Source organism: Mauremys reevesii, linkage group 5 (genome assembly GCF_016161935.1).
Source record: "Mauremys reevesii isolate NIE-2019 linkage group 5, ASM1616193v1, whole genome shotgun sequence".
Lineage (NCBI taxonomy): Eukaryota > Metazoa > Chordata > Testudines > Geoemydidae > Mauremys > Mauremys reevesii.
This window is the reverse complement of record NC_052627.1, coordinates 118136394-118713109: the sequence shown is the minus strand read 5'-3', so window position 1 is coordinate 118713109 and position 576716 is coordinate 118136394. Positions and strand designations below refer to the sequence as shown.

At 42.7% G+C, this 576716-nt stretch overlaps 5 protein-coding genes and 1 long non-coding RNA gene across 12 annotated transcripts; 4 read left to right on the top strand and 2 right to left on the bottom strand.

Annotated features, from left to right (window-relative positions):
• Positions 1–19670: 19670 nt before the first annotated feature.
• On the top strand, positions 19671–90383 carry MSANTD1 (Myb/SANT DNA binding domain containing 1). Of its 3 annotated transcripts, XM_039540917.1 has the most exons (5): positions 19671–19746; positions 20137–20229; positions 56352–56616; positions 69106–69390; positions 89565–90383. In XM_039540917.1, exons 3-5 carry the CDS (start codon positions 56363–56365, stop codon positions 89803–89805), a joined length of 780 nt encoding a protein of 259 aa, XP_039396851.1. In that variant the 5' UTR covers positions 19671–19746; positions 20137–20229; positions 56352–56362; the 3' UTR covers positions 89806–90383. The 3 variants fall into 3 exon arrangements, with proteins under 3 accessions (XP_039396851.1, XP_039396852.1, XP_039396850.1); XM_039540918.1 differs by lacking the exon at positions 19671–19746 and having other exon boundaries at positions 20057–20229; XM_039540916.1 differs by lacking the exons at positions 19671–19746; positions 20137–20229 and adding an exon at positions 56191–56234.
• A 23070-nt stretch (positions 90384–113453) lies between these two features.
• On the top strand, positions 113454–265659 carry RGS12 (regulator of G protein signaling 12). Of its 4 annotated transcripts, XM_039540911.1 has the most exons (18): positions 113454–113586; positions 134935–136899; positions 154738–154854; positions 182274–182295; positions 200782–200951; positions 206289–206381; positions 211041–211184; positions 228555–228734; positions 231261–231414; positions 232794–232870; positions 235244–235444; positions 236555–236628; positions 246164–246290; positions 247763–247859; positions 249580–249659; positions 250228–250381; positions 253166–253780; positions 264189–265655. In XM_039540911.1, exons 2-18 carry the CDS (start codon positions 135040–135042, stop codon positions 264545–264547), a joined length of 4524 nt encoding a protein of 1507 aa, XP_039396845.1. In that variant the 5' UTR covers positions 113454–113586; positions 134935–135039; the 3' UTR covers positions 264548–265655. The 4 variants fall into 4 exon arrangements, with proteins under 4 accessions (XP_039396845.1, XP_039396846.1, XP_039396847.1 ...); XM_039540912.1 differs by lacking the exons at positions 250228–250381; positions 264189–265655 and having other exon boundaries at positions 253166–253377; XM_039540913.1 differs by lacking the exons at positions 113454–113586; positions 134935–136899; positions 154738–154854 and adding an exon at positions 166826–166954 and having other exon boundaries at positions 264189–265659.
• LOC120406300 lies at positions 239815–241539 on the bottom strand. The gene is made up of 3 exons (XR_005599207.1): positions 241410–241539; positions 241201–241334; positions 239815–240009 (listed from the first exon to the last, which is right to left on the bottom strand). It is a non-coding gene; the product is annotated as an uncharacterized LOC120406300 (long non-coding RNA).
• Positions 265660–287047: 21388 nt separating the features above from the next.
• Positions 287048–355696, top strand: HGFAC (HGF activator). The gene is made up of 14 exons (XM_039539233.1): positions 287048–287205; positions 288916–288970; positions 291554–291650; positions 300526–300599; positions 307435–307557; positions 310304–310435; positions 312006–312116; positions 336473–336647; positions 339707–339792; positions 340871–341111; positions 349202–349341; positions 352104–352244; positions 353243–353391; positions 355026–355696. The coding sequence occupies exons 1-14, from the start codon at positions 287107–287109 to the stop codon at positions 355233–355235; spliced, it is 1833 nt and encodes a 610-aa protein (XP_039395167.1). The 5' UTR covers positions 287048–287106; the 3' UTR covers positions 355236–355696.
• Positions 355697–363248: 7552 nt separating this feature from the next.
• Positions 363249–454335, top strand: DOK7 (docking protein 7). Its single transcript, XM_039542670.1, has 12 exons — positions 363249–363360; positions 363547–363592; positions 371807–372037; positions 376258–376458; positions 391922–392041; positions 403154–403261; positions 405305–406179; positions 433508–433550; positions 444441–444506; positions 445574–445645; positions 447665–447817; positions 453842–454335. The coding sequence occupies exons 1-12, from the start codon at positions 363307–363309 to the stop codon at positions 453976–453978; spliced, it is 2106 nt and encodes a 701-aa protein (XP_039398604.1). The 5' UTR covers positions 363249–363306; the 3' UTR covers positions 453979–454335.
• A 22813-nt stretch (positions 454336–477148) lies between these two features.
• Positions 477149–494417, bottom strand: LRPAP1 (LDL receptor related protein associated protein 1). 2 transcript variants are annotated; one of them, XM_039542224.1, is made up of 8 exons: positions 494029–494415; positions 489005–489149; positions 486753–486877; positions 485226–485346; positions 484040–484198; positions 482627–482709; positions 479671–479847; positions 477149–478360 (listed from the first exon to the last, which is right to left on the bottom strand). In XM_039542224.1, exons 1-8 carry the CDS (start codon positions 494206–494208, stop codon positions 478295–478297), a joined length of 1056 nt encoding a protein of 351 aa, XP_039398158.1. In that variant the 5' UTR covers positions 494209–494415; the 3' UTR covers positions 477149–478294. The 2 variants fall into 2 exon arrangements, with proteins under 2 accessions (XP_039398158.1, XP_039398157.1); XM_039542223.1 differs by lacking the exon at positions 477149–478360 and adding an exon at positions 479093–479257 and having other exon boundaries at positions 494029–494417.
• Positions 494418–576716: the final 82299 nt, after the last annotated feature.

Below are 576716 nucleotides of genomic sequence, written 5' to 3'. Positions count from 1 at the left end.
ATGAGCGTAGCTGGCTTACATTTCGAGGTGGGGGAGCCTCCACAATAGCTTTAACTTTTGCAGGGGCCTTATGAAGACCTGCAGAATCGATGATGTGTCCCAAATATTCAACAGAGGGCTTGAAGAATTCACACTTGTCTTTGCGAACTCGTAGGCCATACTCTTCCAGTCTTTGTAGGGTAGCCTCTAAATTCTTTAAGTGATCCTCTTCATTTCTTCCAGTGACCAGGATATCATCCAGATAGCACTGAACTCCCGACAAGCCACACAAGATCTGGTCCATAGCCCTCTGGAACAGGGCAGGAGCCGATGTGATTCCGAAGGGTAGGCGACAGTATCGATAAAGCCCCTTATGAGTCACAATAGTCAACAGCTCTTGGGACTTTTCATCGACGTGCATCTGTAAATATGCTTGACTCAGATCAATCTTACTGAACTTTTGTCCCCCAGCCAGGCCTGCGAAGAGGTCATCGATGCGGGGAAGCGGGTATTGCTCTGCACACAACACTGGGTTGACAGTGACTTTAAAATCACCGCAAATCCGGAGAGAGCCATCTTTCTTCACTATTGGAACGATAGGAGTGGCCCATGAGCTATGGGTAACTGGTATTAGGACTCCATTGGTGACCAAGCGCTCCAGGTCTGCTTCAACTTTTGGCCTGATGGCATATGGCACAGTTCGGGCTTTCAGATATTTTGGTGGACTGCCAGGTTTAATGTTCAATGTCACAGTGATTCCCTTCATACTTCCCAAATCATCTCCAAAAACAGCAGCATGTTTCCTTAGTATAGGGGTTAGACTGGTTTCTTCTTTAGTCATCTGGTGCACTTCTGCCCAGTTCAGCTGAATCTTCCCAAGCCAAGACCTACCCATTAAGGCTGGGTAGTCACCTCTCACCACAAACAGTGGCAATTTAGCTGCCTGTCCATTGAGCTCCACCTTAACATCAATAGTGCCCAACATGGGCACAGCTTCACCTGTATACGTCTTCAGAACAGTTTTTGTTGCCTTAAGCGGAAGATGCTGTAGCTTTTCCTTATACACAGTCTCAGGAACCAGCGAGACGGCTGCACCGGTGTCTAGTTCCATGCGTATAGGTTTGCCCTCCAATAAGGGGGTTACCCAGTATTCGTGTGAGCCCGCTGCCAAAGACAAAACATGCAGTGGCACTTCCTCTTGTGAGGAGGTGTCACCTTGATCATCCTGGGTCTGCTCTAGGGTATGCAAGGTTCCTCTTTTGTCGGCCAGACCACAGGCCTCTTTTTCTTTTGTTTACAGGCATACTCAATGTGTCCCTTTTTGCCACAGTGTCGACACACCAGGTCCTTACACCAGCATTCTGATGCCTGGTGACCCAGCTTACCACAGCGGTAACATTCTTGACTCTGCACCGTTTTGTGGGTCAGTTCTTGTGACACTTTTTGCACCCTAGGGGATGCACCGATGTATTGTGCCTCCCTTGTAGCCAGTTCCATGGAGACAGCAATATCAACAGCCTTCTGTAATGTAAGCTGAGCCTCTGTCAGTAGGCGCTTCCGTATAGCTTCACTGCAGAGGCCACACACTAACCTGTCACGCAGGGCATCATTTAACATCTCTTTAAATTCACAGTGTTCTGCTAGCTTTTTTAAAATGGCTACAAATTGTACAACTGTTTCATCTTCCGTTTGGTCTCTTTTGTGGAACCTATATCTTTCAGCAATTACCAGTGGTTTTGGGGAGAAATGAGACCCCAGGATTTCCACAATGTCACTGTAAGATTTAGTGTCAGGCTTAACAGGGTGTAGTAAGCTGCGTAGCAGAGAGTAGGTTTTAGCCCCTACAACAGTTAAGAATATTGGCACCTTCTTCGCTTCTGTAATGTCATTTGCAATACCAAAAAGCTCAAAACGCTCAGTATATACAGGCCACTGCTCTGTATTCTCATCAAAAGGCTCCAGGGGCCTGGTCAGAGTAGCCATGATTTTTAGTTTCAGTTTCACAGTCAGTGCAAACAAGCATCTTTTTTTCTTTGTTTGGTCTTTACCTTGACTTCTACTTCCTTCTGTTACTGGAGCAGCACCAGGATCCCATCCTCATCGCCAGTGTTAAGTCCTTGGGGCAGCCGGTGTAGGAAACAATCACTTGAGGCCAGAGAGCAGACAGCTAACAAAACCACCATTTTATTTACAGAAACAGAGAGCTCACTCAGCCGGTTGAAACCGGCTGAGCTATCCCTTAATAGTCTAACTCAGTTGCCATAGTAACAAAAACCATGACAACCAAATACACAACACCTACTATCCAGGGTAACCACCCAGAACTACAGCCAGGTAGACCCTGTCATGAAATCTTCCTATTTCCTCAGGATAAATCATGCATTTTGGAAGCAAGCTACATGTGTTGAACAGCTAAATCCTCACTCTCATAACATAGTGGATAGGCATATATTTCACAGAAACTGCAAATACCTTTGACCACTATGAACACAAGACAAAAACATGGACTTGGAGGATGGTGAAATATGTACCCTGTTGAGACTTGATCAGCAAGACATGGAAAGAACACAGGCTGATAAGCAGGGATCCTAGAAATCCATTTGCAATGGAAAAATATTGAATTTGTGTTTTACAGAGCATCTTTAGTTTTTACATTTTGTTAAAAAAAAAAAATCAAACCATATATTAACTACTAACTAAATTTTACTGAAAGTACCAGTGTCACTTATTCAGTGTGTGCAACCTCCCCGTCTTGTGATTGTTTTTTGAATGCCCTTTAAATTTACATAGCTAAACAAACCACAATAAATGCTTCCGGTGTATAGAGGTTACTTAAAGCGTTTTAATACATCCCAAATTTCACTTCAGCCTCCAGACGTGAGTAATTATCTTTATGAAAAGATGTCGAAAACTTTAAAAATCACCCCTAAAGACCGTATTTGAATTTGGCAAGAACAAATTTCACGTTGATGGTAATGTGTTGTTCTGTACTGCATGTAGCAAGGCCGTAGATTACATTCAAAGGCAGACAACTGTAGAATACATGGAAAGCACTAAACATAACCAGAATGAAAAGAAATGAAAATAAGAGGCTGAAACAGCAAGGCCATCAACAATAGTAAAGAAACAGTCTGAAAGGCAGCGCTTTGTACTGAAAATGATCAGTCCTGTGAGCAAATTGCAGAAATCTGTAAAAACAACGAGGAGGCCCAGTGGCACCTTAGAGACTAACAAATTTATTTGGGCATAAGCTTTCGTGGGCTAGAACCCACTTCATCAGATGCATGGAGTGGAAAATACAGGAGTAGGTATAAATACATGAAAAAATGGGAGTTGCCTTACCAAGTGTGAGGTCAGCCTAATGAGAGAATTCAATTAACAGTAGGATATCTAGGGAGGAAAAATAACTTTTGTAGTGGTAATGAGAGTGGCCCATTTCAAACAGTTGACTAGAAGGTGTGGGGAAATTAGTATGGGGGAATTTAGGTTTAGGTTTTGTAATGATCCAACCACTCCCAGTCTTTATTCAGGCCTAATCTGAAGGTGTCCAGTTTGCAAATTAATTCCAGTTCTGCAGTTTCACATTGGAGTCTGTTTTTGAAGTTTTTTTGTTGAATAATTGCTACTTTTAGCTCTGTTATTGAGTGACCAGTGAGACTGAAGTGTTCTCCTACTGGTTTTTGAATGTTATAATTCCTGGGGAATGCTGTGGAAAGTTGGCGCCTATGTCTCCTGACAGTAGTCAGGAGTTGTTTCTAGTGTTAGAATTTGCACTGCAGCAAGACTAGTCTTTCCCCTTTCTGGTCTTTAGACTTGTTCCTTTTGCTTTTACTATAGTGTCACCTTCTGCACTTAGAGGAGCAGCCATGAAAAAGGTATTTAGACCTGTAATAAGGCAGGCAATCTTTTTTCCCAGATTTGGAGTCAGGAGAATTCTGTAAGGCCTTACTTTACTTGTCTCCACCACCACTTTGTCAAATAGCTCCCCGAATACCTGACCTCCTGAATATTTTGAAGCTGCTAACATGGTTTTGACCTGTGTGTCACCCTTCCAGGTTTGTAATCAGAGGTGCTATCTGGTCGCCATGTTGGAAGCCATGGCACTTGCTGAAAACTCCCTGGTCACATTGGCTGTGAATGCTGAAGCCACTGAAATTTTCTTTAACTCTGAACCTAACCATAATAATGTTTAGCCTTTTTTTGGCAGTCTTGTCAAATTGTCAGTCCAGTCCAGTACTGCTCTTGCAAAAACATGTTGCTGCAGCAGAGGCCCTCAGAGAAGAAGATGCAGTCTTAAATGTACAGCAAGGTGATATCCTTCTGTTGGGATAGCAGTGTCTTTGACAAGTGCTGAAACTGTCCCATCTACTCTGGGAAGAGAGATGAAGTCTGCTTTGATCTGGTGTACATTGTAGACTTTTTCTGGCACTTATGGACAGTCTCTTAGACTTTGCATCCCATTCAGCCTTAATTACTTTCCCAAAAACACATGAAGGAGAATGTGTGGTTCCGATTTTGAACAGGTTGGAAAATATTTTTTTTTTAAATTTCTGTACCAATCTTCTCTCCTTCCTCCTTAGACTCTCTCTTTTTTTAAATGGGCGCATGTGAAGAACTACTCAAGTACCTAATCACCTTTCTCAAAGGACTCATCTGGAAAAAGATCTGCCTGCTTCACTTCATCCTTCACTCCAGACTGAGTTTGACACCTTCCTCTTGTGGAGAAGATCCTGATGTTCATTTTTACTTCTTTTTTCTTCTATTGGACCTAGTCTAGGAAATATGTTCAATCTTCTTTTTCTTTGGTGATGCTCATGAAGGTGGTGACATAAACAAAGATGAAGAAGAAACACACACACACAATTTTATTCCTTTTATTAGGCTTTTTCTATGGGTGAAAACCTACTAAACAAAGCCTTTAGCTCTGGTGCCCTCTGGTGATGAGTCTGCTGAACTGCTATCCCCAGAAGAACAGACCAGTTTTCTCCAAATTTTCTTGGGCAATTTCTTGAACACTTTTCCTCTTTTTCTTAATTTACTCCTTAAAGAGGTGGGGATTAGGAATTTGAGTCAGATGAGGAGTCCATTTCTGCTAATAGACATCTCTTCATCTTTGCCCTTTTCAGAGTGGTGGATAGAATAAACTTCAGCTACTGTCTGGGGTTCGCAAGCAGGCCCGGCTTTAGGCCGATTCCCCTGAATTGGGCCCTGTGCCTAAGAGGGCCCCGCGCCCTAAAGAAGAGCACCTAACTTAGGCACCTTTTTAATTTTTACTCACCCGGCGGCGCTCCAGGTCTTCGGCGGCACTTCAACGGCGGGTCCTTCACTTACTCTGGGTCTTCGGCGGCATTTCGGCGGTGGGTTCTTCAGTGCTGCGGAAGACCCGGAGCGAAGACACAGAGCACCACCGGGTGAGTCATTCCTGCCGTGGCCCCGTCAGAACTATTCGAATCGGGCCCCACACTTCCTGAAGCCAGCCCTGCTCGCAAGACCACGGCCTCTGAGGTGAAGGCACTTTTCACACCAAATTCAAAAGGTCCCTGCCTACCCCAAGAAGAAATGTCTTCCTTTGAGAGGGATTCCCTTCTCCCTTCCATGCATAATTCCTGATTTCCCACAGGGATAAGGGATGGAGACTGAATTGCCTGAGGGAGGGTTGTGAAATCTCTGCTGCGGTGAGTGCGCAACCTAAACAGTCCTACCGGCTGCGCTTTTGCTCCGTCTTCAGCAGATTCAGCCAATCATGCTTATGCTTATGTGTCCTTTGATGTAACAGCCTCCAGAGCCTGATTGATCTCCATTTTTAAGATGTCCTTCAAGACATTCACTGCCTAGTTGTCACACTCTCTGCTGGTGGGGAGCACCTGGGAAACTGGCTCCTGGGCTGTGAAAGGCAGCTGAAGCAAAACCTTTCTGACCCAGTGGATAAGGAGACTGGAGTCCACAAGTCACAAACATTTCCTTTTGCACCATCTGACAAGGATACAGAACATGAGGAACACAGACTTGGTCTCCTCTTTGAACCTTTCTCAGCCATCCTCCTAGACTGTTACCTGAGCTGTGTGTGGGGTGGGGTGGGGGGAACTGGTAATCAGGGTTACGATTAGGGTTGCCAAATCTGACTGAAGCTATATTGGGGAGGGGTTTCCCCCCCTCCAACATGACGTAATGTCATTTTCTTAAAATATCCTATTAAAATCTCCTGGATTGCTTTCAACAGTCACCGGGAGATCAGTGCCAATTCCGGGAGACCCCAGGCCAATCCTGGAGGGTTGGAAACCCTAGTTACACTCCCCCTCCAAGTTTGGCCTGCAAAGCCCCTTGGCTGGGGACGTCTCCCTGTGCTGGGCCCACTGCCCAGGGTCCCGCCTCACTCTCCCCAGCTGCTCCCCGCACCAGGCTCTGGACTGCTCCAGCTCCACCACCCTGCCTCACCACTGATGTTGCTGCTCTGCCTCCAGTCCCCGGGCTGCTTTTTCTGGTCCCTCTGGCTCTGGTTGCTGCAGCTCTGCTCCCAGCACAGGTCTGCTCTCTGGGCTGCTTCTGTAACTCTGCTCCCAGCACTGACCTGCTCCCTGGGCTGCTTTTCTGGCCCCTCTGGCTGGCACGGCTCTGCTCCCCAGCTCAGCTTGGACCCCTGCTCTCTCCTTAGCTTGGCCCCACTCTGTCTGACCCAGGCAATTCCAGCTCACATGGAGGACAAGGCATCCCCAGGCCTCCTGACTCCCTCATTAGCCCGCCCGCTCTGTCAATCAGGCTGACCTGGAACATTGACTTCTCCCCACTGTTCCTGGGGACTGTCAGTCTCAGGGTCCTGATTTCCTATTGATCCTTCCCCTTTCTTTTGGTACTAGAAGCTAGCCAACCAAAACCTCCCACTCCAAGTTTTAATAAGGGGCCAACACTCCCCTTACATATGTTATAAGTCACACTTGGTTAACTTGGTATGTTTTTAAATCCAATTGAATTAAACGGGTGCAAAACCCTATGTGGATGCTCTTACATACTCTTTGACTTAAATCTGATTTACATTGATTTTACATTTAATTTGTTTACTACTGAATTAAGCTAAATCAATTGAAGTGTCTCCACACAGATGTGCATTGGCTTCAATAAACAGATTTAAAAACAGATTTTTGGTTAAAATGGTGCAAGTTTTAATACAGTAAAGACAGGGCCATAGTGACATTGAAAATTCCAGTAACTACTTTAATCTGTTCATTCTCCCCAACGGTACTTGAATATTTTCCTGTATTTAAGTTCTCTACAAACCAGCATGCAGGTTCTACAGTATCAATCTGTGTTCTTGAACGATCAGCCTACTTTAGTTTGGCCAGGCCTCACCCCTGCCCAGTGACTAGCTATTGCTCTTCCAATCAGACACAGAGGAAACATTTAAACACACACTTCTCTGCCTTCCTCCCAGTGTTCTCTTTATAGCAGGAATCAGCCATGCAACTCAGCCCAGGTAAGGCCACAATTCACATTGCTGGAATTCCATGTTACATATTTTTCCATTGAAGATTATTGATTTTTTTACTCCCTAATTATACAAAGGCAAGGGAGGGGGGAAAGAGAGAGAAATACAATCCAGTGAACAGGGATAGCAGGAGGCATAGTGGAAGCAACATGCACACAGCTGTTGTTTCACCCTGTTACATCTGACAATAGCAATCTTCCCCCTTGCTGAGATTTGGAAAATGAGAGGCTTGTGGGATGGAAGGTATGTCAAGGGCTGTTCACTGGGTCCAAGTCCTTGTCCCATTTCCAAACCACACCCATATTGGTATTTGGGATATGCAGCAATCTTTTGAACACACGCTCTTGTGCAATTTGTTATATTTATAATTTATTAACAGAGCTACATAAACTGCAGACTCTTTCAGCATATGAATTCATCACAAATGGACAAAATTACCCCAGAAAATATCTGGGCGTACATACCTCACCATTTACCTGCTGCTCTTTACCTTTCTCATGTGCTGCAAAATTACTATGGTTTCTTAGCATAATTTTTTTTTGCTTCTTCCAAGAACACACTGACCATGAGTTACCCAACATCATATACTGGATACATAGCTAGCAGGACAGTTTTTCTAGTTGTTGTTTTTAGAAAGCTCTTAAGAGTAATATGCTGTCAGTTGAGGTTTCTAATTAACTCTGAATAGCAGTCTGCTGCCACTCAAATATAATTCTCATTATCATCTCAGCTAACAAGCTTCAGTGTTTGCCCTCCTAATTAGCTTGTAGTTAGAACTCCCTCCTTTCCTAGGCTATGCTGTTGCTAATTGCCATTCCAATTGCTTTTACAGTAAACTCCTAAGAGACTGCTAGTACTTCTGTTTTTAACAGCTTGATATAGATCAATATCTAGAACATGACTGTAGGTTCTTTTTTATGCTTTACCCTAGTGTAGCTGTGTGTGTGTATGATGTATTTGTGTAAGGGGCAGAGAGGTTCAGCTCCTAAAATAAATCATAAACTGTTTTGCCTTTTAAACAGGTGGTGAGACTATGAAATGTCTCTTACCTAACACAAAGTGTAACTCTTACAGCTCACATACCATGGATTACCTTTTTTTTTAACAGATGTCTTCCCAAGTGTTAACATTATCCACCTATGGTTTCTAGCTGGTCATAACTGTGCCCTGTAATGTTAGCTACTGATGCTGAATTTAAAAAGCAAGTGTATTTTTCTGTTGCCTAGATAGAACATACATAGGGTTTGCTATTCATTCTACACTCCTGGCTTCAGAATGGTATTCCTGTGGAATGCTGTTAGCATGATTTAATGTATGCCTGAGAGTTGAATTAACCCCTTAACCCCTATGGCTTTGAGGCCTGGAGACACTTGATAAAATACTTCATTCTTAGAGAAACCAAGTGGTTGAGCCATTATTGAAGAGCAGGCTATAATTAGCTATTCTGGGCAATTCAATATAGTGGGCAGCAGATATACAACATTCCAATGGAACAGAATGAGGCATATGGAGAAAAAGGAAAATCTTACCAAAAAAGGAATATTTTAAATCACTTCACCCATGTCCTGGAAATGTAATTCTGTAACATGCAGGCTCTTAAAGCACACTCCTTTCCACAAGCAAGCAAGATTAGCTGAGTTGTCCTTGCTGTCCTGAGCATTATTACGCTTAGGCAATGCCTTGCCTATGGAACTCCCTTTCTGAAGGTGTCGAGTCGTCCTGTGATTGTTTTCTGAAATGACCCCTTTCTTTTTAGTCAGGCTGGCCATGGTCATTTAGGCCATGTCCCCTAATTCCATCTATCCCACTCTTCTGTGCGAGCTAAGCAGATGATGGCCAAGTGTATCTGGATTATTGTACATACAGTACTTTAGGATTTTAATCCTATGTCCGGGTGCCTGCATCTTGAGGGGGTGCTTCATACATTATTGTAAACTTTTTTTAAAAAAAAGCTAAAACCTAAAACTGGATTTTTTTAAAGATTTCTTTCTTTATTTTTATTCTTGCTTATACTGGCTTAACCGGAAATGTAGTTTTATTAAGTTAAAATCTAGGGCTCTGATTCTGCAGTTGGATCCATCCAGGAGTCATCTTGTATCTGCAAGTTCTGCTTAAAACAATAGGGCTCCCTGTGGATGCAAGGACCTGCCCATGCAGATCCAGTTGCAAGATTATGGCTTTGGAGACTGAAGAAAGGGAAAAAATCCTGCTAAAGAATGTTTTGTCTGACAACTAACTCTGAAAAATGGGATTAAAAGCTGAACTGTTTACACTATTAGCGATTAAAAGTTTATAAACTACTGTCTAGATCTGTTAAATGTGATTACAGTAGTGAAAGCTGAAGAAAAGACGGTTACTCACCTTTGTAACTGTTGTTCTTCGAGATGTGTTGCTCATATCCATTCCAATTAGGTGTGCGCGCACTGTGTGCACGTTCATCGGAAGATTTTTACCCTAGCAACACTCGGTGGGTCGGCTGGGTCGCCCTCTGGAGTGGCGCCACTATAGCGCCGAATATATACCCCTGCCGACCCAACAGCCCCTCAGTTCCTTCTTGCCGGCTACTCCGACAGAGGGGAAGGAGGGCGGGTTTGGAATGGATATGAGCAACACATCTCGAAGAACAACAGTTACAAAGGTGAGTAACTGTCTTTTCTTCTTCGAGTGCTTGCTCATATCGATTCCAATTAGGTGATTCAAAAGCCTTACCTAGGCGGTGGGGTTGGAGTGAGATGTTGCAGAATGCAAAACTGCTGAGCCAAAGGCTGCATCATCTCTGGACTGTTGGACCAATGCATAATGTGAGGCAAAGGTGTGGACCGAGGACCAGGTAGCTGCGCGACATATCTCCTGGATGGGTACGTGAGCCAGGAAGGCAGCAGAAGAAGCCTGAGCCCTGGTGGAATGTGCAGTGAGGTGGCTTGATGGAACATGGGCCAAGTCATAGCAGGTGCGGATGCACGACGTCACCCAAGATGAAATCCTCTGTGAGGAGACAGGTAGGCCCTTCATTTGGTCTGCCACTGTGACGAAGAGTTGGGGCGTTTTACGAAAGGTCTTTGTCCGCTCGATATAAAATGCGAGCGCCCTACGGACGTCTAGGGAGTGCAATTGTTGTTCCCTTCGCGATGAGTGTGGCTTTGGAAAGAAGACCGGAAGGAAGATATCCTGGTTGATATGAAAGGCCGACACCACCTTAGGGAGGAAGGCCGGATGTGGTCGCAACTGCACCTTGTCCTTGTGAAACACAGTATACAGTGGGTCCACCGTGAGAGCCCGAAGCTCAGAGACTCGTCTGGCCGATGTAATGGCTACGAGGAAAGCTGTCTTCCAGGACAGGTATAGCAGCGAGCAGGTTGCCAGCTGCTCGAATGGGGCAGTCATAAGTCTGGTTAGAACCAGGTTGAGGTCCCAGGTTTGGGCGGGGCGGCGAACTTGGGGGTATAAGCGCTCCAAGCCCTTGAGGAACCTAGAAACCATAGGGTGTGAGAAAATGGAGCGGCCACTCTCCCCTGGGTGGAAGGTAGAGATGGCTGTCAAGTGCACCCTCAATGATGACACCGCCAGGCCCTGCTGTTTGAGAGACCAGAAGTAGTCCAAGATGGAATGGATTGGGACCTCGGTGGGAGTAACATTGTGCGTGTCACACCAGCAGGAGAAACGCTTCCACTTGGCCAGATATGTTAACCGAGTGGAAGGTTCCCAGGAGTACCTGTTGTACCGAGGCAGAGCAACGTAGCTCGGATCGGTTTAGCCACACAGCAGCCATACTGTGAGGTGCAGGGATTGCAGGTCTGGGTGGTGAAGTCTGCTGTGATCCTGCATTATGAGGTCTAGGCGAAGAGAACACATAGTGACCCTGCTGTCCTTTTAGGCTTTGTAGCCTAGGATCAGTTTTTTAGAGAACAGGCCTTTGCCATCGAAGGGCAAGTCCTGTATAGTATGCTGCAGCTCCGGGGGAAGGCCCGACACCTGGAGCCATGAAATGCGCCTCATGGCAACACCTGAGGCCAGAGTCTTGGCAGCGGAGTCAGCTGCATCCAACGAGGCCTGGAGTGAAGTTCTCGCCACTTTCTTCCCTTCTTCCAGGAGGGCAGCAAACTCTTGACGGGAGTCCTGAGGAACCAACTCCGTAAATTTGCCCACCGCTGCCCAGGTGTTGTAATTGTAGCGGCTAAGCAGGGCTTGCTGGTTTGCTACGTGGAGTTGCAGGGCCCCTGCCGAGTACACTTTACGGCCCAGTAGGTCCATTCGCCTAGCCTCCTTCGATTTAGGGGCTGGTGCCTGCTGGCCATGGCGTTCCCTCTCATTGATGGACTGGACGACAAGGGAGCAAGGGGGAGGATGTACATATAGGTACTCGTACTCCCTGGAGGGTACCATGTACTTGCGTTCGACTCACCTGGCTGCGGGCGGGATAGAGGCTGGAGACTGCCAGATGGTATCCGCATTGGCTTGGATCGTCCGAATGAACGGTAGAGCCACTCTAGTGGGGGCGTCAGCCGACAGAATGTCTACAACCGGATCCTCTATCTCCGAGACTTCCTCCACTTGGAGGTTCATATTGAGTGCCACCCGTCTCAGGAGGTCCTGATGGGCCCTCAAGTCGATTAGAGGAGGGCCCGAGGAGGACGTTCCTTCCACCGCCTCATCTGGGGAGGAGGAAGAAGAAAGGCCGGGGACAAGCGGGTCCTGCGTGGGCTCGTGCTCCTGGACGACCTCCTGTTCCAGTGGGATCTGGGAGTCCAGTGGCTGAACTGGGGCTTCCTCCGTACCAGTTGGAGGGGGACGGCTAACTGTCGCCTCTGGCACCCGGTGCTCTGACGGAACAGAGCGGGATGGGATCACAGGTATGCCTTGGGCCTGGTGGTACGCCCAAGGTGTCCAGAATGACCACTGATGGGGGCCAGAGTCCTGGACCTGGGGCTCCTGGAAGACTCTGGTGGGCACATCCAAATCACAGTCCTGCGCGTATGAACTGCCCACGTGGGATGACACTGATGCATGTCTGGATGGCCATGGAGGAGCTGAAAAGCCCTGGGCAGAGTCTCCCTCTCTAGCTGGTGTTGCTCGACGCGGCACCGGGGATCGATACCGGGAGGCATACCGGTACCGGGAGCGAGATCGGGACCTGCAACCGGAGTGGTGCTGGGAGGTCGACCGAGATCTCGAGGCTTGACGACAGAAGGGCTACGAGAGCCACGGTGCCTGGAGCGGTGCCGGATCAGTGTCGAGTGTATCGGGCCGGTGAACGGGACGCTGACCAGTGCCGCGAGTACGACCGGTACCAAAATGGAGAACGGTGCCGGGACTGCGAGCGGCGTCGGGACCTGGATCGGCAATGGGACCGAGAGCGTCTGTGGGACACTGATCGTGAACGGTGCTGCTCTGCGGTGCCGACGGAGGGTGGTCTGATCCAGGCAGGCTTGCCGATCGACTGTATAACCCGCACCGGCGGTGCCGGGGTTGAGGCAGCGCAGACTCCGTCATTGCAATCAACTCCCTCGCTGTGGAAAATGTCTCCGGCGTGGAGGGAATAGTGAGCTCAACCACGGCTCGCACTGGGGAGCTTTCAGGCACCGGACTCGACGGCTCTTGCGTGGCCAGAATCGACGGTGCCGATGTTGTCGGTGCCACGGCAGGTATCAGTGTCGGGCAGTCCGACTTAGTAGAGCGCTCGGGCTGCGGAGCAGGTGGTGCGGACACAGCAGGAGTCTTGTGCCTCTTCGCCCTCGGGGAGAGGGATCGGTGCCGAGCGAACGTCGGTGCCGGTGACGGCCGGTGCCGAGAGGCCTTGGCGGTACTGGCATGATCCGGTGCCGAGGGAGCGCTTCTTGAAGACTGTCCAGCGCTCGGTGCCAAGGGCGGAGGAGTAAGAGCTGCCTCCATCAGGAGCTGCTTGAGACGAAAGTCCCGCTCCTTTTTTGTTCTCGGCTTAAAGGCCTTACAAATGCAGCACTTATCTGTTAGGTGAGATTCCCCGAGGCACTTAAGACAGGAGTTGTGGGGATCTCTTGTCGGCATAGGCTTGTGGCAGGCCGAGCACGGTTTGAAACCCGGTGAACCGGGCATAGGCCCCGGCACTGGGTGCAGGGAAGGGGATAATCCCCGAACGCCTCTGAACTATATACACTAACTGTACTATAAACAAATAAAGTTAACTACAACTATATAAATCTGAACTATATATACAAGAATTAACGAGAGAACTACGAGTAGCTAGGGAAGTGGAGGTCAGCTAAGCCGCGCTCCACTGTTCCAACGACCGACACGGGCGGTAAGAAGGAACTGAGGGGCCGTTGGGTCGGCAGGGGTATATATTCGGCGCTATAGCGGCGCCACTCCAGGGGGCGACCCAGCCGACCCACTGAGTGTTGCTAGGGTAAAAATCTTCCGACGAACGTGCACGCGGCGCGCACACACCTAATTGGAATCGATATGAGCAAGCACTCGAAGAAGAACTTGGATAAACCTAAATTAACTGAGCATGTTTAAAAGGGATAATGTATTTACATAATGACAAAGTTTTGTGTCCCTGGTCTACTGCTGTGCATTTTGTTCATTTAAGATTTAGTCTTTTAGCCATAAATTAATCATTTATTTTTAACCGCAAAAACAGGAAACCCATACAAGAGCACCTTTGTGAAAATTTGATTTAGTAGTTCTGAGAGTCTGTTATCCTGACAATAATCATGGTGAGCAAAGTTCAAAGTTTGGGTTCATTTCAGATATGTATCCAAGAGTCTGGGTGTTTATCTGAATTATTTAATTCGGGGGTTCTCAAACTTCATTGCACCGCGACCCCTTTCCAACAACAAAATTACTACATGACGCCGGTGGGGGGAGGAGGGAGCCTGAGCCCCGCTGCCCCGTGTGGGGGCGGAGCTCGGGCTTCAGCTTCAGCCCTGGGTCCCAGCAGATCTAATGCTGGCCCTGGTGACAATGGGGTCCCGACACACTTTGGGGTCCCGACCCACACTTTGAGAATCACTGATTTAACTTCTTGAATCCATAAAACTATATTGGGAATCTCAAGAACAGCCTTTGTCCCATAATATTTTAGCACTATAAATCCTGGATGGAAACTCAGAGTGAGACACATTATCTGAACGCTTCAGAGCCTTATAGGTATGATTTGAGTTTTGTTTTGGAAACAAGTAAGGATTCAGGTGAGGCATCCTTATTTTTATCTCCAGATTAAGAACCAAGGAGGCGGGAGACTGCTCAAAGGGAGCAAAAGGAAGACTATACAACAAAGTGCACTGTCTGGGGACACAGAAGAGAAGACAAAACAGATAGATAAAAGCTGATAGACATACACCCATAGTTCAGGCAGTCAGCTCTAATAAATAAAAGCAGCATTCATATGTCAGTATGGGAAAAGTTGGAGCTTGAGATAAAATTTCCAACATACCTAAAAAATAGTGCTAAAAATAGTGTCGCTGTGGCAGTGTGAGCAGTGGGAGGGGCTCAGACAGGTACATACTCAGGGCAGATAACCCCTGTTGCTGCTCGTGCCACCATGGCTATGCTCTGAGGTAGCATGCTAAAAATAATCAACGATGTTATAGGTATTCCTTGAGCTGGGAATCACAACCCCTGTTCAAAGTGTGGACGTACCCTATGGGTAGGGCCCTACCAAATTCACAGCCATGAACAATGTTCACATGGACTGTGAAATCTGGTGTCCCCCCATGAAATATGGGCTTTTGTATGCTTTCACCCTGTACTATACAGATTTCATAGGGGAAAACAGCATTTCTTAAATTGGGGGTCCAGACCCAAAAGGGAGTTGCAGGGGGGTTGCAAGGTTATTTTAGGGGGTTCATGGTATTGCCATCTTTATTTTTGTGCTGCCTTCAGAGCTGAGCGGCTGGAGAGCGCCCAGCTCTGAAGGTAGTGCCCTGCCAGGAGCAGCACAGAATAAGGGTGCCACCTTTACTTCTGTGCTGCTGCCTTCAGAGCTGGGTGGCCGGAGAGTAGCAGCTGCTGACCAAGGGCCCAGCTCTGCAGACACCAGCGCAGAAGGGTGGCAATACCATTCCATGCCATCCTTACTTCTGTGCTGCTGCTGGCAGTGGCTCTGCCTTCAGAACTTGGCTCCTGGTCAGAAGCCACCATTCTCTGGCCGCTCAGCTCTGAAGGCAGCACCGCCGCAAGCAGCAGCAGCGGAGAAGTAGGGATAGCGGTACTGCAAACCCCCCCCCTCGCCCACACACACAATAACTTTGTTGAAGCTCCCCCCCAACTCCTTTTTGGGTCAGGACTCCTATAATTACAAGAAGTGGAAGATTGGACAAATAACCAGGGAGGAGTATAAAAGTATTGCTCAGGCATGCAGGAGTGAAATTAGGAAGGCCAAATCATGCTTGGAGTTGCAGCTAGCCGGAGATGTTAGGAGTAACAAGAAGGGTTTCTTCAGATATGTTAGCAACAAGAAGAAAGTCAAGGAAAGTGTGGGCCCCTTGCTGAATGAGGGAGGGAACCTAGTGACAGAGGATGTGGAGAAAGCTAGTGTACTCAATGCTTTTTTTGCCTCTGTCTTCACAGACAAGGTCAGCTCCCAGACAGCTGCACTCTGCAGCACGGTATGGGGAGGAGGTGACCAGCTCTCTGTGGGGAAAGAAGTAGTTCAGGACTATTTAGAAAAGCTGGACGAGCACAAGTCCATGGGGCCGGATGCGCTGCATCCGAGGGTGCTAAAGGAGTTGGCCGATGAGATTGCAGAGCCATTGGCCATTATCTTTGAAAAATCATGGCGATCGGGGAAGGTCCCGGATGACTGGAAAAAGGCTAATGTAGTGCCCATCTTTAAAAAAGGGAAGAAGGAAGATCCAGGGAACTACAGGCCAGTCAGTCTCACCTCAGTCCCTGGAAAAATCATGAAACAGGTCCTCAAGGAATCAATTCTGAACCACTTAAAGGAGGGGAAGTGATCAGGAACAGTCAGCATGGATTCACCAAGGGCAAGTCATGCCTGACTAACCTAATTGCCTTCTATGATGAGATAACCGGCTCTGTGGATGAGGGGAAAGCAGTGGATGTGCTATTTCTGGACTTTAGCAAAGCTTTTGATACAGTCTCCCACAGTATTCTTGCCAGCAAGTTAAAGAAGTATGGGCTGGATGAATGGACGGTAAGGTGGATAGAAAACTGGCTAGATGGTCGGGCTCAACGGGTAGTGATCAATGGTTCCATGTCTAGTTGGCAGCCGGTATCGAGTGGGGTGCCCCAAGGGTCAGTGCTGGGGCCGGTTTTATTCAATATCTTCATTAACGATCTGGAGGATGGTGTGGACTGCACCCTTAGCAAGTTTGCAGATGACACTAAACTGGGAGGAGTGGTTGATACGCTGGAGGGTAGGGATAGGATACAGAGGGACCTAGACAAATTAGAGGATTGGGCCAAAAGAAATATGATGAGGTTCAACAAGGACAAATGCAGAGTCCTGCACTTAGGATGCAAGAATCCCATGCACTGCTACAGACTAGGGACCGAATGGCAGGGCAGCAGTTCTGCAGAAAAGGACCTAGGGGTTACCGTGGACGAAAAGCTGAATATGAATCAACAGTGTGCCCTTGTTGCCAAGAAGGCTAATGGCATTTTGGGTTGTATAAGTAGGGGCATTTCCAGCAGATCGAGGGATGTGATCATTCCCCTCTATTCAGCACTGGTGAGGCCTCATTTGGAGTAGTGTGTCCAGTTTTGGGCCCCACACTACAAGAAGGATGTGGATACATTGGAGAGAGTCCAGCGGAGGGCAACAAAAATGATTAGGGGGCTGGAACACATGACTTATGAGGAGAGGCTGAGGGAACTGGGATTGTTTAGCCTGCAGAAGAGAAGAATGAGGGGGGATTTGATAGCTGCTTTCAACTACCTGAAAGGGGGTTCCAAAGAGGATGGATATAGACTGTTCTCAGTGGTAGAAGATGACAGAACAAGGAGTAATGGTCTCAAGTTGCAGAGGGGGAGGTTTAGGTTGGATATTAGGAAAAACTTTTTCACTAGTAGGGTGGTGAAGAACTGGAATGGGTTACCTAGGGAGGTGGTGGAATCTCCTTCCTTAGAGGTTTTTAAGGTCAGGCTTGACAAAGCCCTGGCTGGGATGATTTAGTTGGGTTTGGTCCTGCTTTGAGCAGGGGGTTGGACTAGATGACCTTGAGGTCCCTTCCAACCCTGAGATTCTATGATTCTATGAATTACAACACTGTGAAATTTCAGATTTAAATAGCTGAAATCATGAAATTTATGATTTTTAAAATCCTATGACCGTGAAATTGACCAAAATGGACTGTGAATTTGGTAGGGCCCTACCTATGGGACAACTCAGGCCCTGACTTAGAACATAAAAATGGCCATACAGGGTCAGACCAATAGTTCATCCAGACCAGTATCCTGTCTTCTGACAGTAGCAGGTGCCAAACTTACACTACATCCCCTGCAAGACAGAGTGTGGCCCAGTATTATCCATTTATCAGTACAGTATATACTTTGGACTTCTTTCATCACTTGAAGCCAGGTCTGAGAAAAGATGTTGCTAAGATTTCAGTGTGAAGAGAGTGTCCAGGATAAAAGTCCAAAGAAACGTTGAACTTCATGACTTCTGTCTACAATGGTCTTACCCACGAGTATTAAAAACGTTTATATTTGGTCCCTCCCTAGACTAAAGCATGATTGTTCTAACATGATTTGGCCCATCTGTATTGGCCACATAAACTATGATCCCATTGGCCTACAGCCAAATTTAAGCCATATTAAGGATTTTTCTTAGCATAGCTATAAATTAAAGTGCTGTGGTCATTCTTCTTCATGTCTCACTTTAAATTGTAAACTTTTCAGGATAGGGAAATGGTTGGTAAAATGCCATACAAACTCTGACACTAGAAATAAGAATGTTAAACCAACTCAAAACCAGTTAATAGCCCTTCTACCTTCCCTCAGATTGAAGATATCCTCTACTCTGTCTGGTTCAATAAATGTTCTTGAGTTTCTTGAAGCTGAAGACTGAGGCTAACCAGGAAAGCACCCTGCCAGTTCTTTTAAAACGGAATACATGTAGTTACTCAGCCTGCTCCCTGTTAGACCAATAATCCTTATTTAGAAAAATATGTATCATTTTCCCACTTTGTCTCTCAAAAAAACTCCATGTTTAATGTATTTCAGTGACATTACAATGTGCCCCCCATTTTTCTCTCCAAGTGCTCTTATTTATAACTTCCCAATGTTGGCAGTTGTGGTTTCACTAAATGTCCTTTCTAATACAGATTTAGAGAATTATTGGGGACAACAAAGCTGAAGAAAATCACTCGCAATATTTTAAAGAATACATACATACTCAATTAAAGACTTAACAACAGATATGTAATAAAACAATAGGCAAATAGCTACTTTGAAACATTTATATGAGAAAATGCTTTAGTTTAGTTTTTGCAACTAAAATCTTCTAATCTGCAGATAGTTTTTGCCTTTTAAGAAGAAAACAAGTTACCAGATAAAATACACAATAGTTTGTAAAGGAGAAACTTTCTTAGTCTGAGAGGCAACAGATCATTTTATGATCCACTTAAAACTGTCAGGGGGGCTTGTCAGCATTTTTTAACCTTGGCGCAAACAAACACTTAAAAATTCAAGGTAGAGTCTTTGTAGCTAAGAAACACTTCAGTAGAGTTAGAACAGAGTTAAGATTCTGTCATTTTAACTTGAGCCAACATTCTGGCCTATTACTTAATGTAAACTGATGTAGCTCCATTGACTTCAATAGGGCCATATTAATCTACATCAGCTGAGAATCCAGTCCACAATCTTTACATAAGCTTTCCTAAGCCTTTGTTCCTTTAAAATATGACTTAATTTCTTGCCAGAGGACACAGAGCTGCATGGAAGGCGGTTGGTTGCTTGGGGTTTGGAAACTCATATAACTCATGATTTAGTTAGTGGACAGGGTCATGGGAGAATTTTGATTCTATTCTTGTCTCCTCCAGAAACTTGCTGTGACTTTGAGCAAGGGTAAAATGTTCAAAAGCCCCTACGTCACTCAGGGAACTAATTCCTACTGACTTTCAATGAGCCTTATGCTTCTAAGTCACTTAAGGCCTTTTCAAAATTTTACCCTTAATGTCTGAGTCTCAGTTTCTCCATCTGTAAAAGAGGGATAATGATACTTACAGAACTCACCATTGCACAATGATTTATGATTCTCTGAAGAGCAGCAAATGAAGTGTTAAGTGTTGTTGTTTGCTTTATTTATTAATGGGAGAGCCTGTTAGCTCAGAAGTGAGGATGAGGTATGTATGTGAGGAAGAGTCCAGTAGTTAGGGGAGCTGGATGAATTGGGGTATTTTTAAAGGAGGTACCTGTAACAGGAGGTGGTAGGGCAGTTGAATCAGGGCATTTGTCACTTGTTTTGGTGACAGGGAGAAGGACTGCAAGAGGTTTAGGCAGCTGAGCTTGGCATTTACAGAGTGACCTTCTTACATCATAGGGAGTGTATTTGTCCACACTATTCTAAAAGCTAAATTATTTGCACACTAAATGTAATTAAGCCCATCTCAGCCAAACCTTTAAAAGATAACTTCCGTTTGGCCTCTTTTCCCCTCCCCTCAGTTTTGAATTGTTTCCTCTTTCTCCTCTCCACATGTTGATTTGTCCTATCTAACTCTCTTGTTCTCACCCAGATGCTAAATTCTGCTCCAGCTCTGTGGTCTGCTGTGAGGATTCCTGCATTGATTTCCTGGCCCATGGGGGATCCTCTGCTTCCAGGACACCAGGTATAAAATCTTTTCTTTTACAAAAGAATCTAAACAGTTGTAGACGTGTATCCGAAAAGAGAGGTCGCTCTGTGTCCTGAATGTTTGAATACAGTGGAACAGTAGAAAATGAAGTGTGTACTGCAGTCATTCAAATGTATATAAACAGCTGCCATTTTGTTTTCAGTTCAGATGAGGGGTGTAAGTTAAGTCACTGTTTTCACTCTTTCCTACAGAGTAATCTAGATTGTTTTGCTCTGTGTATATGGAAAAACATAATACACATATGACGTGTTCAAATGAATTTGATTTGGGTTCACATAAGGTCTTAGTGCTGGATTTCTCCCAGACAACTTTCTTTCTTTCTCCCACTGTGCTGTCTCAGAGGCTGTTGAGTGACTATGATACTAGTTACTTTCAGACAAGTGAACTATAACTCCTCAAGGCTTATAGTTTTGAAAAATTGTTGATTTTAAATTTCCGTATGGTCCTGAGATTCCAGCATCTTTTCCTGTGCTCAGAGGGTTGGCCTCTCTGCAGCCCCCTTCTTTCTTTTGGGCCAAGGATATCACTTCTGCTCTCCCCTCAGGCAAAATACAACTCTTTGTCCTCTCCTCTCCCCACCAGAGTTTTCTGGAAAGGATGTTCTTTTAAAGAAAACAAACAGATTTTCTATGTGCAGTTGTAAATAGAAACTATTAACATGAGAAGTTAGTTTGTCCCATTTGACATCCAAAGATATTTTGATTTCAGCAGCATCTTAGATGATTTGTCCTAGGATTGATTGTTCTGATAAAATGTCTAGAATCTGTGGAGCAAGCCATGCACCCTGGAGCTTTTTGGGTGAGAAGAGGGCACGATATTGCTTCCCAGCTGTGTAAGGCCACATTCTTCCTCGAAATTCCTACTCATGACTCACACTGCCATGATGTCTATTAGAAATCTGCTATTTAATGATGGATAGGTAGAGGGGTAGATAAAGACAGCTGATTAATTAATACAAAATTGAAATGTATATAAAACTTGATCATGTCCCATCTCTCCACTCCACCACCCTTTATATGTTTGTTTGTCTCTTTAAATTGTGAGCTTCAAGGCACGGACAGTGGGTACAATTTTCAAAAATGCCCAAATTATATTGGTGTTAAATGAGTCCCTTTTTCAAAAGTGACATAGGCATTCAGGAGCCCACTGACTTTCAATGAGACTTAGACTTTTGAAAATAGGATTTCGGCTCTGAATTCATGTAGGCAGGCACTTTTGAAAGTTTTACCCAATGTCTTAATATGTGTTTAATATCTCTGCATGCTACTGCAATAGCATTCCTGAGTGCTACTGCAATCTAATTATTAAATAATAATAGTCATAATCTTTAAAAGTGATGCTGATCTTGTTTTTTTCTGAATACTGGCCTGTTAAATATTGAGAGGCACCTACAGTAGTGAAATAGTAGGCCCAAGTTACCTTAAAAATGACAGTAATAAAAACATTATTAATGCTGATTATTTCTGGTAATAACCACAACTTGCTAGGCACTTTACAAATAGAAAAGTAGACATGATTCTTGCCCTGAGGAACTCCCAATCTTAAGACAGACAAAAAGAGGATGGACAAAGGGAAGAATACACTTGTTAACAAAATATTTAACGTAAACAGGACTTATTAAATACTCTCCAATTACTCCTTAAAATTGTCATGGTCAGTCCTCAGGTTTCCCTGTGACATCACAGCAGAGGTGAACTTTCAAGAGGGACTTGAAAGTGTATATGTTTTTCTGTTCTGAACCACACACTTGGCTTAAATGTATCTGATTCACTCATCTTGCAAGGTCCCACCGCCCTGCCAGTCTCAATGTAGACTATGCAGTGGTGGTGTAGCTGTGTTGGTCCCAGGATATTAGAGAGACAAAGTGGATAAGGCAGTATCTTTACTGGATCAACTTCTGTTGGTAAGAGAGAGACCAACAGAAGTTGGTCCAATAAAAGATATGACCTCATCCACCTTATCTCTCAATGTAGAATAGGCAGCTTCTCCTAGACGCATTGTTTTTGATCTTCTGGTAATCTCCTTCAGACCTTATACTTGTTCATGGTACTCATCTCTAATTCAGTGACTTCTCAGCACTGCAAGATACAGAAATGCCATCTTCATACACTTTCTGATTTCTCTCGTGGCTGCCAAGGTCCCACAGTACTGCCTTTGTCTATAAAGCAATGAGTACCTGGACACTGGCCGATGGCTAGCTGGGAGTTTAGCCATCTGATCCCTTACAAGGCATAGTACACTTCATAGATCAGGAACTGGATTGCAGATTGATTGCCAAGAGAATTGGTTTCCATGGAAGCAGCTTGCAGCAGAAATCCACATGTCTGCTTGCAGGTGACTTTGTACTGGTAAGATCGCTTTCAGCAGACACTCCTAGGCAGTGGATGTTACATAGGCCACTTTTGCAAAGGGTAGTGAACTGTGCAACAGCCCTTGGAGTGCTAATTGCTTTGTTTGTTGTCAGTGACATTCCGCTTTTGCTACAACACACAATGATTGAAGCTGAGTCAATTGAGGCTTAATCAAGGTTAACTCATGGTAAAGTCTAGTCCGTCAAGCACAAGTCAGCATGATTGAAACAAAACTGAGAGAGTTTTGTGTTTAGACAGAGCACGTTACAATTATGCTATAGGAAACAACTGATGTTAATTTATTCTAATTTCCTCAGTGATGAAAAGGCCTCTGGGGAGGATTTTTAACACTACTAGGAGATCATGTATACCAGTGGTTTGTCCCTTGGTGAACTTACTTGGTGTGTAGGTGTGCAGGGACTTTACCAAGGTAAACTACCACAATATTTGCTTACTTTATCTTGCAATCATAGAAATGTAGGGATGGAAGGGACCTTCAGAGGCCATCTAGTCCATCTCCTCTGTGCTGAGCAGAATTAAGTATACCTAAACCATCCCTGGCAGGTGTTTATCTGACCTGTTCTTAAAAACCTCCAGTGAGCAGGGATTCCACAACCTCCCTAGATAACATGTTCCAGTGCTTAACAATCCTTATTGTTAGAAAGTTTTTCCTAATAGTCAAACTAAATCTCCTCAAATCTATGTTGCAAATTAGCTATGCTTAGAGATGCCAAGTTACCCATGTTAGGAAGGAAACCTGGTAACAGGGAGGGCCTTAACAATAAAAATGAGGGTGATTTACTGTGAGAGTCAGTTACTTAAATTAATGACTAGCAAGCCAGCTGCGCAGACACCAAAGAACAGCAGGCAAAAGATGCGACTCACAGGCCAGAGTGAGTCATTAAAATTGCTGGGTCTCTAAGGCTGTGTCTACACTATATTTTTAAGTTGTATTTTACAATTGTTGTCTCACAGCTCAAATTTCACAACGAAGGTTGAATAAACTAAGTTAAAATAGATGTTGAATTTGTCCGGTCCACAACAGCAGGACATCTGCTGGAGTATTGCAGAGTACTGCAGAAAGAGATCTGGGGGTCATAGTGGACCCTAAGCTAAATATGAGTCAATGGTGTAATACTGTTGCAAAAGAAAGCGAAAATCATTCTGGGATGTATTAGCAGGAGTGTTCTATGCAAGACACGAGAAGTAATTCTTCTGCTCTACTCTGTGCTGATTAGGCCTCAGCTGGAGTATTGTGTCCAGTTCTGGGTGCCACATTTCAGGAACAACGTGGACAAATTGGAGAAAGTCCAGAGAAAAGCAACAAAAATTATTAAAGATCTAGAAAACATGACCTATGAGGGAAGATTGAAAAAATTGGGTTTGTTGAGTCCGGAAAAGGGAGGACTGAGAGGGGACATATGTTTTCAAGTACATAAAAGGTTGCTACAAAGAGGAGGGAGAAAATTTTTTGTTGTTAACCTCTAAGGGAAAACAAGAAGCAATGGACTTAAATTGCAGCAAGGGAGGTTTCGGTTGGAGATTAGGCAAAACATCCTAACTGTCAGGGTGGGTAAGCACTGGAATAAATTGTCTAGGGAGGTTGTGGAATCTCCATCATTGGAGATTTTTAAGAACAGGTTAGACAAACACCTGTCAGGGATGGTCTAGATAATACTTAGTCCTGCCTTGAGTGCAGGGGACTTGACTAGATGACCTCTCGAGGTCCCTTCCAGTTCTATGATTCTGTGATTCTATTACTTAAGTTCAACAGCACATGAGGATGTAAGTCATGTTGGATGCCCAAATATGGCCGACAAAACTAGTGTTGCTACAACCTAATTACATAGAGTTGCAAGTAAGGCAATTATTGTGGCAGAAACTCCTAGACAATGAGAGGAATAAAGGTCAAGCTGGGAAGTAGAGAGCCAAACATGTGGTCAGACCAGAAAACAGGTCTTGGAAGGGCATTCAGAACATTGTAGAACTCAGAAGGGTTGTTATGAGACACTGACTGAACACAGAGGCTAATATATAATTAGTCATCTGGGTGTGTTGTTAATGGACAAAACTACTGTAAAGAGTACTCCCATTGTGTGTCCCTTTTCTGCCTATTCTGTCCTGCTGGAATTACATTGCCAGATGAGGCAACTCTGGGGGTTGGGGATGCGCGCTCCCCCTGGGCAGCATTTGGCTCCGCGGGGAGGCAGACATGCTCCCTGCTCAACTGGAGCCATGCCGCCCTGCGTGCAGCGCTCTGAGGGCCGGGACTGTGCTCTCCGGTGGGGCAGCGTGTCTGGCTCTGTGTGGAGCCTCAAGGTAAAGGGCCCAGGGCTGAGGGGGGGGGGGGCGTTGGATAAGAGGTAGGGGCAGTCAGGGGACAGGGAGCAGGGTGGGTTGGATGGGGAAGTGGGGTCCCAGGGGGGGTTAGGGGCAGGGGTCTCTGGAGGGGGCAGTCAGGGAGCGGGGGGGTTGGATGGGGCATGGGAGTCCTGGGGTTTGTGAGAGGGCAGGGGGTGGATAGGGAGCAAGGAGGGTCCATGGGGGGGCAGCTAGGGTGGGGGTGGTCAGGGGACAAGGAGCTGGGGGGGTTGTATGAGTTGGGAGTTCTGGGGGTCCTGTCAGGAGGCCAGGATGTGGAGAGGGGTTGGGGCAGGCAGGGAGTGTGTGTGGGGGGGGTTGGATGGGTCGGGAGTTCTGGGGGTCCTGTCAGCGGGCAGGGAGCGGTTGGATGGGGCATGGGAGTCCTGGTGGTCTGTTTGGGGATGGGGGTGTGGATAAGGGTCGGGGCAGTCAGGGGACAGGTAGGGGATAGGGTCCAGTCCGAGGACAAGAAACAGGGAGGCTTAGATAGCGGGTGGGGTCCTGGGGGGCAGTTGGGGGCAGGGGTCCCAGGATGGGGTAGTCAGGGGACAAGGAGCAGCGGGGTTGGGAGTTCTTATGGGGGCAGTCACCCAGCCCTCTCCCCTGAGCCCTGACCCCCACACATACACCATGCCCTCTGCCCTGAGCCCTGCACCTCCGCAGGCCCCTGCCCTGAGCCCTGTACTCCCCTCATACACACCCAGCCCTCTGCTTGACTCCTTCATCCCCCCCTCAACCCTAGCCCTGACACCGGCACCCCCACCCATACCCAGCCCCCAGCCCTGACTCCAGCCCTCTGCCCCCAGCCCTCTGGGTCCTGGCCCCGCACAGCCTGCTGCTGGTCTTGGGTTCTGGCTGACGGACCCTTGCCAGCCGGGGTCCCGGCCACAGGCCTCGCTCAGCCCGCTGCCGGCCTAGGTGAACAGAACCCCAGACCAGCAGTGGGCTGAGCGGGCCAGCAGCGTAAGATCATCATTTTAATTTCATTTTAAATGAAGCTGCTTAAACATTTTGAAAACCTTGTTTATTTTACAATACAACACTAGTTTAGTTATATAATATATAGACTTATAGAGAGAGACCTTCTAAAAAACATTAAAATGTATTACCGGCACCCGAAACCATAAATTAGAGTGAATAAATGAAGACTCGGCACACCGCTTCTGAAAGGTTGCCGACCCCTGATCTAAGCTATCAGATTTGTTGAAATAAAAATATTTTTAAAAAAGGGAAGTGCACATATAAAATACATTTATATGCTACAGGATTTGCTGAAACCATCTCTTCTCTCAAAATGTTCTCCTTCCCCATGCTATTTTCTATTTCCACATATAAAGTAACCAAACATCAAGGGAAACTGTTTCAGTGTAAGAAAAAAAAATCACAGGCGGTTGATAATAGAGAGCTTGTTGTCTATAATCTCACAACTGAAAGGTTATTGCTCCTTTGTTTCTATTAACATTTACTATACCATATGATATGATGAAACAGAAACAATGACTATCATTAACACTTGATTTCATTAAAGCTTAGAGTATAAACACTTTAAAAATGGAATTAAACTCTGCATATTAATGGAATTAAACTCTGGTGTCCCTAGCCTCTGTTTGCCAGAAGCTGGGAATGAGTGACACAGGATGGATCACTTGATGATTACTTGTTCTGTTCATTCCCTCTGGGTCACCTGGCACTGGCCACAGTCAGAATACAGGATACTGGGCTAGATGGACCTTTGGTCTGACCCAGTAGGGCCATTCTTATGTTGTTATATTAAAACACGGAGGGTAGAAAAATCATTCCAATTATTGGGGAGAAAAATAAGCATGAAGCTGTTATTGGCTTGTTGAATATATTGGCTAAATTTACATTTCTTCTGCTCAGTTAAGATTGAGTCTGAACTAAGTTCAGTGTCCTGGTCTTTGTGTTTATGATTTTACTAAGAGCTTCAAACAACCACATATTTATATAACATTAATACATACTCTGGCTGAATAAAACTATATTTTAGCTTACAAAGCTATAGCCAACATTTTAAGACTATACTGTAGGGCCTATTCAGATAATGAAATGAGCAGCTCAGAACTCTCTTGTGATCTACATTTGAGAATATTTAGTACCCAGATGTCCACACTGAAAGATTTAATTGGTCTGAACTGGGTCTTTTGTCACACAGCACCTCAGTAATCTGGTTGGCTTTGGTAGGCCTCCAGCAACTGTTTGATGGCAATCTTTATAGCTGCCATAACCTGTGAACTGGCTGGAATCAGAGGTCAGGTCTACAGTATAAAGTTTTGTCAGCACAGCTATGTTGGTCAGCGGTTGGGGCCCGCACTCTGCTAGGCCTTTCCCTTCCCAGGCTGCTCCTGCTACCTGACTGGTCCCATTTCCAAATTCTGGAGTCCTCAGTAAGTATTTTAAATAATAAACTTTAATAAAGTAAAACCATAAGCACTGGAGCTCTGTTGGTCAGGCAGAGTCACATTAGGGGGCAACCACACACGTTCACTCTCCAGACTGTCTGCCTGCTTGCCAAAGAATTAATAAAAATGTACTGTGTGTGTGTGTGTGTTTGTGTCAATATCAATTGACCAATGTATACGAGAAACAGGTTACCAAATCAGAAACTGCTGCTGGGTAAAGAAAGAAACTGGTGCTAGGCAGAGCAGGACTAGTAACCTTCACCTGAGTCACAATCACAAAAGGAGCTGGAGACCTGCTCTCCTCAGGCCAGGAGTCATTTCTGCACATGTAAAGATCCGCAAAGGTTACTCAGCAGACACCTTGATTGACAGCCCGTAGGCTGAACTCTCTCTACTGGCCCTATGCTGTTAGTGCAGCCTTCGCCTCTGATCAATGTGCCAGCAACTCCTGTGTAGATGCAGTTAAGAGTCTTTTGACAGTATAGCTTATGCCATCAAAGGAGATGATTTAACTGTATCAGCAAAATAACTCCTTTTGCTGGTATAAACTGCATCTCCACTAGGGACCTATGCCAATATATCTATACCAATATAGCTGTATCAGCAATGCCTTTGTAGTGTAGACTAGCTCTGAGATGTCAAAGGCAGACTTGGGCTAAACTCACTTTTCTAAGAAGCAAGGAAAAAATAGAAGTTATGGGATGCTCTGGGATTTACTTGAAAATCTGACTGCAGTCTCATATCTATCAAAGGAAATACTTTTATAAAAAATATTGTCTTCCAGCATAGCTATTGAAAGTGAAGTTCAAGAGTTCACTTAGTTCAGAGACTTTAATCATAGACCACAAAGTACATAAGTCCTATCAGCTGACTGTTGCCCCTGAGAAAAATGACTTTACAAGTCAAAACAAATACCAGTTATATACAAAGTTCAATGTCTGAATTAATTTCAAACCATGTCCACAATGAAGCTTTGAATCATGCTATCCACAATATGTTTAAATTAGGGCTGTCGATTAACCGCAGTTAATTCATGTGATTAACTCAAAAAATTAATCACAGTTAAAAAAATTCAGTTTTAATCGCACTGTTAAACAATAGAATACCAACTGAAATTTATTTAATATTTTGGATGCTTTTCTGTATTTTCAAATATATTGATTTCAATTACAACACAGAATACAAAATGTACAGTACTCACTTTATATTATTTTATTACAAATATTTGCACTGTAAAAATGATAAAGGAAATAATATTTTTCAACTTACCTCATACAAGTACAATAGAGCAATCTCTTTATTGTGAAAGAGCAACTTACAAATGTAGATTTTTTTGTTACACAACTGCACTAAAAAACAAAACAATGTAAAACTTTAGAGCCTACAAGTCCACTCAGTCCTACTTCTTGTTCAGCCAATTGCTAAGACAAACAAGCTTGTTTACATTTGTGGGGCGTGATGCTGCCAGCTTCTTATTTACAATGTCACCTGAAAGTGAGAACAGACGTTCGCATGGCACTTTTGTAGCTGGCATTGCAAGGTATTTATGTACCAGATCTGCTAAACATTAGCCACCATTTCAGAAGACATGCTTCCATGCTGATGACGCTCATTAAAAATAATGCATTAATAAAATTTGTGACTGAACTCATTGGGGGAGCATTGTATGTCTCCTGCTCTGTATTTTACCCACATTTTGCCATATATTTCATGTTACAGCAGTCTCGGATGATGACCCAGCATGTAGTTCATTTCAAGAACACGCTCACTGCAGATTTGACAAAACGCAAAGAAGGTACAAATGTGAAATTTCTAAAGATAGCTACAGCACTTGACCCAAGATTTAAGAATCTGAAGTACCTTCTAAAATCTGATGTGGAGCATGCTTTCAGAAGTCTTAAAAGAGCAACACTCCAATGCAGAAACAGAAACCGAACCACCAAAAAAGAAAATCAACCTTCTGCTGATGGCATCTGACTCAGATGATGAAAATGAACATGCTTTGGATCATTATCGAGCAGAACCCATCGTCAGCACGAATCCATGTCCTCTGGAATGGTGGTTGAAGCATGAAGGAACTTATGAATCTTTAATGCATATAATATAATATATGGAGATATACCTATCTCATAGAGCTGGAAGGGACCCTGAAAGGTCATTGAGTCCAGCCCCTGTCTTCACTAGCAGGACCAAGTACTGATTTTGCTCCAGATCCCTAAGTGGGCCCCTCAAGGATTGAACTCTCAACTCTGGGTTTAGCAGGCCAATGCTCAAACCACTGAGCTACCCCTTCATTTGGCATGTAAATATCTTGCAATGCCGGCTACAACAGTGCCATGCAAACACCTGTTCTTACTTTTAGGTGATGTGGTAAACAAGAAGCTGGAAGCATTATCTCCTGCAAATGTAAACAAACTTGATTGAGCAATTGGCTGAACAACAAGTAGGACTGAGTGGATTTGTAGGCTCTAAAGTTTTTCATTGTTTTATTTTGAATGCAGTTATTTTTTGTACATAATTCTACACTTGTAAGTTCAACGTTCATGATAAAGAGATTTCATTACAGTACTTGTATTAAGTGAATTGAAAAATACTATTTATTTTATTTTTACAGTACAAATATTTATAATAAAAAATAAATTGAGCACTGTACACTTTGTATTCTGTGTTGCAATTGAATTTAATATATTTGAAAATGTGGACAGCATACAAAAATATTTATATAAATAGTATTCTATTATTGTTTAACAGCATGATTAATCACAATTTTTGTAATCGCTTGTCAGCCCTAGTTTTAAATGTTTTCTAACATGCTATATCATGGTTTTCCTTTCTTCTGTGGACAAGGATTTTTCTTAAAACACTATCTTAGCCAAACCACAACAATAAGCAGTCCATGCATGAAAAAAATTACTTTATTAAGCAACTTTTGTTCTTCAAATGTATTGTCTCTGCAGATCCACACAGAGTATTAATGTGTAAAGAAAGTCAGAAAATTGAATGTGCATTCTGTGGGAAATTCCAACATTTTGATTTTATTTTCAATCCAAATCAAAACATAAACATAAAATTTCCTGTGGAACATGAATTCCCAAATATTTCAGTTCAGACCATCAAAATCTTTATAATATATTAAATAAGACATTAAAATATTCATTTTATTATATATTTGTATGTGAATTTAAACTAAACCAAAATGATAGTCAAAAGGAAATGTTCAATATTATCAAAATGAAACAGGAGTGCTGACATTTTTCATTTTGACATTTTTCCCATAAAAAGTTCTGTCAACATTGAAAAAAAATGTTTCACAGGAATGTTTTAAGTTGCATTTTCTGATGAAAAACTGTTTCGTCGAAATTTTTTCAACGACTACTAATTATGTGCCAGGGCATGTGATGACATAGCCTGAAATGGGTTCTTCAAAGCAGTTGAGTGGGTGAGTGCATGCTGTTCTGTTACAGCTTTCTAGAACCAAGGACATAAAGGCCCCCCTACATTCAACTTTCCCTCGGTTCCTCTCTAACTTAGGCAAACCCTGTACATCTCTTAAGTACAGGGGCAGTAGAAAGGGGCTAGTGCACATCTGTGGACGTAATACATTTAAACAACAGAAGTTACTTAGGTAACTTGTTCTTCTTTGAGTGATTGGTCCCTATATGTATTCCAAACATGGGTGCTTGTTCTCCATGAGCAATGAGCACCACAGTTGCTTATACTGCTTGGGAGACGTGCATTTTGCTGTGCGCTGTGACATCTGTAAGTCCTTTCCCCTTCCTCCCTACAGTGCACTTTGACCAGCCATATACACCCTTGTCATAGCTCTCTGCTCCACAGCCTTCTGCAATGGCAGATGCACCATTCTTCCTGTGTCGGAGACCACACCCAAAGGTTGCGGGACCACCCACAGTGACGGCTGCGCCGCTACCGAAGGTCTCTTTGGACTCCAAGGCCTTTTTAGCGAGGAACCATAATTCTCCCCAATGTTCAGGTGTAGCTTGGACGCCCGGGCACAACCTCTGCACCAGGCAGGGTACACTTCGGCCCTGTTGCATTGGTATGCGTATCCTTAGGACCTACAGTATTTCCAGGACCTGACCTATGGGCACACTGGCCGCTTGGGACCCATACCACTCCCCATATCCACCTTTGCAGGCCTCACCCCTTCCATATGGGCCTGTGATGTTATCTGATTAGAGTATGACCGTGCAAATCATTGTTGCTACCACTGTTATATAATTGCAATTAATCTTATACAAAGTGTGACACATGGCCAGAAAGGGTTAAGCAGCTTGCAATCTAATTGACCCAAATTCAACCCTTAGAGACATTTTGGTAGATGTTTGTGTTTTATGTTCCTGTCTATGCTGTATTCTGCTAATTCAGAGATCAAAAGGACATCTTAACATTTAAATGAACTATAATAAATATAGTAATATCACTGTGTTCATCTCTCTTTGAAATGTATAGCAAATCACCTGTGAATGGTGGAAAAACAGGCAATTGCTTTATGTTAATCTGTTTAACTAATTACCGGTGATGCTTAGGACTAGGTCTACTTCAAAGTCTCCATGATTGCCTATTGTTCGCCTAAGGACTCCAACCTGTCTGTATAAAAACCCCTTTGGTCCTAATCCTTTTTATCTCAGATCTGCTTGATGCTTCATGCAGGGGAAGCTTAAGTCCCAAGACTGAGATCTCCAGTCCTGACTGGATCACTTTGATATGGTCAGTGAACTATAACCCATGGACTAATTCTGAAAGAACTCTTTTCAACTACAAAGCTCACCATCTCTATGAATCTGATCTCAAACATACTCATATATGTATGTATATTGATCTTGTCACCAATACTCTTTTCTTTTTCAATAAATTTTAGATTAGTTAATAAAAATTGGCTGTAAGTATGTATTTGGGTAAGCTCTGAAATATTCATTAACCTGGGAAGTAATGTGTCCAATCCTTTGGGACTGATAGAACTTTCTTATATGGTGAATAAGATTTTCAGTAATCCTCATCATATTTGACTTGGGTGTCTGGGTGGAGGCCCAAGGCTGGGTTACTTTAAGGGAACTGTGTTTTGGCTTCTGGGTAACCAGTAAGGCATTATAAAAGCTGTTTTGTGCTGGTCTGGCAAATCTAAGTATTGGAATATCCACCAGCTTTGGGGATTGTCTGCCCCATTCTTTGCAGTTCACCCTAATTGAGTGACCTCAGCATGGGTCCCCCAGAACCATGCAGCTCAGATCCAGAGGCAGAGATGGAGTGAGAGCCGGTAATGCCTGTCCCTTGTGGTCCCAACAGTGGCCCCTTCTCTCCAGACAAAGCACTGATTTTCCCCAACCCTCTTGCCTCCTGATGATCACTGCCAATACCAGGAGCTGCTGCAGAGGGTGGCCCTGGGTTTTGGCATCTCCTTGGAAGAAGTCCAGGACCAACACCATTAGCTGCTGGACATCCTCCAGCCTAGCATACCATCCTGCATTGCATTGCCCATAAACAACGCCATCCTTCAACTTGCACAGGTGGTCTGGCATGTACCGGCATCCTGCAACCCCACGCCTAAGAGGGTAGAATGCAGATATTTTGTGCCATCCAAAGGGGCTGATTTCCCTTTTTCTCCACCTCTGCATCATTGGTGGTGGACATGATGACTGAACTGGCGAGACAGCATTCTCACATCTCCACTCCTCTGAATAGGGCGGCAAAGCACCTAGACCACCTGGGATGCAAAATTTACTCCTCCAAGGCCCCTCAGTTATGCATATCCAACTATCTGGCTCTGCTGGTGAAGTATGATTTTAATAACTATGCCAAGCTAGCAGAATTCTTGGAGGATCTACGCAGGACAAACAACAACATTTCCAGGCCCTGGTGGAGGAAGGTCACTTGACGGCCATGGTTAGTCTCCAAGCGGCGGTGGATGCGGTGGACACATCCTCCCGCTCCCTGGCCACTGGTGTCATCATGTGACAAGAGGCCTGGCTGCAATCCTCCAGCTTTCCCAGGGAGGTTCAGACCATCATCCAGGACTTCCCCTTTGACAAAGACAAGTTGTTCTTGGCAAAGACAGATGAGTCTCACCACTCCCTGAACGACTCGAGAGCGACTCTCCAGTCTCTCGGGATTTACACCCCGGTGCAAGCAACAGAAGCCACCCTTCCGGCTGTGTCCCTATGCACTGTACCAGTCCATGTACATGCAGTATCAGGAGCCTGCCCAATGGCACCCCAGATCACAGCCTCCATGACTGTCAGCCTCCACTATCTCCTCTGATATACCAAAGCATCAACTAAAGGCCCAGTTTTACGTGCCTCTTCACAGCTGTGAACCCCTCTGTCACCATTTCTGGCCCCCATTACCACCTCTGGGGGCTGTTTTTCCCTATTCGCCCACCACTGGGGCAAGATCACCATGGATCATTGGGTATTAGAGATTGTAAAACATGGCTACTCTATTGAGTTCCTTACCTTCCTCTCCCACTGGGCCCACCCCATGGGTGCTTCCTGGGTGTGTCTCTCATCGCAACCTCCTATAATACAAGGTAGATGCCCTCCTAATGAAGGGTGCGATTGAACCCATGCCCGCTCTCTTTGTCAGCAAGAGCTTCTATTTCCCGTACTTTCTCATCCCAAAGAAGGGAGGTCTCTGTCTTATCCTCGATCTCTGCCTACTCAACACCTTCATCAGAAAGACCAAGTTCCTTATGGTGAGACTCACATCAATCATCCCCTCCCTTCCCCAAGGGGCATGGTTCTCAGCTCTCAACATGAAGGATGCATATTTCTATATTGATATACATTTGGCCCACCACAAGTTTCTTCGCTTCCATGTGGGTGACAACCACTACCAGTTCAGAGTTCTCCCCTCTGGCATCATCATGGCCCCAAGCGTCTTCACCAAGGTCTTTGTGGTTGTCGCAGCCCAACTACGATGACTAGGGTACTCTGTGTTCCCTTACTTAGATGACTGGCTCATGGTGGCGCCAACCCTTACCAAAACATCAGCCATCCTCATTCTCTATTCACTCATTGCCTCTGAAGGTATCTGTGTAAACGAAGAGAAATCTATGCTTGTCCTGACACACAGAATCCATTTCATCAGGGCACAGCTCAAGCCTTCCTCCTAGCAGATTATTTCACCACCCTGATGGCCCTCTTAGTGACCCTACACCGCAACCCCCACACCACACTGCTTCGCTGTCTCTGCTTTGACCACATGGTGGCCTGCACCCATAATGCTGCATGCCTGCCTGCACATGTGCTGTCTACAACTGTGGCTCCTGTTAGTTTGCAAGCTCCACATCAACCACCTGGACACTGACCAGACTGTCCTGAGGCTGGTCCGCACCTCCCTCACCTGGTGGACCAATCCTGCCAAGATGCTGCGAGGCACCCTATTCGCCACTCCCATCCCCACAGTCACCTTTACCATGGACGCCTCCCTTGTTTGTTGCGGTGCCCACCTAGATGGCCATGCTTCACAAGGGGATTGGACTCATTGCAAAGCATCCATGCATATCAACATCCTAGAGCTGCGGGCAGTCCAGTTAGCCTGCCGTGCATTCTTGCCTCTTGTCCACAACCTACACATTCAGCTTCTCTCAGACAATATCACTGCAGTGGCATACATAAACAGACAGGGAGGCATCAGGTCCCAGTCACTTTGCACAGAATCCATCTGCCTCTGGAACTGGTGGCTATGCCACAATGTCATACTCCATGTGGCATACCTCCCAGGGGGGCAGAACTCCCTGGCAGACATACTTAGCCAGACCTGGTACCTCAATCACAAGTGGGAGCTCCATGACCCCCCACTCCGCTCCATCTGCCATGCTTGGGGCACCCCTCGCTGGGACCATTTTGACAATTGCGAAAACTGTAACTTCCCCCTCTACTGCTCCAGGACTGCCAGAGGCCAAGATTCCCAGGGCAATGCTCTTCTCATTCCATGGCAAGGCAGTCTCCTATACACCTTTTCCCCATTCCCTTTCTCCCCCCCGCCCCAAATTCTGTGCAAGATCCGCTGCAACTGGGCCACAATCCTCCTAGTATTCCCGTTCTGGCCCTGACAGTTCCACATCTACTCATACTCTCCGCCCACCCCCCAATCCATCTCCCTGATCTGACAGAGCTCCTCACTCAGGACCAGAGCAGAGTCTGATGATCCCAGTAGAGGCCCACTTAGACTGATGGCCTGGTTTTTGGATGGGGATCACACATAGACAATGCCTGTTTGACACCAGTGTGGCACATACTTATGCACAGCAGACAAGCTTCCTCGTGGGCATGCTACGCAGTGTACTGGAAGTGCTTCACTTCTGGGCACAATGCTGCTGTCTCCCCCTAAAGGACATCTCTGTCCCCATCATCCTGGACTACCTCTTAGAACTTAAGACCTCAGGCCTCGTCCTTAGCTCAGTCTGTGTCCACCTGGCAGCTCTTAGTGCCTTCCTCCTGCCGATGGACGGACAATTGATGTTTACTCACCTTACGAGCACCCGATTTCTGAAAAGCCGACAAAGAGCTTCCCACTGGTTCTTAAGCGTACCCTTTCTTAGGACCTAAATCTTGTGCTTTCTGCCCCCACCAGACCTCCCTTGATGCCCCTGGCCATGTGCGCTCTCTCTCTCTCTCTCACTTATCCACAAAGTTCATCTTCCTGTGATCATCACTTCCACCTGCCAGGTCAGCAAATTGGCGGCCATGATGGCTGACCCCCCCCATTCTGTAATCCATAAAGACAAAGTCTCGTTATGCCTTTGCCCTAAGTTTCTTCCAACAGTAGTCTTGGAGTTTCACCTCAACCAATCCATCCATCTCCCCATCTTCCACCCTAAACCGCATGCCATTCCCACAGACAGGACCCTGCATTCCATGGACATCTACCACACACTCACGTTCTACCTAGACATGACCTGCACTTTCCACACCTCTTCATAGCCATTGAGGAAGGGCCTGGCCCTCTCCTCCCAGCGCATATCCAAGTAGATTTCTACCTGCATCACGGAGTTCTATGCACAGTCCAATGCCACACTGCCCCTCAGAATTACGGCCCACTCCATGAAGATGAAAGCAACAACTTCTGCCTACCTGGCGGACGTCCCCTGGTATGACATCTGCTGAGTGGCGACCTGGCGCTTTGTACACTTTTTCACCACCATTGACTGAGGGGCAGCTGAAGACATGACTGTGGGCTGTGGCATTCTGGCATCCTCATATAAATCTGAGCTGATCACTGCTTGGTACTCACCTGACTTTGGACTACATATATGGATCACCTCTCGAAGAAGTTACTTACCAGTAACTGGAGGTTCTTCAAGATGTATGGTCCCTATTTCTATTCCAATACCCGTTCACCATCTTCTCTGCTGTGGACAGCCCTATTAAGTGACAAGAGGGTAACTGAGGGTGCGTCGCCCCACACAGCCTCTTATAAACTCACCTGGAGCACAAGGCAATGTACGACTTGCATGCAGGTCAACGGACACTGCTGCTGAAAACTTCTAGCTCTGGCATGTGGTGCACATGTGCATCCGTGTTTGGAATACAAATAGGGACCATACATCTTGAAGAACTCCAGTGGTGGAAGTGCTAGCATTGACAAGGTGCTAGCATTTTAAGCACAGTGTCAGGTGCAAACTTGCTCTAAGCAAGGTTATATAGCAAGGCATTTAAAATGGATCTCTATCTAAACTGGTGATCCCCCTGGTGGAGCTGCTTCATGTGTGTTGGCAAAAGTGGGACATCTTAAAGAAAAAGGGCTAATGTAGATGAACCCACAGAAGCTTGTCTACAAATACATGAATAATGAGAATAACCAAAGTTACATTACTTAGGATATTTAAAATTAGCAAAAAATCCCAATAGTTTAGAAGGGATATAAACCTTTATGCTTCAGGAACTAAGATAGCCTTCTGATGGGCTTAGTAAGAAGAGGGAGGTTATACCATAATTGCCCATTTCAGGTTTTCTTTCACTTTTCTCTGAAGCATCTGGTAGTGGTCACAGTCAGTGATAAGATACTGAAATAGATGGACCACTAGTTTGATCAACTATGACAATTCCTATTATTAAGTAGAGTCATGTTACTGAAACCAGGTATAACACTGTCCTCTGATTTGTTTATCATATTGTTCCATTGTGTAGTGTAGACTGTAACTTAATCGTGTTGATGACCTGTGCTAAAGCTCTGGACTGTTAAAAGCTTTAGTATAGCTTGTGAACATGATTAAGGTCCTGCCTGGGCTAAAAATGGAACCACATTGTAACAATGGCAATCATTGTGGGCACCATCCTATTTATGTATAAGAGAGCTTTAGTTTACTTGGTACAGCAAATATCATTTTGGCTTTAGCTTACTTGGTACAGCAATGATAATTTTTTTCATACTGAAAAAAATTAATTGTTCTTACCCTATTCAAATACATGCTCAGTGTGTGTGTGTGAGAGATTTTATACATAATCAATATATGGAGTCGTCTTGGCTGTTATATACTTTTTAAAAAATGATTAATAATTGATGATGGCTTAAACCAACTTTAATGTGACCTATATCCGTAATGTACAAATGTTCATGAGTGTAGTTTTTCAGAGGAGAATATTTCTTCTTCTTCCACCACCACAAAACAAATTTTAACTGGATTGCGTATGCCAACTCATTGCTACAGAGAGAAGAGATTGTTCAAGGACAAACCTCCAACCCAACAATTTGTGTGTGTTTCTAGCATGGACGACAGGGTTGGCTTCTATCCCTAGCGGATATTGTGTGTTTTACAGAAATGTTCCCGGTAACTTAGCAATCACTGTATAAAAGTGATTTAATAGACTGAACTGTTCTCATTACTGCACTAGGTCTTAGAAAATTGACTGAAGACTGTCTTGAGGTGTTATAGAAGTTTCAGTCCTAGACTTGGTGACTCAGTGTGCTGTGGTACCTGTGCACTAGTCAGTGATCACTTAAAACAGTTGCGTTAGCTACAGCAACGGTTTGACATATATTCAATGGCCCTGCCAGGTCAGTACTTCACTGAAGTAGCTCTTTCTGGTGTATTGACAAAAACATACCCCTCAAATGGGCTTGTTGGTGATTAGGTTAGTTTCCATTACTTCACTCCTGATGAAGATTTTTTTTTCTTTTTTTTACTTAAAAGCTATGAGTTGGGCTTGGTTTAATCCTCCCAGCCAGTTGATGTGAGTTGTTGTATGCAGAGAAGGGGAATGTTAAATAAACTGAGAAAAACAGAACTTTAGGATGCCATAGCTTAGATTGGCACATCTTGATCCACTACTGAGGCCTCAGTCTTTGGGTATGCATACACTGTAATTAAACACCTGCAGTTACCCCATGTAGCTGACTTGCAGGGCTTGGGTTGTGAGGCTATAGCTGCAGTGTAGATAACCGGCTCAGACTGGAGCCCGGGCTCTGGCATTCCACAAGCGGGGAGGGTCCCAGAGCCCGAACTCCACTCTGAGTCCGGATTTCTATACTGCACTTTTATAGCCCCTCAACCTGACCCCCATGAGCCTGAGTCAGCTGACACAGGCCAGCTGCAGGTTAACTGCAGTGTAGACATACCCTTTGTGGCATGTTACAACAGAGAATGGAGCTAAGACTGAACAGACACAATATGGTCCTAGTGTATAAACAATCATCACCAGCTGAAGCTTGGAGTATGTCAGAAGAGATGAACACTTTCTCTTATGTTGCTAATGAGATCCTGGCAGGAGACATTTACTGATTAGTTGGACAGTCTTGAAGGTTATCAGAATATGATGCAGAACTCTTCTGAGTTCCATAACAAAACAGGAACTAAAGTTAACTCAGGCTGTTTTAAACAGTTACATAGACTGCCCCTCTTGGGTAACACACTATTGCTTTCATTCTGCACAGTAAATAAAACTGGCCACTTTTATAAGTTAGAACACATCATTTTAAGTGTGGTGTGTTTTTGTTTGTAAGCTACTTGTCTTGAGTCTCTGCAGTCAGATTTAGTGTTTTCCTTTGTATTTTCTTTAAGAATATTCCTGGCTATGCTATCACTATGGGTATTTTAAATATGAAAATCTTCTGAGCAGTCTGAGATTTGTTTATGAACATGGGGCCCCTCGGGAGTTCCACGTGGTTCTGTAGAAAACAATGTTGAGTGTTTAGTAATGCGACTGACAAGTGGAATTCCTGAGCTCTATTCATGTCTGCCAGTGATTCACTTTGGACAAGTCACTTGGAGCAAAATTTTCATAGCACTCATAGCACCCACTGACTTCAGTTAGAGTTGTGGAAGCTCAGTACCTCTGAAAATCAGTAATTCGGCATCTCAGTTTGGACAATCCAAAACTAAGGTACCAGAATTAGTGGGCTCTTTTGAAAATTCTTCCCAAAGCCCGTGTCTCAATTTATCTATTTGTAAATAAATTCTATTATCTTCCAGAGGCAGAATCCTTGACTGTTCCCACCACTGAAACCATTTCCCTGATCTGATAAGGTGGTGCACATCTTCTGAATCTTACTTGATAACCAAATTGCAATGATCTGAATTATATATTTCCATCTTTTTGGCAAGGATAGTGTATGCAGTCCTTTCTCACATACACATACCTGCCATGGTGACACATGCCTTTGCAATCTCTACATAGGAATAGTGAACATTTAGATTGAATGAATAATGCCAGAAAGATAAATATTAATTTCAGAGTCCCTGCCAGAGCTCAGGCTTTCACACCTGCCCAAGCTCCAGCACGAGCTGCAACATGCACTAGCTGATGCCCCACTAAAGCAAATCAGTCTATCCAGGCTGGGAGACTCACTCCCAGCTGCTGTGTAGACATACCCTTATGCTTTTGGCAGCAACCTCTAACCTGAGATAGGGCAAGAAGAATCCCTTCTCTGCCTCTCACGTGGATAGAGAAGTGGAATAACTTTGGAAGAGTGTTTGTTGGTGGTCCCATCAGAAGCAGAGACACTGCCCATGGCTCTCCTTCCATGTGGTCTGGAAAGAAAAAGAGAGTATGAACATCCTGGTCCCTATGTGGTGACTAGAAATAAGCATTTCAAAGTAGAAGCTGCCCTGCTTCTCAGAAGATGCCAAGGGTGGTCAGTTATCTGCCAGTTTGCCAGCTGATAATGCCAATATACAAGATGGAACTGATTGGTGCTGAGGAGGGAAGTTTTTGAGAGGTTAGTGTACGCTGGTGGAGGGGCAGATAGAAGGTAGCTTTGGGGAGGATGTTAGTAACTGCTAGTAGGTGTGTCTTTGATCAACCGCAGACCTCATTTAAGCTGATAGGTGTGCTATCCACCTTTCATTCACCCTAAATGAGGGAGCAATTAAGTGCCCTTTTGTTTAGTGATAGAGCTACCGACCAAATCATGGACCAGCATGTCAAAGCTGGAATAGAAGCTGAACCATGCAGTCTGGAGACTGATTGGATTGCAGCTATGTACGTGTGTGTCTGGGTGTCAGAAGTAGAAAGCTAGAAGAAAAAGCAGCTAGAGGCGGTCAGAGACATCCAGAGAAGCACTGCTAGCATGGCCCTCAGAAGCCAAGAGAGAGAGAGCTTCTTTTGGGCAGAGTGCTGACTGGAAAGACAGATTTAGACCTGTGAGCAATGAAACTGTCTCTTGCTGTTTATTCCTACTGTGTTCAAGGAAACAGGACTTTGTGCACTTTGTACAGGATTTTGTAAATAAACAGGAATACACCAAAGAAATACCCGACTCCATATAATTAATTCCTCCTCATAATGGAAATAGTCTGTAAGGCCCTGAATGCTGGCTAACTGCTTCAGCTAATAGGGTCAACAATATCTTAAACTGTATAAACTGTTCTCCCACCTCTGGAAGGTTTGTTATCTCTCCTTTGCATTTTGTGAGATGCTAAGTTAATGTTGAGGGTTCTAGCCTTGGCTTTATCTTGAAGTTGCAACTTGGTGTCTGATTGTCTAAAAATTTTGTCAAGAACCTCTTTAAAAAAAATCAGTGAAAGACCACTTAAGCAATCCTGAGGTTAATAAGGACAGACCATGATTTAAGCAACAGGGCTTCATAGGCCATGGTATGGCATGCCATACTGTGGGATGACACAGAAAAAGCATCTGCCAGAAACTCATGCTATTTTGATCTCGGGAGAATAGCTTTTTATATCCAGTTCTCTGATAGGAATGCTAAAAGCTCCTGGATCCATTGGAGTATGGCTTTGGAAACAAATTCAGGACAAACTAACACCTGCAGTGCACATTCTGCCACTTCAGTGGTTCTTGGGAGCTATGCATATCTCCCATTATAAAAGATTTTGAGGCTTTTTGAGATGACTGGAATGGTTGTTTGGCAGCCCATTTCAGAAATGACAGAATTCACTTTGGGATTACTGCTGTCATGGCCAACAGCTTGATGGAACCATGCCAGCCAAATGTACTGCTGGGGTAAGTCATTTGAAGTCCGAATGGCACTGGTGAATTTGGCCCTTTTAATTTTTGGAGAGTCTTAGGAGTGGGCAGACTGCAATAAATATTAATTATTACTGGCTTAATTTTATACATTAGGAATATTTTCAATTATTTGGGTTCCTGATACAACTTTGTGACCAGTACCAGCCAATGATACCTGAACATTCTCTACATTTAAGTATTTTGCTCCTTAATTAACTAAAATGGAAGTATCGTGTGCCTTAAATATTCTTTATGAAATGTTTTCATCCTTATAAATTTCTCCTTCAGAGCTGGACATCTGAACAGAATTTTGCAAGAGGAAAAGGCTGGATGCCTGGGAGCCTCTAGGCAGAACAGCAAAATAGAGCTGGAGGCACTCTTGTGCTTCTCTCTTGGATTTTTTGGCAGATATCTTTAATTTCTAATTTTTTAAACTTGTGGCTGATTAAATTGTAGAATAGAAGCATCCCCCTAGCTATCCCCACTGAGATGGCATCTGAGTGAGACTTCTTCCTTACCACTTTCAGGTGATTTAGGTGACCAACTTTGCTTCAGTTTTCTCTCAAAAAATAAAATTTAATTGGACGACTAGCAAAGTTACCATGGACAATAAAGGGGAAGGGATGCAGATCGGGATAAATAAAGAACACATCAGAGATCTTCTGACCAATCTGAATTAATTCAAATCAGTGGGGCCGGATGCTATTCACCCCAAGGTACTGAAGGAATTAGCTGAAGAAATCTCGGAGCCACTGGCAATAGTATATGCAAACTCATGGATGACAGGATAGGTCCCGGAAGACTGAAGAAGGGCTAACGTAGTGCCCATCTTTCCCCCCTTTTTAAAGAAAGAGCTGGGAAACTATAGACCAGTCAGCCTGGCTTTGATACCTGGGAAGCTAGAGCAAAGTATAAAACATTCAATTTGCAAATACCTGGAGGATGAATGGGTAATCACTAACAGCCAGCATGCATTTACCAACCAAACCAGCTTGATTTCCTTTTGACAGGGTAATTGATTTGATGGATAGGGGGAATGCATGGACATAATATACCTGGAGTTCAGCAAAGCTTTTGACACAGTCCCACATGACATTCTGATAAGTAAGCTGGAGAAATGCGGGCTTGACAGAACTACCATTAAGTAGACTCATAATTGATTAAAAAACTGCAAACAAAAGTCACTATTAATGGAATGATGTCAGATTGCAGGAAGGTCTCAAGTGGGGTTCCACAGGAATTTGTTCTGGGTATGGTATTCTTTAACATCTTTAATTACCTGAATGTAGGTATACAGCGCATACTGATCAAGTTTGCAGGTGACACAAAGCTGGGGGGGGGGGGTTGCCAATACATTGGAGGACAGAGCTAAAATTCAGAGGGATCTTGATAAATTGGAGACCTGGGCTATAGACAACAAAATGAAATTTAACAAAGACAAATGTAAGGTGCTACGCTTAGGGAAGAAAAAACAAATACACAAATATAGAATGGGGGGAAACTGGGTTGGCAGCAGCACTGCTGAGAAGGATCTGGGATCACAACCACAACATGAGTCACCAATGTGATGTTGGAAAAAAGGCAAATTAGGTAGGTTGTATTAACAGAGGCGTAGCATGCAAGTCACAAGAGGTGATTGTAACACTCTATGTGGCACTGGTTAGGCCTCAGCTGGAGTACGGTGTCCAATTTTGGTACCAATTTACAGAAAGGATGTAGAGAAACTGTAAAGGATCCAGAGGTGAGTGACAAAGATGATCAAAGGGATGGAATGCAAGCCATATTAGCAAAAGCTGAAGGAACTGGATATGTTCAGTCTGGGAAAAAAAAGGAGATTAAGGAGGGATATGACAGCGGTCTTCAGATACTTGAAAGGCTGCCATAAAAAAGATGGAGAAAAGTTGTTCTCTTTTGCCACAGAGGGCAGGACATAGCAGGGCATAGCAGATTTAGATTAAATCTCAGGGAAAACTTCCTAACTGTAAGAACAGTAGGACAATAGAACAAACTGCCTTGGGAGGTTGTGGAAGCTCTTTCACTGGAGGTTTTCAAAAGGAGGCTCGGTAGCCATCTGTCTTGGATGGCTTAGACACAACAAATCCTGCATCTTGGCAGGGGGGGTAGATTAGGTGACCCTTGCGGTCCATTCTAACCCTATGGTTCCATGATTGCTGTCTTCATCTGGAGTATGCCTGTCAGCTGAAGAGGCACTGTAGTTAAAGGAGTTGTGACTTTCCTATGTTGTGCTTCTATAGTGGTTTTTGGCAGAGAGTCAGGAACTCAGCATGTGGATACAAACAGCTGCTCGGTGGATTTAGCAGGCTGCCAAGCTAGTAGCACACTCTGAAGAGTAAGACTGGTGTTCTGGCACAAAACTGCCAGTGATTCTCACTGTAGTTTCTCCAAGGCCAGTGGTTTTTGGTATTGGGCCAAAAGCACTCTCCTTCTGGAACAAAAACAAGCTAGAACCCATTTATTCAACATGGCTCTAATACTTGCCACCCAAACTGTTAAAAACTGGGTTAGCTGGAATCATGTGTAAGTTTCAAACTCTTTTCTTGGCCTAATGTTGTTTGAATTAGGTTAGGATGAGTTATGTTTGATTGGGGACTAAAAGCTTCTTTAAAGTATTTTTCTAACTATTGTTTAATTACCAATCTTTAAGGACCACAATGGCACTGTTACTCTTGCTACAGAAACAAGACTGAACAAAAGAGTGTCATGAAAGCAGTGCAAAACCTCTTTTTTTTCTCTTTCCTGTCTAGTAAGGATGTTTTTCTTACACACTCTGAAGTAGAGAAACAGTGCAGAGCACAAACATGGTATAAACTCTCAAATACAGATTTCTGAGTGATAGTGATTCTTCTTTTCAAATTTCCTAGATTCGAACACATAGATTCTTAGTCAAACATATCTCTGAAGAATTATTTGGTTAGCATTATACTGACAGGTTAAAATGCGCTTTAGATATACTAATATTTAGTGTCCTAAAATGTAGTTAAGATACAAATGTAAGCAGTATTACTTACATCAGTAAGCAATCAGGATCAAGGTCAACCCTCTTGAGCCACGATTCAGGAAACCATCAACTAGGGAAGTGGTTGCTTTTCACTGAAATTGTATTTATTGCTCACTTTTCAGGAAAAGAACATATATCTAATATATACATACCCCTAAGACTGTTCCATATTGTAAGAGCTTGCAAACAGTTGTCAGGAGTAAGCGAAACTCTGAGATACACTAGACTCTTTATCTACAAATTCAAACAGGAAAGTGTGGTAATTGTGTCTATGTAACTATGTCTTAGTTCTCTGTGTACCATATATTTAAATTTCCAGAAACTCTGCTGGTCTTTCCCCATAGTTGCTACAAGCTGTTATAGAACCTCTGTGATCTCTTATGGACACTTTATTACTTTTTTTTTCTTGTTGTTTTCTTTAATCTAAAATAAGTAATTTTATAATGAAAGTATATGGTTGGTGATATATGCCTCAATTCAGCAAAATGCTTTAAGTACATACATACGTCAATCTCTATCCAGCTCAGCACTTAAGTAAATGCTTAAATTTAAGCATTTACTTAACTTCCATTGATTTAGGTCTGGTCTACACTTAAAAAGTGTTATCAGCATAACTATTTCATTAAGGGGTGTGATTTTTTTTTCTGACATTGTTATGCTGATGAAAGTTCTTGTGTGGACACAGTTATACTGGTAGAAGGTGCATCATACCAGCATAGCTTACTTCGCTTCATTGAACCAGAATATACCATACCACAATAAGCACTTTCAAACTAGTGTAACTGTGTCTAGCTAGAGCAGGGGAGGCCAAACTATCGCCCGTGGGCCGGATCCCACTCGTGAATTGTTTTAAGCTGGCCTGCAAACTCCCACTGGGAGCTGGGTTGGGGGCCGCACCACGCAGCTCGGCCACGCTCCAGCTGGAGCGCCGAGTCGGGATGCAGAGAGATCTAAATAAATCTCCATGGAGTCCTGCACTTAGGATGGAAGAATCCCATGCACTGCTACAGACTAGGGACCGAATGGCTGGGCAGCAGTTCTGCAGAAAAGGACCTAGGGGTTACGGTGGACGAAAAGCTGAATATGAGTCAACAGTGTGCCCTTGTTGCCAAGAAGGCTAATGGCATTTTGGGTTGTATAAGTAGGGGCATTTCCAGCAGATCGAGGGATGTGATCATTCCCCTCTATTCAGCACTGGTGAGGCCTCATTTGGAGTACTGTGTCCAGTTTTGGGCCCCACACTACAAGAAGGATGTGGATACATTGGAGAGAGTCCAGCGGAGGGCAACAAAAATGATTAGGGGGCTGGAGCACATGACTTATGAGGAGAGGCTGAGGGAACTGAGATTGTTTAGCCTGAAGAAGAGAAGAATATGGGGGGATTTGATAGCTGCTTTCAACTACCTGAAAGGGGGTTCCAAAGAGGATGGATCTAGACTGTTCTCAGTGGTAGAAGATGACAGAACAAGGAGTAATGGTCTCAAGTTGCAGAGGGGGAGGTTTAGGTTGGACATTAGGAAAAACTTTTTCACTAGTAGGGTGGTGAAGAACTGGAATGGGTTACCTAGGGAGGTGGTGGAATCTCCTTCCTTAGAGGTTTTTAAGGTCAGGCTTGACAAAGCCCTGGCTGGGATGATTTAGTTGGGTTTGGTCCTGCTTTGAGCAGGGGGTTGGACTAGATGACCTCCTGAGGTTCCTTCCAACCCTGAGATTCTATGATTCTATAAACCAAGGCTTTGTCTATAGGTACTATTTAAAAACACACACAAAAAAAAAAAACCCCAAAAAACAAAAAACAGTAGTTTTATGACAACAGTGTACTTAATACATTATTTACAAAATGCAAACACTTAAAAGAAATAGTTAAGGACACTAGTCTGACATTCTTCACTTATGAAGCAAACATTATTATAGAGACTAGAGGAAAATATATTAAGTCACAAAACCCTTAATTCTAATACAGACTACTGGCTTATTTTAAGGAATATTTATTTATCTATTAGTATTAAAATAGTTTCTTTTCATTATCTAACTGAATAGAAAATACCAGTAAATATATTGATAAGTTAACAGTGGACTCTTTTGCTGAGTACTTATAGCTGTTTCTGGAAAATAATGTCATATAACTTATGGTAACTTGAAATTGAGGCTGGTCACTTTGTCCTTAATCTATCCATATAATTTTTGCAAAGAGTCCTGTGGTACCTTATAGACTAACAGACGTATTGGAACATGAGCTTTCATGGGTGAATACCCACTTCGTCGGATCCGACGAAGTGGGTATTCTCCCATGAAAGCTCATGCTCCAATACATCTGTTAGTCTATAAGGTACCACAGGACTCTTCGCTGCTTTTACAGATCCAGACTAACACAGCTACCCCTCTGATACATATAATTTTTGTTTCTCTTCCTGAAAGGTGCCGTGTTGTTGTTTTTTATATGTTGAATTACTGATGAAGAAATAGTACTTATTTGGGGTCAGAGTTAAGGTTATTGTGTTGTGGTGAAATATGCATTATTTTATACTGCATATGAAATATGCATTTTTAAAACTTGATAAGAATAATAATAAGAATGCAAGATTTTTTTAGTCTTCAACTATTCTTTGAGTGCTTTGATTTTGTAAATGTGATAGGTAAGTACATATTATCTATCTTGAGATTTTGTACTGCCTCCCATCATCATAGCATGTGAGCATCATTTTGTTACAGTGAAGTAGATTATCAATAGTGAAGTCCCTTGTGGGGATTTGAACCATGGAGTCTTCATCTCTACTCTCTTTTTGAGTTATATAAAGCTTTTGTTTTGGATAGATTTGTATGTGGTGTTTTGATTTGTTTTTCAGATGTGGGGAGGAAGAGAGGTGCAACTGATGCTTTCAATATTCTAGTTACTGTAGAAAAGACATCAAATAGGAAGATTTTGCACCATTTCTAAAAAGTGGTCACATTCTGGATTTATAGCTCTTGAATTGAGCTTTGCCACCAGCTCAAGTGCCCATAAATCCCCAGCAGCAAAAAAACTTCAGGACCAGACTTCAGAGAGAAACTGCTGAGCTTCAGTTCATCTGCAAATTTGACACCATCAGCTCAGGCTTAAACAAAGATTGTGAGTGGCTTGCTAACTACAGAACCAGTTTCTCCTCTCTTGCTTTTCACACCTCAGCTGCTAGAAGAGGGTCTCATCCTCCCTGATTGAACTAACCTTGTTATCTCTAGCCTGCTTCTTGCTTGCTTATATATACCTGCCCCTGGAAATTTCCACTACATGCATCCGACGAAGTGAGTATTCACCCACGAAAGCTCATGATTCAAAACGTCTGTTAGTCTATAAGGTGCCACAAGACTCTTTGCTGCTTTTACAGATCCAGACTAACACGGCTACCCCTCTGATCATAAATCCCCAATACATCTGTTGTTTAATTCAGTTCCACTGAAAGTTCTCGTTCTCTCTCTCTCTCTCTCTCTCATATGTCTTGTTCATTTGTTAACACAAAGCCCCTATATTCCAATACAGGTAATAAATACAGCTGCTAAATCATATTCCCAGCCTATTAATATAACCATATTGCTGGTGCTATGGATTCCTCTACTAGCTCTTTGTCTGCATAGCAACATGTTTAATTATCCTAGGAACACATGAGGCTAGTGGTCCATCTAGTCCAGAATCCTGTCTTTGACAATGGCTGACACTAGATGCTTCTGAAGCAATCAGTTCCAGAATATAACCTGCACATAGGGATGTTTCTTTCTAACTGTATTTGTTATGCCCTGAAGCATAGGAATTTGTATTCCTTCCAAATTTTTAAAAAGCTTTGCTAATGTAATTCTGAATCTAATAATTATTAATATAAACATCTACTCCTCAATGATATCTTGTGGCAATGAGTTCCATAGACTAACTTCAAGACTATGTATAATTTTGACCCTTCTTACATATCTGATCTAGTCTTTCATCGCATTGTTCTCTCTGTTCAGACAATGGTGGTAGCCTGATGCCCCATTTGTCCACTTCTCTGATATCCATCTCTGCATCTTTTTCCATTCTTCTCTCTCAGATGGAATGTCTGTGCTGAGCTGGACTGCAAGACCAGAGTTGGTTGGAAAAATTCCAATTAAATGTGGGTTTTTTTGGTTAGAATTTGACACTTGGACAAAATTGAAATGTTTCACAAAGACAGTTCAACTTCAATGAAGTTCCAGGGAAACTCTGCCTTCTCTCAGCAACCTGCCTGCTTTCCTACCAGCTCAGCAGCACATTTGGCAGACTGATGGGGAGCAAGGAGCCTGAAAGCCCTAGGAGCCCCAGGGCCCAGGCTCCAAAGCTTGTGGTTCCTTGCCAGCAGGGTGTATTGATTGAAATAAGAGATTTAAATAACTTAATTTAATCATGGTTTTAAATCAGCAAGCAGGAAACCTGGATTTGAAATCATCTGTTTTAATTGTATTTTGCATTTGCACTTTTTAAATTATTTTCCTAAAGAAAGATTCTTATTACTTGGAAACAATCAAAACATATTTGCAATTAAATATAGCCTTACACTAAACTTGGTGCTTCTTATCAGAGGACTACACTATAGCTATACACATTTATTTAAGCAATTATATGCTTTAACTTACATTTAATCAGATTCTTAATTTTACTATGTATAAATGGTGAATGATGCATTTCTTATTTACTAGATGACGATTAATTTTTCACTTGTGATGTGTGTCAAGCTCTATTTGCATGGAAATTCAAATTCAATTAAAATGCACATAAACAGCATTTCATTTTTTATTAAATAAAACAAAACAAAAAACCCAAAGTGTTTGTCAGTCTGACTTGTGGGAAAATTCCTTTCTGACACCAAATATGGTTAGATCCTGAGCATGAGAGCAATGGCCCACCCCATCTAATGTTCCATCTCCAGCCACGGCCATCTCTGATGCTTCAGATGAAGGAGACAAAAGAAAAAAACCTCACACCACCATAGAATACACCGGGGGGGGGGGACTTTCCCTTCTGACCCCCTAAAGATGACGAGCTGTGAAACCCTGAAGCATGAGATTTTAGGAACGTAAGACATGTACTGGACTGCTGAGCCAAGCCTCTCACTGCTGCAGGCTGCCCCATCATACAATCCCACTCAAAAATCTATCAAGGTCTATCTTAAAACTAACTAGTTTGTTTGCCCCACAGCAACTACTGGGAGGCTGTTCCAGAACCTCACTCCTCTGGTGGTTAGAAATCATCTTCCTATTTCCAACCTAAATTTATTCATGGCCAGTTTATACACATTTGGTTTTGTGCCAACGTTGTACTTAAACTTTAATAGCTCTTTGCCCCCTGTTTTTACTCCCCGATTTATTTATAAAGAGCAATTATATCCTCTCTCTGAGATTTTGTTTTGCTAGGCTAAACATGCCAATCTTTTTAAATATCTCCTCTTGTAAAATAGTCCCTCCATTCCACTGATCATCCTAGTAGCTCTTCTCTGAATCTGTTCCTGTCTGAATTCTTCTTTCTTGAACATGGATGTACACAGTATTCCAAATGAGGTCTACCAGTGCCTTGTACAAGGGCACCAATACTTCGCTATTTCTACTGGAAATACGTTACCTAGTAGATCCTAGGACTGCATTTGTCTTTTCTACAGCCACATTACATTGGTGGCTCATGGTCATTCTGCAATCGACCAATGCACCTATGTCTCCACTGTCACTTTCAGCTGATGAGCTCCCAGCTTGCATGACCTTGCACTTTGGTACTATTAAATTTCATCCCATTTCTATTACTATTTGTATTACTCCTGTCCTCGAGGTCATCCAGTTCTTCCTGTATAATATTACACCCTTCCTTGTATTGAGAATGCCTCCCAAGTTTGTGTTGTCAGTAGATTTCCATCATTAATAAAAATTAGGGCTGTCAAGCGATTAAAAAAATTAATCGCGATTAATCGCGCAACTAAAAAATTAATTGTGTGATTAATCGTGCTGTTAATAATAGAATACTATTTATATAAGTATTTTTGGACGTCGTCCACATTTTCAAATATATTGCTTTCATTTATAACACAATACAATATTTACGCAGTTATTTTTTGTACATAATTCTACATTTGTAAGTTGTGCTTGTGACAGGTTGGCTCACAGAAACCCCCTTGGGGCTGCCAACTGATGTGCCAAGACTACTTCTGCGCCTGCTTTCCCTGCCCTCCCAGTTTGGGACTTCAGTGCCCTGCCTGGTTTGAGCCAGACCCGCTAGCCTGATGCAAACCCAGACCCAGGTCTGAACCACGTCCCCTAACAGCTGTAGGCTTAAACTGAAAGCAGCTTAAGAAGTGTTCCTGTCTTTAACACTTAGATCCCCAACTCCCAATGGGGTCCAAACCCCAAATAAATTAGTTTTACCCTGTATAACGCTTATACAGGGTAAACTCATAAATTATTCACCCTCTATAACACTGATAGAGAGATATGCACAGCTGTTTGCTCCCCCCCAGGTATTAATGCATACTCTGGGTTAATAAGTAAAAAGTTATTTTATTAAATACAGAAAGTAGGATTTAAGTGGTTCCAAGTAGTAACAGACAGAACAAAGTGAATTACCAAGCAAAATAAAATAGAACATGCAAGTTTATGTCTAATACAGTAAGAAGACTGAATACAGATAAAAACCTCACCCTCAGAGGAATTCCAGTAAGCTTCCTTTTACAGACTAGTCTCCTTCTAGTCTGGGTCCAGCAATCACTCATACCCCCTGTAGTTACTGTTCTTTGTTCCAGTTTCTTTCAGGTATCCTTGGGGGTGGAGAGGCTATCTCCTTAGCCAGCTGAGGACCAAATGGAGGAGTCTCCCAGGAGTTTAAATACACCTTCTCTTGTGGGTGGAGACCCCCTCCTCTTTCCTATGCAAAGTCCAGCTCCAAGATGGAGTTTTGGAGTCACATGGTCAAGTCACATGTCCATGCATGACTCAGAACTTACAGGTAGCAGCCATGGTTCACATGCAGCCTTGAACGTTCTCAAGTAGACTTCTTATGTGGATTGTAGCCTTCCAAGATCCATTGTCCATTAAGTGCATCTTGACTGGGCACTTAACTTGCATATTCCTTTCTCAAGAAGCTGACCAAATGCTTTACTAAGGCTACTTAGAAATCAAACAAGTACACAGCCAATATTCATAACTTTGAACACAAAAATGTTACATGCATACAAATAGGAGGAATAGATGACTTTTCCTGCACTATCTCCACTAGCATTTTCAGGATATTTGCATTCACTGTAAGAGTTCCTGGAAGATACAGTAGTCATCTGATTGAGTTGAAGCAAATGGGGTGACTGCTTCATCGGAAGAGAATATTGCTATTGGGATGAGCTGATCCTCTGTTTCTTGCAGATATTCCTCTCAATGTCTTGCTCCTGCTGATGTAAAGTATATTGCACTAGTTGACCTTCTTGAGTAGATCTGAAGGGAGAGAGATTTGACTCTAGAGGTGGGGCAAATGGAATAAGTCTTCCTATTTGATTGCATGCCCCAAGGAGCCCAGAACGGCTATGACTCTATGCGATATGGAGCTGCAGGCCATTGAGGGAGAAAACATTAAAGTTGTTAATTTTGAGACTCTTGATGTCTTTGTTTATGCCTCTGGATTCCTTGTCAGACCAAGCTGGCTCATAGGGAGGGGAGTATGGTGAGTCGGAGGGTGACATTTCCTTACTCTGTTCAGAGATAGAGGAAGAGAGAATGTATGGGCTGGTCTACACTACAGGGGAAAATCGATCTAAGATACGCAACTTCAGCTACGTGAATAACGTAGCTGAAGTCGAAGTATCTTATACCGAATTACCTACCGTCCTCACGGCACGGGATTGATGTCCGCGGCTCCCCATGTCGATTCCGCTACCGCCGTTCGGGTTGGTGGAGTTCCGGAGTCGACAGGAGCACGTTCGGGGATCGATATATCGCGTCTAGATGAGACGCGATATATCGATCCCTGAGAAATCAATTGCTACCCGCCGATACGACGGGTAGTGAAGACGTACCCTATTTCTTCAATAGAAGGAGAGTTCTAGGGAGCTCTGGAATGTCTTCGGTGTATACTGAGGCCATGGCTGCAGGTGGTGCCAAGCAAGGAAATTTCTCTGAGGAAAGCAGTGGTTGACTCCAGTTATTAGATTACTGTTAAGTTGCTCATTACCATGAAGGTCTTTTGTATCGATAAGGCTAGTTCCAGGAAAATCTGTACCGCAATGACAGCCATCAACATAGTGGGTCCTTTGGATGTCAGCGCAGAATGTATCAGTGCTGACGAATTGGTACTGATAGAGGCACAGATAGGTTCTTCAGAACAGCCATGGTTATTTGGTAACCAGATGGTGCTGAAGTATCAGAGGGACCTGTGAAATACCTATTGGATGAGAAATCTGAGCAGAAACAGATACATGATGTGATTTCTGCTTTGATTTTCTGGGTCGCAGAGAAGTACACCTGTGTTTGCAGAGGCTCTTTTCTACCACTTTCCTCCAATGATGGGGCAGATGAAGTCTTCATTGCTCTTCATGATGCAGGAGTAGGAGAGTGCAGCATTTCTGAGGAAGAATAAATCTTGGAGCTTGGAGTAGATCTGCAGCTTACCGGACCACTAGCATAGATGATCTAGTCTTTTTCCCTCAGGCTCAAATGGAGTGTTCCAGGAGGAAAAGCCTGAGGTGAGATTCGCTCGCTTTTTGTGTCCTCTTATGAAAAGAGCAACGTATCAAGCACTTATCTGGAATGTGTGCTTCACCAAGCAGAAGAGGCACTTATAATATCCATAATTAATAGGAATGGCTTCCTTACAGAAAGAAGCCCCCCTGTAACTGAGGGATGGTTAGGCCCACTCTGCCCCTTATGCCCTCAGATACAGGGGGGCTGGGATGGAGGGGCGGGAGGGGGAGCACAAGAGCATCTGAAGCACAGGCGTGATCCCAGCATGCTGCTATTTAAAATAATTCAAACTCATGCACATGGGACACCTGCAGATGAGAAGTGGAATACATGTGGACAATCACTGAAAGAAGTTATTGCTGCTGTCCTTGTTCCCTTCCATCCCCTCTCCTTCCGCCTGTTTGTTACCCTTGCTAGTTGTGTCCTGTCTAAAACTAGACTATAAACTCTCCAAAGCAGGGACCATATCTTTCTCTTTGTTATGTAGAGTGTCTAATACATGACTGGTTGCAATAAAAATAATACAAAACATTTTCAGAGCCCTAGTGGATGAATGTCAAGGCAAAATAATTCCTGTAATTGCTTAATAAAGTCTGAAAAGCAGTTTGGGGTCCATTTGGATAGAGGTTTCTGTATAAATGCAAGATTATTTGGTCCCAGATCAGACACTCAATATCCTAGCAATAGCTTAAGGACCCTTTTTTTCTTAGACATCTTCTTACTTCCTTAAGTTTGTCCTGCTAGGCCTCTGTCATTGGCTTCAAAACTGGTCAGTTGAATTTGGTATTGTTTTTATTAATATGTGCATGCAACCCATTGTGGTGTGCTGGGTATATAAAAATAAATTTAATCAAATGAACCTGTCACCAGTTGATTCTTTTCTGACCACCATCTGTCTACTGATCATGTGATGTCTCCAGCTGGGCACCCAAGAGATAAACCATGCAAGATCCTTGTGACAGCATATGGTGCTATTTACAAATTTTAAAAGGGCAATAGTTGTTAGGCTGTCATATTAGCAGTTAAAAAGTAATGTTGTTTGGAGGCTAGGTTTTGTTAAGGAAGCCTGTTACTCGGTAGGTAACAGGCTTCCTCACATGGAGATTTTTCAGTGGGTTTGGAGTAAAAGTTGCTAAATAAAGAAATTCTGATTTTTTTCCCCCCTTCACATATTCCACAGTTCCTTTGTTGGTGCAATTTGGAGTGAACAATAAAATACATAACATGGAGACCAGGCAGTGATGAGTTAAAGGTTTTATTTCATGTGCCTTTTACGGGCACTATGGGCTCCCCTCACCCTTTCCAGGATGCAAACCAATCTGTGTAGTTTTTAAACTACTGTTAAGATCAAGAATGTGGTTATGAAAAGACTTACAATTTATAGGATACTTAAGCATTAAGGATTGAGGTACAGAACATTTCCTGGGGATTAAGGACTGGCTGGGTGAGCCTCAGGCCATTAACCCCCGCCTGTCATTAATCTCCAGGAAATACCCTGCAGTGAGGTCGTTATTGCTGTTATATGCTGAAACTGAAAACAAACAATGGTGTGTGTTTTTATACAAGATGCTGTTTAATTTGGAATGTAGCGAATTAATGCCTTGTGCATTAGCTAGTCATATTGCTAGAATTGATCGATTCCATGCATCTTACTCTTTTATGATAAACATTATGGGGTTGCATGGGTGTAAGAAAGGGCAGAATTTGACCCATAGTGTGTGTTATACAATTTAGTATGATGAATCAATGAAATCAATGGTGTTTCACTGGTGCAAATGTGAACAGAATTTAGCTCTGTACATAGAAAACTACCATAAAATGCTTACTTCATAACAAAGCAATTTATTTACAGTTCTAAGCATCTTGCAGCCTTTTTTTTTTAAACTCAATGAATAATCCTTTTAGGTTCTCCATAAAGCGAGTGAAATGCCTCTGCTACAGTCCTGAGGCAGCACACAGGCTGCATAAAATAGCATAAATAGCATCTAAATTACTTGGAATACAAAATACACATACAGTTATAGATACTTACAAAAGGCAAATTCATATTGACAGGACTACAATATGTGCTTAGCAGCAGGAAAGCATCTTAGGAAAAAAAGTGGCTTTATATATAATATATATATATATAAACGTGTGTGTAAGTAATAAACACTGAAAAGCTATTTTTGTGTTTTCCTAAAGAACAATGCAGGCACTTTTTAAAGCTGCATTTATTGTTTTGTAGATATACAGATATATTTTCATAAAGGTGTGTGAAGCTTTTTACAAAAAATCTGTGTAAAAAGTGCTGTGTGTGTGTGTGTACATGGCCTCAGTCCTTGCAACCTCCTAGAGAGTCTGTCAAGGCACAACTTAAAAGCTCATTCAGGCAACCAGGACCCCCTGCTAGCAGATTGTCTGCCTAAAAGGTAAGAGAAAGCTAAAAAGAAGTAGAAACTTAAAAGTAGCTTCTCAAAGACTGCATAGATCTTTTTTTGTTAAACCTAAAGTGTTTAAAAGCTTTAATATTGATGGCCTGTCAACTTTGTCCTGATTCTTTGGCTTTCAGTTAAAAGGTTTTTGTTGTTGTAGCTTATGCAGTTGCTCTGTTGCTATGGAAACGTGACATCAAAATGACGTTTCTCTGTTTAAAAGCTTTTAACTAAATTCCTGCCTGTCAGATGTAGGCCCCATTTTGTGCACTCAAGCTTCAAGCTGTTGCAAAAAGGTTTCATATGTTCTGTTGTCATTCAAATTCTTTATCCACATATGCATGTCTTGCACTACAAAAACCTAAACTAAAAACTCAATCTATATTAAGTGTCCTCTTTTAAAACCCTTTTAGGTCAATCAGCAATGGCTGCAGCAGAAATTCCCAGTTACATTGTTTCTTCTCAGACTGAGAAACACAGAAGGGCCAGAAACTGGACTGATGCAGAAATGAGAGGTTTAATGCTGGTTTGGGAAGAATTTTTTGATGAACTGAAACAAACTAAAAGGAATGCCAAAGTTTATGAGAAAATGGCTAACAAACTCTTTGAAATGACTGGAGAAATTCGCCACGGAGAGGAAATAAAGATAAAAATTACAAATATGACATTCCAGTACAGGTAAGCTTCAGTTAATTCTTTTTATTTTGAGAGATTTTAGCAGGGACGATGCAGAGTTATTTGCCTTTCAGAAAAAGTCTCATACAGGAAATCTATAGATAAAAGGTTAAAGATTGTTCATATCGCTTTTAAAAATCTCTCCTGCCATTACTATTATATCTTTATTATTTTCCCTCTCATTTATTTTCAAACTCTGTCACAAGTTTGTTTCTTTATAGTTAACTAATGGTGCTATGAAATATTGGAATGAAAATGTATTTGGTGTTAAAACAGATTTTCTTGTTTAGAGGACTGATAATGTTAGCTTGTCAGCAGTTCCTGGCAGTTAAACTGCTGCAGTTTGAAGTGGCCAGTTAGAATCAGTTACAAGTAAAAGTTCAAATACAAAATAATTTATTTAGGAATGAAGTTCCCAATTTTTGGCATTGCAAGTTGAAGGGTAATACTTCACAGGGCCAAAAATAATTGGATGTCTTATTACTGAGTGACACACATTGCTATAAGCAGCTCTAGCGAAACAACTATTATATCTGCAGAGAGAGAATCAATGTCCTCTGTAAATACTGCTCTAAGAGAGTGGGGGAAGGGGGAAGAGGTGTCTAGAACATGATAAAGATGAGGCAATGTCAGTCATGAGGGAAAGTTGGCTTGAAAGATTGAGACATTCACACATTTGTTGTTTAGAAAAAATTAGATCTTAGCAGAAATATTTGCATATATCTGCTTTAAAAAAAAATCTTATCGCTGAGAGATACAATCTGCCACATACTGGAAATCCTGAGTGGTCATTTAGTTATGTGTTTGTGATGCAAGAAAATCAGATCTGTGATTCTTTTTCTTCATCTCCATGCAAAGCTAGTATTAATAATAAAAGAGGTTATTACTGCAGCAGATCATGTTAAAATTGCTTGCTTGTTTTGGGGTGGGAGGCACACTTGCTGTATTTCATGCAGACATCACTCAAATAGAAAACTAGGGTGAATGCTGTAAGCCCCTTTAACTTTGAATTTTCCCTTTCTCAGTTTGTCAAACCCATTAATATTGTCTTTAAGGTATTTTCTGTAATACCAAAGCTGGTATTTTATACTCAGCACTTAACATCTTCAAAGTGCTTTACAAACATCTACTTAATCCTCACAACACCTCTCTGAGGAAGGTAAGAAAGTATTATCCCTCACCATTTTACAGATAGGGAGAGTGGAACCGAGGTAATTATTTCCCCAAGGTTACAAAGCAAGTCACCCTCAAACCCAGAATTAGAACTCAGTAGTTCTTGACTACCAGGCCTTTGCTTAGTTCACTAAATCATGAAGCCTCTCTGCTAACAAATTCATCCCATTGTACCTAGGTTTTACAGGTGTCCAGAAATACTCCATGGTATTTCGAGTACTGTAATGGCTATGTGCAGTGGTTGTTTCTGTAAGCCTTTGTTCTGAATTTTCTTTCTGTTATTATCAATCACACAGTCTCAATTTTTTTTAATTAATATTTTCTGTTAAGCAGCATTGGGAGGGGAGGGAGTAAAACATATAAACTATAGAGGAAAATTTACTTTTTCATTCCTGTATGTTTTCATTAACTTCCAGAAGCACTTTCAATGCATGCTGCCATGTTGTGAGGTGTATCAAAATGCACTGAGCTGCAATGCTCATTAAGATGCCAACTTTGGGGAGCTTGAAGACTTCCCTGTGTTGGCATGTTACTGTTTTAATATATTATGGAGTCAGAAATACACTTATAAATGTCAGATTTTTTTTGTTGTATAATGGAGACTTAATTTCCTAATATTATTTGAAGACAATGTAATGTAAAGTAAACAGACAAGCAAAAGAGATTACTCCCAATTTGTTGTGTTTTCTAATTATTTTTCATTAATATGTGGAGATGGGAAACATTACAGTGGACCTACTGGCTACCACTCTGCTGTCTGCTTTGCTTTTGGACACCTGAGTTTCAATTCATGTTATGGGTGTCTGGAGGATACTTGGAGATCACGTCATGCATCACGTTTCGGTGCACTGTGGTGTGAACTGAAATGGAGGGCACGGAAAGTGTGAAAAATGCTCTGTATTCAGATAGTATTTTGTAACAAGTATATAGAGTTGTTAAAATTGATCTACAAGTATTTAGCAAAAATAGCAGGATAACCAGGTCATTTAGCATCTTAATTATTATTATTTCACTCCACCATCCCAGTCACAAATTGCAGACTTTTATTTCATGAAATATCTGTCTATCATCTGTCTGTGGTATTACTAGGGTGCTTATCACCATAATAATAGTTTGCCAGTGATGTTATCATCAAAAGGAATCAGGTTAGAGCATGGAGCTAGAAAATGCTGCTGTTTATCCACATATTACAAATTCAGAAAGAAAAATATTACTCCCTCCCCAAAAAACCAAACCAAAACAACTCTACAATGTAAAAAGGCAGCCACTTACCTGAGCACCTCTGCTGGTTCTACGATAAAGGCATATTTAATGGTGAATGTGATGTTGCGGGTGCACTGCGTGCTGGGACATCTCATGGTGCGGGTAATGGTGACTTGCAGCTTCACGGATCTAAAATGGAAAATAGGTAAATTTGTACTTAATAATCCTCTTACATATTTATCATAATGCCTTTCAACCTGAAGGATTCCATAGCACTTTATGGCTGACCCTGCAAATGTTGCTACTGAATGTAGTACTCATGGTTCTCAATGGAAGTCTTTGTTCATTATGCAGCAGCGGTCTAAAAAGCAGACAAAATGCTAGAATGCATAAGGAGTAGGTTTTAAAAATAATACTACAATATAATAATTTTGTTATATAAATCAATGGTAAGCCCTTCCCTTGAAAAGAATTCCAGATGGGGAAATACTGAAAAGTTTGTGACTTTTTAGTTTAAAGAGGAGACAAATCAATAAAAGGCAACATGACAGAGGCATGCAAAGTAACAAATGGTATAGAGAACGTAAACCATGTGCTCCTCTTTCCTCTTTCCCTATAATAACAAAGTTATTCAATAAAATTTAAAACCAATTAAAGAAAATACTTTTTACAAAACACATAATTGGCAGGTGGAACTCATTGCAACTAGATATCATTGAGACCAAGAGCTAAGTAGTATTTTTTTTTTTTAAAGATTAGACATTTTGTAAGGATAATGAGAACACTGGTCATTTAAATTAGATATAATTTAAAAAACATATAAAGTATATAAATATTCATGCACCATGAATTGTCTGGGGCTAGGAAGAAACTTTCCCTATGAGCAGTCTATTCCACAATTGTCCAGTAAGAGGTTTCTTGCATCTTCTGGTGAAGCATTTAGTATTGGTCACTGTCAGAAATAGGAGATTGGAATAGATGGTCTGATCTGGTAGGCAGTTTATGTGGTATTATGAATAGTCCCAGTGACTTCATGGTAATAAGCACCTTGCCTAAAATAAACGTTTGCCTGTCTGCAATACATAAAGGAATCACTTCATTCACCACAGCAACCAAAGGCCTAACCTACATGAAAAATTTAGTGCAGATGCAGCTGGGCAAAATCCTACTATAAGAAAAAGTGCAATGGAAACTTAAGTATCTAGTTAGGGCAGATAGGACTCTGGTTTTTAATGTTCTGTGTGAAAGGCATCTGTGCAGTAAACTGCATGTGCTCCCATTTATCTATCTTGGTAGGTGAAGGGCTGAGGCCTGGTCTACACTAGACATTTAAACCGAATTTAGCAGCGTTAAACCAATTTAACCCTGCACCCGTCCACACAATGAGGCCCTTTATATCGATATAAAGGGCTCTTTAAACCGGTTTCTGTACTCCTCCCCGACGAGAGGAGTAGCGCTGAAATCGGTATTGTCATGTCGGATTAGGGTTAGTGTGGCTGCAAATTGACGGTATTGGCCTCCGGGAGCTATCCCACAGTGCACCATTGTGACCGCTCTGGAAAGCCATCTGAACTCGGATGCACTGGCCAGGTAGACAGGAAAAGCCCCGCAAACTTTTGAATTTCATTTCCTGTTTGCCCAGCGTGGAGCTTTGATCAGCACAGGTGGCGATGCAGTCCCAAATCCAAAAAGAGCTCCAGCATGGACCGTACGGAAGATACTGGATCTGATCGCTGTATGGGGAGACAAATCTGTTGTATCAGAGCTCCGTTACAGAAGACGAAATGACAAAGCATTTGAAAAAATCTCCAGGCTATGATAGACAGAGGCCACAGCAGGGACTCAGCACAGTGCTGTGTGAGAAGCGTAACGGAAAGCCAAAGAATCAAATGGACGCTCATGGAGGGAGGGAGGGGGGACTGAGGACTCCAGCTATCCCACAGTCCCCGCAGTCTCCAAAAAGCATTTGCATTCTTGGCTGGGCTCCAAGTGCCTGAAGGGTCAAAAACATTTTCCCGGGTGTTTCAGGGTGTATGTCGTCAATTTACACCCTTCCCCCCCGAAAGAAAAGGGAAAAAATCGTTTCTCGCCTTTTTTCAGTGTCACCCTATGTCTACTGCATGCTGCTGGTAGACGGGGTGCTGGAGCGGTAAACAGCAGCATCCTCTCCTCTCCCCTCCCCGGTGGCAGACGGTACAGTGCAGGACTGGTATCCGTCCTCGTCGTCAGCCTCATCATCAGCTCGGTGAGGTCGGCCAGGGGCACCTGGGTAAAAATAGGAATGACTCCTGGTCATTCCCAGCAGATGGTACAGAATGGATGGTAACCGTCCTCATCATAGCAACTGGGGGCTGAGCTCTATCAGCCCCCCCTCCCTGTCATGTCTAAAGAAAAGATTCTGTACTGCCTGGACTATGGTAGCAGCGGAAGGCTGGTCTCCTCTCCCCCCCTACCCTTTAATGTCCTGCTTGGACTATCACAGCAGCTGGAGGCTTCCTCCCTCTCATTTTATCTCACTAAAAAGTCTGTGTTTTTTATTCCTGCATTCTTTATTACTTCATCACACAAATGGGGGGACACTGCCACGGTAGCCCAGGAGGGTTGCGGGAGGAGGGAAGCAACGGGTGGGGTTGTTGCAGGGGCACCCCCTAGAATGGCATGCAGCTCATTTCTGCGGGATCTCTGGGGCTCTGACACGGAGCGGCTGTGCTCCCAGGGAGTCATTCCCATTTTTGCCTATGCGCCCCTGGCCGATCTCTGCGAGGCCAGCCAGAAGCACCCATGATAGCAGCAGATGGTACAGAACGACTGATAACCGTCATCTCATCGCCAATTTACAATGGCAGACGGTGCAATATGACTGGTAACCATCTATGCTATCTTGCAAAGGCAAATGAATGCTGCTGTGTAGCAGTGCAGTACCGCATCTGTCAGCAGCATCCAGTACTCATATGGTGACAGTGACAAAAGGCAAAATGGGCTCCATGATTGCCATGCTATGGCGTCTGCCAGGGCAATCCAGGAAAAAAGGGTGCCAAATGATTGTCTGCCGTTGCTTTCCCGGAGGAAGGATTGAGTGACGACATTTACCCAGAATCACCCGCGACACTGTTTTTGCATTGGGATCTCAACCCAGAATTCCAATGAGCAGGGGAGACTGCGGGAACTATGGGATAGCTACGGGATAGCTACCCACAGTGCAATGCTCTGGAAATCGACACTAGCCTTGGTACATGGACACACACCGCCGAATTAATGTGCTTAGTGTGGCCGCGTGCACTCAACTTTATACAATCTGTTTTACAAAACCGGTTTATGTAAAATCGGAATAATCCCATAGTGTAGACATACCCTGAGTCAAGCGTGCTGGGATTGAAAATTAAGGTTTCTGATAGATGAGTATCAAAAGTTCTGCTTACATTACTAAGTCATCTCCTGCAGTTTAGAATCGCTTAGAATATGTCCTGAAGTTCTTTCTACTGTGTTGGGTACTTGGGCATTCAGCACCCACAAACCTACAATTAGTCCTTCTAAAAGAAAATACATTTCTAGCACCACTAATATATTGACCTTAATGTGTGCCAATGCATAGTATTAGAGAGACAAGGGTTTGTGAGGTAATATCTTTTGTTGGACCAACTTCTGTTGGTGAAAGAGACAAGCTTTAGAGCTATTATTATTATTTTACTATTGATATAATGATTATAGCATATGCACACTAAACAATATGATAGTTCTGACTAATTCCTTTTGATGCTTTAAAAATAAAGGCTGTGTGAATGCAAATTAATAATTTTTTTGAAACCAGCTCCTCTCTCCTTCCCCCCAAAATTTGTGGAAACAAGATGCAACTGTTACATTTTAATTTGAATTGCAGTCAATTAATGTTAATCAATGGTAAAGTTGAATCAGTCTCATTATCTGAATTATAGGTTATTTTTTTAAATTTTCATGTGTACATGATAGCAATTAAATGTAGTACCTTGTGTAATTCTTCACCATATTCCATGATATTAAATGACTGGAATCTTTGACCTTTGCTGCAGCAAATGACCAAAGATAAGTTCAGCCAAATTACTGCAGAAAGTTAAATTTGAATATTTTACCAGCTTTCTCTTCAGTTTCAATAATTCATAGCAGACTCACAATTTAAGTATTGTGCTTTCCTACATGTTTCTCTCCCGTGTCATTGATTTGTGCACGAACAGTGTTATTTATTATTTATTTTGAAAGCTTTTTTCAAAAACCCCAGGAGATGAAGCTTGTTTCCATTCCTCCAGGCTAGTAGTAATATCAAACAAATACAATAATAATAATAATAATTAATAAGTTAATAATACCCCCACAACCCAGCAATAGTGTGTTGAACAGAGAGAGTAAAAAAATGAAGTTATAGATTATATGCATTTGTTCTAAGTGGTCATGGTCTTTAAAAACTCGCTCTAAAATTTAATGTTTTCATAATTTTATTTTAAAACTCATGAAATTGCTGGATTAATTGATATAGAGAATACAGTCCTAGTTATCCACAAAACAGGCAATATAAGTTCAATTTGCTCCACCAATGTGCCTCAACCCAGATGACAGAAGGTCCTGGAAAGTGGTTAATTAGATCTCAGTGCTCATTCAGTTGTTGATTCTTCTGTAATAACATGGCCAACAAGATTGCCAGTTGTGGTGGTAATGTTTTTTTGCACCTTGAATTTCTGTCCACTGGGAACTGGACTGAGATCACTAACTCATTTGAGATCATTTTCAGTGACTTCTGATCTGGGCTGGATTTAAACTAGTGTCTTAGAGATGAAAAATCTGTATCTTATTAAATAGTTTGAGCCTATTTAATTTATATAAGTGTAAGCGGGGGAATGGTCCTGCCCTTGTGGGGAACTTTCCTGGCTTCTGCACTACCTCTGTGGAATCGGATAGTGAAAGGATCTGAGGCCTCACTCCAGCTCCCTTTACCCAAATGCCTGCCTGACCTTGAAGACTCCTCTTCCACTCTTCCATGTGGCAGAGTCCTTGTAACCCTGATAAGGTGGTCCCAGGATTCCTGGGAGGCTTAAGCCCCAGTCTTGTCATAGCCACTTAGGACAGAGGCTAGGGTGTCCCCAGTCCAGAGTACTCTCTCCACAATGGCCACTACCCTGGCCCACTGAGCACTACATTAAGTTCAAACCAAATGCAATTTATTAAAGAGCAAGACAGTAATAAAAATAAGGAAAAAATTAGACAGGTTAAAGGAAACAAGTAATCCTGCCCTGTTGGCATGGGGAAACCACAAACAGCAGTCTCTGGGATATGAGGGAAGTTCATAGTCTATTCTTCACATCTCCCAGGCCTCCTTCTCAAGCACTGGCTGTGCTGCGGTGACACTGTGGGTCAGACACCTGCTCTGGCAGTTGCCACATGCCCTCAGGCTCTAGCTGGCAGGAACCCTTCTCCCCAGCATCAGCCCTCCCAACGGGGTCATGGTCCCCCTCCAAGTAGAGCCTGAAAGACCTCTTGTTTGACGATATCTCCTTGCACTGGGCCCTCTGCCTAGGGTCCCCCCTCACTCTTCCCAGCTGCTCACCGCACTTGGCTCTGGTGTTACTTGTGGCACAAAGGGCGTTCACTCCTCCGCTCTGGGCCCACAGCTCCCCACTGTAACTGTCAGCACGGCTGGTCTGCGCTGCCCCAGCTGTGGACTGCTCTGGCTCTGTGCTGCTGCATTAATTTTTGCTTATTGCCCGTGACCTGTCCGTGATTTTTACTAAAAAATATCCATGACAAAATCTGAGCCTTATTCATGGGTCCTATCACCCCTCTACTGCCTCTGGGTTAGACTAAGTAGGTACGTGATAACACACTATACTAGCATTACTCTGGTCCTGTCCATTTCTAAAGAATTTAATATTTCATTTAAAAGAATCTTGCGTTTAGTTGCAAAGAAAACCCTCCAATGACTTGATCATATGTTGACTCACTAAGTTGGGAGATAGTAGCAGTGAGCTTAATTCGTCCCTGCTGTTGATTTCAATTGAGCTACATTAGGGATAAATGTGGTCTGATAGAGGTTAGAGGCCTCAGCTGTCCCACTCTTCTACTTAGACTCCACTTCCAATCTCAGCAAAAGATTCTAAAATGAGAGGAGTTAACTCTGAAACCAGTGATGACCATTTAATACTAACATTCTTAGTTATTTTACTGTTGATCATTTTATCAGAAAGCTTTTGTGGAGCAGAGTTAGAACATAAGAACAACCATATTGAGTCAGACCAAAGGTCCATCTAGCCTAGTATCCTGTCTTCCAACAGTGGCCAATGCCAGGTGCCCCAGAGGGAATGAACAGAACAGGTAATCATCAAGTGATCCATCCCCTGTCGCCCATTCCCAGCTTCTGGCAAAATCATAATAATGGACAACTGTGATACAGGGGGAGTAATTTGAGTGCTGTTGAGGAGACAAAGAGTTGGAATAAAACGCTATTGTTGTACACAATGCGACCTTTGTTTGCCTCTATAGGCCATGTTCCCACTTCTTTTCCGTGGTTCTGGACTCCCCCTCCCTATCTTTTTCTCTCCCCTCAGTATCATCCCTTTGTCTTTCTCCACCCCAGAGTCCAGACTCCATCAGCTTCACTGCTGCCCCTTTTAAGTAAGCAGAGTGCTCCGGCCCAGTTTGCAGTGGGGATCAATATTCCCAGTCTGTTGCTGAAGTAAGCAGCAATGGCAGCAAGACATCCACACACTGCATTTAGAGTGAGAGGCGTGTTCGGACACCTATTTAGTTCTGAATAATAGCATCCTCTAGCAGCGGATGGACAAATCTGTGAATATTTCTTCAAAAGTGTGATAGTACTACATAAAGGGAGGGCCATGGTACACAGCTGAACTTAAGCATAAAGAATAAAATCCTGACATATTTACTCAAGCAAAACTCCTGCTCCCTTTAATGGGAATTTTGCTGGAGTAAGGATGTGAGATTTAGGTCAAAATCATAATAATGGATGACTCTGATACAGGAGAAGTAATTTAAGTACTGTTGTAGAGACAAAGAGCCTGATGACATCTGAAAGCAGAGCAGTAGTTGTCAAAGAATCTGAATCAGAACAGAATAGTCCTGCCCTTAAACATCTCTACTCAATCAGAAAGAGCCCAGTGTTCCTAATTTAGACTTGGAAGTTCAATACACAGCAGCTCCCACTGAAAACCCACATTTTAATTATCATTATAGTCTTTATTTAGTGTTAAGATTGTAGTTTATTGATAATACAATTTGAGATGTTCTGCATTAAAACAATAAAATCTGAGGACATTAGGTCTTGCCAATACTGTAACTTACATGGGGAAACCCTTGTGAAGTATATAGAGGTGTACAGTGTGTACCTAGCAATGTATGGCAATAAAAGAAAAATACTTTTATTGCAAAGAATTTGAACAACTAAACAAAAAAGTATTTGGTATTAAGTTGATAATTTATGGTCTATCCTATAGCTAGATATTGTGTAACAAAGAAGCCATGCTATAACATTGTGTCGATGATATGATCTGATTGTGAAATCACAGCAACAGTTTTGACTGCATAGAGAGAATAGGAATACAGACTGTACTGTGTAAGCTTTGCTATGCATTGCTATAATATGCAGCTCACCTGTAGCTGGAAAAGCTCATCAGACCTTGAAAGTTCAGAGAAGAACACTAACTACTTAAAAACCCAAACAAACTAATTTGTTGTTCTTAACTAAGTTCCCTCCCACCAGTAGTTGTCACTTCATCCTAGTCTGCTAGCCACATGGCTGGACCATTGGAAAGGAAGAACTTCAGTTTTTCCACACTCACATCTCTATTTGTCACCATTGTTATCATGTTGTTAAAGTTTTATTTTCCTCTAATGGTCCTAGTGGCAGCTGAAGCAGTGGGTGTTATATCTTTCTACCAGCAGATGGACCCAGCAAAAAGTGTGTTGTGGTATTCCCCAAGAAAAGGACTGTACCGGCTATCCAAGCCCAGTACTTTTCCTGTTTCCAGATGGTGGAAATCTCTTTCTGTTTGGCAGAACCAGCCTGGAATTCAATTAAAAATATACAAAAACAGCATTTTAAAATTGTTTTTATTAGTTAAATTAAACAACTTTAAATGTACTGGAAACATATTTTTCAGGTTGGTCTGAAGCAAACAGGATGAAATTCAATAAGGACAAATGCAAGAAGGAACAATCAATTGCACATATACAAAATGGGAAATGACTGCCTAGGGAGGAGTACTGCGGAAAGGTATTGGGGGGTCATAGTGGATCACAAGCTACATATGAGTCAACAGTGTAACACTGTTGTAAAAAAAAAAAAATAAGCAAACATCATTCTGGGATTTGTTAGCAGGAGTGTTGTAAGCAAAACAAAAGAAGTAATTCTTCCGCTCTACTCCACGCTAGTGGAGTTTCCAAAAGTGCGTAAGTAGGGTAGGTGCCTGATTCCCATTGAAATCAATGGGAATTAAAGAAATAATCAACATAGGCATTTTTGAAAAACCCTTTAGACAGCTGCATCTTTATCTGCATCTTTAGGTGCCTAAATCTGAAAATCTGGCCTCACATCCTTCATATTTTTAGAATTAGTAGATCTTTTCTTCCACCTGGCTTTTATTAATAGATTGGAAGAGGAAACAAGCTTTTGTGCTTCTTCAACTTCCAATCAGTTTCTCCTTTAAATGAAGGAAATATTCTTTCTCCGATTTCTATCTATCTTAACTGAAACTAAAAATAATTAAAGCAAAAGTTTGTTTGCACAACAGAAACTAAAAGTACATAATTTGGAAAATGTAAATACCAACATTAGGTCTATCATAAACACCTGAGAACAATATGGATACTTAGTAATGCAGCACATGACATTGAGACATATTTTAAAGCTTGATTTTGATCAAAGAAATTAAAGATGTTTCTGCCCTGATTCTGTATATAATTAAAAAATCAGCACCCTTTAATTCATTAAAATTTGAGGCAGGCTCACTGATATTTTTATTTATATAAATGATTTTAATGGATTATAGTGAGTTTAGGCCTTAAGATAGTGTCATAATTTCAAATTTAATTTTAAACAGATTTATTTAAAAAGTCATTTAATTTAGATTCTAAAAATCTGATTTAAATAATATTCAAGTATGTGTGTGTATGTGTGTAATATATATATTAAAGCATTTTTTATATCCACTTTGGGCATTATGATGATCATCATAGCCATTTAGAACTTTCCAGCATTTTCAGATCCTCCTCCTCCAGATTCCCCTGCCACTTTATCTAAGGGAGAATTTTCATTATCTGTTAGAGTAAAGCCTATGACATAGTTGGTCAGTTCTAATTCCATTTACAGAGGGATGGGGTACTCTCACTAGCCCCGTGGTCTCCAACCCTTTTATGCACAAGATCACTTTTTGAATTTAAGTGCAGCCTAGGATCTGCCCCTCTCTGCAGGCACTGCCTCGCAGCTCCCATTGGCTGCAGTTCCCTGTTCCTGGCCAATGGGAGCTGCAGGGGTGGTGCTTGTAGGCAGGAGCAGCGTGCGGAGACCCCTAGCTCTCCTTCCCCCGGGGCCTCAGGGGTGTGCTGGCCACTTCTGGGAGTGGCGTGGGGCCAGGGCAAGCAGGGAGCCTGCCTTAGCCCCACTGCACCGCCAAACTTTTAGTGTCCAGAGAGCATGATCAACTGGCAGAGGCTCCAGGTGACCATTGCATTAGCTCTTATTAAAATATGCTGTTTTAAACCCTGATCAGATTTGTCATTTTGTAAGAGGGAACAACCAGCACTGTTATAACAAGCGTATTCATTATTAATTATTTTAATGGATTCTCTTCATTAGTAGAAGCTGTTATTTTTTAGTACTGGTATTGAACTCAACTTGGGGCAATGTGCACCTTTTCACCACTGGATGAAATCATGAAAATAAACTGATGATCTCACTTGATATCAAAGGCCAAAAACTGCTATCTAATTTTATTCTTATTAAGGATTTTTAGTTTGCCTGTAAAATGATCAGAGTTATCTTTTGTGACTGAAACAGATTTTTGAGATAGAGATTTAAGATCTGTATGAAATGCTTGTTTCTGTGTTATCAGACCTTTCTCTTGTATGCCTTTTCAGGAAATTAAAATGCATGACTGATAGTGAAACCGTCGCACCTGACTGGCCTTATTACAAAACCATTGATAGAATCCTGTCTAAAGTAACAGACCACAGTGATGTGAAAATGCATGAAAGTCAGCAACCAGGCCCTTCTACATCACAGACTGAGGCCTCGCAGTCTCCATCAGCTAAGTCTACACCTCTGTATTTGCCATATAACCAGTTTACGTATGAAGGAAGGGAAGAATGTTTTGAAGATGAACATTCAGAGAGCTCATCAAGCTTACTTTCTTATAAGTTGAGGTGGAATTTTTTATTTTCCTTTCTCATATTTTATACATTAGACTAGTTCCGTTGTGTAATTGGAAAACTCTAGAATGTTTACATTAATCACTCTTGACATTGCTTTTCCTAAGTCACAAGTGAGATGAGTTTGCTGGTCTTTACCTAAACAGCTAGACTAAGGGTTTCGTTTTTGTTTGTTTGTCTACTGGGCACGTCAGCACCACAAAATGCCATGCAATATTGTCAAAATTTAGTATGGGTCCCTCTGCTTATGAGAAGCATAGCATTTCTACCAAGGTAGGAGTGGCCCAGACTAGTACTACAGTACATACGTATAACAATGTAGGAATTATTACATGTTTCTTAGCTGCATTTTGCCTTGCTCTAGCCATTGCTATTACCTTCAGTATGAGTATGAAATTTCAATAGAGTCAACTATTATTAAAGTGTGTGTGTGTGTGTGTGTGAGAGAGTGCGCGTGCTTTAAAAATGCAAATCAAGTATTTGTTCAGACTTGATGAAATTATCAGTTATGCTTCAGTTTTCCAATAAGCATCTTTTAAAGTGCATTGCAGCCACTTTTAAATATAATTAAATAATATGAGGAATGCAAACATGGTTTTCCATTGTTGATAACATTTGAATCCCCTGGACAGCATGATTTCAGCCTAAAGCAGTGTTGTAGACACGACTCACATTTCAGACTTCACTGCTCTCAGTTTTCATCCCAAAAATGTGGTGGAAATAAGAACTGATTGCAGTCTTCTGTCAGAAGAAAATATTGAGTTCATCGTAGAGATCCTTATCATGAGTCTGTGCAATACAAAGGTTTTATGGATAACAGTAAAATTACAAATCAGTCATGCAATCATGAAACTGCTGAACTAGAATAAAAACCACACAAACTAGTCTGGATTAATGGGCTTTCAAGCCCACATTTGAGTAGTTTGAGAGCTGAGGGAGTAGAGCTGAGACTACTTCTTTCAATGAGTTTAGCTGTCCCCAAGCAGCTGATGATTTTAAATGTATTTCCTGTTTGCAAGTATTTACAAAGTAATTTCTGTGAATAACTCTTGGTCTGTAGCCATATATCAATTCACAAGTAATTCTTGTACAATTAGCAGTTCATTGTAAGTATTTGATGTCTGATATTCAAACTTCTTGACTGGATCAGCATAACTCCTAGAATCATGTTTCTTTTTGCAAACTGAAAATTTGATTTCTGCAAATATTCTTTAATAACATAAAATTCACTGTGTCTGCAAACACATCTACCTCTAAACGCAATCACTAGAATATTTGCACACACACACACACACACACACAAAAATAATGTTTAAGGTATTCATCCATCTCACTTGAGGAAAATCTGCATGATGTTTCCACCTTGGACTGCCAGCAGCTAAAAGTGATATTTGTGATAGGTATTACAGCCTTTTGTATCTGGGAATAGAATGACTTTCATTTTGCACTAGAAGTATTTTTGGGTGGGTTATAAGAGCATAATGTAAAAGATGCAGCTATGTGAAAGGGAGTCATGAAAGAAATGACAGGTTTCAGAGTAGCAGCCGTGTTAGTCTGTATCCGCAAAAAAAACAGGAGTACTTGTGGCACCTTTAAAGACTAACAAATTTATTTAAGCATGAGCTTTCGTGAGCTACAGCTCACTTCTTCGGATGCATAGAATGGAACACACAGACAGGGGATATTTATACATACAGAGAACATGAAAAGGTGGCATCCGAAGAAGTGAGCTGTAGCTCACGAAAGCTCATGCTTAAATAAATTTGTTAGTCTTTAAGGTGCCACAAGTACTCCTGTTTTTTTATGAAAGAAATGGTTACTTATTGTAACTATGGTTCTTTGAGATATGATGCCAACATGTATTCCACTTAGGTATGTGCTTGCCCAGCACATTGGAGCAGGATAAATTTGCCTAGCAGTACCCACAGAGGGGCGGCACTTGCATCTTGTGGCCATAACTCCTCCTTTGGCTATGTGATGTAGTGCCGCCCTGCCCCTCCCCCAGTTCCTTCTCACCAAATGCCCAGACACAAGACTCCGATGCAGAGGGGATGGAGGGTGGGTCATGGAATACACATCTGATTCAAAGAACACGTTACAGTAAGTAACAGTTTCTTCTTCTTCAAGTAGATGCAGACGTGTATTCCACTCACAAGAAGTATTCCTCGCCAGGAAATAGCGCTTGTAGTCTACCTAAATAAGGACTGCAGGCCCACAGTTCTAAAGCTTGCATCCGCCCTGGGAGATGTGGTTATGGCGTAATGGTTTATGAATGCATGTATCAATGACCACACAGCAGCCCTGCAAATGTCCAATATGGAAATGTCACTGAGGCATGCTATGAATGTTCCTTGTGCCCTCGTAGAATGAACTCGCATCTGTTGAGGGAGCGTAGCTGAGGCTATTTCATATGAATTTTTGATTCAGGATGTTATCCATTTGGAGATCCTCTTCAAAGAGACCATATGACCCTTCATGTGATCTGAACATGACACAAACAAATGAGGTAAAGCATAAAACGGTTCAGATGTCCAGATAAAAGATGTCAGTCACTGGACATCTAAGGTATGGAGATGCTGCTCCTCCAGAGATGAGTGTGGCTTAAAAGAGAACACAGGTAAATATACCATGTGGTTCAAATGAAACTGAGAGACCACTCTATGATTCACTCACAATTTTTGTCTAGAGTCACCTTGTCTTTGGAAAATTGTGTATAAGGAGGCTCTGCTATAAGAGCCTGCAGCTCTCACACTCTCCTTGCGGAGGTTATCGCTTCCAGGAATGCAGTTTTCTGACACAAAACAGAAAGGGACTAGCCTCCAGGGGCATGAGCAGAGATCCCAATAAGGATGCTAGGACTGAGTTAAGGTTCCCACAGAGTAACCGTCTCTCAGACTGGGTGTATGTAGACAAAGGAGCCCTTTTAAGAATCTTGTTACCATGACATTGGAGAAGACTGATTTTTTTCCCCTGAATGGGAGGATGAAATGCCATTATCGCTGCCAGATGCACTTTCAATGAACTAAACACAAGCCCCAACAACTGAAGGTACAGCAGGTACTCCAAAATGTCCTGGATAGAGGCCAGTATTGGTTGGCTTCTGTTGGCTTAATGACCACACAGCAAATCATTTCCATTTAGCTGGATAGGCTGTCCTAGTGGATGCTTTTCTACTGTTAAGGAGGACCTGTTGGACAGCTGCCAACCACTGCTCTTCCTTCTCATTCAGCCATACAGCAGACACACTGTGAGATGCAGGGAGCTGAGTGCAGGATGCAAGGCATGCGTTGGTTCTGAGTGAGTAAGTTGGGATGGGGAGGAAGTGGTATGGGAGGCTGAATAGAGAGTGTGAAAAGGTCGGAGAACCAGCACTGTCTTGGCCATGCTGGGGTGATGAGAATGAGCATGGCCCGATTGGCCTTGAGCTTGAGGATGACCTGAGGTATGATCAGGATTGGTGGAAAGGCATACAGGAAAGCCAACTGCCAGATGAAGTGGAAAGCATCAGACAGGGAGCCTGTACTTGAGGCCCTCTTAAGAGCAGAACAGATGATGTTTCCTGTTGTCCCTTGTAGCAAACAGGTTGATCATTGGGATGCCCCAAGCAGTGAAGATGACCCAAAGGTCAGTTGTCTTCAGGGACCATTCGTGACTCAGGGAAAAATACCTGCTGAGATGGTCTGTGAGATCATTCTGAACCCCAGGCAATTGAATGGCTATCGGAGAAATGTTCTCCTTGATGCAGAACTGCAACAGCCTGATCGCCTCTAGGCATAGCAACCCAGAGTGTGCTCCCCTTTTGTTTGTTTGTTCACGTAGTACATCGCAGTGGTATTGTCAGTAAGTATGTGAACTACTTGAATCTGTGACATAGTACCAAAAAGCTTGACACACATTATAGATGGTCCAAAGCTACAGCACAGTTTGGATGTATCTGAGGCCTCCTGTTCCAATCACCATCCCTGTACTTTCAGTGACCCCAGGTGCACCCCACAATCTATCAGGGAGGCATTGGTAATAAGTGACTTGGTTGTCGAGAGCAGGACAAAGGGAATGCCTTGGCAAACATTCTCTGGACGCATCCAGAATGGCAGGGAGTCCAGGACCAGTGAAGGAAGACGAACCAGTTAGTTTAGAGGATGAAAAATAGGATGGTAGACTGTCCTGAGCCACATTTGAAGGGGGCAAAGATGCAACCTTGCAAATTGGATCATCTGCAGGAAAGCAGACATGTGGTCCAAGGCCTCAGATACATCCAAACTGTCTTGGAAGGCTAAGACTGCAGACTACAGCAAAGACGGTGAATTCTCTGAAAATGGTTGGTGGGCAAAAATGTTCTAGATGTCATGGACTCTAACAGGGCCCCAATAAGTTCAATTTTTGAGTGTGGGCTAAGGTTGACTTTCTGGTGTTCAGGATTGAGACCCAGATGGTCAAGAAAGCACAGCGTGGTGCCAACATGAGTAAGAACTTTGTCTCTGGATCTGTCTCTCAGTAACCAGTTGTACAGATGTGAATTCCCTTCTTCCTGAGATATGCCATAACAACAACGACCGCACATTCAGTAAAAACCTGGGGGCTGAGGAGAGGCCAAATGGGAGCACTGTGTACTCAAAGTGGTATTCTGCCACAATGAATCAAAAGAACTTTCTGTGGCTCAGCAAAATCATGACATGAAAGTAGTTGTCCTGAAGGTCCAGAGCAGCAAACCAGTCATTCTGAGGCAATGCAGGAAGAACAGTTGACAGAATGACCACTGGGAACCTCCAGGTAGATGATATATTTGTAGAGGCTGTGAAGGTCGAGGATGGGTATTACCCCTCCCTTGTGTTTGGGTATCAGGAGTAGAAGCCGTGACCCCGGTGTTCTGGTGGAACCTCCTCCACTGCTCCCAAAGCCAGCAGAAAATGGACCTGCTCAAGGAACAGTATCCAGGGGGCTTCTGAAGAGGGAGGGGAAGCGGGTGTGGAGAGGAACTGGATGGCATAACCCAATCTGATGGTGCTTAGGAACCAGCTGTCAGTGGTGATCGAGCCCCAAGCATTGTGAAAGTGCGCCAGCTTGTCCCCAGTGGGGCGAGATGAGAAGGGAGGAGCAATGACTGGAACAGTGCTCTAGGCCACGGAGTCAAAATGCATGCTTGAAGGGTGCCGGGGAGAAGTCATGTGGCCTGGCTGAACCCCAAGTCCAACTGATTTCTGATCTCTCTCTCTTTCTGGGGTAGTCTGGTGCCTCGGAGGAGGAAAAGGCTGACCAAATGGGCACTGAGGACAATATTGCTGCTGCTGTGGAAAACAATAGTGGCGCCTCTGCACTCTTTTTTTAATGTGACCGCTCAGTAATCAGGCAGTAGGATTCTGAGATGCTGGGTTGCCATGGAACTGATAGCCCTGTGATAATAAATTCAGAGTGAATTGTAGTGGTAGTGGTGGGGCTGCAAACAGGTCTGAAAAAACAAGGTTGTCTGGGCCAGTGCAGTGTGGTCAAAATCATTGTAGGTTGTTGTTGCTGCGACTGTTGTATCTTGCGTGTTATCATGGGAAAAGGAGGGGATGCAAATAGAAGAGCCTTTGGCCACATGTAGGAGAAGATGTCAATTCTCCTGGCCCAAAGATCTCTGCTCCTGCTATAGAAGTTATTTGTATTGATGTTGGAGCTGGATGCAAAGAAATCCCATATTAGTTTCCAAAAAAAAAGGAATGGACTATGTGGTTGACCTTCCTCTGGTGGAGACATCACACCCCTTGGACTGCTCTTCTGTGGTTGAGGGCAATCTTCCATGGAATTCAGTTTCCCTTTGATATGCATGGTTCGAATGTTTCTCTCGGCCTAACTGAAAAAGGTTATGGTTTCCATTTGTAACAAGCATGACTGTGTGCCCCCTTGTCCATTCATGTATGTCATGGCAGTGGTATTGTCTGTGAATACAAATATGTGTCTGGAGTTTAAAGTGGGAAGGAGTGCCTGAAGGGCTAGAGAAATCACTCGCAGTTCCAAATTATTAATGGTTTAATGAAATTCTGTCCCTGACCACTGACCTTGTACTATATGTTGGGTTCTGTGAACTCCCATCCCCTCAAACTAGTATCCATCATTATGGTGTCCCTCTTTGGATGTAACCATCTGAGGGACCATTTACTGTGGAAGGAAGTTTTACAGAGAGTAGGGGAGCTCAATATGTAGAAGTGTAAACAATTTAAATGAAAATTTGCCCATGAGGGTAGGTATTGCATGAAAACGAGTATAGTACTATGTAGTAGTAAGTCCCTCACGCAGGAGTGAGAGCTGTGAAGGATCTTGTATGTTTGCTCCATAATCCATGCCTGCCTATCTCTGGAGAGGAAAGCCCAGAGTATGGTGTTCAATAAAACCCTTAGGTGTTCTATGGTCCGTGTAGGGATGATCTGGCTTTTCTTCAGATTGATTATAAACCCATGCTGTTGAAAGGTATGTACTATCAACTGAGCATCCCTGACTGACTTCTGTAGGGAAGGGACTCTTACAGAATAACATCAATATGTAGAGATGCCACTATTACCAGCAGGACCCTTGTGAATACTGTGGGGGTGGTGGCATGCCAAAAAGAAGGGCATTGTATGGCATGTGCAGAGTGTACTATGCAAACTGGAGGTACTGTCTGTGGGTTGGAAAGATGGGGGTGAGGAGATATGTGCACATCAAGTTCATGAAGGTTAGGAAATTCCCCTGTGTGGTGGCTGCCAGGGTGGACTAAGCAGTCTCCTTTTGGACTTGTGAGAGTGGATTAACTTGTTGAGTCTTTAAATCTAGAACAGCTTCTTGATTATTGAGAGAGAAGAAATCTGGGGCAGAAGGCCCTTCTGAGTTCTATGGCATAACTCTGGAAATGATGTCTCTCCCAAATCTGTCTGTGGTGGAGGCAAACCAGATGAGAACAAAAAGAGATAGATGGCCTCACAGGGAAAGGTTGTGGAGCCATTGATTATTCTTAAGAGCATTCGTGGAGAAGGTGTGTCAGAGTTTATTGGAGCTGGCTTTCCCCCAACTATACTTAGATAATCTGTTGTGTCTCGAACCATATCTGTATGAAGCTGCATAACCTTGAATGGGCTGCCTAGAGTGAAAAGGGTTAAAAACTCTTCTGAGTTAGTTAGGGGAGCTCAATATGAGGAGAGGAGGAGGAGACACTTTTTTGGGGGTTTGTCCTGTGATTTGGAGCAGATCTTTCTATTGGTTCCCTGACACATTTTCCCTCCAAGGACATGAAAACCGAAACCTATTCTGTGGAAATATCTTCCTTCCATGTCAGTGGCCAATTCCTCCCACTGACATGGACACCCTCTTGCCACTGCATTGGACACCATTGATCAGGCGGAGAACCTGAAAGCATCTGAATATGTTAGAGATTTTCTTTGAGGAGCCCAATCCTTTGGATCTTTTCATTTTTTTGGGAATGTCTGAGAGGACTCAATATAAGCAAGTACTGCTCGGGCAAAAATAGGTGGCTGTTGCTGAGGCACTAAGTGGTACTGTGGCCACTTCATAGCCTCTGCAGACAACTGATTCCACCTTCTGTCAGTAGGAAGCCCTCTTCGGTGGGGAGGACAGTGTCCTTGATGAGAGTTGACAAGACTGCGTCCATTTTAGGTAAAACCACCAAGAACACTTTTTGACTGGTGGAAGTTATAGATTTTTGCTCTTTCTGTCAGACTCTTTGACTTAGCCGGGTTTTCCCATTCCGCTTTTACAGCCTTAAGGTGTAAGGCCAGGATGAGAATGTAAGTCTCAGTTGTAGAATTGACTGGAACTTATTTATGGGTATTTTGACTCTTTGACATCCTCCTCGTCCTCCTTTTTTTTTTATTCTCTTTGGCTGAGTATCAAGGAAGATAACCAATAAGGCAATTGCTTTTCTCAGAATCGACTTATAAAACTGTTCAGGGAAAAAGAGTTCCTGGTGATCCTCTTGGATTTCCTTCACCTCAGATTCTTTATTATCTGCTTTCTGGTCCCTTTTTTCCACCACCTGGACACCAGGGAGAAGGATGGGGAAATGGATGAAGGGTGGCCTGTATGTTTGTCTCCTCCTGTGCCCGTTTCTTCTGTGGGATGAGGGCCCTAAGATGGCTGCTACTGAGGCTCTGCCAAGAGCCTGTTCTAAAATGGCTGCCTGGCTTCAAAATGGCCACATCAACCCCACTGTAAAGGGAGGAAGGGGCAGTGGTAGAATATTGGTTTTGTTGTGACACTGTTGGTTCTTGGGACCCCTGAGGGTCAGAGGGGATGCCGCATGGCCTGTGGCAGAATAAGGGAGGTCCCTGGCTATATGTGATGCCCCTTGCCATGGTGCTTTGTCTGCTGGATGGGTGACTGGACCCCAAGGAGTTACCCTGAGCCAGTTCTGTTGGCTGGAGCTCCTGGATCCTCCATGGTCTGTCCTCCTGGAATGGGACATCTGGTGATGCATCCAGTCTGCATCAGTGGCCATGGAGTGAGCTCCTGGTGGCCAGGGCACTTTTGTCAGTGTTTTGTCTTTCTGGACCCCTTGTCTGTCCACAGCTGCCACCATGCTGTCCTGTTGGGGTGGGCTGGTGGCCTGCTTTCTAATCATGGTATCACCAAGGTTGAGGGTACAAAAGGAACACTTTCCCTTTTAATAAATTTTAATGTATTTTAAAGGTGCTGAGCACAGGGTACTGACCCGGCCCTTTCCCTTCTTTTTTGCTTTTTCATCCATTGCGGGAGCTAATTTGAGAGAAGGAGCTTGGTAAAAAGTTCCCACAAATGCCCAGAGCCCTGTAGAGTAAATTTAAATGACCTTTAAAAAGCTAGTAACCTCAAACTAAAAGAGTGGAGAGCTGAAGGAAAGAGACCCTAGAACAAAAAGGAAAAAGAAGAAAAAATGAATCAGTTATGGACAGTCTACAGAGGCCTGACTCCTAGGCTACTTTACCTTTGGAGGCAGAGAAAATTCTGGAGGGGATCTTCAGTGGGAGGAACTATCCGGAGGGTTCACCCAGCCAATCAAAACATCTGCCTCCGACAGTCTGGGGGACTGAAGAACCCATCCCCTGCAGTGAGAATACTGGTGGCTGTTTTGTATTCACTCCAGTGCCAGTGCAATAGTGGAAGGTTTGTGTAGAAAAGGCCACTCAAAGCAAGATTTCATGATACACTGGTAACTACAGTTTCTACTATTGCTACTACTAGTAGAGCTACACCAGTAGTGAATTTTGTCCATAAAATTTGCAAATGTAGATGCAGTCCTAGGTTATCTGTGGCATGTGGTATAATAGCAGGTTTATAATAGTTCTTGTTCCAACTGATTAGGAAAACGATGCGACAAGTTGCATGAAAGCACTAGCTAAGTTTCATTGTTGTGTGGTCAGGGCAAAAATGGTAAGAAAAGGTTTTGGTTTTCTGAGGTGGATGTTGTCCTGATTTATACAGGCCTCACCACAGGTTTACACTCTGCTGTGGCTGAACAGGAGTTAAACAGTTTGGTCAGCAAGTGTAGAGGTGTTAAAAGCTGTGCTCTAGCTAAGAGACTTAGGTTAAAATGTGTTTTGAACTCACTTCTAAATGATTTGGTTTCATTCTCATTAGTTGGCCAAATAGTGTTAGAATCTGGTTCAGTCAAAAAGAATTTAAGCTGTGCTTACCCAGTTGTTAAACTCCAAGGACCGTGTGCAGTCCAAATTATTCTAACTTCAAAGGGTATGTAACCAGTTAATTACATAGGTAGCTATAAATGTGCTGGATGTCCATATGGCAGTTAATCATGTTTTACTTTTGCCATCAGCCTAGGCTTATAGTCTTCCTGTAACTGTGGCTATTTGACTGTGTTGGCTTGTCTTACTTTCTCCCACCAATCTGGGTGATAGGACCTCCCGAATATATTACTTCCCATAGTACTAATGTGCATGCCCTCTGGACATTCTATCCCCTGCTGCAGTAGTATAAGAGGGCTACCCAGATTCTCCCACAATGCAATATTACAGACCTCATTTAAACAAACACGGTCAATGTGGATGTGCACAAGTTGGACACACAGTTGTGCTGTGAAAAAAAGTTGCTCTGTAGACACAACTTGATGGCTTTGAATAACAATGTCAGATGAGTGGCATGGCCTGCTTGTACATGCAGTTGTTGTCCTTCATGACCAAAGATGACACAAACCTGCAGTATAAATGGTGCCTATTTCTGGAAGGGGATAAAAAGAGGGAGTTGTTATTGTCATAAAATATTTTTTTAAAAGCTATATAGATTGACCTCTTTAGAGAAGCCTGAATCCTACCATTCTATCAATTCTCTTGATAATAATTTAAATTGAGAAGGGTGGAGATTCTTATATTTTGACTGACATGAAATGCTGCTAATGAAAACAGCAGGATTAAAGTCACTGGCAGTTGCCATGTTGAGAGAGAAGCTATTTGTTTTAGCGGTAGTATGGAAAATACTGAGCTAAGTGATTTCATCTTGAGGAATTAACATATCCTATATATCAGCAACAGTTGGGAATGAGCAGCAAGGGAAAGAAGAATTGACTATAGAATTTTGATCCATTCTGATCTTTTGTATGTCCTTTTCACTAAAGGGACAATGTCATCTTAAGCTATATAGTTTTTTAAAAATGAATTAAAAGCAGTATTAGGTCCTTGAGTGAAAAATAGCTTGCGTCTGTCCCTAAGTCATTCCATCAACTTCGGTATTTTTATCGCTGTTTCTATTTTTTTAAATGTTTATCTCTCTCCTGTTGGTTTCTGAAACACACAGAAGCAGGAAAAACTAACTATAGTGAAACTATACACCAGGGGTAGACAACCTATGGCACGCGTGCCGAAGGTGGCACGCGAGCTGTTTTTCAGTGGCACTCACACTGCCTGGGTCCTGGCCACCGGTCCTGGGGGCTCTGCATTTTATTTTAATTTTAAAAGAAGCTTCTTAAACATTTAGAAAACCTTATTTACTTTACATACAACAATAGTTTAGTTATATATTATAGACTTATAGAAAGAGACCCTCTAAAAACTTTAATATATTACTGGCACGCGAAACCTTAAATCAGAGTGAATAAATGAAGACTCGGCACACCACTTCTGAAAGGTTGCCGACCCCTGCTATACACAGAGCTGTCAAATGCACAAAGTAAACTGAAAATAATTTTCTCTTTTTTAGTTATAGTTATCTTAAGTGTTACTTGCAACAATGAATGAGTAAAAAATTTCAAACAGGTGTTTTTTAAGTTGAACTTTAAACCTTTGAAAACTTTTAAGTTCTCAAAAATAGCTTTTGTGTGGCAGCTTTGTCACCTTCCCAAATATCCTTTAATGCAGCAGAAGGCAGTTGTCTATCTTATGAAAAATTTTTAAAATACTGGATTTAATATTCAACTCTCATATTAGAAAAAGTGCCAAGATTTATATTTTGATCAGTACAAATATATATTCTCTTTTTTAAAGCAAAAAGTAGTTTAAGCTAGATGTGTGCCTTTTGTTTGAATTCTTTAGAGTCTGAGACCCTCTTGTAAAAAATCTTACATTTTGCTGCTGAGCTGTAATGTGACTAACATGAGAACAAATGAATTTTCTAGTACTTTGTAGATGAGATAAATATTTGGAATCTGTTTTCTTTTAATGGGGCACCTATTGTTGTTTGAGTCTTGCTCTTTGGAACTTACAGAACTTGCATTATATTGCAATAACCATAAAACATTTGACAGCCTTATGAAACAATGTATTCTACTGACCTCTCCCTCCCCCCCCAAAAACTAATCAAACTGCCAACTACACTATAAATAGATTTTATCTGATTGAAAACATATTTTCTCTCTGAGGAAGAATTTATATGCCTGACTGTTAATTGTTAAAATAGTGACAAAACACAATTTATAGACTTGTTTATGTCACTGAGGTGCCATCTATATTGCCATTTCTCTCGTATTGGGAGGGGGTTAGGAAAAGACGGTTACTCACTGTTGTAACTGTTGTTCTTCGACATGTGTTGCTCATATCCATTCCAGTTAGGTGTGCGCGCGCCGCGTGCACGTTCGTTGGAAGATTTTTACCCTAGCAACACTCGGTCGGTCAGCTGTGCGCCCCCCTGGAGTGGCGCCGCTATAGCGCCGAATATATACCCCTGCCGACCCATCCGCTCCTCAGTTCCTTCTTGCCGGCTACTCTGACAGTGGGAAAGGAGGGCGGGTCTGGAATGGATATGAGCAACATCTCGAAGAACAACAGTTACAACGGTGAGTAACCGTCTTTTCTTCTTCGAGTGATTGCTCATATGCATTCCAGTTAGGTGATTCCCAAACCTTACGTAGGTGGTGGGGTCGGAGTGAGATGTTGCAGAATGCAAAACTGCTGAGCCAAAGGCTGCATCATCTCTGGACCGTTGAACCAATGAGGCAAAGGTGTCGACCGAGGACCAGGTAGTGGCACGACATATCCCCTGAAAGGGTAAGTGAGCCAGGAAGGCAGCAGAAGAAGCCTGAGCCCTGGTGGAATGTGCAGTAAGGAGGCTCAATGGAACATGGGCCAAGTCAGAGGAGTTGCGGATGCACGACGTCACCCAAGATGAAATCCTCTGGGAGGAGAGAAGTACGCCCTTCGTCGGGTCTGCCAGTACGACGAAGAGTTGGGGCGTTACGAAAGGGCTTTGTCTGCTCGAGATAGAATGCGAGCGCCCTACGGACGTCTAGGGAGGGCAAATATGCTCCCCTCACGATGAGTGTAGCTTCGGAAAGAAGACCGGAAGGAAGATATCCTGGTTGATATGAAAGGTCGAGAGCACCTTGGGGAGGAAGGCCGGATGTGGTCACAACTGCACCGTGCCCTTGAGAAACACAGTATACCGTCGGTCCACCGTGAGAGCCTGAAGCTCGGAGACTCGTCTGGCCGATGCAAATGCTGCAAGGAAAAACTGTCTTTCAGGACAGGTATATCAGCGAGCATGTTGTCAGTGGCTCGAATGGGGCAGTCATAAGACTGTTTAGAACCAGGTTGAAGACCCGGTTTTGGCGGGATGGCGAACTTGGGAGTATAAACGCTCCAAGCCCTTGAGGAACCTAGAAACCACAGGGTGTGAGAATACGGTGCAGCCACTCTCCCCTGGGTGGAAGGTAGAGATGGCTACCAAGTGTACCCTTAATGATGACCGTGCCAGGCGCTGCTGTTTGAGAGACCACAGGTAGTCCAAGATGGAATGGATCGGAACCTCGGTGAGAGAAACATTGTGCGTTTCGTAGCTGCAGGAGAAACGCTTCCACTTGGCCAGATACGTTAACGGAGTGGAAGGTTTCCTATCACCCAGGAGAATCCTGTAGAACCGAGGCAGAACAACGTAACTCGGATCGGTTTAGCCACACAGCAGCCATGCTGTGAGGTGCAGGGATTGCAGGTCTGGGTGGTGAAGTTTGCCGAGATCCTGCGTTATGAGGTCTGGGCAAAGAGGCAGGGGAATTGGGTTGGCTACTGACAGGTCTAGCAACATGGTGTACCAGTGCTGCCTGGGTCACGCTGGAGCGATCATGATCAGGTGAGCTCTGTCCCTGCGGAGTTTTAGCAGGACCCTGTGAACCAGTGGGAACGGTGGAAAAGCGTACAGCAGACGGCTCATCCACGGCATCAGAAAAGCCTCCAAGATCGAGCCCGGGGAGAGGCCTTGGAATGAGCAGAACTTCTCTCTCTCTTTCTGTTCTCGCGAGAGCGAATCGGACTATGTGGGGAAAGCCCCACTTCCGGAAAATGGAATGGATAACGTCCGGAGGAATCGACCACTTGAGAGACAGGAAAGATCTGCTGTGGCGATCCGCCAGAGTGATCCAGACCCCTGGGAGAAAGGATGTTACTAGATCTATCGATTGGGCTGTGCCGAAGTCCTGGAGTTGGATAGCTCCCTGCAAAGACGGGAGGACGGTGCTCCTCCGTGCTTGTTTATGTAACACATGGCCGTTGTGTTGTCTGTGAACACCGAGACACAACGGCCTTGCAGGTGCTGCTGAAACGCCTGGTACACAAGGCAGACTGCTCCCAGACATTGATGTGCAAGGCCAGCTCTTGAGCCGACCGAAGGCCTTCAGTGCGAAACTGACCCAGGTGAGTCCCCCAGCCGAGAGATGGGGCGTCCGTCATGAGGGACACCGAGGGGTGAGGTGGATGGAACAGCATCCCTGCACACACCAGGGAGGGTGTCGACCCCCAGTCGGGGGAGCCTGGGACGCTCGGGGGGATCGAGGCGACCATGACTATGCTGTCTCTGCCTGGGTGGTACACCGAGGTGAGCCACGATTGAAGTGGACGGAGGCGAAGCCTGGCATGATTGGTTACAAACGTGCAGGCAGCCATGTGACGCAGGAAACCTAGGCAAGTGCGAGCCAAAGTTGTCGGAAAGGTCCGTAGACCTTGTATAATTGTTACCATCGCGTGAAACCGAGGCTGAGGTAAGCAGGCTCTTGCGAGACTGGAGTCCAGGATGGCCCCAATGAATTCTATTCCCTGTGTGGGAATCAGAGTGGATTTCTCTATATGGATCATCAGGCCTAGATGCAGGAATAGATCCTTGTTGACGCCCACGTGACTGGTAACTTGGGCCCCGGTGGTCCCTCGAATGAGCCAATCATCTAGATACGGAGAATGTGTATCCGATGGTGGCGGAGAGAGGCAGCAACTACAGCCATGCACTTTGAGTACACTTGGGGCTGTATAGAGGCCAACCGGGAGGACCGTAACCTGGAAATGATGATGGTTGGCCACAAACCGGAGGTACCTTCTGTGTGGAGGATAAATGGCGACGTGAAAATACGTGCCCTTCATATCGAGGGCGGCATACCAGTCTCCGGGATCCAAGGATGGGATGACGGTCCCCATGGATACCATGCAGAACTTCAAGTGTATCATGAACTTGTTGAGTTCCTGCAGGTCTAGGATAGGTCTGAGACCTCCCTTCGCCTTGGGGATTAGGAATTAGTGGGAGTAGAACCCTTTGTCCCTTGGTACCTTTGGTACCTCCTCTACAGCTCCGATGGTGAGGAGCGTCCGCCCCTCTTGCAAGAGGAATTACTTTGGGGTCCTGACTGACGCCTACGACTGCCTCAGCGACGCCTGCTGGCAAAGTCCTGTCTTTGTCTAGGCGCAGGGTAAGGGCGGTGAGGCTGGGGGCGGAAAGGTCGGCGCTGAGTCACCGGCATGTGCATGCCGAGAGGGAGCGCAGTGACTTTGCTGTCCTTTAGGCTTTGCAGCCTAGGGTCAGGGTTTTTTTTTTTTTTTTTTGGAGAACAGGCCTTTGCCATTGAAGGGCAAGTCCTGTATAGTGTGCAGCAGCTGCAAGGGAAGGCTCGATAACTGGAGCCATGAAATGCGCCTTGTGGCAACACCCGAGGCCCGAGTCGTGGCTGCGGAGTCAGCTACATCCAACAAGGCCTGGAGGGAAGCTCTCGCCACCTTCTTCCCTTTTTCCAGGAGGGCAGCAAACTCTTAACGGGAGTTCTGAGGAACCGACTCCGTAAATTTGCCCACCACCGCCCATAGTAGCGGCTAAGCAGGGCTTGCTGGTTTGCTACACGAAGTTGCAGGGCCCCTGCCGAGTACATCTTACGGCCCAGTAAGTCCATTCGCCTAGCCTCCTTGGATTTAGGGGCTGGTGCCATCGGGCCATGGTGTTCCATCTCATTGACGGACTGGACGACAAGGGAGTGGGGTGTGTGTGTGTGTGTGTGTGGACATATAGGTACCCGTAGCCCCTGGAGGATACCATGTACATGCGTTCGACTCCCGTGCCCGCGGGCCTGATAGTAGCTTGAGACTGTCAGATGGTATCCGCATTGGCCTTGATCGTCGGAATGAACAGTAGGGCCACTCTAGTGGGGGCGTCAGCCAACAGAATGTCTACGACCAGATACTGTATCTCCGAGACTTCCTCCACTTGGGGATTCATATTGAGTGCCACCCGTCTCAGGAGGTCCTGGTGGCCCCCCAAGTCGATTAGAGGAGGGCCCGAGGAGGACGCTCCTGCCACAGCCTCATCTGGGGAGGAGGAAGAAGAAAGGCCGGGGACAAGCGGGTCCTGTGTGGGCTCGCGCTCCTGGACGACCTCCTGATCCGGTGGGATGTGGGAGTCCGGTGGCTGAACCGGGGCTTCCTCCGTACCGGTCGGAGGGGGGCGGCTAACTGTCGCCTCTGGCACCCAGTGCTCTGATGCAACAGAGCGAGATGGGATCACAAGTAGGCCTTTGGCCTGATGGCACGCCCAAGATATACAGGGTGACCACTGATGGGGTCAGGGTCCTGGGCCTGGGGCACCTGGAAGACTGTGGTGTGCACATCTGAATCACAGTCCTGTGCGTATAAACTGCCTGTGCAGGACGACAGTGATGCATGTTTGGATGGCCATGGAGGAGCTAAAAAGCCCTGGGCAGAGTCTCCCTCTCTAGCTGACGTTGCTTGACTTGGCACCGGGGATCGGTACTGGGAGGCATACCGGTACCGGGAGCGAGAATGGGACCTGCGACCGGAACGGTGCGGGGAGGTCGACCGAGATCTCGAGGCTCGATGTCGGGAGTGGTGACGGGAGTCCGGTGCCTGGAGCGGTGCTGGGAGCTGGATTGGCGCCGAATGTACCGGGCTGGCGAACGGGATGCTGATCGGTGCTGCGAGTACGACCCGTACCGAAATGGAGAATGGTGCCGGGACTGCGAGCGGCGTCGGCACCTGGATTGGCGACGGGACCGAGAACATCTGCGGTACCACGATGGTGAATGGTGCCGCTCTGCAGTGCTTACACAGGGTGGTCTGATCAAGGCAGGCTTGCCGATCGACTATATAACCCACACCGGCGGTGCCGGGGGTTGAGGCAGCGCAGGTGCTGTCATTGCAATCAACTCCCTTGACGTGGAAATGTCTCCGGTGTGGAGGGAGTAGTGAGCTCAACCACGGCTCGCACCGGGAAGCGTTCAGGTACCGGACTCGACGGCTCTTGCGTGGCCGGAGTTGACGGTGCCGACATTGTCGGTGCCGCGGCAGGTATCAGAGCCGGGCGGTCCGACTTAGTATAGCACTCGGGCTGCGGAGCAGGCGGCTCTGACGCAGCAGGAGTCCTGTGCCTCTTCATCCTCCAGGAGAGGGATCCGTGCTGAGCGGACGTTGGTGCCGGCGACAGCCGGTGCTGAGAGGCCTTGGCGGTACTGGCGATCCGGTGCCGAGGGAGCGCTTCTTGAAGACTGACCAGCGCTCGGTGCCGAGAGTGGAGGAGTAAGAGCTGCCTCCCTCAGGAGCTGCTTGAGACAAAAGTCTCGCTCCCCTATTGTTCTCGGCTTAAAGGCCTTACAAATGCGGCACTTACCTGTTAGGTGAGAGTCCTCGAGCCACTTAGGAAAGGATCTCTTGTTGGCATCGGCTTATGGCCGGCCGAGCACGGTTTGAAACTCTGTGAACCGGGCATAGTACCCGGCACCGGGTGCGGGGAAGGGGATAATCCCCGAACCTCTGTGAACTATGTACACTAACTATACTACAAACGAATAAAGTTAACTACAACTATATAAATCTGAACTATATATACAAGAATTAACGAGAGAAAACTACGAGTAGCTAGGGAAGTGGAGGTCAGCTAAGCCGCGCTCCACTGTTCCAATGACCGACATGGGCAGTAAGAAGGAACTGAGGAGCGGATGGGTCGGCAGGGATATATATTCAGCGCTATAGCGGCGCCACTCCAGGGGGCGCCCAGCCGACCCACCGAGTGTTGCTAGGGTAAAAATGTTCCGACGAACGTGCACGCGGCGTGCGCACTCCTAACTGGAATGCATATGAGCAATCACTCGAAGAAGAAGGAACTATTTTAATAGATTAATAGATTTTTAACACCAGGAGGGGTCATTATATCATCTAGTCTGACCTATTGTATAACACAGACCATATAATTTCACTCAGTTATTCCAGTGCTGAGCCCAATGACTTGTTTTTCTGGACTACATGATTTAGATAAAGATATTCAGTCTTGATTTGAAGACGTCAAGAGATAGATAATCCACCATTTCCCTGGTAGTCTATTCCAATGATTAATCACAAATATTTTTATTCTGAATTTGCCTGGCTTTAACTTCCAGCCAATGGTTCTTGTTATGCCTTTCTGCACTAGACCGAAGAGCCCTTTAGTGCCCAGTATTTTCTCTCCTTACAGGTACTTATTCATCAGGATCAAGTCACCTCTTTATCTTCTTTTTGATAAACTAATCAGATGTAGCTCTTTTAGGCATTTTCTCCAGCCCACAAATAATTTTTCTAGCTCTTCTCTTTACCCTCTCCAATTTTTCAGCATCTTTTAAAAAATGTGCACACCAAAAATGAACACAATATTCTAGTACGGGTCTCACCAATGCCATACACACAAGTAAAATCACCTTCCTACTCACCATTCCCCTGTTAATACATCCAGTGCATTAGCCATTTTTTGCCGCAGCATCACCTTTGGAACTCATGTTGAGGAGTTTGTCCACTATGAAATCTAAATCTATTTCAGTCACTGTTTTCCAGAGATACAGACCCCTATTATGTATTGCATTTTTCATTCCGAGATGTCTCACCTTGCATTTGGCTGTATTAAAACACATTTTGTTTGACTGTGCCTACCTTACTAGGAGAACACAGATCACTCTAAATGACTGTCCTCATCATTATTTACTGTTCTGCCAATCATCATCTCCAAATTTTATCAGCAATTATTTTCTCTATTTCCTTCCAGACCATCATGCCAGCAGTTGCTCTTGTTCTCCAACTGTATTACCTCTACAGAGCCACATGCTAGGAGATTTGTGCTTAGCCACATGATCACAGAAACCTTTTGAGCAGTGATTGGCAATTGAGAGGCACACACAATTTTCTTGATCCCTATTCTCCATAGACTGAGGATACAAATACCCCTTTCATTCCCTCCCTTAAGTCTCCCAATTTTTCTCCACTTCTTGAAGCACCTTTTTTACAAGTAGGCTCTGAAGGAGAATGAACAAGGAGGAAGGTCAGTGTGGTTCTTTGGTGGCAGTACATTTGGGGAACAAGAGTTACTGTTTGTATGTAACCCCTCTTTCTTTTTCATTACCATTGCTGCCGCAAAGCCCCAGTGTAGAAGACCGACTAGCACTGATCATCCAGAGGTGGTGCACTGAAGGAGGACCATAGCTAATTGAGTAATAATTTGAACACTATATTCCAAAATCCAGAAACTTCTCTTGATACACCATTGAGCAAATAGTGATTCATGAAGGTGACACACACAACTCTTCCCCCCCAAAAAATAATAAAATAAAAAAAGTAACAGTCCTACAGATTTCAGATAAGGACATACAACAGGTGCATGCTATTAAAGATGCTATCTCCCTAGTTGAGGGAGCTCTGACACATCCAGGCAGAGGCACATCAGCTAGTTTATAACATGACTGGATGTGTAGTCTTATCCACTTATGTAGCCTTTGAGTTGAGTTGACTTAACTCATAGATTTTTCTCCAAAGATCAGAACTAGTCTATTTGATTTTCTGAAGAACTTTATTTTGTCTAATAGTAGTTAATTTCTCTTACCACACACCTCCCCATATGGTGGTGGACTTATGGGAAAACTACAGGCAACAATTTAAACACTGATTGAGGGACACACAGAGAGTACTGCAAGGACACGATTTGAGATTTGGCTTACACCCCACTGGGAACAGCCTCATTGGTGCAGAGCTCTGCAGGATCTGTAACAATGGGCTACTATCTTGCCCTAAAGTAGCAGTGCCTGGTGATGAGATGTTTACTGCAGCTATGGAGCTGAGTTAGAATTCCAAGTCCAGTATAAATATATTTTTAACAAGATTGGATCTTCAAAGACAGCAACCAACCTCTCACAGTAAAACTTTGGTGCTTAAAGGGTAAGAAATATCTGGATAAAAGGCTAATATTCTGCCTTGCATTATGTAAAGTAAACCCTTCTTAAAAACAAGGCAATTCCTGGGTCTTTTCCAGAAGCTCAGTAGTAACTTTTTCTAAATGATACAACTGTAAAAAATGCACTTTCTTAAAGCTATGGTAGGATAAAGTTGGTTTTTATCAGCCCTAGTAGACGTAACTTGATCAAGAAAGGGCTATAGAATTTTAGGCCAGATATAGTTTAACAGATGTATGAATTTAATGTTGAAAAAATATTTGTATTTCAGAGCTGAAGAAAGACCAGTTAAGAAAAGAAAGCTTCAAAGCTGTAGTTTCCAAAAGAAGAAACTAAAACTAATGGAAGCCATGTTGGAAGAACAAAAGAAGTTAAGCAGAGCTATGGAAGAAACCTGTAGGGAGGTCCGCAGGATTCTGGATCAACAAAACATCATTCAAGTTCAAAGCCTGCAGCTACAGGAGAGAATGATGAACCTACTGGAGAAAATGATCTCCAAGTCTAATGTGTAGTTTCCTTTGTGAATGCTGCTTAACTACACTATTTAACAATGTTATAGAAATACACTCTCACACACCTTATGTGTGTGTCTGTTGCCCTTTCCCCATGTTTTCTATGGAAATTAAAATCTTAGTATAATCCTAGTGAAACAAAGAGAACAGTTAATGCAGGGTGAGAGCTATCCAGGATCTTGTGGAGTTAAGTAATAACAGTGAGGAAATTGGTGCAATATATACCTAATTGTAACTATTTTTGTACTGAATGGTTAAGGGACGAGTAGCTCTGGGAAATGAAATTTACTGTACTATTTATGCTAAGTATTCTTTTACAAGCAGCAGTGTTGTGTACTGCTTCATACCAAGGTCTGCAACCAGACCTACTGTGGGAGAAAACAGTAGTGTATTTTCCAGACACATTCACTGCATTTCTGACTTTGTCCAAGCCAGACTCAGTTTTGAAACACATGCAGTGGTTGTGTGGTATGAATTATGATTCTTGTGAAGAGCTAGTTGAGATCATCAAACACGTGTCATTTTAAACTCCATGCAAAAATGAATAGTACTCAAAAATGAAATATTAAATAATCTACCCAAATACACTTTTGATAAAAAAAATAAAAACTATATACTGAATACTAAACTGTATTGAAAGTACTTGAAGTTGCTTTTGATATTAAATGTATAATTTTTTTCATTATTAACTGGAATCTGTTGACTTTATGATCAACAATTAGAAAACTCCATTTATTCTCTATCATAAAAGAAACACATTGTACTGCGTGTATGTGTATGTGTATGTGTGTGTGTGTATATATATAAAAATATATATATAAAAAATCTGTGGGAAAATGAAAGTGTGTATATGCGCACACACACACACACCTACCTTGCTGCAAGGAAAGACTCTGGATGGGTGGGGGAGGCAGTTGGGAAAGCCCACTGCCTCCCCTCTCCCAGCAGTAGGGAGCTGTTGAAGCTTTTCACTGATACAAGTAGCTACACACCACAGTGTGGACACAGCTTGCTTTTCTCACTGCAGCATGTAGCTACATAGATCTTACATGTCACTGCCATCAGTGTGTAATGTAGATGTAGCCTAAGGGTATGTCTACACAGCAGCTGGGGGAGGGTTCTTCCCAGCATGGGTAGTCAGCCATGCAAGTTGTGCTCAAACTAGTATGCTAAAATTAGCAGTGTGACCATGGTGACACAGGCTGGGCCTCAGGCAAGCTGAGTACAAACTCACCTTACCTCCTCGCTATGTCCTCAAGTGGCTAGCCCAAGCCACTGCTAATGCCGCTGCAATCACACTGCTGTTTTCAGAGTGATAGCTCAACCAGAGTGTTGTCTATCTTGGCTGTTGTGTAAACATACCCTAATCATAGATAGTTTGCCATAGCTAGTGGCAGGACCTGTGCCATTTTCCAATTTATTCACTAGACTACATCACCTCTCTGAATTTATCTTTGAAGTTGTTTGTAAAGTCTATATTATTTAGCATAAAGCTAGCTGTGCTACTGCTCTTTCTATATACATATATACCTATTTATATCTTTCTGATACCAACACCCTGTGAGACCAAGATTACTAATGTTTACTTCAAAGATATATTTGGTCAGCGTAATGTATTAGTTCATATTAGTTTATTTTATTTTTGAGCACTTTGGCCTTGGGTGCATAACCGCTCGGTTCCATCCCTGGTCAAACTTTAAGTGGGCTGATGCATCCAGACAATGCTCCCTGTCTCGCAAATTCAGATAATTTCACTTTGGTACCTATTGTATGTGCTATCTATTATTAAAGAAACTCTCATCTCACTCCACAACAGAAGCAATAACACTTATAATTTTATTTAAAGTAACTGTTTGAACCTTAAAATAATTAAATCCCATCACTTGGCAACAACTGGCCCAGCACATCTTTGAATTTTGTGCAGTAAACTGCATAGCCCCCCATCCTGATTTACATGCTGTTTGACTTTTACCTCCATAGTTATACTGGAAGGTTTTACTTTGTCACTAAGAAGTAGGTTTTCTCATTCAAAAAGAAGCTACTTTTTTAGTGGTTTTAGTTAACAAACAGCCTAATCTTCCTCTGAGACACATTCATACTAAGTCCAAAGTCCTTTGTGCTCAATCTGTGCCACACTGGCTGCTGTCTCCCTCAGTTTAAGAAATTATTTTAAAACTGCTGATTTAGGGTTTGTCTACACTGCAGTCATGGGTTATGAATGTAGATTGAGTGGACATACCTGAGCTAGCTTTCATCTAGCTATCTCGGGTATCAGAAGAGTGAAGCCATGGCAGCTCATGCTTCAGCCAGGGAGGTACAAGCCTGCCTGGAACCCTGGGCAATCAGCATGGACTAGCCCCATGAGCAGGGCCGGCTTTAGGAAGCGCGGGGCCCGATTTGAACAGTTTTGACAGGGCCCCGGCAGTGATGACTAAAAAAAAACACGTAAAAAAAACACATGGCACTTGTATTCACCAGGCGGCGCGCCTAGTCTTCGGCGGCGGGTCCTTCACTTGCGCCAGGTCTTCGGTGGCACTGAAGGACCTGCCGCCGAAGTGCTGCTGAAGACCCGGAGCGAGTGAAGGATCCCCCGCCGAAGACCAGAGCCCTGCCGGGTGAGGAAAAATTTAAAAGGAGCCTCTAGCCAGGGAAGGGATTCTCGGGCACTTGCCCCCCCCCCCCAAGTGGCTCTGCCACTGGGCGCGGGGCCCGATTCGGGGGAATTGGTGGAATTGGCCTAAAGCCGGCTCTGCCCATGAGTAAAGCAAGCTGTCACGGCTTCTGGTATCCAAGCTAGTTAGATTAAATCTTGGGTATGAGCTGCCATCACACTCTGACTGCAAATGTAGACATTCTCTAAGTAAACAGCAGCAAAGAATCCTGTGGCACCTTATAGACTAACAGAAAGCACAATGGGATGGTGATAAATTCTAACCTTGAGTATATGTGCATAGGGATAACACATAGCCTTGCTGTAATTTCTCTGATTTTGTTTTCAAATGTAAGAACAAATTTCACATCCTTATGTGAGTTGGCTGCAGGTAAAGATAGATAAGCTTTTGAGATATTCAGCTTTCAGAGTGGTAGCTGTGTTAGTCTGAATCAGCAAAAACAAGGACTCCCTGTGGCACCTTAGAGACTAACATTTATTTGGGCATAAGCTTTCGTGGGCTAAATTATAACTTGAACACCGTGTTCTAACATTAAAATGCCTGGTAATCTTTGCAAGATTGAGATATTGCTTCTGTGCACATATGTGATTTAGGGGAAAGAAAACTGTGTGCATGGTGGTGGAAGAGAAGTTAAAGAAGGTTAAGGGGAGATATGAGAAAGTGAGAGACTTGGAGACAGGTAAGCAATTAAGGAGAAAGGAATGAAGGAAGGAGAGACTGAAAGAGAACACACAAGGAGGGAGCAAACAAAAACTAGTAAGGAGAGAAAGGGAGGGAGGGAAAACTAGACTTAGAAACAACAAAATGGAGAAAAAGACACCCACATACAATGTTGAAGGAGAGAAAAATATGAGTAACAAGGAATAAAAGAACAAATGCAAGACAAATTCAATATGTTAACATTTATTTTATGCAGCCCTGTTCTGAAATGTTAGTCAAATAATTAATGGTGTACACAAAGTGGTATTACTATTTTTATTAGAGAAGACTCTGAGCATGGCAGCACAAGAATTTTTTACCCCAAAAAGATGCTAGGTAATTTTTTTCCAAGCCCCGCTTATAACAAGATTCCATTGTAAGTAGAAAGGATTTTCCTATGTTTATAATAGCAATTAGAGAGATAAGGTAGGTGAGGCAATATCTTTTATTGAACCAATTTATGTTGATGAGATTAGAGTGTCAAGCTTTTGAGCGTACCCAGAACACTTGGTCTCTTGTTTTTGCTCATGTGCACAGAGCCTAGAACTTTAAAAAAGGAAAAAACAAAACATTTCCTTGTAGTGTCTCCCAATCAACTTAATTTTAATATGAGCAAATGGAAGCCTTATCTTCTCTTCCAAGCCCTCTGCTCCCTCCTTTCTCCATAACTACTGATAGCACCATCATCCTCAAACATTCATCTTTGATTCTGTTGTCTAGCCCCACAAATCCAGGTTATTTACAAGTCTTGCCATTTCTTCCTCCACAATATTTCTGAGTTCTAGCATTCTTTTTCTGTTTACATAGCTAAAACTCTTATTCAGGTTCTCATCTAGATGTCTCTTCTCTGGCCTACCTTTTACTCACCTTGTTGTGGTTCTCTGGATGCATAGGAAACACTTACTGACCAGAACAGAGTTTCAAAGGCGTAAGCTGACATACCGATCCTGTGAGTACTTTTGCACTGGTCAATGAGACTATTCAGAGAGTACATTACTAAGCTATGTATATGTTTCCAGGATCAGATCCTATGATGGTAATGCAATTGACAGGAAAATCTGAAAAATAAGTTTGTGAGCATTTGGTGTTATTGTGTCAGCAAGCAAATACCAACCATCTGTCCTCAAAATTACTAAATCAATTCCCCAAGTTTTATGGGTAGCATATTTCCTGTGTGTATATGCCTGAGGATACATCTTTAAATTAGTGTTCATTATTTTTTATAATGTTTTGACAAAGTTTCAAACATGTTGCTTTTTTGTTTTTCAATTTGATTTTATTCATAATTTTTTCAGGTTAACACACTTTCATTTTCCCACAGATTTTTTTCTGCAGAAGTCAGACCAAGTGCTTTATCAGAACAAACATTCATAATGAGAATGAGTAATTCTAAATATGTTCATTAACAAAAGTGAAAATGTATCCAAATTAGCTACAGATGGCTAATTTCTAAAGACAGAGTCTCAGCTTCCTTTAGGCCAGATTTTGAACCATCTTAAAATTGTTGTTTTAATGGAGAATGTGGTCTGAATTCTAAATCCATTTCTCTAAATCAGTCACTCTGTGCTGCAAATTTTTTAAATAGATAATAAGACTCCTGTGTGAGATGGTCCTGTAGTATTTGTTGACAGGTGATAGTCAAAATGGTATAGAATTATGTTAAAACTAAGTTATAGACATCTACAAGCTCAATTTTTAAATGCATGAAGAGAGATATAGAATGGAGGTCAGCTGGTAGACCAGGATCTGTTTGCAGGGCCAGGAAGTTAAACCTTTGAAAAGAGGTTAAATAGCATCCCTAAAACACCACCACAGGGTGGTTGGCCTCAGTACATGAAGTAGGTCCAGTGCCCCTGTGCCAGAGCAGGTGCTCCAATTTGGCCAATTAAGAGGGTGAGGCAGTTCCTGGACACTATAAAAGGATCAGTGAGAAACCCAGTGAGTCAGAGTAGATTGGTCCAGTCAGGAAGAGCAGGTAAGAGTTGCCATAGGCCAGCTCCAGTGACTGGAGGAGTCCTGGAAGGAAGCAGAAGGTGGTTGCTGGCGGAAGGCAGGAGATCAGCAAGATGGGTTTACTGGCTGGTGTCCCTAAGTCAGGGCCAAAGGACTAGAGAGGGATAAAGGCAGGAGCAGCAGCCAAAGGAGTGCCTGCTGGCTGTCACCTGCAGAGCTGGTGCCAAGGGCTGAGGAGAGCTGGCAGAAGCTGACATCTCCAGGGCTGGAGACAGTGAGAGGACCCGAAAGAATGAGGGATTCTCCCCTGGCAAGGATGCTTCCAGCAACCTGTGGAGGTTCCTACTGGGAAAACGGGTTGCACTCCAGTTGGAACAGCTGGAGTGGCTGTCTTGGTAGAAGGACAGAAGAGGACTGACAGTGTCCAGATGTGGGCAAAGGTGCCAGTGTGTGGTATATGGGGCAATGGGGCATGAGATGTCTTGCACTGATATGAGAAATGGATGATGTGTTTGGGACTTTTGTTACAGATTACTTGGACTATGTTGTTGTAAGAAACCAGCCCCAAGGATAAGTATTATTGAGACAAGAAACTCTGAAATGAAGTTATTGAAAACTGCCTGAGGAATGCAAACTGTTGGCTACATCTAGACTAGGAAAATAGGTTGGGTTTAAAATTTTGTTCAGGTATTTTTTATTCTACTAGATCAATCCTCAGGTTAGTAAGTATCAGGTACATTTTTTGAGACTTGACTGTTAAATCTGAAACCTCTAGGGACCAATTAACTATATGTATAATAGAAAACTTAACATCTTACTATACTATTTTGAATATCATTATGTCTTATGGTGATGTCTTTTACAAAAGAGCTGCATTCAGTTTTCTGAAAAATAATCCTTTCTATACTTTAATGCAAAACTATGAGATTCATTAAAAGACCTACTTCAAGATTTGATTATTTACCATGCCTACAGTCCATCAAATGTATAAAGTCTCATAGTAACATCAATTTTTTTTAAATAAAGCTTAAACCAAGATTTAGAACATGTCCCTGACACAGCAAACATTGTAAGCAGAGTCTGAATGAGCTCTCCCCTGACATCTAGTGGTGAGCTGTGGAAAAAGACTTCAGAAGCTGATTTCATTTGCATGGACACACCCACCCTGTCTAGGTGCTCAGCATGATGGGATTGCTTGCCAAAATGATCACTTGTGGCTGGTGTTGGATCCTCAGTCCCCTTGTTATTGGGGCAGGAGTAAAAAAGTGTTATCCTTGTTGTGTGAACCGAGGGCAGCAGAACTGTACATGGTATACCCCAGTGGAGGGACTCACCTTCAACTGAATGCTACTCACTTGGCAGGGGAAATAGGTTCCAAAGTCCAATGAGTTGAGAGACAGTGGGGGACAGGTACTTGTAGGTGTAGACTCTGTTTAAGGGTTCTAGACACCACCTGACCCTTCTTTACTCCAGGGTATAATAAAAGAGCTCATTTAGACTCAGTGTTGCTCAGTCAGTTTCAGTGGCCAACTGAAACTGCACTGCACATGAGGGATGGGGAGCTGGGCCTCTGTCTAATGTGTTTGAAGCTCCAATGTTGATGTAGAACTAACCCAAAATCCCATGGCAATACACCCTTCTTTTACAGTGATAAGTTTCCATACAAGTCTATGGACCTTGCTATGTCACATGGGAACTGTCAATCACGAGGTATTCAAGGTTGCTCTTAATCAGCATTATTTTGAGTTGTTAGTGGGAGGATCTGCAGCTGTTTCTTATCTGTCCCTTTGGCTCAACTCCTTATCTTGTCTTGGGGGTGTATGCCTTTGCTTTAGGGTCATCAATCTGCCATCCAGGGGACTGATGATAAAGTTGGTGCCTTTTGACTCCTCCCCTCCCTTCTTGACCATCCGGCCCAGTTGTCCTTTCTCAGTTAATTACCATACATTCTTCACTCACACCAAACAGCAAATAAGGCAATTACAGCCATAAAACTTCTATCCTTCTAAGAATAAATGTTAACACAATCAGCAAAAAATAAACTCAGAACCATTTCTTCTCACTAATTCAAAACTACGAAAACGGAGAAATTTTTACTTGAGACTATTTCTTCCCATTAGACTTTTGGCTTACAAAATCACTGATACCTAGGTCTAAGTATTAGACCTACTTTGGGACAGGTCTCTATTGCAAGAACCTGCCCCGTGTGCACCAGCAGTGAGGCTCCCCCACTAACAGCCAAAATCACTGAGAGCCGAAATTACTGAGAGCTGTGTTAAGTGTGTGTGGGGGGCCCCTGCGGACATCTTGGCGAGTGACCAGCTGGTGGAGAGGCGTGGCAAGCAGCCAGCAGAGAAGCTGGTGGAGAGGGCCAGAGCAGAGACCCCGCAGAGGCTGGCAATTGGACTTTGGGGCAATGAGCGAGTGCCCAAGCAGTGCACCGTGTAAAGTGCCTCCTTACCCACCCCCGCCTTCTACACTGGGTGGGAGGTGAACTCTGGGGCTGCACTGGCCCAGGACAGCAACTGTGAGTGAGGTACAGAGAAGGTACGGGCATGTTAAAGGGACTTTTAGGTTGCTAGACTTAAGACCCTGAGGGGAAAAGGACACTACCCAAATTACTTGGGGGTGGGTCTTTCGCTTATGGTTTGTGTTTGAGTCCTAGTTGTGTGTTTTCCCAAATTAATGCTGAGTTAATTCCCTCCTTTTATTAAAAGTTTTTGCTGAACTCTGACTCTGCGCTTGTGAGAGGGGAAGTATTGCCTCCTAGAGGCACTCGGGGTGGTGTGTAATTGTCCCAGGTCACTGGGTAGTGGCTTGAGCTGGTTTTGTGTTGTATTTTTGAAAAGGAACCCCTAGATACTGAACCTGGACCTTGTTGCTGCTGGCTCCATCTGGCAGAAGGGTTACAACACAATGCATTTCAACTTACATTAATAACAAAGCACTCATTAATTTGAAAATGGCAATCAAAAACTATATATAGTTGGATCCTCAGTCCCCTTGTTATTGGGGCAGGAGTAAAAAAGTGTTATCCTTGTTGTGTGAACCGAGGGCAGCAGAACTGTACATGGTATACCCCAGTGGAGGGACTCACCTTCAATTGAATGCTACTCACTTGGCAGGGGAAATAGGTTCCAAACTATATATAGTTTTTGGATTGCCATTTTCAAATTAATGAGTGCTTTTTGTTATTAGATCTCTCTCTCTCTCTCTCTCCAGTGTGTTCATTACTAAACAATGTGAATAGACTCACCCAATTCACCTGCACTCCATTCCCAGGCTCTCACGCTGCTCTAAGCAGGTTTGGGGTGGTGGTGTGGAAGGTTGTCATCCTATGGTGGAACTCTTGTTGCAAGTCTAATGATGTGTGTGTGTGTGAATGCCTCTATATAAATGCAAGAAGCTTAAAATCAAAAATAGGTGAACTAGAATGCCTGGTAATGGAAGAGTATCACGGGGTAGCCGTGTTAGTCTGTATCTACAAAAACAAGGAGTCCGGTGGCACCTTAAAGACTAACAGATTTATTTGTGCATAAGCTTTTGTGGGCAAAAAACCCACTTCTTCAGATGCATGGACATGCATCTGAAGAAGGGGGGGTTTTACCCATGAAAGCTTATGCCCAAATAAATGTTAGTCTTTAAGGTGCCACCAGACTCCTTGTTGTTTTTTTGGTAATGGAAGGAGGATCTTAATATTATAATTAGTACTGAAACATGGTGGAATGTTAATCAGTAGGTATTGTAATTCCTGAAACTATACAAAAGCAGATTAGGCCAAAGAGGTGGGGGAGTACTGATCTATACAAAAGACTCCGTAGCATTTAGCAAGATAAAAATTCTAAGTGGTTGACAGTTGACTCTGTATGGATAGAAAACCCAACATGAAAGAACACAAACATGATACTAAGGCACTACTAACCTCCTGATCAAGAAAAGGATATTGAGTGCACAATGCTGAGTGAAATAAAAAAGGAAACAAAGTCAAACAATATAATAATAATGGGGGACTTCAACTAGCTGCATTTAAATTGGTCAAATATGACAAAGGACAAAATATAGAGAAGCAATTTCTTGATGTGTTAAATGACTGCTTCCTGGAAAAGCTAGTTTGAGAGCACCGAGAAACAGCAATTAAACTTGATTTAGTCATAAGTAACATACAGGAGTTGATTCAAGAAGTAACAGTGGCTGAGCCACTAAGTAATGGTAACCATAATGTAAATAAAATTCAACATCTTAGGGGATGTAAAGGTACCAAAAACTAACACAATAACACTAAGCTGTAGTTAAGGAAGATTTTAATAAAATGAAGCTAGTTAAAAAGGCCCTATGGACAAAAGTAAAGGAAGTAAAATCCTTAGATTTGGCAAGGATGCTGCTTAAGGAAACAAAAGTCTCAGAAGGCATCCATGCCTCTGAACAAAAAAGAGGCAAGAAAAAAACCAATATGATTAGATGATAAGATTCAAGGGGTTAATTGACTCAAAGAGATCCTTCGGACTCTGTAAAGCTAACCCTAGTGAAGCCAATAAAAGGGAGTATAAACTGAAAGGGATCAATTAAGGAAGATAAGGACTTTGCTGAGAAACTAAATTATTTTTTGCATCAATGTTCACTACAGAGAAAGAGGTGCAAAAGGAATTACATTACATTTAAAAAACAGTAAGACCAAAAAGTTCTGAAGGACCTTAAGAACGAAAGCTGAGCTGCTACCCAAAGTATGGACTTTCTTATTAAAAACAGTTACTATGCCAGACGCTGAAGCAAATGTTATACCTGGATTTTAAAAAGGTATAACATTTTGTTGTAAGCCTTACATCTGCACTTGGTAAATTTGTCAAAAGTTAATTAAAAATGGATTAATAAAATTAACACTGTTTCTGTAAGGAAAAATCAGGCCTCACTAATCTATTTAAAATTATTTGAAAATGTCACTGAAATAATAGATACAGGAGAAACAGCTACTAATGAACCTAGTCATGGAGCAAATAATTAAACAATCAATTTGCAGAATCTAGAAAATAATAAGGTAAGTAACAGTCAGCATGGAGTTGTCAAGAACAAATCATGTCAAACCAACCTAATAGCTTTCTTTGACAGGGTAACAAACCATGTTGATGGGGGTGCAGCTGTGGGGTAAGGCTTTTGATAGTGTCTTGCATGACCTTCTCATACACAAACTAGGGAAATACACCCTAGATGGAGCTACTGTAAGGTGGGTGCTAACTGGTTGGAAAACCATTCTCAGAAAGTAATCATTAGTTCACAGTCAAACTGGAAGGGCATATCAAGTGAGGTCCCTCAGGGATCAGTCCTGGGTCTAGTTCTGTTCAATATTTTCATCGATTTAGATACTGGCATAGAGAGTACACTTATAAAGTTTGCAGATGATACCAAGCAGGGACAGATTGCAAGTGCTGTGGAGGATAAGATTAAATTAAAAATGATGTGGACAAACTGGAGAAATGATCTGAAGTAAATAGGATGAAATTCAATAAAGACAAATGCAAGAAGGAACAATCAATTACACACATGCAAAATGGGAAATGACTGCTTAGGGAAGAGTACTGCGGAAAGGGATCTGGGGGTCATAGTGGATCACAAGCTACATGTGAGTCAAGAGTGTAACACTGTTGCGAAAAAAAAGCAACCATCATTCTGGGATGTATTAGCAGGAGTGTTGTGAGCAAGATACAAGTACTCTGTGCTAATTAGGCCTCAACTGGGGAATTATGTCCAGTTCTGGACACCACATTTCAGGAAAGATGTGGACAAATTGGAGAAAGTCCAGAGAAGAGCTACAAAAATGATTAAAGGTCTAGAAAACATGACCTATGAGGGAAGATTGAAAAAATTGGGCTTGTTTAGTCTGGAGAAGAGATAATAATAATAGCTTTCAAGTACATACAAGATTGTTACCAGGAGAAGGGAGAAAAATTGTTCTCTTTAACCTCTCCGGCTAGGACAAGAAGCAAGGGACTTAAATTGCAGCAAGGGCAGTTTAGGTTGGAGATTAGGAAAATCTTCCTGTCAGGGTAGTTAAGCACTGGAATAAATTGCCTAGGGAGGTTGTGGAATCTTCATCATTGGATATTTTTAAGGTTAACACCTGTCAGGGATGGTCTAGATAATACTTAGTCCTCTTGAGTGCAGGGGACTGGACTCAAAACTGATAAAAAGAAATATTTTCACACAATGCATAATTCATCTGTGAAACTCATTGCCACTAGATGTTGTTGAAGCCAATAACTCAGCAAGATTCAAAGGAGTATTGGGAATTTATATAGAATTACATACAAAAACTACACTGAAAGAATGTTAAGGTTAGGAAATGCCAGAATTAAGGTTGCCCATGCATTTAGATAGTCTTTAATTACATGATCACACACTATTTATTCCACAGGCCCCCTTGCCTTATTTCAATGGTTCTGAAGGGAGTGTACTTTGGTGGTGAGAACCTTCTGCCCATTCTCAATAGCTCCTTATCCCAGTCCCTTTCCCTCCCATTACCATACCTCAGATCCTCATCCCAGGCCCCTGTTCCATTTTCCTTCTTGCCTCCATGGGGCAGAGTATCTCACATCTGGCTTCTGCGGAGTTTCTTACACCTTCCTTTGCAGCATTTGGTGCTGGCCACTGTTGGAGACAGGATATTGGGCTAAACTGAACACAGATATGATCCCAATAGGGTAGTTTTTGTTTGTTTGAACATTTTCCACTGGGTCCAATCTTCCCATTTAAGTCGATTGCAAAACTCCCATTGATGTCGGTGATTAGAAGGCTTGAAACCATTGTTTGTAACTTTTTGGATCTTGGGGGAAAATCACCTTTCTTTTCCTACACTCTTCTTCCCATTTGGGAGACTTTTTACTGTGAAAGCTTATTCATGTGGGCACACCTTTACATCTATGTGGAGGCCAGGGCCGGCTCCAGACCCCAGTGCGCCAAGCGCGCGCTTGGGGCGGCATTTTGCTGGCAGGGCGGCAGGCGGCTCCGGCGGACCTTCCGCAGTCATGCCTGCGGGAGGTCCACCGAAGCCGCGGGACCAGCGGACCTCCCGCAGGCATGACTGCGGCGGGGGCGCGGGTCCTGCGGCTCCAGTGGACCTCCCGCAGGCATGACTGCGGAGGGTTCGGTGGTCCCGCGGCTTGGGTGGACCTCCCGCAGACATGCCTGCGGATGCTCCACTGGAGCCGCGGGACCAGCGCACCCTCCGCAGGCACGTCTGCAAAAGGTCCCCCGGAGCCGCGGGACCGGCGACCGGCAGCGCACCCCCTGCGGCGTGCCGCCCTACTTGGGGCGGCCAAATTCCTAGAGCCGCTCCTGATGGAGGCCCACCAAAGACAACAGGGTTCACATAGGAAATCAGATTGCAGGACTAGGGCTGTACTTCCCTCCTCCACACCCTCAACAAATTGGTGTGATTATTCCCAGAGCCCAATAATACCCCTCCTAAAAAGAGAGAGAGCCCAAGAGAGCAAGCCAAGACATTATCTCCTTCTAGGGAGAGAGAATTGTTGATTCTGCTTTGTTGTCAGCCTCTACTAACTGAGGAACAAAGTACTGAATTAAACCCTGCGTATGTAACTGCATCCATGCAGGCAGACCCCTGAACCTGCATGGCCTCCCTGTGAAAAGCACATCTCTTTTCCACTAAATCTTTTGCAAAGTAAGATGCCAGCCTAGTAAGAGAGCAGTAGATTAATGCATTCAGGATGAGAGTTTGAGACTGAGGCCCCAATGCACCTTTTGGGCAAACACTTTCACCTGGCTATTAATCTACTGCTATGTTCCCAAGCTGGCAGTTACCTGTGTATTTCATGAAACAGAGTTCTGGTTATAGAATTAACTATTTTTCTGTTCCTTTGCAAAACAACACAATATCCTTGCATAAATGAGCATATTCTCTAATTGATCAGCAACGAGACAACATTAACCGGGACGATGTTAAGTGAGGAATTACTGTATCTGTTCTCTGAACAGAATAAGCTATGCCAGCAAAAGCACTTTTTTGCTGGTATAACTGTGTCTACACTAGAGATTTTGCAGGTAGAGACGTAAAAAAAAAAAATCACACTCCTAAATGATATTACTATATGAGCAAAAGTTTCTAGTATAGACTTGGTCCCAGACTTAATCTGGGCCAATTAATTGTGTAACATTATACTGAGTTGTATATTAGTTTACCTACTGTAAGTATTGGAGGTTTAACCTGAGATACAGATGTTATCATCATGTCAAATCCTGAATAAGGGAAGAAGGAGGGAATTGAATGATTAATAGATGTTGTGTTTTATTTCAAATACAATAACGCTTTTTTTCTTGCTTAGCAATACAATCTAGGTTCTTGAATTCAGACTTGGTAAGGAAACCTCTTTAAGATAAATATTTTCAACAGCAGTATATAAAGTGCTGGCTTGTCCCCAGACCACAAAGGACTCCTGCCACGTCTCTTTCCAGGTACAGTTTTGTTTTCCTAACATAGGCAAAAAATCCACAATACCAGTTCCTCAGCCCATCCTACACTGAGATAATATCCACAGCCAGGATAATTCAAATCTACTTTCCTTATTTACAGACTGTGTTAAATATACTTTTGAAGAAAAAGCACAGTTTTTCCTATTACAGCACACACACGATAGATTCCACATAACAGCAAACCCAAATAATTGCATGTCAATATCCATCTCTGTTCTGGATGATCTATTTGTTTCTCCAGGATGTTCTGGATCTGTGGATCTTATTACTTGAAGAATGGACATTTTTAGGTAAGCACAGATAAATGTTCCTATTCTTCATGCTAAGATCCACAGACTCATTGCAACGGAATGTTAATACTAGTGTTTCAGAGTTGTATGCAGGATCGTCCTTTAAATGTGGACATCCAAAACATTCAGGTAAATTATATATAAAAATATTTCTTACACCTTCTCCTAGAGACTAAGGCATGGAGAAGAGTTCTGCAAAAAGAAAGGGAATGGCATTGGGTAAGACAGGATGACCAATATACAGAATTTATGAATTGATGGCCATGTGGCCTTCTAGCTTATCTCAGTACAGAATACAGGACTACTCTGCCCTGAGATTGTTAGTGGTCCTAAGGACTGGACTCTGATGATTAATTGAAGGAAGAATATTTCTTGAAGTACCCATTGTAACAGAGCTGCACAAAGAAGAAAGCCCCTATGTGTCCTGTAACCTACTGCTGCAAAGGCTTTCTATCTCTCTCTATCCATGACAATAAGCTTATTATTAGGTATTAAAGATCACCTGCCATGATTAAGTAAGGCTCTGTATGACACCCAAAAACATTTACTTGCCACAGCTTCACAGAAGTGAGGGAGGAACTTCATTTCAGAAATTCCACAGGACCTGATCAGGATCAGAGGTTTGGAAAGATGACCTTTTTAATCCCATCGTTTCTTTGGGAGTAGCTGTTCATTTTCTAGTTGTCCCCACCAATCTCTTCAAGTGAGCTGTCTGTGCATTCCTGCCTGGATTGATGGGAATCCTACTTAGTAGGGAAACTTGGGAATGGGGTATACTGATTGAGAAGATATCTCTTTGAAGCCCCAAAGGATCCGTGCACCCAGACATAATAGAATTCCACGGAGAAGATTTTTTTCTTAAAATTGAGTTCTTCTCTGAAAAGTGACTCAGGGTATGTCTATACTGCCCAAAAACCCCCCAACAACGTGGCAGTGAGTCTCACAGCCCAGGTCAACTGCCTCAGGCTCATGGTACGGGGTGGAAAATGGCAGTGTTAGCCATTCCCATTCAAGCTGGAACCCACGCTCCAAGATCCACCCTCTCGCTGACCCCTGAGTCAGTTGACCCAGGCTCTGAGACTTGCGACTGTGGGTTGTTGTTTTTTTTTTTTTTTTGCAATACAGATGTGTCCTCAGTGAAAATGGTATCTTGGCGTACCATGTTTATTGTCTGTCACTGATGACAAATCAAAAATAAGTAAACATATTTACTCTAACTGCCAGCTCTGAAAATTCAACATGGAATCTAAAAGTCAAATATTCATCACAAATTAGGACCTTATTTGTATGTCCACAACCCCAGTACCACTGTGACTGCTACCTAGGTGTAACTAATAGACCGTGTAAATAGAATTTAGGACATGTCTACACAAACAATAGTTTGCAGCAAATGGGGATATGAGCATGCGTCGGTTAATCCGGAACTAACCTCAGCCTCTTTTCATAACATGGACAAGCCTTCATACTGATAATCAACGGGACATCGTAATACCGGGTACAAAATATATCATTCCACTATATAACGCCACTATATAAATCCATGGTCCACCCACAACTTGAATAGTGTGTGCAGTTCTGGTTGCCCCATCCCCAAAAAGATACATTAGAAATGGAAAAAGTACAGAGAAGGGCAACAAAAATGATCAGGAGTATGGAACAGCGTCCATAAAAAGACTGGGACTGTTCAGCTGCGGAAAGAGATGACGAGGTCTTTAAAATCCTGAATGGTGTGGAGGAGTGAATAAAGAAGTATTATTCACATAACACAAGAGCCAGGGGAAATTAACAGGCAGAAGGTTTAAAACAAACAAAAGGAAGTACTACTTCACACAGTGTACAGTCAACCTGTGGACCTCATTGTCTGGAGATGTTGTGAAGGGCAGAAGTATAATTGGATCACAAAAAAATTAGATAAGTTCATGGAAGATGGGTTCATCAATGGCTATTAGCCAACATGGTCAGGGATGCAATCCCATGCTCTGGGTGTCCCTAAGCTTCTGGCTGCCAGATATTGGGACTGGATGACAAGGGATGGATCACACAATAATTGCCCTGTTCTGTTGAATTTCCTCTGAAGCATCTGGCATTGCCACTGTCTGAAGACAGGATACTGGGCTAGATGGACCATTGGTCTGACCCAATATGGCCATTCTTATATTCACTGAACAAACTAAAATTATTTCCTGGTAACGATGACATTTTTATTAATGCAATTCATAAAGCAAGCAATTTCAAGTACTTTATCCAAATCACCTTAAAGGCCCACAGTACAGGGTACATACCAATGGGGTTTTTAAATGTAAACCCTATACAAAGTGAATGATAATAGGATACAGAAAGTCTGGTCCACGTTCTGCCTAGGTCAAGATGAACTGAAGTGGATCCTCATGAACAAAGGATGTAATTTTCCTGAAAAAGAGAGCCAAACAAAGGAGACAAGTTTGTGTATGTGCCTTGTGGCATGTAGTAAGACCCTGATTTACAGACCATGTGTGAGGATCTATTGTGAATAAACTCAGTCTGTAGACAATACCCTGTAAAACACCAGCCCTTTCCTGCCAGTTTCCATCCAAGAAACCAGAAGGATTTGAGACCCTTGCACAGAAACAGTGTTCTTAGACAGATGGAGCAAACATCCCTGGCCTAAGTAAACATTTATGGTCTGAACCTTGGTCTGATGATATTCATGATTTCGAGGAACATGGAATATTCTGCTGAGCTCAGTCAGGACTGTGGAAGCTTGGTCCCTTCTGGCTATGTCTTCATTGAAAAAACAAGAAGTGAGTTCTTAACTTGGATTACAGTAGCAGTGGAGACCAGTGATGGAGCTGCCAAAAATTTAGGAACCGGTTTCCTACCGGTTCTTCGGCAGCACGTTGGCGGTGGGTCCTTCAGTGCTGCTGAAGATCTGGAATGAGTGAAGGGCCTGCTGCCAAAGACCCAGTAGGGAACCGCCCGGTGAGTACAAGCCCCACGTGCCTCCCAAAACAGCCTATCCCCCCCACCCACATCCGACTGCCCCCCCTCAGAACCCGCAACCCATCAACCCCCTCGCTCCTTGTCCTCTGACCACCCCCTCCCGAGACCCCCCACACTAACTGCCCTCCAGGACCTCACCCCCTATCCAACTCGCCCCGCTCCCTGTCCCCCGACTGCCACAACCCCATCCACCACCACCCCAACAGACCCCCGGGACTCCCACACCTAACGCCTCGTTCCCTGTCCCCTAACTGCCCCCGAACCGCCACCCCCTCCAACCGCTCCCTGCCCCTTATCCAACCTCCCTCAGCCCCGGCCTGGCCCCTTACCATGCTGCTCAGGGCAGCGTATATGGATGCCGCATGGCCTGCTGGAGCTCACAGCCCCACCCCCTTACCATGCCGCTCAAAGCGGCAGGAGCTGCAGAGCTGCCCAGAAGTGGTCCAGAGCGCTGGCAGCGCTGCACGCTGAGGCTCTGCAAGAGTGGGGAAGGCGGGGGAGGGGCCAGGGGAACCTCCCCAGAAGGGAACTCAGGCGGGCCGGACAGGACGGTCCTGCAGGCCGGAGTTTGCCTACTCCTTTAACAACCGGTTCTAAACCGGCTTCTAAATTTAACAACTGGTGTGCGCGAACCAGTGCGAACCAGCTTTAGCTCACTACTGGAGACACAGCAACTTATCTTTTTACTTGGGGTAACAGCTCTAGTTCAACCCCAGGCTCCCCTCTAGGCTTTAACTCAAGCTGCTAACCTGAATTAAAAGCAGAGATGCTGTCTTCATTGCTATTTTAACGTGGGTTGGCTCAGAGTTAAGAACACACCTTGTTTTTCAGTGAAGACATATTCTTAGCAGCATGAGCAGAAGACCAGGAGTTTGTTGTTCAGGGGAGTGGTAGAAATCTTACTCTCATTTTCTGATTTAAAGACCACTTGTGAGAATCCATGATGGAGCAACTCATTCTATCTGCAGTCATATTCTCCATCCCTGCCTGGTACATGGTGACGAGGATTTTTTTGTGAGCCAAAGCCTACTTGCACAGCAGTAGGTCTTCCTGCCACATACAGCACAGCCTGGTGCCTCCCTGCTTGTTTACACAGAACATACTGATCAGATTGTCCATCTGAATTAGGATTACCTTTTGGGATACCAGAAGTTGGATAAATCAGATCATATCCCCTTAAATCAGCACTAGTCTGCACCTATAGCCAGCTAATCCTTGTATTTATAATTTCAATTAATTACAAAAAAATGACATAATGCACAATACCAAAATAAGTAACTAAATAAAAGTAAGACTCAATATCTATACCACCAGGACAGTGGTACCCAAAATTTTCTTCTCATGCTCCCCCCCAGTAATGGAAAGTGTTCCCCTCCCCTTCCCCAGCCAGAAGCGGAGTTGTGGCTGGGCCATGGGCAGTGGCCAGTGGCCAAGAGCGGGGCTGGGGACAGGGCCAGAGTGCATCTAGGGTCAGAGTGGGGCTGGGTGGTGCTCTCTTCCTGCCCCCCTGTGGGGGCTGGGCCGGGCCCTGCTGCACTCCCTCAGATGTTCCTCTGCCACCCCCCTGGTGTGCCCCACAGGTTGGGGACCACTGCACTAGGAGGTCTATTTAACCAAGAACATATGTAAATATGGCTAGTGGTGGGGTTTTTTTGTTTTGTTTTTAATTTACAAAAAGATATCACAAATTTCATATTAAAATTTTAAATATCAGTGATGTAAATATTCTTTTTCCAATGAAGAGTGACCTTACCAACTGCAATAATTGGAGACTAATCCCATTACTTTCAGGGCCTGGGAAAATCATGTGAAACATCATCCTGCAACATATCAATAAACAGACACCTTCAGCATAGAGAGGGACAAGCAGGAATTAGACAACTGAGATTACATATAGACCATACTGTTGTTCTGAGACATATTATAGAACATATTAACGTTTTTAGAAAGTCTTTTTCTATAAGTCTATAATATATAACGAAACTATTGTTGTATGCAAAGTAAATAAGGTTTTAAAAAATGTTTAAGAAGCTTAATTTAAAATTAAATTAAAATGCAGAGCCCCCCGGACCGGTGGCCAGGACCTGGGCAGTGTGAGTGCCACTGAAAATCAGCTCGTGTGCTGCCTTCGGCACGCATGCCATAGGTTGCCTACCCCTGTTATAGAACAAAGTGTGGAGAAGCAAGCACCTCTTGTGATAGATTGTATAGATTTCCAGAAGGCTTTGGAAAGCATGCACAGAGACAGTCTTTGGAGAATTATGGCATATTATTGAACACCAGCAAAAATAATTAGAAAAATCAAAGATCTATATATGAGGTGGGCAAAATTACGGCCCAGGGGCTGCATCCAGCCCTTCAAACATTTTAATCCGGCCCTTGAGCTCTCACTGGGGAGCAGGGGCCAGGGCTTGCTCCGCTTCAGCCGTGTAGCAGGGTCGGGGGCTTTCCCTGCTCTGCACATGCTGTGGCTCCCCGCGGCTCCTGGAAGCAGTGGCATGTCCCCCCTTCGGCTCCTACACATAGGGGCAGCCAGGGGACTCCACATTCTGCCCCTGCCCCAAGTGCCGCCTCCACAGCTCCCACTGGCTGGGAAATGCAGTCAATGGAAGGTGCAGAGGCGGTGCCTGTGGACCGGGCAGTGTGCAGAGCCGCCTGGCTTCCCCTCTGTGTAGGAGCCAGAGGGGGGACATGCTGCTGCATCCAGGAGCTGCCTGAAGTAAGCGCTACCCGGAGCCTGCAACCCTGACCCCCTCCTGTGCCCCAACCCCCCTCCCCCAGCCCTGATCCCCCTCCTGCCCTCTGAACCCCTCGGTCCCAGCCTGGAGCACTCTCCTGCACCCCTAACCCCTCATCCTCAGCCCCACTCCAGAGCCCGCACCCCTAGCCGGAGCTGCGCCCCCCTGCATCCCCTTCCACACCCTGAATACCTCATTTCTGGCCCCAACCCCAGAACCCACCCCCCTAGCCAGAGCCCTCAACCCCCTCACACATACCAACCCCCATGTTCATGAGCATTCATGGCCCGCCATACAATTTCCATACCCAGATGTGGCCCGAGGGCCAAAAAGTTTGCCCACCCTTGATCTATATGATAATGCTGAATATGCAGCCAGAGACGGTGACAACATCCGCAAATAGTTTTCAATGACAACCAGAGTAAGGCAAGGGTATAATATGTCTCCACTATTGTTTGCACTAATCATTGACTATGAGGAAAGTAACCACAAAAGGCCACAGAGGAATTTTATGGACAAATGATAAAGTGCAATTGGATGACACTGTCCTGCTTAGTTCAACACATCCCTTAATGGCGGAAATGACGCAGCTTTTGCCAGATAGAGCAAAACAACAATGGGAAGCCAAAATATATGGATATCCATGTCCCACAGGTAACCATTAGAGTGGATGAAGAAACACCTGAAAAGGTAAGTCATTTTACCTGTCTATGCAGTGAGATGTGCAATGATAGTAACACCATGCTAGATATCAATCAAGGAATATCAAAAGGAGCAAACAATGTTCATAAACTTGAAAAGATTTGGAAAAGTAGCATGATTGGCACTGACACAGAAATACAATTTTTTAATACCAGCATCATGTCTGTCCTCAATTATGGAGCAGAGTCATGGAAATCTACAACAGAAACGGATAAAAAGATCAACTCATTCCAAAATAAATGCCTGTGGAAGTTCTTCCGAATCCACTGGAAAGAGTTTCTTGCAATATCAGAACAACAGATATATTTAGGACACACTGTAAGGATGCCATCAACATGACTTCCACAGCAAGTGATATGACCACCTGGAAAAAGGAACAGAGGGCAACTTTGAAAAACAATACACAGTTCAGAGAAAGAAGTGAAATCCATCAATATGACACTCAGAAGCCTGAATAGACCAGCACAAGACCAAAATAAATGGTGGCAGAAACTGGTGGATGCCTTATACACCTGGGGGTGTGTGGGAGGATAACGAAAAGAAAGAAGAAATATTCTCTTATTATTACTTGTAAATATAATTATCTACTTGTACACTTACATATATGGAAACTTGGATCAGACACAGGTCCGAGATTTTATTACAGGGCAATTACATATCAGGAAAATTGGTAGAGAAATTTCAAAAAGATATGTCATTTTTAATATGAATTTCATCTTCTGCTAAAGCTTTATTATTTTTAACCAGCTCAGTAGCTAGTCAGAAAACTTTTGAGAAAACATTTTATGCAAATTCTTCCTCCTCTCATTGTTTTGACCAACTCTAACAATAATGCATAGTACTTGTAAAAGCAGTCTTCCAAACATTTCACAACCTTTACCTCATTCTCACATTACCCTTGAATATACTTACCACTATCCCCATTTTGTAGACTAAGAGACTAAGGCATAGAAATTAAAGCCTCTAGCCTGCAAGTTGTGCCACATGGATAGACCTCAGTGCCAATTTGTTTTGGCTCTGTGTAGTTATACCTACATGGAACATTTTGAAGAATCTGAGCCTCAGATCATGGAGAGTGTGTGAAATGGGAATAGAATTCCACAGTTTCTGGCTCCCAGTTCTGTGCTGAGACCCTACTTCTTCACGTTCATGTTAACTATTCTTTTCTTCCAACATAATCCCTTCCATAATTCCCTTCATTGGAATAGACATTATCGATCTATCTATTAAAGGCTATGGTTAGGTTGCACTTTGTTGGGCAGTAGTTTGTCTGCTGTTGCCTCATCTTGCACTCCTATGACAATGACCTGCATCATATAAATCAGTGGCTCTCAACCTTTCCAGACTACAGTATCTCTTTCAAGAGTCTGATACCCCCAAATTTCATCTCACCTAAAAACTATTTGCATACAAAATCAGACATAAAAATACAAAAGTGTCACAGTACACTATTACTGGCAAATTGCTTATTTTCTCATTTTTACTGTATAAATTATAAAATAAATCAATTGGAATATAAATCTTCTACTTACATTTCAGTGTATATTATATAGAGCAGTATAAACAAGTCATTGTCCATATGAAATCTTATTTTGCATTAATATATTTGTTATTTTCCTAAAGCAGAGTTAATTCTCCTTGGTTGGGATAATTTGGTATTTGTTTTTACCAACTAGAATGATGCATTATATTTATACATATTTATTTAAACAATTATATAGCTTACCATACATTTATCCTGATTTTTAATTTTATATTTTTGTTAGAAAATGCTGAATGACATTTCTTATTTATGAGATGATTTGTTTGTAGGGGAGGGATAGCTCAGTGGTTTGAGCATTGGCCTGCTTAAAGCCAGGGTTGAGAGTTCAATCCTTGAGGGGGCCACTTAGGGATCTGGGGCAAAAAAAATCAGTACTTGGTCCTGCTAGTGAAGGCAGGGGGCTGGACTTGATGACCTTTCAAGGTCCTTTCCAGTTCTAGGAGATAGGATCTCTCCAATTTTATATATATATTTTGTCAAGTTGCATAGGGATGGAAATAGGAATTCAATTAAAATTAATAAAAACTGTATTTTACAATTTCTTTATTACTTAAAACTGAATTCAATTGTGCTAAATACATAAGACAAATATCAAAACATGTTTTGCATTTATAACTAACATGTATTAAACCAGTGGTTCTCAAACTTTTATACTGGTGACCCCTTTCACACAGCAAGGCACATTTTTTTATATTTAACACTATTATAAATGCTGGAGGCAAAGCAGGGTTTGGGGAGGAGGCTGACAGCTCGCTACCCCCCATATAATAACCTCATGACCCTGAGAAGTCATGACCACCAGTTTGAGAACCCTTGTATTAAACAGTGGAAGTATTATCTGTTGTTAGTGAATTGAACTGACTTTAGAACTAGTAAATCTCACCCTCTCACACCCACGTTTTATTCATAGATTGAAAGAGGAAAACAAGCTTTCCTGCTTTTTCAGCTCCTAATTGGTTTCTGAACTTTCACTGAGCTAGTCATGGAAGTGAGCTAGTTGAAAAAAATAAAATGAAGAAAATAGTCCCTCAGCACCTGTAGAAGAGGCTCTTGCTTTTCATGGATTACACAGGAAGCTGAGCCCTGAACGCAGGTTGCAACAGTTTCACATTTAATTTTAAAGAGAGTTTATTTTTTAAAATAAATGTATTTGGTTTAAATAAAATCTGCTTTAAAGTGAAAAATTGCCCACCTCCTCCTGCCTACCTCATACGCGCCGGACTTTGCGAACTTCCAGCCTCTGTTATCCTGAGCGCGCCCCCTGCCGGCCTCGAACCTCGAGCTCCAACGGCTGCCCCAGCCTCGCGCACCTCCGGTGCGGGGGAGGGCCCGCGAAAGTCTGCGCATGCGTATTCTAACTCCGCGGGTGGGGGATGGGCACGCTCCCGTCCCCACGCCGAGGATTTGTGCGCTGCCCACCGCCCCCTTGTGAGGCATTGAAACAAGAAGGAAACTACAACGTCCGGCATGCAACGCGCAGCGGCCCTAGGCGATAGGCGGTGGCGGACTGGCCGCGGTGCATGCTGGGAGTTGTAGTTCCCGGTTCTGTATTGTCTCTCCTCTCGCTGGTCGGGAACCCGACCGCCACCCCTGCCGGGTGAGTGACTGACAGCTCCCTGCAGCCAGTGGCCGAGGTGCTGGGTGGTGGAGACAGGCGCCCGTCGCCCCGGTGACCGGTGGCGAGTTGGTGACTCGGTGAGGAGCTGGAGTCCTGAGGGACGGAGGTGAGTGGGTCTGGGAGCCGTGCTCCCCCCAGACCAAACCGACTGTGCGCTACCGGCCCGGGACCCTACCCGGGACGTGGGGTGGAAGGAGTAAAGTGGGGGAAGGGAGAGACCTGAGGGGAATCGGGGGATGGGGGGTAGCGTATAGAAGTTAGACACCCCCCGCGCTGAGCGGCGTTGGGTGTGTGTGACGGAGGAGCGGTCGCGTTACAAGCTGGGCTTTGCAGGGGGGATGGGGATTGGTTTGTTGGACTCCGCTTTTACTGCTTGCTTTTCAAACGGTCCCAACTGACCCGGGTGCTGCTTTTCCCTCCCAATCCCAGCGGCTTCACCCTCCAGGGAGGCTGAGGCTGCTTCGATAAGGTGCTTAACGTGTAGCACTGTTTCGAAAGTAGCGTGCAACTGTTGCTTGGCTGGGGGAGGGGGTACAGTAAACTGCTCCTGGCCCTCGAGGAGCACGTCCCCAACTATCCAGCAGCTACCTGACCCCACTCGCTGTTGTATCTGCCTGCCCTGTTAATGAATTTACTTGTGAGGTCGGGAAGCGCTATTATCTCCACTTTGCAGAGGCACAGAGAGGTCACTGCTGTGATTGATGCTCCTTTCTTTAGGAAAGAGATTTATAAACCAAAGTCTCTGCACATTACTGATAATAATACTTGGCAATTGTGTAGCACTATTTGTGTTCAAAGTATTTTACATCTACTAATCCTCCCTATACCTCTGGGAAGTGAGTATGTATGATTCCATTTTTACAGATAGGGAAAATGAGGGAGAAAGGTTAGGTGACTTACCCAAGGGCACACAAGGAGTTGGTAGCAGTGGCAGGATACCAGTCCATCTAAAGATATAACTGGCTCTTTTCTTTCTCTTGCAAGTATGCCTGCACTCTTTTCTGATGGGAGTGCTGGAAGTGAGTTACTCTGTGATCTTTTACCTAGGGTGGCAGTTTTCAAACTGTGGGTTGGACCCCAAAGTGGGTTGTGACCCCATTTAATGGGGTCACCAGGGCTGGCATTAGACTTAGTGGGGTAGACTTAGTGGGGCCAGGGGCCAAAGCCACACTTCCTTGGGTTGCGGGACTTAGAACTCAATTTCAGCTCTTAGTGATGGGGCTCAGAATAGATTACAAGCTCCCGCCTGGGGCTGAAACCTTGAGCTTTGACTTTGCCCCCCCCCCCAACCCTGCCTGGGGTGGCAGGACTCAGACTTTGGTCCCCCCTCCTGGATAATGTAGTAATCTTTGTTGTCAGTAGGGGGTTTCAGTGCAATGAAGTTTGAGAACCCCTGACCTAGGGTCTTAGGTAATTGAGCTCTTTTAAAACTCATCCTTCTCATCACTGCTTCATTCATAATTTTGGTTTTCCAGATAATTTTTAACTTTCATCTATAACACCAAAGCTTGAATGCTTTGAGTCTTCTCTCAGTGTCCTTCTTAAGTGTCCAGCTCTCAAATCCAAACAGGAGAATTGACTGTAGGTAGCACTTTAGTAATTTAGTGAGCATATATGGAGTTTTTATTTTGATAACACAGAAGTCTTTGGAAGTCGTTGAATACTTTTGCAAACTGCATCCTTCTTTTGATTTCTTCATTACATTTTCCATTTGGTGGTGTTAGACTCCCTACACTTATTTCACCTATCAACCATCAAGTAATAGGTGTTGCCTGTCTTGTGCGTCTCTGTCATAGGTGGGTGCTCAGCACCCACTGACAGCCCCGCCGATCAGCTTCCCCCCCCCCCCCCGCGCCTCCTGTCTGCCAAGGATCAGCTGTTCAGTGGTGGGCTGGAGGGGAAGGGGAGGAGAGGGAGCAGGAAGAGGTGGAGCAGGGGCAGGGTGTGCTTTGGGGAGGGGTGGGAAGAGGGGTGTGGGGGTAGGGTGGAGGTGTAAAGAAGTGGGGCAGGAAGGGGTCGTGGGGGTGGGGCCTGGGGCGGAGCGGGGGTTGAGCACTCCTGGGGAAATTAGAAAGTTGGCGCCTCTGGTCTCTGTGTTTATTTATCATTATATTTTTTGTCTTCCTAATGTCAATCCTCATTCCATATTTCTTGCTGACATAGTTTGCAGCAATAAGCATGTTCTGAAGTTCTTCCTTAGTCTCAGCCAGTTATACTCAGATCTCATTGGTTCAGGAGCCAAATTAACAATCAAAATTACCCAATGAACCCCAGCAGTATGAATTCATTGTTTCATTTACTCTCTCTATATCAGGAGTGGTCAAAATACGGCCTGCTGGCTGGATCCGGCCCGTCTAACATTTCTGTCCGGCCTGCCATGACTAACATTTCTGTCCAGCCTCCTCTGCCCCCTTGTGATCTCCGAGTCTGGGCCGCTAAAAGTCCCGCGGCATAGCAGGGCGCTCAGGCAGGCTGTCTTCCAGCCGTGGTCCTATGCCACTCCCAGAAGCAGCTGGTTGCTGCTGGCACATCTGTGTGCACCCCTGCTGCGGGGGGAAGTGGCTCTGTGTGCTGCCCCCACACCAGCACTGTCCTCACAGCCAGAAACCAGCCAATGGGAGCTGCGGGGTGGTGCTTGCAGGCACAGGCAGCCCATGGAGACACGCTGCACCTCTCCCCACTCAAGGGGCATGCAGAGACATGCCAGCAGCAGCCGGCCACTTCTGGGGGCAGCATGGGACTATGGGAGGCAGGCAGCCTGCTTGAGCCCTGCTGTGCTGCCGGCCGGGAGCCACCTGTGGTAAGCGCCTCCTGGTCCAATCCTGCATCTCACACCCCCTCCTACACCCTAATCCCCTGCCCCAGCCCAGAGCTCCCTCCTGCACCAAACTCCCTTTCACACTTCTCACCCTCTCTTGCACCCGAACACTCTGCACCAGCCTGGAGCTCCCTCCTGCACCCAAACTCTCTCCCAGACCCTGCACCCCCTCCATTAATATAGTAGAAAGGTGTGGCCTGTGATGACTTACCAAAATTCATAGAGTGGCCCCCCTGTGAAAATTATTGCCCACCCCTGCTCTATATAATATTTTCACAGCAAAAAGACTAACCAAGTATTATTATTTTATCAACTATAATTGGTTAATAACATAGTAAAAGCATCCTGACTGGTTAATAACTTAGATTAATTAATAATTAAATCACACAGGGGTTTAATATGTGCTGCAAAGATCTGCAGGAGACACATTAAAGAGCCACTTGCAGCTTCTGAGCCTCAGTCTGAGTATCACTGGTCTAAGCAATGCAAACTAGGTCATTGATGTATTTTATGTTATTGATGTATATGTCATTGACCTGTATGTCCTGGTTGGTTGTCTTCTAAACTTTCCCTCATTATAACATCTACATATGTTAAATAACTGCGGAGATAGAATGCAACCTTGGTATACACCTTTCTCAATGCTGCCATATTCTGATAGTGCATAGTTCATTCAGGTTGCTGCTTTCTATCTTCAATATAGGCTTTTTATTAATTGTGTATCTTGAAAGGCAGTATTCTTCAAGAATATGTATCATCAACCTTTTGTATTGGATTTTATCAAATGGCTTCTCAGAATCTACAAAGCACATATAAATTTCCTTTTGCACTTTGATTGCACACTCAGATAAGGTCCTCAGGGAAAGATTGCCTTCCTCATGCCTGCTCTTGAGGAGAAACCAAACTAACTTCTACTAATTCTTGAGGTATACCTCCACCACTTAACTATATTTTGGCAAAGCAATTCCTTCTGATACAGATATAAGCAGTATGTTTTGCTAATCATGAGATATTAGTGCACATTCTTACTTAAAAATACTATCTCAATCCAGTGCCCAATGAAGCACTGTTCACAAAACAAAAATGCCTCTCTTAGTGGCACCATTGTTGTCATTCTCAGAAAAGAGGCCAAAGATTTGATAAGTGTGGAAACTAAAGGAATTCTCACTCCTGCAAATTGTCCCTACAGAATAGAATTGGTATATTGGCAGTGCAGTGTGGAGAAGCTGCTGTCTTTGCTGTACCAGTACCTTTCACAAGAACCAAGTTAATGCATGAAAATTTAGAGCAAGAATACACACACACACACACACACACACACGCGCCAAGCACTCTGTTGGTGCCCACTCAAATAATTTTGGCTGAGGGTCTGCTGGTGTTTTTGCTATCGCCGTTTCTTTCAGTTGTGTCATTTGGCTGTAAATATGCCACACTTCAGCACTGACCAAAAAAGTTTTGATTTTTGAGAGTTTTGTGGAGGCATACTTTGGGAAAGGAGTGCCGCCTGTTTCTCAACAGAGTCAGTTCTGCACTGATGTACTTTAGAGTCCTGTCCAGTTCTTGGATAGAAAAAAATTGTCTATAACCTGGAGTAGGGGAGGAAAATACCAACCTTGGAACACTTTACCTCAGCAGTTTCCCCTCTCCTTTTCTCTTCTCTTCTCTTCCTCCTACAGACAGACAGACAATCAATCGTAAGGTTGCATGGGTAACAGACTTTCAAGATGAGCTTAATACTCAGCACTATAGACCTAATTTTCACATACTCCCTCCTGGCCCACTGGAGCTATTTCTTAAATTAATTTCTGAATATATCTCCTGTTTCTATTTGCTCTTTTTTATTGTTGTGAGTTAACAGGAGCAGATGCATGAAATAAGTCAAGTACACCTCTACCTCGATATAATGCCAAATAATCTTACCGTGTTATAGGTGAAATCGTGTTATATTGAACTTGCTTTGATCCACCAGAGTGCGCAGCCCCCTCTCCTCCCCCCCCCCCGAAGCACTGCTTTACCGCGTTATATCCAAATTTTTGTTATATCGGGTGGCGTTATATCGAGGTAGCGGTGTACATGTGTGATTTCCCCCTCTCCCCTCCCCCCCCATTAGAGTGTTTGAGAAATGGCAGGAAAGCTACAGTAGAAATGCAGACAACTGGAAAACTACAGTGAAAATGCAAAAATAGCTGTGTGAGGAAATGTATTGTTTGTAGAAGACAGGTACATCCCAAGGACAATTGAAATCCAGATTCTGTCTCTTTTTGTGCTCTGTTGTGCCTTGAATCTCATAGCAGGTTGATCACAAATGTAAACAAGAATGTATGCTGTTTTACTTGCAAGTTTTACTTCTGATTCAAAGATTCTACCACTTTTTGTATTCCATTTTGTAGTTCAGCAACAAGGACAATGTGGTTTGAGACAAATTCTTGCTTGGTTACACTGGTATAAATTAACTTCAGTGGATTTACACTGCTACAGCGATTCTCAAACTGTGGGTCGGGACCCCAAAGTGGGTCGCAATTCCATTTTAATGGGGTTGCCAGGACTGGCTTAGACTTGCTAGGGCCCAGGGCCGAAGCCCGAGCCCCACCACCCGAGGCTGAAGCCTGATGATTTCAGCCCTGCATGTTGGGACTCAGGTTACAGGCCCTCCGACTGGGGTTGAAGCCCTTGTGTGTCAGCTTTGCCGCCCCCCCCGCGGGGCTCGGGTGAGCTCAGGCTTCGGTCCCCCCCTCCTGAGGTTGTGTAGTAATTTTTATTGTCAGAAGAGGGTCGCGGTGCAATGAAGTTTGAGAACCCCTGCACTACTGTAACAGCTGCATTTAGCCCATATGTATACAAGGAAATGTTTCTTTCTGTAAGGTGATACAAAGTTTTCAAGGTAATAAAACACCATATGCAGTCTCATTTACTGAGCTGAAAAAAATATTCCAATGTCAATATAATTTGTGAAACCTTTTATCACATTACGGTAATAACTTTTTATTGTTATTAACCCTGAACAGGGATATGGAAATGTCATAAAATTATACTTTTTTGCATGGGATCGTATTACCATTTATGTTTTCCAAAGGGTCTTTAATTAATGGGCCTGTTTTGCTCTTAACATGCATGCATAACACCCACTAGCATTTTTGAAAATGTGAGGGAATCTCCTCTGCAGGTATCTTCGTGTTCATTGAGTGGTTATTTTGATAGAAACCATGTCATTCTACTTAATTATGTCATCAGAACCCTACAACAAAAATTAATTTAAAAAATAGTTTAAACTGTAATTTAATTTAAAAAATGCAGTAACATGCTGCAGCCGTTTTTGAACATACTCTAAATGGATTAAACACTGTTTTAGTTCCAAATAAATAAAACATAGTGCACTAACTTAGAAGATATTACAGTACAGTAATATAATGGAGATAATTGGATGTACATTAATATTTTAGGAAACTCAAGAGTGTGGCCTAATGGAAGTAGGATATTCCTCTTCTTAAGGCATAGAACTGGGTGTAAGGTAGCCTGGGTTCTGTTTTCTACCACCGATTCCTAACAAAGGTGGTGTGAGATTAATTAATGTTTGTAGAGCACTTCTTACCCCTTGGATGGAAGGCATTATGTAAGTGCAAAGTATTAGGCTTTGGGTATGGCTACACTTAGAACTTCAAAGCGCTGCCGTGGGAGTGCTCCCGTGGCAGCGCTTTGAAGTGTGAGTGTGGTCGCGGCACCAGCGCTGGGAGAGAGCTCTCCCAGCGCTGCAGGTACTCCACCTCCCCGTGGGAATTAGTTTACAGCGCTGGGAGCATGGCTGTGAGCATGGCTCCCAGCGCTGGGGCACTGTGTTTACTCTGGCGCTTTACAGCGCTGTAACTTGCTGCGCTCAGGAGGGTGTTTTTTCACACCCCTGAGCGAGAAAGTTGCAGTGCTGTAATGCGCCAGTGTAGCCAAGGCCTTTGTCTACACTGCCAATTGAACGACTAAACTTTTGTAATTCGCAAGTGCTTAACCCCCGCCCCCCGAAAGACAAAAGTTTTTCCCGGGCAAGTAGCAGTGTAAACGACTCGTTGGCAGGAGTGCTTACAGTAGGGGATGGAAGTATTTTGTCGGCAAAAGTGCTGACAAACAGTGTTTACACTGCCCGACTTTTAGAAGCACATCTGTCACTAAAGCTGTGTAGTGTAGATAAAGCCTTAGGGTTTGGCTACACTTGCAGCTGTACAGCGCTGAGAGTTAAAGCTGTCTTCGTACAGCTGTGTAGGGAAAGCGCTGTAGTGTGGCCACATTTGCAGCAGTGTTGGGAGTGGTGCATTATGGGCAGCTATCCCAGCGTTCAAGTGGCTGCAACGTGCTTTTCAAAAGAGGGGGTTGGGGTGGAGTGTGACGGGGAGCGTGGGGGAGAGAGAGAGAGTGGATTTTTGGAGCTGACACTGTGTGTCAGCTCCCTGCCTTGCAAGTTCCAACCCCTTCCCCCGCCCCCCATTCACTAAATGCAAATAGCCTTTTGTTTTTTTCCTCACAGACCAGATAAGCAGCTGCTCCGAAATGGACACCCCCCCCCACGCAAGCCGTGCTGCTTCTCTCCTCAAGCAAACACTAGCTGTGGACATTCATCCCCCTGCCTGGCTCTGCTTGAGCAAACAGTAACTGTGTTTGTTTTTTAGATAAGCAGCTCCGGGAGCCCTGATTTCAAAACAAAACAAAGAGTGTTATCTTTACCTAAAAGCATTATGGGAAAATTCCGGAGGTCAGTTACAGCGTAGTAAGATTAATCACTGTTTACACTGGAACTCCAGCGCTGCAGCACCAGCGCTCTTCTCTTTATTCCCCTTGTTGAGGTGGAGTACAACCAACGCTGTAGCCAGGGAGATACAGTGTGGACGGGGAGTAAGTTACAGCGCTGTAAAGCCACCACCAGCGCTGTAACTCTCCAGTGTAGCCAAGCCCTTAGTGTTTGTTTGTTAAAGCTAAATTATTTTCTTGATTCCTAGAGAGGCTATCATGGCAGCTAGATAATTACTGTATTAACACATTACTTACAGAAACCACTCTGCACTGACAAATTACAACTGGTATCTACAGAGATGATAAAAAACAATGTTGACCCTTTGGCCTGGTCTACACGAGGTTGGGGGAATCGATCTAAGTTATGCAACTTCAGCTATGTGAATAACATAGCTGAAGTCCACGTACTTAGATCTACTTACCACAGTGTCTTCACTACGATGAGTCGACTGCTGCCGCTCCCCCGTCGACTCTGCCTCTGCCTCTCACTGAGCTAGAGTACAGGAGTTGACGGGAGAGCGCTCGGGATTGATTTATCGCATCTAGACTAGATGCGATAAATCAATCCCCGCTGGATCGATCACTGCCCACTGATCCGGCTGGTAGTGAAGACATACCCTTAGTCAAAAGAAAACAATTTAAAAAACAAAAATAAAGCTAAATTGATATTTTACATGGTGGTTTGAAGCTGGTCATATTTCGGATCTGGAAGTCCTCTAAAGGGAGCACATCCTAGAGTTGAGTCTTAACTGAGAGTCTTTTTCCAATTCAGGATAATTCATTTTCAAGTACCAGTCGCAAGAGGGTGAAAAGAAATCTCTGACTATTTAAATACTTCTTTCATTATTAGAGTAGTGAAATAACTAATATACTTTAAAAGCTAGGCCTGATATGCCAATGAATGGTTTTTTTTTTTAGTAAAGCATTTAAAGTTTCAGATGTTGCAAGCACAAATGTCACTCTTGGCAAAAGAATGTGAACATGTATTTATATATTGCTGTCCATGTTCAAAGTGCTTTACCAATGTTAGTCTAAGTACATGCCAGGAGGTCAAATTATGACTAGAGTGTGAATTGTAACTTTGAAATTCTTGATTCTTTGTTTTTTAATGATCAAGCATAAAAAATATTTACAAAGATCCTCTATGGCCATTCCAATGTGGCTGCACCTGATCTTGGAAGCTAGTCAGCGTTGGGTACTTACCAGCACTTAAAGTAAAAAATATCCGTTAATTTTGTGTGCTCGATTTGAGACATCTAGCACCTGATTTTTTTAGGGTACTTAGAGTTATATAGCACTTTATATGTTCAAAGCACAGCTCCCTTTAACTTCAGTTGCAGTTGTGTGTGTTCTGCATGCCTGCAAATCACACACAAGGGCAGGGCTGATAAATTTGATTTAAAAAAATCAGAATATTCTAATTAATAAAGTATTTTTTTAAAAAGCCTATTTGAAATTATGACAACTTCTATTAAGACCTAAGTTTGCTAAAATCTATGAGAATCATTTAAACAAAAAAAAATCAAGCAATATGTGTTTGCTGCTAAAATTTTAAAGAAAATCAAACCACTGAAGTGGAGCACTCTCTAGCTAAGTACCTGGAACCATAGTTTGTTGAAGTGCTAAACCAGCGTTTGACAGCAGTAGCTTTTTCTGCAGGTAAAGAGAGAATATATATATATGTGATGCTGCTCCTGAAGTATGAAAGGAAGCCTTGCTCAAAAATATAACACAAGGTGAAATAACCAAATATGAATACATAAAAATGTTTATCATCCCCATCGCCTACTGTTTTTGTCTTTTTGGCCACCCCAGTCTATGGTTATCATTGTGGTCTTTCTGCGTCGTGCTTCATTACTAGACTGAGAGGACATAAGGAGGCCTGCATTTTATAGGCTGTCAACGACTTGCCTGCAGTCCAGGTATACCGAAGGGGCAGAACTTTTTGCCTCCATTCATGCACGTCTAATGCATGTTTACATTATGTCGTGGTCTGCCCTTTTCTTCCTACTTCTTGTACATCTTCAAAGGAATACCCCACACTTCCTTTTAATTTGGTGTATATCTGGATGGACAAATTACTGGCTTCCTTCCACCCCATGAACACTTGCTTGCTTCTTTCTTTGAGTGAATGCTGCTCAAGGCTTGGACAAAGTTTTTGTCTATGTAAGTTTTTATATCATAGCAACACCATAATATCTGAATATGTTAAAGGTGGGGAAAAAGAAGGGTTTTTTTTTTTTTTTGAATTGTTGCAGACATGCATTCCACCCAGGAGTGCCTCTGCCCAGAATGCCGAAGCTGGAGAAATTTGCCAACCAGTACCCACAGGGGTGGCACTCGCCCCCTGTGGCTCTAGCCCCTCACCTGGCTATTTAAGGGCACCAGTGCTCTGGATCCCACCCCCAGTTCCTTCTCACCGCCCGTGGCTAGAGTTGGAGCATTCTGAGTGGTGATTTACCTCACACTTCCACATTCTCAGTCTTATTAGATTTCATTATATATATTTTAGTTTAGTAGTACCCCTTGTTTAGTTTTCGGCATTTAGTTAGGTTAGATGCCCTCACCAGGGTTTAACCATTGTGTGCCATGTGGGGTGGCTATCTCCAATAGTGACCCCCCCACCCCCATATGGTGGTGGTTGTGCTGGGAGAAGGGCACGTTAAAGAAAAATGTTCCATCAGTAAAAGATTCAGAAAGAGAGCACTGGTGGCAAGGGACATGTATTTAAAGCCACATCTTTTGGAACAGGCCATGAGGCCTGCTTTGGCACTGGGGACCTCCGCTGATCAACTAGTTCCATAGTTGTCTTCAAGCTGACATGAGATGTTGTTCCAGTTTGAAGTCTGATGATTTCCCTACGAGGAAAGGGGATCATTCTCCTTCCTCTGATCCTCCAAGTAAAAGGACCTCTGTGATGAACCAAGATCACTCCAGAGATCAGAGAGGTTCTTCGTCATTGTCTAACAGGAGTGCTGATCAACACCTTGATTCCTCTGGTACATGGGATGGAGCTGGGCCATCTAATCACTGCCTTGTATCATGTTGGCTATAACACCTGCAAGGAGAGGATGCCAGCTACAGGTCTTAATGGCAGAACCTGCATACACACCGTTTTTCAAGGACAAAGTGGACCTATGGCCACATCCAAAGTTTTTATTGAATGTGGTTTCATGGTTTCATCTTAACTAAATGATTGATTTACCAGTGTTCTTTCCTAAATCAGTGCATATGAACAACGACTTCATGTGTTGATTGTGAGGTGATGCTTGATGTTTTACCTGGAAAGAATTAGGCTCTTTTGGGTCAGGTGGTCTCTGCACGAATGATTTCCAGGCGGATAACTTCATTACATCAGCATATGAAATAGCTCAGACCATGCCCCCACAGAGATTATGAGCTCATTCAGTGAGAGCCCAAGTGACAGTGATAACATTCCTCAGTGATGTTTTAGTATTGGGCATTTTCAGGGCTGCCACCTGGTCTTCTGTACATACTTTTTACCAGGCACTATTCAATTACCATTATGTCTAGGTTAGATGCAAACTTTTTAGGAAGGGATTCCTGCAGTCATTGTTTAAATAGACTTTGAGTCCCACCTCTTACGGTACTGCTTGTGGGTGTCCTAAGTGGAATACCAGTCTGTGACCACTTAAAGAAGAAAAGACAGTAACTTACCTGTTCTGTAATTGTTTTTCAAAATGTGAATACACACGTGTATTCCATGACCCACTCTCCATCTCCTCTACATCAGTCTCTATTCTTGATGTATGAAGGAACTAAGGGGAATCGGGGCAGTGCTGCCCTTAAATAGCCTGGGGAGGGGCTAGAACCACAGAGCGTGAGCACTGCTTCTACAGGTACTGCTAGGTAAAGTTCTCTAGCTTCAGTGTGATGGGCGTGTGCATGCCTGAGTGGAATACATGTACATATTTCAAAGAACAGCACTTACAATACAGGCAAGTAACAGTTTTCAGGGTTCCTGTCCACTTTTTTCTCTCATGTTTCATACCTGTCTAATTTCATGTCCCTTCTTTCCCTTACTGGATCATGCACTCTATCCCTCTTTCTTTTTTTTTTTTTCATTCTCACAACTTTTAATTTTTTGCTTTCCAGACTATGTAGTAGGTCACTTTAAATTAAGGGATGAACATAACACAGAACAATATTGCTGTCCTACATGATCGGACAGAAGTGTTTTAGAGTAGATGTGATACATTGTGTGGTCAGGTGGGTAGTCTGATCCATGAATGTGGAAACCCTTATTTTTATTAACAAAAACTATGTAGCCCCTTCTTACTTACATCAAGTAGAATGTGTGCCAGGGTACCTACCTGCAGATATATATATTTTAAAAACTGTTGTCAATTAATATTAGTCCAAATAACTAGTATATTCCTAAGTATTACTTAATAGATTTCACGTCTGAAGACTGCTCTGTGACTTAAATTGATGTGTATTATTCTGCAGAATGTAGCAGGTCAGTAAGGATGCAGTGAGTTGACAGTCTGCTGCACAAGTATTCAGTAGGTGAAATGATGATATCTACTTGTCCTGTATTAAAATAGAATTAGCCATTTTAAATAACATCAAAACTGTGACAGTGACTCTTACAGTGATAGTAGATAGTCTGGCTGTGCTATCACATTTATTGTGAAGAGAGGCAGCATGTTCAGTATAAGAACACCAGGCTAAGAGCCAGGAGACCTAGATTTGCCACTGAGCTGTTGTTATACACCTCTACCCCTATATAGCACGATCCGATATAACACGAATTCGGATATAATGCGGTAAAGCAGTGCTCCGGGGGGGCAAGTTCGATATAACACGGTTTCACCTATAACACGGTAAGTTTTTTTGGCTCCCGAGGACAGCGTTCTATCGAGGTAGAGGTGTATTGGGCAAGTCAGTTTGTCTGCCTCTGCTTCTCCATCTGTAAAGTGAGGATAATTATACTTGCCCTCATTACTAATCACTTTCAGATCTATAAATGAGAAGTATTATAAGTATTGACTATTAATAATTTTTCAGTGATACCTTTTGTGAGGTGGAAAGTGGATAAACTTAAATTGCTGGATGCCAAGTAATTTTATTTTAAAAATTCTAAAAATATTTAATTTAGAAAAACATGAAATGGTAGGCCAGCTCTTACTAATTTTTTCTCTTACCCCCAATCCAGGGGTGACTGCTTCTACTTTAGGCTATGTCTACATTACGAGATAGGGGTATGGTTCCCGTGCTCACATACATCTTCTTGTGCTAGCTCTCATTGAGTGTGGTTTCAGGCAGATTTGTACTTGGCACAGTTAGCCATGCCTCTGCTGTCTTTACCAGTGCTACCATGGCTATGCTGCTATTTATATTAGTATGAGTTCGATGAGAGCTAGTATTAGTATTTGTACACAAGCAGGGGGAATTACATGGTCAGATTTATCTGGCTCACGAGCATGAGTACCAGCCTCAGAGCAGACTGTTACAACCAGTTTGGGTTTGTGCCCTGGTTTGTGAGTTCTATACAGTAGAACCTCAGAATTACGAACTCCAGAGTTATGAACTGACCGGTCAACCACACACCTCTTTGGAACTGTAAGTATGCAATCAGGCAGCAGAGACCCTTACCCTCGCCCCCCCCCAAAGGGCAAATACTGTACAGTACTGTGTTAATCGTAAACCACTACAAAAATAAAGGGGAAGTTTAAAAGAAAAAAAAAGATTTGGCAAGGTAAGGAAACTGTTTCTCTGCTTGTTTCATGTAAATTAAGATGGTTAAAACCAGCATTTTTTTCTGCATTAAAGTTTCAAAGCTGTGTTAAGTCAATGTTCAGCTGTAAAGTTTTGAAAGAACAACCATAATGTTTTGTTCAGAGTCATGAACAACCTCCATTCCTGAGGTGTTTGTAACTCTGAGGTTCTACGGTACTTAGGTTTCTTGAATCTAGTGTGAACTCCGAAGGCTGTTGTAATGCCTGAACATAGATTCACAGACCAGGGTACCCCAGGGGACTGTCTATCTTGCCACCCAGGCAAGCCTAACTTTGTGATAGGTGATCTCTTAAACCAAAATTCACAATAACATTCAGGTTGTTCCCAGTCCCAAAGAACCAGGCAATTACTCCAGGTCAGTTGTTCCTCAGATTGCAAACCAAAGACAATGTTTGTATCCAATCCTATAATAAACTAACTAAAGATTTATTAACTAAGAAGAGAAGTAAGAGCGTTATTTACAAGGTTAAAGCAGGTAAACAAACACACACAAATGAGTTACTTAGGTTCCAGAGAGAAATAAAAGCTGCTGTAATGTGCCAGTTCTTTTATGTTCTTTAGGGCTAACTCAAGCTAAGCAGCTTGGGGATCACTTGCTTATGCTTAGAAATATTGCCCTCTCCAAATTCTAAGCAGCACAGTGATACAGTTACTTCTGATCAGGGATGTGATGGATTGGATCACAGAAACCCCCTTAGGGCTGCCAACGGATGTGCCAAGACTACTACTTCCCCTGGTTTCCCTGCCAGCTTGGGACTCCAGTCAGGGTTGCAGACCCAAGTTCTGAACCACATGCCCCAAAGCTGCAGACTTAACTGAAAGTAGCTTAAGAAGCATTCCTGTCTTTAACACTCAGATGCCCAACTCCCAATGGGGTCCAAACCCCAAATAAATCCATTTTACCCTGTATAAAACTTATACAGGGTAAACTCATAAATTGTTCACCCTCTATAACACTGATAGAGAGATATGCACAGCTGTTTGCCCCCTCCCCTCCCAGGTATTAATACATACTCTGGGTTAATTAATAAGTAAAAAGTGATTTTATTAAATACAGAAAGTAGGATTTAAGTAGTTCCAAGTAATAGCAGACTGAACAAAGTGAATTACCAAGTAAAATAAAATGAAACACGCCAGTCTAAGCCTAATACAGTAAAAAAACTGAATACAGATAAAATTTCACCCTCAGATGTTTCAGTAATTTTCTTTCACAGACTGGATGCTTTCCTGGTCTGGACACAATCCTTTCCCCTGGTACAGCCCTTGTTTCAGCTCAGGTGGTAGCTAGGGTATTTCTCATGATGGCTGCCTCCTTTGTTCTGTTCCACCCACTTGTATATCTTTTGCATAAGGTGGGAATCCTTTGTCCCCTCCTTCTCAATGGAAAAATACCAGGTTAAAGATGGATTCCAGTTCAGGTGACATGATCACATGTCACTGTAAGACCCCAAGCCTTCATTCCTCCCAGCCTGACTCACAGGAAGGCCTGCCTGCAAACAGAGCCATCCACAGTCAATTGTCCCGGTTGATGGGAGCCATCAAGACTCCAAACCACCATTAATGGCCCACACTTTGCATAATTACAATAGGCCCTCAGAGTTATATTTCATATTTCTAGTTTCAGGTACAAGAATGATACATTTATACAAATAGGATGATCACACTCGATAGATTATAAGCTCTGTAATGATACCTTACAAGAGACCTTTTGCATGAAGCATATTTTAGTTACATTATATTCACAGTCATCAGCATACTTTCATAAAATCATATAGAGTGCAACGTCACAGGGATTTTTATTTCCTTCCCCCAGCATTCAAACTGACGGAACAGGTGTTTGATCCCCATCTCCTCTTAACGGGTGTGCATGTAGGACAATCCGTCTTAGTCCTTTTGTGACAGATTTTCGTTACCAATCTGCCTGGGCCACAGTTGATCAGGCTGGGCCACAGGATCTTTTTTGGGGAGGAGATGACGAGGCACACCAAGTGTCTCTAAATTTTAAACCTTTATTGATAAAATAATAAAATAACAGCAGAGTGTGCTGGAAACGCTCCCACATCCTTGAGGGGAAGAAAGAAAGCGTTAATGCCCCAAGCCCTAGTCCACTTTCATACTCACACATGTATGACCCAGACTAGCCAATTCTGGGTGTAATGTCAGAAGAAGGGTGAGGGGAAGGTGGATGGGAATGCTGTCCTGGGCCCAGGCCATCCAAGAATCTGCTGTGCTCTCTGAGTTGCTTTAGCTCTCAGGAGGGTTTTAAAGTCCTGGGCTCCTTGTGGGTGGAGGGTGGGGTTCGTTCAGGATCCTCTGTTCCTGGTGTTCTTTGTACCAGTCCAAACAGGCTTGCTGTGCCCTCCCTGGTTTCCCAAAACATTCCGACTCCGGAGACTGTTTTCCCTTCTGTTGGCCTTTGCTGTTGCCGTTTCATTCGCTCTCACTGTTCTCGCTGTTATCTCTGCAGCTCTGCTCAACTTATTTCTTCTCTTCTCCTGGCTGAGTGGGGGGGTTGGACTTCCCCCCCTTATGTCTTGGCAGGGAGCAGCTGGCCTTGGGCTGGAGTCAGCATCTTATCTTCGGACTGAGCTTACTAGCTGCAGCGTTGAGTTAACTCGTTCTCTGCTTTCTTCTCCCCCCCCCCGCCCCTTGGCCTCTCGTAAACCTGCAATGGAATCTTCCATTCTCCATTCACACACCTTTAACCCTCCCCAAAACGCGTTGCGATGCTTGCTACAGTGTTAGCAATATACAGAGCTGATCTGCCTTCCCAGGGGACTCCCTAGGGGAAGGGGGCCATTGGGTTGTGACACTTTGATGTTTCACAATGGCTCATTTTGGTTTCTTTGGGCCTTCTTGTGTGCAGGACGAGCACTTTATGTTAATTAATGCTTCTTTCCTGGTTGGTGATTTACAGTTACAGAGGCTTACGCTGCAAACACTCAGTATAATTTTATACCATGGGATACAAATATTATAAGTGAGATCAAGACAAGCTGGAAAGCTTGTTTTTCTCACTAACAGAAGTTGGTCCAATAAAAGATATTATCTCACCCACCGTGTCTCACCAATACATGCAGCATCCTACAAGTATTTCATCAAATCTAAATACATTCTTATAAACTTAACATCTATTTTAATAATGCTAACACATAGGTGAGCCAGATTGGTTTCCAGCTATGGATTTTTCGGTGTTCAGTGAGACTTGGGGGCCTTGGCATAGGCTGGCACATTGTCTGCCAGCGTCACACACATCTGTACCTTGTAGTGTAGGTGAAAACTTAGTCACAGGGATTCATTTGTATACCTTAGGGGACACCATGATTGAGATCAAGCAGAATAACCTCAATTATTAACCATGTCTATTTTATTAGAAAGGAAAAGAAAACATAAAACAACACAAGTAACAGTACACCAATGATAGACTGATTACTTGCATTACAGTCTCTTCTGTATGTGTGTCTATGGAGAGCTTTTAACAGAGAGTATAACTAGGACCATACCAAATTCAGAGTCCATTCTGGTCAATTTCATGACCAGAAGGATTTTTAAAATTGCAAATTTCACAATTTCAGCTATTTAAATCTGAAATAGACTCATAGACTTTAAGGTCAGAAGGGACCATTATGATCATCTAGTCTGACCTCCTGCACAACGCAGGCCACAGAATCTCACCCATCCACTTCTATAACAACCCCCTAACCTATGTCTGAGTTACTGAAGTCCTCAAATTGTGGTTTGAAGACCTCAAGCTGCAGAGAATCCTCCAACAATGGAAAACCAGTGCCCTATGCTGCAGAGGAAAGCGAAAAACCTCCAGGCCCTCTGCCAATCTGCCCCGGAGGAAAATTCCTTCCCGACCCCAAATATGGCGATCAGTTAAACCCTGAGCATGTGGGCAAGACTCACCAGCCAGCACCCAGGAAAGAATTCTCTATAGTAACTCAGATCCCAACCCATCTAACATCCCATCACAGACCACGGGGCATACTTACCTGCTGATAATCAAAGATCAATCGCTAAATTAATTGCCAAAATTTGGCTATCCCATCATACCATCCCTTCCATAAACTTATCAAGCTTAGTCTTAAAGCCAGATATGTCTTTTGCCCCCACTACTCCCCTTGAAAGGTTGTTCCAGAACTTCACTCCTCTAATGGTTAGAAACCTTCGTCTAATTTCAAGTCTAAACTTCCTAGTGTCCAGTTTATATCCATTTGTTCTTGTGTCCACATTGGTACTAAGCTTAAATAATTCCTCTCCCTCCCTGATATTAATCCCTTTGATATATTTATAAAGAGCAATCCTATCCCCCCTCAACCTTCTTTTGGTTAGGCTAAACAAGCCAAGCTCTTTGAGTCTCCTTTCATAAGACAGGTTTTCCATTGCTCAGATCATCCTAGTAGCCTGTCTCTGAACCTGTTCCAGTTTGAATTCATCCTTCTTAAACATGGGAGACCAGAACTGCACACAGTATTCCAGATGAGGTCTCACCAGTGCCTTATATAATGGTACTAACACCTCCTTATCTTTACTGGAAATACCTCGCCTGATGCATCCTAAAACTGCATTAGCTTTTTTAACGGCCATATCACATTGGCAGCTCATAGTCATCCTGTGATCAACCAATACTCCAAGGTCCTTCTCCTCCTCTGTTACTTCCAACTGATGTGTCCCCAATTTATAACTAAAATTCTTATTAATCCCTAAATGCATGACATTGCACTTTTCACTATTAAATTTCATCCTATTACTATTACTCCAGTTTACAAGGTCATCCAGATCTTCCTGTATGATATCCCGGTCCTTCTCTGTGTTAGCAATACCTCCCAGCTTTGTGTCATCCGCAAACTTTATTAGCACATTCCCGCTTTTTGTGCCAAGGTCAGTAATAAAAAGGTTAAATAAAATTGGTCCCAAAACCAATCCCTGAGGAACTCCACTAGTAACCAGAGCTGGGCAGCTGGAGAGCAGTGGCTGCTGGTTGGGAGCCCAGCTCTGAAAGCAGAGCTGCCGCCAGCAGCAGTAGTGCACAAGTAAGGATGGGGTGGTATAGTATTGTCACCCTCGCTTCCGGGTTGCTGCCTGCATAGCTGAGCCTTCAGTCAGCAACCACCACTCTCTGGCTGCCCAGCCCTGAAGGTAGCAGCACAGAAGTAAGTGTGGCATGGTATGGTATAATATTGCCACCCTTACTTCTGCACTGCTGCTGGCAGGGCGCTGCTTCAGAGTGGGTGCCCGGCCAACATCTGCTGCTCTCCAGCTGCCCAGCTCTGAAGGCATGTAGAAGCAAGGGTGGCATTACTGTGACTCCCTGCAGCTCCCTTTTTGGTCAGGGCTCCCAATTTGAGAAACTTTGGTCTCCCCTGTGAAATCTGTATGATATAGGGTAAAAGCACACAAAAGACCAGATTTCACAAGGGGAGACCAGATTTCAAGGTCCGTGATATGTTTTTCATGGCCATCAATTTGGTAGAGCCCTAATTATAACCTTGACAGTGGACTGCCTTTGGTGGGTGGGGCATACTTTGGTAAATTAAGACCAATGAATATTGTTTCCCTAAATTATTGTGAATTCAGTCTTGATATCTTACTAAATACTTAAAAACTGTTTGGGCAAAATAGTGTATGGGCAAAATAATTTGCTTACGGGCAGGTGGGACCCTGTCTAGTTATTATTAATAACAACAAAACAACAACAACAACCAGTCAGTTTATAGATGGGCAATGTAAGCCATCTTAACTAAATCCTATGAAATTGAAAAAAATATTTAAATCTGTCGCTTAAAAGAAGCCATTTAAGGAGCTGTCTTGAGATGTGCGAATTGTGAATATCAAGAACCTTATATCTTACTATTTTTGTTTACTAATATTTAGTCCCATCTCCTCCCCGGGAATCCATGGACTAATAATCATTTGGTGATTAACAGAAGAAACTGTTGGTATTTTAAATTACAACAGCATTTTTATATCCCAGTAAAATCATAGGATTTTAATCTAATCCCTTGGCCATGTCTTAGTTAATTTCTTCTCATCAATCCATGTTGAAATGTTGGGAGGTTTCCTTGGTTTTGGTTTCTTCTTAGTCTTCTCCGTTTTTCTTAGCTCTTATGGCAGCTTGCTTGTAGAGATGGAGAGGATATATTGATAAGTGCTTGCTGTTTAAGCAGGATAGTAGAGCTTGTGTGTGTCTGAGAAGTGCTCACTTCAGAGATTTTATACCCTTCTATAATTTCATGGAAATAGAAAGGAAAACACACCTCTTTCAGGCTTCTTTAGATTCAAAGCTTGTTGCTGTCACTCATTGGCTCCATTCCTTGCGGGTTGGTTTAGGTGACACCTTCAGCTCTTGAATATGCAGTCTGTTTAATAAATGCACAGTGTTTCTAACTGATTTTTGTTTATGTGGCAGGAAAGCATCAGGCAACTTTTAAAGTTAATTTTAACTTTTTATTCAGTCAATTTTCTGAGATATTTCTTCAATTTTAACAGTTTAACAGGAAATGAAATTCTGTTTCTGAAAAGTCCAAACACTGCTGTTCTTTATATAAAGTTTTCGGTTTTTAAAACAGTCTTTCACTATTAAATAATTCTTAGAGAGTCATTAGTTTAAATAGTTATTTAAAAAAAGTTAGTTATTCTACATGACAGTTTTTGGAAAGATTATTCTTCTTGTCTTCCTGAGTTGGGTGAGAGTTGCTTGAGCACTGTGAGTAATTAATTTTCCTACTGATATAAATATTCTGTATTTAAATATTCTTACATTAGTAATTAGTTTAGTAAGGTTATTATTACATTCTGTGCTGGTACATAAAGCATTTTACTATTACATAGCAATTATATTAGGAGCTTTTTGTTTAGCTAACATTTGCAAGTATACATTTCACTAAGGTGTTTGTCATTTCAGTGTATAAAAAATAAATATATAAGATTCTAAACACTTCCTACTACATGTTTTTCCTAGAGACTTCTCTGAATCAAGTTTTTAGAATAATTATAAAATTATTTTCATCAAAGATATTTCTAGAATTCTTTATGTAGTTTTACCCAGTTTTATTAATGCATCCTAAGTTCCTTTTCACAGTCAGGTCTCTTCCTAAAACATGAATGTTGTACATGGTTTGTCTTCTTGAAATAAGGATTATGTTTGTATCAAGCTGGTATTTTACAGAAAGGGAGGTGTCCTGGTCTAGATAAGACACTTTTAGGGGTTTGTCCCTTGACTAAGTTCCATAGAGTTACAATCTGTTTGTTATAGCAATTAAACTTTTATTAACTATTTTGTACAAAGCACAAATTTAAATAACCAATCCATCTTTTAAATACAGCACAAAAGAAAACAGTATAAAGATAAAGCAAGGTAAAGTTTAAAATGCAGCTACTCGTGGGTAAAAAAACCCATGGTTTTCCGGCTAGGGAGGGCTATCTTTTCTGACATGTTCTTGTCTGTGGGTGATAGCAGAAATCCTGGAATGTCTTTGGTTAACGTTAGCATTTTGCAACATAACTAGCTAAACATAATATGTATTGTCCTATTTTCAAGTATTATGGCTGTAACATACTTGTGGCTCAGTGGTTCCCAAACTGTGGGTCATGCTCTCAAATGGGGTCAAGCAGATGGGGTCCTGGTGATCTCTAATGTGCAAAGCATGCCATTTTGCTCCGCTCAACATGACCTCTCGAATACGGTGCATGCAAGGTCACGCTGAGAGAGGACACCATTTTGCTTTTCAAAACAGTGTTGTCCTTGCTTTCTGGGGTCCCATCAGGAAACGTAATTAAAATGGGGTTGTTCTGTCAAAAAATTGGGGGGCCCCTGTTGTAGCTATATCTTAATAGTCAGTAAACAAGTTGTAACAACTTAATATTTTAAAAGTTATAATTGTATTAATTTTTGCATCAACATTAAGGTGTGTCCACTACAATTGTTCAGCTTTGCTTTGGCATTAATAAAGTAGCAAGAGATCATGATCCTATGCCAATATTTAATTATTTTGATATCTTTTATAGTAATTTTGATAAATGTATTCCCAAACACTAAGAAGAACAAAAAAGGAAAATATCAAGTATTAAATCAATTTTTATTTATTTATTCTTTAGGACTTCTGCAGATGAAGGAACTGGGATGCCAGGAAAGCACCTAAGTGAAACATGAATAAGAATTGCACTAATTAAGGGCTCCTCCTGTTCCAGAGATTAATCAAAATGTATAGACCAGGGGAAACAGTGAAATGTCGACTCAATATGCATGCTCCTCCTCGGATAAGAAGTGTGGAAGTTGCAAGAGGAAGAGCTGGCTATGGGTTCACCCTTTCTGGACAAGCTCCCTGTGTTCTTAGCTGCGTTATGAAAGGAAGTCCTGCAGATTATGTGGGACTTAAAGCAGGAGATCAAATATTTGCAATTAATGAAATTAATGTAAAACAAGCTTCTCATGAAGATGTGGTGAAACTAATAGGAAAATGTTCTGGAGTCCTGCACATGGTCATTGCTGAAGGCAACAGTCATATTGACTCATGTTCTAGTGATGAAGAAGTTGGTTTTTATGATGGGAAAGGGTGGCTGAAGCCAAAGCCTGACTCTAAAGCCTTGGGCATAAATAGAGCGGAGAAGGTTGTTGAAGAAATGCAGTCTGGTGGAATTTTCAACATGATATTTGAAAATCCTAGTTTTTGTGCTGGTAATGCAGAGAATTCAGTACCAAAACAAAGATCCCTTTCTGAGTCTGCTGCTACTAAATTTGAAACTGGACATGAAAGTATAAATAACAATCCTAATCTACTTTCAAAGGAAGAAATATCCAAAGTGTTGCATGATGATGCAGTTTTTCAAATTGGACTGGAAAATCCAGAAAACTTTGGGTTAGATGCAAGTATTTTAAATGTTGCTATGGTGGTAGGTTACCTAGGCTCGATTGAACTTCCTTCAACAAGCTCAAATCTGGAAAATGACAGTTTGCAGGCTATTCGGGGATGTATGAGACGCCTTCGGGCAGAACAGAAAATCCATTCATTAGTGATGATGAAGATTATGCATGACTGTATTCAGCTCTGCAGTGACAAGTCTGGTGTAGTGGCAGAATATCCTGCAGAGAAACTGGCATTTAGTGCTGTGTGCCCTGATGATAGAAGATTTTTTGGGCTAGTTACCATGCAGACAAATGATGATGCAAGCTTGGCTCAGGAAGATGAAGGGGTTCTGAGGACATCTTGTCACGTGTTCATGGTGGATCCAGAATTATTTCATCATAAAATTCACCAAGGTATAGCAAGACGTTTTGGACTGGAGTGTACGGCAGATCCAGACACAAATGGCTGTTTAGAATTTCCAACGTCATCTTTACCTGTCCTTCAATTTATCTCTGTCCTCTATAGGGATATGGGTGAGCTGATTGAGGGAATGCGCGCAAGAGCTTTTCTTGATGGCGATGCAGATGCTCATCAGAATAACAGTACAAGCAGCAACAGTGATAGTGGTATTGGAAATTTTAACCAAGAAGAAAAAAGCAATAGAGTTTTGGTGGTTGATTTAGGAGGCAATCCAAGTAAGCATATTCCTAATAGTATATGGGAAAATCCAGTTGGAAGGGGACAGAATCAACATGCTTCCCATTGGAATGGCTTCTGTCAAGAACAAGAAGGAAACACTCATTTAGAAATAATTCAGAATGACAAATCACAAAATTTAAGTAAGCACTTAAGTCCTTCAGCTCGTATTGAAGTTCCACTAGTTTCTTCTCGAAGTTCAGTGCCGCCATCCAAGAAAAGTATTGTAGGCATAGGCAATCAGAGATGGTTGCCTGTTCATGTCTTACAAGAATGGCAACATGGAAATGCCAGTGACCAGGAGTCTTATACGGATTCTACAGATGGCTGGTCAAGTATTAACTGTGGTACTCTTCCCCCTCCAATGAATAAGATTCCAGCTGACAGATATAGAGTTGATGGCAGCTTTGGTCAGCCCCAATTAACATCCTATAAAAATGAATGGTCTAAGAATGTATTTTGCACGCACAAGAAGTTTGGCCCTCAACACAATATTAGAAAGGCTAAAGAAGCTAAAAAGGTAAGAATGTTCCTATATAGGATACTGCAAAACACTCTGAAGTTACACTGTTACATATGTGTAATAAAACTTTTAATTTGTGTAACATTTGTAATTATAAAATTGTACATAGAGGTGTTAATATGTGGACCTTCTGAGCTATTCTTCCCACCCTCCTCCTGTGTCAAATGGGGAAGGCTTAATAATAACCTTTTGCATAAAAATCTGTTAATTAATATGCTAATTAATTCCCAGACACAAAAGAAGTTAAGATGAAGTTAAAATTGAGAGAATATTTCAGTAACTTAAGGATAAAACACTGTACAAAGAACATTGTTGGGGAAAACCAACCTTTTTAAAAAGGAAATTCAGAGTAGAGGTAAAATTTAAATACAAACACTTGAAAAAGTAAAAAGTCAAAGGTAAACTTACTTTACTACTTCAAACTTCCAGACTTTTAATAGCTTTATTTTGCTAATGACAATGTTCGTGTAAGGATTTTCACAGATGTGTGTCTATCATAATTTAATCTCTACAGAGTTTTTGTTTGGGAGTTACTTTAGTTTTTAAAATAGTCATAACATCAGACAGGAAGAGAAGGCATGGGATGTGGAACCAACACTTGCCACTGTTTCTGCAGACTTCCTGAGATCTGCAGGAAGGGAGCCCTAATCCTGTGCACCTCTTGAGAGCTTTTGCAGGGGAGCCTCTCTCATGTGAATCTAAGGAGTTTCACAGGAGTAGAGTTCTGTCAGGGTATCTTAGGAGGATTTTTGGGAGCTCCCCCATGCTCTGCAAGCCTTTAGGCACCCCAGGAGCTTTAGGTTACCCATGCTTATTTAACTTAATAAACTCCTAGGAGTGACTGTGAAACTCTTAATAAGCCTAGTGAGGATTGCATGCAGGTGGGAAGCCTCTAAACTAATTTAAGGCTTGTAGAAGGTAGGGGTGTGAGGCTCTGATGAGTCCATATGGAATCTGCTTAAGGGCTGCAGTGGAAGTGAAATGGCCCCTGCTCTGCTGTTGCCCCCAGGCCTCCTTCCCCACTCTGTGCTGCCCGCATGCCACTTCCATGCTGCCCTGCCATATCTCCTCTCTCTGCTGTTCCACCAAACTTGAGGCTCTTACGTGCCCCAGTCCGTTTATGGAATTGCTAAGGAATTGTAGGAAAAGAACAACCCAGGAGCTCTGAAAAAGTATGGGGATGCTGGGACTGACAGTTTCCATTTTCATTTTTGAAGCTAGGGTCTGGCAAAAAAGCAGGCTTGTATAATTGTGATGATCACCACTATTCTAACTTCAATTTTGGTGGGAAAATACTCCTCCTTTTTTTGATGCTTGCACATATCCATTTCAGTGTAAGTATTTGTGCACCCACACAGTTGCCAGAAATTTTCCTATGGGAGTATCCGTTGGGTTGGCTTTAGCGCCTTCTGGCATCGCATCCTGGTATAAGGCCCTGCTGACCCTGCCATTCTTCAGTTCCTTCTTACCGCCCATGACAGTTGCTGGAGCTTCTCATTGCTTAGGCAATCTCATCCCTTAATGGTTTTTCTCAAATTTTAGTGTAAATAGTAGTTTGTTAGTTTTAGATAGTTTGGACAGCCCCACTTTCAAATAGCAGCATTGTCCTTCGTCCTGGTGCCGAGGCATGCCTTGCTTGATGGGGTTTCAACCTTGTGCTGCATGCAACAAGTCTATGCCTTTGAGCGATCTGCACTCAAGCTGTCTCATGTGCTTAGGGGAAGCTCATAGGAAAGACCATTGTCTAATTTGTAAGGTGTTTAAGCCTTGGACCCAGAAAGACCACGCCGTTTACTTGAAGGATCTACTCATTGAGGCAGCCTTAAGACTGACCTTGTAGCCGCGGTTGGACTTGGCACTGAGCACTTCAGCCTTGGTGCAGAGCGCTCCTACATCTCTGAGAGGTGCAGTCCACGATGGAAGATCTTCCTTTTTGAGTGCACAAAGCTCTTTACTGAAAATACTGATGCCTTCCTTCATACCTTAAAGGATTCCAGGGCTACCCTCTGGTGACTGGCAATCTATAGACTGGGGTAAAAGACATTTTAGTCCCCAGTCTCAGCACAGACCTTATGCATCTCAATATCAACCATTATGAACTGCAGATTGAGAAAGGGAAGTTCCCAAAGTGCAAGCCTCATCCCAATCTGCTGCTGTAAATGCCACTTTTGACAGGCAGGTTGGGGCGCTGTGAGACCAGTCTCCACAACTGATGCAATCAACCATGGTTGTATACTCATTTGGCCACCGATTAGCAGCGTTCTGATGTGCTTGGGAACGCATAATGTTGGACCAATGGGTTATAGAGATCGTCTGATCCAGGTACCCCATCCATTTGACCACTATATCCCCTCTGATATACCTTTCCTCATCCTTCAGGGACCCTTCTCACAAAAGTTCATCTTCTCCAGTTAGGAGCCATAGAACCACTATCTCAACATCTACAAGGTAAGGGGTTCTACTGTCGTTACCTCCTAATACCTAAAATAAAGGGAGGTTGGAGACCCATATTGGACCTCATAGCTCTCAACAATTTGTCAAGGCTCAGAAGTTCAAGATGGTCACCTCATTGGTGACCATTCCAACTCTGGAACAGGGAGACTGGTTTTTGGCTCTCAACCTCCAGGATGCCTACTTTCACATCTCGATTTTACTCGCTCGCAGGCAATTTCTCAGGTTCACTCTGGGAAACTACTATTACCAGTAAAGAGTCCTCCCCTTCAGACTATCATTGGTCCCAAGAGTATTTTCCAAAGTTCTCTCAGAGGTAGCTGCTCACTTACGTTCACAAGGAATAAGGATTTACCTATATCTGGACAACTGTCTCCTCAGAGCCTGATTTCTCCAAGAAGCCCACAGAGCCATCAATACTATAATATACTTGTTATAGAACTGGGTTTACAGATCAACACCCAGAAGTCAACCCTCACTGCAGTGCAGTGCCTGGCATTCCTAGGGGCTGATCTAGATGCCATACAGGCCAAAGCCCTCCTACTTCAACACAGGTTTCTATCCTTGCTTTCGCTCATCGATACCATTCAATACAGTCCACAGATACCAGCCAGACTTTGCCTTGAATTCTTGGGGCATGTGTCAATAGGCCTGGCAGTGATACCACACGCTAGACTCCACATGCAATGCCTCCAACTATGGTTCAGTTTGGTTTAGAGACCAGAGACAGGCTGGACAAACCCCAGTTACTATCCACCGGGATGAAAAACTCCTTAAACTGGTGGAAGGTCCCAGCCAATGTGTGCAAAGGGATCCCCTTCTCGCACACATCACCATCATTGCTCCTTACCACCAATGCTTCACTCATTGGGTGGGGTGTGCATTTAAATGGTCTCCTGACCCAAGGCAAATGGTTGCCTACAGAGATGTCTCTCCACATTGGCCTCCTTGAACTAAGAGCAGTCAGGAACGCCTGCATCCATTTCCTCCTGCTGATCACAGAATCACATACAAAGATCCTAACGGACAACATAGTCTGCATATACTACATCAGAGGCAATGAGATTATGGAACTGGTGCATCTCCCACAACGTAACTCTGTCCACAGCTTACCTCCCAGGAAAATAGACCTTGAAGGTGGACCATCTCAGTCTCAAATTCTCACATGATCATGAGTGGGAAATATACCCATCAATACGCCATGACTTATTCACATCATAGGGAACACTGTCCACAGACCTGTTTGCCACTTACCAGAACAAGAAATGTCCACCCTACTGCTCCAGGGTGGGGACGAGGCAGCACTCTCTGGGCAATGCCCTTCTACTCCCCTGGGACAAAGACTTTCTTTACACATTTCTTGCATTTCCTCTACTACTGAAGGTCCTGCTAAAGATAAAAAGGGATGGCGCTAACATCATCCTGATTGCTCCAAGTTGGCTGAGACAGACCTGGTACTCTTACCTAGCACAGCTTGCGATGTGCTTGCCGATCTCTCTCCTGACCTTTCTGCACCTCCTCTCACAGGACAGAGGGCATATCCTGCATCTGAATTTAGGGATTCTCTGCCTCAAAGCATGGTTCCTGCTTGGTTCCAACACCGAGAGAACTCCTGCTCAAGGGAGATACCAGAGTTTCTGTTGTACAATAGAAAGTCCTCCACATGACAAACTTACCTGCAGAAATGGTCCAGGTTTCAGATTTGGAACACGTCCCAACAAATCTCCCCAACATCCATGACTTTTCCACACATCCTAGATTATGCTCTGATAAAGTCAGGATTATCCTTAAACTCTCTGAGGGTCCATCTAGCAGCTATTACAGCCTTTCACCAACTTCTAGAAGGATACTCAGTGCTGTCACACCCAAACACTAAAAGTTTCCTTAAGGGTATAATAAACCTTTTCCCTCAACCTTGACTTTCTTCCCCCATGTGGGACCTAAACCTCATACTGAAAGGGCTGATTAGGCCCTCCTTCAAACCCATAGCCATCTGTTCACTTACAAACCTCTCACTGAAAACAGCATTCCTGATAGTAATTACCTTGGCTAGAAGAATAGGAGAGAAAGCAGCTCTGATGGCACATCCCCTGTGCACAGTATTTTTTCCAGACAAGGTTACACTCAGATTGTATCCAAAATTCAGCCCTAAGGTAACCTCCCTGTTTCACATGAATCAAATCGATTCACCTTGCAATCTTCTACTTCAAGCCTCACCAAGACAATAGGGAGGCTATACTACATATCCTAGATGTTAGGAGAGCCCTGGCCTTCTACCTTGATAGGACAAATGCCTTTGGGAAGTCCCCTGCACGTTTTCCCCTCTCTATGGCGGAAAGATCCAAAGACTCTCTAAGTGGGTCTCAAATTGTATCAGACAAATTTCTAACATGACCCCTCCAGAGTCGATCCGTGTACACTCCACAAGATTAATCTCCTCATCTCTCGTCACCTTCAAGAATGTCCCTATCTCAGATATCTGTAGAGCGGTGACGTGGGCGTCAGACCACACTTTCTCAGAACACTATTTAATCACTGGGGACTTTGCCTCTGATCCTATCTTTGGCACCACAGTACTGTCATCTGTAACTGATCTGATTCTGAAGTCCCAGCCCTTCAGAAGGGGTACTCCTTGGAGGGCGGTGTCACGTACAGTGGAGGGACACAAACTGAAGAAGTTACCATGTGCAGTAACGATGGTTCTTTGAGATGTGTGTCCCTATGGGTGCTCTGCAACCCTTCCTCCTCCCTTGCAATTCAGAGTTCTTGTCTATGACTCTGTGGTAGAGAAGGAACTGAGGAGGGTTAGTCCATGTGCACTGACTAGCCTCATGGCACAGCACAAGGAGAGACTGTAGGTGTGGGGGCCCAACAGACACTGCTACCAAAGTTCTCCGATCACTAGCGCAGAGATGAAGACACACCTACGGTGGAGCACCCATAGGGACACACATCTCGAAGAACCATAGTTACTGCACACGGTGAGTAACTTCTTCTTTCAGGCATCTCAATAGACCATAGAATGATTACAGAATGGCATACTTACAGGCATGGCAATGTAAGGTTATTATTTTTAAGAAACAGGAATGGCCCTAGCAAAAAAGATCTGTGGTTTTTCTGTAAACTATACAGTTAAAAGATATTCTTTATTGTTTACATATCCTGCTTGCCTTTTTGAGCTGCATGTGGTGGTGTTGAGGGTAACCATGCTGCTGGTCTACACTCCGCCATTAACAAAGACACATTGCTAACTGGGGCTTCTCATAACTTTTGCATTGGTTCCTGGAGCAGAAATTCCTCTTATTACTGTGTTAATAAACATTAAAATGGAGCTCAAAACTTATTGGGCTTAAGATCTGTGTCTGCTGCAGGCTCTGCAGTGGACTGTCCTTTGGGGTGCATCAGCTTTTCTGAGTATGGACCCAGAATGTGCTGCTCCTGCTCCGGAACCAGTTTCAGCAACAGAGTGACTTCAGTGTCCCCATTCAGTTCCTGCTGCTTTCTCCCATCAGTCCCCATGCTGGATTCTGGAGCCAGCAGGGCACCATCCAGCTGACTAGGCCATCGTGCATCAGGGTTGGCTCCATGGTGGGTGCAGTGCCCAGCACCCAAACTCCTCATAATACGGGCATGATGTTGGCAAGTTGCCTGGCCGCGGTTTGCTGCTCCAGGCCAGTGGGAGCCGCGATTGGCTGGACCTGCGGATGGGGCAGGTAAACAAACCAGCCCAGCCCGCCACGGGCTTTCCCTACACAAGCGGCAACCCTGGTTTGAGAAACACTGAGCTATTTAATCTGCTCCTTGCACTGGTCACCAGTTTGGTAAATTTGCATAGCTGCCAGCTTTTTCACTATTAGTGAGTATGTGTAGTCATTCCTAGTCCACAGTGTTCCTGGCTTTGCACCACAGATTTATCAATACCAGGCTGTGCTCCTGTGACCTTGAAGCAGTATGATTGGCAAAAGAAATGTTCTGTTCAGTCTGCATTACAAACACAGAATGCTCTCTGGTGTATTTGCAATTCAGTGGTCAGAAAGGTTAACACTGACTCACTGAGCTGCTGTAGTACACGAAGGGTGGTGGCTTCCATTTTCAAGAGAAGAGATTCAAGAACTCAATAATAGTGGGGGATTTCAATTATCCCCATATTGACTGGGAACATTTCACTTCAGGACGAAATGCAGAGATAAAATTTCTTGATACTTTAAATGACTGCTTCATGGAGCAGTTGGTACGGGAACCCACAAGGGGAGAGGCAACTCTAGATTTAGTCCTGAGTGGAGCACAGGAGCTGGTCCAAGAGGTAACTACAGTGACTAAAGTGAAATCCCTGCAAGCTGCATGGGCGCTTTTTAAAGAAACCATAATAGAGGCCCAACTTCAATGTATACCCCCAAATTAAGAAACACAGTAAAAGAACTAAAAAAGAGCCACCGTAGCTTAACAACCATGTAAAAGAAGCAGTGAGAGATAAAAATACTTCCTTTAAAAAGTGGAAGTCAAATCCTAGTGAGGAAAATAGAAAGGAGCATAAACACTGCCAAATTAAGTGCAAGAATGTAATAAGAAAAGCCAAAGAGGAGTTTGAAGAACATCTAGCCAAAAACTCCAAAGGTAATAACATGTTTTTTAAGAACATCAGAAGCAGGAAGCCTGCTAAACAACCAGTGGGGCCCCTTGATGATCGAGATACAAAAGGAGCGCTTAAAGATGATAAAGTCATTGCGGAGAAACTAAATGCATTGTTTGTTTGCTTCAGTCTTCACGGCTGAGGATGTTAGGGAGATTCCCAAACCTGAGCCGGCTTTTGTAGGTGACAAATCTGAGGAACTGTCACAGATTGAAGTGTCACTAGGGGAGGTTTTGGAATTAATTGATAAACTTAACATTAACAAGTCACCGGGACCAGATGACATTCACCCAAGAGTTCTGAAATAACTCAAATGTGAAGTTGCGGAACAATTAACTAAGGTTTGTAACCTGTCCTTTAAATCGGCTTCTGTACCCAATGATTGGAAGTTAGCTAATGTAACACCATTATTTAAAAAGGGCTCTAGAGGTGATCCTGGCAATTACAGACCGGCAAGTCTAATATCGGTACTGGGCAAATTAGTCGAAACAATAGTTAAGAATAAAATTGTCAGACACATAGAAAAACATAAACTGTTGAGTAATAGTCAACATGGTTTTTGTAAAGGGAAATCGTGTCTTACTAATCTATTAGAGTTCTTTGAAGGGGTCAGCAAACGTGGACAAAGGGGATCCAGTGCACATAGTGTATTTAGATTTCCAGAAAGCCTTTGACAAGGTCCCTCACCAAAGGCTGTTACGTAAATTAAGCTGTCACGGGATGAAAGGGAAGGTCCTTTCATGGATTGAGAACTGGATAAAGACAGGGAACAAAGAGTAGGAATTAATGGTAAATTCTCAGAATGGAGAGGAGTAACTAGTGGTGTTTCCCAAGGGTCAGTCCTCGGACCAATCCTATTCAATTTATTCATAAATGATCTGGAGAAAGGGGTAAACAGTGAGGTGGCAAAATTTGCAGATGATACTAAACTGCTCAGGATAGTTAAGACCCAAACAGACTATGACGAACTTCAAAAAGATCTCACAAAACTAAGTGATTGGGCAACAAAATGGCAAATGAAATTTAATGTGGATAAATGTAAAGTAATGCACATTGGGAAAAAATAACCCCAACTATACATACAATATGATGGGGGCTAATTTAGCTACAACAAGTCAGGAAAAAGATCTTGGAGTCATCGTGGATAGTTCTCTGAAGATGTCCACGCAGTGTGCAGAGGCGGTCAAAAAAGTAAACAGGATGTTAGGAATCATTAAAAAGGGGATAGAGAATAAGTTTGAGAATTTATTATTGCCTTTATATAAATCGATGGTACGCCCACATCTCGAATACTGCGTACAGATGTGGTCTCATCTCAAAAGAGAGATACTGACACTAGAAAAGGTTCAGAAAAGGGCAACTAAAATGATTAGGGATTTGGAACGGGTCCTGTATGAGGAGAGATTAAAGAGGCTAGGACTCTTCAGCTTGGAAAAGAGGAGACTAAGGGGGGATATGATAGAGGTATATACAATCATGGGTGGTGTGGAGAAAGTGGATAAGGAAAAGTTATTCACTTATTCCCATAATACAAGAACTAGGGGTCACCAAATGAAATTAATAGGCAGCAGGTTTAAAACAAATACAAGGAAGTTCTTCATGCAGCGCACAGTCAACTTGTGGAACTCCTTACCTGAGGAGGTTGTGAAGGCTAGGACTACAACAGCATTTAAAAGAGAACTGGATAAATTCATGGTGGTTAAGTCCATTAATGGCTATTAGCCAGGATGGGTAAGGAATGGTGTCCCTAGCCTCTGTTTGTCAGAGGATGGAAATGGATGGCAGGAGAGAGATCACTTGATCATTGCCTGTTAGGTCCACTCCCTCTGGGGCACCTGGCATTGGCCACTGTTGGTAGACAGGATACTGGGCTTGATTGGACCTTTGGTCTGACCCGGTACGGACATTATTATGTTCTTAAGATCTTTGGAATAGAGAGGACAAAGGATGTTGGCCTGTGGGAATGTGGAATACTTTTTGGAGGAGTCCCAGGACCTGAGTCAAGCAGGGCTATGTCTACACTACAAAACAATAGAGCTCAAATCCTGGTTCAAGGCCTGATCTGGTCTCAGATCCTGCAACCTCACAGGGTCCTAGGACCCTGGGTCAAAGCCCTGAGTTAGCATGATTTGTGTGTGGATAGAAGTGGCGGATAGGCTTGAGCTTGGGTTTACACTGGAGTGTAGATGTACCCGGTGTCTTTCTTATCTGTTACCAGTGAGATACCACAGTTTGCACTCCCCCACCTAATTTTAAAAACCCTGTCTTTTTATATGGTCTGAGACAAAAATTTGTTTTTGGAGGGAAAAATACCTTTTCATGATTAATTTTACTGTGTGTCTTGTTTTGATGTTTTCATTTTACTTAATTTCTTATGGATTTTTTTTGTGGTATCTTTAGGTTACATGAGTGATAAGCCAAGGGGAGCTCTAATCCGGTCATTATTATTATATCATTATTATATCATTTCTTCCAGAATTCATCTGTACTAGCAATTTTTTTATTGACTACCCAGTTCTTTATAGAAAAATCTGCTATAACAATATCACCCAGTTTTGTTTATACTTTTGTATACACTTTTAGTAGTTTGAGGGTTTTTTCTGCTGGACACCTGGATTCTTAAAGATATGAAAATGCTGAGGAAAACTAGATACAGCTCAACACTCAGTCATATGAAACTCCTAAATATAGGTCACTTACAGGTTAAAAACTAATTAGAATTCAAACACACTCTTTGGTAATGCTATAAAGATTTTGGAAGAATAGTTCATATGTAAATTAATATGCAAGAAAAAAAATAAACTAAAAGGGTTAATATTTACTAACAGGTGTAAGACTTCCTAAGTTGTCAGATGGATTTTCTAGTTTCTTTACCATTCTAGGGTTAGGCTTCAGGAATTTTGACTTTCCTTTTCAGCCTCTGCTCAAACATCTATCTACTCTTCTGATTCTGGTTTATTGATCCAGAGATTATGTTTCAGATAGAAAACATATCTTATACCACTATTTAACTAATAAATTGTAATAGAATTGGCACTCTGTACCAAAAAAAAAAGTTAATCTAGCATATATGCACAATTCAAAGTATTTTTTAGCCAGATGGCAGCATGCTTCTTTGAAAAAGTCAGCTTCATCCTTACTAATTTTTCTACAGTAGTTCATAGTACAGTAAAAGCTGTTTTATCTGACATGTTGGGAGAATGGGGGGGGGGGTAAAAATGCTGGTTAAGTAAGGGGAGAGAGTTTGGGTGCAGGAGGGGCTCAGGGCAGCGGCTTGGGGTGCTGGATCCGGGGGCCGCTCACCTCAGGCGGCTCCCTGCAAGTGGTGACCTCTCTTGGCTGCTCCTAAGCAGAGGTGTGGCAGGCAGCTCTGCGTGCTCCCATTGGCTAAGGGGAACTGTGTTGCTAGCACTCGGGGCCCCGTGCCAGCTAGATTATAAACCGGAATTTCAATGAAGATCAGAAATGCTGGTTTATAGATTTTTCCCATTGGTGAAGTGCCAGATAAAATAGCTTTTACTGTAAATAACAAGGTGTGGCAAATTGCCGGCACTATTATGATGGGTCCCACGCTTTCTCGTATGGGGGGTTCAGGGCACCATTTCTCACCCCTGAACTGGGGTATCAGCTGTCCCATTAGTGTCCCAGAAAAGGAGAGTGGAGAGGGAGGGACCCGGGCCCGCCTTCTACTCTGGGTCCCAGCCCAAGGGCCCTAGGGATGGCGGTGAACCACCTGAGCTAGCAATTCCTTCCTCTGGGCTACTTCCCTCTCTGGCCCTCCAACTTGTGGGGCTTCCTGCCCTCTCTCCGCTTGGGCCAAGTTTCTCCCAACCCCTTGTGTCTGTAGAGTCCCTCTGCTCTGCATAAGTTTCTCCCAACCCCTTGTGTCTGTAGAGTCCCTCTGCTCTGCATAAGCCAGGTTTCCCTTTACCTAGGGTCTGTCTTCTGGCCCGCCACAGCACTTCTCCAAACTGCTCTCTGCTCCAACACTAAACCACTCTGCTTCAACTCCAACTGTCTGATTGAAGCAGGGGGGTTTTATCAGGTGACTGGTTTCAAGTGCTCTAATTGGCTTCAGGTGCTCTAATTAATCTGTAGCAACCTCTCTTCCCTGTACGGGGAATAAGGCTCTCATAATCCTGGGGCTTACATATCTCCCATCTATCACTCTCCTGCTGCCCTCTGGCCATGCTATATCACAAAGGGTAATCAGTACTGTTATAGCCTCCCTAATAGTTCCTCTAACTACTGACTGACTACATGCATGTTAAAACTTTTCAGTTACTAGTAGAAAACATCAGAGACACAGCCTCTGAAATCTTCCTTTACATCAGTGGTGCCCAAACTTTTCCTGTCACACACCTGTTTACCAGTAATGGAATCTGTCCAACCCCTCTCCCCCATTACTGCACAGTTGGCTCAGCGGAGGAGGTTGGGCTGAAGGCAGAGTTGGGGGCTGAACTGGGGATGGAAGTGGAGCTGAGGCTAGAGGCAGAGCTGGCCTGGGGGTGCAGAGGGAATGAGGGCAGAGCTGACCTGGGGACAGAGTGGAGCTGCAGCTGGATCCAGAGCTGGCCTGGGGGTGTAGGGGAGCTGGGGCCAGAGCCGTGGCTGGGGGACGAGTGGAGCTGCAGCTGGGGGTGGAGTGGGACTTGGTGGTGTTCCCTCCCCAACCCCCGTGGGGGCTAGCCTGGGCCCTGATGTGTGCCCCTGTACAGTTTGGGGACCACTGTTTTATGCAAATAAATGCTGTGACTTCCTACAGTCTAGCTGATTTGCAGATTCTAATTGTAATAGCTATTTTCTGTTCAAGCCATAGGTCCTTTTTCCTCAGTAGATTCTCACTAAAAGTCTTTGGCTGTAGTTAACTGGAGATACCTGTTCCTGTAAGATTTTTATTTTTATTTTTATTTTGTGTGCATGTGATAAATAGACTTCCAACTTATTTCCTCTTCCAGAGACCAGGCCCATTTGTACAGACTAAATCTCTGGAAAGAGAAGGCAGGGGAAGAGAGACTTCAGCAATCACTTACTGGGAAATTTAAATATTTTGCAGGGAGATTCAAGAAGTAGTCTTTCTTTAGCAGTGTCTAGTTCTCTTAGTCTCCTATAGATATGTCTAACTCAGCTCTTCAATGCAAGAAAGAGACCATTGGTTTAGGAAACACTTCTTTTTATTTATTTTTTTTAAGTGCTGTTTCAAAACACTTATGCCTTGTCCAAATTGGCCAGGCAAATGATTAACTTGAACTGGTTTCCACCTTTTTATAAGCAGTTCTCTAGCATTACTTTATTCTTGGTATAGATGGGGCTGTATTTCTCACTTTCTTTATTGGGGTCATATTTCTCATTTTCTTTCTTATGCTATGACTGGATTCTAACCAAGTGCTAGATATTTATTTTTGTACAAGTGTCAGAAAACCTTACATCAAATTTTGACTGGGTGCTAATTTCCTGTTCTGTTTTGTACTCCTACGTGATTCTTCTAAGTGTGGTTTTTTTCATCCTCCTTTTCATTCTGTGTGTCTGTATTTACAGACCCTATATAACCCAAGAGGCTTTTAGTTTTAAACTCAGACATCAACATTTGCTGAATAACCAAATCTAGTGATTCTGGAGATTGAGAGAAAATGAAACTAATCGGCAGAATGAAATTGGAGTTATCTTAAAGCAGGCCTCCCCACCCCCTAAATCAGGGATCAGCAACCTTTGGCACACGGCTCGCCAGGGTAAGCCCCCTGGCGGGCCAGGCTGGTTTGTTTACCTGCCACGTCTGCAGGTTCAGCCGATCTTGGCTCCCACTGGCCGCGGTTCGCCGCTCCAGGCCAATGGGCGCCACAGCCAATGGGAGCTGCGATCAGCCGAACCTGCGGATCCAGCAGGTAAACAAACTGGCCCGGCCTGCCAGGGTGCTTACCCTGGTGAGCCGCATTCCAAAGGTAGCCGATCCCTGCCCTCAATTTAGATGTAACTAGTTTCTAAAATCTTTTGCATTATATTTTATCTGTACATGATAACCACTCGAGTAGCACACAGGGATTGCCACCATTTAAACCTAGGTTGGGCAGTTATTTCTGTGTTCTCTTTGGGCTGCACTGGGAAACAAAGTGAAAATGTCATGTTCTCCGTTGTCTCAGATGTGTTTACCCAGTTTTGATATTTTGTTTTCTTTCTCATCACCCTTCTATTATGAAAGATGGATACCTGCTGGGAAAGCTTTTGGTTTTGGTGATACTACAGAGGAGCACTGAGGAGCATGCATTAAAGTGTACTTTAATACTTTCTCAGTTGGCTTCAGTATGCAATTTGCCCTCCAAAGTACTGATGTTACCATTGCTGCTAGCCTTTGGAGTTCCTCCTGCCTTGCATTCCTCATTTGTGTTTTTTTTCTCACTAAATGAAAGATTTAATAAATGTAAAGGTGGTACTTCCATAGTTAAAATGTGCTGAAACTTTCTGACACTTACATGCAAGTAATTTACATCCTTGCATACAAGGAACATCAAGTGTCACTGGTATTAATTCTCAAGGTGCCACGCTATTGTTTTGACTATCTATAATTAATATTGATGCATTCTGCTGATTTCGCCATGGAGTCTACCCTTTGCTGCAGAGTATTGCTTCAGATTTAAACTTTCATTTTGCAGGGGGAAAAGTTATTTTAGATCTTAGGATTGCAAAGAGCCTTAAAATATAAACCATGTGTGAACCAATGCAAAAGTACCTGCCTGGATCTGCAGATCACTTTCAAATTATCTCAGAGATATGAAATGCCCTGTTTAGCTCAATAGGTGTTAACATTGAAATCTAAGAATGGCAACTTTGAATGTCAACATACTAAACTGATGATGATTTGATAGCTGAAATATCTAGCTAATGTGCTTGTTCCAGTTTGAAATTGTTTATGGGTGTCAAAAACCTCAAGAGGCTACTTTTCAGCTTCTCCCTGACAGGTTCTACAGTGTAGTTATTCATTGTCCGTACACTGAAAATTGAAAATATGGGGCATAACAAAGATATTTCAATATAAAAAACACAGTGAATACTACATCATTTGTTTTCATAGTGAGTTAAGAACCTCCTTATTTAAAGCTTTCCTGAAATGCCCCAGAAACAAGGGCTTTCTCCAGAATTTGGGTCCAGCTTCCTGCAAAGTACACTGGGCCATGGCAATCTGTCTTACAATAAAGAAGACTTCCAAATGGAGTCTCTAGTAAATATACACCAATGAGAATTGCAAAGCCACCAATGAGAGTCATATTGTTAAAGAATAGCATTGAATACCTGTGGGTAAATAAACAGATAGTCATTTTCTTCCAAGAAGATGCCAAAAATATATCATTTTATAGAACAGTGATATAACTTCATAGTGTTCTGTTTTTTTCCCCTACTTTGTACAATCAGCTGTGAACATCTAATTATAAGAATCTGGAATTATTTTTGCTTAATGTAAATTTCAAATGCAGAAAAACAAAACACTTAGGGGAAAAAAAAGAAATATTTTAGAGTTGGGAACAGTGATTTTCCTAAAGGCAGAAAATAAAAAAATGTGAAGGAAAAGTAATAGGAAAAAACATTTAAATACCATGCAGTCGCTAATAAATATTCTTGAGACACAAGATAGGTAAGGTAATATCTTTTATTGGAGCAACTTCTCTTGAGAGAGACCAAGTTTCGAGACAGAGCTCTTCTTCAGGTCTGGGAAATGTCACACAGAAAAATTATAAACGGCAAAAAGACCCTATCATCTCTGGGTGAACATGTTTCACAAAGCAATTACAGTACTCTATATCTGACTTCTCAGTCATCATCCTCAAAGGAAAACTGCATAGCGCCTTCAAAAGACAAGCCTAAGAGCTTAAGTTCATAACTTTGCTAGACCCTAAAAATCATAGATGGAATAGAGACACTGGAGTTATGGCTTTTTACAATGGTCTATAACCCATTAAACCCACCTCTCTCTGCTTCTTTTCTTGTGTGCTTTCCCTCTCCCCCCCCCCCCACTGGAGAGGTATTATCTGGCTACTTTACCTTAAATGGTCCCTCTAAATATGTTTACTTATGCTAAATAATCTTTTCACTTTGTATTTAGTTGTGACACTGAGTACATTTCCCAGACCTGAAGAAGAACTCTGTGTAAGCTTGAAAGCTTATCTCTCTCTACAAGAGAAATTGGGCCAATAAAATGGTCTCCCCAGGTTTCTGTAATATCCTGGTCCCAGGATATGACAACATAGCATACAGTACATATTCTTGTAAACTTGCATCCTTCCTCACCACAGCAGATAAAATAAGGGATAGCTAAGTATGATATAATTAAAAGGAACATTTTAAGACAACATAAATTGAGAGTGGTTAATGTGCCTCTTCTATGTTGCCTGGAAGTCGGGTGCAGTACCTGGCAAACTGGGGTAGTGGTTCTGATCTTTAAGGAAGGATACCAGAGGGTGTGTTCCAACTATAGGGGGATCACACTCCTCAGCCTCCTCGGCAAAACCTATGCCAGGGTGCTTGAGGGGAGGTTACGCCCATTAGTTGTACCTTGGATTTAGGAGGAACAATGTGGATTCTGTCCTGGCCTTGGAACAACTGACCTGCTCTTTACTCTCTTCAGATACTCAAGGGATCGTGGGAGTTTGCTAATCCAGTCTACCTTTGTTTTGTAGACCTGGAGAAGTCATATGACTGCATTCCCTTAAATGTCTTGTTGGAAGTGCTGCCGGGAGTATAAGGTGCCGGTGCCGCTTTTGCATGCTATCTGGTCCCTCTGCCCTCAGAGTGAGAGTTGCGTTTGTATTCTTGGCATTAAGTTGAGTTTGTTCAAGGTGAGTGATGGACTCCACCTTGTCCCCACTCCTGTTCGTAATTTTCATGGACAGGATATCAAGGCGCAGCAGAGCTGTGGAGTGCATCCGGTACAGGGATTCGGAGGTAGCATCTGTGCTCTTTGCAGAGGAGGATGTCCTTCTTGCTTCTTCAGACTGTGATCTCTGATGCACATGTGAATGTTTTGCTGCTGAGTGTGAAGCGGCTGGGATGAGAATCAGCACCTCCAAATAAGAGGTCATGGTCCTCTCCTAGAAGAAAGTGGACTGCTCTCTCTAGGTGCAGAGGGAGCTGCTACATTTAGTGGAAGAGTTCAAATATCTAGGGGTCTTGTTCACGAGTGATGGCAAGTTGGGAGCATGAGATCAACTGGTGGATTGGTGCAGTGGTGGCAGTGATGCAGGTGCTGTACTGATCCATGGTGGTGAAGTGGGAGCTGAGTTCTTGGACAAAGCTCTCAGTTTACAGGTCGCTGAAAGAACGAGATCGCGGGTACAAGCACAGAAATGAAGTTTCTCTGCAGGGTGACTGGGTTTACTCTCTGAGACAGGGTGAGGAGCTCGGCTATTTGAGAGGGCCTCGGAGTAGAGCCACTCCTCCTCCGGATCAAGAGGAGCTGGTTGAGGTGGTTTGGGGAACTGTTAAGGATGCCCCCTGGGAGGCTTCCACTGGAACTTTGCCAGAAATGTCGCATTGGGTGGAGGACTTGAGGCCGACCCAGGACATGCTGGAGGGATTATATCTCTTGGCTGGCCTGGGAATGGTGGGGAATCCCCCAGGAGGAACTGGAACATGTTGTAGAGGAAAAATAGGTCTTCCCTATTCTCCATGCTGCTGCCATCGACCCTCGCTGGGAAAAACGGCGTAAAGGAAGAATAAGAAGATGATAAATTGGGGGAAGTTTTAGATACATGGAGCAACAAAAATAGTGACTCTCCAGCTATGGATGGTGTGGGGAGGGAGAAGGAAACAACAGAGAAGAGGCCCTCACTAGAGAGGAACTGAGCTTGGTAAAACATCTCCATAGAGACGTTTGAAATCCAGAAGACCATTTTGATTTAACTTTGGATGTGGATTACGATGCCATTTATGGTTGAGAATAGAGGTGCTATAACTCTATTCTCCAAAACTAAAGAGTAGTCAGTGACTTCATTTTAGACCTCATGCGAGAAAGTGGGAATTTATTGATGTTAGGCCATAAAAAGGGAATGTCAGTAATCAAATTGGGGACACAAGAAAATTTTACTCTCAACTTGATGTCAGTTCTGTGTAATAAGATAACTCTAATGCTGCATCCGATCAGTTCCAAAATTTCAGGGAATGTTCCAGCTGTGTTTAAAGCATACAGAAAGAGTGCATCAAAGATTGGGTAAGATGGATTCTAGTATTGTTGTAGCATCATATGGAGGAAATGTGAGTAAGCATTTTATAGTCATTATAACATAGGGTAGGTCTCTTATGTTCAAATATGGGCACCCATGTTGCTAATAATTACACATACAATTTACTTTAAGCAGATGAGCAGTTCCACTGATTACTCATGTTCATAAAGTCATTTGTGTCTAAATGTTTGCAGGACTAGGGCCTTTGGCTGGAAAATTCACCTCATGAACTTGGGTAGAGAATTTCACCTCATGAACTTGGGTAGAGAAATTCACCTCATGAACTTGGGTAGAGAATTTCAGAAACAGAAAGGGGAGACAGTTGCCTAACACCCATTCAAAATGGGAACCTAACTCTCTTTTATTACTTTTACTGAAGATCCTCCTCCTTGCTGTTCAATGTGCCTGTCAACACAATTGTAAAACTGGATAAAAGATGGACATCTCTAGAAATCAGATGTTGTCTCTGAGGAGTTGTTCTATGTAAATAAAGTACTAAAATAAAATACAAGTATAAGTAACCCTATATTTTCTATTGTGTTTTAGGGTGCCAAATTTGGACATCCAGTTGGATTAGCCCTGGCTCCCCAACGTTCGTCTGTTCGGAGATCATTTGGAAGATCTAAGCGATTTAGCATTACTCGTTCACTGGATGATCTTGAGGTAATTAAGCTTTACATAAAACACTACATACTTTTAAATGATTCCTGGAGACTAATATTTTAGTAATTTTGTCAATGATACAGGATCTGTGGAAGCAACAAATACAGTGCTGAGACTGCCTAACTACTACAGAACAGAGTTCAATCAGCAAGGGGAGCTAGAGGGAGAGGAGGTTGAAGAAGGCTTCATTCCTTCCTCTCTTCTAGTGCTGTCTCCCCAAAGGCTGCTTTATGGTGAGGGGCGAGTGGGACGAGAGAAGAGAAAGATGGGACACCAACTAATCTATCTGTCTCTTCCAATTTGGAAGTAAGAAAGGTACTTCAGAGGTGGGAGCAAAAAGACTGAGACAGAGCCCTTGGCATGGGGGGAGGAAGGAATGGGAAGGAACACAAAGCCCCTGGCATGAAGGGAAGACTGGGGGATCCTGGTTTGGGGGCAAGGAGATTGGGGGAGCACATGGTTCTCCAGCATGGGTGGGGGAAGGAGGAGGAATTGGGGCACATGAAGCCCCAGGCATAGGTGGGCAGTTGTGGGCAGGCAAATGGAGCATGGAGTGAGAAAAAGGGGGAATCAGAAAATGGAGGGATGCAATGGTGTGTTGATTCAATGAGTGCTCAGTCTACAGAAGTAATGAACTGTGCGACCCTATAGTCCAATTATTCATTACTTTATTTCTCTCTTCCCAAATATGTGTTATTCTCAAATATTTTGAAGCAAGAAAAAAGCAAATATTCCTTATTGAGAACAATGTCTATATTCCTGTCTGAAGTTTTAAAATAATGTGATTTTTTTTTAAACTATATACTCAGAAGTTTAAAATGGTGAGCTGTCCTTTAAACATCAAAGCAAAATAATCTGTGTGGAGACCTAGTGTGAGAAATATTAGCCTGGGCAGTAATTTGAAAAACATCGTAAGTGAACGAATGGAAGTGTCTAGTTCTAAATGTAATAGCATTACTGCAGCACTATAATTCAGTATTATAATCACCAAACAGCCATCTGTTCTACTTTAGTAGAAAAGAATACAGTCTTCAGTACTGATGAGCAGGATAAATTGTATTCCATGTAGTTTCTTGTACATGGGTATTTTGAATGTAGCTCAGTCAATTTAATCAACTGAGTTTTTGTTAGCCCATTTTGTAAGAGTATGAGTTTGTTCCAATGTGTTTGGGTAATATTTCCTCTCTCAGGCCATTATGCACTGGTGCTATGTACCAATTGTCTGCCTGGTTTCCTTCCCCAAATGTGGTCCTGTGATTCCTTTTTGATTCTCTGTTGTTAAAGGAGCTATTTAAATGTAAAATATTGTATGTATATACTGTTATAACTAATTTGAAAATATTCTGCCTCTTGCTTTCAAAAAAAAAGTCATTCAGAGATTTAAACATGAATAAACAATATTCTTATGAGGTCAGAACTATGTAATATCACAGGTGCCTGCTTACTTGCAGAAACCAGTTTATGCATTGACAGAAGTGGTAAATTTTTATATTCTCACTTTGACTTGTAGAATTTATTCCTTAGATGATATTTTTACTGGCAGATATTTTGAACAAGTTTACTATAACTTGCAGAGAGGGGAAAAAGAGAAAGGGAGGGAACCAAGTAAATGCATAATAATTCCAAGACTATGTAGTGTTACAGCAAATGATGTCTAGAGTACCAAACATATGGCTGTAGTCCAAACGTTTTTGATAATTCTGGATCTTGGGAGTTGCAGTCATTCACAAAAGGCAGAATATAGTCCATTATCTCCTTAAAAATCAGAGACAAATTCTGTCCAAGCATTATGTATAGTAATTGCTAGCAATATCTTAGCAGACAGGTCTTCACAAAAAGACACCTAGAAATTTGATTTTCATGGGATAACAAGAGAGGGGGCTGGTTGTGTCTGCCTGTACAAGAGGGGGTCCTCAAAATAGCCAAGGCCTCGTGGCAGACCTCCTCCTCTATCCGTCCCACTTTGAAACGGGCTGAGAAAAAAGTACTTTGTGCTGACCAAAGATTTTGAATACCCTTATACCCACCTGCCCCCGGGCTTGTTGGTTGTGTCTGTGGCCAACAAGAAAGACAAGCGGGTCCCCACTTCCCAAAAACAGAGTCCAAAAAACTCTATTTATTTGGGAGAAAAATTTGTTCAACCACCAGCCTGCAATTTCGGGTGGCAAACCATCAAGCGGTACAATTTTAATCTCTTGGATGGCCTTAAAAAATTCCAGGAATCCCTCCCTCAAGGTCTGGCCCAAGAGTTTGGCACCCTGGTGGAGGAGGGTACTGTGGTGGCCAGATGTTCCCTGCAGATGGCATGGGACTCGGCGGACTCGGCGGCAAGAGTGGTCGCATCTGCGGTGGTCATGCAGCTCCTGGGTCCAAACAGCAGGCCTCTTCCAGGAGATGCAGGCCTCGATCCAGGACCTCCCCTTTGATGGAGTCGGTCTGTTCTCGGATCAAACAATTGTCAGGCTGCACGGGTTGAAGGACACTAGGGCTACCCTTTTGCTCGTTGGGCATACACACGCCGCAATCAGCCAGGACTTTTTTCCAGTCACCGCCAAGACCCTGTCAACCCTTTCAGGGGTCTACAATGAGAAGAGATGCTAGTTTTAATTGTCGTCGCCCTTCTTCCTCCCACTCACCAGCCCACCCTGAGGCCGGCAAACACCCAGGGGGCCAGAAGCAATCGTTTGAGGGAGCGCCCGAGAGTGACGCCCCAGTCAGTCAACCAGATCCTACCCGCCTTTTCCTCAACTGCCTCTCCCAAGTTTAGTGAAAGTAACCTTAAAATTAGTGTTCTTTACACTTTAAATATCTTAAACTCAAATGGTCACCCCTTGCAAGGTGATGTGCACCCTCAACTGGCAAACCTCATCTTGCAGGAATGGGCTCACAGTTTGTAAGATTGAGCCATTTTCCACAGGAAACAAATGACCAAAGCTGAGATCCTGAAGAAAAGGACATTTCTCTTTGATTGATATCACAACTAAAAATTGTCTTTCCAAATAGAAGATATAACAAACTATATGTTCACCATCAAGAAGAAAAATTTTAAAATACAGAAAAGATTCAAAACGTCAGTTGCTTTGGAACAAAAGCTGAACACATGGCGAAGAGACTAGTGTAAGCAGCGCAATAATATACATTTGAGAAGCCAACTAATGCACTCATCAGATACACAAATTAAGGAAATTAATAAAAAAGTAGGGCTGTTGATTAATCGCAGTTAACTCACACGATTAACTCAAAAAATGAATCATGATTAAAAAAATAATCTCAGTTTTAATCGTACTGTTAAGCAAATAGAGTACCAATTGAAATTTATTAAATATTTTTGGATGTTTTTCTACATTTTAAAATATATTGATTTCAATTTACAACAGAATACAAAATGTATAGTGCTCACTTTATCATTTTTACACTGCAAATAGTTGTAATAAAAATATAAACAAAAGAAATAATTTTCAATTCATCTCATACAAGTACTGCAGTGAAATCTCTTTATTGTGAAAGTGCAACTTACAAATGTAGATTTATTTTTTTTTGGTTCCATAACTGCACTCAAAAACAAAACAACGTAAAACTTGAGAGCCTACAAGTCCACTTAGTCCTACCTCTTGTTCAGCCAAATCGCTAAGACAAACAAGTTTGTTTACATTTACTGGAGATAATGTTGCCGACTTCTTATTTACAGTGTCACAGGAAAGTGAGAACACTTATTTGCATGGCACTTTTGTAGCTGGTATTGCCAGGTATTCACATGCCAGATATGCAAAAGATTTGTATGCCCCTTCACGCTTCGGCCACCATTCCAGAGAACATGCTTCCATACTGATGATGAGCGTTAAAAAAAAAATGTTAATTACATTTTTTACTGAACTCCTTGGGGGAGAATAGTTTGTCCCCTGCTCTGTTTTACTCACATTCTGCCATTTATTTCATGTTATAGCAGTCTCTGATGATGACCCAGCACATGTTGTTTGTTTTAAGAATACTTTCACTGCAAATTTGACAAAACGCAAAGGTACCAATGTGAGATTTCTAAAGATAGCTATAGCACTTGACCCAAGGTTTAAGAATCTGAAGTGCCTTCTAAAATCTGATGGATGAGGTGTGGAGCATGCTTTCAGAAGTCTTAAAAGAGCAACACTCCGATGTGGAAACTACAGAACCCCAAAAAACCACCAGCCTTTTGCTGGTGGCATCTGACTCAGATGATGAAAGTGAACATGCATCAGACTGCACTGCTTTGGATTGTTATCAAGCAGACTCCATCATCAGTATAGATGCATGTCCTCTGGAATGGTGATTGAAGCATGAAGGGACATACAAATCTTTAGCGCATCTAGCATGTAAATATGTTACGATGCCGGCTACAACAATGCCATGCAAATGCCTATTCTTACTTTCAGGTGACATTGTAAACAAGAAGTGGGCAGCATTATCTCCTGCAAATGTAAACAAACTTGTTTGTGTTAGCGATTGGCTGAACAAGAAGTAGGACAGAGTGGACCTGTAGGCTCTAAAGTTTTACATTGTTTGTTTTATTTTTGAATGCAGTTTATTGTACATAATTCTACATTTGTAAGTTAAACTTTCATGGCAAGAAATTGCATTAAAGTACTTGTATGAGGTGAACTGAAAAATACTATTTTTTTACAGTGCAAATATTCGTAATAATAAATATAAAGTGAGCACTGTACACTTTGTATTCTGTGTTGTAATTGAAGTCAATATATTTGAAAATGTAGAAAACATCCAGAATATTTAAATAAATGGTATTCTATGATCAGGGTGACCAGATGAAAGGAAGAAAATATTGGGACACATGGCGGGGGACACTGGAAAAAAAAGCGTCAAGTGCTGCTGGCAGAGTAAAAAAAAAAAAAAAAAGGAAACCGCGAAATATCGGGACGTCTGGTCACCATATCTATTATTGTTTAACAGTGTGATTAATCACGATTAATTTTTAACTGCTTGACAGCCCTATAAAAAGTTTCCTCTAAATATGCTTTCTTCAAACTAGTTGCCATATCTAGCTTGTTAAGACAAAAGACAAAACACTAACACAGAGCGAGCAGTATAATCTAAAGAAAAATTTAGGCACATTAAAAAGTACTACTAAGAATTTCTTCAGCATATAATAGATTTCTTTTGTAATAGTACATTAGTCATCTATGTATGCCCCTTTTACTGTAATCTGCTTTCCTGCATCACGTTCCCCTTTCTACTTGTATTAGACTTGTACATGCAGAGTGAAATCCTGTCCCTATCAAAGTCAGTAGCAAAACTCCCATTGACTTGGAAGCTAGGTTTTCACCCTAAGACTTTATAGAGTTAATCTGATAAATGTTTTGGCGCTTTTTATGAAAAATACTGTATAAAAATATTTTATGGTTGTGTAACTTAAAATAAGTTTCTGCTTTTAATTATGGATTGAGTTACTAAATTGGACTTTAGCACTGGTAAAGAATATACAGTTTTATAGGCATGAGTATAAGCTCATAGCCCTCCTTATGAATGATGAAGCCCTCAGTACATTATGTAAATTAACCTAAGATATTGTCAATAAAAAAATTATACCATGCCTTTACACATTAAAATGACTGATGTAAATAGTTTTTTTTTCTTCTTGAAAAGTGACAGTGAAAAAAGTGGCACGAGGGTCTCTATTTATTGTTTTTTCAATGACTTCTGGAACAACTCTACCCAATTTACAAAAATATAAAAATATTTTTCTTCTAATAGGTTTGAAAACTCAGCATGGAATTTGAGAGTTGAGCTGTGTTCTTCTTTGGCAATGCATATTTGACAGTAAAGATTTTGAAATATACTTAATTTTGTTGAAGCCAAAATAGAATCCATCTCACTCTGACATCACTTGGTTGGCCTAGCGGTTTTATAAGGCGTGAAAAATAGTCAGTGGGAGTACTCATGTGGGTTGTCGGGATTTGGTTTTTTAAGCAGCTAGATAAAATTAGTGGCTCATCAAATGGCAACTTGCAGCTGGCAGTCTAGAGATGGATTGCTAGTTTAGAATAGTGTAGAGGGAGTGAAATGTGACCAGTAGTTTACTGGAGAGAAGCATGTGCAGTGGCTGAAGGGAGCTTGGCATAGGATGAAGACGAGACTCTAGCTAGTGAACTAAGGCAGCTGTCATCTCTGACATCAAAAATTACATCTGTGACAGACTACAGCCTGAATCTCAGATCCTGTAAGGCAGACACAGTATAGATGCAGGGCAAAATTTTAAACTGACTGATTGTGGTTAATGTGAACTCAGTGGGTGGTGCTTCTGTAACACCAACATACCCCGATCATCGGTGGGCGGGATCAAACCTGGGACTTCTGGAGTTTAGTGCATGAGCCTCTACTGCATGAGCTAAAAGTCATGCTTATAAAAAGCCATCCTTGTAAAACTGCTGTTAGCTCATGCAGTAGCGGCTCATGCACTAAGCTCTAGAGCTCCCAAATTCAATCCCACCCACTGACGACCGGGGTCTGTTGGTGTTACTCTTCAATTGGTGCTACACAATCAACTTAAGTAAAATTAGTTAAAGACTAATCTTGTAGGTCAAGATCCATGTCTACGTTATTTGCTTTGTTTTTTCTCTCCTTCCCTCCTGCCTCCATTACAAATTGTCACAAAAAATTGCTTCCCTCTTTAGTTTAGGATTGATCGCTATAAGGCTGTTTTGGAGGCCTCTCAATGCATTGTCTCCAATCCACATTCTTGAACCAAGCCTAAATGTGTTCCTTTTAGTATCCCTTCTTGGGAAGTCATCGTATAATGAAACATGTAAAGGCTTCCTGGAGTGAGGATAAAAATGTACATAAAAGGATATGTTTCATAGAAATGTAGGGCTGGAAGGGAACTTGAGAGGTCATCTACTCCAGCCCCCCACACTGAGGCCTGGTCTCACCATTCTGCACTTGCTCAGCCGGGTAGTTGAAGAGTTTCTTTTCAGGTGTCGCCTGTATAGGGCTTTCTTCATGAGCCAGGGCATTGGCGGGGGCGGTCGGGTCCCGAGGATCACTGGCATCTGCACATCCCCCCAACCGTTATTTGTGGTCCCGGAAGAAAGTGCCTGCCTGGAGGCGCCTAAACAGACCAGAGTTCACTGAACACGCAGCGGCCCAACCCGCCCCCCCCGCCCGATGTTGGGTTGGTAAAAACCTATCCTCCATCCCTTGCAAGCACCAAAGAAAAGTAGCCCTTTAAAGTCGTACCTACTCGCTGGCCTGGTGGGCTGGATACTGAGGAAGGATCAAGTGTACCTAGACTATCCCTGACAGATATTGTTGTCTAACTTGTTTTTAAAAGCCTCCAATTATGGGAATTCCACAGCCTCCCTTGGAAGCTTATTCCAGTGCTTAACTATCCGTGCAGTTAGACAGTAGAAAAAACTTTCTAACTTAAGTCTCCATTACTGCAGATGAAGCCGATTACTTCTTGTCCTACCTTCATTGGATACAGAGAACAATTGATCACCGTCCTCTTGATAATGTATTTGAAGACTGTCATGATTTGGTGGTCTATAGTGGACTCCTAACATCATGTCACCTCCTTCCCAGAACAGCATCCCAGGGTCAAGGAGGCCAAAGCCCTCCCATCAACACCATCTGCACAGCCATGTTTTCCTCTCCAGGATGCATGTGTTTAGAAGCAAACTGTCCCTTTGAGGAAGTAATTCCTTGCAAAATTTCATGTTAGAACGTTAAGCAGCTTATAGTCTACAAAATGTTTCAAAAATCCAATATGCTAAATAATGAGTGTATTTTTCCAATTTCTAAATAAAAATGATTGAACTGATCATAAATAATTTCTAAAACCAAAATTTAAAAAAGACTGTCTCCTGATAATTTCATTTAATAACAACTGATAAATCTTCAGGAACTAGGTTTATGTCAGAAATGTCATGCGTCTGACGAAGTGGGTATTCACCCACAAAAGCTAATGCTCCAATACATCTGTTAGTCTATAAGGTGCCACAGGACTCTTGTTGCTTCTGACAGAACTGTAACTCCTGGTTTTTCCTGTAAGCCCAGTCTGGAAAGCATCTCTATTCATGAAAACACCCAAGCATAGGTTTAAAGCCTATTTAAGTCCATTGGATTTTAGTACATGCTTAAGTGCTTTACTGTACAGGAATGACTTAAGGACATGCTTAAGTGATTTCCTGAGTTAGAGCTGTTATCGCTAACCAGTATTCTCTAATATTCACTAAATAAGTTTGTTTTGATACATCAAATATTTTGTAATTTTCAATCATAGATTAAAGAGACACAGAGTTGATGGGCATCAAATTTTACCTACCTTAAAAATACCATTCTGCATTTGATGCAAACATTTATTATTTATATAATCTCAAAAAGTGTGCAAGCTGCTTCATACACTTAAGACTGTTACATTCAAAAAGGCCCAGTCTTGAAAATGCATATTTCCACAAGTAGTCTCAGTGGCTACTCACAGTAGTAAGTTCAATGCCCTGTAGTGAGCATTTGCAAGATTGGGCCCAAAATAAACAACATTAAAGATATAAAAGTAGTGGAAGATAGAAGCAAGATTTTTTTTGTACTTTACTTTTGCTCTTCCATTTTTATATTACTCCTTGCCTGTTTGCCATGTTAATTATTTTTATTTCATGATTTCTCATTTTTTTCTATTTAAATCTTAACTCTTGTCTGATTTTAATTTACTTATTGCTCTTTTTTTTGTTTTGAACTACTGCTCGTCTTATGTTTTTTCCTTTTTAATCATCACCTCTTTTCTCATTATTTCCTTCTAACCTCACTCAATTTTTAATTGACCTTTATCTGTTACTCTCCAGTCCCTTTGCCTTTACTTATCACTATTATATTGAGACTATCAACCTTTTCCACAGAGTCATCTCTAAACCAATTTACGCCCCTCCGCCCCCTCAAACTAGTTGTTAATTGAGATTTGTTCTGCAGTGCAGTTGGGTAAAAGCAAGCTCCTGGCCCCCATGGTGTTAATACTGTCAAGAGTCACTACCTACTGAGGAGCTGGGCATCACTGCAAACCTACATGATAATTGAAACTGCCTAAATGACCACTAATGCACACCAACAACATTTCTCTGTCAGTTTAAAAACACCAATGGCACCCATCTAGGACATTAATTGATTAATTAGCGCAGAGTTAAAGTTGTCTGGTGATATCCTGTCCCTTCCAGAATGTTGAATTCAGCAAAACTCAAACTTCTGAAAACCAGGAAATACAGAGTTAAGGTACATGCCCACACACACTTAACTCAGCCCTCTTTGAGTGATGCTCCAATATGCCCATAACACACATACTTGTACTTTGCCTTTGCATTGTACTGAATAAGAGCTCCTTACATCTGCTGCAATTTAGCTTACCTCACTAAAAGAACATATCTTCTAAATCTTCCAACCCTTTCACCTTTATGCACATGATGCTATCGAAAACTATACTTTCCCTTTCCCATCATAAAATCGACAGTCCACACTCATTTCCCAGCTAACTGTTGACAATCCCCATAGCATGAAGACACCTGTGCCCTGCTACTAACACAACCTACTGAAGGCAGTGCTGAAATGAGGCATACTGGGTCTCTCAAGTGTCCGGGAAACGGATGCACCACCGCCCCCATTAGAAGGGCATGACCCCCCCCTCCTCCCGATTGCCTCTTATCCTTTGCACATCTCTGCTAACCTACTCTAGATAATCCTTCTACCATTTAATACTGCTCAGCCTAACACAGTGAATGTACCTGGGGTGCAGGCAGATAATTCCCAGTCGCTATTGCCAGCTCCAGTGGGTCAGAGTTAAGGTTGCATTGCATATGCATGAATCTTAATTCTGTATTTCCTGGTTTTCAAAAGTTTGAGTATTTCTGAAATCAGCATTTTGGAAGAGGACAGGATATCACCAGGCAACCTTAACGCTGTGTCAATGAAGTGTTTTTGGTCAGTGAATCATCAATGCAGTTCAGGTCAGGCCTGGCTCCAGGCACCAGCTGAGCAAGCTCGTGCTTGGGGTGGCAGATTCTACTGGGCGGCATTCCGCCCAAACGTAGGGCGGCACGGCCAGTTTTTTTTGTGTTTTTTTTGTTCACTGCTCCAGCTGTCCTGTAGGGGGCAGCAGCGCAGAGGAGGGGAGCACCCTGCAGCAACCTCGGCAGGGCAGCACGCATCCTTCCCTCCTCGCCGACCGGAGCGGAGCCCTCCCGGCAGGTGGCGCGGCAGTTGGGGCCGCCTGGCGAGCGCCCCATTGAAGCGCTGGCCGTCCCCCTTCTCTCTCGCCCCCCCCTTCTCTTCCTCCCCCCATTAGACCAGGCGCGCACTCTGCAGCACAGGGAGTCCCCTTTTTGTTTTGTTTTTCCCCTGCTTTGCCGGCCGCACTGTTGTTTCTCCTCCCGTCCCCCGTCCCCCCCCGCTTTGCCACTCCAGCCGCTCCGTGTTCCCCGCCCTTTGCTGCTCTAGCCGTGCCGTGTTCGCCTCCCCCCCGCTTTGCCGCTTCCAGCCACGCCGTGTTCCCCCCCTTCGTGCTTTGCCGCTCCAGCTGCTTCTAGCCGCTTTGCTGCTCCGGTGGCCCCCCCCCCTTTTTTTTTTTGCTTGGGGCAGCAAAAAAGCCAGAGCCGGCCCTGGTTCAGGTCCAGGGATGGGGGAAGAAGTCACTTGCTAGCCTAGTGTTCCTGTTCCCCTTCCCTTCCCATTCTACTGTTTCTGCTTCTGGCTGATGTGTCTTTTTCTCATGGCTTTTGATTGGCCACCCTGTAGGTGGGTGATTGAGCTTCTGCCCCACATGATGTTGCTGAGGCAGACTGGTAGAGGTTTGGTGCATGTTTTAGTGAATTAAGAGCTTATTAAATGTGGTGGATTGCCATCTCTAGAGATGCAATTCTTCTGTTTATTCAGAGAATAGGTACAGCACTGGCAACAGCAGTGCAAGCTTCCCTCACACTGCTCTGATACTCTGCTTCACATTTCACTAGATGGGGATTCTGCTAAAAGCTGGTGCTATTCAGTCTCTACAATCCATTTGCTAGCTAGTTAGTCAAGTGGGATTACCAGAAAGATACCACCTCAGGTTTCTACCATATGGACACCTGTTAGTTAGAAGTTAATCTGAGATCACCAAATACATTTCATCTGTTCTCTTGATAAAGAAAAAAACACCACCCCATTCTCTAGTGTGTGTCTCCAAACCAAAGGCTGAAAAAGAGATGAAATCCTAGTTTCTTAGCTGTGCAAACCATGTTTGGGTTCCTTTATGATATTACACATGTATCTCTGCCCTGCTTGTCTTCTACATTCTGATGAGCAGGTGTGGTATTGAAATTTACAAGAATACTATTTCACCTGGAACAGGATTCTTGTAAATTTCAATACCTTCCTTACTCAGAAGGACAGAGAGCAGAAAAGCAAGATGAAGTAAATGGCATAATATGCACACATGATTGCGATCATGAAGAAACATGCAGCTGCATGCCCAGAAACAGAAAGAAAGTTGCTCTAAGTTTAGTTATATCAATTTTAAGTGTCCTTTTAAATTTAATGTTAATTTGTATCTGAAACAAAATATTTAAAATACAAGTTGGATGACCTGTTTCATTCATATAATGTTCATTTAAGAGGAATTTATTAAAAAACAAAATGTTTAATTTGGAAGTGAAAATATTTGACTCAATACCTAAACAAGTTTGGACATACACATTAAAACTGAGTCTCTTAGGCCTTCATTAAATGCATTTTGCAGTAGAAACTTCTCCAGTGGCATCTTATCTTGACAGAAACTTTATTATTATGTATAACTTGCCTAAACAACATTTTAAAAGCTTGAGCACAGGCAGTTTGTTCTTTAGACAGGCATATACAGAACCAGTACTGAGTCAGGGCGGGGAATGCACTGAGGAGGAGGAGAATGAGAGAGGCGGTATTAAGGACAATAGGTTGAAGAGCTTCATTTATTTTACTGGCCTCTCAAGAAGTAAATATGTGTTCAACTTCAGAAAGAGCTTAACAGTAAAGTTAAGGGGACTGTTTCCTAACAATGAGAGAAACATTACTCAGGCACTATTTATACATGGAGAAAGCTTTTACTGTTAGTCAAGTGTCTGTAAGTATAAAGTTTTGTTTATCTAAAATGAGCAGAAAGCAGGAATATGCATTAAAGGATAGTTTTCAAAGCTAAGGAATTTTGTTAATGCAATACAAAGTATTTCTAAGAAGTTAGACTTTTAACAAGACAAAGTTTGTAAGTACTTATGAGTTGACTTTCTGTATGAGCTCTAATGACAATTTAATCAATACACAGTTTATATAGATGTATTTTCAAATATAGGTTGAGTAACATTAAGTTTTACATGTGTGGGAACTGTACACGAGATGTAAAGATGTTTCTCTAGTGGGTTTTGTTTTTATTCCTTTTTTGTCTTATTGGCAGTTACTTAATTTTCTTCAAACTGTAATGCTCTTGTATCCATGATGTAAGGGTTCCTTTTTAAACTTAGAAAGGTATCTGTTAATTTTCACAGTTGTTTCCAAGGTGTATAGTTTAGATGATTTTCTGTGGTTTGGATATTCAGCCAGCAATTCAGATTACAGATGGCTTATTATTAATTACCAGATAAAAACTTAATACTATATACAGTATTTATAGAATATATAACTTCAGAGACTTTTTGGAGCTTCATTTTGTTTTCTCTTTTCTTAATCTCTTGCTAGTCAGAACACACAAATTTTGAAGATAATGGCAATATATATTACTAGGCTTTGTTTTTTTAAAGTCTCAAACTAGTTTCTTTTTGCTGATTCATTTTAGGATTAAAGAAAAGTCTCTGTTTTTTTAAATGAAAAGGGAAATGTGTATTTTAGAAGTGTTAGATTTAAAAAGAGAAGTGAGTACACTAGTTACATTACTAATAAGCAGTCATTTAATGCAGGGGCTGCAATAATCTGAATCTCTGAAACTCAGTTTGGGGGTAGGAGGAAGCTCTAAGAGGCTTAATATGTGTGGGTGGTCTGTCACTTAATCATATCCTCCTTATGTGTAATTTAATTTTACTATTCGACTGTAATTCACGTATGAAATTGTTTTTCATTCTGGACATGCAATTAACATTCACTCCTGGGTTTTTTTGTTTTTGTTTTTAAAACAATCTTATCTGTTGAGGAAATTCAGATGGCTTAAACTTTATACGTTGATGAGCACTTTGCAAAAAACTGTTGTATTTACAGAGCAACAATATGTTTTTGAATTATGAAAAAGGCTAATTTCAGTTGTCAATTTATAATTAAAGGGGTCAAAAGATTTGTTTTAAGCATTTAAAATATGGCTTTGAGGACAAAATATGTTTTCAAACTAGCTCTCTGTTTAGCAAATGTCTGTTTAGATCTAAACTTTGAAAACGTGCACAAAAAAGTCTTGGTAAAACTTGCATTTTTTGTTGACAGAAGAGGGCACTCAACAACAATTTGAATTAGGCTTCTTCATTTTGCTAAATGAGTTACATTTAAAAACTTAGTGTTTAACAAGTTTTGCAGTTGTCTAGTCTTTGAATTGTTTATGTAAAGTGTAAATTCAAAAGGAGTATTACGCTAGTATATATTCTAGGAATAAATAGGAATTTTGCCTTCTGCTGATGTAGTTAAACTAAAATGCATTGGATGGGAGTCTCCTTTTCCCTTTTCTACTAGTGGAATGTATGTTCTCTTTTTACTGCTTAGGAGCAGGCAAACACTTGCCAAAAAGTACTAGTTGACAGCTAATAAAAATGATTTTCAAAAGTTTTCCAAGTAACTTTATTTTTATATTATTGTATGTGTTTCTTCCATCTATCTTATTTTTTTATTTCAATAACCAAGGACATTTGGGATGTTCCTAACAAAATTCTCTTGCTCCTTTTTTCATGCAAATGGTTATTTTCTTTGTCCTGTAGTGAAGAATGAGAAAAGAGTGATATAAGGTGAATGAGCATTAAGATCTTTTAGTCAAACAGTGTTTTCTACCTGCTCCTAAGTTACAAGAGCTTTCCCTTTTCCTAGTTGCTTAGCAGCTTTTTTGCTTTCTTCCTTCTTTTTGCTCACTGATGTTCATTTTTTGTTCAGCCAAAACTAATCTTGATTCCCTGTCACTTCTGCCTTTCTCTCAGGCTTCTCTTCCTGCAACCATTTAGACAAAAGAAAAAAATATCTTCTTCCAGGATGGGGAGAGAAAAAGAGACTAATTCTGGGTTTTATGCTCCTCAGCCCCTTTTTAGTTTCAAAGCAGGTGAAAGTGGACTTACAAATGCCTCCATTGATACATCTGAATTGGTCATTTTAGAGCGCCTATGTCAAGATTTTAACATTTTTCATAGCTTCTGTAAATTAATATGCTGGAGTATTATAGAGACTAGCCCCTTCCAAATTTGGGCTATCTGATTTTTGATCTGGCTGGTTTATAAATACAAACATAGTTTCAAAATAATCTAACATTTTGAATACAGCAGCTGTTGAGATACTCTGGAAAAAATTAGAGGGAAATTAATTTTTAAAAGGGCTTATTCGCAGCCACCATCATTAACAGGCTTTCTTTGTGAGCTAATGGAACTGCTAGTTGGAAAAAAATGTGCACATGGAATGCAAGTTCATTTCAGTGAAATAAAAATCAGTGACTCTGTCTGTCTACACTATAGAATTTAGGTTTCCTGCACCAAGTACAAGTGCCTGGAATCCTTATAAAACACTGCCCACACACAGTGTTCCTAATGCTAGTGTTTTATTGTGAGTACACCAGCTACAAGCAAGTCTTGCAAATGCTCCAGCTGTGTGTGTTTATTTCAAATTATTCTGGTGCTTATGTGGATAGGAAGCATGTGTATTACAGCTGCACTAGTTCAATTGGTCTTTCCAGAGCAGGATACTTTCTGGGGTACTCCTGACTCACCATTCAGTGAACATTGTGGACAAGAATCCTCTTAATTTGTGCTCCCTCTGAAGGGCTTCCACAGGAACGTTCTCCAGGAAGTCTCTGACTTGGTTATGATGCCCTATCCTCATCTCAGGTAGCAATATCATGCACCTTGTCCCGAGCATCCATGTAAGTATGGTGTACAAGCTACTCACTATTTTGTGATTTGAAGTCATGCCTTCCTGCAGTCCAGCTGTTCTAGTGTCATGGTATCAGCTTGCCCAGTATAGAGATCAGGGCTCTTCTAAAGACCTGGTGTAATGAAGTCCAAACTGAACACCATGACCTAGTTTGTTGAACAGTGTCTCAGTGTTGGCGGAGCTTAGCATAAATCGGAAAATTAAGCAGTGTTGGGTGCAAAATTAAGAGCAATACGATAAGGCTATCAAAAATCACTACAGAACAAGAGCTGGATCTCATCCAGTGCCATCATGGTCTTTAGATCTTTTTCTCTGCCACGCCTCATGCTCTATTCAAACTCACTTCACCATCTCAGTACAGTATCTGATGGAAAAAGTCCAAACTGAGCAGTCATCTCACTTTCTCTGGGAAGCACTCAATTTGGATAAGTGGAGAAAAAGGTGCTGATTCTCAGGGATACAATTCCCAGAACAAACTTGGCCCTGGAATACTTTGTAGGTTCTCCAACAAACCCTCACTCCCAAGGTGGTGTTCTTGGAACCAATGGAAAGGTGTTTTGACAGATTTATAATGCACTGAACAGAAATATTCGTATGTTTAGTCATGTATGTGGGCCTTGGAAAAGTTAGTAATCTTGAAAATTGTGCAGTCACAAACAATGAGAAAAGGGGGGAAAACTGAAAACTCATGAAATGATAAACGGGGTATAAAAATTCATTCCAAGGTACTGCTTTTAAAAACTATTTGACATAGGAAAAGCAGATTGCAATCATACCGAATCATAGGTAATTTAAGTGTTTCAAGTTTATAGTCTTGAAGGAAAGACCCAGACTCAGTTACTTTCATGGAAACGTATTTTTTAATAAACTACATGAACTAAACATAAAGAATAATTCTACATAAGGTGAGCACTCTCACAGAAGTCAGGAAGAACAACCAGAGTAGTGAACCAGGAACATAAATTGTGAAAATAACAGATCACAGAGATAATTATGAAATTTTTACAGCAGAAAGACTTGAAGTTTAGAGGACAGAAAAAATTCCTTTTCCCAGTGTGGGCCTCTGCACTCAGAAGGAGAGGAGAGAGAGCTAACACCAAGATCAGGTTTCCCAGACCTAGATTGGTTACCATTTTGTACCCAGCAAAGGGAATGTTTTGTATTCTGGGACAAAGTCTGCACAAAAAATGTGTGGGAGGGTTGCAGTAGGTGATGGTAGTGGTGGGATGGTAAAATAAAATAGATACTGCAGAAGAGAACCAAAATTATTTGGAGTGAATCATGTTGTGTCAAATGTAAGGGAACCTCTTTTGTTTTACTATGCACTGGGTGGTTCAGGCCACACAAGATATTGTGCTGAAATCCTTACATGCCATGGAGCAGTAGTCTGAGATGGTCTTTCTGAAGCGGTGTGGTAATATGTGCATTGGCCTGGCCGGTGCACTTGCAACTACAGAATTGACTACAGTTGCTGCACAGGCAGCATTACAGATGCTGCGGACATTAAGGGTTTCTGCCCCCATAGAGATCCCCTTGCAAAAACCTGTTCAGGCTTTGCACAGAAAACTAGAATTTGACACTTAATGCTAAATCTAAAAAATATTAGTGATTTTATAAACTGTTGTTAATTCTTTGAGAATAATTTAATGTGGTTCAGAAAAAGCAATATGTAATGTTTAAACATAAAACCTTTCCTGGTGATACTTACTTTAGTTTTTAATGCTTAATTATTGTCACATGTGGTAATATTAATATTGTTCTGACAAGACCATTTAGTTGATTGACACGCTAAACCCCTAAATAATGGAGGATGTAATATGTGTAACTAAGTTTCTTTCTTCGAATTTACTTCAAAGGCACTAGACACTTGCACTGATAAAATTTAAAGGATGAAAAATCCAAACCAGTCTCAATTCACAGAATGTATATTGTTCAGTTACTTACCTTATGTCTGTGTTTTAGGAATGCTTGCATAATAAGACTTGTTACCTCTACTGTCATCTTGTGTTTGGAGTAAACTTTGTTCTCTCATCTCACTCTAAATGAAATCAGTAAGGGACATAAATGTTAGCTAACTGCTGTATTAAACAGAGTGCCAAGCGGTTACTACTCCTCCCCCCATGTTCTAGACCTAGGTCATCTTATGCCTCGGATGCTAACTTGCTAAGTGATCTTGGATAAAGGCACTAAACTTCTTTGTGCCTCAGTTTCTCCCTCTGTAAAAGGAGGTCTATACTTGCGAACCTGACAGGGGTATTGTAAGGCTGAATTCGTGTTTGTGAAGTGCTTTAAGGTCCACAGAGGGAATGCATTAGAAATGATGCAGTAGGCAATTCTAGAGGTGCTTAAAACAATATATTTGTATTATGAATGTTGCAGAAATAAAAGCAATTAAGTTTTTTTTGGTTTTTTTTTGTAAATGGCAGCAGACTTCATGAAATTTGCTACTGTGGACAGATTTCATCGCTTGAATAAAAACACTGATAAAAGACAAATTACTAGGCTTTCTCTGCTCTTAGATTCACATGATGGATTTCTTCTTCTGCTCTTCCTACAGTACATGCATATATCTGTCTTTGACATCAGTGAAGCATGGGTAGTGTGTACAGTAAGTAGGGAGTGCAGAATATCAGTCAAGAGCTCTCCTACGATGATCTGAGAGCAGAATTTTGCTCTGAAATTGTTTGCTCACGAGTTGAACCCTGTATGCAAAGTTTCCTTGTCATGTAGATCTTTACATGTGAGTTGTAGTGCTAACCACTTAAAAGTTTAATGTAACAGGCCAGTCTGAGGTGGTTTACTTTCTACTGGTCTGTCGGTGTAAACCTCTGAAAAATAGTGATTTATTATGGAAATGTTTCTACAACTATAATGGTGGGTAACAGTAATGCTTTATTAAAAGCCAAGTTATTAGAAGCTGGTTTGTTGTATAAATGATTATCGTGCAACCACACTTCATTTTATTTTCCTGATTTGTTATAGGATATACGTTAAATGAAATCACAGCATGATTTATATGAACTGATCTTGCATTTTTGAGAGAGATAATTGAGATCTAATCTGAATCCCTGACGAACCACAGCTTCCTGCAGTGGTCTGTTGCTATGGGTAACATAAAGGGAGTAAAATAGAACTTCATACGAAATGCCTTTAAACTTTACTGGCATGTACAGGCACAGAATAGGGCTGAATCGTATATTTTAATCTTTGAGAAGCTTATGGGTCAAGGAATTTTTTTTTCACTCTTAAGGGAAGATGAATTTAGGAAGAGTATTGTTAGCAAAAATAACTGCTGTTTCTTTTGAAGAACGGGTAAGTGATATGAATTATATTTAGCCAACACAAGGCAGTGTTGCAGTGAAAATTAGAGGAGAGTATTATAATCAGCTTCAGAGTTATTGCATTTTTTTGGCTTAGTTTTTGTCTCTTCTACATTAAAACAATGTTAGATCAGAAACTTTTGGAATAATATGTGATTTTCTTTAAAGCAAACTATGATTGGAATATATTTTATTTTTCCATCATAGCTACCTATGTTAAGGAAATTGTGTATAGAGGTTATATGGTCAGGCTCTAACATTCAGATTTACCCTGAAATTTAACTGAAAAACTTAATTGTGGCTAATATTTACAAATTCAGCTGTTCATAATATATACCTACTTAATGTATGTGCAGTATGTATTACAGATATCTTTTCTTCAGTATAAATAGTACAATATTTTATTTGTGAAAGCAGGTATATAGTTTTTAATCACAATCATTTTAAGAATGGATTTTGTTTTTAGCCATTTGATTTAAATGTTATTTAATTATTTTTGTTTATGCAAAAAAGTTGTTTTAATAGGAACACCTAGCTCTTAGAGGAATTCTGAATGTGGCAATAAAAGATTTATTCTTCTTTGCCAGATTTGCTATGCATATTTTGTTTTTATGTAGCTTAGATAAAGTATGTGACAGGAAAACAATTTTAAAGGACATTCCGTAGGAAAAATATTCAGTTAAATCTCCATTGAGTAACAATGTGCAGTAGTTTAAATTGATTTTTTCCCTGTGAATTCTTACTTTTACAGTGTCTTTCCCATTAGCTATTATAAATTCCCCCTTTCATAAGAGAGAACTGAAAGCAATAAGCTATCTAACATGCCTTATTTAACTGGCTTGGTGGTGAGGATCTTGTTCACAAAATCTTACATCAGAAAATCAGTAACAACCATTTTTTTAAAAAAAAAGGTAGAAATAATATTGATTACTGGTGTTTAGGTCAAAAACATATTTGAGACGATTAATTACAATGAAAATGCAAGAGTAATGCTCTAAAATATATTTAACAAATATATAAATTATTATAAATATAGTATAATAAAAGATATTTTAAATTTTGATTGTCAAATATATTTTAGAATAGGGTTTCCCAAATTATGGGTAAAATCCCCAGATGGGTCATGGGAGTACATAAAAACTGTAAACTTTTGAAAACACTCAATTTAATAAATTTAAAATGATAAAAAAAATATACATAATGTAATCCTTCTGATGGTGTGATGGAGGATGTGGGCAACTGGCCATAATTCATATATCTTGGCAAAAAGAAAAACTGCTTGGGATAGTTTATCAAGAGGTTGATCAAAACTAAATACAACCAGACAACCTCATGTGTGAAATGCATTCTCTGGGCTAGGTAGTTAAATGTTTGAAAGGTGGCTATTAATTGCAAGAGTCTTTGTATCCTCAGTGGTCCATCTCCTAGAGAATGAAGCTAGTCCCCGACCGTATTGTGTATGTATAGGTATCTTGAGAAAAGTAGTTTGGAAAGTGGAGATAGCTGTCTTGGATCAGAGGAAACATATTTACTTGCACACTGATCCCAATGAATGGGCTTAATAAGCAAGTCCCGACATCAGTGAGGGAGATCTCTGGACACAGCAAAGATTTGATGGTGCGAGGACAGCCAGAGAGGCTGCCTATCTGGACATAGAAGATGAATAGCTTATGTAGTTTAGCTTGAGAGATATGTAAACCTGGGTCTGTTTTAACAAACCATTTTTTTTTTAATTTCAATTTCTTTTACTAATCTTGTTTTTATTAAGATTGCTATTGTATTGGTAACTTCACACTGAAGTCCTCAAAAAGAATTGAACTACATAGCTTCTAGAAAGAAGTTCTGAAGGCTAAATAGTTTCTGGAATTTACACCCTCCACTTAGTCTCAGTTATGGGACATGGACAGAGGAGTCTGCTCTCATTGAGTTGTGTTAACACCAGGCTGAAATGGATGAACTCAAGGGGCAAAGCCAAAAGACAAATGAGAAGATGAGAGTTGGAGGCGGGTGCATGTGTCTGATATTTTCCCCATATTGTTGCAATCTGGAACCCCAAATATTGGTTCAGTTTAGAGGGCTAGATGTAGGAGGAAAGAAATGGTGTATCCCGTTAAGACTACTGTACTGTTGTCATCTTGGAACCCCATCATGTTTTATTGTAGCCTAGTGCATGATATTAGTGTTTACAAAACATTCTAGACTCCTTTCTGAGATTTTTCAAAGGTGTCTAAGAAAGCTAGGCACTCAACTCCTGTTGAATTTCAGGCTCTTTTGAAAATCCCAACCTCTGCTAAAAACATTATTATGGGCAAAACAATTGGATAGCTGATATGGGATTCAATAAAGAACTGAAGGAGGGTAATATAATTAGTATAATTAATACCAGTCACCATGGGTTTATGGAAAATAGGTCTTGTCAATCTAACTTTATCTTTTTTTTAATGTGAGTACATATTTGATTGATAAAGGTAACAGTGTTGCTGTAATACACGTAGACGTCTGTAAAGCTTGGTACCGCATGACATTTTCATTAAGAAACTAGAATGATACAAAATTAACATGGTACACATTACATGGATAAAAAACCTGACTGACTGATGGTTATCAAAATGCAATTGTAATCATAATCTATTGGGTGTGTTGATAGTGAGGCCCCTCAGTGATCAGTTTTTGGCCCTATGCTGTTGAAATGGTGAAAATGAGGAGGACAGGTCACTGATTCAGGGTGGTCTGGATTGTTTGTAAGATGGGCGTGCGCACACACACAGAGCCGGTGCAACCACTAGGCGGCCGCCTAGGGTGTCTAGTGGTTGAGGGCGCCTAAAAGACTGCATAGGTGAGGAGGTGGAGTGGAGGTGAGCTGGGGTGGGGAGGGGGGGCGCTGGGAGGGACAACCTGCAGTAATGGGGGGGGCGTACAGGGGAACCGCTCCCCATCTCAGATCACCTCCACTCTGCCTCCTCCGCTGAGCACACAGCCCCCACTCTAATTCTTCTCCAATCAGCACCGCAAGCCTGGGAGGGGAAGAGAATTAGAGTGCGCTCAGTGGAGCGTGTCAGCGGAGCGGAGGAGAACTGGGGTGGGCCTCCCGGGAGGGGGCTCCCCGGGCAGACTTAGCTGCCGTGGAGGGAGGGCTCCCCTGGCGGGGTTAGCTGTGTGTGTGGGGGAAGTGGCAGGCTGGGCTAGCTGCCACAGCAGGCGAGGTTAGCTGCCGTGGGGGGAGGGGGGCTCTTCTGGTGGGAGGGGCAGGTGGACATGGTTAGCTGCTGTGGGGAGGGGGGGTGGCGGGCAGGGTTAACTAGGTGGGGCAGTGGTACAAGGTGGAAGTTTCGCCTAGGGCGCGAAACTTCCTTGCACCGGCTGTGTGTGTGTGTGTGTGCGCGCGCGCGCGCAAAGCTAGGAGCAAAGAATTACAGGCCATACTTACAGAATGGTGGGAAGCAGTGATAGATAATCAGATGAACATGAGTTCCCAGTGTGATGCTGTGTCCAAAAGGTCTATTGCAATTCTTGGTGTATAAATAGGGGACTCTCATGTAGGAGTAAAGAGGTTATATTACCTCTGTGTTTGGCACAAGTGAGATTGTTACTGGAATATTATATCCAGTTTTGGAGTCCACAATTCAAGAAGTGTGTTGAAAAATTGGAGAAGATTCAGAGAAGAGTCCATGTCGTATGCTGATAGATTGACAAGCTAAATAGATTAAGCTCTTCTAAAGAGAAGGTTAAGGGATGACAAATATATGACATGTAGTTTTATGTCCTTTGATTCAAAACTATGGTATGTTCTGAAATGCTGGCTGCCAAAGGTATGTAAACTTCTAAATGTCGCAACAATTTTGAAATCCAACTTCTGTCCCTGAAAGATGAACTTGAGGATTTTTTTAGACTTCCTTGTGCAGTTGACATCTCAAGTTGTACACCCTGAAGCAGCTACCAAATTGAAACCAATACCTTTATTAAATAACATTGTTCTGTGCTGTATCAATCATTGCTGAGGATGTCAAAAGGCAACTGCTTTCAACCCCCCTCTACACCAGAATCATAGACATACCAAGTGGATAAGCAGGAAAGATTCCTGCTGAGGAAGATGCTGCAAGATGTTTTTGTTTTTGCAGGCCTTTAATTCTCTCTTTTTTTTTTAAATTCAGTTATTGATTACCACCACGCTCCTGGCATATAAGCATGTCTTTATTTGGAACCCAGAATCTCTTGAGTTCTAATCTGGATGTGAACATATTTTGAATGACTAATACAATTCAGATTTCTACTCTGCTATTCTCAAAATTTTTTAGCTAACTTAAATACTTTTGTAAAAAAACAAAATTGCATATCTGATATGAAATAGCAAAATAAAAGTCTAAGGGTTTCTCAGAGTTTCACTAAATGTAACAGATTTTCTTTTAATAAAATATTTCAATATGTTTAGAAATATCTTTAAAATTAGGTTCCAGGTACTCTTGAGCAATAAATGAGTTGCCTTGTGATTTTATGGTGCTTATCATTTTACCGGATGCAGGAATTGTGAAGTTGTGTAGGAATCAGAGAGGTGTCTAAATGTTGAATAAAATCAGTGATCTGTGCATGTATACTGTAGAATCTAAATAGCTTACCAGTTTTTACTGGCTGTGTTAATTATTTCCATCCAATCATTTTTATACGCATACTGTATCAAATCTGTCCCATAAGTGCTCTGAGTAGTATTCTACATAGACAACTGAGAGTAGAACGTGACCCATAAAGTATTGAAAGTTTTAAAGTGAGATCACCATACTACTTACAAAATCAGGTCTTGCAACTTCCTCTCATGGACAAATCTAGACAAGTTTTTACTGAACGTTTAAAGAGAGAAACTGCTACCTTTGAATGCTGACTGCATACTGTTTCTGACAAAGGTAAATTGAGTTGTTTTTTTTAAGCACTCACAAACATGTTTAAAACCCATTACTGTAAATTCAAATGCAATCATTAACAACTTCAACTAGTACTAAATACAACTATCAAAGGCAGATTAGTTTAAATTATGGATTCGGCTATTTTAAAATGTGCTTCTGTGTCATGAAGAGTAGTTCTGTGGTATTTGAAAGCTTGTCTCTTCCACCAAGCTTATCTCTTTCAGTGGGTCACCTCTGAGCCATAGGCACTGACTCCCCCCCCCCCCCGGGGGGCACCCCGCTCTCACTCCACCTCTTCCCCTGAGGCCCCTCTCCCCCCACCGCTCGCTCCTCTCCGCCTCCCCCAGGACGTTAAACAGCTGATCGATGGCCAGCCCTGTGGCCAGAACCACTCTGGCTGATTGGTGCTGAGCACCCCCTTCCCCCCCCCCCCCCCCGTGGGTGCTTGAGCCCCGGAGCGCTTGCGGAATCGGTGCCTATGCCCTGAGCAACATAGTTATGTCCACCTCTCTTAAGTGTAGACCAGATCTCAGAAAATTTAAGATGAATTAACTGATGGTGTGAAGTTAATGTTCATAAATTAAATGCACATTAAACTCATGCATTGACATTCTCATTCAGAAGTAAAAGTGGCCTTAATTTGCTGTAGTTTGAAGGAGATTTGAACTATGGCAAGCTCAGGCTACTGCTGAATAGTGTGTCTATGCATTAATTGATGCACAATGAACTTCACACCATGAGTTAATTCATTTTAATGTACCCCAGTGTCTCTGTATAGACAAGCCATAATATGTTTTAAAAGTCTACTATAGGCAGATCAGGTGGATGAGATAATATCTTTTATTGGACCAACTTCTGTTGGTGAGAGAGACAAGCTTTCGAGCCACACACAGCTCCTATTCGGGCTGGGAAAGGTACTCTGAGAATCACAGCTAAATGCAAGGTGTAACATTGTTTAGAATATGTAATTAGCACATACTGTAAGGGACTATTCTAGGTAGAGTATCTGTTAACAGTTCTGCAGTCATAGGACAAAAAAAGGGAGATAAGTGCTAGTGTAGACATGGCCTATGTTGGCAAAACTTTTGTCTATACGGGACACTTGGGTACATTAAACTAAATGAACTCATGGTATGAAGTTCATTGTGCATCAATTAATGTGAAAAAACCCCACCTCACTGAGCGACATAAGTTTTGCCAGCATAAGCACTCGTGCATAGCACTGTGTTGGTGGGAGATGCTCTCCCACCGACATAGCTAACGATGCTCATTGAGCTGGTTTTATTATGTTGATAGGAGAGCTCTCTCCCATCAGCATAACGCGGCTGCATGAGCAATCTTCCAGTGGCAGAGCTGTATAGGTACAGCTGTGCCACTGTAAGCTTGTAAAAGTAGACATGGCCTTAGTGCGTTACAGATTGTTGTAATAAGATATAAATCCAGTGACTCTGTTCAGTGATTTTCAGTGTCTAGCAGAGATTGAATTTAAGCTCCTAGGCTCATCTTTTGAAAGTGTTGTGCAGGTTTCCTTTGAGGATGAGGATTGATAGGTCAGATATAGACTGATGGCTTTGTGAAAAGTGTACACCCACAGGTGATAGTGTTTTTTGCCTTTTATCATTTTCATGTGAGAGTTCATTTGAGAGCATAGTGATAGTTTGGTTTCACCCACATAGTAATCGGGGCATTTAGTGTACTGGATGAGGTATACCACATGTTGTAATAGGCATGTCTAGGATCCATGAATCTTGACAGGTGTGTTGTGTAGTGTCTTGATCATTGTAGCAATGGAGATATGTCTGCAGGTTTTGCATCTGTTATTCTATCAAAGTCTGCTGTTGCTTTTGAGTTGAGTTGCATAGACCTAACTTTGTAGTGTAGACCAGGGCTAAGAAATGTTACTTTACAGTTGTTAACTGCCTAATTACTGAAAGGGAAGTAAATGACATACTCTTAAAGGTGTTTGTGAAGATTCTGTTCATTTCCATCAATGCCTTTCAAATATAGCAAAAAAGGAACACCATTAATGTTTGAATTAAGATGCAAACAGATATGCTAAGGTAACAGACTAGACCTAAAAATGTATTCTGAGAAGTAATCTGATTACTTTTTGCCTGAAAAGTACACCTATATTCATTTGTTATTTTTATTACCTTTTTGGCAGTCGTTGTTGTTTATGTTCTGAGTAATGGTGTTGAAGTCATTAGTATTCAGTATAACCAAAGTTTCACCATGCAATATGTATGAGTAAAACAAAAGGAATCTAAAAACAGTCACTGATCTGTTACTTCCATAAGAGTTTAATAAGTACTTTGTAGTGGATTATATTTAGTACACAGTATTCAATCATGTAGATTCCATTTTAAAAGTAACTTTACAATTATTATTATAAAATGCCAGATTTGAATGTGAAATAGTTGCTAAACATTTTTTGCACCCTCATGAACACATCCCAAATGCTTGAGTCCCTGGGTAGTGCTGTTGAATGAGTTTGAGGGAGATTCACAGGTGCTACTTGGATTATATTATTACGCTTTACAAATTCAAAGGGGGAGATTTATTTTTATATAACTTTACAATAAATGTTTTTTCAGTGATGCATGAAAAGAAAAGCAATGATTAAAAAAATCTATTTTGATTAAGATTAGCATAATAAAATGACAGGCTTTGAAAATTCCAAATTATTACTAACTGATTTTTTTTTAAATGGGACCAAATCCTCAGCTGGTGAAGCTAATGGAGGTATACTAATTTATACCACTCAATATTATTGATCTAGTACATAAATATTATACAAAGAACTTCATTTAAAAATGCAATTAAAGTTTTAAAGGTGACTGAAAGTTTTTGCAGGTTTGTTTTTTATTTTTGCTTTTTAATTTGACCTTTGCCATATTTTTTGTTTCTTTATGATGTACACATCCTGAAAGGAGATATGTAGGCTTTCCCCCCCTACACTGATTGTCCCTTATTTGAGACATGTCATAAATGAATAGTCTGAACTTTTCTGGTTTTGTTGGAAGACCACAAGAGGGTAAAAATGTGATCATTTAATAAGTTAATTAAAGGGACAAGGGTTTTTGAATAATCAAAGAGGACTTCCCCTATTTAAAATGTTAGTCATTTGAATGGATGCTAACAAAAAAGAATGAACAGAAAAAGTTCGGTCTGACTAAAAATTGCTTCCACCTCTTAGCTTCTGCTCAGCTCAAGGTGGAGAGCAAATATTTGTATACTGTAACAGATGTTCGGGGAATGTCCACACACTAGCTTTTACAAAAGTTTTAACTACCTTAAATTAATTGGCAATCCAAGGTAAGAAGTGTTGTGTAGACAAACCCACATTGTCCTAATCTAACTAGTTCTCCGCTCATCCTAGGGCCCTGGGCTATGTCAACGCTGAAAAATTTGATGTGAAATCCTTCTGGAAACAATTGCACAGGTAATGGCTCTCTCAACGTAGCTAGTTGAGATCAGTACTTTAACTTCCACATAGTGTGTTGGGAGGTATAAGTTGGACCTTCACTAGCTACATTGAGGTAAAAACTACCTGTACCTTGTCTCCACTAGGATTTTACATCAAGATAGCTAACTCAATGTAAAAACATGTGTTTTTTTCCCCCAGCAGACATATAAAGTCCAGACTGAATTTCTATTGTAAAAGCAAGTGTGGGGAAAAAAAGAGAACCTTTCAGATCTTCTTTATACATCATGGAAGGACAAAATAGGATGACTTTTTTTTTTAAACTTTGAAGGTTACCTTTAAGAACATAAGGATCTGATCTTGCAAACATGTACACACAAGTAACTTTCTAAGCAGTCCTGTTTAACTCAGTGTGAGTATACACACTGGGAAGCAAGTTGCCCAATAAATATTTGTGGGATCAGGCAACAATATGTTAGTTCAATAGCTTGGGAGAAGTTTGGTAGGAGGCGGCAGCAGCTGTTGGAAAATAACTGCTGACTCATTTATACTGTTTCTCCCCTATGTCACCTGGGGCTGATTGATTTTCTGGGCCAAAATGCAAAGACTGATCAGCACTTTGAGTATTGTATGTTACTCAGAAAAGTTTCTCTGTATTGTCATGAAATGTATGTAACTCATCTCTTTCTCTCTCTTTTATTGTAGTCTGCAACTGTGTCTGATGGAGGTAAGCTAAAATTTGTTGTCACTTTTATTAATATTCAGAAAATCAAAGTTCCCACATTAGTGTGGTAAAGTGTGATAAATAAAATGTCATATGAGAAGTGTTTGCTTGATAATCATGATGGGCCCATCCTGCAGTCCTTAATGATGCACTGACGTCAGTAGGAATTGTGCCTATGAAAATCCTGAAGGATCAAGCCTAATGTTTACATGTCATATTCTTTTGTTTACTTACATTTTTTTTGGCATATGCATTTAAATAAATGCATGTTATTACAACTAGAATTCTTCATTTGTGATTTTTTAAAAAGTTGATCTAGTAGGATATTATTAAATTGGGAACTGATAAAAGCTCATTTTTCAAATATCCTTTATGTACTGTATATTTTTACCATTGTACTTTTCATCAACAGTATTTCATTTTACAAGTTAAAACACGTTTTTTACTGTTTTGTCTTGCAGAGACTGCTCCTAGCGCATAGGTTAGGTGTGATCTCAGAGCTCTTATCGAGTCTAAAAGGAGTTTCTTTTTATAATGAAGTAATGCATTCATTTTAGATAATGAAGACAGCATCCTTAAAAACTGAATAAATGTAACCCAACCTGAAGTTCTTGCTGTTCTGGGATAACTATTGGGTTTTTTTACCCACAAAAGTTATGCCCAAATAATGTGTTAGTCTTTAAGGTGCTACCAGACTCCTCGTTGTTTTTGTGAATACAGACTAACATGGTTACCCCTCTGATATTGGGTAGAGTCACTATCTGTGCTACATTTTGTGATGAGCCATCAGGACTTGAGAAGAGGCTATCTAACTCTTTCATTTGATAACTCTGAACCAAAATCCACTATTAAGATTAGCATTGCTACTCGGGCCTCCTACTATGCTGGGCTTCAAACAGAGAGAAAGAATTGTGTTTAAGTTCAGTTGAATGGCAGTTCCAGCTAATAAAGGTTCTAATATGGTTAGGCTGGCAAAAGTTTGGTAGAACCTTAGCTAAAAATATTTTGTTTTTAAATAAGTTGTAACTAGTGAATGAAGAAATTCAACACATACTGGACATTTAAAAAAAAAAACAAAAAAAAATGTGTTCTATGTAGGCGAGAACATACTCTTTTAGCATGGCCCTTGCACCATTTGGGCCCATCCATATTAACCAACCAAGTTGTGTTAGAAACCAGTTTAGCTGGAACAGTTTAAATATGATTCCTTAACAGTATACAAGGCCTTTCGTATAGCTTAGTTAACACTACAGGTGGTTTGCTTCTAGAGTTGCTTCACTTGGTCCTGCAAAGGATCAGTCTTGCATGTATTTTACCCATTTTGGCTTTTTTCAAGTACTGTATAATATATACTGTTTTATTAGGCAAAAGGACGCAAACTGTTTAAGAAACAAGCGAACTAAAACGAAAGATTCTGAAGCTGGAGGAGGGTTGGGTTTGTTGCCTGTTTTTTTGATCTAAGTGGAAGAGTAGCAAAATATATTCACAGCAGCTCTTATTATTCATTCCTCCCCTATCTTTCTTTGTCATCTTATTAAAAAAAAAAAAAGGCCCGTTTGGGCTTAAGCCAGAAATAAAACCCTAGACAGAGTTCACTGTGTCATTTTGCTAGCAGCTAACTTATCCCATCAGGTATTTTCTCTTCTTCAGTTGTCACCACTGTCACAGCACTTGGATGGGAGGTAGAACATAGTCTGTTTGAAGCCCACCCACTAATTGGCCATGCGATAATAGGGGAAAAGGCAGTGTGCACCTATTCCATCTCTTATTTCTTAAACAGAGGTTATATTTTCACTGTAAAAGGGTGTGTTTTTACAGTAAGTAGTCTATCTTGATGGAATATTCTAGCAGAGACAAGGCACAATTTTTTTTTTTAACCTCAAATGTAGCTAGTCAAGATAAAAACCTTAAGTGAAAGGTGTAGGGTTGACCCTGACTGACTACATCGAGGTAAAAACTATAATGCCTTGTCTCCACTATGATTTTACATCCAGTTTGCTCTCTTGAGTTTCCCATCTCAGTGTAAGAACACATCTTTTTATCTGCAGTCAAGACATAGCCTAATAGTGTTTCTAGGTTTACTAATCTGAATATTGTACAGACTGCTAATTCCACAAGAAATGATTTGTGTCCCGAAAGTTTATGTATTATAAATTTGTTGGTCTGAAAAAAAGATTATGCATTATCTGCTTGTCTACAATTAAAAGTATTTCTCCTTCATGGCAAGTCTAATCTCCATTGGCTGAGGAAATGGGAACCCTGAAGTAACACTCCCTTGATAGTAACATCAAGCACAGTGTACTTCCATTTGTCAGTTTTATTAGAGATCTCTGGCTTGTCATGTTCCGCTCCTCCAGTATTGTTACTGAAGTTATTTTCAAGTCTAGGGATAATTGTATTTTCACAATTAGTACTGTAGAATTTGATGGAGTCGTGAAGTCTGAGGGCTGTGTAGGTTGCAGAGGTAAAAGAACAGATTGTAACTTGCACTCAGTATTCTGTTCTATATCCTAGTATTTTATCTGTCTTATCAGTTAGTGCTGAAGATTTAACACCATACACTCTCTCAATTTTTAAGGTACCAGTGGGTCCTAAGTTCTGTACAAAGCTATAAAATGTAGATTATGTGAAGAATAATATTTAATAAATGCTTAACTACAGTATATAGAAGATAAACTGGAAAAAATAAGATCTAAGAGAAGAGAGTGAAACCAGAGAAATTGAATAGAAACAAATCTTAACTAATTTCAGCTATAGCTGCACTAGGTATAATGTTCTGATTAATGTCTATGTGACAATTAAGACTTATTGCTCTGACATTTTCAAAGAAAGTGATTTTTTCTTTTTTCTTTTTTATTTCAGCACTTCATTAGAAGGCCCACAGAATAATGTATTTTCAGGCTTGTCTAGGTTAGAGGAATTTGCTCCAGTGTAACAGCATTAACATAGTTACACAGTGCAAATTTCCCTTACCTATACAAGCCATTTATGTTAGTATGTCCACTTGTAAAAATTATATGTATTTAAATCTATCTTTGCAACTAGAAAAGGGGGCACACCAACTTTTTTTCTCTCAAATCACTAGTGCCTCATGTTATGTAAAAGCTTTACATTAGAGTTCGGCTTTGGATGCTCATTGCTCAAAGCCATTTTCAGTCAGACTGTGTACTAACTCCAAATATGCACGTTTGGGTTGTCACCACCAAAATAAAAAGGTATATATTCCCACTGGCCAAAAATTTTCAGATTTGGGCACCTTCAGTTATATACCCGAATCCAGATTGAGACAAATTAAATAAATGGCTTGATTTTCAGAAGTGCTGTGCAGCCACTGCACTCATTTAAATCATCAGGATTTGATAGGGTTTGAGCACCTCCTAAAATCAAGCCACTTATTTAGGTGCCTAACTTAAGACACCCAAGTTTAAAAATGTCATTTTCTTCAGTGGGTGGGAGGAAAAAGATTAATATGGGGAAATTATAGTAAATACATTTCCCTTGAAGTTTTAATAGATATTTGAAAATAAAAGTCTTACAGGCTGTTGCTGAAGGAAGGCTAAGCCTATAACCTCTCTTCCTCCTGTGTTTCCCCTCCTTCATCCCTCTGCCCTATTTCCCCTCCTTCATCCCTCTGCCCTCAACTGACCAGCTGCCCTTTGTACGAGGTGAAGAGTTCTTCTAAATATAACTTACTTGAAGCTGAATTTTGAGCTCTAAACAAACTCACAGTTCACACACCAAATTCCGTCCTCAGAAATAAAAATACCAACTTTGAGGGTTCAAAAAACTGGCTCAGTTTTTCTTGTGTGCATGTCATTGGGGAAATATTAAGGGCAGTAGCCCTCAGAACAGAGGAATTTGCATAACCAGTGTGAAGTTATTCAAGAATAACTGTACATATACTACTCTCTTCAGATGGACTAATGGTGATCAGCTAAAGAACAGGGATTTGCTTACTGAATAATAACTAAGAAAAACAATAAAATCTGATTTACATAATGACTCAGTATGACCAGATGTCCCGATTTTATAGGGACAGTTCTGATTTTGGGGGCTTTTTCTTATATAGGCACCTATTACCATCCACCCCCGTCACTATTTTTCACACTGGCTGTGAGAAGGGTGACCAGATAGCAAGTCAAAATGCAGAAAAAAATAAAATTGAGAAATGAGGTTATTGGTACAGATCAGTAGCTATACTGCACCTTTGCCCTGGGATCTGCATTTTATTTCACTATCATTTCTTAATTCTTGTTCTCTGAGGCTGTGTCTACAACAGCCTTTTCTCCCCACACTTCCAACTATTGGTACCATTGGTACAGCAACAGTGGGAGCACTAGCATCAATAGAGTGCTGGTTTGTTGGTATTTTAAACATTGTGCCATTTCGGCCAACTCAGAGAGACAGTTAAAATGCCGGATGTCTTCACTCCACTCTTACCATCGCTATCACTGATGGAATTTCACAAGGGGGAAATTTTAAGCATAATATAGTGTTGACAAGGGTATACATTTACAGTATTTCAGCACTCATCCATCTGGTCTTCCTTCTCAGGGATGTGGGCATTTATTGGTCACTGAAATACCCAGACAGTAGGTGAGGTAATTTAACACGTCAGAATTTTGAAGTATGTAATTTCTGACCTGTCACCCCCTCCATTGGTTCCACAAAGTGAGTGTCTATTATTACTTTTTACTTTCAAAGAATTGTAATTGCATGTATGTGAATGTTTAAGCTCTAAATTTTGAGCTCTTCTAAAGCATTTCACTAATTGCTGCTGCTTGTGGATGCTGCTTTGTTGTTCTCATCACCAGAACAAGTTTATTTTTTCATAAGTAATCTGTTTGGAAAGCTTAGAATGTTTACAACTTTAAAATATAGAACTACATTTTTAAAACACAACCACAGAAGATGCAATAAAAATGTGACAATTCTAAAACAAATAGATAAGAATAGTGTTTCAAAGTTGCAAATAGCTGATGAATTGTCTCCTCTAACAGACCTATGACTTATCTTTTAGTTCTTATACCACTAGTCCACAGTTACAGTAGATGGATTCCACTGTACCATAAATAATTAAAGCTCCTTTAGCAACAGTGGTGAAAGGTCTTTTCTTTAAATTATTTATGTAGCATTTTATAGTGCTCTGTGTTAAGTATACTGTTGGTTTCCTCAGCTTGAAGCCATGAGGGAAAAGAATCAGTTTTCTCAAAAGTGTGTAAAAAGCTAATAGGAATTGTTGGAGGAAAAGACATTAGATTGTCTTATCCAGGAAGAAGTTACAAAGTAAGAATGTCCCAAGCTGAGGAAAGAATCTTCACCCAATGTGCTTTGGGGAATTACAGCTGAATTTGGTATGGATTCAGAAGGATGGTTTTCAGTGAATGGTTTGAAGTATTTGGTTAAGTGGCACCATAGTGGCTCTTATCAGCTTTATCCAGGTAAGGTCTTTAGTGATTATATAGAATATCTTCATCCTGTGACTTTAGGCATTTAGTAATTACCAGGAATGTGCTGAGCTGCTCATTATAAAAAAGTTTGTTGTCTGAAATAAAATCTACAATAATATTAAAGGATGCATACAAATAAATCATCACTGAAATATATTCTAACCTTATTCTTTTGCAAGGTTAGAATCAGAGCTTTCAAAGCCAGATTATCTTTTTAACACTTTTCAATATTTAATTGATAAGAACAATGCATGTTCTATGGAATAGCAATCTGTTTTGTAAATAAAACAAAACAAAAATAATTCAAAAGGTATATCATGCTTCTTATGAAGGATTTAGGTTTGTGTAGAGTAAGTTAGCCAGTCTGTCACATATGTACATAATCAAGAAAATAAAATGAAACAGACTCCCTGTCCATGGAGTGGCAGATTTCTTCCTCTTAATTTTTATTTTATTGAAAAATTGGGAAAATTCCCATAGGTATATCATGGTGTGTGCTAACTTTTAAGCCATAGAGAGAATTTATTTTCCAGATGTTTTATAGATTGATTTCTGTTTCTCCCCTTAGACAATGGCATGTTTTAGTGTCAGCATTGTGATGAAGCTGCTTACAGGTTGTACATTTACTAAGGTTGATAGGTTTCTGTGTTTTGTATCATCTATTCAGATTTCAATATAGAAAACCAAAGTGGCAAATTGAACAAGACTTTAAAAAAATATTTTTGTCTATAGTATGGATTCAAGTACTGTTGTCATCTGGGTGGGAGTTAAAGAAAAAATTGTTATTGTTTGTTGGAAGAAAGTGAGGAACAAAACTACAATTGCTCCTTTGAGAAATGATAGCAGTGGTCCTAGAATAGGATGAAATAAAATGCAGTGTAATAATTTCCTGGAGTATACTAACTCATGGACAAAGAAGGCCGAGAGAAGTAGTGGGTGAGGTATGTAAAGAAACTAGGCGGGTTCTGGGTGTGGCCAACGTGAACAGTCATTTCAAAGCATATTTGAATGTCATAAGTATGTATAGATGTCTGTGAGGGGCTGAAGGAAAATAATCATTAAGAAATTTTTGGACAAAGGCAAAGAGTAACTTTGATCACTCAGGCCTACTATTTTTTTTCCCCAAGATTCCTAGATTCAAACTGTTAATCTTTGGTTTCAACCAGAAGATCCAAAGTGATCAGATGCTAGCCATTATGGAGATAAAAGCATGGTGTGGGTGTCACCATTCTGGGGGCACTCAGGACTGAGAATCATCTTGTTACCCCCTGTCTCCAGCCTGAGAGAGTACTGCCCGTGCCTGGCTTGGTGTCAGCTCCCTTTGGAACTGACACCAGTCTTTCAGGAAATCAAGCAACATCCGGGCGAAGGGACCACTCATGGCCGTAGGTAATAATTGGAGATATACCAATCTCCTAGAACTGGAAAGGACCTCGAAAAGTCATTGAGTCCAGCCCCCTGCCTTCACTAGCAGGACCAATTTTTGCCCCAGATCCCTAAGTGGCCCCCTCAAGGATTGAACTCACAACCCTGGGTTTAGCAGGCCAATGCTCAAAGCACTAAGCTATCCCTCCCTCAGAGTGCAGTCACCAACTCTCACTGGTGGCCGCACTGACACTTTTTCCTGAAATACTTAGTTAACTTTAGGAAAAACAGTTAAATATGCACAGATGCACATAAAAATCATTGTAATGTATATTTGTAGGGTGTTTTGGCAGACTCAGTAATAATAATGCTGCCTCCCCCTTGGGGAGTGATATTTGTATATTTGTTAATATCATAGCACACTTAGCTTCCTGGGAGGCTATGAAAAGTGATAAATTATATTAAACATACAAATATAATTTTTTACAGTGAGCTAGTACGTCTGCTGTGACAAGTGGATACTTGCATGTTTGTTAATATCAATTTTTTCAGCAAGCCCCAGGACCCATTAAGCCCTGGATTGGGGGCAAAGGGGAAGGGGAGGTAACAGGGGGCCAGAGGTGATAGTGGGATGGATGTGGGGCAGGGGAAGGCTTGGGATGATGGGAGGGGAGGGGATGGATGCTGGGCGTTGGGAGGCATCCGGGGGCCAGTGACAATGGGAGAAGAGGCCCACTGTTGCGTCGCCAGAGCCAGGGCCTGGTGTCTGCTGCCATGTGGCCAGGGCTGTGACTCAGTGCCTGTGGCCAGAGCCCAGAGCTGGGGACAGGAACTGCGTGGCTGGAGCCAGGGATTGGAGCTCGTTGCCGCGCAGCCGGAGCTGTGGGTCAGCGCCCGGGGCCAGTGCCTGCTGCCGCATGGCCAGAGCACAGAGCTGGGTGCTGAAGTCTGAGGCTGCATGGCTGGAGCCAAGAGTCATCACCCACCGCTGCAACACTGGAGCCAGTGCTCGCTGCTGTGTGGCCAGGAGTCGGCACCCGGGGCCAGCTCCTGCCACCACGTGGCTGGAGCCCAGGAACAGAGCTGTGGGTTGGCGCCTGCTGCCGTTCAGCTAGGGCAGGGGATCAGCCCTGGGGCTGCAGCTCCATGGCTAGAACCTGGGGCTAGCGTCTGCCAACACATGACTGGAACTGGGGACCAGAAGCCGACTGAAGCTGTGGAGCTGGGTGTCACCAGCTGCCCCATGGCCAGAGCCAGGGATTGGCACCCAAAGCCCCGTGATTGGAGCCCACTGCTGTGCAGCTGGAGCTGGGGGTTGTCAGTGCCTGGTGCCAGCACCTTTCACTGTGCAGCTAGAGCTTGGGACTGGAGCCAGGGGCCAGTGCTTGCTGCCACACAGCTGGAACCAGGGGTCGGAGGCTGAAGTCCTGCAGCTGGAGGCCAGGGCCACCTGGCTGGAGTGGGGGGAGGTTAGTACCCACTCCCCTGCGGTTGGAGCCTGTGGCTCTATGGCCAGTCTCCTGAAGTCCTGCTGCCCAAATCCTCTCCCCCCAAGGTGGGTCAAGAACTCACCTTACTCCTGCAGCGTTGTGCCCCACTTCTCCCCAGAGGCAGTGCAGGGCAGCACATCCAGGAGCAACAAGGAGGGAGTGAGTGAGTGGGAGGGGCCAGTGCTTCCCCCACCCCTCCCTTCCTGCCATTACCACACAGGAGACTGTCATGGCTGCACAAAAATCCCCTGGTGGCCGCATTTGAGAACCTTGGCTTAGGGACATAGAGCATGGGGTTGCATTCCTGACCATCTTGGCTAATAGCCATAGATGTATCTATCCTCCATGAACTTATCTAATTCTTTTTTTAATCCAGTTATATTTTGGCTTTTGCAACATTCCATAGTAATGAGTTCGAGGTCATCTGTATGTTGTGTGAAGTACTTCCTTGTGTTTGTTTTAAACCTCCTGCTTGTTAACGTAATTGGATGACCCGTGGTTTGTGTGCTACGTGAAGGAGTAAATAATGTTTCCTTATTCACTTTCTTCACATTCATGATTTTATAGGCCTCTGTCATATCCCCCCCTTTGTTGTCTCTTTTCTAAGCTGAACAGTCCCAGTCTTTTTAATCTCTCCTCCTGTGGAAGCTGTTCCATACCACTAATCATTTTTGTTGCCCTTCTCTGTACTACTTCCAATTGTAATATATCTTTTTTGAGATGGGGCAACCAGAACTGCACACAGTATTCAAGGTGTGGGAGTACCATGGATTAATATAGAGACATGATATTTTCTGTCTTATTATCTATCCCTTTTCTAATGGTTCCGAATATTCTGTTACCGTTTTTGACTGCTGCTGCACATTGAGCAGTTGTTTTCAGAGATGTAGCCACAATGACTCCACGATCTCTTGCTTGAGTGATAACAGTTAATTTAGATCCCATCATTTATTATGTATAGTTGGGATTATGTTTTTCAATGTGCATTACTTTGCTTTTATCAACATTGAATTTCATCTGCCATTTTCTTGCCCAGTTGCACAGTTTTGTGAGATCCCTTTGTAACTCTTCTCAGTCTGCTTTGGACTTAACTATCTTGAGTAATATAGTATTGTCCTCAAACTTTGCCACCCCACAGTTTATCCCTTTTTTCAGGTAATTTATGAGTATGTTGAACAGTGTTGGTTTTAGTCAGATACTGGGGGATCCTGACATTTATTGCTCTCTATTGTGAAAACTGACCATTTATTCCTACTCTTTGTTTCCTATATTTTAATCAGTTACTGAAGTTGGGCTTACCAGCCTGTAATTGCCAAGGTGGCCTCTGGAGCCTTTTTTTAAAAATTGGCATTACAATAGCTATCTGCCAGTCATCTGGTACAGCAATTGATTTAAGTAATAGGTTATATAACACAGCAATTTCATATACGAGTTCCTTCAGAACTCTTGGGTGAATACCATCTGGTCCTGGTGACTTATTACTGTTTAATTTATCAATTTGTTCCCAAACCTCCTGTACTGACACCTCAATTTAGGATAGTTCCTCAGATTTGTCTCCTAAAAAGAATGGCTCATGTATGTGACTCTTCCCTCACATCCACTGCAGTGAAGATGAATGCAAAGAATTCATTTAGCTACTCCATGACAGCCAAAGTTCAGTCTGTTACAGAGCTGTTCACAGAACCAGGAACCAATTTTTCACAAAAACGTGATGTTCTCCTCAAGATATCTCCTGAATGAAAGGATTCAGAGGATTTCCCCCTCCTCTGTTATATTGAAACAGTCTTTGGTTTCTATTCATAGACAGGGCAAAACTCCTGCCTTGTTATAATGTTCCTTTCTTACATTTAAGAGGTTTGATTGTTTACAATTGTCTGATGGTTTTCCATTGATAATCTTGGGATTGAGCAAGGCTATTGTATTTCAGGGTAGGGTGATATCACTGAGGCACATTATCCCCATGTATAAATACCCTAATCCTTAAATTTACCTGTACATACATCTCACAATGATTATGACTTTTAACAAGTTATAAGCTTTCTGTTGATACCTTACATGTTACTCCTTATGGATAAATAACTGGTAAGACATTTGTTTGGTATAGTGAGTGTGTCATGTCCAAGGTGAGAATTGTTTGCAAAGATTAGGGGATCCTTTGCCAAGGAACCTTTGTGTCACAGTGGAGTATTAGGGGAGGGAATTTGAAAGATGAATCTGACTCAGTACTAGAGTGTGTAATTAGATGTGACTAGCCAAGAGGATGTGTGTATACAAAGTGGAAATGGAGTCCTTGGAGGCAGTAGCTAGGTATAACAAAGATCCAGTACTCATTGGTGGAGTGTTATATGGGCCTGTGGTGGCCATGCTCCACCAATATTTAGGAATGTGGGCCTGGCTCCACCAATGTTTGGGCTTACTGCGCTTTGGGGAGCCCCACGCTTCAGAGGGACGCAGGGTCCAGGGCGGCCTGGAGGCTTGACTTAGGGGGCCTGATGCCAGCAGCAGTGAGTGACCCAGCCCCAGCCCAGCCCGCTTTGCTTCACACCGCCTTGCCTGCTCCTGGCTTCACTCAGGAGATGGGGTGGAAGCCAAAAAGAGGCAGGGCAGGGTTTGGGGGAAGGGGTGGAATGGGGAGGGGGTTGAGGTGGCCGGGTTGCTTGCTGCTGCTGGCCCCAGGCCCCCTGCTAAGCCCCAGGCTGCCCTGGACCCCGCATCCCCCTGAAGTGCAGGGCCCGGGGCATTTACCCCAGTCCATCCTATGGATGGGGCAGCTCTGCCTGGACCCCATGTCCCCCTGAAGCATGGGGGCCCCCAAAATGTGGGGCTCAGGGCTGTTGCCCCATTCCGTCCTATGGAAAGGATGGCTTTGCTTGGACCCGTTCTGGGCACCATCAAAAATTATACAAACCTGGTGCCCATGCCAGCACTTGCAAACTTGAAAGCAGGGACTGGAATAAAATGAGGAATTCTGAAGGCCCTCCCAAAACTGTTTTGAGAGGAACTGTGGGTATTGCTTTCAGAAACCATTTTGGGGAGGGGTAAGGAGCCAGGGATTCAGATTGAGAAGCCACAAGAGAACTAGTGGAGACAGTGTACTACAGAATATTTATTCTGTGCACTGAGCAGACAAATCTCAGACTCTTCTTTCTAGCTGACCCTCAGTTGCCATCTGCACAGCTCCAGAGATCTGTGCAAAGCAAAGTATTTTAATTTGTAAATTCACACCTACTCTACTCTGAGATGACCTTAATTCCAGTTATTGAAACAGATTGCAGCACAGTAAAGTAAAATAAATAGAGGCACTTATTTATACTTCTGGAAAAAAATTGTCCCATGTTTTCAGATTAACAAAAACCATTGCAGAAATCTGTGCAGATTTTGGAAGGACACTGACTGAGCATGTATTTGGGATTAGAAAGGAACTTTCAGGTTAGTTGTTTTGGAATAAGTATTCACATTAATAGTTAAAAATTTCCTTTTCTGAAATAATCTGAAATGTTTTAATAAAATCTATAAGTATTTACAATTCTGGGACTATTTTGTGGCCTAACTCCCAGCTCCTATTGGCTGGGAACCGTGGCCAATGGAGCTCCTGGGGCAGTGCCTGCAGGTGGAGGCAGCACATGGAGCTAGGAGCTGAGGGAGGGAAGTTCCTGTCGCCTTTCCAGGGAGCCTCCCCAGGTAAGTACCGCCCCGCATCCTAGCCCTGGGCCCTTGTCCCCCACCCCCCAACTCTCGCTGCTAGGAGGCAGCGGGGGCCCCAAGACTGCCCCAGCAGCAGCCAGCTTGACTGGCCCAGGGGCTGCCCGAGTTGCTCAGGCGGATCCTGAGCCAGCTGCACTGGGCTGCTGCAGAAGACACCGAGGTCACAGAAAGTCATGGAATCCATGACCTCCATGACAAACATGGAGCCTTAATAGTAAGACAGAAGATATATCGCCTCTATATAAATCCATGGTACGCCTACTTCTTGAATACTATGTGCAGATGTGGTCACCCCATCTCAAAAAAGATATTCTGGAATTAGAAAACATTCAGAAAAGGGCAACAAAAATGATTAGGGGTATGGAACTGCTTCCGTATGAGGAGAGATTAATAAGACTGGGACTTTTCAGCTTGGAAAAGAGATGACTAGGGGGGATATGATTGAGGTCTATAAAACCCATGACTGGTGTGGAGAAAGTAAATAAGGAAGTGTTTATTTACTCCTCATAACACAAGAGCTAGGGGTCACCAAATGAAAATAATAAGCAACAGGTTTAAAACAAAAGGCAATATTTCTTCACACAACACACAGTCAGCTCTTTGCCAGAGGATGTTGTGAAGGCCAAGACTATAACATGGTTCAAAAAAAGAACTAGATACAGTCATGGAGGATAGTCCATCAGTGGCTATTAGCCAAGATGAGCAGGGATGGTGTCCCTAGCTTCTGTTTGCCAGAAGCTGGGAAAGAGCAACAGGGAATGGACCACTCAAGGATTACCTGTTCTGTTCATTCCCTCTAGGGCACCTGGCATTGGCCACTGTCAGAAAACAGGATACTAGGCTAGATGGACCATTGGTCAAACCCAGGATGGCCATTCTTATGTTGTGGTTCAAACTTCAGTCAACCACCACTCAAGGCCTCCCTAGAACAAAGCACTCCTAGTTCACACTTTTCAAACAAACACACATGCGCAGTCAAGCAGTCCCTGCAACTAGCACCAGTCAAACACTAGTCAAACTGATGGTCACAGCAGAGATACTCAGATATCCACCCCATCAACTCAAAACACAGCCCCCAGTGCAGCCTTGTTAGGGTGCAGACTCACCCCTGTGGCGCCTCCTGCTGGTCTGTTCTAGGAATTAGCTCTCCAGCCTCTGGAGCACCCTCTGCAGGCCAGTGATCTGCTGCCTCTTGGCCCTCATGTCCCTCCCAGGACCCGGTGCCCCTTTATCTGGGGTGCTGCCCCCTGGCAGTTACCCCTTTCTCTTGGGGTCTCCCCTCCCTGGGAAACCCCCACCCTCTATCCCCACCTTGCCTCAGTATAAGGCTACTGCCAGTTATCATCTAGCCCCCATGCCCTGGTGCAGACTACAGTATCAGCCTACTCATCACTGGCAAGGTTGGGTTTGAACCTGCTGCCTTTGCCTACCCCTGGGCTGCCCTCTGCAACCCCCAGTACCTGTTGGCCTTATGCTAGGCCGCAGCCTGGGGCTTTCCAGGCTGGAGCTCCCCAGCTTCTCTGCCTTTCCCCAGCCCTGTTCCATTCAGGTACCCTGTCTCTAGCTCCCTGCAGCCAGGCCTTCTCCCTCTACAGGCAGAGGGAGACTGACTGGGCTCCTAGCTTACTGCCTCTTATAGGGGCCAGCTGGGCCTGATTGGGGCTTGGCCACAGCTGAACCTACCTTCCCTAATCAGCCCAGGCTTCTTGCCCCAGCCACAGCCCTCTCCTGAGCTGTTTTCCACCACGAAGGGCAGGAGCGGGTAACCACCCCGCTACAAGCACCTACCTCAAGAGCACTCACCATAGCTCTTCTCGGATAGCTTCAAGGCAAACTTCCTCTGTTTGCTTCCCCTCTGTTCATTCCTCTTTCTTGAGTGGTAACTGCTAATTTAGACCGCATCATTTTGTATGTAGTGTTGGGATTATGTTTCCCAGTGTGGATTACTTTGCATTTATCAACATTGAATTTCATCTGTCATTTTGTTGCTCAGTTACCCAGTTTTGTGAGATCCCTTAGTAACTCTTTGTAATCTGCTTTGGATCTAACTATCTTGAGTAATTTAGTATCATTGGCAAACTTTGCCATCTCACACTTCACTGCCTTTTCCAGATGATTTATGAATATGTTGAACACCACAGATTCCAGTACAGACCGTTGGGGGACCCGCTATTTACCTCTCTCCATTCTGAAAACGGACCCTTTATTCCTACTCTTTGTTTCCTGTCTTTTAACCAGTCATTGATCCATGAGAGAACCTTCCCTCTTATCCCATGACTGTCTACTTTGCTTAACAGCTTTGGTGATCTTGTCAAAGTCTTTCTGAAAGTCCATGTACACTATATCCACTGGGCCACCCTTGTCCACATGATTGTTGGCCCTTTCAAAGAATTCTAATAGATTGGTGAGACATTATTTCCCTTTGCAAATGGTGTGTTGACTCTTCCCAAACATATTGTGTTCATCTGTATGTCTGATAATTCTGTTCTTTAGTATAGTTTCATCCAGTGTGTCTGGTCCTGAAGTTAGGCTGACTGACCTGTAATTGCTAGGATTGCCTCTGGAGCTTTTTTAAAAAATTGGCATTACATTAGCTACCCTCCAGTCATCTGTTAGAGATTGTTTTAAGTGATAGGTTAGTTGTTCTGCAATTTCATGTTTGAGTTTCTTCAGAACTCTTGGATGAATACTGTGACGAGATCCCCGGGGCGCAGCCTGGGACCATGGGACCACTGTGCCCCCTTAACTCTCCAACCTGGCCTGTCTCTCACAGTGCTTTGCTAGTGACAAGCAGGAAGCTGTTATCACTCAGCACAACTGCATGTGGAGTCCCACAACGAGCTAGATTGCATGAATGCTCCCAGAGCCCCTCATGAATCATGCAGAGAAAGGCACCAGCCAAATCCCCCCAGCTCCCAGCCTTGTACCTCAGGAATATACCGTCTTGCATTGCTCTAGATGAGCTGTGAAAATTTATTAATTGGTTCAGCACTTCATCAATGGAAAGTGGATTCTCTAAGCAGGTTTACAAATATTTTGGGCAAACTCACTGGTAAAGATAAACAGTTAAACAAGTTTATTGATTACAAAAGATAGATTTTAAGTGATTACAAGTGATAGGCAAAAAGTCAGAGTTAGTTACCAAAATAAAATAAAATGTAAGCACACAGTCTAAACTCTCAACCCTATTAGACTGGGTAACATCTAGATTAAGAATTTTTTCTCTTCCCACTGGATATTGCGGTCCTTAATATATAGGTTTTTTTCCTTGAACCTGGGCTTTTTTTTTTTGGTGCTTCTAGTGGGTTTTTTTATTTGGAGTCTACATTTATTGTGAACCTCTGTTACGGTGTTTTTAAATAGTCCCCTTGCAGTTTGCAGCCATTTGACCTTTCAGCTGTTCCTTTTAATTTCCATTTAACTACCTTCTTCATTTTGTTTAGTTCTCTTTTTGAAGTTTAAATGCTACTGTGTTTGGTTTCTTTGGAATTTTTCCCCCTTCAATGATGTTAAATTTAATTACATTATGGTTGCTATTCCTAAGCGGTTCAGCTGTATTCATCTCTTGGACTAGATCCTGTTCTCCACTTAGGACTAAATCAAGAATTGCCTCTCCTTTGTGGGTTCCAGGACAAGATGTTCCAAGAAGCAGTCATTTATGGTGTCTAGAAATTTTATCTCTACATCCTGAGGTGACATTACCCAGTCAATATGACGATAGTTGAAATTCCCTTTTATTATTGCATTTTCTGTTAGTCTTTCTAATCTCCTTGAGCATTTCACAGTCACTGTCGCCATCTTGGCCAGGTGGTTGGTAGTATGTTCCTACTGCTGTTCTCTTATTGTTCAAGCATTCTATGGTACAGTTTGATTTAAGATTTTTATTGTATTTGACTCTATGCTTTCTTTCACATACACCAGCATGACCTACTCTGTCATTCCTATATGTTTTGAACCCTGGTATTACTGTATCCCATTGATTATCCTCATTTCACTAAGTTCCTGTGATGCCTATTACTTCATTATCCTCATTTACTACTAGGCACTCCAATTTGCCCATCTTAGCATTTATATATAAGCACTTGTACATTTTGTCAATCTTCAGTTGCTTGCTTTCAAGTGTTATATTTAAATGGGACTCTCTTGTTTGATTTTTTTCCTCACTATCTACTATTTGTACTTTACCAACTTCTTTCCTTTACATAGAGTTCCTTTTTAATAAATTTATCCATAAGGGAAATCTCTGCCTGTACCATATGTTCCTCTGTGCCTGTCGGCTTTCCCCTAGCCCTTAGTTTAAAAAATCCACTGTAATTTAATATTTAACCTTTTAAATTTTACATGCCAGCAGTCTGGTTCCATTTTGGTTTAGGTGGAGCCCATCCTTCCTGCATAGGCTCCTCCTTTCCCAAAAGGTTCCCAGTTTCTAATAAACCTAAAACCCTCCTCCCTACACAATTGTCTCATACACACATTGAGACCTTAGAGTTCTGCCTGTCTTTCTGGCCCTATGCATGGAACTGGAAGCATTCACAGAATGTTACCAGGGAGGTCGTGGACTTTAATTTCTTACCTGCCAACCAAAAGTTGACCTCCAGGACATCTTCTCTTCTTTTCCCTATATCACTGGTACCTACATGTTACCACAACCACCAGGTCCTCCGCAGCATTGCACATAAATCTGTCTAGATGTCTTGTGAGATCTGCAAACTTCACACCCAACAGGCAATTTACCATGCGGTTCTCCCAGTTATCAAAATGCCAACTGTTCATATATCTAATATTCAAATCCCCCATTAGTATTACCTTGTTCTTCCTAACTGGAGTTCCTCTCCAGAAGAAATATCTTCAGTGTGAGAGGATACCATGACATCATCTGGAAGGAGGGTCCCAACAATGGGATTGTTTCCCTCCTCTCCAGCCTGATATGTTCCTTCCCCAAGTCTTTCATCCTCCTTAACAGCACAGAGGCTGTCTGGGGATGGGACCGCTTCATTGTGTCTCTGAAATTCTCCTCTGATTACCTCTCTGTCTCCCTGAGCTTTCTAGTTCAGCTACTCTGGCCTCAAGATGCTGTACTGTGTTTCTGGGGGACATGAGCAACTTGCACCACATGCACACCTACAGCTCCTGCACATGAGGCAGATAATCATATGTGCTACATGTGGTGCAATAAACTGGACAGCCCCCACTCTGCTGCTAGACTTCTGCCTGCAATATTTTTACTCTTGCAGGGGTTGTGGTGGTGTTTTGTTTTTGTTTGGAGGTTGGTATAATTGGCCTAAGTTTGTTTGTTAGGGATGTTTGTTAGGTGTACTGGGGTTATTGTTATTTTTCACCTACAAGTTCATCCTTGCAATGAAAAACACCTATCATCTTCTCTTAGCCTCTATAGTTGCAGCTAACCTTTTTGGTGTTCTTAAATCACAGCAACATCATATTAAAGCTTTTATCATAGTTTGTATATATCTGTGGGGTAATGAGAATATTTTGTCAACATTGTTTTGTGGTATGTAGTTGGACTAGTGGTTTCTTATTTTAAATATTCATTTTTTCCTAAGTTCAGATAGAAAATATTTTTAGCTGTACTTCTTACCTTTGTTTTTCCAAAGAGAGTGAAACATTCTATTTAGAAACACTTGACTATTGTAGTAAACTTGGTTACTGTTCCATATTAGCCTTCCAGAGAATTTTTTAGGGGCAGTATCATGTTAAGAAGAATGCAGCATCCCCTAAGAAGGGGAGGCTTTATAGTAGCAGCCTCTAAGAAGACCCTTACTATGGGTTATTTGTCCCACACAAATTTGGAGGTCACTGGAGCCCCAGGGTTTCTTGCAGTTCTTTTGCTGCTGTATGTAGGGCAGGGGTGAGTCCCTGCCAGTGTCAGAAAGTTCACTGACCAAGTTTGGAGCGTATACTGCAATGCTCCGTCTGTCCAAGGATGAGAAGGTACCTCTGGGGCCGATTTATTATCTACCCCCCTCCTCAGTTGCATCCTTTCCCTCATTTTCCATATTCAGTAGGCAGTATCAATCAACTCATAGAACTTGGAACTGCACATAAGGCTTTGCTGCCTGGCGTTACTGACACTTCCTGATGAATTATGAATTCCTCTTAAAGGAGAGGAACTGTGGAGAACTGCAGCTCCCCTGATTATCGTGAAAGTGTGGGGTACTTCTGGGGCATATGTGCCCGAAGTTCTGGTTCAGAGTGCTCCTGGCCCCTTGGTGCTCTAGGCAGTAGTTGCTTCAAAGAAGTGCATTATTGCCCTTACAATAGTTAATTATCTTTGTAATCGGATAGGAAAGAATTTTGAGAGAAGGTTATTTTTCAGTGCAGTTGGTCCTAAAAGAGTGAAGAGTGTTTTGTGAAGTCTGCGCTATTGTGAACTCATGAAAAGCCTACTAAAAAGTTACTAAGGAGTGGAGAATAGAAAAAAAATAATTCTGTTGGCAGATGTCTTTGTGCTTTTTCAACAGAGCTAAACAGCAGTGATTTAAAAGACTGTATCAGTGATAATAGCCTCAGTAGCAATGCTAGTCTTCCCAGTGTACAGAGCTGTCGACGACTCCGAGAAAGAAGAGTTGCAAGCTGGGCCGTTTCATTTGAACGTCTTCTTCAGGATCCTGTTGGCGTTAGATTTTTCTCTGTAAGTAGTGAGGGGCAAGAAGGGGGCTTCCAAAACATCTACTATCTCTGCAAAGATTTTTTCCTGTAATTGTTTTCTGTTTTTCTTGGCACTGTCCTTAGATTTTAGAGTTAAGAGATCATTGTAACACAAAAGGATTGACACTTCAAGCGTATTTATTAGCAAAAACTAAACTGTCTTTTCAGCTGGACCAAGTTTAAAGAAAATCTGCGGGTTCCTACATGCTGCAGTACAATAGATGTCCAATACTCTTTTAGCTGATGGCAATGAAAATTTTACCCTTATCCTTTGTGTCTGAATATTTAGTAAGGCTTCCATATCTCCTATGTCAGTGGCATTCAACTGGATTTGCAACTGTAGGCAAGATAATATTTTTACAGTTGTAAATGTCTATCTAAATAATTTTTAAAGAATTGATAGACTATACAGCTATTTGCATGATCAAAACTTTGTTTTATCCACATGGAAGTTTTTCAATTGATGTGCAAGTCTGTCTAGTTATACTGGATAAGTGCATTTCCCAAGTGTGAATTAAACCTCACAGCACCCTTGTGAGGGAATATGTAACGTTATCCCCATTTTAAAAATAAGAAAATTGTGAGGCACTTATTTGACTTGGTCACAGTCACACACTGTCTGATGCAGAACACAGATCTGAATCAAGAAAAATGAGTTAATGTCAAAACTATTTTCACAAGCAAACTAGATAGAAATTTAAGGAGGGGGGTGTTAAATTTTGCAGAAAGTCAGGGAAAGACCCTTCCCACCCAAAACAGTCCTTTCTGTTCCTTAGGCTTTTAATTATCCTAGCAACAAGTAGGATCTCTGGAAAAGATTTGTGGAAATGATGGACATTTTTACCAGTGTTAATGGAAATTTCTTTAATACATTTTTGCAACATTTGTATAAAAATATGAGTGATCCTCTCTAATTTGCTTAACCTAAATGAAGTAATTGTACTACGAAAGTGTTTGCAAAATGACATCAGAAGATAGCCAGACAAAAAAAGCAGAATCTACAGGGTCTCTGTATAGCTGCATCAGGAAATAAAGGAGAGATCTGGATCTATGTATGGACTTAATGATTAATTCTCATGAGTAAGAGAAGTCATTGCAGAGATCTGCTGAGCCTTTAATGGCAAAATGTACACCTTCTGTCTCCCTAGCATCCCATTACAAAGTAATATGTCCTGTTGTTTTAAAATAAGAAAGTACACTGTTCTAATCCTCCAGGGCCTGAGTTTGAAGAGCATAATTTTTCACACACCTTACTTGCAGAGTCCTTGATGCATGTAGACAAGCTGCAGTTCTTCTCCAAGGAGTGTCCCTCTGGGTGCTCCACTTCCTGTTGATGCATCTCTGCATCTTTGATTGGAGAATTTCAGCAGCAGTGTTCGTCTGGGTCGTGCATGTGCTGTCCCTGTCTTGCGCCGTTGTCAGTGCCTATCTTGCGCCGCGACCTGATCTTCCCTCAGTTCCTTCTCAACCATCCTTGGCCTGAGACAGAGCTCCCAGCAGTGTGATAGCTGATATCTTTATTTACTGTGTAGAATAGTTAGAGTAGTTGTTTGTTTACTAGTTAGATTTACCTACCCTTTTTCTTCCTCCTTTATTTTTCTCAATTTTTTAAAAAATTATTTCCTACCCTTACCATAGTTTGGTTCACCAGGTTTCAAGTGCTTCCTTTCCTGCCAGGAAGGTACCACGGTATTGGATGGTTACTCGTAAAGTGTTCAATGCTTAGGTGAGACACACATCCCACAAAAGTGTTCTCACTGCAGCAACTTAATGGCTCGTGCCAAGAAGGACAGAAATCTGCATCTAAAACTTATCCTTATGGAAAAGTCTCTGCGCCTGGCATCTCATTCCGGCCAGCAGACACCCTCCTAAAAAGTAACAAGGAAAAGAACAGCATCTTCTCCCTCAAAAGAGCCACCGAAAAAGAAGTGGTTCTCCGGCTTATTCAGTATCCTTGGTACCGACCACACTGCAGCTGAGTATGTATGAGGCACCATGATCCTCCAGCACCTCCCACACCATACCTTCTGCCAAACCCAAGTGGGTAGTCTCTGAGTCAAGAGGCAAACAAAAGCTCATCTCCTCTGTTGTGGTACTGATGTAACCGCCGAAAGACGCGGACCGAGACTCTCCTTGTGGTGTATGGTGCCACCACCTGACAACACAGAGCACTTAGGCATTGGCACTGACATTCACAGCTGCAATGACGCCATTGGTATCGATCACTTCGGCGCCGAAACCATTAGCATCACACCATTTCCTGCAACATAAGGACTTATTGGTATCATCGATACCTGAATACCTGCTCTTCAGCACTGATGTATTCCCCGGTATACACGGTACCAGGCCAATCTGATTCACCGGTGGCCCTTCCATTTTCCAGTGAGGAAGAGGATAATGAGGAGGAGGATGTTTTTCTCATTGCACCACTCCTCTCCTGTCCAACCTACTCCCGCACTAGGGCCACCTGTATGGCTGAGACCTCATCCTGGTCCCAACACCCACAGTTGGCATGCCATGCCTCCACCTATTCCCCACACAGTGGCCTTATTGGGACATCAGGGCGGCATACTTGAGGCAATATCCCAAGCCCCTAAGTCTGTACAGGGAAAGGCTTAGGTCTCTCCCACCATCCTCTGTGGCTGCACTATCAGAGCCCATTGTGGAGAGCTTTGAGGAACAAGAGGAAGCCCTGGAACAGGACGCAACACCACCTGCCAATATTTCCTCTTCTTCCCCAGGAAAAGCCATAATGCCTTAGCCATGGATGATTTCAAACACTTTCAAGAACTCTTCAGGAGAGTTGCAGACTGCCTGGAGATCCCACTAGAGGAGGTCCCAGAGTCCCACATTCTGCAAACTTAATTGGCTTCAAAAATAGTGCTTCCAATAAATGATGCACTCATGGAATCAGCCAAAACCATATGACAGACTCCGGCAACAATAACATCCACCTGCAAGAGAGCTGATACAAAGTATTATGTCCCCTCAAAAGGGATAGACTTTTTATTTTCCCACACATCACTGAACTCTCTGGTTGTCAACCAGTACGATAGACAACATCAATATAGATCCATGCCAAGGAGTGGAAATGGCTAGAACTTTTTGGCCAGAAGGCCTTCTCTTCAGCAACCTTGCAATTTCGAATTGTCAGTTACTCAGCATTGATGGCAAAGAACAACCACGTAAACTACTCCAAACTTGCAGAATTTATTGATGATATTCCAGAAGAGAAAAGGGACGAATTCAAATCCATCTTAACTGAGGGTCAGCTTCTGGCCAGAACTGCCCTACAAGCATCCCTAGATGTGGCAGCCCTGGCAGCATGATCACAGCCACTGTCATTGTTATGCGCCAATTGTCGTGGCTTCAACTGTCCGGTTTCCCCAGGGAAGTATAGTCTGCACTGATGGCTGAAACTGCCTCAAAGACAGACAAAGGCCTCCACACCCTGAAGGATTCTTGGGCTTCTCTCCGCACCTTGGGGATATACATACCTGCAATCAAAAGAGAACAGGGTACATATTCTCTCTACCAGCACACAGGATCGCCCCATACGCTCAACAGAGACACTAAGAGACACAGCGACAGGCAGAGACCTTTGAGGCATTGACCACCTCTGCCTCAATCATCTATATCTCAGCCATCCTCTGCTAAACAACAATTCTGAGGATTTGGTTGAGGGTCTGAGCAACCTCCCCCATCCACCATGCCATCGTCCATCCCCCGTTTTGGCTACTATTTGACTCCTTTCTATTCAGCGTTGATTTCCATCACCACAGACAAATGGGTCCTTGAAATAATCCATACAGGCTATGCAATACCATTCATCTCCATCCCCCCTATGCACTCTCTCTCCCCATCCTTCTTCATGGACCTTCTCACAAACAACTTCTATTGCAGGAAGTAAACCATATGTTACTTCTGGGTGCAGTATAACCAGTGCCAGTTCAACACAGAGGGCTTTTATTCCCATTACTTCTTAACCTAGAAAATGAATGGAGGATGGAGGCCTATTCTAGACCTCAGAAATATCAACAGATTCATAAGGATCCAACGGTTCCTTATGGTCACACTAGCAACAACAATACCAGCACTGGAACAGGGGCCACACTTTTCAAAGAACCTCAGTTACTGCACAGGGTGAGTAACCTTCTCTTCATACACAAACTCTGTGTTATATGTTTGATATTTGGAAATAAAAAGAAAAAATAAGCACAAACTAAACTTCTTTCCATCCTAAATAGAGTAATGTTTTAATGAACACACTGACAAAGAACCCATCCAGAGGGAGAGGAGTTAAAGTAAAAAATTTTTTTAAATATATAAAAAAGTGCTTTGTCTTGAGTTGGATGTTCGTTTCTTGCCATTGCTTCTATTTTGCTCAGCCTAGCAGCCTAAAGTTCTCAGCATTAGTGAATAAAGAGTGACTTTCTTTTTAGTTTTAAATGACTCTTAAGTATTTCTGAGTTCAGTATTAGTCTTACTGAAAAATTATGCAGGATGGGAACCATTGAGTAGATTGTAAACCAGTTGCTGATGTGCTTTAATATTGGTTTAAAAGTCAAAAAGAAATGTTTATATTTAAGAATTAAATTCTTTAAATATTAATTCTTTTATGATAAAGAATTATTATTAAATCAGGTTGGAAATTGGTTTCACAGGTCTTCTACTGGGCATTCACACTGCTAATGTCATAAATTACCTCTCTTTTCAGCAAAGTGGCAGCTTCAAGTGCTATATTCAGAAAGGTTTTATTCTAATTAAAAATTTAAAAAAAATATAATAAGGCTGATACCAATTTAAGCAACTAGCAAAGGATGTAAGTGAGGACCACTTACATGATTAAAATTTGCGCTCTAGGGAAACATTTTCACTGTCTCCATTGTACCCTGTTAGAATGTCAGTTAAAGATAAGCAACTTCCCTATAGTGTAACTATTTTAGTATAACTAAAAATTATTTAAATCCTTATTAAAATCTTGTTCATTAGTCTGTGAACCAGTCTTACAATGCAAAGTTCTAAAGAGTCTTTGTACATTGAAATATGTTGATTGTAACTTGATTCAGTATTGCAAATTGAACAAGTTCTAAATAAATGGAAAGGGTCAGTGTTTGGCAAATCTGATCCTAAATTTAGGAATTATGTTTTTAAAAAGCCTGATTCTGAGACCAATAATAACATTTTAATTACTTAAAAAAAATCCCAACATTATGCAAACTCCGACCTCTCCTCCCCTCTTCTCCCCCCGTAAATATGTTGTTTTAAGCAACTTGTCTTTATTTTGTGACATTTTTATATGCTTATTTTTTTCTCCTAGGAATTTCTACGGAAAGAATTTAGTGAAGAAAACATTTTATTCTGGCAGGCCTGTGAATATTTTAACCATGTACCTGCACATGACAAAAAAGAGGTAAAATAATGCTATATATTCTGGTATAAAGTTGCTAGCTGAAAGCTGATCTCCAAGGCAATTGAGATAATTTGGATTGTTCTTGGTCTTCGTCTTGTGGTTCTATCTGACCTGGGTTGGGGACACAGTCATTTTGTTTCAGGGGTCTCTCCTGGGGATCTCAGTTCCATAAGAGTATCTCCCAGAATCCAATTGTAGTTCTATTTAGGGTCTGTGAAAGACCTTTCTATGCCATTTAGTCCTTATTTGAGTCCTTATTTAATCCTTATTTTGTGGGACACCCTACTTTTGTAGAATCATAGAAATGTAGGACTGGAAGGAACCTCAAGAGGTTATTTAGTCCAGTCTCCTGTGCTGAGGCAGGACTAAGTAAACCTAGATAATCCTTGACAGATATTTGTCTAACCCAGGGGTGGGCAAACTTTTTGGGCCAAGGGCCACATCGGGGTTGCGAAACGGAATGGAGGGCCAGGTAAGTACAGCTGTGCCTCCCCAAACAGCCTGGCCCCCACCCCCTGACTGCCCCCCTCAGAGCCCCCAACCCATCCAACCCCCACGGCTCCTTGTCCCCTGACCGCCCCCTCCTGGGACTGCCCCTCCCCGGGACCTCCCCCGCTCCCTGTCCCCTGACTGCCCTGATTCCTATCCACACCCCTGCCAGGCCTCACGGGACTCCCACGCCTATCCAACCCCCTGCTTCCTGTCCCCTGACTGCCCAACCCCTATCCATACCCCCGCCCCCTGATAGGACCCCTGGGACTCCCACGCCTATCCAGCCCCCCTGTTCCTCATCCCCTGATCCCCCCCCTCCAGAATCTTCCCCTTCTCCCTGTCCCCTGACTGCCCCCCAGAACCCTCTTCCACTTATCCAAGCAGGAGCGGTGGGCCAGAGTGCATGGCAGCATGGCTGTGGGGGAGAGGAGACAGCAAGGGAGGGGCTGGGGGTTAGCCTCCCCGGCTGGGAGCTCAGGGGCCGGGCAGGATGGTCCTGCAGGCTGGATGTGGCCTGCGGGCCATGGTTTGCCCATCTCTGGTTTAACCTGTTCTTAAAAGCCTCCAATGAAGAGGATTCCATAATCTGCCTTGAAAGCCTATTTTAGTGCATAAGTATACTTACAGCTAGAAAGTTTTTGTAACATCTAACCTAAATCTCCCTTTCCATTGATGAAGCTGATTACTTCTTGTCCTACCTTCAGTAGACATGGGCAACAGTTGAGTTTATAACTGCCCTTTAACATATTTGAAGACTGTTATCATTTCTCCCCTCGGTCTTCCTTTATAAAAACCAAACATACCAAGTTTTTTTTAACCTTTCCTCATGGGTAAGATTTATTAAGCCTTTTTTCATTTTGGTTGCTCTCCTCTGGACTCTCTCCAGTTTGTCAACATCTTTCTTAAACTGTGTCACCCAAAACTGGACACAGTAATGTGGCTGAGGCCTCACCAGTGCAGAGTAGAGCAGACTGTTACCTCCCATGTTTTACATGTGATACTTCCATTAAAATTCCCTAGAATATTAGCTTTTTTTCACAACTGCATTACATTGTTGACTCATATTCAATTTGTGACTACTCACTCTAACCCCTAGATACTTTTTGGCAGTACTACCACCTAGCCAGTTATTCACCATTTTGTAGTTGTGCATTTGATTTTTTTCCATCTTAAGTGCAGTACTTTGAACTTGTCTTTATTGAATTTCATCTTGTTGATTTCAGACTGATCCCTCAATTTATCAAGATCATTTTGAATTCTAAGCCTATCCTCCCAAGGGTTTTCAATCCCTCCCAGCTTGGTATCATCAGCAAATTGTAAAGCATACTCACCATGTCATTAATGAAAATATTTAATAGTACCAGACGTAGGACAGTCCCCTCCATGACCCTACTAGTTCCCCCCAGCAAACCACTGATAACTATGCTGTATCTTTAAATCAGTGTTACACTCACCTTATAGTAATTTAATCTATACCACATTTCTTTTGTTGGTTTATGAGAGTATCATGTGGGATTGTGTCAAAAGCCTTTCACTAGAACTTCCTTTTTTTTCCTGAAACCACCTCAGGGCACTGAACCCGATTTGGTTTAATTTCCTTTCATTGTATTCAGAATTTAGTTGTTTATAAAATAAGCAACTAAAAAATAGAAAGATCAAGATTTTTTTTACTGCAGATATTCAAGTATATGGTTAAATTTTACTGCCTTCTCTAATTTAAGTCTTAGTGCTTTTTTTAAAAAATCATTAAGTCACAAGCTTTTATTGTACTTTTGAAGCAACATTTGACAGGCTTGACATTTATTATTATTGCACTTTGAATATTTTAAATTTTATTGTAAATTCTCTTGATCAGAACATTTAATTACTTAGCAACTGCCCTGACACAAAAATATTTGTAATGTTAAAGGGAATAAAAATTTTGGCAACCTAAAAATTTACAAAAAGAGATGTTTACTAAAATTGCAATAAACAGTAGCTTCTAGATTTTTAAATCTCAACAAAGGAAAACAAAAGGAGTAATGTAGATGGGCAAAAGACATCAATGTTTTTGAAAAATTGAAAAACTAAGCTGCTTCCTTTTCTCTAGAGACCAAATTAAGGTTCCCCATATACTGAGATATATAATTGCTTCTGTTTTTCATTTGGGAATAAGAGTGTACAGAAATAGCATGTTTAACATATACTTGGATTGTTACAAACACATCAGAAGCAGGAACCATACTAGTGAGTGGGACCACTAACTGATGGAGTTGCTAAAGGAGCACTCAAGGAAGACAGTGCCATTGTGGAGAAGCTAAATGAATTCTTTGCATTGGTCTGCACTGCAGATAATGTAAGGGAGATTCCCACACTTGAGCCATTCTTTTTAGGTGACAGATCTGAGGAACTGTCACAGATTGAGGTGTCACTGGAGGAGGTTTTGGGACAAATGGATAAATTAAACCGTAATAAGTCAGCAGGACCAGATGGTTAATACCCAATAGTTCTGAAGCAACTCAACTATGAAATTGCAAAACTACTAACAGTGGTATGTAACCTATCACTTAAATCAGCCTCTGTACTAGATAACTGGCGGATAGCTAATGTGACACCAATTTTTAGAAAAGGCTCCAGAGGCCATCCTGGCAATTACAGGCAGATAAGCCTAACTTCAGTACCAGACACAGTGGCTGAAACTATAGTAAAGAACAGAATTATCAGACACCTAGATGGACACAATATATTGGAGAAGAGTCAACACAGCTTTAGTAAATGGAAATCATGCCTCACCAATCCAGTGGATCTTTTGAGGTGATCAGCAAATGTGGTCAAGGGTGATCCAGTGGATATAGTGTACTTGGACTTTCAGAAAGCCTTTGACAAGGTCCCTCACCAAAGGCTCTTAAGCAAAGTAGACAGTCGTGGGATAAGAGGGAAGGTCCTCTCATGGATCAATAACTGGTTAAAAGGTAGGAATAAATGGTCAGTTTTCAGAATAGAGGTAAATAGCGGGGTCCCCCAAGGATCTGTACTGGAATCTGTGGTCTTCAACACATTCATAAATCATCTGGAAAAGGCGATGAACAGTGAGATGGCAAAGTTTGGAAATGATACCTAATTACTCAAGATGGTTAGATCCAAAGCTAAGTGTAAAGAGTTACAAAGGGCTTTCACAAAACTGGGTGACTGGGCAACAAAATGGCAGATGAAATTCAATGTTGATATATGCAAGATAATGTACATTGTAAAATATCCCAACTCTATATACAAAATGATGCGGTCTAAATTATCACTCAAAAAAGAGATCTTGGAGGCATCATGGCTAGTTCTCTGAAAATATCTGCTTAATGTGCAGTGGCAGTCCTAAAAGCTAACAGACTGTTAGGAACCAATAGAAAAAGAATTGATAATAAAACAGAAAAGATCATAATGCCTCTATAAAAGTCCATGGTACACCCAAACCTTGAATATTGCATCCAGTTATAGTTGCCCCATCTCAAAATAGATATATTAGAATTGGAAAAGGTAGAGAAAATGGTAACAAAAACGATTAAGGGTATGGAACTGTTTCCATATGAGGAGAAATTAAAGACTGGGACTATTCTGCTTAGAAAAGAGACGACTAAGGAAGAATATGATAGAAGACTATAAAATCATGAATAGTGTGGAGAAAGTAAATAGAGGAACATTATTTACCCCTTCACATAACACAAGCAGTAGGGATTACACAATAAATTTAATAGGCAGCAGTTTAAAGCAAAGAAGGACGTAGTTCTTCACAGAACACACAGAACACACAGTCATTTATGTTCCACACTGTGGAACTTATGACTAGGGAATGTAGTGAAGGCCAAAAGTATAAGTGGGTTCAAAAAAGAATTAGATAAGTTCATGGAGGATAAGTGCAGCAATGGCTACTAGCCAAGATGGGCAGGGATGGAACCCCATGCTCTGGATGTCCCTAAACATCTGACCGCAAGAAGCTGGGACTGGGTTACAGGGCGTGAATCACTTGAATAAGTGTCCTGTTCTGTTTGATCCCTCTGAATCATCTGGCATCTGCTGCTGTCAGAAGACAGGTACTGAGCTAGATGGACCATTGGTCTGACCAACATGGTCATTATTATGTTCTTATGTCTTGTTTTGTAAAAATACATTAATGCTGATAAAAATTCTGTTTTGTAGCTTTCTTACAGAGCTCGGGAGATCTTCAGCAAGTTTTTGTGTAGCAAAGCTACAACCCCAGTTAATATTGATAGCCAGGCACAGTTGGCAGATGATATTCTCAGTGCTCCACATCCAGATATGTTCAAAGAACAGCAGCTTCAGGTAGCTACTAAATATTTAACTGCTTTTTATTAACATATGGAATTTACTTTTTCCTTTAATGTGTTATATATTTGTTTATGTATTTTTAAATATATAAACATTTTCACTTGCTGCACTTTTTGTCACATATAGGAAGAAAATAGATGATAGCTTGTTTTTATATTTGCTATATAATCTAGTAATTGTACCTTGGAATTCCGACACAGGAGTTTGCATGGTGGAATTTGCATAAGGGTGTGTGTGTGTGTGTGCACGTGCGTGCACATTTGTTGTATGAGACTACTAACTGTTAACACATCAAACAATCTGAAATTTTTAATTCAATTGAAATGTTACTTTAGCAATAAGGGATCATTTAAATAACGCTACTTGGATACATTTCTGCCATTTTCAACACAAATGGTTCATGAAAGTGACTTTTGGGGACTTTTGCTCTTTCTTTGATGAAATGGTCAAATAAGGGGCCTGTTAAGCTCTTTGTCTCTGAAAAATCTCTAAAGGTTGATGCAATTTAAGTATTATAACCTTTTAGAATTCAGAACAAAACAGTTATTGAACAATTGGGAATATTTTCTACAGAGTTTGCTTGTCTAATTTTCTTACTCTTCTGATGTGTTGCATTTGTGCTGCTACATGCCTATTATAACAATGGGTAGGCCCTAGAAACAATTTTAAAACAGGAATTCTCAGGAACCTAGGCTATGACTTCACCAGCTAAAATTAAGCTAAAGGTGTTTCCCTGCATCTTAGTCCTAGCTCAGACAAAGCCTTACTTTGTATTCTTTCAGGGAATGTGGATTGTCAGGTACTGTATCTTCCTCTAACTGGGAAGTGCCTAGCACATGTTGGGCACAACCACATTATAAATTACTAGCAACCTGTCAAATATGGAATTGAGACCTTTTAAAATTCGATTTTTGCTGTAACTTGTTGTATATTCACAAAGGAATATACACCTTTGGCATAGTAATAGATTATCCTGTCTTAAATGGAAACTATTTTCTGCAAAGGCTTTTTATTCCATACTTAAACTGGCCCATCCAAGTTTGAAATAGTAAACATTTGTTATTGTGGTTTATTTTTTTTTTTTTTCATGAACCAAATACTGGAGTTGAACACAAATGGAGGAGATCTTCTAGTGCATTGTTTCCTCAACCTTTTTGTGCTGGCGACCCCGTTTGGAATAAATAAATAAATGAAATAAAGTGTGACCTCCCTACTAGAAAATCTTGTGACCCCCTACCTTAGGCTGCGGGCTTTGGGCTTCAGCTGCCCCGTGGGGCTTCAGCCATCCTGTGCAGCTCAGGGCTGAAACATGTATATTAGCTTCCCGGGGTCCTCTGTGATGCAGGGCCCCAGGCAATTTCCCTGCTTCTGACCCCCTAATGCTGGCCCTGGTTGCGACCCACACCCGACCCCAAACCTATTCCGTGACCCTCAGGTTCAGAAACACTACTTTACTGGGTCATACTGTAATCCATTCCCTTGTAATGTATATTCTTCACATTGCAGAGGATTGATTATATGACAAACTCCTTTCTAATCCAAATGATCCTATGATTCCTGCTGCTCCAGAACAGAATCCAGGACAGGAGAAGATGTTTGATGAAGCAACCTTTCCTAACTGAGATAAAGATAGTCTTAAAATAGCTAGTTAGGTCTCTGCTTTTGTGTTTTAGTAGCCTAAGAACAGATATTTCAGGGTCCAAAGACAACATGGTCCATTTGAAGATATACTGTAATACACAGATTTCTAGCATAAAAATGACCTGAATTAAAAGGATATTGGTAGCCTATAGCCACTTCTAAGAATATAAATAATTACTCTGTATTCTGCTTCCTCTGGGGTTACAGAGTTTGTCATCTTAGCATTTTGCATATTTTTTTCCAAAAGGGTTTTGTTTCTGACTGCCAGAATCTCCCTTCCTCGATTACTGATTGTCACTGTGCCTCCGTGGGTCACAACTGAGAATACCAAATTCAGGACAAGCTGCTGGGAAAAAGGGCAGGCATACCTCAAAACCGGTGGTTATTCTTCCATGAGCTATACCAGTCCAGCAACAAAAGTAAACTTCTGTCTCACCACACTGGCTAACAAGAAGTCAGAAATGCAGCCTCCTTTGGTATTCCAGTCCTGGATTCGACACTAGACTTAATGATGAGTGGTTATTTAAAACCAATTTAATCAAACAAAATGGTTCTTCCGATCCCAAAGGACCAGTCACATACCCAGGTCAATATATAACTCAGATCTTACCAATAATCACGGTGTTGCCAGTCCTTTAGTATCTAATATCTAAAGATGTATTTATAAAAAAGAAAGAAAGATGAGAGTTAAAATTGGCTAAAATAATCAAATATATACAATAATTGCAAAGTTCTTGGATCAGGCTTGTAGCAGTGATGGAATAAACTTTTGGCTTGTTAAGTCTCTGGTTGGTTCCAAATCAATGGAAAGTCCTCAGTCCTTTGGTTAGAATGCTCCTATTAGTATAAGTCCCTTGTCCAGAGGTTTGAGCAGGAAAGAGGCAAAATGGAGCTATTTCCAGGGCCTTTTATAGCTTCTGCCAAGTGAAGGGAAACCCATTGTTCTAGCTTGTGGAAAATTACAGGTAACAAGATGAGGTCTGGAGCCACATGGGCAAGTCAAATGTCCATGCATGCTTTGCTTAATCATAGCAGAGGCCATTACCCATACTCTAATTAGAATGTCCTCAGGAAAGTCCATTAAACGTAGATAGGTGTCTTCCATGGTCCATTGTGAGTTAAGAGTTCTTTGATGGGCCATTCAACTTGAATAGTTCCTTCACAAGGTGCTGGCTAAATGTCTTGTTGGTGTTACCACAGGAGCAAACATTTGCAATACAGGTACATAGTTAATATTCATAACTTCAGATACATACATGATACATGCATACAAAATGATACATGCATACAAATAGCATAATCACATTCAGCAAATCAAAACGTTTCTATTAACAGCTTAATTGACACATTTTGTATAAGATTTGTTGCAATTATATAACAGTGGTAGCAACAATGATCTACCTGGCCATGTTTTAATCATATAACGTCACACTGTTAAACCTCTCGGCCAGTGCACATAGCAAGAGCTTCTCTGCAGGAAAAGCAGTCCTACAAGGAGCAGAGAGGTCTACTTAAGTTGTTAAAAAAAAAAACACCTACATTTCTCTTATTCCTCTTTACATAAAAGTGATAACATCAACTTTGCTTTGCACATATGAACAAAATAGGCTACAATTCAACCAAAGATGTTACATTTCCTTTTTCTGAAATATACCTCTGGAAGATACTTAAAGGCCTTGAAAATGCTATATCTGGACATGCAAGTAATTTCTTAGGTGTTACTACATTCCTGACACATGGGGAACAAAATCTGCTCTACTGTTTTACTCCTCATCCTCAGGATTAAAACTCATTAATGACTGCAGCTTTTTGAGTGCCATTTTCTCTAGGCGCTGTACAACAGAGACTCTGAATTCTTGTATTGATGGGGCTAATAATGAGAATTCACTTTGCTCTGAGTAGTCTAGTTATATCTGAGTAGTCTAGTTATAGGCTTTCTGGAGGAATGGCTTCTAAAGCATACTGTTGGAGTATAATGAGAGTAATGTTAAATTCAGACAAGCTGGGGATGGAGCACATGTTAGGGAAATAATAATGCAGGGCAAATGGTAATCAACTGAAGATAAAGTAGCTTAAACTCAAAGCACTGCATTAAGACTACAGTGACTGTGCAGTAAAGTGAAGGGGTTGGCATGTTTTGAGCACGCTCTCTCTCTCTGTGTTATCACTGTGGCAAGGCTGCTTGTATGCCTGCTGAGAGATTAAAGGAAAGTTGTTACAGAATATAATGCAGGATTTAGCAGGGCATGGATAACAATTTCCCCTTCTTCTTCGAGTCGTTGTTCATGTCAATTCCAATCAGGTGTGCACGCGCGTGCATGGCAGCCAGAAAACTTTCCCCCTAGCAGCATCCGTTCGGTCAGCCTGGGCGCCCCCTGGAGTTGTGCCTTCATGGTGCTCAATATAGAGCCCTGCCGACCCGCCACCCCTCATTTCCTTCTTACTGCCGGTGATGGCTAGCTGGAACAACCAGTTGCTCTTGCTTTGCAAGCGCGTTTGGGCAGTGTCCACTCTTAGTGTTTATAGTTAGTTCTCAGTAGTTTACTAGTGTTAATTTAGGGTATTAGTAGTTAGGACATACATTTCCTTTTGGGGGTCTACCGCCATACCAACACTTCCCTGGCACCGGAGCATGCCCCGGTTCCCAGGGTTCAAACTCTCTGAAGACTCTGGAAAATGTATGCATAAGAGCAACCCACACTCTTCCTGTCTGTGGTGTCTCTGGGAGAGCCACCTGAAGGAGAGGTGCAGAATTTGCAAAGGATTTTGCCTTAAGACCTAAAAAGACCAGAAGCAAAGGCTCAAGATCCTTCTTGTGGAGGCTGCATTCCAGACACAGTCTGACCCGGGGTCAGCAGAACCCATGCCCAGCACTTCCTCATTGCAGTGCGCCAGCACTGATGATGCATGAGCCTTTTCCAAGAAAGGACCCCAAGGAATCGTGGCACCGCCACAGCTCTGCCTATAGACAAACTTCTGTGAGGCACCGGTCTTGGTCCCTGGTGCCTCAGAAAAAGAAAAGGCCAGAAAGGGGTTGTTTTCCCCCTTCCAAGCCCAAGGAGCGTGCAGCAGGGAGACTCGAACAGGGCCACGTCACCTTGGCCCCTTTGCCTCTCAGTGTCTTGTTGACTCCTGCCACCTCAGGGGTCCAGTTGAGTCAGAACCCTCACCGCTCTCCGGATTGACGTGGCGGAGAACTCCAGCTTCCCTCTACGTTGGAGGCATTCAGGACCTCGGGACCTTATGCCTCACGGACCTCATGGCACTGTCCTCCCCATAGAGGAGGGACAAATCACTGGTGACAGCCTGGCCTCTGATCCCATCAAGGGGCAAGCCAGCGATGATGGCACGCCAATCTCCATCTCCAGCATACCTTTCCCTGGCATGGTCCATCCACGTGGGGGAACCGCACTGGTCCCCCCCATTCCCAGCACCCCTTGCTGGCACCATGGAGCACCGCTCCTCTGTGGTCCTCCTTCTCGGAGACCTCAGAGTCGGAGGCAGAATCCTACCGCTCTGATAGGACCAGGAACAGATGGTCCTGGCATGACTGCCAGCCCTATCCGGCACCGTGGCCACCCCAGTGGAACCCCCCAACTTGGTGGCCCTTCTTGATGACCTGGGCATATCATCAAGGCCAGGGACAGAACCAGGGGTTGAGGTCCAGATCTGCATCAGTAACGTCGGCTTCCTTCGTTCCTCTGCAGGCATCGGTGGCACCAACACCCCTCTCTTCGCCTGCGGCGCTGACGCCGCTGGCATCAGTGACCTCAACACCACTGGCATTGGTGACCTTGGCACTGTCATTGCCCCTGTTGTCAATCTCAGTTCCGGCAACCCTGGCACTGCATGCTGCTGACATGATGGCGCAGCAATACCAGGTGCCACGTGACCCCCCAGGCACTGAGGGGAATGAGCAGGGCCCGTTTCCTCCTCATGCTCCCCAGATGAGACCATGGCAGGGACATTGACAGCCCCAGCATTGGAAGACAACAGGGCCCTAAAGCAGCTGCTGCAATGGGTGGCCCAGAACCTGGAGATCCAGGCAGAGAAGGAGAGGACACTGACCCCATGGTAGACATCCTCGCCCTCTCCGGGTCCACCTGCATTGCCCTGCCATTATTTAAGACCATCGCTGACACCACAAAGACCTTGTGGCAGACTCCAGCCTCTTTTCCCCCTACGGCCAAGAGAAATGAAAGGCAGTACTTTGTTTCCTCAAAAAGATATGAACAGTTATATACCCACCCACTCCCTGATTCCCTGGTGGTTGATGCAGCTAATCAGCATGAGCGCCAGGACTACCAGGGGCCCTCCTCTAAAAATAGGGATGCTAAAAAATTAGACCTATTTGGGAGGAAGGTCTACTCCACTGGGGGGGTTGCAGCTCTGCATATCGAACCAGCAGGCCATTGTGAGCAGATACTCGTATAACACCTGCACCGCGATGGTCAAATTTGCAGAGCTGCTGCCGCAGGACTCCCATGCACTGGTGGAGGAAGGGAAACTAATTGCACGAGCTTCCCTACAGGCGGTGTTGGATGGGGCAAATGATGCCTCCTGCGCAATGGCCACAGGGGTGGCAATGAGGAGTTGTTCCTGGTTGCAGGTCTTGGGTCTTCCCTACAAGGTCCAACAGACCATTGAGGACCTCCCCTTTGAGGGTTCAGCCCTCTTTTCCAAGAAAACAGATAATAGACTCCACAGTTTAAAGGACTTTTGAGGGTGTGGTTGAGGATGGTGCCCCAGGACAAAAACTGGATCTACCCCACCATACCTTTTCGTCCCGACTATCCCCTTTCTGCCATGCATGGTCCCGTATCAGTTCAGACCGCTGGGTGCTCCACATGATAGAGAGGGGATATTCCATCCAATTATGTGCCCTCCCACCCTTACACCACCTTTCCCCGTCCCTCTTCAGGAACCCTTCTCATGAGCACCTCCTTATACAGGAGCTGCACTCGCTCCTTTTGCTAGGTGCAGTGGAAGAGGTTCCTCAGGAGCAGAAGGGCAAGGGTTTCTATTCCTGATACTTCCTAATATCAAATGCCAAAGGTGGGCTTGGGCTCATCCTAGACCTCTGAGAACTCAACAAGTTCATGAAGAAGCTCAACTTCTGCATGGTCTCTTGGGCCTCAATCATCCATCCCTTCATTGGATCCAGGAGACTGGTATGCCGCCCTCGACTTGAAGGACACGTACTTTCACAAAGCAATAATTCTGTCCCACAGAAAATACCTTAGGTTTGTGGTAAACACCACCCATTTGACCTATCAGCAGCACCTCGAGTGTTCACTAAGTGCGTGGCAGTGATGGCTGCGTTCCTGCACAGGTGGCAGGTACCGGTGTTCTCATACCTCAATGACTGGCTCATCAAGGGCCACTCCAGATCTCAAGTGGAGGCACAAGTCAACTTCATAAGAATGATGTTCGACAAACTGGGCCTCCCTCTGAATGAGGGGAAATCAGTGCTGTCCCCGGTTCAGAGGATAGAGTTTATAGGGGCAGTATTGGATTCAACACAGGCCAAGGCATGCCTCCCAGAAGCAAGGTTTTGGTCCCTGGGCGACATCATGCAAAGTCTCAGGCAGTTCCCCACCACCACAGCAAGGAATTGTCTGAAACTCCTGGGATACATGGTGGCTTGTACCTATGAAGTACAGCATGCGAGACTCAGACTTCGACCTCCTCAGTCATGGCTAGCATTAGTGTACCAGCCAGTCTGGGACAGCTTGGATAAGATCATAACCCTGCCTCGCCCGGTACTCTACTCCCTCCTGTGGTGGCTTGACCCACAGGTAGTATGTGCAGGGATCCCCTTCATCAGCCCTCAGCCATCTCTCTCGCTAGTGACGGATCTGTCAGCCTTGGGCTGGGGAGCACATTTGGGAGACCTCAGGATACAAGGCCTCTGGTCTCAGGTGGAACTTGCTCTCCATATCAATGTCAGAATGCTGAGACTGCTGTGCCTGGCATGCCAGACTTTGAGCCCGCTTGACAGGGAGATGTGTATTAGTTATGACAGACAACATCACAGCAATGTTTTATATCAACAAACGGGGGTGGGGTGCATGTTCCTCTCCCCTCATGCTGTGGGACTTCTGTGTAGAGCACTCGATACATATGCAAGCATCGTACCTCTCTGGAGTACAGAACATTCCACGGGGGAGGGATAGCTCAGTGGTTTGAGCATTGGCCTGCTAAACCCAGGGTTGTGAGTTCAATCCTTGAGGGGGTCACTTAGGGATCTGGGGCAAAAATCAGTCCTGCTAGTGAAGGCAGGGGGCTGGACTCAATGACCTTTCAAGGTCCCTTCCAGTTCTAGGGATTGGTATATCTCCAATTTTTATTATTTATTATGTAAATCACCAATTCGATTCATGATTTAAATCAGTAAAAAGGAAGCCTTGATTTAAATAATTGATTTTAAGAATGTTGTGCATTTGTACTTTTTAGTTATTTTCCTAAAGAAACAGCAAAGAATCCTGTGGCACCTTATAGACTAACAGACGTTTTGCAGCATGAGCTTTCGTGGGTGAATACCCACTTCTTCGGATGCAAGCCGAAAGGTTCACAACATTATCATAGAATCATAGAACTTAAGATCAGAAGGGACCATTATGATCATCTAGTCTGACCTCCCGCAAGATGCAGGCCACAAAAGCTGACCCACCCACTCCTGAAATAATTCTCTCCCTTGACTCAGCTGTTGAAGTCCCCAAATCCTGATTTAAAGACTTCAAGTAGCAGATAATCCTCCAGCAAGCGACCCCTGCCCCATGCTTCAGAGGAAGGCGAAAAACCTCCAGGGCCACTGCCAATCTACCCTGGAGGAAAATTCCTTCCCGACCCCAAATATGGCGATCAGCTGAACCCCGAGCATGGGGGCAAGACTCTCCAGCCAGACACTCAGGAAAAAGACTTTCAATATCCCAACATTGACCCTCAGTACTAATTACCAGTGGTCGCACGTTATTGACCTATTGACTAAATCACATTATCCTATCAAACCATTCCCTCCATAAACTTATCAAGCTTAATCTTAAAGCCAGAGAGGTCCTTCGCCCCCACTGTTTCCCTCGGTAGGCTGTTCCAGAATTTCACTCCCCTGATGGTTATAAACCTTCGTCTAATTTCAAGCCTAAACTTCCAGACTGCAAATATATATCCATTTGTTCTCGTGTCCACATAAGAACTGAGCTGAAATAATAACTCTCACTCCCTGGTATTTATCCCTCTGATATATTTAAAGAGAGCAATCATATCTCCTCTCAACCTTCTTTTGGTTAAGGAAAACAAACCGAGCTCCTCAAGTCTCCTTTCATACGACAGGCTTTCCATTCCTCGGATCATTCTAGTGGCCCTTCTTTGTACCCGTTCCAGTTTGAATTCATCCTTCTTAAACATGGGAGACCAAAACTGCACACAGTACTCCAAATGAGGTCTCACCAACGCCTTGTATAACGGGACTAGCACCTCCTTATCTCGACTAGAAATACCTCGCCTAATGCATCCCAAGACCGCATTAGCTTTTTTAACGGCCACATCACATTGCTGACTCATAGTCATCCTGCGATCAACCAGGACTCCGAGGTCCTTCTCCTCTTCCGTTACTTCCAACTGGTGCGTCCCCAGCTTATAACTAAAATTCCTGTTAGTCATCCCTAAATGCATAACCTTACACTTCTCACTATTGAATTTCATCCTATTACTAATACTCCAGTTTACAAGGTCATCCAGATCTCCCTGGAGGATATCCCGATCCTTCTCCGAATTGGCAATACCTCCCAACTTCGTGTCATCCACAAACTTTATCAGCCCACTCCTACTTTTGGTTCCAAGGTCAGTGATAAATAGATTGAATAAGATCGGACCCAAAACCGAACCTTAAGGAACTCCACTGGTAACCTCCCTCCAACCCGACAGATCACCTTTCAATACGACCTGCTGCAGTCTCCCCTTTAACCAGTTCCTTATCCACCTCTGGATTTTCATTTCGATCCCCATCTTTTCCAATTTAACCAGTAATTCTTCATGCGGTACCGTTCAAACGCCTTACTGAAATCAAGATATATTAGATCCACCGCATTTCCCTTGTCTAAAAAATCTGTTACTTTCTCAAAGAAGGAGATCGGGTTGGTTTGGCACGATCTACCTTTCGTAAAACCATGTTGTAATTTGTCCCAATTGCCATTGACCTCAAGGTCCGTAACTACTCTCTCCTTTAATATTTTTTCCATGACTTTACATACTACAGATGTTAAACTAACAGGCCTGTAGTTACCCGGGTCACTTTTTTTCCCCTTCTTGAAAATAGGAACTATATTAGCTAATCTCCAGTCAAACAGTACAACCCCCAAGTTTAGAGATTCGTTAAAAATTATCGCTAACGGGCTTGCAATTTCACTCGCCAATTCCTTTAATATTCTAGGATGAAGATTATCCGGGCCGCCTGATTTACTACCGTTAAGCTGTTCAAGTTTGGCTTCTACCTCGGATACTGTAATTTCCAACCCCGCACGTTCATTCCCATCAGTCACTCTGCCACTATTCCTAAGCCCTTCATTAGCCTCATTAAAGACCGAGGCAAAATATTCATTTAGATATTGTGCCATGCCTAGTTTATCCTTAATCTCCACTCCGTTTACAGTTTTAAGTGGTCCCACTTCTTCTTTCTTGGTTTTCTTCCTATTTATATGGCTAAAAAACCTTTTACTATTGGTTTTAATTCCCTTCGCAAGGTCCATCTCTACCCGGCTTTTGGCCTTTCTCACTGCATCCCTACACCCTCTGACCTCAATAAGGTAGGTTTCTTTGCTGATCCCTCCCATCTTCCACTCCTTGTACGCTTTCTGTTTTTTCTTAATCACCCCTCTGAGACGCTTGCTCATCCAGCTCGGTCTAAAACTGCTACCTAAGGACCGTTTTCCCTTTCTCGGGATACAGGCCTCTGACAGCTCCTGCAACTTCAACCTGAAATAATCCCAGGCATCTTCCGCCTTTAGATCCCTAAATATGTTAGTCCAATCCACTTCCCTAACTAGTCGCCTTAATTTAGTAAAGTTAGCCCTTTTGAAATCGTAAACCTTAGTCTCAGATGCAGTTTTGTTTATCCTTCCATTCATTTTGAACCGAATTAGCTCATGATCACTCGAGCCAAGGTTGTCCCCTACAACCATTTCCTCAACAAGGTCCTCAATACTCACCAAAACCAAATCTAAAATGGCATCCCCCCTTGTCGGTTCAGCTACTACTTGATGAAAGAATTCATCAGCTATCACGTCTAGGAAAAGCTGAGCCCTATTATTATTACTAGCATTTGTTCCCCAATCTATATCCGGGAAGTTAAAGTCTCCCATGATCATACAGTTCCTATTAGTATTTACCTCCATAAAAACATTAAAGAGTTCTCTATCCATATCCAGGCTAGATCCCGGTGGTCTGTAGCACACCCCAATCACTATCTCAGGGGAGGCTCTAGTAGTTTTCTTCCCTAATGTGACTATTGCCCAAACAGACTCCGTATTATCCATTCCATTACTAGTTATTTCATTACAGTTTACCTCATTATTGACATACAATGCTACTCCCCCACCTTTACCTTTGTTTCGGTCTTTCCTAAACAGCACATACCCTTCCATACCTGTACTCTAGTCATGACTACCGTTCCACCATGTTTCAGTTATTCCTACGATATCTGGTTTCAATTCTCGGACCAGGAGCTCCAATTCCTCCATTTTGTTACCTAGGCTTCTCGCATTGGTGAACAAACATCCTAATTTTTGCTGTTTGGCTTCTCTCACCTTTGTTACCCAATTTGGTAGGGACACAGTACCACCAGTATGACCTATTGGTCTAGTATCCATCCCCCCCCTCTTCCTTACGTCCAAACCCCTCCCTCTGGCTATATCCATTCTTATCCTGTTGTCCTCCCTCTCAATGTTTAAATTTGGCGTGGAGAGTGCCTGGACATCTCCCAATCATCTCCCCCCAATACCTAGTTTAAAGCTCTTTTGATCATTAGTTGGTAACCAATAAAACGTGTTCAGTTGCAACTAAATAGTCTTTACATTAAATTTGGTGCTGCTTTTTACAAACTTGGAAGGTACACTATATCTATACACATTTGTTAAATCAGTTATATAGCTTAACTTACATTTATTCACATTCTTAATTTTTACATTTCACTATGTTAGAAAATGATGAATAGTGCATTTTTTATTTACTGGATGATTAATTTTTTACTTGTTTTGTGTCAAGCTCCAGTTAGATGGGAATGTGAATGCAATTAAAATGCAAACAAACAAACAAAAAAACATTGTAAAGTTATTTTAATTAGTTAAATAAAATTACCTTTAATTTTGCTAGATAAATAAGAAAAAAGTTTATCAAAACATGTTTTCCATTTAAAACTGATTTATTCAACAAAGGAAGTATTATCTGCAGTTAGTGAATTGAACTGATTTTTTTTCCTGTCAACACATACTTCAGTATTTTGGAACTAGTAGATCTCATCCTCACACCTATTTTTTTATTCAGAAATTAGAAGAGAAAAACAAACTTTCCTGCTTTTTCAAATTCCTATTGGGTTTTAACTTTGAATGAACTAATCATTGAACAGAACTAGTTAAATAAACTGACATGAGAAAATATTCTCTGCACCCGCAGAAAAGATTACTGCTCTCAAAAGCTGGTTTATTGCTTCAACAAACTGTGGTTCTAGGTGCTTCGCCAGTGGTTTCCACCAATTCAGTAGTTCAACTTTCTTTAGAACTTTGGCAGTAAATATATACTGCTTAATTTTTTTTTAAATGATGTAAATGATTTTCATATATTAGAGTAAGTTTAGGCTTTATAGGTTGTCATATTTTCAAATTTAATTTTAAAATAGAATTTTAAAACTAAACGTTTTTAATTTACTTTAAAAATCAGATTTAATTAAATTAATTTTTATATGTTAAAAAACATTGATTCTTCTTTGAGTGCTTGTTCATGTTGATTCCATTCTAGGTGTGTGCACGCCCATGTGCGTGGCCATCGGAGATTTTTCCCCTAGCGGTATCTCTAGGGTCAACTATAGCACCCTCTTGAATGCCACGCTCATGCCGGCCCTACGCCCTCTCAGTTCCTTCTTACCACCTGCGGTGGTTAGTCGGAGTGCCTTTTCCTTGCCTAGCAAGGGCTAGTGGTTTTTGTCTCTTCTGACTTCGAGCCTCAGGGCCTTGTAAATAGTTTGTTTATAGTAGTTAGTGTAATGTAGTTGTTAAGTGTAGTTAAAATTAGAGACCCAGTGGGGACTTTGCCCCAGGTGGGGCATGCCCCGGTCTCTGGGGTTTAAGCTCTGCATGGACTGCAACAGGCCTATGCCTATTAGTGACCTCCACAGCAGCTGTCTGAAGTGCCTGGGGGAGTCGCAGGTGAAGGACAAGTGTTGCATTTGCAAAAACTTTCGACCCAGGACCCAGAAAGAGCGTGACATCTGTCTGATGGCCCTCCTCATGAAGGCTGCTCTCCACCTGCCTTCTGAGCCTTCCTGGCCGAACTCTACCATAGTATCTTGGCCTTGGTGCGTAGCACACCCCCTGGCACTGAGCTCCGCCCAGCACCACTCTCCGTCACTGGTGCCCAAAAAGAAGGCCAAGAAGCATGGCTCCCTGGCAAGAAGGGCCACAGGGTATCGGGCAAAGGACCTAGTTCAGGCCGCCCACACACACCAGAGTCACATGGACATGCCTTTCCAACCAGATCCCCTAACCCCCCAAGAGATCCACCCCCGGCCCCTGGGAGTGGTAGGAGACCCAGACTTGTGGCGGGACTGATGCCTTCCCAGGCTCTCTCGGTGCCTAGAGAGCGGAGGCCTCTACCAGCGCTGCCGTCACCGCGTGTGCCGCAGGAAGTGGCAAAGGCTCCTTGTGAGGGCAAGCCAGCTGTCAGGACCCCCCAGAGGGCAGTTGAGCACCACCAATCCTCAGAGCTGACGCAGCACTCTCCAACTCCATGCCACAGATCTCTGGCTTCACAGCCCAGGTCCTCTTCGGCTCACCCAAAATCACCAGCACTGTGATTGCAGTCTCCACTGTCTCAGTGTGGGTCACCTAGGGGGAGGTGCCGGTCACCCTATTGCTGGAACTGTTCATATTCCTGCCTGTCGTCTTCTCAGTGCAGATCTCCATCCCCCGCACTGTGGGACCGATCTGCCTTGCGGTACTGGTCACCCGAGTCCTCCTATTTGAAGTGCTGGTCTCCAGTGGCGACGGTTAGCTGACAGATTCATGCACTACCTTGTCCAGGATGAGGATGACTGTACCACCCGGGGGAGGCCCTGGGACATCATCCCCCACGGAGGAAGGGGGTTTGGGGGTGAGCACTTGCTCCTCTACTCTTCGCTGAGGCATCACCAGCACGATTGGGCATCTGAGGCTTTGTCAACCTCTGCGATGCTGCCTTGGCAACACGACCAGTGGCTCTATTGGAATGTGTGGAGCATGCCTTTGATGGAGATGCCCCTTCATACCATTTGTCAGCCGCCGTGTCGGAGCAACAGTTGGCAGCACTCAGAGGTCGCGGTAGAGGAGCGAGTGTCAGACCACTGGCCTGTCCCAAGAAATGCAGGCCTCAATTCAAGATTTCCCATTTGATGGGAATGATCTCTTCGCGGAGCAGACTGATGCACGGCTACATGGCCTAAAGGACACTCGGCCCACCCTTCGTTCCCTGAGTCTGCATATGCCACAATCAGTGAGGAAGCAATTCCGTCTGCTGCCGTCAAGGCCTTGGCAGCCTTGACAGGAGTCTTTGAGGAGAATGGATAGAGACATGAGCTTTAGTCACTGCCCTTCCTCCTCCTACTCACCCATGCAGCCCAGCCTGGCAAAGCATCCCGGGGGCTAGAAGCGCTCATTTTGAAGGTGCGCTTGAGTGTAACACCCCAGTCAACGCCCCGGACCCACCTTGTTCTTTCCTCTACCATCTTCTTCCCTACCATTCTGCCTGGTCTCAGGTCACCTCAGCTCAGTAGGTGCTAGAGATAGTATCTCGGGGTTAACCTCCTGCATCCGGGGGCAGTAGAGGAGATCCCTCGGGACATGAAAGGAAAAGGGTTCTACTCCCACTACTTCCTAATCCCGAAAGCAAAAGGGAGCCTCAGACCCATTCTGGACCTGTGACGCCTCAACAAGTCTCTCAAGAAGTAGAAGTTTCACATGGTCTCCATCATCCCCTCCCTGGATCCGGGAGACTGGTATGCTGCCCTCGACTTGAAGGAGGCATATTTCCATATTCCACGATCAGACGTTTCCTCTATTTCATAGTGGGTGGATGACATTTCCAATTCACAGCACTGCCCTTTGGCCTCTCATCAGCCCAAAGGCTGTTCACAAAATGTATGGCACCAGTGGCTGCTTACCTGAGTCGTCGAGGGGTCCAGGTCTTCCTATATCTTGATGATTGGCTCATCAAAAGCAGATCTCAGGAAAAAGTGTAGAAGAGCCTCAATCTGGTGCGTTCCACCTGCCACAACCTGAGCCTGTTGATAAACAAGAAAAATCCATCTTATGGCCAGTCCAATGAATAGATTTCATTGGGACGATTCTTGACTCCACACGAGCCAGAGCCTTCCTTCCGGAGGTGCATTTTCAGGCTGTGTCGGACCTGATCTCCCATGTGAAGAACCACCCACTCACCACTGCTCACATCTGCCTGTGATTGTTGGGCCACATGGCTGCATGTACATATGTGGTCAGTCATGCCTGGCTCCATCTCCGGCCTCTGCAAGGTGGCTGGCATTGGTCCACATGCCCAACAGGCATGACCTACGCTGGGTAGTCAGGGTGCTGGATCACATCTGGTTGTCCCTGGATTGGTGGTTGGACCCCGGGTTGATGTTGGAAGGAGTTCCCTTCGTGGCCCCATCACCTTCGCTGACACTGGTCTCTGATGCTTTGGACTTGGGCTGGAGATCCCACCTGGGCGATCTCAACACGCAAGGCTGCTGGCTACGGAACGATCTGGCCCTCCTTATCAATATCAGAGAGCTCAAAGCGGTTTGCCTGGCTTGCCAAGCTTTCTTGCCCCACTTCAGGAGCAAGGTGGTGCAGGTCCTGATGGACAATACAGCCGCGATGTATTACATCAACAGGCAGGGCAGAGCCAGATGGTCAGCCCTTTGCCAAGAAACTCTCTGCCTTTGGGACTTCTGTGTGCAGCATGCCATTCATCTGGTAGCCGCACATCTGCCCGGGACCAGAAATGTGTTAGCAGATCACCTCAGTTGGATCTTCTCATCTCACCACGAGTGGTTGCTCCATCCGGAGGTGGTCAGTATGATCTTCTGGAGGTGGGGGACTCCCCAGGTGGACTTGTTCGCGTCCCATCAGAACAGGAAATGCCATGTGTTCTGTTAGATCCGGGGGGACGGACAGGTGCTACCTGTCCAGACGCTTTTCTGCTCCCATGGTGAGGGGCCCTGATGTACGCCTTCCCGCCAGTGCTGTTGATCCAGAGAGTCCTTGTGAAGATCAAAGAGGACAGGGCGAAGGTTATCCTGATAGCCCCCGCGTGGCCTTGACAGCACTTGTCCAGCACGCTGCTGGATCTTTTGGTAGCTGTCCCACTGCAGCTACCCCTCTGGCCAGACCTGCTGTCCCAGACCCATGGCAGTCTTCTGCACCCAAACCTGGTGGTGTTGCATTTGACAGCATGGCTATGGCATTGCTGAATGAGGAGGAATGCGCAGTCCATGTCCAACAGATCTTGTTGAATAGCAGAAAGCCCTCCACCAGAGCCACCTGCCTGGCCAAGTGGAAGAGGTTCATGTGCGGTACCTCGGACCTGGGTATCTGGGCTGAGCAGGCTTCGCTGCAGGCGATCCTGGACTATCTTCTGCACCTCAAGCTCCATTCGACTAGGGCTCAGGCTTCGTCGACAGCCTTCCTGGCCCAGGCGCCAGTTCGGGATATCTGCTGGGCTGCTACCTGGTCATCTATCCACACATTTACATCTCATTATGCGCTTACCCAGCAAGCCCGAGACAATGCTGGCTTTGGTATAGCAGTGTTGCAAGCCACGCAACCATGAACTCAGAGCCCACCTCCAAGGATACTGCTTGCGAGTCACCTAGAATGTAATTGACATGAGCAAGCACTCGAAGAAGAAAAAACAGTTACCTACCTTTCCTAACTGTTGTTGTTCAAGATGTGTTGCTCATGTCCATTCCATTACCCATCCCCTTGCCCCTAAGTCAGAGTTTCTGGCAAGAAGGAAGTGAGAGGGTGTAGGGCTGGTGGTGCCAAATATACTGACACATGAGTGCGGCACTCCAGAGGACACCACAGCCGACCGTATAGATACCGCTAAGGCAAAAATCTCCAGTGGCCACGCAAGTAGGTGCATGCACACCTAGAATGGAATGGACATGAGCAATACATCTTGAAGAACAATTATGAAAGGTAGGAAACCGTTTTTTCTTATCTACACTGGTTTTCATTTTTGACCATTCTTGGACCTTTTGTAAAAGTAAAGCCTTATGCTAAGAGACTAGGACTCAGTTCTATTTCATTTGAAATTGGTGCACAACTCCCACTGACTTCAACAAAAGCAAGCCTGATGTGTGTCTTCACATTAATGCACTGAGTTTTAAGAACATAATACTTGAAAAATAGGCCTGCATTCTTCATATGAGATTTAATCTTGTATAACCCTTATCCCACTGCATTTACATTTCAGATTTTTAATCTGATGAAGTTTGATAGCTATACTCGCTTTCTGAAATCCCCGCTTTACCAAGAATGCATTCTGGCTGAAGTAGAAGGTCGCCCTCTTCCTGATCCACAGCGTGTTCCCAGCAGCCCCACATCTAAACATAGTATCAACTCAGAGCGGTCTCATATCTCAACACCAAAAAAGGTGACTTTTGATTAAATTATTACTTTTCTGAAAACTAAGTTCCTATCCATAGCTGAACTTCTCCAACCCCCCAGATTTGTTGGAAGATTAACAAGAGCGTGTATAAACTAATGAGTGTTCATATTTACTAGTGCTGACAAAGTATCTAATTGCCAAGTCTTAATGTACAAATTGTTTTAATTGTCAATAGTTTTTTATCCATTCTAACAGAAGTTACTAACTCCCTTTTTAATATAATTTTATTTATGTATTGCCTAAGTAAACACATTTTGTTCTACAGCTAATGAAATGAGGTAATTATTCTTTATGCACCAATTCAGAAGTTGATTTTGATTGAAGTCCATAATTGTTAGGAAACTAAGTTCTGGTATTTTCAACTGCAGGTAGCCAGTTAAAATTCATCCAGGGTTAGTAGTGAATGCTAGTTCAATTTGAGGGGTGCTTTCAATGACCTAGGTGGAGTGAGTTGGTAATTTCAGTCAATGGACAATTGGACAATTGCCTACATCACAAAACCCACCACTGCTACTGTCTCAAAATATCATCCTTGCTATCCATCCAGCAGAGCGGTCAAAGGTTAAATAAGGTTGGAAAATGAACTTCCCTCTTATCCTTAGAATTTATCCCTTTACTACGATAGTATCCAGCTTCTGATCCTTAACGATGACTGTGTTAAGAAAACTTGTATCTGATGATATATATATATAAATTGAAAACTACCTATGAGCCACGTTCTGAGATTTTTAAACTGAAATGATTGAATCGGTCCTGTAGCTACAGGGCCGAAGTAGGGGACGGTGAGCAGCAATTCTCTACAGTTGATAATCAGAACATCACCAGGTTGGCCACCTGGTGCATTGAAGGCTAGAGAGGAGGGAGCTTTGGCTGCTCCATTGTCTGTTCCTCTGACAGGTTGTGGGAGCCCTAAGGAGTGCATTATAAGCACTTGATTGTCTCTACCTGAGCATCAGAGAGCAGGTAGCAAAAGATATGCTCCTCCACCACACAACCCTAGAGAGGTGAAGGGGAGGAGAAGGTGATAACCAAAATCCAATTACAGCTTCCTCATTCTCTGCTCCGACACACGTTGGAGAATATTCTAGAAGTTGCTCTAACTTGCACCAACTGACAATGGTCTCCAAAGGCAGCATGCTAGCAAGATAGCCAGCATGCTCCACCCACTCTTCCCTATGCCCGTCACATCCTTCTGTACCAGGAGTTTTGGGATGATACATATAAGAGTTGACTACACCAGGTCTCTTGCCTGTTTGGGATTCCCTTATACCTATGGAATCCCCAGCTGGAGACTTGTAGTTGGTTTGTGCTGCCTGAGCAGAGAAGCAGAGAATTTGTCCTTAAACCTTGACTGTTGCCCTGGGATTTTTGAAATAATATATTTGACCTTCAAAGTGAAAAGGTTATTGCTGTAGAATATGATTTATGCATGTTGGTTAGGGCAATGTGGTGCAATTATACCATGGAAAAAGAGAGGACTTGAATTAATCTGGTACCTTTCAGAAGAAATAATTCACACCTTCATCCCACATGAAATAATAATAATAATTAATAATAAAAAGTCCTACCTGGAAAGCCAGAATTCCTGGCAGTGATTGATTATCTGGGCTGGCAACTGATGAATTTATTCTTTGAATTTCCTGGCCTCTTTTCAACCAAATCCTTCATGTTGTTTAAACATTTTTTATTATAAAATTTGTCTAGGTAAATAAAAATAATAAAAAAAACCCATAGTCTTTGGAAGCTTTAAAAATTTGTAATACTTTAATAGGAATCAGAACTTTGCTCATTCTTATTTCCACAATCATTGTAATTTAAAAAAAAAATTAAAATTTGAGAGTTTTATCTTTGCAACTAGATAACTTTACCACAGTATTAATTATTTGGTTGTAAAGGTAATTTTAACTCTTTTTTTTTTTTATGTCAGCCACTGTAATTTTGGGGCATCCACTATTTTCTGGATAGAGGTTGTTTTTTCTTTTAAATTCAGCATTTTAAAGAATATTTTAATGTGAAAAAAATAAATGCTCATTAAAAGAAAATGTAGGCATAATATTATTAAAAATATATCTACATTAATACTTTTCATCAACTATTATTTGTTATACATAAGTAGATGTTAGTTAAGAAAGACATTATCAGATACCTGTATTTAATTTTAGTTTATATTTCAAGCCTAGGTAGGTTGCTGTACAGTAAATGAAATTCTATATTTTTTTAAAAACCAAGTAAATGGAAATCCAATAACCCTTTTAAATCATTAGTTCTCTAGCTGTAGTCCGTAGACTGCCAGTAGTCTGTGGAGAGCTGTTTTTGTTGTTGCGCTGGCATGTTATTTGATTACCAGTTGCAGAGGAACTGGCATACATAATAATGAGAAGGCAAAAAGACAATCAACCAGACTCTCTCTCTTAAGATATAGTCCACTTTAGGAGAGTTTGAGAATCCATGCTTTAGACAATATGTTTGCAAGAGTGCTGCAGCTAATATTTATCTGTGTTTTGATGGTAGTTAATTGGAAAATCAAAGTCAGGAAGGTCCTTAAATGAAGAATCTGGAGAGGAAGATGCTGAGAAGAAAAAAAGGGGGACATTTTTCTCCTGGTCAAGAAGTAAGAGTGTGGGGAGATCGCAGAAAAAAAAGGAAAATGATGACTACCAAAATGGTGAGTTTCCAAGTCCTGCTTTGTTGCAAGATTGCTTCAGCAATAGACAGAATTGCTCCCACTGTTAACACTCAGGAAGGAATCTACACCTCATTACTACACATGACCTGGAGCAGATTTTTAATGATCTGCTGAGCTCTGACAGAGGGAAATGGTCTTGTCCTGCACCACAATAGCCAGGAACAGTCATGGAAATAGGTGGAGGTCTGTAGACAAAAGTCTGGGGAATGAGAAATTGGTAGCATTCTGGACCAATGGGATTTCCCACAGCTGTTTAAACATGTCTTCATGAGGGAGTCAAACAGCTATATATGGAAATAAAGCCATAGGTGTGGCTATGCCCAAGTTCATTGAATCAGAGTGCTTTGTTGTAGAAACCTAGTTTACAGATAGGGAAATTACTTCTCCCTACAAAAAAACAAAACAAAAAAATCCCTGAAGGAGGCATAGAGGAACAATTTAGGGAGGGAGAATGAATTCCACAGGCACAGAATGTTACTAAAACACAATCTAATTGGCAGAGACTGGGTTGTGTAGCCTGTTCATTCAACTGCTAGTCAGTCAGTAGCTTTTCTTGAAAAAATGGTAGATTTTATAGGAGGCAACACTAAACTATTTTTAGATAAATGAGGTCTGGGCTAATTGCACTGTGTTTGAAGTAATTTCTATTAGTGAGAATATTTGCATCTGTGTAGTTCACTGAAATGAAAGAGCACTACATTTTGGCAGCCGCAGAGGCTTGCACAAAGCAATTAACAGGCAAACAGTTTTTAAAAATTGCAAAAACAAAACTACAAATTCTGAAATCCACTGCAGCAGTCAGCTACTCTAAGCATTGTGTTTACTGCTGTCTCTTCTTCCCCACCATCTGCTTACCATGGTTCTTGAAAAAGCCTTGTGAGCTGTACAGTTGATGTCAGGGGGGCCATGTATGTGAATGAGGGCTGCAGAATCAGATACTAAGGTTATAGACCTAAACTTTAAGAAGTGACAAGGGATTGAGTTCTCAATTTTTGGGTGTCCAGCTTGAGACACCTTAAAAGAGCCTGATTTTCAGGGATCTGGTACTCACCTGGAAGGTATTGTAAATTGGTAGTCACTTTTTAAAATGTAAGCAATCACCTCCAGGAACAGGAATGTTATCTTTTCATCTGCTTGCAAAAAGCCATGAACACCTGTAGTGTTATATAAGCAATAAATAATTACATTTAAAAGATGTTTAAATGTTCAGCATGTGAAGATAGTACAAGGATTTGGAATTTTTCTTTCCCAAATCAGAAAATGAATATTCTAGTCAGATTACATGAGGTTTTGTAGCACCTTTAATGAATAGTAAAACCAAACATTTTTACTTATCACTCTACTTTTCCCACTCTCAGATTTTATGCATACCAATGGACTATTTTGCAGACGTGAATCACAAGGCTCCATGTCATCAGCTGCAAGTCTTGAACTGGTAAGCTCCTTAGAATCAAATTGTATGAGAGGAATGGAAAAGAAATGGGAGTGATTGTTACCTAGGAAATCAATAATAGCCAAATTTTTCTGCAATAGTATAAATAAACAAAATGTCTATATGTCTTTGTATGTAAATTTCATGTTATTTTTAGACTGAACTTTAAAAAAAAATTATAGCTATACTCATTTTGTGAAATAATAAGGGTCTGGTTGTTTAAACAGATTGTCAGATGAATAGTTAAATATTTTTAAAAGAACACTATTATAGTGCTGTTTATGATCCTAAACTATCATGCTTATAATGTAAAGATAAATATCTCTTTTATGCATTTCATATACCTGTTTTTTTAAAATTGTCCTGCCCTCTCCAAGCTATCCTGTCTATCCTTTCTCCTAGCTACCCCAACTCTCCTGTTCCTTTGGACATTATAATAAAAGTTTGCACTTTTATAGGGTCTTTCAATCCAAGGACACTAAAGCTCTTTACAAACTGCCCCATCTTGCCTCCCAGCTACTGCAGCTCTTAAGCTCTGCTATGAGCAATTGCCTGTTGAATAGCTCTTTGGGTCCTCTTCCTCTTGACTATATGTGAGTTTGAACTCATTTCCTTGATGCCCTGGCTCTTTCCCTCCTCTCTCTTCTCTTAATCACTATAGCTTGACTCTGTTCCCAATGTTTGAGGGATAAAAGAGTGAAGCATTCCCCAGCAGCATTTGCAACTAAAACATTGCAACACATGCTCATATGTGGAGAAACAAGAAGTGAAGACACAGTAGTTATAAACAATGTAGTTCCACCTTCACAGTCCAAGTTGAATGAAATGCACAAAGTAAACAATATAAATGATTAAAAGTAAACTTAAAATTTAATATCACCCTAGATTTAAAGTGAATTTTAACAAAGCGTATAAAAGAATATAATTTTAAAATACCCTTTTTTATCCTGACAGTATCCCTTTGACTTACAAATTTGATTCTAAGAATCATACAGATTCTTGTTGATATATGTGATGCTAGTGGGTAAACAGAGAAGTAAACAGTGCAGAGCCGTATTGGTAGCATCCATTTAAATTGAGTGTTTATTAAATACTTCAAAATATTACCTTGTAAAAACAACGTAATGGAGTTGTCCCTTTTGATACTTTGTGTGTACTAAGATGATTTTTCTGTGGCTATAATTAGGGCCTTACCAAATTCACAGCTGTGAAAAATGCATCATGAACTGTGAAACCTGGTTTTCCTTGTGAAATCTGGCTACTGTAGGAGGGTTGCGGTATTCAGAGCTGGGTGGCCGGAGAGCTGTGGCTTCTGGCCAGGCACCCAGCTCTGAAGGCAACACCACCAGCAGCAGCGCAGAAGCGAGAGTCGCATGGTATGGGAGAGGGTCATCACTTTTGGGGGGAGCAGTGCCAGGCTTATAGCTGGGCAACTGCCCATGGCACCATGGTCACGGTGAGCACTGGACCTGGGGCTAGGCTGGGGCACCCCAGCTGGGAGCTCCTACCGTGCACTGGGCTCTAGCTGCTAGTCCCAGACAGGCTAGGAAGGAACAGGACTTTCTCTTCCCTTGCACAGGCCACTCCCAGGGCCAGGTTGGACCCACCTCTGGGGTCTTCCCCCGGCTGCAGGAAGCTCCATGGCTGCTGCCTGGGAGCCAGCTCTGAAGGCAGCCCTGCTGTGCCAGCAGCAGTGCAGAAGTAAAGATGGCAATATTGTGACCCCCTACAATAGCCTTGTGACTGCCCCCACGACCTCTGTTTGGGTCAGGACCCCCACAGTTACAACACTGTGAAATTTCAGAGTTAAATATCTAGAGCCATGAAATGTAAGATTTTTAAAGTCCTATGACCGTGCAATTTACCAAATTGAACAGTGAATTTGGTAGGGCAGTTCCCAGCAGTTCCTCCCCCAGGGGCTGCAGGGACATGCTGGCTGCTTCCAGGAGCGGGGTGTAGCCAGGGCAGGTAGGGAGCCTGCCTTAGCCTCACTGCGCCTCTGGAGAGTTGATCCGCAGGGCCCTGAGAGGATGCTTGGGGATGCCCAGAGGTCCGCCGACCCCAGTTTGAGAAATGCTGCTCTAGTGGAAAGTTCAGGGAAGGGAGTGTGGTACTGCCTCCTGCTTTCCCCCTGGTCTGAATTCTCCCTTCAGGGGTGGCTGCACTTAAAGTATGTTTAGATTTGTGAAGTTTGGTCTGTGGTAGTGTCTTTGTCTTAAATTGAAATAGTTCTAAAAAAATTACCTGGTAATAGAAAGATTTTGAAGGAAGGGTAAACCTCAAACATGGTTAAAAGTGTGTTCCCTTGCTTAATTTGATTTGTTGGACTGTAATACTGTGTGTTTGTTCTTAACTTTCATTTTTGTTTCTGACAAGTCTGATGCCTCTCGGTTATCTGCATCTGTACCTGATAAAGAGAAATCCTCAAAATACTGCTGTATAAACCTTCCAGATGGCTCATCCTGTAAAATGGTTGTTAAATCAGGATTCTCAGTCAAAGAGATGTTATCTGGGCTCTGTGAGAAACATGGCATTAACATAGCTGCAGTAGACCTTTTTTTAGTTGGAGGAGACAAGGTACTGTATGTATACTTTTTTTAAAAAATTCAGACTTATTATTCAATTTACTAATATGGGATTATTGATTATTTAGGGGAATACTCTACCTCTTTGTATTCAGACTTCACATGGACAATAATGGGATTTGTGTATGTTGCTCAATGGAAGAATATTAGTGAGCTCATTACTGGAATACTGTGTCCATTTCTGCTACTACATTTTAAAAAGGATATTGAAAAATTGGAAAGAGTTCAGGAGAGAGCTACAAGAAGATTTGAGGTCTGGAAAACATGCCTTAGAGGGAGGAGATTAAGAACTTCAGTCTGTTTAGTGTGTCTGAGAGAAGTTTAAGCAGTGACTTGATAACAGCCTACAATATCTACATGGAGAAGAAATTTTTGATAGACAGCACTTTAATCTGACAGAAAAAGGCATAACAAGATCCAGTGATTGAAAGCTGAAGCTAGACAAATTCAGATCAGAAATAAGGTGTATTTTTTTAATCGTGAGGGTATTTAACCATTGGAACAATTTATGAAGCGAGGTGTTAGATTCTCAATCATTTGAAGTCTTTAAATCAGAACTGGATATCTTTGTAAAAGAGATGCTATGGTTCAAAAATGTTATGGGCTTGATGCAGATTTTGTCTTGTGTTATGCAAGAGATCAGACTAATGATCCTAATTTACTTGTCTTCCTTGTAAAATAATCTGTTTTTTTAAATCTTTCTGCCAACATTATTTTGTCGTATTTTCTGATGTATCATTCTGTTTGTTCAGCCTCTTATGTTTAAGTGCCCAGGCCTTGTATGAGATGCTGAGAGCTCTCAATACCCATTGACTTTAATGGGAATAGAGAATTGCTAAGCACCTCACAGAATTGGCCCCTACATCTTTTGGAACTATCCAGAGAAAAAGAGAAACTAATCATGTTGCTTGCTGTAAATTAATACAATAATAGCCATACACACAAAGCTTAATAATTGTTCTGTCTCTCTTCCTGGGCTAATTTTAAAATTGCTTTTTTTGTTTTGCACAGCTGTTGCATATTGTTAAATGATATATAACAAGTGACATGTTCCCAATTTAACATAGTTTCTCTTCTTTTGTTCAAACCATATGCTCCATAGCCACTTGTATTGCATCAAGACAGTAGCATCTTGGATTCTCGGGATCTACGTTTAGAAAAACGTACTTTATTTCGGTAAGAGAAAAAATTTATCTTTTTGTGACATTTTCCACTCCAGCTAATTTAAATGGGCCAGAATGCATTCTGAGTTATGTCTGTGCAATAAAATAAAAGTGAGTATAACACAGAATAACATTTGATATGCTGTGTCTGTTTCCCTGTCTGTAAAATGGGAATGTCATGCTTCCTGGAGTGGCCCATGAACATGCGTGCCAACCTCAGGGCAGACTATTACAAACCACAGTACAAACCCCAAACTGGTTGTGATTTCTATACTTAGATTTCACCAACCACATATTAAGTGTGAACTCCTCAAGCACTATAACAGCTTTAACATGGAGTCACAGACAGTCCCTTATGATACTTCAGTCTATCTTGCCACCCAGCCAGATTTGCCTTTGTGATAGATAGTCTCTTACATCAAAAACCACAATAATATTCAGATTACTCCCAGTCCCAAAGGGCTAGTCACTTACCTCAGGTCAATTGTACCTCACACCAAAGACAACCTTTGAAGTCAATCCTGTAATAAACTGTCTAAAGATTTATGAGTTACAGTCTAAGGCTATGTCTACACGGCGCAGCTTACAGCTGTGCCACTAGAGCCTTGCCGCTGTAAGGCACACAGTGTATCCACTCTTTGTCGGCAGGAGAGAGCCGTCCTGCCAACATAATAAAACCACCCCAAACAAGGGGCAGTAGCTTTGTTGGCGGGAGATGCTCTCCCACTGACAAAGCGCTGTCCACACCGGTGCTTTTTGTCTTTAAAACTTTTGCTGGTCAGGGGTGGGGTTTTTTCAAACCCCTGACTGACAAAAGTTTTAATGACAAAAGTGCAGTGTAGACATAGCCTTAGATTCCAAAACATAATAGAAGTTTCTGTAATGTGCAAGCTCTATATGTCCTTTAGGGCTAACCCAAGCTAAACAGCTGGGGATCTCTTGCTTATGCTTAGAAGTATTGCCCTCTCCCTGAAATCCAAGTAGCACAGGGATAACAATTTCTTCTTGACAGGGATCTTTATTCCCTTTCCCCAGAGTTCAAGTGGATGGGATGAGCATTTCTGCATATCTCCTCCGCATAGGTGTTGGGGGAGCAATCCACAAACACTTTTGTCCCCTGGTGTTCCACAATGGCTTGTCTATTGTGTTGGGGCAAGGCCAGATGGCTACAGTAAAGTAGCGAGGAACAGGTATGTTAGCCTCAGGCTAAACAAATCCCTGGTACCATGGTAACCAAATGGCAGTTGCTCCAGGTTAATCAAGACACCTGGGGCCAATTAAGATCCTTCTTGAAGGCAGTGGAGATAGCTAGATAGATTGGGACACCTGAAGCCAATCAAGGGCTGGCTGGAACTAGTTAAAAGCCTCCCAGTTAGTCAGTGAGGTGCAGGTGTCAGGAGCTATAGGAGGGAGCCGTGCTGTTGGAGGAACGAAGCAGTACAAATCCATATCAGGTGTAAGGAAGGAGGCCCTGAGGTAATGGTGAAGGAGATATTGAGTGGGGGGCTGCTGTGGGGAAGTGGCCCAGGGAATTGCACATGTCCTGTTTCCAAAAAGTCAGCTTCTCCTTACCTCCGTTGTTGGCTTATGATGAAAATGGCTCAGTAAGCTCTGACTCTTGCCTCTAGAGAGAGAAGGGCTACCTGGAGTGTCACAGTGAGCCTCTAAGGCTAGCAAAAATCCGCCAGGAAACGCAGGACCCACAGAGTCAAGGACAGAACTTTGTCACACTATGGACCAAAGGGTTGGAGAGGAGATGATACCTCTTGTGGTAAACTAGTATTTCACACTTGGTAATGCTTCTTTCCTGACTCTGGGGGTTTACCGTTTTAGAGCAAACACTTTTATAGGTACAGAGCTTACACTTAAATATTACCTTATAACATAGGATGCAGGTATTATAAATGAGATTAATGCAAGCAGCAATTTACAAGCATTTCATAAAGTCCAAAAACTAAATACATCTCTATAAATCTGATACCTATTTTAACGGTACTAACACACAGGTAAGCCAGACTGGTTTCCAGTTGTGCATCTGTCAGCGTTCAGTGAGGCCTAGAAGCCTTGACATGAGCTAGCATCTGGTCTGCCATCACAGGGGATAATGATGCTTACCTTCTTTGTAAGGAGCTTTGAGATCTACTGATGGAAAGTGCTATTTACTTGTGTTACTGTACTTGTGAAATTACTTATCTAAAGTCTGGGTATTTATATATCCATGTATACAAATTATATTTTAAAATTTGGGATCCCCTAGTTGAATTTATCCTTATCTTTAAAAAAATACATCTTTGTCTGTATGTTCCTATAGGAAGGTCATTGGTTCTTTAAGACACTGAGATCATAAATTATATCTTAGACCCTCTTAAATCTGGGAAAAGTTTGCTCTTTGAATAATGCACAATATCCAACTTGTAATAATCTAAGAGGAATTCAAGGCAGACTGTTGCTATTTTCAGAAAACCCAAAATAGATATAGTACATGATTCCATGCTGTGTGATGGTCTAATGTAAACCAATGAGGGCAAACAAACTCAGATATCCATATGTAGGCAGCTAAACAAATGGCCTGATTTTTCTTTGAGTAGTGTCCCTATGGGTGCTCCACTGGAGGTCATGCCTCCCCCACCATCTCTGGTAGGCAACTTCCATCTTTTCCTGGAGCTGGCAAAGAGGGCGGCGGACACTTACTACATACTACTAGAGGAGGTCAAAGATGCCCATCATCAGCTCCTTGATTTTATCTATTTTTTGTCCTTCTCAAAGATTGACCTCCCAATTAATGAAGCCATTTTAGACCCAGCAAAGACTCTGTGGTGTTAACTTGCAAATGAGCAGACAAAAAATATTTCCCTGCCAAGGAATCGGAATTCCTATTTTCCCACCCACCACCCAATTACATCGTGGTGGATGCTGTCAATTCCCATGGCCAATAACACCAGTCCAGAGCTATGCCCTATGATAGGGATAGGAAATGCCTTGATCTTTTCAGTAAAAAGGTGTATTCCTCGGCCACCTTATAGTTCCATATTGCAAGCTATCAGGCACTCGCGTCCAAATACGATTACATAAATTACCATAAATGTAATGATTTTATTGAAAAGCTGCCAGAGGTACATCGGGAATCCTTCAAAGCCATCATCCAGGAAGGGCAATTAGTAGCAAAAACATCACTGCAATCGGCCCTCGACACCACCGACATGGCAGCTAGGGCCATCTCCACAGCAGTGGTGATACGACGGGCATCATGGCTCCACTTGTTGCGATTCCCGAAAGAGGTGCAGTCTACGGTGGAAGATCTTCCCTTTGAGGACATGAAGGTCTTTGCCAAAAAGACCAACACCTTCCTTTATGCCCTAAAGGATTCTAGGGCTACCTTTGGGTCGCTGGGTATCTATACACCAGGGGAAAAGATACTATTTAGTCCCCAGTCCCAGCACAGGCTGTATGTGGCCCCACCCCCTGACTGACTCAACTGATCATCATTGTGTACACCAATTTGGCCACTGATTGGCAGCGTTCTGCAGTGCCTGGTAACGCATAATGTCAGACCCGATGGGTCTTAGAATCATCTGGTCTGGGTACTCCATCCATTTCACCTCCTTACCACCTCCACAACACCCTTCCCCATCCCTCTTCAGGCACCTTTCTCATGAGAGTTTACTACAACCCTTCTCCAGTTAGGAGCCATAGAACCAGTGCCTCAACATTTATGAGGCAAGGGGTTCTACTCTTGTTATTTCCTAATAACCAAAGGAAGGGAGGTTGGAGACCCATACTAGACCTCAGAGCAAGTTTGTCAAGGCTCAGAAGTTCAAGATGGTCACCCAATTGATCATTCCAGCATTGGAACAGGGAGACTGTTTTTTGGCCCGGAGCCTCTGTGAGCCCACTTGCACATCTCAACCCTACCAGCTCGCAGGTTCATGACCATTACCAATTCAGAGTCCTCCCCTACAGGCTCTCATCGGACCCGAGAGTATTTTCCAAACTTCTCTCAGTGGTAGCTGCTTATTTACACATGCTAGGAATAATGATTTACCCATACCTGAACGATTGTCTACTCATAGCCCAATCTCTCCAGAAGGCTCACCAAGTCATCGACACTATGATACACTTGTTCATAGAGCTGGGTCTACAGATAAACACCCAGAAGTCAACTCTCACTCCAGTGCAACATCTGGAATTCAAGGGGGCTGACCTCAACGCTTTGCAGACCAAAGCCCTTCTACCTCAACACATCAATCTTCTTGAGTTGAGAGCAGTCATGAACATCTGTGCCCATTTCCTTCCACTGATTGCAGGATCACACACAAAGATCCTAGCAGACAATGTAGCCTGCATGTACTACATCAATTGGTATGGTGAGGGCCAGGTTGCCCTACCGATGCACGGAGGAAGTGAGATTATGGAACTGTTGCATTTCTAACAACATTACTCTGTCCACGGCTTACCTTCCAGGCACACAGAACTCAATAGCAGACAATCTCAGTCGCAAATTCCCACACAATCACAAGTGGGAGATGCACTCCACGAACTATTCACATAATGGGGAACACTGTCTACATACCTGTTTGCCACTTACCAGAATAAGAAATGTCCACGCTACTGCTCTAGGGTGGGGATAAACCGTGCTCGCTAGGCAATGCTCTTTTCCTCCCTTGGGACAAGGACCTTCTTTACACCTTTCCTCCATTTCCTCTACTGCTGAAGGTCCTGCTAAAAATAAAAAGAGTCAGAGCTCATGGAATTCTGATCGTTCCTACTTGGCCAAGACGGACCTGACACCCTTACCTAGCACAGCTCGTGATGTGCCAACCGATCTCCCTCCCAATCATTCCGCACCTCCTATCACAGGACAAAGGGTGTACCCTGCATCCCAACTTGGGGATTCTCCACCTCAAAGCATGGCTCCTGCTTGGTTCCAACACCTAGAGAGTTCCTGCTGAAGTGAAGTACAAGAGGTTCAATTACACAGTATAAAGTCCTCCACACGACAAACTTACCTGCAGAAATGGTCCAGGTTTCAGATTTGGTGCATGTCCCAACAAATCTCCCCAACATCCGTGACTCTTTCACACATCCTAGATTATGCTCTGATCCTTATAAAGGCAGGATTATCCCTAAACTCTCTTAGGGTCCATCTAGCAGCTAAAACAAACTTTCACCAACCTGTAGAGGGGTACTCAGTGCTGTCACACCCAACCACAAAAAGGTTCCTCAAAGGTATAATAGACCTCTTCCTTCAGCCTTGACTTCCTACCCCCCTGTGGGACCTAAAACTGGTACTGAAAGGGCTGACTAGGCCTCCCTTTGAACCCAAGGCCACCTGTTTGCTGATGTACCCATCAATGACAGCCTTCTTGATAGCGATTACCTCGGCCAGGAGAAGAGGAGAGATACCAGTCCTGATGGCACGTCCCCCCTACACAGTATTCTTTTTGGACAAGGTTACGCTCAGGCCACATCCAAAATTCATCCCTAAGGTAACCTCTCCATTTCACATGAATCAATTGATTCACCTTGCAATCTTCTACCCCAAGCCTCACCAAGACAACAAGGAGGCTATACTTCATACCCTAGATGTCAGGAGAGCCCTGGCCTTCTACCTTGACAAGACAGGGGTCTTTGGGAATTCCCCTCAGCTTTTCTTCTCCATTGCAGAAAGATCCAAGGGCTCAGCAATATCAACCCAAAAGCTCTCTAAGGCCTGGTCTACACTAGAGGGGTGGGTCGAACTAAGGTACGCAACTTCAGCTACGCGAATAGCGTAGCTGAAGTCGAACTACCTTAGTTCGAACTACTTACCCGTCCTCACGGCGCGGGATCGAAATCCGCGGCTCCCCTGTCGACTCCACCACCGCCGTTCGCGGTGGTGGAGTTCCGGAGTCGACGGGAGCGCGTTCGGAGTTTGATTTATTGCGTCTAGATGAGACGCGATATATCGAACTCCGAGAAGTCGATTGCTAACCGCCGACCCGGCGGGTAGTATGGACGTACCCTAAGTGGGTCTCGAATTATATCTGACGGTGTTACCAAATTCACAGTATGACCCCTTGAGGCTCGATTCGTACAAACTCCACAAGATCGATCTCGTCATGTGTCACCTTTTTCAAGAATGTCCCTATCTCAGAGATCTGTAGAGCGATGACATGGGCCTCAGTCCACACTTTTGTAGAACACTATGTGATCACTGGGGACGCCACCTCTGATGCCATCTTTTGGCTCCACAGAACTGTCATCAGTAACTGACCCAACTCCAAAGTCCCAGCCCTCCAGAAGCGGGCTTGGGAGTCACCTACAGTGGAGCACCCATAGGGACACAGCTTGAAGAAAAAAAAATTACTCACCTTGTGCAGTAATAATGGTTCTTCGAGATATGTGCCCCTATGGGTGTTCCACAACCCACCCTCCTCCCTCTACTTCAGAGTTCTTGTCAATGATTCTGTAGTAGAGAGGGAACTGAGGGTGATTAGCCCACAGGCACTGACTAGCCTCGTGGTGTAGCACAAGGAGAAACAGCACGTGTGCTGGCCCAACAGACTCTGCTACTGAAGGTCTCCGATCAGCAGCCCAGGAACACAAGCACACCAATGGTGGAGCACCCATAGGGACACACATCTCAGAGAACCATTGTTATTGCACAAGTTAAGTAACTTCTCCTTTTTCAGGCATGCTCAGCAGCCACAATTCCTACTGAAGTTCCTCCTTCCTCAGGCTTTCACTCTGTTTCTCACATCTTTGTTTCTTTCTCTAACCCATACTCCTTAACGTGCTCTTCCTTCCATTACTGCTTTAGAAGAAACTATTCCATTAATCTTTCCCACTTCTCATCCCTACTCATCACCCTCCCCTCCCCACCCCCAAATGACACCAGTCACACACACACTCACAGTAGTGACCGACAGGTTCTTCTCGCTGGTTAGAATGCTAAGAAAAGGACGTTGGGGTTGGAGTGCTCCCTGCAGCAGTGTAACACAGGAAACAATTCTAGCAGGCCACTAGAGGATTTGCTGAACAAGACTGTAAGATCCATTTCCCTCTCTTTTGCTAAATACCCACATTGCAGGGAGGGGAGAGGATGGAGGGCCTCAGTGTCCATGCTGGAAAATGACTGGCTGATGGGCAACTCCTTCTGAGCCTGAAAATGGGTGAAACTATTTTTCCTGAATCAAATACATTACCACTAACACCTTTGGTCAATATGTGTAAACTATATGGGCACAATACTGCAAATTCTTGCTCAGGCAAGTAGTCCTTATTCACCTGAGCAGTTTCATTTTAACAGTCCAGTTCAAATTCCTAGTCTAACCTATAAGGGCTTGAATGGGCTGAGGCTTGTCTTTCTTAGGCTCTGACCCAGGAAAACACTTAAGTGTGTGCTTAAAGTTAAGCATTTACATAAGCACCTTTTCTGATCAGGAATGCTTTCCTGAATTACCATACTTCTTTGCACAGGCCTTTTCATAGTAAGAGTCATGGAATTCATTAAAAGATCCATTGCATACAAAATTTAAATCCTCATAAGTAGTGGTGGCTAAATATAGCACTAAATAGTATAATTCTTTTTGATCAAGATAGATACAAGCCTTAATTTTATATGACCACCTAGATACCATTGTGATTCTGTGCTTGACTGAATTCAGTAAGGATGGTCTAGAGGTTAGAGTGCTAGACTGCAATTTACAAGACCTGGATTTAATTCCCTGCTCTACCATTGTCTCCTTGTGTGACCTTGGAATGTCACTTAGTCTCTCTGTAACTCAGTTCCCCATCTGAAATATGGAGATTGCAATATGATTCACTTCTATCAGTGTAACTTTTAAGAGGTTGATATATACTATGTCTTTAAAAAACATCAGGTTTGGCCAACATTTTAAAACTTAGTCTCTCAAACAAGAATATGTCACTTAATGTTGTACTTCATTTTCTTATCTGAGGAAATATCTCTTTTGACAGTGCTGAATTCAAATAAAAATTAATGTTATGAAAAATGCCATCAGCATTTACCTGTATTTTTTAAAAATAATGATTTTAGAACATATTCATCTGCTTTTTAGATTTATCTCCCAAAATGAAATAATACTTCATGCAAGCTACATATAAAAATTTTGAGCTAGTAGATAGCTTTAAACTATCTGAAACTACTTAAGAACATAAGAACAACCATAGTGGGTCAGACCAGTAGTCCATCTTGCCCAGTATCCTGTCTTCTGATAGTGGCCAATGCCAGGTGCTTCAGAGGAAATGATCAGAACAGGCAATCATCAAGTGATTCATCCCCTGTTGCCCATTCCCAGATTCTGGCAAACAGAGGCTAGGGACACCATCCCTGCCCATCCTGGCTAATAGCCATTGATGGACCTATCCTCCATGAATTTATCTAATTCTTTTTTGAACCCTGTTATAGTCTTGGGTTTCACAACATCCTCTGGCAAAGAGTTCCACAGGTTGACTGTGTGCTGTGTGGAAAAATGCTTCCTTTTGTTTGTTTTAAACCTGCTGTCTATTAATTTCATTTGGTGACCACTAGTTCTTGTGTTATGAGAAGGAGTAAATAACACTTCCTTATTTAGTTTCTCCACGCCAGCCATGATTTTATAGACCTCTATCATATCCTCCCTTAGTCATCTCTTTTCCAAGCTGAAAAGTCCCAGTCTTATTAATCGCTCTTCATATGGAAGCCGTTCCATACCCCTAATCATTTTTGTTGCCCTTTTCTGAATCTTTTCTAATTCCACTATATCTTTTTTGAGATGGGGTGACCACATTTGCATGCAGTGTTCAAGATGTGGGCATACCATGGATTTATATAGAGGCAATATGATCTTATCTTATCTTATCTTATCTTAATGATTCCCAACGTTCTGTTCACTTTTTTGACTGCCGCTGCACATTGAGTGGATGTTTTCAGAGAATGATCCACAATGACTCCAAGATCTCTTTCTTGAGTGGTAACAGCTAATTTAGACCCCATCATTTTTTACCTCTCTTCATTCTGAAAACTGACCATTTATTCCTACCTTTTGTTTCCTATCTTTTAACCAGTTACTGATCCATAAGAGGACCTTCCCTCTTATTCAGGGGTGGGCAAACTACGGCCCGAGGGCTGCGTCCGGCCCTGCAGATGTTTTAATCCGGCCCTCGAGCTCCCGCCAGGAGCGGGGTCCGTGGCTTGCCCTGCTCTGGCGCTCTAGCTGGGGAGTGGGGTTGGGAGATTTCCCCGCTCTGCGCGGCTCCCAGAAGCAGTGGCATGTCCAATGTTTAACATGGAGAAAAGACTGGAGGCTCTGTGTAGCTACACTAGGAGTCACCACAGATATATGTGGGCTCCTGGCTTTTCCTCACTTTCTGTCTGCTGAAACAGCAATGATTCTACTGCGTTGAAGGTGCTCTGCACTTGCAGAAGAGTGGGGAGGATTTTTGTTTATTAATGGAATTACACTATATCCAAACTCACTTTATTTGGTTCCTAGATTAGATTAGAAACTTTTTCACTTTTGGTTTATTTGAATAGTTAACATATTGCAACATTTGATATGTTTCAGGCTGGATCTTGTTCCAATCAATAGATCAGTTGGTTTGAAGGCTAAACCCACTAAGCCAGTAACAGAAGTTCTACGGCCTGTGGTTGCAAAATATGGCTTAAATCTTAATGAACTTGTGGCAAAACTAGTAAGTATCTTTTGGTGTAAAACAGGGGTGGGCAAACTATGGCCCGAGGGCCACATCCGGTCCTCCAGACATTTTAATCCAGCCCTCGAGCTCCTGCGTGGCTCCCAGAAGCAGCAGCATGTCCCCCACCCGGCTCCTACGTGTAGGGGCAGTCAGGGGGCTCTACACATTGTCCACACCCCAAGCGTGGCTCCCGCAGCTCCTATTGCCCAGGAACCGCAGCCAATGGGAGCTACAGGGGAGAGGCGCCTGCAGACGGGGCAGCGCGCGCCTGCCTGGCCCCCCCCCATGCCTTAGGAGCTGAGAGGGGGGGGGGTCACTGCTGCTGGCTGCTTGGCTTGAGAAGTGCCACAGCACCCCCACCCCCACCCCCCCCCACCCCCCACCCCCCCCCCCCCCCCCCCCCACTCCCCCTCCTCCCCTCCCTCCCCTCAGTCCCAGCCCAGAGCACCCTCCTGTACTCCCAATCCCAGAGCCCTCACCACCTCCTGCATCCCAACCCCCAATTTTGTGAGCATTCATGGTCTGCGATTCAATTTCCGTATCCAGATGTAGCCAGATGGCCAAAAAAAACCAAAAAGTAAATGTAAATCTGTATTTGTTGTCTGAAAAAAAAAATATATAGTATAAAAAAAAAATATTAAATAGGCTCATCTTTATAAAATGAAATGATAACTATTCTATTGTTGTTGTGATGAGATGATGGTGCAGTAGTCATCATTCTTCATCTTCTTCAGATAGTTTGACTATGGCTTTGTCTGGGCCTGCTTTGTCTTGGCCCTTCTCTGCCCCCTTCCTGCTTTTCATTCAGAGGCATTTCAATCCAGGCTGAAACAAAACAACAAAGGGCACTAAGGGATGGGGTGGACGGATGGGGATAGGAAGATCGATCTTAGATAATAGCATCAGCAGCATCGAGAATAGTCGACGATCTCCGATCTCTCTTACCTCTCACTCACAGCGATCTCCACAAATCCACGTTCCGTCCCCCCCGTTGACTCCCACTTCTGCCTTGGTGGAGGAGTTTTTCAGAGTTTCGAAGAGATTCATTAGGATCAATCATGATCAGATGAGGATAAATCGATCCCCGATAATCCAGATCAATCACTCCGATTCGATCGCATCCGAGACGCTCCATGTGCCTTCCATCCATTCCTCCCAGAGCCTCTACTAGCCTGGAAAGCACAGAAATCAGCTCCAGACTGTTGACAGCATATAGGTCTACCATTGGTTTGTCAGACTGGCCAATCCATAATATGCTGCAGACAAATGACTCGTGTCCATTATGATCAAAGCAATTATGGACATTATTGGTCTGAAAATTATAGGGAAGATAGCAGAGGATTCTTGGGGTTACACTGAATTATAACTGTACTAGCTAGTGTTCTGTTTTAAATACCAAGTTGTAAATTCAAGTTGTTTTGAAAACCATTGTTTTTCTCTATTATACACAAACTGTGATCTAACTTCAGAATGGTGAGCAGGAGCCATTAGATCTTGGTGTCCCAATATCTAATCTGGATGGTCAACGAGTTGTATTATATGAAAAAGAGCCAACAAAGGGAAGAGGTAAGAGATTCTGAAAGTTTTTATGAAGTGCTTAACGAGCCTCATCAAGCCTGACTTTACATTCATAGAAAAAATAAATTTACGTGAGGTAAATGGTGTTAGGATGAAGGATTTGACTTATAGGATAGAATGGGAAAACTATTTATAGGAATTAAAGTTAAAGGTGTGACTTTTCATCTATTAAATTGGCCGGTATTTGACTATCACGATGTGCTCTTGTAGCAAAGTTTGTAACTCTTAAAAAATATTTTTTCTCCCTAGTATCCTACAAGCTCTTAGTTCATTAGAGAATGAAGTTCTATATTTTACCACAGGACAGGTACAGCTTAGGGTATCAGCTACAACTGCTGGAGAGATGGATTGTGTGAGGTGAGAAGATACTGCAGTCTCCATCTCTGTGCAATCCTTGGGCTCCGCAGAGACTGGCAAAAAGAGTGCCAGTTGTGATTTTTGAGGTGGTGGATCTCTGTGAAATAGAAGCTGAACTAAGACTTACTTCACTTCAAATTGGCCAGAGAACAGCAGTTAGATAATTATTTTTTGTCACTACTGACCTTCGCTGGATTCAGACCAGGGGCCTGGAGATTAAAGGTTCCATGTGCCATTAGTATCCCCCTTTATAGGTAAAAAACATGATTTAGATTAGATTAAAATTAGATTAAATTAAATGTTTAGAATGGTGGATCTTGTAGGGGAAATTAGTAAAATAAAGAGAGCTGTATTTGGCAGGGCGGGTGGAAGGGGAGTCAGATTTTATCACTTTGTTGGGGACCAGAGTCACAGACCACAACATTTAATTTACCTTAAAACTTTTATAATCCTATTGGTAGTGTTATATAGGAACTAGGCACAAATGAGCCACTTCTTTCTACACGGCCAGGTTATTTTGGGCATTAAACATGTGTAAATCATCAGAGAATCACCCCAGTAGAAAGATGATCCTAGAGCAGCATAGAATCAACATAGGCATTCTTATGCCACATATGCTTCCTGATACACTGGGGAAAAGATGCATGATTAGAGAGAGAATGCTCTGTTAGGATGAACTTACACCAAGCAGATTCTGAGCTGTTTTTTGCCCTTTGTGTCTGTTGCAGGCAGATACAAATTAAAGCAGCCCTGAGCTTACTTTAACAGTGTATGGAGAGAAAATGGAGATGCCCAAAGGGCAGTTGATGCACAAAGCAGATCTGAAAGGTTTTGGGGTTTCTTAATAGATTTTTCTGCATCTGGTGTTTTTTTAAAAAGACTGCGTTTTCATCTAAACTGAACCCTGTGACTGCAGATCTAGTGAAATTATGCCATCACAAAAGTCAAGAAAATTTAAAGCTTAGCAACGGAGAGGGAGAGAGATTTTTGCTCACTCATTGCTTTTCATTTATTTTGTTACCAGCTATTGTACTCAATGACTTATAAATATTGTGGAGAAAGGATGTCTTCCCTTTAGCTTTTTGACCCCTGCTGCATCTTTTCAGTAAAGGTGTAAAAACTCATAACACACAAGCTTTGAAAGCACCAGAAAATCCAGGGAAGCCTAGGTTGTTTTCTGGTTGATTTAACTTAAAAATATTGGGGATGTGAAGTTTGATCTTCCCTGGTTTTGCTAGAGCTTCTTCCAGGGGGCCTCATGGCAGGGTATTTTATGTGTCATTGTGTTTTAAATGTTAATATTATGCTGAAGTGATATGTTTATAATTATAGAAGACATTTTTATGTTTAGTGTTCACAGACAGACAAAAAGGCGCCCCAGTAAAACAAAGTACAGTTGTAACTTCCACTTCCAGAAATCAAGCATCTACAGTAAGTTTTTTTTTTTTAAATGATTTCTGCCACTCAGAATACCTTCTATTTTCTTCTCTCATCATAAAGTAGAAGCTTCAGGTATCTATGCTAAAAACAGTGTCCAGCTTACCTAACTGAATTGGCTGCAGCTATAAATCATCCTATTCTTTCTGTCAGACTTCATCTGTGAGGGTTTAATCCTGCTTTTTCACCAGTGTGTGACCATGAATTGAGTAGCAGTGAGTGTTTTCCCGCTTTTATATTCTTGGGTTTCTATATCAGCTGAGTGGATCATCTTTATCAAAATCCATTAACTTTCTTTGAAAGCCAAGGCAAGTACTTGAGCCTACTACTTTAATGTAAATTTTGCTGTGCAAGCAATGTGCTTATTGTAAATAGGATTTTTTCTTTTTTGGTGTGTAGTGTTAAATCTTTTTTGTCATGATTAAGCTATAACATTTGTTGTATTTTTTTAATCAGAGAGATCTGTTTATAAAATATCCTTTTTATTCACTTAGAATCTATTACGCACAGATTGTGGTATATCCTAATTGTAAGAAGTACTTTAACTTTCCTTCTAATGCAGGGAGAGGGAAGAACTCTAGGAAAGTCTAATTCTATTAAAATAAAAGGCGAAAATGGAAAAAATGCTAGGGATGCTCGGCTATCAAAGAGAGAAGAATCTCTTGCAAAGATTGGGGAAAAAAAATATCAGAAAATTAATTTGGACGAAGCAGAGGGTATGTCAACTTTTTAAGTATATGTAATAACATTAGTGTTCAAGGGAAAATGATAATTCCAATTTATGACTGTGGAAATCATAAGGACTGTGCATTTATCACTGTATGAAGAAAATAACAGACAAGTTCCTTATATGCTTGTTGCTGTTAACTTTGAACTGCTAATTTATTGAAGTCTAGGGTAAAATTTTCAAACATGCCTGCAGGTACTTAAAGGTATTTAGGCATCTTAAGATGAGATAGGTGCCTACTGGGATTTTCAAAAGGGCTGAGGTTACTAACTCCCAGAGAGATCAATGGGTGTTAGATGCCTAAGAGCTTTTGAAAAGCACACTACATGTCTACCTGCATCTTTAGGTGCCTAAACAACTTTTATAATCTGGACTTAGATCCCCTTTTCAAACGTCTCTTAGGATCTTAAGGGCCTAAGTCACTTTTGAAAAGGAGATGTAGGCTCCTAAATCACGTAGGCACTTTTGACAATTTTACCCATAGTCTATGATAGCCAGATTACCACTACTTGAAAAGGGGTGGTGTTGGTTGTGTGGAGTGGTGGGCAAGAACAGAAAGAGATTACTTTTCATTCAGTAAATGTTCTGAAGAGGTGGCTAGAAATGGTACAAGAAACAAGGCTGTGCCATAACTGGTCATTTTGCATTTTCTGAGCCAAAATCTTCCCTAAATTACATCTTTGAGACACAATAACTTCATGAGGATTTCACTGATGACAGCAGAATTTGCCTTTCCATGTATGTTTTCTGATATGAAAAAATGAGAGATAATAAAAGTCACAGGGAGGTGAAGGAATAAGATCATTTTAAGGGTTGATATCTTTAGATATTACTCCCCCATCCCCAACCTCAAGGATTATTTGAAACAATTGCCTATCCCACTAGCTCCAAAATAAAATGTGAAAATCAGAACACACATGCTAGCTAGGGCAAAAATTTTAAATGCATCATTATTACCACCTGATGTAGGGTGACCAGATAGAAATTGTGGAAAAAATGGGACAAGGGTGGGAGGTAATAGGCGCCTATATAAGAAAAAGTTCCCAAAAATGGTACTGTCCCTTTAAAAATGGGACATCTGGTCACCCTAACCTGATGTTCAAACAAAGGGCCTGATCCTGAAAAGAGCTGCACATGAATGACTTTATATAAGTGAATAATTGTTTGTAGGTTTGGACACAAGGAAGTACCGTAGCTGAAACCCTTGTTTTGAATGGCTGTTTGTTAGTTTCTGAATGTTGCTGCAAAACATGTTAATGTAGTTTTGAATTACTTATTTCTGTGTGCTACTTGAGTAGCTTGTTTTACCCAGTCTTATAAATTGAGGCCAAGTGAAATATTAACATAATTTGAAGACCTCAGAATTTGAGGCCTTCATATTTTATTTTGATTTTGTGAAATTGATCCAAGTTTGGGAAAGACCTATTGAATGTTGTAGAGTATTTTTTAATGAAAAATCTTTATGAAATTTGAAATTTCAGGAACAATCAGGTTTTCCCTAAAACACACACATTTCAGAAATGTTTTCTGTTTTGATGTGCATACTGCCATTTTGCAAAACTTTGGTAAAAGTTATATTTTGGGGCTACAAAATGCTCCAGATTCAAACTCCATATATTTTCTAACATTTTGCAAATCTGTTGAAAATTATTTTCACGCAACACTCCTAGTGATTATTCCAAACCACCCAAAAGTAGTGTTAGAAAGTTGTAAGTAAAGTAAGTTCTAGGAGTGTAACATATGACTTTATATTGTGTCAAAAAAACATTGTTGCTAAAACTAAATGTTTTGGTTTTGCAATGAAATTTGTTGATTTTTTTTTATTTAGATAATCAGTGTAAACTGGGTTGAAACCACAAAACTGATTTCACTTGGTTCCTAAAATGAATTTGAACTTTAATCTCCAGAAATTTAAAGGTAGCAGTAGCTCCTGGAGCTTGATCCAGGGTGTAATTCTGCCCTTCTTCCTGGGTAAGGGGGACATAAGAAGGTCCCATGTTAGCAATTTTGAAATTTGGATGATTGGTACCAAAGAGTTAAGTTATTTCTTTTTTGGGAGCGGTATCCTTCTTGGCTCAAGGTCTAAAATTTCTGGTTGCTAAGTTTTGAGGCTTTCCAGAACAAAATAATGGATCAGTTACACATATATAATTATATTAAATCACAAAACAACATTATGATAAAACTAAGATTTTGTCTTAAATCTACTCCATCAAAGAGATTCAAAGTTTTGGCTAAAAGTTCCAGATTAACATATTATTATTAAACTGAAAAAAAAGTCTTGTAAGAGGATTGTCTACATTCTGGACCAATAAGCTTTCAGAGAGCTGACTATTTTTAAATTGAGGTGTGCAAAGAAGCATCTAGAGTATACAAATGTGCATCCTAATCCTACAATCTGTTAAATTTCAGTAGGACAAGAGCTTTGTTATGTAATAGGAATTAAAAACATGTGAAGGTTCATTTTAATGCATAAAATAGAAAATATGTTTAGAACGCAGACTTGGTATGCAGAATTTTAGCCCAGAGTGAAATGCAGCTGTTCTAAATTGCAAAACTGCTTACAATAACAATCTTGATTATCTTAATTATAATGCTGCTAGTGAACATTGCTGCAATTGAAAAAGTTCCTAATTAACATAAAATCTAATTTCAAGGCAGCATTGAAAATAACTGAAGGTCTTCATTGAGAATAAATATGCTAATGGTTGACGTTTTAATGGCTTTCATTTTCTAACAAAAATTTGTCAATTTTGGGTTTTCTTCTAAATAGAGTTTTTTGAACTCATATCCAAAGCTCAAAGTAACAGAGCAGATGACCAACGTGGGCTGCTAAGGAAAGAAGACCTTGTTCTACCTGATTTTCTTCGTTTACCTCCCAGTGGACCAGAACCACCCTCATCTACACCAGTGAGCTCTAAAGGCCTCAGCAAGAGAATTGCAAAAAATGATGGCAAGGATAAATGTACACAGCCAAGTGGAAAACTGGAGACTACGCAAAACTGTAATGAAAATTCAATTAAGAAAACAGGTCATTCAGAAAATAAACATAAGTCTGCTTTGACAACGCTCAACAGTCAGAAGACTTACAATGTTCCTTTTAGTGCCCCATTGTCTCCAATTCCACATGTACAGGAAAACAATACGACAATATGGAAAAGGCAATCAGGAGAATTACAGGATGAAGGCATACAGACTATAGATGATGAAAATGTAGCAGACTTGACTCTTGTGGCTGAAGGAGATATTAGTAGCCCTAACAGCACCTTACTGCCGCCACCACCAACACCACTATCAGACATCAGTAAACTCACAGAAGCCAACTATCCACCACCAACTCCACTGGCAGGTAATCAGGAAAATTCTGGATATCAAAGATCCAATTCAGGTATTTCTAGTTTTTAATAGTCTTTCCTTTTACGTAAAATTATCTTCCCTTTATATTGTTTATCACTAAAACAAACAAACAAAACTATCTCTGCACCTTACACTTTAATTTTAAATAAGTTTTATTGCTTTATTCACTGTTAAGTTACATTTCTGGTTGCCTCCAAAACATATTTTTGTTTGGACTGAGTACATTTGTGCTAAATAAAATGCAAGCCTGCAAATGACCATTTAGTGTGAGACTTCAATGCACGCATTAAAAAACAAACACAATATTTGCTATAATTAAAACAACGAGGAGTCCGGTGGCACCTTAAAGACTAACAGATTTATTTGGGCATAAGCTTTCGTGGGTAAAAAACACTTCTTCAGATGCATGGTGGTGTTTTTTATCCATCTTCAGATGCAAGAAGTGTTTTTTTTTTATCCACAAAAGCTTATGCCCAAATAAATCTGTTAGTCTTTAAGGTGCCATCAGACTCCTTGTTGTTTTTGTGGATACAGACTAACACGGCTACCCCTCTGATGCTATAATTAAGTAATTTACTGTTTACTCTCATACATCACACAATAGTTAAATATCAATATCTGACCTGCTTACCAGTGACCCAGTCCATATTTTCTGAACCATTAGTAACAATGAGATTAAATTATTAGGGTTTTTAGTATTACAAGTTTAATGATCTCCCCCACTCCCACACACACACACACCACTTTTTTTTTTTTTTTAAACATTTGGAAGTTCTGGTGCTGTAGGAAGAACTCTAAATATATATTAAAAACTGCAGCACTGTTTACAGTAAAACAGAAACAGGATAAATCTTGAATATTTTAAATCTTTATCTAACAAATTATATTTGTATCTAAAAATATAACCCTTAAACCATCTCTTTTTTCTCCTTTGGTACCCAAAGCAATAGATTGCATCTAAAACATAATTCCCAAAGTTTTCATATTTGAAACAGCTTTTTCTAGGAGACCATTTTTAAGAAAATGGAGGACATTAGAATGTAAGTTTCAGCAATATCACAGATCATTATTATTCCTCATAAACATGAACTCATAATAATTGCTATTACCAGAAACAAGAAGTGGTAGATTGAGTATTGTGGCATTTACATTTTACAGTCATTGTACTGTACTCTTTAATGAAAAATATAAGAAAAGGTATCTGTGCTAAAGTTATTTTTGATGTTTCAGTGCCATGATTTGTTTCACATTTCTTTGTGATGTGAAAATATACATTTGAATTATTTATCTTTTTACAGAGAGTATTTGATCCTATTTCTTATCTGTACTGCCAATGATTTGTAAATATTTATTTGATTGTTACATGCTTACAAATGGCAATGTGAACTATTGCATCCTGCTGCTCTTAACAAAACAAAACAAACTCTATCTTAATAGTATTTGCAAAATGTTCTATAAATGCTACCACTTTAATTCTTTAAATTAGATTTTAAACAGACTTGTAATCCAGATGCCTCCGTAAGAGAACACACAAAGTGTATTTAGGACATGTTTATGTACATATTTATATATCTGTGTCAGTGTCCTTTTGATGAGTGTACAAGATGGAATTCAATTTGCATCCTTTTCAATGGGAGCTGATATAAGAACATTTGCACTTAAAAACAGTATGAACTTACAGTATTTTAATGCATGCCATACATTTCTGTGTAACTGCTGTACTTTCACTTTTCTTACTTTCTACTTTCACTTTGTAGAGATCTTTATGTAGTTTTCACATGTATTTTGTATCTTTGTTCTTTCAAAAGTAATAAATTCTATACCTACTTATACAAGACTGGTTTTAAGCTTTGATTTTCTTCATTATTTTAAAAATATTCTGTCTTTGTAGAAACTTAAAGACCTAATTTAACAGATTGAATGCAATTGAAATGTAAATATTACATTAACCTTAATGTATTTAAAATGTCCTAATATTGGTTCATCTATTTAACATAGTGGTATCGGTTCAGATCTTGTAACATACATATTAATAGGTATGGACTAACAAAATTACAACAAGACAAACTTGACAGTAAAGAAATTATGAGGAGAAAATTTAATATCCTAAATACAGGCCCTTTAAATAGGGCCAGATGTTGCATTTAGATTCTGGCAGCTCCCATTGAAATCAGTGGCAGCTGTAGGCACACCCCTACAGACAGATAAGAGAGCAGATTGGCCTGTAGTACTTGTACAGCGTGGCTAGTATGTCTATTGCAATTCATGTAAACCATGTTATAATTTGAAAAAACAAAGTATTTAAATCTTAGAAATCTTTACTTCTCAAATTCCTTGTTTCCTTTTGTCACATACAAAGTGTATTTTGATTCTTTGAGTAAGAACAACGACGACTTGGAATAATAGTAACAACACTGAATTCTCTGAAAAGAGATTATTTTCTGTCTTTGGGTTCATGGGCTAAACCTTGTACTCAACCATTTCTTTTTCTTACTCTGTAAGAGTTACCAATATTTCATTGGTCTCTGAAGTGAATTGGTGTTCTCAGTTCAGTTCTAAGTGGAGCCACCAACATAATGGACCCTTCATTTGGCAGTCTCAGCTATTGAGACTGAACTACCCTTTTCACTTCTAGAGATGGGCTCTCCACAGCAGGATTGCAAAGCCTGTTGGAGCACCTTATTTTTTAACCTTTTTTGTGGACTGAGGCCTCCTTTTTTCCCCAATTTGTCAATATATTCACTTACAGTTGTTGGTCTCTATGAAAGAAAACAAAGCCCTTTTTAACCCATTGTTGCAATTCTCTGTTTGAAGCAGAGACAGACTTTTTAACAGCAGATAACTAATAATCTCCCTGTGGAATTACACCAGAATGTAAAGATTTTCATTTTTATTCTGAGGACAAATGATCATGTACTTTACCTTTGTGTCACAGGCACCATTGAGAGCTTTTGCCATAATTAAATATGATAGCTTTACACAATTAAATGGAAGCCCTATAAAAATAATCTTAAATTTAAAAAGTACTTTTCATCTCAAAGGTCCCAAATCACTTAATAAAATAATGTGCACACTATAGACCAGTATCCCCACTGAAAGGCAGCCATCTCTGGGATGTCTAACAGCTTACAGTCCTATTCCCCAACAGCGTAGGACTGTTTCCAGATGAAACTATAGAAGTAATTTGAGGCATACAGAATGCAATTAGCTAGGGCATCAAGGTAAACCCCACTAAGAAAAGTGCCATGGTATATTTAATGATCACAGTGGAAGACCCTCTGATTTAAGTCACATCTGAAATATGGTCCCTCCAGCAGCATATTGGTTCATTATGGACTCAGAGACTAGAAGACCATCTACAAAATCACCAGTATTAAAGGCCACACCTTGAAGCTACTGTTTTTCTGACCAGAAAGAATAGGATTCTGGTGCCAGTCAAAGCCACTAAGTAATTATGGTAGTTATAGGAATTGTGCCACACAATTTATGTGCTCCTTCTGCTCACAAAACTTGTAGTTAAACAATGTAAAACATTTTGGAGCAGATCATTGGCTGGTGTAAATAAGCACAGCAGATTGAAGTAAATGGCACTTCTCCTATTTACACTAGCTGAGGATGCTCCCTCCCTAACCTCAGAGATGGAATGCACTAGTTCCCAGTCCTGGCTAGTTTGAGAGTCAGCAAGGTACTTTATATTTTTCTCTGTTTTATCATATAGCATTGCAGGAGGCCATGACTATGCCAACAAACCCTAAAATATTTTAATTAGGGTTATGCTTCCTCAGAGTATTATATCCTGAGCATTATACCATGTGTTTGGTGGGTAGATCCTTTTCTAAAATGTCCAAAATATGTTCAGTTACCTTGTGTATGTCTGCACTTGGTCAAATATTTACTCCTGGGGGAATTCTGTGCCAAAAAATTAAAAATTCTGCACACAATATTTTAAAATTCTCCAAAATTCTGCATATTTTATTTGTTAAAATGACATAATAAAATCACTTCAGTTTAAATTATTTTGATATTTTATTTCAAAATACCTGTTAACAAGTATGTCAATAATACAAACAACAGAAAAAAAAAGATCCCCCCCAGGAGTAGAGAATTAAAGAAATCCTTACAACAGCCCAGTTCCAGCTAGAGGGAGCTGTGTGGGGCTCCCAGAACCAGACAGCTGAACTCCCATCCCTCCAGAGCGCAGCTGCAGGGCACCCCATGGCCCAGACACCTACACCCCTTTTCCCCCCAGATCCCAGCCATGGGGCACCCCCAGCCCAGACACCCACACACCCCTCCCGCCAGAGCCCAGCCATGGGGAACTCCCCAGACACGAGCACCCACCTCCCCACAGAACCCAAGTGCGGGGCAGCCCCCATACACCAGGTCCCCCCTACAGAGCCCAGACACCAGCATCCCCAGAGCCTTTACTCCCCCCCCAGCTTCTTTACTGTCCCATGTGGGACATGGTGTGCTGTGGCCCTGCCCTTCCTCACCCTTTGCCGGAGCTGGCTGATTGTCCCAGGCCCTTTCCTGTTCTGATCAAAGAGCTTGCAGCCTCAAGCCTAGCCAGACTGGGCACTCCACTGACTGCAAGCTGGGCACTGCAGAGTCCAGTGGCCCTAGTGGTGGCCAGAAATTCTGCAGGGAAAACATGGAATTCTACAAAATTCTGCATTCCGCAGTGGTGCAGAATTCTCCTGGGAGTAAATATTTCATGAGTCTTAAAGAAACTACCTGAGAAAATCCAAGTACCTTGCTTAGGTTTGCTTCTCAGTTCATGGTAGGGTTCATACAAAAGAGTAAGAAATCCACTGAAATACTGTGCACTCTGCATAAATGCATACACCTTTTCGTGGTAGGATTTTTTACAAGTAGCATGAGTGAGTAGTAACAATATATAAACTCTAAAAGAAAGGGATGGCATGATGAAAGAAAGCAGAAGATGAGGTTATGTAAGGAACTGCCTGTGCATTAACTCTGGAAACTGCAGACATGAGCACATGTCCTCTTAAGCATTCAGACTTCCAGACTTTTGTTTTTTGTTTATTTATAATCCTATGTAAGAGCCCAGCTGTGCAGTCCATACTCACCTTGACGAGCCTTTTAGTCACAGCTGAGCTCCAGTGTAGTTGTAGATGCTTTAATTATCCATATAAGTATAACAATAATACTTAGTTCTTACATAGAGCTTTTCATTGGTAGATCTTAAAGTACTTCCAGTTCTTTTTTAATCCTTCTAAACGCTCATAGACAGCTCTTCAACTTGTGGAAATTGTTGAATTTGAAATCAATGGAGCTAGGACAATTTACACCAGCTGGCCCTTGGCTATAATGCTATCATATGGCAATTACACAGGCTAGCTGTGCTGCATAACAAAGTATTGACTTGTATCAGTTTTCAATTAGCTGGCTTTCAATTTCATTGATTATCTCATTCCTATAATATGAGAGAGTAAATAGGACCACACAGTTTAGCCTCTCCATGTCATTCATTATTTTTATACCTTAATCGTGTTGCTTTTTATCTCCTCTATTTTTATCCTTGCCAAAAATGAAGTTTATGGTGTTTTGTATGATATATGATTGCTTAGATAGTATGGTAAAGGGCACTAAAGAAAAATTTAAAATGTCTTTAATGAGAACAACACAGTACTTCCTCACAGTGATATGATGCTTCATTAATTTATTAATAATATTTTATTAACAATGTAGCATTTTTATATTCCTGGACGGAAGGTGGTGTATAAGTGCAAACTATTTGTTGTTCTTGCTTGTTGTTGTTAGTATAATCTGGCATTTTTAAAAGGACATGTAAGTAGAGCCAGAGATCTGTTCTCAGGGATAGAATAAAGAGAAGTAGGAGAAATATTTCATTGCCTCATATAGAACAAACATTCTGGAGTAGGAGTACAGTATTTATGCACCCATGCCACACCAACAGTAGTTCAGATCAAGCTGATGCTTTGTTTGACATATTACCATATAAACACAATAATATATCTGATATGGCTCCATTAAAGGGTAACTGTAATTTAGCAGGCTGACATACCAGAAGAGGCTTCCTGCCTTTCCTCAGCTATTACTCAGTTGGTTTATCTAGAATTTCATCTAGTTCCCCGGGAATATAGTTTAATTTTATAGAAACCTCTCTCTGTAGGGAAGTTCTCTCAGGGATTTTCTGCAACAGTATGAAATTTGCTTTTGTTTGCATCCTGGGCAATTTTGCACATCTTCATATCAAAGTAATCTTAATTAGTATATTTATTAATAATTATGAATCTTATAGTACCCAGAAGTGTACTAGGTGTGTTACAGAATAAATATAGGTTTCAGAGTATAAATAAAAATATAGCTATATAGAGACACAAATTGAGATTTTTCAAAGTCAGCTATGGAATTTAGCCACACAACTCCCATGGGTTATATTATATCTCCATGGGAGTTGTGTGGTTAAATCCCCTACTTGGCTGTGGGAAAATATATCATCCTATAGAAAACATGTTAACTGACGTGTTTTAACTAACATGATGTTAAACATGACAACCTCTGGATCTTAAAGGAGAGTGTCAGGGAACGCTGCTCCCCTTTCTCTACTAAAAGTATAGGGAGTGTTCTCCCTCCTCATGTTTCCAACTGCTTTAACCCCTGCTTAGCAGTTTGTGTAGAAAGGAAAAAGTAATGTTGAAAAATGTGTTTTCTGCTTGAGGTTAAACTTAGAGTTCCACTCTAGGGTTAATGATAACCAGCTATCTTATTCTTAAACACGATTGCTCTTCAGAATCATACTAATGTAGGGCTGCAGTAAACCTTGAGAGATCATGTAGTTTATCCCCCTGCAAAGAGGCAGGACTAAGTATGCATAGAGCACCCCTGATAGGTGTTTGTCTAACCTGTTCTTAAAAATCTCCAATGACAGGGATTCTACAACTTCCCTCCGTAAGCTATTCCAGCACTTAATTGTCCTGATAGTTAGAAAGGTTTTCCTAATATCTAACCTAAATCTTCCTTGCTGCAGAGTAAGCCAATTACTTCTTGCCCTAGGTTCAGTGGACTTTGAGAACAGCGACAGACCAGCCCTCTTTATTAGAGCCCTTAATATATTTGAAGACTGGTATCAGGTCCTCCCTCAGTCTTCTTTTCTCAAGACTAATAAACGTACTCATTTTTTTAACCTTTCCTTATAGGTCAGTTTTCTAAGCCATTTATCATTTTGATTGCTCTCCTCTGGATTCTTTCCAGTTTGTCCACATCTTTCTTGAAATGTGGCACCCAAAACTGGAGATTGTACTCCAGCTGAAGCCTAACCAGTGATAAGTAAAGCAGAACAATTACCTCCCATTCTTACATCTAATACTCCTGTTCATACTCCTTAGAATATTAGACTTTTTTATAACTGCATCACATTGTTGACTCATATTCAAATTGTGACCTAGATTTGTTTCAGTAGTACTACTACCTAGCCCAGTGGTCCCCAAACTTTTCAGGGTTGCATCCGCCTTATTCTGTCCTTCTTCTCCCCCCACCACTGTGGGGCCCAGAGTGGGGCTGCAGCTCCAGAGAGGGGAAGAACTTGGACAGGAATAAGGGGACCGAGGCTGGGGGTGGGGTAGGGCCAGGGGTCTGGGCGTAGGACTGGCAGCTGGGGCCAGGAGCAGAGCTGGGTGGTGCTCTCTGCCTGCTCCCTATAGGGGTTGGCCTGAGTCCCAGCTGTGCCCCACCCCCACGAATATTCCTCCATGCCCCCCAAAGGGTGCATGCCTGTCAGTTTGGGGACCCCTGACCTAGCAGTAATTTCCCATTTTGTAGTTGTGCATTTTATTTTTCCCCTAAGTGTAGTACTTTGCACTTATCTTTATTGAATTTCATCTTGTTGATTTCAGACCAATTCTCCAGTTTATCTAGGTCATTTTGAATTCTAATCCTATCCTCCAAAGTGTTTACAATCCCTCCCATCTTGGTGTCATCTGAAAATGTTACAAGGCTACTCTCCACTCCACTATCCAAGTTATTAATGAAAATATTGACTAGCACTGGACCCAAGACAGATACCTGCAGGACCCCACTAGATACATCCTCCCAGTTTGAAAGCAACTAATCTTTGAGTGTGGTTTTCAGCCAGTTGTGCATCTACCTTATAGTTATTCCTTCTAAACCACATTTTTCTACTTTCCTACTATGTCAAAAGTTTTACTAAAATCAAGATATATCACAGGTATTGCTTCCCCCACCATTCACTAGGCCATTATCCCTGTCAAAGAAGGAAATTAGATTGGTTTGGCATGATTTGTACTTGACAAATCCATGTTGGCTATTACTTATCATCCTATTATCCTCTATGGGGTTACAAATTGATTGTTAAATAATTTGTTCCTGTATCTTTACAGGTATCAAAGTTATTCAGACTGATCTATGATTCCTTTTTGTTCCCCTTTTTAAAGATATGTAAGTGTTTATACTTCTCCAGCCCTCTGAGACCTCACCCATCCTTTGAGAGTTCTCAAAGATAATTGCTAATGGCTTGGAGATTGCTTCAGCTAGCTCCTTAAGTACCCTTCCCTGAATTTTGTCAGGCCCTGCTGATTTGAATACATCTAACTTATCTAAATAGTCTTTAACCTGTTCCTTCCTTGTTCTGGCATGTTTCCTCCCTCTTGTTATTAATATTAATTGTGTTATGCATATAGACACAATTAACCTTTCTAGTGAAGACTGAAACAAAATAGGTATTAAACTCCTCAATCTTCTTGATGTCATTCATAGGTCTCCTTCCCTGCTAAATAGTAGACATGCACTTTCCTTTGTCTTTCTCTTGCTCCTAGTGTATTTGTAGACCCTCTTCTTTTTTGCCTTTTGTATCCCTTGCTAGGTATAACTCATTTTGTGCCTTATTCTTTCTGATGGTGTCTCTGCATGCTTGTGCTATTCTTTTATACCCATCCGTAGCAATTTGTCCATGTTTCCACATTTTGTAGGATTCATTTTTGATTTTCAGGTCATTAAAGAGCTCTTGATGCAGCCATATTGGTGCCTTTCTTACGTTTCTTTCCTGTCTTTCCTTCACATCAGGATAGTTGATTGTTTTGCTTTTAATATTGTCTCTCTGAGAAACTGCCAGCTCTCCTGAACAACTTTTTCCCTTAGATGTTTTTCCTATTGGACCTTGCATTCCAGTTATCCAAGTTTGTTAAAGTTTGCTTTTTTGAAGTCCATTCCCCTTACGCTGATTCTGTCGCTCCTTTCTTTCTTTAGAATAATGAAATCTATCATTTCATGGCCACTTTCACCCAAGTTGCCTATCACCTTTCGATTCACATGTAAAACAATGGCCTCCCTTCCTCCACCTTCTGAAATGAAATATTGTTCCCAACACATTCTAAGAACATACTGAAGATTTTGTGTTTTCCATATTATTTTTCCAACAGATATCTGGGTAGTTAAAGTTCTCACTTTGGGCAAAATCATGTTTTATATAGTTAAAACATATTTGCTAACATGACACACTTTCCAAGTGTATACGTACCTTTGAAAATCTCAGCCCAAAGCACTGATTTTGGGCAGTGTACAAAATATGTGAGAGACCTAACAGCATGGATGGAGAAGACTTGGGATTGGGGAGCACCAGGGGTAGAATCATAGGACTGGAAGGGAACTGATAAGATTGCATGAATAATGCCAGAGAATGGACCCAAGCTGTAACAATTCCTCTCAGTTGTGGATACTGTTCTCAGTAGCACCTTACACTTTTATTTTAAGAAATCAGACACAATCAAGAATTGTCAAAAACAATGAGGAGTCCGGTGACAAGAATTGTCAAGCATTATTCAAACAATTAAGGTGTGTTTCCCCCCCATAACAAGCTAGGTTATTTCTCATCCTACTATATGCTACATTGGGTCTTACACTGAAATCTAACAGTCCATAATTGGCAGCCTTCAGCTTAATAGAATGAATTGCAACTTCTGGGAACAGATGAATCTCTAGCTGAATAAAAATAATATCTCAGTAAGGTGATAAAATGAGGAAATGTCCTCTCATTTTGTTCCATTATTTTTTCCTCCTCTGGCTGATGCTGGAAATGTTGCATCCTTCCTCTTTGGGTTTGCCCCTGCTGGTGTGAAAATTTTGGGGGAGTCAGTAGAGATTCATCCTGGACAATCATTTTTGTATACACTGGATAATGTTAATTACAATTTCTAAACTAAGAAAGATACAGACTAAATTATGGCAAAATTCACCTGAGGAGGTACCAACCTGGCATTTTTTCCCCATGCTTATTGGTACATACATAAATCTCCCAGTGGAATAGCAGAATACCCTGGTTGACTACTTGCCATGAGGACCTGAGAGGAGAGTTTGCCCAATGTAATTTAAAAGACTGTAACTGTTTACAGTAAATCAGAAGATACATAATTTGTTTTATTATTATTATTCTTTGTTAGGTATGAACCACAGAAAGAAAAAAGATTCACCAGGGGCTGCAGGAAACTTCTGTGAGCAAAGCTCTCACAAAACAAAGACCAACAGAAGTCTTAATCCTCCAGGTAGTAGGGATAATCTTCCCACTTCTGTAAACAGAATAATTGATGTGGATGGAGTTAAACTGGAAGACAGTGGCACACGATCCTGTGATGATTCAGAAGGGAACCTCAGCTTCGAAGGCTGTATCTCTGAACTAAGATCTTGCCAGGGGAGGATGCGGACAGGAGTTTATAGAACATCAGACCTTCCCTCTCTGATTACTGTCAAGAGTGAGAAAAACAAGGGTGCTAAGAATCAATACAAAGCTACTTTTGTTTAAATCCCTATTTTTAATTAACAGCTTCAGCATTTTTGCCTGGCATCGTTAGCACTAGAGCTATGCATTATGGGCATGTTCTGGCAAGTCACTCAGTGCTTTCAATTTCTATTGGCTTCAATGAGCGTTTAAAATAGTCAGCACCTCCCAAGGTCAGACCTTGTATGAATTGGAACCTGTATAATGAAAAGTAGTATTTAATCAAAATAGTTGAGATATTTAATTTTGTTCTGTCACCTAATGGACTTTCTAATGTTGTTTTCCATATCATGGTTCCTGTTGGGTACTTTGACCAAATTGGTGAGATTAAAATTCTCATGGCATATAGCCATCCTTTAATGTCTTTGAGAAAGACAAAGTCATTTTAAGTCCCACCCAGGTTTTTACAAAATGTAGTTTTGGTTTTTCATCTTAATCTTCTAATGTTTTTTCCTAGTCCACAGTATTCCTCGGTGCTGCTAGACTTGTACATTGGATGTGAAGTGTACTATTCATTACTATTTGGACAGCATTGAGACTCTTTGTCTGGCAAATCTTCCTGTCTATTGATAGCATCTGAGAAATCCAGGGGGAGTTCAGTCTTGTTATAAAGATTACCTGAGTGGATAGATGCATTCTGGCATGCTTTTTACATGGGCAGGAATCCAGATTCAAGAAAGTCATAAAGCTCATTCAGACAGAGCAATAGCAGCTTCTGTAGCTTGCCTTGGTAACTTATCCATAGCAGTGATTTATAAAGCAGCTGCATGGAGATTATCCAGATCTTTACATGGCAATGTTCTCTCTATGTCTGAGAGTTTATTTTAATCTATAATTAAATATTCTTCTTCCTCCTTCTAGGTTAGATTAGAAGATTAGCTAAAAATACCAAACTAGTGAGTAATTCTGAAGGAAGAAGAAAGGATTCTTGTCTGTTCTCTGAATTTATTGTCTCTGCAGATCTACACTTGTTCTTCTTTCTTTCCCGTTTCTTTTGAGTTAATAATGACTCTTGGCAGCTGAAAGGGGTATTGAAGAAATGTGAAGCATGGGCCTCTATCAATCTCTGTTTGAAACAGTGTTGAATGTATACATTAAGATCCATATCAGTTCACTGCTTTGAATTGATTCTGGGACTCATGAGACATATTGCATGGCTCCTAGATTGTGGATCTGCAGAGGCAGTAAATCTGGAGAACTACAGTTATTGCTAAGTAATCTCTTTTTCATTGCTCCTCCTTTGTGGAGCTTATCATGAATTGTGAACTTTTTCATAACAGGGAAATGCTGTAGCAAATTAATCAGTTTTTAAAGCTCAGATGCATTTGCAATGTCAAAAGGGTTAGCAGATTCTTAAGATTATTCAACAGTAATATAAGACCTTCCCAATGTAAGGAATTATGCGCACAGCTCTATTAAGTTCAGTGGAGTTTCACCTATTTACAGCAGTAGAGACTTTTGCCCTAGGTTTGAGAAACTCATTTGCTAACATTAAACCCAGCTCAGTCAATTGTATGCTTTAGATTGTTTACTTTTTTTAATATAGTTGTTGGTGGATGAGTAATATATACCTGTCATGAAAAACAGCTGTTCCTTAACAAATTTCCAAAATTAAAATTGGACTGAGAATCACACTAAAGTTGTGCTGATACTGCAGTATTGTCTACAGTAGGGGAATTGAAAAGCTCAGGGTATACATAAGGAGATACAGAGACTTTCAGCTCTAGATTAGTGATTCAAATCTGACTTGTGCCAGTGGTAGCGGAAAGCTATCATCGGACTGTAAATGAAGTGAGTTGGTTATGGGAGTCCAGTTCCCTGTGGCTAGATGGCTACATCACAGAAACCCACCATATGTGGCAGTAAGTGCAGTCATCCTGGCAGGGACTGAATAGGCACTGAGCCTGAAGGAACTTCTTATCCCTATTGTAGCCTATAGGTATAGATATTTGCTAGATGAGGAATAGGTATAAGTTAAGGCAATAATGCAATGAGCCTAGAAGCTGTTATAAACTAGCATCTGGTGGTTACTTGTCAACACTATAGAGTAGGTAGTTACTGTGATTAAACGACATTGGTGATGCAGTATGGGGGAGCGTTCCCTGCTGGTATTCTGCTGCTACTTGTTCTGTGCTAAATGAAGGACATAAGTCTTCAAAGTTTTCATGTTGGCTGTAGATTGTAGTCCATAGAGTACATTATTCTATATCTTCTTATACTGCATCTATAGGATTAGTATAATTATCTTGAGAGAGAATTTAAAACATCTCTGTATTCTTTAAGATCCTTTCTCCATATTGCATCTGTCTTGTGTCATTGTATTGACAGCATTATGATACAAATTCACAGCTGGCAGGACAGGTTTTCACCCTTATAAATGTCCATGTTTTCGGCTGAGAGCTTTGCTCTGATCAAAGCAAAGTATCTTCACACATCAGTAATCTCCAGCAAATGGGCTCCTTGCCATCTGCACCTGAACATGTTGCACCTTGTGGTGTGTCTTTGAAAATCAACACCTGCCCCAGTACTGTAGTGAATATTTAAAACTGAAATGCAGTAGTTGGTGTCTATGGTGATTTCTGATCAAAATTTTCGGTGGGACACTATAACTTGCCTTAGCTCCATGTATGCTCATCAAAGACCTGGTCCTGTAAGTGATCCTCTGTATGCAGAATTCCCATTGAAACCAAAGGGAATTCTGTGACCAAGATCTTAATGACACCTTTGAATGTGCCTCCCCGGCCTCTGCTGTCATTACTAGACTTCAGTAGACCCTCAGAGTTATGAACTGACTGGTCAACCACACACCTCATTTGGAACCAGAAGTATGTAATCAGGCAGCAGAGAGAAAAAAATAAAAAAGAAACAAATACTGTACACTACAGTACTGTGTTAAACGTAAACTACTGAAAAATATAGGGACAATTTTTAAAAAAGGTTTGACAAAGTAAGGAAACTGTTTCAGTGCTTGTTTCATTTAATTAAGATTTAAATTAAGATTTTAAAAAGCAGCATTTTTACTTCTGCATAGTAAAGTTTCAAAGCTGTATTAAGTCGATGTTTGCAAGAACAAGCATAATGTTTTGTTCAGAGTTACAAACATTTCAGAATTATGAACAACCTCCATTCCCAAGGTGTTCATAACTCTGAGGTTCTGCGGTATTCACAGAAGTCCTACTATTTTTGCTGTGGAGTCCCCTACTGGAATGTTCACATATGCTCTGTGCCAGGGCATTGGAGGAATTACCCAGTGTGGATACCTGATTTGAAAGAGCTATTTGGTTAAATTAGAAGTGGGAATGGAGTTATAATATTGGGATGAAGGTGCATTTGTTTCACCCCAGTGGCAAAGCCATCTTTCTTCATCATAAACCTTTCACCTCTTTTCAAACATAATAATAATTTTAGAAATTAAATAGTTTGCCATTAAACCTTTCTGTGGCTGCTTAGCTGCTAAGGTGTAAGAAAGATCTGTTGTATTAGATTCTGAGTGCAGCAAACTGGATTTGACAGAATTGGATATTTAACCCAAGTTCAGAGAAATGAATGATGTAAAAGAAAGCTGCCTTAAAATGGGTTTTCTTAAACAGGGAGGGGGTGGAGAAGACATGACAGGACTTGGCAGCATGCCTAGAAAGCACAGACCTGTGAACCAAGGAACCTGGAATACAGGAAAATAATTCTTCTCTATTCAGCAATATCATATTCAAAACTGCCCCTGAATATGAGCCACATGTAAACTCCAGCTGTTTAAAAATATGACCCCATACCTTAGGGCTCAAGGCAATATGTTGCTTAAGCTTAGAAATAATTAATAATATTAATTAGCTTTATTAGCTTAATTTGCAAGATCTGGGAGAATGTAGAAACTAAACCAACACGGTATTACTGCTGAATCAGTCGCAAGGGATAATGGAGTTAATAAAACAAAATGGATACAGCCAATCCCAGGAACACTTCAAGGGTGCAGACTCCCTCTCTGGGACCCCTTCTTTGAATGTGGGACCCTGTGGTCCAATTGCCTTTTGCCTTGTGCTGAACCCCCGAAAAGTGTACCACTAGCTTATGCATGCTCTCCTAGAGTCCACCACCATCAGCACTCCAGAGCATAGTTTAACTCTTTGAGGACCATGTGACAATTAAAGTAAGGAACGCACAAGCTTTGCAAAAGATCTTCTTACACACTTGTTTCTCAAACAGCACAAGAGAGTTACAGATCTATACAAAACAACAAACACCAGAACACATTTCCCTCTCTCAGAGACCTCACAATTTCTGAGTCTTTTGGATTCTACTCAGTATCTTTCTGCGGAGTAAGGTGCCTCTTGCCCCATTCCTCCTTGATGAGTCTTTTGGTTCTGAGAATGGTTTCACCCCTTTCCAGAGAGCATGTCATTTTAAAAACCAAGTTCTGAGACCTCTTTCTGTTTTCCTTCTTATACTGACAGTTTCTATCCTCTGACCCCACTGGGTAGGTTTGCTGGCTGAGGGTTGTTAAAAGTTAATGGGTTGGCCGGTAGGCCCCATTGTTCCACTAGGGTATGGCTGTTCAAAGTTTATGGCCCTTTTTCAGTTTCTCAGATATAGTCTGTTTTCTGCCACAAAATGGTGATTCTAATGCACACTGACTGTTACAAGTACAGTGTTCATAATATCAAATGGGATTCATAATTGAACACAGGCACATTCTCCAAACTGCCACAGGTAATACCCAGAGAAAGCAATGCTACCCAATATTAGTTATGCTGGCCATATTGGACAGCTTCTGAATAGCATTGACAGTGATTACTGTCATTTAGAGTTGTTTCTCCTGACATTTGATATAATATATTAGGATGATACCAGATGCACATTTCTCATAGAGACCAGGTTGCTGTGCAAGTAGCATGAGATACCACAGGATGTACCAATAGGATAGAATAGTGTCAGTGACACTGCACAACCACCCTGGGCCAGGTTTTCAAAATTACTGAGTTCCCCATTAGGCAGATCAGTGAAATGGCCAAATATTGGAAAGTGATCTACATGGGGATGACTGCTGATTGCTGAACACTTTTTAATATCTGGACACTTCATTTTATTGGTTACAAAGCTTGAGACAAAGTCTTGGACTCAGGTCTGGCTCAGACAATATAGTTTAACAATTTCTTCCGAGTGTACATGGGAATCTAAGAGCATTGCAGCTGCACAAGTTCATCCAGACCACCTAACTCCCCTGCACAGCGCAGTACCTTATGTTTAGAAATTACTCTAAGCCCCTGCTACATGCTATTGGGATAGGTGCTTCTGAAGTCCCAAAATGCACTTGGACAATGGCTGTAGGACACTTTGTGTGGATGTGCCAAACCCCTTCTGTGAAAAACAGTGTTAGTATGTGGATGGGCTGAACTGCAGCAACGACAAGTAACAACCCCACCTTTCTCAATCTGCCTGTGTCCTTACAGCAGTTTCCATACTCTAGTGCCTACCCTGCAGGATGTAGAGTGCTGGGCACCCAGGTTAGGTCCATCAGGCCTGATCCAAAGTCCATTTAAATCAACAGAAAGACTTCTATTGACTTTAAAGGTTCTTGGATCAGGCCGTTAGTGTAGATCCACCATTATGTTTAGACTGACTACTTGTAATCGTTTCAGATAATAATTATCACTTGTGAGAAATGTTGGTGGATCAGCTGTTCATAAATTCTGAATGATTTCTAAGTCTCTTCAAAATCCTAGGAAGCCTAATATTACATACAAACCTCCATAGTCTTTAAACTGGAAGACAAGGAAAGAAAGGTGTTTTCATTGTTTGCCCTGAGCTTCAATCTGTTGGACTGTGTAAAAATGTTGCCTTCTGGAATTTAACTTGTATTCTTGTTTTACTGGTGATTTTGGTTTTAAAAACCTATATTGTGACTTTGTAATTTGAAAACAGTTATTGGGTTAATTTCTCCATCCACACAAAATTGTTGTGAAATTTTATACAACACAAGAAATCACTGTTTATAGACACATAAATATGTCAAATTAATTTTAAATACTAATTGTGTAATAAGTAAATAATTTGTACTGTTGGAGCTGATATTTAATTTATGTTGGCAATTTATGATTTAATTTAGTTTGACAAAGGGAAATAAGGAAAACCTGAAAATAATCATGTAATGTGCCTCTAACTACACATTTTTAAAAAAAAAAATAAGTATGTTGGTTGTTTTTAACAAACTTGTGATAATCAGAAAGTGAAAAAAGACTGAAAGTTGTTCAAATATTATATTTCATAAAGATGTGTTCCTATACCTGACCTTTGCAAATAAAATCAACTGATATTTTAGCATTTGATAACATATATATATATTCCTTTAAAAGGAACTTAAGTGTTTTTGATCAAAATTGGCATTCCTTGAAAATGGGCTTTGCCTTCTGGAATCCAACAGTAGCAGGCCAGATACTTGTCCTTTAATGCATCCCCTTTGTACCATTCTGTCAGTGTAAACGGAACATAAAGCTACTTTAAGGCAGCAGAAGAACATTCTCCTTGTGTAGTGGAATTCTCATCTGGATCCTCTTGCATATATTTCAGGTGGGCTAGCGAACAAAATGGCTCCTTGGGAGTCAGTTCCTGTCAAGACTGCTCTAACTTGTGCCATGGGTTTGTTCAGCCTTGTCAGATGCCAGGATCAGGGCAATGGAAAGGCAACAGAAAGCCACCTGTGTCCTCCTCACACTGGTGCATCAAACACTGTTATGGCCTCCTAACACGTTCCCCCCTCGCATCCCTCCCCATTTAAAACATGGCATGTAACTGCTATCCTCATTTTGGGCTTGAACCTGCACCACATAGGTGTAAAGTGTAGCAAGGTTAAAAGTAATAAGCGGGAGTATTACCTGCCTTATAGAATGAATAGTGCTCTTCATTGCTTGCTAGGGTTCACACTTAGTCTCTCACATAACAGCATCTGTGAGTAATGCTTTCTACATTCTCTGGTTGGCTAGGAATTCCATCCCATTCTGACAAATAATGGCCTGGCCTCAGTTATTCACACCTTCATCATCTCTCTGCTGGACTTCAGCAATGCAATATACCGGGGCATGAAGCCTTCAGCATGTAGGAAACTCCAACTAGTATTAGAACAGAACACTGCAGCATATCTTCTCAGCAACACAGGCTACTGGGAACATATCAAACCTGTCCTGCACTCCCTACATTGTCTTCCCAAAGAATATTAAATCAAGGTCAAGGTCTTGGCACTTATCTTCAAGGCACTCAATAGCTTGGGCCCAGGGTATCTAAAAGATTGTCTGAAGATCCAGGAAGAAGATCAGGGTGGACAGCTCCACTCCTCTGGCACAATGCAGCTCTCTACAATAAGAATGAAGTTTCTCTGTTCAGGAGAGACAGGTTTCTTGGGGCGGTCTGAGACTGTAATGGACTCCCACAGGAACTGAGGACCATCACAAACCTCATCAACTTTCATTCCAAGTGCAACATGCATTTTTTTTACCTACCTTCTCTAATATAAACATATAGCTCAGTGTGTGTGTACATGTAATATAAATTTTAAAAATTCTAAAACAAAATACTCCAGTGCATGCATTTCTCCCCTGGGAAGAGGATGAGAGACCAAACATGCAACTGATGTTACTTGCATTGCTTAATGCACTACTGGAAGGTGCTCAGGTACTGTGGTTATAATAACTTATATATGATAGAATCCTATGTTTCCCAGAGCATGCCGTTGGTCCAATCACATCCCAACTCTTACTATCTTCTGCTTTTATGAGTAGGGAGACAGGTTCACAAGGGGTTTGAGATTTGCTACCACTCAGTGCAGAGAACCACACCTAACACTTAACCCTGCTTGTATTTATGCGAAGCTTCTGGTCATACTTGTGCTGGAATGCAATAACCTGGTGCTCCCCACTGTGCACTACAGAGGCTGGAAGGATTGAGGCCTATGTACGGAAAGGTGCTGCTCCTTATATATTCCGGAAAATATTACACAGAGTGGAAAGTTGTCCACAAGGAGGACTTACTCCTCCAAATAGGAAAATATTGTAAATATGGGCAGCCCAGTGTAGCCTAGATTCAGTGCAGGCCCTAGTATGAAAGATCCTTGACTATCTGCTGCAGTTTGAACACTCTTACCTGGTGGTATCCAAATTCTTTAAGGGGCTTCTGCACTTAACTACCAGTTAGAAAACATACTCCAGTGTGGGACTTCAACATCATCTTTTAAAACACATGGAGCCCGCCTGCAAGTCCCTCTCAGAGTGTTCTACCTACCATCTTACTCTCAAAACGGTCTTTTTGGTGGCTATCATCTTGGCCAGATGAGTGAGTGAGATTTAGACACTCAGGACAGAATTCCCATTCATTCATAAAGGCAAAGTTGTTCTGAGACCTCATGCAAAATTCATCCCATGGTGGTTCATGAGTTCCACTTAAACCAATCAACTTACTTGTATTCTTTCCAAAGCCATATTCCACACAAGCAGAGAAGAAACTCCACATCCTGGTTGTATCTAGAGCTCTTTGAAAGATTTGGTCCTACCAATGTAATATCAGACTATCCCCACGTCTATTTGTAGCTATAGCTGGCCTCTCCGTTTCATCACGAAGACTTTAAAAATGAACAACACATTGTATTTCACTGTGTAACCAGCTGGCTGATATATTTCTCCTACTGACTATTAAAGCTCACTCCTCCAGAGCCCAAGCAGCATCCTTGGCATGTTTCCACAATGTACTGATATCTGAAATCTGCAAGGCTGTTGCATGGAGCAACCTGTTCACCTTTGCCAAGCATTATACGCTAGATTTAGCTGTTAGATCAGATGCCAAATTTGGGAGAATGGCTCCAATCTGTATTCAACTGATGCAGTTGATACTCCTCAGCCCCACTCCTGAAGAGGATACTGCTTGCCAGTCACCTACAGTGGGGTCCACACTGACAAATACTCTCAAAAGAATGATTACTTACCGTACAGTAACTGTGGTTCTTAGAGATGATATAGTCAGTGTGGATCCCACTGTAGATGACTTCATCCCTGTGGTCAGAGTCCTTCAGCTACCATGGGAACTGTGAGGGAACTCAGGCATGTTAAGGCTGCTCCATCCTTCATGCCCTTGCATGGGAACAAGAGGCGGCACAGAGTGCATGCAACAGCCCCAGCGGCCACTGTTGTTCAATCAGTTTTGAGCTTGCGTGGGCGAGGGACATGTACACCTACACTGGGATCCACGCTGACTATGACATCTTGAAGAACCACACTTACTGTATGGTAAGTAACCATTCTTTTTGCATTTAAAGTTGGGTTTCAGTCTCTTTGTCGCACATGGAAAATATAGTGTATCTGCTCCAAAGTTACTGTTACTCATTGGACACAGAATGATTTACTGGGAATTTTACAAGTAAATCTGTTTAGGAATTAAAATTAACTAAAATAGGTCCTTTAAGAAATTTAGCACCCTGTGTCAGACATTTTATGGCCCTCATAATCTCAGTAACAGTGTAACACAGACTCTTCAAACTTCCTATATAGTTAAAACTCATTGAAACCTTATGGATCAGTTCTACATAGTCTTGGCCACAAACACGAAAATATCTTACTACATGTGTAAGGCTACGATTTAATCACAGGTGTTTTTAGTAAAAGTCATGGACAGGTCATGGGCAATAAACAAAAATTCACAGCCCATGACCTGTCCATGACTTATACTACAAATGCCCCAGACTAAATCTTGAGTGGGTGGGGGGTTGCTGCTGGGGGGGTGCCCCGAGGGCCGCTGTGAGGAGTGGGAGGGGCTGAGGCCAGTGGCACCAGCTGCCCAGGGCCGCTGGGCAGCAGCTGCCTTGGCTCCCTGGGACTGCTGCTGGGGGGCTGCTGGGCAGTGGCTGTCCCGGCTGCCCCAGAACCACTGCCGGTGTAGCTGGCCCCGAGGCGCTCCAGCAGCAGCTGGTGCGACTGGCTGTGGGGCACTCCAGCAACAGCCAACATGGCTGTCCCTGGGCCACCTGAGCAGCTGGCCCCGGAGCCAGCTGCTTGGGTGGCCCTGGGGTCAGCCACACTGGCTGCTGCAGAAGTCACGGAAGTCACAGAATGTCACAGAATCCGTGACATTCTGCGACCTCCATGACAGACATGAAGCCCTTTTCATGTGTCTCTAGAGGGCAAGGTTAAGGTTCCTGCTGAAGAAGAAACTTAGTTATGGAGAATAATGGGATAAGGCAATTATATTTAATTTTTAAAGGATCTACTTTAATTAATTTTCATTTCTAAACAGATTTACTGGTAAAATTCTCCTCCTGTTTCCATGCAAAGGTATGAAAGGTTCAGTTAAAAGATGCTGTGCACTAGCAATATGATTATGATTAAGATATTTTTAGTATTTGTGAGCCAAGACTAGATTGAACTGATTTTTAAAGACCAAAAGTTCTTTTCATTGCGTCTCCTCCTCCCACTTTTGTGTCACTACAGGGCAGTTTTAAAGATGTTTGGGTGACTAACTATGCATTTCCATACCTTAACATGTTTGGATGTCTTTTAAATGTAACCTTAACTGATTTTGCTAGGTTTATAATATTTGGTTTGAGGATAATTACAATATCTCTGTAATGAAATTTACCATAAATTACAGATATTTCCTCTCAACTCCATTTTAATGTAGATTTTTTTCTGGGTATCTGTCTATCTAATCTATGTATTTATAATCACCCAATCATGGTGTTGTTAACTCTTCCAATTTTATCATGAGTCTTGCCATATTTTTTCTTAAAGCCCCTACTGCTGGAATCAACTTTAACTTGAAAAGATTATCCGAGTGCATTGTAAAGACTCAGAAACCAGAAAGAAAATAAAGAGAATCCAACATATGTTATTTAAAAAAAAACACATAATTTTTAAAGCCAATAATCTGATTTTGGGAGGACCTGACTCATGATATTAGAACAGTTGAGATTAGCAATGCTGCCATCACCTTTCCTGTCTGTAATGAAACTGTTGGTTCCTTACTGAACACCGTGTTAACCCCCAATGCAATATGTGGTTGGTAGGGGGCTCCATAATCACTCCAGAACACAAAAGGGAAGCACTGCCTGGGGGAACCTGGCTTTGAAGGCATGTGAGCAGCAGCAGGCTGGAGGCTGCAGGCTGAGAGCTGGCTGTGGAAAGAAGGCTGGGCAGCTTGGGAGCTGGGTCTGAGAGTCAGGCTGGGAAATAGCCTACTGGAAGGGGGCCAGTGCTAGCCCTAGTGGATAGTTAGGAGTGGCCTTCAAACAGAGGGACTGTGTGGAGGGTCTGAACAAGACTACACCTGCTGGGCAAAAGGACTGGACCAATGCATAATGCTTTAGGAAAAGGGGTGGCTTGAAGTGTGAATCCCTGGCTGTAGGCCTGAGAAGCCTCGCCTTCATACCCGAGGACGGGATGCCCTGAGGGGCTGAGTTAGGAGCTGATGGTTCACCTTTTGTTTGCATCTCCAAGCCCTTGTGCTCAGCCCTGGTGAGGCATCCCTTTGTTATTCATCAGACAGTGAGTGTTTATGGGAACCCACTGAGGGTTAGAGCCTACAGTGCCTGGAGCTTTGCCTCTGAGCATGTGGTACACCCTGTACCTACCAAAAATCCAAGGGATTGGTGCACCCCAGCAGCATAGCCACTCCCTGCAGTGGGGTCATCTGCACTATGTATCTACACTGGAAGTGAAGATGTGATTGTAGCATGAGTCAGCATACCTGTGCTAGCTTTAATCTAGCTAGCATAGATAACAATAGTAGCATAGATGTGGTAGCACGGGCTTCAGCACTCTACAGGCGAGAACCAGAGTACCTACCGTGGGTCCCAGGTGGCCATGTATGCTGGTTGCTAGCCTGTGCTGAAGCCTGTTCAGCCAAGTCTTCTCTACTGTCGTTGCCTGCACTGCAAGTGAAGGTGAGATTGTAGCACTTCACTTGTAGTGTAGCCAGACCTCACCTCACTATCTATTGTGTTGTCAGCTTTAGCGAATTTATCCTCAGTAGTGTGATTTTGGCCTCTGCTAGAGCCAGTTCCCCTTTCCTTCTCCTCCTCCCCATCACCCTGCTTCTCCCCTTCATCCCCTCTTTCTGCTCACTCTCTTCCTCCTCCCCCTTTGCCCTTCTCCAGCCTGTCTCTTTCTACACTTCTCACCCTTCTCCCTCTTCTCTGTGCCTCCTCATCCTTCCCTTTCACCCTTTCTCTTCCCCCTCTGCCCCTTGCTCCACCTCCCCTCCCCCATCTTCCCCTTATCCATTTCTACCTTTCCTCCTTAACCCTTCCCCTTAACCTTTTCTCCCTTCTCCTCCTTCTCCTCTTCCTTGTCCTTCCCTCTCATCTCCCTTTCTTTCCCCTTCTCCTTCCTCAATCTCTCTCCTCTCACCCTTTCCCTGATCCCTTTCCCCCTTCTTCACCTCCCCTCTCTAGCCTCTCTCTCCTCCTCGCGTCCTCTTCCCACAGAGTCTCACGCCTTCCCCAGCTCCTCCTTTTCCTTCCCCTGTTTCTCTCCCATCTCCTCCGCCTCTCCTCCCACCCCATCCTTGTTAACCCGTCACCTTACTTCACCCCTTCCGGGGTAGGGAGATAGGAGAGGGGAAAGGAATAGAGGGAGAGTTGAGTGTATGGAAAGAGGGAGGGGAGGGGAAAAGATGGGGAGAAGTGAGAGGGAAAGGAAAAAGGGGGAAGCTGTGGGAAGGAAGAAGATGGGGTAGACGGGAAAGGGTGGGGGAGGGGAAAGAGGAGAAAGGGAGATGGGGCCAAGCAGGGGAGAGTGGAAAGGGGGTCACAGCTGCCCCTTGCCCACCCAGCTCAGCCCCACCCTATCTCACCTCTGATTGGAGGGGATGTAAAGTGTGTGGTGGAAATGTGGCTCCAGGCATGTCTATGTTGTGGGCTGTGTCTCAGGGAGAAGAGCTGCAGGGAGCTTGGCTGGTTTGCAGGGAGGGCTGTGTGGGGAGAAAGGGGGCTCTGCCCTGGGCTGTCACAGACCCAGAGACAGGAAGGGAGATGGAAGAAAGGGGAGAGCAGGAAGTGGGGAGGAGGAAAAGATAGGGAGAAATGGAAAGGGAAAGAAATGGGAGGAGGAGTGGTAGTGTGGGGGAAGTGAAAAGCGAGAGGGAAGAGATGGGAGGTGAAAATGGGAAGGAAAAGGAGGGAGAATGGGAAAGGATCAGAGAAGGAGAGGGAGAAGTTAGAGGGGATGGGGAAAGGAGAGAAGGGAAGTTTTATCTGTAAGCTCTGGCTGCTCTGTAGTGCTCCAGAGTGGGGTGAAGCAACCAGAGCGTACTGGTAAATCTGTTTGTAAGAGTTAAAGTATAAAAGTTAACTACTCCAAAAAATTATGTAAGTCATACTTCATCTCTTCAGATCATGAGAAATATCCCACAGGAACATTCTCTGCGGTTTTTGTATGAATTTTTTAAATTAAAAAACCCGTGGAAATTGCCAGATAAAAATTAGGTTAATCTGGATTCAGGTTGCGAGTACATGTCAGTAATTGAAGGTAAGCTTCATTACAGTGATGATGTACTTGTTCTAAACCATGCGTCCAAAACAGCCCTCTTGCACTGGGAGCAGGGCCGGCTCCAGACCCCAGCGCGACAAGCACGCGCGTGGGGCGGCACTTGCCAGCAGGGGCGGCAGATTGGGCTGGCAGACCTGCCGCAGTCACGGCTGCGGGAGGTCCACCGGAGTCCCGGGACGACCGGATCCGCCGCAGGCGTGACTGCGGACGGTTCGCTGGTCGCGTGGGTCGGCTGGACCTCCCGCAGGCGTGACTGCGGCAGCTCAACCGCAGCCGCCGGACCAGCGAATCGCCCGCAGCTGCGGGAGGTCCAGCCGAGCCGCGCGACTAGCGGACCCTCACCAGTCAAGCCCGCGGGAGGTCCGCTGCTTCCGGGGCGCCTCCCGCGCCTGACTGCTTGGGGCGGCGGAATATGTAGAGCCGCCCCTGACTGGGAGCTAGATTTTCAGTGATGCACACCCATCGAACACATGCCAGAAGAGCACGCTGAAAGTTGCCCAGAAACACACACTGTTTATACACACATTTCTGCAGGAGGCACGTAATGGTGAGATTTTCCTATGGTGACTAAATCCAACAGCCACAGCAGGGGTGGGTCAGGGGGTGTATTCTGGCACTTACACATGTGTTATACGTCCATTATCTGTAAACTGTGAGTAGGTGTTTAATGAGACACCTGGGGAAATTGGGAGGTTTCCATGCTGCATGTTATCAGGGTTGCAATTAGAATAATTCCTTTTAAGCTCTGAACACTGCCATATCACAGCAACTAACAACCCGAGGTCAGCTGCGCTTATGGGGCTGAAAAGGGGAAAATGTTTTTCTTACAAAGAACATTTTCCAAAGTTGCAAGAGAAAGATTTAGCCTCCTTAAGGTTATAGAGGCAAAGCTACCTCCTTCACACACACACCTGATTTATAGACCATCTAAAAGCATGCAATGGGGGCGTCTAATATGCTAATGAAGGGAGTGGGTGGAACAGCAAGGATTTGAGCACATCTAAAAATGAAAATGCCTAACAGTTGCAAATTGGCTTGTGCTGAAGTCATCTAACTGGGTTGGCGGCAGTTATGGGTGGGGACATTTACCACTAGACATCTCTATGCATCTCTTTCAGCCAGTTTTCATTACACACATGCCTCTTGTGCTAGAGTAAAAAGTCATACATCTCTGGCGGTGGCTAGAGTTTCAGGCCAGGGTTGTAGTTAGATGTGCATAACAGAGTCTCCGAAGATGAGACTTCCTAAATTTCCCTCTCTCTTTAAATAGCAGGAGAAAACATCCAGTTTCTGAGCTGTGAAACATGAAGGATATGTCTACACTGCAATTAAACACCTGCGGATGGCTGGCATCCGCTGATTTGGGCTTACAGGGGTTAGGTTGTAGAGCTATAATATTGCAATATAGATGTTAGAATCATAGAATATTAGGGTTGGAAGAGACCTCAGGAGGTCATCTAGTCCAACCCCCTGCTCAAAGTAGGACCAACCCCAACTAAATCATCCCAGCCAGGGCTTTGTCAAGCTGGGCCTTAAAAACCTCTAAAGATGGAGATTCCACTTCTTCCCTAGGTAACCCACTCCAGTGCTTCACCACTCTCCTAGTGAAATAGTTTTTCCAAATATCCAACCTAAATTTCCCGCACTGCAACTTAAGACCATTGCTTCTTGTTCTGTCATCTGCCACCACTGAGAACAGCCGAGCTCCATTCTTATTGGAACCCCCCTTCAGGTAACTGAAGGCTGCTATCCAATTCCCCCTCACTCTTCTCTTCTGCAGACTAAATAACCCCAGTTCCCTCAGCCTCTCCTCATAAGTCATGTGTCCCAGCCCCCTAATCATTTTTGTTGCCCTCTGCTGGACTGTCTCCAATTTGTCCACATCCCTTCTTTAGTAGGGGGGACCAAAACTGGAAGCAATACTCCAGGTGTGGCCTCACCAGTGCCAAACAGAGGGGAATAATCACTTTCCTAGATCTGCTGGCAATGCTCCTACTAATACAGCCCAATATGCCATTGGCCTTCTTGGCAACAAGGGCACACTGCTGACTCGTATCCAGCTTCTTGTCCACTGTAATCCACAGGTCCTTTTCTGCAGAACTGCTGCTTAGCCAGTCGGTCCCCACCCTGTAGCAGTACATGGGATTCTTCCTTCTTAAGTGCAGACCTCTGCACTTTTCCTTGTTGAACCTCATCAGATTTCTTCTGGCCCAATCCTCCAATTTGTCTAGGTCATTCTGGACCCTATCCCTACCCTCCATTGTATTTACCTCTCCCCACATCTTAGTGTCATCTGCAAACTTGCTGATGGTGCAATTAATCCCATCATCCAGATAATTAATAAAGATGTTGAACAAAACCGGCCCCAGGACCAATCCCTGGGGCACTCCGCTTGATACCAGCTGCCAAATAGACATCAAGTCATTGATCACTACCCATTGAACCCGACGATCTAGCCAGCTTTCTATCCACCTTATAGTCCATTCATCCAATCCATATTTTTTTAACTTGCTGGCAAGAATACTGTGGGAGACCGTATCAAAAGCTTTGCTAAAGTCAAGATACATCACATCCACCGCTTTCCCCAGAGCCAGGCGCTGGCATCCTCCTCCCTCGTGGGGTCCCAGAGCTCAGGCTCCAGCCCGAGCCTGAATATCTACACTGCAGTTTTACAGCCCTATAGTCCAATCCCTGTGAGCTTGAGTCAGCTGACATGGGCCAGCTGCTGCTGTTTAATTGCATATTAGACATACCTGAAGAAGCACCTTTGCCCTTAGTTGGCTATGGCCATGTTATTTACACATTTCACTGTATCTCCATACATGCGGTACTTGGTGTTGCCACTATTGTGTTGATATGGGATGCAACGAAGATCCTGGATCTAAATATCTCTAAACTTCTGGTTTGTGCAGTGGCCCCTCTCTTTATAGTGGCTTAAAGAAAAACCCTGGATCAAGAACAGCCCTGAATGTTGCGTGTTTGAAATCCAGATCTGATTTTTTCAGCTTGAGCCCTATCTCTTTTATTGTCCTTTTTGCGTGTCTTGATAGTTCAGTCTTGAGCTAATGCTCTTTTGGTACATGAAACGATACTGAAAGTGGCTGTATGGCCATACATTTTCATACAGTGCCTAGGGTGTAGGCAGGGCTCTTGTAATAAATTGAAGAGAGGTGCAGTGGTTAAAGACCCCGTGGCAATTAGGCATTGGAAAAACTGGTTTGCATGAGTTAATCTGTAGAGGGGACAAATGAGACAGGGTGTGCTGAAAGGAGGAGAATCGCAGATAGAGGATAAAACCTTACACAATATCCTGCAACCCGAGAAGTAGCATATCCGAAAGGGGGGTGAGAGGGAAGGAATGCAATTAATGCTGTGACAGGTGGAGTTATATTGTGACTGGCATGTTATGCACCTCTTTGTGATACTATAGTGCATGAAAGACTGATACAGGAAGGGGATAGGCATGAGTTCTCAATCTCAGGTCTGCGGACCCCTAGGGAGTCATGAACAAATGTATGGTTGAGGATGACCAACCTCTCAATTTTTTTTATGGCTAGATAGGAGCGGTTTCTGGAAACTATGTAGGGGCGGAGGTGAATCCCAAAACTTGTTTTCTGTTGTAATATGCGGTCGGTGTTTGGAAAAGTTGTGAACCACTCAGGGGGTTAGGGAAAGAGATGTGAGGATTAAAACAAATAAAAATAATGTGAGCCATACTGTATTGTGACAGAATTGTGGCTTCTGATATTTTTAAGCAGAAACTAGGAAGGGCAACAAGGGAACAGGAAGATGGTAGGACCAGGAGTCCCTGTTGGACAGCAAGGTGAGAAGTGGGTTATGAAGAGGGCTTTGACGGATGACAGTCAGAACATAGCATGCAAGAAGAGGGATATTGTCTGAGGTCTAGGGAGCAATGTATGAAAGGCACAAAGACCAGTGTGAGAGGAGGAGGCCAAGGGAGCAATGAGGAGAAAAAGGGGGCAGAACCCAGAGATCAAGGTGGTGAGTGATGGTAGATGAATAGGCAGGGCAGAGATCTGCAGAGCAGGACAAATGGTTCTTTGTGGAAAGAGGGAGAATCAGTGGAAGGACTTGAGGAGGGAGAGAAAAGTCATTTTGTCTGCTGAATGCTAGAGAGAGAGAGAGAGAGAGCCCGGGAGACTAGTAAGCAGGTTACAAGCCACGTTACAAGAACCTTGGTGTTAGTGTTTACTGGGATTTCAGTAGTGGACTTGGTGAAGGAGGAGCAGATTTTAAGTGTTACAGAGGGGAGGGAGAAGTGGTGAGATTTGGGAAGAGCTTCAGTGTAAGGAGAGTAAAAAGGAGTCATAGATAACCCCAGATTTATGTGCTTGAGTGACAGGGAAGCTAGCAGAGTTGTCAGGAGTGCTGGAGAAATGTGGGTGGTGAGAGGATTGGGGAGGAGAAGTTAGCATTTAAGTGCATGCATGTATTTCAGTTCCAGGATTAGCTGCTGATATGCAACAGCTCTGAGTTTGTGCATGCTGAATCCCTGCTGTCCAGTTACAAATATCCTGCAGCTATTCCCATTTGCTGCAGTTGTGCACTGACCAACCATGCTGCCTATTGTTGGGATTTTTCAAAAGCACCCAAGTGACTTAGGCTCCTATGTCCCATTAATTTAGGGATTAATTGTGTCCATCAAGAGCAGGTATGTGGAATAAAAAGTAACTTTTCTCACCATAGCCACACTTTAAATTATTCCCCATTTAGAAATAGTTATAAGACTGATATGGTCTATCATGTAAAAATGACACATACATTAGTGATATCCTTATACAGCATGAAATCAGAACAAACCAACTGAAAGAGAGTCCTAACATCTCAGACTCCCCCATTGTGTTAATCATTCCACATCCTAGAATTGTCTTGTTATCAGGGAACTTGGATTTGGTACCTTGTTACAATATTATCAACTTAATTGTCGTAATAAAATCACTTCTGGAGCCAGCAACAGATCCCACCATTAGGCTGCCCCATATTAACTATACAGGTAAAAAGAAGAAATTGGCTTTAAAAGAAGAAAGCCTCATTTACCTTGATAAACATTAAAGTAATTTACAAAAATAAACTGGAGATCATATATTCATTGCAAAGTATTGTATTATTCTTTACCCTCAACTTGTCAGTAACTGAGTGATAAGATTTCCATTTACACATTTAATGTACACCTGGAAATAATGTAGAACACTGCTGACCTCTCAGGTGTCCATGAGAAGGGCGTTGTGGCTCCTGCTCTCTGGGTTGTCCAGTGAGGTGCAGACCTCTTTGCAGGACCTCCCGTTTGATGGCAAGGCTCTGTTTGTGGAACAGACAGATATAAAACTGTATGGCCTGAAAGACTCCCGCACTATGCTTTAGACTCTTGGCCTCTATATTCTGGTTCCGGCTAGACCTAAGTTTAAGCCACAGCAGGCTCCCACCCAGGCCACCCACTCTAAATACGAGCCCACTTATAAAGCACTATCTCCAGTGCCTTCCTCGTGTCCTGGTCAGGCCAGTTTCTCTATGCCTTCCCCCCGTTCCCGCTGATAGGCAAGGTCCTGGAAAAGATAAAGACGGACAGGACCTGCGTCCTCCTGATTGCCCCGGCGTGGCCCAGGCAGCATTGGTACGGGACTCTCACGAGCCTGGCGGTCGCCCCGCCATGGCCGTTGATGTCCTGCCCAGACCTGCTCTCCCAGGACCAGGGCTGCCTCCTCCACCCCAACCTAGCAGCACTCCACCTCATGGCATGGATGCTTAATGGTTAGGCTGGGAGGAAAGGACATGCTCGGAAGGGGTTCAGCATGTCCTCTTGGAAAGCAGGCTACCCTCCACGCACCACGCCTACTTGGCAAAGTGGTCTTGCTTTTCCTGATGGGCGGATGACCAGGGTGTTTCCCCCGTGGCTGCCCCGATCCAGCTCATTTTGGACTACCTCCCTCACCTTAAAGCCCAGGGCCTGGTGTCCTTTTCCATCAAGGTGCATTTGCCGGCCATATCGGCCTTCCACCAGCCGGTCCAGGAGCACACGGTGTTCTCCCATGCTATGAATGGCCAATTCCTTAAGGGATTGGATCATCTCTTCCCATAACTTAGTCCCACAGTGGGACCTGACCTTGGTGCTGGCCCAGCTGACGGGCCCCCCGTTTGAGCCGCTAGCTACATGCTCCTGGTTGCACCTCTCATGGAAGGTGGCCTTCCTGGTGGTGATCACGTCGGCTAGGCCCTGACCTCCAAGCCCCTGTTCATGGTATTCCATAAGGATAGGGTCCAACTCTGCCCACATCCTTCATTCCTCCCGAAGGTGGTCTCCACTTACCACATGGATCAGGACATTTTCCTGCCGTCCTCTGCCCCAAGCCCCATGTGTCCAGTGACGAGCGCCGCCTCCACACGCTGGATGTGAAACATGCTCTGGCCTTTTACCTGGAGCATACGAAGCTGGTCAGGAAGTCCTCACAGCTGTTCTTCGCCTCGGCCAAACGCATGAGGGGTCGGCCAATCTCCACTCAGCGGCTCTCCAACTGGATCACCTCATGCATCCGTACCTGTTATGACCTGGTGGGGATCGCCCCACCCTCAATTGTGAGGGCACACTCAACAAGGGCGCAGGCCTGGTCGGCCACCTTTTTAGCCCATGTCCCCGTTCAGGACATTTGTAGGGTTGCCACATGGTCTTTGGTTCACATGTTCACCTTGCATTATGCAATCATCTCCCAAACCAGGGAAGATGCCAGGTTTGTCAGGGCTGTTTTCCATCCCGAGACTTTGTGAACTCCTACCCACCTCCATCAGGTATAGCTTGGAATCACCTGTTGTGGAATACACATGAGCAATCACTTGAAGAAGAAAAGACAGTTTCCTTTTCCATAACTGGTGTTCTTCAAGATGTGTTGCTCATGTCTATTCCACATCTCACCCTCCTGCCCCTCTGTTGGAGTTGTCTGGCATGAAGGAACTGAGGGTGGGAGGAGCACGCAGCACCCCTTATACTGCACCAGGCAGGTGCCACTCCAGGGGTTGCGGGGGGCGCTCCCCCCCCTACAGGTACTGCTAGGGGAAAAACTTCTGGCACACACCTATTGTGAAATAGACATGAGCAACACATCTCGAAGAATGCCAGTTATGGAAAAGGTAACTGTCTTTTCTCTATGCTGTCAGCAGCTCTGGCTCCCAGATGTGACAATTCCCGGTGGTGACAGCAGTCGCGGCTTCTTCTTTTTCCTTGTATTATAAAGCATTGCGTTTTAGCAGAAAGTTTAAAGTTGCCACTCAACCAGCAGGAAACTTACAGTGTCCCTCTGCTTGTCAGTTCCCACTCTTAGGGAAAGGAGCCAGTAGCAGAGACTGGGTCAGAGAACACAGACAGACTAGATTATGGCATCATCATTAGTACTTTGTGTCATTTCCTGTTTTAGGTAAATAAATAAGTTATCCTAGATCCTGCCTCGGGCTTCACTGAAATACTGCAGTCCTGGCCCTAATGGTGGCTGGTCCTGGGTCTGGCAAGGGGTGGAGGAGGCTGCTTTCTTTACTGAACGATGACCCCTAGTAGTGACTTCCCTCCCAGCTTTCAGGTATACTTGCTGGAACAGCAAACCAAGTGACTGAATTAGCAATATCAGTTAGCTGCCTGGCTCTTTCTTGACCACGTGGAAAGGCCAATTGGGATCACTGGTAGTCCACAAACCATAGTATGGGACCTGCCATTCTGGAGCCCAGTTAACTAGAGAATGGATGGTGTTAGAGGTAAGGCATGAGACTGATAGCTGGGAGATGTGTGTTCTATCCCTGCTCTGCCACAGAATTCCTTTGTGACCTTGGTGAATCATTTAACTTCTCTGTATCTCATACTTCCCACCTGTAAAATGGGGGATAATTATACATACCTACATCCCACAGGTTCTGTGGGGATTAATTAATTTCAGATCCCCTTAGATAACAGATGCTATGTAAGTGCCAAGTATAATTATTATTTATTGCTGAATCTGGAGTGAATTCAAAATTCACCCAGCCTTTGTTGTTCACTTTTAAGGCGTTGCCTACACTAGGAAGGTTTTGCCTGTATAATTATACCAGTATAACTATACTGGGAAAATCCACTAGTGTGAACACCGTTATAGCAGTATGAAAGGACTTTCACTGGTATAGTTTATGCCAAGTCCCCCACTTATAAGCATAGTTATACTGATATAAGTGTGTTCACACTAGGGCTCTGTCTACACTGACACTTTCATTGTTAGAACTTTTGTCACTCAGGAGTGTGAAAAAACAGCCTCCTGAATGACAAAAGTTTTAACGATGAAAAGCACTGGTGTGGACAGCGCTTCATTGGCGGGAGGTATGTTGGTAAAAATGAAACCCTTAACTGACTTAGCTATGCCGATAAAACTTTAAGTGTGGACCATACCTTCCTGTAGAATGGGTTTATTATTTCTGTTTCATCAGAGTACTGTGCATTTTCTTTCTCTTTTATTTTTTCCTAGCTCACTGCTCCAGCATTCTTATAAGTAACTGCTGGCCAGGTAACCATCTGTTAATGAATAATTCTTGTGTTTGTCTGATATTGGCATTGATCTGTTCCATGTTTTGCCACATAGCATCGTTTCCTGAGTGGCTTGTTTGGAGCTCTTCATAATTACCGTATCGTGTTTATAATTACATATCAAAGGAAAAGAGAGAAGAAGTGCTCCCGTTGCAAATAGCTTTCTGAGTACAAGTAACATCAAGCTGGATCCTGTGGATGTGCTGAGTACATTTCATACCCACTGAGTTCAGGGCAAGTGGAGGGCACTTATCTCCACACAGTGCCCTTTGAAAGCTATTCAGTCCCTGTGGTTTTAATAAAATAGCTCCAAAAACTGCATTCACATCAGCCCACAAAGAAGTTAATGATTAACACTGATAAGAGCTCTGATTACTTAACAAGTTAAAATACTCTAAAGTCAAGTGAACCACTGGGAGATTTTGGTATATCCAAATCTCTTGCGAAAGCCTGTAGCTGATTTATCCGCCAGCTTCAGACCCCTGAGCAGCAGAACAGCCCAGCCCTACGGCTGTATGCAGGGCTTTTTGGAACGGAAAATGAAGATGAAAGCCTGCAGTCCTTTCATTGTTGTCATCCTGGCTTTGACTTTTAGCAGTGACTGTACAGGGACGGTAAGTGTGATTTTCTTGTGATTTGGAATGGCTGGTCAGTGCACCAAAGGCTGGACATGAAACGACAGGCGCCAGATACTTATACTTGGGTTGATTGGGTAGAGCTGGACGGCAGGCTGAATTACACAAAGCAAGTTAGCTGACAAAATCTTTCTTCATGGATAATTTATCTGATAACTTTGTGGAAAATCAGGTATCATGTCATGCTAATAATACTACAATGGCTATGCATATAAGAGTCCTTTCACCTACCAGTAGGGTGGACAACAGCAACCCCAGCATGTAATACACTGCCCAATTATCAAGGGAGGAGCACACAAATGCCAGGGATCTGTAATGCTCTTGCCGAGCAGACAGGAGCACAAGTTATAAGGTTTCATCTATAAGACCCACCCCGTGCATCAAACTTCATGGATCTTTACCTCTAGATTGCCCTGCTGGGATCTGAACATGTGCATCTACTGGAATGTAGGTATTTCACACTTGGTGCTCAGGCTACTAAGCTTTCTCCTGGCGCAGGTCCTGATACAGCAAAGCACTTATGCATGTGCTGAACTTTCAGTGCTTCTATGCTTAAAATTAAGCAGCCCATACATAAGTGCTCTGGATCCGGGCTCAAACCAGTAGTGGTTAGAAGTGGGGCCATTAGGGATTAATGATAATGCTAATATTTGTGTCTATATATTTTTAAAGAATTGGCTCAGCCATCTAACTGCACATAGCTAGCCTAGGTAACCACCTGTTCTCACCTCTGTTGCTGGTGTCCTCCCCCACACCTTTCAACAGTGTATTACATGTTCTAGTTGCATCTTCTCTTGGACTGTAAGCATTCCAGGCCAGGGAATGTCTCTTTCTATGTGTTTCTACAGTGCCTAGCACAAAGGGCCTCAATCCTGATTGAGCCACTGGGTGTTGAATCAGGCCTTAGGTTGGGAGGTGATGGAGCTGTTGTAGGCTCCAGAGTGTGGAACTTGTTTCTTCCTTGCATCCATCTAAGCTTTTCCCTGTAGTAATAAACATCTCAAGCTGCTTTTTTAGAAGAATCGTGCTTGGTTTCTTCTTTATTAACTTCCTTCTATTTCTCCCCCTTCCTTATGTGCCAGTTCCCTTGACTGATATTGAATTTATATTATATGGATACTGTATTTTAATCACGGCTTTATTGTTGTTTGTTGTCCTGAGTGCCTTTGGTGGTGGTGGCACTTTATATGTCCTACTATAATTTCTTATTTCTTGTGGCTGATTAGAATTAACATATTTAGTTTTATCGGTGTTCATTTCCTGGTCAGTGAGCCCAAATAGAGATTGCTTATAACTCAGCACATGCTAACACTGCTAAATGATGTGAAAGGTCAAAAGGTTGGGGCATTATTCATAGTTGTGAACTAGCTTTGAAAGACGTGCTCCCCACCAAAAGAAATAGGAACATATGTCCCTAGATAACAGAGAGATATAATGAAGCTTGTCTTCTGCATTCTTGTACCATGTTTGGCTTTTCCTGGATAAGCCACGACCTTCCATCAGCTAATGTTTATTTATTCTCTTTCACAAGACTGTGTCCTAGCCAAAACCACATACAAATCATAGGATTCTTGTAGCAGTGCTACATAACAAATGTTTTGGGACTCCTCTGAATGTATGTTTCGTCCTTACAGAATGTTTCATGTAATGGATTTATGTATTTTCAATCTGCATTATTTTTATTTGTAGAACCGTGGGTCTACGCAAAGAAGAGGCCCAGTACATGAAATCTTTCACCACAGAGGTACCAAATCAATTCTAATAGGCATCAGTAATAATAACAAACTGTTTACCTGTATCTATGCTATGCAACCCTATAAGAAGCCTGTTTTTTGTTTCAGCGTGAACTCTTAAAGACAGTGGCGGAGGAACAGAAAGATGAGCCCCAATCCATATTTAATTATGTATACACAGTGGAGCAGCTCTAACAGGAAATACTGAGACACCTGCCTCAGAATATCCTATGGTGCAGTGGCTAGGGCACCCTCCTGGGTGGGGAAAAGCCAAGTTCAAATCCCTTCTTCACATCAGGCAGAGCAGAGAATTGACCTGGGTCTCCCACATCATGACTGAGTGCTCTAGCCACTGGCTAAAAGATATAAAGGTGCTGGGGAGACAGCGCTACCTCTTCCTCTGGGGTGTTATGTGCCGGACCCAATCTGGTAGGCAGCTTCTGAGAACACCTATCAGATCCGGCCCCACAGGTAAGATAGGCAGAACACCTGGTCTGAGGATCACGCTGGGGCTTACGTGTGAGCTACATGCAGGCATTTAGACTGAAGTGGCTGTGCACCTGCCCAGTGGCAGATTTGTAAGCGCCTAAGGGACTTTACCTGTGAAAATCCAGGTCCCTAGGACTTTAGGCACCTACAGTGTTAGGTGGCAATTGAGGGGGAGGGTTTGCATATGTAAATTTTGAATTTTAGCACCTCAAGTGACAGCGAGGTGTCCAAATCCCTTTGTGGATCTTGCCCAGGAGTTGGTGGAAGCTCTCTGAACCATGGCCCCACCCTCACACCATCCCCTCCTCCAAGGCTTTGCCCCCATGCTGCCCCTTCTTCCTGAGCCCTCGCACCACCACTTCCCCTCAAGGCCCTGGCCCCGTGCCACCTCTTTCCCCCAAGACCCCTCCCCCGCTCACTCCTCTCCGCCCCTCTCCCCCATCACTTGCCCTTATGGCCGGTAAAAAGTAGGAGGGCCTTATCTAGCCTTACCTGCCTTATAGGGATCCCATGATCCTTCTTAGGCAACTGTACTACTGAGGCGGTGGGTGTAGACTCATTGCTTCTAGATATCTATCTCAGTCCATTTTTCTTCACTTGTCCCCATATTAAGTATCTTCTTCCACCCTTTACAACCCTCCTATCCCTTTGGCCATTTTTGTCTATTTGATTGTTTTACAGGCTGACACTTTACTTTAAATGGATGTTATTATGCGGTATAGAGGCCCAGTGAATACTACAGTAACTCCTTGCTTAATGATGTAGTTATGTTGCTGAAAAATGCGACTTTAAGCAAAATGATGTTAAGCGAATCCAATTTCCCCATAAGAATTAATGTAAATGGGGGGGTTAGGTTCCAAGGAAATTTTTTTCACCAGACAAAAAACTATATATTATATAGATATACACACAGTATATGTTTTAAATGAACAATTTAATACTATTCACAGCTATGATGATTGTGACGCTTGGTTGAGGTGGTGAAGTTAGAGGGTGGAAGAGGGAGGGATATTTCCCAGGGAATGCCTTGCTGCTAAGTGATGAACTAGCACTTGGCTGAGCCCTTAAGGGTTAACACATTGTTGTTAATGTAGCCTCTCACACGGGGCAGCACGAACATGAGGGAGGGGAGACAGCATAGCAGACAGAGACAAACACACACCTTGTGTGTGGGAGAGAGAGAGAGATGCACACTGCCCCTTTAAGTAAGCTGACCCACTCTTAAGTGCATTGTCTTTTTAAGTGGATCAGGAAGTTGAGACAGCAGCTGCTGCCCCAAGCTCTCTATGTCTCTCTCCATCTGTTTCCCCTCCCTGCTCTATATGGAGAAGGGGTAAGCGGGGTGCAGTAGCAGGGGGGAGGGGGACACCCTGACATTAGCTCCCCCTTTCCCCCCTGCACAGCAAGCAGGAGTCTCTGGGAGCAGCTCCAAGGCAGAGGGCAGGGGCAGCACATGGCAGTGGGGGGAAGGACAGCTGAACTGCCTGGCAATTGATAGCCTGCTGGGCGGCTGCAGCACAGGGAACTTAGGGGAGCGGGGAGCTGATAGGGGGCTGCTGGTCCACCCTGGTTACAGCCCCCACTAGCTAGCTGCACCGGGCTGCTCTTCCTGCAAGCAGTGGACAAAGCAGGCAGAGCTGCCAAATGACGTTAGAAGGGAGCATTGCACAACTTTAAATGAGCATGTTCCCTAATTGATCAGCAACGTAACAACGAGACAGAGTTAACCGGGACGACTTCAAGTGAGGAGTTACTGTATTTCAGATATCACATTAATAATATGAATGTATTATTATTATTAATTATTATTATGTCTGGCTGTACCGGAAATTGCCATATATTCATGAGCTGAAATTATCTGAAATTGTTATTCTGTCACTGACTAATTAAATAATGTTGCTTTAGCTGTAGTGCCTGCAGATCCAGTGTACTCTAAGTGAGATTTCCTTTTCCTTTTACTATACCAGAGTTCACAAGAAACAGGATGCACCATCCTATTAAGATACCTGAAGATTCCTTTCCTTTAAATTAGCATTACTTTTGTGTAAGGAACGAGCTGCATGTCAGTGTGTGACTGCATGGAACGTTTTATTCTTGTATTTCAGTGTTTACAGAGGATGAACAGCTATGTACATTTCCCTTTCGGTATGGTGGAAGGATGTACCACACATGTATATCAAATCTATTTTCTCAAAAGAAATGGTAAGTCAGCTTTGCAAAGAAATATTCAGTGCTTTATTTTAAATTAAAATGAGTAGGTATCTGATCATTAGTCTTGTTTTTACCATAAATCTTTATGGGCCCAATCCAACACCCACTGAAGTCAAAAGAAAGACTCCCACAGATGTCAGTGAGCATTGGCTCAGGCCCTGTATACAGAAAGAGATGGGGCAATGCCAGTGTCTTAAGGCACAAAGAATGCACAAAAGTAGTGCAGAAGAATTATGCGTCATCGCACAAAAAGAATGCAGAAGAATTATTCACCATGGGTCATACATATTCTTTCCTTGATTCATATATGGGAATTCCAGTTCAGATCATTGGCAATTCCTTGTGCGGTATAAGTGGAGAATATGACCTGTAGACGAACGGACTCATCCCTGCAGTGCCTCCTGCTGGTGACTTCTGGGAATTAGCTCATTCCAGCTCTGGAATGCCCTCTGCAGGCCTCTCGGTGATCCGCTTGCCCTCTGGCCCCGTGTCCCTCCCAGGACTCCAGTTACCTGTTAGCTGGGGCGCTGCCCCCAAGCAGTAACCCCTTTCTCTCAGGGTCTTCCCTCCCGGGGAAACCCCCACTCACTGGTCCCACCTCATCTCAGTATAAGGCTACTGCCAGTCATTATCTAGCCCCACGCCCTGGGGCAGACTACAGTATCAGCCTACTCATCACTGGCAAACAGACAAAAGTTTCACCGGCAAAAGCACCGGTATGGACAGCGCTATGTCGGTGGGAAAGTGCCTCTGGGTGTCATAGCTACCGCCACTCGTTGGGGGTGGGTTAATTATGCCAGCAGGAGAGCTCTCCCCTGATGGTGTAGAGCGGCTACACAGGAGAACTTGCAGTTGCACAGCTGTGCTGTTGTAAGGGCTGTAGTCTAGACATGGCCTTAGTTTACTACCAGACACAAGAAGTGGGTATAAGAAGACAAAATAGGGAGTGGACTAGGAAGTACAGGGGTATGACCATCTTTTTGCCTATAGATGATTCGTAAGTGGCAGATTTAAGGGTGTAGGTAAATGTGATAATGTTACAGAATGTGTTTGTAAATAGATACACAGTAGAAGGCAGGTTCTAGCCCTTAGATTTTATTTTGGACAAGTGCCTTTTTTCATGATTGACATAAGTGTTTCTTTGACTGCATATCTATTGTGGGTGTAAAGTGCTAGTGTAGTGTAGGCACCATAGGACAGTCTCATGTGGATTCATTTAAACTAGTGTTGTTGTAACTGTGTCGGTCCCAGGATATTAGACAAAGTGGGTGAGGTAATATATTTAATTGGACTAACTTCCGTTGGTGAGAGAGACAAGCTATCCATTGTTGAAGCTGATTGTGATGTTCAGGAAGTTGAGGCTAGTGTGGGAGTGTTCCAGAGAGAAATGCACCATGAAACCAATGATATACCTGAGATACATTGATGATATTTTCAGCCTCTGGACAAACAACTTAAACTCCCTCACAGATTTCCACCACAATTTTAACACCCACTCCCTGTCCATTAAACTCTGTCTGGAATGTTCCCGCACCAGCATCAACTTCTTGGATACCACAATCAGCTTAAATAATGGAACCTTACGAATGACTGTACAAGAAACCCATGAATCACCACACCTACCTTCATAGATCCAGTAACCATCCCAAAGATACCAATGAATCTGTTATCTACAGCCAGGGGCTCTGATACCACAGAATAAGCGCCCAAGAGAAAGTTTGGGATATACACCTTAACACACTTAAAACCACCTTCACCAAACAAGAACACTCCACCAGAAAAGTAGATTGCATCATGGAATGGGCCACCAAAATACCTTGAGAGAACTTGCTTCAATACATAAATAAAACTCCCTCTGGCCGCACACCCCTTGTTGTCATCTACCACCTCACTCTGGAACCCATACTGGGAATCATCACACAACTACAACCCATATTCGATGGGGACCCCATCTTGCAAGAAATCATTCCTGAAACAACCCCCCCGCCCAACCTTTCTAAACTCATCATCGAAGCGAGCTCTCTACAGACCAGGACACACCAACTCAAAGCGGCACCAGATCCTGTCAGAACAACAGATGCAAAACCTGCCGAAATACCTCCTCTGCACCAATGATCAACACCTGCCACAACACACCTTTCAAGATCCATGGGTGCTACAAATGCTTATCACAACATGTGGTGTACCTCACTCAGTGACTAAATGTCCCAATAACAACTACGTGGGTGAAACCAGACAATCACTACGCTCTTGAATGAACTTACACAGGAAAATGATAAAAGTCAAGAACACCCTATCACCTGTGGGTGAACACTTTTCACAAAGTGATCACTCTATATCTGACCTATCCGTCCTCATCCTCAAAGGAAACCTGCATAACACTTTCAAAAGATGACCCTGGGAGCTTAAATTCATAACTCTTAAGACCATGATTTTTAGTGTCTAGCAAAAAGACACTGGATTTATGGCTTATTACAACAGTTTGTAACGCACTAGCCCCCCTTTTTGTCATATAACTGCAGAGATGTTAATGGGCCACTTCAACTTGAATTGTCCCTTAGAATATGTGCTAGCTCCTTGTACCACACTATCTGTTCGGTCTTATATCTAGCTGTGACGCTCTGATTACTTTTTCCAGACCCGAGGAAGAGCTCTGTGTAGCTCAAAAAAGCTTGTCTCTCTCATCAACAAAAGTTGGCCCAATAAAAGATATTACCTCTCCCATCTTGTCTCTCATTTAAACTAGGTAATTCAAGCTAGGAGGTCACTTCTGATTATCCTGATTATCCACAGGTAAATAGCTGATGAGAAAGGCACCAATGAAACAATATTTCAAGAGTATCTTAATTCAATATAATGTGAGCAATTTGCTTTCTTGAAACCTGCAATCTAAATGAGCCAACACACTACAGATTGATCTTTAGGCCCATTTCAGTTTATTTCATGTTCAGGAGGATTCTTAACTATCCCTGAAATCCTCCATATATATCTTTAACTAACTATGCCGTAGAAATTGAAAAAGAGCCAGTGTGTGGGATCCAGGGTTGGAGCACACTTGAGAGCTGACCTTGGGTGGCTTTCATTTGTGCTTCCTGTTTTCAAATACAGTTTACAAGTTGGCAGATAAGAGAGGAGGTAGTTGTAGCTGCCTGATTTTGACAAGTCATGTCTGTTTCATCTTTATCTCTGACCTTTCTAGCGAACATATGCTCTTCGCTCATAAGCTAAAAGCAACCTGACATGTCTTCAGAGATCTTGATGCCAGAAAACTAGCACTGCATAACAAAGAGAGAGCTGCCTTGTGCATTGTTTTTGTTAGCTTATGTGCGTATGAGTCTGCGCTGCACAGGAGTCATCTATGATAATGGACTTAAGATGACTCTGCTGACTGGTGAGCAGATAAGACTTCACTTTCTGCCTGCTCTTTTTGAGGTGGCTTATATTGGAAGGGACATTATCAGGGACTGTCATTGTGGCTGGCCCCTGCTCAGCAGTTTGGCACAACCTGGCCCTTTATATAGCACTTGACAGACTAAAACAGATTGGCTAGCAGCACATTGTTCTGCTGATTTAAAGCTTTCTAGATACATTGCTTACCCTGAGGGCTTTCCTATTTAATACCTCTTTGAAGTGTTGTTGTGGCCGTTTTGGTCCCAGGACATTGCTAGACACTAAAAATCATGAACTCAGTAAAGACACTGAATTTATGGCTCATTATAACAGTCTGTAACCCACTATCCCTCCGTTGTCCTGTGACTGTAGAGGTGTTAATGTCCACTTCACCTTGAATGGTCTCTTGTAACATGTGTTAACTTATTGGTTTAACAATCTGTTCCACCTTGTGACTCTCTGGGATGTCTACACTGCAATGTAAGTCCAGGGTCAGTTGAAGTCGAGTTAGCAGACCCTGGGTTTGTTTACCTAGTGCTTGAGAGTTTACACTCATTTGTAATCCCAGGTTAGGAATTGTTGGACCTTGGGTCCCAGCCTGGGGCACCAGCATCTATACTGCATTATGAGGGCATAAGTCAAACCATCCATATCCCAGACTTCCTAGCACACTCACAAAACGTGGCTGCTCTAGCCCTTTTGTTCCTGGAGCAATGTGGGAAAACTTGACTGTCCACCAAACACGACTGTCTAGATGACAAAGAAAGTCAGCTGGTGGGGTTGTGGAATACTTTTGGCAGACTCCCATAGCATGAGTCCAATGGGGCTGTAACTACACTGCAAAGCAATAAGGCTTTAACCTTGGGTCCTGGCTTGACTCACACTCGGATCCTCCACCCCTGTGGTCTCCTAGAACACTGGGTCTGAGTCCTAGGTTAGCGTGATTTGTGTGTAGACAGAAGGGGGATTATGTTTGAGCCTGAGTTCGAACCCAGGGTTTTACATTGCAGTGTAGAAATATCCTTTGAATACCTTTCCCAGATCTGAAGAAGAGCTCTGAGTAGCTTGAAAGCTTGTTTCTTTCACCAACAGAAGTTGGTCCAATAAAAGATATTGTCAGGGAGCAGACCAAGCCCCCACTGTAGTTCACTAGTTGCTCAACATGCACCATACCTGCAGCTATGCTTGCCCTTGTTCCAGCCCTGCTCCTGCTTGCTCCAGCCCTTGTTCTAGCCCTGCTCCAGACTGCTTCCAGTCCCTCTGCTCTGCTCCAGCTCCTGTTTCCCTCTACCTCAGACTTCTGGTTTTGACCCACCCTGTGGCTTATGACTCCAGTTGACCCTCCAGTTCTGGATTCAGCTTCTATGTCTCCAGCACTGATCTCTGGCTTACAACTCTGGTTTCCCCTCCCCCCACTCTGACATTTGGCTTTCTGCCCCTCTGGTACTGATCCTTGACTCATTTCCTGGACTCCATCCACGCTTGACCCAGGTCTAATCTGTAGGTTGAACTCTTCTCTTCACCATTAGGCTTGACCACCTATGACTTGGTTGGCAATAAATATTACCTCACCCACCTTATCTCGCTATTTAAAAGCTGATATATTAGTGCCTGATCCAAAACCCATTCAAGTCGGTAGAGGAGTCTGTGACGGGTTCCGTTACAGAGACCTCCTTGGGACTGTCAACTGATGTGCTGGAATTACCTCTGAGCCCATTTTCCACTGCCAGCTTGGGACTCCAGAACCCTGTCTTGTTGAGCCAGACACGCTAGCCTACTGCAACACAGACCCAGGTCTGGTTCATGCCCCCAAAGCTGCAGGCTTTAACCAAAAACGGTTCAGCAAGTCACCTATCTCCAGCATCCAAACACCCAGTTCCCAATGGGATCCAAACCCCAAATAAATTTGCTTTACCCTGTATAAGCGTTATACAGGGTAAACTCATAAAATGTCCCCCCTCTATAACAATGATAGAGAGATATGCACAGCTGTTTGCTCCCCCAGGTATTAGTCACTTACTCTGGGTTTAAACAAAAGTGATTTTATTAAGTATAAAAAGTAGGATTTAAGTGATTGCAAGTAATAACAGACAGAACAAAGTAAGTTACCAAGAAAAATAAAGCAAAACATGCTAGTCTAAGCCTAATACCGTAAGAAACTGAATACAGGTAAACCTCATCCTCAGAGATGTTCCAAAAAGCTTCTTTCACAGATTACACTCCTTCCTAGTCTGGGCCCAATCTAGAAACCATGACCTATGAGTGAAGATTGGAAAAAATTGGGTTTGTTTAGTCTGGAAAAGAGAAGACTGAGAGGGGACACAATAACTGTTTTCAAGTACATAAAAGGTTGTTGCAAGGAGGAGGGAAAAGAATTGTTCTTCTTAACCTGAGAGGATAGGACAAGAAGCAATGGTCTTAAATTGCAGCAAGGGAGGTTTAGGTTGGACATTAGGAAAAACTTCCTAACTGTCACAATAGTTAAGCACTGGAATAAATTGCCTAGGAAGGTTGTGGAATCTCCATAATTGGAGCTATTTAAGATCAGGTTAGTCAAATACCTGCCAGGAATGGTCTAGATAAGCGGTTCTCAAACTTTAGCAAACCGAGGACCCCCATTTTAATTTTAAAATTTTGGGGGACCCCAAACCAACACCCCCACTCAGTCCTTGCTCTGCCCACTTCCTCGAGGCCACACCACGGCTCACTCCATCCCCCCTCCCTCTGTCACTCACTTTCTCCCACCCTCACTCACTTTGACCAGGCTGGTGCAGGGGGTTGGGGTGCAGGAGCAGGTGTGGGCTCTGGGAGGGAGTTTGGGTGCTGGAGGGGATGCAGGGTGTGGGCTCTGGGCTGGGAGTTTGGGTGCGGGAGAGAGTGGGGTGTGGGCTCTGGGCTGGGAGTTTGGGTGCGGGATGGAATGGGAGGAATTTGGGTTCTGAAGCAGGCTTAGGGCTGGGGCAGGAGTGAGGGGTGTGGAGGGGATGACAGAGGGAGTTTGGGTGCGGGAAGGGGTGTGGGATCTGGGAGGGAGCTTGGGTGCAGGCTCTGGGCTGGGGCAGGGGGTTGTGGTGTGGGAAGGGGTAAGGGGGGTGACACTTACCTCAGGCAGCTCCCAAACGTGACTGGCACATCCCTCTGGCAGCGGTTCCTAGGCATGAGGCCAGGGGGTCTCTGCATGCTGCCCCTGCCCACAGATGCTGCCCCCTCAGCTCCCATTGGCCATATCTCCAGCCAATGGGAGCTGCAGAGTCGGCGCTTGGGCTGGGGGCAGCGCACGGAGATTCCCTGCACCCCCCAGGCCGCAGGGACGTGCTGGCCACTTCCAGAAGCAGTGCGGACCCAGGGTCCCCACTCCTTGCCCTCTCTCCCAGCGCCTGCTTCAGTTGTTCCCCGACGTGAAGCAGGCGCTGGGAGGGAGGACAAGATGTTGAGGGAGGGAAAGGGTGGGGAGGAGTTGATCAGCAGGGCCCACAGATCCTCTGAAGTACCTCGGGACCCTCAGGGGTTTGCGGACTCCAGTTTGAGAAATGCTGGTCTAGATAATACTTAGTCCTGCCATGAGTGCAGGGCATTGAACTAGATGACCTCTTGAGGTCCTTTCCAGTCCTTTGATTGTATGAAAAGCACCTTTCTTTATAACACTCCACTGTCATGCTGTTATTCTGTAGTGATACTCCCTCTACAGATAATATTTATTATGATACATCAGAATAGGGTAGAAAGGATGGCCAAGGGCACAAGGGCCAGTGCTTTGTCTGGTTTGGGCTGTGGATAACCTGAGTTCAGTTCTCAGCTCAGCTGCAAACTTCCTGCGTGACCTTGGATAAATGACTTAATCTATGCTGTGCCTTCATGCCCTGCCTGTAAAATATGGATAATACTTCCCTGCCTCACAGAGGCTGAAATCCATTAGAAAGTGAAAAGCACTCAAGTAAAGGAGGCAGCATTTGACCCTTTCTGTTGCAAAGAGTTGAGATTCTGTCGGTGAATCTGGAAATCACCTTTAGTTCCTCATTTGTAATTATTCCTGTCTGGGTGGCTAAAAAGTGGAAATACTTTAAGGAACAGAAAATAAAGCACATTTGCCATAGAAAGCAGAGAAAAGTCCCTTTGTGGACAACTTCAAAAAGGTTACTTTCAAGACGCAAAAATGGGTTAGGCCCTATTTTAATTATGATGAATAAAGCCAGCCTTAATGTGTTTTTTTAGATATTTATTTTTGTCTTTTTTTTAAACCTTAGTAATATCAGGAATGCCAAGTCAGGATTTCCCTGGTTTTGCTGGAGGACTTGTTGGGGAGGTCTCAGCTGTCAGTTCCACATCTGTTCATATCCTATCTTTAAGTGAAGGGAGGTGAGGGGATGGTATCTGTCACAAAGATCTTTTTTATCCCCAGTGTTTTTTCCCCAGGAGCTTGAATTAAATTGATGCTAATTAATTTTAAAAAGGATAATCTCACAAGGTAGAGTAGGATGATAAATGTGTAATGGGAATTTATAGAGCAACAACAAGAAGGAAGTTAATATAGGTGCCTTTGGGTATGATAAAGTAAATTAACTATGGTAGCCTGCAGTGGCCCTAAGTCTGTACTGTGCTCATGAGCAGCTTCGTCAGCTAATTCATTCTTCAGACCTATGATGGGGTTTACAAACCCCTCACTAGAGGCAAGGCTGAAGCAGTACTGGGCTAGGAAAGCTTTGTCCCTCGGGCTCAGCTGAGCAATGCTCCTGGGGAAAGGAACATAGCCCAACAATGGGAAGCTACCAAAAAGAAGGCTGACCCTGCTGAACCTGTTTAGGGGGTCTCTGACACATTGAACTGAAAAGAGACTACGGCAGCAGACCCTAGCCACTAGGCCTGCTGACCAGACAGAGCACCCTTCTATGAGACCCTATTAAAAAAAACTTGTCATTCATCATTTTCTGGGGTCAGATCCTGCCCTTTCTTTGAGCCATGCATAGAGGGTCTTTGTGAGGATCACCACTTCCATGTGATAGATGGGAGGTAAGTGGTTTTTGTGGCACGGTCCCACCCCCGAACATGGCAGGCCAGGCAGAAGAGATGCTAATTGTCCCCACTCTGGCATCATGTAACCTTCAACTAAGGTGAGAGAGGTCAGAATGCTCAACTTGAAGACCCTCAGTGATTCCTCCAGCAAAACCAGGGCTGACAAGACTTGGCATTCTCAATGTTTCCACAGTAAAAAGCAAGCAGAAAATAAAACAACTTTAAGGGGGGAAAAATTAAAACACCCACAACAATTTTTTTCAGGTCTTCTTTATTAATCACATCTGTTTAATTGCCTTTTGCAGATCACCCCTAAGTATTACTGTCCTTACTACTGCTGTAATTAACATAAATAAAATATCAGCTCTTAATAGTTTATACTAAGTGGTTTTGAAGGATGTTCTTGTCTCGGATGGTGCAGGGTTGTTTACAAAGCTGCATTAAACTACACTATTAATTCTTTCAGGTGTTCAACCACACATAACTATGATCGCGACAGGAAGTGGGGTTATTGTGCTTCTGCGTCCAAAGACCATGTAGGTAAGGCAAGTAATTAATGACACCAGCAACAAGCATCTGAAAAGCACAATTGCCCTGCAATATCCAGTATTTTGTTGTTATTATTATTAGATGGTGATTTATTATCTATCCATCCAGTGTGCATGATGCTTTATAGACAAGTAAAAGGTAAATCCCCTGTTCTGGGGATCTCACAATCAAGGTTGGACAAGACACAGGGAAGTGGAAGTAGGGGAAGGATGAGATTTCCACAGAATAAGGAACTTATTAAGTTATTTCTTGTGCAGTGTGCACACTAGAGGCCAGATCTTCAGCTGGTGTAGCTACACTGATGTCTGTATAGCTACACTGATTTACAGCAACTGAGGATCTGGGTCTTTCTCTATTTTAAAAATACTAAAATATGAACTATTCATAGAATAGTGTTGGATTTAAACTTTTTTTCTGGAGTCTGGATCAGTGCTGGAAAGTGAAACCTGTTATTTGTCCATCACCCTAGCGCACTCTGTTCCCATGTATGTTTTCAGTACCCCATGCCGTGAAATTAAAGCCTGAGCCCCATTCTTTGGTTAAATGTCAGTGCTATTCCTGTGCATAGGGAAAATCCTACTCACTATAGGTGAGGCCCAACTTCATCTCATATTGCCAGGCATGCAAAACAGTATCTTTCTGGGGAAGGGATATGGCTGAATCCTGGACTCACTCCCATATAACATATTCTGCATCAGTCACCAGCTCTAGGTCTGGAGGGAGCAGCAGCATGTTTAGGAATATCCAGGTATGGAAGTGACGTAACTGCTAGACTGCCAAAAGGCTGTATAGCAGAATACAGTGTATTTCCCTTTGGGCTTTCACATGCTCCATGCTCAACATCTCCCCTGCCTCCCTTTCTTAGCTACCCAAGATTTAGCAGATAGGAGGAAAGCAAGTCCTGCATGCGGTATTTGGGCATACAAAGAAGGCACATGAGTAGTCCTGGCAAATTAAGGCCCTAAGTGTAGTCGTGCTACGGGAGCACTGAATTTGTGAGGTTGTTAGCACTGCACACTGAGCTTATGTAATGGAACTGTTTCATTTGGTGAGTTATGGAATTAAAACAATCTTTCTAATAATAGCAGTGGCCAAAGTAAACTGCATCAAGCAACCTTTTCATTGTAATCTATCTGTGTTATTCCATTGGCATCTGGCACAGTAGGAGCCATTTCTGAAGGAAGGAATAGTGCCTTGTGCTCTGTTTTTACAGGAATCTCCTTATTTTAATTTATGTGCCCAGGACTAGCCTTCTGTACAAACAAGTGACCATTTGGGGGGTATCTTTTTATTTATGGTATTTGTATGGCCCCTGTTATAGTAGTATCACATCCTTAGTGTATTTATGGGGAACCGAGGTTCAGTGACTTATACAAGGTCTCAGAGGAGATTGTGGTGGAGCAGAGACTGGAAGTCACGTCTCCCTTGCCCTAGTGCTATAGCCACTAGACCATCCTTCCTCCTTGTTGAGTTGCACTTGTAGGTTGTTCCTGTTTCCCTACACCACATCTCTCAGATGATAAAACAGTTCTGGCTGTGTCTCTATTTTTTTTTGTTTGTTTGTAATTTCTTTTAAACAGTTGCATTTTTTAACAAATAAGGAAATATTTTCTTCCTCGTGCTAAACACACAGATACTCTGTCAGCTACTCCTTCCTCAATAATGTACAGAAAGAGAACAGAGCTTCAAAAATAGATTGTCTTATGAAGAATTCATTTGAAAAAAACAAGATGTTACTTTAGTGACTGCTTCAAAGCGGACGAGTAAATAGCAGCATTCATTGCAGAAGTAGCTTAAGAACAATGAAGAGGGTAGTCAGCGCAACATGGGCAGGATTTTCCCACAGATTTCATATAGCAAAGAGCAATAGTACTGCATGCACATAATTTTGATTGTCGGCATAAAATAGGAAGTAAAGGTCTGTGGTAAACTCTTTTAGGTGTAAGTTATTTTGGGCCCAGTTGGTTGCTTACTAATGTGGGGCTAGGTCTTGTGAAACTCTCTGCACCATTAATTCCCGGTGACTTAAAGACTGAGTTCTGGTCCAACTGAAATTCCAACCATTATATAAACTAGAAAAACAGTAAAAAAAAATTTTTTTTGCAAAAACACTTGATTTCATTGGAATTAGGTACCTAGGTACTTTTGAGAATCCTATTAGCAGGGGTGGCTCCAGGCCCCAGCACGCCAAGCACGTGCTTGGGGCGGCAAGCCGCGGGAGGCGCTCTGCTGGCGCCACGGGGGCGGCAGACAGGCTGCCTCTGGTGGTTTGCCTGTGGAGGGTCTGCTGGTCCCGCAGCTTCGGCGGACCTCCCGCAGGCAAGCCTGCAGCAGGTCCGCCGAAGCCGCGGGACCAGAGGACCCTTCGCAGGCAAACCGCCAGAGGCAGCCTACCTGCAGTGCTTGGGGCGGCAAAATCCCTAGAGCCACCCCTGCCTATTAGACACAAGTTTGCATCTTCAGGCACCTCAATACCTTTACAAATGTGGCCCTAAGTAAATTGCTGAGTGGTGGCTCTAGTATTGTGCTGGAAAGGGGCCAGTGTGCTGAGGGTGACCAGATAGCAAGTGTGAAAAATTGGGACACATTTGGAGGGTAATAGATGCCTATATAAGAAAAAGACCCAAATAGCGGGACTGCTCCTATAAAATCGGGACATCTGGTCACCCTAAGTGTGCCCTGTACCTTGTAGGGTTAAACCCAAAGGCAATACCAGATTTACAATGGCGCCGGGCCCACGGTCGAAAGGGGCCCCAGCCCGCTCTTCTCCATCCCCCGCTCTCCCCTGTGGGGTTAGAGAAGCTTGATGCTGCCGGCTGCTGCGGCTCCGTGGCAGTATCTGCCGGCAGCAACCTGGCTCCTCCCCCACCTTTTTCCCCCAGCGTGCTACGTTCCCTCCTCCCCTCCTTCCTGCCACCGATCAGCTGGATCCGCTGCTTGCTGGCAGGAGGAGGGGGAGGAGGAGGGAGCCTCAGCATGCTCGCAGCTCAGGGGAGGAGAAGAGGTGGGGGTGAGGCCTTGGGGAAGGGCTGGAATTGGGGCATACCCCCTCCAGCTCCCTGCGTAAGCACCCCCATGACCCTAGCTCACACCCCCAGCCCCCTGCCCACCCTGACCGCTGCATCCCCTCACACACACCCAGCCTCCTGCACCCCCCTCACATACCCCAAGCCCCCTGCCCTGACTCCTGCAGCCCCCCCCACACCCAGCCCCCTGCACCGCCTCACACACATCCAGCCCCCTGTCCTGACCCCTGCACTCCCCTCACACCTCCCCAGCCCTGACCCCTTCACCCCCCACACCGCCCCAACCCTGACTCCTGCATCCCCCCTCACGCCCCCCCAGCCCCTGCCCTGAATCCTGCACCCCCTTCACACACACACTGGGTCCCGGATGGCAGCTGAGTGAATGGAACCCCAGGCTGGCAGCAGGCTCAGCGGTGGCTGGGATCCACAGCCTGCCATTAAAAAAAAAAAAAATCAGCTCACGTGCCACCTTTGGCACGCGTGTCAAAGGTTGAGGACCTCTGTTCTAGTGTATACAGTGTAGTTTATGGTAATTTTCACTATACGCGATTTTCCTCTTACACGCTGATCTTAGACCCTAACCCCCGTGTAAGATGTGACTCCACTGTATTCATTTTTGAAAATTTATAATAAGCGATTCTCCGGGGGGTGGGGGTGGGGCACAAGGTGGAAGTTTCGCCTAGGGTGCAAAATATCCTTGCACCGGCCCTGGATACTGTGTCAGCTGATCCCCACAGTCTCCAACCTACCTGGGCAGTACAGCAGACATGGCCCTGCCCACTAGCTCCTCTCCACTCCCTAGCCCACCCATCACTTCCCCCGCCCCCTTAAGGCTTAGCCCTCTTACTTTTAAAAATTATTGCTTGCCCCTCTCCCCCCCTCAGGCTTTTCTGGCAGCCCGGTTGCCAGGTATCCAGTTTTAGCCTGGAAACTCCAGTAGAAAATGGGACCTGAGTGTCCGGTTAGCAGTGCTGACTGAAAACTAAATGCCCGGTTATAGGAGTAACCACATTAGCCTCCGCTCCTCCCACTCCCAACACCCACTCCAGAGGGCTGGAAGAGAACCTGTCCTGCTGCTGTGGGAGGAGGGGCAGCTCAGTGCAGAGAGAGACAAAGAGAATGGGTTAGAACCAGGTAGGTACCTGCTTTATGTGGGCAGGGGCAGGGGGAGATCCTGTTTACCCCCTCCCCAGCCCTGCTGCGCTTGCAGTTTACCCCTGACCCCTCCCTTGCTCCAGAGACCAACCCTAGCTCCTGCCCCACTGTGCTTTTACCCTGGCCCCTTTTACAATCATTCCACAGGGGGCCCACAAATATGTTTGATACCGGGCCCACAAAAAGTTAATCCGGCCCTGCCCAAAGGTCTAACCCAAAGCTCACCAAAGTCAATGGAGTTTTATCATTGATTTCAATAGATCTTGGATCAAGTTTCAAGAAAGGAGAGTACTAGATACCAACTTTGTTCAGGGGCACATAAAAACAGAACGATATGGAAAGATGTACCAAGATCTTGTAAGTTGACTATAAAGAGAGGGGAGTTCTCAGATCAGAAACATGTACTAGCTAGTTAAATTCCTGGAGAAGAGCCATCTCAGTATGGTGAAAAGTGTCCAAACCAAATTGAAAGTAGTCCAGGAAGTTGGGTGATGTGGTCAGACAGCTGAGAGCAGGTGACTCACTACTTCAGCAGGGCTCTGGAGAAGTTGAACTCAAGATGGTTGTTAGCAATTGTGAAAGGATTCAAGTGAGGGTTTTCTCACAAAGGAGGGATGATATCCTGGGATGGCTTTAGGCACAGATTGGATGGGCAGCTGCTTTGGGCACCATGTTTACCAGGAACCCATAACTCTGGGAAGAGTTCCAGGCAGGAAGAAACAATCTGGCCAGAATACTCCTGTGCTGTAGGAGCACATCCCTGATGTGGAAGTTGCAGGAGGACCTGGGCTGGCCAAAAGATAAATAGTGAAGCAGAGGGGAGAAGAGATGAGGATGCCGAGGGAAGACAGATGGGAAGTGACCCAGAATGGTGGAAGGGAATATGATGAGGGGTTCCAATGAAAGAAAGAAGGACAGAGCTAGGGTTTCTGCTTTGCTGACTTAGGGATGGTACCAAAAATGATTTGCCATGTGCTCCACTATACTGAGGGATGGCCCAGGGAGAGAGTAGAAGTTTGAAAATTACAGGAATATGTAGTGATGAAACACTATATAATATAGATATTTCATAACTATAAAATGGAAGAAGCAGCAGCATAGTCATTATGTTTACATGCTTTCTTTTGATGTTCTCCTTGGGTGTGACTACCAGTATATGTACACAGGCCTAGATACTGATCTTAGTTACACCATTGTAAATCTGGAGCAAATGCCTTGACTTCAGTGGAATTACTCCAGATTTACACCAATACAGTGAATTTTAGAATCTGGCCTCAAGTGCTTTGTTTCTGACTCTTTATGTGTGGGAATATTTTTACATGTTGGATTGTCTACTTGGCAGAATCAGCATGTTGGCAGCCCAGCACCCTGCTCAAAAAACAGTTCAATGGTGTAATTCTGCATTGTCCTCATGGCAGAATTTGGCTAGGAAGCATTAGATAGAGAATTCAAATGTAGGCAAAATATTGGGCCAGCCTCTCAGCTGGATCAATTGGCCTCAGTGGAGAGACGCTGGTTTATACCAATTGATGAGTTAACTCAATGTTTTTTAACTAGTGTAATCCCATTAAACAGTATAACTTTATATGGTGCTTTGTCATGTAAAAGGCAGCCTCCATCAATCGACTTCATGGGGACTGAGAGCAGTGGTGCCAGTTCAAATATTTCAGGGGCGAAGGGAATTCCAGTTCCTCTCCCAGGTCTCCTTTAGCTGGGGAGTCTGCCCTCCCTCTTACCACCATAGTTCATGAGCGGGTGCCCCCAGGAGTTGAGTTCTCAGCCTGACTCCCGTGCCTGGCACTGCGGAGGGACAGACTCTCCATGCGCTGCGTCACAACACCATTTGAGTTGGTGGTGTTACCTTGTGCGCCAGATTGCAACGCCACTTGCTGAAATCTGGCTTGGCTGCCCCTCCCACTTGACAACACCCCTCCCACTTGACACCACTGACTGGGAGGTAGTGCTGACAGGATTTTTTCATGTTTTTTAAAAATACTTTCAGAGAATAGGAAACTTGATAGTTGACTAGTTTGATGCAGTTTGTTCTGACTTAATTTGATCTGCTCCTTCTCTTCCTGTTAGGAAATTCTGCATCATCCCATTTATCTTAGTCTTAGAATGCACCAGAGTCTACTATCAGGAATGTATAATTTATATAATCTAAAGTAGAGACATAATCCCACTTCGTTATGTTGCTACGTAAAATACACAGGGCATTAATTTGGGCAAATGAGAGCGTCAGACTTTTTTTTTTTTATCACTAGTGTAAAGGAATAGCTCCATCTTGTGGACATTTGTCCCATATCCTCACATGATACCTGCTGGCTTGACTTGACTTTTCAATATTGTGAATAATGATCATGTGTCAAATTTTGCTTCAGTTATATCATTATGAACCCATTTATTTCAGTGGAGGAGAAGAATTCAGCTCACTGAGTTGTATAGTTTTATAGATGAAGATAACTCTAGTTATTGTGCAATTAAAAAAGGAACAGTTGAGTAAACATTGTTTTAGTGAGATCAAATGGTGATATTAAGCCACAAGGCATCTGAATGCAAAGTGTTACTATACTGCATAACTAGTCAATGTCTGACAAAACAAAGATTGAGCTGTCTGGCAGTTATTAACAATAACTTATTAATAGATTTCTCAGATTATTGTGCAAAGCACCCATGCAAAAATGGAGGGACCTGTTCCGTTGCCTATGATCATAGCTCTTATCACTGCGCATGTCCTGAGGCATTCACAGGAAAAGACTGCAAAATTGGTAAGTGCCTTATTTAATGAGCAATGGATATTAGAGGTAGAGGACTTGTCCAGCTTTGTTAGTGAAAAGGTAATGTTGTTGTGATGTCAGAGAACACTAAGACGTGAATGTTTGTGTAGGCTGGTTTCCAAGTGATTATGATAGACAATCTGGTACTGACAGGACAGCTGAAAATAGCTTAATTATATGGTTATAAATTCAAACCTGATCTGAACCACCATTAAAGTATTAGGCTAAGAGACATACAATAAGACTCTTCCCCCCGACTCCCGCACTCAGATTTTGAGATTAGCATACATGCCTAGAAAAGAATAATTATATTATATAGCACTTAGGGTAGAGAGACATGACAAGCAAAAGAATTTTAGGTAAGGCACTATATCCCAGTGTATGTGCACATGTGCCCATTAGGGATCTTACCATGCTCTCAGTGATTTTACATCAGTGTAATTCCATTGACTTCCCTTGAGTTACTCCAGGTTTACACCAGGGAAAGTGGGAGTTATTAGACGATAAGGCTCTTGTCATACTATTGCACCAGTTTTACAACAGCATACAGTGCTGGTGCAGACGAAGCAATTGCTTAGGGCCCCAAGAGACTCAAGGGGCCTGGCCCCGTATTCACTTTTTTAGTATGTGTTGTGGAGGTGGGGCAAAAATATTCGTGCTTAGGGCCCAAATGGGTAGCGCTGCCTTTGGCACAATAACTCCACTGAGGTCAATGGTGTTGCTCCTGATTCTCGCAGGATAAGAACAGAATAAGGTTCCATAAAAGCTCTCGTTTCTCTTTGCTGTTCAATGAAATTCTTTTCCTGCTGCTCTGGAGCCACCTAATGGGATGTGTACAATGTGTACGGTACCGGCTGGGGCACCAGAGTAGCTGCCTCCATTACAGCCTTCATCTGTAAGAACCATTCTGCTAAACTAACAGCTATGAACAATACATAAAAGTGGGATCAAGGTCGTATTTTACTCTGGTTTTTCTTCTTTACTTTTTGTGAATTAACCATTGGGGGCTTGCGGAATGGTGCCACTGTCTTGTTCACAGGAGCATATGACATTTTAAAAGCAGGAGAAGCCATCCGACCTCTTTATTTATTTCTAATTTATTCTACTATTAGTCATAGCACCTATCACCATGGTGGCTAGATGCTTCCATTACAAAGGTTAAAGCGCAAATTGTTTGATTAGCACATGAGCCTGGTTCCACAAAGGGACTTGGGCATTGCAGCACTGAGTGTTGGGATGTGTAACTTTTAGACATCTAGAAAAATCACTGGAACAACAATGCGATTCACAAAGCCTGAGTAAGGTGCCTAGGCTCCTTATACAATGAATGGGGAGAGATGGGTGCCTAAGTATGAGATCCACAAAAGCAAGTATTTTAGCCAAGGACCTGCCAGAGCTAGCCAATGGGAGTTGCCAGCAAGAAGGGTGTGTCCTAAGTCTCATCACTCACAGAATTAGACACCTAACTGCAAGCTGCAGGGAGGTGCATGTCTCTGTTGCAATCCACACCTGGGCCCCCCTCTCCTGGAGTCAGGCAGATAAAGTGCTAATCTGCTGCTTGCAAGCAGAGGCCATGCGTCACATTTCCACCCCATGAGTTGTTGCTTGGCTTGTACTGAGCATGCACACATGGACAGAGCATGCTCAGTAATATTTGCTGAAGCTGCTGCCCTCACTCTGCCCCCCCCCCCCATCAGCAGGCATGGGTCATTTCTGCTTGCAAGGATGCATTAGGTGCCTGCCTTGCTGTGCACAAAATAATTGGAGGAGGAGGGTAGAGCACTCACTTAGGATGTGGGAGACCCAGGTTCAGTTCTGATGGGCAGAGTGGATTTGAACCGCTCCAGAGTGTGTACCCTGTCCGCTGAACTACGGGATATTTTGATATTCCCTCAATCTTCCCTGTTGAAGCTGTTCCACTGTGGGTAACTAATTGAAGAGTCATTGGGCCAAAGAGAGCATGTGAGAATGTCTCCATAGCCTGGTGGTTGGGGCACCCACCTGGGAAATGGGAGATCCAGCCCCCCTGGTCCAATCACTCTTTAATTATTTCTCCAAAATGAAACAGCTACAACAGAAGAGATTGAGAGAGACCCCTATTAGAATGCCCATAGCTCAGTGGTTAGCGCACTCTCCTTGAAAGCGTGGAAGACCCCTGTTCAAATCCTCTCCCCTCATCAGGCAGAGGCGGGGATTGAACAGAGGGTCTCCCACATCCCAGGTGAGTGGCCTAACCACTGGGCTAAAAGCTAAATGGTGGGCACCGATGGTGGGTCCTCCTCTCACCAGATTTTGCATGGGCCCCAGTCTGGTAGGTGTGATCAGAGCATGCCTACTGGGTCGGACTCCACAGGCAAGAGAGGCAAGCAAACACCTGTCTTCTTCTCATTTGTGGATCACATTCGAGGACAAGGTGGGAGATAGGTGTCCAGGCACTTAGAATGAGGCAGCAGTGTGCATGAACTGAGGCAGAAACTTAGTTGTCCAGAGGACTTTTAAAGCAAAAATGTAGGTGGGTGAGTGAGTGTACGTGCCTACAGGGTTAGCTGGCAGCCAAGCAGGGATTTTGTGGATCGCAGTGGTACCTAAAACTGGGATTTAAATTTCTTTGTGGATCTAGGCCATACTTTCAAATAACATGGCTAGTTAACAAGAAAAGGGATCATTAGGGCATAACAAATCATTTGGTATCATTCTTTGTAACAAACCTTAGAAATCTTTTTTTATTTTATTTTAGGGAAGTGTTTTGATGAAAGTCGCTATGAGTACTTTGACACTGGCGAAAGTTGGGCAAGAATCCACAAAGGAGTAGTGGAAGAATGCACGTGTGTTAACAGCCGAATTGAATGCCAAAACACACGATACACAAGTATTACTCTGTGCTGTCCATAGCATAAGCATTATTTTGTTCTGTGTGTGTATATCTGCATGTAGTGGGCTAAATAAAAATAGTGATGCTGAAACTTGTGCTACAGTATTCTACATAGTGACCTGGCTCTTTCAACACACACACCCCGAAAGAAAAAAATATTTTTCCTTCTACTTATGGATAATGGACCTGATTCAGCCTGTGAGCATGTGCTTAAGTGCTTTATTGAATAAGGATGGACTTAAGCATGTGTTTTATTTTAAGCACATACTTAAGTGCTTTCAGGAACAGGGATGTGATCCTGAACTGGGGCCCATAAGAATAAACAATAGATTAAAGAATAATAATAACAAAATTACACCTCTATCCCAGAATCTCAAAGCAATTTACAAATATTAATTAAGCTTCACAGCACCCCAGCGAATTAGTTAAATATTGTCATCCCCATTTTACAGGTGTGGAAACTGAGACACAGAAGTTAAATGACTTTCCAAGCTCACATAGTAAGTCCATGGTAGAGCTGTGAATGTGTCCAGGAGCCAAAATCACCACTGGCATAACTTTTACCATAGGAATCCGGATTGCCAGTCACATGCTCTAACTACTTCACTAAGCTCCCTCTCTGTTGGTTTATTATAAAATATTACACAGCTCTCTAAAAACTTTTGCAATAGTGGGGAGCATATTACGAGCAGTAGTAATAATAATTACTGTTATTTGTTAAGCAACGATATTTGCAACAGAGGGGAAGCTATATTGATATTGACAGTAAAAGTAAACAGTGACCCAGATCTTCAGCTGATGTAAATCAGCATAGCTCTGTTGTCTATAATAGAACTATCTCTATTTGTACCAGCTGACGGTCTGGACCAGTGTGGAAATAGTAAAAAAAAACGGAAAAACCAATTCCAAAAGTATATATGGCAGAGAAGGAGATGCCTTAAGATGTTGTCACCATGATAAATATGATGGTCTCTACGTTCTTCTTGCTTTCATCCTCTCATGATGATTCCAACAAGATATGATGTGAAATTTGTTTAAGTGGGTTGCATTTTCTTGTACTTCAGAGATTCCAAGGCCAGAAAGGTCATTGTGATTAACTGACCTCCTCTATAACACTGGCAATAACACTTCCCTGAAAAAAAGTCTTAGAGGATATCTTTTAGAAAATCTTGATTTTAAAAATTGCTAGTGATGGAGAATCCATGACCCTGGGTAAATTATTCCAATGGTTAATTGTCCTCACTGTTAAAAATATATGCCTTATTTCCAGTCTCAGTTGTTTAGCTTCAACTTCCAGCCATTGGATTGTGTTGTACCTTTCTCTGCTTGACTGAAGAGCCCATTATCAAATATTAGTTCCCTATGTAGATACTTACAGACTGTAATCAAGTTACCCCTTAAACTTCTCTAAATAGATTGAGCTCTTTGAGTCTATCACTATACGGCATGTTTCTAATCCTTTAATCATTCTTGTGACCCTTTTCTGGACCCCCTTCAATTTATCAACAATTTATCCTTCTTGCATTATGGACACTAATTGAGTTTGATCTTCTATTTATGTTTGTAGGTTGCACCAGTAATCCATGTCTCCATGACAGTGCCTGTAGAATGATTGTCTTCACTGGGAAAACTATATGTGGTTGCAAAGAAAACTTTGTAGGAAAATATTGCAATATTGGTAAGTATAACAATGTGCCAGGGAGAACAAATGTTATTGATTGATCATCTGACTGATAATAGGTGTTCGTTACTTGCATATTCTACTCAACATGTAGCAGAGTCTTCTCTCTGGCTAAGGCATTTACCATATTCCTACAGTATAAAACCTATTGCATTATTCCTCACCAAGGCCCCAATCCGGTAAACATCCTTAACTTTATGCAGATGAATAGTCTAATTAAATTATTTATGCACATAAAGTTAAGCATATATTTGCAAGCATGTTTGGGATCCAATGCATGTACTGTAGCATAAATTCTTCCACACAAAAGCATGCATCTTATTTGTTCCCACATGAAGTAAAGAAATGTCTGTTTTAGCAAGATCGCTGGTAGCTTCCCGTATTTGTCAGTCATATATAGTTAATAGGAATAGACTCTAATAAAAGTGTATGCATTTCCTTTTAGTCACTGGGGCCTGATTCTTTTCTCACTTACACCAGTTTTACACACGTATAACTCTACTGATACTCCTGATTTACAGTAATAAAACTGAGAGGAGAATCTGGCTCTTGGCATCTAGACACACAATTGCTTTATTGCTTCTTGTTTGAGCTTCAGAGGTGCATATTTTTTGATGCAGCTTTCTTACGAAGTTTTGAAGTTTGTCGCTGCATGGATTATATATATTTTTAAACGTTATCAGTGCACTAAATCTTCTCTTCAAGTAAACTCAATGACTATCTTTCAAATACAGCAATTTTTGCATGCAAATTACAGTAGGTCATCAGCCATACCACACTAATCTTGTCATCTCATTGGCTAAGAGGGCTTGTATGCTGATCCAAGGTCCATTGTAATCAATGGCAAGAGTCTGTAAGAGGGTAGCAGCCTCTGAGCACGCCCCCTTGCTGTGTGGCATGCCATTGCAGTCCTCAGCCTCAGTTTCTCTCTTTTTTGGGAATAATTTATCCACTCCTAGAGTCTTTAAAAAAGCATTTCCTCTCTCCTGGGTCTAATTTATTAAACATTGTCTGATTCTTAAAAAGATCCTGCCTATGGCCCTGCCTTAGGTTTGGGGCTCCAAGCTTCTCTATTTCAGGAATGTGGGGCTATAAATGCTCCCCTTCAGTTCAGAGTTTTCACAGCCCTCCTCCTTCAGCTGTGTAGATCGAGTCCTGGCCTCCATGGCCTGCAAACTCTGTTCTTAATTTCAGGGTTTTCGCAGCCCTGCTTCTGGGGACTGTGGCCTTACTGAGTTCTTTCTCTCAGCAAGCTCTAGGGTGACCAGATGTCCCGATAAAATCGGGACCGTCCTGATATTTAGGTGTTTGTCCCGCGTCCCAACCGATCTTTGGTCGGGACACAATTTGTCCCGATATTTCATTCCACTGGCCTTATTTATTTATTTATTTATTTATTTATTTGCTCTGCCGGCAGCACTCGGATTTTTTTTTCCTCTCTTGCTGCTCTGCCAGTGGATCCCCTCTCTGCCCCAATGTGTCCCAATATTTTCTCCCTCTCATCTGGGTCACCCTAGCAAGCTCTCCTTCACTGGACTGGAGCCTCCTTTTTGGTTCACCCAATTAATCATCTGACCAGTCCTTTGACCCTTCCCAGGTGGAACTAATAACCCCAAACACCTGACCTCTGAACAATGCTCCTGGCCCCAGGCCTTTAAAGGAACAATAGCCTGGATTTTCCTACTCTTTCTCTCTCCCAGGGACTACTCCTTGGGACCATCTTCCTCTCAGCCAATGTCTTTTTTTGATTATTCCTTCACCTTTCATTTTTCTTACCCCTTTCCAGGTATCTGGGGAACTGGCCTCTCAGACTGTCTGCTCCAGACTTAAAGGTCCAGTACCCTGTAACAGACTCCATTGATTGCGATGGGCACTGGATCAGACCTAGCTGAGTGCTAAGATGGGAAACCTCTAAGGAACACTTACCGTATATACTCGATCATAAGCCAGTTCATTTATAAGCCGACTCCCCCAAGATGGATAAGTAAAAATGGAAAATTGTTATAACCCGTTCATAAGCCGACCCTATAATTCAGGGGTCGGCAAACTTTGGCTCCTGGGCCATCAGGATAAGCCTCTGATGGGCCGAGATGGTTTGTTTACCTTGAGCGTCTGCAGGCACGGAGGTAAACCTAAGTAAACAAAGTGTCCTGGCACACCAGTGGCTTACCCTGATGGGCCAGGACAGCAACTGGTGGGGACATTTTTTGGGGGGGAGAAGCTGGGAGTCAGGGGAGTAACCCCTGTGACCACCCCCCACATGACCCCACCCCTAGCCCGGGACTCCCAGACTCTCGCCATCCCATCCCTTCCCACCTTATCTGGGGAGAGCCAGGGGAGGATGTCTCTGACCTGGCTGGAGCTGCTCTGGCAGGCTGGGTGGTGTGGCCACAGCCTGCTCTGGGGGCGGGGCCGAGTGGCACGGCTGCAGCCTGCCAGCCCCAGAGCTGCAGCTGCTTTGGAGGCTGCGGGGGAGAGCAGTGTGGCCAGAAGCGGAGAGACTCTGGCCCCGCCTCTTCCTTTCTATCTCTGCTGGCTGTGCTGCCTCTCCTTGCTCCCTCTGTTGGGGGGCGGGGCTGTGTCCCACCTTTCCCCCTCTATACCTGTTCATAAGCCGACCCCCTTCTCTGGTGCTTCCCTTTTTTACTAAAAACATTCAGCTTATTAACGAGTATATACGGTATTTGTTTTTTGTTGTTCACTATTCTTTTTTGTTCTCCTAAGTTGTGTGCGTTTTTTTTTTTAAACAAAAACAATTTAGTAATCCAACCTGGGAGCAGACCCAAATCCGTGTGATTTAGGTGACCAATCACACACCATATGAATAACAAACTGCGAATAGTGAAATTGCAGTTTTGTGACCAGCCCAAAAATCGGAAAGACATTCATCCAGACTACTTGGCGAATAGAGACGAATGACAGTTCTCTGAAATAAAGATCTGCTGGTGGACAATTTGAAGTAGGACAATTTGACGTCCAATCTGCTGGTGAACAAATAGGAAAAAAAGGCTTAGTCTACAACCGATATTATTTACAATAACCAGTTCATGAGAATCATCCCGTCCTTGTTTAAAAAAACATTATTATTATTCGAGTGCTTTCTCATGTCAGTTCCAGTTAGGTGTGTGTGTGCCGTATGCACAGTTGTCTGAAAGTTTTTCCCATAGCAGCTCCTGTTGGGTCAGCTGTGGAGCTCCCTGGAGTGGCGCCTCCATGGTGGAGAATATATGACCCTGCCGACCTGGCGCCTCCTCAGTTCCTTCTTACCGCCAGTGACAGTCATTGAAACTGTGGTGGCTTGCTCTTGCAAGTGCTCCCCTAGTTCTCCTAGTAGCTTTGTGTATATAGTTTAATAGTTTAACAGTTGTATAGTTTTAATAGTTAGTTGGTGGATAGTCCTGGGTGAATTCTGCATTACTGTGCATGTGCACAATTTATGTCCCCCACAGATTTCTTTGCTTCCCTGCAGAAAAAATGACTTTCTGATGGGGAACCAAAGGGAAGCCACAAGACTGGTTGAGACCCTCCCCAACAGTATGTTTTGGGTGCCCAGGGCAGACAGCAGAGAGGTAAATCACTGTGGGGCAGGGGGCGGGACTGGGGAAGACTCAGCTGGTGGCTCTTACCCTGTACCGGGCTCAGCTGCTAGTCCTGGCTGGGTTGGGGAGGACGGGACTTCCTCATCCCTGCATCCAGATCCATGTCAGACCCGCCCCCAGATTTCTCCCATGGCTGTAGGAAGCTCTGCAAATTCTCTACCTCCTCTCGCCCCCTCTCCCCAGCGCACTTCCTGCCCCCATCACTCCTCTGCAGGGGGAAAGATCATTGTGCAGGGAGCTGCTCCCCCCTCCACCCAACCCCAACCAGATGCATCTGGACCCCCCTGCTGGGTCCCCCACCCCAAGACCCCCTGCTGAGCTCTATCCCCCCCTCCAGATCCACCCACTGAGTGCCAACAACCTTCACCTGGACTCCCCTGCAGAGTCCCATTACCATTGCACCTAGAACCCCACCACGAGGCCCTGTGCATCCAGATCCCCCACTGAGCTGCCTGCACCCAGATTGCCCCACCCAGAACCCTTTCAACCCACACCTGGATCCCCCCACACTAAGCCTCTCCACACTTGGATCCTGCTTTGCTGAGCCTGATTGCCCACACCCAGTCTGTTCCTTGCACTGTGTCAGGGTTAGGTGCAGCCTCATTGCTGAGTCCGTGACCCGGGGGAAGCTGCACAGTGTGCTCCCCACTGCCATGCTGAAGCCTTCATATTTATTTGATGAATAAAATTTGGAGAATTTAGAGAATTTTAAAATATTGTGCACAGAATTTTTAATTTTTTGGTGCAGAATTTTTATTTTTTTGGCAGAGAATGCCCTCAGGAGTAAGTGGTGTAGAGTGGAGGTTTTTCTCCCCACCCCAGCTTTTCTGTTCCCCCTTGGGGTTGCCTCGATCCCAAGGCTTTAAAACTTGCAGAACTTGCCACAAGCCCATGCTAATAGGCGACCCCCATGTGGAGTGCTCCAGCTTCCAGGCGCAAAGCGGGGCTGAGGAAGGACTCTGAGCATAGAGACCCTCGGCACCTGTGCTCCCTGGCACAGAAGCTGGCAGAGGCGATGCGACACCGCTTTCACTCCCCAGTGCCACAGAAGCAGCATAGGAAGACTGACGGGGTGCTCGCCTGCACTGAGAGCTGCCATGTTGGACAGCACCACTGCAGTGCATCCTAGAGAGGAGCACCCAGTGCCGGCAGCCCAGGAGGCGGCACTGTTGACTTTGGGCCCACAAGGGGTGGGGGCATTGAGTCTGGGTGCCAGTGAACTCTCCTGGTCAAGAGTGTCAGGTGGAGGACATCAAGTTGCCATCCACCCTGGACACCTTCGAGTCTGCACAGGACTTAATTGCCATGACAGAGCCACAGTCCCTGGCCACTCGGGACAAGCCTTCAGTGTTGCAGCATGCAGCACCATCTAGAAGCAAGCCCCTGATGCTAATGCAGAGATCGCCTCAACGGTCCCTGATTCTATCTCTGAGGCACCGATCCCCAACGCTGACCAGACGGCACTGCTCTCCATCATGGCACAGTGCCCCATCATGGCATTGATCCTGGTTTTGGCACTGCCCTACATAATGTTACCGCTCCACTTTGTGGCACCGCTTCCGGTCACAGCACCACTCCCAGCCTCACAGCACCGATCCCTGGTGACGCTCCAATTGGCACCGCCCTGGCCTTCGTGGTCCAGGTCTTTGTCATCAGACTTGAAGGTGTAGTCCCATTAATCTCAGCGCAGATGACACAGGTTTGACCGCTGCAGGCTGGAAGTGGGTGTGGGGCCATGGCAGGCGCAGTGGGAAGGGCGCGCGCAATGGCCCTTCTGGACCCCATGGGCCTACCACCAAGCCCAGGGCACTCACTCTAGGGACTGTCACTCAGTGGTGTCAGAACCACAAGTGCCCCCAGAATTGGTGAGTCGTCCCACCCCTCAGGGCTCTGAGATGACACCGGTGCGAGTTGCGCAGCTGCCCCTGGATCCTGTCCCCACCACCGGCACTGACCCTGCGGTGGTCAGCGTGGAGCCTGAGGCGTGCAGGACGCTCCCAGGGACCCAGAGGGACAAGAGGACCCTGTGCCCCCGCTGGTGACATCGGCATCTTCCCCAGATGAGGCGGTTGCAGGGACCTCCTCCTCCAGACTGCCCCTAATAGACAGTTCTGCGCAGCAGGACCTGCTGTGCAGGGTGGTGTGCAACATAAGGTAGCAGGCCGAGGAGGTGGTCGATCCAGAGGACCCAATGGTGGACATCCTGGCTCTGGAAGGGCCATCAAGGGTGGCATTGCCCCTCATTAAAACTATTCAGGCCACCACCAAGACCCTGTGGCAGACCCCCGCCTCCATTACTCTGACTGCGAAGGGAGTCGAGAGGAAGTACTTCATCCCCTCTAAGGGGTACGAGTACCTTTACACGCACCCGCAGTCCTGTTCGTTGGTGGTGGCTGCAGTGAATGAGCGTGAGAGGCAGGAGCAGCAGGATCTGACTCCCAAGTCTAAGGACTGTAAAAGTGTGGACCTTTTTGGCTGGAAGGAACACTTGACTAGGGGATTCCAGCTCAGGATTGCTAACCAACAGGCAATCCTGAGTAGATAGAACTTTAATTTCTGGAGCTCTATGTTAAAGTGCAAGGAGCTAGTGCCCACGAGGTCCAGGGAAGAGTTTGGGGCAATTGTCGACGAGGGCAAGGCAGTGGTATGGACCTCTTTACAGGCCTCACTGGACGCTGCAAACTCGGCTGAGCGCACCTTGTCCTAGGGAATTGCCATGAGGTGAAGCTCATGGTTCCAGGCCTCTGGGCTTCCCCCAGAGGTGCAAAAGACCTTACAGGATCTGCCGTTTGATGGCACAGGCCTATCTGCGGAGCAAACTGACTCCAGGCTTCATAGCCTTAAGGATTCATGGGCCATGCTCAAGTTGCTGGGGGTTCACACCCCGGCCACTCAGCGCAAACATTTTAAGCCACAGCCGGTGCAGCTTTTTTACCCTCTCTGACCTGGGCAGGACTTCTCTAGGAAGTGTGACAGGAGCAGCAGGCGCAAGCCTTCCCAGCTTCTGCCTAGCCAAGGCCAGGGCCAGGCGCGCCCTTCATCAGGCTCTAAGCAGGCCTTTTGAAGGTGCGCCCGGGGAAGACTCACCAGCCTACAGACTGGATCCTTATCCCTGTATCCTGAACCATCTGTCCCACTTCTACTGTGCTTGGTCACAAATAACATCGGACCGCTGAGTCCTTTCCACAGTAGAAGTGGGATATTCTCTCCCATTCTGCTCCTCCCCTTCCCCGTCCCTCTTCAGGGGCCCTTCTCATGAGCATGTCTTCATGCAGGAGATCCACACGCTCCTCACCACAGAGGCAGTGGAGGGGGTTCCTCAGGAGCTAAGGGGCAGGGGATTCTACTCCCATTATTTCCTAATCTTCAAAGCCAAAGGGGGCCCCAGACCCATCCTTGACCTGTGAGGCCTCATTCGCTTAATGAAAAAGCTGAAATTTTGCATGGTCTCCCTGAACACAATTATCCCTTTTCTGGATCTGGGAGAACGGTCTGCCACGCTGGACCTCAAGGATGCATACTTCCATATTTTGATATGGCCTGCCCACAGACGCTTCCTCAGGTTTGTGGTCTGTCACAAGCATTACCAATTTATGGTCCTTCACTTCAGTCTGTACACGCCTCTTTGAGTGTTCACTCAAGTGCACATCGGTTGTGGCCCTTCCTACATTGGAGGCAGGTGCAGGTATACCCTTAGCTTGATGACTGGCTGCTCAGGGGACAGTCCAGGGACCAAGTGGAACCACAGGTCCACTTTGTGAGATCCACCTTCAACAGGTTGGGTCTCCTCCTCAACGAGAATAAGTTGACCCTGTCACCAACTCAAAAGATAGAGTTTATTGTGGTGGTGTTAGACTTTGGCCAGGTCAGAGCATTCCTGCCAGAGGCTCCTTTCTAAGCAATGATGGACATCATACAAGGCCTCGGATGGTACCCTACCACCACAGCAAGGGGTTGTCTGAGGCTACTCGGCCAAATGGCAGCATGCGTGTATGTGGTACAGCATGCAGGCTGCATCTCAGATTTTTCCAAGCTTGGCTAGTGTCAGCCTACCGTCTGGGGTGTGACAGCCTGGACTCAGTGGTCACCCTTCCGGTGCAGGTCCTCAAGTCCCTCTGCTGGTGGCTCAACCTTCAGGAGATGTGCAAGGAAGTCCCCTTGCACAGATTCCAGCCCTCTCCATCTCTGGTAATGGATATGTCAGCACTGGGATGGGGTGCACACCCGGGAGGCCTTCAGACATAGGGCCTCTGGTCTCAAGATGAGCTCTCACTCCACATCAACATCAAGGAGTTGAGGGCAGTCTGATGAGCATGCCAAACCTTGCAAGCTCATCTGCAAAGGAAGTGTGTGAGAGTCATTACGGACAACACAACTGTGATGTTTTACATAGACAAGCAGGGTGGAGCCCGTTCCTCTCCCCTATGTCAGGACGCCCTCAAGCTGTGGGAGTTCTGCACAGCCCACTCCATTCACCTGGAAGTGTCCTGCCGCCCAGGTTCCCAGAAGGAGCTGGTGGATTACCTCAGCAGATGCTTCCACGTCCATCTGCCTGGATGTGATACACAGTGTTTTCCAGAGGTGGGGAGTTCCCCAGATCAACCTCTTTGCCACACGAGGCAACAGAAAGTGCCCACAATTCTGCTCCTTCTGGAATCACAGTCCGGGCTCTCTCATGGATGCATTTCTCCACCCCTGGATGGAACATCTGCTGTATGTGTTCCCACCATTCCCACTTGTGTACAAGATCTTGCTCAAGATTCACAGAGACAAGACGGGGGTCATACTGGTGGCACCAGTGTGGCCTCGCCAACACTGGTTCACCACATTACACATTGCCTTTGGTCCCAGACCTGATTACCCAGGATGACAGTTACCTTCACCACCCCAACATCCAGTCCCTTCACCTCACGGCTTGGAAGCTTCATGGTTAAACCCTATGGAACGCGTGTGTTCTGAACGCATGTGCTTGGTAGCAGGAAGCCCTCCACCAGAGCCACCTACCTGGCCAAGTGGAAAAAGTTCACAATGTGGTGCGCTCAGAGCCGCTCAGCACCAATGCAGGCAGCCATACTGCTTACCCCGGAATACCTACTGCACTTAAAACAGCAGGGTCTGAAGCATCATCCATCAAGGTGCATTTGGCAGCTATCTCTGCCTTCCACCTGGGTCTTCACCACCCCCATGATTGGCCGTTTCCTTAAGGGTCTGGAAAGGCTCTACCCAAAGGTTAGACAGCTGATCCCGGTGTGAGACCTCAACCTGGTCCTTTCCAGACTAACGGGGCTCCCGTTTGAACCACTAGCAACTTGCTCACTCATCTACTTGTCATGGAAGGTGGCCTTCTGAGTTGCCATTACTTCAGCGAGGAGGGTTTTGGAGCTAAAAGCCCTCACCTCCGACCCTCCCTACAAGGTTTTCTTTAGGGACAAGGTCCAACTTAGACCTCACCCTGCCTTCCTTTCAAAGGTTGTGTCCCAATTCCACTCTAACCAGGACATTTTTCTACCTGTCTTTTACCCTTAGCTGAGAACAGAGGCTTCACTCACCGGACATTCACCGAGCACCAGTCTTTTACATTGAACACACGAAGCCATTCTGTATGTCAAACCAGCTATTCATGGTGGTAGCAGACTGGGTGAAAGGACTCCTGGTCTTGTCACAGAGGATTCGTCATGGATCACGTCCTGTATCCGGATGTGCTACGAGCTAGCCAAGTTTCGGCTCTGGCACTAATGGCGCATTCCACAAGGGTGCAGGCCTCCTCAGTGGCCTTCCTGGCCCAGGTCCCAATACAAGAAATCTGCAGGGTGGCGATGTGGTCCTCGGTTCACACTTGTACCTCTCATTACACCATTACCCAGCATGCTAGAGATGATGCAGCATTCGGCAGAGTGGTGCTCCAGTCAGCGATTCCATAACTCTGACCCCACCTCTGGGGTTGGGCTTGGGAGTCACCTAACTGGAATCAACATGAACAGACACTCGAAGAAGAAAAAACAGTTACTCACTTTCTTGTAACTGTTCTTCAAGTTGTGCTGCTCATGTCCATTCCAGACCCACCCGCCTTCCGCTCTGTCGGAGTAACCGACAAGAAGGAACTGAGGAGCCGCCGGGTCAGCAGAGTCATATATTCACCCATGGAGGCGCCACTCCAGGGGGCTTGAGAGCTGAACCAACAGGTGCTACTAGGGGAAAAACTTGCCAACAACTGTGCACGCAGCACGCACACACCTAACTGGAATGGACATGAGCAAGCACTCGAAGAACAACAGTTACGAGAAAGTGAGTAACCGTTTTTTCCTGGCAGCATCCTGAAAGAAAGTAAGACTGATATTTTATGGCTATTGAGTGTGAGAAGTACAACAAGCAGGGGAGGACTAAAGCAGGATCTTCAGGATTTAGTCAATGGTTTTGAGGGGTCCTGCAGTGAGAGAAGTGTGTAGTGCTTGTAGGAATGGCCTTGGTAGGCTGTCCCACTTAGAAGGAAGATGAAGAACTCAGGAGTGAGAGATGGGTGGAAGTTCAACTAGGGAAGATAGGAGGCAAGTGCCTGAGTACTGTGATTGGTAACCAGCTCTCTATCTGACCCTCCAATATTAACTTTGCTGGAGGGGAAGGCTTATCAAGGGTTATGTAGTATCGGTGGCTAGTCCTGTTAAACTATATGACTGTGAGCAATTTGCATTATCAAGGAATGCAATAAAAAGGTTTAGAAAAACATACAAAAACTTGCAAAAGGGGAAAGTCCTCCAGGGTTCTTAACTGACCTTATAGGTCTACCCCAAAGGGTCATCTCCCAGCCCTTCCTCCACTCAGCTCAGTTGGCGGTGGCTGGCCAAGGAAATGGGAACATGTAACATGGTTCTGACTAGGGCAGTATGCTCCACTTGCATTTATTGGTGTCCTGGGAGTGACTACACAATCCCTCACAGAGTTCCTCCAGAGGCAGTGTGACTCCATAACTCTCTGATTGCAAACTGGAGTCCTAACAGGAACAGTCCTAAGGTTCCTTTTTAGTTGTCAGCTTCCAACACTCAAAGCTGAAATGTGACTTCATAAATGTGCATGCAGTGTGTCCTTTATTATAAATCCCAAGATTGCTATAGTATAGCTGTACTATTGGTGTGTGGTCTGACTTGTTTAGAGCAAGAAATAAGCAGGTGTTGATTGCTTACTTGAAAATAATAAAACAAACACTTGGCCTGCTAAACAAATGACTTTAGCTGTCTATGAGCCATCTGCATGTGGATGCATAAAACCCACACACAAAATATGAAAGGAGAGATCCAGCTTATCTGTCAGGGCTGTGAAAATATGTTTAAAAATGAAAAGCTCTTTGCCAGGATTTATACAGACTAAACTAATGCTAATGAACCTACCAGCTCTACAGGAATATACCATACAATAACAACACAATCATGATTAAGGCGTTTTGGTGTTTTGTAATCCCAGATGACATGGAATTCAGTTTTTTTAAAAGAGTTTAGATATTTTTTCTCTCTTTTTCCCATTCACTTGTCATGTACCACTATAGGGCACAGTTCGAGGTTGTTTGAATGCCCAGAGCAGTTCAAATCAGCCAGTGTCAAGTCCAGGTTCCCTTGACCTTCTCTCTTCCAAATTCCCTGAACCTGGTGCTCCTTACTACACCTCTCTGCCCCCCCAAATTTCCCATCTCTGCTGTACTTCACGTTCCCCTGCATATACCTGCCAGTTTCTCCCTCTCTTTGCTCTCCCTGACTACACACATCCATACTGTAGTTTTCCCCCTGCCTTTTGCATCCTATGTTTCCCTACAAACACCCTTTTCTGTTGAGTAGATCTGGTGCAACATCTAGCCTTTGAAAATAAATATTTAAGATTCATGATAATTTTTGCCATTAATCTTCCTAACTGAAAGTTTGTCTGTCAGTAGAAGCTTGTGGATAAAAATCTTCAGAGAAACTCCTGAAAAATTACCAGTTTTCAAAATGGCTTCCATTTCCCATTGCTTTCAGTAGACTTGAGGCCATAGCTGCCCTTGGGTAAGGCGTCCTCTTTCAAATGGCCACTGCCTCCAACTGTTTTCAGTGAGAGTGAACCCAACAGCCACCTTTGTTAAGAACAGACCTACTGAGAACTGTTGGTGATAGGTTGCTATTTTGAGAAGGGCTTCTAACTGCTGGCAAGTTACAACCTCAGTCCCACTGAGATAAATGAGAGATGGTAGCCACTTTGAAAGAGAGCAGTTCTATGTGGAATTCTTTGCTGTAGAACATAATTTGGCAGCCCTTGCTGAAGCAGACACTTTCAGTTATGAGGAATTAAGAAAAAATGTCCATCATAAAAAAACAAAAACCCTTCATATGTAGCATAAGATTTCCGTGAGTTTAACTATAAAAGAAATCTGTGCTGATCCATTATTAAGATAATTCAAGAAAAAGAAATAGTATGAGACTGGGTGCTGAAATTCTTAAAGGACCCTTTTGAAATTAATTTTAACTAATAAAATAATTACCCAATTTACTTGTAAATTCTCAGAAAAATCATTCTTATTCAAAGAGTGAGTCCTGTAATTTTGAAGAGGATACACTGTTTTCTTCATACATGACAAACCTGTGAATCCCTGCTTTTGGTGCAAAACTCATCCTTAGCTATGGAATCAGGGAATCACGAGCAGGGATTCCTCATATAATTTGTATTAGAGATGTACAGAAAGGGCCCAGACTTAGCTACTATGTCTTTCAGCTCCTCTGACCCCCTCCCCTCCATTTTCATCTGTTCCTCCTTTACACTGTAAGCTCTTTGAGGCAGGGACTGTGCCTTCCTGTATGTATGTATATCAACTAGCATGTTATGGGTGATACTGTTATATAGATAACAAATTATGATGATGATAAGCAGGAAGAAAACCATCCCTGCTGTGTCTGGATACTGTAGTTCAGTAGGTATTTAAACAAAAAGCAAAAAAAGCTGTTCTGTATTCTCTGAACACAACTGACCTTGCTGAAAACTGCAGCTTCTCATAAACCCAAACCTCTCTGGATTTCATATGGCTGGATGTGCCCTTCCAAGCAAGACACAATCTAAGTTCTTACAGAATGTATGGCTGTACGTGGCAGCTCCTAGGCTGGTCACATGCTGAACCAAGTTAAGAAGCTGAACTTTACTTTAAAAAAATATTCGTATACTTTTATGGTTGTGAAGAAAATCATCTAAACAGGAGCTGAGTGCAAACCAATAGGGGAACTGATTGGGCAAGGGAGTGCTGAACTAATACCTGTGAGTGAATTGAGTGAGCAGGCTAGGAGGAGTTATTTAATATACAGGAAGGTGTGTGTGTGAATTGATTTAATGTAGAGGAGGATGCAGATGAACTGATTTAGTAGGCGGTGTGAATAGACTGACTAGGTGGGAGGAGAAAAGTCAATAGATTTAGTATGTGGGTGTGTGTGATTTAATAGGCAAGAGAATAGGTGCAAATTGATTTAGAGCCAGATTTTTAAAAGTATTTAGGTGCTGAAAGATGCAGATAGGAACTTAGTGGGATTTTCAAAAGTGCCTAAGAGTAGCTTTTCAAATCCCACTAGATGCCTAACTGCTTCTTTAGGCACCTCAACATGACTGAAAATCTGACCCTTAGTGAGAGGCTAGTGATGAATTGACTGGGTAAACTGGATCCTAGAATTTGCAAATGTCCTTGCATAGGCATCCTTTTGTTAACAAAACATAGCACTAGCCTGTTCATTCCTGCCCAAAACTTTTGTATCTCTTTATCCTTTCTAATAACAAACTATTTGTTCAGGATGTTGTTATGAAATCTAACTCCATGTAGGTATTTATATCAGACATGGCCATCAGTGTGAATTATTATTGCTGTGCTGAAATTGTAGTCTAAAATGTCACTAGAAAAATCAAATGAAAGGTAAACTAGTTCCTGCTGTTAACTATGGAATGTATTCAGTTTATTTCATCAGGCCAAAATGAACTCCTGGTGGAATTTATAGAACTCTGAATTTAAACTTGTATAAAAGGATTCTATTTACACAATAGGTGTATTTATAAATTTTTTTTTTAGTAAACACTAATCTGAATTCTAGCTCAGTTGAGCTTTTAAATATTTGCAAGTCAAAAGTGATAAGGTATTTTTGATTACAGTAGAAACATATTAAACAGTAAATCTTTCAGTGACTGCAGCATGCATTCTTTAAGTAAATGTTCAACAAAGAGTTCCTTTGTGTTATAAATTACTTTATTTCATAATCAGATCCATTCCTGTTTTACATGTCAACCTTCTATTAGATTTAATTCATTTCAAGGGGCTGCCAATTTTGTGCATAGCTTTTGGCGCACAACACATTGTTTTTGTGTTTTTCATAATCAGACTATGCTTTCAATGGGAATTTGTTTCAGTGATAAGCTAAGACTGTTGTGCTGTTGGAAGTCGTATTGCCATTTACCAATGGAAAGCAGCACATTATATGAACCATTTTTTCTTCATAAATGGGCTAATCCAATTGTTTCTGTTTGTATAGAATCTTGTGGCCAAGCAGAGAGATAGATGGTAAATAAATTACAGAAATTAGAAAAGTTATAGAAAACAATTCTTTCCACTTCTATAGTGGCTTTCATGCAAAAATTTAAAAGCATTTTACAAACATTGATTTGTGAACCACCACAATTCCCCAGTAAGTGTTATCCATCCCTATTTTACAGAGGGGGAAATGAACACACAGAAATGTTAAGTAACTTGCCCAAGGTCAGACAGGAAACCAGTAGCAGCACCAGGAACAGAGTTTAGTACTCCTGACTCCCAGGCCTGTGCTGTACCACTAGACCACACTTCCTCCTCTTTAAAGAGTGAAAAGACCCACTATTATTAATAGGCCCTCACAAGGGTTCTCACACACACACACACACACACACACACACACACACACACACACACACACACACACACACACACACGTTGGGGAAAGGAAATCCATCCACGATGGGGAAGGCAGGCAAGGTGCAAGAATTCCAGGTGGGTAAGGCAATGCCTATAGGAGAAGACATTATTGAAACAAAGAAAGCTGGTAAATCCTACATCTCACAGCCTTTCAGGACTGCAATGCACTGGAAGAAAAACTTTAAGAGGAAAAATACACCCTTTACCAGCAGAATTATGCATAATATGCACATTTGAAACAAGCAGAAAGTACAGAAAGTTATGAGACTGGAGGACACTACTACAAAGTACAATAAAGACACATAAGCTGCTGCAGATTCCAAATAAAGTGTCTGAAAAAGATTCAAGAAGGCACAAGAACAAGTTGATGGATTTCCAAAAATGAGGTTTAAAAATCTGTTTAAACATTCAGCTCCTGAGAGTGCTAGTGAAGATGTGGTGGAAATAGAGATACAAAATGAAACTGTTTGAGGGACCCCAATGTTCATTGACATTAGAATAGAGAAGAGACAGAACCTTCCATTCCCGGTTCTTCAGAAACTCAACAGAGAAAAATAAAAAGTACTTTAAGGAGGAAAAGTTGCACAAAACCACAAAGAATCTGGGAAAAACAACTCCAAATTGGAGCAATCCTTTAGGAACTGTGGAAAAGCAGACTGCCTTAGCACCATTAAAGTGGGGACAAAGGAACCTTTTCAACCTGACCATAGTTAGGAGGGTGGTGAAGCACTGGAATCAGGGGCGGCTCTAGGCATTTTGCCACCCCAAGCACGGCAGGCAGGCTGCCTGCGGCGTGCCTGCGGGAGGTCCGCCGAAGCTGTGGGACCAGCGGACCCTCCGCAGGAAAGCCGCCGAAGGCAGCCTGCCTGCCGCCCTCGCGGCGCCGGCAGAGCGCCCCCCGCGGCTTGCCACCCCAAGCACGCGCTTGGCGTGCTGGGGCCTGGAGCCGCCCCTGACTGGAATGGGTTGCCTAGGGAGGTCGTAGAATCTCCATTCTTAGAGGTTTTTAAGGCCTGGCTTGACAAAGCACTGGCTTGGATGATTTAGTTGTTGTTGGTCCTGCTTTGAGCAGGGAGTTGGACTAGATGACCTCCTGAGGTCTCTTCCAACCCTAATATTCTATGATTCTATCACAACCAGTGAAGAAGACCTGGAAGCAAGAGAGCTGTAAGCTCAGAATTGAAGGAGCTAATGTTTGTTAGGCCTTGGTGTGTTTTTAAAACATTGGGGAGGAATGTAATGATGTGTCTTTTTAAGGGCTTCCGTATTGTGATCTGCAAACCACAGCACTGCTTGTCTAGTGAGTGAGTTGTTGGAGTGTGGAGCAGATGTTGGATGTCTGATAATAAAATAGCTTAACTGTATTTGTGTGGATTTACCTCCATAGGACATTACAGACTAAATTACCTAGGTCTCTTTCCACAATAAGCATTTCAAAAAATACTCTCAGAGATATTGCTATTCAGCTTACCCAATGAGTTTTGATGGTGTCAAAGACCTTGTATGGAGATTGGATTGTGGACAAAAGGAGTCCACAATAGGCAGACTGATGGATAGAGATGACTGAATATGGTGTGTTCTTGTATTTTTAAGAGTAGAACACAAGCCAAAATTTAGAAAACTATTTAAACAGCCAAAGATATCCAGTTGTATTTTTTCCGCAGCTGTAGCATTGAGTTGCAGATATGCAGCAATGTATGTACATTAGGTTTCAATCCTGTGAGGTGCTGAAAACCTCCTATAAATGACTTGAGTGAGAATTGAGGGCCCTCGGTGTTTAGAACCTTGCAGAATCTGGCCCTGATACTGTGTTAATAGATGGGCCCCTCTCCTCTTTCATTCTTAAAAAGGTTCACATCTCTAAATCATTTCTGAATGTAATAAATACAGTATCAATAAAACTTGCACCTGGCACTTCCCTGGCCAAATGTAACAGGAGATTAACATAAAGCACAGTGGGTTTTTTTTCATGAACCTGACTGTTTCAGTCAAACAAAGATGATATTTCATTATCCTGTAGTGTTGATCAGCAAATTACTTTAAAAAGAGCATACACTTCTTATTGCTATTATTTAAAACATAGATCGTTTGTTTCAAATAAATTTTATTAACAATTATTGGGATGAGAAAAATTTGAGTAGAAATGGGCCTGATCCAAAAGGCCATATCAGAACATTGCAGAGGTGTTTGGAATTCAAATGCAGCTACAGATCCAGTTTTGCAAATGGCCCAGCAGGTCTTGAACCCAGGCCTGCCAGACAGCAGACAGCTCCATGCTGCCCCCAGCAGCAGCTACAATGAGTTTGTGCTCCATTACTCACAACCCACTGTGGACATAGACCACGGGAAGTCCTGCCTCAAGGGGTCTGACAGGCAGCAGACTCCTGGCTCCTGATTGGCTCCCTGACCTATATAAATCCAAGTGGCATTCCAGAAAATATCAAGGCAATGGTGCAGATCTCCTGTAGCTGCCATGATCATTCTTGCTCCCTGTTCTTGAACTTCTGGCTTTGACTTTGCCTTCATTTGGACATTGCCTCCTGACACGGACCCTGAAACCTGACTTGGACTCTGATCTTTGGTATTGACTGTGACCTGGAATTTGACTATGAACGCCTCTGATACTCTCAGCCTCAGGTTTAATCCTGCTCTGGCCCTTGGTCCTGACTGCCCTTGTCAGGATCTGACAGTTTTTTCTGGATCACCCTAGCCTGTATTGATGACCTACCATGGAAGCAGCAGCCCACTCCTTGCCTGGCATGTCCCAGAGACTATGGGAGATGTCTGAATGGGTTGACCGCTCCCAGGAGGAGATCCCCACACTTCAAACCCAAGTATCGCAGCTCACAACAGAGAACCAAGCTTTGCACAGGCAATCCACCCAGCTCCATAATGACAATGTGGCACTGCAGGCCCAGCTGACACAGCATGCCTCAGATAACCATCTGCTACAATAGCAGGCAGCCCAGCTGCAGGACAAGAATGCTGCACTACGAGCACATACTGTGGCTGCGTACCCAGACCCACTCTCCCTCCCAGAACATTTTATTGGGGACCACCAAAAATTTAAGGAGATTATTAACCAAAGCTGCCTGCTGTTTCTGCTCCACCCCCAATCCTGCCCCACCGACCAAGCAAAAGCAGGACTCATTATTAAGGTTAAGATTCTGTCACAGGTATTTTTAGTAAAAGTCACGGACAGGTCGCGGGCAATAAACAAAAATTCTTGGAAGACTGCAACCTGTCCCTGACTTTACTAAAAATACCCTGGAGGTGTGGGGACTAACAGTTGAAGCGCTGCGGGGGGCTGACCTCTGGCCACTGCTCCAGCCCTGCTGCTGCTCCAGCCCCATAGGGCTGACCCAACCTCAGCCACTGGGCTGGCTGGTGGCCAGCTGCTCTGGTGGTCTGGGGTCCACTTCTCTGGCAGTCCTAGGGCCGACTGCCGGCTGCTGCTCTGGTGGTCCATGGACCACTGCTCCGGTGGCCCCAGGGTTGACAACTGCTCCAGCCTGGCCACTGCAGAAGAAGTCACAGAGGTCCTGGAAAGTCATGGAATCCATGATCTCCGTGACAGAATTGTAGCCTTCCTCATTATTAGCTTCCTGACTGGGGCTTGTCCCTGCTCAAATGAGCAGGCCCAACACTATCTGACTGGGATGCCTTTCTCCAGGCATTCTTTTGCTATATTTAGCTATTCCTATCCTGCCTGCTTGATGGATGTGACCCTACGCAAACTCCAGCAGGGGCAGGGACTGGCCTTCTCCTACACCGCCCGCTTTTGGCAACTAGTCTCCAACCTTTAGTGGAATGAAGTGGCATATCTCTACTAGTTCTGGTGGGAACTATGTGAGAAGATTATGGATGAGCTAGCTTGCTCGGAGGCCCTGACAAATCTAGATGTCTTTGTCGATGTATATGATGAGGTCAATGATCGGCTCCACAAGCGGCGTGAGGAAAGGAAGGGGTCTGGGTCACCACCCAACCAATGGCCCCTGGTATCCATCTCCAACCTGAACCTATGTAGCTAGATACCACCAGCCATCATGTGACCCCCTAAAGAAAAAGAGCTCTGTTGCTGTTGAGGCTGTGTTTCTACTATGGAGGATCTGGTCACGCTCTTGCCAATTGCCCATCCTGAACTCTTGCATGACCCAGTTTGGGAAATGACTCACGCCTAGACCCAGGGGATGGGTTGGGCGAGCTCTGAGGGAATGAACAGAACAGGTAATCATCAACTGATACAATCCCTGTCTCCCATTCCCTGCTTCTGGCAAACAGAGGTTAGGGACACTATCCCTGCCCACCCTGGCTAATAGCCATAGATGGATCTATCCTCCATGAATTTATCTAGTTCTTTTTTGAACCCTGTTATAGTTTTGGCCTTCACAACATCCTCTGGCAAAGAGTTCCACAGGTTGACTGTGCATTGTGTGAAGAAATGCTTCCTTTTGTATGTTTTAAACCTGCTGCCTATTCATTTCATTTGGTGACCCTTAGTTCTTGTGTTATGAGAAGGAGTAAATAACACTTTCTTATTTACTTTCTCCACACCAGTCATGATTTTATAGACCTCTATCTTCCGCCCTTAGTCATCTCTTTTCCAAGCTGAAAAGACCCAGTCTCTCCTCATATGGCAGCCATTCTATATCCCTAATCATTTTTGTTGCCCTTTTCTGAACCTTTTCCAATTCCAGTATATCTTTTTTGAGATGGGGCAACCACATCTGCACGCAGTATTCAAGATGTGGGTGTACCATGGTGTGAAGGAGCGAAGAGACTGCAGCCGGGCACAGCAGGGGTTAAAGAACACCTGTGGGTTCAGCTATCCCCACCTTGTTATACCTGCAGCCAATGCCAGGCCTGGAGGGAAGAGAAAAGAAGGGAGCCTGGCTCAGTCAGGGGCTGACTGTCAAGAGGCAGGAGCTCTCTGTATTCCTGCCTGAAGGCACAGACCAGCAACCCACCTGCCAATGCAGCCACTGGAGGCAAGTAAAGTCTTCCTCAGCCAAGGGGAACCTACAGACAAGCCCCAACTGTGGGGGCCCTGCCCTAAACTAAAAGGACTTGCATAGGGAGCAGGCCAGGAAAACACGTCCTGAACCGCCCCTCATGGCTGGGAGAAAGATCCATGCCCCTGTTTAGGGGTTGAGCAACACAGGACCCTGGGTCCAGACCTGAGGGAGAAGGAGGGGTCAGGACCCCCTACAGCCCCCACAGCCAATGATCTAGCCACTAGACTGCCCAGCCACTGAGGGCCCTATCACAAATGGTGGAGAACACGGGTATCACCCTAGTCCCTGCTGAAGGGAATTAAATTTTTTTTAAAAAGCATACTAAGGAGAGAGAGGGAGAGAAAGTCCTGAGGACAAATCCTTGAATGTAGATGGAACAGCTGCTGAAATGGATGGCTGACAAAACACCCACCATCAACAGCAACAACAACTCCTGCAGCAGATGGCCACGCAGCAGCAGCAGCTAATTTACGAACTGGCAGCCCAATAGCAGCAGCAGCAGCTGGTCCAACAGGTGACATCCATTTTGTGACCCACAGCTCCAGCAGAGCTGCCTAACCCCGCCCCATCCGACCTGCCAAAACGGGGCCTGAAAATGATCCTGAGGCTTCTTAGAGACCTTCGAGTGGGTGGCCACGGTAGCCCGGTGGCCCCGAGACCAGTGGTGGCACTGTGCTTAACTGGGGTAGCACAGATCACATACTGTACTTTACACCCCACTGCCACCCAGGACTATGCCCAAATTAAGGCAGCAATCCTCGACACCGTAAATATCTTGGAGGAAACATTCCGGCAATGCTTCCACAAGGAGTGGTACCCACCGGGAGCCTGACCCCACCTGGTCACCCAGAAGCTGCGTGACTCGTGCTAGAGATGGCTCAGAAGCAAAGATGGAGGGGCACAGGTCACTGAGCAGGTTCTGCTAGAACAGTTTGTCCAGATCCTGCTCCCTGGGGGAAGAGAGTGGGTGTTGTGACATCACCCTAACACCATGACGGATGCCATCCAACTCATGGAGAACTACCTAGCTGGTAAGTCCCCCATGACGAGGTCCCCTTTGGGGTCAGTTGGAACCAAGATCCCCATGCCCCTAAAGGAGGGAACCACACACGGACCCCAGGATCATGAGGAACATTGGCCTTCTCCCTCCCTATCAGAGCTTCAGAGGGCTCGAGGATCCAGGGGTGCCAGGGCTCCCCAACCCAGAGGTCCAGAACCATTTACCTGCACTCCAGCTTGGGAGACCACAGGTCCATCAGAGGCCCAGCCCAGGCATGTACTTGATACCCCAACAGGAAACTCCACGTGCCACCCAAGATCAGGACCAGTGTTTCACATGTGGCCATTCTGGACACTGGTCCAGAGACTGTCCGTACATGGAATGTAGCTTTGGGAAGATCTGGACTCCATGAGCACAAGAACGCCCTGGGGACCCAGCAAAACTGACCATCCTGCGGCTGGTAAATGGGAGAGAAGTGATGGGACTAGTTGATTCAGGGTGTGCCCAGACCCTGGTACAAACAACAGTTGTGCCTAATCCTGTCCTAACCCAGGACACCATCATGTTACAGTACATGCATGGGGACGTGAGGGCCTACCCCTGCATGGAAGTGACTTAACAGTGGGGAGATGCAAGGAGTCCCTGATGGTCAGTCTGGCCCTGACCCTGGCCTACCCAGTTATTTTAGGCAGAGACTAGAACTATTTGGGGGAATTGTTAGCAGAACTGGTGGAACACCCATCTGGTGGCCACGGGCCCCTACCTCCGGCCCCCGGCTGGCCTGAAGGTGCGACCCTTACATGGGTCGGGGAGCTTGCTGACCATGGTGAAGGGACTTCCCACTCCTCAGAGTCAACCCAGGCCCCCTCCCAGCCAGGAGGGGTCCTCCCCCCCCATTACTCAAATCAGATCCTTACTTGTCTCTCTGATTTTGCAGAGGAGCAACTGTCTCTTTCTTCAGCAGTAACACCTAATTTGGACCCCATCATTTTATACATATAGTTGGGATTATGTTTTCCAATGTGCATTACTTTGCATTTATCAACACTGAATTTCATCTGCCATTTTTCAGAGGGGTAGCCGTGTTAGTCTGTATCCACAAAAACAATGTGGAGTCTGGTGGCACCTTAAAGACTAACAGATTTATTTGGGCATAAGCTTTCATGGGTAAAACTCCCACTTCTTCAGATGCATGTAGTGAAAATTACAGACACAGGCATAAATATACTGACACTTGAAGAGAAGGGAGTTACCTTACAAGTGGAGAACCAGTGTTAACAAGGCCAATTCAGGCAGGGTGGATGTGGTCCACTCCCAATAATTGATGAGGAGGTGTCAATACCAAGAGAAGGAAAATTGGTTGTGCAGTGAGCCAGCCACTCCCAGTCCCTATTCAAGCCCAATTTAACGGTATTAAATTTGCAAATAATTATAGTTCAGCAGTTTCTCTTTGAAGTCTGTTTTTGAAGAGTTTTTGTTGAAGGATGGCTACTTTTAAATCTGATATTGAATGTCCAGGGAGACTGACGTGTTCTCCTACTGGCTTTTGTATGTTACCATTCCTGAAGTCTGATTTGTGTCCATTTATTCTTTTACGTAGAGACTGTCCAGTTTGGCCAATGTACATGGCAGAGGGGCATTGCTGGTACATGATGGCATATATCACATTAGTAGATGTGCAGGTGAATGAGCCCTTGATGGTGTGGCTGGTGTGGCTGGGTCCTCTGATGGTGTCACTAGAGTAGATATGGGGACAGAGTAGGCAACAGGGTTTGTTGCCCAGTCACCTAGTTTTGAGATATCCTTTTGCATCATAGAAGATTAGGCTTGGAAAAGACCTTAGGAGGTCATCTAGTCCAACTTCCTGCTCAAAGCAGGACCAACCCCAGCTAAATCATCCCAGCCAGAACTTTGTCAAGCCGGGCCTTAAAAACCTCTAATGATGGATATTCCACTACTTCCCTAGGTAACCCATTCCAGTGCTTCACCACCCTCTCAGTGAAATAGTTTTTCCTAATATCCAATCTAGACCTCCCCCACTGCAATTTGAGACCATTGCTTCTTGTTCTATCATCTGCCATCACTGAGAGAGCCTAGCTCCATCCTCTTTGAAACCCCACTTCAGGTAGTTGAAGGCTGCTATCAAATCCCCCCTCACTCTTCTCAGCCACAGTTCCCTCAGCCTCTCCTCGTAAGCCATGTGCCCCAGCCCCCTAATCATTTTCGTTGCCCTCCGCTGGCCTCTCTCCAATTTGTCCACATCCTTTCTGTAGTGGGGGGCCCAAAACTGAACGCAATACTCTAGATGTGGCCTCACCAGGGCCAAATAGAGGGGAATAATCACTTCCCTCGATCTGCTGGCAGTGCTCCTACTAATACAGCCCAATATGCCGTTAGCCTTCTTGGCAACAAGGGCACACTGTTGACTCATATCCAGCTTCTCGTCCACTGTAATCTCCAGGTCCTTTTATGTAGAACTACTGCTTACCCAATCGGTCCCCAGCCTGTAGCAGTGCATGGGATTCTTCCATCCTAAGTGCAGGATTCTGAATTATCCTTGTTGAACCTTGTCAGATTTCTTTTGGCCCAATCCTCCAATTTGTCTAGGTCACTCTGGAACCTATCCCTACCCTCCAGCGTATCTACCTCTCCCCCCAGCTTAGTGTCACCTGCAAACTTGCTGAGGAGAAGAGGCAGCAGGGGTAGGCCCTTGACAAAAAGTGGCCAGGCCAGGCCCATCCACTTTCAAAAGTGGGAGGGCCATGGCCCCTGGGCCCCCCCTCGTTCTGGCGACCCTGGGGTCTATTCGTGTTTGTGTGTACAAACTTCCCTGCAAAAGCTTGTTGAGCACTAATACTTGGATGTGCATTGACGGATTCTAACAGCTGCGCATACAGGTGGTCGAAGATACATGTGCCAAGCCCATCTAGACAAATGACCAGTGTGAAGGTGATAGAAAATGAGGTTTTGTATGTGTAAATTTGAGCGACTGTTAGTGCTTGGAAAGCATATGTGTATTTGGGTGTGCTGAGCTGCACATGTACTGACTGGAAGCCAGGGTTTCAATCATGTGCTTGAAATGTTTGATAATGCATTCTCTGCTGCACCTTGCTGATTAAATGCTTTCATTTATGGTGACCACATTAGGCCTGATTCTCCACTGCTTTGCACCTTGTGTATCACAGGCGCCAACTTTTCAAAGTGCTGGGGGGTGCTCGACCCCTGGCTGCACCCCAGGCCCCGCCCCCACTCCATCCCTTCCCTCAAGGCCCCACCCATGCCCTGCCTCTTCCTGCCGCTGCTCCACTCCTGCCCCACCTCCTCCCCCGAGCGCACTGCATCCTTGCTCCTCTCCCCTCCCCCCTAGCCTCCTACACACCATGAAACAGCTGTTCACGGTGGGCAGGAGGCACTGGGAGGGAGGGGGAGGCACTGATCCATGAGGCCTGCCAGAGGGCTGGAGGCACTGGGGTGTGTGTGGGGAGCTGGTAGGAGGGCTGCTCAGCCCCCACCATTTTCCCCCTGTGGGTGCTCCAGCCCCAGAGTACCCACAGAGTCAGCACCTATGTTGTGTATTCATTTACACATGTATAAAATGAATGCCACCTGCTGTTAATTTGATTTGGTGGTTTTGTACACCCTCCTTGCACAGCAAAAGTAAATACACAAGGTGCAAGGCACTGGAGAATCAGGCCCACTGACTTTTAATTCACAGAGATAGCACTTAGGATACTGGTGATGAAATAAGCATTTCTTTAGCACTGAATTTGCCCTTATTTCTGATGAGCATATTGTGTTTTGTCCAGTCCCTAGCCAACAATGTTATCGTGGCAATGGTACAGAGTACAGAGGGGTTGTGAAGATGACTGTTTCTGGACACAGCTGCGTGCCCTGGAATTCAGATTTGCTCTACCAAGAACTTCACGTTGACAGTGTTGAAAAAGCTGTGCAGCTGGGCTTGGGACCCTACTCTTACTGCAGGTGAGAACTTCTTGCACACCCAGTGTTTGTAAATCAAAGTATACATTGAACATAACAGTGGTTTTGGAAGAGTGGATTACTGGTGTTATCCGTTCAGTTGTTATCTTTTGTTGCCGTAACACTGGTTAGCTTCAGAGAGTCTATTCAGAACATGAAATTCATAGACTCACTTTAAACAGCCTAGGAGAATTAGGTCCTCAAGAGGGATCTACATTTGGAAAGTGTAGGATCTTGCAGCTGAAATAAATAGCTAGCTAGGGCTGCCAAAAGAATGTCTAGACTTGAGGGAATGTTAGAAATTTCCGGGCCTTTTAGCTTCCTCATCTCTGGGACCTTTTCCACATGAGTCCCAAAAGACAAAACAATACCTCATAGAGTCACCCCAGGGACCTGTAGTTAACTTCATTCTCTCCTCCAGAGAGCGACCGTGATGCTGAATGTTCTGGCAGTTCTCCTCCTCTCCATGCTGGTGTTGCACCCTGCCTCTATCTGTAGTGGAGTATCATCAGCACTCTCAGCAGTTACTGCAGCTATGGAGACGAGAGGGTCCATCCAGGAATAGGGTATATGTAAAAATGAAAATCAGAGCTGTGTGGAGAATGGAAGTTCTGTTTCTCAAAGGATTTAAACATTTTGAAATTTGGTTTCATTCTGAATTGTAAAGAAAACAGAAAATTGTGAAATTCTTCATGAAGGAAAATTCTGGGGGAGACAAACTGTTTCAGGTCAAAAAGATTTTGTTTTGACAAAATCAAAACATTTCAGTGTTGACTTTTTAGAATGTTTGTACTATAATACAAAACAACAACATGGAAATTGTTATTTCAAAACAAAAAAACCCTATGTTTCATTCTAAAAAATTCAAAATAGGATATTTTGATGCTGTCCATACTTTTCCCGTTTTCTTCTGAAATGAAATTCCAATTAAATCAATACAGTTTGATGAAGTGTATCAATTTTAATGGAACTGCATATTCTGGAGGAATATGGTTCCATACCTTTCTCTGACCAGCTCTAGTCAGAACATCTCTTGCGACTGGGCCTTAGGAGTTATCCCTTCCTGTGCCCTCTCTCAGCAGCTGGCCTTTCTCCATGCCTCAGATAAACAGACGAGAGACAAACAATTTATATCCATTTTATGGCAAACAGTGGGGATGGGCAAATATCAGACATTTTAGAGATTGGTTCAGATGCTTATCCTGCTGTTATCTGATTTTTTTGTTTTGTTTTGTTTGGAAATCAGGATACTAATCTGCAGAGATCGGAATTTCTCATGAAATTTCCTATAGACCCTGGTTTATTTGGGAATATTATGAAAACATCATTTCTCACTGTAGCTCTTCTTTTGCAGGAAGCCAGTAAGTGCAGAGACCCTTAAATAAATTAACAAATAAAATCTGCTTTTCCTGAATCTCCAAAAAATGTTTCTTGTTTTATCCAGATTGGTTTGATCTCCACAGCTGAGTCCAGATTCAACAAAGCACTTAAGCACCTACTTGAAAACTTCCCTGTTCAGTACATGCCTAAGTGCTTTGCTGAATTGGAGCCAGCTCAGGAGATCAAACCAATTTGACTTCAAAGGGATTTAAACGTGCTGAACATTAAGCATGTGCTAGGCACTCTGCTGAATCTAGGCCTTGTCAGTTTGGTCCGTTTGAGCACAGCATTTGCGTAAAGATTTAAAACACAAGAAAAAAAAAATCATATACCTGTGTAGGAGCTTGTGTGATCATGTCCTGTACAATGCAGAGAAGAAACAGTAAAGCCCCCTTTTCCACTTTTTTTGCTAGCAGATTTTAATTTTTAGGTGGATATCTCCAATTCACTGTGTAATCCCACAGATATCTTCTTGTTCAGATATTCTAATTTAGAAACATAGTTGGTGGTAGATGACTCAACCCATGCTGCTGCTTCTGTTCTGAGAATTTAAAGTGTTTTAGTCTTTGAAGAGTAGCAGGCAGATTCAGAAAGCTACTGAAGAATCTTAAAAAGAATGTGTGTGGTTTAGGATAAGTCATATTCAAATTAGGCTCCCTGTTTACCTGAAGCCCTGTATTATCTTGTCATTGTAACTAGTTATAGGGAAGATATTTTTGAGGCTTTGAAAGCTACCATTATATTATGGAATGAGTAAATCAGATACATTTCTGGTTACTTCTGCAGCACTGACAAAGATAATTCTGTTCTCAGAGAAGCATATTGGAACCAATCAATTGCAGTCAGTTCCTTTAAGAAAACAACATTCATTATTCTCTAGTGAAATCTTGAATATTTCTTTTAATTTACTTTTTAAGAGTTTTTGGTTTGCCTTCAAAGACATTTGCAGAGTTTTTCTTATGTTTGCATTTACTCACAGAGAGAGAGACAGCTGAAGGACCAAATTCTGCTTTCATTTACACTGCTGTAAATCTAGAGTAACTCCAATGTGTCCAAATAGCTACTCCAAATTAATGCTGATGAAACTTGGAACTGAGTTCATCCTGATAATCGCATCTTTTTCTTGCTTTAAAGAATGTAATCTTAACCTAGCCTCACACTATCTCAATATATTGGCAGAGTTGTCTAATGGGCTGAAAACAGGCTAGGTGTTTTAGATTCTTAAATGCTAGCTATTTTTGCTACTGACTTGCTATATGTCCTTAAGCAAGTCACTTAACCCATCTATGTCTTTTATAAAATGGGGCTAAATAATGCATACATCACATGAGGACTGGATCCTGTAAAGTGCTGAGCATTCAGGACCTAGTGCAGCAAAGCACTTAAAATCAATGAGAGTTAGGAGCCTAGGAACTTTAGAAAATTACATTAGGCAACTATCTGCATCTTTAAAATCTTCAAGCAATGAGTAGCCCTATTGAAGTGAATGCAACAAATCACAAGCTTTAAAGTTAAGTAGATGCTTAAATGCTTTGCTAGATCAAGTCTAGACTGCTAGCACATTGCAATATTGATCCTATGAATGGTGCAAGAGTAAGTATGTAAATGTTTGTTTGTAAAGTGCTACTGCTAAGTATTGTTATTGACACTGCTTTTAATGTACTCTCCTCAAACTTTATTAGAAATCCAGATAATGATGAGAAGCCCTGGTGTTACATCATGAAGGACAATGCTTTGTCTTGGGAATATTGTAACATTACATCTTGTGGTAGGTAAATATTAGGTCATGTGAACTGATAATAGATTTCATTTTTCATTTCAGTGTGATCCAGTGAAAACTTTTTCTAGTATCAATGAACTTTTTCATTTGTTAACCCAAATTTTAGGTTTCATTTGCATTTCTTAAGTCCTGGTGGTCTCGAATGAGTAAGTTTATTCCCTCTGCTAATGTAACGCCAATATGTTTTCTTGGAAGAAAAAATAGTTTTTGTGTACAGTATTATACAGTTATGTATCCTTAGTTTATTGCACAGTGATCACAATGTTACAGCTGTCCTTGCCAGGCCATCATCTGGGTAAGTCTTCAGAAATTAATGGAGCCACTGGTGCACCATCCTTCAGCACTTATCCTTACTCATGCAAGCAACGTCATATAGATGAATGTGGCTGTTTGAGTAAAGATTGCTTGTGTCAGTAAAGGTAGCAGAATCAGGCTCTCAATCAGCAAATCTCTGTCCTTACTGATACTTGTTTCAGCAGTTTAAACTACAAATGTATGGCAAATACTAAATGGATTTTAAAAAACTAAGAAGTCTATTCTTCCCCTAAATTCATATTTAATTGCCATTAGTGTTAATAGGAGTTATTAAAATGGAGTTTCAGGGTGGTAGCTGTGTTAGTCTGTATCAGCAAAAACAATGAGGACTCCTTGTGGCATCTTTAGAAACTAACAAATTTAAATTTGTTAGTCTCTAAGGTGCCACAAGGACTCCTAGTTTTTGCTAAAATGGTGGTGTAATCTGAACCTATAAAGTGACCATTTATTATCCATCAGTGATTTAAATATATTCTACTCATGATACCATTTTTTTTCTAACACTCTGAACTACAAAGCTAAAGATGGTGTCCAGAAAATTAAGGTGGATTGTTTCTGCTTCATGCATCATCAGCAATCTCCCCATAATAATAAGTCTAGAATCAGAGTGTATGCCCCAATTCTGCTATTTAACTGGGTGACATTCAATGAGATTTGGACACCGAACTTCCTTAGGCTCCTATGAAAATCCAAGTTTTGGAAATTGTAAGTATATGTAGTCTGATACTCACCACACCAATTTCTGTCTCAGACTCCAGGAAAAGGACACCAGTAGTTCCAGATATTGTGGATACCTTTGCAGTTGTCAAAAGAGCATGTGGAAGAAGACACAAAAAACGAAGTTTCATCAGACCTAGGATTATTGGCGGCTCTTCGTCTTTACCAGGCTCTCACCCCTGGCTAGCAGCCATATATATTGGAAATAGCTTCTGTGGTGGCAGCCTTGTTCACCCTTGTTGGGTAGTGTCAGCAGCCCACTGCTTTGCTAACAGGTAAACTCAATGCTTTAACAATATCTTACAGTTAGAAAGCCCCTTATATCTCAGTTATCCCAAATGCTTGTGAAATATAGAAGACTTACATATTATAAAAAAGAGAGAACTTTATACAGCCTTGGAATGCTCCCACTTCAGAGGTGGTATGCAGGAGCTCTTTAAGTGTACACAGCAACAGTACACAGGAAATGAAAAGGAAGTTTAATCTAATCAAGATGGAGGTGATGATAGTGGATAGAAGAGATAATCTTGAAAGTATGGTCATGTACACCTTGTACATGGTAAGTTGCAGGTCAGGCTCTGTACTAAATATGAACTGGGTCCAGAGCTTCCTTTTCAGATCCATACATAAGATCCTTGGTGTACTCTCAGGTAGAGCTGTCAAATGCTAAGATAAGGTATATTACACACAGCACCACCTTGTGGCTGAACAGTATAATACAGTTTAGCATTCCAGTACATCATCTCCTTTAATTCCTACCATTTACAAAATTGTACAAAATGTACACTATCATGCTATCTTTAAAGTTAAGCATGCAAAAGCCTGTTAAATGCCTTTGAATAATGCAAGTTTTCTAATTACACAACCCAAATGCATGACATTTTGGTCATCTGGCTGTCCATTAGTTGCAATAACTGTCACAGGTCAATTTCAAATCTTCTTGTTTTGCATCTGCCAGCTGTAGAGTTTTCTCTGTTGATTGTTATTTCTGAGGAACAAACTGTACATGTTGAACTTTTCTCTGTCGGTTTTGATCACCTATGATCTGGGTGATTATTTTTCTTTATGCCAGCTGGAGTTGTCCATCCTTTTTCTCCATCCAGTTTGACATGAGTATAGTCTATTGTCAAAGTGTTCATAAGCTTTCTTTCCCTTTTTTATCTGATTTGGTTGCTCTCTTCATGTCTAGCCACTCTGGAGATGTATTCTTTTCCAAAGTTGAAACAGTACTTCTGAGTTGTCTTTCCATCAGGAACTGTGCTGGACTATATCCAGTAGCTTCTTCTGGTGTTGATCTGTAGTTCAGGAGAGCAAGAAATGGATCCTCCCACTGTAGGATTTTCTTGGCTGTCTGTACAGCTCCCTCAGCCTCTCCATTTGCTTGTGGGTAATGTGGGCTGCTAGTAATATGATCAAAATAATATTTTGTTCAGAATTACTTAAATTCTGCTGTAATGAATTATAGTCTGTTGTCCATCACTAGTTGTTCTGGAATACTGAAATGAGCAAAAGTGCACTAAAGTTTCTCAATAGCACTGCAACATATGATGTCTTTTTCAATTACATAATTATAACAGTCCACTATGATCAAATAATTATGTCATCTGAAGTTGCATAAATCTGCAGCTAATATCCTCCGAGCTCTTTCTGGTAGAGGGTGTTATTCTGTATGGTTTAGCATTATACTGTAAGGTTATTTGTACTAGATCTCTCTTCAACAGTCCGCATTGAATTTCTCCACCTTTTTCACTATGCCCATCATGGCTGCCATGCTGCTGGTCTTTGATCACATGCACTCTGAATACAAAGCTTTTGTCTTTGTAAATTGTTTCTGTGGTGAATTGGCCCATACAGAATACCTCCAGGGCTAGTCAGAGCTGTGTCAGGTGACTTCAGCTCTGGGAGAGATTGAAGTTGATTGTAAGTTCCTTTTGGGATGACTGTGATGTCTGCTCTTGAGTCAATTTTAAAGTCAACAGTTTTTCCATGAATACTGAGTTTCAGTCCCCAGGCCAGCTCTGGTCATCACATGTGATAGATAATAGAAACAATGGCTCTTGACTGTCTATAATGTTAGACATCTCCCTGATTGTGTCTTGTTATGGCAAACGACTGCAAAATGTCCATACTTTGTACATTTGTTACATCTTGCACTTTTGGCTGGACATGCATCATCTCTTGGGCTATGAATTTCTTCATATCTTGTGCATTTAGGGTTTGGTGTTTTCCTGGAATTGGTCCGTCTTAGCCTCAGTGGTCTTAGGATAATGACTTTTAGCAGTCATGCTGAGTCTTTTTACTGCTTCTGAGCTAGTTTCAGGTTTTTCTTTCCAAATGACTGAAGGATAACTAACGTGATGCCAATTTTTAAAAAGGGCTCCAGAGGTGTCCCTGGCAATTACAGGCCGGTAAGCCTGACTTCAGTACCGGGCAAACTGGTTGAAACTATAATAAAGAACAAAATTGTCAGACACATAGATGAACATAATTTGTTGGGGAATAGTCAACATGGTTTTTGTAAAGACAAATCATGCCTCACCAATCTGCTAGAATTCTTTGAGGGGTCAACAAGCATGTGTACAAAGGGGATCCAGTGGATATAATGTATTTAGATTTTCAGAAAGCCTTTGACAAGGTCCCTCACTAAAGGCTCTTAAGCAAAAGAAGCAGTCCTGGGATAAGAGGGAAGGTTCTCTCATGGATTGGTAACTGGTTAAAAGATAGGAAACAAAGAGTAGGAATATATGGTCAGTTTTCAGAATGGAGAGAGGTAAATAGTGGTGTCCCCCAGGGGTCTGTACTGGGCCCAGTCGTATTCAACATATTCCTAAATGATCTGGAAAAAGGGGTAAGCAGTGAGGTGGCAAAATTTGCAGATGATACAAAACTACTCAAGATAGTTAAGTCTTAGGCAGACTGCGAAGAGCTACAAAAGATCTCTCAGAACTGGGTGACTGGGCAACAAAATGGCTGATGAAATTCAATGTTCATAAATGCAAAGTAATGCACATTGGAAAAAAATCCCAACTATACATATAAAATGATGGGTCTAAATTAGCTGTTACCACTCAAGAAAGAGATCTTGGAGCCATGGTGGATAGTTCTCTGAACACATCCACTCAATGTGTAGCGGCAGTCGAAAAAGCAAACAGAATGTTGGGAATCATTAACAAAGAGATAGATAATAAAACAGAAAATATCATATTGTCTCTATATAAATCCATGGTATGCCCACATCTTGAATACTGCATGCAGATATAATCGCTCCATCTCAAAAAAGATATATTGGACTTGGAAAAGGTTCAGAAAAGGGCAACAAAAATGGTTAGGGGATGGAACAACTGCAGTATGAGGAGAGATTAATAAGACTGGGACTTTTCAGCTTGGAAAAGAGATGGCTAAGGGGGGATATGCTAGAGGTCTATAAAATCATGACTGGTGTGGAGAAAGTAAATAAGGAAGTGTTATTTATTCCTTCTCATAACACAAGAACTAGGGGTCACCAAATGAAATTAATAGGCAGCAGGTTTAAAACGTACAAAAGGAAGTATTTTTTTCACACAATGCCCAGTCAACCTGTGGAACTCCTTGCCAGAGGATGTTGTGAAGGTGAAGACTATAACAGGGTTCCAAAAATAACTAGATAAATTCATGGAGGATAGGTCCATCCGTGGCTATTAGCCAGGATGGGCAGGGGTGGTGTCCCTAGCCTCCGTTTGCCAGAAGCTGGGAATGGGTGACAGGGGATGGAACACTTGATGATTACCTGTTCTGTTCATTCTCTCTGGGGCACCTGGCATTGGGCACTGTCAGAAGACAGGATACTGGGCTAGATGGACCTTTGGTCTGACCCAGAATGGAAGTTATGATGTTTGTTCTGCTGTTTTACTAGTTCTGTCTTTTTTGCTATCTGGTCAGCCATACTTAGGGTCATGTCTGTATTTAATTGTAGCTGCTCTGAAAGATTTTTATCTGCTAACCCAATAACTAGCCTGTCTCTGATATTTTCATGTTTGCAATTCCAAAATCACAGTTTTCAGCCAATGCAGAGAACTGTTATAAAACATTCAACATTTTCCCTGGTCTTTGAATGCTCTGGTGAAAACATGCTGTTTCATAAATCACATTTCTCTGAGGTATATTGTACACATCAAACGTAGCAAAAACTCTTTCATAGTCATATCTGTGACTGTCTTCAGTAAAGTCAAAGGATTTAAAGATATGCTCTGCCTGCTTCCTTGTATCATAAATTAAAGATTATACCTGAATGTCTCCAGTTTCCTCGTGGAGTTGGCTGCAATGCAAAATCCTGATTTCAGTCTGTCCATTCTGAACATTTGTCAAAATTGAAATTCTCTGGGACATTGAAGAGAGTCATGTGGAGGAGATCCTACAACCTTTGTTTCTTCTGTTTGCAACCTTTGTTGCTGTTTCCTTCTGCTTTTGTTCTCCACTGACACTAGTTTACTTCTGACACCATGTCATGCACACATTGTACACAGTAGGTTGCAGGTCAGACTATGAATCAGATATGGACTGGCTACAGAGACTTGTTGTCAGAAAGATACAGCACAGATGTATTTACTATAAAAGTCTTTAATGTACTCCCAGGCTTATCTGTTCTATGCTCAGGTAAGGTATGTTACACATGGTGCCACCTTTTGCCTGAACAATATAATACAATTTAGTATTTCATTACAGTTATAGCAAGGATGATTATTATTTAACTTTTATATTATGGTCATGCCTAGAGATTAGCCAGGTTCGGCACCATTTCTGCTACCTATTGTACAATAAAAGACAATCCCTGAACCACAGAGGGAGTATATCCACCATTTGTTCAAGAGGCTGAAAAAAGTGGAGGTGTTTTTAGATCTTTATCTGATAGCAGAATTTTAAATTTTATAGGATGGAGATGGCAAAGTTCCATGATATTCTATGATTCTAAGTTACTATCAAGCCATTCTATAGGTAAAAGGTGTAGGGCCTGTTTTTTGTTCTGACACTGCTATGTAACTATGTTCAGGCAGGCACATGATTATTCTCTGACATCAGTAAGATGATGATGATGATGATGAAATAAACCGGATAGAAGGAAAAACAGAACAAAGCAGAAAGTAAACTTGGGGGAAAATTATATAAAGGAACAATTTATTTGACTAAATCTCCAGATAAAATTGCACTTGATTGGAATTTTAGAATTCCAATATATAATTGAACAATATATAATAACTGGATGTCCACAATAACAGTTTAGAATATTCAGAATGTATTGTTAGGAGCTGCTGTAGGGAGGCAGCATTGGTCTAGTGGATAAAGCACAACACTGGGAGTCAGAAGGCCTGAGCTGTATTCCTAGCTCAGTTAGATACTACCTTTATGACCATTGTTTAGTCATTCATTTTCTCTGTACCTTACTCCTCCTGTCCATAAAAAAGAGATGATAATATGCCCTAACATTTGTAAGATGCTCTGAGATAACATACTATATAAATACAGAAGGATATTATTTATTTATTTATATAGTATTCCTGAAGGACAGAAAAGGCTACATTTTCAGGAGTAGATTCTTGCAATGCATGCGCATGAGCTAAAAAATAATTTGTGTCCCTATTCTTCCACTCTTACCCCTTACTTACTTCTTAAATAGCCTTACTGAAATTAGTGGGTCCACTTGAAGTGTAAGAATATGCAAAACGAGCACTTGCATGCATGAGTATTTACTTGGACAAATAACTAGTTTTGCATGGGCACATCATTCCCCGCCCCCATTCAGTGATTTGGCTGGATGTTAATACACACTTTGTAGATGAAATTAGGTGCCTACTGTAGTGTTTAATGTTTAGTTCAAAATGCTCAAAACAGCTGAGTAATGATTTATTATATACAATAAATTAAATTTCAATGCCAATAAATGGAATAGAGAGGAGTCTGGAAAAGAGCCTAAGGGAATTAAATGGCCAACTGCTATTGAATTTTACTGGGACTTGGGCAGCTAATTTCCTTAGTCTTTTTTTGAAATTTCTAGATGTAATAGGTAAGGAAAACGTTAAATATCAGATGCACCTATTTCATACTGAATAATCCATTTGCCATACAAGCAGGATACTCTTTGTTTTCAAAGGTGAAACTGATCACATCAGTTGAGAAAAGTGTTACATCATTTCGTACCCGTTCCTTTGCTTAGTGAGGAAGCCAAGAGTAACAGAAATAAATATGCAGATAGCCTCTAGAGCTAATAATATCATCCTGAATGTTGTGGTGAAGCATGTGGATCTTCAGCCACAATGCATTTGTTTTCCAAATGTTGTGAAATAGCTACTAATTTTGGCAGCTATTCAAGACATTTCCGCCCACTTCCAGCTGGTGGCTTGGTACATGCAGATTTTCAATAGTTGCTCCATCATATTCTGCACCCTTATGTATGGTTAGCACATATGAGATTGCTGATCAGCTCAGCTGTTCTCCTCTAGGGGACAAGAGATACCTGTACCGCTCACTTTTTGTATGACAACCCTCTTTTTTGTTTCGTCTGACCTTGGATGTATAAAATAGCAGGATATGTATAAGCCATAGCATGTCAGTTCAGCATCAATAAGATATATTTTAGATATTTGCCCTAGAAGTGGTGAGCCTCCAATTTGCTTTGAGGGCCACGACATCTTTTCCAGCGGGGCATATTGACAAGGTTGCTGTTTGGAAAGAATCACAAGAAAATCATGTTCCCTGCCTTTCCTGTTCTTTGGAATATCTTCTGTTACTTTGTTGTCTCTTTCTTACTTTTTAAAAAAGAGCTTCCTGCTCTTCCTTCTTATACCACACATACAGTAATTGTTAAGCTAAAGCTGTTTTCAATGTATACTAGAGTTCACCAATCACACCCTGGCCCCTCTCCCAGTTAAGTATTCAGCACTGGAGAAGGCATCATGCATCTATTTCTGGGAGGAAATGGCTACAAACATGAGGATAAAGGAAATTTGGTACTACTGGCTAACTACTTGTGCACATTGCATTACAGCAGGCATATTGTATGCTTGGGTTATATAATGAAGTGGTTTTTGAGGAACACAGATTCTCTGATGTTGAAAACAGTAATGGCTGAATTTACTGCTGACTTTTGCATAGAATCATAGAAGATTAGAGTTGGAAGAAACCTCAGGAGGTCATCTAGTCCAATCCCCTGCTCAAAGCAGGACCAATCTCCAACTAAACCATCCCAGCCAGGGCTTTGTCAAGCCGGGCCTTCAAACCCTCTAAGGATGGATGCATGTGCAACTCCAACTGAGTTTACAGCAATAGTGAATTTTAATCTCATTGCTTTCAACATCAGAGTATTTAGTATGCTTCCAAACACTTCCTGATAACTAGGGCCCCTATCAAATTCACAGCCGTGAAATATGCGTCACGGACCGTGAAATCTGATCTCCCCCATGATATCTAGTTATTGTATGGGAGAGGCAGAGCTGGGGGCAACCTAGCCGGAGCGCCGACTGTGCACCAGGGTCCAACTGCTAGTCCCAGGCTGGGAGGGATTGGACTTCCTTTTCCCTGCAGGGGCCACTGCCAGAGCTGGGTCAGATCCACCTTCAGGAACCTTCCCCTAGCTGCAGGAAGCTTCACGGCTGCTGGCTGGGAGCCCAGCTCTGAAGACAGTGCAGAAGTGAGGGTGGCTGTCAGCACCTGACCCAGGCAGGAGGCTGTGGCCTCGGCTGTCAGCTCCCAATCCGGGCGGGAGGCTGCTGGGAAACCTGGACATATGGTAACCCACGACCCTCACTTCTGTGCTGCTGCTGGCAGTGGCACTGGCTTTAGAGCTGAGCACTCAGCCAGCAGCTGCTGTGCTCCAGCTGCCCAGCTGTGAAGGCAGTGCCCCTGCCAGCAGCAGTGCCCGTGCCAGCAGTAGAAGTAAGGCTGGCAATCCCCCCCGCCACACACACACAATAGCCTGGCAACACCACCCCCTCCACCCACAACTCCCTTTTGGGCTAAGACCCCCACGGTTACAACTCTGTGAAATTTCAGATGTAAACATCTGCAACCATGAAACTGACTTTTTTAATCCTATGACTGTGAAATTGGCCAGAATGGATGGTGAATTTAGTATGGCCCTACTGATCACTCTTGAATGGCTGTCCCATGCTCTTGATTGTTTGTATGTAGAATAAGAGCCTGATCCAACTCCTATTGGAGTTTTTCCATTGGCTTTAGTGAGGGCTGAAGTGGTCCCTTAAATCCAAGGCTCTCGTGTTACTGTTTTTTGCATTTACTGTGCAGTGTAGAAGCACACTTTAAGCATGTCCTTTTTTTTTTTTTCTTCAAAAGGACAGCGTCTGGCCCTGACTAATTGTGTTTTCTTTTTATTTAGTCCACTGAAGTCCAGTATTAGAATTGTTCTGGGTCAGCATTTCTTTAATAAAACAACAGATGTAACGCAAACATTTGAAATAGAGAAATACATTTTGCACCCAGATTACTCAGTATTCAACCCAACTGAACATGATATCGGTGAGTATTTTATTTTTTTACCATTTTATTTCATGCAGGTAGAGTTCAGTCAGTTTGGCAAAAATATATTGCATCACAATGCCTTACAGTGAGAAAATTAAGAAGTTCAGTTTATCTAAGAGAAGGTCAAGATGTGACTTGATTGTGGTCTGTAAGTACCTGCCTTGGGAGAAGATTTCTGATAGTTAGAAGGCTCTTAATTCCAGCAGAGAAAGGCATAACAAGATCCAGTGGCTGGAAGCTGAAGTTGGAGAATTTCAGGCTAGAAATAAGGTGCACATTTTTAACTGGGAGGGTAGTTAACCGGGGCCACCCAAAGGATTCAGGGGGCCTGCGGGGGAGCTGCGGCACTTGTACTCACCCGGCTGTGGTCCGGGTTTCCAGCAGCACTGAAGGGCCCCCCGCCGCCGAAATGCTGCCAAAGACCTGGACCGCCGCTGGGCCAGGGATTGTGGGGCCCCTGCGGGGCCCAGGGCCTGGGGCAAATTGCCCCACTTGCCCCCCCGCCCCGGGCGGCCCTGTAGTTAACCACTGGAACAATTAACCTAGGTGAGTGGTAGATTCTGAGTCACTTGAACTCTTTAAATCAAGATTCAACATCTTTCTAAAACATATGCTGTACTCCACCAGCAGTTATGGGCTTGAGGCATACATTAGTTGGTGCACTTCTCTGGCCTGTGTTATTCAGGAGGTCAGACTAGAGATTATAATGGTCTCTTAAAATCTATGAATCTGTGCATCTTTTTTACACTAAAGAGATAATTGCATAATAGATTATTTCCAAGCCTATCAATTCAGTTAAAAGTTAAACTGCAGGTCATTCAAATGTGTGTTTAAGTCAGATTGACAATAGAACAGGCATGTCCTATTTTCATATTTAGGATGATGGAACCTGGAAGTTCTCCATTAACAATCCAAACATGAGAGCCCTTTGTCTTTGAGGCTATTTAATAGGCTGGCACACAAAAAACATTAGCACAAGAGTGGAATAGGTTCTTCTCGCAGCTGATGAACGTTTTGTAGTAGATATAGTATTAACAGCAGGTGCTCAAGTACCATGTTGACTGATGTGGTATAAGAATCTGGAGAGATTAATCTGGATCTGAGGTCTCATTCTGCTCACCCTGGTGTAAATCAGAAGTGACATCAGTGTAGGCAAGATTGGAAGTAGGCTCATGTCCTGATTTCAGAAGTGCTGAGTATCTCCCATTGACTTCAGCTGAAGTTGTGGGCATCTCAGCATCTCTGGAAACCTGACCCTTGCTTTGTAAAAAGAAATGGTGCATACTTTATCTTTCATAACCCTGCATCCCCCCATTGGTGCTGAAACTAGAAGCGCTGGGGGTGTCGTCAGACCCCCTGGCTTGAAGTAGTACAAATACATGTGTAGCAGGGTGGACCCTGCTCCTGCCCAGAGGGGCTTGAAATGCTGCCTGACAGGGCTTGAGAGGGGTGGCTCTGGAAGCTGGGCTGATTAAAGAAGTGGCTGCAGCTGGGGCCACGCCCCAAACTGAAGCCCTGGGGCCAGGGGCGGCTCTACCCTTTTGGCCGCCCCAAGCAGTCATGCGCGGGAGGCGCCCCGGAGTCGCGGGAGCAGCGGACCTCCCGCGGGCATGACTGCAGAGGGTCCGCTGGTCGCGTGTCTCGGCTGGACCTCCCGCAGCTGCGGACGGTTCGCAGGTCCGGCGGCTCCGCTTGAGCTGCCGCAGGCATGCCTGCGGGAGGTGCAGCCGAGCCGCGGGACCAGCGAACCGTCCGCAGTCACGCCTGCGGCAGGTCTGGTCGTCCCGGGGCTACGGTGGACCTCCCGCAGGCATGACTGCGGCAGGTCCGCTGGCCCAGCCTGCCGCCCCCCCGGGAAAGGGCCGCCCCACGCGCGTGCTTGCCGCGCTGGGGTCTGGAGCCGGCCCTGCCTGGGGCTTATAAGAGGCAGGGAAGCCAGAGCACAGACAGTCTCTCTCTGGCGATAGAGAGAGATGGGCCTGGCTGCTTAGGGCTTGAGACTAGATACCTGAGTGAAGCAGGGCTGGGGGACAGGCTGAGGAGCTAGGGAAGCTCCAGCCTGGAAAGCCCCAGGCTGCGGCCTAGTAAAGGGCAAGAGGTACTGGGGGTTGCAAGGGACAACCCAGGAGTAGGTAAAGCAGCAGGTCCAAACCCCCTTTGCCTGTGATGAGTGGGCTGATACTGCAGTCTGCCCCAGGGTGTGGGGCTAGACCATGACTGTCAGTGGCCACTACTGAGGCAAAGTGGGGATAGTAGGGTGGGGGTTCCCCGGGAGGGGGAGACCCAATTATAGTTAAAGGGGCACTGGGTCCTGGGAGGGACACGGGGCCGAGAGCAAAACAGGTGCATCACCAGCCTGCAGAGGGCGCTCCGGACTGGAAAAAGAGCTAATTCCCTGGAAAAACCAGCAGGAGGCGCCGCGGCGGTGAGTAGCCCGTTTACAACATGGTTTCCATCATCAGCACCCCCCACTATAAAAATTGTTCCCACACCTTTCTGTCTCCCCCGTCCCCATAAGGAGGTGCAGGAAAATCTACTCTGTAACATAAAAGTAAACTCTCTGGAATAAGAATAGTCGAATGTGTGTCAGCCTTCAGTTGGTCGTGAAATCAGCAGCTGTTGGAATAAGTCTGCCTTTGAAATATCTTAATTAAGAGAGGCTAGGGATTAATTAGAATTGTACCTGAGATCTACTGCTACCAATCCAATTAAGAAGAAACAAATCTAATTTTACTACTGCTGTATTTTCTTTCCTGCAGTTTTAATTAAGCTCAAAAAGAATAATCAGCGTTGTGCTGTCAAGACCCAGTTTGTTCAGCCAGTCTGCTTGCCAGAAAGTGGCATGTCCTTCCCTGATCAACACAAATGTCAGATTGCTGGATGGGGACACGGGCATGAGAGTGAGTTGAATGACAAATTTGATGTGAGGAAAAGAAATTGAGCATAACTCAAGCCTGACATTTCAGTGGTTCTCAAACGCTGACTTATGGATGATGGGGGGTGTGCTGAATTTAAGTAACTGGTTACTGGAGGTGATTGTGAAACATGTCAGTCTTCAAGATTGTAATGCTTCTTGCTAGTACAATCCTTAGTTTTCCCAAAGTATTTTTGATTAATTAAGCAGAAAACACCTCCAAGCCCATCTCTGCACTCTGTGCAGCAGCTTCATGGCTTTCTTTAATGGATATTTTGTGGTGAAAACTCAGCTATGTTCATATTTGTGGAGGACACGAAATGTGAAGGGTTAGCAAATACACAGGAGAAGTTTCTCAAATCTTTTGATACCAGGGACTGTCTTGCTGCCTTCCTAAACTGTGTCAGGGAGATCTCAGGGACCGGCACCAGTCCACGGACCGGTTGTTGGGTAACACTGTACAGGAGGATAGAACTAAACTGTAAATGGACCAGGAGTGATTGGGGACTGCAGGAGATGAAGGGAGAGTTGTTGCTAATAAATGTAAAGTCAGGTACATCCAATGTTGGGTAGTACATCAACACAGATACAAAACTATGCAGCTACAGCCATTGTACCAAAATGATTGAGTGTATTTCTCTAAAACTGTCCTAGTTTTTCAAAAGACACCTTGTTTCTCAAGCTGTGTACCTAAAAATGGAGGCACCCAAAACCAAAGGCTGCTTTTGAAAAATGTAGCTATTACTTTGTAACATAGCTAAGTACTCTGATTGCTAAAGGGAAGATATGGAATCCTGTTTGAGAGGTTACACCATAGTAATCACTGTCTTCAGAAAAGGTTCACAATATAAACAAGTTTGAGAACCATTGAGTGTTTGGTCAAAACACTCAATAGCTCTTAAACTTGTATGGTGCAGCATGCTTCCCTGATAAGCTACTCCACAGCTAAAAGGAATTAATTTTTTGACTTTTTTTTTTTTAAAGATGCATCCAACTATTCTAATGTTTTGCAAGAAGCATTGGTTCCCATTGTTCCTGACCACAAGTGCAGAAGCCCTGAAGTTTATGGAGATGAAGTTAGTGAATACATGTTCTGTGCTGGTTACTTTGATAGCAAATCAGATGCCTGCCAGGTAATGCTGTGGAATTGATTGGGGATGACAGTGTGTGTGTGTGTGTGTGTGTGTGTGTGTGTGTGTGTGTGTGTGTGTGTGTGTGTGTGTGTGTGTGTGTGTGTGTGTGTGTGTGTGTGTGTGTGTGTGTGTGTGTGTGATATTACAGTATTAAAAAAGCTTTAAACCATCATATTTATGATTTTTTCTTCTATTTTGTTTCTTATTTTTGGTTTTCTCACATTTTGGCTCTGGGTGAGGGCACAGATTTGTTATTGCAACAGATTAACATGTTTTTAAAATTAAAGGGATTATTTCTACACAGACCATCAGATTTTGTTTTAATTGGTTCATTTTGATGGAGCAGGTTGTCAGTGCTTTGGGACACTATTTTGGAGAGCAGTTGGCAACTTGCTTACCAGAGGCTGGGAACATTTAGAGCTACAGATTGAATGACATTTATTATTTGTAAAAAGTAATGAACAAAGTGCTGAGAAGTAAATTAATCTTTGGAGAGCTCAAACTTCATTTGATGACATTGCTGTTCACAGAAACATTTTGATGTAAATTCATCAAAACTTTTTCTTTCTCCTTTGATCTCAGAGAGAAATTTTTTGATGGAAAAAATATATTCTCAATTTTTTTACATTAGGTTTCAGGTACTTAAGGAATAGTGGTTCCTTTCACCTGTGCTGATAACAAGATTTTATTTTCAGACTTAAAAATATAAATGTGTGTAGTTTTCTTTTCCTTAAAAAAAAAAAAAAAAAAAAGAATGCCCTTGCTAGATGATTGCAAAGCTTGCATACATCATGATATACCAAATTCACACTGGTGTAGTGTCAAAGCAGGCATGAATTTGGCCTTGTGTATTTGACAGGTTGAATGTTTTTAGGTCCAAAGATACTTGTGGTTACAATTGTAATGAAAATGTTGATATTCAGGGCCAAATTTTTAAATAGATGCAATTATAGTGCATGCAAAATTTCCAGGCATTGCCATGTAGAATTTCAGAATCACACATATGGGTGTGCTAATTGTATACACGCCTAACTACATGATTTGCATGACAAGCACCTCAGTTGTGTCCATGAATGTGGTTGTAATGGAGGCCATATGAAAAATGTTAACCTGAGCCTGCTCTTATTGAAACTCGTGGCATAACTTCCATTGTCTTCAATGGGAAGAGCATCAGTCACTTGAACCTTAATGGTGGGATTTCAAAAGCATTCATTGCTATGTATTTGGCCATACTCTTCCAGTCATTACGGGAAAAGATCCATATCACAATTCACAATTTTTACAACTAGGGTTTATATTTTAATGGTGTCTTAATCTGTCTTTCATAAAAGCAGATATTTACTAAATCTGTATTATACAGTTTCTTATTACTTTTTTAAATCAACATTTATTTAGCACTCACTGCCATACCATCTGAGTGCTCAATGCACAGTTTAGTAAGATGAAAACATTTTCCTTGTAAAAATATTTTCTTATTGTATAGGGTAAGAGAAACCTAATCTTTCATTCTCTCAAATGAGTCACTTTTTAAATTAAAAAGTTAAATTAAACTGATTAAATTAACTAGTTAAATTAAAGATTGTTTTGTAACAAGATTAGCAAATTAAGATTATCTTTCCTTAATTTTAACACAGGGTGATTCTGGTGGATCTCTGGCCTGTGAAAAAAATCAAATATCTTACCTCTATGGGATTATCAGCTGGGGAGATGGATGTGGCAGGGTCAACAAACCTGGAGTTTATACCCGAGTGACCAAATATGTGGACTGGATAAATAAACTAATCTCCCCCCAAAAACAAATAGCAGAACGTCCATATGTTACTGTTGCCACGCATGTTGTCTGAACATTATATCCTAGAGTAACATATGTATGGCCAATAATTCTTAGCAATTCTAAGATGTACCATTAAAATTGATCTGATGTCAGTAAACTGTATTTTTTTATTTTGAATTTGAGGGCACTGAATGGCTCCAATAATGAGATGCAGAGCCTTCCACGTTTACATCATTAGTTTGAATATATATCCCAAGCTGGTATGTACCAAAACTCATGGCTATCTGGTGCCTGCTTCATGATCTGTGTGAAGTGCATAGGTGCTGACTCCATGGGCACTCTGGGGCTGGAGAACCCACGGGGAAAAAAATAGTGAGTGCTCAGCACCCACTGGCAGTCCCACTGATCAGTTCCTCTCCCTCTCTTCTAGTGCCTCCCGCCTGCTGTGATCAGCTGTTCTGCGGCAAGCAGGAGGCACTGCGGGGGAGGAGGAGGATTGAGGGTGGGGCGCGCTCCAGGGAGGGGTGGAGTGGGAGTGGGAAGAAGTGGGGTGGAGGTTTGGGGAAGGGGACGGAGTGGGAGCAGGGCCTAGGTTGGAGCAGGAGTCCTGCACCCTCGGGGAAATCCCAAAGTCGGCGCCCCTGGTGAAATGAGTTAGTTGGTGGTCTCCAGCCAGTCCCTGGTGGAGGGATGGCCACATCACAAAACTCATCCTCAAAACTGGCATCCTTTTTGCTAATCCCAGCACAGAGCTCAAGAAGTGAATGAGCATGGAGACTGAAATACTCTCACGCCCTTACAGGTGTTCCCTGAAGGTCAATATTGAAACACAATGGCAGAGCATTTCAGGAAAATGTGCACCGCAGCTGCCTGTGCCAAACCAGTTCTATGGAAAAATAGAGGACTTGGGTCATGAATCAGCAAAGTACTTAAAGTTAAGTACATTCTTTGCTGAATAGGGGTGGATTTAAGGATGTGCCTAAAATTAAGAACGCACGTACTTCAGTGCTTTGCTGAATCAGGACCTTAATTTTCCAGTGTGCTCAGTCCAACATTTCCCAAAGCTGCTACATTTACTATTTAAAAAAACGTTTCAGAATGATTGACTCGGACCTTTCTGAGACCACATCAGTTGCTGCTCATGCTGAGAGTTGTAGTGTAAACACATCACTTCAACAACCATTGAAGAGTGATTAACAGCCTTCTGGCTTTTTCTTGTTTTAATGATGTCTCACATTGTTGTACTAATAAATATTGTAATTGTGTTGGAACTTAAAATATATGGGTCCCATATATGATAAAAAAGAACAGATAGATAGTAGTGAGTCACAAATAATTTTTCTTGGAGATTTAGTGATACATGTCATGTTATATAGGTTACTTTCCAATGGAACCATTGATAACACAGATGGTGGCAATGATGGCATACTCTGTCATCATAACAAAAAGTCCAACTGCATCGATTCGACATCAGAAAGCCATAATCCTCTGACTTGTCATCAGAATGGTAGATTATGGCTTTTTAAAAATAGAGCTTCTAGACATGTCAGTTACATGAAGCCCCGGAATTTTAGTTCAGATGACCTTATTCAAATAATGAACTGAAGAGTTTTTAAGAGGCTTTTATCTATACTATTAAATATTTTCAAAAATTGTTTAAAAATATCTGAAACTTTAAAATGCTGATTGGATACATGTATATTTTATACCATTAAAATAATTGATTCCATTTGATGGTTCTGGCAGTATCATAAACCACAGGTATTTTTTAGATGCAGCAAATGATTTCAAATTACAAAGATAGTATAAAAAAAGAAGTACGTTTCTAAAAGTATAAAGAAAATGAAAATGTTAATAAACAAGTGATGTGAATTATTGAATAAAAATATAACAACATTAAAAGTCTGTTTTTGTTGGTACTCTATTATTTTAAACATATAAATTAAAATCAAGGGGAGGTTGATGGTTCAGGGGACTGGTAAAAGATGCAGGATGAAATCATCCCTGTGCAGAAAGCTAGTACAAACCCCATGCTTAAGTTTCAGCAATGCATAATGGTGTGCTTGACTTCTGCACAAGGGTGAATTTCACTCAGTGGCTTTTTTACTTTTATATACATTTTTCAAATCCGCACAAGTTTCTAGCAATCAAAATGTTTTACTTCAGATGAGTCCAAGCCACCAAATTTAGATGTGGGTCTCAATTCTGATCTCTGCAAAGTCATGCATGTTCAGATCCAAGTTTGGCCTGCCTGACCCGCTAATGGGGTTTGAAAATTCAGATCTTGATATGGATTCGGATTCCAAACCTGCCTGAAGTAGAGAATTGTTTGGGGGTCTGATCAGTTCCAGTATGATGATGGCTTGGTAGCCTGTGTGAAAAGAATGTGTCCATGTAATGATACCCACTATTACCATGTGGTGGACCACAAGGACTGAATTAGCATGAAGGCAAACTATATACTCATCTCCAGAGATAGTGCCTCTGGAATAGGGTTTGTTGAAGTCCATTAGTGGGACACAGTGCTGGAGATTTTAACACTCCCTGAACTGTACTGCATCTGTTCTATTGTTGGTGTCACTAGGCCTAAGTAAACCAAAGTTGTGACTGCAGGCCTGAGTGAACCAGAGGTCTTCCATGCTGTGAACTTTAACCAGCCTAAGATGCTAACAGACAGCAAGCAAAATGTGTCACTGTCAGCTGTCTCAGCTTGCAGATGCAGGAGTTTGAAACAGCAAAAGTGGCGGGGAGGAGGGGGAGAGGGGGGAGAAAAGTCTACATGTGCCTGGGCCGACAAGGCCAAAGATAAGCATGTGAATGGGAACTTTTCTAACACGCTGAGATGTAATGTTTAAAGTAACTGCTGTTGGGAAGGGAGGGGTGAGGGGGAAAACCTAACAAAAGGCTTACACAAACAAGGGGGGTATAAATGCTGGGACCCCGCCTGCGCGCGGGTGTGCAGGATTTGAGAATGCTTTTTCTCCCTGGCACCTTATTTGGGCTCAAATAAACATGGTTTTGCTTCTCCACCCTGGTGTGTTAATTAGTGCAACGCACACCGGGCAACGAACCCTGCTGTTGCTCCGCCTCAGGCCCTTTGAGCCGGCAACACTATGGACTTAATTTCACTTTAAAATTAATATCCATCTAAGCTGTACATACTTTTATTTGGATGTCTGGTGACATGTACGGAGCCATTCAATCTTCACTCAGTTTTGGGGAGGGTGAAGGAACAGCTGGCTGTGGGTTTTGGAGTTTGGTGCTGATGACAGCTTTTTTTTTTTTTAGTTACTGATCTTATAATTTCCTTTTAAAAATGCTCACTGAGGCATCTGGACCTATTTATATCAGTGTATGATAACAGTAACAGCATGACAAAAAGTCAATTCTAAAGGAAATGAAACTTAATCCACTCAACCTACCTCTTTCAAACAAAGGCCCGAGGAGCAGCTCCTCTCAGCTGGTGAAAATTGCCATAGTGCCATTCACTTTACTGGAACTCTGACAATTTAATCAAGCTGTGGATCTGCCCCCAAGGTGAATAGATAATCCCTGCACTGTGACCTGAAGGTCAACAAACTAGAATGTTGTAATATTAGCAGGAGAAGCAAAATCCAGAGACAAAAGACTCCACTGAGAATGGTCTGCCTCCAGACTCTCATTCTGATGAGAATGTTGTTCACAGTGCATCCCAAAGATACCGATAGTACCTTGTAGATTTTTGTTGGGTTTATACCCTTGATCAAAGAATTAGGTACCAACATACCTTTGCGGATCTAAGCCTAACTTAGAAATTTGTTTAGATGGAAATTTTAATTATACCTCATATTGTTATTTCACCATTCCCGTATATTTACAGATGAGGGATTATTTGACCAGAGAGAGAAATCTCATCCTATATTTATGCTCAAATTATAGATGATTTTAGCTAGAAATTGAGGTAAAGGCAAAAGCCCGTTGATAGAAACAAGTCCCTAATAAAATATAAAGCACACTTGATGCACAATTTAATAAAATCTCCTTTATTATGTATCAGGAGACATCTCATCCAAAGTGACTAATTCAAAGGAAATAAATACATTTAAGCATCTAATGATACCAGCTAAAACCAGAATATTCTATTATGCCATTGTAAGAAAAGTCTACTGTGATGTGGCTACAGAAGCTCAAAGAAATTCAAAAGATGGAATTAGTTACCATCAAATTAAAACTCTGGTAGGAAATATTTTTAGAATGATAGACTCTACTTTGTTCATTGTTTAATTATGTAAATATAAGGCAGTCAAATACATAACCAATTTTATTTATTCTATCAGCTAGAGGTTAAAATTAAGTGAGGTTTCATTATCTTGTGGTGGTCCCTTTTGAAAAGAAAAAAAGGAATATTTATTCATCTCAAGTAATCAGCATCTTGTTTTATATCATCTCTAAGGCGGTCTTGAGTGGAGTTTCCAGATATTATTTTGTGATAGAGCCTTTACATTATGTTAAATACATTTTTAAAAAGAGAAATTTTGCATTATCTTATGGAGGGATGTTTATTGTTGCAGTTTTCCACTAATCTGGTGGCAGCTAATTCCTCTTGTAAGGAGTCAAACTATAGCACACTGGGCTATATATTCCTCCAAGGGAGAGGAGAACTTCTGTTTGTTTGGTATAATTTACCTATTCTGAATTTACCTTTTGTTCATACAGCCCTCGATCCTGCAATGGGATCTGTATGAGCTGTGGATCCTTGCACCTGTGCAGTGCCCCATTGATTATAATGGATCTGTGCACTGGATTGCAAGAGAGAGACTTGGCATTGTAAACTCTTCCAGGCGCAGACCTGTTTTAGTCGTTGAATGTAAAGCACCTAGCACACTTTTGGGCACTGTGAGGGAGTGCAGAGACACAAAAGACAATTAACTGCTTAACTCCCCTTCATTTTAAATGAGAGCTGGTGCCTAGCCCAACTGCACTTTGTGCCTTGGGAAATCTCCTCTAGTATAAATAATGAACATGTACAGCAATAGTGTACTGCCATGTACCTCGATGGCACTGCGTACATGGTTTGCTCAGACTTTTGGGGAAAATTCATCTCTGGGTTGAGATGAAGCACAAAACATTTTGGTTTGTAATGGAACGAATGTGCCCAAGTTCCAATCTAAGGGGATGGGGCTAGAGTGGCAGTAGGGAGCGTCGCTCACGCTTGGTAGGATAACGAAGTAAGTATTTATGTCTTAATCCCGACTCTTGTCTGTTAGGCTGATCTTCCTGCCTAAGAAAAGTAGAGATGAGAGAGTGGGAGAGGCTGGAGTAGAGTGGCCAGGCCCAGGAAACGGGATGGCGACGGCGATGGGGCTTTGGTTCCTGTCTCTCCCCTGATGGGATCTCCGCGCCCCCCGCCTGAGCTTGCTGCCCGCCCGACATGGCTATTGGCCGACTACAGAAGGACCTGCTGGAGGTCCCCTTGCCCCCCTGGCAGGAATGCCCCAGTGAGCCCCTGCAGGCCAAGAGGGGGGAGGGATAGCTCAGTGGTTAAATAAATAAATAAAAATTAATTGGAGATATACCAATCTCCTAGAACTGGAAGGGACCTTGAAAAGTCATTGAGTCCAGCCCCCTGCCTTCACTAGCAGGACCAATTTTTGCCCCAGATCCCTAAGTGGCCCCCTCAAGGAAGGAACTCACAACTCTGGGTTTAGCAGGCCAATGCTCAAACCACTGAGCTATCCCTCCCCCCAGTTTGAGTAGTGGTCTGCTAAACCCAGGGTTGTGAGCTCAATCCTTGAGGGGTCCACTTAGGGATCTGGGGAAAAAATCAGTACTTGGTCCTGCTAGTGAAGGCAGGGGGCTGGACTTGATGACCTTTCAAGGTCCCTTCCAGTTCTAGGAGATAGGTATATCTCCAATTAAAGTAAATGTTAAAGTAAAGAGAGCCCGGCTCCTGTACGAGAGCAGGAAGCGAGGCATGCTGGAGAACTGCCTGCTGCTCAGCGTCTTTGCAAAGGAGAATCTGAACAGCATGACCGAGCGGCAGCTGAACCTCTCTAACTGTCTGATCAATGAGCCCAGCGACTACTGAGCAAGAAAAGCAAAGCCCACCCCGGAGGTGTTCGAGAATGATGTCATGGTGATGATGAGAGAGTTCACCAAGGAGCAGAGGCTGCGGCAGCCGTACCTGGAGTACCTCTTCGAGCCCTCATGATGAGGCACCCTGTCTGCTCCAGGATCCTCTTCTCATCCCTAGCAGCAGAGGCTGAGGTGCCTAGACCTATTTGTCAGCCTGCAGTGCTGTGGTCCTGGCTCCTGGAATCCTCCACCTGCTGATTGCTTCTACCCAGGTTTCCAGACCCCACCGAATAAGGTTTCAAGCACTATCCCTGACCATGGGAGTTTCTACGTGGATTTGTCCCACCGTTGAATGGGTGCAACAGTTCACCTCAGAAGTGGCTGCATTTCAGTGGCACTGTATGTATATAGCTTATAGAGCATCTTGGTGCGAGAGAAATAGAAGGTGATAGCATTAGAAAAAAAAAAAGAGTAGAGAAATGGCAGAATTCAGCACCATGGTTTTGGCCCAGCACATTACGCACGTGCCCAATTCTGAACACACGAATCCTCTCGCTGGCCTTTCACAGGAATATGCGAGTGTTTGAAGCGATGCCTGGAGAACATAAGAAAGGCCGAACCGGGTCAGACCAAAGGTCCATCTAGCCCAGTATCTGTCTACCGACAGTGGCCAATGCCAGGTGCCCCAGAGGGAGTGAACCTAAAAGGCAATGATCAAGTGATCTCTCTCCTGCCATCCATCTCCATCCTCTGACGAACAGAGGCTAGGGACACCATTCTTACCCATCCTGGCTAATAGCCATTTACGGACTTAGCCACCAAGAATTTATCCAGTCCCCTTTTAAACGCTGTTATAGTCCTAGCCTTCACAACCTCCTCAGGTAAGGATTCCACAAGTTGACTGTACGCTGCATGAAGAGCTCAGCCCTTGGTTAGATCGGGGTCCAAACCCAGTTCCTGGGGTTCCTCCGGGGTGTTGGGACCGGGGTGCCGCTTCATCCCATGGATCAGCGGCAAAATTGCCTTAAGGTGGGTGGGGATCCAGCGTTTCACCATGGCCTAGGGTGACTAGACGTCCCGCTAACACTTTGTTTGGGACACAATTAGTCCTGATATTTCTCGGTACTCCTTTTTTTTTTTTTGCCCCACAGGCAGGGGCGGCTCTAGGCACCAGCGGGCCAAGCGCCCGCTTGGGGCGGCATCCTGGGGAGGGCGTCATTTGGCTCCGGTGGAGCTCCCGCCGGCATGCCTGCAGCAGGTCCACCGGAGCCCGGGACGAGCGGACCTGCCGCAGGCATGACTGCGGCGGGTCCCGTCTTCCCGCGGCTCCGGTTGAGCTCCCGCAGGCATGACTGCGGCAGGTCCGCTCGTCCCGGGCTCCGGTGGACCTGCCGCCCTCCCCAGGATGCCGGAGCCGCGGGAAGAGGGGACCCGCCGCGGGACTGGGGAAGGGCGGCGCAGCGCTCCGCGCTGCTTGGGGCAGCCTACTTTGTAGAGCCGCCCCTGCCCACAGGCAGACCCCCCCCCCCCCATGTGTCCTGAGATTTTCTTCCTCTCATCTGGTCTCCCTACCCTGGCCCATTATACTAGGGGGACCAGATGGCCCATTTTTATAGCGACAGTCCTGTGTTTGGGGGCTTTTTCTTATATAGGCGCCTATTACCCCCACCCCCTCCCGTTTTTTTCACAGTTGCTGTCTGGTCCCCTGCATCGTACAGCCAAGCGCCTCTCCCAAAGCTCAGGGCCCTGGCGCGCGGAGTATTTGCCGCCCGCTCACACGCGCGAGGGAACAGGGGGAATCTTTCAACCCACCCGTGTCTCACCACTTGTCCCAGCCCGGCCGCAGCACAGCGGAGCCCCCCCGCCCCGCGCGCGGCATGGGAGGGGGGGGGGGGCGGTGCATTGGCTCGGCCGTGCCGCCACAGGGAGCGCGTGGCTCCGGCTGGCGCCCCCCCCCCGGGCTGTCCGCGTGCAGCGGCGAGCTAATAAAGCTATTTTGAAAGTGACCCCGCGGCCCCGGCCCCGGGAGCGAGCGAGCGCCGCGCCGCGCCGGGAGCAGCTGTCTGGCTCCGGAATCATGACTGAAGATGACGGATTCCGTGGTGGTGGAGGGTCATGTCAAATTGAGAGATGGAAAAAAGGTCGCCGCTTTGCCCCTTCCCGCGGCTTTGGGCTTGCAGGGGAGGGGGACCCCCCCGGGGACTGCCCCCTCTCTCCCCACCCCCGGAGGGCGCTTAGCCCCGGGTGCGGCTTGGCGGGCGGGGAGGGGAGAGCCGGCCCCGGCCCCGGCCCCGGGCTAACGCTGCTGTCTGCTTGTTTCTCTGCAGTGGAAGAATAGGTGGCTGGTGCTGCGCAAACCCTCCCCGGTAGCAGGTAAGTGCAGCCGCGGGCTGTGCGCCCCGCACCGGCGGGGGAGTAGGCAGCTCCTCCGGGGAGACAGCCCCCCTTCCCCTGGCTCCTGGCAGAGGAGACCGACCTGGGAGCTCGTCCCCCTGGGCCGCGGGCGTGGGGTGGAGATTAAACTCTCCCCGCACCCCCGCTCAGCACCACCTCCCCAGACAGGGGGCCGCTGGGCTGGTTTCTCCTTCTTCCTTCCCTTTCTAGCAGCTCGTCTCTTGGCAGCGGGTTAAGCAGCCAGAAATAGCAAGAGGCTGTGGAGGGGAGGGCGCCCCAAAGTGTCACTGAAAGAGAGACTGGGAAAGGCACCGGGCTAGCGCGGAGACCTGGAGAGCTCCGTGATTCCTCCCTCGAGGTCTGGCTGGCTCGCTTCACCCTCGTGTGGTTCACTGCTGGGTCCAAGCTGGTGCAGCAGCGCAGGGCTCGATTTCTTTTCTAGTTCACACATCTCATCGGTTCGGGGCTGCTTGCTACCCCTTTCCTCAAACTCTGGTGGAGTCTTGCTGTTCCCTGGTCAACAGATGCTGGGTTGTTTGCTCCAGCTAATCTGGGGCTCCTCTCTTGTACTATCTGACCACTTCGGAGGTGGCCTTTTTCGCTGGTGGAAGGGGTGGTTCCTGAATTGTTAGTAAACTTATTAGGACAGTTTGAAAATCATGTAGGTGAAAGGCTAGGTCAGTACTGTGCTGTTATATCTTCAACCCTGGAAATATTTTTCAGTGTCACATGGAATGCACATATGTCCACATATGCAGGCTCATGTGTGTGAGCCTGCATCACCTGAAAGCTGATTTTGGAATCACCATGAACTATTTGTTGGTTTTGGACTTAAGTTTATACTTTATCTTCTTAAAGGTCCATTTTTCACATATACGTGCCTAAAGTTAGGTACCTGTATCATTGTTTTAGTCATCTAAATTCTTGTTTTTATTAATATTTACATACTGATTAAATCGCCTACATCTCTATTTAGCATCCAAAGTCTGTTGTTCATAAAGCTAATGTTCAGGCTTCCAAATATGAACTTAGGTTCCTGACTTTAGGTACTCAAAGTAGGAAACTAGATTCTTCAGAAAGTGGCAGAACAACAAAACATGAATGCTTATTCTACACTTTAAAATGTATTATTTTTATTATTTAAAATAGACCGTGATTGTTGAGTGTCCATAAACCAGGGTCCTCTTTCTTTGATGTGTTTTTAGTTTTCATTTCTTTAGACAGTTATACGGTAAAGCTCTTAAATTTTGCATTTGCAGCTGTTTCTGCTAACAGGTGCAAGAATGCAATCCAAAATGTCTGTGAGGCTTTCTGTTAGTTAATGTACAATGCAGTTTTTTCAGCTGTTTTTCACCTCTTTGGAGGGATGCCCATTCTTTGCCCAACTGAGCCCTCTAATGGCAAGTTGCCAGGCGTCAGAGTGCCACACCTAACATTCATAAAAAAACGAGCACATGCAGCTCCTGTTGGTTCGCTTAGAAGTGAGTGAGCTATGGAAGTTAAATTTAAAGATCCCTGCTTGAGATTATCCATTTATTTCACTTAAGAGACAGCACAGCATGCTGGGAAGGGAATCTGCACCCTGTGGGTGGGGCTGGGGTGCATTTCTGTATCAAGGACAAAGGAGGTGGTAAGCTGCACTAATCTTCCTTGTGGATCCCGATATGTTTCTGAAATGCACTCCTCCAGTGAGACCTTGAGATTGTGATGTTTCATTTTGTTGTATAGATGTTGTCTATTAAAACATCTTTAGGAAGAGGTTAAAACAAAAGGTGACAAAACCAAATATTGAAAACCAAAGGTGCAACACAGAATGATTATGCAACAGTAACTACTGTGAAGCATTCAGCTAGGAAACCTGATCTGAGATGAACAATTTGGCAGTGTAGACCACATTATTTTGTATTTGACTGAGCTGTCAACTACTGTAAGAATTTCATTTATGGTTTGATATGTTCTAATGAGCATAAGAACAGCCATATGAGTTCAGACCAATGTAAATCTAGTCCTGTATCCTGTCTTCCGACAGTGACCAGTGCCAGTTTTTTGAACCCAGTTACACTTTTGGCCTTCACAACATCCGCTGGCAATGAGTTCCACAGGTTGACTGTGCGTTGTGTGAAGAAGTACTTCCTTATGTTTATTTTAAACCTCCTGCCTACTAATTTAATTGGGGACCCCGGTTTGTGTGTTATGTGAAGGGGTAAATAGCACTTCCTTATTCACTTTCTCCACACCATTCATGATTTTATAGACCTCTATCATACCTCCCCTCAGTTGTCCCTTTTCCAAGCTGAACGGGTCCAGTCTTTTTAATCTCTGCTCATATAGAAGCTGTTCCATATCCCATATCATTTTTGTTGCCTTCTCTATACTACTTCCAATTCTAATATCTTTTTTGAGATGGAATGATCAGACCTGCACATGGTATTCCAGGTGTGGGTTTACAGTGGATTTATATGGTGGCACTATGATATTTTCTGTCTTATTCTCAATCCCTTTCCAAATGGTACCTAACATTCTGTTAGCTTTTTTTGATTGCCAGTGCACACTGAGCAGATGAGCAGACTATCTGTGATGACTCCAAGATCCCTTTCTTTAATGGTAACAGCTAATTTAGACCCTGTCATTTTATATGTATAATTGGCATTATATTTTCCAGTGTGCATTACTTTGCACTTTTCAATATTAAATTTCACCTGCCATTTTGTTGCCCACTCGCCCAGTTTTGTGAGATCCCTTTGTAGCTCTTCACAGTCTGCTTTGACGTTAACTATATTGAGTAACTTAGTATTGTCTGCAAACCTTGCCACCTCACTGTTTATCCTTTTTTCCAGATCATTTATGACTATGTTGAACAGCACAGGTCCCAGTACAGATCCTTGGGTGACCCCCGCTATTCACCTCTCTCCACTGTGAAAACTGATCCTTTATTCCTATCCAATTTCTGATCTTTTAATCAGTTACGGATCCATGAGAGAACCTTCCTTCCTTGTCCCATGATTGCTTACTTTTAAGAGCTTTGGTGAGGAATCTTGCCAAAGGCTTTCTGAAAGTTCAAGTACACTCCATCAAACAGATCACCCTTGTCCACATACTTATGACCCCCCTCAAAGAATTCTAGTAGATTGGTGAGGAATGATTTCCTTTGCTAGAGCAGTGTTGACTCTTCCCCAACATACTGTGTTCATCTATGTCTCTGATCATACTGTTCTTTACTATCATTTCAACTAATTTGCCTGGTATTGAAGTTCACGCTTACTGGTCTGTAATTGCCAGTATAGCCTCTGGAGGCTTTTTTAAAAATCAGCATTACATTAGCTATCCTCTAGTCATCTGGTACAGAGGCTGATTTAGGTGATAGGTTACGTATCATAGTTAGTGGTTCTGAAGGAATTCAAATATGAAACTGCAGAACTCTTGGGTGAATACCATCTGGGTCCTGGTCTTTTATTGCTGTTCACTTTATCAGTTTGTTCCCAAATGTCCTTTATAGATACCTCAACCTGGGACAGGTCCTCAATTTGTCACCTAAAAAGAATGGCTGAGGGAGGTGTGGGAATAGCTTCTTTGCAACAACCTTGTCTTCCTTGAGTGCTGCTTTAGCACCTCGGTCGTTTAGTAGTCCCACTAATTGCTTGGCAGACGTCCTGCTTCTCATGTACTTAGCATTTTTTTGGTGTTAGATTTTGACTCTTTTGCTAATTGTTCTTCAAATTTGGGCTGCTTAATTATACTTCTACGTTTGACTTGCCAGAATTTATGCTCCTTTCTGTTTTCTCCAGTAGCATTGGACTTCCAATTTGAAAAGATGTCTTTTTGTCTCTCACTGTCTCTTTTACTCTGTTTAGTCTTGATGGCATTTTCAGCTCTGGAGGCCCTGACCAGCTTCAGAGTCTGAGCTCCTGTCCAGGCTGCAACATCTGCAACAAATAATGAAAGTTGACAACATGGCAACTATAATATTTCTTAATAACAGTGGCCCCCATCTTGCAATCTGATAGCGCAGACAAACCCTGGACACTTTTAACCCTGGAACTAATGTCACATGGGGGTCAACAGGACTGCATGCAGGCTCAGGAGTCTGCTCATGAGAATCAGGTTGTAGGATTGGGGCATTTCTACACCAGAGACTATTGGGACAAACTGTTGCCAATTTTACATTTTGTAAACCTGAAGAACTTACAAAATTTAAAACCAAAAGAAATGTTTCTATGATTTTAAAGAAGATCCACTAGATTTTTTTTTTAAACAAAGAAATATCCCCCTGAAGTGTCTATAATTCAAACATTGCAGTGTTCTGCTAGAACTCAAAAAGAGTGACGTTGATCATGAACATGCAATAAATCAGTATCAATAGGGATATCAAACAAGAGGTTTGGGCTACCGCTGCCCTGCTGGCTCATCTGTTTTCACTGTCCAAGCTGAATGAAATGCAAATAATAAATGAATAATATGGTCCTAACTTTGCAGCCCTCACTCAGGCAACATTTCTAATGAAGTCAATGGAAATTTAGTCTGAGAAACCGGGGAGTGGCAATTTGAATCTCATAAGTAGTGAAAAGTAAAACATTTTTTTAAAAAAAGAATCCTTTTCATTTTAATAAACTATGGTGTTACAGTCTTGCTCACTTTTTGGTTTTTATTGTGAGATTTATCATATTGGGTATTTTTCTTGAACCCTTAGCTCCTGGAATCATATGTTTACAGCTCACTCTTCCTTTTTTCTTAATAATTTTCTTTTTCTTTTTTAAAGTATATTTCACGGTTGTGGAGAAAAAGCTTGGAAGTGTTACTCAAGTATAGCCTAAAATTTCAGAAACCAGAAAGCAAACAAAAAGAACCCCAGATCTATTATATTTAAAATCTCATGATTTGGGGCCTAATTCATGAATTTTGACTGCATGGAGTTGGCAATAATGGTGTTATTTGTAACATAGATAAGGAATGTTGTAGGGGTTTTTTACACTATCAAGTTAAAAAGTTTTTCATTAAATGTAGAGCATCACAAAGATGTACTACTTTTACTACTGATGTCAACACTAGCTCTTTTAATATTTAATACCTTAATTTTAGGAAATTAAGGAAATTGCTGGTTATGACATGAAGCACATGGAAAACCGTATGCATGTCTATAAAGCATACAAAATGTGTACATTAATGTGTGTTAATCCTAGGGTCATGAATTTCAGTTGACTTTGGCCCTAGACCTGCGCTTTGCAATGCATAGATGGGCTGATGTGCCTACAAAAAGCCCCCTTGATGTCCGTGGGGCTGCAAGCAGGTGTAACTGCCCACTTGCACATTACAGCATTGATTTGAAGAGGTTAGCCCTCCAAGGTGTTGATGCCTTTGTGTGATGAGTCATCCGTGAGCCTGAGTCTGATGAGTCATCTGAGGTAATTACCTGGGAGTCCTATGGGTGCAGCAAATCCACAAGCAGGGGTCTAATCAGGTGACCCCAAGCTAGGTAGATAGGCTCCTAATGAACACAGCCGCTCAATGTCATAGAATATCAGGGTTGGAAGGGACCTCAGGAGGTCCTCTAGTCCAACCCCCTGCTCAAAGCAGGATCAATCCCCAGACAGATTTTTGCCCCAGATCCCTAAATGGCCCCCTCAAGGATTGAACTCACAACCCTGGGTTTAGCAGGCCAGTGCTCAAACCACTGAGCTATTCCTCCCTCACTAAGGCCTGGTCTATACTGTGGGAGAGATAGCGATCTAAGATACGCAACTTCAGCTAGGAGAATAGCGTAGCTGAAGTCGACGTATCTTAGATCGACTTAGATTGACTTACTTCGTGTCCTCGCGGTGTGGAATCGACGGTCGCTGCTCCCCTGTCGACTCCACTTCCGCCTCTCGCCTGGTGGAGTTCCGGAGTCGACGGGGAGAGCGTTTGGGGATCGATGTATCGTGTCTAGATGAGACACGTTACATCGATCCCCGATAGATCGATCACTACCCGCCGATCCAACGGGTAGTGTAGACGTACCCTAAGTTGTCAGGGATACTCCCTGCTGCCTGGTAGCGCTGATGTAGTGCTCCTGATCATGCTTGTGCCTGTTCCAGCTCCAATCACAACTGGCCATCCCACTGTCCTGACGCTATGCCATTGCCATAACCAGGTTACAATCTAAACTGGTGAGTAGCTGTGTCACCCATGCTCTCTAAACTGTGGTGTCTTTTACACTGCTTTCTGTTGTTGCCACCACTCCTGGACTGCTCACAAATAGCTGGGAGTAGTGTGACCAGATGTCCCGATTTTATAAGGACAGTCCCGATTTTTGGGTCTTTTTCTTATATAGGCTCCTATTACCCGCCACTCCCTGTCCCGATTTTTCACACTTGCTGTCTGGTTGCCCTAGCTGGGAGTGACTTACATGCTAGAGGCTATGTGCACATGAGGCCTGCCAGACGCACCCTGCCTTTTACCAGCCTGAACTATACTGCAGCACACTCCCAGTCCCAGATATTTCCCCAGAAATGTATATCTTGTATTGCCCAGCCCTCTCCTGGACAGTACAAGCTCATATAGAGACTTTAATTTTATTAATACAAATGATATGACAAATCCTGTTATCCCAAGTGGAGTTTCCCAAACTTTTCAGTTCAAACACTGTGGTTTAGATAAAACAACAAAGAGCTGAATTTTAAGTGACTACAATTAATGAGGCATACAAATCAGAAACGGTTACAAGAAAAATAAAGATAAAACATAACTAATGCCTAACTTAACAAACAATGTTAAATTCAAAGTAAACGTTTTTCCCACCACATGCTCTCAACAGTCTTAGGCCAGGACCCCTTCTTCTGTTTAACAGCTGCTTCCTTTGTTCCTTCTGGTGCAGTGACTCAATGGACAAAGGGAGGGGTGCTCTTTGGATGTCTCCCCTTTCTTTTTATAGTCCTCTTCCTCCTTTGAGAAGCACCTCCAGCTGAGATTCAGGAGACAAAAAGTTTGTGTGGACGGGAATACTATGCTGTTTCTTTGCTAAAATGTAGATTTTTCTCCCAGGTCCCCTTTCCTGCCAAAGAATGGCCATTTAGTAAGTAATGGCCCATTGATCTTGTTTACACCTGGCCTGAGGCATCAGCTCACCTTTTGTCTCTGAAGAACTGGTCTGACCACTCCCCAGATTTGGAATATGTTTTAGTGACACCATACAGTGGAATTTTGTAACTTTACATACAGTGTTGCTAGACATATTTTACCAGGACCGTAATGACCAGCCAATTAAGTTTTCAAATGATACCTCACAAGGCATACTTTATACAAAGATTATTACAGTAGTGCGCAAGGGGTGAATACAGGGATGTACAGTCTGTCGCACCACTGCATAGCCTGAGATGAGGAAGACTGTCATAATGATGGAATTTACAGTGAGACTAGATTTTAAAACATAATGTAAAAAAGTGTAAAAATTACTGTTATCAAAAGAGCACCAACAGTATAATAGCATCAAAATAAAAACACAAACGTCAAATCTTAAGCAAATAATACAAGTCCTGGACACATCCTACAGGGGCTCACACAGACACCAGGAATAAAAAGAAATTGAACATAAACCATCAAATGTTGATTTATACAATTTAAGCCCAAACTCTGCAACTTCTTGTGCAAGAGGGGACTGATGTGCCTACATGGTGCCTCCTGAAGTCAGTGGGACTCTGCCCAGGCTCAGCAGTTCATTCGCACACAGGGAATTGCAGGATTTGGGCCCTACATCAAGTACTACACTTCAGAACACAGGGAATTCTAAGAAAGGAAATATGAGTGTGAATGCTAGCTAAAAATGAGAGGGCATAGATTTAAGTGATTCTCTACCTGATCCATTATTGGCATTATCCAGGAGAGATCCTTAACCTTGCTCTTGTTCATCGTTATAAAAATAAGATTATCATTTTAAAAATCATGATTTAAGCATAGTTTTGACAGGAAATAAAGCTGAAAGGCAGAATTCCAGAGCGACACATTCATCTGTAAAAAGTATTCTTCCCTGTCTATCTTAAGTCACCTTAAAAACAGCCCGGAAAATATTCACTTCTTACCAGTTTTTTCAGTAGTCTCCACAGAGTGAAAACTGAATTGAGTCAGCCTATGGCACAGTTGCCAAAAGTGTTTTCTCAAGTTGAGTACTGAGAATTGTGTTCCGTTATGCGTCAGGTTCTCTGACAGCTCTGCTTCTTTCAGATTGTTTAGTCATGTTGGTGTACAAGGATAAATCTGAGCGAGCCAAAGGACATAAGGAGAGGAGCAGCATGACCTTAGAAGACATCTGTGGCCTGGATCCCGGGCTCTCCTATGAGGGCTTAAATCACACACTTGCTATCATCTGTCTATCTCAGGTCGTGATGCTGGGATTTGACAACAAGGAAACTATGTATGCGTGGGATGTACGGATTCGCTACAGTTTGGGGGAAGGTAACCTTTGTCTTGTCACATTCTTCTCTTTTGGAAAGAACGCAAACAAAACCTTAGTTGAAAGGGCCCAGATTGTCGCTGGCCTTGGAGCAAAGAGCCTTCATTCCTTGTGAGCTCCAGATCAGCTGTCACGTGTAGTGTGTAACGTGTGTGTACTGCCCACTAAACGTGTGCCACAGAGAGAGTAAGGTAATAACTGTCAACGTGTTTCTGCTATCTTCTTTGGCTCAGGTATTAAAGGCTTGTGTTTTTTGGAGCTGAGAGGCCAGGGCCGTAATCTTAGCTCTCCAGGTCAGGGGTTTGTCAGTTTTAGCTTTTAATTGTGTCTATAGCACATGGATTCACGACAAATTCTTGTGCTCAGGGAGGATAAACACTATGAGCGGCAGAGCCATGATTAGAACCCAGGAATGGCCGACTCCCACTCCCCAGTTCTGTCCAATAAACTAGATAATGTGCAGTGCTGCTGAACACCCCCTTTCAAATACATGTAATGGGAAAATCTCACAGTAAAGATGCCATTCTCACCTGTATGTTTAACTTTATTCTAGTATGTCCTTCATTTTCAGTTCTGTAGCTCTGAAATGCATTGTAGTGGCTGAGAATTTTATTATATGGGGATAATCCAGGGTAACTGGCTTTTAGTGTTTGGTAAAGCATGAGGACATACATTTATTATTACTGACGATCATTATTATTTATGTATAGTTTATCACCTGTTAAGTGTTGGCAATGAGCTTGTCACTATACAAAGACAACCCTTGCCTGAGAAGCTTATGGTCTAAAAGACAAATACAGATAAGAATAGATGCACTGAGAAAGGTGGAGGAGGGTGCACGGTTTGTTTGGTTCTCCTGATCTCACTTAATGCAGTGTTGGGGTGGGGAAAACATGTAATACAAGTTTGTGTGCCTGGGGTGTGTGTGTGGTATAATTGAGCCTTTAAGAAGGATTTGAATGAGGTGTAAGGGGTACCTGCTATATCAGGATAGAGAAGTTGTTTCAGGCATAGGGGGCAGTGTGGAAGGCATGGAGATGGGAGTGGGGGAAAGAACTGGAGAGCTGTGAAGATTGGCACAGTTGGCAGAGTGAAGGACAGGGCTTATTGAAAAGACAGAATTAAGTATGTAAAATTTGATCAGGAAAAGCTCCTTGGAGACCTTGGGGAGAACAGTTTCAATGGAGCACAGAATGCAGAAGCAAGACAGGAGGCAATTCAGGAGGGATTTAGAGGAGAGGGAGTTAAGGCAGTGGATGTACACCATCCATTCAGTTTAGATGTGAAGGAAACCAGGGAAATGAGACAGTAGTTGTTTGGGGTTTGGTTATTTGAGGATGGGGATAATAAAATGTGCTTGTATGCCATGGGGCAAAACTGGGAGAGGGGTGGGGGAGTTGGAAACGGACAGTGAGCAAGAGACCTTAGTCTGACTGAGGTAAAGGAGAAAAGGATATTAGGAGGGGATGGAGGAACCTCACATGAGAACCTGACAATTTTCTCCTTGAAGTCAACGAGCTCCTGGGCTGAGGGGGAGGTAATATGGCCTGTGTTATGCAGGAGGTCAGACTACATGATCAGCGGGGTTCCTTCTGGCCTTTGAATCTGTGAATTTAAGGATGATAGTTAAGGACTTGAGGGGGCAGTAAAAGGTGGCAAATGAGCATTGGGAGTTATAGGTATGGAATGCCATTAGGGAAGAGAAGTGGAGCTATTTTTCAGGGAAGATGGCAGAACAGCAGAGGGAATAAATACAGAGGGGGTTAGTGAGATGGATGGTGAGGGAGAGAGACAAGAGAGTCAGGGTTAGAGGATCCAGTGGAATTAAGGGAGCCAACTATAAAACTGAGGGAAATGAGGGAGTAAGCCTACGGGTGCAGAGATGTCAGGGATGTTGATGGACGGGAGGTCACAGAAGGACTGGGGGCAGGGGAAAGGATAATGATGTTAAAGGAAATAAGAAATGCAGACACATCTCAACAGAGGAGCCTAAGTATAACTGAGCAGGTTCTGTATTCCTGTGCAGAGTGGGAGTGGAGATTTGGGGACTACACTGAAAAGTTTACATTTCAGGTAGGAAAAACTGCTGCTTTCTACAGCTACATCAGAGTCGGGCTTATACCACAAAATTTCTATCCAGATCTAAACTTTCCTCAAATTTGGGGGTGTTTAAATCTCGGTGTTGACTTGGCACATTTTAGGGGTGATTCTGGAACTCTAGCTGCAGATCTTTGATTTATGCAGCCATTGGAGTTTGCAACCATTTGTTACCCTGTTCATCATTTAGATGCGGTGGAACAGAACCAATAAGATCACAGTCTGGTAGCCTCTAACCTAGGGTTACTTACAAAGCTCCATCTTGTACAAACAGAAGTAACCTTCGAGGGATGTCTAAGTTGATGTAAGACTGAACAAGGAATATTCTATAATCAGTGATGATTTGGTTTCACTTTGATAGTGTATTGGATTTTTCTAAATAAGTGGTGTTACAGAATCACACAGTAGACAATCAATGTCACCTAAACATAGATTTGTTCCCCAGCAGTGTTTTGGGGCCAGACCATAGGTAGAGGTATGGTGAGTTCTCTCTCTGGCTTTCTTTTACATTTCTCTTGAATTACTTTGTGGCTAATTCTGTTAGGACCTTAGGGAAGTTATCAAATGCAGGTCACAGATGAGGAGTTGACTCACAGTTAGATGGTAATTTATTGAAGAATACAACAGATTACTTATATGAGAAGCAATGATAAGATGCCGTTACATCTCCTGACATTTTAAAGGTGAGAAAATCTAGTCAAGGGAAGGGAAGAATAGTTCTAAGAATTGGTTCTTTAGTGCTTTCCCTGTGGATTTTAGTGATGAATAGGCAGCTTTTGGCTTTACTGAGCACCTCTGGTGCAGAGGAATTAAATATGCATTTAAAATATGTAGTAATACTTTAGATCAAGGTAATCCTTAGGAAATTGGTCAGTTTCCAGGTGTCTGTCACCTGAGAATCAGCTAACTTCCTGGGATACAGCAATAACAACAGTAATCATCACCTTTCATCCATAGATCCTGAAGTGCTTCACAAAAATGGGTAAGTGTCATTATCCCCATTTTACAGGTAGGGAAACCAAGGCACTGAGATTGGGGATGACTTGTCAAAAGTGGCAGAGTGAGTCAGTGGCATAGCTGGGAATAGAACCTAGCCTGCTGCCCTGTTTACTGAACCACATGGATAGTACATGTGGTGCGGAGAGTCTGTGACTGTTGTGAGAATAGGGTGGGTAGGAGCCCCTACATAAAGTGAATGCCATATCTAGTTCTTGGGGTATTCTCCTACTCAGTCAGCTCCTAGTCCCACCTTCAGCCTAGGAAACATCAGAGCAACTCAGAACAGCCAGAGAAGGGTCAATGCTCAGTGGCTCCTTTCTAAAGAGCAGGCTGGAGGGTGAGAGCAGGAAGTGTCAAAGTGGGACCCTCCATTCACACCTTCTGATTTCAGCAGCCTATGGAGGCCTGACATGGTGGAGGAAGGTTCATTTTGAAGATGGAGGGTAAAGGAGATGGGGGGATGTGCAGCAAAGAGTTGAGCAATCAATGGAGTTGAGGTGGTATGTGGCCAAGATGTCTGGATGATTCTACTCCCTATTGGCGTTCAGTTATCTGGGGATGAATATATTTGTTCTCGGGTCCTGATGGTTAAACATGAGGCGAATCATTCGGGGAAGGCAATAGGGGTAGGAAACAAAACCATTGAGGAACGCATCACCCTTTAAGGATGTTTGGGAAAAGCTGTCTCTAATCAGTCATGTTGCTGAACTATGGCTCACAGTCTGAATGCATTATTCCAAAAGCTAAATTGGCCTAATATCTGTGCAACTGAACGGTTTCCAGTTTTGGTTGGATTTATTCCTGGAGATTTAATCACATGACATAATCTTTAATTAATCTTTAATTCCCGGAGACTCCAGGCCAATCCTGGAGGGCTGGCTACCCTACTGCTGTTGTCAAGCTATCTGTTGTCAAGCTGTTGTCAAGCTACCCAGAACTATTAGAGGGGGGGAAAATGCTCTGAGTTTCTTATCTGATATGGTAGATCCAAACGGCACAGTAGCTAGGACTCAGTGTACACAGTACTATTAAATTAACTGGTTTCTGTTACAAACATGCTTGCCTTTTTTCTGTTTGCTACCATAATTAATTGGTTTATTTGTATTTTTTTTTTGCCCCCTAATAGTTCATAGGTTTCATGTTGCTGTAGCACCTGGCACTAAGCTGGAGAGTGGACCGGCTACTCTTCACTTCTGCAATGACATTCTAGTCCTTGTAAAAGACCTTCCACCCACCGTCATGGGGCAATGGAAGCTCTCAGATTTGCGCAGATATGGAGCGGTCCCTAATGGATTCATCTTTGAAGGGGGCACCAGGTGTGGCTTCTGTAAGTATGAATGGAAATTGTCTTCACTTAAAAACTAGAACTTTTAAAAATATATTTGCAGATAAATAAATACCAGTCTGGCTAATGTACAATTTAGGGACCTAATCCTGAATCTCTTCTTGTATGAGTAGTCACATTGACTTCAGTGGGACTATTCATGTGTGCAAGAAGCTGCAGGACTGAGCACTGTTATGTAGACAAAAATAGTATTGGTGTGATGGATGCTGCGTGAATATTGCTGGATGCCTTTCTGGAGGGTGTATGTCAATCAAAGACAACTTTTTGCTCTCAGTACAAGAATAACTGAATGAAATTGTATGGCCTGTGCTATGGGTCAGACCAGATGGTTCCTTCTGGTCTTGAATCTATTAAACTAAGATTATATTATCATTTGTATTGTAGTAGAGGATAGTTGTTTGCTCTAAGCCTCAATACAATCGGAATCAAGGTTCCGTTTTTGCAGACAAGTAGGAGACAGTCCTTGCCTTGAAGAGTTTTATAGTCTAATTTGAGATGAGGAAAAAAACAAAGGCATTTAAGAAACAAAAGAAGGAAATGGGGAGGGAGGACAAGGATGATGAAAATAAAATCCTGTGGTTATATAGGTTAGTTATTACACAATTTAGTGATTCTGGGTATTTCAGAGAAATTTCTTCGGAACCAAGCAAAGGCAGATTAAGATTTATTGGGGTCCTGGGCACAAAGAACGTTGGGTCCCCCAACACCCTGGGGGCCTAGGGGCACCAGAACCGGGGGGGGGGAGTGAGGGGGGCTATGCCCACCCACTTTTTAACATGGGTGTAGTAACCTTGGGCAAGCATGGAGCAGCGGTGGCAGGGGCTGTGCTTCATGGTGGGGGGAGATAAGGTGATCAGCTCCCCCACTGTGAAGTGCACCCCTACTAGCAGCGCCACCTCTTCCCAGTGAGGGGCCTGAGGTGGCCCTTAGGCCCCCCTCACCATGGGGCCCTGCCCCTGCTCCTCCTCCCTGAGGCCCTGCCCCCTGGCCAGGGTGGAGACCGGCAGACTTGGGCTGTGGTAAGAGCCACCCAGGGAGCCTGAGCCACTGTGGGGAGCCCTGGATCCTCCAGCTGCCTGGGTGGTGGAGACATGGGCCAGGGGCTCCTCACTGCAACCCATGCTCTCTGGGTGGTTCTTACCATGGCCCGGCTCTGGCCTCTGGCCTGGACAGGGGGCAGGTCCTCAAGGGGAAGAGGAGGAGCAGGGCCACAGTTCCATTGCTGGTGGCCCCCCCCTTCTACCCAGATTCCGGTGCTCCTGCTGGAGCCCCCAAATTTGCTGGGGCGCTGTGACAGGGGCCTGTGCATTAATCCACCACTGGAACCAAGTCTCAGTTTATCATTTATTTTACTAAACTAAACTGTCATATCATTCTATCCATTCAAATCTAGCAGTTGATCAAAATTACATCAATCACTCTAATATAATTTTTCAGGATGCCAAATCTAAGTAGTCCTTTAGCATCACATTTTCAAAAGCAAACTTTGGAACTGTGCTTGTCAGTTATGTGCATATCCGTTTTCACTTTCAGATCATGAAGTCAGAGGTGCAGCTACTTGATTTGCATGTGAAAAAAACTGTTCATATGCAACTGACGGTTGTGTGTTGATGTGTATGCTGCACTGCAGGAGTAATTTCAGAGCCCCCGTTAGAAAATGTGGCCCTTAGTTACTAGCTGAAAATGCTAAATGTATTTAGGTTTTGAATGGAGCAGTTTACTGTGTAGGGTTTCTGCACAAGCATCTAAAACTGAGTGAAAAGTCCTTTAGAAGCTGTTGCTGATTCCTGACAATTTGTACAGAGTACCAAGTTTTGAACTGATGAAATCTGAAACAGCTGCAATATTTAGCTCCTCATCCCCACACTGTAGGGAATTATCATGGAAATGCCAAGCAACCTTTAAATAAATTTAGTAACAGATTGGCAGATTAAATCAGGTATTAATCTTTATTAACATAAGCACCTCAAAGGAGAGAGAGTATATCATTTCACTGTTTAACTAAGTACTGTATTAACTTAGAACTGAGGCTGTCTTGGAGATAAGAAGTGCTGTGATTTGTACTAGATAAATGGTACAAAAGTGTTGTGATGCTTCGGCTTCAATTTTTCCCTGACTCTTCAAACAGATGCCTCAGGAGAAGACATTCTCCTTCCCTCTCTGAGCAATGGGGGCTTTAAATGTTGTCTTGATGAGCAGTTCTGTGGTTTGTGGGATGTTGCAATTGGAACATGTTGGCTTCAGAGTGTTTTGTTTTTTGCAAATTTCACTGGAAAAAAACTAATGTTTTCCTGAAATTTCTCAGGCGTGAAAATGGCAGTTTTTGTACCTTACTGGCAAATAGAAAACTAATATGAAGTCCAGGCCTCGCGTGCCCATAACAAACAAAACCTCAGCACTTCTCTCTGGTGCCTTCCCCTCCCTTTCCAAGGGAGAGTTTCAGTATCTGAAAATGTATCTGAAATCTGCATTGTTTAAAAGGTCCATTTGTTTGGTGCTTTGCTTAGCTAAGAAGAGGAGAATGTTATTATCATGGGTGTAAAGCAGAGAGATTTACTGCTACTTAGTGTACATGAGAAGAGAATGACTAGATGCAATTCCATTTTTAATTTTCTTTCTGAACAGTAGAAATTTCTGGGGTAATTGAAGACCAAAATGAAACATGCTGACTTAGCTGCCATCCTGCTCTGGAAGAATGTTTCTTCATTGGCTTCCCTGACTGAGCCAAGACATTTGGGAAATGCATGGTTCATTGCAGGAGCTGGGTACTTTGAGGAAGGCAGTTGTGCTGGTTGTCTCACAGCTGGCCAGTAAATTTATGCCATGGTGCTGTGTATTACTGCAGTCAAACCACCTCATTGTGTAACATGGCTACAAGAGGACATACAAGGACATGAAGTGTTCCTAGAGTGCAACTCTGTAAGGAATAGTGAATGTCCCTTCAGGTAGGGCAAGGGTTCTCAACCTTTTTCTCTCTGAGGCCTCCCCAACATATTGTAAAAACTCCATGGCCCAGCAGTGCCACAACAACTTTTTTTTCTGCATATAAAAGCCAGGACCAGTGTTAGGAGGTAGCAAGCAGGATAACTGCCTACGGCCCCATACCACAGGGGGCCCATGAAGCTGAGTTGCTCAGGCTTCAGTTTCAGCCCCTGGCGGCAGGGCATAGGGTTCCAGGCTTCAGCCTCATGTACTGGGGCTTCAGCTTTCTGCTCTGGGCCACAGCAAGTTTAATGACAGCCCTGCTTGGTGGACCCCCTGAAACCTGCTTGTGGCCCTCCAGGGGGCCCTGGACCACTGGTTGAAAACCACTAAGTTAGGAGACAACCTGGTCATAGATGTTCTGCATGAGGAGTTGACTGATCACTGATGAGCTCCCCAGGGAGAGTGGGGAGAAATTTACTCCCAAAGGCCATAGAGTGGCAGCACCGATATGCTATAGAGGCGTTTCCACCCGGATAACACTCTTAGGCCCCATCGTGGGGTGAAGGGAAAGGACTGTAAGGTAGCTATAGATCCTCTGGCTCAGTCCCATGCTTGGCTCAACTGTATCTGTCTCTGAATGCTCCCTGCACACTTCTTCACAAAGAGGCCCCATGGAGCTAAGATCTATGCCATGTAGAGGGTTTGCACCTCTTGAGTGGCTTCCCCAGATTGTCACCCTCCCACCTCTGGCAGTGGAACTGCTTGGGTTCTGCTGTCTGGGGAATCTTGGCACCTACACACCTCAGGGTGGGATTTGGCCCATACACATGCTCTCATAAAGTGAACTGAAACTGACTATTCACAAACTGTTATAAAAGAGTAAAGGGTGAAAATGTGTTTTAGCAGAGTCCAGCTACACCGCCCTTGCTACCCCTAAATTACACTTTCTTCACAAAAATTATATACCTGTAAGAAATACTCACCTAAACATTAGAAAGACTAGAAATGAATAGATAATTGAACCAGCCAGTTCCCAGTTCCATATAATCCACTCCAATACCTGATCTGTAGTACCCAGCCAGCCATAACCTTCCCCCTTGTTACGTTCTGTAATGGAAATGGATATGTACTGTTTATTATCTATAGTGTATTAATAATCTGTAGTTACAGTTTGGAAAGGAATATAGTCCCAGGGTACATTACTTCAGAGTTCTAAGCATTTTCCTAATGTGATGTGCTGATAGAAAAGGATAGAGTTAGAGTGATTGATCTGTGTGATGTTATTTAATATGCTGATGTTGAAACATGACTGTGTAAGTGTATGTAGACCTTACAAGTTTTGTATTTTTCAGTTTATTAAATATATTGTGTAGGAACTAGCAAATATAGAGTTTTTTCTTGTAGTGAATAATGAAGTGTATATTAATGTCATTGTATATTACTAAATATATATAGGAGGTGCTCAGAAATTTCTTTTTAATGAGATGTTATTAATCAAGAACCTTGCTATATATATTTCATGCACTGTTGCTTTTATCAATAAAATTAATGAATGGTGAAAATTAGTGAACAAAATAAAAAAAAATGATAAAACTCAAGGATATAAAGCATCTCAAAATGTAATATGTTCTATTTTGTCAATTGAAATTTAGTTTTATGTGTCTACTTCATACAGTACAAGTAAACGTGCTGTAGTTTATTTTGCAAGAATGACATTTTAGCAATATTGCTACATCATCTCTTCAGTCTTTCAAAAGAAAGGGATAGGGATAGACCACCAATTTTTTGCATAGTTAGCAAAGTGCTGATTACTGAGGGTCTATCGCATAGTAAATAAACTTTTAGTTTAATGATTGGTAGTTATACATTTAGCCACTTAAGTATCCTAGGATACACAAAGGGCTTGATATTCCTCTCACTTACACAGGTAAATCGGGAGTATTGCTGCTGAAGTTAGCGTAAAAGTGTTACCAGTGAGAAAAGAAATAGGCCCGCTGTCTCTTATTGAAAGGGGCATTTTCACAGACCCAGGAAGACATGCTGTATGTCTTGATATGATGTTGATTAAAATGGTCTTTAAACACATGGTTAAGTCTGTGCAGGTGAAGTTTCTGACTTCTGGATGATCGTCAACTATTTATCAATGTTGGTGTTGCTATGGCTCCATGTTAAAAAAAAAACCCACAAAGTATATATTAGCCATAATGTAGTATGAGTTTTATAAGTGTAACTGAATGTGCAGTATGTCATCTGATGCAGAGAGTGCTATGAGCAGTATCCATGTTTACTGAGTATGTTGGAAAATAATCAGTGGGAATACTCTGAGACCAGGCTAAGAAGAACCCTGTTGACTTTTTTTCGTTTTTATTTTTAAAAGCAACATTTGCATATATTTCTATTTTGGTGTTTTTGCTGCTGGAGGTGTCGGGGGGGCACTGATGTATGATCAAGAGTCAAGTATCAGAGGGGTAGCCGTGTTAGTCTGGATCTGTAAAAGCAGCAAAGAGTCCTGTGGTACCTTGTAGGCTAACAGACGTATTGGAGCATGAGCTTTCGTGGCTGAATACCCACTTTGTCGGATGCATCGTGGGTATTCACCCACGAAAGCTCATGCTCCAATACGTCTGTTAGTCTATAAGGTGCCACAGGATTCTTTGCTGCTTTTACATGATCAAGAGTGTGCAGCTGATATATTCAGGTCCCGAATGCCCACAATTCCCATTGAAAGATGTGCCATGGTCTGCAAGTCGTACATGTGCTACAAGAGCAAGAACGTGTGCATTTATTTGTTATAAGTTGCATCAAAAAATCTGCCTTTGTAAAATATTTCATATTTCTATAATAGGCAATTAGCAACATTCAAAACATTATCAACGGTATGTCTATACTGCAATTAAAAACTCAGGCTTGTGAGGCTTGGACCAAGGGGCTGTTTAATTGCAATGTAGACCTTTGGGCTTGGGCTAGAGCCCACGCTCTGGGACTCTGTGAGGGGGGAGGGTCCCAGAGCTCAGGCTGCAGCCTGAATCCAAACCTTTATGCTGCAATTAAACAGTCCTTAACCTGAGCCCTGTGAGCCAAGTCAGCTAGCACTGGCCATCCATGGGTGTCGATTGCAGAGTGAGACCCTGGTTCAGGACAGCACTTAAGTACATCCCTATTCACAACAGCATTTAAGCATATACTTAATTTTAAGTCTGAGTTAAGAATTTGCTTAAGTGCTGTCCCAACCAGGGATACTTTTCTGAATCAGTACCTAAGTAGAATGTTACTCTAATCGATTGTTGTAGAAAAAATTGTGGCACAGAAGAGCGCATCCTCATGCATATATTTAACTCTCCCTTCTCCTCATCCCTTATTCTTCTTTACTGTCCTGTCTTTACTGTACTATCAAAACTGGGCTAGTTAATGAAGACAACTAGTTAAAGGGACGTATTAATTTTATAGAACAAGAAATCTGATTACAAAAAGAGCTTAAAGCATGTTGTGACAAAGTTCCTTGATGGGTCCTGTGCTTATTGGCAGATTTTCTCACCTCAGTGATCTTCCTCACAGTCTGGATCAACTCCTCTTGTGTCTGATCAGGAGTTGGGAGGTTTGGGGGGAACCCGGGCCCGCCCTCTACTCCAGGTTCCAGCCCAGGGCCCTGTGGATTGCAGCTGTCTATAGTGTCTCTTGTAACAGCTGCATGACAGCTACAACTCCCTGGGCTACTTCCCCATGGCCGCCTCTGAACACCTTCTTTGTCCTCCCCATTGGACCTTCCTGCTGGTGTCTGATAACGCTTGTACTCCTTAGTCCTCCAGCAGCACACCCTCTCCCTCTCAGCTCCTTGTGCCTCTTGCTCCCAGCTCCTCACACACCCTTCCTCTCCTCTGGCTCCTCCTTCCCTGACTGGAGTGAGCTCCTTTTTAAACCCAGGTGCCCTGATTAGCCTGCCTTGACTGGCTGCAGGTGTTCTAATCAGCTTGTCTGCCTGAATTGGGTCTAGCAGGTTCCTGATTACTCTAGTGCAGCCCCTGCTCTGGTCACTCAGGGAACAGAAAACTACTCAGCCAGTGACCAGTATATTTGCCCTCTACCAGATTCCTGTACCCCACTGGCCTGGGTCTGTCACAGTATATTTACACAAGTTGGCTGCCTAGGTTCTCCAAAACCTCCATAAACTCCAAAACCTTATGTAGAGTATTGGGAAGTGTGCTTTTGTTTGAGTTACTGGGATAAGTCCTACATTCTAATGCTAGTTGTTAGGTCATCATAACAATGGTGCTCTGTGTTATGTAGAGTCTTCTAATGTAGTCTTGCTTTATGTTAATCCATCATTGTTCCCTGAGACTATCATTCTGACTGGGGAGTAAGAGTGAGTTTAAGGTTTTATTAATAGATTCCACAATAACATATTAATTATTAGGAGGAGGAGATGGTCTTGTGGTTAAAGCACTGAACTGGTTTTCAGGAGAACAGAGTTCATTTCTGGATGTTACCATGAGACCTGAGACACAGAAGGTCTGACTATTACTGCAGACTCTGTGTGCCTCGCTTCCTCCTAATACTTTCCCCTTGTGAAGATAAATTGATCAATATAGGTAAGGCACTAATAACCTGTGCTGGCAGGTGCTACAGAAGAACCTAAAACAAATGTACTTGGATGATAATTATTGATTCAGGTAGGAGTTTGAACACAGCCCACTTTAGCACAACTAAATTGCCAGCATGAAGAAGATTTAAAAGCCCAGTTCAGATAGGTGGGACAATATTCAAGAATATACTGCCAATATATTTTAAATCAAACAGCATTTCCATGGGAGTAACTGATTATTCAGTTGCAAACAAAACATCCACCCAACCCCACTTTTCCTTAATTTCTGATTCTTTTACCCTTAACAGCACTATTTTTGTACTACAATTCCAGAGATTGGAAAGTACTTTCTTGTTCTGTTTCCAGTAGCTGCAAACAAGTGTACATTCAGGCCAGGGGTATTGTATGCACAATATCCATCCATAGCTGAAGCTCAAATGCACAACATTTTTTTGTAATGTGTTTTGGTTAAAAAGAAATTGAAAGAATTATCTAGGGAAGGAATTGCTCACATGATTGGTAATGACTAGTTCAAATATAGTGTAGATTTGTAGTGATCACAAATTGTTACCCCTTACTTAGACATTTTTTGATTTAGAGGTGCTGTGAAAAATTCATGTAGGATGCTCAAAAAGCCACTAAGATTCAGCATGGGTTCGGGTTCTATTACATTTGTGTACTTCAACCCAAGACTGAGAAAATGTTCGTTCCTAAGCCTGGTCTGAAGCTGCCCTATCTTCCCTATAAGTGCATCTCCTAGGAGGGGAACCCTTAAGAGGATGCCAGCTACTGTGCTAGGGTGTACGCAGCTGGCTGGCAATGGGAGCAGGAGTGTTTTCCATGATCTCACTGACATTTTAGGGACAGGGAAGTGGGTGCTTCCTATCTTCTCCACTACAGTGGGTGCCCCTTGAAAAGTCTGCTGGCACCCCCATGAAGCCCAAGGGAGGGCAGAAGGGGCCATTTAATCAGAGGAGCCCCGAATGGGGAGATCACTGGGCCTTTTCTTGAAGACAAATGATAAGGAGGGGATCATTGAGGCATAGATTGTGTGTAAAGGCTGAAGACTTTTCTGGGCAGTTCTCGTTTGTGTAAAGTCTACATGACAACTTGCAGGCATTTTACCAAAGCTAGCCCTTTGCAAACTGGGCCCTGGAGGTTTCACGCAAGTCTAGGATATGTAAGCTGACTGAGCTGTCTCATCTCTACAGGGGGTCCTTCAAGGTCAGGATTAAGGCACATTGATGGGAAAGTGTGAAGAAACTTGCATTGCTGCTGTGTGGTACTTTTTCTGTGGACTTCGGTCTCCAGGATTGGCTACATGGCACCTTTCATGTGTAGTAAATTTACTGAAAACTTGTAAACTTTCCTCCTACACAGACAGACACACAGAGTCTTACGTGTTCTGGGGTTCCATGTAAATAGTTTGCCGGTGCATACCATTCCACAGTATGATTACAGAACAACTTCTGTAGGGTTTTATATGTAGAATTAAAAAAACACTAAGCAAAGTTCAGCAAGATATTATTTAGTTTCACCAATGGTTTCCCTATCGTAATTTCTCTTCAACGTTTGGGGACTGATTGTACAGTATCATACTGCCAACTGTCACTAACGAATGGCTTAGTGTTTCAGTCTTGCATGATTGGTTGCAGGCTGCTTTCCACTAAGTCCCTTACCCACGAAGAGAGAGCTCTTCAATCTAGTAAACAGCTGCACGGTATTACAGTGATGCATACCACATATTCTTGAGCTTCCAAATGCTTGTGCAGTGAACTCTGTTCCAACGCACGACTGAGCTGTATAATTTCTAGTAGCAGAGAACTTCTCAATTAGAAATTTAACACACCAGAAATAAATAAGTAGTAGTCACTTGCATATACATATTTAACATTTAGAAACACACCGGAAGTCCATCCGTCCATCATGTAGCATCTTACCAGGACTCATAAACTACTATTTTCCCTATTGTCAATCTAGCTTTAATTGGTAAAGCAAGAGACAGAGATCACTATTATCACTTCTTTTTAAGGGTGTGGATCAAACAGTATTGTGAAAAGGCACATAAGAGCACCTAGATAGATCAATATTTATTTTGCTGCAGAAGCCAACATGATTGTCTTTCTGTTTTTCTCTCACTGGGTCTGTGAATTCATTGCTTTCACTGCCAGTAATGTCATAAGGCTGTTTAGTAGCTGTTGTATCGGAGCTCTTAGGAGTTCAGGTAGGAATTGATCTATTTTTAAATTAAGTTTTAGGTTGTTGAGTCCAATTTTATGCAATTTGGTGGAAGTTCTTCCCCTTTCAGAAGGCCCTCCATGTCATGGTAGCCCTGTTGTACTCCTGCATGGCAGTGGAAGGAGTGTTTGGTGGGACAGAAGGAATCTACACCACAGCTTCAGATAATTGTGGAGGGGAGGGCATGGGAAGAAGGAGAGCGTTGTGTGCACACTTACAAGGATCCATGCATAGAAGCCTGTCCGGGTGAGTGTGGAGTGACAGTGGACACTGTTCCACCCCATTAACTCAAATTGTGTCTTCAGATTGTGGGATTAGTTTAGTCTCTAACCTCTAGTACATTACCCACCTGTAGCCTTTTTACTGGGGTTTTGTAAGCAGAGTGGTGAATTTCACTCTCTGTAGTTCTTGTTGTTGTTTGCTCCTTTGACCAAGTGGAAAGCCAATATTCTGGATTGTTGTGGGTGATTGCATTAGGATGCGAAACCAGTGGCTGAGTTAGGGTAATCCGTGGTCTCTTCTGTTTAGTTACAGAAATATACATGTTAGAGATCTGTTTCCCTGAACTGCGGTAGGAACTTACATCACCTGGGCTTCTGTAGAAATCTCAAGACAGACACTCCAGCCCTGTGCCCAAGAAATCATAAAATCATAGAAGTGTAGGACTGGAAGGGATTTCATGTTTCCCTGCATGGCTGTCCCTCCAGCTGTGCTTTATTTTAGGGTCGTACTGATTCTGCTCACTCTCACAGCTTGGAACCAACACCTAGCCCCTGCTTTCGGAATCTAATTAGTGCCCCTATTATCACCACTCTCTCCCTCAGGCAAGCTTGTTCTCTGGCTTCCTGCATCAACCCCCTACTTTGTGTCCAGCTTTTTTTAGTACAAAAGAGTCTCAGTTGTGTCTACTCTTAGGCATGCCCCTTTATTTTAGTCAGTGATTTACCTAGCATCCAACACTCTTCAGGGCAGGTATTAGCACCTTTCAGCAGACATGACAACAGTGTGTTTCAGTCTCTTCTGACTGATTTTGATGTCTGATTCTGTATCTATATACGTGCAGTCAGAAACATGTAATGGGCATACTAAACAACTAATAAAAGTTGTGAGGTTCATCAATGTGGCAAAGCCCCAAAGGATGTGGCCTCTTTTCAAATCGAGTGCCACCTGAATCAATCTCTGGCAAGGTACTTAAGATAAACTGAATATACAATCAGACTATGTCCATCACTGGCAATCTTGTTATGCCACTGAGTAGCAGCTTTGACTTTCGCCTGCCTTCACATCTTTATTCTGCATATCAACCTTCATGTTATTTAAACAGATGATACTAAACTGCTCAAGATAGTTAAGACCAAAGCAGATTGTGAAGAACTTCAAAAAGATCTCAGAAAACTAAGTGATTGGGCAACAAAATGGCAAATGAAATTTAATGTGGATAAATGTAAAGTAATGCACATTGGGAAAAAATAACCCCAACTATACATACAATATGATGGGGGCTAATTTAGCTACAACGAGTCAGGAAAAAGATCTTGGAGTCATCGTAGATAGTTCTCTGAAGATGTCCACGCAGTGTGCAGAGGCAGTCAAAAAAGCAAACAGGATGTTAGGAATCATTAAAAAGGGGATAGATAATAACTCTGAGAATATATTATTGCCCTTATATAAATCCATGGTACGCCCACATCTTGAATACTGCGTACAGATGTGGTCTCCTCACCTCAAAAAAGATATTCTAGCACTAGAAAAGGTTCAGAAAAGGGCAGCTAAAACGATTAGGGGTTTGGAGAGGGTCTCATGTGAGGAAAGATTAAAGAGGCTAGGACTCTTCAGCTTGGAAAGAGGAGACTAAGGGGGGATATGATAGAAGTATATAAAATCATTAGTGATGTTGAGAAAGTGGATAAGGAAAAGTTATTTACTTATTCCCATAATACAAGAACTAGGGGTCACCAAATGAAATTAATAGGCAGCAGGTTTAAAACAAATAAAAGGAAGTTCTTCTTCATGCAGCGCACAGTCAACTTGTGGAACTCCTTACCTGAGGAGGTTGTGAAGGCTAGGACTATAACAGTGTTTAAAAGAGAACTGGATAAATTCATGGTGGCTAAGTCCATAAATGGCTATTAGCCAGGATGGGTAAAGAACGGTGTCCCTAGCCTCTGTTTGTCAGAGGATGGAGATGGATGGCAGGAGAGAGATCACTTGATCATTGCCTGTTGGGTTCACTCCCTCTGGGGCATCTGGCATTGGCCACTGTCGGTAGACAGATACTGGGCTAGATGGACCTTTGGTCTGACCCGGTACGGCCGTTCTTATGTTCTTATGACTTATTCTCATCTGCACCTTTTGCTCAGAAATTGATTAGACTGGACTGTATGGAGATGCTAATTTAAGGTTAGACATGTGCTCGGCCCTTATATGGGTTCAGGATGTGTGTGTGGGCGGGGAGGGGAAGCAAGGAGTATTCTCACCTGAATCCCACCCAAAGCTTTCACAGAGCAGGACTGGCATGCAGGGGGGAGAATGCAACCCTGAAGGTGAGCTTCCCCTGCTCCCTGAAGCACAACACTTCCTAGCTTCTGCCTGGTATGGTTCTGCACAACCCCCATAGAGGCCAGTGCCTTAAAGACACAATGAAATCTTTATTTAAGATCTTTATGTTATGAATAAAATAACAGATAGTTTTGAATGTGTAATTAGTGGAGGTGAAAAGTGCTGGATCAACAGCCCCGTAAATGAAATTATTGTTGTTTGTAGTACAATCGTGCTAAGTGGTCATAATCTAAGATTGGGCCCCCATTTTGCTGGTTGTTGTACAAACAAGTCCCCACCCCAGAGAGTTCACAACATAGGATTATGACAAGTAATCCACTGACCAGCTGGGTGAAACAGACATGAGTGAAGTGGAGGGATAGGAGGATGAAAACAGTAAAACACGTACGTTGCACAGAAGTTGGAAGACTCATCTTGCCAGCTGCCCAGATGTGGTCAGGCAGCAATGACTTGTAGGCATCATGGCAAAGGGACTTGAAGGAGGACAAGGTAACAACTTGACAGATCTGGACAGAAATTGTTTCCCGTATGTAAGGCACAGCATGGGTGAAAACACAAAAGTGATTAAGCAAGATGTGCACTGACAGCTAATAAAGGCTGCTGTTGAACAAAGATGGAGGATGATGTTGCTATAAAGTATGGGGGAGGGATAGCTCAGTGGTTTGAGCATTAGCTTGCTAAACCCAGGGTTATGAGTTCAATCCTTGAGGGGGCTACTTAGGGATCTGGGGCAAAATTCAGTACTTGGTCCTGTTAGAGAAGGCAGGGTGCTGGACTTGATGACCTTTCAAGGTCCTGTCCAGTTCTAGGAGATTGGTATATCTCCAATTATTAATACTAGCTCTCATAGGCAATATGGCACTATAAGGTGAAGGGCCTTGAAGATGAATACAGAGGTGTTTTGTTTATTGTGATGGGGAAGTGGGAGACCATGGAGGGGCACTAACAGGGATAGCATCCTGGAGCAACAAGTCAGGAAGATGATTCTAGCAGCAGTGTTTTGAACAGACTTGAGTGGGGCAAGGAAGGAGGAGGCATGGCCAGAAAGAAGGAAATGACAGTAGCTGTGGTATGAGATGATGAGGGCTTGGACAAGAGCATGTTCTGTGGCAAGAGGTGATAGGATTTACATACAGGCTGGAAGGGTCTAAAGAGGGCCGAGTCAAAGATTATGGGCCTGTGTCACAGGGAGGCTAATGGCTGAAATCTTCTGTTTATCCACACTGCAGGGCACAAGCTTCTACACGTTGCCCTTCTAGTGTGTCTCAAATCCAACTTGCAGGAACACTTTATGGTGGTGCATATGATAGTTCAGTCTTGGTGCCTGTTCAGTCATTGTTGTCTCTGTTGAGGCTGTCAGTCATGGCAAAGCCCTTTCTGATGTGGACACTTGTCCACTGGGAACTGGACTGAGAGCAGCAAAAAACCAGCAACAGAAGATAATTTTTTGGTCATGTCTGACCTGAGTTGGATTTATACTGGCAACCTAGAAGTAAAGGATTCTGTATGGCACCAGCAATCCCTGAGCTATCCAGCTTGCCACACAAGACACAGCTCAAAGCTTGCTTATTTATTTACTTATTTATGATTCTTATTCTAAGTTTGCTGAGTGCTATTCTTAATGAATGGAAAGCAAAGTACTAGAACAGAATGAAGGGTAAAGATCTGATGACAACACATGGGATCACCTTACATTCTGTTAATAATAGGCACACAGAACTGATACGAGTTGTTTGGGTACGCAGGAAAATGGGTAAAATATTTCTTAGCTTATAATACTCTGCAGAAAAATAACTCTTTGAGGACCAAGTCCTGACCTGTTTGAAAATAATAGGTCAGGTTCTGCTCTTAGTTATGCTGGGCTGAATGTGGAGTGTCTTAGTTAATTTCAGTGGAGTTACTTTGGCTATACAGGGGGGTCACTGAAAACAGAATTTGGCCCAATGGGAGTTTGTCATTGACTTCACTGGCGGGCAGGATTCAGCCATAATTGATAAAGAAATGTCCTGTACCTTTTTAATGTTTTCCAAACTTTTTAAAATAAAAACATTGTTTCATTAAAGCCACAAGTCTTCTGTGTATTTATAGATCTCAGACAGTGGAATTCTAAACAGCAGCAAGTGCAGAGGCAGGCTGCAGCTCAAACATTTGAGCAGACCACACTGCAGCCTGCTCCTTCGTGATTGACTCAACACATACTGAGTCTCTTCCAATTTCTGCTCTTGAACCACCAGCAGCTACAGGCATTTTAGTTGCACTTTGATTGTGGACAGATCTGTTTGTCTATCAGTATTCATAGCTCACCAATCATCACAATATCTAGGTGTTGTGTATAGTAACTTCAAAAGCACCCCATAAACTATTGGAAAATTCATACCTGAGCTTCAAGAATCAGGCCTGTCTCAGTTCAAGGCCTTAATCAAACTCTAATGCTAGCAAAAATTTAAAAATGAGATTTAACCTCGATGCTTCAGTACTTAAGCCATCTCTAACTATTGGAGGTCAGGTTGAGACCTAATATGGGGGAGCAGATTATCCCACATTTGCCTACTGTGGGGTCCTTTCACTTTCCTCTGAAGTATCTGGTACTGGTCACTATCGGAGATATGATACTGGACTAGATGGATCTTGGTTCTGATCCAGCATGGCAATTTCTGTGTTCCAAATCTGAACACTCCTAAACTTGGGAGAAGTTCAGGTCTGAAATTCACTGCTCAGCCCCATCTCTAACTACGACTTAGATTTCTACAGTAAATATTTGATATGTAAACAAATCTCCTAAATTCTAAAGCAGAAGATTGACACAGGTCTGACCCGAGAAAGTTGATGTATAAATATGAATATAAGAAACGGGCAGCTGTAGTTTCCCATTTTGACTTGGCTTAATTTGTTTTTGGTTGCATGACTCTCAGAAAGCTAACTGAGAAAGTATAAATGATTGTCTTCTGCTTACAGTTTCTCAGATCAAAATGTGTTGCCATTACATTTATTCCTTTTATTTTTTTTTCTCAGAATATATCTCACTGATTTCTTTCATGACCAGCACACAACATTCTATTGATCACCATGTATAAATGTTTAATCTTTATGTTTCTGTTATGCGTGCTGATGAAAAGTCTGTATTAATGTTGTGCTTCCTTTCAGGGGCTGGTGTTTTTTTCCTTTCTTGTGCCGAAGGAGAGCAGATCAGCTTTCTGTTCGACTGTATCGTTCGTGGTATCTCCCCGACGAAAGGCCCTTTTGGGTTGCGTCCAGTCCTACCAGGTTAATATAGGAAGTATAGAGTAACCGTGCAAAGTAGGAACTTGCCCTGTCTAGCACTTATTGCTCAGATTGGAATTACAGCTTGCAGACACTTGCTAGGCATGGAAAGTGCAAAGTGATTTTCATTCTGAAATGTCACAGTACAGATTTATCAGTTGAATGTCCCAGTTTCCCTTGCTGCTCTAGCTCATTCATATTTCTGCTGCTGCTGGCCTTTGCCTAGTGTTATCTAACTGTACCAAAATATAATATTCTGAATAGAGACGGGCCCAAAGCAAATCTGGGGTTTGAATAGTTCCAGTTTGAACCTAGATCCATATCTGAATCTGGCTGCTGGTTGTAATATTGAAAATTTGCTGACCCAAACCCGTAGAATACTAATTTTGGGGCTAGATGACATCTCAAGCCCATTCCAAAGCCCCCTGAAATCATTGGAAAAACTCCCAACGAACATCTAGTGATTTAGACCAGGCCCCTACGTCCTGATCTCAATCTTGCAGTTCAGGCTCTTCTCTGGTGAGTAAGGATTAAATTCCTTTTTCTGTTTTGTGGTACATGCTGCAGGCACTGTAGTGTTCAGAGAAGAAATTAGATGTGATCTTGCGGGAGTTCTATGGCCTTTTGGTTTTAGTAGGTGAGGAAATGTAATACGCAGTGAGAAGGAGTATGTCAATCAGGGCAGGAAGGCGGAAGATGAGCTTGTAGAACAATAGCTGTGAAGTTTCTCTGGTGAAGGAGGAAGGTTTTAAAATGGTGGAGGAAGGGGGATTTCACATTTGTAGCATATGTTTGAACTTCCATAGTTAGGGGTATTTAATGGCTTTCATGATAAGAATAGTTTTACAGGATTTTTATCATTGCTGTAAACATGCAAGCAAACCAGTCTCTTGTGTTGAAATGTGATATAAAAGATTTATAGTAGAACCTCAGAGTTGCAAACATGAGTTACCACACACCTCATTTGCAAATAGAAGTACGCAATCAGGCAGCAGCAGAGAGAGAGAGAGACACACACACACAGCATTTTTCTTTCGCATAGTAACGTTTCAAAGCTGTATTAAGTCAATGTTGTAAATTTTTGAAAGAACAGTCATAATGTTTTGTTCAGGGTTACGAACATTTCAGAGTTACAAACAAACTCCATTCCTAAGGTGTTTGTAACTCTGAGGTTCTCCTGTAGTTTGGATGTGAAATTTGTGGAAAGATAGAAAAAAACGCTCAGTCCTGCCATTTTAAAATTAGATGCATATTGTATACAGCACTTGATTCATCGTTCACTTCCTTGAAATAAATGCTTTTATAACACTGTAAATAAAAGTGGTGAGAAAAAGGTGGGAGGGATCGCTCAGTGGTTTGAGCATTGGCCTACTAAACCCAGGGTTGTGAGCTCAATCCTTGAGGGGGCCACTTAGGGATTTGGGGCAAAATCAGTACTTGGTCCTGCTAGTGAAGGCAGGGGGCTGGACTTGATGACCTTGCAGTTCAATGAGATAGGTGTATCTCCATAAATATTTTTTTAAAGGCAAGTCAGGCCCATAACAGCTCACTAATTTTATATGCTGTTTTTTGCATTTGTAATGTGAACATTAATTAATTCGTTTAAAAATTGCCAAACAATTAATTCATAATTTTTGACATGTACAAAAGTGGTTGGGATGTTCAAATTTATAATTTTGTCAATTAGGGTATACTCAGAAAATTGTAATTTGCATAAAGACTTTTATTATGGACAGGCAAAAACAAATTATTTAATTACATACAAACTTATATGATCTCCAAAAGAGGTTCAGTTCAGGTAAAGAATTATGACAATGTGCTACTAAAGAAGGCAACCTTAATTCTAACTTTTGAGTGCTTGACTTTTGCAAATTTAATATTCTTTTAACATATATTTTTATATAATTTCCTATTTTTTTTAAATTAAAAGTTATAAACAAAAATTCCATCATGTAGAACTGCACTGACCCCCACAGAGCCAGAGCACAATCCTCTATCGCTTGAGTAAGTAGGTAACTGTTTGCAGTAGAAGCCAGTTATCTTCTATGTGGGCCTGCCGAAAGAGTAGGATGAGACCTGCTTTGCCAGTGGGTTTCAGAGCTATTTACTAGACAGGAATAATAGGTTCAATTCCAGGTTTTAGAGGAGAGTGTTCTCTAGTGATTACAGACCATTCTGACCCTATTCCCCCACAGCTTCTCCCTCTCCTCATCTCCATCCTTGTCCCTCACCCTGCCCCACCTTTCCCTTCCTCCTGGCCCTATCCCCTCCCTCTGCTGCTCCAGTCTCAGTCCCTGCTGAGTTAAAGGTAATAATTGGAGATGTACCAATCTCCTAGAACTGGAAGGGACTTTGAAAGGTCATTGAGTCCAGCCCCCTGCCTTCACTAGCAGGACCAATTTTTGCCCCAGATCCCTAAGTGGCCTCCTCAAGGATTGAACTCACAATGCTGGGTTTAGCAGGCCAATGCTCAGACCACTGAGCTATCCCTCCCCCCTGCCTATTCCTATTTTCCCCACCTGTCCCATTCTCAGCCTTTGCTTCTCCCCTCCACCCTGTTCATCTTCTTCCCAGTTCCTTCCCCTTCCTCCCTATTTTCCGGCTGCCTCTCCTGGTTCCAGTTCCTAACCCTTCTACCCCTTGAGCTCCAGCCCGTGTTCCCTAACCCAGCACCTCTTCCTATGCCCCATGTTGCTTCTCATCCCCTCTGTATTCCAGTCAGGCTATTTCCTCCTTCTCCACCATGTTGCCTTGGTGAGCACTGAGAGTACAAGAAAGATGATTTCCCTGTTCTCAGTTCCTGTGCTTGGTGTCAGAGCAGTCCCCGGGTGCCTGGAACAGCAACTGCAGGAAGGCCCAGGTCAACTATGCTCAGTGCAGATGGAGTCTTCAGAGAATTCAGCTGTCAAACTCTAACAAGTCTCTACTGAGCACGTGTGAACTGCAATATTTTCAGAGGCTGATAACTGATAAGACAGCTATAGCTTCTCAACAAAGTGGTTGTAATAATTTTTTTTAACATGGGTGAAGCAACCTATTTCCCCTTAATCTCATTCTTGGAAACAGATGAACCATTTTATCTGAAACTTTAAAAATAATCCAAACAAATTATTGATAATAAATAAATTCCAAATTGAGGCAAACATCTTGGATAGAAAGTTCCAACCTGAATTGTTTAAGTTTGGCAGTTATCAGCAACTGAAAACTGGTTCTTATAATGGAAAGTGTCACCTACCTGTGCCACCTATAATAAATTTTGAGACAAATTATTCCCTCTGTTAGTCCTGATTAATCATAACCTACTCCACTGGAGTTACACTAACTTCAGTGGAGTTATTTAGATTTATATTAGTGTAACAGGGAGCAGAATTTGGCCCTATGTTGGCTTCGTACAGTATATTAAGATTTTACATTGCTAGTAGCCAATTCTGCATTAGTTGCATGTCGAAATTTCCCTTTGGCTTTAATGGGAGTTTTAGGTGTGCAAGGGATACATATGAGACCCATATTGGAACAGATTTGAAAGAGCTAATCCAATAGGTTGAGTAAATAATAGTTTCCCCTACCCGTTTTTTATTTCTAGAAAATCCAGAACAGCAGCTACAGTTGTCTGTTACCTAAAATATAGTTCATAATCTTCCTTGAGAGAATAAAATGTGCAGCTACAAGATATGAACTAGAAGCAAAACGAGAAATCAGGAATAATCAGGCTCTCTAATGACAGACAATAGCTTATGAGAACTGGGAGAAGTATTTTACCCATGTCATAGCATTGCAGAATTAATTTGGGTGCGTTTATAGCTTATTTGGTTGTTTTGTCTTCCACTGAAGCATTAAAATTGGCTACTCCTTATGCAGGCAGCCAGAACTGAGGATTGCAAAGCATATGTATCTGAATGATGGGGTACTATTTTCATTAAGCTAATACAAATCAAAGAATTGTAATATAAAAACCACCAGTGAAAGGATCAAAACTGATAAGAGACGTGTGATGTGTTGTCTGTTGTTCTTGCTGTTAAACTCCCCCCTCTCTTCCCCCCCCCCCCAGCACTAAGGAATGTGTGTTGGCTCCTCCTGCAAGCTCTGCAGCAGTGGTTCACTAATAAACATTATTCTTAGAGCTGGTCACATGCCTGCTGATAAAGATGTTGGGCAGACAGAGGGAAACAAAAGTACACAAATCTCTTGAGGTGCTTGAAACGTGTCAGAATGGAGGGGTGGGGCAGAAATGCTCTCAATTTTTTCTTTCGTTTCTTTTTTTTTATTACAAAGAAGATTGAATGTGATTATAGAAAATTGTCACTTTGTTGACTAATCGATTCAGACACTGTCACTGCAGCTCATCCTGCTGCCAAACTCCCCCTTTAATTAAAAGGGCCAGACCCTCAGATGGTGTAAATAGCATAGAATCATAGAATATCAGGGTTGGAAGGGACATCAGGAGGTCATCTAGTCCAAACCCCTGCTCAAAGCAGGACCAATCCCCAACTAAAGCATCTCAGCCAGGGCTTTGTCAAGCCTGACCTAAAAAACCTCTAAGGAAGAAAATTCCACCACCTCCCTAGGTAACCCATTCCAGTGCTTCACCACCCTCCTAGTGAAAACGTTTTTCCTAATATCCAACCTAAATCTCCCCCACTGCAACTTGAGACCGTTACTCCTTGTTCTGTCATCTGGTACCACTGAGAACAGTCTAGATCCATCCTCTTTGGAACCCCCCCCTTCAGGTAGTTGAAAGCAGCTATCAGATCCCCCCTTATTCTTCTCTTCTGCAGACTAAACAATCCCAGTTCCCTCAGCCTCTCCTCATAAGTCATGTGCTCCAGCCCCCTAACCATTTAGTCCCATTGAAGTCAATAGAGCTACACTGGATTGCGCTAGGTAGGGATCCATAAAGGGGATCAACTTTTTTCTGCAGGGCACTGTTTTGATATTTTTAGTGGCCTGCTACCTCCCCAAACTTGAGTGTAATTGTACTTTGGTATAAAAAAACCCTCTGTGGATATAGATACGTATGTGTACTTCCCTCTGTTCTCTAACTATCGGTTGTATCAGGATTTATACTGTATCAATCATCCTGGATGCCTAAGCATCTGTAGGCCATTTTTCCTGTCTTTTTCCTTGCTTTCCACTGTCGTTATTCCTGTACAGAAATCAAATTGTGATCTACCATTCTTATATCTTCACCTCCCACATCAACACTTCAGCTAATATATCCATCTAATGTTCCAAGAAATCCATTTATAGATTTTTTTCTAAGGCCTCATCCTCAGCTACAGTCAATATATGGTTTTAAAGTTTATTCTCCCACCTAAGAATTTTGAATGCTTCACAGATACATGTAATATTGTCATAGTTGATTGGAAAATTTACATGGCTGTAATCAGTAGTGAATGGCAGAACAATATACAGAAGACTGTATGTGGACATATGGAAAGCAAATTAAAAAAAGGTGACCTGCCTAGCTTGTATTACTATAAGAGGCGTATCTTTGCATGCAACTGCATTTCAGACTTGTGTTTATCAGGTGTCATTCAGAAGTTTAAGACATGTATGGTAAAATGACACAACCTATCCTAACTTGTGTATAGTGCTGGAGATTCATGTGCAGACTAGTTTTCCTTATCAAGTATTCTGTTACACAGAATGTACTGTATTACTTGAAAAGGTCAGGTTGCCAGCAGCTGCATACTGTATCTGGCAAGTATGTTGAAAGGAATATGTTAAATAGATAAATCATCCCTGCACTTTAGCTAACTAGATCTAAACTTCCTTGTAGTGGGTTATACTATTCAGGTTATAAATCCTCAAGTTATTACTATTATTTACATTTACATTATTTAATGCAAAGTCATGTTGGATATTAATACATTCTTCCTAGGGGCTTTATTTATGAAACCTTCTGAATTACATAATTTGGGTGGTCTAGAAGTTTAAGTATGAACCAGATTTCTCACCACAATTTACTGATGGATTTTGGATTTTTGCCCTTGACCACCCCTCTGCTTGGAACTTAGAGACATGCCTCCTTGACAGCTTAAGAAGGAAAAGGGTCTGTTAACGTTTGCTTAATGGAACAAAAGGCATTTTTGCGAAAAAAGAGAATTTAGTGCAGTGAAAAGAGTCAGAGATTGAATTTTTCACTATTCACAGAATAGGTATAGAATGGGGAAGCAACAAGTCAGCTTCCCCAAGCTTCCTTCCAGTATGACTGTGGATAGACATGGTGATGTCCACCTATGGTAGCCTTTTATGAGCAGAAAGTTCACAGAGCATGTTTGCTAAATGGTTCTGTCATTATTAAATATTAACCTGAAAAAACTGTAGGGGCACAGGGGAAAATACTAATTGGAAAACTAGCATATCATCTTTTTTTCACAGTAGTAATAATTTGTCTAATTTTAAAAAATCCAATTTCCAAAGGTGGTGGCATTAATTGCATACATAACTGGGCAAATAGTTACGCAAACATGGCCATTATATGTTTTGGTGCATCCTTGTTTGCTCAAATGCAGGATTTGCATGTGCAGTTTAGGTGTTCAGTTTTGAAAAGTATAGTTCAGTTGTGTAGAAAACTTAATGAACTTTTGATACAAAAGTATTTTCCTGATCCATACTTTCTTTTTTGGTATATATGAAACTTGTTCTACATTTGAATAACCACTGCAATGCTTTGGAATGGATCATCCAAACAAACATAAATATATCTATAATAATTAACCCATTATCCATAAATCCAAAATAAAGTTTCGAAGGAGAAGATGTGATAGTTCACATTTATTATTAATTATTATTACATACCGTATTTGTTGATGGGGCAACATGCACGCATTAAAGACACAACCCCCAGCTATGAAGATGTTACAGTTAAAGAGCCTGATTCTGCAGCATTTTAAATTGCAGCAGCATCCCCAGGCTGCCCTATAACTGGAATGTCTGCAGTGTTATGGCCCCATTTCAGCATGCCCTTGGTACACTTACTGTGTCAGGGTTCATGAGTGATGATGTTAGCTTTATGACTGTCTTCCACAGTGCCTGTGCTGAGGGAATCCTCCTTCAATCAGACATGGAGCTTTTTAGGGTCCATTTACACTGCTCTCTCCCTTTTTACATGGTGTAAAGGGGCTGGAGCAGGTGTAAGGATCACCCTGGACTTGTAACAGCAAGGATCTGACTTACACATGCAAAGGAAGGAAGTGCAGAGATTAAGGCTGCTGCTCCATCCTGGACTGATTTTTGTAAAACAATGTAACATAACACAGTAATACATTTTTATGGCACCTGTAATGCAAGGGCATCTCAAAAAGTTACCGATTCACGTTTTATGGATCAAAATAAATGACTAATTTTAAAATAACTGATTTTTCTAAGGCTTTTGACACAGTGCCTCATGACAGTCTCCTAAGCAAACTAGGGAAATGTGGTCTAAATAAAATTACTATAAAGTGGGTGCACATCTGGTTGAAAGGTCATACTCAAAGAGTAGTTATCAATGGTTCTCATATCTGGTGGCGTCCAGCAGGAGTCAGTCCTGGGTCCAGTACTCCTCAATATTTTCATTAACAACTTGGATAATGGAGTGGAGAGTATGGGAGTTTGTGAAATCCCCATCATTGGAGGTTTTTAAGACCAGGTTGGACAAACACCTCTCAAGGATGGTCTAGGTTTATTTGGTCCCGCCTCAGTGCAGGGAGCTGGATTAGATGACCTCTCGAGGTCCCTGGCAATCCTACATTTCTATGGTTCTACATAGTGCTCATCCCATGCTCTTGGGAATAAAATGTCACAGTATGAAAGTATTCAAAATATCCCACAGTGGACTGCTCAGCTGGTTCTAATGAATACCCACCAACGCTCATGGTAAAAATAAAATCCCTCCATCATAGGTATCTCGGTCAATTCAACCTTCACATAACCCCCTGCTAATTGACCAGGAAAGTAGGGCCATGGAAAGATTTCAGCAGCTGATGCGCGGCTTTCTTCACACAAGGGGATCCATTTCTGTCTGGAAATGATGAAGTCTATTTTTTAATTTGAACGTTTGCATGAATCTAAGTGCTTTGATACTATGGACTCAGGTGTATGAAAAACCTGGGGGTGGGTTGGGGGAGTGGGGGAGAGCAAGGGAGAGCGCTAGTGTTCATGAAATAATTCTTTGGCTAGAGCTCTGGCTGGAACATCCAATAAGATGTTGTGTGGGAAGATGTTGTAAAAACTTCCTCAGACAGCTATGTCCATACCGGTCATGCTATCGCTGTCCTGGATTCTCTGGAGCAGAGACTGCCCGTCATGGCAAGTTATTACACATTGTTTAGTGGTTTTGTATTGTGCACAAATGGGATGTAGGATGACACCACCAACCCGTTTTTACTTGTGACCTAAACCCGTATTTTAAAAAGAAAAACAATTCTCCGGAGATCAGAAGCTAATACACTTTAACCCACGTTTCCTCCTAGCCCATCTTAATCAACTCTTTCATATAGATTCAGTCTGGTTTTGTTCACTCACTCACTATACCAGCCTTGCACTTGAAGTGCTTTGTAAAACTTATCTCTGCTGAACTAGATCCCCTTTTGGATGTGAGAGCACTTGAATAGAGACTGCAGAAGAAACTACAGCTAAAATGGAGGGGGCGTTACAGCTAACAGCTCTGCACCCTCAGGTCATGGACAGATACAAGCAGCAATTTGCAACCTGGTATACAAGGCGCCAACTCCTTGTTTAGGTGTGTCTGAGTTGAGCCATGAGGACTAATGGCAAAATCTTGCAATTTACACTGGAAAGATTCCCACTGTACACAACTGGAGTTTTGCTTAATTAAGGATTTGCAGGATTTGGTCCTAATCAATGCTTAAAATGGGTTGGGTTGCAGGGGTATGAGGGTGGGGTCACAGACCCAGCCTCCAAAAAAAAAAAGTCTTTGGTGATGCATCTGAGACATGTTACTAGCAAAGAGGATTATAAAGTCAATGTGCCTCAGGATGGCCTGGGGTTGTGAAGTGGGAGTGACACTGACTTTGTTCCAGTCATGGTCATTGACAGACCCAACATTTCTTTGAGAACACTTTAAGCCCTGCCCCTTGCAGAACAGCTTTAATGTTCAATATAAGTATCTATATTTAATACACAGTATACCTGATTCATTCTGTCAGTGGAAACCAGGCTACAGATCTGCAGCAATGAAAAGCCCACCTAGATGGGGAGGAAAGCTAAAGAGTGCACCATGCCTGTAACCTCATCTCCACTAAAGGGCTTAGAGCCAGCTGATGCAGCCCAGAAAGTCAGTGGTGAGGGTCAGGGCAAGGGATCTGTGAGATATTTTGATTGAGCTCATTCAAGTACATAAAAGGTTGTTACAAGGAGCGGGGATAAAAATTGTTCTTCTTAACCTCTGAGGATAGGCCAAGAAGCAATGGACTTAAATTGCAACAAGGGTGGTTTAGGTTAGACATTAGGAAAAAATTGCTGTCATGGTGGTTAAGCACTGGAATAAATTTTCCAGGGATGTTGTGGTATCTCCATCACTGGAGATTTTTAAGAACAGGTTAAACAAACACCTGTCAGGGATGGTCTAGAAGATAATACTTGATCCTGCCATGAATGCAGGGGACTGGTCTAGACGATCTCCCGAGATCCCTTCCAGTCCTATGACTCTATGATCTCCTGGATGTCCTTGGCTGGGTGGGTCCTATACAACCTTGGCTGAATCGCTAAGCCTACTGTCTCCGAGGGTGGCCAGCAATAGCTGGCCTGTGGTGGTGAATGTCTCCATTGATGCATCTGCACCGTAGGAGTGAACCAAGCCCAAGTCTCTGAGAATGGAGAAACACAATGTAAGAACATGGAAATCTTGGTTTCCACAGTTAGAAGTTGTTCTTCATCTCAACCAGCCCATCAACAGCAATTTATTTCTCTCTTTATCTTTCCTCTCTTGTTAAATGATTCCATATATGTTTGTTACAGATGCTGTGACTATCAGTGTGAGCAGGAATGTGGTAACTGCAGCTGTGCCAAAACGAATCTCTATTGTAGCTCACATTTGCTTCCTTTCCTCTGTAATTATGAGGCCAACTGAAACTTCAATGAGAATGAGTTAGCAGACCATATACACTGCAGCTGTTAAACATGCCATACATTTTTAAGATGTTTACAGTAATCTTGTCAAATTAGTCTCAAGAATATAATAATGATTGCTGCCAACATCTGCGTGGCTGGAAAATGAAGTGATACAGAGAAGAATGGCATGTTTTCTGAGGAAGTGTACGCTCAAGTTTGTGAAGTGTTCGATGCCTTCTCCTCGTTCCCCCTCCCCCTGGAGATAGTGGGATCCTCTTTCATTGTGATTTTTCATTGAGCTAGACTGGCTAAACCAGTAGAAAATGTCCTATAAGCAATAGTCCTGTACAGGTAAGGTCTAATTGACCTTTTCTATGTCTAATTTTTACAAGGTTTTTTAAAAAAAAACAACCACCCACTTACGCTGGGTATCCTTTTAAATAGCTGGCCGGGATGACCTCTTGAAGTCCCTTCCAGCCTCTTATTTCTATGATTCTAACTTGTATGGTAGCAAAAATATTACCATCTTTGAATTAGTTTATAAATCCACACCAGAAACTCTCAGAGTGAAAACCCAGCCCCCACTGAAGTTAATGGCAAAACTCCCATTGACTTCAGTGAGGCCAGGATTTCACCCTTAATTTTAAAGGTCACATACTCTTGTCTTAATCCCCCAGATCTAGGGTCTCATCTGGACACTCAGCTGCCCTTGATTCCAGTGCAGTACCTTTCAGGATCAGTCCCATAGTTACTACTTTAGCTGACTTTAGGTTTGATCCTGAAAGGTGCTGGGCACACAGAACCCCCGCTGATTGCTCAGCACCTCTCCAGGTCAGGCCTAAAGGTCGCTTGTCCCCTATCCTATCACCTTTTGGAGAGGGGAAATAACAAGATAAAAAGTTTGCCAATGAGATGTTACTTAGGAAGGCAGACTATGCAAACACATGACAAGGCTTGCTAACGCCCTATAGTAGAAGATGCAGTATAACATTTGTTGTTTTTCTCTCAGTACTTTCACTGCCTTTTTCAGAAACTTACCCATTTGTTCCTTTCTTAAAGACCCAAGTGCAAACCCAGCCTACATGGAGGAGAGAGTGGCCCATGAAGCTTTGCAGTTAGAAAAGCGCCTGAGCCTACTATCCCATTCAAGTCGCCAGGGCAGTGGAGGTAAGAAATGCCTATGATCAAGCTATGATACAAGTCTGGATTTTATTTCAGGGGTCTTTTTCTTGAGGCTTCCGAAATAAGAAAACCTCAGCATTTTAAAATATTGAGCCTTCCAAATGTATTGGACAAAGTCACTCTCTTAGGTCCCACTGCTGTAAGGGCATGATCCAAAGTCCACTGAAGTCAGTGGGACTATTCTGTTGTCTTCAGTGGGTTTTGGATCAGGCTCCAGAGCCCCAGGTACTTACGCATGTGCATAGCTTTAAGCATGTGAGTAGTCCCATTGAAGTGAGCAGTCCCATTGAAGTCACATACGTGATTAAATACCTTGCTGAATTAAGGCCTGTGGCATGAAGTGACTTGCATAAGTCACACAGCAAGTCTGTGGCAAGGTGAGGAACAGAATCCTTTGACATTAAACCCTTCCTTTCTCTGTCTTTGGCAGCGTGTATGCATGTCGATCTAAAAGACATTTTCCATGTGGAGGCATAATTTGGTGCTTAGTGCATAATTTGGTGCTTCTAAATATACATTTACTTTCAAATATTTTTAAAAGCCAATAACCATTATAACTTTATTTATGCTCAGTAAAAATCTCCTTTGTAAATAGATTCACTCATTCCGGGTGTATTTCTTGTACGATACTCTGGATTTATTGTTCTGATTTTTACTTATTATATATCTTCTGATAATAAAGCTAGATCTTCCCATCTGGAGCCAAGGCACATGAAAAACAACGGTCAAGAGTGAATGAACGTAGCGGGGGGAAAAAGGTTAGATTTAGGGGGCTATATTTTGATTTCCTTTGCATCCGTGCAAATCCAGAGTGACACCACAGAGTCCAATGAAGTTACCATTGTAACTGAGAATAGAATTTGACTCATGCCCAGATCATTGAGTGATGCAAATACACACAGCACCATTGACTTCAGCAGAGGTATACCTATTTACACCAGCCGAAAATGTGTTCCACTAAGTCTAAAATTAATACTAACAAAATGACGCATTGTCTACCCATTAAGTTCCATTCTTACGTAAGAAGGCAGAAAATCACTTTCCATACCAATACCTTTAATTGGGATGAAAATGCCTGGCTGTCCTTACCATGACAATTCATAGCCCTTTCTTAGTTTTCCACTTCTAGTGAGTGCTTCAGGTATATATGACCCTCTGTGCAAATACTCTTGCTACAGCTACTAGTGGGGAAAAATCGTTTTTCAATCCATGCATAAATGTACCATGGGATATGTGTATATATAATGGATACAAAACTATCATCATAGCCATATCAGTTACATTTTCATCCGCTCATGTGATGTACAGTTATGTTTGTCTTTGGAACGTTGTAGAATTTAGTTTCGGGTCTATCAGCTAAAAGATAATCTTGAGCTGAACAATTGATTTTTATGTCTGATGCCTTTTTAAAAGTTGACTTTGCAATTGTTCAATTAAAATTTATTGGTAAGAGATTAAAAAGCATCAAGCCAGCCTTTTCAGGGATTTCTATGAAACAGAAACTCATTCAACAGCTTCAAATCAAATACAAATGTTGAAATCTAATATACAGCTTGTGGCAATTTAGAATTAAAAGTTTATATTTTGGAACATCCTCAGATATTTTGAGGTAATTTGGCCTGCTTCTCCTCTCTGGTGTAGATTAGGAATAGCTGAACTGAAGCCAATGAAATAACACTGGGGTAGAATATATGCTGACATATATTTTACCCCAGTGTTATGTCATTGGCTTCAGTTCAGCTATTCCTGATCTACAGCAGAGAGGAGATTCAGGCACATAATCTTCAATTTTAGCATAGAATGTGATATATTTTCAGAGATACAGTAAATTTACACTAAGGGTACCAAGTTGTTTTTTAATATTTTTTCCAGGGGTACAGATTGTAATGTGCATTCTGTTAATATAGCAGAAACAGCCCTCCCCTAAGACAAATATAATTCCACGGTCCTTTCTGCTTATTTGTCCTTTCTTTGCTTTTAGTTTAATTATATTTTGAACATAGGTTGATCTAGTTTCTTTTATTCCAGGAGATGATAGAAGCCTGTCAAGTTCATCTTCAGATACCAGCCATTCGGACGCTAGTGTTGGGAGTAGGTTAACAATTTGGCCTGAACAGTCTTCGGCCAGCACTTCTCAAGAGAGTCATGGACTGGCAGCTGCAAAGGGCATTCATTTTGGGGAAGAAAAAGCACTTGCAGAAGGGGCACATGGCACCACCAAACCACCTCCTAAGCCTCTTCGGTCTAGACAGCTACAGGAAATAGGTCGTCAGAGTTCTTCTGACAGTGGGATAGCTACTGGTAGTCACTCTTCTTACTCTGGAAGTTTCTCTTCCTATGCTGGGAGTCTGGATATTTGCCACGGTGATGAGTTTGGGTCATTGCTTAGCCTGCCATTGAACCTTCCTTCAGATCAGAATTTATGTACTTGCCTGCATAGTGAACCCCAGAGGAGCTTGGGGTCAGAATATCAGGTTCCTAGCCCTGTCAGACATATTTATGACACACCCAGGAGTTTATTACAGGCAGCTGCTATAGATGTACAACACAAGAGTGCGGATTCCACCCAACCAAAGGACCAGGACCCAGCACCTCAAGGCTTTAGTGACCCTAAGGTGCTGGTACCACACTCGGAAACACGGATGGCACCTGAGCAGAGCCAAGACAGGGGGAGGCATGCATCGTTACTCCCAGAAGGCACCAAAGACTCAAGTGATGAGACATATGTGGATTTTGTTTCAAGGTGGTCAGATGTAAAACCACAAGGACAGGTGTTAGACTCCAAAAGTAGTGAGTTGGCACCACCTAGTGGAGTCCCAGCTGACCCCTGTGAAATATATAGCCCCCACCCTGGGATGACAAGAGCTCTCTTTTCAGCTTGTCCAATCTGTGGTGGACTAAAGGTAAATACCTAATACTGAGCAGATGCTAACAAAGACTTAAGTACCTTATTTAACACCATTAATTTAAATGACTTAAGGATGTAAGAATAATTGTGAATTGCAGCCTATTTCTTTTTAGGATAATGAAATTTGTGCTGTTTTATGGGTATGTTGAAAGGTTTAATAGATGGCAACCTCTCCCCTCCTTAAAAACCATGTCTGGAACAGGAAAACATTGAAACATGTAGCCTATCAAGCATTATCTTTCAATGGACCAGACTCGCATTGACTTCAGTAGAAATGTCACAGGCACATCGGAGGGTTGAATTTGTCCCGTGATAATTAATTTAGTACAAATGAGGATGTCTTGCTGTTGGTATTTCTTGAGTAGAGTGAAGGGAGGCTGAAAAGGTTGGATGATACTCTAGGATAGCCATTTTTTAAAGATGCATATTTATTTTGACAGATAGTCAGATAGTTAGATAGATAGTTTGACTGTAGTATGTGAGCACCTCATGTGCATGGGGAAGCCAGAATGGTGGAGCTTCTGACTGAACTTCAGAAAATGGTGAAGCTTCTGGTGAAGGAGAACATAAGAGCTACTATACTGGAACAGACTAGTGGTCCATCGAGTCCTGTATCATGTCACTGAGAGTGGCCAGTGTCAGATGCTTCAGAGAAGGTGCAAGAAACCCTGCAGCAGCTGGTTATGGGAGAGCCAACCCTCAGGGAAAGTTCTTCCTAGCCATCAGGAGTTAGACGCTGACTTAAGAACTGAAGCATGAGGGTTTGCATACTTTCCTACACTTTTGTTTATTTTAAAATATTTACTATTATGATTCTGGATATTCTTGTTATCCATATAAATGTTTAATCCCTTTTTGAATCCTATTAAATTCTTGGCCTCAATAATATCTTGTGGCAATGAGTTCCACACACTATTAATGCATTTGTGAAGAAAATATTTCTTTTTACTGGATTTTGAGAAGACTTTTTGTGGTGTTTTTATTGCGGTTGCTAAACTGGAACAAGATAAAGCTGTGTTCGTGTTGGTGAGGCATAGAAAACCTGGGAAAGAGAGAGAGAGAGAATGTAAAAAATTAGGAAATGATGTATAAACTGGGAATTCAGGCAAAATTATCTCACTTAGAGAAACAGTTGTTAAATAAGGTAATTTAAGTGTATAATTTTAAATGAGTATGTGGGAGTTACATAACTCACTGGAGAGAATAGATTTTCAAATTCAGAAGACATTAATGAGCTTGTTGGGGCTATTGGCCTTTTCTTGTCCTGCAGTGCTTCATGTGCTTGTAGTGCAGTCTGTTTTTAAGTCTCTGGGTACTAGAGGATGGTATTGGCACTGTATATCTTCAAAACTGTAGAGGACTGAAGTCACTCCTTCCCCCTTTTCCAGTCCGCTCCCTGATTGGACTATTGATTTTAAATGCATTAGACCAGACACCATATAGGAGGAAAACTGTGGTGCCACTGTACTTTCAGCCATTATAACTGTAGGGAAATGTTGAAAAAGGTCTTATGCAGAATGGACAGTAATCTAGAAAATAAACAGTGACATGAGAGAGGCTGCTCCCACTTGAACTCATTTTAGTACAGGATAAATACTTTTGCTTGTCTTCCCTGCCCATTTTAAAGAACTCTGAAAATATGCCTTATTGAATTATACAAATAACAATTGTGTTTTTGTTAAAAGTAATCAAACCATTATAGCAAGATCAATTATTTTAGAAATGACTAATGGTCCCTGTCCATGTCTTCTTTACACGTAATATGATAAAGGCACCAATCCCTATTCTGTAATAAAATAATTCCTATTCTACATGCTGTGAATAGGATACATTTGGGATACCACTAGGAGCAAGCTGAATTGAATCATGGATTACTTGACATCAGTTCTCCACATCTATTTGAAGATGTTCAGAAAATCTTTATTGGGCCAATGTTTTGCGTGCTTTTGCAATTTCAGATAAACTGTTAATTAAATTATGTTGATGCTTTTAAATTCCTGATATGTAGTCTAAGTAAATGAGATGGAGAGAACAGTACAGTCCATAACAATATTGAAGTACAGCAGCAGTTTTTCATGTTCATCCTTGTTAGTGAACTTTGCAAATCGTATAGTCCTTACTCAGGCAAAAGTTTATTTCAGTGGTAATTTCACCAAGAAAGAAGGGAGTAAAAATGTCAAGACTGAAGCAAGCACAGATGTGCGATGTCCTCTGGCAACAGAACCAGTGAGGGAGGCAGGATTTGGGGTTGTGGTGCAGAGGTGTAGACACCTGTGGAGGAGAGGTGTGTATCAAGGGACTGAAATGGGTCTGGGGTAGAGGATGGAGAATGCTGGATGTGGAACGTAATATTTGCCTTTTCTGATCAAGAGTGACTCCAGTAGCTAGTTAAGGAGCAGCATTGAAAAAGGTCATCCACTCCACTAGTGATCGGAAGGATGATGACCAGAATGCAGGACATCAAGATTTGGCATGTAAACTGGGGATCTTCCAGACTCAGACAGAAAATATGGCAGTAACGCTTTCCTGTTTCACTCAAGGTGAAGAATATAACCACTGAGAAAATCTATTGTACATAAAGGAACTAGAAATATGTTAGCAGCTGAGGTTTAAGATTGGGAAGTAAATGTGCTTTTGTATTCTGTGGTACGTTGGCCCACTGTGCACAAGATTCCCTTCGTTATAAACTGAATTGAGTGTGCCTTTACCATTGTATTTTCATATAGGTATTTTCAGTTATGCAGATAAATATTTTAGCTGAGATCCTTGTATAGTATATACATAGGGCATATTTATGCTCAGAATCTTGGATTGTTTTTATTAAGGTTTGTAGATTTATTACTGGACCGTGTTCATTCCATTTCCGACTACCTAGTCACTATTAGAATGGGGAATAGCACTTCACTGTACATATTTTTTTTTCTGTAACTTCATTTGATGCCATAGTTTAGGAGATAATATCAAGATTTTTATAGGGTGGTGGTGTTGGTTTTTTAAACTCCTCCATTGTTTGTAAAATTTCATAGAAGCCTGGAAATAAACTGTCTTTTCCAACTGATTTTGTCCTTTTCCATCTGGCAGATACTGTTTTCCCTGCCCCAACTGTCATCCTCTTGCATTTTGAATGGATATGAAATGCATATGGCTGTTTTTATTGACTTCCTTGTGGTGTACCAACATCAGTGAGGGTAGCAAGAAATGTGTCTACCTGTGGAAATGCTGGCCCTGATCCTATATTCCTGGCGTACCCCAAACTCTCATTGATTTCAATGGGAGTTTTTTTTGCATGTGAAGAGTATAGGATTAGACTAAGGTTTTGCTAGTTAACTTGGTGTGACGCAGTCAGCATAAAAATAATTGTTTTTCTGTGGGTCTGTTATGAAACACCAGCATATATTCAGCCAGTTTGATTGCTTGATCATCTGGAAATATCACTACCTCTGTGGAGATGAGGGCCCCAATTCACTTACAATGGTACAAATCAGGAATGACTCTACTGAATTCATCCATCTAAGGTACTTGTATAGCTCCCATTACCATAGTATCTGAATGCCTCACAACCTTCTCCACAACACCCCTGTGAGGCGGGGAAATCAGTGTTATCCTGTTTTACAGGTGGGAAGCTGCGGCACAAAGGGCTAGATTCACAAATGGCACGTCGATGTTGCAATATCCAAGTCCCAGGCTTTGGGGTATTCTGGGGTGGGGCGCACTCAATCTCTCCTGTTCGAAATTTGTAAATAGTTAAATATTCATTGGGCCAGAGTGCAAAAGGGAGAGTCTGACTTTCTAGCCCGGTGGTTGGGGTACTCACCTGGGATATAGGAGACCCAGTTTTAAGTCACTGGTTCAAATCAGGCAGAGCAGGAATTTGAAAGCACATCTTCTACCCCTAGGTGCGTGCCCCTATCTGGTGGGCTATTGGTTATAACAGTGGGTGGGTATCTCTGGTTTTTTGTGAGAAAGAACTGGCCTGACTTAGACCCTTAACTCCAGGGGTGGGTTCACAGGCTGTGACTGAGCAGAGTGAGACACCTCCTTCAGGCCTGGACTTAAGTGCCTACCCACTCCTCTCCTTGGCATTTCCTACTGGCTAGCTTAGGTTGCTACCTTGCTCAGCTTGCTGGCTGTTGTGAATCTCATTCTGAGGAATCTGACTCTGTCCATGGACTGTAAAGGGAACCTGGGTGCCTAGTTGAGGATTTCACTGAGCATCAGGCACCTAACGTTTGATATTGCAATGCCCAAGTCCCTTGGTGGATCTAGCCCTAAATAACTTGCCCAGTGTCACACAGGAAGCTTGTGATAGAGGAGAGGCTTGAACCTAGGCCTCCTGAATACTATGTCATTGGGGATAAACTCATATAAAATGGGTCTGAAAGAAGAACATCTGTAGGATGTAACCTTGTGCAATGGGATGGCCACAGACAATTTCATTGTCACGTCTGTAAAGGGAAGTTTTTCAGTTTTTTTGTTTTAACACTGAAGTTTTCATTAATAATAATAATAATAAAGATGCTAAAGAAATCATAGAGGTGCGTTATAATTGGGCTGGCAAAACTAGATTTTTTAAAAATAATTTAGATTTTAAAATAATATTGAATATTTTAAAGCATTTTTATTTTTATAGTTGCGTAAAATTTTAAGCGTTTTTTCAATATTTATGTAAATTTTCAGAGTTGTGGGAAATAATGGGGGGGATCAGATAATTATTTAATGACAGTAGACTGAGAAAGTTAAACCTTTATAACCTTCAAAACACAAATTGTCAACATCACATGTCAAAATATATACAGTAAATATCCTTAAATTAAACTCGAATAAGTTCTCAAGCAACATTTTTCTTACTTTGCCTATCTGTAAATTTTGATTATTATCAATGGAAATATTTTTAATCATTTTGTGTGTTTACGGTGAAATCGGTGTTTGCTGATCAATCTAATCCTTCCAAGCCTGTTTATAATGTACAGTATTAGTATACACATCCATTTGTGTATTAGTGTCATCACACTCCCATCTCACATAAGACAAAACTACTCATTTTTGCCTTATAATGTCTCTGCTCATTTCTGATTTCCAGATATAAAGGACAACATAGGACGACATATCATTGGCAAAGACACTTATCAATATTTAAATCCTGTTGGTTCAGAGGTTTGTGTAACTCAGCTCACATAACAAATATGATACTTTTAAGTCTTATCAGCACATATACATATTTTCTTCTAAATGACAATATGTAAATTTTGTTCTAAAAAGATTGTTTTGCTTTTCAATCAGCCTCTACTAGAAAATCTCTATTAAAAAAAAGTCTTGCTGTCCCTTGCATGTAAGTTAGCGTGTTCTGAGGCTTAAAAATTCGGAGAGTTAGTTCTATATGATAATCACCTGATGATTAATACTGCTATGGATGTTTTGCATTTCTATACTTTTTTTTTTCATTTGACGATTTTAAGTGCTTTAGAAAATTAATTAACCCATTTTAAAGATACTGAAACAGACACAGAGAGGACATGACTAGATCAGATCAGCGAGACAGCAGCAAAGCTGCTTTGTCTCCCAGTTCCCGGGTCTAACCGTTAGACAACACTTTTTATAATCCTTTTTTCCATCTTTGAACATATCCATTGAACCTCAACAAAAATATTATACTTTTTTTACCTTTAAAACTCCAGGGCAGTTCTAAATTGCCAGGAAAGGCTGTTCAATTTTTAAAGCTCTGCACCTTCCTCTTCTCACTAACAGTTCTTCTTCCTTGATCAGAGCTGTAGGCAGTTCCTGAGTATTCTCACTTATCTGCGCTCATTTTTCATTGATAAATAGGTGCTGATGCTGCACCACTGAAATCAATGACAGATTTGTCATTGACTTCAATGGGAGCGAACAAGGCCCATAATAAACTGGGTTTTGTCTTATGTAGTTTCTTTTTCTATTAGGAACACTTTAATGCATTGGCCAAACTTGACTAGATATCATTTCTTTCACAGAGGTGCAGTGAAGAAGCCTTCAAGCCCAAATGCTTTAAAATACCTGATAATACAGACAAAGCCAAAAGTTCTAAATAAAAAAATCAACCCACTGATTATTGTCCAACATGTTGTAACACTGTTATAAAAGGAGACACTGTCACAGTCAGATACAAATAAATAACAGCCTAACAATAAATAATATTTAATTGCGCAAAGAAGAGGTATGTCTGGGGATCCATTACATTTGACTGACTCTCACTATGAAAATGGTCTTTGATGCCATTGGCATTTGTCGTAAATCAGAACAGTTTTCAGGCTTTCTATTTCTATCAATTTCTATTAATAGTATTCTCTTCAATTACATCTCATTTGGTTCTCTTAGTTAGGGCCAGACTGTGATACCTTTACTTACACTTAGTAGTACTTTGCATCCCATTGCCTTAAATGTGGCTACTCATGGTGGAAGATGAGCAAGGGTATCACAACATGGCATTTCACCTGCATCAGTTTATTTTTATGGCTACATGACAGAGCTTGCAGCTGCACCACTGTAGTGCTCCTAGTGCAGATGCTCTAAGCTGATGGGAGAGAGCTCTTCTGTCAACTTACCTATTCCAGGCCCTGCAAGCAGCAGTAGCTATGTCAGCAGGAGAAGCTCTCCCACCGACATAACGCAGTCCACACTGGCACTTAGGTCGGTGTAACTTACATTGCTCAGGGGTGTAGCTGATTCATATCCCTGAGCGACATAACTTATACTGACATAAGTGGTAGTGTGTTCGTAGCCTTAGGCGACAAAGCTTCTACAGAGACAGTGAAAATAGCAATTATCCTTTGCATGAACTCAAGGCACCTTAAATAATTACCTCATGACATCCCCCTGAAACAGAGGATCTGAGGATCACTTCACTCACCGCTCAAATACAGCCACTTCTGAAGCAGTTTACATCAACTGAAAACAGCACACAACAGCAGAATACCTGTCTAAGCCAGGAAGGGAAGAATACTTTCCCAAATGAAGCTGTTAGGGAGATGTTCTATAAAATAGGTGGGCAGAATGCAATAATCAGAGCTGGAATTTGGCCCTGACCCCAGGGTTCACATCCTTTCTCTTATAAAAAGTGCCACAGGATACTTACTAGCAAATGATGATGACCTTTTTATATCTCATCCCACAGACAGTACCTCCAGGGATACAGGGTTCCCTAGCTCAATTGGTTTATTTCTGACTCAAAGAGAAAGAGAGCCTTCTACTTGTATCATTAGCATAATTTCCTACAGCACCTTATTATTGCTGCTTGGAGGTCTTCCCAGCGAATACTATAATGCGTGACTCCCAATTCCCCAACAAGCAAGATGAGGCCCAGCTTCCACATGAGTTGCTAGTTGTTTTGGTGAGGTTCCCTGTAGTCTTTGAGAGATGTGGAGCACCTGCAGTTTTAATTGTTCACCAAAGGTTTCTCTAGAAAAGCACAGGGAGACTGAGACACTGTTTTGGAGCCCTACTAAAAGGGTCCCAGCTCGGATGGGAGACATTCAAAGAACGCACAGATGCTGTAGGAAATTATGTTGGTGACATAAATGGATGGCACTTCCCTGAGTCAGTACTACAACCATGCTACTGGAGGTGCTATTTTAACCCACATTGTGTGTGTGGGGGGGAAGGGGGTAGGATTTTTGTTTCACTCTAATGGCTGGTGTATATAAGAAGTTTTTTGTGTCTGCTGCTACTTTCAGCTAGTGGGCTTACTTCTTCAATTTGAGAGTAGAGGCTCATGCATTAAGTGCTGAAGGTTCCAGATTTGATCACCACCAGCGGCACAACTAGAGCCTGTTTATTGTACCTTTCAGATGAGATGTAAATTAGATAAATTGACCATCTGTCATGAAAGACCCCATCCCACTTTTCATCAGAGTAGGGATCTTAATCCAAACTGGTTATTATAAATAAGAACTATAGGTACTCTGCACCTCATAGGATCAGGCCCTAAAAAAAATATAGAGTGCTGGGTGGGCAGCTCAGCATTATTTATCTCCATGGCCTAAGCAGACACTTTTGACAAATCGTTTGTCTGTCGGTGAGCTGATCAAGATACTGATAGTTTGGATCCAGTATACCCAGTCAGAATGAGTAAATGAGAAAAACTACTTGTACTCGCGAAAGAAAAAGAAGCTGAACAATATACGATATATAAGAGCAAAAATTACAAGAGCTGACTTCTCTCCTCTTTCTCATCTGGGAGTAAGAGCTTCTCTGGAGAGAGAAAATTAGCTGTTTTAGAGGAGACAGAGGAGGAATCTGACAATGAGAATCAGGAAAAATGGTTGTCTTCTGAATTGATGGTAAAGAATGCAATCAGAATACTGGGAATATGGCTAAGACAGGAAGAAGGAAAAGAAAGCATTTTTCTTCTGAATCAAACACATTCCTCACTAGAAGAATTATCAGTTGGAACACTACAAAGTAGTGATGGAATCCGCCAAAAAGAACAGCATCCTATACCTTCCTTCTTTTAAGATGCAGAAAGAAGAATCACCACTCCAGCACCACATGGCAGAAGAAAGTATTCCTTTTACCCGTTCAATCAAAGAAAAGATAATAGAAGAGACTTCTCTTATGAGAAGGATATACTGTGGAATATGGGCTGTTCTGGGGATGACAAATTCTGGCAGAACCCAGGGGCATGCATTGTGTCCTAGTTATTAAAGCAGAGGGCTGGGATTAGGATTCCTTAGTTCCTTATCCAGATGTACCTTTGACTTGCTCTGTGGCCATAAACAAGTAATTTAAAAACCGATCTTTTCCTTGGTTTGCCCATCTGCAAAATGGGTATAATGTTCATCTACCTCACAAGGCTCTTGTGAAGCTCATTTAAGCCATATTTGCAAAGTGTTTTAAGATCTTGTGATTAAAAGAAGACATGTAAGAATTACTATTTATTAGCCAACATTGCCAAAGTAACTGCATGAGTCAGAAAAGGACTCTGTAAATGACAACACGATAGGATATGCATGAAATGTGTGGAGGCTTGGCAATAATCCACTATGGATAGATGGGCCTTGGAGGTGTTAGAAAATGAATACTGAATGGAGCTAGAGTCTTTTACCAAAAACCTTTTCCATATAATCAATTGCAGTTGACAATATGGACAAGTTTGCAATGATGACTTCAACTATGCTGATCTAGGAAGTCTAATAACCCAGGAGCACACCTATACCCTTACATGGACTATATGCTTTTCAGAGCTAGCTCTCAAGAAATTGACAGACATAGCTACAGAGTGGGCAGTAGATACATTATAGAAGTGCGGTTTTGTCATCAACTTTACAAAGAGCAAGTTGATATCAACTCAGAAAATACATCTAGGAGTTATATGTTCAGAATAGGACGAGGGCAGGTTCAGAAAACCATCAGTAAGTCATTCTAGTGTGGATGGAAATTCAATAGGCATCTTCCATGCAGGCTCTAAAATTGACATGATTAAAGTTTTTTTCTGCAAAAAATGGTTCTTGGACCATTCTACACATTGCTACAAATGTTCCCATTGGAATACTGGAACTGTATGGAAGGCATCTTGGGAAAAGCTTCAAGTGATTCTTCAGACGCTACACAGCAGAGCGAGTAAGGACTCAATCCACTGCTACTTCTACCTTCTCCCATCAAGAGTAATAGCAACAAATTTCAACAGCTTGGCCGTTCGCTCCTTGCAGAGGTCAGTGCAGAGCATAGTGTGATTAGGAGAGATACAAGGACATGAACTTTCTTCAATACAATGCCATAAAACTAGCCATCCTCACTTTTCAGGCACATCTTGCGCAGCAAATTATGATGGTAAACTTGGACAACATGGAGGCTGTTCCCTCCGTATTCTAGAAAGAAAACACAGGAAGTGTGAGAGAGAAATGACCTAGTGGTTTGAGGATGGGACTAGACTTAGGAAATCCTGAGTTCTAAGCCTGGCTCTACCACGCTCTTCTTCTGTGGCCTTAGGGAAGTCAACAGTGCCTCAGTTTGCCCATCTGGTAATACAGGCATGATAATATTTACCTCCTTCCTGGAACTACTGGCAGGATTAAATAGATGATGTTTGTATAGCACGTTGACTGTGTAAAGTACTATACAAATGCTAGCCCTTCACTCATTCCTCTCTCAGGCAAACTCTGAAGACAACAGCAGTTTTGCCAGAGAAAGAGCTGAGTCAAGATTCCAGGGTTTGGCCCATGGTGAGATTCTTAAGAGCAGTTAAACTTGTGGAGCTTCTATAGCTATTCAAAAATCTGCTGAGGAGCCTTAGCAGGGTATTTCCACTGGTTAGCCAGTCCCCTTACAAACCAATAATCTATTCATTGCTGGATTTTCTTTATTGTGAGATAATTTGCATATGAGCTACTTCAAAGGCCAGGAGCTAGGCCTTCTGGGTCTGGCCCATGGCAGCACAAAAGTACCTGAAAGCTGCTTTAAATGAGGAGTTGAGGATTCCCCTATCCTGAGGGAATTCTTTCCTGTTGTAAAGTCAGCATAGCTGATTTCTGTTCCAGTCCCACCTGCCGCACCCCACTCCCTCATGGTATGCGAGCATGTTGTAGATAGAAAGGGATATGACAGGAACTCACTGTGCTCTGGCCAGTCTCATGGCTCATTGGTCACCATCATAAGCTGGTGCAAGTTGAAGGAGTCTTTCAGCTGCTCTAACTCACTCTGGGGATCAATTTGGCCTCCAACTAGGCCTGGTATTGTGGTGAATTCAACTATACGCGTGCAATGAGTGTATGCCCTGGAGTGAGCGTGAGATGGGAGATGTGAATCTGCTGATCCCTCAGTTGGTCTCAGTTCCTGTGTGCCTCTCATAGTGTGAGCATCTTGCCGTGCTGAGTGTGATTCTAGTGTTTTAAAGATACGTATTTTTTGTACAACATGGCTCCTAAATGCAAGCCAACTACTTCATCTGGTGCTCAACCGAAGAAACAGTAATTTTTTCCAACGCTGGAGGAAAAACTGGCTATGTTGGACTTATTGAGAGACGGTATGTCCGTCTCCAATGTGGCGCGTAAATATGGCTGCAACAAATCTAGCATCTGTGCTATCAAGATTCGAGAGAGAGAAATTCATCAAGTCGTGGCATAAAGTGCTCAATAACTGCTAAGATGATGAGCCAGGTGCATGATAAGACTTTAGTGAAGACTCAAAAGCATTAAACTTATGGTTAGAAGACATGAACTGTAAACGTGTGCCTATCGATGGCAACACATTGCGAGAAAAGGCTCTTAGCCTCTACGTGCTGTTCAAACCTCCCGCCGAAGAGGGACAGCCTTCTGATGAGAAGGAATTCAAAGCCAGCCAAGGTTGGCTTAACAGTTTTAGGAACCGCTTCAACCTCAAAAATGTGCAGACTACTGGTGAAGATGCATCTGCTGATGAAGAGGCAGCAAAAGCCTACCCCGAACAATTAAAGATAATCATAGAAGAAAAGGGCTGTCTTCTGCAACAAGTTTTTAATGCTGACGAGACTGGGCTCTTCTGGAAAAAAATGCCCAACCTCACTTACATTTCAAAATCAGAAAGACAAGCCCCTGGCTTCAAAGCAGCTAAAGACAGTGTGACTGTGTTGTTTTGTGGCAATGCGGCTGGGTATTTAATAAAGCTGGGCTTGCTCTACAGGGCTGCAAATCTCCGTGCCCTAAAAGGCAAGAACAAAAATCTCCTGCCTGTGTTCTGGCAATCAAATAAAAAGGCTTGGGTGACGATAGTATTATTTCTGGATTGGTTCCACAAGTGTTTCATTCCGGAGGTCAAGCGGTACCTCAAAGAGAAAGTACTTGACTTTAAAGTGTTGCTGATCATAGACAATGCTCCTGGCCACCCTGAGGCACTCCAGTTTGTGCATAACGACGTTGAAGTCGTCTTTCTCCCCCCAAATACCACCTCCATCCTCCAAACTCTCGACCAAGGCGTGATTCGCTGTTTCAAGCCACATACATGAGGCTTACATTCTCACGGATATGTAGCGCTATAGATGCTGATCCCAGTCTTAATGTGATGGAGTGTTGGAAGTCCTTCAATATTGCCGATTGCATCACTTATATTAAACAGGCAATGGATGCAATCAAGCCTGAAACAGTCAATGCATGTTGGCGAAACTTATGGAAAGAATGTGTGAATGATTTTAAGAGTTTCCCGACCATTGACAATGAAGTGAAACGCATTGTTCAGGTGGCCAGGCAAGTGGGTGGTGATGGCTTTGTCGACATCCTTGAGGAAGAAATTGAAGAACTAATTGAGAGCCTTAGAGAAACATTGACTAATGAAGAGTTAGAGGAACTGATAAAATTGTCTACAGAAGACAAAGATGATGATGACAAACAGGAAGAGCTAGCAAGTTGGAATCTTCATAAATTTGCTGAAGTGTTCCAAGAAGTGAAACACTTGAATGATTTAATTTCTGAATATGATCCCTCTATTGAATGAAGTCTCAAAATCACATGTAGTATTATGGATGATTTGAGACCATATTAAGAAATGTTTGAGCAGCTCAAGAGACAACAGCGACAGTTGCCGATCACTATGTTTTTCAAGAAAAAACAACGAGCAGCAGATGAGCCTGGCCCATCATCTCCTGGATCGACATCAAGCCTTGATGACCCCCCAATAATGTCATCATTGTCGTAGACTAGCAAGAATATCCAGGGTGAGTGGTTAGGTTTACTGTTTTCCTTTTTTATTCTTTCATTCTTCCATCTGTCTTTCTCTCTTTTATGTAATTAAAAATACAGTACTGTAAAATTATATTTTGCATATGTACTCTTTATTATATACTGTACATTACTGTATACATTATACATTTATACATATAGTATTACTGTACAGGGTTGTATACTGTACACAAAACCATGTATACTGTACTTTATGGGCGATTTAAGGGTAATTTTGACTATATGTGATTTTCGCCTTACGCGCTGACTTTAGAACCTAACCCCTGCGTAAGATGCGACTCCACTGTATATGTTGTAGGTGCCACTTTAATCCATATAATAGTAATAATTCCACCCAATTGAACTGTTGTTTAGGACAGGATGTTTTCTGAGCTTACAAATGCATATGGTGCAGGAAATAGTCTCTTCTTTGGCTCCAGATCGGAAACGTTCAAAGGAGAAGCAGTAGCACAAACTAGGGGCAGGAAGAGCACTGAAAAAGGAGGCGTCAAGTCTCTGGTATGGTTGAAGTGTGCACACACAAGTCCAGAGAGCAGATAGAAAAGCGGCTTTAGAGCCTTTTATACTCCCTTGATCCTGGGGCATTTGGGTCCTGGTCCTTAATGTAAATTACAGGAGCCAGCTGCCAGTGAATTCAAGGTACTGTTCCAGCAGCATGGAATCAGCTGGACATAAAAGAGTCCTGCCAGGTTCTCTCTTTCCCAGTTATCCCCTCTGCACTGGATACTCTAGCAGCTCTGTGCCACCCCAAAATTCCCCTACATGAGGGGAATCCTCCACTGTCAGGACACACACAGATTTAAGCAGCCCCAAGGTACTAGAGAACTGAGGCCAGAAAATGTTAAGCAAACAGGAATATAGTCAATTTTGGACTGTTCATTACATTCCATCTGACACACCAGGGCAGAAAAGCATCCTCACCAGATGGCTTAGCAACAGCATATCTGAATTTTGTGCAGCACTTTGCAAAATTCCTCCAGTTGAAGTGAAAGTAAGGGTTGTAGCACAGCGTGTGGGTATTCGGGTGATGATTGCTATAGAAAACCTGATAATAATAGTAATTAATAATTTGCAACACTACTCTTCATCAGCAGAAAAAACATGCAAGGCAGACCCTGTATCCAGGTAAGTATCAAAGTACTGCAAAGTGCTCCAGGTTTTGTGATTGTTTTATTGCTGGTGCCAAATTCTAACTTTAGTGATGGGCTGCGAATGAGCAGAAAATAATTTTTGTCTTCACTATATTAATTTTGCTGTTCATGTCTTCTCCCCCATTCTTTCTTACTTCTGGCCATTTCCCGTTCGTGATGGATCTGTGAATGAGAAATGGACAGAAGTAAAAGTAAGAATGAGAGAAAAGTCATGAACAGCAAAATTAATATAGTGAAGACAAACATTATTTTAGTTAATTATTTTAACATATTCAGTGATGACAGGAGGAAAATTCCTTACCTGTTGTTTTTTTCTGGGAGAAGTTGACTAACCTCAACAAGGGGCAACATCCAGCAGTTAGAAAGTAGAGAAAATGGATACAAAGGTGTTTTTCATGAAAGGCTTCCATTTTTATTCTGATTTGGCTTGCTCATGTGTTTTGTTATGGCCCATTGTGTTCCTTTGTTTGTGTGGTGAAAGATACTCAGGTTATAACAAGATTTTTCCTTTCTCTCCTTACGTGAAATGGGCTTGAAGGAAGGAGTCAGATCCTCATCTGATATGAATTGGCACAGCTCCATTGTCTGAGGACCTGGCCCAAGTATATTTTTAGTGCTGGTTCATGAAAGCAGAAGTTTATCTGTCACTTTGTAAGAACAGTGTAAATGGGAAAAGAACAAGGAGCAGATCCTCACTAATATAGTCCTTAGCTGCAAATTTCAAAGTTGTAATCACAGCATATTGTAAACCCCAGAAACCATTGTTAGTTTTCTTGCTGTGTTCACGCTTCAGACACAGAGGTTCTTTTAACTGTAGCATGGTGCCAGACCTGTGTCCCTACCAGCTTTTGTAGCAATTCCACATTTGATCCCCTCTGGCTTTACTGTGTATGTTTGTTATTGTAGAAGTGCCCAGTAGCAGTGCTGCTATAATTAAACGGCTGTGTTTGTTATCTTCAGGGGTTTCCCAGCTTTGCAGGGTCCTATCACTCATCAGTAAAGTTTTATTGGAGGCAGTAACTTAGCATGCAGTGGAAAATATGTTGTTTTAGTTTTTTTATAATTGCTTGAATTGCTTTTTAGGTTACTGATGTTTTAGAACGAGTAGAAATAATTGTGATAAGTTAATAGCCTATAGCTACGCATGCACAAAAACTATTTTATGGTGAAATTCCCTCAGAATTTCTACTATAACCATTGGCTGAAATTCATTCTTTTTCACTGGGAAAGGACAAATGCCCACTGAAGCCCTAGGTGAAGGATTTAAGTGAGTCACTGGTCCTTGTGCATGATGTCTAACCTGCTGTGAATTTTACTCAATCACTGTGCTCACATAAAAGCCTTGTTAAAAATCTATTGGGTCAAAAAATCAGTTTGTTTTTGTTTTTAAATGTCATTCCTGTTCATTACAGTCCAAGAGTATAATGAATAATTCCAGGGATAATTACTGAATTTTCAAAGTTACTGATCGCCAACTTTTTATAACTATAGCACTATATTTATGTTGGCTTTCTTTAAGCCTTGAAACTGTCATGGTTTTCTACATAGAAAATGATTTGTTATTTAAATTGAGGTTTAGTTACTCCACCATTACACACATTGAATAGTACCTCACTCTGCACAGTCTGATTGCTTCACTAGCTACTTGAATACTAAGGTCCTACTCACCGTGAATCTGGGTGGCACCATTAGGCACGTGCTTATGAATCTGAACAAACAACGGAGTTGATCTTCTGACATGCTAAATGATGCCTATGAAGTACTGTGGAACATGTTACATGCAGTGCCCTAACCACTGGGCTAGGGGGTATTCTAGAATGGGTCTCTCTCAATCTTTCCTATTGAAGCTGGTCCACTTTGTATAAAAAAGGATGGTCATTAGGACAGGGACTTGAATACAGGTCTTCCACATTCTGGTTAAGTGCTCTAACCATTAGCCTATTGGGTAAAAGGGGAAACCACTCCAGGTCCACCTCCTCGTTTTCTTGCAAGGAGGGCTAAGGTACTTAAGTCTGTGAGTGGGTTCATGGCTGTGAATCCTGAGCAGAAGGAGATACCCCCTTTATCTCAGAGTTAGGCACCAAACTCCCTTTGAGGATTGGGGCTTAGGCCATACCTGTCTCCTTGGCATTTCCTATTGGCTAGTTTTGGTGGCTTCCTGCTCAGTGCACTGGCTTTTGTGTACCCATTTATCATCTCCTAGCTTACTCTCTGCATTGTGTAGGGAGTGTGGGTGCCTAACACAGATTCCGTCAGGTGGCAAGGTGCTTGAACAATTTTTTTTAGCTGTAATTGGTGGTATAATGGAACCTTTATGATTGACTGGGGCTGGAAGCATTCAGATTCATTGATTGTGTGAGGCCAGCCTGACAGGTTGGAGCCAAGTGCAGGTGCACCTGTCTGGTTGTCTAAGAATGGATGCATGTGAGCCTGATTACTTGGCTGGGGACAGGTGTATGCAAACCTGATCGACTGACTGAGTTTTTAGGCCAGGTGTATTGTGGCCTAAAGCGTCACTATAGATAAGACTGCACAGCAGTTTCCATTGTTAGCACATCTGTATATGTTATGTATAATTACATAAAAGTCAGCGTTAAAAGACTGTTATTTAGGTTGCTACATCAAGCACTTGAAGGTTAGGAAATTCCAGATTTATGGTTGCTCAGGCAATTGTGGTGGGAGGGCTCAGCCCCCCTCCCCTTTGTTCCTGTAATAGGCCTCTCCAGTGGCACAAACCAGCTGTGAAGCTGTCAGATCTGGCCCTTTAAGAGGGAATCCACAGGTGACATGCTGTAGTGAATCCAGCAGAAAGGGGGAATGACTAGAGTGTCCCTGTGCTCTGTGATCCCTTGCTGCTGGATGAGGCTATGGAAAGATGGACATAAGCTAGAGCAGCCTATAGGCTGCTCCAATTTATGTCTGAGACTGTTTCAACCCCTGCCAGCCCTAGCATTGCAGGAATGCGAAGGAGGTTAAAGGTTACGATTACACCCCACCTCCCCTAGTCTTGCAGTGAGCACAGTTCAGACAGGATGAGGGATATGGTCCACTATCCGTACAAACAAATATTGTGCTGTCAGTGCCAAATATAAGTGGCATTTAATTTTAATCCATCCTGTTGATGTAACCAATAGAGAAAGAGGGACTGAGTGTTGATGATACCATACATACTGTAAATAGAAGAGCTACATGTTAACACAGAAACCATGACACAGCATGCCTTCACCTCCACCTGAAAATTGCTTGCTTGTACAGAGCCATAAAAGTGCCGTAACAATATAAAATTGGGGCTAAGTGTCCATAAAAAGACACGGTTTATCCAATCCTTCTCCTCAGGAATACAGTGCTCATAATCATCATGGTTGAAAGAGAGCACCATGTGTACTGTTGCTGCGGTGATTTGCTAGGCGTCAAATCCTACCTACTGCAGGTGTGTGGAGCCCTCCATGCCTGCAATGGAACTGCTATCTTGTGTCACTAGAGCAACCTATTATATGTAATGTATACAGATTGGGTGGAGGAGGGAAGGGAGACATGATTTCAGGTGTGCCAATTCTCCAGCACCAGTGTGACTCCCTGGATAGTTGCACACTGAGGCCAGTGGATCTGCTGCCATACAGATGCACTAGCTACTCATTGAATAGATAAATCGGGGCCGGGGAGTGTAGTAGCCTCCCCAGAAATTTAGAGATTGCATAAATAAATAAAGGAAATATTGAGTTTGGAACAGAAGCTTGTTTATCTCACTTTATTAAAAGTGGACAAATTTAGCCATGGTACAAAAGTACTCATTTTTTTGAACATGAATAAAAATAATGATTTATATATTCAAAAAAATGTTCCAAATGATCTTTACCCTGGGTTTCCTGAAATGAAGTCCTCTGCAACATCTGCAAGCTGTAGCTTTTTTCCTTGCTACATATAAAATTTTATCTGTGCGTATATGTAAAATCATATATGGAGGTGTGATTGTCCAATTGTGGATCAAAGCCATGTTTTAGCATAGCAGAGAGCACTGAAACTACACTCACTTACAGTGTTGGTTGCTGGTATCACCAAAATCATTTTCATCCACATCATCACTTCAGAAAACAGCTGACATTTGGTTTGGCTGAGTGAACTGAGATATTTATGAACTGACTTCAGTGATCTTTCTGTAAGCTGACAGTTGGCTTGCAACAGATGAAGCTGAGTAATCAGAAAATCATAGATGAAATTGGAGCCATTCACCTGAAGCAGGCCTTGAAATTGCATTTGTTATGTTTGGAGTTATGAGAGTTTCAAGATTTTGAATATTTTGGTAGCCTTTCTGTTCAAATATTGATTGACTAATGGACATTGTAAAATCAATTACTTTGAAGTAGATATACATACAACATTCCTTTGCTGCACTGGGTTCACTGTGCCTGTTAGCAGTTTCTTGGGAACTTTTATCTCCAACTTGAAACTTTTCTGGGGGATTTGCTCCCAAAATAAGTTCTAGCTTTCATCTGATTGGATGGACTAAGGTAAATTAAGTGTCATTTTCATAAAACATTGGCCTTCTGTTGCTGAAATGTCTGACACTTGCAGAGTTTTGGACATACCATCTAGCACATTTAGAACTTTTCAAGCTAGTTCAATGCCAAAAAGGAAGTTCAGCTTTCCATTTGAGTTGTTACACCATCAGTTTGAATGCTCATTTCAGGATCTTTTGTTGCATCCTTTGCAACCTTCGGAGATGCTCAAACTGCAAGGTAGTTCTCAGAAATTGAAGCCAGTTCTTCTTCAGAGAGAGTCCATTTTTTTGGACAGAGGATATTGATGCTTGGCAATAAAGAGTCCTGTGGCACCTTATAGACTAACAGATGTATTGGAGCATGAGCTTTCGTGGGTGAATACCCACTTCGTCATATGCATGAGACGCACCACTCTCATAATGTCCATGATAGTTGCTGAGCCTCTGATTTAGACACAATAGTATATCTTTAATTACTGACACATATATCTCTGCAGATGTACAGGTTATATTCTACAATCCAGTGAACTCTTCTTCAGCGTTCATGTCATCATCCACATATCACATCCATAAAATCACTTGCTCTTTGATGGAGAATTCCGTTGTTTATATTACCATAATTGTAGACCACTTTCCAGTAAATTTCTCAGAAATCTCCCTCCTGGATTTAAGACTCATGGTTTCCACTATCTCATTTTGAATAACTGCATTTGTGAATTTATCCTGACTCTTTTTTCAACCATGTTGAAATATCAGGATTATATTCTGCCTGCACACAAAACAGTTGAACGTAGTTGCAGTCAAGCTGTCCATGGAAGGGTGTATTTTCAGCTTGTTCAGTATAATGGCCCTGAAGTGCAAGTCCAAGATAATGTATGCTACTTAGTATTTTTATTAGGGTTGTCTAGTTTCTTTTGAGAGTTCTGAAAACTTAGCATATCGCCAACATCCTTTGTGACATTTTGAAGACTATCAACTGCTTGGTGGTGACATGAAAAAGCTTGGTGCCTCAGAAATTTGTCTCAAGCCTTGTTCCAGTTAGGGAATCCAGACTGTGGGAAAGCTTCATCTGTCGTCTTAGTCAAAAGTAGTTTATACCTAAAAGCTGTACAATAGTAGAAACAAAGTACACTGTCACTAGTCTCAGAAAAACAGAGCCATTGAAAATCATCAAACCAGGATGGACAGAAAGAATGGCTTGCTTATCCAAAGTTGTGCACAGGTAATTACTTATGTCGTCATTGGCTGAGGTGTCTCAGAAATGCTAAAAGTATCAGGGAGCTGACATTTGGTTCCTATGCAGGCGATGTTGGAGACATTTGAGTACTATGAACAGCAGAAGCTGATTCACTTGTTGGAAGGATAGTTTTCCCTTTTTAATTAGACATTATTTCATTTTAGCACCTTGACAATAAACTTTTGGTTTTTCTACTCCATTTAATGACTACCATTTTTTTTAGGGGCTAGGGTTAAAAAATATGTTCTCCTGCAGGCCTGATATTGGACTATAACCACTGGGCTATTGGATATTTTGAGGTTGGCTCTTCCTGGTTTTTTTTTGTTTTTGTTTTTAAATATACAAGGGTTTCAACTTTGTCCCAATATGCAACCTAATGCCAAAACCCTCGAAATTTTTCACAAAATGGAATTCTTGTTTTCCAGCCAGCCCTAGCTCTGACTGGGTGCCATCCTACTGAGCAATCACAACGTCTAGCTGGCAGCTTTCAAGATCAGTTTTTCATGTCAGTTGCTACAAATGTCTTCATTTTGCACATGATATGAGAGCCTATCTGGAATATAAATCCTCATGCATCAAGGCTTATGCCAACCTAGAGCTAGTGTGGGGGAGGGGCTATAATGAAACTTTCCTTGTACGCAGGTTATTCTTGCATCTTCACTGAAGCATGTGGGGCTAGCCACTGTCAGAGTTAGGATACCACATTATATGAACATTAGTGTGACCCAGTGTGTCAGTTCCGTGTTCCTGTGCGTATGGCCCTGAATTAGGAACTTTGGTTCCAATTCATCCAGCCATAGCTTGGACAAGTAGTGGAGTGTGGTGGCTGCAAAGAGATTGTTGTGGCTCCCTTATCCCTGGCTCCTTGGCCCAGGCGGAAGTTAAAGCAACAGGGAATCTAGTCTAACTTTTACCACTGGGGATCATGCATAGTGGAACCTGGCTTCACCACATTCCTGGCACACCCACCTAGCCCCAAACAGGTTCCCTTCTCCCCTTATTATACTGAGGAGGTGGGGGACAGCTGGCCTAGGAAGTGGCTGTGCCACCTACATCAGTCTAAAGCTGTCAGAAATTTCCCTATGCAGGGAAATTCATTCTCCAGCACAAATATCGAGTTGGCACACAGCAAGCTTAAACCACGTTATATGGTGGAGTAGAGAACCTGGGCTGTTGAGCCTTATCCTGCATCTACTGAAGTGAAAGACAAAGCTCCCATTAACTTTAGCAGTGCAGGATCGGGGCTGTATGAAGTGATGCATATGATGAGATCAATTGTTGTATATTAATATTTCAGTAGTTTGTAAATGAGATTGTAGGCCTGTTAAGAAAGGAAAAGCTGCTCAGTCTACATGTGATGGTATTTCTGACTGGCTTATAGTATAAAATGAAATCTGGTCAAGTAAATCAGCAGTTTAATAGGATTTAAAATGGACAAAAGCCACCTTAATATAAACGGGATGAACACATTGCTATGGAATAGGCACATTTCAAAACATACTTTTTTGACCATAAAAACTCATGTGCCATGGTCCCTATTTGCAAACATGGAAATGCATGCCAAAGTTAGATTATGTGTAGTTAGTCAGAGTAACAGAGCTAATCTGTGAATAACGATCCAGTATATCAACCTATCAGTAGGTCCATCTGACATCTATCATTGAACCCTACCCAAGATATTTGAAAGTAGAACATCAAAAATGAATGTCATCTGACAGCAACCAGATCCCTACCAGAGTTAAAATAGCCTTGGACATGGAGTTCATGATGTGCAATACGCAAACGGTACATATCCGTTTACTGTGGGTGTTGTAATGGTGAGGTTGTTTGAACTAAGTCCATGCATTACATTATTTCAATACCCAGCTCCTGGGTCATAGATAAAAAAGCCTACATTAGAAAGCTACTTCACCTAAATTATTTCATGAGTCATAGCAGAATGGTTGGATTTATGCATAAACTTTGATACTCCATTGTCCAAGCTTCATACTATACATAACAAAGATACACATAATTTAAGTTAGATAAATTATCTTCTTGCTGCTTTGACCCAACTATAGTTTACAGATCTATACTATGCACCTCTTTATATTTTTCATTTTTGTATTTGAGAATGTTGTGTTACATTTGTAAATTTATGCAATAATGGGAAAATGGTGCAGACAGACAAGAACACTTTTTTTTGTTTCACTTGAACACCCCAACCCCAACTTTTGTATAGTGCTTAAGGGTCTGACAATGCTGTCATTACTGTGGCAAAAGTCATAGGGATTGAGTGGAATTTTTCCCTAAATAAGGATTGTAGGATATGGCCAAAAGGTGTGGAAACAGCAACATATGGCGTATTGCATAAAAGGATGGACAATGCAATTCTATTTGAGTATGGCAATTTTCTGCAAAGTTACTCAGTAAAAATGTCATTATGGGGTTCAATGTTTGTTGTTTTTCAGTGACTATCTATCTAGTTATTCATTCTACCAATTTTATCATTTTTTGGTCTATCTAGTTGTATCTAATCATATCTTATTCTACCTAGTATCTAATCTTATTTATCTTAATCTGGTCCAGATATTCAAATCTAGCTAATCTAATTGAACTATGTATCTAAAATCTAATTTTACCTAATCTTTTCTAATTAACCATGTCTATCTTTATATCTACCTATTGTAATCTAACTATTCTACTTTCATTTGTATCTAAAAATCATATTTATTTGACTTTTCTCTGTATATTTTTTCCTGTCTATCATATCTATTTGTCCATTTGCAGCACACTCCTCATGGTAGCTGAGTGTTCCCATTATTATTATTATTATTATTATTTTATTATTTTATTTTATTTAGTATTTGTATTGTAATAGCACCTAGCAGACCCATTGTGCTAGACGCTGTACAAAAAGGTAAAAAAGGATAATCTCTGAGGCTATTAATTATTTCCATATCAAATTAGCTCAGTTTACAAGTAAAAAGGTAGATTTCTGAACTGCTAGTAATGCAAGCTCATCCTGACATCTGAAAGTCCAGCTGAATTCTTTCTAGCTCTCATATCAGCAACCCTAACAATTCTGCAAATGAAATTTAATTAACAATTCTGTGGATGGTGCATGAGCCAACAAAGAATCCTACTCATGCTCCTGTAGGTGTTAAGCTTCTGCAGTGCTGACAGGACTAAAAAGGAGTAAAATCGTATTTTTGTCAGTGATGTGATAGTTATGACTTTAAATACATACAGGGAGCAGAGCTGTTGAGTTAGAAGGTGCCAAAGCCACTTTTCAGGTGAAAACTTCAAGTGAAAAATCTAATCCATTAATAGTACATTATTCAGAATATTAGAATACTTTCAGTTTACTACCACCATACCTGCTTCCTACCTCTCACTTTCTCAGGACTTGTAATATCTTGCTGTGTATTTATATGACTGTTCTTTGACAAAAAAGTTAAAAGAATGCTCTACAGGTTGCCATTTAATTCTGGCCCTTTAGACATCCATCCTGTATGCTGAATGAGGAAGGGGCTGTCTCATTTTAATTCAGGGCAGGAAGGATCCTTGACTTAACCTGTTCTTAGACACCTCCAGGGATGTTGGATTCCACAGTCTTCCTTGGAAGACTATTCCAGCCCTAACTATCCTTAGAGTTAGAAAGTTTTTTCTAATATCTAACCTAAATCTCCCTTGCTGCAGATAAGCTGATTACATTTTATCCTACCTTCAGTGGACATGGTGAACAATTGATCACCATCCTCTTTAAAATATCCCTTAACATATTTTAAGACTATTAGGTGTCCGTCCCCCCCTCCCCGTCTTCTTTTCTCAAGGCTAAACATGCCCAGTTTTTTAACCTTTCCTCAGATGTCAGTTTTTCTAAAGCTTTTCTCATTTTTGTTGCTTTACTCTGGCTTCTCTCCAATTTGTCTACATCTTTCTTGGGTGTGGCACCCAAAACTGGATACAGTGCTCCAGCTGAGGCCTCATCAATGCTGAGTAGAGTGGGACAGTTACCTCCCATATCTTATAAATGATACTTCTGTTAATACAGCCAAGAATATTTGCCTCAACACTGCATCACATTGTTGACTCATATTCAATTTGTGATCCACTAAGAACCCCAGATCCTTTTCAGAGCACTACTGCCTCGCCAGTTATTCTCCATCTTGTATTTGTAAATTTTATTTTTCTGTCCTAAATGTAGTACTTTACACTTGTCTTTATTGAAATTCATCTTGTTCATTTCAGACCAATTCTCCAATTTGTCCTGGTTGCTTTGACTTCTAATCCTGTCCTCCAAAGTCCTTGCAACCACCCCCATTTTGGCATTATCCACAAATTTTATAAGCTTAATCTCTTGCTAATAAAAATATTGAATACTACTGGGCTCAGGACATAGTCTTGCAGGACCCCACTTGATACACCGTCCCAGAGAACCATTGATAACTACTCTTTGAGTATAGTCTTTCAATCAATTATGAATCCACCTTATAGTAATTTATCCTAGACCACATTTCCGCAGTTTGCTTATGAGAATGTTGTAGGACTGTGACACAAGCCTCATTAAAATCAAGACATATAATGTCTTCAGCTTTCACCTTATCCACTAGGCCAGTATCCCTGTCAAAGAAGGAAATCAGGTTGGTTTGGCATGATTTAGTTCTTGACAAATCCATGCTGACTATTACATATTACCCCATTATCCTCTAGGTGCTTACCAATTAATTGTTTAATAATTTGCTCCAGTATCTTTCCAGGTATTTAAGTTAGGTTGACTGGTCTATAATTCCCTAGGTCCTCTTTGTTCCCCTTTTTAAAGATACATGCTATGTTTGCCCTTCTCCAGTCCTTTGGGACCTCCCCCATCCTCCATGAGTTATCAAACATAATCACTAATAGTTTGGAGATTTCTTCAGCTAGTTCCTTAAATACCCTAGGGTGAATTTCATCAGGCCCTGCCAACTTGAATACATCTAAGTTATCTAAATAGTCTTTATCTTGTTCTTTCCCTTTTCTGGCTTGTGTTCCATTCTCCGTATTGTTAATATTAACTGTGTTAAGTATCTGATCATTATTAAACTTTTTAGTGAAAGCTGAAGAGAAATAGGCATTAAAAACCTCAGCCTTTTTGATGTCATCATAATTCATATGCACAATGGGGGAATATTAAAGTTGCTCTGGCAACCAGAAATCTAGCTTTTTCTCACTGGTGAGTGCTTGACTTCGCAAGCTAAATAAAATGTTCTTTGAACACAGGTTTTGTGTATGTAATTATGTAATTTGTTTTTTTTTAAAGGAAAAAGGTAAAAACAAATTCTGATATATACAACCCCTCATCATTAGCAGGGTGTGAACCCTAAATCTACAGCACTGTAATCTATCACTTGAGGTACTGGATTAACTAAATTAACTGGCAGCTGCTGTTTTTGTGGTAACATGGGCCTGGCTTTAGAATATTCATGTCCAGTCTTCCAAAATTTTTCTGAGGAACACAAGTGAGAACTGTGGTGATTGTGACCATATTATAACCTAGCAAACCTGAGTTGTCATGGGACAAAAATAAAAGCACTTCTCTAGCCTCAGGGAGTAGGGTGACCAGACAGCGAGTGTGAAAAATCGGGACAGGGTGTGTGGGGGGTAATAGGAGCCTGTATAAGAAAAAGACCCAAACATCAGATGTCCCTGTAAAATCGGGACATCTGATCACCCTATAAGGAAGTCACCCTTGCAGAATTAAAATGGAGATATTATAGCTTCTCAAAAACGGTTGCAAAAATCTATTATAATGAAAAAGTTAGGCAACTGAAATATATCCACTCCCCTTATAATAGCAACCACAGATTGAATCTATTTCCCCATGTTAAGTATCCTCACACCTCTTGTCAACTGTCTGGAATGGGCCATCTTGATGATCACTACAAAAGTTTTTTTTTTCTCCTGCTGATAATAGCTCATCTTAATTAATTAGCCTACTTCCACCTTTTCATGTTCTGTATGTATATATATCTCCTAACTATATGTTCCATTCTGTGCATCTGAAGAAGTGGGCTGTAGCCCACGAAAGCTTATGCTCAAATAAATTTGTTAGTCTCTAAGGTGCCACAAGTACTCCTGTTCTTTTTCCTCTCAAAGGAACTCAAACACTTTTCAGACTTTACATATATAAAAAAACATTTTACTCACCACTGAAATGCATCCACTTGTAGATTGGCATTCAGTAACTATAGAAATGAACAGCAACACTTGAGTTTAATTTGAGCAAATGCTCTTTTCTTTTTCTGAAATGCTGCTGGATTTATCTTTCAGAAATGAAATCTTGACTCTGCTTCTTTTTATAGAGTGTTTTCTTTCCTTCCAGTGTAAACGATTGCTCATAATCAATCTCCCAAATGTTAAAAAATATAGCAAGCATGATTACACAAGTAAATATTGAAGCTTTAGATTTCATGACTGTAGTGGAGTCAGTTAAGGCTTGAAACTGCCTCCTGTGGGCTCTTCCCACAGTTAGAGATGGTTTTGCATTGCAAATCTAAATACTTTTCTCTTGTTGTTTAACATTGAGCAGAGTTCTTTCTAATGAATAGTTCTTCTTGGAGAGTGGCCTTGTGGGTGCTCCGCTATAGCTGTCTTGATGCCCTAAAGTGGAGCACCCACAGGGACAACCATCTCAAAGAACCTCAGTTACCGCACAAGGTAATTAACCTTCTCTTCATTACTGAACCAATATTTATTCTTCTTATCTTTAGGGCCCAATCCAACTCCCATCCAAGTAAATGGGAGTCTTTCCATTTACTTTAATGGGAGTTGGATCAGGCCCCTAATGCTGTATTTATTTATTTTGTACTGAATTTATGTATATAACTTCTGAACAGAGGTAGGCACCTGAGAATAAGAACTTGAAGGAAGTAAATAAACTGAAAGATTTTTATTGCATGAGTTTTTCCCTGAATTAATGTGTTATCAACCAAAAAAGCATAAGCAAAGTCTGACATTATATAGGCATTGGAAAAGATATAGGGATGCTAGAATAAAAATTATAACAGCCTTTTGAAGATCACCTAACAGATTAATTACTAGTAAAAACTTGAGCTGTACATCTGCCACAGTGCTTAGATTTTTCTCACAAATAATGAATCATCCCACAGTTTCCCCCAGTCATCAGTGTTTGGTGCCACACTACAGTGTCACCCAGTGGCATATCGCATCATGTTTTTTAGATTTTAAAATAACATGTTTTCTTTGTGCATGTTTCCTGCAGGAATTCCATGTGACTTGAATTTTAATGTAGCTAATAATTAATGTGGACAGTTTTATTTTGTTTTCTACTGATTGAGAAAAATAATTTCAGATTTTTTGGGAAGTCTAAAGCTGCGTGTGGCGAGTTGAATGTGATCTATTATATTGCATATGGAGAGACTCAAGCACACATACATTAAACCTGTTGTTCTAATTTTGATTTTATCTAATCTTGAATTACAGAGTTAAGATGCTTTTTTCCGCTTAATTCATAATCAGTGCTGAGTGTCAGAACAGCTGTTTATGTATGTTTCATGGCAGTCAAAGTAATGTTAGTGACCCTTAAAAGTATATTGTAGACATTTCATATAGGTATTTTTTTATACATTTTTTCCAGGGTACATTTGTTGCTGTTCCGGATTTTAAAAAGGCTTTTTGCATAACTAAAGATTCCTTCACAATGTTGATTGTACTTTTGTGTAACCTTTTTTACATGTAAAGAGAAATTTCATGCTAACCCTTTCTGTTTTGTTTAGGGAACAGCAGTTTTACAGTCTGGAGTCTTACCAGCTCTCCCAGGTAGGAGCCCATTTAGTTGATTGGTTTGCTAAGTACTATTTGCAATCCCAATTTGCCAAAAAGGTGGTGGTGGGGGAGGAGAGAGGCAAATTGAAGGCCAAATCCTGCAGTCTGTAGGATTGTGGACCATGTAAAGACTGTACATTCGGGACTGAGTTTCTTTGCGGGAAAGGATTCCCCCTGCAGTTGGTTATTCTAGTGCAGTCTGTATGATTTACATTTTTATAAAATATATTAAAAACCTGTAGTGTCTTTTAACTGCTGTTCAACACAAGGCATAGGTTCACAAACTTGAAAAAAGTATTTAATTTAGAGGTAAGGTTGCTCAAGTGCATTTCCTACCAATACAATCAATAAGGTCATGGTTAAGGCTCCAGTAGCATCCAGAGTAAACTCAATTCACATGCCTTCCACCCAAACTCATTCATATCCTCAGGCACCCAAAGACTCTTCACCTCCATAACGAGCTTTCTTTCACTGCGCACATAGAACCATTCATAATGTACACATCGAAGTCCTCTAAATAACATTCAGATGCACAGGGCCAGATCCTCAACTAGTGTAAATCAGTACAGCTCCATTGTGGAACTACACTGATTCACAAAAGCTGGAAAAGAAGCTACAAATCTGGCTCACAAGATTAACTATGACCTCAAGTTATTTAGGTAACGACAACGTGTTATGTACTTTGCATGGAAACTATGTCTGTCAGTAAAATATCTTACCCTCCCTAAGGTCTCTGTCTAATTTACCATATTGTTCCAGCACCTTCTCTTTCAGAGAAAGGTATAACACGATCTAATGGCTGGAAGATGAAGCTATACAAATTCAGACTGGAAATAAGGCGTAATTTTTTAAAGGTGAGATAATTAACCATTGGAACAATTTACCAAGGGTGGTGGTGGATTCTCCATCACTAAGTATTTTCAAATCAAGATTGGATGTTTTTCTAAAATATATGTTTTAGGGATTATTTTTGGGGACATTCTATGGCTTGTGTTATACAGAAGGTCAGAGTAGATGATCATAATATTCCCTTTGGGCTTGGAATCTATGAATCATCTCGATCTCTGATAAGATTTCATCTTTATTATCTGAAAAGAGTACAGTCAGTCTGGGGTATATAGCACCCCCATGTTGTCTTCGGTGAAGACAGTTGCAAAGAAGTTGTTTAGCAACTCTGCAACATCCTTATCTTCCTTAACTGCTCCCTTTACTTCCTGGTAGTCCAATGGACCCACTGATTTTGTCCCAGGTTTCCTGCTTCTGATATACATAAAAAAACAAAACAAACAAAAAATTGTGTTTACATATTTGTTTCTCACTTTACACCATCTATCCTTCTTCTAAAGCTTATGAGTAGATTGATTCCAGAATGAACGACTCAAACAGTTTTCTTAGCACCGGAAAGTCTTTCTAATGAAGATCACTTGTTAGTGGAACGATTTGCATTATGTAAGATGTAGGAAATCCATTTAGACCCATATGGCAAGTCTTGTCCTCTGTTACTGCAGTAAAGTCAGTGGAGTTACTCCAGGTTTATACAGGTATAACAGAAAACAGAATTTGGATTACTGCTTCTAATTTTGTCCTCTTTCCTTCTACTACCCAGTCTTCTAATATTTAGTAATGTTACTCTAAAGAAATTAGAGGTCTGCTTTATGATGGAAATGTTTATAAAATAGAAAAAATGAAATTTAAACTAATTAAGGACTAAAATTTAGCAAGGCCTCTCATTTGTAGTTGCAATTTTTAGCTGCAATATTTGGGATGCCATTATTTCAACCTGCAAATGAACTATAGGTTCAAATAATAGCACAAAGACTACTTACTCCTTGATTTTGTGTGCAGAGGAAGTAGTTGTCTAAGTACCAGTATTTGTACCTTCAGTATTTTTGCAGGAGCACAAGATACAGGTGTAAATTGCATCTTCAAAAAGGATCACTTGATTGTGGGAACTTGCACTTTTTATCTGTGGTATATTTTCATCTGGCGAGTATTTGTATCTCTAATTGCCTGATTTGTGCCTGCTGTCAAGTAGGTAGAGGTACGCACACACACAGATTTGTGCTTACAATTAATGTGCAGATTTCCTGGGGGCATGCTGGGCCAGCAAAAGGGAGACCACCCTTCTTGAAAAAATACTTCATACTTTTTGGCTTTTTTATATAGTAAGCACTAGAACATTTTATTTAAGCAAATAGGCATTTTCTTACATTGATGATACTCAGAAGTTATGGAATAATTCCAGTGCATGGCAGGAGGATATAATACCAAGGGCTGGATTGTTACTCTTGTTAGTAGTACCTTACTCCTTGAGTAGTCACATTGAAATGAATGGGGATACTAAGGGCAGGCTACACTATGGGGCTAAGTCAACCTAAGTTATGCAACTCCAGCTATGTGAATAACGTAGCTGGAGTCAATGTACCTTAGGTCAACTTATTGTGGTGTCTACATCGTGCTAGGTTGACGGAAAACTAACCCATCGACTTACCTTACACTTCTCGTTCCATTGGAGTACTGGAGTTGATGGGAGAGCGATCAGCAGTCGATTTAGCGGGTCTTCACTATACCCGCTAAATTGATCCCCGGTGGACTGATCGCCGTGCGTCGATCCCCTGGTAAGTGGAGACAAGCCCTAAGAGTACTACTTAATGTGAGTAATGGTATAACAATCTAGCCCCAAGTAATTTAAAAGTCAAATGACAACTTCAACAGAACAAAAACAATAGTGGAATTATTAATGGGACCATAATATAAATGCATGTAATGAAGCTGGCAAAAGGAAGAGTATGCTGTGGTTTTGCCTCTGAGTATATTTCAACATGTTATCTTTTAGCAAAGAAAATGTAATCATAATGAGAGTATAATGGCTGTATCTACAGGAAATGTTTGCTCATCTAAGCAAAGCAAATCTAATAGTACATTACATAAACCCACTGATGTAGTTCAGAAGTTCAAGATGTTCATGACATGAAGAATTCTGCCATAATTTTAAAAAAGTATACATAAAGAAAAACCTTGTTGGAATTATAATAATTTTTGCAGCAGAGAAAGAGTGTCACCCAACATTATTATAAATGTGCCTCTAAGAGAAATTTCTTTGAAAATTTACAATTTTCTCCCTGTTATCCATCTGAACACAAGGAAAATGGGAAACAGATGCAAAGCTCTCTCGAAATTTACAATTAAATATTCACCTAGTGAGAAAATAGATCTTTCCTTTAAAGGGTGAGAAGATTTGAAAGTCATTGACACAAGCAAAGATGCATGGCAAGAATATTAATTGAAAATGGATCAATATAATTCATCGTCTGACAGAAAGAAGGAGAAATCAGCAAGATAAAGAAAAGTGGTGATTTGAATGTAATTAGTGGGCAAGATAAATAAAGGTCCGAAAATTAAAGAATGGCAAAGGAAGGGAAGGACAGTTTTATAGAAGTCTAAACAATCTTTTTTTTTTAAATTATTCCTTCATCTACCTTTTATTTTCTTAGCCTCCTTTGTGATATCTTCATCTCTACTTTTTTATAACTGCAGCTTTGGAATTTTTTCTTAAATTCTATATAAGAAACCCACACAACTTCTTTCTCGGTGTCTCATCTTTATTAATCTCAGATGTTTCCTTTTAAAGTATTGTCTTTGTATTTGCAGACTCATCAAATGTAACTGAACCTGATGTGTTGCAATGCTTTGGAAAGTAATACTATCCGGATATCTTGCTTCCTTCATCTTTAATCCAGGTCACGTGCTGAAGGTCCCTTGTTATCCAACTGTATTTCAAAGAATTGTACCAGGCTTAGGGAGCCTCATTAGCGCTTCCCCACATTTCTTTATTACATATATTTTTATCTCCGTTTTCATCCCCTGCCTTTCTTTTGCTGGTGCCAAACTAATGACCGTCTCTGACCAGGAGGTTTGAGAAAATCACTTAATTTGAGGTTACTGATCTAATGAATTGGCCAAATAGGCCATGCACACAAAAAGCCATGGTGCAAGATGTACACATTCATGTGTATAATTTGTGTATGTAACTGCATGCACAATTCTGTTACCTGAACATGCAGCAACCCAATTAGTCACATGCCTGTTTCTTTGTGCATCTTAATCCTCAATTTACATAAACAATTGCACTAACTATGCACATAAATACCTTGCACAAATGCAAAGACATCTTTGCAGTGCTATGAAGTTCTCTTTGCTCTATAAAACATTTCTTTTGCTAACCACTTCAGTTTTGAATAAACAACTGGAGTTACATGTTCAGCTACCAGTGGCACGAACACAATAGGTTAAACATTTCTCAGTTAATTGCTAGTGGTTACATATGGTGAACAGTAGATCCATTAGCTTAAAAGAAATGTATTTAATTCTAATAGCAACTCAAACATGCTGTGGAAGAAGTGTTCACAAATATGTCAATGAATAACACTTTTGTTCAAACGTCTTTCAAGAACTGCTACTAAGTGCAAAATAACCTGGTGAGGTGAATAATTTAATTCTGTTTTAAAATCATGTGTTCTATCTGTTGTAAAAACTTTAGCAAGGCTGAGCAGAATGAGGTGGAAGTAGACTCCCTGGAAAACTTGGTTCTGCTGGATTTGCAGGACTAAGATATCCTGAACTCCCTTATGGCATTGTGATAGTATCCATGGGAGGGGGCAGAATGGAGCTGTTCCCTGTAGGTACATGTGTGCTCAAGTAAGCAAGATGCCTCCAGGAGCCAGTAGTGCGGCCATAGAACCAACTTGGAAGAAGGAGCAGCATAAAGTCCCTTCTGATTAGGGCAAGCTCTGCTGGCAAGTGCTGAAAAGGACAGGCCAATATTCCCTCCACCTCCCCATCTTTTGCAACAACTAGTACAAGTGGTGACTCTAGCCTTGCATAGGATCTATGTATTGGGACAAAGTTGTGGTGGCCTCACAATTGCTGCCACCACTTTTTACACTCATAGGAGTTGGACAGAATTTTGCCTTCAAATCAGGAACTTAATTAGAACTGTAGCAGATAATCCCCCCTAAAGCAGTGAATCTGAATATAATTAGGCTTCATCATCATTAAAACTTTTCCATTTCTTCTGTGTGCAGTTCCCTTTTTTCATCTTTCCAATGATCAGTGTAATCTGCCTCACTACAGAGCTTTCTCCACATGACAACTCCTTTGCTTGTTATATAAAAGCTGCATAAAGCTTAACTTGGAAATGTTCTGGAGGATGAATAAGGGAATAAAGGCAAAACAGTGCCATGGAATGGAATGCACTGAAATGTCAGGATGCTAATTATGAACATGGTATCTTGGTTAAATTGTTCTTATGTAGATAAAGAATGGAAGAGAGAAACCCAAGACAGCTTAAAATGACGTATATAACAGAGAGGGAATGAGTGCTGAAATTAAACCAAACTAGCTGGTAATTTAGCTCTTATGAAGAAGAAGAAAAAGAAAGAAGAGGCTTTTTAGGAGCACATCTCTTTTACTGCAGAACTGTTCAGCCTCGTTCCCCTCTCTTGAAGCTAGTTACTGGTGTACCTTCATTGATTTCAGAGGGGTTTTTCCTGACTTAGATCACTGCAAGAGAAGAATCTGCCCCATGGTGACTTGGTGGCCACTGACAAAGCTGAAGGTAATTTATAATTCACAAAAGCATGGCAGGAAATTTATCCCCCATCCTACAGTAGATACAGTAGATTGTAATATTTTATTGGACCATGTAGCGGGGTGGTCACCCGCTCCTGCCCTGAAGGGCTTGAAAGCAGCCCTGGAGAGGGCTGCAGCTCTGAAACCTGGGCTGATTGGGGAAGTAGCCACAGCTGGGCCACGCCCCAATCAGGCCACAGCTGGCCTTTATAAGAGGGCAGTGGACCAGGAGCCCAGACTCCTCTCTCTGCTTTCAGAGAGAGAAGGGCCTGGCTGCTGGGAAGCTCAGGGTACCTAGAGTAAGGCAGGGCTGGGGAAAGGCCAGAGGGGCTGGGGAGCTCCAGGCTGCAGGGCCTTGTCCAAGGCCCCATAGAGGTACTGGGTTGCAGAGAAAGGCAGCAGGTCCAAACCTCGCCTTGCCAGTGATGAGTGGCTAACACTGCAATGTGCCCCGGGGAACAGGGGCTAGTTGGTGAGTGGCAGTAGCCTTACACTGAGGGAAAGTGGGAATAGGGGGTTGGGGTTCCCCCAGGGTGGGAAGACCCTGAGTTTGAGGGGTTACTGCCAGAGGGGCAGCATCCCAGATAAAGGGGAACTGGGGTCCCGTGAGGGACACGGGAGCTACCAGAAAGGCGGATCACCGGCTTGTAGAGGGCACTCCGGAAGCAGGACGAGCTAATTCCCGACAGAGACCACCAGGAGGTGCCACAGGGGTGAGTCCACACGCTTACAGACCAAAAAAGGATTATATTTTGAACATTGTCCACAGTTAATATGTTATCCTTGGCAGTGATAGAGATTTTAATGTAGCAGAGTTTTTATGATGAGAAATTGATTAATAATAAATAATCTTCTGTCATATGACTTTCTCTTGCTTGACTGTACCGAATCTTATGCGAACACAATTAAAATTCCTTTAGAAAAAAGAAATGAGCTCAGAAAAAGTGTAGATAAACTGATACAGAATTTTAATCAGTTTATATATTTTATTTAAGGGCTAAATCTTGGCCTGAGTGCACATCTGAATAATGGGATCTGTGTTGGGGCGAGAAGGGAACACTTCTAACACCATGGACACTTGCTGAATCACTCAGTGGCTGCTATTTCATCTTCAGAGTGGAAGTAGAGCCCATAGTTCCTAATCCCTGCTCCATGGGAGTCAAAGGGCGGTGGAGCTGTGACTACACAGATAAGCTGCTCTAGTAGTCTCCTACCTCTATTCCCCGCCTGCCCCAGCTCCCCTAGTGCTGAGATGCAGGGAGCCTGCAGATCTCAACTCTGTGGTGCAGACTCTTGTGTGCCAGCATGGTGTGGGCGCCAGGGTTTTGCCTTTAAGGAAATCCATTCTCATGACCTACATCCTCAGCCTACACAGATCCTGGACTTGGGGTGCATCAACATTTTTACAGCAGACGCATCTAATGCACTTTTAAAAATACATATGTCAAATAGTGCACCTAAAGAGAGGCACCTGAGATAGGAAACAATGAAAATGCCAGCCTTAACGCCTTCCAAGGACTGAAGGATTGGACCCGAGAGGGTTAATCAGCATGGGGAATTTTCTATTCTTTATATATGATAGAGACCCCTGCCTGGCTTTTCCTGGCACCACAAAGCACCATAAACTGTTTAGATCAGTGGTTCTCAAACTGAGGTTGCCGCTTGTTCAGGGAAAGCCCCTGGCAGGCTGGGCCAGTTTGTTTACCTGCCGTGTCCGCAGGTTCAGCTGATCGCAGCTCCCACTGGCCGCGGTTTGCCGCTCCAGGACAATGGGGGCCGCAGGAAGGGCGGCCAGCATGTCCCTCGGCCTGCGCCACTTCCCGCAGCCCCCATTGGCCTGGGATCACGAACTGCGGCCAGTGGGAGCCGTGATCAGCCGAACCTGTGGACGCGGCAGGTAAACAAATCGGCCCATCCCGCCAGGGGCTTTCCCTGAACAAGCAGCGGCCCTAGTTTGAGAACCACTGGTTTAGACAATATCATGATTATGGGGTGCCCTTGAAAATGTGTACGGTTTTGAAAGATTCTATCCTATCCGGAGAAATTCCCCATTGTAAAGATGGGGAATATTTCAGAGTATGGCAAGATCACTTTAGAAACAGTATAAATGTTTGCAGATGTCCACGGATTTGTGTGCCATAGATACACACCCAAAGTTTCCCCCTATCCTCAGACAGTCACAATGGCACAGTGCTTTGGATGCTCTATTATGTAGGGTAACATATCTCTTCAAAGAAAGAGATGAGAGAGTTTTCATCTAATTCAGTGATGTGCTGAGCAGATTTAGGTGCCTCATCTAGTTTTAATGCAGCAAGAAACACAACTTTATCTTGGAACTTAAACTATTTTCCTTTTCTGTAGGTTATGACTTTTCCAGACAATCAGGCAGTCTAGACATTCAGACCTTGTTGCCTACATTCTGAATGCAAACAAGGAGCTTGTGCACATAAACGCTTGTTTAGCATGTGCACATTCCTATTCAGTGGCCATCACACAGGTGGCAAAGTTGGAAAATTTAACTTGTAAGGCTCAGTTTATAATATTTGTATTTAAACCTCCATAATCTCTCATTTGTTTTTTGAGATTTTTATGCATTATCTACTTAAGTGCATACACAGCAAAACGTTCTGCCTATTAACGAGTCGCATAAAGGACTGACTACTGACATGAAGCTACAAAGCAGGCCAGCCAGCCATTTCAAATGTTGATTCTTTTTGTCATAGCTGTAGGAGCTATATGAGTGCAATTCTATGGATAGAATGTATGTGGACTTGATTTTCACAAGAAAAATGCCTTGGAAGGGTACCCGTTCTTTGTTCCATATTGAAAATTTTTTTTCCTCTTAGCATGAAAAGCAAAATGTAAACAGTTTTCTAAATGAGCTAATGCATTTGAACACAAGGCATGGCAGAGTCAGCCACACTGAAAATGGACAGCACCAAGAACTGTAAAAAAAACAAAACAAACACCTCATATGAAGTCGCTTGACAGAAGAGCTTGGTGGTGGAAAGGGAATGACTGTCATGGAGATGGCTGCTCCAAATTCTTGAAAATTTACCTTGTCAACCAGCTCCTCTGATTTGCTGCATTATGTATCCTTGTGTCCATAGAACAGGACATACCATATGTGCGGTTCTAAAGAAGCAGGAAGACATCACATCCTGTCTCAATAGACAATGTATTTATTTTAATGTTCTCCATTAGCACAAGTAGATGTAATATGGAGTTCAAAGCCTCATGAAAAGAGTCCATATGAAATTCCACAACATATGTACATCGGTCACCAGATTAAACCCAGTGGGTAACATCAGCCTGACCATAAATGGATTCAAATATTTCATTTTAATTGTTTATTTTCTCTTTTTGGTTCTTTTGTACAAATGTCAGGACAAAGTCTCTTCTTCCACAACTCATAGAATGTTGCTTAAAAGTCCACCTGCTCTGCTGGATGATTCCTATTGAATTGCACTGAGTTCCTGATTAAACTCACTCAGCTCAGTTTTGTGATGAAGAGGAAAATGAAACTAATTAATTACACTGCAGTTAAGAAACATCTGTGTCTGTCTCTCCTAAAAAGTTGAAACTGTTATTTGCATAAAATTTATTACAATGTCTTAAAAGATGCACAGCGAATCACATTATAGCCTCTGGGAAGCTAGGGGAGGAAAAAGAAAACCAATCGCCATGAAAACATAGCTGGTCATTCCCAGGAGGCCAGATTGTGAAACCCTTTTTCACTCTAAGGAATATTTAGTCACGTGAGTATTTCCATTGAAACCAATGTGACTGAGTGAATAAGTGCTCAACAGGGTGTATAAGAGCTCTATAATCTGGCCCCATGTGAGGTGTTCTTTGTTTTTTTTTTAAATCCAGTTCCTCAGTATTAGATACTTTTTAAAATGTGTGTTGTGTCCTCTGGTTATAGAGTACATACATTTCGTGTGCACAGGTACCCAGCTCGACAAAAATCTCAGCATTACAATACTTGTAAAGTATTTGTTTACTACCCTTTGATCTGTATTCATATTTGACTTGCATCATCTTTGTGTTGCTTCGATTTAGCATGATTCCGTGGTTATTCAGCTTTGTTTGACAGTTGAATATTGAGAGCCTTGTTTGTTTTATATAATTTCTTCACGGTGAGGGTAAGATACGTTTGGCTATTTTTAAACTGTGTCTCAGAAACTCAGAGGCTCACCTCTTCAAGGAATCTTCATAATTTTAGAAGGTGATGATAATTCTACACCAGGTACCAAATGCAGGCTCCTTCTGCCAAACTGCACATAGTGCAGCTGTTCTGTCACCAGTAGTGTGGTCTTAAAAAAAATACAATAAAGGGCATAGTCCTCCGCCCTTACTTAAACTGAGCAGTGCTTACACACACAACTAGCCCCACTGGGATTATTTGTGTCAGTGCAACTCGTCATGAGTAATGGTGTCCACAATGAAAACTGTAAAGAAAACAGGCTCTGTTCCAAATTGCCTAAATAGATGTCATAATAACAGACTTAACAGGTTATATAACTTGGAAAGTGGTATAAATCTGATGTATATTTGTACATTAGCACCATAATTAGCAATTCTGGATTGATGGAGAGATGGTCTGGATAATCTACTTTTCTTATTATCTCAGACTTCTGTGATTAAATAAGACAGTAAAACTCTGAACAATATTTCATCGGAGCAAGCGAGGGCTGGATCTAAACCCACAGAAGTCAAAACCTGTCCCTTCCCTCCTCTGTTTGTTGCTTATTCATCGCATCATGCCTACAATTGGATTGTTTTGGATCAGGTCTGATGAGTCATTAATTACAGCACCAAGTTTTGTGGCTAAACTATTCCAAAGACACCGTTAGGGTTGCAGCAGCAGCAATTCACAACTCTGGGTGTGATTCTGTCCCTCTGACCCATTCTGAGTAGTACCTTACTCTATAAGTAGGCCCATTGATTGCGTGAGTAAGGATGGCAATTTCTGGCCCGTGGAAACTTTTTGGAGGGGTTCTTTGTTCCAAAGAAACGACACAGAAGAACTAATTTATATAACAATTACAAGATGAGGATTTCAATGAACTGAAAAAGGAAGCTATTAGAACAAAGACCTCCCATGACAAAAGCAATCTTGTGTTTCTTACCAATTATTTTTTTTCCAGAGTAATTTATTTGGAAACATTGACTGTGAATGCATGGGCACAGCAGACAGTTAATACTAACGAAGATATTTATCATTAATGTGCAGATTTCTCTTAAAAACAGGTGCTTCTTCTGTCATGGCAGCTTCTGGATCTCTGAAAGTACATAAAGGGCACACTCTGCAAGCTGGTAAGTATAATGAGTTAAGTTCTCTGTGTGTGTGTGTACATAAAAGTGTGTAACTTTTCCCTTAAAACAAATGATTTTTAAAAGTGATATTTAACAGTGATATTTTCTGATATGATCCGTATTATGGCTTATTTTTCCATTCAATTTGCAGATGAATTAATATTTTGTTAGAAACAGCATTGACAGGTGGGATAAGTTTAGAAAAGGCAGTGACAGGTGGGATGTGTGCCAAAGCGCAGGCACTAATCCTATTCATGTCAGTGAAATGCTGCCAATATTTTAACAAGGGGCTCCCACAAACATTTTCCACCTTAGCCTGTGATAGATCCTATATGCTGGCAGTGAGGGCCATTTAAAATATACGTTCCTGTAAAAATGAAGGAGGGAGGAGACAAAACAAGGGCAAACAAGCACATTAAGCTGGAATATTTGTAGATGAAAACCTAATGCAAGTATATTGATAGTATAGTATAGCCTTCCTATTGCATAGTTTTGAATGGGAGAGTGTGTGAAGATTCTGTAGAGGGAGCTGGGGGTATTCTCCCTGGGGTATGTTTTGAAAACACTTGTGATGTGGTGCAACGTGGTCCATTCCAAAGATGACAAATTTCCTGTTCGCAAGCAGAATCATCTTCTTCAAATTTCCTGTTAAGCAATTTCCAGGGAAGAGGCGAACTCCATCCCAGGGAGGGAAATCATCCTGCCATTCTGGTGGTGGAACTTTAACGAGGGCCTTCCAGGAGCTCCCAAGATCAACCTCCCACCCCTCACTGAATCATACACTCAAGGCTCGATATTGCAGTTTATGGCAAAACTCACATTTACGTTAACAGCTGTCACTTGAGAACTTTTAAAACTGTTAATGCTTATTTCCTTGCAGTTGTTGTCATTAGAAAATATGAATTTTTGGCCTGTATTTAGCCTGTATTTAGCTCTTCAGTTGTTTTTTAGCATCGTTATTTAGATTGTGCCTAGAAACTGAAAGAAAGCAATTGTGTACTTTTATCACCATCCAATTTACTAGCTACAATGGGACCAAATATGTTGGAAATTTTTCAATGTTTTAGGTCCTACAGGTGGTTTTGGGTTCATGGCACCACCTGCAGAACTTGGAACTTCTACTGGCCCTGAAGAACCAGGTGAGTAAACAGAACTTCAACCAATTACATCAAAAGATAGTAAATTCACTTAAATATATCTACACTTTAAAGAAGAATTCTTCTGTCTACCTAGCTATCACCTTTGAGGAGGGTGGTTTTACTACAGTGACAGAAAAACCCTTTCCATCACTTTAGTAAGTGTCTACACTAGAGCAGCGTAGCTGTGGCTGATCCACTGTAACGTTTGTAGTATAGACACAAACTGAGGGTGGTGTCTGTTATATTTCATGGCATACAAACAAAAGTTAGATAAAAATGTAAAATACTCTTGCTGGAATGTTGGAACATATACTTTCTTATAATTCAGAATGATAACATACAAGAACCCCAAAACACAGAGCAACAAAGCAGACTGCTCCCTAAAACAGAGAAGCGCAGTTCATCCTTCCTTACTGTAGGCCAGGGATTGGCAACCTTTGGCACACGGCCTGCCAGAGTAATTGATAGATCACAATTTTCATTACACCACAGTGTCTGTAAAGGGATCAGAAACATGCTAACAGCAAGAGAAAAGTTTATGCCAAAATACTGCCCAGAAGTCTCAGTAAAGCATATCATTCCCACCCATGCCCCCAAAACCATCCCATCTTCCTCCTTTCCATGTGATTGTTGACTACACCATCCTTCCTGTCCCCATAGCTTGCAATCTCAGGCCTGGTCTACACTAAGAATGGGGGTCGAACTAGGGTACGCAAATTCAGCTACGTGAATAGGCGCGCTAGAATTCTACCCCCACTAGTTGAACTACGCACGCCCAGACGCCGCGCGGAACGAACTCCCTCCAGCCCAAGGTCGACTCTGCTGCTGCTGCGGTGGAGTGTGAGGTTCGAACTTCGAAGCTTCTTCTTGTCGTTGAACTATCGCTCGCGCCTATCAGAGGCGATAGTTCGGAACGAAATTCACGTCCGCCGCGGTAGCGCTAAGTAGTGTAGACTTGTTGCAGAATCTCTTTCTCTTTCTCTCACATCAAGGCAATTGCCAAATCTTGCCAGTTTTTCTCCCACAATATCTCCAGAATTCAAATGTTCCTTATGGTCTATTCATGTCCAACATATAGCTCCCACCTTGACTACTTGAAACTCCTATTACTTAGCCCCCTCATCTTCTACCTCCAGTTAATCCAGAAAGCTGCTACCAAAATAATCTTCCTTTCCTGTTGTCTGATCATGCACCCCACTTTCTAAAATCTCTCTGCTGTTTTCTTCTCTTCATATATATTATCACTTTTTGACCCAAGTGTTTAACCAATTTTCAAGATCAGATTTGGTTTTGTTAGGAGGAGAAAATGGTGATGAAAGCAGGTATTTCTTTGATGCAATCCTGTTTATTTACGAATAATGTACTAAGTCAAGTTTACTGAACACAGTAGAAATCCAATAATAGGAGACAGTTTCTTTGCTCACAGTTATAAGCCTCTTTCAGCCAGTCGTTTACCCTCAAGCTCTCTCTTTAGCGTTTTTCTCAGGGTTACAATACCAGTGTTTCTCTGGCTGTGTCTGGGGCTTCAATCATCTTTCTCTGTGCTTTTCTGCTGCTTCTCGTGCACACAGCTCCACCAATTAATGTCCCAGACCCTGCATTGGTGGTATCACTTTCTGTAGAACCCCTTGGGCCACCTAGTTCAGCTTCTACTCCAGGTGGGTCATGTACCTGTGCTTTGGATGTGGCTTCTACTGTTTTAGCTATTTGGTTCCATGAAGGAGCTTGATTGTTACATTTATTCTAAATGAAGTTCAGTGGTTAGTTACACCAACCAGCTTCAATGAGGTTTTCTCCAACCTTCCAACATAACATATTTATGAACAGTTCAAGATTCTCCTCAGCCCCAACCTGATCAGGTCCACAGTTACATACATTAATTCTTTAGGGTGAAGACCTGTTGTGTCTTTTTTCTGCTGAGCATTTCTGTATAGAATATTTGAAGGAAATGTTTGCTCTTATTAAATGGATTATTAGTAGTTATGAACTTCAGTCATAATTGTATGTTAATTTTTTTAGGAGGGGCAGTAGGTTATTCAACAGATCTACCTGTATCTGATCGACCCCACAGTGAGACAACAACTTATGTTAATATTCCTGTCAGTCCTACATCGAAGAAACAGCTCCACTACATGGAACTGGAGCTTCAAGAACCTAGCACAGGCATAAGAGGTAAGGGCCTTTAAGTGGGACATTACTACTACTAAACGCTAACAAATGTAAACTGTGTGTGCATCCAGAGGGAGGTCCTGTATTCATGGCCGCCAGCTGCTGGTGCTGGGGTCTGCCTGCAATTGTCAACATTTAGAAACATTTTATTAGGGACACCTGTCCTGCTAAGCTGGGACTCTGGAGGCTGCTATGTCTCCAGCCCTTGAAGGGTTGTGCTTGCCTTTTATTTAATTTTTAGGTTTTATATAGCACACAATTGTCAAAAGCCCTCTGGGGGTTAGGTCAGTGGTGTCCTCTCCATTATACAGATGTGGAAAGTGAGTCACATAGGCCCAGATCCACAAAGGTATTAACCACCATTGATTTAAATGGAAATTAGCAGCTAAATACCTTTGTGGATCTGGGCCAGAGAGCCTAAGCCACGTTTTTCAAATGTAGGTGTATAAAGTTAACCAACTAAGCCCATATTTAGGCACCTACATAAAAGTAACCTTATTTTCAGATGCACTGAGGACCTATGGCTCCCTAGGGCTACAGAGGCTCATCACCCCTGGATTTAGATGTCTCTGGCAGGCAAAAAAGCCACACCCATAACATTCATAAAACAGAAAAAAGCGAACCCTATCAGGAATACCTCCTCAATGCGCCAAACCAGGCCGCACAGAGCCTCCACAGTCCTTTGTCTAGAAACTAGTGTTGATGCTTCTCAGAGATGCAAGCCCCAAAAAGGCCCTACTAAGCTTTTGTGCCTACTTGATTCTAGGCTGCTCTGGTATCTAGCACTGTCCTGGCCTAATTTAGGTAGCTCAGGGTCCACTGCACTCCTCTCCTGCCACACACAGATTCCTCTGCTGCAGTGATGTTGGTAGGGCCTCCCAGAGTAGTGGGTATTGGCATTAGGGTGCCATTAAGATGAATGGGACTTCAGCCCTTTCAGAGCAAATGTTTCAGGCTGTCTGCAGACTCAGGCAGATATCATTTCATTGCTTGTACTTGATTCATAGTTTCAAGGTTTTCTTCACGTCTGAGGTTTAGAGACTTATAACAAAAGCTAAGAACCTGATGTAATTTCATGACTCCAGGAACTGGGGCCCTAGGCATGGACCCTATAGGACTTGGTTCTGCAAGATTCTGAATACTCTGGTATGATCCATAAGAATATCCATACTAGGTCAGACAAATGGTCCATCTAGCCCAGTATCCTGTCTTCTGACAGTGACCTGTGCCAGATGTTTCAGAGGGAATGAACAGAACAGGGCAATTTATTGAGTGATCCATCCCCTGTCACCCAGTCTCAGCTTCTGGCAATCAGATGTTTAGGGACACCCAGAGCATGGGGCTGCATCCCTGACCAGCTTGGCTAATAGCTGTTGATGGACCTATCCTCCATGAATTTACCTCATTATTTTTTGAACCCAGTTATACCTTTTGCCTTCATAGCATCCCCTGACAGTGAGTTACACAGGTTGATTGTGCGTTGTGTGAAGAAGTACTTCCTTATGTTTTAAACCTGCTGCCTATTTATTTCATTATGTGATCCCTGGTTATTGCATTAGGTGAAAGGGTAAATAACACTTCTCTATTTATTTTCTCCACACCATTCATGATTTTATAACCTCAGTTGTCTCTTTTCTAAGCTAAACAGACCCAGTCATTTTAATCGCTTCTCATGTGGAAGTTCTTCCATACCCCTAATCATTTTTGTTGCCTTTCTCTGTACTTTTACCAATTCTAATCTCCAGCAAAGCACTTGAGTATGTGCTTAATTTTAAATTCATGTCTAGTCCCATTGACCAGTGGGATTACTCACATGCTTAAAAGTAAGCACGTGCTTAAATGCTTTGCTAGCTCAGAGGACCATATACCTTAATCTGGCTCTGGCTACTCAGACCCTTGCAGGATTAACCCTTTGGCACCTGAGAATAAATCACAAACACCATACATGGAGATTTGGAAGAGTAATTCCCCATTCAGATAAATTCCAGTGAGAATTTTGCATGTAATTCCTTGTACTCAGGACTGACAGTTTTCCCTATAAGATCTTCAAGTATTGAATTTTTAAGCAATTTTGGGTATGCGTGTTTTAAATCTAATTTCGATTAAACAAGTTTATAACTTTTAAGTGTTTCCACTGTTTCTCTATGCCTATCTAAGGTACTAATCTGGCCCCTATCACTGTGTAGTATCTGAGCACCTCACAATCATGAATGTAGTCGTCTTCACAACTCCACTGTGAGGTGCTATTACTGCCATTTGGGGATGGGGAAATGAGGCCCAGAGGTCTAGATCTACAAAAGGACTTAGGCCCAAATCCTCAAAGGTATTTAACTCCCATTGAAATCAGGATCTGGCTTTCCATCCTTTAACTACCCTGCCACACAGTGGATAACTCAGCCCTGAGTGATGTGCCCAGGCTCCATTTACAATGAATGGGGAGAGTTCAGTGCCTAAGAATGGGATTCACAGAAGCCAGCACTCTGAGTAAGGAGCTGGCTAAAGTAGCCAGTAAGAAATGCTGAGGAGAGAGGCATTGCCTAAAGCTCCACCCCAAAAAGCTAGTTAAAAACCTAACTCTGGGAGGTGTCTGTCTCCACTTGAGACTCTCAGCTATGAGCGCTTTCCTGAAGTTAGGTGCCTAAAGTCAGATCAACCCTTTCTTGGAAATAAACAAAGGGGAGGTGACTCTCACTTGTGCCCAATGCTAGAGCACTCACCTGGGATATGGGAGACCCAGGTCCAAATCCCCACCCTGTCTGATTTAGAGCAGTGGCTTAAAGATGGGTCTCCTACCTCCCATGTAAGTTCCCTAACCACCAGGCTGTTGGGTATTCAGAAGTGGCTCATTCTCAATCTCTCCTGTTGATGCTGTTCAGCTTTGTATAAATAAAATATGAATTGAAGCAGGGACTGGAACCTGGGGTCATTCCTCCCAGATGAGTGCCCTAACCACCAGACTATAGAGCTGTTCTTGCTCTCTGCTTACTTAGCCATCTAAGCCCCTGTGAGTCAGGGAGCTGCTCCATGCCAGCTGGCGGAGGACACACCATTCCATAACAACAGGCCTGACACACTCATTGCTCCAACAATGTTGTCATAATCTGTATCTAAAAGGTGTCAGGTAAGGTATCGTATGCAAACCGGTAACACTCTGGTCATTAAGATTATTGTGTGATGTATGTATGGGTGGTGCATAAACAATTAAAAGATGTGGTTTGCCTGGTTTGTTTATGCAACAAACTCTCCCTTCCATATGATTGAGAATCCACTCTTCATTAATATGGTTCAGTCATTAAGTCCAGGATACAGTCCACCCAACAGAGCAGGTGTCTTAGGCAAATTGCTAGATAAAGTATATGAAAGAGAAATTGAGCAGTGTGCAAAAGGTCTACTGGGTGAAAGTGTTAACCTGAGTCTTGATGGGTGGAGCAATGTCAACAATGATCCTGTTGTATGTGCTTTTATGACAACAGAAGAAGGGAATGTCTTACAGAAACAATTGATACATCAGGAAATGCACACACAGCAGAATACTTACAAGAAGTAGCAGTGAAAGCTATAATAAACTGGGGAAAAAAATTCAAATGTCTAGTATGCAGCTTGGTCACAGACAATGCTGCAAATATATCCAAGATGAGAAGAAATTATTTAGAAGAGAATGAAGAGTGTCCCAAACTAATAACATACAGTTGCAGTGTTCATTTGATGCACCTCCTAGCCAAAGACTTCAGTGTTCCAGAAATAAAGGCTAATGTTGTTGAAATTGCAAAATATTTCCGTAACAGCCACTTTGCAGCAGCTGCTTTGAAAAAAGTGGGAGGAACCAAGCTTAACTCTCCTACAAGACGTGTGATGGAACTCAGCAGTGGACTGTTTTGAGCACTATATCAAGAACTGGCCTAATCTGATGACAGTTTGTGAACAAAATCGTGAAAAAATAGATGGCACTGTCACAGCCAAAGTGCTCAACGTTGGGCTTAAGAGAAATGTTGAACACATGCTGAGTACCCTGAAGCTTATTTCTGTAGCCTTGAACAAAGTGCAGGGAAATAGCTGTTTTATTGCTGATGCTGTTGAAATTTAGAAGGAACTGAGTGAGATCTTAAAAAGAGAAATATACAATGACAGAGTTAAATTACAGGCATTAAAAAAACAAATGGGACAAGCACTATCTCCAGCTCATTTTCTTACAAATATTTTCAATACTTGGTACCAGGGTCAAACCTTAACAACTGAAGAAGAGGAGTTGACTATGACATGGACATCCAGCAATCATCCCTCCATAATAAACTTCAGATCTAAGGGTGAACCATTCAAGAAATATGTTTGTTGATCATTTAAAGAAAGTCACACCAGTGAACAGGTGGAAGTCACTTAAGCTTGGAAGTCACTTGGATTCAGAGACTGTTGAAGTGGTGATCTCACTTTTAACAGCAGTAGCTTCTTCTGCTGGTGTAGAAAGAATATTTTCTTCCTTTGGACTAATTAATTCCAAATTGAGAAATTGTTTAGGACTTGAAAAAGCAGGAAAGCTTGTTTTTCTTTTCCAGATTATGAACAAACAGGAAAATGAAGGTGAAGTCGATGGAATTAGCTGCAGAAGCCAATATTTAAAGTTTCTCATGTTGACCTGGCTGACATAGTCGATTTAATTTGTTTTTGTTTTAAAAAATATTTCATGTAACTATTTTAGTTAAAAACAGTTTTAACTAAAATGAACCTGATTTTATATTTAATGTTTAACTAAATTCAAAAATTCATATGCTTGTTTTGTTAAAATATTATATGTTTGCTGTTGAAGAAAAAAATCCAGAATACATAACGTTGTTTTTAGTTATATAAAACAATTTAAATGTCTGTCTGGTGATATTCACCTCTTAATACAGCATAGCAAGAAAATCCTCCAAATATTAATGATTAACCTGTTGAACTGGAGATAGTTCACCTCCCAATGACTTCATAAATCTCTGCTTCATTTGCCTTTGGTAAATGAAATAACCAAACAATCATTCATTTTCTGATATAGCTGTAAAACTAATCTGAAAAGTTTGCAAAATAAATCACTTTAAAAATGTATAGTGTACCTTCTAAAAATGAAACCTACATCTATCTCTGAGTTGTGAAGAATGCACTTTTATATAGAAATCCATGGTTAAATCTAGTCTTCCTGACTAGTGATTTTAAATCATTTATTTAAATAAATTTGATTTAAATCAACTCCACCCTGGTTGAAATCAAGTTTTAGCCACCAGAAAGCACGTTTTGTTTTATTTATAACCATGTTTGTCTTCAATTCTTACATATTATCACTTAAATATCTGTTAGTTTATAATAAAACCAGAATAAGTTTATTATTAAACCATCTCAGTGCTGTGTGTTAAACTGAAGGGTGAAGTCCTCAGCTAAACTAACAGGCTGGTGTGGGCTCTGTCTCTTTGGAGACAGTAAACCTAATAACTTCTGAGAGTATCTAGTAAGAGGGGTTGGACACTTGGGGGGAGACGGTTTTGGGGAGATGTGGGACTGGAAGGGCTGCTGGTGTCAGGGAACTGAGCCAAAACTGCACAGCACATGGTTACAGGGCAGGCAGTGACACAACCCCTTACTGGTCTGGGTGAAGTCCCAAAGCCCCTCTCCTCTCCCTGCCATTTCACTTTTGGCTAGCTGAGGCGGCTCCCCACTCAGCTTGTTGGCTCTGAAATATCCCTTCCTTAGGGGCTTAGCTGTCTCCATGCACAGGGGACAGCTACAGGGAGTTTAGATTACGTGGAGTCACCCAACTCAGGATTGAAAATTCCACGCGGTGGCCGGCTGTCTGTGGTGAGGCATTGCTCCCCTCAGTCAAGCGACATCTAAATCCTTTAGAAAATCTGTTTCTAAGTGACTTCCCAACATCACAGAGGAAGTCTGTGGTGGACAGGAATTGAACCCAGACCTTCCACAGTGGTGTATTAACCTCTGGACCAGCCGTTCCCAGGAATACATGATATTATAGTCAACAGTACAGCTGTATGTTTTTTTTTCCAGGGGGTGGATCAACCAAATATGCACAGATTGACATTGCAGCCACGGAGACAGCCCACAAAGTGGGAACTCAGCACGCTCAATGCCGCGAGGAACGCCTGCAGGAACTTGAACACAAGAAGAAAGGGTCCCAGGAGTGATCTGTTTGGGAAAGAACATTTTGCTTACTGTAACTTGGTACTAATTTAAATTTCAAATGATTCACATATTTATTATTTAAAATATACTCTTATAAAAGCTGCCCTTGTTTATCATATTTATACCAGACTCATTCCAATATTCTAATTCCTAATTGGAAAACTGGTAGCATGGTGTGTGTGTTAAGCTTTGAGTGTAATGTCCAGAACTTCTCTTCTTTTTCCATATACAGTATATGTAAGTTACTGTTTTCTTTTTCTATAACTCAATAATCCTGGAAGAACGTGGTGCTGTATCTCAATGATTACTGATCTGAGGCATGTATTTAAAGAATTTGAATGTGTAAATAAGGATGTATGTTTGTGGGTGGGTGTGTTTGCATACAGTATTGATCTGTGCAAATAGACATATGTATACATACATGTGAGTACATAAAAACATATTCAGATATTAAGTATCTTTCTTAAATACCAAAGAGAAAATTCAGAGTTTCAAACCTGTTTCTACTGGCATATTTTTGTCCAAATACAGGCTCACTTATGCACATGCTTAACTTTACACAGGTGCATAGTCCTATTGAAGTCAATGAGTCTACTCCTGTGCATCAAGTTATGCATATGTGTAAGTGTTTGCAGTGTCACGCCATATTTATGACTGTTTAGTTGTACCTGCAAATCAGAGATTTGAGGCCAACATTTCCAAAATCCACTCTTTTTAGGTGCTTTGGTTTTTGGGTGCCCAACTTAAGTAAGAAGCCTTGAGCTTTATTTTCAGAGGCGTTGAGTACCTGAACCTCCCACTGACTTTGACTAGAGGTGTGGGTGGTCAATACCTTGAAAATCAGGCTTCTGGTTTCTCAAGTTGAGCTGTCCAAAATCAAGGTACCCCAAATTAATAGTCACATTTGAAAATCTGGGCCTGCATTTGTAGCTCCAAAACCATGCCTCAAAAATGGAAGCCAGGATCAAAATCAGTCCTTCAGAGTTAAAACTAAAACTGCCATTTATTCATTCCATGCTATGCCTAAATATTGCAGAACCAATGCTATGTAAGATCACCCTGTCTTTTGAGACCCTACAATGCATAGGCACAATGGGATGTAATATAGAAATATAGTTTTAGCTATAATTCTGAGATGTCTTGCTTTAGCATAGTTAGTGACATTGTATGCTTCAAAAACTTGACCTATTCTTTCTTGCATCAATTTGTAAGTCTGCATAATATTTTGTGGTTTGTGTTTTTGTCCTGTGACAAAATGCTATTTATATTTTTTAGTCTATGCCAGAGAACCTACAGTAACAAACCAGAGTGAAGACAAAAACAAAATGTTGGCAATGAGTAACATGCCACTTTTCAGCTTTCAAGGATTATCAGAAGCAAGTTAATTAAACAAATACTCTAAGTACTGAAAAATACTTTGACAATATCATTTTAAGTCAGAATCTTAGGAACCAATTCTGCTTGTAGATCCATGCAGTAAGTAACATCAATGAGTGAAATTTTTGTACTGAAATGAATTTTACTCACTGACTTCAATCCCTTGTGTCTATCTGAAGGCAAAATTTCTTTTCTTTTTTTTTTTAACATTTAACAATTAGCATTAAAAATGCCCAAACCTCTTAAGCAAATAAATAAGCATATGAGAGCTGACAATAGCTACTGTCATCTTTCATATAGAATTCTAGAATCGTAGGACTGGAAGTATAAGTATATATAATGTGCTATCTCTTTAGGGATAATCATGGTCTATCTTATAAATATGTGTTCACCCAATTTTAAAAAATGTTGGTTTGGTTTTTTTGCTGAATGGACAGTTATAATTTATTTTGTTAATTTGTATTGAAAAGAACTATGATATCCTGGACTCTTACTGCTTCTTGGGACCTGTTTCAGTTAGCGCCAATCCTATAAGCCTCTCCTTCCTTCCCTTGCATGGGACTGCCAGTGGAGCTGATCAGAGATTTCCTTAGGGAGGGCTTGCAGGATCAAGCCCTTAGTTATGTAAATATTTGTATTTAATATTTAAAATGCATATTATTTACCGAAAAGTTTTCTTATGTTTTACTGCATCACTCTGTGGTTAGTCACTGTTTTTGGAAAAGGTGGCTTTTTGACACAGGGCTGGTGTTAAAATACTTGCAAAAAATACTAGTGACACGGAAGGCCAATGTTTGGACTTAAGCTCCACCTTGGCAGGACTGCTGCTATATACATGACAGGGAAGATCAGGCTGCTCATGTCATGATATGCTAAGCTGGTTTTTATACATTGCAACATTACCTTAAGTGGCAATACTGTGTCACAACAGCACAGGGCAGAGCTATCATATTCTGATTCAAAGTCATACCCCTCCAAGGCCCTGATTCTGTACTGGGATCTGCTAGTGTAGATCTCTGCACCCACACAGACTTTGCATTAGTGAATCCTGATGCAGGATTGGGATTGTAATCATTGCAATATCATGACACAGCATGAGGCTACCCACAGCAGACAATTTGAAGGGAAGGGTGGTGGTATTTCCCTGCTTTGGATAGAGTTCATCACTCTCATTTTGGCTACACTGACCCAGCCAGGGATAAATGACTCTTATCATCAGTTCATTCAGATATTTCTGATGAGGCAATACATGTGTGGTCTTTCAAATGTACCACAGTCCATCATGGTGAATATATTGTGAATACACTTTACCAGGGAAAGATACACTCTTATAAAGGCCGCATTTCCCTACATGCTCCTGCTCCCCGCAAATTACTCTCTTTGAACACTGGCCATTGCAACATGGTTATTTGGGGGCAGAGGGGACACAACCTTGGAGCCCACAAATTCTTCATCTGGTGCTTTTAAACGATAAGTTACAATGTTAGAGACACAGGTTAAAATGTATGTCTCTCTGTGTGTTTGTTTATATATATATATATATAAAAACAACACATTACTAAAGAAAGTCATCCATCCAGAGAGAGATGCCTCCTTACTGAGTATTCTAATAGCACCCTATAAGGTTGCATGAAAAATTAAAATTTTAAATCTCTTATTTACTTTTCAATATTCATGCTCTTTGTTTTCTTTTTGCCTTTCAGATAGCTTGGACAATGAAAAGCAGACTACCATTTTTCACTTTTGTATGCGATCAGTCTGTTTTTATATCTGATTTCAGTGTCAGGATCTCATGCAGAAGTGTGATAGGGGTACAATTTGGAATGCAGATGCAACATGGCAGTGTAAACTTACTGAAAAGAGAAATTTGTTTCAATTGGAAATACATATAAATCACAAACATTTCCATTTGCCTTTCAGTTGATAAAAGCTTGTTTTTAACAAAACGTGTTCTAGGCTGAATTTGACCTGGCTGGTATCCCTTTTAATATGTTTATATGGACTTTCCGATATTGAGAAATTTTGTATGGGGGTGAGCAGTAGCTGTTCAAATCTCAATATCTTGGCTATGTTAAAGAAATGGGTTGTGGTTAGTTTTGTTTTTAAACTATCACACAGGCCTCATTTACGTTCTGGACCTACACAAGCTTACTTTAAGAAGGTTTCCTGAGCTACAGCACAGGAGCACACAAAAATGGGAAGTGTCTATCTTTTAGACTTCCATGAAGGCCAAACAGCTCTTTCCCTCAACAGGTTGCATTACCACAAAAAAAAGTTAGTTTCCAGACTACTACCTTGGTCCCAGGGCCAGACCAAGACAAATGTTAAAGGACACGCTATAAATCCATGAACAGACCTTTGTTAAATATAGCAGTGCTTCTATCACACACATTTATAGGGGTACACACACACATACCCTTAACAGAAAGGGGGTGGGGTGGGGGAGAAGAGAGAGATCTAGACTGCAGTTTGCCATTCAATTCAGAGCTGTGGCCAAAATACCAAAAACCAATCAATCCCTTTTTCAGATAAATCTGGCATTCTGATTTGTCCTGGGAGAAGTGAAAAGTTTTGGCCTGGATCCTACATTCTTCACACACCTACTGACTTCTGTAGGGCTTGCGGGATCTCATCATGCAGGTGACCTACTCTCCAAAGAGCAAAACAGCACCGTGTCTGCTGATCCCTGAAAGATGATGTTACTCTTGGAAGTGCCATCACCACAGTAACAACACATGCCAAAAGTGGTCATTTATGGAGCAGTGCTTCTAGGGATGAAGTCAGAGAAAACTGGCTTTAGCTACTTGTCATCAGGTGAAGTATTGTGGGCATAATGGTAGTCAGGCAGATCAGGTAGTCTAGCCAATATTTGGTCCATCTCTAGTATAGGTATGTTTCACACACATTTATGTGTACTCTGTGTAATACCTCTTTGATTTTGCTAGTCTTACACAGGTAGGATACTTTCAAACATATCTACTTCAGTGGATTTTATGGCATTTTTTTAAAGCAAAGATGTGGCATTCATTGTCCTGTGTGACCCTTCAGGGGAGAGAAGGAATTTCTCTAAACTAAATTGTAGTGCTGTGGCACTGGAGCTAAGATTTGTAGGAGTATTTAGCTGCCTTAAAATGCAAATAGACATCTAGTGGGCTTTTATAAAGCATGTAGGCACTTAACTTGCTTAGGTGGGTTTGACATCCCCAGATGTCTATCTGCATCTTTAGGCACCTAAATACCTTTGACACTCTGACCCTAGGAATCCTCCTCAGCAAATAGCTTGGGCAAATGCTTATGCTTTTCTCTGTAAGACTTATTAATAGTACAGCCCATCAAAGTATATTGACTTATCCTTGATTTACATTGTTTTGTCAGGTCATGAAATGCATGAAGTACAGTTAAATAAGCAGTTCATTGGTCCATGGAAGCCCTCTTTGCCCTTTGCTGAAATGGCCATAGCAGGAAGTGAATTGCCAGATAATACCATAGTCTTGCGTTTATACAGCATCTTTCATCCAGAAGGATCACTAGTTGCTACACAACCTGTTCCATAAACAGGTCATTTCACACACAACTGAAATGTAGTCAGAGTGGATTGCAACACAGCATCACTTTAACCTTACCCAGCAATACTATGCAACAGATTAGGGCAGTGGTTCTCAAACTATTGTACTAGTGATCCCTTTCACATAGCAAGCCTCTGAGTGCAACCCCCTTTATATATTTAACACCATTATAAATGCTGGAGGCAAAGCGAGGTTTGGGGTAGAGGCTGACAGCTCGCAACCCCCCATATAATAACCTCATGACCCCCTGAGGGGTCCCGACCCCCAGTTTGAGAACCCCTGGATTAGGGTAAGGAACAAGGAAGAAATATGTACTGAGCTGAAGTTGTAGTTAAGTAGGCAGAATATGACATCCTGGCCAAATGTCAGCTCAAGTAGCTGGGGTTAACAAAAAGTGCCATGTGATCTTTAATGATCACATGTGTTGATGACCTCACTAATGCATTTCTTCTGAAAGATAGAGCTTTGGCAGCACTGTGTTGTTTTAAGTTTTGGGTTGTTGATGGTCAGTATTTCATAGATAACTAAAACATCCTTATCTGGACTTTCTTTGAATGGCTAGAACAGGGAAACATAACTAAGGGACATTGTGAATTGTAGTACAATACATTTTTTATTAAAGCTGTGTGAAATCTTAGACGAGCCTAACTGCTAAGCAAGCTTACATTTTAATAAAAGTTTAAGGGAGATCTAATTAGTTTCTTACTGTAACTTCAAAAAATACTTGTTTCTACTCTGGTGCTGCATAAAGAGAGTCCAGGAAGAATTTTAGTCTGTTGTTATACTGCATATGTGTATGTATTCAATATAAGCATTTTATTAAAATAGTAAGTGACAAATTCTTTGAGGGATAAGCAACAGGGAACGGGAGATCAGAAGGCAGATTTAGTAAGTGTGTGAGTAATTTCCTTCTTGGTCCGTACCATATTATATTGTGAAAGCCTCAGAAAAGACCAGCATCTGTTATTGTATCCATTCAGCTTTACCCATCTGTGAGCTTTATTGGTAATCTGCAGGGAGCACAAATTGTACAAAACGTAGTAGATTGCGGTTGTTCTCATCTTTAGTAGGGAGTTTGCAATGAACCATGTAGTACACAGGCCCGTGTTTCCCTGTTACAGGAGACTAGAATCCTGTGGGCTGCATTTGGCTTTCATGTCACACATTTACTATGAAGAGGCTGGATCTAGAAGCTGTAGGCACAAATTAGAAATACATTAAGAATTAGTACTGGGAGTCTTACAAGCAGGCAGGTGGACTGGTAGTGAGGGTCTGAAAAGCCCTATTGTTCAAGAGCAGCACTTAATCTTGTCAAGAAGGAGACCAGGAATAAGAGCAATGCCGTAGAAATTAGGTACCTCTTAAAAAACCAATACTATAGTATTGTTGTAGAGGAATTTCCAGAGTCACCCAAGCATGCCCGTGACATGTAGTGTTTGGGGCCATACGGAATAATACCATATTTCTTTGTAGACAAAGCCAGGCGGCAGTGACCTGAGGTGACTGCACCTTCTGCCCTCCTAGTCAAATGGAAAGTGTACTAGAATGTTGATAGAGAGCAAGGGACAGAGGCACTGGGAATGAAGCGGAATCTCTAGAACAGGATAGACAATTCCCATGCCAGTTCTTAGGTGCCTTAAGAACCCCATATTAGTCAAAAAGGTATAAAAATATAAATGAAGCTCAGGCTAACTGCAGCAGCTACAGTCCATTCCACAAGTCATAGCCCAGGCCAGGTCTTATAAAGAGCCTGGACCTGATTCTCCTATTATTTACACCAGTGCAGATCGGGGGGATCTTCCTGGAAATCACCAGCTTTATTGCAGTGTCGTGGGAGAATCTGCTTCCTGTTAGATGACACTAGTCAGCACTGGACATGTTACTAATTCTGGGAGTTGGCGAGAACCAATTTATTCTCACTGTGTCCAGCTGGCTAACTAAAGCTATCTCTGGATTTGTTAGTGTCTCCTCCTGAGTCTTCTCTACCCTGCGGTATACAAGGCTGCAGTACTCTGCATCTTGGTGAAAAGTTAGCAAGTTACTCAGCCTCTAGATGTTTGATACTCTCATGCAGCTGTAAGTTTTTAAACCCATTCACATATACTTGAGCATCCTTGGTGCAGATCATGTTCTTTACCCTTAAAGTATTGTCCGTTATAAAGACACGAATATCCTTGTAAATCACTCTGGTTTGCACTGAAATTCAATGGGATTTGGCCACCTGACTCCCTCGTGTTCTTTCCTAAATCTCTGACTTCAGCTCTAAATGTAGGGCAGTTAAGAAAAGGAGGAAAAGTAGCTATAAGAATGCCTCTTGTGAGACAGAAAAAAAAAATCACTGCCCGTCCCGAATTGTACGGTGATCACTTGGGAGAACTATCTTTTGCAGCCTACAAACTGCATTTCTTTGTAGGGGAAAAATAATGTAGGTATTTTTGTTATGCGTATTGCGAGCTGGTGGCCAATGTGAGAATAGCTATTTACTGTTAGAAGCTCTAAGGCTGTACTGAGCATACTCCAGAGGTTTGTGGAGGTGAGTGAGTAAGTTTTTCAAAGATGGATGCTGCTTTGCTGTCTATGTGAACCTGTATCAGAATAAAAGACCTCTTTTTTCAGTTCTAATTGGCTTTGGGTCTCCAAACACTGTTGGCAATGAGGATAATTTGAAAAAAACAACCAGCAAGTTCTACACGCTATGTGAATAAGTGAAAACCTTGTTTTTAATTGCAAAGAAAAATGGCTGCATATGGAAAAATGAAGGAGTATGAAGAAAATCAGGAGGAATGGATTCAGTACCAGAAAAGCCCAGTGCCCTTTGGTGAGCTTGTTAAAGTTGTCATGCACCATCGTAACTCCATGCCATCACAGATTTTGCAGCATTTTATATTTAACAGTTTCTCCCAACAACCTGGAATGTCCTTAGCAGTTTTGGTAGCAGAACTGCATCATTTATCAGAGCACTGTGATTTTGGAGCTATATTAAATGCCATGCTGCAGGATAGACCAATCTGTGGTACCAATGATGAAAGAATTCAGAGACATTTGTTGGCAGAGTGCACCTTAGATTTGAAAAACCCCTCTGGAAATAGCACAAGGCATGGAAGTAGATGCGCAGCAGGCTTTGCATTTACAGGGAAGGACTAACCAGCATGTAGATAGCCTGAGTCATGGGCACCCATGCACAGATTGCCCAGCATTCTACACCAAGCAAATGACTCTTTAAGCACACAGAGGTATCTCCTTAAGAACACACACTATTGCTTTAGATGTCGGGAAAAACAGAATGCCAGGTTTGCCGGAAACAGGGCATCTTGCAAAAGTGTGCTGTAAAAAATGGACAAGTGGAAGGGAAAATGTAGGTCACAAGAAAGAGCCAGAAGCTGAGGACTTAATATATTCCATGTTTAATGTTACCAGCAAAACCTAAAGGGAAAAGCCACCGCGAATGGATGTTACAATTAATGGACAAAGACCAACCATGGAGATGGATACAGGAGCTTCTCTCTCTGTAATCAATGAGGATTCTTATCACTAGTTGTGGCCAAGGGACAATACACAACTGTTGGGACTGGCAAAGGGGTAAAACTTAACTGGGCAGACATCAACCATGTTCACACGTTAAGCATACAAGCACTTCTTGAAACACACTCGGAGCTGTTCAGTGAGGGGCTTGGTACTCGGAAAGGAGTTACTGGTAGAATTTACATGGGTCCAGATGCTAAACCATGTTTCTTTAAGCCAAGGCCAGTTTCCTATGCCATGTGATCTAAGGTAGACCAAGAAGTGGATTGATTATAAGCAGCTGGTGGTATTGAGGCTGTCCAGTTCTCAGACTGGGCTGCTTCTTTTGTTCCAGGAGTGAAATCAGATACTGGACTGAAGTCTACAAGGTCAACTGTGTGGCCAAGTTAGCTACGTATCTGCTCCCCAGGATAGAAGACATGTATGCCACCTTATCTGGGGGGGAAAACTTTCACAAAAATCGATTTAAGTAATGTGTACCTCTGGGTCCCTCCGGACAACAGATCTAAACCCTGTGTAATGATCAAGCTGGCCAGGCTTCTGTTCGAGTATCACGTGACACCACGAGCCACAGCAGGAAAATCACCTGCAGAACTCTTAATGGGAAAGAAACTAAGAACTCATCTGGACTCTCTACACCTTGATGAAGCTGTTACAGTGAAGGAAAGGCAGGCAGCACAGAAGTTATCTTGGTCGTCTTGGTAGTCCATCAATCCGATGATGACAAATCTATGCAGATCATCTATTGTTGGTCTCATGGTGTGCCCTCTGATGACTGTACAAGCCAATTCTAGAGGTGCACATTTTGCTGCAAATGGTGCATGGGAAGTTTGCGGTCAGTGGATTGTGCGCTGCTGATGCTCTGTGACGACATTCTCGTGCCTCTTGTAGACGCCGGCAGCGGTCTTCCTCAAAGGCGATGCAGGTATTTCTAACTGTTGCACGCCATTGTTCTGTCGCTGGCAGCGTCCTCAAGGTCCCTAGGTTTGATACTGCTGTACTGCAGATTGGCTTTGATGGTGTCCTTGTAACGTTTCCGTGGACGACCTATATGCTGGATGCCCTGAGAGAGCTCACCATACAAAAGCTGGCAGGGGATTCTGTTGGCATCCATGTGGCTGACATGACGTAGCTGTGACTTCATGATCATCATTTCGATGCTTGTCATCTGGGCTCTCTTGAGGACCTCGAGATTGGGCACTTTGTCTTGCCAGCGGATCTTCATGATGTTGCGGAGGCAGTGCATGTGGAATGCTTCAAGCTGCTTGATGTGACACCTATATAGTGTCCATGTTTCGCACCCGTACAAAAGAGATGAGAGAACAACAGCTCTGTACACAAGCAATTTTGTTGACATCCGGATGTTGTGGTTGTTTAAAACTTTGACACGCAGACAGCCAAGTGCCTGGCTTGCTTTGGATATTCGTGCGTTGATCTCATTATCCAGTGATCCATCACTACCCAGGTATTTAAAGTTCTCCACTACTTTAAGCTGAGTGCCATCAATGGAGATACTCGAGGCAGAAGCATTTGATCCAGGTGCAGGTTGATGAAGAACTTCTGTCTTTCCGAGGCTGATAGTCCGAAGAGTTGCGAGGCCTCAGCAAACTTGTTGACAATGTGCTGAAGATCATTTTCAGTGTTAGCCATGAGGGCACAGTCATCGGCAAAGAGTGCCTCAAGAAGGAGTTTCTGCACTGTCTTAGTCTTTGCATTCGGGCATGCTTTTTTTTTTTTTACATGATATAACTTCTGATGATAATACAGAAGTTATATTATCATGTAAAAGCATCACCAAGAACATGCGGTGTAGGTAGTGAACCTAATGCTCTTAATTTTTGCAATGGCCCTTGCTGGTTAGCAGATTGCATCATAGCACATATGGGAACACTTTCTTGTTGGGTGACTCAGTTACCAAATGTGAGGCATATTCATAGATATCACAAACAGATTCATCTGCAGTACCATGAGGAGTTACCTATAGAGGCTTCTTATTCAGATGTTGAGGTACCAGGTATTATGGAGTCATTAAACTATCCAACTGCTACATCCAGAAATAGTGAGATTGGTGAGGACCCCATGCCAATGACTACAGCAGACTTGGAAGTTAAGCCTGCAGAGATGATTGTATTATCAGAAAACCTTTCTGCACCTGCTATGGATCAAGGACCATGGGTCTTTCCATGGCACCATTCCAGAAGATCTCCCAAACCTAGAGACAGACTGGACTGGTAATAGTAAGACAATTCTACTACAGGGCAGAATAATCCCTTGTCATTGCTTGAGGATTAGGCTAGTCTACCTCAGCCTCTTACTTGGGATGTTTTGTTTTGTTTTGTTTTGTTGTAAATTTATTACTAATAATTTAAAGGGGAAGGAGTGTAATGTTGTAGGTATTTTTCTTATGCTTATTGCCACCTGGTGCCCAGTGTGAGAATAGCTATTAACTGTTAGAAGCGCTAACGCTGTACTGAGCATGCTCCATTGGGGTGGGGGGATGTGTGAGGAAAAGTGTCAAGTTGGGGGCTACTTAGTTGTCTATGTGAACCTGTACCAGAATAAAAGATGTCTTTTTAGGTCTAACCTGTTTTGGGTCTCCACCCACTCCACACATGGAAAATGGTCAATCTCTGGCAAGATCTGAAATAATTAACCAGGATTAAGGTTGTCAGAATAGCACCAAACTGAGACTAAGATAAGCATCAGCTATGACACATGCTTTTTGTATAGATTATAGATTTTACTTGTCTGGCTTAGAGCAGGGTAACTTGAGTGTTTCAGTGCATATTTAGTTGAGCTGAAGTTATTCGAACTGCTGGAATATGGCTTTCAGTCAGACTGGATTTGAGTTTGGTACACAGATTGATCTTGAAAATGGCCAGCTCCTTCATAGTTATGCCAAGTTATGCCATGGATGCTGGCTCAGAAGCTATTCAGTGGTGGTTGTCAGTCTGGAGAAATGAAGGGCAGGACCGATTTCACCTGTTTTCCTCCCTGTCAATGATCTGCTGCTGGATTGGGAGGATCTCCACCTTTGATCTTTAGACTCTTGCTATGAAAGTGGCCTCTTGTAACAAATAGTGGTCCCCTTTCCTGCTCTCTCTATCCGGCCTTTGAAATGGAGCAAATGTGAGTTCAAGAAGCAATTTCATGGGCCAACATCTGCAAAGGCTATTTTCATCTTGATTGGGTCTGAAGCATTTTAGATCTTGCATGCCTTAAAAGCTAGAGATGGGCCTGACCTATAGAATTTGGTTAAGGGTTTGGATTAGAAGCTGCACTCCACTCACATTTGGAGGCATTTGGATTTGGTGTTCTGGTTCAATAACATTACAGGGTTGAGGTCCAAGATGTGAAATTTGGATCTGGATCTGTTCGAGTGCTGACCCATCTCTGTTTAAAATCAATCATTTAAATATCCCCTTTAAACTTGATTAGCATGGAAACATAACTGCAGAACATTACTTGGTACATTTTTTTTTTAATTCAAAGATTTATTTCAAAGTGAGTGCTTGTAGTTCTCTGCGGGGAGTCAGCAGATTTAGAGTCATTTTAGGCCACCCCTGATCATCCCTTTGAGTTTAGACTGATAGAATTGTATTTAAACTAACCTCTGCAGGTTTCTGGTAAGCAAACTGATGAAGGAACAATGTGTCTATGTTCTACTTTAATATATCTGTCATACAATGATATGTTTAAATGTTAAGCATTAGTCTGTGGTAATTTTTTCCTATTGGGATAGGTGGTTGTGCATTTGTGATGGGTCAGAATGCCCTGTAAATAATAATATATACACAGATTTGCATATATGAGACTGATCTATTATAGATATGGATATTAATGGGGGCGTGCATTTGGTTTACAAGAACTACTGTACTGAATATGGCTCACACTTGAAATATTTACTAGGAATAGCACATTTTGATGCGGCTATTTATAGGTATGTTCTTGTGCGACAAGGACAGATTTTAATGAATGTTTTATTTCCTACCTATTGGTATTAAGCAAATAAACAAATATACATATTTTTCTACAGATAAATAAGCTATTCCCCAATGATCGCTGCATGAGTGTCTTGAAATAGATGTTAACTATATAATTTATAATGGGGAATGTTGATTCTGAGTCTTGATGTTGTTTGTTACAATGAGGTACTGTATACTATAAAATGCAGTCTACGTCTCTTGTAGCTAAACTGCAACTTTCCTGTTTTCTAATGTACAAATTATTCTATTTGTATTCAGAAGTGAGGTATAACATATTGAGTTTTATTTTATGCCCTTTTTATTTATTTCTTCTATCTTAAGTAAACAGCATGGGGGACATTTATATTTTTAAAACAGCTTTAGAACTGACACTGTAATACTTGTAGATATTTTCATGTAAAGTAGCTCAATTGTTTTAAGGCTTAGTTATGCTGGGGTGGACCATACCAGAGAATGAGCGATTTTCTTTTTTTTAATTTGAAGAGAAACCCCACAATGATTTGTGCCTTTCGGGAGGCATCATGTGTGATGACATTGTCCAGCGTACCGAGGCCTTAGTCCAGCAAAGCATTAAGCGTGTGCTTAAATGCAAGCATGCAAGCAGGCCCATTGACTTACCTGGTTTATTTTAAGTATCCTGATTTATTTTGTTTTTTTTTCTGGTATTTAAAGGATTGTGTGCTATTTCCTCCCCTCTGCCCCAACATGTGCCCAATAAATAAAATCTGCCCTATGTGAAACCAGTGACAAATTTATTTCATGTAAGCGTCCAAACTTTGATCAGACTATGCAGAAAGCTGAAGAGGATTCAGATCACTTTCTTATACCAAACACAACACACTCTACTCTCTCCAGTGGCATTTTAAGTTGTTTCCCTCCAATGAAACAAGGACAAGTGCAGAGTCCTGCACTTAGGACGGAAGAATCCCATGCACTGCTACAGACTAGGGACCAAATGGCTAGGTAGCAGTTCTGCAGAAATGGACCTAGGGGTTACAGTGGACGAGAAGCTGGATATGAGTCAACAGTGTGCCCTTGTTGCCAAGAAAGCTAACGGCATTTTGGGCTGTATAAGTAGGGGCATTGCCAGCAGATCGAGAGATGTGATCATTCCCCTCTATTCGGCATTGGTGAGGCCTCATCTGGAGTACTGTGTCCAGTTTTGGGCCCCACACTACAAGAAGGATGTGGAAAAATTGGAGAGAGTCCAGCGGAGGGCAACAAAAATGGTTAGGGGGCTGGAGCACATGACTTATGAGGAGAGGCTGAGGGAACTGGGATTGTTTAGTCTGCAGAAGAGAAGAATGAAGGGGGATTTGATAGCTGCTTTCAACTACCTGAAAGGGGGTTCCAAAGAGGATGGATCTAGATTGTTCTCAGTGGTACCTGATGACAGAACAAGGAGTAATGGTCTCAAGTTGCAGTGCGGGAGGTTTAGGTTGGATATTAGGAAAAACTTTTTCACTCAGAGAGTGGTGAAGCACTGGAATGGGTTACCTAGGGAGGTGGTGGAATCTCCTTCCTTAGAGGTTTTTAAGGTCAGCTTGACAAAGCCCTGGCTGGGATGATTTAGTTGGGAATTGGTCCTGCATTGAGCAGGGGATTGGACTAGATGACCTCCTGAAGTCCCTTCCAACCCTGATATTCTATGATTCTATGAATGCACTGCAACTGGCACTCCTGGGGGAATTCTGCACCAAAAACCTAAAAATTCTATGCACAGTATTTTAAAATTATGCATATTTTATTTGTCAAAATAACACAATATAATCATACCAGTTCTAATTATTTTGGTATCTCAAAATACCCTGTCAACAAGTCTATCTGTAACAATACAGACAGCAAAAAAGACTCAGGAAATATTTTTTGACAAATATATTCCTTACTAGGCATATTAATACAGAACTTTGAGTAGTAATTCATTTAAACTACAGCACAGAAACATATTTCCCACACCCCTCAGAAGCAGTGCAAAGGCTTCAAGGGAGTAAGGGGTAATGGAGGAGCTGCGGGACAGGGAAATAATTGCTGGGAAGGAGCCTGGGAGTGAACCTGGAGGGTTGTTGGATATGGGTGGGAGAAGTATGGAACAGGTTTGGTTTTTCTGGTGGGGGGGGGAGAATTCTTAGGGAGTTGGGGAACCTCCCACATGCAGATCGCAGGTGACCCTAGCCTCTCCCAACCAGTCAGGAATATCTGCCCTGTCCCCATATGTCCCTGCACCCCCACTCAGCCACCCCTCCTCCCCCCATCCCCATGTGTCCCTGAACCTCTTCCCCCTGCACTTCCTGCCCCCATGCAGCCCATGCACCCCCTTCCCCTCTGTCCTCATGTGTTCCTGCACCCCCACTCAGCCACCCCAGCCCTGTCCCCATGTGGCCCTTTTACCCCCCCCAGTGTCCCTGCACCTCCACTCCCATTCAGAACTTGCCCCTGTATTTCCCTGCCAGTGGCCCTTCTGAACCCCAGTCTGTGACCTCCCGCCCCCATATCCCATGTGTCTGCTCCCGCCCTCATATCCCATGCCTCCTCGCCTGGCCCCCACAGGCAGGATGCTGTGAGGAACATAGTCTCTCCTCCCTATCGGCTGCTACAGTGGAACTGGCTGCCCTCTTTTCTGGTGCCACAGCAGCTTCTGGTGGGCAAAAGGTGTAACTGCAGTGCTGTTCTAGCAGAATGTATTTTCTGCAGAGAAAAAAAATCTGCGGGGGACATGAATTCTGTGCCTGAGCAGTGACACAGAATTCCCCCAGGAGTAAACGCTCGACAATCTGAATAATGACACAAAAATCAGATAAGTGTATGGATTAACAAAGGACAAGAGAGGGTGAAAAATAACAACTTTGTCACCCAGGGGCTCCTATTCAAACATACTTTTTCATATGAATTCTCCTTTGAGCTTCAATTATGCACCAGTCACTAGTCCAGTGTTTCCCAAATTGTCTTGGTGCAGTGACCACCTGCTTAGAAAAAAATGCAGATTGAAGTGTCACATGCAAATTTTCTGTACATTTATTATAGGCCTTAGTCAATAGACTTATTTCCAGATTGTAGTAAAACAACTGCCTAAAATGTTCAATTAGGCCAGTCTTTGTAGGGAATCTCAGTAAATCACTGGAGATACACAGTGAAGCAGCCATTATTAGAATCATAGAATATCAGGTTGGATGGACCCTAAGGAGGTCATCTAGTCCAACCCCCTGCTCAAAGCCTTTTGTGTTACTCAAACTACATGAAACAAATATGTCATAAGTGACTTTGTGATATAGTGTGTAACTGAACTATGTTCATGGGCTTGCCTTTTTAACTTGCCTAATTAGCTTGAAGTTTCTGCTAATTCGGCTCTGGGTTATGATTGAACAAAACTCATTCTGCTTTCCTTTGACAAAATTTAAATTGAGAAAAATACAGAATATTGTGAGCAGCTCTCGGAGAAAACAAGCCAATCTTCCCACCCCAGTGCATTAATGAGAATGGTAGACGAGTGCAGTATGTTGGGAATAATTAGGAAAGGGCTAGATAATAAGACAGAAAATATAATGTCACGCTCACTATATAAATCCAGGGTACACCCACATCTTGACTACTGCGTGCAGATCTGCTAGCCCCATCTAAAAAAAGTGCTATTGAAATTGGAAAAGTTACAGAAAAGGGCAACACAACAGCTTCTATATAAGGAGTGATTAATAAGACTGGGATATTTCAGATTGGGAAAGAGACTAAGGGGGGATATGACTGAGGGCTATAAAATCATGACTAGTGTGGAGAAAGTAAATAAGGATGTGTTATTTACCTCTTCACATAACACAAGTCCTCAGGGTCACCACATGAAATTAATAGGCAGCAGGTTTAAAACAAACAAAAAAGTATGTCTTCACACAATGCACAGTCAGCCTGTGGAACGCTTTCCCAGAGGATGTTGTGAAGGCCAAGACTATAAAAGAACAAGATAAGTTCATGGCGGATAGGTCCATTAATGGCTATTAGCCAGGATGGGCAGGGATGGAGTCTCTAGCCTTTGTTTGCTAGACGCTGGGAATGGATCACTTGAGGATTATTTGTTCATTCCCTCTGAAGCACCTGGCATTGGTCACTGGCAGAAAACAGGATACTGGGCTAGCTGGACCACTGGCATAGGCACCAACTTCTCCTGGCACTGGTGAGTGCTTGCCCCCCGGCCCTGCCTCACTCCACCTCTGCCCCACCCCCTCCCACCCATGCCCCACTCCCATTCCAACCTCTTCCCCAAAGTCCCCACCCCAGCGCCACCCTCCCCATCCCAACTCCACCCCCCACCCCTATTGGACTCCTTACCCAAATCCCCACTTCAGCCCCGCCTCCTCCCCTGAGCAAGCCGTGTTCCCACTCCTCCCCGAGCTTGTTATGCCATGAAATAGCTGTTTCATGGCAGCAAGCGCTGGGTGGAGAAGCGGGGATGCAGTGCACTCAGGGGCGGCGGTGAGGTGAGCTGCGGTGGGACGCTTGGCTGCCGGTGGGTGCAGAGCACTCACCAATTTTTCCCCATGGGTGCTCCAGCCCTGGAGCACCCACGGAATTGGCGCCTATGATCACTGGTCTTGGGTTGCCAGGCCTCTGGTATTTGATGGGAATGGGCCATTAAATGTCTGGTCAGCAGCGCAGTGGGGCTAAGGCAGGCTCTCTGCATGCCCTGGCTCCATGCAGTACCTAGAAGTGGCTGGCTTTTCCCTCTGACTCCTAGGCAGAGGCACGGCCATTGGGGCTCTGTGCACTGGCCCTGTCCCGCGCACCAGCTCCGCAGCTCTCATTGGCTGGGAATTACAGCCAATGAGAGCTATGGGGGTGGCACCTGCAGATGGGGGCAGCACACAGAGATGCCTGGTTGTGCCTCCACTTAGGAGATGGCGTGAAATGCCAGCTACTTCCAGGAGCCCCCTGAGATAAGCACCACCCGGATCCCACGCCCCGAACTCCCTCCTGCACCCCCATCCCTGGTCCCCGCCCTGAGCCCCCTCCCACACTCAAACTCCCTCCCAGAGCCCATACCCCCTCCTGCACTTCGAACCCCACACCCATAGCCAAAGCCGTCACCCCCCCCACCCCAACCCCCTGCCCCAGCCTGGAGCCTCCCCATATCCTGAACCACTCATTTCTGGTCCCACCCTGGAGCCCTCACTCCTTCCTGTACCCCAACCCCTGCCCAGCCTGGTGAACATCAGGAAGGGTGGGGGAGCGTGAGTGATGGAGGGAGGGGGAATGGAGTGAGCAGAGCCTCAGAGAAGGGGTGGGGCATGGGCGGGGAAGGGAGGGGGTTCAGTTTTCTGCAATTGGAAAGTTGGCAACCCTACACTGGTCTGACTCAGTATTGCCATTCTTATGTTCTTAGACGTGTGCAAAAGGGGCGGGGGGGGGTCTGGTAGATGTGTGTAACGGCAGGGCTGGCCTTAGGGTGTGGGCCATCCTTGCAACCACATGGGGTGTCATAGTCTGGGGAGATGGTGCCATGTGGCAGCGCAGACATGCACGCTGCCAGTGTAGTCACCTGGCATTGGCTGCTGTTGGAAGACAGGATACTGGGCTAGATGGACCTTTGGTGTGACCCAGGGGTTCTCAAACTTCATTGCACTGTGACCCTCTTCTAACAACAAACATTACTACATGACCCCAAAGTCTGTGCCGGCCTGAGACCCCCCCCCACCCCGCCCTGGGGTGGGGTGGGGGGTGGGGCAAAGGCAAAGCCTGAGCCCCACTGCCCGGGATATGTGTGTGGGGCAAAGATGAAGCTCAAGGGCTTCAGCCCCAGGTGTGTGTGTGTGGGGGCGGTAACCTGCGCCTTGTCACCCAGGGATGAAGCCCTTGGGCTTTGGGCCCGGGCAGCGGGACTTGGGCTTCGGCCTCAGGCACCAGCAAGTCTACCAGCCCTGAAGCCCCCATATCTCACTTTGAGGTCTCGTGCCACAGTTTGCGAACCAAAATGGCCGTCCTTATGTATAGACAGCGACTGCTTGGTGCTGGCAGGGGAGAGTCATGTGTGACGGGGGGTGTGCCCAGACTTCTCTGAGCTGCCGCCTGGTGGAAACGGGGTGAGTGGTGACGCACAGCTATTGCGTGCCCCTCTCAACATTCTTCTGTGCCCCCAGGGACAGGGCCATCCTTAAGCCTATGCGGCTGCACCTGAAAATTTGTGGCACCCCTGGATCTTAGTGTCCAGCCTTCTGCCCCTTCCTATACCTGGTCTAATCTGACCCTTCCTGCAGGCGCCCACCACAGCTAGTTGCTGCAACCTGGTGAGTCTTCCTCTGGAGGGGATCTAGTACTTAAAAGTAAAAAAAGCCTGTCAGACCTATTAGCACAACATTGAACCATTAAAGAGACACTCAAGTGGTAATGAAGCCATTTGCCCATCCCCAGGTAGCTACTGTCAGTTTCTGAATTTACTGATAAAAACAGTTGGGCATTACTGTGATATTTACTCAGACCATGTTAGGCTACAGGACCTTACAGACGCCCCCTGACTTGGCTTTCCGGAATGGAACAATTGCATTTGTGTAAGTCAAATTTTGCGAAAGTTGGAAACATATACCCGTACGCAAAAATTCCCCCAACTTGAAAATCCTATTTCTGGCTTATGGAACTTTTTAAATAAGTGTGACTTTGCATAAATCAGGTCGTGCATAATCCGGGGAGCAGCTGTAGTTTAAAATTCGCTTTAAAAATAGTTCATTAGTGTGTTGCTGACGATTATAAAAAATCATCTCTCTAAAAAAAAATCCTTGCATAGATTTTTAGATGCACAATCTGACTAGTAATCTTTTGTCTTAAATGCTTGGACCTTCAGCCATATAGTTTTTTAAATGAAACCTTCAAAAGCCCACCCTTTTCTAAAATAGACATGCGAGCCCGGGCTGCTGTTGGTCATGGGGCACCAGTTCAATACTACTGCATAGGGCCCCATAAATCCTATGGATGGCCCTGCCCAGGGAGCTGAGGGGGCGGGAGGGGGGGGGGAGCGAGGAGCAGCACCCAGTGCTCTGGGCACCCAGGTCACGTTCCCCACCTGGGCTGTGCTGTGAGGAGAGCATTAGGAGCTGCTGCTCTCTCCTTATGCAGCCCAGGTGGGGAACGTGACCTGGGTGCAGGCAGCCCTGACAGGGCTCCTCATCCCCCACCCCACAGCCCTGCAGGAGGAGCAGCTTTTGGGGGAGGTGGGGCGCGCAGCAATGCCAGCTGCTCTGTGCATCTAGGTTATTTCCCCCCACATGGGCGCAGGAGGGGAGGGGAGAGGTTAGGGGCAAGGATTCGGGGTAGGAAGGGAGTGCAGGGGTTGAGGCGCAGGGGTTAAGGCAAAAGGGAGTTGGGGGTGCAGGATGGGGGGATGCAGGGATTGGGGCAAAGGGGGCACAGTGCAGTGGCGTGTGTGTGTGGGGGAGGGGGGATGAAGGACCGGCGCCTGGCGAGCCCACAGTGGCCTGGGGCAATTGGGCGGCACCCATGGGGGCCAGGAGCAGTAGGGGCCGAGGCTGAGCCCAGGGGAGCTGGGTACCAAAATCCAAGTTTTCCCTAAGGCTAGCCCTGTGTAAAGGCAGAGGGTCTCAGCAGGGCGAGGTGGAGGTGAGACCTTTAGCTGGGTGGCTGGCAGCTTCAGCGCCAAAAGTCATCTTGTGCCTCAGCAGCTCCACCCCTCTCCCAGGCAGGGCCCACAGTCACTCACAACGCTGGATAAACTGCACAAGGTCACCCTTTGCTGGGGAGCGACTCAAATTGCAGCCAGCTGCTGCTCAAAAGCCAGGTGGCCGGCTCTCCTGCAGCCTGTGGCCAGACTTTTAGCCACTGACCTCTACTGCCAGACCTTTCAACTGAGCTAGGCACCTGCTGCGCCTGGCAGCAACTTCTGAAGGACAGGAAGTACATAGGGAAAGCCTGGGCTGCAGCAGGTGTGGAGGTTGTTGTTTGGTCCCTCGGTTCCTTGTGACTAGAGGCTTTGCAACAGCTCGGCACTGGCCATTGTATGCATGGGCTAAGCTTCCCCAGTCAGCTGGGCATGGCCCCACCCCATGCTCCTTCCCACTCCTGTTCTTCCCACATGACCCCAGGCTAGGCTGCTCCTCTTCCCTGGGGTTAAGGCGGGCTGGCCAGTGACCTGGGCCAGCCGGGGTCTGGGGTGGGGTGGGTTAGGGCGGGGGCTCCTCCGGCTGCGGTGGGGAGCTCAGCGCTCCGGCAGGGAAGGAGGGTGGAGTGGGGGGGCCGCAGGCAGAAGGCGCGGGTCTGGGGGGGCTAGCCTTCCCCAACAGGTGGTTCATGCCCCATCCATGGTCTTATGCATGTGTCTTTTTTGGGTGAGAGTTGCTCCTCTGGCATGATCTGGAACTTCACCTCAGTAGTTTGAACAGTGCAAGCTAACGGCTAGAAGAGGGCCAGGCACCTGTGTGCCACCGCTGAGAGTACAGCAACCATCTGCATAGCCACAGCCCAGGGCTACATACTACTACCATGCTGACTTGGTTGGTGTGTGTTATTTACCATAAGGGCTCAAAGCAGCCAGGACAGGAAGCATTTTGGTTCCTGGCTTGCTGAAGAGCATGTGACAACTGTTTGCTAGAAACTGACACCCCCTTGAGAGATTTTTTGACATGCCGCATCCAACCAGTTGTACCACAGCATGGGAACCCCATCACTACATGCAGTATTGCTGTCAGTTTGGGCAGGTACATAAATGAACATTCAATTTCAGGAATATGCCAGGGAATTATGTTCTAATTATTGTCAGCATGCACATGTTGCAGCCTCTACACTGAGCTACCACTATTATTTCTGCCTTTTTGTGCGATAAGGTACCACCTATCTTTCTCTCCCTGGAAAAGCTTTTAATCACTAGAACCTGCTACTGCCCATTCTCACCAAAATACTACAAATTGGCTAAAGTAGACATCAACGTACAGTCATCGCATTCTGCGTAATCCAACTGAGGCTTGATAATCTGATTCAGAGAAAAGCAGCTCTTGGCTCTGAACACTGGGATTTCCTAAATCTTTTGGTGCATATTTTTTATTCCACACCTTTGCTGCTTTTTGTTCTGCACATTGGATGAAATTCTTTTCTCAGTGGACAATAAAGTGGGCTATGCAGAATGCAAGCTATAAAACAAGTCTGCAAGTGTAACCCACACACCTGCAAGTGGATGTGATGTTCTGTCCCATCTAATGGCCCCGAAACCACTTAGTGAGAGAGAGAAAATATGTCTGCTTCACAGCCTTAGCTAAGAGCCCGTTGGCTTTTAGTTCCTGCAGTAAAGGCTCATGCACTAAGCTCCAGCGGTCCCCGGTTTGATCCCACCCACTGACAACCAGGGGTCTGTTGGTGTTACAATGCCAAATGGGTGCATGGTACAAAAGTTTACCACTTACTCCACCAACAGAGTAGCAAAGGCCACAGGAGATAGTATATAGTGTTTCAGTTGTATATTGTAATGGCTTGTATTTCTACATCCTGGCTGCACAATCACATACACTATTATGGTAACGCAGTCACCTCTGGGATGGAGAATAGTGATGAGCCATTAACAGCGTTCTGGAAAACAGTGTAGCTGGCAACCATAGAAATCAGGACAAACTGATTCTCTTTCCAAGAAGTGCTATTTAGCAGAGCTGACTAAACCTCATTTTTAAGTTATCATCTGAAAGAGCCATAGATAGTGAACTGCATGGTGCTCAGTTCATCTGTCTCAGCAGATGAAAGCACTTAGCTGACTTGGTTGGAAATCAAAATATAGGTTCTACAGAACTGAGCTGTAGCACATATAAAACAAATGGACCAGCCATCCCTTCAGTAAAAATATATCTATTTTAATATTCCTGGACAATGGCGCACCAGACGGGCCAAGGTCTACACTGCAAGGTTGATTCTGATCTCACCTTCCCTGCTGTTACTGCACTAATTTATGCCCATGTGAGAGGTGAATCAGGCCCCACATGATGGAAGTGGACTGCTATGTGAAGTGTACGTGTGTAGACTACAGGCCATTCTGCCACAATGCTAAGCCAATCTGGCTCTATGCCACCACTGAAAGTCCTTAAGGAGCCTGATGAGTCCACAGTCCACTGGAAAACAACGTGATCTATCAAGTGGACAATTTATTGCCATTTCCAAGATCATTGCCCTTTTTGACCAACAGACCTTGATCATCTGTGTTAGCTCTGGCTGACCTGATTTCTTCTCCCTTGCCCACCCCTCCTCGCAACTGGATGCTACAGAGGGAATGTTTTTTTAAAAAGATGATCCTTAAGAGTCATCATCATCTCCCCTCTTTGTCTGTTGATTTTTCAGGATAGGGTGAAAGACCTCTCTCTTTTCTCAGGCTTCTCCCTGTAGTAGCTTATGCTAGGTATTTGATGGGAGAGTCTGTGTTTATATTGGTCAATTGTATTTCTTTAGAATTTTTTTTTAGTCTCACTTCGACTATGTTAAAAGAACATTAAGTCAAACACGCAAAATGCTAAAATGGAGGATGCCCAGGCACTTTAATTCAGGCCCCTTGTGTGTATGCATCATCATATGCTGTCCTTTCCATTGGACTCATTCTGTGCACAGGGATAGATGGTGCTCACTGAATGGGTACCTAGCGAATAATTTCTTTTTGTCCTCATCATTCAATGTGTGTCCCTATTCTTTACTTTCGGCACATCATTCAAAAAAAATTATTTATTTCCTCACAAGTAAAATCCCCGATCTGAAGCATGTAAGTGCTAGAGCTTCTCAGCAAAATGGCTGTACGACCTTATTAGCATCCATATTTTCCTTTGCCCTTGTTCTTAGAACAGTTTTAGCTGAAACTTAAAAAAAAAATTTCAAGCAGAGGCAGACACCCAGCATGACAATTTAAACCCCAATGGTTGAAGTTTGGTTAAGTTATAAAAATGGAAAACAGGGTCTTATATTGGAATGTTAGGGTAACCTTAACTATAGGCATCGCTTATGATATCCAGTCAGTGACTTTGATATAGAGCACCTTCCAAACATTCAAAATACAAAATAAACACATTCTTCTGCTGCAAAAAATACCCACTGCCACAAGGATTATGATGTGCATGCTCAAAATAGCATCTAGCAAAAAAAAGTGTTGGAATTATCTTTAACCAAAGGAGAGAGGAAAAGACAATTCACTGATGTCTCATTTTGTTTTTTAATTATTTAAGTGTCACAAACACTCTCTGAACAAATGTGAAAAACAGTTATACAAATCCAGGAGCTTCTGAAATATTCATTAATCTATGACTATCTGGGAAGAATTGGCCCCAACCCTTCTTCCCTCCTTACTCATCCACTATAAGATTATCTGCAGTGAAGATCTGATGCAATGTCTATTGAATTCAGTGAAAGTCTTTCATTTTACTTCAGTGGGCACTAGCTTAGGCTGTATATTTAGATTATTCTAACTTTCTATTAAGCCTTTGCAGCAGCAGTGCCTTAAACACATACTTTGGGTTAGACCGGTCAGTAGTCCCACTGACTTCAATTTTAGTTTCATGGATCAGGATGGATTTATTGGTAACAAAATGTAGTTTCCCCAATAGTAAAAACAGCGGAGCTCTCACATATAATACCTACTGTTTTTTTGGAATGGATTATTTGAAAGGCTGATGTGATGCAGCTGCAAAGTTTAAATGATAAAAGATGTGCAAATTAAATGTTTATTTATAACTGATTCACTTAATTTGACTATCACAGTATCAGTTCAGTGACTAAAATGTAAAAGGACTGAAAACATATTCCTTACAAAGGACAATCCTGTTGGGTGCTTAATATTTAATTATCTGCTTCTCTAGGTATTTGATAAGTCCCAGGAAAAGTGATCTATTGGGTATATTGATCTCACAACATGAAAAATATGTTCAGAGTTCGTTGTGTTGAAGACCTCTTGAGAGTCTACTGGATAAGTCTTGTAGGTGCTTCTTTACCTAAAAGGGCAAAAACAGTCACTAAGTGATCAGGAAATGCTGTTACATATTGACATTGTACCATTGGTGTATATGGCACTTGACAGACCTGTAGACGGACAAGGTCATTCCGCGATGACTGAGAATTTTAAGGCCCAACTGAGAGAGACTATTCCCGAAAGCCAAACCTATTACCCAGTCATAGCAATTGTGAACTTCTTTGATATTTGAAATCAGGATTTCCTGATATGACAAGAAGGATGGTGTTGTGGTTAAGGCGTTGGACTGGGACTCAGGCTTTCATGCCCAGCTCTCTTACAGGTTTCTTGTGCGTACCCCTGGACAAAGATGCCTCAGTTAAAATGGGAACAATACTAATTCCCTCTTATCACCTTTTGTTTTGTCTATTCAGATTGTAAATTCTGCAGGACAGAGACTGTCCCTTACTATGTGTTTGAACAGTGCCCAGCACAATGGTACCCCAATATCAAAGGGGATCTGTCACAGGATGTACCTGCCCTATAGCACCCCCTTTTGGCCAAGTGTGGCACTATAAATGCCATCTGCCTGGATTTCCCCTAATATCATCAATAAGTTCACTAACACTACATAAGGAACAATGCCCATTCTGAGGGGTCTTGTTTATTAACCAAAGACCCAATGAAAATACAGGCAAGTCTTCACCCCAGCATCTTAGCTGAGAGACAGTCAGTCTTAGTTTATCCATTCCCACTCAGCTCCAGCAGGGTTCTCTTGGCTTGCATCCCCCTACGCTGGAGTCATGCCTATTACCATTAGCTGGGAAGAATTCTTCTCCGGAGCCAGAGGCCTGTAGAGATCGGTCAGCTGCAGCTCCTCTGGGGCAGCATATAGTTCCTGACAGACCAGGCAGGGTTCCTGCCACAGTTTGAGAGTTCCCTGTAACAGGAACACACCTTCCAGGCTTCTTGTTCCAAGCCTCTCCTGCGAGCTCCTCTTCCCAAGAGCTTCCTGTTCTGGGAACCACTCCAGGTGAGCTCTGGTAATCCATTATCAGGCTCATTAGCTAATTAGCTGCCAACCAGCCACCATGGGATTTAATTACTTCCACCTGGGCCTGAGTTGGCTCCTTCTCAAGAACCTGTCTCGGGGGGGGCTGGTCCCTGACTCCCCTTAAAGGGCCAGCTCCCATGACAGGGCCTCAAATCACTATTGTAATACAAATTATGACTAATAATGAATAAGTCAATAGCATGGATAATAAGTACAGGAAAATCCAAATTCCCTCTATCAGAGTTAAACCTACACTGGGGGCATATAGACACTTCACAACACATCGTATTTGTACAGACCTTGTATCCCAATTCTTTAGTCTTTTCTTCTAGCATGACGTATTTCTCTTTGTTTCTGCTCAGATGATCTTTATCTCCCGTTCCCTCCACATGCTTCAGTTTCTGATGGGAAATCTCCAACTGTTTCTGGTAATGATGATGTTTTTCAATTTTTGCTTCAAAGTGTTTCAGCTCCTCCTAGAACAATGAATACACATTTCAGGGCTAAATGTGGTCTTCTTTCCGAGGTTTCCTCCCTCTCTTTCCCTGCAGCTCACTCCTAATGCTATTTTAATGAGTGTCACACACTGAAAGCCCTTCCAGCTCTCTGGGGTAATGGAGCATCATAACTATCCAGAAATTCAGCTTTGGAGGAAAGCGTCCAAACATCAATCTACTGCACAAGCTTCATAGAGGCCATTAATGTCTGAGAGGCGCAATGACACTATGGTGACAAGCACCATGGAAAAGCCTGTAAGTTTTTACAATGCGTTTTCTGCGGACACAATTCTTACAGAGGTCACTTTTCAATATCAGGCCCTTAATGCTCAGAATTAGCTCTTTTCTGATTGGCAGCCCAGCCATCCCCTGGAATAGAACAAAGTGACAACCTCTTCGACTAGTGCTGAAAGGGGCCAGGTTGACATCAGTGACATCTTGGATTTATCCACAGAGAAGATCTCCTGTATACTGCAGCAGAGGCAGCAAAAATGCAAACTTCCCTAAACACCCAGTTAGGCTCTTCTTAGACCACTGTTCGAGAGTAACTTTAGTCTCCATGCATTTTTGGGGCTGGCCCTCGCTACCAGCAATACCAACTGTTGTGCCAATTATGGTGATGGTTCCCTCTGCGATGTAACACTTGCGCACGAAGAACTGAAATCCACCTCAATTATTTCACGTAGGGTATGTCTACACTGCAGCTAGGAGTGAGCCTGCCAGTCTGGCTAGACAGACCTGTGCTAGCACGCTAAAAATAACTGTGGATGTTGCGGCATCGCCGGAAGCCCAGGCTAGCCACTCAAGCTGGGACCAATCTAACCCCCAAGTGCAGGTGGCAAGCCCAAGCCTCGGCTGCTGCTGCAGCGTCCACGCTGCTATTTTTAGCATGCTGGTATGAGCCATGCTAACACAAGTTTGTCTACCGGGGCTGTGACGCTTGCTCCCAGCTGTACTGTAGACAAACCCTTAAACAACATTTGGCACTAGTTTGACTCGGGTCTAGCGTGGCAGAGTTTTCACTCTGAGCTGGTGGGAAAAAAACAAAACAAAAAACTTTGCCATTCTAATGGGTTTCCCTCCAGCTTTAGAAGCAAAGGTCTCGCTTTCCTCTCAACAGTTTGACTGCAGAGGGGAATGATTAGCCTGTTATAACATTCTATTCTGTTTTACACACTACGTGCCACTATATTTTAGCACTGGGTTTGCCTGCAGTTTCTAATCTGTTCAAGCTACTTTCCTTGGATGATGTGCCAACGCAGCACCTTTCCTTATAAAACCTTGTGCGGTTTGCTTTAAAGGAGATCAACCAAAATAACAAACATGAAGGCCTGACCTTAGCATTAGCTCGAGTACTCAAACAAGAATTTCAACAAATTTCTACCTTTAACTCTCTTCTTCCCACATTATAAGTCAGTGAAGTACACCCTATAATCCTTACCTTCCTCTTTCTAGGACGATACCCCAGCATGTGCTGTGCTGCTGACAGCAGCAGATCTCAGCACTGGTGCATGGCATTTCCCTAAAGGAAGATTTCTGCCCAAACAGTCAATCTGTTTCTAAACTGTTTCATATTCTTATTTTAGATCCTACTGGTGGAAAAGGAAGTTTTCCTTATTCCAAGGACAGATGCAATGGGCCTGATCTACCTCTCCCACTGTTGTGTATGCCTGATCCACAGCTCACGGAGGTCAATGTAATTAAAACACGTTTAACTGAGTGTGGAAATCAGACTTCATGTTTCTAAGAAAGAATGGTCTTGTGGGCTGGACGGTGACTCTGGAGATCTAGGTTCAATTACAGGCTCTGCCAGATTTTGCACATGACTTTAGGCAGGTAGTTTAATCTCTCTGTGCCTCACTTACTCATCTGTAAAGTGGGCACAGTAATACTTCCTGGGGGAGTAATGATGGGGACCTTATAAATACACAGATAAAAATTCAGAAGCAGACTTGAGGGCACAGCTCCTCCAGCCACGAATGGAAGATAATGCTATCCCCAAGCAGTCAGGGAAACAGGACAAGCAGGCATGGTATAAACTAAATAGAGAGATTTTTAATTTCATCATTAAAAAAGCCAAAAAAATGCAAGCACGAACACCACAGTAATTCATTTATCAAAAAAGGCATTCACACTAAACAGGATCGCTGTGCCTCTCTGGGTTAGCTGTGCACTGCTCCTTCCCATGAAATGACCAACAAGTAACCCTCCCACAAGGGGCAAAATAACAACCTGGTGGGGAAGTTAGCTAGCTGGTGTTTCTTCATTTTAGTTTCTATCCTTTCCATTATTTCCCAAAGTATTAATTACAATTGGGGATTAGAAGATGATGAGTGGAGAGGTGATCTGGTTGCACAAAATAAGGGCCCACTCTTACCAACAATTAGGGGCATGCGTAACTTTACTCCTATGAGGTTCCACGACAGACCATGGAGCTACTCACATTAGTAAAGTTACACATATGCTTCAGTGTTTGCAAGACTGGGTCCCAAGTTTGTCTCTTGATCATGGTGAGTGAAGAACAACAGAAGGGAAAAGGGTGCATTACCACATCCTGAACGTAGTGTACATAGATCAGAGGGGTAGCCGTGTTAGTCTAGATCTGTAAAAAGCAACAAAGAGTCCTGTGGCATCTTATAGACTAAAAGACGTATTGGAGCATAAGCTTTCGTGGGTGAATACCCATGCGTCTGATGAAGTAGCGTACATAGCATTTCTTAATGTTGAAGAGAAAACCCTTATCTAAATTCTATCTTACCCGAAATGATTCGAGTTCTTTCTCAGTAAAGTTGGCTGATTTGGCCATGTCCCATAAGTCAATCACTCTGGGTTCTTCAAATTCTAAACCAACAGACATGAAACATAATTATTTTAAAGTTTAAGTTGTTAATATTTGATGCCATGTTAACATGGCTAATTAACAGCAACACTCACATAGCTTTACATGAAAAACGTGCACACACCAGCACTGCATTACTGAGCAGGTCTACCTAGATGGAGGACAAATTCTAATATTTTACTTAGATGTTTAGTATGGTAGATATGGGACCTTTAAAAAACAAAACCAAAGGGACACACACACCCTGTGTATGGTCTCCATTACCCTCTCTGCCTTCATGGTAAAGGAAATAAAATCCCAGCTGATTTCTGTTGGATGGGCTTGGAGCACAGGAGTGTCCCCTCTATAAAAGTATTCATCCTATTCCCTGCATTTAACCCTCCTCGGGTATCCAGAAATGGTGATGGTTTCCCCTAATGTAATAACGCCTAGAGGGTTCAATCAGAATCAGTGCTCCATTGTGAAAAAAACATCCATCCCCACAAGGGGACGTTCCAGCGGCAGCAGCCACTGGGGCAACTCTGGCAACATGGCATCTACAGGAGCCATGCTGCAGAAAGGCTCTGAGTAGCCAAAGAGAATGAGGACCCACAGGGTCTCCGCAGAGTTGGCCTGAGCCTCCATAGATCTCCGAGAAACACGCAGATTTGGAGAGAATCAGAGGCAAACCTCCTGGTCATTTTCAGGGACAATGGTTTGTTCCGCTTTCCCACTCAACCAAAAGGCACAAGGAATGGAAGCACCATGAGAACCTGTTTCCTGTCCTATATGAAGGGCCTCTGTAGACCAGGTGTTCTCAACCTTTTTCTTTATAGCATGTTGGAGGGGGCTCAGAAAAACTCCACGGCCCACCTGTGCCACAACAACTGGTTTTCTGCATATAAAAGCCAGGGCGGCATTAGCGGGTAGCAAGCAGGGAAATTGCCTGGGGCCCCATGCCAGAGAAGCTAAGTTGCTCATGCTTGGCTTCAGCCCCGGGTGGCAGGGCTCAGAGCCCCAGGCTTCAGCCCCATACAGAGGGGCTTTGGCTTTCTGCCATGGGCCCCAGTGAGTCTAACACTGGCCATGCTTGGTGGACCCCCTGGAACCTGCTTGTGAGCCCCCGCAGGGGGCCCCGGACCCCTGGTTGAGAACCACTGCTGTAGATGACAAACAGGGTACTTGGACTGTAAAATCAGCACTTAAACAGAGTAGGCTAATGCGTCCCTTTAAATGCCCCATGTCTGTTTGTTAGCACTTTGTACAAGGCTCCTTTGGATTATAACTGGTTATTTGCCTACTGACTTCTCATAAAACTGATTATAAATGGATGTGGAACAGAGTGAATCATACCACTGGCTGTGTCATAGCCCTGGTGGCTGATTTTACGTAAACGATCAAACCCTTGATTGATGCTTCGCATTTTGTCTTTGAGTTCTGTGTGTTTGCCATGCAAGATTTCCTCTTTGAACTGGTCCTCTTCAGATGGGTTGATCATATTTTTGTGGATTTCTGTTATCAAAATACAAACATTAATTCATAATAGGCCAAATTCCGAGAGGACAGAAGTACCTGCAAATTCCACCAAGTTGGATGGGAGCAGTTGATGCTCAGATCTTATCAGCACTTGACCCACTAGTAAATTAGCATAAATAGTGCACTTTAATAACACTGATTTTTAAGAGTGTTTGCTTCTCAATATACATGCTTTGGACAGGAGTGGTGCAGACATATTTTATCATACATAAATCAGGTCAACAATGTCAATAAGAAGATCCAGAATTCTATTGCCCTATTTCCTGAAAAATCCCTACGGCAGTACGACAGCATTGCCCTAGGGAACAGGAATATGGACGGAACACTTGTGTCCTTGCTAAAAAGGCTGCTGGAATGCCCCAGATGGGCTGTTAGCAGCCAGGCATAAGTCAGAGCAGCCTCAGGTGGTGTCCTAACCTGTGCCAGGTGTGGCATGCCAGGCAGCAAACTGACCTCTGGTAGTCTTAGCTGGAGGTACCACAAGGTGGCATAAAGCCCCCTTTGCTCCCCTCCTCTTGGGTCCAGCATAGACCTTAGCTGCAAAGAATCTGGCTTCTCACTGCTCTAGCCATAACTCCATCCTTCCTCTTCAGCTAAAACCCAGATCTGATCCCCACCCCCACCTGCACATTGGGTGCCTCCACAGACCTATTTTCCACTGGATCAGGGCCCAACTGCTAGAACAGGGACTCAGCACTTGCTGATGTTTTCCCAAAAGCCACAATGAATTTATTTTGCTAAGCTGACAATCTCCTTGCTCACTGAAACACATGCAGGTGTTATAAAACAAAGAACAGCAACGGTTCCATTAGCTATAGAGATTCTTGGCAGAGGATACAGACTTGTGCCCTGCAAGTATCTGTGAATGGCAGCATCTGCAAAGCAATCCTAATATAAATCTAACAATTCGTCTTTAGGATTTTAAAGATACTTTAAAACAACTGAGCGATTGGCAGAAAGAGGGCTGCACTGCAGTGGAATCATCAGACAAACATTCAGACACCTTCTGTTCTGCTCACAGTCTCTAGCAGGATATTATATTCATGAATCTTTTCCTTGTGATGCTTAAATTCCCGCCACAGCTTATCCAGCTCCTGATCGGAAAACTTCCCAGAGGTCTTGGCCTGAAAGAAATATGAACGAGACAGAAGCTATAATCCTTTTTCATTTCCCAGGCCAAGTGATGCTACATACACTCACTTGCCAAATAAAATTCCCTTCACATTTAAAAAAAAAAAAAAAGATTAGGTCAAGCCTCCCTTCAAAATCTCTTCGTTTTATGTCTTATTGTGTCTCAACATTAGGGCAGAACGTAGACATGGGCTCAAATCTTGGCCTCACTGAATTCAACGGGAGCTTTACTGTTAACTGTAATGGGGCCAGGATCTCACCTACCAAATATCCAGAGACATGATGAAAATTGTTATTTATTATTATTTGTATTATTGTAGAGCCTAATATCCCTGTCACACACATTCCATAGGAAGCAATCAGTCGGTTATTGATGCAAGAGACATGAACTGCACACCTGAATGTATAGGGTTTGTTTCCACTAGGGATTTAGACTGACACATACGGAGAACATCTATTCAAGAGCTCTCATTCTATTGGCAAGTAAATATCGTACTGTGTCATGTCCCTGCTCTGCACCAAGCTGTTTCCCATTGTACTAGCTATTCACAGTTAGAGAGGCACTCCATGTGCTTCCACGGTAGAGGGACGGATGTTGCTCTGTTTTTCTTCCCACGGGTTAAAAGTGAAATCTTTTTATATTTGTACAGAGCCAGAGGCTCAAATTTTGTTTGGGGAATACTTCCAAGTGATTTTGTTGTTGTTGCCAGTTCTCAAAGAAGGGCACTGTCAGGTTCAATTTTTTTTTTTAATAAAATCAAACAAAAAAAAAAACCCCTTCCTTTGCTCTTTACTTATACCAACATAGATTGATAAAGCAAAGAATTTAAAAAACAAATCTACTTTTTACTAATTATTTCCCTTTTGCAGGTTCTTCTAATCTGTTGTTACTGCCCAAACTGGAACAGTTCTTGTTTTCAGGCACTAGCGCGAACCCTGAAGGTTTCACTCAAACACTACAAGGTGGGATTTTCAAGTTAAAAAAAAAAATCCCTTAAAATCGTTTTTTTTTAAATAATTCTAATTAAGTTTAGCCATTTAAACAAAACAAAACCCAGGATACATGGCTGCATCTCTGAATGTTCATACAGAGTGAAATCCTGGTCCCTGTAAAGTCATTAGCAAAACTCCCATTGACTTCACTGTAATCAAGATTTCACCCACATATAGTGGGTGTAACAGGTACAATGGACCAGATCCTCTGAGAAGAGAAGTACCCTCAACACCCAATGATTTTGGTGGAAGGTGAGAGCACTCAACATGCCATAGCACCTGGCCCAGTGTTTGGAAACAGAGTTCTAAAGCTTCTCAGTGCAAGTCAGGGGTTTCTAGAAAACTTAAACACACATTTGAATGAACATTTACTTCTTACACTGAAATATCCAGAAATTAAACACACCTTGCTCCATAATTTCTCCAGTCTTGGATCATCTAGCACATCACTTTCTGTGCCATCTTTGATGTAATTGGTATCTACTAGTTGGGCATCTTTCTTTCCATTCATTCCATATTTAGTCATAATTACTGTCAGTGAAAAACAAGAAACATTAGAACCAATAGTAGATGGTTCCCCTTACCCCCCAGAACCGCTTTCCTGAGAGTCTGTGGAATCCTTGCCCACTTGGTGAGGTGTTCTATCTTCCTCTATTGGTAGCAGGGCCCATGTAGAAGTGGATGAGACAGCTATAGCTTTGGCTAACAGAGCTGGGTCTTTTAGGTCAGGCTGCAGAGGCTCATGCTTGAAGATCCAGAGGTCCCAGGTTTGATCCCCTTACTGATGACCCACCCAAGAACATGGCGTTACATCTCTGCCCTCTCCTTTGAGTCTCTCCTTAAGACTCGCATCTACCATGAGGCCCATCGACCCTGGATCCTCCCTGAAGAAAGCTAACAAAAATAAAATACCATACAAACCAGATCAAAGAAAAAGCACGGAACAAGATACTTGCTAAACAGCTCCACTTTCACCTTTTATTTTCCATGAGTCTATACATTAAAAAAAAAGCGCTATCTTCAAGGCAAGGTGTTTGTCGTCTGCAAAGCACCTACCCCGTTTTGTCCACAGAAATGTCAGTTTCACACAGTGCTTTGAAGTTGCAAAGTTACTTTCATTCAGCACATACTGAAATGGGATACAGAAATTCACTCCCCCGTGTGTCCCAGTTAAAAAGACGACATAGCACTTACAGTAGTTACTACCAAAAGGGCAGCATCTGCCACAGATCTCCCATAGCAATCGTTAGAACAGGAAATAGCTATTAACCATATAGCAGCTAGTGGCAAGTATTGACTTTAATAGCAACCACTGTAAGACACTATTAATATTTTTCCTTCATTGTAAATGAATTTCTGTAGGTTTGTTCAGTATGCAACTGATGACCAACTAAGCCATATGATTTCAAAGAGAGCTAAGGAAAACATAACATTCTTATAAACATCCTGATCAATGTCCTTCTTTGCTGATCAGTTTGTCAGGAATTTGCAGTGGCACTGAACTACTGAAATGGTGACAAAGGGACACCGCTAAAGCATTCAGATTTCTAAGGTTAAAGATTGTTCAGGCTACTAAGGGGCAGACTCCTTTGCTCTGAAGAGCTCATTCCAATTATCCTTAACAGCGATAGCAATTATACTGTGTGTGTCCAGACAGAATAGCTAAAATAGTTTATTTGACCTCAAAGCACACTGACTACAAATCTTAAAATTACTGTAAAATAAAAGCTTCATGGAATGGAGGATGATTTTGGGGTAGGACGTAACACGTGAATACCACCAATACCATCAGCACTTCTATGACATCTACAGAGACCCTCCAAGAGTTCTGCAACATTAATCAATGCTCAACACACTGTTAATTAGGAATAATTGTGGCACAACTCCCTATTTGCAAAATAGGGATAGAGTCCATCCTCGCACAGCTAGTCAGTTGCAAGGTCAGGCCTCCCGAGTCCTGGCCCTGTGTCTTCACATGATACACACTGTACTCCTCTGCAAATTCAAATTCTCCGAGTCACCATTACAACCCCTTTAGCAGAAGGGCACTGAGCAGCACCCTCTCTGGAAGCCATCACTGTCCCCAGAACAGCCTGAGGGATAGCTCCAGAGTGAGCATATTGGGGAGGAAGGATGGCCTCACGGTTTAGTGTCAGAACAGGGAATTAGGAGACTTTGGGTCTAACGAAGGCGCTGCAACTGACTCTCAGGCAAGTCACAGTGCCATATTTTCAGATGCTGGCCTCAATTTCTGCAGGTACAAATTCGAGATGAAGATTTTATACACAATATAATAGCTCAATTTCAGAAGTCAAGAGAACTTCTATTTTTAAAAAGTGTCTAAAAATAAATGGAACAAATACAATCATCACCAGGATGAAAAGCAAGTTATCAATTAAGGTGCAATGCTGTTTGATTTTGTTCCGTGCTTTCTCTGAGACAAAGTTTTCAAACCCTAGGCGCCTAAAGCTAGGAATCTCATTCCACTGTAGGAACTGTGCCCAGCCCTAGCAGCTCCCACTGTCTTCAATATGAATTTTGTGTGTTTATTGCCTCTGAAAGTCAGGCCATTTATTTAATAACCTAAAAATAAATGTTGACACCTAACTTTAGGTACTGAGTGACAATTCTGGCCTCTTCAGCAAAGTTATTCCTTACCATGTAAATTGCGTCTAAGTTTGGCTTCTTTTTCTCCATCTTCATCAAGCCCTTCAGCCTTCAGCTTTTTCCAGCTCAGCTCATCCTTTTCTTGTATTTTGAGGTCACTATGTAGCTCTGCCAGTTTTACAGCCGATAGATGAAGCTAATGAGAATGGAGAAATGCTTTGGTTAGTTGCCTTGTAATAACATGCATGCGCATACACAGCTGCAAAGTTACCTCTGAAGCTGACTGGCTTAGAAAACAATATTTCACATTCCACTGAAATGGGACAGTGGAACTCAGAGCACAGGGACCTCAGCGTGCAAGACACTGTATAAATAAACTCCTTGTATGATGCTTCCATTGGTCCTTAACATCCATATGCTAAAGCTGCCTCTGTTCCTCAGGCCCCCAATCATTTCTGTAACAGCCATGCGTGGGTTAAAAAAAAAAAAAATCTCCTGCTGACATTAAGCTTTAAATAAGCTGGAATGAGAAATTAACTCTTCAGCTTTGGTTGGGGAGGGAAGGAAAGCAGGTGAACTTTTAATGGGACATCACAATATTAAAAAAAAAAAATCTTTATCTGTTACTGATACTGCAGCACACTCCACTAATATTTAACCTTACACTGGGATCGGTTAAGCTTTCTTTCATGCAGAACTAACAGAACACAGAAATACACTAGAAATAATTCACACAGCAAACTGATTTAATTCTCAAGGATTCTCAAAATTGTTGCAATAAAACCTTTAAACATCTACCTTGTCGTTAGGCACACATTTTCTAGTTAATAAAGGATCAACTGCATTGTCCACAGTTAAATGCCTGATTTATCGCCACTTCCTATGGCACGTGGCTGGTAAACATGTTACAAACTTTAAACTTAAGGAGAGAGAAAAGTAGAATTTTCAAATGAAGAAGTTTCACAGAAATCAGATATTATTTCAAACACTGAATTTTTCCTGCAAACTTTTTTTTAAAGACTTCCTTTTTAAGGTTTTTTTTTTTTTTTTTTTTTAAATGGAAACTTTACATACAATATTTAAACCTGTTTTTCCAGCAAACAAGAAACAAACAAGTTTGTGGTGTCCATTTTTCATGTCTTGTATCGGTGCTGAGTAACTTTTGATTATCATCAAACCCAACAACAGTGGATTTTTTTCTAAAGTTGTAATGTTTTGTTTCTGAAATATTCCCATTTCAGATCAGAAATCCAATTTAGAACATAATCCAATGGGAAATTCAGAAAAGGATACCTGGAACATTACAAAACATAAGAGGAGGGTAAAGCCTTTCAACTTTGCCAAAACTTCTGTAGAATTCTTTTGCCTTGTCTGTTCTAATATCAGTGCTGGATACTGAAAAGAGAGCAGATAAAACTACTACTCAAAGCACTGCTCCTATTTGAAGTTCATCTCACACAGGCCTCAGGGTGATATCACCTAAAACATTATAAGGGGTAAGGTGCACGTACGTGGAACCTTACTGACTGTAACACTGGCAAATGGTACCAAGAGTTGTGTGTAGCTAGTAATGAAAGTTGATCAGAAGAGGTTTATAATTAAGCTGTCAAGTGCCAAATTATTTGCTCCTTGCCTAACGTTTAATATTGTTAATTGACAACATTGGGAACTATCACCAGAGACTCTGTGAAACATTACAATGTCATAGCAAAGACTGCTAGGCTCAGTTGTAATCATTACCCACAGCAGCAAAAGCAGGGCGGTTCTGATTAAAGAATGGAACTCAATGGACTTCACAACACAATATTGTGCTAGACTTTGGAACCTATTGTTTCTTAGGATTTAAAGCTCATGATGGGACCGTCCAGTAGCAGATGATATTAGACCTATTTGAGCTGCAAAAACAAAAGCACAAAGGGTTCTTTAAAAATTAATTACAGTCAATGGAAAATGTGTCATTAACTTCAGTTGGTATAGAATAGGGATGGGCAATAATTTTCATGGGGGGGGCACTTCACAAATTTTGTTAAGTTGTCACAGGCTGCACATTTCTACTATATTAAAGGAGGGGGTGCGAGGTCTGGGAGGGAGTTTGGGTGCAGGAGGGCACTCTGGGGTGGTGCAGGGGATTGGGGTGCAGGAGGCGGTGCAGGGTCTGGGAGGGAGTTTGGGTGCAGGAGGGGGCTTTGGGCTGGGGCAGGGATTAGGGTGCTGGAGGGCGTGTGAGGTGCAGGCTCTGGCTGGGAGGTGCTTACCACAGGTGACTCCCGGCCAGCGGGGCAGCAGGGCTCAGGCAGGCTGCCTGCCTGCCGTGGCCCCACACCGCTCCCGGAAGTGGGTGCGGCCAGCAGCTGCTGGCACGTCTCTGCGCACCCCTTGAGGGGAGGGGGGCAGCGGGTCTCAGTGCGCTGCTCACCCCCACAAGCACTACCCCGGCAGCTCCCACTGGCGGGTTTCCTGCCTGGGGCGCACAGAGACGTACCAGCAGCAGCCTGCTGCTTCTGGGAGCAGCGTGGGGCCATGGCAGGCTGGCAGCCTGCCTGAGCCATGCTGCACTGCGGGACTTTTAGCAGCCTGGACTCGGAGATCGTGAGGGGGCAGAGGAGGCTGGACACAAATGTTAATCATGGTGGGCAGGACAGAACTGTTAGATGGGCCGGATGCAGCCCACAAGCCGTATTTTGCCCACCCCGGGGTAGAATGAGGCCTTTGATAAAAGGAGCCCTTGTACTGAGATCTCTCTGATAGGTATTACAGGTCAAGTATATATCAGTTCTAGGGAGAACTGGAGTTAGTCATGGACAGAGAGAGAGATCAACCTTATTTCTAGGAAATTGGGAGGAACTGGGTTACCACTGAATAATGCAGCACTGCTCAGCTGAATTACAACACATGGCTGTGATGCAGTACTGAATTGCAACACCCACCCCGATGCAAAACCACAGAGCTCTTTATTTTCAGCTATTTCTAATAAATGGTCAGAAGACGATGGTCACCAAAGCTCACAATACAGAGCTCAATGTTGGAAGAAGGCTCATACAAACCTTTCACAAGAAACCCAGCAGTGAAGCTGGTTTGGGATTTCATTACCAGCGTAAAAATCTTAGTGAAGATTTGCTGAAAGGATCATGTAGGCTTACGCGAAACCCCCCCCAAAAAACAGGTGAATGGAGATTTTTGGTTAATTTGAACCTGAAAGTAAAATTCAGGAAGTGAGAACCGCTGCTTATTAAAGGCACATTTAGTCTAAACAATGTATTGCCTCTCTAAAGAGGACACCCTCTAGCATGTACTATAGCTCAATTCTTTACCTCAGCTCACATTTCAGTGTAATATCTGTATAATAATGTGCTACCGAGTTCCTCTAATCAGAAATTCACAAGATATTCCAGTTTTGCAAAATTGATTTAAGTGACAATCTCAGCATTGTCATGAGTGCTTTCACATCTATATTCTGGCATTCTGTTTTCCCCACCTGTTGGCTTTTCCTAGCATGGCACTTCCTCCCCATATGTACAGGTGAGGGGAGAGAGATTTAAGACACCCACTCTCGCTGTGTGTGCAGAATTTTGGAGGCGAGGCAATTTTATTTGCCACGCAGGGAGGGCAGAATACTTGGAGTTACGGGGAGGGTAGCAGACTCCTGTGGGCATGAGAAGAGGGCATAGTATCTGAGCCCAGGGCCTGAGGAAGTTCTCTGCCAGAACATAGGAAATCCCATAGCCCCAGGTACATAATGAGGGTACAATATTGGAATTGAGAGCGAGTGTGTAGGTGTTTACTGAAACATGGAGGTTAAAGCACTAGGCTAGGACTTAGGAGACCTGAGTTCAAGTCTCTGCCCCACCAGAGACTGCCTGTCTGACTTTGAGAACTGAGGTTAAAGTGATTTATCTAATCTGTTAAAAAAAAAAAAAGGGGGGGGGGGAATGGGCAGGGATAATAGCACTTCCCTACCCCATAGGGGTGTTATGAGGGCAAAAACATTTGAACAGTGTGAGGCGCTCAGATACTATAGTACTGGGGGCCATATAAGTGCCTAAGATAGAGATAATCTAACAGAAAGGCCAAGGGATAGGGATCACCACAGACACACAGGAGTGAGAAGAATGGTATAGCCCGTGGGGGAGGGAATCACGGTGTGTGCCTAAGGGAAGGCCCAACCTGGGAGCTGGACGGGCAGTGACCGGGACTGCAATAGGCACATAAGGGCCAGTGAAGCTTCAGTCAAGATCCACCACACATATCTGATAGTCACCTTTTGCGCTGAATTGAGGAATGGTAGGGCCAGTGCAGGAAGGGGTCACAGACCCAGCAGTCAGTCAATCAAACTTGGGCTGGGTCGCCAAGGTGCGCTGTCAGCACTGTTGCACCAAAGCTCCTGCTCCCAGATCATAAAAGACCTCCACTTTTTTTCCAGATGATGTTACACACTAGATGCGGTTGCTTGTTACTAGAAGCACATGTGGTCATTGCCAGATCTCTCCTACAAACTCACTTACAGAATCACCTGCAGAGGCTGGTGTGTCCCAGATGAAAATTGTACATGACTCTCACATAATAAATGAAAGTTCCCGAGGGAAGGGGGGATGCACAAGGGAGACAGCTTGGGCCTTTATCTAGTACCTAATATCCCACATCACATAGTAAGTCAATGTCAGGTGCAGTTTGCTCCACATTTCAGCAATCCCAGAGAAAGACTCAGAGACAGTGGTACATGTTCATACCACCACCAAATATACTGGGGGCCACCATACCTTACCATTAAGCTTCTTCCTGCATTTGGGCCAATATTTTTTAGGCTGGGTGCCTAAAGGTAGGCCCCCACAATCCATATTTAGGCATCTAAATCTCCCGATTGGCAGAAGCGCACCCGCAAATCCCACTCAATGGGAGCTACCGGGGTTCAGCCCCTCCGAAGATCAGGCCACTTGTGTTCAGCTTCCTAAAGTCGGGGGCAGGGGCCCAGCTCCAGACAGGGAGGTTTGAAAATGCTGCGCTCTGCAGCCAGGCACGGGCACCCTGACCCCAGCGCGCAGGGGAAGCAGTTGCGAGGAAGCGAATGAGCGACTCACCCGCTGCGCTTTCTCCCAGATCTGGTTCAGCTTCACAACCCTGAACTCCCCGGCCTCCTGGCGCTGCGGGCTGCCGGCTGCAGCAGCCTCGTTCGCCTCCTTGGAGTATTTGCCTCCCTGCGCCAAGACAACCAGCAGCAGAGAGGAGCTCAGAGCCAGCAGCTCCCAAGCGGCAGACATCGTCCCCCCGTCTCCTCTTGCTGCGGCAGCCGCTGCGGAGTCACCCAAGCGAGCAGCCGGCCTGGAGAAGAGGAAAACTACAACCCCCACGCTGCAGTGCTCCACAATGCACCGTGGTCGTTGTAGTTCGCCGTGAAGACAAATGATCCAGCCCCAGGGAATCCTTACAAACCTCTACTACAAGACCCAGACTGCATTGCACACCGGAAAACCAAGGGGGCTGATGGGAGGCTTAAAGGAACCTAGGAAGGGGCAAATTATTCAATCAGTGCTCTTGTGAGTGAGCTAACAATGCAGCTGTCTGCAGGCACAGCCTTCATTGTGCAATGGTGTTTGCTATTTCAGTATCAGGCAGCTGCTTAAATATAGAACATACAAGCCAAAAAATAAAAATAAAAATTTTTGCTTTTCACTTTTGAGCAAATTTTGTAGGGGGAGCCCGAATTATAGCAGGTAAATGCAGGCTGCAGTTCTCCTACTGAGAGCACCTTTTTAGGTATCTTAAGTAATCAGCTTGGAGTTGTTGATTGGAGGGTATGAATAGGGTCCAGAGTGACCTAGACAAATTAGAGGATTGGGCCAAAAGAAATCTGATGAGGTTGAACAAGGACAAGAGCAGAGTCCTGCACTTAGGAAGGAAGAATCCCATGCACTGCTACAGGCTGGGGACCGATTGGCTAAGCAGCAATTCTGCAGAAAAGGACCTGGGGATTACAGTGGATGAGAAGCTGGTTATGAGTCAGCAGTGTGCCCTCATTGCCAAGAAGTCCAACAGCATATTGGGCTGTATTAGTAGGAGCATTGCCCATAGATCAAAGGAAGTGATTATTCCCCTCTATTCAGCACTGGTGAGGCCACATCTGGAGTATTGCATCCAGTTTTGGTCCCCCACACTACAGAAGGGATGTGGACAAATTGGAGAGAGTCCAGCAGTGGGCAATGGAAATTATTAAGGGGCTGGGGCACATGACTTACGAGGAGAGGCTGAGGGAACTGGGGTTATTTAGTCTGCAGAAGAGAAGAGTGAGGAGGGATTTGATAGCAGAAGAGAAGAGTGAGGAGGGGGTTCCAAAGAGGATGGAACTAGGCTGGTCTCAGTGGTGGCAGATGACAGAATAAGGAACAATGGTCTCAAGTTGCAGTGGGGGAGGTCTAGGTTGGATATTAGGAAACACTATTTCACTAAGAAGGTGGTGAAGCACTGGAATAGGTTACCTAGGGAGGTGGTGGAATCTCCATTCTTAGAGGTTTTTAAGGCCCGGCTGGATAAAGCCCTGGCTGGGATGATTTAGTTGGGGTTGGTCCTGCTTTGAGCAGGGGATTGGACTAGCTGACCTCCTGAGGTCTCTTCCAACCCTAATATTATATGATTCTAAAAGCATCATACACAAAGTGTAAGGCAAGATCCAATTCTTGACTGGGAGGGTTGGGTTGAGCAATATCCACCTCCTGATCTGTGTGTCAGCATTTAGATTTGGGTTTTTAAACATGTGGTCAAAACTTTCATGTAGAACCTGGGTTATTATATCAATAAATGAAAACAAAATACATATTACGTATTGCACAACCTAATGGGAAAGGAGCTCTAGCCTGTTACACAGGTCAGACTAGGTGATCAAAATGGTCCAATCTGCCTTTAAAATCCATAAATAATGACTCTCTAGCCTGTGCTGTCTTCTCTTGATTCCAGCACCCCAACAGAAATGGCAGAAATCTGGTGGAAATATCTGTTCGTATGGCAGTGCTGTTATTGCTGCTTCAGTTCTGCACCCTCCAATACTCTTTGGGTACAACAAGCTCCCTCCTTCCCAAAGCCCCCACTTACCATTTGCTGCCTCACGGGAGGGGAGTCTAAGGGCCTTCAAACCCCTCCTTGAGTATTCAGAGAGGCATTAGCCGTATCATTTCCTGTGCAGGGAAGGAGGGGAGATATCAGATCTGACCACTGCCCCTTCTTATCCAACAAGGTTTTCTGGGTTCCTTAGCCACCCTGGCAGCCACACATGGGTAAATGGGGATCTCAGGGTGGGTACAAATTGAGGCGACAAAGGGCTTGTGGAAAGCAGCTAGAAAGGGTGGGGAAGAGAGGTTGGAGGCCTTCCATCCTAACCCTGAAAATTCCAGAGGTGGGGCAGCAGGGTTGCTATCGCCTCCTGAAAATACCAGTGGGGGCTAGGGCCTTCACCCAGACACCCTGTGGAAGGAGTCTGGGTTGGCTGCAGGGGTGGGCATCACCATGTTGCATGATGGACACTTGACAAAATTACTGTACTTAGTGATGGACATGGGGGGGGGGAGGGGAGGATGTCATTCATTCAATTTTTTTGCAAAATTACCAGACCTTCAAAATTTTTACCACAGACACTTGCGTCCATGTACAGACATGTTGATGACCTCTGGTTGGCTGGGAGAAGGATGACTACAAGTAACGTAGGTATATGCTGCTATAAGGGGCAAAACTACATGACAGCAAGAATGGATTGAAAACTGCATCAGTTTGCAGGCCTGGACAACTGATTATTCAAATAGTTAGCATGTACAGCTCATCAGGATGCACTTAAAACCACAGGTGCCTGAGAGTTAAGCAGGCCTTTAAAAATGTTGGCAACTATGTCTCATCTGTAAAGTGGAGGTTGATAAGGCCTATCAGCCTTCTGTAGATCCCACTGGACTCTCCAGTTAAAATGAGAACAGGACAATGTTAGGGTTAGCGGAAGGTGTCGTTCTGTGCCTTTAAATGCATAGGCAACTCTGTGGCTGCTGTTGGGGCAGTTATCTTTTTGTGTTTCAGTTTACACACAGAAAGTTACATATCAGATAAATCTGTAAGGAAAATAGGATTGCAAAACAGCAAAGAGGTCAGAAAAAGTGAATAAATTTCCTGGTTAAAAGAAAGGAAGAAGAAAGTCTACCGGTACTTAAGATCAATGGAAGGGTTCCAGTTTAATGAAAAAGATGAAGACTTTGAAGCTTATGTACAGAGACTTGAATAATATTTTCAAGCAGATCTTTTTCAGGATAGTGTCAATGGAGCTTTTCTTTTAGCAATAATAACAGTATTCATTTTAGGTTCAGTACAAGGGATGGATGGGTACGGACTGGTTTCTATTTTACCAAGTCTGGTTCTCCCTTGAATCTTCCTCCTCTTCAAGTAGTCCTTGCATGTCTCAAATTTTTCACAGGAGCTAATAAATTGTCCTTCATTCCAACTTTTCTTTTGTAAAGCCCTGCAAAAGGCTTGTGGCATTTTCAGCACCCATACTTTGCAGTTACAATATAGTCTGCAAGACCTGTGTTGATTTTTAAAGTCACTAGCCAGTCTATAACTAGTAAATATTTATACACAGAATTTTCATCAGTTCCTTAATAGATCTGGCAAAACATTATTAAATGCTCTAGCTGTTTTTCTGAACAGACAGTGAAACTGTGATGTATGAAATTAAAAATTCCAAATGTGAAACTCACAGTACAAAACTGCTTAGAAAGACTGCAGCACATGCCCACACCTGATCCTCTTCATAAACACACACATCAATGGCATTTACACACCCAAGAGAAATGTGCCATTTGTGAACATGTCAAAAGAGCAGCAAAGCCAAATGTTGTCAAATACCTTAGGAGAATTTCTTCAGCATATGTCGTGTGTATGGGTGAGGCTGGAGACACAAAGGTAATATGATCGCTGTTTATTAGCAGCGTTATCTATCATCTGTCTAGATGGATTATAGAGATAGAGATATACATGATATAGCCACTGTCTACTTTCTCTTGGGCTATTGTACTGGCACGTCTCTGTATAGTGTCTGAACACTTTGCAGATTAATAAAGGTCCCTAGTGAATTTAATGGGATCTGTAGCTCTTTTCTCCATTTTCTAATTACAGAAATCTTAATTTGGGGTAGGGTTTTTTTTTGTTGGTTTGTTTTTATGTGGGCAGGGGGTGTTGGGGAGCAGCAGGGATGTGTTGCTTGTTGAAAACATCCATCTGGTTCTGATGGAAAACCTGTATAAAAAAGGAAGCTGTTTCAGTGTGACCGATAGATAACCAGAATCTGGATTAGTCTAATCTCCTCTGGAAAGTTCATTTCCATAGCCTGTTACTTTTGGCCAAGAATCTTTTATCTCTGACTCTCTTGCACTTTGTCCTGTGTGTATTGATCTTCATTAGAACAGAGGACAGCTATTGTCTTGGCAGTTTATAGATGATGAAGTCTTTATTGTAGCTGATATCTGGCCTGTTAATGGCTTTGAAATTAGGACTAAGGCCTTAAACACCGAGGATGCCTATCTTTACACTGTGCTCATCACGGTGGCATCTGAGATCCTTTTTGCGTTCAGCAGTGTGGGCGATATTGCATATGCATGTATGCTCTGTGTGATATTTGATGAGTTTCAGTATGTGGTGTCCACATATCAAGGTTCAGAATATTTGGGTTGGGGAGAATCTCTCTTGTCTTCATGGTGCTTATATTTAAACATATACAGTTAAGTGTTTTGAATTTTGTTTCCTTTCCATAGTTTCAGATGCATCCATAGAAGATTTAAAAAAAACCTGTTTCTAATGCTTGAAATTACTGTGGCTTTTTGTTTACGCCAGAGATCCATCAGCAGTTCTATAGATTCCCAGGGGATGATTCCTGTCACCTACACATTAGCTTTACACTTATCAACTTCAGAAGAGCTACTTTTGATTTTCACAGGTAAAAGTTACAGAAAAAAAAACCTTGAGTGCAACAAAATCTCTTCTCAGTCAGTTATGGACTGATCCTGCAAGTTACTGAGCACTTCTTGAAATAGAATGCCCTCAGCTCCCATTGACACGAGTGAGGGTTGAGAGTGCTTAGAAACTCTGCACCAGTGCTCAGGAACTCACTGGGGCCCAGATCCTGATCTCATTTACAAATTGGTGCAAACTGGGAATAACACCATTGATGCTGAAACCTTTTCTAGATCATTTCTCTTGAATGGTTCCTGTGTTCTAGATTGTATGAATTTTGTTGCCATGGGATTTTGAAGTTGTTGTAGCAACAGGAATTAGAGAGAGAGGTTCACAGGGAAGAAAACAAGAAGATCTTATATTTATTCTCCTTCCTCTCAACCCCTCCCACTGACAGCAGCAGCTATCCATAATCACTTTGCATTTGTTCTCTGTTGCTGTCTCTGTTTAACAGCTCACTTCATGATACCATTAGAACAAAGCCAAGTTTTCCTTAATTGTTCAGTTGAGAGTGAGGAGAAGTTAAGAGGGTAGATGTAAAGGCGGACTATAGCCTATGGAGAAACAGGATAAAAAAGGAGGAAGCAGCAGTTTCTCTAAGGTTGTGGAAGGACAGGAAGATGTAAGAGGAAAGGAAGAGATTGAGGACGACTTTAGTGCCTTATACCCTCACTCACTTGAAGGGAAGAGATGGAGCAGCAAGCCTCAGCAGCTGATAAAAAAGGTATGCAGGACAGGCTGGAGCCTGACTAACCCCTCACTCAGTGAAAAATGTGCCTCCTACCCATTACAAGTGCCTTCGCATTTCAGCAGTATAATCTACAATGATATCTGTCTCCTTCTGATCCCACAAAGTCTCATCTTGACGAGCAAAAAGGGTGTATTTCTCAATCATGTTAGCTCAGTTGAGCTTGCTTAACATGATTGGAAAGTCCTGCCAAGGTGCTGGCCAACACGTTTGAAACCATTAGCCAGGTGTGTTTAAGGGGCTGTGTTTCAGGCAATGTTGCCCCTAAGCCGAAACATGGCCAGCTAACATGGGTTCAGACTGATCAACCTATGTCTTGACAAGGCTTTTTATTTGTGTTAGGCAAACTCGACTTGGATGACACTAAAATGTTTCACCCTGTCAGACAGGGTCAGGGTGTCCAAACTGTGATAGCAGTAATAAAATAATACTTTACACATTGCTATAGCACCATTGCTCCAATGTGCTTTACAAACCTTAGTGGAAATACGAAGAATGACAAACTTTGTGAATTCCAACGCTCTTTACAAACACTAGAGAATTGGTTCCTGGCCAATGTGAGTTGCGGAGCCGCTGCTCGGGGCAGGCGCAGTGCATGGAACTACGGTTGCCAGGTGTCTGGCGGCTCCAGTCAGCACTGCTGACTGGGCCGTTAAAAGTCCAGTTGGTGGCACAGCTTGAGGTAAGCTCTGCCTGGAGCCTGCATCCCTGCCCCCCTCCCACACCCCAAACCCCTGCCCCAGCCCTGATCCCCCTCCCGCCCTCCAAATCCCTTTGTCTCAGCCTGGAGCCCCCTCCTGCACCCTGAACCCCTCATTTCTGGCCCCACCTGGAACCCTCACCCCCAGCGAGAGCCATCACCTCCTCTTGCATCCCAACCCTCTGCCTCAGCCTGGAGCCCCCTCCCATACTCCAAACCCCTTGGCTCCACCCCTGAGCCTGGAGCCCCCTCCTGCACCCCAAACCCTTCATCCCTGGCCCCACCCCAGAGCCCACACCCCCAGCTGGAGCCCTCACCCCTTCCCACACCCCAATTCTCTGAGCCAGCCCAGTGAAAATGAGTGAGTGAGGGTGGGGAGAGCAAGTGATGGGGGGGTGGGGATAGGGTGAGTGGGGAGGGGGGCTCGGAGAAGGGGCAGGGCAAGGGCGGGGCAAGGGTGTTCGGTTTTCTGCAAGTGGAAAGTTGGCAATCCTATATGGAGCTCCGGTGGCTGCCCGTGCGTCTAGGAGTCAGACATGCCAATCGCTTCTGGGAGCCGCATGGAGCCAGGGCAGGCAGGGAGCCTGCCTTAGCCCTGCTGCGCTGCCAACTGGACTTTTAGTGGCCCTGTCAGCAGTGCTGACTGGGGCCGCCAGTGTCCCTTTTCAACCAGGCGTATGGCAACCCTACCAAACACTGCTGTGAAAGGTAGTTACACATTCTTGCATTAATACCTGGAATCCATAGCACAGACATCCTTTAAGCCCATGATGGCTTTCAGTCCTACTTGGTTGTAATTGTTCAGCCAGGTGACACAAAGCTTTTTAAGCCTTTCCTTTGTGATGATGGCTGTATCGGTAAGCTTTGTAAACATGAAAGAATGATCATAGAATGCATAAATATATTCTTTTAATGGAATAAAAATCATCATATTGGACCTTATCTTCTTAAAAGAGATTTACAATTCTTTAGATTCTTATGTAACCCAAATTAATTACCAGTTCTTCAGGTTTCATTCAGACTTTCCAGAGCATAGCATTAAGGATAACAAAGTACTTGGCTAGGCTCTCGAGGCAGACTACTGAAGCAGCAAGGCAAAGTAGCCAACTTCAATTTTAGTTTAAAAAAATGCATCCTCATAGGGGGGAGTGTGGGAGAAGATCTTCCGATGATCTATGTATTTTTTTCCTTAGTGAAAGAAAAATCAAATATTAGGGCAATACTCTTGCAAAGCCTGTCATCACTCCCTCTAATACACACAGAGGATAACAGACTTGTATTACTATTAGCTTACTGGAATTATTCCTTTAGTTCCAGGGCTAGAGGTCTGTGCTTAAGTGCTGAAGGTCCTAGGTTTAAAACCCTCTGATAAGTGGTGTGGGCCCTTACATAAAGGTGATCAAAATGGCTGATGTAATTAAACTGGGCCTTGTTTTATATATAAAAAAGGCATAAATTAAAAAAACCAAAAACACTCTACCTAGTTATTTGCTGTGTTTTGCTGCCAGCAGTTCCAGATCTAGCTGCTGCATCCCTTAGTGCATCCAACACCCATTTCTATGTAATCCTCTCCCTCATCCCCATTTGGCAAGTGTTTTATAAGGTCTCTTTCTCTCTTCATAATTGCAGATGGGATGATAAAGATTCCTGGGGTGAAATACTGGGCTTATTGAAATCAGTGGGAGTTTAGCCATTGATGTCAATGGGGCCAAGATTTCACCTCAGTCATTTAAGTGAGAGCAGAGGTATGCAAGTGATAATCCTCCTGAAGGTAGAACAGTCTTACATTTATATAGTGCTTAGGTCCTGGCCTGCAAACACTTGTGGATGTGAGGAAAGGTTAAAAAAACTGGGCATGTTTACTCTTGAGTAAAGAAGACATTGTAGGGTAGGCAGATCTGATAATAGTCTTCAAATATTTTAAGGGCTCTTATAAAGTTGGTAGTGACAACTGATCTTCATGTGCACTGAAGGTAGGACAAAAAGTAATGGCTTAATCTGCAGAAGGGAGATTATACATAACGTTATATATTAGGAAAATCTTTCTAACTAGATGTACAATTAACTACTGGAATAGCTTTTAAGGAGGTTGTGGAATCCCCATCACTGAAAGTTTTTAAGAACAGGTGAAACCAACATCTGTCAGGGATGATCCTGCCTCAGCATAGGAGGCTGGACTAGATGACCTCTCAAGGTCCCTTCCAGCCCTACATTTCTATGATTCTATGGGCTAAATGTAAAGCATGAGTAGTCTTATTGGTTTCAAGATGTACAGAACATCATTGGGAATACTCATGTTTAACATTAAGTATGCTGATAAGTATTTTCAGGATTGTGGCCTTGAACTGATATACAAACTGCACACAGGTGTCTTATCTATCACTGAAATGCCACCAGATCTGGGATTGGACATGACAATGGTTAAAAGTGCACAGTAACACTAAGTAACAATTTAAGGCCTGGTCTACACTAGGACTTTAATTCGAATTTATCAGCGTTAATTCGAACTAACCGCTCAACCGTCCACACCAGGGAAGTTTTTTTTTCGAAAACTAGCTCTTTGGTTCTCATTTTGTACTCCACCTCCACCCGGGAGTGGGCTAAGCGCGCTAAGGCTCGAGCTGGGCTCGCTTGGTGTGGGGATGCTGCGAATCGAGCTCAGCAGCAGCATCCCACGTGCACCACTCTCTGGTGACTTCTGACAGCAGCCCGATGATTCTCTGGCTGCCCACAATGATGAAACACCCGCGAAATTTTGAATTCATTTTCCTGTCTGGGTTTCTGAATCTGGCGTTCTGGTTGCACATCGGGGCGCTCCAGCAGCACCTGCAGCGATGCAGAGCAGCAGAGAGAGAAGGCAATCCCAGACTAGAGAGAGAGAGTGGAGCAGCATGGAACCGGGAAGTCCAGGATCTGATGTCGCTGTGGAGGTGCGAGTCTGTGCTCTCGGGCTGCGCTCCAACAAAGCCGAACGCGACCGAAGCCAAAGCGGTCTAAAGCCATGAAAAGAAAAGATATAGAGGGGGATGAGCGTGCGCAGGAGTGAAAGCGAAGGAGGAAAAAGACAAGCCGGCAAAAAAGCCAGAGCGCACGCGGACGCTCACGGAGCCCCGCCCAGACTGCCCTTCTCCGCAGGCACTGCGCCATGCCCCTGCCAGGCCAGCCCCAGTGGTAGGGCCAGTGACCCCCTCCGGGGACAGTTCCCTGTCCGGGGGAGCCCCCCCCCCTGTTCGTTCGGGGAAGATGAGGAAGAGGACGAGAGCTGAGCCCACTCCGCTTCAGAACACACTCAGGATCCTCCCCCTCAGCCAGGATCTCATCCTCACCCTCACCATCCCAACATCACCCCAGCCCGGAGTAGTAACCAGAAACAGGAATCAGGGGGAAGGATCAGGTGATAAGTTAAACAAACATTTATGCTTTTTTTTAAGAAACATTTATTATAATAAAAATACTTTATATAAATAAAAAAATAAATAAATATAACAAACAACAAACAATACAAACAGCAATGCAGCAATAGTCTATCTGGGGGATAAAAATAAATCAGAAGAGCAGCTGGAAAAGGCTCTCAGAGAGAGCAGCAGGAGGCTCATTGGGAGGTGGCTCTTTTTGGCCTGCTCACTGCCCAGCAGCATGAGGGGCATCACTCTCTAGGAGCATGGCAGCGTCAGGTCCTGGTCTGTGCAGGGTCTTCCCTACACATCCGCGTCTCTTCCTAGTCTGTGCAGGGCTTCTCGCCTGAGCGCCTGGAGGTGATGTGCTTTAGTGCGTGCTTGATCTTAGTTACTGTGATTAGTGTACTTAGCATTTATTTTTTTGCTTTACTTTAGTTTTACTTTAATTTGAGTTTTACTTTGCATAAGAATTAAGAAAGAGAATGACTCTTTACAACAGAGTTTTTTCTTGCATTAGATAGTTTTTTCTTTTTTTTTTTTATACACCTCTTACATACTTAACAGTTTTACTTAAGATGACCATCGCTAACAGCACAGAGACTTGTGTTTGAGAAAGTCAGCAGGAAGGGCCTTTCAAGCCATTCCCAGAGGAATGATATGCTGCGCCTTCCTGCTCACTTGCGGGAGATGCTCAGCAGACGCCAGCAGCTAACAGCACTCTCCAGTGTGCACTGTACTGTAAGGCTTACTGTTGTTTCAGCTGTACTGATGCAATACTCTCCTTCTCAGGCGCTTCTCGCTCTCAAACAATGGTCCACATCTCATGAGACTCGCTCTCCGAAATCGGTCCCTGAACTGAGGGTATTCTTCTTCTGGTCTTCTTTGGTGTTGTAGACTGTGTTTACTGTTTCATCTGGTTCATGTGTTCAACTGTATTCAGTACTTTCACATGTATGTCACATCACAACTTCCCGCAGCACCTTCCCCCTTCCACGCCATCCCTCAGCCGACAATGCTCAGTTAGGCATGAAAGAAACAAGAAGAAAACAACATGGACAAGAAGCTGCAGCGACAGGGACGGCTTGCAGAGCAGAGACATGGAGAGCTCCAGAGCAGGAGGCAGCAAGCAGGAGCAGCAAAGAGGAGCTGAAGAGAGAGGCAGAGGAGCTGCAGGGAGCTGAGGACGCTGCTTGGTCTAACAAGCCAGCGAGGCGACCAAACGCCATTGCGTGTCTAGATGAGCAACAAGTCAGGAGCCAAGGCCCCCCATGAGCTGCCCCCATCGCCCCCCGCGAGACCGCCCTCCCCCGCCAATCCTCACCCAAAGTGACAAGAAAGAGGCAAGGCGGAGGGCCCAGCCTAACGTGAGAACTCACCCTGCACGACAGATAGTTGTCCACAGGGCTGTAAACATTGTTCTTTCTCTTTGCACTGTTTACAGCATAGTTTCAACCAATCTTTAACTACTCATTCATTACTGCATAAGTTCAAACCCCATGTGTGTTTCTCTTTATGTCTGGTGTTTCATTGTGTTCATGTTTTTTGCTTGGTTTCTGTGGGGTCACTGTTCTTCTGTGGTGTGCATACTTGTGTGCAGTCTGGGGGCATGCCCACACTGCATGCTACAGACTTGGCTGCACAGTCAGACTGCAGGTGGCACAGTCTGACTGCATGTCAGTGCCAGCTGCTGTGTGGGGTGGTGGGGCCTGCCCTCCCGGTGCCTGCGTGTGTATGCCTGTGCAGGGTCCTGGTGCCTTTTGTCCCTGACCACGATGCTCCCGGTGCTTCAACCCTCCCGAAGCACCGCTCATCAGCTCCCCCCCAACCCCCACCCCCAACCAACACCCCCCCCCTCACAGAACTCATCCCACACCCCCACCAACCCCGGCCACAACCCCCCAACCACAGCCCACCCCACCACTTAACCCACCCCTTAGTCAAGACCACCCCAGCCTTCAACCAAAAATTGCCCACAAATCAGTCAATCTAATAAGCAGAAAATAAAATTAAGATAACCTAATAAATAAAAATAAACAGAAAGAAAAAAGTGGGAAAACACGCTTAAACTTATCAGTATGTAGTGGCTCTCTGAAGGCTCATTCTGAACCCTTATACTTGGTTTATGATCAGGCTCTCTGAAAAGTCACAGGCTCCTATGCATCTACGCCTGTCTGGCGAGGAACCTCCAAGCAATGCCTCCGTCAGCATGCCTCCTCCCGAGCAGCGGGGTCTTTCTCCTCGTCTGTCTCCTCCATCGGTCGCCGCAGCTTGAGCATTTGGCCAAAGCCTCCAAGCTGTCTGCTCTCGCTCTTGTCTCTCACAGTCGGTGTCTCCATGAGTCCAGCAGCCCCGCCATCAGGAGATGTCCCGCTCTTGTCCACCACAGCCATCCACGGGGTGAGTCTCCCCTTTTATGAGAGTTCCTTTCACGCCTGCAGGCGAGCACACTGGCATTGCAGTCTGTGGGTTCCGGCCCGGGAGGCCGGGTCCCCGCAGTCACCTCCCCTGCCGTTATTTTGTGGTCGGGGAGGCCTGGTCCGGGAACCTGGCGTCCACAGAAGGCCACCACACAACCTGAACACACAGCGTGTCATGCGCTGCGCGGCCCCACCCGTGATTGATGTTGGTAAGACCGTAGTATGGTACACACTTGTGATGCACCCCGCCCGCCCCCCCCATGTGTTTGGCCCACGCTGGTGGTATGGTTGGGTGCCCCGATAGGGACCATTGTCCAAGCCATGGCCCGGGAATCCATCGGGAATCCCATGCTGGTGCCCAGGATAGGGATGTGGGCCCGATATGATGATGCTCACAGCTTTGGGCTCAGCCCCAGCGATTGGCCAATCTATGATGGACAGACAGGGCTACTCGCACGGTAGCAATCCCCACGCCAAAGTAGTTTACGCCAGGGCTGTTAGCTGCCGCAAGAGTAGCAGTCCAGAGGGCTATGGCCACAGTCCCTAGAGTTCTCACGCATGTTGGCATCCGTTTCCTCTGGGGCTGGGGCAGGGGCCAGCACAGTTCAAGGAAAGTGTCGCAGCACTGTCTGACATCCCAGCAGCGCGCAGCCACTCCCCCAGACCCCAGTGATCTGGTCTCCACGAATCCCAATCCCAGATCTGCCACCATCCAGAATCGCCCCTGCCCACCATGCCCTTCCGCACCACCCACCTGACTCCTGCCGGGCTGCGTAGCGCCATGACCCAGTCCCTGCCACTCCTCCCCTGCCGGCGTCTCCATCTCCACCACCCGGTTTCGTGACTCGAGAGAGTGCTGGAGGTGGAGTGCGAGGAGGGCGTGGAGTGGACGGGCGCAGCGAGCTGCCCAGCGATGCGATGCGTGGTGACCACTCTTCGGAGTGCGGAGTGCGATGGGCTGTGCGATGCGAACAGCGTGTTCTGCGGGGCGATTTCCCAGAAGCGCTTTCAAGGAAGGGTAATCCAGCATTCAAAGGGGGAGAAGATTTTTTGCCCAGGGCATCCCAAGTGAAATCAGGGTTGTGCCAATGGCGTGAAAGTGCGGGAACTGTGGGGCGGGGGTGAAATCCGCCCTTCTCTGATATTGTTACACTGCGGGAACTGTGGGCCACTTAAAAGTCGGAAGTGCGAATGTGGATTCGGACTGTGGACTTTAGTATGGATGTTTTATGTGTGTGTAAACAAATTAGTCAATATGACTCGAATCAATCTAAGACAAGAAGTCCTAATTAAAAATGCAGTGTCAGTTTAGGTAAGTAGTATGTAATTACCCACGTTGGAATTTGGCCATGATACCAAGATTAATAAAGTAACAAGAGAAGAGGTTCTGAAAACTGACAAGTGACACACACATGTACCTCAGCTGGTAGGACTCTGTCTGATAAGCTGCATTTTCTCTCATACAGCTGTTAAAGATCACTGCTTGAAACCGTTCATCCTGAAACTCCTTGGGGGTGGAACCTCAGCCATAAAATGGAGAAGCCAGTTTGACAGACTTGTTCCATTCTTGGTTTCCTGGGCATCACATCTCACAATAATTGTGCTCCATTTTGTCAGGATTTTAGTTGAGGACTCCTTAAATGTGTTGCTTTAATTGGAGCTCTTGCTCATACAAAACATGTGGTAACACCCTAGTGATTTCTGGACTGAAGGTTCTCGCTATTAGACATGACAATAAGAATCTTCAAGGATTTTACAACTGTGGCTATATGTACAAGTTTAGCTATGCTGCCTCCTTGCATCACATCTCTCTCTTGTCTACAAAATATGCTCTTGACCACATCACCCTCTCTTTGAGTCCTTTCACTGGTTTCCCTTACCGTTCACATCAACTTCAAGTTCTCATCCACAACACATGCCTATCTCTTTATTTTCCCCCGTCCCACCATTCTGCCTATGCTCCTTTCCAACCCCCATCCTGAATATCCCATCTGTAACCTTCAGCACCTTCTTCCATGCCTCTGCTTGCACGGAGAACTCTTTCTCTTACTCTAATTGAGACTTAACACTCACTTCTTTTGTGAGGCAAATAAACATTAACTCAGTGGGATTAGCCATGATGGTACGAGTTACATATTTAGCTCCCTGTTGGAAAGTCCTTTGAACATGGACAGCATCTTCCTCTATCTCTGTACAATTGACGGTGCTGAATGTACACTGAAATCCGTTTTATTTGCTGAAGTAGTTGTAATCAGAATCTCACAACAGAGGAACAAGAATATTTTACAAGTTACTAGTGTATGGGGAATGGTTCAAAATGGTTTAAGAGATGGCCTCTCTAAATGTAGGGTTCTACAAATTGCAGGTTGAACACTCTGGAGTGAAAGGAAGACTGGTTTATTTCTAAATGACTGTATCTAAAGCTGAGGGGGTTGGATACAATGGCATGGAGAGCTATAGAAAACCCAAGGCGGATAAACAAGTGGGATCGTCAATCCTAACTGAACTAATTGCCTTTCCTGTGGAAGAGTCAGACCTAGATTTATCCATCTTGGGAGTCCTTTGTTACCATCTGGGTTGTCATTTCTGACATACTTGCACTGAAAAATTCAGAACAAGGGAAAGGCCTCATTCTACTAGTTTATGTCGTATTCTCCTCTCTGCAGCGATACAACATGTATTTTGTTATTAATATCCGTTATAGGAAAGGGGAGATTCAGGTGAAGAAGATTTAAGCTGGGCATGTTCTCAAAACCATTGATTGCAAAGTACAACTATGGTTAGTTTTATAATTTTACAGCAATCAGTGTACCACGTGCCGCACAGTAAAAATAAGAAGACATGGTCCCTGCCGTGAACAACTTGCAGCCTGATTACAGACATGATGTGAAGGGGTGCAGATGGGGTAATGGAACAGTAGAAAGGAGTTGAGAAGAAGTACTGGAATTACAGAGATGGGGAAGTGTTAGAACCCTTATACAAGACACTGGTGAGACCTCATCTGGAATTCTGTGTGCAGTTCTGGTCTCCCGTGTTTAAGAAAGATTAATTCAAACTGGAATAGGTACAGAGAAAGGCTACGAGGATGATCCAAGGAATGGAAAGTCTACCTTAGAAGACAAGACTCAAAGAGCTTGGCTTGTTTAGCCTAACCAAAAGAAGGCTGAGGGGAGAGGTGATTGCTCTCTATAAACACATCAGAGGGATAAATACCAGGGAGGGAGAGGAGTTACTTAAGTTAAGTGCCGATGCGGACACAAGAACAAATGGCTATAAACTGGCCATCAGCAAATTTAGGCTCGAAATTAGGCGATGGTTTCTAACCATCAGAGGAGTGAAGTTCTGGAACAGCCTTCCAAGGGGAGCAATGGGGCAAAAAACCTAACTGGCTTCAAGCCTGAGCTTGATAAGTTTATGGAGAGGATGGTATGATGGGACTGCCTACAATAGCATGTGGCCCACTGGTGACTGCCAGTAGCAAAAATCCCCAACAGCCAGAGAGACAGGACACTAGATGGGGAGGGCTCTGAGTTACTACAGAGAATGTTTTCCTGGGTCTTGCCTACATGCTCAGGGTCGAATTGATCACCATTTTTGGGGTGGGGAAGGAATTTTTCCCCAGGTCAGATTGGTCGAGACCCTGGGTTTTTTTCCACTTTCCTTGGCAGTGTGGGGCACGGGTCACTTGCTGGTTTAAACTAGTGTAAATGGTGGATTTCCTGTAACTTGATGTTTTCAAACCATGATTTGAGGACTTCAATAACTCAGATAACCAGAGGTTAGGGGTGTATTTCAAGAGTGGGTGAGGTTCTGTGGCCTGCAATGTGCAGGTGGTCTGACTAGATGATCACGCTGGTCCTTTCTAACCTTAAAGTCTATGACGATAACAAGCTAGTGACCAAGTCTTGCTCTGTTTCTTCTCTCCAATGTAGTTGGTGGAGGGAGGAGGCCCCTGGAGCCACATACCTGTGGAGAAGCATGTCTCAGGAGCAGTGGAGCGCAGTCAGGGCCGGCTCCAGGGTTTTTGCCACCCCAAGCAGCAAAAAAAAATAATAAAAAAAATAAAAAAGCCACGATCGCGATCTGCAGCTCCACCGATGCCTCTTCAGTCTTTGGTGGCAATTCGGCGGCAGGTCCTTCGCTCCAAGAGGGAGTGAGGGACCCGCTGCCAAATTGCCGCGGAAGAGCCGGACATGCCACCCCTCTCCGTTGGCCGCGCCAAACACCTGCTTGCTGGCCTGCTGCCTGGTGCCAGCCCTGACCTCAGTGCTATAATCTGGGTCTCGCTAGGGATAGGAGACTCTTCCGGATCTCTCCCTTTACCACTACTATTCCAGGTTGTTGCTAGGAAAGTCCCTGTTTCTGCTTGAGGTTGGCTACCAGTAAACAAGAAAGCAGCATGATTTTCAAGTTGTTTACTGGGGGAAAGAACAGGGTTGGAATGCAAAGAATAATTCTGTGTAGTATTAAATGTGGTATAATTAATATTCAACAATGTAAATGACAAACCTACTAGCAAAAAAAAATATGGAGAGTTAAAATGCACGCTCCTTATTCATGTCCTTATGTGTGTCTTTCCTAGGCAATATCCAGAAAGAAAACAAATCAGAAAAGGAAGAGAAGTAAAGTAGATAATCCAAAGAATACACTGCAGGGGAACAAACAGCAAGATGCAAACATAGCTGTTCATTGCCACAGGGATGGGAGGAAGATACTCAAAAGCAAATGGACAGTTTCTGCAAGGTTCCAAAAATGGGGTCCAAATGCCTGTGTGTTTTTACCTGTGCCAGAGGACATGTTTCTAGAGGACATGGTGGCTGAAAATCCTTGCTATAAAAGCAATTCCCAGCAGAAACCTGAGCAGTACTGGAAAAATGCTGCTGCTTTAATACCTCCATGCACAGGACACTAGTGACCTGCCAAATTAAGCCAGATATTAACTATCTTGACTTTTCTAGTGTCATCTTAGGTGACCTACACCTATAAACGTTTATTAAACTGAATTAATAAATGGCTAGTGAAATATTTGTGTTGTGTCCTTCAAGAGTTTGCCATGATTACTGACCCGTTATCTTTGTGTATATGGGTGTTCAACAGTAGCAGCTGTAATAGTTAAGGAGAGAAGCTTTTTCCACTTTAACCCTTTTTATAACTTTCCTAAATCATCACCATCATGGCTGCAGTTCTGTATGCTTGGTCTCTGACGGAAGATAAACTTTTTTTTTTTGGGGCAGGAGGAATGGAAACTATGAGGAAAATCCTTTAAGCCATTTATGAACTGAAGGATATTTTTCCCCAGTGTAAAACAGAAAAAGTTCTCTCTGTTTCAGGGAGACTTCACTCAAACATTAAATGTAACGTTTTACCTATATTTAGTCTAATGCTTTAGGAAGTATGCAAAACCATGCAGGGTGTAGAAGACAAACATTGTACAAAATCAAATACTTCCCACTGCAGCTGGAATGAGAAGTTGTGTTAACCTTTAAGGGGTAACCGTAAAGATGGATGACCATGTGCATTTGTGTAGATCTGCTTTATCTCATAATAGAAATTCTCAGTCAACTGAGCTGAATGAACCAAAAAGGTGCGGGCGGGGGGGAGGGGGGGCAGGGAAGAGGGGGAGAAAGGCTCCATATTGGAATTGTGGAGGGCATGTTGTGTGGACTAAGGCTTCAAAACCTCAAAGCTCATAAGCTGGTACTAAATGTTAAGCTGTGACTCGTTACTCTAAAGTCATTCGTACTGTTCACGTGCTTTAAAAGCACTCAACTACTCTGTTGGTTGGGGCCTATGAATGCTAACTAGACAAGGGATCTGTAACAGCTCAGTTGTACCATCTAAGTTTGAAACATATCGGTCCTAGTAAATATCAGACTTATGTTGGAACTGTCCTCATACTTGTGGTATATGAAAAACTGTTAAAATGACAAGCTAGTGCTTTAAATTGGTAAGGGGTTTCCTGGTGCTGCTTGCAGGGTGCTGTGTAGGGAAGCATGCGATCAGAGTCAGTCTGCAAAGAGCCAGCCTAGAGCAAGGTGGATTGAATTGTGCCTCTCTGCTTTAGGGAGGCACCTGCTGTGTCTGTTTTGGGGTTCTTGTGTCTTAAGGTTCTGAATTTTAAGAAATAAAGTAGTATTATGTTGTAACCTTCCAGACAGAATATTTTATGTTTTCCATTTCACTTGCATGTGTAGGCATTGTTATGTTCATAGCAGTGTCACACATTTTGACCCCTAGCCCTCTTCAGGGCCTGCAAAGTGACACTGGACCGTCCCTCATATACACTGCCCCACTCTCTCTCTCTCTCTCTCTCTCTCTGAGTGGGCTGTCTCCAGGGTGACAGCCATAGGTGGAGGATCATTATTCCTTCTATAAAAGGAGAGAGTTACTAAGCTTGCTTGACAAGCTGAGGACACTGATCCAGATGAAGCCCCCTCTGCCAGGTCTAGCCTCAGGCCAGACAAAGCCAGCTGAGTCCTATTTAGCTGCTGAGAGGAGGCAGTTGTAGGTAGGGAGAAGGGGCCAGGAAGACTGTGAAACAGTTGGAAAAGAGGGGGTCTCTGGAGGCCACTTGGAGCCAGTGGAGGCATAGGCACTCAGATCCCACAGTACTATATGGTGGCCCTATAAGTATGTAGACAAAGAAAGGAATAGTCTGCCTCTCAGGCCATTCCTGTCTCAGAATGGGGAACAATCGCTCTGGCTATATAGCCTAGGAGGTCCAGTGAGCTTTCTTCAGCCATGGAGCCTCCCTGTCCAGCAGAAAGCACCACTACTTAATCATTCTGTTTGACTTCAGAATTTGTGTGTCCAATGTAGTAAGAATAGCAATCAGACATACAGCCCTCTCTCTACTATCAGGCTCTTCCAATTAACATTAGGCAGATAATGCTCACCTCAAGAGAACCATTAAGATTTAATGATCTGAAATAAATATTGAGCAGCAGGGCAAAGTTTCACTTCATACATTTTATCTTCATTAGAACAAATTTACAACATGCAGTAAGCACTGGATGTACATTCCAGTGTACACATCAATTACAACAAAAACTGAGTGAATAAGTCATAGCAAATAATTCATGTAGCAAATCTCTTCCTCATTGGTTTGTAAATGGTCTACAAACAACTTTAAATTAAAGTAAATTGTTTCACATTTATTCATTAACTAATTTCTACAAATAGTTCTGGTTTTAGAGATTATCTGTGAGTGGGTTTTCAAATTTGCACTGGGTAGCTTTTAATTGAATGGATAGGTACTTTGGGGCCTTAGTATATACATAACTTTAAACCTGTGAGATGTGATTAAAGCCACACATGTAATTATGGGAGTGATGCTGCACCAGTTGGAGCTTTAATCCTTGATCAAACAATAAGGGTGAAATCCTGGCTCCTTTGATGTCAAGGGGACAGGATTTCACCCTAAATGGTTTGCTAGAGTGAGGACATAGATCACATGGCCCCCAAGGGTACTCAGTCAAGTACAAATACTCATTTTTGTAAGTTAAAAATCCACTTTCCACAAATATTTTGAATATTCACTTAAAATTTGCTACTTCTGTGAATATTTCCTGTCAGTATGAGACCGTCCCTTAGGTCTAGAAAAAGACCATCTGTGACCAGTAAAAGACAACACCCCATTATGTCTGTGCATTTAACCCCTTTGCAGGAAAGGACTTCTCATTGCAAGGTTAGGGATGTTTGTTCAGCTGTTGACACTGGAAAGCAAACAAAATTGAATCACATCAACTGAACGTCAACAATCAAAACTGATCAGGTTTAGAAAATTGCACGCAGACTGTTCAATGTAATCAACATGCACAGAAGCTATGATTTTATTTTCAACTGCAGTTATGTCTTTGGAAATGTTGACTATGACTGTAAAGAACTGAGACCACTTTAACCTTATGTAATACTGCCATTTGTATACAAACATGGTTATTGCATCAATTGCCCCTTCAATGTGAATTGTGATATTCTGATCCAATATGTATGGCCAATTTTGAACAGTTCAATACTTCTCTCCCAGTACATTATACCCTTGTTCTTTACTTTGTGAAATGCTAGTATGGTGATGAGGTTGGGGAGTGCACTGCAATGCTTTTTATCCCCATGTTTCAGTGATCGTAACTTCAGCGGACCCGTGCGTGACCACATCTGGGTTGCATCTGGTTGTAAGTCACTAAGGGCTAGCTTCACCAAGGTAGTTAGGTGCTGTAATGCTGTGTATAAGAAAGATGACCATTTGTATCATTGCTACCACTGTTATATAATTGCAAAAAATCTTGAACAAAGTATATCATGTAAAGTGTCAATGGAAAAGTTATGATTTGCTAAGCAAGATGATACAAAGATTATCCTGTTTATATGCATGTATCTGAAGTTATGAATGTTGGCTATGGACTTGTCACCCAGGAATACAACACAAGTGTAAGATACATCCCCTAGATAGCTGTCTAGCCCTAAAATAAATTCTATGGGTTGATGGCCCATCAAAGACACTTAACTCTCATTGAAGAAACTCATCCTGTCCAGATAGTGCTTCCTGAAGATGCCTCAGATAGCAAGGGGGGCAAAAGCCACCCCCTCTGAGTCAACAAACCATGTAAGGATGTGATATGGTCATACATCTCTGGACTCCATCTTGGACCAGTAACTTTCCACAAAGAGGAACTTCCATGCACATGGTAGAGGATATAAAAAGGCACTAGAGACATCTCCATTTTGTCTTCATTTTCTGTTTCATTTCTCTGGACTGGATTTCTAACAGGAAGCTCTAAACAAGGACCAATGACCCCCATTCTGTTTGGGTGATTCCAGAGAGACTTTTGCAAGATAGCAGTTTATTCCATTATTGCTGTGATCCTGATCTATGAACACTGAAAATCACTTGTATGTATATGATTTTTTAACCATTCAATAACGCTTTTCTTTTTTCTATGTTAAAACTTTAGTTTTTAGTTACTAAAAAACTGGCATCAGCATGATTATTGGGCAAGATCTGAGTAATATTTACCTGGCTAAGTGGCTGATCCCTTGGGGTTAGAAGGACCCTATATCTGATTAAATTGGTTTTCGGTAACCACTCATCATAAAGTCCAGTGGCTGGGTGGTGAGCCAAGGACTGGGATGCCTAAGGAGACTGCATTTTTGACTTCTTGTTAACCTGTGTGGTGAGCCAGAAGTTCGCTTTTGTAACTGGGTTGGTATAATTTAGTGATAGAATAACCACCAGTTTGGAGTGAATCTACCCTATTTCTCAGCAGTCTATCTTAAAATTTGGCATTCTCAGCTGTGACCTACTGAGCACGTGACAGGTGCCTCTGTAAGTTCCACATTTAGGCTCCACTGACATTTTCAAAACCACTACTCAACTGCCAGCTAAAGTCCCCTAGGCAGCTAAGTTTCTGCCACTAGGCATGCACAAAGCTGCCCACGTCCTGGTGCTGCCCCACAGCTAACAAGCTGCTTGGAGCCTTTACTTATGTCCAAGCTGTGGTAAGATTCTCAAAATAGGTGTCCCCCCAAACTGTTTCCTCTGTGGGGCCCAATCCAGTAGCACACCTAACCTGTACAAAAGTCAGCCGGGAGTGACCAGGTCAGGAATTTTTTGTTCTGGGACATGTATGTGAAGGTATCCTACCATACCTTCACATACCTGAGTGCCCCACTTGTTGGGGGCACTCAGCATGGACACAGGAGATCTGAGTTCAAATCCCCACTCAGGAGGGATAGCTCAGTGGTTTGAGCATTAGCCTGCTATACCCAGGGTTTGTGAGCTCAATCCCTGAGAGGGCCATCTGAGGCAAAATCAGTACTTGGTCCTGCTAGTGAAGGTAGAGGGCTGGACTTGATGACCTTTGAGGGTCCCTTCCAGTTCTAGGAGATAGATATATCTCCTACCCCAGCTGAGTACCCTACCAGTGGGTTATGAGGTAGTCTGGGGTGAAGGTCTCCTGTTGGAGCTGTTCCTGTGTGTATAAATAATGAAATATTTATTGGAGCAGGACCTTGAACCTGACTTTACTACTTACCAAGGGAATACCCTAACCATTGGGCAACAGAGTCAATCACTTTCTGTTTCTCTCTCTCTCTCTCTCTTTGGCACAGTATTTATACAGAGTGGAACAGCTCCAATGAGAAATATTGACAGCACAGCACCCCTAGATATTCAGTAGCCTGATTGTTGATGTACTTAGCTGGGAGGTAGAAGACCTGGGTGCAAGTCCCTGTTCCAAATCAGGCAGAGCAGGTTTTGAAAACACTTCTCCCACATCCTGGGCTATTGGGGTGGGGGTGTCCTTCTCTCTCTCTGGTTTTTCACAAGAAAGGGCTGGCCTATCTTAGGCATCTAACTCCAGGAGAGGACTCAAGGATGAGCATCCTGAATAGAGATAAGCACCTCCCTCAGGTCTGTACGTCAGATGCTTAAGGCCCTTTGTGAATCTGGGCCCCAAGTTAAACCCCTTTCCTATGCATTTCACCCCTCACTAGCTTACGCAGCTCCCAACTCAGATCACTAGCTTTTGAGAATCCCTGTTTTATGTGTCTAACTCTCCCCATACAATTCATGGAGGTCTGGGGGCCTAACTTAGGGCTGTGAATTCCACTGGGTAGCAGAGCACCCCAGGAGTTAGGCATTGCAAAGTCTAGAGTCCCTTTGTGAATCTAGCCTGATTCACAACCAGCTGAAGTCATTAGAAAGACTCCCACTGACTTCAATGGGCTTTTGATAGGGCCTGAAAGGCCCTACGCTACTCCCAGTGATTTAATGGCAAAACTCTCATTACTTTAAATGGGAGCAGGATCTGACTCCAAGTTTGAATTCATAAACAGAGAGCCTGGCAAGCCAGAGAGATAGTAGTTAATTGATGGTCTGAAAAGAATATTTATAGAACAATAGCTTTTTAAAATAAAAGTTGAAGATGAACCCAGATCAAACCCTGGTGCCTCTAACATCTGGTTGGGAGAGGGAACCCTAAGGGAGATGAAGAGGTTCAAAGATGCTATTGTATCCAGATCTGAATTTTCTCTCTGGCTCCTCTGGTTAGAATGAACCAAACCAAAACCTGCATTTGAACTTGAGTAATTGTGCTTCAAAATCATGCAATAGAAATAAATAATGAATAGCAAACCACTATGTCACTCAAATTTTGGAACACAAAAAAGTCTTTGGCCACAGGAGGGCAATACTGTTCTATAATAAAGTCAACATGCTTTAGTCACTAAAAGCTGGTTTATAAACATGTACATTGGAAGGGATATATTTTGAACTGATCGCATTGTGTACATTTTGGTGCTCATTACCAAAAGTGCAGGTGCATCACAGAGCTGCCTGGTGAATACAATCGATTATGATTAACAATCATAATTATATTGGGCACAAAATGGATTTCAACAGACATTAACTAACTAATCATCATGACATCTTGGTGAGGCACATGAATATTATTCCTTTTTAACAAGGAGGAAACTGAGACACAGAGGTTAAGTGATCTGGCAAAGGACAGAGGAGCAATCAGGTTTAGAGTGGGGATTCCATTCAGGCACTGCTGCTAGCTTCCATTCTTGTACTCTGACTGCTGCTGGATCAGGCTTTCCTTCCACTTTTTCCTTAACATTAGTGGGATTCGGATAGTCAAATTCCCAACGTAGCTTTGAAAGCTCTGCCTTAAAGTTTTAGAGGCACCAGATTACCATTCCTTTTCCTCATCATTGATAGTATCATGGTACCTAACCCTTGATGCTGAAATCATTCTGGTTCTATTTCTTCCTGAATTTTTTTTCTAGCTTTACTCAGAGAGAAAACTTACTCCTAGGTAGACCTGCAAATACTGGGCATGGAATTGCTCATCAAGAGTAATAAGTAGCATGCCCTTAAGAACATAAGAACAGCCATACTGGGTAAGACCAAAGGTCCATCAAGCCCAGTATCCTGTCCTCTGGCAGTGGCCAATGGCAGCTGCCACAAAGGGAATGAAAAGACAGGTTGTCAACCAGTGATCCATGCCTGTCACCCAATCCCAGCTTCTGGCAAACAGAGGCTAAGGACACCATTCCTGCCCATCCTGGCTAATAGCCATTGATGGACCTATCTTCCATGAATCTATCTAGCTCCCTTTTGAGCCCTGTTATGGTATTGGCCTTCGCCATACCCTCTAGCAAGGAGTTCCAGAGGTTGACAGTGCATTGCATGAAAAAATACTCTGTGTTTGTTTTAAACCTGCTACCTATTAATTTAATTTGGTGGCCCCTTGTTCTTGTATTATGAGGAGTAAATAACACTTCCTTAATTTACTTTCTCTATATCACTCATGATTTTATAGACCTCTATCATATACCCCCTTAGTTGCCTCTTTTCAAGCTGAAAAGTCCTAGTCTTATTAATCTCTCCTCATACAGATGCTGTTTTATACCCCTAATAATTTTTATTGCCCTTTTCTGAACCTTTTCCAATTTCAATATATCTTTGAGATGAGGCGACCACATCTGCACGCAGTATTCAAGGTGTGGGCGTACCATGGATTTATATAGAGGCAATAGGATATTTTCTGCCTTACTATCTATCCCTTTCTTGATGAGTCCCAACATTCTGTTTGCTTTTTTGACTGCCACTGCACATTGAGTGGATGATTTCAGAGAACTATCCACAATGACTTCAAGATATCTTTCTTGAGTGGTAAGAGCTAATTTAGACCCCATCATTGTATATGTATAATTAGGAGTATGTTTTCCCATGACTGCTTATTTTGCTTAAGAGCCTTTGGTGAGCGACCTTGTCAAATCTAAATTTCTGAAAATCTAAATACACTATATCCACTGGATCTCCTTTGTCTGCATGCTTGTTGATCCCCTCAGAGAATTCTAGTAGATTGGTGAGGCATGATTTCCCTTTACAAAAAACATGTTGACTATTTCCCAACAAATTATGTTCATCTGTGTGTCTGACAATTTTGTTCTTTACGATAGTTTCAACCAATTTGCTCAGTACTGAAGTGAGGCTTACTGGCCTGTAGTTGCCAGGGTCACCTCTGGAGCCCTTTTTAAAAATTGGCGTCACATTAGCTATCCTTCAGTCATTTGGTACAGAGGATTATTTAAATGATAGGTTACAGATGACAGCTAGTAGTCCTGCAATTTCACATTTGAGTTCCTTCAGAACTCTTGGGTGAATACCATCAGGTCCTAGAGACTTATTACTGTTTAGTTTATGAATTTGTTCCAAACCCTCCTCTAATGCAGTTGGGACAGTTCCTCAGATCTGAAAGTTGAATATATTAAACATATTGCAGTATAAGCAGTGATTTAGAAGGCAGAGAAATGATTATTTTCTACAGATATTTGAACCATGAAACACTAGAGAGAGAGAGAGAGAGAGAGAGAGGAGTTACTTAATATGATACAAGGGGGAATAATAGGTTAAAATTAAGAACAGGAAAATGTAGGTTGAATATCAGGGAAGATGCCCTTACAGTGAGAGCTATTTGACTGTGGCATAGCTTGACAGAGAAGACATGAAAGCCTCAATTTGAGACTTAAAACTAAGTTAGACAAAGAAACAACAACAACAAATACTGTAGGAAATAATCCTGCTTAGACAGGGGAATAAACTAGATGACCAAGTACAGATAGGGTTTTCCAGCTTTATTTCCTTTGTTAGATTGTGACTTGTTTCTTCTCCATTTCTAAATATCTTTTAGAGATCTTTCTTTGTAAAAGAAAGATTTAGTATACAATATTTTTGGAGGTTGGTGGAAAGATTCTATTGACGAAACTGTCCACCCCCATTCCTTTTATTTTTTCCCCTTAAAGGGAAATCAGCCTATTCTTTTGAGCAAGGATGCAAAAATATTTGCAGTCATATTATTCATGGATTTAAATGTCAGAAGGAACCATTATGATCATCTAGTCTAACCTCCTGAACAAACCACGTTGCAGAATTTCACGCAGTGATTCCTGAATCAGTTCTATACCTTGTGGTTGAGCTAGAAAGCTATTCAGTTTTGATTTAAAGCTGTCAAGTCACAGAAAATCCACTACATCCCTAGGTAATTCATTCCAGTGGTTAATTAGCCTCACTATTAAAATTTATGCTTCATTTCTAGCCTGAATTTGTCTAGTTTCAGCTTCCTGGTATTGGGTGTGATCTTACCTTCTTGGCTGGTTAGAAGAGAGTGCTTGAAAACACCACAAGATATTCCCTTATATAGCTGTACCTGAAATCCCTCACATTCTAAGGCCCTGAAGACCTCAAACAGACATAGCCCAGCATATTGTCTCTCTTGACCAAAGCAATGCATTCAATTAAAAACACTAAATTTATGGCTGTTTTTTAAACAGGTGACAGAGACTAGCAGTGTAACTTTGCTTCAGGAGACACTGAGTGTCTTTCTCTGCTCTTACCCTCCTTCTTTAATGTAAGGATGGGCAACACTCTGCTCCAGCATTTACTTGGTCTTGTCCAACACCTCATCTCTCCGTTGTTCTCGTTTCCTCTTTCTTCTGTATAAACCGTAACCGTTCTCTGGCTGCCCTCTGGGCTGTTTGAGAAGAAAATCTAAAATGGAGGGCACTTCCTTTATAAAAGCAGCCCCTCAGCCAGGAAGGACTATACAAATGAAGGGGCAGGGCTAGTTTTCACCACTCCCACCAGGTTATTTTCTAATTATGGGGAGGTAGTTTGGTTTAATGTTGCCTGTACAAGTACAAGTGCACTTTTAATATGTCAAAAATACAGAGCCCTGCTCCCTTTTAAAATATGTTATATAAAACTAAACCAAGAAATCCAGCTCTGGCCCTGATTTGGAGAGACTTATGCTGGCCTCTCTTCTCCCTCCCCAAGCCATTTTTCTTCATGAATGTTTTCCCATGTATTTTTAGCATTTTATAGCCATGTTTGTTATTTACTTGTACTAGCATGCTCCTGTCATGCTTTGTAATGAGAAGCCCCCATTAGCACAATGTGCTGCCCCTAAAGTCTGGATAGATGACTGCTACCTGCTCAATCCCAGCACATAAGCCAGTGTGACATTGAATCTAGAGAAAATATTGCTGCTGAACAGGGCCAATTAGTTGCAGTTTCATTGTGACAGAATAGAAGGAGAGCTGTTCAACGCAAGAGCACAGCTGAGGAGAAATGGGAGAGTTTGAACAATGGGGCTATCAAGAAATACATAGCCCTAGCACAGTGGAAGGCCACAACTTTATTTGCTAGTGATGTTATAAAAACCTCTGATATTTTACATTTTGTAAGAACTGTTCATGTCTTCATATCAATCTCAGCAGTAGTTAAACTGAATGTTCACACAGTAGTTACATACTTTGCTGTTGTGTATATATATAGCTATAAATTTGGTTTGTCCTCAGCTCATACCCAAAGCTACTGTGGTTGGCAACCATTGTCACCGTAACATGACAAAGGGAACCACTATAGACTGAAGATCAGGAAGAGCTTCCTTATGGTGAGAACCACTCGGTTGTGGAGTAACCTACTAGAGAAGGCATAAAACCCTCATTACATGAGATACAGTGGACATAAAATACGTTCAGACACCGTGGGAATGGGGTAAAATTCTGAAGACTTGGGATTCAGTCCCACCTCTGCACTGTTTGACTATGGGCAAGTCACTTCATCTTTCAGTGCCGCTGTTTTCCCTCTCACTCTTTTTCCTTTCTGTTGGGACAGAAACTCTCTCTCATGTGATTTTACTGTACCTAGAACAATGGAATCCTGATCTCCATTGTGGGTCCTTAGCACTACTGTAACATAAATAAAAATACTATTCTTGTGTAACTGTAGCACCCTCATGGCCAAGATGGAACCCATGCGGTGGGGAAGGGATGGGGGCCTCTGAGTAAGAAGAAGGTCTATGCAGAAACACAGCTGGAAACTGCCTTCCATTTCAGGGTCACCTGTTCCAAACTTCACAGAGTACACACACACACACACACACACACACACACACACACAGAGCAGAATATTACAATTAACAAAGGAAAGGGAAATATTTATTTGCAAAGGGATGAATGGACAGAAAAATAGGGGGAGCAGAAAAATAGGGCTACATCCAACACAAGGGCCAATAGGCCCAGTGGCACCACAATACAAGAGGATAGACATGAAGCACTGCATCTAGACTCAGAGTTCAGGACTCCTGGGCAGAGTTACAGTCTGGCTGTAAGTCTTGAGTGCTCTTGATCATCTTGGGCACCAGTATACTTTCCCCAACAAACCCCTCAGGAACCCTCTTGTGCTGCTCTCCACAAACACATCAACAACCTCCCCACTCAATTAGCTCAACCTCCCTTGTTACTCTCAATACAAAGTCACAAACCCCAGTACTCAGGGCCCCATACGGTTCTGGGTAACAGTGATATTGGGTCTGATTCTGGTTTGTCCTTTTCAAGCGATTCCTTCCTGGCACAGCACTCCTTCTGGCTCCCATCCTGGGACATCCCTGGTCAGCTACTTTGTCCCTCCTGGGCTTTGGGCTTGTGACTGGGCACATTCACCTCTTGAGTGTGTCCTAGTGTCTGGGCATGGTACTGCAATCTTTTTCCTGCTCCTAGCACCCCTATAGGTTGTCATTCTTGCTAGGATGGTCTTTGGTGGCTCAGCCCTTCAGTTAAGAAACACAGTCGAAAAAAATTGGACCCCTTCCATGGAATCAAAGAGTTCACCAAACTATTGCCTCCCCTCCAGGGTCTTCAGCCCCATCACTGGGGCAGTTTGAATCCAGCCCTTCACTCAGGCATCTAAAGGAGCCGTCTCCCCTTCTTGGGGCTTAGGCCACTTTGCCAGTGCAGGAACCCAGGCCCACCCACTACTCCAGATTCCAACCCACAAAGAGCAGCCACATACTGAGTCCTTTGATTTCTTACTTCTGCATCCCCAGGGCCTGTTCACACCTGGTCCCTTTACCTTCATCCATTACCTTCGGGTTACAGTTGTCAGGTCCTCTCCCAGGGCCAGTAAATGCAGCCCACCAAGATCCTTTGACCAGAGCATCACTCCTCTGCTCCCAGCCAGGAACTGAGCTGCTAAGGCCCCGAAGCTCCTTTTATCTGAGCCTGCTGGGCTCTGATTGGCTGCTTCCATGAGGCCTCACTAGGCAGGCCCAGAGGATCCACCTTAGCTGCTCCTTCCAGGGTCAGGGTGTGGTAGGACCACAAGGCCTGGTATACCCTGCCACAGGGCTGGTTCTTGGCTGCTTTGCTATCCTATTATGACTTCTTTGAATGCTTCAAGTTGTTTTTTCTTAAAACACAATTTAATTACAAACAGGCACTAGCAATCTTGTATCTTGTTCATTCCTAATGAAGTAGTCTGTTGATATGCACTATGTGCCCCTGATTAAAATTCAGCAAATTAAGAGACAGCAGACCAATTAATTTATGACCATAAAAAGGTGGTATAAAGAAAGATATCCTATCACTTTCATTGTAAACACAGAGGAAACTATCATGCATAAAAGGCTGTCTAGCCAATAAAGCAAGTTAATTGGTCAAATCTGCTTGTTGCATTCTCTGTTTTCCCAAATTTACAGGCAAGTGTAACACTAGGAAGAAGCTGGTTTCTTCACGTATGAAAAAATCAATTGTCCCACTATCTCCTAACTAGGGATCTGCAATCAACTGGTAAAACAATATATTTTTAAAATAATATTTAAAAAAAATGACCCCCCCTCAGGAAATGGCAAAGTCCCTTTAAAATTATTTCAATGGAATTCACATCCCATGTATGCCTGCACTGTGAACTACAGCAAATGATGTGAACAGGAATAATGTATAATCTATATAAATTTGGTCCCTGCAACCCATTGTTTATCACTGCTTAGAGCAGCAGCATGGTGTTGTTTCCTTCCATACAGAGTAGACACACACTTTCCATTTGAAGGGATTTACTTCAGATTAAAGAAAACAAAAAGAATAAAGAAGTCTTCAGGGGAGAGCACAGTACACAGCAACTCGGAGATCAAGAAGTTCACCAAAGTTTTACTTAGGGAGGAATGCCATTTCTGAGGGGTCTAGTTTATTAACCAAAGACCCAGTGAAAACACAAGTAAGCCTTCACCCCAGCATCTTAGGTGGGAGACAGTTAATCTCAGTTTATCCATTCCCACCTGGGCCTACCACATTCCTCCAGCAGGGTTCCCTGAGCTCAGGAGTCTTCCCATATGTCAGGCCTTGTGTCATTAGCTCCAGAGATAATCAGGGATCTACTGAGATCTGTCACTGCAGCTCTTCTCTGAGGCAGCATGTAGTTACTGACAGACTAGGCTTCCTGCCTCTGTTCCTCATCCCTCAGAGCATATCTTCCATGCCCCTTTCCAGTGAGTTTTCCTAGAACCTCCTCTCATTTCTGTTCTCAACTTAGTTCTGGTAACCCTTTATCAGGCTCAGTAGTTAATTAGCTGCCAACCAACTGTATAGGAATTTAATTACTTCCTGGTGGGTCCGAATTGGCTCATTATCCCTTACAGGAGCTTGTCACAGATAGGCAGATAGACTCTCCTGAAAGGGTCAGCCCCCGTGACACATCCCAACTCCAATTACAGTAAGTAGCTTAGGAAATGTTCTGCATATACTTCAGAGATCCTAACTGGCCATACTGATGGCTACATTGTTATAGCAAGCTAAATCAAAGACCAGAAGCCAAGACTACTGCTGAATCTATGGATGAGTTCACTAATTTTGTGGTGGTTAACCATTTCTGAGCAATTAGTGTGACCCTAGCAGCATCCCAGTGCAAGAGAACCAGGGCTCACTGATATCTGGAAGAAGTAATAGAGTGTGTTTGGGGTGTTGTAGGGATATTAAAGAAGGTTTATATTAAACATGGTTTATATGAGAAATGATTTATTGTTAATTGATACTTTATAACTTAAGGTTTATGTTAAAAGTAAATTTGTGATTCCCAACATTTAGCTCTCTCTAACCTGCAAGCCACCAGCTGTGTGTGTGCTGCTCAGCTCAAGAGATACTTGGTATAAAAAAAAGTTAAAAATAAAAAAAAACTTAAAAAAAAAACATTAATAAACTAAAAGTAAACAGTAGCACCAAAACAGTTATATATAGTAGAGAGATAGACCCCCCCCCCCTTTCTCTTCATCTTTTATTTTTTCTTTTTAAGACAAAGTTATTAAAGACAGTAAATTAAAAAAATAAAAAAAAAGAAAAAAAAGAAAAAAAAAATAAAAAAAAAAAATGTATGAAATGAAAATGTGAATGAAGGAATGAAAAGAATTCAGTGAAGAAGGAAAGAGAAGTGAAGCAAAGGGATCAACTGATCACCCCCCCCCCCCCACCAAAAAAAAGGAAGACAAACAACATGCCACCAGCCACCTGCTGATTGATTGAGCACAGCAAAATAAGCAACTCATGAAGCAACTCATGAACTGACATATAATTAAAAAATAAAATAACTCTAAACTCTGAGGGACTTGAGTCTATTGCTTCTAGCTGCCAGCCATCAGCAGCAGATGCATCATCACACAGCTCTCTAGACTCAGCTCTATCCTCAAACCCAAGAGTAACTCTGGCATGAGCAACGTCTAGGCTGGCTAAACTATAACATATAGAACCAGAATGAAAATGAATGTGATGTGTGTGTGTGTGTGTGTGTGTGTGTGTATAGTATAAGTAAAATAAGTAGTAAAAACAAAAAGTTTTGCTTTTGTTTTTTTTTTTTTTATTATATTTACATTATATTGCTATCATCTTGCTTCTTTTATTTAATAAGATCCTGTTAGTTTTTTATTGGTATAACAGTGTAAACAAGCAGGCTGCTGGAATCAAAATTGTTGAACTATAGCTGCGTAACACACGAACACTCAGTGCCTGCTTGTCTGCTGGTTGTTGGTGTCCAGCCTGTGAGCAATAGTAACAGAGCATTTCAGGCACCCAGGATTACAGAGCAGGTGGTGACACAACCACTCACTGGTCTGAATTGCATCCCAGAATGTGACACTTAGCTACACAAATCCATTGAAAAAGCAAGTGTCAGTACCATAGGACCTAATGCTCTAGCTAGAATAATCACCTATTAGAAAAACAAGAAAGATACTGAAAACAAAGCTGTTCATAGTCATATGTGGACTCACAGTCCATCTTAAATGGGGGTTATTTGTTACAGAAGACAACTACAACTACAGACAAACGTATCCACACAGCTCAGGTTCCAGATTTGTCACCAGAGATCACACACTTTAGAACTTAATGCAGCACACAGAGACATTTAGTTGCTAAATAATATACTGCAATATACCATGAATAATACATTGAATTTAATAAAGTGAATACCATTAATTTAGTTGCTGAATAATATACTGCAATATACCTTGCTAATGAATTTACTCAAGTTACAGAACAATCTGGCTGGTTGAGCCAGAGTTATGTTTTTCAGCAAAAACTTTTATTGGGACAAAAATTGACTAGCTCCAGATGGGCAAGACGTACAGCAATGGCAGGTTGGGAAGGCACGTATTTTCTTCTCTCTTGCAGGCAGTCTTAGATACCAACACATGGAGTTGGGAAATATTGCTAGCATTTGTAGTGATTCAGCATCCTCCAAGAAAATTTCTTGCAAAGATTTGAGCCAAACTAAACCAAAGTTTAAAGCTTTTGCTGTTCAGAACGCATGCCATTTGGTAAGTGGTGTTACAAAACATGCATTTAACCGCTCCTTACTGTTCAATAACCAGGTTGATTTAAGTATGCACTCAAGGGTTTTATTCAAATATGCACAGTAATTAAAGTGCAGCTACTTTGCCTTGGTTTAAATTTTAATCCCAAGGCGCTTGGTACCAAGTTTCCAAGTAGATAGCACTCATTTACTGAAGCCACTGAAGTTTTGTTGGCAATCTGGTGCCTATTCACTGCATTTGTGCTGAGCAAGGAAGCGACTGGAATAAGAACTGTGAATCCCTCAGGGAACATATCAAGTCAGAATTAAAGAGAAGTGTTTTCTTTGCACCAGCCAAAATCTCTGGTAGAAAATTCAACTCCAGTGACTGATGCAGTCACATAACTGGAATTTGACAACTCCTATATTCATCAGGTATCTATCCTGTCTGTGAGAATGTAGAAGCGCAATATGAAATACACTTAAGGCCTGCTCCTGCCCCACTGAAACGAATGGGAGAAAGCGGAGACCTTTGTAGATGATTTATGTAACTTTGCAGCAGATTCCTGCTCTGTATGAGAGAGTTTACTCTTAAACTCCAATGTATCATGAAACACAATGCATAACCATTCGGAAACCTCTAGGGCCAGGAACACACCATCAGCCACAATGAGTTTGGAGGAAGCTGATTCTTCTTTTTGGTGTATTACATTGATGATTGATCTTGGAGAATTTTTATCCGGAGGAGGGGTAGGGGAGGGCATTCCCCCATTTTAGGCCACTGCAGCAGCATAAAGGGGCCACGGTAAAGGATGCAACATGGCTCAGTGTCTTGCTGAACACCTCTTCTCAAAGTGTTATAATTGCAGATGTAATTGCTCTCTCCCTCCCCTGACAGCAGGGTTGCAGAGGGCTTGCTGCAAGAGCCATGCAGCTGTAGGGTGACTTCCCCACACTGCCAGAGGCTCATCCTCCTCCTTGGAGTCCTGGCTGGGGGTCTCTTCTCTGTTATCTGAACCTCAGCATTATCCAAATCCCTTTCTTGTACCCCAGCATGAGATCCATGCCCTCTGCAGCATGCCTCTCATGAATCTCACGCTGGGGACAAGAAAGGGGTTCAGGCAATGTGGAGGTTTGGCTAATAGGGTTTTGAATAAACAGGATTATATTGTTTCCAGAAGTGTGCTGGGGAGTGAAGGGGATAGCTGTGTAGTTCTTTGAGAGTCCATATTACCATGAATGTTTGCATGTAGTCCATGGGTAGGTACGGTCAGAGCAGCCTGCATCAGAAGTTGTAGGGAGGCAGTAATCCATGCAAAATCATATGCAGCACCCTGTTGATTTTCCTGTGAATTTTCACCCAATAATGGGTGCTGCAAACTTTTCCTGCAGTAGCAACTCCAGATTGTAGTCAGGTTTTGGGGAAGAGTGCGTTTTCCTGGCCTACCTTTGTAAGTCATCAGCCCACTCCACTCATATATGTGCTGCTCAGTCACTATGACTTTAAAAAACCTTTGTGGCATACATGGCTGGCTTGCAACCAGCAGCCTGGAATAAAATGGCCCTTTGGCATTCAGAAACCTCCAGAATTATGTCCTCCAGCCTGTGGAATGCCTGAGGGAGCATTCCTCCTCATTATCAAAGGCCAAGACAGTCTGCAATTGTTAAAGAAAAAGCAATTGTAAATTTTAAACTTACCATTATTTGCCCACTCTTTTCACTGTGACTGACTCAGTTGTGTCCACAAAGCTCTGGGGACTGAAGCATTTCCTCACAAAATAATGAAGCTCAGTTTTATAATGTATAAGTTTTTGGCCTTGAGATTCCACAAGGCTCTTTTCTCTGAGGATGCACTAAACCTGTTTTGAAGTACAGAGACAATAATGCAGCTGTTTAATGTCTGCTTTTCAGTCCTTCAACCTTGGCAGTGAGGCCACACTCCAGGAGGTTCCTGGGATTCAGATCTGTCACAGACCGCTCCAAGTGGAAGCTTTTCCGTGATGCATTTATGGTGGGCACTCTGGACAAGGCCAACAAGCAGGTGCAATACCACAGGGAAAAGGGATTCACAGCAAGTGGAAAGGCACAGTCAGGCTTCAGAGTGAGAGGACAGAATTGCAGCATGCGAGGAGAGACTTGCAGTGCAGTTTCTGGGGCAGGAACATCAGCTGAGGGAGCAAGTTAGAGTGCAGCCAAAATACTAGTTCAAGAGGTTGCTTTTGCTTATGACTGCAAGGGCACTGGTTCCTGCTGCACACACACCGTGTCCTGAGTCCACGGTACACATGATGCAGATCAGGTTGGCTGGCCCATTCAGCTGGGACTTAACAGCAGATGGGCTGGGCAGATATACCCCCTCTGCAGGCCTCCAGTTCTGTGTAGTGGTGCCAAGTATGCACTAAACATGCGAGAATGGGAAAGGAGAATGGGGGGCACCAGGAGACATGCAATATTAGGGGGATGTATTTGTTGGCACTGGTCTCACTGTTCAATGTTTGGTTTATGCACTTTGTTTTATTAATGGCGTTTATGTTGGTTTATTACTGGTATTTTAGTGTGCCAATGGCAGCTGGACTGCCTGGCAATGCTTTAATATTGTTTTTTGTAATACATCCATGTTTGCAAATAAAGGCTTTTATTTTATTAAGAAAGTTTATTACCATCCCTGCATCATATCATATACTGTGTATTTCAAATAATAAAGATATACACATGACAGGGGACAACTGGGAAGTTGTATCCAAACTCAATTTTTCAATACATTTATCTACATCAATCCACAGTTCTTGCCACATGCCTCCTTCCCCATGTCAGAAGCAGTTATGTCATCCATAAGTACAATGCATGGCTATTATTCCCCCAACACCCAGTACGTAAGCAGTCATCTCATCCATAATTAAAATTAATCAACCACACCCCATTTCATTGCATGATATGACAGAACCTCATTTACTGTCAACATTATATGGACACATCTATAAACGTATTATTCTCCCTCTTCCATGCCCCATACAAGTCCATAATGTGGGAGCACAGAACATCTCTGATTTCTGTTCCCCAGGTGCATCCTGCCCCAGCTGGCTGCGTGTACCAGTTCAGCATCTATTACTGTCATAGGTCCATTCAAGGGCAAATTACTCACCTTAGGCTTCAGAGAGATTGAAAAGAGCACTGGAAACCACAGTAATGCAGGCAGTACTGTGGCTGCTGGCATCCAAATGGGTCTGTAGACCGTGCCAGCGGGATTCCAATCTGTCAGATGCACATTTAACCGTCATTCTATACCTGCTAAGAGTATAATTAAAGTTTCTTTTGCCAGTCCCTCTGAAATTAGGGAAGGTTTCATAAGCCAAGGCAAAAAGGTGGTGCGTGGGGTCCCCAGAATAACGGTGGGGACAGTAACTCCATTTATAACAATGTAATTCAGTGGGAATAGTGTCCCAGCCTACCCATGAATGTAGACTCCTGATCAGTGGAAAACCCTGGCATCATACTCTTTTCCAGTTCAGTCCACGTTGGCATCCATAAATCAGCCTTTATGGTCCACAAGGGCCTGCATAACAATGCAGTAGTAAGCTTTGCGGTTTATGTATTCATCTACTCCTTGAGGAGGGTGAATTATGGGCACATGAGTCCCATCAATGGCTGTGGTAGTCTGGAAAACCAATTCTCTCAAAGCCAGCAATTATTTCAGGAAAATTCTTTATACCCACCACCTTTGGGAAAATCATACACCTCATTGCTTCAGAACCTTCTGCCACCATTTGCCCACAGCTGACTTTCCAACACAAAACTGGTTAGCAACGGAGCTGTAGCAGTCTGGAGTAGCCTGCTTTCAAACGGTTGTGACCACCTGCTTCTGGCCTGACATGTCCATACTCATGCATGTGTCATGACACTGGAGGTGCAGGGCCAACTGCTCACAAAGATCCAGAAATTCAGCTTTCTTCATGCAAAAGTTCTGGACCCACTGCTGGTCATTCCAGGTCTGCATGATGATGTGATCCCACCAGTCTGTGCTTCTGGCCCTGCTCCAGAAGTGCTGGTCTAGGTAGAGGGCATCAGTGGCTATACCGAGAGTTGTGAATGGCATCAGCCAGTTTGAGTCTTCCACGTCTGTATTCTCCTCCTCCTCCTCCATCAGTCTCCTTCAAGTAGGTCAGAAAAAGCTGCCGAAATGTCCACCCATGTCTCATGGATGCTCTGCCCTTTTCCTGAAACAGGAGTGAAAGGCCAAGCAGGAGAAGCTCTTCAAATGGTGACTCCTCATGTTGTTGGCTCCAGTTGCTGGGAGTGTGCAGACCCAAAAGATGTCTGGCAGAATGTGTTGGAGGGCTGTAACATGTGGGGTGGACAGTCCAGTTTTCCCACACTGTACCTAAACCAAGGGCTAGAGTGGCTGCAGCTGGGGAAGGTCTAAGGAGACTGGGATATGGTGATTTGACTCAGGTCTGTGTAATGCAGGGTGGACTCTGGAGCCTGGGTTTGGGGCCTAGATCCAGAAATTCTAAACTTAGGGTCACCAATGAATGTAGACACTCAAACCTGGGCTTATAAATCTAGCGTCAGAGAACTTGAGTCCCACTAACCCGGAGTTTACACTGCAACATAGATATACCCTATGACTCTGAATTCAGTTCAGATCTTGCAACTTTGAGGATGTTCAGATTTAGATTGTAACTTTGCAGCTTGGACCCATCTCTACCTTCAAGTGCTTTCATTTATTGTCTCCAATAACTTCTCCTCCTGTGTCTTTTGCTTCTCGATTTAATTCCACAAGGTGATGAACACCTTCAGCTCTCATTGATTCTAGGGTGCAATGCTACAACAGAGAGCAAATCCTTAATTTTAGAAAGAGAAAGGAACTATCATATGATTCTGTAGATATTTTGTCCTGCCCACATGCTAGGAAAGAGGACAATGGAAGATGTTGAATATGGAGCTCTTCTGACATTCTGGTCACGTTGTTTATGGGCCCAAACGGGAACTGACCTCTGCTGAAAATCTGGGGAGTTGATTTTTTTCCTAGAAAGACCACCTAAGACAGGATAAGAATTATATCAGAGCTTGTATAATATAGTTTACATTAACAATTTCATTAGTTATGAGTTAGAGATTTACCATAAATGGCTCACTTTCTCTGCTGTTACCTTCTAAACTACTACTGGTTAAAATTTTATGGGAACTTAATTCAAAGTTGAAGAGGGGTTAAACCATGCTGCTCCGGTTGCAGTTTGATTATATTAATGTTAAAGGTATGCAAAAATTCACATAATGAATGTAAATTTCATACTGGAAAAATGGCAGATTATATATTGCACAAATATTTTAAGTTGACAATTTTAACAATGATTTGTCTTAGGTACTTATATGGCCCCCATTCCTGTAGTATCTAAGCACCTAACAATCTTTAATTTATTTATCCTCACAACATCTCTGTGAGAGACATTAAGTGATTATCAATTTTTTGGGGACTCTTCAAACAGTCTATTATTTACATTTGGAAAAATTTCTCCATTTTCATCCTATAGTTTCTCTTACTTAATTCCCCCACTTTACTCTGAGTTATACCCCTGGGATCACCCTACATAATTACACTCTCTCCTTGGTGTTTACAACCTTCAGGCCCGCCGACAGAAATTCCAGGCCTCGGGGTCGGGGTCAGGGCCAGGGCCGTCCCTGGGGGGAGGAGGGGGAGGGGAAGAGGATCCTGGGGCGGAAGTGACAAATCCATTACTTCTGGGACCATCCATGCCAGTGCACGGGGCCCGGAGTGGTCTTGCATGCCTAGGTGCTCTGCGGCCTGCCCGGGAGATTTAAAAGGGCCCAGGGCTCCCGGCTGCTACTGCGGCAGTGGCAGCAGCCAGGGGCCCCTGGGCCCTTTAAATCACCAGGGCCCCAGGGCATTTGCCTCCTTTGACCTGCCTGTCGGTGGGCCTGACAAGCTTGCAGACAATTACATCCCCCTAGACCTAGATATATTGATTGAACTATGTTTTTAAATCTTTCCTAACAAGGCCTTTAATCATTATTGTTGTTCTCTGTAATCCCTGCAGGACTTCAGAGGAAGAGAAAATAGGCTGCAAGAAGGAAAGCACTTCTGAATCATATGTGTCTTTTAATAATTACGGGAAAGAGGCATGCAAAACTGGAAAATACATATATGGAGGATTAAGTGTGCATAATACTATGTGTATATGTGGATATATGTATGTTTGTTGGTTACCCTGCTGTAAAAGTCTCACTTTAATGTACTGAATGGGCAAAGAGTGAAATAACTACTAAACTGATCATCACTTGGCAGAACATATTAAAGTAAATATACATCTTGGCCAAAATTTTGAAAAGCCACTGAAAATTGAATTGCTGAAATTTGTTAGAATGAACATTTACTTCTAGCTCACAAAACTAAGAGACAAACACAAAGCAACAAAGATAAGGAAAACTCTTTCACCCGCTCCTAGATGGCATAAGATTAATTAAATTAGATAAATTATCAGTATTGAGATTTTAGGCAATCATTTTTTCCTTCAAATGTAGACTTTGATCAGTCACAAACATTCATTAATGATGTGACTACTTATATTGTTGCACATGATGGCAATGAATTGATGCTGGTTTTGGCTAAGGGTGTTCGGGTTCATTTGAGCTTTTGCAGCATTATTTTCGGAGCTGTTGGCTTTGGATCAGCTTTGTACTGACACTTCTGAAAACTGTCTGTCCATATTAGCACACTATCCTGATCTGGTTGGTAAATGGCCTGTAGTTTTACACGGTCTGAGTAACCAGTGACAATTTTATTGTATAATATCTCAACCAACCGGAGTTAGAAAATAAGAATCTGATTCTAACTATGGGACTTATGTTGTCCCTGCTCATGCCACATTCTTTAATGTATTTATCCTCATGACATTCCTGTAAGGGAAGGCAGTTCTATTATTGCTATTATAGATGGGGAACAAAACACAGAGCAACCTAGTCACTCACCCAAAGTCATATAGGAAGACTATTGAGGAGTAGGGAATTGAATCTAGGTCTCCCAAGCCCCAGACTAGCACAACGACCAATGGGCCATCCTTCTTCTCTGAGAAGGACACTATCACTCCACAAGTCTGTAAATATTTTAGTTGGATTGTAGCTGATATGCCAAAAATCATGTCCATGATGAGTTATCAAAACTGTGGAATTCTTTAAAAGAGAAAGGAAAGCTTTATTTTAAATCTACAAATTTGTTGGTTCAATCTACTGGAAACTCTTGTATTTAGGGTTACAATACATGCACAAGAACCGTAAATTACCCACATTTTTGATGTCAGATCCAAAATTATACCTCTCCTTTTATAATTTGTACTCCAGGCTCAAGCTTGCAGAAGAAAAAGGTGAAGGATCAGCAGCTGAAAATGAAGTACCATGAAGCTAGCACAACAACAATTTCCCTTCCCCATCTTAATTATAATCAACAAACACTTCAGACTAGATTGAGGGCTTAGTTCTTACAATCATATCCTTCAGGATTACTACATATACACTATAGAATGACTTGTATCAGCATACAATCAATTTGATAATACATCTATGGCAGTATGATCCAGTTGACATTATTACCTGCACAAAATTCTCTCTTACTCACACACTCTAGGGGCACCCATCTTTACCTCGTTCCTAGGGATCAGGTGTAACCCTGTTAATTTAGGCACCCACCCCTACTCTTCTGCGGGCTCAGGGTATAACCTTATACACTGCGGGTTTGCGGGGTCTTTTATCAGTGAAAGAGCCTTACACAATAATATCCTACTTAACTTCTATTTATTAACAATTTCCAAAACAGAATACACACACTAAGCATACAATGCTCACAACTCTCAATAAGGCAGATGAACTTTTCTTGATGGCCAATCAGGATCAGGTCATCTGGGGAACTCCAGCTTCTGCATGGTGCGGTTGGCAGGGTGTTGAGGTCTGGCAATCTGATCTTGGGGCTGTGTGTTGGAGCTGGTTCCAAAGAACTTCCTTTGGGACCCCAGTTTATATAGTGAAACTTGAGTCTTGCTTAGCTGTACCTTAACCAATCATTTTACTAAAATATTACTAAACAATTTTCTAACCAGTTCTAACATTGTAAAACAATCCTTTAAACAAATCCTACCCCCCGACCTTAATTGATTTACACCTAGCAAAATTAATTATATAACAGACAGAAGCAATCAAAGAACCAGAGATCAGGCTAGGGGTGGGCAATCTACGGCTCATGGGCCGGATCTGGCCCAGCAGGGCTTTGGATCCAGCCCGCAGGATTACCTGCCCCGCACCGCTGTGGGCCCCGCGCCGCTGCTGGAAGCAGCCAGCACCATGACCCTGCAGCTCCGGGGTGGGGGGATGGGAGGGAGGAGAGGGTTCTGTGCACTGCCCTCGCCTGCAGGCACTGCCCCTCCCCCCCGCAGCTCCCATTGGCTGGGACCGGGTAAGCACGACCAATGGGAGCTTCAGGGGAGGTACCCGCAGGCGAGGGCAGCACGCAGAGCCCTCTGCCCTCCCTCCCCTAGGGACGTGGTGCTGGCCGCTTCCAGGAGCAGTGTGGCATGGCATGGCACGGCATGTGCCAGGGCAGCCAGGGAGCCTGCCTGATCCCCGCTGTGCGCTGCTGCCACCCTGGAGCCGCTCCAAGTAAGCAGCACTGGGCTGGAGCCTGCACCCCAGCCCCCTGCCCTGAGCCCCCTGCCACACCCCACACCCCTCCTGCACCCCAACCGTCTGCCCTGAACCACCAACCCCGAGCCCCCTGCTGCACCCTGCACCCCTCCTGCATCCCAATCCCCTGCCCTGAGACCCCTCCCGCACTCCGCACCCCTCCCTGCAGCTCTGCCCTGAGCCCCTTCCCGCACCTCGCACTCTCTCCTGCACCCCAACCCCCTGCCCCAGCCTTACATCCATGGCCCTGCATGCAATTTCCCCACCCAGATGTGGTCGTCAGGCCAAATAGTTTGCCCACCCCGGATCATACAGACAAACAATAGAGAAATGTGGGCCATAAAGACAAAACAATAAAGGAATGGGGATTTCACAACCACAGCTGTTGATAGCATTCTGTCTGGCAAGAAATCATGTATCAAACTAAGTTTTCTTTAACCATCTTAAGACCTGTTCCTTTATCTGGTGATGGTGGGTGTTATTAGGACAGGATCACCTTCTTAACAGCCCGATATTACATTGTTTTAATGTAATTTAGATGGAAAGTGAGGATGTGACTTTCTGCTTCTTAGCTCATGGCTGCAGCTCTCCTAATATGGACACAGACAAAGGCCTCAGACCTTACAATATGGCTACAGGAAAATGCTTTATCCTCACAACATGACAGCTTCCTTGGATCCATTTATGTTTTTGATATCACAGGGAGCATCACTGGTCCTGGGATTTATTTCTCACTCCCATTTCTCAGACATGATATTATCACACTTCCATAACTGCGAGACATCAGGTTTTCTTTCTTTCTCCTTGAGTTGTCATTTTACTGTTGCATAGTGATGGGATATAATGCAAGAGCACTGTGCCTTTAAGATTCAGCATACAGTGGAATGTCAGGAATGGAGTAGAACTCATTCTGTACAGTTACAACCCAATTAGAAAAGGTTAAACTCTAGTTTTAATGAGTTAGCATAGCAAGTGAAGCTGGTAATTCCAGACAAATTGATCACAAAGTACATACTCTTCTCTGGCACAGTTCATAAAACTACATGACTCCTCTTTGGAGGTGATATTGTCTACTGATATTGGATTACACTAATACTAATCTTGTACTACATTAATATAGTAATGGTGACAGAGATAGGCTTGTTGAATATATTTATTCCTTTTTTATTGGCTAGAGCCAACTGGAGCTACATCAGCTGAGGATTCTGGTTCCTAAATGTATCACACAATGGATGCAGTTGGAAATTTCTGCTAATTCATCTCACCTCTTCTTTCCAATGAAGAAAAAAAAGTCAAACCCAGACAGAACAACAGGGAGCACGTAAACAGGTGTACTTAGAGTAAAAAAAGCAATACTACTGACTTTGTAAAGATTGTGAGAGCCTAAGAATTGCTATTGGACACTATTGAAAAATATAGATTCAGCTGCCTCAAATGAAAAGGAAAGGCAGATTCTCTCTTTCACACATTATGAAACATTCTCGGAGAAAATTTGCACTGTTACTTTAATGAAATATACAGCAGATCAGAAACAACTGGTATTAAAACACGCTTGCTAGGGATCATAGATAAAACAGATTTGCAAATGAGATTTGCCTATTTTAGATGATAGACTATCTTAGCTATTTATAATCTCTTTGATGTTTTTGATGGGCCTTATAGAAAACTGTAAGATAGATAGATGCATGAAGATGGACCTAAGAGCGTATTAAGAACCTATGTATCATATATGTAATGACAAAACACTGACAATTGGAGCATGGTGATTGTGTGGAAGAAGAGAAAGTTATATTGGACTAGACAAACAAAACAAAAAACCCCTCAGCATTTAAAAAATCTGCAACTTATTTAGGAGCATAACGTTAGGTGTACAGGTTTGAAAAACTTGGACTTTATAACCAAATAGCGGGGAGAGATCTTTTAATATCATCTTTTATTACTTGACTGAGCTGTAGCAGAAGATTAAGAAAGAATTCATCCCTAAAACAATGTCTAAAAGTTGTACTGTTGAGATTGGGTAAATAAAGGGAGGGTAAAGATAGTTTTGTGGCTAAAGCACAAGGCTGGGAATTAGGAAACTGGCTACTAGTTTCAGCTCTGTCACAGCTTTGCTATGTGGCATTGGCCATTTGGGTCTTGATCTTGATCTCTCTTATACCAAGAGTGAAATCCTGACCCAAGTGTAATCAATAAGTGTTTTATCATTGACTTCAATGACCGGGATTTCATTCTCATGTACACTTGTGTAACTCCAGTTGAGCTGCAGATGACAGATTTGCAGTGGTGCTGTTCCACTGGTGTTAAACAGGTTTTACACGGTGTAAGGGAAATCTGTATCAGGTCCTTAACCTTTGTCATTTTTCCTCAGCTTCAAAATTGGGATAATAATATTTAACCCATATCAGCTGGATTAGTGAGTTATAACTCACTGGTACTTAAATGGCACCCAGGGATCCAAGGATCCAAAGCACTATATAAGGGTAAATTAGTAGTATTTTATTAGTGTGTATGCTAGACTTAAATTCCGTGTTTTAAATATTAATTCTATGCATTTTTAATACATAATTTTTCTTCATGTATTTCTGCATCTTTGAATAAACAATGAACAGTATTATGTGCTGCTGCTGAAACATTTAAACTGCTACAGAGTTTGGTCAGAGCTAAAATGGTACATAATTTTATTATGTTAATAAACAATTGTAAACAATCATTGCTGGAATTTCAATTTTTAAAAATTCTCTCCATAAAAAATTAAAGAATGTGTCCATAGTAGAAAAATAAGCAAGTGAAGGCATGTGATTGATGCAGGAATCCCTAGTTGACATTCTGTGGCTTATGTTATGCAGGAGGTGCTAAAAATCTCGAAACCAACACAGTTGTAACAATGCTGCAAACAACAACAAACACAGTTTGCATTTAAACAGTCCCCTTTATCTAAAGATCTCAAAGTTTTTTACAAACATTAACAAATTAATCCTCACAATACTGGCAAGTGTTATGATCCCCACTTCTCAGGAGACCATCCTGAGGCCCAATGTCAAACTCAGTGGAAGAGCTGGGAAATAGAGCTCAGGGGTCCTAACTACCAATTCTATTCCAACCATTAGACAACACTTGGTCTGTGCACCTTCACAAGAGGTCTGGCTGTTTGAGGGGATGGGAGGGCACCAGTTTACTGTCAAATGAATTTCATTCACAGTTTTGCTTGTACTTTTATTTTTATAGCCATCTCCAGAGCAGCAAATGTAGCCACTGGATCTTTGGGGATTTTCGTGATCGCTTTAGACTGATGAGTGTGTGTAACTTAATATGATTTAGAGTGTCAAATTTTCAGAGGCCTTCAGTTGCCTCAGTAAAGCTATATACATCTTTTTGGTGAATACTTATTCTGTTCCTTGCACAGCTGTTCTGTGATTTTGTGTGTGTGTGTAAAACATTTATCACTCCGCAAATGCAATAAGTTGCAGTGCCTTTCCTGAAGTCCTTACCTCAATGGGAGAGATGTCAGAGTAAGGACAACAGGATCAGGTCCTAGATTATTACAAGAAAATGCTGAAATAAAGAGATTGTTTTGTGACTTTAAGACTATTCTTTCTCTTTGGAAGCTACTTTTCAGTCCCATGTGGGTCATGTGGCCACTTTGGTTTACTGTAGGCTGTCAGGTAGGCAGCACTGTCTCTGAAGTATCAGCACAAGAAGGTGACTATTCATCTACCCAGTCCTCCTCAGAGTTTTTAAATGGCTCTTGGGGATTTCTGGGTAGAGAAGGTCAGATTTTTTTATCTAATGTAAAGCATAGTGAGTCAGATCCAAAAGTCTATTCCACCCAGGTAAATTCCTGGATTGCACAGATACAACTGACAACTGAATTTGGGTGTGGTTCAACATTCTTCCCTGGTGTAAGTCTATTAGCTTTAGGGGAATTTCACCAGGGATGAATGTGTGCCTCCCACCCCCCAAGGAAAAGGAAGATCGCATGTACTACAGCAGGATAGCCTAAATAATATTATATCCATAGGTAGTTTAAAAGTTGGGAAGATATCATTCTCTATTAAGTTTCATATGTTTATCAAATAATTTTGTTAGGACTATTTGTGTAATCAATTTTCTGTTCTATAGAACTTTCCCATAAGATATTTTAATGTGGTATGTTCAATCTTTTTATGATACTTTGTATCAAGGTTTTCTGCAGGTGAGAAAAATACCAAAAAAGCAGGTTTGAAAATACTGTGCTGAAGTTTTTTTAAAAATAAAATTTGATTGTCTTGATATGAGTTATGTGGATTGGTTGCCTTTTCTCTGGTGTCACCAGAAACTTTTTAAACTCATGGCTGTGACAAACTTGCAGTCATTTTATTTCTTGTCAGATCTATGTGCCTGTCAGATGTTCTTAGAAAAGGCTTTATAAAGATTTATAAAGCAATAGCCACAAAAATCAGAACAGTTTCAAGTTCTTGTCAGATAGCTATGTAAGCCAGAGGTCCAATGATAAATCACAAATGTTTAACAACACATGTCTGTCTGTTTTCCAGTATGTCACCTCTGCTTTTCTAGCTCTAAAACTAGTCTCTTGGGAAAACAGCCAGGACTGTGCACTAAAGGGGCTGAAAAGGGCCATCCTTATATGGCAGAAGTTTCAGCAACAATTCTGAGACTGCTGCTTACCGCCAACCCCTGGATCCACTGTGCCAGTACTACATTGTTGAATACATGTGAAAAGATGTCAGCTATACACAAATAGCATGCTTGCCTATTAATTTTTTCATCACTGATGCTAAGCATAATGTTGTACATGTCATCTATTCTTCCATTTACAGTATTCTGTTCAGACTGCAAGCACCTCAAAACAACCAACCAAGTATCAGCTTAGCCAGACATGTGACCTATTAAATCAACTTAGAAGTCAGTGGATAAGTACAGTACAAACTCAGAAAGGGAATCACCACAACATATTTTACTGTCATTTAAACCAGTCATTCCAGAAATCAGACCTAATGTAAATTTGAATTCTTGGTTAAATTTTAGGACTGCATCACATTATAAGCAACTGAGTTAACTGAACAGCAAAATAAAAACAAGCACAATTATAATTTATGGCAAAGAATTTGACCACTGTGGGTGTTTAGAACTTTAACAGAGAAAAAGATACAAAAATCACAGTGCATCCAACGAAGTGGGTATTCACCCACGAAAGCTCATGCTCCAATACGTCTATTAGTCTATAAGGTGCCACAGGACTCTGCTGCTTTTACAGATCCAGACTAACACAGCTACCCCTCTGATAAATGCCTAGTATGTAAGATTATAGTAATTGTTCTGCATTTAAAAGATTTTATATCTTTGAAGTGCTAAATTTCATCTGAAAAATAATTCTTTAATGCTTATAATATATACATTGTTACAATTACTTTTATCGAATTCAGTAAAACAACATAGTTCCATGCAAAACTATGTAAACACAACAGTTTACAGAAATATAATTTATCCATTTGAACTTGGCACAGCAAAATCAGAATAATTTTAGGAGTGTTTCAAATAAATAGACATTTTGCAGTTTTAAAGAATGGAGGATTCAAAGGTTCAAAGCAATCTGCACAGACATTAAATAAGATAACACTGTCTCCTAACACAGTTTTCATTAATTTCACTGCCTGCAAGGCTACCAATAAAGGAGAAAATCTCTCTGAGCAGTGTTGAATTCCCTACCCCCATGTATAGCTTTAAATCAACATAACACTTCTCTTTCTCCAAGAGTTTTGAACTTCTGACTCTGTAATACTCTGTTTTGCTAGCTTGCGACCTAGTATGTCAATACATTCCCAGTGGGTAACATTGGGATGTTATTGTATTTAATTATCAGACACACTTTGCTTACAAAAAAGGATGGCTTACAAGGGTGTGTTTCAGCTTGTGGCTGAGTATACAGATTTTTGATTCTATTGACTTAAACAGTGCACTTAGAGGATATGTACAGCTAATTTAGAGTAGGAGTTAGAAAGGTGACCCTTTGATGGCACATGTTAAGGCAGCTGAATACTGTATCAAGGGCGAGCAAAATGGCACGTTGTAACAAACATGAACACAGTTATGCCGAGCCCTGTACAGGTGTTCAAAGGGCAAAGTAGAGAGCAAGTGCCTGTGCAGATGTCAGGCACAATCCCAGTCTTGGCCATCAGGTGCCAGTTTTGTACTTCCTAAAAATGATGGAATGGTGGAGGTATGAGTGAGGGTGAGGAAAACGAGAGAGGAAAAGAGAGAGTGTAGACTCGTCCTGCACTCACGGAAGTATTACACCTACTGTGTATCTCCAGTGAGCATTCACAGCCACAACGCACTGAACACTGCTCAGAGATGGCTGGTGGTTTTACAGCCACTCTGGCCCACTCTACTGCCTATCAGTATTCACGATGAAACATAGTAAGAGCACAATAATGCCCACTTCTTAAAGTCAGAATGGTTGCTATAAACCACATCATGATTGACAGAATTTCTGCTCCACCACCATCTAAATTTACACCAATTTTCTTATTGATAAGTCAAAAATAAATCTGTTTTACTAAATACATTGTTCGTCAGTCCTAATTGACTCAACTTGATGATTATTAAAACTGTCACCTGCAAACTTTATCATCCATGATTTTACATTTTCTTCTTGATCATTGATAAAAACATTGAATAATATCCAGTCCCTTTTATTATTCAATGTCCAGTCCCTTTTTAATATCCAGTCCCTTTTCGTGGGTGAATACCCACTTCTTCGGACTTGCATCCGAAGAAGTGGGTATTCACCCACGAAAGCTCATGCTGCAAAACGTCTGTTAGTCTATAAGGTGCCACAGGATTCTTTGTTGCTTATCCAGTCCCTTTGTGACTCTACTACAAACATCTACTACTTATTCATAATTCTCTATTAACCTTCATGATCTTAAGATCTGCTAGTCAGTTTATAATTCATTTCATATGTGCCACATTGATTTTGTACAGTGCTAATTTTTAAAAGTAAAATGTTATACGGTACTAAGGCAAATGCCTAACAGAAAAACAAACATACTGTGTCAACAGAATTCATTTTATCAATTGTAATCTTTTCAGGATCCCTCTTTGCCATCATAGGTAGAGGTTTCTAGCTTATGTGAGAAGAAAGAAAAGAAAAAAATATGACAGAACTACAATTTAATATTTGAATTCAAAGTTAAACAGCTATGTAGTAACCCCAAAAACATCTGGGTTGTGTTTGCATATTCACACATTAATATTTTCAAATAAATGGCAATTTAGACCATAACTACAGTCTATATCAGTGGGAACACAGAGAAAGAAATTGATAAATGAATTTGAAGTTGTTTTTCAGTCTATGTAAACACAACCTAATTGCATAGCAGTAACAAAAGCCACTATGGAGTGGACAATTGCAGAATCTCTCTTGCCCTGATGTGATACCTGTTGACAAATGTTGATTTTTTTTAAAAAAAGGTGCCGATTGTAGGTCTTGATGAAGACAGTTTTGTAGAAAGTACTCTAGATTCAGAACAGTCTGCAGGTGTCTTATGCTCAGAGTCTCTATACTAACACAGAACAAAGCAAAATTATACTCCAAGTAGAATATGCTACATTTCTGAGTCAATCAGTTTTCTGAGTCTGTGAGCAACTCCTGCACCAGAAAAGAGAAGCAGCAAAAAATGAAATGTATGTGCACAAATGAGAACCATCTGGACCAGAGTCTCAGTTGATATAAAACATCACAGTGCTATTGACTTCAACAGCATTAATAACAATTTGCACCATCTGAGGATCTGACCATTTTTCTGTGTTTTTTTTCGCTCGCCCTTCATTTTAAAGGTTGCCGAAATTATAGATGCACAAATGCAATTTCAAATACTGCCATTTGCTTCTCATGTGAGAGATTTGTCTCAGCACTGAATCCTAATTTCTCACAGGGATTCACTGCAAAATGTGGTATCCACTGCTTAATGCAAAGATAATACATTTCATTCAAATCATATTAGCATTTCAAAATTAATAATTATGTTTTCCCCTCATAAAAAAAGAAAAAAAAATCCAGGCTGAGTGTCTGCAACTTCATTTATCTGGGTAATTTGTAAAAGAATTAACTATGAACATGTTTTCCTGTCACTGTACTGACAGATGCTTGAAAATGTTAGGAGGTGTTCATTCCCCATTTAGTTAGTATGCAGCACTATATGTTTTCTATTTAGCATTATTTATGCAATACATCCATGCTGCTTGCTTCCCCACAGAGACACCAGAATCTCTGACTAATAGGAAAGAAGTCTCCCTTTACTTCTTAAGGTGCAATAGGTATTTTACATTTTGCAAAGGACAAAAATAAAGCATAGATATCTAAGACCAACCACAGCCCATGCTTCTACCTCAGGTCCAGAAAACATTGATAATTCACTCCACACTGACCTCACTTGGAAAAGATGAGCTTGTTATACAAGCCAAAATTAAAAAAACACACCTGGGTAGCTAAAGTTAGGCTCCAAAATCCCCACTTAGACTGCTAAATACAAATTAGGGGGCTGATTTTCAGGGGGACTGAGCACCTGCATATTCCTTTAAAGTAAATGGGAGATAAAATGGCTGAAGCCCCAAGTCCCAGCGAGCTTCTCGTGGTCTGCTGAAAAGGGCTGCCGACTGACTACCCCTGCCCTACTGGTTTTATATAAACCACTGTAAGTCAAGATAGGGGCAGCACAGTTTCTTTCCATAGACCATCTGGATTTTTGGTTAGGATAGGTTCTCTTTTTGGAGGTCTGAGAGCAGTAGGCTGCATCAAAATGAGATTACAGCTACATCGCCAGGCAACTAAACTGCTGCCATAAAAAGCTTGACATTCAAAAATCGTGTGCCTGTTAAAGACCGAATTATAAAGCGTTAGGTCTTTCTTAGCTTCCCATGTAAGAAATAAATTATTTATTTTATGAGGATTCAAATATAAATCTCCGAGATTAACTGCAGTCTTGCACAGGGGATTCAAATATGATCCTATAGCCATATACAGATTTGGTTGAAAGTAGTTTCAGGCTGTAATTTAGAAGCCTCTATTTCTGGGCAGCTTACTTTAGATGTCTATTGTTAGGCAAAAATATTCTTTTCCCCAAGAATCAGGCAGGCACAGACAATACTGATGGGGGTTTATTCATGGTACCGGAAGACTGATAAATTCTAAAAAAAAAAAAAAAAAGCTTCAAAAAGATGGTGCCGCCATGGCCAGTTATATACATTCTGTTATCAATTCATTTGCATTTATTTGTACATACAGAGACAGACATTGTTACAAGTCAAGAGAGAACTCTGAACAAAGATAAAAATAGGAACAGTACGTACGTATAGATGTCACCCTGATTGCATCAAGTATCTATGGCTACCTTATGGGGAAAGAGGAGGGGTGGGGGTGAGGGTAGGGATGAGTGCTTACAGATATCTGGTGGGCCGTGAAGGGAGGGTTTTTTCTGTTTTAAGAACTGAGTTACTGGGCGAGCATTTGACCATATAAGTTTATCACATGTTTACAGTTGTCAGTGCCCTTGGGCTACCGAAGTATTCCTGCTTGATCTGTAGTTTCTGTCTTAGCTGTTAGCTAAATTTTAACTCTTGCCTGACACTATGTTTTTGGGCACTCACAAACTAAGTTTTTGTGAGCAGACAGCATTTGCCCATGCAATCCAAAGATATCACTGACTTCCTGATTTGTACATGCAAGTTAAGTTTTTTTGGGCACCTGAAAAATATGCATCGGGCAATTAATGGAGGGTGCCCAGAATTACTAGTAAAAATTTGGCCCATGGTATTTAATTGAAAATCTGTAACCAACCATACTTAGGCTTTTAATATGACTGTCAGTCAGACAAGTCCATTTCCCAACTTTGGTAAGGCCTGGCTCACTCTCTGTGTAACCCAGGGTTCTTTCAACCCAAAGCTCTTGGTAACTTTTACTCTGGGCGAGGCGTTGTCAGGAAATAAATCAGGGGATACACACCCATCCAACCGATAGATGGCTGGCACAAACAGGACAACACAAGAGTGCTTTCATGTAAAGCTAAACTTTACTTAGTCTCAAGAACTTACACACGCCTGAAACAGGTTAGTAAAACACCCCAAACTCTTGATAATTACCAAAGCGGAGTGTGGCTCTCGAGTGGCACAGCGGCAGCCCATCTGCCAGTGGGGAACACAAGATGCATCCGGAGGCAGAGTCCAGTCCGAAAGAGTTCCACTGCCTCAAACTTTTGCCCCTTATTTTATACATTAGTAACACAATGACATGTCCCTTAAAGAAAACTTGTTAAGCAAGCAGTTTCAATGGTCAAGCAGGTGCTTTTCTTTTGATTATTGATTAATCAGGTGTCATTTTTTCCCAGAATTTGCAGCCTTGAGACTCTGTTAGACACATTCCTGAAGGCACATCCTGCTCTTCTAAAATGCATGTATCAACAACTTCAACACAATTCTTATCAGGAAGGACGCGGGGTCAAGCTGCCCTTTCTGTGGCACCCCAAACCTCCTCCCCGCCTTCCTTGGGTAAGCTAAGTCTGCTGACCTGGCTGCTTTTAGCAATAAGCAATAGTGGGTTCAGGCACTTTACTGGTTTGCTGACATCTCCCCGTACATCTGCTCCTTTCCAAAAAGAGGCCAAGGGTAAAATCCTGCCCCCATTGAAGTCAATGGCAAAACTCCCACTGACTTCAACAGAGCCAGGATTTCACCCCTGCAACCTCAACTACAACAGTCTGTCCTATAAACGAACACAGAAGCCTGCAAGAATGTTCCAATTTCCAAGCAGACTGCAAATTTAAGAGCACAATACGATCGCACTGTTACAAAAATCCATCCCCACTGTGTAGAACAACCATAAAGAGTAATGACTCTTACAGAACAAGACTCTAGTGAAATGATATTTTGACTGATCATATTTGAACGTTGAAGTTCTATTCTTTCTCACAAGTGCCTGCAAATTCCAGAAATAATAATTGTCTTAATATCGCTATGACCACACCATGATAATATAGTTGCATTCCCACTTTGAATGAGGCCGATAAGGTGTTTCCATAGGAAAACCTTTCCCTGCCAGCAGACTTTATTGAGTTTAAAGTGAAGGGCTTAGCGAATAGAGTGTCAGTAGCTTCTGGAAACAACCTACAGTACTATTGAGAGTGCTGGTGTTTTACAGGCTTTATTATATAAAAACATATTTACTACCTACGGAGAAACTTAATGAGAGAAGCTTCTCTGAAACCATTTCCCAATTCCTGTGCCTGAATTGTGGCATCCTGTTACACTTGACTTGATTCTGACATTACTACTTTCCGTTTCAGTTACAATACGCTGACAGAGCCATAACAAAGATTTCTCCATGAAGAGGGTGCAAAATTAATGTATAAATATTACAACAGATGCATTACATTCCCACGCAGGGAGTCAGGGACTCAAATGTCCTGTGCAAATTTAATTTAAAAATGTCATATATATCCCCCCCAAATGAGAATGAGCTGGCATATTTAGCTGCAATTATGATGAATATTGACTAGGGCTTTATGGGCTGTAATAGAGCCAAATTCTAACATCACATGTATATTGTTTAGCACTAACAGGATATGTAGGAATGCATCTATGGGCAGAATGTGGACTTAGGTTTCCAAGCTAACAATTTAAATAGTAGTAGAAAAATGGATAAATATGTAATCTTAAGCCAAACACAAAGATACATGAAGTAGAGTTGTTATTATTTAGTATTTGTATTACAGCATTGCCTAGTAACCCAATCAAAGATCAGGACCCCATCATGCCAGACACTATCCAGACAATAACAAGAAGCTGAGCAGGTTGGAAAATGGTAAGTATTTTCTGTCAAAGATTCCAAAATTTTCTGAAAATGTTGTGGACTTCTGAATGAAAAAACTGAAAACTTAAAAACTTTTTTTAAAAAAATCAGGTTTTGGGCTTTTTGTTCTTGAAAAACTGGAAAATTTTGGAAGAAATGACCATTTTTCATAGCAAGTTTTCATTTTGATAAAAAGGAAGCCATTTTTCAATCAGCAAATCAATAATATTTGTTAGCAAGCTATATGCTTACTCCTTCCAGGAGAGAAAACTATCGGCTTTTCTTTACATTTGGTATGATTTTTAACACGTTTGAGAGACCCCGTTTCATGATATCACTTAAGCAGGACTTTAACTTTAAGAATGAGTGTAACACATGCTTAAGTGCTGACCTGAACAGAGATGGACTTAAGTACGTGCCTGACCGCTTTGCTGAATCAGGGCCCAAATGCACACAACTCAGGAGAACAACAGTTGTATGAGCCCCTGCTCACTTACAAGCCTCCTTCTGTTGATTTCAATGGGAGCTGGATTAGGCCCTTTAACAGCTCACTGCAACATATAGTCAAGTCAAGAGCATTTTGAACAACAGGAGATATTTTCAATTCCACCTTAAAAATGCCATCCCGCAAATGGACATAGATGGTGCAGCGGAAATCTTTTAAAGAAAGATTTTGTATATTTTTAGTCATCACAAAATTTCCTCATGTAGCTGACCAAGTCACTGAGAATGCAGCAATATTTCGTCAGCTTCACAGGTGCTGGAACTGGGAATGCCGGGGTGGGTGGGAGGTACAGCACCCCCTGATTTAAAGTGGGTTCCATGATATACAGGGTTTATGGTTTGGTTCAATGGCTTTCATCACCCCCACTGTAGGATCCACAATCTCCAGGATGGCCAGTGTGGCGCACCTTTCTCCTGCATATGTTTTATCATAAAATGAACTGCCACTGCATCCTGCATGCACCTCAGGCTTCTCATCTAATTTTACAGATATTTCTGTACACTGACTAAAATGTATTTGATATCAGCTTAATAAATCCCTTGGGAGGATTTTGTCATATTTTGCACTCAATCACAGAAGTGTTTGGGCAGCCGGTGCACTGTTCCACAAGAGCCCTGTGATGGGATCATCAGCTTGAGTTAGACTGGCTTCTGGTTCTAACTGTGATTCTGATGGCTGATTTCCTGTCTATAAATCTAACAAGCTCATGTACCATAATTCACTCATATTCCCTTTTATAAAAAATATACTGCATCACAGTACCTTATGGTGAGAGAATCAAGCAGCTCAATCTATTTGGTTTATCCAAGAAAAGGTTAAGAGGTGACTTGATTGAACTCTTTAAGTACCTACACGGGGAGATTTCTGATAGTAAGGGCTCTTAAATCTAGCTGGAAAGGGATAAACAAAATCTATGGCTGGAAGCTGAAGTCAGACACATTCAAACTAGAAATAAGGCACATATTTTTAAGAGTTAGGGCAGTGAACCATCAGAACAACTTACCTAGGAATAATGGTTTCTTCTGGCCTTAAAATCTATTCATCTTTCAGGGTAATGCTATTTATTTATTCTAATAAAGATCCTGTCCAAAATTAGAAAAAAGCCACATTTTCTGATATTTTTTAACATCACCGTGTGACAAGAGCTGTTAGTTTTGTCATAAACCCCAATGCGAGGGTCATGCAACTACACCAGAATAATTCAGTCTAGGATCACACTAGACTTAGGCTATGTCTACATTATATGGACTATGCCATTATAGTTACAGGGTGCAGCTATACCAGTAGAACCCCACAATGTAGACACACATGGAAGGGGTTTTTCTGTTGGTGTAGGAACATCACCTCCCTGAATGATGGCAGCTAGGTTAATGGAGGCATTCTTCAATTGCCCTAGCTATGTCTACACTTGCTGCCATAGCTACGTCACTTAAGGGTGTGGAATTTTCACACCCCTGATCACCCTAGCTGTCAAACCAAGTTTTAAGTGTAGACAAGGCCTGACAGTTATAAAATGTCCTTCACATGCTATTGAGAAATGTATTGTATGGTAGCAAACTTCCTAAATCTGGACAATGCCCCTTCCAGTCTAACTCCATTTATTCTTGCTACAACATTCTTCTACCTCTTTTATTTATTTTTAATATTAGTTTTACAAAAGTACACACAGATGCACAAGTCAAACTACTGGTAGAATATGTACTGGAGTACAGATAAATAAGCTAGTTGCATCAGAACAGAAGCTCTTTGAACGAATCTCTACTTCACAACATGAAGAAGCTTTAATTTGAAAATTCTGATCTGAGGATATAAGAGGTGAAGAGCTGAGGCTGATGTTATTTATGTAAAGACGAAGAGTCAAGGAAGGTTGCTGTTACACAGGGGGCTGAACAGTGCTCTATACAAACAAGAGTGTACTGGAGATGGTAACACACAGATACATTGCAGCTGATCCTAATACCTCTGTCTCTATGTTTTAATTTTCCTCTTTTGCTTTTCTTAAGAAAAATGTGATCATTGTCCCAAAGTTTCGATGGAACATGATCGGTTCATCGAGAGTTAAAAACTAGGGCTTAAGCCAACTGTTAACATTAGGGGTTTGGAAAGAAACTTTCCTCGGGGGCAGGTTATCTTAACTACCTCCTGTTGTGTTGTTGTACCTTCTTCTGAAACATCTGTTCCTGGCCACTGTCATACAGGGGCACTGGAGTAGATGGACCACTGGTATGATCCATGTGGCAATTCTTACATTCACTCTCTTTATTCAAATTCTTTCTTAAAATACACATCCTGCAAGACCTATGTACATTAAATTATTGAGCATGGAAGTATTGTTATGGTATCAAAACAGTCACAACAACTGTCTTGCTGTGTAATAAGTTCATGTTCTGACCTCCATAAGTTGTATGTTTGAATTATACATACAAGCTTTTTCTGTGTAGGATCTGATCCTGTGAGGTGCGGACCACTCTCAAGTGTCGGACTTGTATCAAAAGGCTTGCAAATCCTGCAACCCCCAAAAATTATCGAAGAGGTTCCCAACCCTCAAAACTTCTTAGATACACCCATCCCTACTAGTAATTATTACTATTTTAAAATAGTGTTATAGATCTTGGAGTTAACATTTCATTTATCTTATGTTATACACAAGGCCGGCTCCAGACCCCAGCGCGCCAAGCGCGTGCCTGGGGCGGCGTGCCGAGGGAGGGCGGCAGGCGGCTCCGGTGGACCTCCCGCAGGCGTGCCTGCGGAGGGTCCGCTGGTCCCGTGGCTTCGGTGGAGCATCCGCAGGCGTGCCTGCGGGAGGTCCACCGGAGCCGCGGGACCAGCGGACCCTCCGCAGGCACGTTTGCGGGAGGTCCACCGGAGCCGCGGGACCGGCGACCACCAGAACGCCCCCCGCGGCGTGCCGCTGTGCTTGGGGTGGCGCAATTCCTAGAGCCGCCCCTGGTTATACAGAGGCAGTGTGGACCAGTGGACTGCTACTCAGGCGACTTCTTCTCAGCTCTACCAATGACCTATTGTGTAACCTGGGGCAATTCATTGCACCTCTCTGGGCCTCCCTCTCCCACTCGTTGTTTGTCTTGTCTATTTAGATTATAAGATCTCTGGGACAGAGACAGACTCTTACTAGGTATTACTATTCGTACAGTGCTTAGCAAAATGAGGTTCTGATGTTGGCTGGGGTTTCTAAGCCTTTCTGTAATACCAAAAGTAAACAAAAATAATACAGTATACAAGATTTCAGTATGTCTAAGTTAATTATATCTATATAGCATGATCCTTATTTAAACAGCTGTGAATCCAGAAAAACTCATTTGAAGTTCACACTGTTTTTTCACTGTTGTAACTGAGATCAAAATTTGGCTCCATCAGTGCATGAAACATATACAAACATATGTAACCTTCTGTCAGGTGTTGACAGCAACAAAAAAGGGCCATGCTTGGTGTTCTAGGGGTTTCCTTAAAGAGATAACTAATACCAGCGGAAGCTCGAAATTATATCTACCGCCCTGGGCACCTCTGAAGGGCAATACTTCCCCATTTGCAAGCACTGAGTCCGGAGTTTAAGAGAAAGACAAGTGGGGAGGACAACATAATAAACTTGGGGAAACCAGCAATTATTACATCAACAAATTCTATGAGGTAATATTCCCACACCCCAAGGAGCCTTAAGATTAGCTTCAGCCTCAGTGCTCCTGAGTGGCTGATATGGTCTAGTCACTCCCTTCTTCCTGAGCTCTCCACTCATACTTAACTGTCCCGGGTTAAAGAAATCTAAGGATTCTAGCAGGCCACAGCTACCTAGGTTGCTCTGGGGGCTCTACAGCTGACCCAGCTGGAATGATTTCAGGTTCCCATGCCCAGCTGTGCCTGACAGCAGTAATGCTCAGTGTGACCCCAGGCACGTCATCTTATCTTTGTATTTCCCAGCAAGATCAATTTTATTGTCCCCAAACTGAAAATTTAACCAAAATGCCCCACCGTGTCACATAACTAAAATGTAAATATGCTGTGGCCCATTCACTCTATTCCCGCAGCTCTCCAGCACAGGTCACCAAGAACTCCCTTCCCAGTGGTGCCCCAACTCTTCCGCAGATCTTAAGCAACTCTAGGGTGCTTTTTCCCATTTCACCAACAGGTGACAATAGATAGCGCTTTACTCTCTAAGGATTCAGAGCACAGGGCTTACGGATGTACGGCGCTATATTATTCAGGGTTTTTTTAGGGTAGAGTTCAGCTTTATATACTTATTTACTTTACTGACTGGTTTAGTAAATAGCTATGTAAAAATGAACAGAGCATCAGTTAATGCTGCCTCTGGACAACAGTGACTTATTCTGTGACATTTTCAGAAAACAGTCTAACCTTTTCTTTTCAGAAGAGATGTATTTTATCTGCTTGAGAAGAACACATCATCTATCCTCCTTGTCTCCCATTTGGGTTGTGCAGCACTTGAGGGCACAGCGGCAGCCTATATAATAATGGGAAGTCATTGAACAGGGAAAACGGTGCAAGCGATTTTGGATGTAATTTCCACCTGTTACAAATGATTATTTTGGCTAAACTGCTTACATAAATACTTAGAGCTGTCACAGAAGGGCCTTTAGCCTTATTTATGACATCCACTCTAGCTCAAATGGAAATAAATTGTACACCAGTATAAGGTCAATGATAAACTGTGTAATAATATACGCTTCCTCAATGCCAGTTTCACTATAGACAAGAAAAGTAAAAAACATCTCTCTTTGGGGATTCCTCCATTTGTGATTTTTTTTCAAACAACAACTTTCAGCTGCTAACAGCCTCAGCATTCAGATGTCCATGAGATATACAGTAGGCTCCTTTCACCTTGGGCGGGCCACGGGATAGTTGTGTCCCAGGGAGAGCATTCACACCTGGAAAAGGTAGCCAGTGTTAACTGCCCCCCTTCCCCCCAAAGACTGGCAGGGGGATGTGCTGAATTCCCTGGCCATGTGTTCTCACTGATCGATGCTGATAAAATTAACTGCTGGCTGGCTGATCTGCTGGTGTTAGGGCAATTCTCCTCCCAACAGCCTTGCCAGTAGGTGGCTTATCCTAAAGTTTGAATCAAGATCAGACTATGATATTTTCACTTCCACACCATGGATATTCTTTCTTCTTCTTTGACTCACTTTTTAGACCTGTTCAGGCAAGCTTGCATTGCCATCTGTTCATTTATAGCAGTGTTAGGTGTTGTGCAATTATTAAAATTCCCAGTTAGTTACTGAAGTAGCCATCCCCTTTCCAAAAGTTGCACCGATGACAAAATCTGATGACATGCACTAGAAATGGCTGCAGTGGAAATACTCTTATTTTCCTAACCACATTTGCTTCCAAATATTTAAAATTTCCCCATTTAAATCTTCTATTTCATTACGTTCATATGAGCAAACACAAAGTCCTGATAATTCCTTGGGCTGAGGGGACTCAGATAGGAGCCAGATGGGCAGAGTCTTTGATTGGGGATAGCCATTGAAGGGGGCTATTCCAACTCTCAGCATACTACCTACTTCCCCAAAGCCAGTTGGAAACCTCTCTAGGAACACCGCAGGCTCTGTGGCGGGGGTTGCTTTCCACAGCATTACACCCCTCAGTGCCATGAGGATTGCAAAGCATAAGACAATGGCCCACTACTCAATGAACTTTCCTCTTTTCCCCATTTAGGAGAGAATACAATCCAAAGACATTTTACTTACCACAGTTAGCGTGCAGTATATGAGAAGACACAGTCCAGTGTTCAATTCTGGCCAAATGAGGAGCCATAAGCAAAACCTTAGGACTTAAAGCAATGCCCTGTAGGATCTTCTCTTAGAATGTTACAAACGGAACTTTGTAATAAAAATGTTAACAAGCCTTTGATCATTGTTCTGTTTAACTGTAGAACTCAGCAGACAGGCAACATCACTGACACCAGCAGTACATGACTGTGCATTTTGAGGGACAGATTCTCTGCTGGTGTAAATTGGCACAGCTCCATTGATTTCAATGATGAGAGAGGGACAAAGCCTAGTCTAATCCATTGAAGTCAATGGAGCTATGCCAATTTATACCAGTTGAACTTGGGCCCTCAGTATTCCCAAGATTGTCTGAAATGTGACATGTACTGTGTGTGCAATAATGTTTTTTTCCGAATAATAAGAACCACAAGCAAAGCATTCAGCTGTCAATTTATGATGTCCAGCACTTGTGATTCATTGTCTGGTTGATGCAGCGTCTGTGGCATTGTGTTTTCTGGCCATCAAGATCCTGAATTTACAAGCTTGGGGAAGAGGAGGGTCTAGTTCAAATCTATGGTGAACAAATTGTAACCGTGCTAGATGTAATTGCATCTTAAAACGAGTCATCAGGCACTCTGCAAAGGAACTGTCTATGACTCTCTCTGACCATAAACAACGGCCAAGGCAATAAAACAAAACATGAAATACTGCAGAAAATCCACTGCAGTACCTAGACAATAATATGGATGAGCATGATATACCCTGAAAATCAAAACTGACTGATGCAGAATTTAAAAAAAAATGTTTTTGCAGAGACCAATTCTAAAGCGATTAAAAAGCATATGTTACAAAGCAATATCAAGCAAGCCTGGGTAATAAAATACACAAGACCAGTATATTCCAAACAAGAGAACTATGTAAAGCCAATCAAGGTGCAATCAAGAAAGAGATCAGAAGAACTGAGGAGAGTAGTGAGATGCTGATGTAGACAATAAATAGATGTGACAGCTATAAATGTTAGATGTCCGGACCCCATAGTCAGACTTTATTTTATTTTATCTACAAATATTGAGCCAGATTCTGCTATCATTTATTCCCAATTTGGTGTAAAATTAGTGACTATCAATGAAGTTATTCTGGAATTACTCTGATGTAAATGGGAGTAGAATCTGGCATTAAAATGTTTAACACAATCTTTTAAATTAATTTACATGATCTTTTCTGTGTTTCCTTTTCTCATTGCTGATTAAGAATTCCTGAGATCCAAGTCCAAAGTCATTTTCTTTTCTAATTAGTTTGCTGTTCCTGCCCAGTTCACTCACAGCAGAATCATTTCCAAGGCAGTGGATGCTGTGTGTTATTTCCAGCGCAGAGTGATGGCAAAATCATTTCCAGTGAAGTGACTTGTGATGTTGCAAATAATGCATTAGGGTTTCACTAAAATCATGAGGTAGACTGGCATCATTCTCAAAGCAAAGCAAAATTGACTATTAAAATATATAATTTTCTATTTGCAGAATGAGTGACAGCCTTAGGCCCTTGCACTTATTTTAAGATATATAGCTCAAGATCATACCAATTAATTAAGACAGCAAACCCAACATGGATCAACGCTCACCCACACAATAAGTCAATTAGAAAATGCAGAAACATAGGGATCCCCTACAAGTTCAGACTACTAATTCATCAAGTTTGATATCATGCCTTCAGCAGTGGCCTATATCTGATGTTTTTGATGATGGTGGAAAGTTTCCATAATGCATCTAACCAATTATGCATAGACACAGGTGCTTAGGGAGCCTTCCTGATCTCAGCAGTGATTAGCTACCAAATTAAGCACTGGGTGAATAACACTTCCTTATTCACCTTCTCCACACCATTCATGATTTTGTAGAACTCTATCTGAACCCCCTTAGTTGTCTCTCTTCTAAGATTAACAGTCCCTGGTGATTTATTGTTTATCAATTTTTTCCAAAATCTCCTCTCTTGACACCTCAGTCTGGGACAGTTCCTCAGATTTGTCACCAAAAAGAACAGCTCATATGTGGGAATTTCCCTTACAGCCTCCGCAGTGAAGACTGATGCAAAAAAATCATTTAGTTTTTGTGCTATGGCCTTGTCTTCCTTGAGTGCCCCTTTAGCATCTGGATTGCACAGTGTCCCTACTGATTGTTTGGCAGGCTTCCTGCTTCTGATGTACTTCACAAATTTTACTATTAGTTTCTGTCTTTGCTAGTTACTCTTCATATTCTTTCTGGCTTGCTTAATTATACTTCTACACATGACTTGACAGAGTTTATGCTCCTTTCTGTTTTCCTCAGTAGGATTTGATTTCCAGTTTTTTAAAGGATGTTTTCTTTGTGTCTCTAACTGCCTCTTTTATGCTGCGCTTTAGCGATGGTGACATTTTTCTGGTCCTCTTATTGGTTTTTTCTTTTCTTTTTTTTTTAAATTTGGGGTATACATTTATCAATCTCTAGGATAGGTGCTGGAACTAGGGGTGCTGCTGCACCCCCTGGCTTGAAGAGGTTTCCATCATATACAGCATTTACAGTTTGGTTCAATGGATCTCAGCACCTCCACTATACAAATTGTTCCAGCACCCCTGATCTTTAGTATCTCTCACAATGTATAGGTGCTTTCTAGATTTAAGGGCTCCACCATCCTCTCCCACAAGAGGGATTCATCACCTTACAGAGTGGAGGCAGTGAGAACTGGGTAGAGCACTGGACTGGGACTCAAGAGACTTGTGTGCTATTGCTGGCTCTGCCACTGGCCTGCTAGGTGACCTTGGGCAAGTCACTTAACTGCTCTATGCCTTAGTTTTCACATCTGTAAAACTGGTATACTAATACTGATTTCCTTTTAGACCTATTGATGAAATGTGCTACATAAAAGTTAGGTATTACTATTGTTATTACAGATCAGGCCTTAAGTGTCTAATACTATTCACCGAGAAGTCCTGGGAAAAACTTTCAGTGACTTCATTGGGAGCAGGATTAGACATTGGGGATAAAGTTTTCAAGAGAGCCTAAGTGATTTCGGAGCCTACATCTTATTCAAGTTCAATGAGATGTAGGCTCCTAAGTGCTTAAATCATTTATGAAGATGAGACTTAAATGCTTTTGAAAATTTTACCCTTTGGGCCTTAAGGCAGACTGGACTGCTGTTCAGACAAGAAAAGCTTGCTCCTCTGTTAATATGCCACCTACATATTTCTTAAAGTCACTGTGAATTCTGTGAGTTGATAAGAAGGAAGTCTTGGAATCCCCAAACCAACATCCCTTAGCTGCTCCTGAAAGAAAACGTAATCCCCTTAGGGTAGGGAGCAGAAATAGCTGTTATCTTTCAGAGACTTGTGGAGTCTCTGAAATCCAGCAGCTCTGGATACTATTTTGGCTGGACTAGATTTAAGATATAGAAACAATTGCTTTTTTAAAAGCCCTAACACCTTAATCACTACATTCCATGAAATTTCCATCCTTGAAATCTAATAACCCTGGACTGCTGTGAATTTCTTTTTTTCTAATTATTATGCAGTCTCTTCATCAGGAAGTTCTTACAATGGTTTGAAGTATATAAATGTTTGATGGAATTGGGGAGTCAATACAGATGTGTAAAATTCACTCTCCAATTGTACCAACGGGCAAAATTTAATGCTGAATTACACTGAATCAAAATAGGATGCATGGCGGTTAAGTCAGTAATGATTTTTTCCCTCTTGTCATATAAGTTTAGCTGGGCATATAATTCATAAGGAACCATTTATTCAATAAAATGTATTCAGAAAATTAATTTTCTGGTCACAAATTGTCTGCAAACAGATCAAGTTCTTAAGTTCATTTTCTATACAAAAGTATTTGCTGAATATTTCTGTAAATTGTTCACAAGCAGTTTATTGCAAGTTTCTGATTTTTAAGATCCAAGACGTAGGTTATTGGAAATTGGTCACATCCTGATTAAATAAGCATACCTTTTAGAAGCAGTCTTCTGGTATACATACTTGTTATTAGAAATTCAAAATTTGCTTTCTGTGAAAATTCACTTAAAATTCAGTTTCAGGGAATTAATTAACTAGACTATTTGCAGAAAATGAATAAAAGAGGATGCACACACAGTGAGAACCTGATGCAAAGGCTATTGAAGCAAGCGGCAATCTTTTAAATTGACTTCACTGGACTTTAGATCAACCTCTTAAAACTATTTTCAATACTCATTCAGTTCTAATATCTACTTCCTATATTAATAATGTGTCTGGAACTCACACTCTTACTCACAAAATATCAAATTCATTACTGTCACTAGAAGAAGTTGCATAGCTTTTTCATTCATATTGAATGTTGAATTTGAAATGCCATAGCCCTTTGGTGTACTGAGAATTTTGCAGTAAGCAAAAATGCCATGGATGATCCATGCTAATTTCCTAAAACTTCTCTTTTGATTTAGGTGAATTGAGTCTTTCTACACGGAATGTGTAGTTTTTCTTTCAATTAGCAAGACAGTAAACTATCAGAGCAAAGATTTTGCTGGTGACATGTATCCACAGCATCCCACCCTGCCATTTCAGACAACAGTTTTCCTGAAATTCATCTACATTTTGCATTATTTTACATTTTCCTGCCAAATCATGTTACCAAAGAACCAAACCCTGAAGTTATTCCTAGAACTGAGTCAACTACTTGCAGTGAACAATTTGGTGAATTTAGCTCCTTTTCAATTTATCCCTCCTTCTCTGTAGTTTTAAAGATTGTGCTAATCACCACTGTATCTGCGAAGGAGTCCTTAATTTTTATAAATGTGTTCATTATTTAGCTCATGGTGTCTACAAACCTATTTCAGTTGCTTACCTGCTATTCGCCATAACTGTGATCTTGAGAATTCAATATTCATAATTCAGTATTTGTGCTAAATCAAGACAGTTGACATAATTTACTTAATCCTTGATTGGATGAATCCCCAAAGACTTATGTGATGGCTGCTGAATGCTTCTGGAGTGAATACAGACATGAATATTCCCAGTGCTTTCTCTTGTTGGCTGAAATTAATGCTTGTACAGAGGCCCAGCATGAAGCCACACTTAACCTCACTTTGCACAGGGATTAATTTTGCCCTCCATGAAAATTCTTGCCAAGTATGCACACAGAAGGTTCAAAGTCCCTTCAGGAGAGGTGGATAGAAAGCTGGCTAAATCGTCGGGCTCAACGGGTAGTGATCATTGGCTCCATGACTAGTTGGCATCTGGTATCAAGAGGCATGCCCCACGGGTCGGTCCTGGGACCGGATTTGTTCAATATCTTCATTAATGATCTAGAGGATGGCGTGAACTGCACCCTCAGCAAGTTTGCAGATGACACTAAACTGGGAGTGGTAGATACACTGGAGGGTAGAGATAGGATACAGAGGGACCTAAACAAATTAGAGGATTGAGCCAAAAGAAATTTGATGAGGTTCAACAAGGACAAGTGCAGAGTCCTGCACTTAGGACAGAAGAATCCCATGCACTGCTACAGACTAGGGACCGAATGGCTAGGAAGCAGTTCTGCAGAAAAGGACCTAGGGGTTACAGTGGATGAGAAGCTGGATATGCGTCAAGGGCTCGATAAGCCCTTGTTGGTGTTGCCAAGAAGGCTAATGGCATTTTGGGCTGGAATGAAGACAATTTGGACATGTCATACTTTTTCATTCCCCAGCATTCTGCACTATAGTGTTGTATTTTGATGGTTTCCAGACTGTATTTAAGCTCCTGAAGGTGTTCTTGACTTTATTGATTTTGTTCCAGATGTCCTGGCTTGTTCCACCATCCTGGATGATGGTGCTGCCCAAGTATATGAATGTTTCTATATTGTTAAGAACATAATCCTTTATCCATGCTGGTGATGGTGAGGCAATATTAAAGGTTATAATATCTGTCTTACTGCGGTTGATTTTCAGTCCAATTTTCTGGCTGAATGGGTTAAGTCGAGTTGTTTTTTCTTGTATTTGGTGTTGGGTATGTGATAGGAGAGCGAGATCATCTGCGAAGTCCAGGTCTTCAAGGGATGAAAAAAGTGTGCATTTTGACAGACCCAGACCAGTGGAGTACAGGAGTCTGGTAGAGGGCAAATGTACTGGCCACTGGATGAGTAGTTTTCTGTTCCCTGAGTGACCAAAGCAGGGGCTGCACTAGAGTAATCAGTATCAGAGAGGTAGCTGTGTTAGTCTGGTTCTGTAAAAGCAGCAAAGAATCCTGTGGCACCTTACAGACTAACCTTATATAGTCTATAAGGTGCCACAGGATTCTTTGCTGCTTTTAGAGTAATCAGGAACCTGCTAGAACCAATTAAGGCAGACAGGCTGATTAGAACACCTGCAGCCAATCAAGGCAGGCTAATCAGGGCACCTGGGTTTAAAAAGGAGCTCACTTCAGTTTGTGGTGGGCGTGTGAGGAGCTGGGAGCAAGAGGCGCAAGGAGCTGAGAGTGAGAGGGTGCGCTGCTGGAGGACTAAGGAGTACAAGCGTTATCAGACACCAGGAGGAAGGTCCTGTGGTGAGGATAAAGAAGGTGTTTGGAGGAGGCCATGGGGAAGTAGCCCAGGGAGTTGTAGCTGTCATGCAGCTGTTACAGGAGGCACTGTAGACAGCTGCAATCCACAGAGCCCTGGGCTGGAACCCGGAGTAGAGGGCAGGCCCGGGTTCCCCCCCAAACCTCCCAACTCCTGATCAGACACAGGAGGAGTTGACCCAGACTGTGGGTTCCACCAGAGGGGAAGATCACTGAGGTGAGCAAATCTGCCACTAAGTGCAGGACCCACCAAAGTAGAGGAGGAACTTTGTCGCACCATTTAATGCCTTTTGGCATGTCTTTTGTTGTATACTGCATTACCCAGTCAATGGCAATGTTGAAGAGGATTGCAGACACGACACACCCCTGACATACTCCTGTTTTGACTTCAAAACTGAGCTCACTGTGATCAACACTGCATGTAAAGTTGAAATAGAAGCTTTTGATGATGTTGATTATACAGAGAGGGATTCCATATGCCCACAGAATGCACCATAGGCTGGTCCTGTGGATGCTATCAAAAGCCTTCTCAAAGTCTATGAAATGTATGTAGAGTTGCCATTGCCAGTCTAAGCATTGTTCTATTATGTTTTGTAGAGTGAAGATCTGGTCTGTGCAGCCACACCCTTTCCGAAAACCAACTTGCTCTTTTCTGAGAACGCTATCAACTGCCTCCGATATAAACTGAACTATGATCTTACACAATACTCTGCTTGGCACAGATAAAATTGTGATACCACGCCAGTTATTACAATCTCTGAGAGGTCCTTTCTTTGGAATCTTCACTATAACCCCATTGGTCCACTCATCTGGCACTTTTCCCCTTTCCCAGATTGATGTAAATAGAGGGGTCAGGATAGACATTGCTAACTCAGGATTTATCTTGAACCATTCTGCATTCAAGTTATCCTTGCCAGGAGCATTCCCATTTTTTGAGGATTTGATGGCTTGAATGATCTCTTCCTTAGCTGGGGTGTCTGTGTTGATATCAAGATCTTCTGCCTCCTGGATGTTTGCTTCCTCTTTAGGTGGCTCCCTGTTCAGCAATTCTTTGAAATGCTCTGTCCAGCGCATTTCTTGTTCTTTTTCTGTTGTTAGTAGGTGGCCTTGTTTGTCCCCAATGAGAGTGTTTGTTGGTGTCTGCTATTTACCACTGATAAGCTGTGTCATTTTGTTGGCTGTTCCTTGTTCATCACGAGCAGCTGCATCCTCTGTTTGTGTTGCTAGATTATCAATATAATGTCACTTGTCCACTCTCACAAGGCATTTGACTTCCCTGTGTGCCTTGCTATACTGCTCGTGGTATTTGTCCGTTAGCTTCTGGGATTTTGTGTCTAAAACAATGGCAATAAAGCACATGTTAAAGGGATTATCTGAAAGATTAGTCATTAATGGGGAATCATCAACAAAGGGAAATGTTTATTGAGGGTCTCCACAGGAAGCAGTTCTAGGCCTCGCACTATTCAATATTTTCATCAATTATCTTGATGTAAATATAAAATCACTGCTGATAAAATTGCAGCTGGTATAAAGATCGATTTCCTTTCTTGATCACTGTAGACAACACCATCATCCTGCCTGTCACTCAGTCCCATAACCTGGCCATCATCTTCTATTCAGATCTCTCTCTGTAGCCTAACATTCAGGTTATTATATCTAAATCTAGCATAACATCACTAAAATAGGACTTCCCTTTCCAGCCACACAACTAAAACTCTTGTCCAGGGTCTCATTTCGTGCCTCAATTACCGCAACATCCTTTTCTCTGGTTTTGGCAAATGGTATCTTGCCCCACTCATACCCATTAAGAATGCTGCTGAAAAGATCATTCTCCTGACCTGTTGCTTGGACCACATCACCCATTTCTTTGCATCCCTCCACTGGTTCCCCTTTCTGTATTGCATCAAACATAAGATAAAGTCTGTTCATCATTTCTCATTCACCATCGAGATGTTGACTCCTGCTTCCGATCAGACCACAATGCTGCTTTTCTCATCCTCTTGTTCCATCTTCAGACCACCACTGTCATGGTTCTCCCATGCTCCCACTCATGTCTGGGAGGAGCTCCTTGTAAAAATCCAGTAGCTACCTCATAATTCACCTTCCAATCTCTTCTCAGAGCTCTCCTTTGTGGTGATGCCTATAAAAAAATGGACAATGGTTAGGCTACTAGTGTGCAGAGACCACGGCCTATCAGGCTGACCAAATCTGTCTCATTTCTTCCTTGTCTTCCCCTGTCTGTATCCACCCATTATGTCTTGTCTGATACTTAGATCAGACAAGCTCTTTGGGGTAGGGACCATCTTCTTCCTCTGTGTTTGTACAGTGCCTGCCATAATGGGGTCTGGTCCATGACTAGGGCCCCTAGGCTCTAAAATAATACAAATAAAATATCAGTGTTAGAAGCTGTACAAACAGAAGACATTTTAGTGCTGGCAGGACATTTTTATCACAGCACTTTGCTTTGTTTTGGTATTTATGGTCACTTTCAGTTAACTGAATCACTTTAACATGATGCTTTTTTAATCCAATCATTATCTCAGCAATCAAATCATTTGTATTAAAAATAACATCTTTCACCCTTTTCCCAATCCATTCGGATTGCTTTAAAGTGGTATGATTGGATTATTTATCCTGGACTATAGGAAGTTGCCTTTTATTAAAAAGGAAGAAAAAAATGTTAATGGAATCAAAGAACCCCCAGGTATAGGAACTTTCATGATGAGATTAGTTTATTACAATTAACAGCTGTCAGATTCTTATTGACATAAGCACATCCTGCCTGCTTCAGCAAAGTTTAAAAAAAAATCAGTGGGGACCCAATCCTGTTCTTACTGAGATCAATGCCAAAATTCCCACTGACATCAACTGGAGCAGGATCTGACCCATGGATTAGTGAGGTGTCTTCAAAGTTGTCAGTATCCTGGAATCACCCTCTAAGTTTCTTCTGAGGTGAGCAGAAGGTCTCCTTTTCCCTGTAGGGTTCTCCCAGGGGTGAACGATTGGCCCTGACTTCCCTCTTTCTTTTCCGATTGGCCTCTTTTCTCTAAATATCTCCAGTGAACATACCTGCTCATTTTCTCATGCCCTTCAGTAGCAGCCTGATTGAAAAATAATTCTCTGGTCCAGCTGGGGCTATTTCAAATTTGGCTTGGGTTATTTCTGAGCGTGAGGTGCACTAGGATGTACTACCCACCAAAAGGCATCTTTGGTTGGGGAAGGAGAGTGTCCTGGTTTGGTCTAGGTATAGCTTTCAGTTTTTGGCCACCCTAACTATAAGTACTGCATGGCAAGCTGCGAAACACCCCATATCCCTATTTAGACCATAAGGTCTTCAGCGCAGGTACCAACTCTCACATGTGTATACATCACATAGTACAATGGGGCCCCGATCCTGATTGAGACCTCAAGGTGCTACCGTATTACAAATAATAAATAAGAATAAAACAGTACACTGACATACATACTGTATTGAGTCTCTCCATATATAGTTTAACTTCGCTGCATGTATTGCATTTCTTGGTAAATAACACTGAATTGTAGTGGAGGTTGCTCTAGATGAACTTATTTTTTTTCCCCTGGGATATTTCACTTTGACTTTAGAAAGTCTTGGCATAAGTCAGAAGACACAACAAAACCCTCAGGCAAGAAAAACAGAACACTATTCTTTAAAAATCTCTGTCAAGCAACTACAGTAGATCTCTTCACAGCCATATGGAGGAATTGTTATTGCTTCCTCACCACAGAAATAACTGGACACAGAGTAGTAAGATTGCTAACTTAGAAGAAAATTAGAAGAACTCACCGGGTCGACGCGGTGAGTTCGACTTCTCGGAGTTCGAACTATCGCGTCTAATCTGGACACGATAGTTCGAACTCCCCGCGCGCTCCGGTCGACTCCGGTACTCCACCACTGCAAACGGCGGTGGCGGAGTCGACCTTGGAGCCACGGACTTCGATCCCGCGGCGTCTGGACGGGTAAGTAGTTCGAACTAGGGTACTTTGAGTTCAGCTATGCTATTCATGTAGCTGAACTTGCGTACCCTAGTTCGACCCCCGCGCTTAGTGTAGTCCTGCCCTTAGAATTAAAGGGAATTTCTTACTGACAGTATTTCCTGCCTCCCCACCCCCAGCACTGTACCATTAAAAAGGGGACAGGAAAACAAAAACAAACAAACCAAAACAAACCACCCAAACGTAAGACATTCAAGAAGCTCAAAAAGGGAACAAAGATCAAGAACAGTAATGGGCTTCGTGAAGAGAAATTAATATTTCAAAACAATAAGGAGGACCAGTTGCTACATTTTTGTCCCAAAGTGTTTTCATTGTAGTGGATGGCAGTGTAAGTCCAGTGTACAATATTATGTTGTTTGTAAAGCACTTGAGATTCTTTGGAAACACTAGACAAATGCAAGGTATTAATAAACATTAAATATTTTAACACGGGATCTTTTAGAGTAGAGGCTTATTGTTTCCATTCATGTTATTAGGCATGCATGATATGATATATGGATCCCAAGAAACAGGATCTGCTGTGTGCTTTCAGTAGCAGCTCTGAACATATTACTATGTGGGGCCATGACAAACTAACAATGTTTACTGGAAGCAACCACAATCCCAGGAACTACTCTCAATAGAGGTATTCAGTAGGAAGTAGAGGCAACATTTTTTAGCATTGTATGAATGGCTGTTGAGGCCATTTCTGTATTCGTTTCTATGTGTCTTCTTGCAAAAATGATATTGTAGCTGTAAAGATTGTAACGTGACCAGAAATATTCAGGGAGTTGGGGAACACATTCATCTAATAAGGCTGCAGAAATTAAGGGTCTGACTCTGGCCTTACTAATTTCCAGAGGTATAAGGAGGGATGCTACTGAAGTCAGTGGAGTTACGCAGGAGTAAGTATCAGAAGAAGCAGGCCCTGGGTCTTTATTTTTCAGAAGAGGACAACAGGACATGAACTTTGAAATATGCATATATTGTTCAAAAGAGAACTGAAGGGATACAATATACCACAAACAGTAAAGGGAGCATAACCCAATTACCCTGCTGGGGGCAGGGTTGAAAACAGGGCTCAAGTTATTCCTGCACTTTTTTTTAGGAGCTAGTTGTCCAGTACTATCCCACTTAGGTGTCAGTGATAGTACCAGAAGCAAGTTCTGGCACTCTTAGGACTAGTACTGGTATTGGCAGCTTTCTGCACAGCCATTCAATTGTGCCTCTTAAATAACACATGGTAACATACACACAAAGGTTTAGCAGGCCCAGGACGTGCACGCATACACACAGGCACACACATATACACACAGGGTCCCATTCCCCCCAACCTTGCTAAACCTTCTTTCACATATTATGGCATGTTGTATAACAGGGATAACCTCTGTTGCTTTGTAAATCTAATAAACATCTTTTGAGATTGGATAAATTCTGTGGCTTTGTCTTGGCCATTTTAACCAATCTCAGTAACTGTTTCTAACGCTGTATAATACAAAGCAGTAGTGATTATGTTTGAAACCCACAAGCTTTTAAGACAAAAAAGGGGGACCCTCTTTGCCAGGTATCATTGCAGTAAATATTGCTCAGTCAGAGAGTCTTTAGGTTTCAAATACCTAGCCAATTGCATGCTTTTAAGTAAATCGATAAATGAATGCCAGGTTACTTTGTACAGAATTGCAAACGTTGCTAGCATAAATAAGTGGATTTTTGTTATTTGTAAGACTAAAATGAATGCAGTAAAACTCTGTAACTGCAGTGCCTTATACACTGTAATCTCACTAGAAAGTGGTATTTGTGATAATCTGTGTTAATCTCATTACATTGCTGTTCCCCCTCACTGCTAGTATGTAAAATATGTCCGGAGTCACTTCCAGGTGAGCCTAGTTCTACACAAATGACAGGCTTGAGGGCAAGTTCACCTGGTGGACCTACTACCTTCGGGTTATAAGGATTGCAGATCAAATCTCTGCTGCCATAATGTGCAGGAAGAAACATGCACACAGCCAGTGGATGCTAACCAGATGCCTATTCTATTTTCTAGCCTTCAACTGAGAGACTAACAGTGATGAAGAAAAGAGTGCCCTCAGGATAGCTGCAAGGATGGATTGATTTATTAATATTTTTAAAGGATTAATAGTATAATAATGATTATTTAATATTTGTAAAGGCAGAAAGCATAGGAATCTAAGAGTCATCATATGTCTATTTCTTCCAGGAATATGAGCCGCTGGGTCCTGATAGGGAAGCATGCACAGGCTTTCCATTACACTGAAGCTCCTGTCACTTATCCTTGCTGGCTTTGTTGAATGATCAGTGAGTGGTAAAATGCTTACTAGTTCAATCAGAATTAACTTCTGGATGATCTTTCATGGTGAACCTCACACTGGATCTGAGAGAACTGGATTGGAGCCTTTTGTTCTAAAAAAATCTAATAAAATAAAGCAAAATCTTGATTTGAGAGACATTTGAGAGTTCATGTAAGATTGTTTATGCTCTCAAATATATTGAGGTGCTTTATAAGTAGGACACAAGAGAAAATACATGGCAATATACCTATCTCATAGAGCTGGAAGAGACCCTGAAAGGTCATTGAGCCTAGCCCCCTGCCTTCACTAGCAGGGCTAAGTACTGATTTTTGCCCCCTCAAGGATTGAACTCACAACCCTGGGTTTAGCAGGCCAATGCTCAAACCACTAGCCAGGGCAGGAGTTAGTAGCCAGCAATCAGAGCCCAGGGTCAGAACTAGAGTCAGAGATCACCTACCAGCGCCAACGCCAGAGGTCAGGACTCAAGTTACCTACAGTGAAGCAATGCAGGAACAGGCCTGGGTCCAAGGCAGGAGTTCTTCCATCTATGGGAAAATACTCTGAACAGCAATGAACTGCTGCTGCGGAGCTTAAGAGCTGCTCTCCTGATTTCTCCAACCAGTGTAGTAAATCAGGCAGCCTACTACAGACCAGCTGTGCTCATTAGGTTGCCTGGAGACTAACTGCTGCACAGCCTGATTCCTGACAGCAGGAGGAAAATAGGCATCCTTACACACTTCTCCTACTAACCCCCCTATATTTTGGAAACAGATTCTTATTAAAGCTAATTAGGAATTTTGCGATAGAACACAATTTTTTGTTGGAAAATGCTGATTCGTCAAAACCAAAACTTTTCTTGAGAAGGTTCCAGTTACGACAAAACTTTAATCAGGAAAGGTTTCTCAGGTTCAGATCCCTGGGTCTGCCATTTCCCAGGCTCAAGTGCCATGACCACCGGGCTGTAGAATCTCTGGCCCAATGGATATTTCATTATTTATAAAAAATGGAACAGCTCCAATACAAGAAACTGAGAGCTTCCCCACCATGCCAGAATACCCCTTAGCCAGGTGGTTAGGGCCATCATGTGGGATGCAGAAGACTCACCTTCAAATCCTTGCTCCGAATAACACAGAGCAGGGACTTGAAGGCTGGTCTCCCACAACCCAACTCACTACCCAAACCACCAGGCTACTGGCTACTCTCACATAGGCATGATTTCATGAAAAAGGTCAAAAGGCCTCAGTTTCATCCTGCTGCAGGAGAGGAACAATATTTGAAATCTTAAAATGTTTTGCAGGACAAGAAAATCATTTAATATGCAGCTCTACTGCTTACTATTTTTGTTGAGGCCTGTTCAGTTGAGTCTTAGGTGCACTTGCAATAACAGTGTCATCACCAGGGAATGAATGTCAGGCCTCTGTAGCTAAAGCACAAGATGTTACAGCTTGAGCCATAGACTAAATACACCAGCTAGTATCAGTAGCAGACTCATATCTTCTGTGGCCCAATCAAGAGCGGGGAATACATAACACACATCAAACAATAGCTCCCACTCTGGTGTCCATAGCTTATAGTTCTTTTGTGAGGACTATTTCTAGTGAGGTCCCTATCTTTTTTCCCCTTCTTGCTTCTCTGGAAGCCTCATCTCTCGCCACGCAACCTTCAGTTGGGTAACTTATCTTCTGACCAGCTGGACATGTCCCTCTGCCTGCATTTTAAGGATGAGCTCCCTGGTGGCAAAGATCTTTTGACTGCACTTTCTCATTCTGCTCTGGAACTTCTCGATCTGAGCCACAATAACCACTGAAAAATAGTGATCCAGTCAGCTACCTGTCCTGCCATGGCTAAGTTGAGTCCTGTGACCAAAGTAAACATTATGGGTTTCTTTCTGTCCTGCACTGTCCATGTCCAAAGTGGGGCTTTGGCATTGAAATGTCTCCCTCTCAAGGCACAAAGCTCTTAGTCCTCTTGCAAAGAGTCATGGCTGTACTGTTCTCAGAGCACGTCCATTGTTTAATTTACCATAATTATTGTGTCATTCTATCACCAGCATCCAATCTGCTTGGGCAGTATTCAGAGGGAATACACAAATCATCCTTGCATAAATAAGGTCATTTGCTATTAATTAATCTGCACAACTCACTGGAAAAAATGTCTCTTCCTAACAAGGTAATTCCCTGAGAACAAATGCCTCATTAATCTTTTCAGCATGAGGAACAATTAAGGTCTGGTAGAATAATGACTGGCAACCCAGGGAACACCACTGATCACATATCCACCGATGAAAATTCATTAACCCCTGAGGTATTTGTAATAACGGACATCATTAGTATTTCCTGTTTCTATCAGGGACTCTACTACTTGTGCACACAGCTCAACAGTGTAAAAAATGTTCCCATCAGTATTAGCCTAGCCCTGCTTAGATTAGTTTGCTAAAGCCATTTGTGTCTCGTCTGAGACTGTAAACTGTATGGGGTGGGGATTGTCTGTTGGTGTGTCTGCCTAGTGCTCAGCCCAATGGGGACCATATCCTAACAACAATAATGCTGTGTAGTCCTGGTTGCATTTAATGTAGCAGGGAAAGAAGAAGGAGAGATAGGATGGGAATAAAAAACAGTGAGAATAAGCATGAGAGAATCTTTATAAAGACCCTGACATTGCTCCCATTGATTTCAGTGGGAGTTTTTCCTTCACTTAGTGAGAGTAGGATCATTCTCAAAGAGAGAGCGGATTAAAAGGAGATGATGATACAAAACAAATATGTGAGTATAGAATGATAGAGATATAAAGAAACTGGACCCCAGGTTGTTGGGCTACATGCAAGAATCGTTGGTAATAGTCTATGGCCTGTGCAGTGCTGGAGAATAGATTAGATAAATCATAGTCACATCTCTCTCACTCAATCTCCAAGTTATCCCTACTCAGAGTTTTTTTTCATTATCATGACCCTCAAGAAGGAACCAAACAATAAGCATATGATTTTGAGATTAAAATCCATGAAGATGATGGATGGACACGGCATTTAGCATTGCCCTCCTTGCCAAATGGAAAATCTTCAGACACAGTATCACTAGGAAACCAAAACACAGCATGAATACAAAGCCATCATGCAAAGCAACAGTCTCCTCTCAGATTGCCCAGCCAACGGGTTTGCAAACTCTGCATGTTTAGCACAGATCCCATTAAGCAGAACACTGATCAGTACTGATCTATTTAGTGTAGGTCCCTTAAAATGAGCTAAATGTTGAGTTTGTATTTAATAATTCATTGCCCCAAAAGACCCTTATATGTCAGATTTGAACACTGAAAATGAAATCACAGCGGAACATATTCCTCTTTAAACCTAATAAAGTGATGAAATTGACAGGTGAGGGGTCCAAAAGTAAGTGAAATAGTCATAGAATCAGACATGCAGGATTCTCGAGCAGTGGTTCTCAAAGCTAGTCCACTGCTTGTTCAGGAAAAGCCCCTGGCAGTCCGGGCTGGTTTGTTTACTTGCCGAGTCTGCAGGTTCAGCCGACTGCGGCTCCCACTGGCCGCGGTTCGCCGCTCCAGGCCAATGGGGGCTGCAGGAAGGGCGGCCAGCACATCCCTCGGCCTGCGCCACTTCCCGCAGCCCACATTGGCCTGGAGTGGCGAACCGCGGCCAGTGGGAGCCGCAATTGGCCGAATATGCGGACACGGAAGGTAAACAAACCAGCCCGGACTGCCAGGGGCTTTCCCTGAACAAGCGGTGGACCGGCTTTGAGAACCACTCCTCGAGAGGTCAAGTCCAGCCCTTTGGTCTGAAGCAGGATCAAGTAAACCTAGACCATCCCTTACTTTTTTTTTGGTCCAACCTGTTCATAAAAACCTCCAGTGATGGGAATTCTACAACCTTCCTTAGAAGCCTATTCCAGAGCTTAATTATCCTTATAGTTAGAAAGTTTTTCCTAATATCTAACCTAAAATCTCCCTTGCTTCAGATTAAGCCCATTACTTCTTCTCTTACCTTCAGTGGACATGGAGAATAAGTCATCACCATTCTCTTTATAACAGCCCTTAAAATATTTTAAGACTTATCAGGTCCCCACTCAGTCTTCTTTTCTCAAGATAAACATGCCCAGTTTAACCTTTCCTCATAAGTCAGGTTTTCTAAACCTTTTATCATTTTTGTTGCTCTCCTCTGAACTCTCTCTAATTTGTTCACATATTTCCTTAAGTGTGGTAGTCAGAATTGGACACAGTACACCAGCTAAGACCTCACCAGCACCGAGTAGAGTGGAACAATTATCTCGCTTGTTTTAATAGTGTTTATAAAGTTTAAATGAGTACATATAACATGGGATGTGAAAAACTTAGCTGTCATGAATGAAATCACATCAGATCTAAGTGTTATTCAATTCTATACAGTTCTGAGGAGATGGTTTTGATGTCAAGCTGAAACTGCTGATCATTAATAAAGGTCCTTATTAACTTCTTGATCAAGCTTTCTATGCCAGTGAAAGATATGACAGTTCAGCAAAAAGTAACTCTAAAGTTAGAAATGTAGACACTTCACACAACTACTAAAATGTCAATAAAATTGCCTTTTCAGATAATGTTGATCCATGGCCAAGCCTTTTCCTTTCATAGACATGCAAATATCACACACAATAACCCATGGTATACACTCCTATTTTCCCTAGCAATTCACATGGGGCCATAAGCAGGTCTCCTCTTTGGTTTGGCTGAGCAACTCACCTGGCGTTTTGTGAGGAGAGCTCCATCTCCTGTTTTAATCTACATTGACGACTGGCTGTAACCACAGGTAATCTGTAACCAAAGGCTGGTTTATGGTTAGGTTCTGGACTATCCTAACTATATGTTTAAATGATGTTAAATGCTTTAGTATATAATGCAGTAAGTCCAGCTTCTGTGTCTTCGCTGTCAGTTTTGCTTAACAGGACAATTCATGCATTAGCTAAGGATGATAGGCTGAAATTTCACTAGATGTGCATGGTTGCACTCATATCCTGGTTCCCTGCCTGCAAAACACTTTCCTGTTAAAGTAGTGGTATGCTGCATAATATAACAAATTTTCTAGTGTCAGCCTTCCTAACCATTTATTTCTAGACTGCTATGGTGAAACTTGGTGGTGAAACACCAGTTCCAATTATAGTTTTAAGTTGTTTATAGGCTCCCTTATTTAGCTACAAAAACTCTGGGAAGTATTTAATTTAGAATAACCAGAATGTTACTTGGTTAGAAGGAAATGCATGTATAAGTCATTGTCACTTATCAAGAGAAACAGATATATAGCTAAATAGTTCAGTTCAGCTTGCCAGTCCACACTGATTAGCCTTTCAAGAGAGAGAGAGAAAGTTCAGCTCAATTCAAGGTAAGTTTAGTTCAAAGTGGTATTTCAAACTATTTGGCCACTGATGAATACCTGTAGTCTGAGCATTTTCCTAGGATCTTATGTTTTGCCATACATAGCCCTGTAGGCGTTGGAAACTTCCATGAGATACTCTGTTCCATGGTGTAACCTCCTTGGGTAACTTTGCATGACTTTGCCCCAGTCTTTTCTGATACTGAGTCACCCCTTTGAAGTTGTCTAGACTTTATAAAAGTCTCTGCATTCTTTGCTATTTTTTGAAAAATATTTATTCAGTCCATCGGTCAAAGAGAGTCACTTGAACCATCTGTCCTCCAGCAGCGTTACCTTGGCACAGCTGCATAAATCTTTCCCCTTTCTATATATCAGTACCCGTTTATTCTCTCTAATGAGTCTTATTTCACTTATGCTGGAAACACTCCTTTGCCTTTGCAATTAAGCAGTAAACAAGTCTCTGTGGCCATTTAGTTGTTCTGAGACACTTTGGCAGGGTTTGTCTTGAACACTTGTATTTCAATTGTCTTATTCAATACAGTCTTTGCTATTGTAACAAACACCTTTTTTCATCATGAGCTAGATTCTATTCTAGGACACAGCCCTTAGTATTATAGTACCAGAGTCATGATTCTCTCACTGCTGCTAAAGTGGGGAGCGAGTAGAAATTTTATCACAAGCCTAATACCACCTCTGATGCATCAGCTTCTGCTTGGGTGAGGCACTGCCCAGGCTCCATCCATTACCTACTCCAGGAGGAAGTAAGGCTGCATGCAGGTTCCCCCTTGCCCTTGTGTGCTTGGACCCAAGGACTGGGTACCCCAGGTAGACCAGTAAGGAGTGGTTGTGCTACCAGTTATTCCTCTGTAAGACTGTGCAGACCAGGGGAAAATGTAGCACAGTCTGGTTCACTGTCAACATCTCTTATTTAAAACAGAAGACTACATGTTATCATGACACTCCGTGGCTTCAGTCTCCTAGCAACACAACTTCCACTTAAGATGACCCTCATCATTTCAGATGGTCTGTGTCCAGAATCTTTAAACAGCCTTGGCTCTCTGTACAGTTATACTGAAACTGACTGAGCCCCTTTTTCATGCAAGTCTTATTTTCTACAAAGTGAGTTTTATTTGTATATAAAATCCAACCTTTTTGCTATGTTTCAGTGCAAATCTGATTACCAAAAGGTAAATGGGAAAATTATTTTTTTTCATAAATGCTGTTGGAGTCAAAAGGTTAAAAGGTCAGTTGTTTCTCAGTCTGAACACATCCTCTGTGAGGCATACAATACAGCCTTTGTTAGCTGTACTGGGGGTTCAGGATAATCCCATTGACATACATTGCATTATTATTACTATCAATGTATCACAATGTGCAGATACTGTTAATCAGCAAAACTAAATACGGTGTATGTGTGGTATATCATTTTGAAGCTTCATTATTTCAAACTCTTTTTTCCCCAAATTTTGCAAAGCTCACCTTTATCATTCAGGAATACATATAGTCTAAACCTGAAGTTTCAAATCAATCCCACCTTTGATTTATCTGGGAGGACACAAAAATGAAAATAAAGGAAAGAATATTTTTTTAAAAATCTCCTTAAACATGCATTATTTTTGGTATGCACATCATACAACAACTGCTGAAGTTATATTTATTCAGACATTTTCCCACCAGAATCACTTTTAGGGCTAAACTAAGCATAAGAAAGTTTGACCTCAAAGGAAAAAATTGTAAAAAACGTTAGACAGAGATGAAAAGGAGGGATCACTAGATCATCTAGTCTGACCTCCTGTATGACACAGGCCATAGAATTTTACTGAGTTACCCCAGCACTGAGCCCAATAACCTGTGTTGAATGACCACAGCATTCCAGAAAGGCATCCACTCTTGATATGAAGACATCAAGAGACTGAGAATCAATCATTTCTCTTGATAGTTTGTCCCAGTGGTGAATCATCCTCACTGTTAAAAATCTATGCCTTATTTCTGATTAGAATTGGTCTGACTTCCAGCCAGCTATTGTTTTTTGCTATGCCTTTTCTGCTAGATTAAAGGGCTCTATTGCTCCTGCTATTTTCTCTCTGGGAAGATACTTAAATACCACAATCAACTCACTCCATGCCACTAATTTGTCATTACAACACACAAGTGCACCTGGGGATGAACATAGATTGATGCCATCATTACACTCCTGACATTTTTGCGTGCTTGTTTTTGTATGTTTCTGGCTTGTCAGCAGTATACTTAGTTGCTGCATGAGATAGCAAATTTGCAAATAAACTTTATAGAGCTACTAAAGAAGTTTAATATTATAAGTGCAGGTATGGCCCTAAAAAAGACTTGACAGCACAAGCTTGGATGCAGTGGAGAGGGGCAACTGCAGGTAGTTGATGCAGCTCTCTGGCCACCCCGGTGAAAGTTAGGAGATATACTCTAACTTCCACAACTGGTGCTGATGGACAATTAGGTGTAGTGAAACTCCAAAACTGAAAGCAGTTTTGTTAAAGGGACACGGTGGTGCATGGCTGCTATTCTTAGGGTCCCTGAGTCATCTTCCCTTTATGTCCTTCCCTTGAAATGTCCCTGATATTCCCTTTGCAAGAGGGAATTTTAAGGGGCATTTTGTGCCTACTCCCTGTGGTGTATGATAGCCTTAGCAGACTGGAGAATCTGGATCTCTGTGCATCACTGTTTACATTTTGCAATTTTCTATTATTTGTATTCCAGTTCATCATTAAGGCTATAAGACACAAACAAAAAGTTACCAAACATTGATCGAGCTCAGATGTGCCAATCTCCTTTTCAAACCTTTCCATGGACTTGTTCTAGACTACTTTGTGGACTGTGTGTCTTGAGTTGCTTCCTCTCCACTTGTCTAATACTGGCTTGCACTCTGCACCTTAATACAATCTTATCAGCCTTGGTTTGTAAGTATTTTCACTGTAGCATCTGCCACACACGGCCTTCTCTGCCTCCTCAACCTTCCACCATTTTAATTATTCATATGAAAATATTTCATACATCTCCTTTTTACTCTCTGTATTGTGATGCCTTATATATCTCTGTCATTGTATTTGGGACAGAATGTCAGGTTCTAGCACCATATATTGTAAGGCAGAGCTTTTCACTGACTCTTCCTGGCCATCAGATGGTGTGGGCCTTATTAGCTCCAACCCAAGAGTATATGTAATGGGGTGGATAGGCCAAGAGGCTCCCTGCTGGAAGCCTCAGTGTCCTTCCATACCCATCTCAGGAAAGGAGCAATGGATCTAAGTCCAGTCAGTGGCTAGCTCCTTTCAGCTCACTATCAGAGGATTACAGGCTAATATAAAAGGAATTGCAGAGCTAGCACCAGTCAGAACCAGAACTTGCTAGAACCAGAAGAATGCAGATGGTGCTCCTGGCTGACCAAAGGGAACTGCAGCACCATGGACAGATCAATGCTGGCAGGGACCAGGGAAGCAAGGAAGAGCTCCTGGATGGCTGCTGGACCTGAACATAAAAGGGCTCTGATGTAAAGGTGAAGCTTTGGTAAAGGCTGAGGCTGTGGGGAAGTGGTCCAGGGAACTGAAAGCAGTTTTGTTAAAGGTACGTGGCTGATATTCTTAGAGTCCCTGGGTGGGACCAGGAGTAGTGGGTTGGCCAGGATCCCCTCATAGGTCACTGGGGAAGTGGCCTATAATTGGACAGTGATAAACCCCTAGATGGCGGATCTGAACTAATTAGTGGCTGAGCTGGGGCCAGAAGGGCCCAGAGAGGACAAAACCAATTCTTCCAGGGAGAAAGCTCTGGGGGCAAGGCCTGGTATCAGGGCTAGGATTGTTTAAAGACTGCAGCTGCAACTGACCAGAAAGGTCGCTCATGAGAGGTGGGTGCTGCCCTGTTAACAGTATACAACAGAAAGTATGACTGAGACAAGAAAATAAATGGAGGAAAGGAGAACTGTTCACAGGAAGAAGCCCTAGCAACAGCCATGCTCACTTTGAGAAAAACCTGACTTAATTTCATATTTGGTATTACATTTAACAATAAAATAAATCTCAGGAAGAGGATAAATTCAGACTATATCTAGAATGTGTGTGTTTGGAATCGATTGGAAGTGCTATATCCTTACAGAACTATTTAATAATGTGAAGCATTTTTGGGCTACAGCATTGTTATGGGTTGGGTTACCCATCCTTTGAAAGTAAGGGGTATAACCACCACTCTTCATTTAATGCAGTGATGTTGTAGCTGTATTGGTCCCAGGATATTAGAGAGACAGGGTGGGTGAGGTAATATCTCTTATTGGACCAACACCTGTCGGTGAAAGAGACAAGCTTGCAAGCTTCACAGAGCTCTTCTTCAGGTCTGGGAAACTTTAGACTCTAAAAATCATAGACTGAAGAGATACACTGGATTTATGGTTTATTACAACAATCTAACACACTAACAAATGCCCCCCATCTGCTTTCCCCCCTCCTTTCTTTTCCTCTCCATGATGGGAGGGGTGTTAACAGGCCACTTCACCTTGAATGGTCCCTTGAAACATGTTAACTACTTATGCTAAATAATCTGTTCCACCTTGTATTTAGCTGTGATACTGAGTACATTTCCCACACCTGAAGAAGGGTTCTGTGCAAGCTCAAAAGATTGTCTCTTTCACCAACAGAAGTTGGCCCAATAAAAGATATTGCCTCACCAACCTTGTCATCCTTCATTTAAAGACAACTGTAATAAGCCATTAAGCTTTTTTATGTAACCAGCTAGCTGAAGTAATACCAGCCTCTAACCCAGTGGTGGGCAACCTGCAGTCCACGGGCCTTACATGGCCCATCAGGGTAATCCGCTGGCGGGCCGTGAGACAGTGTTTACATTGACTGTCTGCAGGCATGGCCTCCCACAGCTCCCAGTGGCCGTGGTTCGCCGTTCCCAGCCAATGGGAGCTGTGGGA

Bases quoted from the DNA above. Each gene is read 5' to 3' on its own strand.
- MSANTD1 (XM_039540917.1), top strand. From the start codon at position 56,363: ATGGCTGCAGCAGAAATTCCCAGTTACATTGTTTCTTCTCAGACTGAG. The intron at 56,617-69,105 runs GTAAGCTTCAGT...ATGCCTTTTCAG, and splicing joins AATATGACATTCCAGTACAG to GAAATTAAAATGCATGACTG. The intron at 69,391-89,564 runs GTGGAATTTTTT...TTTGTATTTCAG, and splicing joins TTACTTTCTTATAAGTTGAG to AGCTGAAGAAAGACCAGTTA.
- DOK7 (XM_039542670.1), top strand. From the start codon at position 363,307: ATGACGGATTCCGTGGTGGTGGAGGGTCATGTCAAATTGAGAGATGGA. The intron at 363,361-363,546 runs GTCGCCGCTTTG...GTTTCTCTGCAG, and splicing joins AATTGAGAGATGGAAAAAAG to TGGAAGAATAGGTGGCTGGT. The intron at 372,038-376,257 runs GTAACCTTTGTC...GCCCCCTAATAG, and splicing joins TCGCTACAGTTTGGGGGAAG to TTCATAGGTTTCATGTTGCT.
- HGFAC (XM_039539233.1), top strand. From the start codon at position 287,107: ATGCAGGGCTTTTTGGAACGGAAAATGAAGATGAAAGCCTGCAGTCCT. The intron at 287,206-288,915 runs GTAAGTGTGATT...TTTTATTTGTAG, and splicing joins GCAGTGACTGTACAGGGACG to AACCGTGGGTCTACGCAAAG. The intron at 307,558-310,303 runs GTAAGTGCCTTA...ATTTTATTTTAG, and splicing joins AGGAAAAGACTGCAAAATTG to GGAAGTGTTTTGATGAAAGT.
- RGS12 (XM_039540911.1), top strand. From the start codon at position 135,040: ATGTATAGACCAGGGGAAACAGTGAAATGTCGACTCAATATGCATGCT. The intron at 154,855-182,273 runs GTAATTAAGCTT...CTTTTATTGTAG, and splicing joins GTTCACTGGATGATCTTGAG to TCTGCAACTGTGTCTGATGG. The intron at 250,382-253,165 runs GTATGTCAACTT...TCTTCTAAATAG, and splicing joins TAATTTGGACGAAGCAGAGG to AGTTTTTTGAACTCATATCC.
- LRPAP1 (XM_039542223.1), bottom strand. From the start codon at position 494,208: ATGTCTGCCGCTTGGGAGCTGCTGGCTCTGAGCTCCTCTCTGCTGCTG. The intron at 489,150-494,028 runs GTGAGTCGCTCA...CATTCTCATTAG, and splicing joins TCTGGGAGAAAGCGCAGCGG to CTTCATCTATCGGCTGTAAA. The intron at 486,878-489,004 runs GTAAGGAATAAC...TTTCACTGACAG, and splicing joins ACTTAGACGCAATTTACATG to TAATTATGACTAAATATGGA.